Raw genomic sequence first — 565,932 nt, forward strand, 5'->3', positions numbered from 1 at the left:
AGTCTGACTGATGGACTGATTCTGTGGACAGGTGTCTTTAGACACATGATTAGTTCAAACAGGTGTGTCTTTGATTCAGGTGACAGGTTGATTAGGAGAGTCTAACCGGTCTATGTGAACCAGGACTCTAAATGGATCAAATATATATGTCCCTCAATGAAATGCAAATACATTTATATAGATTCTTTAAAGTGGATTTCTTTATTTCTGTTTGATTTTCTCTCTCACTGTCCACTATCCATTTCTTAACAGGGTAAACCTACAAAATAAGCAAAGGATCAAGCACTTGTTTCATCCACTGTTAGGGTAAAGATTCTTTTCTTCTAATTTTTTTTTAATTGGGAAGAATTCTGATGGCATTTGAGGGTTTCAAACCTGTTTCTGTTTTTAATAATCAAGCATTTGTGTAATGGAGTAAAAGTGCTTTGAATCACTTTTCAAGGGATTTAAAGCACTTAACTGTTGGTTCATCAAAAAGAGCCAACACAACTCCATCCTCTCTATTCCTTAAAGTACAGGAAAAGCTAAAAAAATAAAAACAATCATAATTAACTGATATTCTGTTTTTGGAGGTAAATAAACTCAACAATCCTGCACAGAAGTTTGATGATTTTTAAGAGTGGAAGTTTGAAAATAGAATGGGTGGGCGGGGGATTGGTGTGATTATTTTTCACACTCCTTTTCATTTAAGCATAAAAAACTCTTGTTAGATGGAAAAAGAAAAAAACAAACTTCGTCCCTACCACAGTAGGAGCTTGACCCAGAGGCAAACTAAAAATATAGTAACTAACTTTTCAAATATTCAAAGAAGACAATTCCAAACTGAAACCAAAGTGCTGAGGAAGAAGTCACGGCTGCTGTAGTATTTAGAGCTGCAAAACGAGTTCCAGAAAAATATTTAAGCAAATATCAAACTGAGCAATGTGTAGAAAAAAAGTAAAAATAAAATTTGATGAAGATATTAAAAAAAATAGGACAAATTACAAGTTTATTGTAGAACTCTAATGGTTTAAAGATGCACACTCACTTCTGTCATAAAAACTTTCCAATATTTTTAAGGAGAATCTAAGGGACTGAAAGGAAAAGTATCCATTTTTGTCCAACATCTCAAAATTTGTTGGATGAAAGTTATAAGAAATAACCTTTATTATAAATGTAAAAAAAACAAAGAGAGACAAGCCAACAGCATGAATCCATTGAAGCACAAATGACAAATTCAGTAAAAATATTGCAAGCCTGAACGTATCAGTCGTGATAGTTGGAGTTTCAGTGACTGGTCGGTGCTCCTTTCAGGGTCAGTTCGCTCTCGAGAGTGCAGTGTGAAAGCAAACCAAACTACATTTCATTAAGGAGAGATCTTGAAAGTGTTTGGAAGATTTATCGGTGAAACAGGAATTGAGCATGAATTGTAAGAGTCTTTGCTGGTTGGGCTCAGGGCATCTTGCATGCATGGAAAGACCGAGTGAAGAGACCCCAGAGCCCGGAAGCTGTTGTTGGTAGAGGCCAGACGGCGCTAAAGCGAGGAGAACGGGGTGGAGGTGGGCTGGCGAAATGTGTGGAATGTGGATAAACAAACTTCTATGAATGTAAAGGCTGGAATTTGATTGGCTGTGAAGAAAGTGAGCACTGTAGCTATTGGCGCAGAGTGAGGACTGACTGATGAGTGACGTGTGAAGTAAAGAATCAGCAACCCAGCGTACCTGAAAAGGAGGCAAATCTTCCTTATTGAAACTCCGTCAAAGCTTCACAAAGGTGTGACACATTTCTCACCAAAATAAAATACGTCTGCTATTCTGGTCTGAAAAAGCCCTGAGGCTGCTATGTTTTAGAGAAGGCTGAGAATCACGGAGAACTTTAAAGTCTCTGGCTGAAACAGGAAAGGCTGGAACAGATTGCTGTCTTAAGTTTTTGAAGGATGTTCTCTGTTTTATTAACCTCTGAATCAAGAAAACAAATTAGTTTTTTTAAGTAAATGTAATCTTTTTTGCAAATCTTGTTCTATTTCCTTCACAAAAACTTTATTTTCTTCCTCAGCGTGCCACAAAACAACAGGATTTTCTTTGCAAATGGCGAAGTCAGGGGTGATTTGTTGGTCAGTTGGTTCCCACTTGGGAATTAGGTTTCCGCTGCTCTTAAACTGTCCTAAAAGTAGGCCGGATGAAGTTTACCAGCAACTTTATACCTGGCTGTTGGACTGAGGAGGTCAGACATGTTGCTACATCACTCAGCACTGACTGAACACATCACTGGTCTCCTGGCTCTGGGATTTCAACAAAGAAGGTTTATGTGCCTCACATGCTCGCATACTAAGGTTTCCCTGGTCGAGGCACTCAAGCAGAAAGTCTACCTTCGCTCTGACGGAAAGCTGCGAAGCACCTGAAGAAACTAGATGCAATAAACGATGCTTTGTTAACCAACTCTAGACAGGGAATATTTGATTCCGCTCTTAAAGACCCGCTCTGTCAAAATCAGGTTTTGGTGTATTTAACATGTTCTTGTAGCATTTTTCTCATGATGGAGGACATAAAGAAAATTAGGCTTAAAACTGCATTTCTGAGTCAAATTGTTGTGAATCAGAAGCAGATGAAAAATAAAATGCTGCTTGAAAAAGCTGTTTTGTGCAGGACAGGCCACAAGCGCCCTGCTCCGCTCCATTCTGATGCATCCTCTTGCTGAGAAATAGATCCATAAATGTTTTTGTTTTCCTAAACTGAACGTCTGGATAGATCTGATATTGCTCGGCATTTTTGTTGCACCAGTCATGTTAGATTGGGGCTGTAAGCTGACAGGTGAGTGCGTAAACAGATGGTTGATGTTACGACTGTGGCCGTTTTTGGTTTTGTTCCCTCTGTCTGTTTTGTATATGTATCAGAGTGGGACCTCTGTGTTTTTGTGCATCTTTGTGTGTCTGTCTGATTATTTGCAGGTGTGGTGCATGAAGGGTGTGGCCTCCATTTGGACCCAAGCTGATGGTGGCAGCCTTCAAAAGCACCATTTGGACCTCCAACCTGCGAGAAGGCTTGGCTGCAGCCGGTCTTCCATTGCAGCTTGGCCCTCTTCTCCAGTTTGTTTTGTAGTTCTCTACCTGTTTTGTGTGTTGCACTTAGTGTTCCTTTGTAGTTTATGCAGTTTTGTGCCCACTCTGTTTAGTCTTTTGTTTAGTGTAGTATTGTTTAAGTGAAGCTGTAGGGGTGAACTGCCATTTTCTTTAGTACGTGTTTCTCCTGTTAATGTTAGTTCAGGGAGGTCAGAAATTGTCTTTGTTTCCCCTTTGCTTTTGGTTCAAGTAAGAAAACAGATTTCAGTTAGGTGGGGCTTTGTCTGTTATTTTGGCCTTGGTTCACCCTGAAGTCTTTTTGCTTCACTTTAGTTTACTTTACTTTTATGTTTTGCCCCTCTAGACCTGAAAAAAGGGTGTAACAGTTGACTAGAACGGTTTGGTGGGTTTACACCGTGCCAATGGTCCCACTCACAATTTAGAGGTGAATTTCTAACAAACTCCTGCCGGTCTGCAGAAACTATGTCCTACAAAACAACAGAGGTTTTTGATTTTGGCTAAAAACGGCATCATCATAGCTAAAATTCAGCTGGGAACGCTTCAAAACTAGCTCAAAGATGATCTAATTGAGACTTTAAGTATAGGTACAATATTAAAGTTGGGCCATTGTAATTAATCCTCATAAAATCTTAAACGAGCATTTATTTTTAGAGCTGAAATCTAATTTTTTGTTTCCAAAATATTGACAATGAATGCCTGTCTAATTTTATTGAACTTTAAAAAAAACATCCTTAAAACTGAACCAAAAATTTCAGTAAAATTTGAGGTTTTTTTTTTTTTTGTCTTAAATCAAGTTTTTCTATTGTTGAGAGAACGAGCAAAAAGGATTTTGACTTATCTTAATGATACATTTCTAGCCCCTAGCTCTTAATGAGAAAAAAAATTCTTGACTGTGCTGAGTTTGAGAAAAGCTTGGAGCAAAAAACTTAAAATATTAATGTCCTCTAAAAACATGTATCAAATAGTTTGCAAGGCACAAACGAAGATATGCACACACAAAAATCCCAACATACCTTAAATATCATTAAAACTCCATCTCAGTTTTAGCTTAGTTTGTGTCTGAAACAGAGGACCAGTGATGGGCCCAGGGGAGAAAAAGTGAAAGAAGTAGAAAAAAAATTGATGGATTGACACCAGCATGAAGCGAGGAAGACCATCGCACTTCTACAGGAGATGGTTGTAATGAGTGGAAGATGAAGAGGTGCAGACAAATAAAGAGAAAAGCAGGAGTTGCATTGTCAGCACGGAGGAGTTGGGTGTTGGAGACGGGAGCTGAGCTGCAGGAAGCTGCAGGAAGAGGTGTGTGGAGGAATAAGTCCCTGCATTATGCTGCTAATGGTGTTGGCCCTGACTCAAATCTTTGAGCTATCACTTTCGCTCTCATTTTGACTTGGAGACGACAGGATCCGTCTCTATTTAGCGCCCATTCAGCTCAGCTGTCATAACCGCTGAGAGGAGCTGGAGAAATGCTGCAGAGCAAACCTTTACTGCGCGTTGTAACCCAAACATGTCAGTGCCACACTGCTTCATTAATGTGATTTTGCTCTATTCCAGCCACCATGTTTGCATCCTGAAACAAGACTTTGGTTTTGCAGAATCAAAATTATAAGCTTAAAATATAAATATTGATTTTCTGTGGCAATAACTTTACAAGTATTAGTTTAGCAAAAGTGTATTGTACTAAAAAAATAACTATTCCTGCTGGAGTCACATCGTTATGTGAGTAAATTAACAGTGTGGGTGCATGGATGAATATTAATTTAATGAACTGTAAAATTTAAGGAGGAGTTGAGCCTCTTTGGCTGAGTTTGAAAATTTTCCAGTGAGACAACTTAGGTCTGCAGAGCAGAGCAGCTGCTGAAACTTTAATTACATTTTTAATAGTTTGTTGAACTGGTGGAAAAACAGCTTAGTTTGAAATATAAAAAAAAAAGTTTAAAAATGGAATTGATTATTTTTTATTTTTGGGAGGAAAACTTTTCCGACTAGAGATAGGACTTTAAATGAACAACATCAGCAAACTCGCTCTGTTAAATCAGTTTGTGAGCGAATATATTCAAATAAACTATTTTAATTTTTGAAAAAAATTATACATATTAAAATCAGCTTTTTATTATTATTTTTTGTGCTTTTTTATCACTCGGATTTGGGTCACATTTCATAAAAAAGTCCTTTAGTGTGCCACAAGTAACATATATTATCTTTTATACATTATAGTCAGGAGGGATTTAACATGAATGAAAGGTGAGAGGTGAGTGCTTTGCGACTCAGAGTGGACGGCGAGCCTGAAAAGTGTTTTGAGGACGGCTCAGACTTACAATTGGGAGGAGTTGAAACACCCAAAGAACGTATAGGAGTTAGAGAGAAGAGGAGGGTGGAAGAGGAGAAGGAGACCTGTATTACCGGCTGAATGCAAACTAGATTTAAAACCTGCTGACTCATTGTTTGGCTAAGAGAAAAACAGAAGAGTCATGATGGAAAAAGGCTAAACTAATGATGATGAACAGCTAAAAGAAGCTGCTGATGTGGACTCTCCTATGGAGTGACTGTTCAGTTTATTATAGTAAAACTCTGCTTGAAGAAAAAGAAAATTGTTTTCCGGTTAAAAAAAGTAACTGAAAGGTAAAGCAAAAAAAAAAGTACCGGTACGGTAAAACGACTCAACCTTTAGGCAACTCATTCACTCAACCGTTGAAGCACAGTACGCATCACTCCACGAGGTTCCAGACTACACTACCCATAATGCTCATCAGTCATTTGTACTTAGTTTTACTCAAGTTGTACTGAGCACCGTTTTACCACGGAAAATCAATTTGAGGCCAGTAACCAGCACAGCCAGAACTAAAAGGCATTGGATTACAAAGCATGTTTTCTATTTTTTGAACAAATTCAAGAATTCATTTATTCATCTTTGAATCCATTTTGTCCCTTTACGGGTCACGGGGCAGCCGGAGCCTATCCCAACGACTTACGGGTGAACATCATCACCTAATCAGCAGTGGATGTTTTCTGTAAATTACTTTTGTTCTCCGAAATGTGTCTCTTACGTTTTGGTTCGGAAATTTTGTTTTGTTTTCTAAAACGCACGGCTGTTGTTTAATTATTTGGTTTGCTTTTTTTTCCAATTGTCGTCGTGATCTTTGAAAAGTTTTTGTGTCGAGTGATTTGTTGGTGGGATTTGCACTTCAGGGACGCCGCATGTCGGGGTGTGTCCATCTTACAAGCTCACGCCTGATTGGCCAGAGCGGTTGCCAAATAAACAATGACTCAGACCGACTCAGATCAATCACTGCCTACTGACAACACGGGTCTCTGTCATGGCGACATCCATATGGCAAAAGAATGGCAACTTTATTTGGTTGGAGCCGGAACCAAGCCCTTTTCTATGGGTGATGTCACATTCACTCATTCCAGCTCTCTTATACAGCCAATGATGGACATGCAGCAATAGCCAGATTTTAAACCATTTAAAAATAGATATTTTTATCTTCTCTAGTAGTTGTTTTTCTGTTTTATTAATCAGACATGTTCAAAGAACTGAACTTTTTTCGACTGAAAACGATGAATATTTTGCTTAGAGTACCTTGAGGCGTATAAAACCCAGCTAATACCACACTATTCACTTACAACACATTTTTCCAGCATTTTTCAAATGTTTTCCATCATTTATCTCGTAAAACAAACTTAAACTACCATTTTGCAAGGCCTCCATGCAACATGAGCGGATTGTCACTTAGAAGTGGTCTCAAAAGATTTATAAAGAGCTGCAACCAGTAAACACTAAGTTATTTGTGTTGCAATGATAGCTTTAAAAAACAGAGACATAAACATATTAAAAAAAAAGTTTTAACCATTTGTGGAAAGTTACAATAAAAAAAACAGTTCAGGAAATCTTTAAATTTTCCTTCGTTTGACCGTTTAAATGGTTTATTTTGAATTAGCTACACAAAAACACGCCCATTAAACGTACTCTCGGCAATCTTTTCATTTAACACTCATCGAGGTAGCACACAAGCATCTTTTCCAGATGAGCAATTATTGCTGCAAACAGGCAATCAGAGCAGAAGTGAACAAACAAATGTACTAAAAGTTACTCTTGCTTGATGGGGGGACTGGGTTGGGGGGCAGCTGAGCGTCACAGCTATATCCGGACCTGAGCAGTGAAGCCACGCTGGGGAGAGGAGAGGACATGGGAGTCAAATAAACACATGACTTCGCTGAAACGATTCAAACAGGGACACTAATCCGTCCGAGGCAGCCTTCATTAAAGTGGTCCACCCCAAGCTCTAATTATAGGATTAGAAGGCAGCCGGCGGGACACGGCCAGGTCCTCTGATTGGGTGCAGCAGCCCCAAAACACACCGATCTCTGCACCTAGTGACACAGGTATCCACCCACAAGCACACACTGTTGCCCTGACCTCAAACACTCATTCGCACAGAGCCCCTTTTTGTGCCTCTTTATAGGAGCCCACACACACACACCTCACAGTCTGAGCTCACAAACAAGGCACACACCTGCGGAAGTGAGGCGCTGACTCTGCACCTCCTAAACACGTAAAAATAGCCCTTTGGTGAAGCAGTGGGGAGAGTCAGCCTCTGATAGTAGAGCGAGCGCGGGCCTGGAGAGGTTTTTCTCAATAACATCTTATTATATCTGCAGACAGTCTGGGCTTTTAAGATGTTTTAAGTGATGACCCTGGAGATTCGGCATCGCCACTTAAGACAGAAGCTGCCTCCTTCCTTTCCTTCTGCTGAGGTTCCTTGTACTTGTTTGTCTGGTCATCCTTTCATTCTTTAGTGGTCAGGTCATGTCAGCGGTTGGGTCAAACCTCGTCTAACTACTGGATCATAGATAAGGCCATAGTCCCAAGCACTCATCTGGAGGGTGCACCCGCATCGGTGCAGCTGGTTTTTGGGTTGTCGTAGAGAGGAGCAACTTCATCTTAAGTGGAGTGCAGGTGTTTCTCACAGTTCCTTGAGGCCCGTATGGTCACCTTAACCCTTGTGCTATCTTAGATGACCCCACCCTTACATTGACGTGTTCTCCCTACCATGACAAAGGTGGATAAAGGTGGAAGGATTTCATGTAAGCCATGGACACCCGTGAGGTTCACAAATCCTTGAAGAAAAAAGGTTCAGTGCACTGTCTAGTGGGTCTAGATGACCCAACTCCCAATGTTAAAGTGCCTAGGATAGCACAAGGGTTAAAAGATGTCATGAAAATGGAATTTACCATTGCTATGCGTGTGGTAAGTATATCCTGAAGTATTCAAAAGGCTATAATGTAAGTTAGGCACACTTTTGAATAAGGTGTCCTCATGCCACACTTCAGTCATTAGTAAGGTGCGTGTTCTGGCCCCTTATTGACTGCTCAAAGGCCAAATGCGTGGGGTGTGCATGTGACACATAATTGCCAGTAGGACGCTCACGCAAACTACGTATTGGTTGTCTTATTTCTAAAGTTCTACAGTCTCATTTCCACTGAGTGGAACGGTACAGTCCCGTTTAGAATGGTCCAGGCATTTGAGGTGAGCACTTCCGCACAAAGTTGGACCGTCGTGGTGCTTGCGTGAGGTCGCCCGGCTGGGTAGCTTTGTGTCATAGCAGTGCAACAGCAAAGGAGGTCATCCAGCAGCTACTTTTTTTTCCGCTTGGCTTTTGGTAGTTTGTGTTTATAAGTCATTTAATGTTGTTTGAGAGAAGATTGCAGCGGCAAATATGAATACAGCCGCTTTCGTGGCGCTTTCTTTTGTCGTAATGACCTTCAGCCAATCAATGGGTTTCATCGTGTGATAACAGTAGCTCCACCCTAACTGTTCCTTTTCATGTTTCTATGGACCTACAACCAACGGGGGTCCAAAAATGGTACGGTTTAGTCCGGCTCAATGGGTCCATTCCATAACGTACTACTCTAACTGCTATACGGTACCGTACAGCACCTTTCAGTAGAAAAACGAAGCTTAAATTGCATAAAATATGAAGGTCCATCAACCAACTGCTTCAGCAAAGACCAGCAAAGGTCATTCAATGGTTCAGTCACAAACCCCTTTATTGGATTTGGGTAGTTTATTACACATTTCTGATTACCTTTGAAATTCTGAAGATGTTTGATGAAAAATGTGCTGTTGGTACATATATAAATCGCTTTTCTAGAATAAAGGGAATTTCTTTTCTTCCTGTTGTTCTTTTTGAACAATGGTCCAATCACTTCCTGCTTTGTATTTTCTCGTGTGTAATTTACTTAAAGATTAATTTGCCTTTTGAGGCCTTTTTATTTTATTTTATTTACTAAGACAGTACAAAGAACTCTGCAAAGACTAGATGCAGCTTTAGTTGACTGTCGACTTATTCTTGGCTATGAATAACTAAATAAATCTTACTAAGATGTGTTTCCATACTGTCTGTAGACAAACAAAATATCTGTGTCACACTGCAGAAGAAAAATTAACAAGCTATTCTCTCTGAAGTCCTGAGGCGTCATCTTAAAGAACGATAAATCCTCTTTGAATAGTGTCTTTCTCTCAAATGAGATTGCAATTATTTTATTAAACAACTTCCATCCCTCTGCATGGAAGAACAAAGTGATGATCACAAAGGAAACACACATCTCTCTCGTCTGCTAATAAACAATCAAGCAGAATGTCAACCTTAATTTGTGTTTACATCCGCAGATGATAAACGAAAGAAGCGTCTTTCATTCAAATGTTTTACATAAACAAATGAAAGGGAACGACAAAAGAATTCATGGAAAGTGAAGCTGAGATGAGGCTGATGAGACGATTTGAAGGATTTTGGAGGGAAGTTTTACGCATGTGGCTCCAAAGCTGCATTCATCAGGGGCTGCTGTGAGGAGAGGACCCGGCTGTGAGGAGATGGAGGAGCAGTGATGCGTATTGGGGCCAACGGAGGGCACGGTTATCTGTAATATCCATTCAAATATGCCGTATCAGATGCAGCGAGAGCGGCGCTCTTCAGGAATGGAAATTAGTCTTGTTCTCTGCTCGGCCCTGGTCACTGCGAGGGCAGATTCAGATAAATGAATTGGAGCAGGCAGTACATATGGAGTGCTGATGATACAGAGATCGGCGTGACTGCGCCTCCACGCCTGCCCTCCCTTTTTGTCCTGGCAACGCTGAACAACCGTCAGCGTTTTATTTCCATGCAGCTTCAGGGTGACTTTCATTTGAACACGCTTCATTTGGAACAGTTTTGTGTAGGGCTGCCGGGGCTACACCTGACATGAAAATAAACACTAACCATCTATTTAACACCTGAAACCAATGTGATGACACAGGTGACTGCCTGTAAACGGCTCTTTTAATAAAGAAATCACAGCCAGGCTCTAGTGGAGCATTACCCTCAATTTGATACGCTTTATTCTGTAACGGGAAGTTAGCTTGATGCATCATTCAGAATGGTTTGTAAGCTAAAGAAATGTTAAGAAATCCTCCCACACCAAACTAGTGGGATTGTTTTTTAACCTACTGTACCAAGTTGAGGGCTCCTATAGCTCACCATCCCTGTTTTGGGCTTTACAGAATCTCCAGGGCAAGAGAAAAAGAGAACCTGTCCTATGTAAACAGGACCCAAGTTGAGTGAATCATTTTATTCCATCCATCCATCCTTTTCTTAACCCGCTATATCACTTTCTGGGTCACCAAAACCTGTTCCAGCAACTGCTGGGCGAAGGTGGGGTACACCACGAACAGGTTGCCAGTCGGTCGTGGGGCCTCACAATCACTCCAACACACCTTGGGACACTTTGGAGTAACCAATCACTCTATGAAACATGTTTTTTGGACGGGGAGCTGAGGTACCAGGAGAAAACCGGAGAGAAACCGGAGAGAACACGCAAATTCCACACAGAAAGATCCCAGCCGGGATTCGAACCACATCTTTTGCCTCACAATGAGAGCGCTAACCACTGCACCACCGTGTAGCCCCTTATTTTCTCATTTTTAACTACTTTTTTTTAATCCTTAAATAAAACTATTCTTTTCATATCCATTAAAAAAATAATCTGATTAATACTCAAGTAAATTAAATTCGGATGAAAATAGTGTCTTGGTGTTTTTTTTAACATGTTCCTTTTGTATTTCTGAGTATTTCCTTATTAAAATTGTTGTGAATCAGCAGCAGAATCAAAAATATGCAGCTTGAGAAAGACCGTATTTGTGACATAGAAAATACACCGGGTGGGGCAGAAGCTCCCTTCCATGTACGTCTTCATTTTCCTCGTCTCAGCTGAAATCTGGCTCACAACTGTATAGCTGGAAAGCTGAGATATCGCTCGCCATTTTTGTTGCATCAGTCATTTTCAGTTGGGGGTGTGGGGGCTGTAAGCAAGGGGGGGTTAGTGATTTACAAATTATGGTTTAATTTCACTTTGTATTTCTCTTTAGCATCAATTAGACAATAAAGGAAAAAAAACAACATGGGCAACACTAATACTGTGTTTTTCCCCCCAAGAAAAGTAATTTGTGGATTCTGAGCCTCTCTGACTAAAACAGCTCAACTTTGGATAAACATTCTTAAAAACCATTTATTTAAAACTGGTGACATTAAAGCTGTTGGTTTTTATGTGTCAATATTCTTAGTGGTTACTTGACATCAAATCAGTTGAAAAAACAACAGGGTTATGTACTGTTAATTTATAGGTGACCATATAACTTCTAGCTTTGAAGCAGCTTTACCTGACTTATTTCAGGAACTCGCCATTTTATATTAACCTTTTTAGACCATTTTTGGAAAAAGCTTTGTACTATAGAGCTGATAAAAAGGCTTCAAACTGACCAAATTAAAATTATAACTTGGGCAATCACACCTGTTGTCTTTATTATTGAGTATTCTTGCATACAAATATATGTGTGTGACAGACAGGTGAAGGCTGTTTGTGTGAAACTACTTCAGAATGGGCAAGAAAAATATTTAAAAAAAGGGTTTTAAAACGACCTCAACCCATTTTAAAGTCTATGAATGAATCTTAAGGGAGCTGAGTGTGACCAAAGGTATGAAACTCACCTGAGAACTCCTATGAATGAGAGCAGGGAACATTGCTCCCATTTACTGAAGGCCAAAAGAGGGGCTTTGAATGTGGATCTGGGCTGTCTATGGGTGAAAAAATGGGAAACTTATACGGGGCACACAGGTGACCACATGACATTTCAAGGTCATTGCCGCTCAGTGAATCCATAGAGAGAAAATGTTCAAGAACATTTATTTCTCCAAACATGCTGCGGTGACAGGTCGTAGTGAACACTTAGGCAGTAGGTGAAACGCAAGCGCGTCGTATAGACTTCATTTTTGTAACCGCCCAGAACCCTGTGGACTGCACAGGAGCCTGTTATTGCTGTTCACATGAGCGTGTGCTCCTTTTGTGCAGCCTGAATGTTAGATATGCCTCGTTTCCACTGGGTGGTCAGGTCATGTATTTTGAGCATTTCCATTATAAATAATGAAACAAACTACACTGTTTTTGGGCCCCGTTGGCTGTTGGTCCATAGAAAAATGGAACGGACCGGTAAGGGTGAGGCTACTGTCGTCACACGATGAAACCCATTGATTGGCGGAAAGTCATAAAGACAAAAGAAACCTTTAAAGCAGCGCCAGTGTATTTTTATTTTAAGAAATTGAAAACTTTTATGCTCTCGCGGGCCTCATAAAATGACATGTGGGGCCACATTTTGCCCGCGGGTCCTTGGGTTTGACACGTGTGAACTAGAGTGTAGCTTAAGGACACCATACGACAGCATCCCCAGTACGTCAGAAGTGTGTGTAACTTCCATTATTCTTTCAAATGCTTCACGATACAGTTACCACACACACGACAACAGTACATTCCATTTTCATGACGTCCTTTGAGGTGTCCGTATGAGCCTCATGGGAACTGCAAGGAACACCTGCGCTACAATAAGATGCAACCACTCCCCTCTTTGACCCTCCACGGACCCAGACAACTCTAAAACCTGCAGCAGCCATACGTGTCAGCCTCTGCACGGGTGCAGCTTCAGGGGTTAGCAGAAATTAAAACGATCATTCCAGTGGGCACAAAACACGCCTGTTGACGAGCACGGTGGTGGAAAGGAGATGATGTGGGCCTGTTTTTGAGAAACACCACACAAATGAATCTGCAGTCAGAGTTGATACAGGACTCTTTTGTTTACCAGAAGCAAATATTAGGCGACTTTAGTTTACTTACAAATGCATTTCATCCCATTCCCTAAATAATGACCAGTCTTGATGTGATGAAATGTATAACTCTTCTGCCAACTGATTTTTAATTTTTATCTGATCACATCGTATATTATTTGACACACATTTTTAGGTATTTCTATTCATCTGCTAAGCCTATCAAATTAAAAGCCCTTTAAATGATGTGCACCGTTTAATCTTTACTAATTTCACCTCGATTTAAATTGATAGCAGTTTAACAAAAAATAAAACTAAAGTGATGTTATAAAGAGTGATGAAAGAAATGTAATGATTTGGGAAATGACCTTTTGAAGCTTCAGTAAGTAACAGTTTGAGTAACAAAGTACTTATTGCACTTTTTTTTTGTCAATTTACCTTCTTTTTCTATATGAAAACTGTGATTATTTTCCACAAAAATAACAATCCTAGGTTTTTACACACAATAAAAAAAGACATGAAATAAAATAAAAAGGGAGGGAAAAAGCTCCATAGGTTAGTTTGACATTCAATTATCTGTAATAAATGGAGGTAATGTCACTGTATCAGCAGACGCAATCGAGTTTAATTTTGACTTGAAGCACCTCTCACCGACATCTCTTTAGCAGACGTGGCACCGCGGCTGAAGCCACCTTTCACTGTCACGGCACAGATACGAGTTCATCTCCAGCTATCTGGCTATCATCTGTTCTATCTCCGTGTGAATCATGGAGGCTATAAATCTTATGGAGGAACGAGTTGTGCTTAAATCAGCTCTTTTAGGACGCACTATACCCGCTCTGGTCTCCCAGCACCTCCCCCTGGTCTCTGTGCAAAGTCCAGATGCTTTTGTTGCTCTTGCTCAATCCGTCCGCGGCTTATTGCTCATAGATGGTACGAGAAGACAAGACCTGAAATTCGACTCTGGAATTCCCAGAGTTCTTTTGTTGGGGATTTACTGTTTTTTTTTAACGTTAACATCTTTCATTGGTACTCTGCAATAAAGCAGATGCAAATTCTCCAGAAACGCAGGTGCACTAACCTGATTTGACAGTGGATAAAACGAGTACACCAATAAATGGATACATCTGCTCCAAAAGGGAAAGTCAGAAGATCTAGCGACCCTCTGGATTTCTCCTGAAAGGCTTAGCTTCAATTCCACAAGACAGGCCTTGAGAGGAACTACTGACCCATCAGCTCCTGTGATCCATGTCTGATGGACATCAATACACATTCATCTCAGCTTGTTTCACCTCAGGCCGGTGGGCCACGGGCCGCAGCGGTTGGCATGAAATCCGGACCGACAGCGAGCATCACTTTGTCTTTCGGCCGCGCTCTGTCACTGATATCAAACGCCGCCGGCTTGGATCCAATTCACCTTTTGCTTTAGCTGCCAATTAGTCACAGTTAAAGAGGCTCTGAAATGTCAATGTTCGGTATCTGGTGTTTGAAGGCTGTCTACTACGAACTTGATTAGGAAAACTTCTTCAATCTATATTTATGGAATCATTTAGTCATCAAAAAACTCAGGTTTTGATGTCTCTTCAAAGAGTTCTTAAAGACTCACTTTGATGAAAATTGTGTTTTTGGTGTTTTTAAGCTGTTTTTGTGGCATTTTTCTCGTAAATGAATAAATAAGTAAAATAAAATTATATTTCCGCTCTGATCATCTTTTGATCTGTTTTCAAAGGGTTCCCGGTGGTCTTTTAATTATGATTATGACGCTTTAAGAAAAAATCAAAAGTCTGTGTTGTTTTCTAGCGCATAGTTTCTGCAGAGCAGCAGGAGCTCATTAGAAATGTATCTCTTTGTTGTGGGCGGGACTGTTAGTGGGGAATAACCCTAGCCCCTCCCATCATCCGTCTGTTTAACCTCTCTGCCACAAGCCCCTCACACCCCTAACTAGGGCTGCACGAAATGAGAAAAACTCACGATTTGCGATATTAGTGATCAATATTGCGATGACAGTATAACTTGCGACACATGAACAACTAGCAAAAAAACTGAATACATTATTTCCATTTCAATGCAACAGTTTGATTTAAATAAGAGTCAACAACTTAAATTATTCTCCAAATGACCCTCGTCTACATAGGAGGCAATTGTCTTACATAGAAGGGCTCCATCATATTAGTCAAAATGCATAAAGGGATTTATCTGATTTGTTAAATAATTCAAGCTGCCATAAGATTGTTTTTAGCACATTTAAGGTTAAAATTTATTGCAATTGACAACGTCTTTTCTGATATGCGTATTGCACTGCTTGATATCGCGCTAACGATAAATTGGGGATTTATTGTGCACTACCCCCAACCTAAAATTACCGGTGCAACAAAAATGGCGAGCAGTATTGGAGCTATCAGGCCATACAGTTTTGAGCCAGCTCAGACAAGGACTGCTGGGATGAGCTTCAATAAAAGTCCCCCCCCCCCCACAATTCTGAACACTTTTGGGTTGGGTTATTGAATTTCCACTTTCGGCGCCATCTTGTCTGCAGCCAGGTTCCTCTAATGGTCCTGTACCCACAACTGGTCCTACCTGAATTTCTTATGAACTCTTGCCACTCTGCAGAAACTATCTCCTGGAAAACAAAAACGAAAAGATGTTGTCAAAAATGTCATAATCGTAATTAAAAGACCACTGGGAACACAAAATAGATCAGATTGGGACTTTAAACCAGCGTTTGTTGTCTTCCTCCTTCTTGCTTTTGGCCTTTTAATTACAAAAGATTGGAGGGGGGTAATCATAGACAGCATTTGCCCCCCCCCTCCCCCATTACACACAGTTCAGCACAAGCTGTTTTATGACTTATTTACATCCACCAGGAAACCTTGAGAGCTCTCATTAGTCTTATATTAGAGACATTAGCCCACTGAGTGGATCCTGAGGGGGGAGCAGCAAAATGAGTCTCCAAAAGAGCTGCTGCTGATGCTGAAGGCTTCATTTCATGCAGACTCTAAACTTTATTGGAGATGTGATTGCTTCTGATTGGCAGGAGCGCAGAATAGAACCGGGTCCTGAGACAGATGAGCCGTCTAATAGGCCTGTCCAATCTATCATCGATGGATGGACTGCCAACTCCGAGGAGACGTTTCAGTGGGATTCCAGCAGATGGATTAAAAAAACGCCTTTTCTTCTGCGTGTCAGCCACACTGGATAATAGCCAGGAGAAAGACGCCCTCTTCTTGCGCAGCCGGGATGTGCAGGAAGGTTGACTCCGGCAGGAACAGGCAGGAATCTGTGCGCCTCACATGCTCGCAGGGTCTCCTCCTTCTCCTTCGCTCCTCTCAGCCAATCTGCGCGCGATGACGCTGCGCAAAGGCAGGATCTAAGCTCGCCTTCATCATCTTATTTAACACACCCACCCTGATTCCCACATGCTACAAGGGACTCATTCTCCTGATCCAGCTGTAGTCCTGGAGGTGGCCCGGCCCTGCTGCTACCTGCGCAGATCTCTCTTTTGGCACGCCTACGGGGTGGTTTTTTCCTCGCAAATTGCTCGCCTTTGGATCGCTGCGGGAAATGAGAAATGACGCTTTTTGGGAGTTCCCCTTCAGACAGTGAAATGTGAAGAGCCGCACGTCTTCGTTACAGACCCCCCACCACCCTTCTGTCCCGGTTAAAGCGCCCCCCTCCTCCTCGTCCTCTCTGGAACACGCCGGAACGGTGAAGACCCAATGCGCGCTGTCAGATGTGTTGGGAACGCGCGTTCTGAGGATCGGACTCTCCACGTCCCGCAGCCACTTTTCCGCGCGAGACTTATTTCACGCTCCAGCGGCGTGAAGAGAATGAGGCTTGCGCAGGTCGGCCGAACCGACTCGACCTGTTCTACCTGGAGTCGTGCGGCGGTTGTGTTTGCGCCTCTGAGAACTCCGAAGAGCCGCGGATCACGCAGGACCACGGCTGAACGCTGACTCCTTTACGCAAGACGGCCAGCGAAGATGTCTCCTACGTGTTCAACGTATATCTCATTAGATTGGCGTCCAGTCTGATCAACATCATCAGCGATGTAGTCAGTCTGGTCATCTGCGTGCTGATCATTTGCAGTAAATACTCCAACCTGCTCAAACGGGAGACCATGAAAATGATCCTCCTGCGCAAATTCCGCGTCCTGATCCTCATGGTGTTCCTGGTCGCGTGCTCCATGCACATCATGATAGACTTGTTACCCAAACTGGAGCGGCAGGGCAGCGGCGGCTGCTCCTGTGCGCACACGCCGAGCGAGGAGCCTCAGAACTGGGGGAAGCAGGGCTGGCCTAACAAGCACACTCTGCGTATCCTGCAGGACTTTAGCAACGAGCCCAGCTCCAACGTGTCCTCCCACTCCCTGGAGAGGGTCCCGCTGGCTGTAGACAAAGCTCTGGAGAGGCTGGAGCATCCACGCGCGGACAGAAAGAGCGGGTTCAAGCAGAAGGCAGCAGTGGCCAAAAACGCACTGGCCAAGGGGTCAAGGTTGTTGGCTCTCTTTGAGCATCCCTTATACAAGAGATCCCCTCCACCTTTGATGGAGGAGGACACGCTCTTTAATGTGAACCAGGACATCAGGTTTGACCCCAAAGCAGCAGAGGATCACTCATGGTAAGAACCAGCATCACAGGTGTTTTTGATTTGAACTCCAATTCTTGAAAATCCTCTTCCATTTCCCCCTCATCTTCATCCAGGGCTGGAGAGAGCAACCTGGATGAGTTTAGCCCAGCAGGAGAGTTGACAGCAGAGTCCTATCCTAACTGGCTCCGCTTCCACATTGGGATTAATCGATATGAGCTCTACTCCAGACACAACCCGGTCATCGATGCTCTCCTGAAGGACCTGGTGACGCAGAGGATCACCAGCGTGGGTGAGTGGACTGCAAAAGTCTGGCCGGAGCGTCTGTCATGCGATGAAAACACATTTTGTAAAGGAAGTTCACAGGGTTTGAACTCTGCTTCCGTCCATGTTTATCTGGACTTTGTCCTGGTTGAAGGGTCTTCTAAAATGTTGTAAACATGAGGCGAAAATATGGTTCAGGCAGAGAAACTCCAATTAAAAGGGAACAGGTCCTTCATGGGATCAGCTTGATAAGAAACCAGAAGGCTGAGAGGTTCCTCTACACGACAGGAGCGCATCCAAACACCCATGAGCTGCAGGCTATCTTCACACTGGACAGGCTGGGAGGGGCTTCTCCTTCTTCTTATTTTTTATTCTTTTTCTACAGTTTACGCATGTTTACTGTTGGAAGAGGCTTGGTGCAAAATGTCAAAGTGGTGCAAATCTGGTGAATCTTTCTCCAGGCTTTTCTCGTTCTCAGCCCTATGCTGATAAATGACAGACCACCGGGTGCAAACCACAACTTTTAATTTCTCACTCGTTATCAATTTTCAAACGGTTTGCACTTAAAAGGGACGTCATCCTTATGTGACTACCAAACCTGAGTCCCTGATTGGTCTAAGTTCAACCAGGTCAACTGTCTAATGTTGTTGAGGCATCTGATTGGCCAGTTTAGAACTTGATGAACTTGTGCTAAACTGGCCAATCAGAAAAACATAAAAAAAAGGATTATCAAAAAACATGTTAAGAAGAAGTAGCAGATCAAGAATGGTTATTCAGACTAATATGACTGAGAATGAATGAGCTGTTAGTTTTTCAATGGAAGTCTGTGGGTTTTTGGCTTCTTGGAACCAACGGGTACTTCCTGTTTGGGACGCCGGGTGTGTGTGTGTGTGTGTGTGTGTGTGTGTCACTCAGCCCAGTTCCCTTATACAGTCATAGACTTTTTATTGGAACTGACCACTTGAACGCGTGTTACCCAGGGAAGTGTAAACGTAGCTTCAGTTAGACCTGCCTGGACGCTGCTGCTGCTCAATAATGAAACACCTCAGCCCCCCCCCCCCCCCTTATGGGTTCTCACAAAGTGCCACGCAGAGCTCCGTCAAACCAACACCTGGTCTCCTTGAGAATTGAACACCCTCCTTTTGGATAACATAGAAGTCTCTGGTTTCTTATTAGTTCCACAAGTGATTTTAATCTGGATTTCTAGAGTAAAGAGAAACCTTTGCTGAGAACGTCTGTTCAGACCAGATTGAGGTGAGATTCTACGCTGAGTGGAGCAGATACCTTGAATCCATACCACCTTTTTTTTCCTTCTTCTTCACGGGGGATTGTCTTCCCCTCTTGGCTGCGTCCAGATCACACATTCCAACGGTCCACTTTCACCAGTCCATCTCATTCCTGCTGGGAGAGCAAATGTTCAAATGCAGGTTCACCTCCCCGTGACAAAAATGGAACCGGCCCAGAGCAGAGACTCAACGCTTCGTACTCGGTTACGAACAGAGAAATACGTTTCCTTTTTAGTTTTGCCTTTCTAGTCAAAAGGTTCCTCATACCCCGCCTCCTAGATCGCAGCCTTGGCGGATAAAGGAAGCAGTTTTTCAGCAACTCTTGCCAGCTAAAATACATGGTGGCTCTGTAATTACAGAGTCTTAACACAAGCCCTGGGCACAAGTGAAGCCAACAGCAGATGTGGATTATCTAAAGTTCAGGATGGGAATGTCTGAACGTATTATAGTCTAGAGGTTCTCCAGAAAGCTTTATGAATGAAGGCAGAGAGGGATGGACTGGAGTTCGAAGGAGTGGTTTACGCTGCATTCTTTGGTCAAAGTGAGATTAGCTGCTTTTGAGTAATCTGACAGATTACACAGTCAAAACAGTTTTAAACAGACAAATCAAAACTTTTTTACTTTATTTTTTTCTGTCAAAAAGCATTACTGAAGAGAAAAAAAGTTCAAACTGTTTTAATCTTTTGCTGAGTATCTTTTATATTTCTGAATAATCATTTATTTTTGTTTCTGTTTACTTGGATTTTCTGCTCCCTAGTTGTAGCTCTCTGTTTATTTTGGTAAAGATCTTATCTTTGTTCCAAACCATTTTTTCCCAATTCACTCAGATCCCTAAACTCTAATAGTCGACAGTCTTTTAATCAAATTCTTAATATCAAAATACTATTTTTTTTACCAATTTAACTTAACTTGCATAAACTATTTGGAGCATTGCTCTTATTGTTTGACTCCACTTCACTTTTTTATTTTTTTATTTTAAGGACTTTATTTTCTGGGCTTTAACTGCCGTTGTATTTTTTTTTAATTGATTTCTGTTTAAGCCCAATACAGATTGCTCGTTAATTTAATGCGTGTTCACGCAAAACGGCATTTTGTAGTAAAAAAAAACTCACCAACAAATCAGCGGCGGCGTGTGACGAACAAGACATTTGTGCATATTAGCATTGATAGAATGGAAACACAAATTTGCCAAAACATAACTGCATTTTTAGGGTACTTTACCTCCTAAAGTAGAACAATGTCTTGATGTATGTCAAACTGCAAAAGTTTGGTGTTTCAAACAGGAAGTACTCCTAGAAGCCAAAATCCTATAGAATTTTAAGGAGAAAATAACAGCTACAGTATTAATAAGCCATTATTTGTCAGAATAACCGTTCTGTTCTGTTTTAATTATGTTTTTTTTGTAGTTCAGGTTATTCAATTTATAAACTGTCCAATCAGATGCTCCAATAAAAGTAGGCGGCCTCACGTCAAACATTCGAAACGTTTGACAGATTCTGCCGGCCAGTGTTCAGGTGGTAGGGATGTGGATTTCCAGCAAGCTCGCTACTGACTTGAGAGAGCGGTTGCCCCAGAAACGATGACTCAGACAGACTCAGACCAATCACTGCTTACTGACGACCTCTGTCTCCAACATGGCGGCATCCGTATCCCAAAAAAAAAACGGCAACCGAATCGATTTGAGGTTGTAGCCGGACGTTTATATGGGTGACGTCTCACTCACTCGGTCCAGATCTCAGATACAGTCAGTGGTTGAACCCGCAGCTGGTGACTCTGCCCCTCCCACAGGCAGTTGAAACACAGCTGCCTTAAATAGGCAACAGTCTCCTTCTGGGTTACTGCCGTCTGATGATTCGCATTAACTGAAGCCACACATGAATCCAGCGTGTGCGGGTTTTTTGTTTTTTTTAGAGGTTTGTAGGACATTTCATTGAATGCAGACACTGAAGTGCTATTTTTAGGCAACATCTTTTATGCACTTATAGCAAAGTTCCATAAAACTTATCGTCCATTTTTATTTTGGGAGCAGAAGGTCTCTCAGTTTAGGCCGCACTGCACCAACAGCCTGATCGTCCTGAACCTGAAGTTTCATCTTGGGAACTTAACAACTTTGTGAAGAGATATTTTTAGCTGCCTCTGCAATCCTCAAACTCGCCTGTACAAAAAAAGACGGTAAAATTAGGTTCCAGTGATAAACCTCATTTGATTTAACGTCCAGTCTTGGCGAAAGATAAATATTGCCTGCTTGAATGAAGCTGTGAATGAAGCGTTATGGAAGCATGAATCACTTTTATGCTTCCGATAAGTGACTGCTGCCATAACACACTGATGAAGCCCTTACTGCCATGTTTACTACGTCAGAAATCCTGGTGGTGGTGGCTTCATGCACTCAGGATGTGACTTAATTACGATTACAGTTAGTTAGCTTAATTTGGAAGGTCTTCTCATCTGCGTGAGTATATTTTGCATGGACGGCAGCACGCGAGAGAAGGCAGGGAATCGATCTTTTTTCACTTTTAATTTGAGTGAGCTGGCTTGTGTTCCTGGTTCTCATATGTAAAAGTAAATGAAAGCATTGATTGAGAGCATTGCTCTGTGGCAAAATGCCACCGAAACATCACTCCGGATCAATCAGGTCCCAAATAAATGGCGGAGCGGCTGCTTTGGTCTTTCTCTGTAATTGTGGTGCTGAGCTCTTCAGACGGCCTTACCGTGTTCAGAATGAGGAAAAACATGAAAAGCTCTGAGAAGAAATTTAAAAAAGCAAAATAGCAGAGAAGCAAAGGACAGGAGAGCCCTGTTTGTCCTTCACTGAACTCTCTCCATCGGTTCCCATCAAAGGAGTGCTGACATCAGATGAGTATCTTCAGAGCTCAACTACACATGCATGTAAAGAAAAGCCTTATGGTTCATTAAGGCTGGAATTGTCAGTTGGTCCAGACCGAGTCTGCTTGATTTGGTTCAGATCGAGTCCTGAACCTTGTGTTTGGTCTGTGTTCAGACCTGAGATTTCTGTTTCAAACTAAAGCTTGTAAACAAGTAATGTTTTTTTCAGTCACTGGCCAGGAATTACGAGGGCGGAAATTAGGTAACGTTGCATCAACGTCAGGTACAGCTCTTTCACTTGTTCCTTTGGTCCGGTGGAGACGTGCTGCAAGGTGGTTGCTAAGGAGACAACGTCCAAGAAGGCATGCTGATAAGTGTTTCTGAGACATGAGATTGTCGGGAAAACCATGCGAGAAGCAATGTGTATGATGTTAAAAGTTAATTTTGATTATTCTGTATTCATCCGAGCACATTTCAATCATTTTCAGTCGCATCGCTGCTGCAAGTTTGTCTGCGGCTCTCTGTCTACATTTGGTAAACATCGGCTACGGTGGCCGTTTAGGTCCAGTTGTAGGCACGGAGCCTGTTCAGACAATGGAAACTCAGAGCGAACCGAAGCTCAGGTCGATTGGAAACGACCTGAGACCACCTCAAAAGCGAGAGTCGTTCCTGGTCTCAGACCAGGTTCTGCTTCTATTCAGACTGAAAATGTGTTCCGGATTATCGGAGTAAAAGAACTCCGGTTCACCTTAAACGAACCAAATGTGTCCAGTCTGAATACACCTTTAAACGACAATTTCATTTACCTTTGATTCACTTTCACATTGTACTTTTGAGAGCAGAGGTGGACTAAAGAAACTTTCCTTTGACTATCAAAGTAAAAACCAACTTCAATTGCTACGTCACCCTATTTAACCTTCAGTAGTTCGGGGTCTTTTTGAGCCGTTCTTATTAGTACTCTAATATTCACGTCCTGCAGCAGTCCTGATTGTTTTTGTAGTTTTTTATTCTAATTGTATCTTTAAGCGAAATATAGGACAAAAGCAAAAAAAAAAATTCCCCAATGAACCTGAAACTGTCCAAAGAACTCAGTTCCAAGTAGTCAATTTTGCCATTTTTTTTACTGCAAGAATCACAACAATTAAGTTCAAACTGTTTTTGATGTTCTATAACAAAGATCTAACAGAATCGAAATTTATAAATCCATAAATAAAGCTAAGAAAGGGGGAAAACGATTTGAAAAATGTCTAAGAAAACAGGTAAAGCTCCACTAAACTGCAATTTTTCAAGGATTTATTCCAAGGGGAATCACATCTTATGTTTGTTTCAAACCAAATATTTCAAAGCTAAAAACCATTCTGATACTTTCACATTCAATATTGAGTAAAAACTACTCTAACCTGTGTTTGGCAAACTCCCCCGAGAATAAAATATCCCCTGGAGACTCCTAAAAGGAATTTCCAATTGTCCTAATTGACGCTGAGAGTTCACTGACAGGGAAGTGAGAACTTTGTTTTTTTTTAATTCAGAGCAGAAATTACTTGTTTGACTGCCCCGAGGTTCAGATGAGCTTTTAGACGGAGCGGATGAACTCAGCCCAGCGTGAAAGCAGGTTAACACGTCTTTTGCCTCAAACAGAAGCCCTAAAACTTCAGTTGACTGTTTTGAGTTTGAATTATGAATTCCTATAACGAAAGTTAACGAAAAATCGATACCAAATCAAGTTACACCATAGCACGATATGGAGACTTTTTACATGTTGTTTTAGTATTGTGTCATTTTATATTATTTTGACAGACAACACTTTCTTGGCTGTAGTGTGTAGTGTGCTGTAGTGTTCTGTAGTGTGCGACGAGGTCTGGGGCGTTAGCAGGAAACCGTCAGCTGTGTGTTGACTGTGTCCAATCGAAGGCTTATGTTGTGAGTATCTTTCACCTCGGTGTGAGAGCCTGGTTCTGCTGCTGCGACACGTTATGTTCGCCTTTGTTTGTCACGTGTTGTTTGTTGTGACATACGTGGCATGTGTCTCTTGAAAAAGACCCACCAGAGCTGGGGATTGACCTGTAGTGCCGAGCAGACCTCCCTCATCTGTTTAGGGCAGGAACATCCTTACAAAAGGATGTTTTAAATGAAAGAGCACTGTTTAAAAAGCATAAAAACTCATTTCATTATTTAATAATCCAAAGATATATTATCTATTGACTTTTATATATTTACAGTAGGCTTAGAATCACCATGTAAATAAAAAAAGACATGTGTGGGAAAGAAAAATAACATGTCAACAACATACATGTCAAAAATAAAAATATTGAAATTATTTTGGACATTTCTTACAAAAAAAACACAAGTTTACTTCTTGAAAAATGTATTTTTGAAGTAGCAGGTTCAAAAAAGGAGTGAACCTTTATAGAAACAAGATGATAAAACGAAAAAAGTTAAAGATGAAAACTGAGCAACTTAAGTCAATTGAACTTAAAATTAAGTCTAAAGTCAAATCTATTGTAAACAATAAATATAACTGTTAGGCCAGGGACATAAGAATGATTTTTTATGAAAAAAATACACTATTTAGTACATTTGATTGTTTCTAGTGAGATATATTGGTCAGAAAGCAAAGCAAAGGAAAGTAAAAAAGAAATATATCTAAAATACATCAAAAGGCATTTTATTGCAGTAAAACAACCTTTTTAAACAATAGCAGCTACTTTCGAGTAAATATTAGACAAATAGGTTTGGTTGATTTTGATTTTCTTTAGCAGTTTAAGAAAGAAAAGACAGATTTTTGATCATTCAGACAGCTAAAAACTCCAAAAAAATGTTCTTTAAAGTTACTCACCAGTGTGTGTGTAGTTTCTGAGCTTAGTTGACATTTTTGTCTGTTTGATTCCAACAGCAATGAAGTCTGGAGGCACTCAGCTGAAGCTCATCATGACCTTCCAAAACTATGGCCAGGCTCTGTTCAAACCCATGAAGTAAGTAACTCTCTTTCATACAGCTTTCACAGCGTTTCACTGATAAAAAAAAAAAAAAAGCTACTACTTTTTTTCCCTTCCATTTAAATGTCCTCATGTGCTGCCATGCAGGAACTTTAATGTCAAACCTATTTTTTTGTAAAAAAAAAAGAAAAGAAACGAGTGCCATTTCAACATAAAACACCAACTGTGCAGCTTTCTGCTTTCACCGACTTTCTTTGTTGCATTCAACCACCCACTCATTTCTCCTCTGAGCATCAATCTCACTCACTCACTTCTCCGGCCATATCAAATGGCTTTCATTCCGGCTCAACTTTCATATTTGATTGAAGGCAGACACCATTCTTCTGTATCAAAGTCAAATGTTCCAGTTCTTTTTGGAGCTCTCCTAAGCTTGTGTTGATGGTGTTCTTCTGTGATCGTGGTGATGGTTCTTTCTGCCTTTTGGCTTTGATGAATACAGCTGGCTGGTCTACTGAGTCTTACGCTACACATACTATGTGGTTTGGCCACCAATAGGAGCATCCATTTGGTCGAAGGTTGTTTGTCATTTGAGATATTCTCATAATTGAACTCGATTTGAGTCAAAGTTACGTTATCGAATTCAGTTGAACAATCCCTGTCATTCCCTGGTGTGCTGTGCTTGGATTGTAAGTTGTTGGGGTACATGAACTTGCTGAAAACACAAATTGTAAAAAAGTTTTTGCATTTTGGGGATTTATTTTCCTCAGTTGTTTGTTTTAACAGTCGTTACACTAAGTTGTGTTACAAAAAGCAAACTCCTGTCCACCTGAAAACACGGCTTTAAGTTCATTTGCAAGTGAATTCTAGTGTGGTTTACTACAGTGTGATTACACAGACCTAGGTTTAAGAAGTGGATCAATCGCTAATGAATTCACCTTTACTATGATCTAATGCATGAACCAACCTTCAATAAAAGTTATTCTTGTATTTTTTAGACTAAAATGTTTTTTTTTAGTTTTTAAAGTAAGAAATTATAACTCTGATAAATTAAATTTCTGTCAGAAATTTAAGAAATTTAATTTATCAGAGTATATATATATATATATATATATATATATATATATATATATATATATTAATAATAGATAGATAGATAGATATTTTTTCTGTAACTCAAGGTATTGAAGTTATAAACTGGCCAATCAGATACCTCAACAAAAGTAGGTGGAGCCTTCGGGCCCCCACATCCAAACATCAATCACTGCCTAATGGCTACAACCTTGTACGTATTGCAAAAAAATAACGTCTGAAATGACTTTATTTCATTGGAGACAGAAACATTTTCTATGGTTGACGTCACACTCGGTCCAGTTTTCATATACAGTTAACGATTTAACCCAAAAGGAAAAGCGAATACACAATAACAGAATAGAAGAAGCTTGAATCTAAAGGTGTATTCAGACTGGAAAAAATCCTTGTTCCGGATCGAGTTTGCTTAATTTTTTTTCAGATCGAGTTTGCTTAATTTGTTCCGGATCTTTTCTCAAACTTTGCATTTGGTATGTATTCAAACTGGCGTTTACCTACCAAACTAAAGCAAGAGAAAGAAGGACATGTTTCCCTATACAATCCTTAACAGTTAACTTATATTTTAATTACTAGTTTAGAATGTCGGGAACAACAGTTTTTACTTGATACTTTGGTACAGCGGAGGCGTGCTGCAAGGCAGTTACTGTCTAGGAGACGTGCCGTATGTGCTTTAACTCAGTGATGCAGTGATGACGACATGTCAGGTATGATAGTACGCTGCTAAGTTTTGATTATATATAGATTGTCGGGAAAACAGTGAGAGAAGCAATGTGCGTCACGCCAAAATTTGTTTTGATGAGCCTGCATTCATCCGACCACATTTCAATCAGTTGCTGTGTCTCATCGTTGTGGTGTGGTGGCATTGCTTTAAGAGAATTCTGTTAAGGAAACATAAGCTAGCTTTTAGGGTGATGTCACAGCTGTGCCGCGTTATCGAGGTACAGAAAAGGCATGTAAGAAGTGTTTTCAGTGGTGTTAAAATAAACGTTCTAACAAATAAACCCTTTTTCTGTTTGATAACTCGACAATCGTTGCTTTGCATTTATCTGCGGCTCATCCATAACTTCCTTCCCACTCTGTTCACGACGGCTACAGTGGCCGTCTTGGTTCAGTTGGTCCGCTCTGAGGACGGATTGTAATCAGACTGAGCAATCTCAGAGCAAAAGCGAAGCTCAGTCCGATTGGAAACAAACTGAGACCACCTGAGACCATCACGAGTCCGAGAGCGGTTCTCGGTCCCGAACCAGGGTCCACTTGGGTGTATTGGGACTAATAATTTGTTCTGGATGATCGGGAGAAATGAACTCTGGCTCCCTTCAAATGTGTCCAGTGTGAATACACCCCAAAACTTGGGTCAACAAAAGTTGGAAATGGTCTTCTCTGTGTTCCTTTTATTTCCTTTTCTTTGATTTGATCAAAATAGAATTTTATACACTAGTTGTTTGGCAGTTTTAACTACCACCAGCCAATCAAACATGATTAGACATCTGGTCAACTTTACGTTCATAACGACCCCAACAACACGTCCTATAGATCTTTGAAGGCCTTAATGTTTACACTGGGGCGTTGGTAGAAGTGTCGATACCGTATGTATGATGGATCATTCGAACAGTTGAAAAATTACATAGACTTATCACATAAAGCCAAAAGCCTGTTCAGATTTTTATTCATTCACTGAAGTATCTTTTATATCACATGAATTGGAACATATTCTATGGCCAGAGGAGGAAACCTGGTGATTGAAGAAAAACTCCCACACAAGTTACCGCATTGACAGTTAAGCATTGAAGGTGAAATGAATGTTTCCTAAAGGAAGTGGAATTTCTTTAGCAATCTTCACCTCTATATCTTCAGAGTCCCACTCCAATCATCTTTTGATCTATTTTCAAAGCATTTCCAGTGGTCTTTTAATTATAATTGTTACATTTTTAGCCAGGAAAAAAAAACCATACAGTTTTGTGTAGATAACAACTACAAGCTTGTTCAAGCAGTATTTTTTTCATCTGCTTCTGATTCACAATGATTTGAATAAAACACAGTTTTAAGCTTAATATTATGAATATATGTCCTCCACCATCAATAAAAATGCCACAAAAACAATTTAAAAACACCCAAAACACAATTTTCATTGAAGTGTGTCTTCCAACAACGGATATGAAGTTTGTGCTTAGCATCTAACAGATGGATATATGATGTTTGTTGTTGAAGTGCCACAGGACCTCACTGGCTAGATGCTTCTCCTGAGCAAACACCTCTGATAGTGGACATGATTGCTGGGAGCTTTAGGATTTAACTGAACAGCCTACGTTCTCCTCATGACTCTTTCCTGCTGTGAGTCATGCAGCAGCACATTCTCGATGTCACAACATGTTCTTGTGGCACTTTTCTGGTAATGGAGGATAAACATTAAGAAAGTTAAGGTTAAAATCACATTTCTGAGTACCATATTTTTCTGAGCTTCTTTTTAAAATATATATTTCTATATTCAGTCTATTATTGTTATCTAGTCCATTATGATTTACCTTTCAAGAGGACTTGTTCCCGAAAAGTTCTCCCAAAAGTGCGACTTATATAGGATATTTTCTTCTTTATTATGCATTTTTTGGCATCTGCGACAAAGGCCAAATCTGAACTCCTGGTGAACTACCTTTGGAAAATACATAACAACATTGGTTTTATAACTTTAAATAGTCATGTAAAGACAAAAAATCATTACTTACATTTAAATGTAAACTTTTGTGCATGTGTGAGCACACCTATGTGAAGAAATGCATTTTTCTGACACCCTCCCCGCGGAGGGATATCTGATCCTAAGACACCATGTCTTTCCCTTAGAGCTCCACTACAGCTCCAAATGCCCCTACAATTGAAGGGGTATTGAGAAGCTGGAGGGGTTGAATTCAGATTTGGCCTTAGACTTAATGTCTGAAAAATACAGTATTTCTTTTCAAATTGTTGTGAATCTGGATCAGACAGTAAAATGTGATGTAGAAAATGCGCTTGGCGGGCAACAAACCCTCTGCCCTGAGCTTTCTGCAATGGGGAGGGGAATGGGGGCGGGGTTGCTCTGCGCCAGCGGTCCCGCCCACAACTTAGAGGTGAATTTTTAATGTATTACTGCCGCCCTGCAGAAACTTTGTCTTAGAAATGACAGGTTTTTGGGTTTTGGCAAAAAACGGCATCATCATAATTTAAAGACTACTGGGAACACTTTGAAAATGGATCACAAGATGATTGGATTGAGACTTTAAGGATAAACGTTCAATCAATGGTAAAAATAGAAATCTTCATGTCTTTTGTCCTTTATCATATTTACATTAAGTGATGTACTCTTTGCTCCTAATCCCACTCTGATTGGCCTTATTGGGCCTAAATCCCATCCTCTGTAATGAAGATCACACTTTAATTGTGGGCTAATGGTTCTTAACACCGGCTGTTGTCTTGCCCCTGCATGTCAGCAGTGAGAGTGGGGTTAAGCCTGTGGATGATAGGTAGGAAGGAGGGCGGGGAAGCTATTCAGAGACTTTGTAATTACGGTTCCCGCCGTACCACGCTAAGTCAGGCCAGACGCAACAAGCCTGAAATCATCCTGACAGGCTGGGAGGAGCTGAGACGAGAGTGGGGTGAAGAGATGCGAAAGAGGAGAGGCGCTTAGCGCCGGGGGAAGAATGAGAGCTGGTGAGGGGGGAAGGACCGGGGGAAGACGAGGCGGCGAGGAGCAGAGACAGAGGTGGGCAGAGAGGGCTGCAAATGCACGCTCAGTCACAATCCATAGATTATCTCCGCGCTTCGCCTCAGATGTAGCAGCAAGGCGGATCTGTGGAATGACATTTTCCAAGAAAAGCACGGGGCAGTGGTGCTGGATGTAAATCTGCTGCTTGACAGTTGCAGCTGTCAGAACTGCTCTAATGTTTGATAATCCTCCAAAACAGCCAGAGCTTGAATGCGCCGTTTAATAAAATGGGGGCAAGCCGTGCTGACGTGTGTGTTCTGGACCGCAGGAAAGGTCTTACAGACTCACTTCTTAGTAGTCTACCTTACATCCATCTTTTTCTCCGTGTCAGTATTCACGCCCAACATCATTTGCTTGTTCCTGAAACTGCTGATGTGTTTCCGCGCGGAGCATCAAAGAGCCAGAACTGGGAAGATCAAAGACTTCCCCCGGCCGTGCTCATCCGTTCAGCTTTTTTTTTTTATCTTGCAAACGTGAGCCAGGCGGAGGGCAGGAAAAGTGTGCCACCTCTGTGGAGATTTGACCCCACAACCCTTTTTTTTTTACCCGAGGACACCATGCTGCTTAGTTTGTTTGCTTGTTTCGTGTGGGTTTATTCTTCCTGTCCTTTCTCTACCACTTTCTCATAAAAACGAATCAGATTGTGTCATCTTAAAGACAGCAGAACCGGTACTGTACTGAGGCAGCGGAGACCGACCTGCAGGGTCTGCCGCTGTGATGCAACACAGACCAATCAGATCCAGCCGGCAGACATGGAATAAACCCAGACTTAGCTTGTTTTCCTCAAAGCTCGCCGTGCGGTATTGGCTTAGACTGCAGGACTCTGAGGATTTGCCATCCAGACTGACGCCCAAAGTCAGTCAATTTACACACTTTCATAGCAGACTGTAAACTAAAGTGATGACTCAGCTCGGTCGCCTTCATCATCCTGGCGATCCTGTTGTGTCTGTAGTCTGACAAACCTGAGATCCAAACAAAAACTTTTTCTTTTGCAAAAATGTTTTTTCTTTTCTTTTTACAAATTTAAATTTGTTTTAGAAAAACACAAACAACATGCAAACAATAAGATTAGCCCAAATAGTAGCGTTAACCTAACAATCACAGCAATTTCAACACTTTAAAACTCAAATTTAAAGCATTGTTATTTTAGCGTAGAAATTTGTGATGCAATGATACACTTTCCCACGATTCAGTTCAGCGGTGCAACTGATAGTTCGTATTTCAACTGAGAATTGTGTCATCCCATCTTTTTTGTCCATAAAACAGATTTAATAAACCTAAATACCCCCAAACACAACTAAACATTAGTTTTATTATCTTTTATGAACAAAATAGACATGTTAAATTCAAATATTGAGCCAAAAATGGGATGTTTGGGGTGTTATTCATTTTGTGAAAAGGGTTTCCTGCTGTAACAGATGCTAAATGAACTGTACTCCATACCTCAGTTTCAACACATAAAAATAATAAATAAACACTACCTGTGGTCTAATCTAAAATAAAAAATGTGAGCTTTATTTTTTTGCAAAATCTTCTTCTTTCTCTATCGGCTTTTCCCATCAGGGGTCGCCACAGCGAATCATCGTTTTCCACCTCACTCTATCATGAACATCTTCTACCCTAACATTAGCCAACTTCATGTCCTCTGTTAAGACATCCATATATCTCCTCTTTGGCCGTCCTCTTGCCCTCCTGCCAGGCAGCTCCATCTCCAACATCCTTCTACCAATAAATCCACTATCCCTCCTCTGAACATGTCCAAACCATCTCAGTCTGGCTTCTCTGACTTTGTCGCTAACACAGGCAACATGAGCCGTCCCTCTGATGTACTCGTTCCTTATCCTGTCTAACCTGGTCACTCCTAAGGAGAACCTCAACATCTTCATCTCCGCTACCTCCATCTCAGCCTCTTGTCTCTGTCTCACTGCTACCGTCTCTAACCCATAGAGCATTGCTGGTCTCACCACTGTCTTGTACACCTTTCCTTTGAGTCTTGCTGACGGAAAGATTTTTTTTTTTGCAAAATAAATAAAGCAAAAGAAACAGCAAAGTTTAAAGAGACAACTTTTAAAAGTCAAAATCTATGCAACTGATGGGGAGGAAGTCGTCCTGATTTATTATTTAGGTTAAAGAGCATTTAGGTATTAAAGAGAATTTATTATATGCTCTTTAATACATTAAAAACCTATGATCAAATCTATGTATACAAGAAAAAATGTTTTCTGATGAATTGAATAATTAATATAAATATACAGATTGTCCTAAAATTTGGACAGAATTGGCCATAAATAATGGCAGAATTCATAAATTTCTAATATCTCATAAAAATGGAAAGAATTCCAACAAATTTGAAGTGAATCTGTCTTTTCTGGAAATGTCATGAGGTGAAATGTTGATTATTCTGCCATGTGTTTGAAGTTTTCACAGCAGAGCAGATGTAGGGAGTCTGGTTTTTTTTTCATTCCTTTGTTTCCTCTCTAGCTTTTTCTCAGTCATCATGTGGAGAAGCCCCTGGAGTTTTTTCTCACACATTACCGGCACGTGTTTTTCCAGGACCATCTATCTAGATGCGCTAAGCGCTCGCGCAAGGACACCTGAGCGATTATCTGCTTTTTGATGACCACTGGCTCCTGTTCAATCACTCGCAGACAGGGTCAGAAACAATTTTCCGGCGGCATCCAGACTGAGATGGGTAATGTCATGCTACTTGATGAAGGTGTTTGTCCCAGAGCTGCACGTCTGCGCAGAGAAGGGAGGAGTTCCAGGGGTTCGACTGGGAATGAGTGCAGTTAGAGGCTGCGGATCGAACCCCTAATACTTAGTTTGTTAGGGCGATAATCCATTAAACCCCCAGTCTTCTTCTAAAACTTGGGGACTTATCAATATTAAAAGAATATGATAAATAAGTTCTCTTATCTGGAAAATGTTGATATTAGCGTTGCTGTAGACCTCAGAATTAAAACAATACACGTTACATTAGATTACAGTTCAGGAATATGAGCATACTCAATAGCATTTCTGCTCTTCTTTTGCTCCATCCTCTGCATCAAAGGTTGGATTTGTACGTCCTACCATCAAATGTTTCACTTCTCCGGCAGCTGATGGGTCACACAAGCTGTGAACACATTTCACACTTTCAACGTTAAATAATATAATATATATATATATATATATATATATATATATATATATATATATATATATATATATATATATATATATATATATATATATATATATATATATAATAATATAAATAATAAAATCAAAACCCATCAAATCAGCCTCTTTTATGTGTCACATTTTCTATTATGTGCAAATAGACTTGTCCCAAAAAGGAGTAAAATAAAAAATAAAAATACAAAACAACAACTCATCTAAGAAAATCACAATATTTTTAGACGATTGAAAAACCAACCAAAAATAAAAAAATGTCAGTGGCTGCTCAGTCTGTCAAAGGCACTATGGGAAATGTAGGCAGACAATTATTACTTGGAATCATTTACCAAATGAAAAGATTTATCCACTTGTAGAAAATCATAAAATATGTTTGTTTTTTTTACTCAATAAACTAACTCGTCTATTGTAACCAGTGACTGAAAAAAACAGCACATGTCCTACTCGTTTGAAGCTATTGTAGCCGGATGTGATGTCACCACTTCATGGCCTTTCCAAAAATGGTCAAATAGGCGGGACACACGAATTTTGTGACAATCCAACGAAGATGTTTTTTTTAACATGTTAATGGAGGTCATAAATAAAGAAAATCAAGTTCAATAAATACATTGCTGAGTATTTATTCTTTCAAAATCATTGTGAATCAGGAGCAGATGAAAAAATGCATTTAAAATATAAAAAAAGATGGTATTTGTGACGAAGAAAATGTGCTAAGTGGCCCACAAACTTCCTGCTCGGCTCCATTCTGATCTATGTGGGTCTTTTGGAATCGGATTCAAAAATGGATGGCTGGATTGCTCCGGTAATGATTAACATGTTTGTTGCACCGCCAATGTTAGGTTGGGGGTGTGAGGGGCACTAAGGTATGGGTAATGGGAAGTGGAGGCGGGATTACTCCACCCACAACTCAGAGCTGAATTTCTAATGAACTCCTGCTGCTCTGCAGAAACTATGTCCTAGAAAAACGACGTTATTATTTTCAGATTTTGGTTAAAAAAAACAAAACAAAACAGCATATTTATTACTACAAGACCACTGGGAACAGTTTGAAAAAAGATGATCGGAGTGGGACTTTAAGGACATCGCCTTTCATACGTAATCGCACTTTTTTTCCCTGCTAGATAACCTAAAAACCTCTACTTCTAATTTCTTTGATTCTGATTTAACCCTTATATTGGGTTTGGGTCGAAATTGACCCGTTTTCACACTTGAAAACACAATATAAGGTTTATTCTGTGATGCGTTATTCTGTTTTTATTCAAGTGTGTGTTCAAACTCCTTTACCATGTCCAACAGAATTAATACAACGTGGTGACCAAAAGCCACTGCAAAGGACAAATAAACAATTTCAATGTACAGTACATTTGTCATATTATAATCAGGACACAAAGCTACAGAATCTCTTTTTGTTTTGTGCAAAAAAAGTGCCAACAAGGTGTGTTTGGGTCTTCACTGTCGTGTACTGCTGCTCTCTCTGTCTTTTGTCAGAACCTCTTTCTACCGTCGTCATTATGCTTTTGTGCGGCTGTGAACTGAATTGTAATATTTACTGAAAATTTCAAGTGGGAGCACACAAAGCCTGTTAGATGATGAGCACGGGTGAGCGGCGAAGGGAGGCGTGGGACGGACTGATGAGTGATATAATGATGGTCTTCCGTTCCTTCAGTTTAATTTTATCTCTTGTCAATCAGTCGGCTGTCAGCTCAGTGGCACGCAAATCAATTTAAGGCAGATATCTCTTCTAGATATCTGCTCTTTCCGCTGCTCCTCCTCTCTGCCAGAACTATATCTGCACCCAGTCGAGTCAATAAGTAATTTTGATTGACGTGCCAGAGAGAGAAGAAACTAGAGCCGCATAATGTCACCTTGTTTGAGTCAATAAGGTATCGACAGTGGCACAAGCCGCAGCCCTGAAGGAAATGTCTGTGTTAAATGGGAAAAATTAGAGGGAAATTGGCTGCATATGAGGGGCTGATGCTGTATCATCGAGCTGCATAAACAGTGGGAGGTGGATGAACAAGATTGATGGAGCCTCTTCTGAAGATGGTGAGGGCATGTTTGAAATTAAAAACCTTTGTTATTCTTGCATGAAGCTGCTCGGATTTGTCATCCGGCGAAGCCAGAGACAGACGGAGAGAGGGGGGTTGTTAGACGATTCTTCTTTTGTATGCAGGCTGTCAAACGAATGCGATGTTTCTGCAGAATAAGTTCCATCCTTGTGTTGAATTTTAAAGAAAAACATATCTGCATTTGGCTCGTTTGTTTGGCATGCGATCTCGTTTTGGTGTGTGACTCTGTGTTGGCAAGGTCCCCCGCGCCCCTGCTTTGACTTTGTGTTCGGGAAATAAAAGGATGAAGTGCCTCAGGACAAGTCATTCAGAGCAGCCATGATGAGCGCCGCTCACTTTGGAAAGAGAGGGAAATCGTAGCGACGCAGCAGCAGTGGCAGAGCTGGGGGGCAGAAAACATCACGTTAACCCTCAAACTTCTCCGTTATTTATCTAAAACTGGTGCCAAAGAGACTTGGGCTTGCAGTGAACCATGACTTAAAGCAGCGGAGTTGACAAAAGGCATAGCAACATATATAAGTCACTCTGGAGTAAAAGTTGCACTTTTCGACGCTGTGCGACGCTTCTGAACAAAAGTGCTATAAGACCTTTTATAGGTGCCTCTGATGTGCGTCAAATTCAATGCTCTATGGTTGTCCTAAAGTGTGTTCAGAGACTAGACGCTCCCGCCGCGTGTGGGAGGAACTACCGTCAAATTTTTAGTTGGCCGATATTTGCATAATTTGAGTTTACCGTTTATCGGTCTGATATTTAAATACCCATATTCTTCTGATTGTTTTCAGAAACACTTTATTTTTTAAATGTAAACTTGTTCCTAATAGATTGGGAAGCGTGTGTTTACAGTCGTAGTCAGTAACTGCAACTGTTTTCAGGTGAATGTTATTTTTGATATAGGCATACATGTTGTTCCTAATGATCCCTGGCAACGGGGAGCTTATGGTTTACAATTTTGTCCAATATTCAACAATATTTATATGAACGTTTTAAATTGATACTTGTTCCTATGAGATCCTTTGCTGTATGTTCAAAAGGTCAATGTGATTCTCCGGAAAAAGTGTGCTTTTCTAATAAAGAAGCAAAAAGGGAAATCTAAACTTTATTTTATTGTAGACGCTCATTGGCAAATATCGGCTATAAGCCAGAGTTGCAGGGGACACATTGATATTGGCCATTCCCTAGTATTTAGCCTCATCACTACACGCGAGTGTTGACCGTATATCGCATTTGCAATCCACAGAAGACACGGAGGATGTTGAGCGATCAGGTTTATTTATTTGGAAAAACTCTACAAAAGCATCAGTAATCTCCATGTCTGGGTTGACTAGATCTTTTTTTAGTTTTTTTTACAGCGCTCTTTAGCTCCTTCTGCAGGAGCTGCGTCTGAATGACGGCCGCTTTCAGCGGTACTTCCGTGTTTCTGTGACCCAGTTTGATGACTTGCTGTCACTGCATTAGACCAAGGAAGGAACAAAGCAAAAAACCAGAAGAAGATGGTCTCGATGCAAATAAGAGAAAAATACTTGAGAATGAGAATGATCAGATTTTCCTCCTTTTTGCATTAGACGGCTCTTCTTCTTCTGCTTTTCTATCGGTATCAAATACTGTTGCACCTACAGTGCCCTCTAGTGGCTGTTAGTGGGAAAACAACAAATACATGTGCCGACATTTAATATTTTAAAATCACATGACCAGACCATGCAAAAACACGTGACGTATACGCTGAAAAATATGGTAGCATAATTGTAAATACTGCTTTATTTCCATCCTTTTAAATTCAGGTAAACATTTTGTAGTTTATTCAAGTTGTATGACAGTCTGTTGTACAAACCTTTGAGAAATTCACTGTTTGCTTTTGGGAGTGATTAAGATTTACTTACGTTTAACCACAGTGTGCATCTCACTCAGGATTGAAAATCACAACTGTGAACATACTTTACCTGCTGATTTCTGTTGTTCATTAACTTTCATTTACTTGCTGAAATTGAAGCCACATTTAGTTTGTCGGTGTTTTAGCTCTTAACGCTCTCCTTCCCTTCTGGTTAAATAGTTTTACAAGCATATTGCCGCACGCTATGCACTTTTATTTACTGAGATATTTTCTGCCATTGCATAGATTAAAGTTTGCATTGAAAAAATATGTTCAGAAAAAAAAAAAAAAGCTTAAACCGGCAGTTTAAGTGGTTTGACAACCCAGATGCCATGTGGGCTGCAGTGGCTGAACCGGTTTTCCTGAGGGCTCTGATGAGACCTGATCAAATGGAGCCTTCAGGCTTAGTAAACTGACCTCTTTAGTGACGTCCCCACAGGGACGGAGACACGCTCGCCCGCCGCTGCATTCAGATTAAGCCGAGTGAAGCGTTTCTACATTATCATTTGAGGGAAACAGCTAGATGATTCCTATAAGAGCTGGTCCGCTCTCAGCTGATTGTCAGCCTTAGTTATTTAATCAAATACAAGAATTACACGAAAAATACGCTCAAAACAGACACTTATGATCCAAAGGTTTTAGAAAAAAAGGACATATAGATGAATCTTGTTCCTCCCTTGTATCTATTTATTATATCACCCTTTATAATTGCTTTTGATACTTTTATGGAGAAAATTTGTACTCAGAGCTGGTTTCATATTTGATCCGGTCAGAGTGGATTTACTATCCAAAAAAACTGAAATTCCGTTTATTTTATAAGTCACTTAAAATATTTTACATAAAAAAAAGATAAATCTTTGATGGAATAAAAAAACTTAAAGTAAAAGAAAATACAATATTTTTAGATGGTCTGCTTTTCATTTTGATCCAAAAGTGATGCATACATGTTTATTTTTCCCACAGTAAAATGATAAACCTCTGGAATAATGTGTTAAATATATTTTAAAATAAAATAAAAACTGTTTTTTGTTTTCTGGGCACCCAAAAAAACAAATAAAGATGTTCATTTTTATTAGTGAAAACACAGATCCTTAGGAAAAGATGATGTTCATACCTGACCAGCTCATAAACTCCTCACCATCAGTCCCATCAGCTATGGTTGATGCAGTTGCATTAAGAAAGCCACAAGCATTGAAAGTATAAAAAAGAAATGAGTCATCATAGACATAAAGGTGCCCTATAATGTAAGGACAGGCTCCAGCAACTCCAAAACTCCAAAAGGAAAAAGATGTTTTTGCTTTATTGTTCTGCATGTAGTTTGAGGCTGTTGATTCACAAAAGCTCCCATGTTTGGGGTCACCTCTAGGATACGTCTTTACCTTCTTTCTGTTGTTCTCTGCTGCGCTGCAGAATATTATTTTCCTTTATTTTGTCTTATGCACATAGAAGAGCTTTATTTTTAAACCTGACATAGCAAAATGTTTAAGAAAATTGACATTTTTAGCTTTTTTTTTCAGTTCCTATCTTTTTATTTTTTATTTTTTATCATTATCTCAAATTTAAGTGAGACAACAGAAAATCAAACAAAAACAAACAAAAAAAACAACAAAAAAACGAACACTCACTAGAAAAAACAGATCTGACAGACACAGACAACTACCAATACTAACACACAAAGGCAGGAGATAAAGAATAAAAAGGAAAGGTGTGTGTGATGTAAGGACAACAAGAGATTTTTCATTTCCTATCTGACCACACTTTAAGGCAGTGATTCTTGCTAAAGCTTCCAGACTTTTTTTCTTTTCTTATTTTTCTTTTGCACACATTTCCTTTAAAAATACAGCTTCACAGAAGGAATCTCATAGAGATGACAGCCTTTCAGGACTGTTTCAAGATTTATTTTTCTATACATGTGTTTAAATTGAAGTCTCCCTGTTAACCATGCAGAGACATTGGCTCTTGAAAACTGGACAGGAATGGACTGTTATGCTGCAGACATTACAGATGTATGGTCTGCTGCACTACAGAAAACCACGCCACGCGCTTTCAGCAACAGAAGCTTATGCAACTAATCTACAGTCTAGTGGGGATGGGGGAAGCTGCCCACATCCCACCATAATAATCTGTTAATGTACCACTGGCTTCCTGCCACCTACTGTAATCAGCCATCGTGATTTATGTTGAATGTAGATATTAAAAAGCCAGCGATGTTTACATCTGTGGGATATTTAAGCGCCCAGTGCCACTTATAATTAGTGTGGCTGATTAGCATAATCGTTTAGTTTGTTGTTTCTGGGAGATGTTTGCATCTTCCTCTACTTTAACAGTTTTCTTAACCTCCCAGAGTGTGTGATGAGTGTGAGCGACTTCCTGCCTCCTCTGATAACTTTGGGCATGTAGTGTCCTGTCTGTGACAGTAGTCACACTCCAGTTGCCAAGGAGACCAGGATTGATAAAAAAAAAAAAGGGGGATGTTTGATTGGCTTCCTGCGTTGGTTTCCGCTCATGCGAGTCAGCACCCACAGCATGAGCATCCTCGCGAAGCGATACGCTTGCAGGAAACTCTTGTTCATGCCTTGCAGGAGCAGGGTTGTTTTGACGATACGATCAGTCATCTGCCCCCTTCAGGAAAATGTTATCAGCTCAGATGTTGCACTGAGAGAGTGATAACACGGCGCGCCATCCGGATGAAATGACAGGGCCAAGCGGGCAATCTGCATATCAAAGCCAAGGCCAAATTCCTCTGCCATCTGCGTGTGTGCATGTGTGTTGACAGTCCACGCACACCTGAGCGTTTGAGTCTCAGAGGGTACTTCCTCATTGCCTGTCGCTTGAACGGTTCAACCCTGACAAACCTTTTGTTTCCAAGAAATTACATGTCTGTATTTAATCACCCAAAAACATTTGACTAGACCTGATTCAGCTTCGAGTGTTGGTGGAAATGTAAGCCTTGAAGCCATTTGTCATCACAGCGGTGAATTAAAAAGAGACATTTTTAAGTCTGTATATGAGAACTGGACTGGCGTTCCAAACAGGAAGTGGCTCCAAAAAGCCAAAAACCCATAGACTTCCACTGAGAACAGAAGAACCGTTCTTGATCTGATACCTTTTTTTTGTTAACATGTTCTTGATCATTCTCATTTTTTTCATGATATTTTTCTCTGTAGTTCAAGTTATTCAAATTAATTTTCAGATAACTAAATAAAAGTAGCCTACTGGCCCTCACGTCCAACGGTTACAATGTTTGATTTTGTGTGTCTTGTTTTAAATGGTAGGGGTGTGGCCTTCCAACAAGTTCACTCCTGATTAGAGAGAGTGGCTGCCATAGCAACGCTGACTCAAACTGACCAATCACTCACGATGTCTGGCTCTGACACGAGGGCGTCCATCGCCCAAAAAAATTGGCGACTGATTTGACTTGGATTCACACAATGGTCTGAACACTGGAGGGTCGTAGAGAGCAGTGGCCTCATCTCAAGGGTAGCACAGGTGTGTTGTGCAGGTCCCTCGAGGCTTGTGGTCACCCTAATGGACGTCATAAAAATGGAACGTACCATCGCTGTGCGAGTGTTAAATGTATCGTGAAGTATCTTTGAGGATATAAGTTACTTGCGCTTATGACGTACAAGTGTTCTGTAGTTTGGTGCGCATACTGGCACCATACTGGCATGGTGTTTGTGCACGTGATTTTTAAATGATCGCAGGAAGTGCACGCAAACTTTTAATGGTCAGGTTGCACGCAAGAAGCACGCAATTAACACGTAAACCGCACTAATGGGTATCCTTGATCTGTCAGTCGGATGTGGGGGGTTGGACAAATGACACGCCTGTGTGTCCCCTACTTCACCCATACTTACCCTTATGTGTCATACAAGTGCGTCGTCCACAGCACGCCTGTAAAAGAAAACGTCCATTAACATTTTTGCTCTACGGGTTCACTTGGCCGTCTACGACTATGGTTTGTCACCACCCGTATGCTTCGTACAGATTTGACCATTTCTCAAAAGGCCGTGTCCACCTATAAGGGCAGTTGAGACAAAGGCAGTAAAAGTGACAAAAGCAGTTCAGATTGACCGTCCACAGCACTACAGTCACTGAGGAGCAGATTCTGACAACAGATGCACTAAGGATGTTCTGTGGCTGGAAATCAGCTCTCCATGACTTTCCAGAGTCAGGGAACAAAGAAGGAGGAAGTACGACGGCGTCGCGTGTCCCTAACTTAATGAACCCCAGCACTCCTCCGTGCTCAGGAATTCAACTGAAGATGAGATTCAAAGCAACGTCGGAACCCGTTTGGCTTCATTTAGTGTCAGTCTTTGATAACTTGGTTTATTTAATGGGTTTTTACTGCCAACTTAAAGCAAACCAGAACTTGTAAACGTAAGCCTCAGCGGCTCAACAAATATTTGTTTAGTAGTTTTGGAAATCTGTCATCATGTGAATCTTTGATGGTGAAATCTGACTGGATTAACCAAGAAACGGTTTATTGTCTGGACTGTATTTACTCCGAGAGCATCTGAGAAAATGACCCACCATCTGCCCCGACTTTAAGTTGTTTTATTTTGCTTTCTGCTAAAATCCTTCCTCCACAGCTGCTGTTCAAAAAGTTGACATATGGGGTTCTGTCAGTTTCTAGGAAAAGGCCTCTTTTTTTTTCTCTCAAAGTTGAACCAAAACTAAGTGTTAAATACTTCCGGTGCTTAAATGGACGCAAAGCACAAGAAAACATGCTTGAAAAAAATAAGCAAAAATGTCAAAATATGGTATAAACAATGAAAATCAGAAAACAACCGTTCCTAAAATAATATAACCATTAAACTTCAGGTTATTAGATCAATCTACAATGTAATAAAACACAAATTTAATGTTTTATTTGTAAAAAGTTGGATATTTGGGATTTTTAAAATGTATTTCTGGTTTCCTAAATTCAACTGTTTTAAGCTTTGTTCTTTTTTTATTTATTTATGAAATGTGGGGTCCTTGTTCTTTATTTTGGTTTTCATCTAAAGGTATTTTAGTAATTATTTATTTAATTTAAATGCAATGAAATTCCGCATCCTTCTAAATGTAATAGTGATCAAATTAAATCAGAACTTGATTTATAAAAAGCACTTGTCATGCCTTGCACAACTCGAAGCGCTTTAACATTTAAAATAAAAAAAAACATACGCAATATTACAATGACCCATGACCCCACACACAATGAATACTGATAAAAATGACTTCTAATAGACACATTCAACGGATTGAAAGTATCATATATTTTACATATAAGTACAAATACGTTTATTTAAGAGTAATTATCATAGATTTGTATTTCTTTTACTTTATTTTTTTTCCAGTCCAATCATGACTAATCATCTTAGACATATATATGTCTTTTGTTTGTACTTTTTAGTATTTTTGTTTGATTGCTTGAAATAAATCAACTCCAAACTCAAATCTTTTTTTTTCTTTCATTTTTATTGTTTTCCTTTCTGCTCCTTTCATCGTCTTCTGCTCTGTCTGTTCTATCGTTGCACCTCATCGTTTGAATCAAGAACCAGACACAAAAAAAAGAACGAGAAGTTGTGACACCGAAACCGTCGTTTCATTCACACAAAGCCAGCAGACCTCTTAATGATGGGAGCCTGGTGTGGTTTGCTCCAGGTCCTTCGTGTGATCTTCCTTCTTCTTCTTCTGAATTCACCTTCATTAATCATCAAAGCTCCACGTCTCTTCATATTGTCCTGATGGCAGAAACCGATCCCTTTTACAAGTTGTGTTTGGAAAAACAGCTGAAGGGGATCATTAGACTGTAATGAAGCAGGAGGTAAAACACCATGTTCAGCCGTCGTTCTCCAGCATTCCTGATTGTCAGGTTTAATTACAGCATCGGAAGGTCTCTCCCTGGTTTTTGCTGCGGTTCTTTTACCTCTATTCGCCATCTTCCAGCCTTCCAGGTGAACAGTTGGTGTGAAAAACCTTTTTTTTTCCTATTAGAAACTGTTTTGTCTTGTAATCAGCAAACAGCAGAGACTCAGCAAAGGTCAAAGTGTGAAAGGTTGTGTGAACCACATCTGTTATCCACCCCCCTGACCAGCACCACTGATGCAGATTAAACATCTGCTGCACGCATTCGCCGGATTAAAGTCCAAAGTTGCGCTCCTACTGTTCCAAATTAGGATATCCACCCGTGCCCCTTCAAGCCTTGATGTGTTCTCCACAGCAAAAATGAGTCAAAACAAGCGAGGCATCCATCCTCCGATGGCAAGATTAAAAAAAAGAATAATAATATAACAGGCTCCTGATGCCCAAGTCTCAACATGAATTTCTCCCAGATGAAGGATGAAGCCGTGCTGTGTGTTCTGCTGCGCATTTCTTCATTCAAAAGTCCTGACAGCGTGTAATTTGTTTTCAGGCTGATGAAGTGGCGGGAAAAAAGCTTCTCCAGACAGCTTTAGTTTTTTTTTTTTCTAATTTTAATTGCTGTGCTTTTTGGTTTAACTTTGTCAAACACTTATATTTATTACGGTTTACTGATGCCTTTTTTTCTGAGCTGCACCCAGGAGAAACGCAAACATGTTATCTTATCATTATGTTAAAACCCGGAAAAAAAAGACAAACATTTACTGCATGAAGGGCATTTAGGATAAATGTATAACAAAATTATTGCTTCACATAACTTTGCAGAAACAGATTATTTTGATTAAAATATTTTAATTATAGCAGTTCTTAATTAAAGTTTGTTCAATATTTATCTTAAAAGTCTGCCTTTTAGTTTTCCAAGACTTTAGTGATGAATGAAAGATTTTTGGCGAACATGATGTACATTTGAAGTACTTGAAGTCTTTAATGATGATAGTCTCTCTGCACATTTTTTTGGAACAAACATAGAGACCATTTGGGGTGTTGTATTTTGAAAACGAAGGAAAAACTCAACATTTTTGCTAGTTTTAGTAGAGGAATTCGTGTTTTCTTAATCCCATGTCTTCAAATTAAAACTGACCTCAGTGGCAGTAGGGGGGTTTTGGGGAGGAAAGCATTTAATTTTACTTTAAAAAAAAAAAGAAATAAGATCATATCGGTTCAGTGTGGTGGGGATGCAGCCGATCTTTGTCACTGGAATGATCCCAAAGTCTCACTCCAATCATCTTTGATCTACTGTCAAAGTGTTCCCAGTGGTCTTTTAGTTGTAATTATGCCTTTTTGCAAAAACAAAAACAAAAAAACTTAAATTTCTAGGACATTGTTTGTTAAAAATGTATTTTTTATATATTTTGCTGCACAATAAGAACAAAAGTCAAAGCCTTCAAATCAAACTTACTTAAATTGTGAACAAAATGTTTAGTTTTGAAAAATAAACTTTCTGAGTGGCAAATGAAAATACTAAAAGTTTGCTCTCAAAATCTTTTCCTTTGGTTTTGAAATACATTTTTGCGGCACAACGGTCTTAAATGTATTGTATCGAATCTCGCTTTCTCCCCTTCCTCTTGATTTTCAATTCGGACAGTTTTGACGATTCTGATTCAGCGTGACATATGTGCCACCAAACCAGCCAATCACAAACAAGAGGGTGGATGCTGATTGGTTTAGATTCTATAGTTAAGTGTCTCTGCCTTGCCTTGACGGTGCTTGTGTAACCGGATCACTTCTTCGTTGTGTTCAAGGACATAAAGGACGTTGAGACACTCTTGGAGACCACCTCCATTTATTGCAGATCTGACAATTTTCCGAAAAGAAACGAAAAGAAATAGAAATCACAGCGTTAGCTGTCCGTCTTAGCTCCTACACAAGAGGAAGAAAAACATCTACGTCTTAATGGGTTTCGGATTTTTCCCGTAACAAACTCAAATGATAACAGGATAAAATGAGGATTCATATTTCTAACACAAAGGAGGGGCTACCAACCCAGCACAGGGGGGAAAGAAACGTAGGGACAACCAACATTTTGTGTAATTAAAACAAAAAGAAAGGTCCCATCCTGTTCCACGTGGAGGCACACATGGTTTTTGGATCAGTTCGGTGTTACAAGGATTCTGCAATCTTCAACCATTCTGGTCCGTTTTTCTCTGTTGTGTCACAAACGCAAAACTGTATTTTGAACCCCAAGAAAAAGATTTTGAAAGCAAACATTCAGTATTTTCATTTGATCCTTAGAACGTTTTGTCTTTAAAACAGAAGATTTTTGTTTGCAATTTGGCATGGACCTAACATTAGCGGTGCGACAAAAATGGCGAGCAGTACGGTAGCTATCCAGCCGTACGGTTTTGAGTCGAGGAAACAAAGATGTTTGTGAATCTTTTTGTCGACAAGTGGGTGCATCAGAAAGGGGCGGAGCATGGAGCTTGTGCCCCGCCCAGCATATTTTTCTACTTCGCAGATACGATCTTTTTCTAACTGCATTTTTTCTTCGTCCAACAATTTAAATAAAGAAATACTTTTGAGATTAAAACGCTACATGTTAAAAATAACACCATCATATGAGTATCCTGATGTCTTTTTTCTTAAGAAACTGACTTTATGGCGTAGCTCCAGAAGACTTTATAGTAGAACTGATTTTTCCATCAGCAACCTCTCTTAAATCTTCATTTGATGCATTGATGCCACATTGAACAGTCAGATGTTACCAAGAGTTGTGCAAAATCTTGCAGCTTAACAAAACCTCATCATTTCCACTGACACTCCAGATCATTGATGGGACGTCATCAGAAAAAGGGAAGAAGTGACAGAATGTTATTTGAATGTCGGGAATGTTCTGGGCCTCTCCAAGCCGCCTAGTCCTGTAGATTATTATTGTCAGTCGAGTGTGGATAAAGAAAGGATAAAGAAGAGGCCATATGCTTGAGTTCACCAAAGGATTATGATTTGTTGTTTATTTTCAGAAAAAAAGTGAGCAAAAGTATTGTTCCACTCTGCGAGGAGAAAGCAGCTTGGCAAAAAGGCCTGGATTAGTGTGCAGCCAAACAGTGTGCCTTCCTACCAACTGTGATGCTGTGGGCTCAGGCAACTTAGTGGAGGGCTTGGGAGGAGGGGTATAATCAAGAGAAGGGAGGCATTTATCGTGTTTGCACAGCACTCAGTCAAATATGAGCTTTGGAGTCTGGGTTCACGTCCAAGCACGAGCTGACTTTGGGGGGGGGGGACGATGTGGACGACTCATCATTGAGTGTAACTATCCGTTAAAATTGCCGCCTTGGGTAATCCGGGAGAGGACTTTCACCTTTTATTCCCCGTGGCCCTCGCCGCCGTCCTGTCTTCAGATAACTCATTTCAGAGGCCAGCATGAACTCTTGCTACAAGCTCAAACAGACAGATGTATATTTGTCCTGTTGAATGGATTTTGGCTGAAATATATTTAAAAAATCTCCACATAAACACAATTAGGCTTGTTGGGGCGCAGTAATTGGTGGCACTATGGGGTTTGTTTGAGGAGTGAAATAGTTAAGCAAACTCTGGTGCAGATTGAACAAACGAACTTTGGACCATTTGAGAGCAAAGGTCTCGTTTTACTGGAACCAAAGTGTGGAGGTGATTTTCAGGAAGCTCTAGATCTCAGCGCCTTGTTTTCTTAGTTGCCAAAACATAAAAAGTGCAAAAATGGAAGAAACAGGTATTTTTAAAATTAAAATAAAAGTATTTTCAAAGGTGAAGGCCTCCTAACTGTTTAGAAGTCGATAATGGCAGAAGCCAAGGGCTCGTTTTCAGGTCATTGCTGTGTTTCCTTGCAGAATAGACGTTGAAGGATTGTATAGTCCAGCCAACATTTGCAATGGAATAGCACCAACATAACGATTGTTAGTAAAGGGCAGACTGATCAGTGACATCATCTCCAAGCGGCTAGGGATGTATGATTTTAGTACACTATTTCGGATCAGATTGGTACCTCTGTAATCATGGCGGGTAGCCAAAGCTATCTGCAATAGGATCGTACGGATGCTGCAGGTTTTTGGGTTGTAGAGGGTCATAGAAGAGTGGTCGCTCGCATCTTAAGAGGAGCGCAGGTGTGTCTTGCAAAGGCCACCTTAAGGGATGTACTGAAAATGCAAAGTACCATTGTTCTGTGTATGGTAAGTGCATTGCAAAGTAGGTTCATGTAATCACCCGCACGGGTGATCCTCTTGTACGCTGAGAGTACTGGACCTTTACTGACCGAGCGCTGCATGCACGGTATGTCATACGCAAGTGCCCCAGAGTGCAAGTGTCCAGACAAACTTTGATTAGCGTAGTTTCTCATTTCTCTCATCACTTGAACAGCACTTGTGGGATCCTTGAGCAGGATTTAGAGAGGGTTTAAAAAAAAGAAAACGTGTATAACATGCCTGTGTCTCACCTACTTCACCCTTACTCATCCTTGCATGTTGTATAAATGTTCACGACGACCTGTCGCAGACAATTCACCGTTGAAAAAATGAGCACAAACATTTTCTCTCTACGGGGTTACTGAGCGGTCTACGACCTTGATATTTTCACCTGCGTGCCCCAACCGGTTACCCGTTGCATATTTCACCCGCAAACAGCCCGTATCAACCCATAAGGGAAGTTGAGACTAAGCCTTTAGCCTTCTACTAGTAATATAGACTAGGGGTGTGACGATAACCACATCACCGCATCACCGCACGTTTTTAATTTAAAAAAAAATTAAAAACAAAAACAGGTTTAGAATAAGCATGAATGAGTTATGTCTAACAAAAGCAAAATGTTGGCTTAGTCGTCGCCATGTTTGTCGCCCAATGAGGCTTTGACCTCTGATCCCCCACTAGTGCATTCATATCTTTGAACTGGCCTATTGGCTGGGCTAGCTGTTTTGCTTTAATGTCTGTCTTGGTCAAGTAATAGCGCCTCCAGGTGAGCAGTTCTTGGAACTGCATGATTCATGCTGCCTGGTCAGCTGCAGTTGAAAAAAACAAAGTGAAAAAACTCCTTTTCATGTCACTTTTACTTACTTTTCCCTTTCATAAAGCCTTGTTGTTGATAGCAAAGCACTTTTTAAAGGAAAGAGGGGGAAAAAACAGTTGGTTTGTTTGAGTTTCCACTCCTTTATTCAGCAGCACAGCCTTAATAAAACTGCAGTTAGATCCATGACTTAATAACTCTGCTGTGAATTACAGATGCAAATGTATGCAGACCTTCTTTTTTCCATGAGTTTTTCTTTAATTCTCTGAATTAATTGTGCATATGTCTGTCATGGCTTGCATACCATTAGTTACTGCATTAGAAGCCAGTTTTTTTTTTTTTTTATGCAGCAGAACAGAAGTTGGCTTGTTTCGTGAAGACATACTGCAGGGTTTTCTTGCTGGAAACTGAGTGACGGCACAGATGGAGCAAAGTGGCAGTTTGTGTCTCTATTTTTGCCAGTTGGCCGCTGCATTTTTCTCCCTCCTTTTACGAGAGCGCTCTTTACCAACGTTTGCAAATGGCTGACTGATATTTGGTGTTTTTTGTGATGCAGAAGTGCTTTGAAACACGATGATTTCACCTCCATCCCTCTTGTCCGTTAAAAAGGAGAAGAAACATGATTCATACGTTTCATCCTCTGCTAACATTAAGTTTGATCTTTAATTCTGTTTATTCTTTGGTACCTCTAAATGTGTGACCTGTCCTCCTAAATCTGCTGCATTACAACGTTTCAGAAATGTCTCTAAACACCAAAAAGGTTGTTTTTTATTACGTTTATTCTCCATATAGTTGTCACAAAAACACTCTCAAACTGATGATTTTGTATTTTTTTCATCCGGTCTGTTTCCCTCAGACTGTTGTGACAAGCTTAGAATAAAAAAGGAAATACTCAAAGATGACAAATATTTGGGTTCTGGCACCAAAACAATTGTTTTGACTGATATGGATTTGACAGAAGTCAAAGAAACTGAAACAGTTCTAATGGCAGAGGTGAGTAAAATCAGCAGAATTACTCTGAAATAGGATTAACCCCTTCATTAACTCCCCCCTATGTTGAATTGGATTGTTATTTGGCCCAAAGCTGCCATGATGTATCAGTGAATCTTGTTGTTTTTGGTTGACAACACTAACAAATCGCTAAAACAGAATATTGGCTGTGTTTATTTATGTACTCAAAAATGGCCAAAAGCTTGTAATTAATTACAAATCAAGATTATTGTCTGTAATTAACTCATCAAACTCTTTTATCTTACTAATTCGCATAAAAATAACGCTTTGATGAAGGCCCCAGAACATATTGTAGTGATGACTTCATAGATCGGCGTAGATGTGAAGAAACATTGACCCTAAACCATAAAAGGGATAACGTCAGAAACTGGATAACCAATTCAGGAATGTATTAATTATTATAAAAACAGCTCTTTCTGAGAAATGACCTCTTTACCTGCTTTGATGCTAAACTGATTCAAGGAGAAGAGACTGGATGCAAGTTATCTTTCTATTTTCGAAGTTAGACATACAGCTAATGTTACAAGAGCCTCGAAAGTTTCGCTGAATGAAACTACCTACCTAACAAAGCAAAACCAAGACAAATATACTGAAAAGTTTAGATTCCTGCCATAAATCTAAACAGTAGAGTTGATTTTGTTTTAGTTTAAATGAAGTTTCATGTTTAAAGTCCCAGTCCGATCATCTTTTGATCTGTTTTCAAAGTGTGATAATGCCGTTTTTAGCCAAAATCCAAAAACTTTTGTCGTTTTCTACGACCTAGTGTCTGCAGAGCAGTAGTAGTTTATCAGAAATTTACCTCTGAGTTGTGGGTGAGACAGTTGGTGCAGAGTAAGCCTGCCCCTCTTCCCATTATCCATCTGTCAACATGCTCTCCCACTAGCTTACAGCCCCTCACACCCCTAACCTGACATTAGTGGTGCAAGAAAAAAAGGCGAGCAATATCAGCGCTATCCAGCCGTACAGTTTAGATCCAGATTCCTGTGAGCAGATGCATATGCTCCTGATTCATAACAACTTAAAGACATACTAAGAAATGCAATTTTAAGCTTAATCTTCTTTATTTATGACCTAAATCATCGTAAAAATGCTACAAATACCATTTTCATTGGAAATGGTTTTAAACTGAATTGCATAAAATGCGTTAAACAGCTGTGGGGATGCAACTCCAAAATCTGCAAAATGTGTTTTATACTATATAAGTGTCAGACTGAGTAAAATAACTCTGTATATCTTGCAATTTTGTGTCTCCATAGTTGGGCACTAAAGCAGTCGTCCAAAATAAAAGCTACAGGTAAAGTACAGTTTACAAAAATCGTACTGTATCAACACGTCTTTTATAGCCGTCACAGGGCCCATTCCCTGTTTTTGTCCGTCTGCTCGTCCCGTTAATTCCCGTCACCATCACTTCATTGTCGTCCAAACACGCCCTTCAATCTCTGCTCTTTGGAGAGCTGGAAGCTGGAGCAGAGCGCTGGTCTCTGTCCTTTCAACAAACCCTTCATCCCATCATCTCCTTCTGATATGATGGAGTCGCACATCTGCCGAAGCCTTTTCTTCTCCAGCTGCTCTGCTGGAAAATCCCATTTTTATTGTTCTGCTCCTCACAAAAACATTTCCAGACACTTTTTTTTTTTATAAATGTGTAATGAGGTTAGTTTTATTTTATTTCCATAGACTTCTATTCTGTACTACGTCTGCTCTTCTAGTGTTATATTCAAAACTGTGGGATAATAATAAAAAGGGTCCTTTTTTATTATAAAGCACATGTTACATATGTCTTTTTATTAAATAGAATTATCTCCTGCACCCCCTTTTCCATCCCCAGGACTGTTTTTTCCCCTCCACCGATCAGCAGCCACCGCATACTCCACCCACAGTTTACCAGAGACAGCGTTCAGATGTCACATCACCACAGGCCTTGATCTCCCCGTTCCCCCGTCTTTCATTTAAGTCTATCTACCAAAGGCTTCCCTCGATTGGTGCCCAGATGATTTACATTTCTTCTCACCACCCAGCTTTTCATTCCGACCATCAGTTATTAGCTTCCTCTCCCATTCATTCTTCTATCTCTTTTTTTCTTCTGCTGTTTCTCATTAAATGCCACTTTAAGACTTCGTCTTCTGTTTTCACGTGTTGTGATCTGCTTTACTTTTTTTAATTATTTTTTTTGGTTTTGTAAGTTGCCAGGTGGCACTTAAATCCGAGTGCTTTTTAATCAAAATGGGGGAAAACTAACAAACCCACACACGTCGAGATCCTGACTGAGCGGCATGCCAGCGCACTCCCAGGCAGCCAGCAAACAGTGTAATTAAACTAATTGTCTCTGCAACATATTTCAATCCAGACATGAAAGAATTTTAAAGGGTGTGTGTGTGTGTGTGGGGGGGGGGGGGGGTGCAATGCTAATTGTTCGCGCAGTTTTCCGCCCGAATTCGCAACGGCGGGGCACAGACGTAGTTTTTAATGTTAGGGAGTGGCGCATTGGTGGATGGTGGGTAATTTTAGGCTAAAATTGATTAAAGAAACTCCACAAGCTAGATTGAATTGTGCTCAGCGGGCGGGAGATAAAAAAAATAAAAATAAAAAAAGAAGCTCCGACTGTGAACTCTGTGACAGAAGAGTCACGTCTAACTCCACTCCGTCAGAATTAGGTGAGGCGCTGCAGATAAGTATAGGGTCCCACCAGACCCCCCTTAGGCATCTCCGTTAAGTACAGGTGAGCGAAAAACTGTCAAAACACGGGAATTTCTGCTACAGGACACCGTGTGGTTGAATTTGGTAAGTGGCCCATTGTGGCACCAAAAAGGGGAAAGGCTTCAGCTGAAATCTTCCCGTCCTGAAGGAGGAAAACGGCGAGCCACAAAGTCTGGAAGAAATGAAATGACTAGAAAGTTAAAGAACAAAACAAAATGTAATAAATTGTGGCTTGGCTGTCAGTTTTATTGTGCAGCTGCTGCTGTATTTCCACAAATATAAAGCGGTGGTGAACTAACACCCAGAACTTGAGGGGTGTGGTTGGAACAAGAGCAACAACAACAGCAAAGGCTCCGGTTTTAGCTCCTCTGAGGCTCGTGTGTGACTTACTTTAGAACAAGAACAAAAGAATCAAAGCTGTTTTTAGCCAAATAAACTCAGTTACTATTGATTAGCAGCGTATCAACTTTATATGTACAAAACGTGAAAATGAAAGCGTCTTCAGACTTCTGTTGTCTTTGGAATTAATTAAAATTCTCCTTTAATCTGTTCCTTCTATTACCTTTGAGCACTTGTCTGTCTGCTTGTTCGTCCTTTTTCCAATGTTTCCCTGCCGCATGCCCGAGTCCTTTCATTTTTCTACACCTGAGCTTTTTCTTGCAGCACCAAGACATGAGTTACACAACCAGTCTGGATGCTTTCAGCCATCTTTTATGACAATGTTTGGAGGGAAACTGCTTCAGGGAGCGGCATCCATCAGATGCGCCGCAATCCCGAGGCTGCGCTCAGCGCCGCGCGTGGCGCTCTGACCCAGTGACAGAATCAATGTCGTTTTTAACGTTTTTATTGTTGTAACCCCGGCCGTTTACTTCTTCATTTTTATCACAGATGTAATCCAAACCTGTCGAGGTGGGCAAAGATGTGGTGGTTTTTGATTCCAGGTTTCTGTTTGGTCACTTTTAACGAATCTCCACTCTACCCACCACTTTTCTTTTTCTTTCAAGTCCAAAGCCACAGGAAATGAGGAAAATCCATTAGCTGGGTGGTTTTAGCCCCCCCTCCTCCTTTTTAGAGCACTGAAGGAGCAGTTTTGCCCTGTGGGCCTACATGACAAGGGCAGAGGAAATGGCCAAGCATTAATGGCAGCTTTGATTACTCTCCTGTCACTAATGTAGCCAACATGAAAGACAAGAAGAGAAGAAGGATGACTTCAGCTGCAATCAGAAGCAATCTGGTGGCATCTGCATGCAGCCAGGTCATACTTGTGGTGCCATTTGGAGCAGAAAGACTCTGGGAGGGGGGCATACGCACGACATTAGATCACCAGCTCTTGCGCACGGATTCCATTAATGACTGAATAGGTCTGTGATCTGGGAGGTTACCTTTCGTTGAGACTCGCTGTTTGCTGCACGGACACGTGTTGTAATGTTGACACTCTGGGTGTGCAAGCTCATTGCAAACTTGGATCTAAGACGTGGTGTGATGCTGTGTGTCAGGAGTGAATAACCTAAGCTCAGTTGTGAAAGACTTTAAACAAGCTGCTCTCAACTGTTTCACCTGTTTGGACTTCTCCTGATCAAAGTCACTTATCAACTTGATGAATGCAGAGCTTTAATTTAGAGGCCAATTAAGTTATCTTCCCATTAACTCAAGCTCCTTGAAAAATGCGGCTAACCTCATTTCCAATTTACCATATGTGCATTCCTGAGGAAACTCAATCACAAGTAAAAAAAAAAAAAAGCTTTTAGTCATCTGATACTGTTTTTATTCTAGTGTGTTTACTCTAAATAATTGTAGAAACTGCAGTCAATTAATAACTTTTGATTTTTTGTGTAGACTAATTCAAAATAAAAATGGGTTAAAGTATCAACAAATCCATTTTTTAGTAGGATAACGCTGTGTATAGAAAGGCAGCAAACACACTCTAGCTTTTAAAGGCAGTTTAGATTCTCCACATAACTATTCTGAGAGGAATTTAAAAAAAAGAAAGAAAAAGTGAATATTATGAGAATCTGAACTTGGATTGAGGATTAAAACCAGATTTAAGTAGACTGTATCACTTTGGCAGGAATATCATCAAACCCTAATCCTTTTAAAAATGAGCTATGAGCATCATCTGTATTTGTGACCTGGACTGGTGTTCCAAACAGGAAGTACCCGCTGGTTCCAAAAAGCCACAGTCTGATAGACTTCAGCTGTTACTCCGTCATTCTATTAGTCAAAAAAGCCATTCTGGCTCTGATACATTTTTTTTCTTCTTCCTACTAATTCTCATTTTTTCATATTTTTTGCTGTAGTTCAAGTTATTCAAGTTATAAACTGACCAATCAGATGCCTCAATAAAAGTAGTCGAACTTTTGAAGCGTTTGACTGACAAATTCTCCCGAGCCTAAATCCAAGGGGTAGGGGTGTGACCTTTCAACAAGCTCACTCTTGATTGGTGAGGGTGGTTGCCGTAGAAACGATGACTCGGACTGACTCAGACTAATCACTGGTAATAGCTCTTTTTCGGTTCCATCATGGCGAAGGCACATTTGCTTGCTCCAGTTCTGCTATACAGTCAATGGCAACAAAGCAGAACAGCAGACCTGCATTACGGCTAATAAAGCAACAACATGGTGTTAACATCTTCTTGTGCCATGTTTCTAATGATGCCAGACATGCATAAAGAAAATCAGAGGATTTCTTTATTCAATTTCTTTATTTTCAAACGCAGTTGCATTCTGATGCATCCACCTGCAGACGACTCGATCCATGTATAGTTTTCCTCGTCTGAGCTGTAAGCTAGTGGGAGAGCATCTTAATGGATGGGTGATGGGAAGTGGGGGTTGGGTTACGGTCAAACTCCTGCAGCTCCTATGTCCTTGAAAATGACACTTATTTCTTTTTAAACATTTTGTCTAAAAACGCCTGACAATCATTAAAGGGGCACAGGGAACGATTTAAAAATAGATAAATAGATGATCAGAGCGGGACTTTGAGGTAACTTTACCAATTTCTACCATTTCACATTTCATACTAATACTATTGGTACTATTTAAGGATACTATTCATACTATTGGTTACTATTTCAACTCCTTATCTCCATTCATTTTAAGTTGAGCTTCAATCAGGAAGTTAAAGGGTTTCCCCTTCACCGGAAGTCACCATTACACCACCATTCATCTGCTTTCCTCCTGTTTTATTTAAGAAATAGCTGTTTTTTGCTTTTGCTTGTAGCTTTCTGTCCTCTGTGGTTGCCACAGGGTAATTTGCCTCCTTTCCCTAAATTATTGACGCTTGGCAGATGTTAGGAATAAGCAAAACTCATGAGGAAATCACAATTTGTTTCAAGCGAGTTTCAGTTTTTAAGTATAAAGGACTTGGCAAAGACTGTCAGAAACAGTTTTTTTGTTCTTCGTTGCTTTTATTTTTCTGCCAAAAAGTGTGGGTGTGTGTGTGTGTGTGGGGGGGGGGACATTTTTAGATCCTTTCCAAAGAAAAATCCTAAATCAGAGACCACAATCCTCCATTAAGCTAAAACCTGAATAATTTGTCAGACACGGAGCAGCTTAAAACAAATTTAGAGGAAAAACGCTTGATGGGTTTTAAATGACTGCATAGAGTTTATGACAAAGTTAATAACATAAGACGGGACTTCGATGCATTAGGACCGGTTAAAGCTCATTGGGTCAGGCTGCCGATCGCTTCAATGTGAGGCTCTCTGCTGTGTTCTGGTGTCGATGTGCCACATCCAGCTGTTTCCAGATCGTCATGCGGCTCCGGCCTCAGCCTCCCTCCTGGAGATACTTCATCTGCATCGCAGCGAGTTCTTTAGGAAGAAGAGGTTTATATGAGAGCTGAAGTCTGCAGGTCGTCTGTGTGTGAGATGAAATTCCACTTTTCCACCTGCTCGCCCAGCAGAGGACCTGCCTGGAAATAGCTCTGCCTGCAGTTCCTGCTTTTCCTCCTCTCTTGCCGGCTGCTCAATTAGAGCGGTGGTTGTAACTCCTCTGGGTGCTTTAACTCCGTGCCTCAGAGTTTCTTCAGTGTCAGCCTTGGCCTTGTTGACTGAAGCCTGAACAATAGCTACAACACGTGTCCACCAGAGTGATTTTGCTTTCGGACAAAGATCTACTCCCTGCAGATTTTCTTTTTTAACTCCCCCCCCCCGCATAATTCCATTAGTGCGTCCGATTCAGGAACAGGCCGATCAGCCTGCAGGACAATGAAACGGGCCACAGAGAGGTTCTTCCGGGGTTTGGATAGTGTGGCCTCCAGCTGTGGGGGTTCTGCTGGTACAGAGACCTCCGGTCCATTGGTTCTGAAAGAAGCTTGGATGAACTTTGGAAAAGCCTCATTTCTGAGGTGTGTTTGTCTGCAAAATACATTTTTAGAACACTTTTTTTAAAGTTCAAACGCAACGGATTGGTCTATATTTGCCAGTGAGCATCGATGCACACTGACACTTCTGGAAAATTCTGTAATTGTAAATCTGGACAGCATTACAAAATGGAGACGGCGGTATGTAGTAAGTAGTGAAGGAATTCTGACACACTTAATGACTTGACATTATATTCATCTCCTGATGCCTGCATGTGCTCCCTTCTCCACGAGTGTGTGTGTTTACCTCGTTGAGCTGGGCGAACGTGCAGCAACACTGGCTCACGCAGTATTACTGTGCTCAAAGAGGCAGCTCACTGGCATAGTCGTGATGGGAGTGTGTGTGTTTGCTTTCCTGGGAGAAGTCAGGTGAAGTCAACAGTTTGAGACAGAAACGGTTGGGCTTTAATGGAGGATTTTCGGGGCAGGGTGGAAAAGGGGAAAGAGTCACAAAGCTGTGAAAAGCTCTCTGACGACAAAGCAGGGCTCAAGTTAATGCAGAACAAAGCTCCTCTGAAGCAACGTTAACATCATTGTTACACATTTACGTCTCGTGTTGCAGGAGATCATAAAAACTGTTCACCGTTTGGTCTTGGAGCTTTATCTCTCCTGTTTCTGCCCCAGAGCCTCCCCAAATATTTATGTACCGTAGCAGTCCCACTGTTTTTGCAGTTCTTTGTTGTTCCCGTGCCTTTAGGCAAAAATTGTACTGCTACAGACTCGAAACGTTATGAGCTCTACTACAAAAACTGACGTTTTGTTGACCTTTGATCTCTGAAGGGGACTCCATCTGGAATTTTCCAAATACACCTTTTGTACCTTCTATAAATCATTGGGAAGCAAGCTGGCGATGCTTTCACATTATCTACCGGAATATTGTAAAAATGTATTACATAAATCCTTGGCTCGAGTGGAACAAAGCAATTGGCATACAGTATTTGATGTATGTATAGTATATATAATGTATTTGATGGGTGTGGTTAACAAAAAACCTCCGTTGCCAAGGAAATGCAAAAAATTACTTTTGCTGATTCTTCTAAAAATTAGCTACACATGTTCGTCACATCACGGCGACCAAAAATGAAAATGGTTGCTATGGAGATAAAAGCGACGGAAAAGCTGCCATTTTGAAAACATTTTTTTCTTTTTCCTATGAATTTGTGACATTCAGCTCTGGCCAAGGAGGCTAGTAGTGATATGGCCACACAATGCCACAAAGTGCTTTATTCATCCCTTGTTTTTCCTCCTCCCCTTTACGTTGTGAGCAAAGCCTGATGACACAGGGCCCACCTGATAATACCCAAAAGCCAGTGCATGCGGGGAATGCCAAAGGGAGAATCAGGGAACTAAAGGAGGAAAATGCAGAACCGCTGCGAGAAAGAGGGCAGACATGAATAATGAAAGGCACTGATGCACACGCAGCTCCATTCAGCGTGGCGGCACCCCGGTTTCCCCCCGTGCTGCGCCGGTCACGGGCAAAGTGAGACAGAACGGGAGACAAATGGCCCGAGAAGCGAAGGGATAGATCCTCGTGGATCTTCAGGCTGGTAGTTAGCAAGTTTTAAGAGGAAGAAACAGGAATAGTTTCATCCAAAGACACAAATCTTAATAAAAAATGAACAGAAACACTGTTTAGAGCCAAAAAACTTCAAAAAGGAAACCCTGTAAGGCTTTTTTTTCTTTGTCAGGTTAGCTTGGTAACACCTCAAAACCGTCAGCTCCAAGGAACCTTGTTCTTGTACCAAGCCTGATATCTTCACGTGTTATTTAAAAAAAAAACACTGGTTGTTTCCTCTTTTCAAGGACAAAGCATTCAGTCAAATATCCTGCAAGCCTCAAAGGTTTCTTGCAAATGTTGCCTTTATTTTCTTTTGCAAACTTGAAGGTTCCCCCCCCCCCAGAGCCCAACTTTATTCAGATGGACAGTGCATTCTGTTTTATCCAGACTTGTTTCATTTTATTTTCTCCTCAGGAGTCCATCCTGGAAGAGTTCCCTACAGTTTCAGGATAATAAAACTTCCTCTCAAACTGGTGAATAGTGACTGCTTTGTACTCCAATGTAGAACTTCTTTTCTAAAAACCTCAAAAAAGAAAATTTACATAATGTCTGTTGCTCCCTGACAGCTTGTTTTACATCATCGCTTTGAAAAGGAAATTTTGCAGAAACAACCAGCCCTGTGTTACATGCAGCTATCACTTAATTCAGCGTTAAATTATAAGAAATGATGTTTATTTGGTTTGTGCGAGGAGTTGAATCGACTTTGTTTTTTTAAATAAAAAGATCCACCCACTTAGACATGTAGAATTGGCCACCATCACATCCACTCCTCTCAAACGCTTCTTTGCTTCTACGTGCAAATCTTCAGAGCCGGTGTTTCTTATGAGTGATGGTGTTAGCCTTCAGTGTCAGGAACCGAAGGTGCAGAACCCAAAATGTGTCCGAAACGTCAATCGTGTCCATTCAACTGCCATTTCTCTACCATATGGACACCACCATATTGGAGTCAGACAACCTCAGTAAGCAGGGATTGGTCTAAAATCTGTCAATCAAATGCTGTGAATGTTGGACATGGGGCCAAGCAGCAGGCACCACCTACTTTAATTCAGCCATCTGATTCGGTTTCAGAGCAAGAATAGTCCCCCTGACTAATAGGGTGAAGAAGTTTACTTATAGAAGTCTATGCGATGTTGGCTTTTTGTAACCGGCGGGTACTTCCTGTTTGGAACACCAGTCCAGTTCTCATTTACAGTCGATGGTCCAGATTCACTCATTTCTCCCCTAGTGATGCACTGTTTAGGACGTTTGCCATTTTGTCAGGGTCTCCGAATGATTCCATCATTGCTCATTAGATTGGCAAATATAGACCCCAACGCACTGTGTTTGAACGATGTGTCATGTCATTCAGGTTTTCTGGATCAGAACACGATGGATTGTGAAACATTTATATTTATTAGGTGTTTACTTCGGCAAATGGGTGATAACGTATTTAGCATGAAAAAAAAGTAGGAATCGAATTGCAAAATCCCAGCCACTGGAAAGTCTGGCACTTTATAGTCTTTTAGGTTTTTTTTTTTCCTGATGATGGAGGACATATATTTATATATATAATGAAGATTTAAATTGCATTTTTAAGTTTTTCTTTATTCAACTCAGTGTAAATCAGGACCAGATGAAAAAATGGCGTTTGGAAAAGATCGTATTTGTTACATAGAGAATACACTGGACCCTGACCCGCTCAGCAGTGGGGCGGAGAAGGGGCTTCTCAATGCCAAAGCTCCTGCCCACAACTCGGAGATGAATTTCTTAAAAGCTACTGCCGCTCTGCAGAAACTATGTCCTAGAAAACAACAATTTTTTTTTTAAATGGGTAAAAACAGCAAAACTGGGAACGCTTGGAAAATAGATCGGAGTGGAACTCTAAAGTGCATTTTCCCTATCAAATCAAAAATACATAAATAAATAAAAGTCTTGGTGACATGGCAGGATGCTGGAACAGATAAGTGGTAGATCAGGAGAACCTGGTATAAGAAAGTCCTTAAATATGACTGTAGAATCTGATCATCTCAAAGCTGTAACTCTGTTTTCGTGTTTGCCATAAAAGCAGTCAGAGACGGCTCACGAGAAAAAAATAATGCTGCAACATAACTCGGAGCTCTGATGCCGGCGCCGTATAAACAAGGAGCAGGAAGAGCGGGCCTTCCGCTGCACACTCCACTTACTTGGACGAGGTGGATATAGAGACATGGAGTCAAAGGGAGAGCCTCCATGACGGAGCTGGGTGTAGTCACATTGAGGTCAGGGCCGTGAGCGTTGCTGCTGAGCGGAACGCTCAGTGTAGGTGAGTGAGCTTAAAGAAAATTGCAGCTGAGCTTTGAGTGGAAAAGCAGTGAGTGCAGCTTGGAGGAACACTTGAAACTAAAGAAAACAGCTCCTCTTCTTTTGGGATTATGCTCTCCTCACTTTCTCCTCAGATATTCATGGCTGTATTTGTCAGCTGCAAGCAGCTGCTCTCTTCTGTGTGAGCCCTGAGACTTCCTGAATAACTATCTTTTAACCTCAAGGCATCAGCCTGCATCTTATTACAGCAGCCGGTAGCTGTTTTTTTCTGTTTTTTTTCTAAGCCTCACCTGAGCTGCAGTTACACAGATGAGCTGCTCAATTCCAATTAGGGCACCTGTGATTGGATCGCGGGGCAAGTCTGCCACTGGCTATTGTTGATGCAAGGATAATTCAGAGAAGCTGCATCCATCTTGTCATCAAGAACAAACATGCTTGTTAGGCTGCACATTTATCTGTGTGTGTGTGCGATTCACCTTTTGGTCCATGCAGGGTTTTACTGGACTGGGAGGTCGATAGATCAATTCTGAGTGGAAGGCACACTCAGCAAAGCCAGAATAGCTCTTGAAAGGCCACGGCAATCAGTCTCAGCCAGGCCTGTCCCCTAATCATCCAGTAGAGATTTTTATTGTGAATGGAAGGCCTTTTTTTTCCCTTTCTTTCTTTTTTTTAGTTTTTTTTTTAGCAAATTTGCACTTGAGCTCCTCCATTGAAGTCAAATGTGCAGCTAGCACAGATATGGATAATTGAAATTGATCCACAATCAGCCTTAAATGGGTGCTGTTGCAGCTTTTTTGTGGCTGTTTAACATTTGCCACTTTATAAAGTAGAAATATAGCAGCTGGCAAGGCTTTGGGTTAATCTAACAATACACAGGAGCAGGAAAACAGAAGTCTTAATGCTTGAAATTCAGCTCCTCCAACTCAATTAATTTAATCCTGTCTGCCTCAGAGAAAAAGCTTGATATTTTGTTTTGTTTTTTTCTCACCCCAAATCTGTAGAAATCGGTTTTATGGACCTCAGATGCAATACAACACGTTCTCCTTTATTGTTATTACAGCTATGTTCATACATTGAAGCGATTTTGAAGTTAATTTAATAATAAGGAAACGTTACTTCAGCCTTGACTGTTTGTCAAACTGGTAACGTTCACTCAATATTTGTTTTTATAAAAAAAAAAAGTCAATTTGTCTTGAATGGGAATTTGGAGCATCTCCAAATATGTGTTAGAACTAATATTGTCTTACTAAATATTGTTTAAAATTAGGTTTTAAATAATAATAATAAATTTTTGTTGAGCTAATTTACTCTTTGGGTATTTTCACTTTCTCCTGTATTTAGAAATGTCTCCTCATGCATCCAGTAAAAGCAGAGGACGCTGAGCATCCGTCTGAAACTGTTCAAGCGGCTGAAAATCCTTTCAAAATAATGGCTTACAAAGTGAGCACATCTCGTACACGCTGCCATTTCCTTCCAGCCCTTCTGCTATAACAATGTTACTTTAAAAGAGAACTAATCAGTTTTGTGTACATTTACAGCCGGTGCGACTGAGCCAGTGTAATGTGATTATTTGATCAAAATGCAGCGCTGCGTGCAGCTCGGAGAGCCGGCTGATGTTTGTTTGAACGCCGACTGAAGGGTGCAAATTAGGGATCATCTTTCCTGCCGTACGGAGAAATTCATCATCTGTCTTTCACAGAGACACGCATCCACTGCAGCTCTAGTAACAGAGATTACTCGCCTTTTAGACGCCCCCCCCGGGAATTTTCTCATGCCTGTTTCACTTTAAATATCCCGGACTTCTTGACAAATCCCGGTCATCCTTTCTCTGCCTCTAAGTCGCTCCACTGTCGAGTTGCTGGTGGGGTGGGGTGGGGGGGGGAGAATGGCATCAGGCATTTTAGCAATACATAATTGCATTTCCAAGCTCCATTTTTTTAATCAGAGGAAATTTAATTAAACTTGGACCCTTTCCTGATTTCCTGTTGGCTTTGATGCATTTGAAATGAAATAGGAAACCGCCCGATGTTCCCGGGGAATATTACTGCGCTGCAGGGGTGACTCCTGTGGTGCTTTTCCTCTCCAAACCTGCACGGTCTGTGACCACTCTTTCCACATCCAGAAACTGCCTTTCTGAGCGCTTTATGCTCCACCTGACAGACAGCGGTTGCAGTCTTGTAGGTTCCTCCCCCCCAGCAAACACAATCTCAGAAAAAAGGAGTGCAGAGATAAGAGGAGGTGCCGTATTGTGATATGTGCCGTTGGAAGGAGGCTTCTTGCACAGATAAGGTCTGAAGGCTGGCTGTCAGAGGCAAAGGTGTATCTTTCTCAGATTATGTCCAGATGATGGCTTCATCTTTAGGGTAGGTTTTTTTCGTGACAAGAGGTTGCAGATTTACTGAGTCAGAGGCAGCATGGAAGCTCTGGGATCATCATGCGCTTGGTCCATGTGTGCCTATGTGCTCCTCATAAAGTATTTACATGAAAAACTTGTCAAAGGAATGGTGTGGACTCTTGTCGCTCATCATGATCCACAGGCCTATAAAGGAGAATGATGTCCTGCCACGAAATGAACCTTTAGGACCCACTTATTTTCAAAAGAAAAATGTTTTGGGTGTTTTTGACATGTTCTTGTGGCATTTTTCCAATTATTCAGGACAGTTATGAGGCTTTAAGTTGCATTTATGAGGATTTCTTTGTTCAAATGGTTGTGAATCAGGAGCAGACGGAAAAAAAAGTAGTTTTAAAAAGATCCTATATGTGATGTAGAAAATACGCTGGGCGGGGCACAAGCTTTCTGCTCCGCTCCATTCTGATGCCTCCACCTGTGGACGACTAGGTCCAAGTACGTCTTGGTCAGTTCCAATAGCGCTCTGCATTTTTTTGACTCAAACATCAAAATGCTTCTGCGCGGTGACCTAAATGCAAGTTTCTCAGCAATATCTGCAGGTGGCCGACATTTGAAATCGGGAGGCTCCGGTCGCGTTTTTACACGCAGCGCCACCAGACTATTTGTTTTGACAAATAGCTACCGCTTCCTGTTGGCAGGAAGGCAGCAGCGCTGCAATTGACTGATAGGAGGGTCTCAAAGGTCCCCAAAATCGTCTGATGATCGTCTCATTTTGGCCTGCTGCCCCCCTGCCTCCATGCTGCCGTCCCACTGCTGTTCAATTGTTAGAAATCGTACGGTAGCAGTCGACGAGGGCTGTAGACATCCGCCGGGGACCAGGCAATGACCAGACGCCAGTCTGACGATTTCGGCCAACGTGGGTCCCAGATATGAATCCTGTGGTTGGACCTCTTGGACCTTTGATTTGGGAGCTGGGGCTTTGCTCTTGCTGGGTTTCTTGTCTAAAAATTGCAATGTGTCCCACTTTTTACATACCCACAGGCTACCAGGCGGCTGGTTGCACCGGATATGGACGGCTTGTGGTCTACATTCATGACCACGCCAACAATTTTCAATTAAATCAGGCGGCGGTATTGTATATCGATGATTCTTCCAATTTCCCCCCCCTTTCACGTGGTAGCAGTGGTCTTTCCTTAAAACTGTTCTCAAAAGCACCAGCCTCTTTAAAGTGCTTCCCCATAGGAGGAAAAAACGGTGCCTTTGTTGTAACTGAGGTCGTGGCTACTTATTCAGTATTTATATAGTACGGCACTCAACTCAAAGCAAGACGTCAAGTAGTGGCAATTATATCTTTTGCCGTTTCTATGATCCATGCAAAGTGTTGGCGATGAGTCACAATTTGTCTTAATTAGGGCTGCTACTTATGGTTATTTTGATTGCTGACTAAGCCACCAATAATTATTTGTTTTAGTCACAATTGATTTCATGTAATTTATTATTAGTTTAGTTTTTATTAAAATTAAAAAAGGATTCAGTCTTAATAATATACAGTTTATATATAAACTGTTTTTTTTTTAAAAGAAAGAATGTTTAAAAAAATCTAATGGGGAGCTACACACCTGAGACCGTGTTGGCTTTATGCATTAGCAATAGTGAAGGCGTTCAGATAGAAGTAAACCAGTTTAATGGGGAAGTAAACTTGTTTTTGTTTCTAGTTGTGAGCCTAATTCCAGGAGTGACTTGTCTGTCGAATGTAAAAATCTTTCACTGCAGATTTGGAACACATTTGACATGGTGGCTGGAGTGTTAAAAATCAATAAATGCTCCTGCCACTCTGCAGAAACTATGTCTTAGAAAACGACACCGGTTTTTTGATTTTGACCAAAAACTGCATTAAAAAGAACACTTGAGGTTGTGTCCGAATTCCCACCCTAACCCCTAACTACTAAAAAACTATATACTGTAGTGTGTGATTATGTAGTGCCCTGGATTTTAAAAGCAATTCGGACGCCATGCTCTCAATTTTTTTTTCTTTTTCAACGACGAATATGATGTTATCGATACCACAAATTTATAAATCTCATTGATATGAGCGATGATCATTTATGAATCCACTGTCTTCTGAAAATAAAAATGTTACTAGTTTATTAAAAGAGTACATTTAAATACTATTTTTTGGCAAACATTGTTCAGACGCAATGCATTGTGGTCCATATTCGCCATTCCAGTTAGCATCGATGCACACTGCTTTTTTGCAGAGACTTCTGGGAAGTTTCAAGGGCACTCGATTTTCGAATTGTAAATTTGGATAGCGCTACAAAATGGCGAACGCCCTATATAATGAGTAGTGAAGGAATTCGGACACAACCTGACAGGTTTTTTTTGCGCGTCACTAACAAGAGCATTGAGAACACGCTAAAAGGGTTAGCATGGCTAATGTGTAGCATGTTCCAAACACGTTCTAGCATAAGGGAACTTATTTATTAAAAAGTCTTACTGACTGACAGATTTACCTTTGACTCATTTGCACACCTAATGCGCCTTATGTATGACATAAGTTATAGACCATTCATTGAAGGTGCGCCTTATAATCTGCTGCGCCCTATGGTGCGTAAAAATACAGTAGCTTAAAATTTGATTAAAGTGGGTCTTTAAGGCTTCATTTCACCTTCAGATGTCTTTTTTAGTACTATTTCAAAGGAAAGCCTCGAAGCTTCACGGGGCTTCATTTGCCAAGTTTGTTTTTTTACTGACTTTGCTTGTTTTTAAAAAAAAATTCTAGTTTTACCTGATAAATGCAAAACCTTCCATAAAACATTTCCTGGCTTATTGGCAAAAGCTAACTATGCTAGATGCTAAAGTTAAAAATCAGATGAACTGTAATTTTTTGTCATAATTAAACCTTTATGCTGACCAATCACTGCTTTCCTAGTCTCAGTGAAAGTGTTTGCCACACACACAGACCTTTTTGAGCCTCTGCTCTGCCCCTTTAGAGCACATCTGTCTTGATTTGTGTCTTTCCCCCTTGAATAAGAGTTTGTGCATCGAAGTATCAAGGAGTTAAGCAGAGCTGGCTCTGCTGGAAGGAAACAGCTGTCTCTGTGTGTGTCAAGCTCAGGATATGACAGCCTGAGGTTGATGAAGACTGCACTACAGCGCTTGGTGAGCAAAGGCAGCCATCCACCCCAGAAACAGACAAAAACAGAGGCGCAGGGACACACCTGGATCAAGGCATGAAGGTTATTTGGGGAGCCTTTTGGGTGTTTTTTGGATGATTTTATGTCCTGAACTGTGAGAATGAAAGATCCTATATTACTGCGTGTTTGAGTGAAAGTTTGACCCCCACCTCATATTCAAAAACCAAAATTTACATGCATGGAGTACCCAGTGAAAATCAGTTTGGGCTGTTGTGAACGATGACATCACAGCGGGAGAAACCATCAAAACAAAAAAAGAATGGGACCAAAATCTCTTAAGCGGCCAAAAAAAAAAGTTTAATCTACTAATGACACGAAAACACACGTCAGAGATATCCAATGTTAGATTTGATTGATCATTATGGGATGGCCAAAAGACCTACGACTTGGCAACCATTTTGTGGCAAAATGTGAAATATGGTGATTTTTGCACAATATGAAAGAAGATAATTTTACACGCGTGCCACCAGCTTAAGTCTAAAATCCCAACTGAAGTTTTGTTGACCTTTGACCTCAGGAATATGGCTTCTTCTTGAATTTTTCAAAAAGAATTAACAGTTAGCACCTTCTACAAATTTAAACTGTCCCTAGTGATTTTGACCCTAACATTGTGAAGATACTTGGGAAAAGATTTTGGTTTCAAAAGTTTGTAGAATTTGATCGTTGTTAGCGCAGCAAGCTCACGAAAGTAGTGTTACGCTGTTGTTCGGACGATTTTTACTGGAATATTGTGAACATTTCTGACATGAGTCCTTGACTCAAGCTGAGAGAAACAATATAACATATAGGATGGGATCATATTAGGAATGTGGGCATGGTTAGCACAAAAAAAAACCTCTGTTGCCAAGGAAATCCAAAAGTTTACTTTTACAGATTCTTGTAAAGATTACATAGACTTGTTCGTCACCCCTAGGCGACCAAAAAATAAAATGGTTGCTATGGAGATAAAACCAACAGAAAAGCCAGCATTTTGAAAAAAAGAGTGTTTCAAAAAAAAAAAGATTTTGTCACATGCAACTCTGACAGAGGGGGAGAGTGAGGAGCATGTAGCAGCAGCTCACCCAGTTATGGCGGGTCAAAGGGGGTTGGCGAGGGCGAGGACGGGTAGTGCCGGGCCATGCAACGCCACTCAAGGCTTTAATTGTTGTTTCATTTTCCCGCCTCATTCATTACATCTAAACCATCTTTCTTTATAGAGCTATAAACTAGTTTGTGAGTGACTGTTATTGCATTTAGAAGGGTGTTTCGGGTCTTTTTTTTTTTTAGTGTAAGGAGTTTTTGCTGAATGACTGTGACGATGAATAAACGCAAAGAAACAGATCAAATGCTTGGTTGGGTGTTGACATGGAGCATGAAACTTTCCTGCCTTCCTTCTGGCTCTCTATCTTTGCCCCTCTGTCTGCGCATCCTTTCATCACATTCACAAAATGTCAGCCTTGTGTTCCACCTACACAGTGCTCACTCATACAAAATAACCTGTCACAGCCTCGCGTTTGTGTGCCAAATCCTCACTGCAGACATGAGATTACAGCGTGCGGCCGCAGCGGCAGAGGCCAGTAAACCGTAACACTTATTGCCAGATGCAAACACGCAGGTACGCCTGTCTGTTACGCTCATGAGACGCTTTTTTTCTCAATTTATCAAATGTCAGAGCTTGAAAGGTCAGCCTCCCCACGTGTTATGCCTGAGATAAACCAGCCTTGCCGCCTCCTCTCATCTCCATGTGGCTGTGACGTTTATTTTCTTTATTGACCTATAAAGCCTATACCTGCCACCCAGCAGCTCAACATCTCCCTCTTGAGATTTAGAAGAACTCTTCTGTACTGACTTTGTACGCACACAGCACGGCTTGTTTCTGTGTCTGCAGAAATGTGGAGGCACGGCTGTGTGGATTCATGTACTCACTTCACCAGCTGCGGCGCTTTGATGGATGGTGTGTGACAAGTGTGTGGAGTCAGCCCTTTGGTGGGAACCCGCCGGGGCAGGAGGATGCCCTTGTCCTTTCAGATTTCAGAGCATATCTTTTTCTTCCTGCTGCACTTGGGCCGGCGTACATACCCAAAGGCTCGCTGTGATCGATGGGCAGTTTGACGACAGCGAGTAAAATATTCTCTCTGTGCCGTACCCAATCAGGAAGTTGAAACGAAACATTTTGATGTTGTTTTAGGCAGCAGCTGCAGATGAAAGAGTGTTTGAAGACGTTTGGACGGTGAACAAAAATGACAAAGCAAATAAAGCACAGAGAAGAAAACAATTTTTTCCCCGCAAATTCCGTCTTTTTCTCCTTAAAACATGAGTTTTATGCTTCCCTGCTGTTGTAATATAGTAAAGTTTGAGGCGTTAGCACTAAATTAGAACACGTTTTCTAAATGTGTGTGGCTGCACAGACCCAGAGGAAGGGTTAGGGATAGGGATTGGTCAATACGTGCGACCATTCACAACATTTAGCCTCGGTCGCACTGCAAATACGTGCAGGCAATACAGCAATGTGCATCTTGGCTACACGTTTTACATGATTTTCCATCAGTTTTTGTGCTGGGTTATAATGTGGGTAAATTTGTGGGAATAATATCAGCCTTTGCAAAATGTAACTGACATAAAAAAAAGAGTTATGTTTAGGGGCTGAATCTCCACTTAAGTAGGAATTTAGTTCAATTTTACTTATTTTATTCATGATTTTAAAAAAAAGCAACAAAAAAAACCCAGACTGTATGTCACTAAAAGTAAAAGCATGAAAAGGAGCAGAAAGAAGAACGAATCTTGTTAAATCTGCCCGCTTTTCAATATCGCTTTCATTCTTTAGCTGTGCTCACACTAAAAGTCTATGTAAATGTACTTAAATGCAAGTTTTGGGCTTCTGCATTCAAAACTCTGGCGTTCGTGCAAAGCTGCGCAAGTATCTTCGACTGTTTTTGGGCTCTGCGCACACAATGGCATTGAATGTGCGTAGAAAATTGAACGGGCTCGAACTTTGACCAATCAGAGATTTGGCAGTGATGTGTGGACGGCACCCCCATTTAAATTCACATACGTGCCAACCGTTTAAAAATGGATTGTGGAGGACAAATTAATAATTGGAGTTTGTTTCTGGCTGTAATTATATAACATTGAGTCTTTTATATGTCGATATAGAGCTGTGAAAGAAAAAACCTGGAGCAAGATTCACCAGATTTACACACTTTGACATTTCACACCAAGCCTCTTCCAACTGTAGGTGGTGGACATGAGCTAGTAAACAGTAGAAACATAATATAAAGAAGAGGAAGCCCCTCCTTGCTTGTCCAGTGTGAACACCATGGGCTACTTGCATCCAAGAATCCACGTTTAGCATGTTCCTGAAGTGTATCACATGCCCCATGTGTACGTAGTTTTTTGTTTTTTTTGAAGTATTTCAGTCTAAATTTACATAATCAACTCAACTATTACACAAATGCCGTCTCAGTTCACACAGATCATTAGTTTAATCTCAAGCAGCTGGATGGCTCAGTTGGCTGTATGTAGGACTGGCGTATGGGGAAACCAGAGTCCCATTTCCAGGGGGGGTTTAGTCTGGGTCTCCCTGCGCCAGTCCCCAGCCCGGATGAGATACAGGGTTGTGTCAGGAAGGACATCCAGCATAAGAATCTCTGTGTGAATCAGTGAAAGGTTATTTGCTGTGGCAGCCCAACATTAGTTTGATCTTAAATTTCATTCCTAATTAGTACATTAGATTTCAAAAATAATTAATGTTCTTGATTCTTTCATTTCTCTTTCTAGATTATTCCATAACTGCAACCGTTACACTGAAATAAATCCAAAACTTTGGTTTTGGATTCTTTAAAGACTTTTTGTTTTTACCTTCCAGGCTGTAGAGACTCAGTCTTTTTTCGAACTTTTTCTGAATATCATTTGTTAAAGTTGTTGTTGTTTCCTTATTTTCATCATCTGGGACAAAGTTGATGAACAATGTGTTTGGCGGACCTCTGTATTGACTTTTAATAGTAACGTGAAGGCGTTTAACCAGTGAGGGCGGGTCAAAAAGGGGCGGGTACTGACCACATTGCTTTAATGTTTTTCATTGCTTGAAGTTTGAGCATCATAATTTGATTTAACAGGGATAATTTTCAAGTTCTACATATAACTGTGGGACTTGATTTGTGCGTGCAAACAATAGCTTAAAGCTACCGCTAAGTTTTCTGGAAAAAGACGTTTTTGTTCCCAAAACGAGTTCTCTCATTAAAATTTAGAGATACTAAAGTGTGCGGCTCCAAGCTCGTGCTGCAAACTGGGTCAGGGAGTTTGAAAGCCACGGGTGTTTACCAGGCGGAGGACGTCCGGGGGAAAACAGGCCATTGACTTATGTCAAAAAACAGACCGTGTGTGCATTTTTAAGCAGAAAAGTTGTCTTCTGCTTGGGTCCACCCCCTCCTCGGCTCTGTTGGATTTGTGCACATTCACCTCTGCCCTTCTGTTGCCTCTGTGTTTGCTGGGGGTGTCGAACCACCCACTGTAAACAGCAGGGCCGCACTGAGCATGCTCAGCCCACCTGCCTCTGATGATGAAGGTTGTTGTTGTTGCTAAAATGTTCCTTCATGAGGAGGAACAGCACATCTGGCAGCTTTTTTTCTTCTTTCTTTTTTTCTACATAATATTTTTCAATTTTGCAACATAACCCCCCCCCCCCCCCCCCCCTGGATTGGTAAATATTTTAAGGGTGAAGCCAGGAGCGGCGGCGGGTGAAGGGGACGAGCTGCTCCCTCCCCCTGTGTTTTCCCTCACACCGTGCTCAAACATTTATGGCCTTTTTTTTCTTTTTTTTGATGTGGTCATAAATTTATGTACGTTTCCTTTGCTTTTTACCCCAAATGCTGCAAACTTGCTTCGTGAAGAAGCACTGTGTGTTTGCCACTTTGTCCTCTATCTGCCCGTTTCACAAGCTTTCGTGACAGTTAATTCTTCCCATACCTCTCTTCCGAGTCTTTTCCAAGTCAGAGGGCGTGATGCCGTGCTCTAAATAACTTTATTGACATTTGAATTGGCCATAGATGGCAGTAATTATCCAGCCTTCCTGCTTCCTGGCTGGCAGTCAGGGAGGAAAGGCGCATTCAGGCCAAGAAATGTGTGTCCAAGCCGAACACACACGGATGCTCGCCCCTATTATCCTTTACATTCTGATAGAGAAGCAGTGGCGGGGAGCGTGTGCACTTAGCACATATCATTGACGGGGTTTGTGGTGCATAAAAGGGCTTACTGCAGTCTGCTCCGTCTATAATGCTCCCCCTATACGGCCGGAGCAATGTGGTAGGACGGTGTGAAGTATTCTTCAGGGCTTAAAACTGAGTGACCATGAATCATTGCACTAGAATGTTTGCTTACTCTTATCCTCCAAGAAATCTCCATGACTACGCCTCTGTATGGTCAGCAAGGTCCTGAAGTACTAAAAAAAACCCAAAAAAACCTAGAAGGAGTTTTAAAACATGGATTACTTGTTCTTCTTTGGAAATTTTCTTGTTTCCCCCCATTTTTAAAGTGCTTTCTGTTCATGTAGCCATAAGAGGCAGATTAAGCAAAGTTTATTAAAGGAAAATTATCACTTTTTAATTTAAAATCTTCCTCTGTGGAGGTGTTGAATCCATAGCAACCATACTTTTTTTTCATATATAGAGCTGATTAAAATATATAGCAACGTATGTGTCTGTACCCTAAAGTAAATATTGGTGTTTTCCTTAGCAACTGGTATTTCTACTTAGCAACACCGGCACTTTAGACATCTTAAAATTAATTTATAGATGCGAGTCTTGCTTTTTTTCCATCAAAATAAAATTTGTTTGAGCTAAAAGTTTCAGGAAAAAATACATATTTTTTAAATAATCCTATCAAAACATGTGTTATTGAAAATAAAAAGTTTGGGAAAACTAAGATTTTTTTTTCTTAAAATAAGAATTCTTGGAAAGACTATTTATTGTACCGCATTTTCTAATCTTGATTTAAATAAATTCTCCCAAAGGGGTAAAAGCTTTTTACATATTTCTGTTTTTGCTGTGTACAAAGGATGGTAAAGATTTGTCTACACATTTTAGGGATTTTTGATTTTTAAAAGCGAATTTGTCAACAAATTGTTGCCCAGTTGCCATAGAAACATTGAGCTGAAGTAATTCATTGAATTTTTTTCATAATGCTTAAATTTGTTTAAAGGCTTTTTTGTTACGTAATTAATAAATAAAAAAGTTTAGACTATTATAACATGGTATTTTGCTAATATTCTAAGACTAAAGATCAAACAGAGCAGCAAAATGTTTAAAAAACTAAATGTTAAGTATCTTCTAAAGAGAAAAGATGAAGTTAGTGTCAAATCTTAGAATCGGTGGCCACATTTTAGTTTCTTATTGGTCTATAAAATCAGAAGGAAGTGCTTTATAAATGTGCACTTCATCAAAACAAGTTTATAAACCGAATCAAGAGAACGTCCACTGATGTGAGTCAGAAACACTCTAGTAGACGATTCTGTTGAACACCCACTCCCATGAAAAAGGTGATTTCTTATTTTTTAACATGTTCTTCTGGCATTTTCCCAGTGATGAAAGAAAATAAAGCTTAAAATTGCACTTCTTACTAGTTTGAAAAAGCGTAGAAAATGCGCTGGGTGGGCCACAAGCTCCCTGCTCCTCCTAAACAGAGAGCTGTCAGCACAAGGGAGGGGAAGTGGGGTGGGGTTGCTCTGCTCCAATGTCCATCAAAAGATGATCGGAGTGGAACTTTAACCGTACAGTCAGTTTCAGAATCCCAATTTGCTGTTTACTTAATTACAATGAAGGGGGATGATCCAAAATTAGACTTTGCTTATTTTGTTTTTGTTTATCCCTTTTCATGAAGAACGGCTGGAATAAAGACAGACCAGGCATATATTTTTCTAGTTTTCCATTCTTTATTCTTTTCCATCAAGTCATATTCATCTTATGTTTGACATTTTGCATTCATTCCAAATCAATTTCCTGTCATTTCCCAGGAAATGAGCTAAACTTTGCACAGCAGGTAAAACAGCCCCAGCCTAAAGAAATGATATTGTCCTGTGGTCGGGCTTGGCAGCTTGGGTGTAAATAGACACTTTCCTCTTCTTTCAAAGTCGGTATCACGTCTCCTCGCCTGCTGTGTCCCTGAAGCTAAGCTGTCTATAGGAGGACAGCAATACAATCAACAGTCAGACTGCTTTTGGCCTTTAATGGTGGGTCCTGGCTGAGTCTGGGGAGATGGGGGGAGGCTGAAGGAAGTCCGGCTGAGAAATGGAAAAGGAAAAGCATGCTGCTTGAGATAAATGCCGTTGGTGCCCACAGCAGAAAACACCACAGCTAAATAGAAATAACTTTTCTGCTGACTTATAGTCCCACCCCGATCATCTTTTAATCTGTTGTGTTCTCAGTGGTCTTCTAATTACAACGATGCCGTCTTTAGCTAAAATCCCAAACTTGTCGTGTTCTAGAACATAGTTTCTGCAAAGCGGAAGGCGTTTATTAGAAATTCACCTCTGAGTTGTGGGCGGAGCTGTTGGCAACCCCGACCCCCTTCCAGTTGCTCTCTGTTTACACTATGTCCCACTAGCTTACAGCCCCTCACACCCCCAGCCTGACTTTGGCGATGCAGTTTGGAGCCAGATCCCAGCTCAGACGAGGAAAATAAAGACGTGCATGGATCCAGTCGTCTACAAGCGACAAAAGTATTTTCTACGTCACAAATGCAATCTTTTTCAAACAACATTTTTTTCATCTGCTCCTGATTCACAATGATTTCAATAAAGAAAGAGACTATTTTTCCATGGAGTGATATTTATGCCACCACGTTGCTCACAAAACTTTCCAAGTTGCAAATAAAAATGTCAAATATTTGTTTTCAAATACTTTTTCTTTGCGTTCAATTTTTTTTTAATTTGCTTTTTAAATGTTTTTTTTTTATTCTAACCAATTTAATCACCATATTTATCTAACATGGTGTCTGCTAACGAGATTCAGAGGCCGAACCAGCCAGAATGCTTGAAGACGGCAGAATCCCGTTAGAACAGAACCGAAACAAAATCCAAAGTCCATGTCTGCCTCCAAGCTCCGGCATTACGAGACAGAGACACCTGATTGGTTAGAATCTAGACCAATCAGCAGCAGTTTGATCGCAGCTATGTCACGGTAAACTGAAACTTATGAGAACAAAATCAAAGATAGGAAAAAGGAGAAATGAGACACAATGCATGTGAAAACATTGTGTTGCAAACACAAAAATATTTTTTAATGCAAAAAAAAAATTGAAAGCAAAAATAAAACAAAAAGTTTTTTAAAGCAAATATTTAATATTTTCATTTGCAACTTAGAATGTTGTGTGTGCAATGTAGTGGCATAAACATCACTCCATATTTTTCTGACTATAAGTCCGTCCAATCTGATTTGTCAAATGCATAAAGGGATTTATTTGATACGTTGAATACTTTAAGCTGCCATTATATTGTTTTAGCACATTTAAGGTAGCCATTTTTTTTTACAATTTCCACCAACTTTTGCGAAATGCAAATTTCAGCGCTTGATGTCGCAAAAACAACAAATTTGGGATTTGACGTGCAGGCCTAATAAAAAGGGGGAAAAAACACCTATAAGTTGAACTGGACTTGATCTACGTGGTTTCATGGACATGCATTCTGCCAGTTGTCTGCCACCTATAATTCAAATTTCAGTTTTTTTTTAAAATGATTTAGCGGTCAAAGGTTCCGTTTGAACGCCAGTCAATGCGGCCAGTGTGAACGTAGCTTTAGTCGCACTTTAGGGAGAAAAGTGCGATGCTTCTGAAGACACGGAATACATTCAGAAATCAGGTTTATTTATTTAAAACAGATGTAAAAAAAAAAAAAAAGGTCTCCATGTCTGGGTTCATCGGATCATCCAGGAGTTGAATGACGGTTCTTTCAGCGCTACTTCAGTCTCTTTGTGACCCAGTTTGACGACTTGCTGTCCCGCTTTAGTCAGAGGAAGGAAAACATAAAAACAAAAATAATTTAAAAAAATAATAAAGATCAGGAGAATGATCCGATCCGATGGAGAACCATGTTGGTTTTAGACGGCACTTCTTCTTTTTCTTCTGCAATGCTGTCAGTAGCAAATCCACCTACAACGCCCTCTAGTGGTTGTTATTGGGAAAATAATAAAACAAAATCAGTCAAACTGCAAAAGAACAAAAGATATAATCTGAAAAATAGTCATAAATACAATTTTGAACGTAATTTTCTTTTTGTCCACCATCACCATGCCGTTTTCAAGGGAGTGAGTCTTTAGCCCAAACTCAGCTATGCATCTGCTAAGGCAGGGGTGTCAAACTCATTTCCACCGAGGGCCACATCAGTATAGCAGCTGTCCTCAAAGGGCCGGATATAACTTATACATGTAACTAAATGTAATGAAACATACACGTAACTACTCCTTAATGTTAAACAACTAATTTATTTATTTATTATAACTTTTGAAAGTGACAATTCCAGTTGCATAGAAAACATATGTTTGCTTGTTACTCTGTCATAAATCCTTTTAAATTTGATTCTGTCAGGTTAGGTTATATGGACAGTGTTTAAGTCCTAATGTATAGTTGCCCAATCTGATATTTCAAGGCAGATTCTCCCTATATATATATATATATATATATAAATACACATCAATTTTTATTTTTTATTTTAAGAAATCAGAAACTTTTATGCTCTCGAGGGCCACATAAAATGACATGGAGGGCCACATTTGGCCCCCGGGCCTTGAGTTTGACATATGTGTGCTAAGGGCTTCATGAAAAGAAAACATGTTTGCAGAGAAGGACAGGATGCAGAGGGGAAAGAAAGCAAAACAAAAATGAGGAGGAAATTGAGGAGTTTTTAGTGGCTGGGTGAGTTTCTGGGCTCTGTGTTGGCTTAGCTAATGACTGGTGCACATGTCAGCCACCAAGTGCAGAGCTACAATCAGCCAGCTGAGGAGGGGAGTGACGGATGCAACGCAGACAGAAAAAGAGGGAGATGCAGACAGATTCAAAGTATTAAGCTGTGGGTGCACAAACATAAAAAAATAAATAAAATAAAAATCGAATCAAATCTGGGGAAAGCAGTTCTTAGAGAGGGAGAGCAGCGGAGCAGAGGATTTTGAGAGAAACAAACAGAGAAAGGCATCCAGAGGGAATCGGGAGAAAGAGGCGGAATTTGCCAAGATAGTTTCCATTCTTTTCATCCTCCTTCAACGTGCTGGAGTAGAAACGGGGGAGGCTGCAGTCCAAATCATTACACTCAGCTGCCTTCCTGAAAAGTATTTACTGTTGTCAATGAAAGAGCGAAGAGAAGATGGTGTGCAGGGAAAGGCAAAATGGCTTTGGAAGGCATGCTGATGACGGGCTGCTCCTCTTTATGTGGGCCTTTCAAACAGCATTTTTATTCCTTCTTTGGGTCTTTTCACTTCTCTTCCTTTTGACTTTACCTTTTTCTGCGTGTCCGCCCCGCTCCGTCCTGGCCCGTGTTCCGTCAGGTCAGAGATTTAAGCCTTTAAGAGCCTCTTTTCCCCTCCAGTAAGAGCTTTACGGCAGAATGTGTGTGGAAAGCATTTTTGTTCCTTTTTTTTCTTTTGCTGAAGGATCAGAGCTGGACAGAAATAGGTGCAGACTGAAAAGAGAAGCAGATGCTGCAGGAGAAAAGTCTTTATGACCTTGGATCCTCCAGTTCTTTTTGCTTCCCAACAAAACACCCACAGCATTTGTGTTGGGTCACACTAACAAACAAATAAGGAATTGGGTTTTACCACCCATTTTCTGGACTGCTGCTGCTGCTGCTGCTGCTCAGATTTGAACTTTAATAACTTTGTGGATTCAATCTTCTCGTTCTGCTAATTGCAAAGCCTTGCAGACCTTTTGCAGTTTGCACCCTCTGAGCTAACTGGAGCTGTTCTTGCATCTGCAGGCAAACCCGCGAGCAGGAAACCCCGCCGGATTTCTTCTACTTCTCTGACTTTGAAAGACACAACGCTGAGATTGCAGCCTTTCATCTGGACAAGTAGGTGAAAACCAGCCTATAAATAAATGGTGTCTGCCTTGTTTGTTGTCCCAATTTAAGCCCGTAGAGGTTGAACGTAAACGCGAAAATCTGCTGCTCTCGGGATGTTTAGACGTTATATTTTAAACAATGTTCAGGGGGGGTTTAGGCAGTAACTGAATATTTGAAATGTGGTCAAAATTCAGGCTTTCCAGAGTCGGGATAATCCAGGTTTGAGGGCTAAAGCACAGATGATCTGTGCAGCTCAGCAGGATTGATCACCTCAGGCTTTAGAAGAGAAGCTGAACGTCTGTAAACTTTAAAGATGAGGGATTGCATAAAAAAAAGACAAACATCATTCAGTTTTTCATTTTTAGAACTTTTAACCTATAAAAAATCTGTCAGAAGGACAAGAGATATGAAAGATGCGACCCTCATGGTTATAGCCAGTTTGCTCAGTGGTCCTCTGCCATGGTCGCGCAGCGGTTCAACTCTAAGACACCTAACGAAGTCAGAAACCAAACCTTTAATTATCTGCCTAAAAATTAAGAATAAATTAAAACGTTTCTTCCAAAAATGGGTTCAAACCAGGTAATTCTAGATGTCATACATTTAAGTTGTCGTGGTTAAAACAATTGTTTTGTCGCTGGAAGGATCTAGTCTTTAGTTTATGAACTTATAATCCAAACTGCTATGCTGCAGAAAAACAGAGGAAAACCTGCATTGATGCATTTCTTTATAGTGAAAATAGAGATGAACTCCCCATGCAAAGGTGGCAAAGGGTCAATCCACAAGAAAACTGATATGTGTCTGAACGTGGATGCATCGGAATGGAGCTGTAGTAGTTCGTACGTCACACCTGCAAGCTTTTTCCAATCTGCATTTTGTAGTCTGCTCCTGATCCACAACAGCTTAAAGGAAAGAAAGGCAGTTTTAAACGTACTTTTCTTTATAAATATCCACAAGTATATTTTCAAAACACCATTTTCCTCAAAGCTGACTTCCCAGATTTTAGCCGATGACTCTGCTGATATTCTTTAAAAATGAAAGTATATGTATTTACGTTCGGTGAGACAAAGAAGACGAACAAGCTGCCATTATTTGAGGAGTAAGAATGAAGAGTTGACATTCATAAGCACCACGTAGGTGTCTGCACGCCGGCACACCTTTTGCCACACCAACACTTTCCTGATACCTTACATTTTCTCCTCTCTTGTACCTTTGAGAGGGTGATGTTAGTGGGGGGGCGTGAGTCATGAAGCATGAATGCCCCCCCCCTGCAGCGTGCGTCTGACTGAACGCTGGCTTTGCGCTCAGCTCTCTGGCTTTACAAGCATGATGCCTTTACCGCCCTCCCGCGTGACGGACGGTTGATGTTTAGCATAAAGCGACACGAGATGATCCAGAGGTCACACACACACACACACACACACACACACACACACACACATGGGGTTGTGTTAGATCTGTTTCCCTTCAGGCCCAATGACACAGTTCATCAGCAGTTGTCGTGGCGTCCCTCACCAGTCTGCTGCACATCTGGTCTCAGCTGTACCACACACACACACTCACACACATGCACACAAGAGGATGTGTGGGTTAAGAGAAAAAGACGGAAACCAAAGGCATGCAAGGCCCAGCGCCCATCCTAAATATAAGCCAGGCAGGGTTTGCCAAATGTGTCTTCAGAGTTTTTTTCTCCTTATTTTGTGTCTGTTCTAAATTAGAGCTGCTGCTGCTGCTGCTGCTGCTGCTGGTGCAGAGGCTGCACTGCCTCCCAGGAGGCCTGCAGACACACACAGCCTCGCACAATCACGAGCACACTAAGACACAGCGCCCGTCTCCTCCCCTGCAGACTGCACTGCTTTAAGCATCATTAATTATGTGATTGGATTTGACTGTGTGTGTGGAGGGGGGGGCTTGCATTTTGCTGCATTAGGCAGTCAGCATATCTGGAGATTCGCCGAGCCCCGATATGACCTCCGAATATTGAGCCATAGATCTCCAAATTCATGAGAACCACTTTTTCATATGGGAGCGCATGAAATTCCCACGGTTGGCGAGCGCACGGCTCTCAGCGGGGTTCCCGGTCCCATCTGTGGGTTTAAACAGCTGCTGCGGAAAGAAGGAGGGTTGTAAAGAAAGAAGAGAACTCAAGAGATAAAGCTCAGGTGGCCGTGCTGCTCCATCCTTTAGTCCTTTTATTTTTTTATTTTTTCCCCGTTTCATCAGAGATATTAGATGAGGATCAACTGTTTAGTTGACATCTATATTTTGTCATTAATTAGAACAGAAGCTCCACATGCACAAAGCCGGACATCTATCGACAAGACACTTATGTTTACATTCATTCTTTTTATTTTCTGTCAAATAATCATTTAAACGAGAAAATATAGATTTAAAATTTTCACAAAAATAATCACTTAGATCAGATCAGAACCACTGACAAGTTAACCGCCATCCAGTGGAAATGTGGGGACATTATTGATGTCACAGTGCCCCCTTACGGCTGTAATGGTGAACTGCACAACACAAAATAGTAATAACAGGCTCTCACTAAAATTGTACTTTAATGGGTATTAAAATGTAGAAAAAAAATTATTTTACAACATTTGATGTCAATTCTTAAAAATTACTGTAATTTTTTCTTTTAATGTTGTGTCTTCTTATTATAAACGTTTATTGATTTAGCATAAAAACTCATTTAAAAGCAACAAATGATTTAAAAACCAACAAAAAGAGCATTACATTGAAATTGATGATTAAACTGAATACATTTTTAACTGAACGGATTTGTGAGACCGTTATAATCACTGATTTGTGGATGTAAAATAAGCTTTTGTGTTGGAAAAATACGACTAAACATAAATTTAAAGGGTTTCTGTTTTACTTTTATCCCTTTCGGTGCACAGCGCACATCACTGTTATGACATTTTAAATATTCAAAGACTTCTATCTGTGCTCCGCCTGTAAAATGTGTCTGTTTTATTCATTATCTTAAAGGATTACATAAAACTAAAGATGATCATTTTAGTTTTTATGTCAAATTCAGTGAAAGTAGGATTTAATTGCTAAAAGAAAAACATAGGTCATTAATTAAATCAACTCTAAAAACTCCAACCAAATTAAAGCTGTGAGCTGGGTTGTTTGGCCCACAGGCTCACAGGCGCTACCTGCCCTCACAGGCCCCTGTTTACCCCTTTCTTTGCCACCGTGGTCAGAGCTGCATGTGACGAATTCATTTAAGCCTCCAGAACCCACAGGATCAAATTTGTCTCCAGTTTTTTTTCTTCCATTTTCATATTTATATTTTTAGTTTTCGTCCTCCCTTTTTGGCTGCTGTTAATAGCTGCTACGCAAAATGATCAAACAACTTGTCAAACTAACTTTAAAAGCCCAGAGGAAATCTGTTCTTCAAGGTTTTTACAGGTTTGAAAGGACAAACTTTTTTCTTTTGGTTTTGTCTCCATGGCAACCATTTAATGTTTTGGTCGCCTGAAGATAACGGACAGGTCTATGTAACTTTCTTGATTTGCGATGGAGGTTTTTTTTCAACCTCATCCAAGGATTTATTTTTTACATTTTTACATTATTCTGGTGAAAAATGTCCATGCAGTAGGGAAACATCACTTGGCGGGCAAAACGTCTACTAACTCTTAAAATGTAATTATCCTAAGTTTGTCCCTGTACGAATGTAAAACTGCTGATTGTATTGTTTTGTGCATTATCCTTGCTTTGATTGCTTGAAATAAAACATTTCAAATAAACGTATATATATTAGGGATTTATTTGATGGTTTCGCCCACTGTGATGTCATCTTTTTTTCCCTTCAAATTTGGTTGTATTTTGGATCTTCTTTGGTTTAAAGCTCACATTGGAGCCGTTTCACATTAATCGTTTTGTGACTCTGACAGGATCCTGGACTTCCGGCGCGTTCCCCCCGTCGCTGGCAGGCTGGTCAACATGACCAAAGAGATCCGGGACGTGACGCGGGACAAAAAGCTGTGGAGGACCTTCTTCATCTCCCCAGGTACGCTCTCTGGATTCCCACCAAACCTAAAGCACAATCTTTGCTCTCATCTCTGGAGAGTCCAAGTTTTGCCGCAAACGACAAAAATGAAAGGCCAGCAGAAATCTGCAGCTTCTCCTAATCAAATGCAAAGCTTCTGGCCTAAATTACCAGGATATTAATTTGTGTCGAATTAGTATTATCATGGGACTTTACCTTGTGCCAAAGCACCACAATTAATTAGCAATGCAGCTTCTCAGTGCTTTACACCTGGAAGATTCTCCCAGGAATCGAATTAGCAGCAGCCTCAGCATTTGATCCAGTTCAGTGAACGTCCCCAGGTACTTTTAATCATGTTCAGCTTTGAATGTTGTGGGGGGGGGGGACGATAACGGCGCATCCACAAGGGGGCGGGGCTATCAACCGCCCCCTGTCAGCATCTGGCTTTTTTCTGTCCTGTCAGCCAACAACGTGTGTTTCTACGGAGAGTGCTCGTACTACTGCTCCACTGAGCACGCTCTGTGCGGCAAGCCGGACCAGATAGAGGGCTCCCTGGCCGCCTTCCTCCCAGACCTGGCCCTGGCTAAGAGGAAGACCTGGAGGAACCCGTGGAGACGCTCCTACCACAAACGCAAGAAAGCAGAGTAAGAGTCCGACTACGACTTTCCCGCCGTTCCTGAGGTCAGATTTTTTAACGAAAACTCTTCAGGTGGGAGGTGGACCCAGACTACTGCGAGGAGGTCAAACAAACCCCCCCGTATGACAGTGGCACGCGGCTGCTGGACGTCATGGACATGACCATCTTTGACTTCCTTATGGGTGAGTGCAGCACCGAGTGTAGGAGAACCCCGCCGCGGTCCCACGGCGGCGTTTGATCCCGTGTGGTTTTCCTCACAGGAAACATGGACCGACACCATTATGAGACCTTTGAAAAGTTTGGAAACGAGACTTTCATCATCCACCTGGATAACGGCAGAGGGTAAGCAGAGCCGACGGCACGGTATCTGATAGAAAGATAGATTGTCCCCAGAACAATGAATTCAGAAAATCCTTTAGAGTTCTCATTGTTAAAATTGCATTGTGGGAAAAAAAAACAGTAATGTTCCCTGTGTGATATTTTTATAAATCAGAAACAACTTATGAAAATCAACAACTTTGTATCATTGAATCTTTATTCTCTGTAAATTATTTACAGACATTCTCAGACTCTCCTATTAAACTGCATTTCCTGTTATTGAAAATTCACATCATTCATTTGGTGTCATGTCTTTTTAAATATTTTATTCTTTTTGTTTTAAAAGTAATGTTAGGGATGATTCACATCTAGTTTGTAAGGTTTTAAAATTCAAATTTTTTTTAAATTCAAAACCTTCTTTTGAAAACCGGAATCTTACGAAAACTTAAACGCCACCTTCAGTTGTCCGTTGGCGCTGATGCTGTTTTTTAAGGCAAGAATGCAAAGCAGAACTTCTCCAAAACTTTTAAATGACTAAAATTGTCTTTTATTTTTGTCTTTTTCCAGGTTTGGAAAGCATTCCCACGATGAGATGTCCATTCTGGTGCCGCTGACGCAGTGCTGCAGGTGAGCCCGTCACACTAAGCGATCCGGCCGCCCGCGCACACGACGAGGCTGACTGACGGTTACCCGCTCTGCCTGCAGGGTGAGGAAGTCGACCCACATACGGCTGCAGCTGCTGGCGAAGGAAGAGTACAAACTGTCCACGCTCATGGCCGAATCCCTGACGAGGGACCGCCTCACGCCCATCCTCATCCAGCCTCACCTGGACGCCATGGACCGACGGCTGCGTCTGGTCTGTCATTCTAACTCTTCCTTCTGGGTTTTTTTTTTGTGTGTCAAAAGTGTTGAAGTTTATGAAATTCATCAAAGGAGATCTGCTCGATCTCTTATTCGCACTACTGCCAAAAAAAAAGGCCAAATAAGCCGTTTTCCTCAGGTGCCACAGGATCATCAAATTTTCAACAAACTGACAGTTTTTGCTTAGAAAAGCCAGAAATTTGGCATCATTTAACAAAAATAAAGGAACATATACAAGACTTTTAAGAAAGCAGTCACATTTAAGGGATTGAATTGTGCAAAAAAAAAAACTTTTTTTTTTTGCTTTAAAGCTCATTTCTGACCGTTGAGGTGATTCAAAACTCGTATGCTGCAGGCTAACTCATCTGTTAGGAAGTGCACTTTTAAAACGTTTTGCACAGAGCTGTAAGACTCAAATCTAAAGAGGCACATCCCATGAAATCACACCAGCTGTTTAAGGTTGGAAAAGCATTTCAATAAAAAGTATTTTTCGACTAAATATCTCAAATACATTTGAAAAAAGCTAATCTAAGTTTTTTTAAATTCTCTCCTTTTATTTGCAGTAAGATGCAGTTTGCAGATTGAGGAATGAAAGCCTTCATGTTTCTGTCTGCAGGTGTTAAACGCTCTGTCGGACTGCATCGGAAAGGAGGGCTACAGCTTTGTGGTGGAGGACGACCTCCTGGGAGACCAAGGCTCGGAACGTTACCATATCGGACCGAGACGGAGGTAGCTGCCTGCGCTGGTGGCCAGATTGGACGGACTCCCCGGAGATTTGACTTTCCTCTGAGCCGATCCGGTCCGTTTGTCGAACTTTTTCCACTGAGTTCTGCATCTGTGGAGGACCTGCTGGACTTTGAGAGGCTGCAAAGCTGCGGGAACTTCCTGCCACAAAAACGTCACCGTAGACTCCTTAATAAAAAAAAAAGAAAAAACATCCCACCCTGATGTAGAGTAGGACAGCATCACCGCCCCCGTTTGTCCACTGCAGCAGCCAGACCACATTCGTCTTGCAGAAGACAGCTTCCTGTCTGCTTCAGGACCCCCCCCATTTTTGAATTCAGTGAATTCTGAGGGCCTTGAAAAGCGTCCCCTCCCTCTTCCGCAGCTAAACATTGTGTTTCTAACCCTCTTCACCAATGCAAGTTTTCTTACGAACCCTTCAGGACGGAGGAGCGGGACGAGGAGCGCGTTTTAATGCTTTTTAGAACTTTGTTTCTGCTGTCTAGAAAACCTTGAGATGCCCAATTTGGAGTGCAGGCTTACTCCTGTCATCATTTTATCCCCAGAGCTGTTACATGTCTTTGAGAGTATTTATTTAAAGAAAAAAGAATCATATTTATTGTTTGAAATTAAGTGCTAAAATTGACCAAAACTGCTGCAGCAAACGAATCTGTTCAAATCGCAGAGGCGCACTTCCTCATTTTGCCCAGGAGAGGGCAGACTTGCATGTGTACAACCATCCACCATGGCTCTCCACCTCTGTTTGCAGCTTTCATGCTGTCTCCAGCCCCTTTTTTATGCTTCAAAAAGTCAAACGTGACACTTTTGATGATTTGTGATATATATTTGATGTCCAAATGTTGCTGTTGTGGAAGGATTCTTCTCCAGGATGTATATTTCCTTCAACGCCAACTGCGGATACCTTTTCTGTTGGTGTCAGCGACTCTGTCACTGACTGAAAGTTAATATATACAGTAGGAAAATCTAGTGCCTGTGCAATGATAGAAATACTTGAATGTCTGGTTTCTTAGCCGATAAGGGTACGAGCAATAGAGAAGATGCAGAGGTCCTCATGTGTGGATGTGCTGACTCCACCCGTCTCCAAGTTTCCCTCGTCCTGTCTGCGTGCGTGGAGGTATGGGCGGAGCCACAGATGGATGTCCTAAAGTCAATCTGCTTCTTTTTTTTTTTTTTAATTTGACCCATTTGTTTCTGTGTTTTTATTTTGATTTGTTTAATTTTTTTTCATTTCTTTGCATCATGGTAAAAGTGCAATAAATCGAAATGAGCATTGAGTCGGACTTTTCTTTTTATGTGAATATTCAGGCAGGTTGTGAAAGCGGGGAACTCCGGCATGATTTCATGCAGCTTGTTAGGTCTTTATCTTATAGCATCCTCAAGATTTTCAATAACAAAGAAAGGTTGGAAAAATTGCAACTTTTTTAGATCTAAATGCAGATTTTGTTGCTGTTATTTCAACAAACATAACTAAATATGTCCAAATACAAAAATAGATACTTTTTTTTTGTATAGACAAATAAAACTACAAAAAAAAGAATAAAAAAATATGTTGATTGGCTGCTATGAAAAGATTGTTTTTTATACACTTCATTTACACATTTCCTTTTTGGTTCGTGTTTATATTGAAGCTGCACCCAAACTGTGTCTTTGTTTGCAGATCTAAGCGGGAAAATGTTTCATTTTGCTTTTTTTTAATGCCGAAAGACGAAACAGGATTGTCAGCGTGAGTCGGTGTCTCATTGATTACTGGGAGTACTGGAAGGACGGGAGGTCAAAGGCGCCACGCTGGACTGCAGCAACCACCGCTGGGGCGTGATCACATCAACAAATTCACACAACCAAGAACACAGCGACAGATTAACCCTTGTGCTATTTTATGGGGTCCAGATGACCCCACCCTTGCATTGACGTGTTCTCCCTACCATGACAAAGGTGGATAAAGGTGGAAAGATTTCATGTCATCCATGGACACCAGTGAAGATCACAAATCATTGAAGAAAAAAGGTTCATCGCACTGTCTAGTGGGTCTAGATGACCCAACTCCCAATGTTAAAGTGCCTAGGATAGCACAAGGGATTAGAAAGCAAAGCGATTAATAAAAAATAAAAACACTTTTCATTTGTGGGAGTTGAACCAGGAACTCTGCAGCTGGACAGACGTCTCACAAACCTCCAGGCCAACATGACAACAATCAATGCCTTTAATCCACTTTTGCTAATAACATGACAGAAGTGTGACTGTTTTCCCATCATTGCCCAGCACTTCATTCAGTAAAGTAGTAACAGAATAAAACTTTATCGTCCACAGATGTAAAAAAAATCGCCTTTGGGCTCTTTAACCGAATAAATAATATGAATAAAAATAAAATTAAGGGCCCATTGACATGAATGAAAAATAAAGTAAAAGGTCAGAGTAAAAAAAATGTCTCAGGCATCACACGACTTCTTAATTTGTGACAGCGGTGAAAAAAATGCATACCGTTATAACATTTTTAGCATCTCGATTCAATACAAAATCATAAAATTGTTTGTTAATCTTCATTTATTGTTTCTATTTCCATACATTAATATTAAAAACAAATCAGTAAGCCTGTAAAGAGTACAATTTGTAGAGGTTACATTAGATCTGAATGCATAAAAAAGGTTTTTTTGTAGTCTTTCACCCAAAAGTTTCCTTTAGAATTCACATCAAAACAGCAATGAAATAACATCTGAGCTCATTTTAAACAGTAAATTGAGGAACATCCTTCGAATATCCAGCCAGTTCAAAAGAAAAACACAGATTGTATGAAGACACAGCAGCAAACAGTGAAGCCGGGAGTAAAAAAGAGAACATTTGAAGGAGAAAACCCCAAATCTGGCAGCTTCTCTGTCAGATGTTCCTCAGGAGACGTGTTTCCAAGCATCCCTGTGAAAAAGTTTTCCTAGGAAGTTCTGGTAGAAAAGGCCTCTGCTTATGGAAGAACTGCAGTTACACATCTGAGGTGCATTGTGGGTTGCCAGATTTCCTCCCGTAGCTCAGCAGGTTTCTCATGTGCAAAGGTTGTACGTCCAGTTTCTGTTTCTGTGGCCCCGTTTCTTAATTTCTAGTCTGGCCTGACAGGAACATAATCCACAATTTGAAGGATGATACGTTTTATAACTGCAACGGTTGCACAACACAGGCGTTTTCTCATTACGGCCTGAGGAGTACGAGGAAAAGGAGCTTCTTTTATCTGAAAAGAAAATATTTTGAGAGGCAGACGAGGTGTGGCGGCAGGTTGGTGGCACAGTAAACTAGTTTGGTTAATCTGTCACCATTACTCACCCCAAACTAGGCGTTAAAGCTGGAGGCCTATAAATCCATCAAAAAGATGTTAACGTCTTACACAAATATGCCAAACATGCAGTAATGGATTCCAACAAAAGAAGAGGAGATGAATGGGTTCTGCTTCATGTGAGGCAGGACAATGAGCCGCCCAGTAGGGGGCGGTGCAGCCTCTGGAGACTCTCCAGCAAACAGATCCATCATAAATCTCAGAATAATTAATATGTGTCACTTTTCATTCGTTTTAGAATTGTTCTTAGAGGCCTTTTAATTATGATATGTCATTTTTATTTATTTATGTCATCCACGAACAAGAAAATACCACAAAAACATGTTAAAACACCATTTTTATTAGATTGGATCTTTGGAATTTAGTGGGAAAAACAAAAGATAAATGAGAAGATCTAAAAAAAGAAAAGAAAAAAATCAATCACCACCCCAGAAATACATGATTAAAAATGATGAAAAATAATAACATCCATAAAGAATATTAGGAGAGAGCAGTTATACTTTAAATTAACAAAATCTAGCATTTCAAAGACAAAATGAAAATACTAAAATCTAAGACATGATCTCACTTACATACATAGGTTTGCAACACCGATCATTTTAATATTGGAGGTAAATCCAATTCACCAAAGTTCTGTCAGATTAATAAAAACATCACAAAAGGGTAAAATAAATTATGTATTTTCATGCCAATTTTTTTGTTTGTGCAGAAACAACAAAAAAACATCAAATCTTGTACTTGATAATGTTCTGGTTTTTATATAAAAATAAATGCATAACAATATTTTGCTAAAGAATATAGATTGAAATATAACTACTTTCCAGAAAAACCAGTGATATAGTTAATATTATAAAGCCTTAATTTCTGTCTTCCCAGAAGAAAAACCCGAATAAAGAAAGTTTTTCCCAAAAAAATGGGAAAACTTGTTTTTATGACCAGAATTTTCTTTCTTTTTTTAAAAAAGACCATTTTTCAAACCCATACAGATTTTTTTATTTATTATTCTTTAATTCTTTCATTTTTTCCTCATTTCTATGGGGATGTGTTTTTACTGCTCCAAAAAAAAGATGCAAAAGTCTCTATAAACACTGATAAATCCGTGTTTTTGGAATGTTCAGGTGTTTTCAGGTTACGCCTTTTCCAGGACGAGAAAAAGAGAAAAGATTTCAGAATCACACCTCCCAGCTGCAGCTCTTTTCTTTCTCGTCTTTGGAGCGTTTCTTCGTAATCCGAGGCTTAGCTGCGGGTTTACGGAGCATTGATTTTATGATTCAGGAAGGGAATTATACTCAGAAGATTTCCTGCTTTGGATGTTTTATTTATTTTTGTTTCTTTTTTTGGTCATGAAGTGTTCATGAAGAAATCAGAACTGCCTTAATGAGGCTAAAATAGGTTCAAGTTTGCACTCCTCCAAACAAGTTTTGCTTTACAACTTGCATCAAAGTGGATCCAATCAGTAGCTTTAACCTGCAAGATCATAAAATCAGTTCACCTTTGATTTGATGTAAATTAATTTGAGTAAATATTGAATGAAGTGATGTTTTTATGCTTCAAACCTCTTCTTGCACATGTGGCGGAGCTGCACTCTGCAGAAGGAAAGGGCCTCGGATCATGGCAGGAGCATGTTTACAGTCCTGGGCGCTCCGCTGTGTTTTGATAACCTTTTCCTCACAGAACAGCCCCCGGAAAAGGCCTATCGGCCAGTTTACACGAACGCCTCCAAGCCCACTGCCGAGCGAGGAAGGCAGACGGAGGAAGACGGCCATCAGAGGGACAGAGAGTGACCAGAGGAGAACTGAGGGCTGTAATTGGCCCGGCTGGCGGGGCTCCAGAGGAAGCCCCGTCATGGGAGCCAGCTCCGAGGTGCTTATCAGATCTCAGCTCAACGTGGTGCCCTAACCTCTCCATCTGCCTCCCCCTGCCTGTTGCTTTGCATGCAAAAACATCATCATTTAACAGCTCATTTGACAGAAATGCCAAAACTACTAACGGCTGTTTTCTTCTGCAGAAAAGTTGATGCTAATGTCTTTTTTTTGTTTTGGTTTTTCACCTTCTAGACTCATTTCTGTTTCAGCAAGTCCATGCTATCATGCACCAGGCAGGGTTTTTGGGACCCACAACAAGGGGATCTGGTCTGAACTAAAGTCATTCTCAGCACACTGACCAAAAATGTGCATCTAGTGTGGGAGCAGCAGTTTCCGGCGGAGGCCTGTAGGTGACTCCGGCCCCGGCGAGACCACACACGCCGCCCCGCAGACCTCAGGCTGTTTTCCCGGCCTCCGTGGACTCACGGGAGACCTGCAATTGCCCCTTTAAGAGCTCTTAAAAATACACATCCCCTTATTTTATAGACACGGAAACAATTTGTGGCCATTATGGAGCATTATAGATATCATCTACAAAACTTCCCGTTGTTGACTAAACGTCTGCCAGACTGGGCACACACACAAACACACACTCCAAAAGAGTTAAAAAACAAAACAAATACGCAGAGGATTCTGTTTGTTGATGTGGAGTTTGCTGTTTTAAGTACAGATAGAGAGATTGAGCTATAAAAGGAAGCAAAATAAAACATGGAACAGAAGGGGAGTCCAGAGGACCACCCTGGACACGGCTGCAGGGAGGTGGCAGAGAGGCCATCAGCCTGGTTGTTGATGGAAAAGCAGGATAAATCCCATGTTTTCATCGAACTCTGACCCTGTCGCTGCAAGAAGGTTAGCCCCAAAAGAGGACAAGGACACGGAATGTAACAAGAAATCATTAGAAATCCTTTTTACTTAATGAGAAATCTTATAGTAAGATATTAAAATTTGGAAAAATGATAATATAAGTTAACTGTTAGATGGAATAACTTCCTTTACAGCCCAATAATAAGTTTTTTTTTTGCTAGTTTTAGTTAAATAATTTTTTTGTAGTTTTCATGAACCTAATTGTAGTTTGTTTTGATAACAGTAACAACAAAAACAGTGTCATGAGTGGAAATGAATCAGTTTTGAACATAATGTGAAGAAATGTGATCTCAGTCATGCGCACATTTTCCACATTTGAAATGTCGGTCTTTCGTGATGCACCCGTCATATACGTCATTCATGAGTGTCTCTTGCGTTTGTCATTCGTCGATGTGCGCAGATGTCCGTGGAAGGTTCACGGGGGGGTTTTTTTGGTGAGAGTTTTTGGTCCGTGGAGAATTATGCAGTTCACGCGCATTTTATGTCGTTTTTATGCAATTAGTGCGTAAATCGTACCTGATTGTGCGTGATTTTTGAGAGTTGTACACGTAAATTTGTGTCTTTTTCACGACCATTCCACGATGTTTAACTTTTTCATGACTGTTACAAGTAAAAATCAGTAAAACTGTTAGCCAGTCGTCCTGACAGGAAGTACTTCTTGTTTTAAACTTAAATTCAACAGGAAAATGTTAAAATTCTTCAGTCAAGATATCATCTAAATATTTACTTTCATAGCGTTTCTGTTTTTATTTATTTATTGTTTTAAGACCGTATCATCTATGTGGGTTTTTTTTTATTTACAAAGAGACAACCCCAAAGAGTTGACCAATTAAAGAAAATTCATTTCAGAAAGACGAGCTGAATAAAAAAATGCCATCAGGTAACCTATTAAGAGTAAATTACAGTGACCATTTAATAAAAAGTACAAAAATTATACACATCCAAGTCCTTTTTTCAGTAAGACTTTATCAGTTTAAGCCGCAAAGTTCATAAAAAGGTCTGGTTATTGAAACTCTACTGCGCTCAAAAGAAAGAAAGAAAGCTCTGAAGAACATCCTGGGTGTCTGCAAGCAAAGGCGCCATAATTAGATGGAAAAGTGGCAGAGGAAATAATCAGGACAGGATCGGTTCCCAGAAACAGGTACAGTCCAGAAGGACGGGCTAACTCCATCTAAATGGAGCAAAATCCCACAAAAGCCCCAGTTTGACCAAAGCTCTGTGTGAAAACTCATCAGCGATGTGAAGCCATAAAACCATGTTTGTAGACAAAAACCTCACAGGAAGCTGCAAATTCTGCTTTTACAGCCTCACCAGTAAAGAGATGAGGATGAAGCTGAATGTTGGATTTTTTTTGGGGCCATTTAATCTTTTTTTATGCCCCAAAGCACTCAGTGACGGCTGTTCTGCAACAACCATGAACTCCGACTGGACTTATTGGTGTATTTTTCACAGAAGTCAACCATTTAGTCGCAGCATCTATATTTAAGAAAAGTGACTTTCAAGTGGGGCGGTGTTCAGGGACGTAGCAGCCTTTTTTCCTTGGGAAAAGCTGGAATAAGGAATGAAGGAGGGGAGGGGGGGGTCGTATTCAGCCCCCAGTTTTCAGGAGCAGAAAGCCTCAGAGTGAGTGTCAGCTGGCTGAGCGGCAGGACGTGGCTTTGCTGGTCTGCAGGAGGACACCGAGGGGGGAGACATGTTCGACAACTCCCACTACCCCTTCAACTGCTTCAACTACGATGGAGACGGATACCCTTCCTCCAGCACCGATGAGGAGAAGAAGATCTGCCGACCCGCCTACAGGTACGCAACTTTCTACGCCAATGCACTGGAAAACACTTTGTACCTGCTTTGGGTTTCATTTTTAAAGGATATATAATTTATTATTGATGGATAAAATGACTTAGGCAAAAAAAAAACCAATAACTTTGAGGGTACTTTTTTTATTTCTTCCTGCAGATTTCAAGTATTTTCTGTTTATTAGGAGTTCTAAATCATGTCTACTGTTGGAATGACTGAATAAATTTCACACTTTCAGACTCTGACAGCCGAGTAAAAAAGACGTCGAAAGCCTAATTACACATCTTTACTGTTAAAAATCTAATTGGTGGATTTTTCTTTGTGTTCTTGTAAAAATATCAGATTTAAAAAACAAAAGTTAACTATACATATTAAAAAAATAGTGCTAAAATAGAAACTTTAGGGTAAAATGTCTACCTTTTTAAAGAAGATTTTAGTTTTAGAAACTTCAAAACAAATGAATCTAATTTTGTTTAAATGGCTACATATAGATATTTTAAAAGATTGCATCCAATTTCAAAAATAAACTTCTTTAATAAATTTGAATATTATATTATTATTATTATTACAGACTAGCTGGACTTGTAATAAATGACTTTACAATAAAAAGTTTTTGATTCAAACATTTAAAAATTTTGGTAAATAATTTGTGATCATAGGAAAAATGTGATAAGGTAAGAAATAAAGAAAAGATGATGAAAATTCTACAAATAAAACAAGTAAAATTAGTTTTAGTTAGGATTTCTTAAAATATGTTGTAATGATGGGCCCTATTAACACCAAATTATAGCTTGAAATGAGCCATAAACCCTCAAATTAAGGTATACTATTCTGACTAAAAACATAATTTGTCTTGAAATCGGCAGGTTTGGCTCAAATGAATAAATATTTATCTTTAAAGTAGGTTTCTCCCCAAATATATACAATTTTTTAATGCTGTAACAGTCCAACTACCCTTACTTCTGGACCAAAATCATCCTAAAGAAAAACTAGAATTCCACATTTGAGGGTAAATGTATGAAAAAAATATCTGAATTAGGACAAAAAGTTCCAGTTTTCCTACATTAAGAAATTCTGTTTCCTAAAATTAGACCACAAATAAAATTTCAGCTTTAAATTATTGTGTAAAGTAAAAACAATACTTGTTTCATTAGAGATATTTATTGTTGGATAGTCAAGATTTCTTGTCTTACAATAAGTCGATACATCTCATTGGAAAAGGTGGTTTTGTCTTCAGTCAAATGTCATATTTAAACTAGAGACCAGGCAGAAAGACTTGGTGATGTTTGGTGTTTTTTGGAGTGACGCGGCGCCACTTCTGCCTCATCAAAGTGCTCGTATGTGTCAGTTACATCGCTCTGATCGCCATGGCCATCCAGCAGAGCCCCGAGCAGCGGGTCACGCTGTCGGGCATCTACGAGTTCATCATGAAGAGGTTCCCCTACTACCGCTCCAACCAGAGAGCCTGGCAGAACTCCATCAGACACAACCTGTCTCTCAACAGCTGCTTCATCAAGGTGGGGGATTCTGGGAAAATGACATAAATGATGACGTAAATGATGTCACCAAGGCTTTGGGTGTCTTCCCCCCTCAGGTTCCTCGGACGGAGGGCAACGACAAGGGAAAAGGAAATTACTGGACGTTTGCCACCGGCTGTGAATCCATGCTCGACCTCTTTGAAAATGGCAACTTCCGCCGCCGCAGACGTCGGCGAAACGTGAAGATAAGCCTCCACGACCCGGGAGAAAAGTCCTTCCACCCCGTAGAGAGCCACAGCCACCAGCACATGGCCCCCGCCCGCCGCCCCGACCCCAACTCCGCCCTCTGCCCGCTGACCCCTGAGAGGTCAAGGCCGAGCGCCCAACAAAACCGCCTCCTTCTGAACCCCGCCCAGCAGGGAAAACCCGAGTCAGAGATTAAATTCAGCATTGACTACATCCTGTCCACGCCGGATCCGCCCCTGACGGGCCTCAGGCCCTCTCACGGCCCCCTACACGTGGTTCCCACCGGGCCACCTGTCCACGTTCTGGAGCCCCAACACCTCAACCTCCACTTCTGGACTCTCTGAGAAGGAATCTAACCGGGAACTCTGAGGACAGCCAAAGAGAGAACTCCAGCGGAGGAATTGTAGCTGGAAAAGAGGAAAAGGATGGAAAGAAAGGGATCGAAAAGAGAAGCAGAAAAGCTGCATCCGTTGATGTTTACATTCTGTTTGTGGAAAGTCTAGTGCTGGCAGTTCTCTCCATATGTATTCATGCACTCAGCCGTGATGGACAGTTTAATTTATGTCTTTTCCGTAATTTAAGGTCAGATAAAGAAAAGCAGATCCTTCTGGAAATGACTGCTTTTTCTTCCAAACAAGCTTTAAATTGTATTTATCAGTGTTCACCTTATTTTTCTGGAACAAATTCAAAATATAAACAATTGTTGAAGTGAATTTCTAACATGTCTTTTGTAAAAATGGAGCTGGAACTGAATCGGTAGAAAGAAAAAAATAGAAAAAAAACGATATTTCTTTAAACGCATCCAAAACTTAAAACTTTGTCTGAAGAAAGAAAAAAAAAACGTTTTATTTCTATTTTTAAGTGAAACACTTTTCATCCATAACATCAGGAAATGTAGCCTAATTATAAGGTTTTCAAATATCCTAAAAGAGCAGAAACTAAATCACACTTGGCACCTCAAGATTATTTTATCAGAAAACTGATTAAAACTGATTAAAACCTTCAGTTGATTCAGTCTTTTTGGCTCCAACAGCCCCTCCTGCAACAATTCTGATCCTTCTGTGAAGATCTGCAAGAACTGACAGCTCAAGGCTGTGTCTCACAGCCACATACCAGCATTTTGTGCCGTTTACACGTATGAACTTTCCGTCTTTCGTGATACATGCGTGAATTCATGAGATGTCTGTCGAGGGTTTTGGCCGACGGGTCTTTGCGTGAGTTCAGTGTTGAGTTGTGCGACGTGTTTGTTCGGTTGAGAAGTATGCAGTCTATGCGTATTTTGCGCGGTTTGTGCACAATTGTTACTTAGATCTTACGATGTTGTGCGTGATTTTTGTGAGATGCATTCGAAAACTTGTGCCTTTCCACGACGTGAGTCCAATGAACGCACCGACGAATGACTTTTATGTCGTGTATACAGAGTAATTTGTCACGTTAAATTTACGTAACTGACCCTAACCCAGCGTAATATTCACGCACGGTTCATGTTTTACCTCGATTTACGTGTTCTTTGCGTGGGTTTTTCGTACTTCTTCTATGGTTTTTTAACGTGGTTCATAGATCCCATAGACCCGTAAAGAACCATGCGTAAAATGTACGTAGCGACTGATTGACACGACCTTAACTCAGCAGCTTGAGGATGATAGAATGCAGCAAAAATAATCTTAGATTGCAGACGAAATCTGTGGAATAAACAGAACAAATGCCCAAACAGAAAAAAAAAAAAAAACTTAAAGTAATAAGCTGCACAATATTGTCAGAAAGAGTTGATGGTGAAAGTGATTGTCTGATTTTGATATAAATATAATAAGATATTAAGCTACATAAGCAAATTAGTCCTTAAAATAATAGTTTATGATGTATGAAATAATGGATTTGTTGAATTTAACATTTTATGTGGAATGTTTAATTAAATTGTGTTAAATTTAATGGTATAAAATTTGATATTTGTCAAATGGAAATAAAAAATAGTTTTAAAATGTCTTTATTTTCCTGATTAAATAATGCATTTTTTAGAAAGGAGGACAGTTTTTTCACTCTCATAAAAAAACACTGAAAATACTTTAAAAAGGCAACTCAGATTTAAATTCTTTCATTGCATTTTTAATATTTTTTATTAAAATCAGTCCATCTCTTTGTTTACTGACAGAAAACCAAAATGACATCATGGACAGAAGACCAAAAATTGGAATGAAATGCTTTTTTTTCCATTTCGACGTAATAAAATTAGATTTTTCAGTCGATATTTGATCATCATTTAATAACAAATACTGCAATTCCTCTGGTTTAATACTTTTTTAAATGTCTGATTGGAAAACAGTTTGGCTTTGTATTTACTTGTTAAAACGATTGAACTAAAAATGTTATTTTCAATTCACAATTATTTACTTACCAATGGATTCCTGGTCCTCCATGGTCATGACACCCACCCACCTGTAACCCCCGTGATGCTTGAAATTCTTTTTCCAGCCATAAAAAAAGTCACTTATGTTTTTGCTTTCACGTAGATTAAGGTCATTTTGGAGCTAAAGTGGTTTGATTCACCTTTGCATTCTTTTCATAAAGTTGCTTTGAATTTTTGAAACTTACTTTAAGGTACCAAGTGTTACAAAAAAACAGAAAAGCTAAAATTGAGCTATTCGGGAAAATATTACAAAAGAATACATCTTACCCTAAAATTTCTGATTAAATATATAAAAATGTGGTTTCAAACAGTTTTAAAATCACATAATTATTAGATATTTTTTGCAAACAAAAAGATATGACTTTTAAAATGTTCTATTATAAATAGAAATATTTCAAATGGCTTTTTTGAATGACTGAATTTATAGATAAACACTGGATGAATGACTCCCCAGTCAAAGAGTGTCTTGTTGTGGTAAAGTCACGTCTGCTCGTGCACGCCGGCTCACGTGTTGGAATTCAATTGCCTCTGATCTGCGTCCTGCTAATTTCTTTTTTCCCCCTGACCTTTCTGGAGCCCTGATTGACTGACACTTAAATTCTAATCCGGTCCGTCCCTATTACAGCCCATGATATTCATTCAGGTTTAGGGAAACAGACGAGGGCCTCACATTTCCCTCCCCCCGTACAGCAGACATCAATCACGGCGCCTTCCTGCACTGTTGAAGGGGACATTTTTCAATTTAACCTTTATATTATGTCTTGACTACATCAGAGGAGGCCTTCAACACACTTAACATGAGTGGCATTTAATATAGCATAACACTTGCAAGGTAAGGCCGGGAAGTGACCCTATTTAAATACCGAGGCCCCCTTTTCCCCAGGTTTAAACAGCAGCCCCCACCCCTACCAACCCCAACAAGGCGAATGCACCCACAAACCTTATAATTAAACACACCTCATGCCTCTTTTGCAAATGCCCCTCATGGATCTGCAGGTTTTGTAAGCTTGCCCCCCAGCGTTGGCGGCGGCGGCGGCGGCACTCTCATTTATGGATCAGCAAGTTTCCATTAATAAAGTTGTTGATGTTGGGGAGCGGGGGGGCTGCCGCTGCCATGACGCCGCCGACACATTTGGGTAAATTAACTTAGCATAAAGTGCTCGGAGGCTACAGGAGTCTTTGCAAGACGGCTGAGAGGAGCGCAGGCCGCCAGTCAGGCCCGAAAAGTCAGTGCACATATATTACATATGATATATATGAACCTGCAGCTACTGGCAGTGTGTTCCCTATCAGCTGCCTCTATTCCTGCTCCAGATTATTACTGTGCCACCAAAAGATTCTGCAAAATCAGGAAAAACGGCAAACCGCCGGAGCGCAACATTCATTAGGAGTAAATCATAAACACAAACAGGTCGTTTTATCCTCCATGTTTGTTTGTGATTAGATTTATGATGAGGATTATGGTAAATATTATCTGTATGTCTCAATAAGGGCTTATGAAATAGCCTGAGGGGTTTTGTGGGCGCACGTGCTGTTTAATGGCACGTGCACCGCTGCTGGAGGAACACTTTAGGGCCTGAAGTGGATTTTTTTGTTTATTTTATTTTATTTTTTTTTTCAAATGGCTTCAAGTGAGTCAGGAATGAGAAAACCAACACGGCGTGTCAGTCAACCTATGCTCAAGTGTTTACATTCCAGCTGCTACGGAAGCTGAGCAACGTCGTCATGAAAATGCAAAACATAAAGACCTCATGAGGGCAGGAAAATAACGGAACATCCTGGAAGAAAAATATCACTTTCTGCATTTGAAGAAAGGAAATTAGAAGGTAAAAAAAATAGTTTCTGCTTTAATTGAGACGTTAGTGTTTAGTATCTAAATGTTAACAAAATAAAAAATGTATTAATAAGAATGAGAAAATCCTGCAAGACAAGTATGGAATCTCCAAAAACTAAGTATGACTTTAAGTATTTAAAGATCAGAAAATCTTTGAAACAAGAGCTGAAAACTGTTTACTTGATAAGAACCAGTTTTATTTATCGTCAAATAAAAAATAAAAAAATAAAGTCTCTTTATGTTTTACAGGTTTCTCTTTTCTTACAGGCTTCTCTCTAACCCTAACCCTAACCCTTTTAACACATGGCGGATGAAAAACATTTTATTCAAAACAAAGATTTAAATAAGATCAAAAAAGAAAAAAAATCAATACATGATTAACCTTCTCACTTCTCAAGTCAAAGGTTAGCAAATCCAAATTATTTTTTACAAGTAGCAGTTTGATGAGTCTAAAATGGTGAAGTGCTACTTTTGACTACACTACTATCAAAAGATATTTCACGTCATGCTAAGGTAAATTAAAGAAAAGAAAAAAACTCCTTAATATTTAGGGTAATCTGTAAAGCACAGAGGTGGTCCTGTTATGATGTGGGTCTATAATTTGTTGCAGGAGCAAACACAAACTTTCAACCAAATGGATCCAACGTCTCACTTTTGGAGCAAATCTAGAAGGAAATGGACAAAACAATTCAAGACAAAAAGTCTTGTCGCTTATCCATTTTGTAGAAACAAAATCGTATAACCTCCCTTTTAATGAATCCATTGGTTTTAGAAATGTCTCATATGAAAGTTAAAACCCTCCCAAATTATGTTCAATGTACTAAAATAAAATTGCTTCACTGAAGAAAGATTGATCATTTAATGAACACAGAAAAGTCACATTTTGGCAAGTTTTGGCCAGCACACCAGGCCTTCACATCAACTGCAACTTGACCTCTGACAACATGCCTAAGATTCACCCTGAGACCAAAGCGTTGATTATCAAGAGGCTGAAGACCAGATCCACTGCTGAGGTGGCTGACACCTTCAATGTGTCTCAGCGCCAAGTACAAAGAATAAGAAAAAGATTTGAAGAGACTGGAGATGTTTTTGACAAGCCCAGGTCCGGCAGACCCCGCAAGACAACTGCTCAGGAGGACCGTTTGTTGGTTGGAAAATCCAAGGCCAGCCCCTTTTCCACTGCAGCAGAGCTCCACCAGGCCTGGTCACCTCAAGTCCCTGTGTCAACCAGAACAGTTTGTAGAATTCTGTCTCAACATGGCCTCCATGGTCCAATCAGTGCCCAGAAAGCAGCACTAAACAAAAGGCAATTGAAAAAACGTGTGGCATTTGCCAAGGCCCACAGCCTGCTAAAAGGATGGACGCTGGAAAAGTGGCAGAAGGTGGATTTCTCAGATGAGTCTTCAGTTGAATGGTAAATACTTATATAGCACCTTTCATCCTACAAGGACAAAGCGCTTTACAGTCACAGACCCATTCACCCAGTCAAACACACATTCACACACTGCTGCCAAACACGGGCGCCTGCCTACCACCAGAGGCAAGGTGGGGTTCAGTGTCTTGCCCACAGACACTTCGACTCATGGGCGTGCAAGGCGGGAATTGAACCTGCAATCTTACGATCATGGGTTGACCACCCTACCGCTGTACCACGGCCGCCCCGTAATTCACAGCGGCGGCTGTGAATTACATCACAGCCGCCGCAAATATTGCAGGAGACCAACTGGAGCCCGCATGGACCCAAGATTCACCCAGAAAACAGTTAAGTTTGGTGGCGGAAAAATCCTGGTCTGGGGTTACATCCAGTATGGGGGTGTGCCAAACATTTGCAGGGCGAAAGGCACGAGAGAATCAACGTTCAAGGCGGGGGCCTGTGGGCACCACATGCTTTAACTGAGACATCTGATTGGTCAGTTAATAACGTGAATAACTTGGGATGAAAAAGAAATAGGCACATTTTTGAATTGTCAAAAACACGTTTAGAAAAAAGATATCAGATCAAGAATGGTTATTCTGGCCAATGGAATGACTAAGTAGCTGCTGTGTATTTATCTATTGGTGTCTGTTGGATTTTGTCTTCTTGGGGCCAGCAGGTACTTCCTGTTTAGAACTGTCACTCTATCCAGTTCCCATTTACAGTCTATGAATAAAATAGAAAAAAGTAAAAGAATGAAATAAAATGAACAAAAAAAAACAACCCTGATCTAACATTTATCCTCTGTAGTCTCTGAACTCCCCGGAGCACAAGCCAATCACAACGCTTGTTTACAATAACGTGGAAAGCCCCATTTAGTAAAGTTTGCATTCAAAATGTAAGGTTTTAGAAATGTTAGTTTTGATATAAACAATAGAGTGAAGACCCTCACTTTTGCTTTATAGATTTATATGAGGTCTTCACCCTTTTGATCTTTTTTATAAAAACTGATCTCAGCTTTTGCGATTTGCAATGAAAAAGATAGAAGTTACTCCTTGAAATTCTGTTGGGTTCTATTTTTGTAGAATGTGGAAAAAAATGGGGAAAAAAGATGAGGTTGTACTAAAAAATAAAAATTTAATTTTCACATTTATTGTATAAATGCATCAAAAGATGAACAAAAAAAAGATGGGGTTGCACTGATAAAACAAATTGATTTGAAGGACAAAAAACTGTATTTAAGTAAATTATGAGAGCAAATTGGAAAAATGTAAAACAAATCTCAAAAAGGCCTCAAACAGGGTTGAATTGTTAAAAAGAAAAAATAGATTTAAGTACAACCGTATTTCATAAAGGTCAAATAAAGCGTAATTTGTTTTTTAAGGATTCTTCTGTACAGAATTCTGTATATTTGAGTCTTCTCATTTATTTTTCCCATTTTTTGCTGAGAAGATAGCAGTCAAAAAATGTCAAGTTTTGGTCCATTTTTTTCTTTAGACTTATGAAACAAATTGAGGCAAATTAAAGACTTTTGTTGAATTATAAAGACCTCATTTCTTTCTACGTTTTACACTATGTGCATTATGCACAGGTTGAAAATTGCAATGGCACAAATTTACGTAATAACCGTGTTTAAGAAACTAAACTCATTAACAAATGTTGAGCTGATCCTAAAATTTAGCTAGTAAACTCCCTAAATTCTGCCTCAAAAGGGAAATGATTCAAAATCAAGCAGGGAGGCGGTAGTATCATGATGTAACAGAAATCAGCATTTAAACCAAACATGCAGATCACAGATGCTAACTTTATTAGGAGTTCATGCATCAGTCAAACAACAAAGAAGATGATGAGGCAGCTCAGAAAAAGTCAGCTTTCATATACTCCAGCTTTCATACACTCCAGCCCCGCCCCCTCCCGCCTCCGAGGTGGCGACGGTTCAAGAACATCTCTGGGCGTCTTCTTCAAATCTAAGGAGATGAGACGTTTCACAAATTTCACGTCAACACCAAAACAGACAGAGGGGAGGCGAGAGGAAACCAAATACGCGAAGAATTTCCAGGTTCTGATGCTTAGAAAGTGAAAAACCAGCTAAATATCAAACTTTTTTCAGTCATTTTTTTCAAAGTGTCAGTTCAAACTAGAAACCTCCTTCTCACGTTCATGTGTTCGTGTTCAACAAACAAGATCAACGCCATAATTCATCCACCAGCAGCAACAAGTAAAAAAACAAAAAAAAAAGGAAAACTTTAACACCATAAACACGAATCAAAAAACATCAAAACACACATTGACATTTTGTTTTCTTCATTCTGTTCTATAACACCACAATTCCCCAAATTAAATTAGCAACCAAAAATACTGATCAGAAAAAAAAATAGTAATAGTGCTTTGAAGTCTACACGTCAACCAAGTGTTAGGCGGCGGGGAAATGATGCCGCCGTCAAAGTGCACACTTGTTTTTAGCTTGTTGGTGTTGTGTTACACGCCGCATTTACGGTTGTCAGGAGGAAAATGTCTCATTTGAAGCGGCACGTCTGCGCCGAGCTCATTTCTGATCACAAACGTCGTGCAGAAAGGTCAGGCTTTTTGAGATGTCGGTGGAGAAAAAAAAAAAAAAAGAAAAAGCTTCAGCAGTGCGAGCTTTTCCTTATGACACGGAAAATAATGAATGTGCTTCCACCGGGGGACATATTTGCACCAAATTCAACCCTTCTGCGTCCAGAAACAAATTATAACGCTTAAAAAAATAAGAAAGAAAAAAATATCTTGTACTTGGTCCTTTAAGCTTAATCTTTTGAAAAAAACAAACCTCAGTTTGCTGAAACCTACAGCGACTGAGTCACAGATAACAGCGTGTCTTGGGCTACAACAGCTCCTCCTACAGCAATTCAGATCCAAACAGAGGAGAATACGATAGCAAGGATAGCAGCTTCATGTTAATTAATCTCAGATTTGCTGTGACCAGCAGAAGCATCAAACCACGGCGCTCGACTGAATTCCCTTTTCTTTCCCTTCGTCTTCCCATTAAAAACAGTGTAAAGGATGCCTTCCACTAAGCTCAGCCAGGTACATCCCATTGTCAAAGCTCAATCTCCTTCCCATTATATTACCCTCTCAATCATATATATTTATATATATATATATGTGGCTTAAATATACACACATGAAGTATTAAACTTGACATTTGTCATTTACAGATTTACAAATCAAGTTCTGACAGGTTTCTAAAGAAACTGCAACACTAAAACTGTCTGTAAGACTTCAACCATAAACAAAAAGTTCTGCGTTGGGATTTCTTTAAGAGTGAAAAATAAGATTAAACTTAGTGTTACTAGAAAATCCCATTCCTTTTGTGAGACTCTGCTTTTCCCTTTTTTAAATAAAATAACGTTTCATCACAATGAGCTGCGATGTGAAGCTGTGCAATACACAACAGGGCAAAAGTACGGTGGCCCGCAAGTGCAAATCACACCAACGTAAAAGCATATGAAAAATTGAAAAAGGCAAAACAAATAATAAAAGTGATTAAAATAACATTTTAGAAATTAAAAAATAAAATGTTAGAAAAAAAAAGAAGAGTTTTGAAAAAGAGGCAACCAGGAAGAGGTTTTGCCTGAACTGTAGATGAGAGTTGATACAACGATCACATTCATTCATTTGGATTTCTGGAAATCTCTTCAATTACGTTTTGTTTTTTGTATATTTGTTTAATCTCTGAAATGTCACTTTTACATTTTTATTTGTCGTTGTGATCCTTAATATGTTTGAATGATTTGAACTTCAGGGCCACCGTCCTTTCATCTCACACACTCATTTATTCAGCAAAAAGAAACCAGAATTTGTGTTTTTTGTCGTCGTTTCGTTTAGAGCATGTGCAAAACTCGAATGTAGTGCTGGGGTGAGTCAGAAAGCACACGGATGAGAGGTGGTGCTGCTCGGCTGGTCAGGTCTAAGGCTGCGGATCAGAGGTCAAAGGTGGGAGGGGTCTACATGGCGAACAGAGAGTCCTCCCGTCTGTCAGGCTTCTTCCTCCCGGGGGTTCCCTGTCCTTCGCCCGGGGTACCACTTGGGGGCGACGGTAAGCTGGGGGCCATCTCTGCAGCTTTGGCTCGCTCTTCCAGGAACTTATCGAACTCTGGACACGTCAGAACCAGAATCACGTGAAACATTCTTAAAAAAACGACTGAAGACTTTAAGAAAAGCAGGTAATCGAACCTTCGCTGGTGACGCCTTCTTCTGCTTCATCTCCTTTCTGCAAAAACCCAAAAACATCACAGCTGTGACGACAAGAAAACCACCAAATGAAACAGATTCCTGCGACAAACACTGCAAAACAAATTAAAAAAAAAAGACTTTTCCAATAAACAAACCGATTTACAGCACGTCCCTGTTAATATAAATCAAACTAATTAGGTTTGAAACTCCAAAATTCAAAGCCCCACCAACAAAGTCCCACTCCGATCATCTTTTGATCTACTTCCAAAGCGTTTCCAGTGATCTTTTATACTATGATTCGGTCGTTTTTAGCCACAAATCAACAAACCGGTGTTGTATTCCAGGACAGAGTTTCTGCAGAGCTGCAGGAGTTCATTAGAAATTCGTCCTCGAGTTGTAGGCGGGACCATTGGAGCACAGAAACCCCGCCCCCTTCTCCACCCTGAGTTTTCCAGCCATACAGCGTTTTTTTTCTCCCTACGGCGATTCTTTTTCAACCTGCATTTGTTTGTCAGCTGCTCCTGATTCATTTGAGTAAAGAAATGCCAAGAAATGTAATCTGAAGCTTAATTTTCTTTATAAATATCCTCCATCATCAGAAAAATACTACAAGAACTTGTTAAAAACATAATTTTCAGCGGAGTGTGTCTTCAAGTTTTACCACAGTTCGTGAGCTAAATGGAGGAGGAAGTTGTGATGCTTTATTAACCATTTAAATACAACATAATAATGTTTAATTACAAATTTAAAAAGAGAATCACATTTGATGCATTTCTAGTTTTAAGTTCCAAACCCAAATGATGAAAGTCGTTATTTATTCACAACCAGATCTAAAGCATCTCATGCTGATTTTGCAGAACTCATTGGTTCAGTTTAATAAAAACCCTTTTAGTTTGAGTGACTTTTTAACCTTTGATCAGCCAGAGTTTGTAAAGATTTTGATTTTAATGAAGCTCAAACGGTGGGGGAAAAAAAAAAAGAGGAAAGAAAGGCAAACAGGAAATATGAAATAAAATGAAAGAATCGTGATTGGCTCACCACGTCGGTGCACAACCACGCCTCTACGTCATCCATGACAGAGGAGTGACCCGGGACACCCTGAGAAGGGGGGGTGGGGGGAGGAGCAAGAGTGCCACGGGTGTCCAAAAACATACAAACAAAAAATACATGAATGAAAACAAAAAAATATGGAAACTCAAACAACGTAGGAGTGGAACTGATATGAAATGAGAAAAACATCTGATCTGGACATTAAAACAAAAATACATAAAGATGAAAAACTGCTCATGGTTTTTTTCTTTTCTACAAATAATGATCATCCTTATGGAATAGTTTAAAAGGTCTAATTAAAAACGGTGTCTGTCATCTGTTCCCACGGCAACCAGGAGCTGCCCACAACTGTTTATAGTGCAAAGCAACTTAAACTGAGCCAAACATGGGTCAATGTTGACCAATGGCTTGTTTTATATATATATGTATAATAATGAAGAGAAAGTTTAGTTTAAGTGTCATTCGCACAGTAACCATAACCAAGTGATAAAAACGGTCCATCCCTCAGTTTTCCGAACCCGCTTAGGGGTTATGGGAGTTGATGGAGCCTGCCCAGGTACTGTTGAGCAAAGGCGGGGTTCATGAAAACAGTCGACTGACTCCAAGTATTTGGATAAAACCAAGTCACCTCCATAGAAGAGTCTCTGATGTTTATTCTTCACACTGCTGTGGGTTTGCTTTAAACGACAATCACAGGTAGGTTTGGTGTTTGTTTACGTGATGACCCATGACACCTCACGGCATTTTCTAATCTGTCGGATTCATGAATCCCCTGCTGCGTCTGTTGTGCAGCAGCTCAGACTTCCAGGATGTTAGGAGCGCGCTCAGATGTCGGCAGGTTCGTGGGTTTATGTCGCCGTGAGCCTTAAAGCAGACACAGTCCACCGTTCTGCTCCGAGGTCACAAACATCCGAGGACCGACGACTCAAGAAATGAGCCGAAGGAGATGAAAATACGCGGCTTGCTTGTGCTTTTGACCTCTTAGTGTCGTCCCGCAGGAGAAAACACGTGCTTTACAGACACTCACCCCCCCTGCAGTCGACTGAAGGACATCCAGAGTGGGAGGAGGGCCACCGGCAGCACGACTGTCGTCTGCTGCAGACCTGATGGAGACGCCAAAGCAAACTCAGCTTGACAAAAGGATATTTTTGAGCAACAGAAGGGGTCGGAATTTGAGCTTTCTCACATCTTCTGTGGTTCCGACTTGGCTCCGGTCCGGGTTTGAGCGAACACATCAAAGTCATCCTGAGCCGGCGTGGGCTTACAGCTGTTCAGAGAACTCAGGGTGCTGCTGACGCTGTCCACGCCCATGTCTGCGGAGGAGAGAACCTTCAACTCCCAAGGAATCCTTGGTGAAATGTGACAGTGCATGAAAAATAAGGACTTATGTGGATGACAACCTGCTATTTCTGCAAGAATTTTTGAAATAATATTTTGACTTAAATGCAAAAACTATTCTGATTGTTTATTTTCTCTGATTGTCAAATCAGGCCAGACTGTTACTAACAAACAAAAATGGACAGTAATAGCTTTTTATTTTTACATACAGTGGTTCCTCATTTATTGCAGGATTTGCATTCGAAAAATATCCTACGATGGTGAAATCTGATAATTAGGCCTCTTTTTTTTAACAGTAAATGTAGATGTTTTAAGGCTAAAAAACCCTCACTAAACACTTAATACTTTTTTCTCTGATGCATATTTGAATTTTTTTCTTTCTTTTTAAAATTAAACTCTCAAAGTTTGAACATTCGCAGAAAAACGAGTCCAGTTTTATGGAATGATAAAGATCTGATGGCGATTTATCTAGATTTAGTGAACTGAACGCATTTTGTACAGGAGACACGGAGGAGCCAATCAGAAGGCCGAACACAATGCACTGTAAAAAAAAATAAAATACAAATACTTGCCAGCAAAAATCTGCGAAACGGGGAGAATCACAATATAGCGAATGACCAAAACACTACCTCCTATGAATATTTTAATCCAAACGTATGCGCCACGGCTAGATTCCCATGCATACAGTTAAGTTGTGGAAAGGACAGCTGGGAGAGCTTTACAGTCCAACATTAAAAAGCGTTAAGCTTTATGTTGTCGTCATACCCAAACCAGCCAGACGTGAGGCCAACGTGGCCGGGGAGGTCGGCCTTCCTCCAGAAGCGGTGAGGTTGGGGGGTAAGCTGGTAGGAGCGGCACTGGCCATGTTGCTGACCACTGCAGGGGAGCCTGGACCGAGGTCTATGAGGTTATCTTCTGTGGCCTCACTGAGGACCTGATGGAGGAAACACCAGGGGAAACATCCAGATGCTGCTTCATTGAGACATTCACCCAAATAAGAGGCTGGGAGGAAAAGCAGGATTTAGCATCTTTTGCTGTTTAGAAAAGTTTGAAATGCAGGAGTGCAGACTGTAAACGATAGGCGGATGGATAGATTCTTAAGGGGGTATTGATCATTTTGGTAAGGAGTCAAAGAAATGACCTTAAAGACCCACTCCGACTTTCTCTTGAGGCATTTAAAAAGCGTTCCCAGTGGTTTTGAATTATGGTTAACGTATTTTTTTAGACTGTAAGTCACTCTGGAGTACAAGTGGCACAAGCCAAAAATATTCACACACACAAAAAAAGAAAAAAAAAATCGTCTGCAAGTCGCACTTTTGGGAGACAATTATTTGACAAAATACTGACAAGAACAAACTTTTCTCTTTATCATAACGAAATAGATAAGAATTATAGACTGAATATCTGCTTCACTACTGCAACAGATCGATGCTAATTTAGCTTTTATTGAAACACAGGAGGAATTGTTTAAGTGTTTAGTAAATTAGCGCAACATATGAAGAAATATTCCAATAACTTTAGCAAAAAGGTGCTAATGCTAACAAGTTTTATTCGTCACTATCTGTGCTGCTCTGGAACGATTCCAGCATTTTTTCTGTGATAGTTTTCAAACAGCCTTTTTTTTTCTTCATCGTTCACAACAATTTGAAAAAATGATTCCTTAAAAGTCATTTTAAGCTGAATTTTCTTAACAGATGCCATTCATCATCAAAAAACACCACAAAAAACAAAACAATTTCACTCGGAGTGGGTCTTTTGGTTGCTTCCTTGTTGATCTACACAACAATCCCCTTAAGAATACAGCAATGCAGCGGGGAGGACAGGGGGAAGGCTGCATCTCTGAGATGATGCAACTGCATGAACGCGTCCACTTTGGTGCCGTCTTAAGCCGACTACAGTCCGCTTCCAGGCTGCCTCAGACTGTGGAGGGCTTACAGACCGAGCATGCCGGACGGGGGGGGGAGATGTCAGAGAAAACCGGCTCCTGTGGTGTATGCGGCTGCTGTGAGGAGGGGGCGACAGTGTTTTCATACTTGCCTGTTTGAGCTAGCAACAGAAACAGAAGGACACAAAGGAACAGAAAAGAGGAGACGGTGAAACAACGTTAGCATGCGAGTGCAGACACACAAATGTCATGGCATGATCCACGGGAAACCCTCTGAAGCAGGGAGAATGTTCTAAATAAAGGCTCTACATTTACACAGCAATGACATGGAAACAACGGGACACTGGAGAATGCATGAAGAAAGCAACAAAAAAAAACTGTTACACATCTATGTCAGGGAGGAAAAGCAGCGTCTTAAGGGTGTATTCACAACTGCCCTGTTTTAAACACCTTTAACTCTTTTGGAACCAACAGGCTACCGTAGCTGAGCGTTCCAGGAATAAACGGCAATAAAAGACGGACACACCTGTAGCAACCAAGAGATAACACTCTTCCTTTACACTTGGGCAGATAAAACACAGCCGCTAGAGAAAAAATATCAATGTGGGTTTTTTGTGTTTTGTCGCTTTTTTAAAGTCCCACTCTGATCATCTTTAGATCAATCCCAGTGTTTTTTTTTTTTATTGTGAATGACGTTTTTAGACAAAATTACAAAAAATATATATATAAAAACAAAAAGGTTGTTTTCTAGGACATATTTCCAGCAGCAGGATTTCTTTAGAAATTCACCTCAAAGTTGAGGGTGGGACTGTTGGCGCGGAGCAACTCCGCCCCCCTTCCCCTCACTGTTGCCGAGAGCTCATGCGCCACCCAGCCTATTTTCGACGCCACAAATACGACCTTTTTCCGACCGCATTTTTTCGTCTGCTCCCGATTCACAACAATTTAAACAGAATTTTCTTTACATTTGGCTCAATCATCAGAAAAATGCCAAAAAAAAAAAAAAACACAAAATGTTTGTCCGAGTGGGTCCTTAAGTGAAGAGAGAAAGAACAAGGTTTTTGAGCTCTACACATCACCAAACCTGCATCTAAAGGTTTAGACGAGACTAAAATTTCGATTAAAATGTATGTTTTAAAATAACTTGATGCTCAGGAGTTTGTCCTGTGGACACAAGACAGAAACAGCCCTACAGGCCAGGGTTCATCACGCCACACTGATACGTTACACACAAAAAATAAAAATAAAATAAAACAAGCAGAAAGAGGTGAAATGATCCTTAAAAAAAGATGGATTTAAAGTTCCAAATTACTGCCAAAAATATGACTTGTAATAAGAGATTGATCTTCCCGACAACCAAGTTCCATTGCCCCGCCCTGGTGTTTTCTGGCCAAGGGGCGCAGTGACCGTCACAGATGTTTTTCTGCTTGCGAAACAGCTAGCTTCATAAATGAAAATAAATTAAATAGACTTAATGCAGACACAGACCAACAGACTTCACAGGAAAGCAAACCGTTTTACCAAAGATGACAAAAGAAACTGACTAAGAGAATTTTAAGAAAGAAGATTTAAAATCATTCTTATGGGGGTTTGGCCTTTGATACCTCAAACTTTACTGATGATTTTTACAACAACAAAACGAAGCCTTCCCAACATTATTCTGATATAATAATTCTTCAAAAGTTCTCTAAAAAAGCTGAGATAAAAGATAAAATAAACTTAACACCAGCAGGGAAAATAAGAGAAAGACTTTGCAGCAGAAGAGTCTTTTCCGTATCAACACAGATCAGTTCTACTCCAAAAATGTTTAAACTTCTCCCTCCTCTTCTTCAGGATCAACAGATCATGGCCCAGCGGTGTTTTTGTACTCTCTTCCTGCATTTCATGCAGTTGCTGTGCAGATAATGCACAATTCAAAGCCAAAAATCCAGTTTCGAACTCGGCTTTACCACAGGGAAAGATATGAGAAGCCACAGCAGAAAATGAAAGACGCGCAACTAAACACCACGACACACAGGGATCAGCTCAGGCTCAGACAGATAGGACAGGAAAAGGTTAGAGTTGTGCCAAACTAGCCGTTTCACTCGCGCTGAAGGCAGACTCACCCCGTTGTTGACGCTTTGAGCTGATGACCTCCCAGATCTGAACCTCTCATACCTAAACGAACAAAGACATAGCGTTTCAAAAAATAAAAATAAAATGCACCTGTGCATGCAAGCAGGTTCCAATGAAGCGTTTCGCCTGCATTTGGGCCACATGTTACTGTTGTCATGAATTCAAGGCATCAGTGACCTCAGTCTGTAGCACATCAGTGACAAACGGAGCCGTCCGTTTTCTGCATCAAAAGACTGTTTCTGCGCCTGAAAAATCGACCAATTTGTTGGTGGGATTTAGACAAAATGATTACGTATCTTAAACATATTTTCAAAATGGCAGATATTTTGATGGTTTTTTCTCCATAGCAACTATTTGATTTTTTGGTCGCCTGGGGGTGACGAACAGGTTGATGCAATTTTAAGCAAAATCGGCAAAAGTACATTTTTGGATCTCCTCGGCAACAGAGGTTTTTTGTTAACCCCGCCCACATTTCTAATATGTTCATATCCAATGTTAGATTGTTTCGTTCAGCTTGAGCCAATGCCTCGTATAAAAATGTCACAATTATCTGGTAAAAAAACAAAAAATGTGCGAGCAACAGCGAAACGCCACTTTTTGCGAGCCGTTCAAAAGTCAACAAACTATAAAATAAACATTTTATTCTTTTTTTTTTTACAAGTAGCTTCCCAATGATGCTTGAAGAGTTAGAAGAGTTACATTAGTGGCTGGTTTTAGTGATTTTTTTGAAGACGGCGGCCTCCTCCCAAAAGGTCAATGGAACATCGCCAAATTTCCCACTCAGGTACATAATAATTCTAATCCTCCCTTTGGAAATCTCCGACACGTCTGTCTGGTTCCGTTAGTGGATTTTTGAGCCCTTTAAGAGTTTTTAAGCTTGTGGCGGGGGCGACATTTTTGCTCAGAGACACAGTGAGGAAGAATTGTGGAAACAATTTGATCCTTACAGTCCAGGACTGCTGCAGGGCAGAGTAAACAACTGACATGCTTCACGTCTGACTGGAAAATGTTCAGCACAGACAAACCTTTCGTAACGGAGGAAAATGTTGTTGAGGTCGTCGTTGACGTGCAGCAGCTCCTCTGTAACCGCCTCATTAGAAACGCAGGAGATGAGCTCCACTATCCTCTGCTGCATGGCTCTGCAGGTCCTGTTTAGCTCCTGAGCAAAAGAACCACAGAAATAAGAAGATGTCCATTAGAGGGAAGTGAAAATGTGTTGCTGTTGTTTATTTTTAACACCTGTTGATAGAAACAAGAGTTTGCTTGCCTGAAGTAACTCGTAATCAGACGCCTCTTCCTGTCCCGGGACCATCTCAGTCAGCATCTCTGACATCACCTTCGTGTTTCCACGGACAACGTCCAACTCACTGCGCAGCCGACAGATCTGCAGGATGTTGAGGGACATTTTGGGCTGAAAAGATGCCTAAATTTGGTTTATGCAGAATTTATAAAGCAACAATTCGGAGCATATGGTGGATTATAGAATCTATTAAAATTCCCAAAGAGGCCAAAAAAGAAAAAAAAAAGCCATTTAAAGAGTCACATTCATTGGTGAATAGTTTTCAGCATTCAACCCATTATCTTCCTGTTTATCTTTCTTTATTATAGTATCTTCCACCATTTTTGTCGCTTAACTCCTCCTACAATGTTTCAGCTATTTTAACCATTCAACTATTCAAATGTTCAGCTTTTCCCAGCTGTGACTTTAGGTCCTTCAAATCCTTGAACTTCTCAAGCTATTCCAGGATTTCTGCCTCCATTGAAATACATGGGGAATCCGTGGTGCAGAAGCTCGCTGGTTCGATACCGGCTCTGGCATTTTTTACAAAAATATATATTTTTTGTTATTCTTCTGTTTTCACTTTATTTATAAAATAAATAATTCAACCCTGCATTTTCTTCTGCAAATGCAGCTCCTTCTAGTTCATTAGAGTGTTGGCAGTATTTAGGGGGGGAAAACAAAAAATCATTTATATGGGAGGCAGAAAAGGAATCAGCAAACAAGAGTTTGAAGCCTGTTTCGGACTAATTCTAATTGATTTATAAGTAAATAAATCTCATTCCACAGGAATATCAAATGTTATAAAAGCCAAAGGGTTGAATTTATGCAGAAACAGCTTCTTTTACACTCAAACTCTACAGAGTTTTCTGTTTTTAACATTAATTCTGCATCTCCAGAACTGCTGCAAAAATAAAGTAGCTGTGTGTCTCCTCAGCAAAACATTCCTTCAAAATAAGAGCCTAAACTATTTACGTGTGAAGTATAATATATGGATTTAATATAAATATCAATTTCTTGCCAAAATAGCATTAACTCTGTACCTGTTCAGGTGTGGGATTGATGGATCCAGGGGCGTTAATGTTCAGGACCGGGGGGCTGCTATATGGTGGTGGGACAGACTGCGTTTTGGGTTGGGTGGTGCTGTACTTGTGTAAAGCAGAGTCGCCCTCTGGAACAGGCGGTACCTACGAACGCCAAACAAAGTTGCGTTCAAACGGCAAATACGGGCAGCCAAAGGACCGCGCGGTTTGCACATATGTCGGGTTGGACGTACACGTTGAGGTGTGTGTATCGGTGAGAGGGTCTCCATTTCTGATGTGGGGAACTCGATGCCTTTCCTCTTCAGCTCCTCGTAGACTTGGACCACACCGGTGAGGTCAGGAATGCTCCTGAACGCATCGGCCCATGCCTGCAGAAGGCAAAGCAAGGCGTGTGTAAAAGACAAACAAACAAAAGAGATGAACAAAAACAGATGAGAGGAGGACAGAAATAAACTGAATTGTAGAAAGAGAAAAATTCTCTTAATTTGTTGTCATTTGTTCGTCTCAAACTTGCACGGGAAAAAAAATCTACACGCATCATCGAAACCAGTCAGTTTAAACTAGATATAACAGCAACTTATGCATTTCTAAATCTAAGTTAAAACAGCTCAAATCAAAGCCAACAATTCTTCCTTAAAACGGACAAAAGGGGCTTCAGTTCCATTTGTTATCGTCTCCATAAACATCTGACAGGAGAAACAGGTGGTTAAACAGAAGCACGGCCAATCCCGACTGGGTTTTATGCATGGAGCTGAGCAGCCACACAGCTGCCGTGTGAATTGGGCTTTTCCGACCGTTTTCCCCAAATGAAACTGCAACCAAATGTTTGTTTACTGAAATGGAAAGACAAACAAAGATAATGAAAAGCAGTTAGATTCTCACTGCTCTTTCACAGAAACGCCTTATTCTGGATTATTTGCTGGAAATGATTCGGTTATAAGTGGAAAAATGAGCAGGCCATGTCTCACTGCGGGGTTACCTGAGCTGGGAACAGGTAACTAGAGCCGTTCCAGGCTAAAAGAAACCCGGGGATACAGGGTGACAGGATGATCCCTCTGCACTGCTACCTTAAACTACAATAAACGCCTCTGCTACCCTGTTACATTTACCTCACAAATGCAAACGGCCCAGAATCTCCGTCATTCAGCGCCAGGCGTCATTACAAAATGAAGCAGGTTTGTGCGAGTAATCCATTAAGATTTATGATTCGCACTGAAAGCGAAAGCTCCGCCTCATGGGGGACTAGTTATCTCACCTGGATCAAAGCGAGAACTTTGTCTTGAACGATGGTGGGAGGATTGTTTTTAGGAGAAATGACCTTAACCAGCACGCCGTCAACAAAGTCCCTGCTGGTCACTAAAGCATGAAAACGATGGCCACAGTTTTTCACACACGTCTCCAGAACCTATTAAAGACACGTGAGATGGACTTTTAAGACATCCAACCACATTAGAGGATTATCAAAAGCAAATGAATAACTGCTCCTGGATTATTTACTATTTAAAAGCAATTTGGTGTAAAAATGATTCATATCCACAAGGAAAATCTGTTTTTTATGAAAAAGCAGAACAAATTTACATGTCCTAAACTTTTACGTTCATTCAAAAGGAGCTCACCGTTAAAGTCAACATCACTTCTCTGTAGTTCTTGTTGCCGCCAAGTTTCTTCTTTACTGCTCTTATGGCATCTTTTGGGCTAAATACAAGCAGAAAAAGGAAAAACATATGACAGGCAAAAAACACAATGAAGAAAATAAACTGTCAACACATCTGATGACAGCTCAGTTTGTAAAAAAAACAAAAATACTGAATAGATTGGATGAAGTGGTTTGAAATTTGGCACAATTCAAATGACATCAAATTTACGTTTTCCGTTTATTCAATTTTATTTTAAAATTAATTTAGAAAAACTGTTTTCATATATTAAACAAAACTTCCAATAATGAAAAAAGTAATTTTAGGAAATAAACAAACAGAAAACCTGTCTTTAAAATCGCCATAAAGGAAACCCCATTCAAAGATTAGATTAGTGTGCCTTTATCATGCTTTTCTTAAGTCTTTCAGAGTAAACTATATCCATATATATGATCATAAATTACTGTTACTAAATATATATGTTCATTAATATATGTATGTATATTAATGAGTTATTTTAGCATTTTTCTAGTCTGAAGTAAGACGACTCGATCTCTGAAGCTCCGCCTTTGGCTCCTTGTGGGTGTCGCCCATCGGCCTCGGCAGCATGTGTGCATTTCTCCCATGAAAACAAACAACATCCAAACTTTTGCAAAGATGGATGTGTATATTGTGCATATAAAATCAAAAAAGTTTAGTCGATTCCCACTAGCTCTGCAGAGAAAGTGGATGTGTCTGTTAGCCTGGGGGCGGTGCTGGCAGTGCAAACTCTTCCTGGGAGGGGCGGTTCCTCACTCTGTGACATCACTATGTGAGGACCCACTCGTTTCTGTGGACTGAGAGGGGCTGCTGCTCAGGCAGCAGGGTTTTTGATGTGTGAATGGAGCAAAAATAACCCTTTGGGGCTGTTTTTCATAAGGAATTAACATCCTAATACACTTAAAAGCTTAAAAAAGTTGATTTTGCATGATATAAACGCTTTAAAACGAAACCCCAGTCAAAGAAATATTGCATTTTCCAACTGAAGAAATGTTAAATGAACTGATTTATCTAATCTAACGCAAGGTATCTTTTAGCAAAATAATTTGTCTTCAAGTTGTAGGTGTGAGGAATAGCCATTTTTAATTAATTTTTTTAAGCAGTTTGTGTAATCCAGGTTGTGCCTGGCTCTGCTGGACCGAATCACGCCATGTAATCAAATTAGGCCTGGACTTCATACACCAATTCAAACATATGTCACAAGGTTATTGGAGCACAAAGATTAGCACAGAGGCCTTGCCTGAATCCACCCAAGTAAACTAGGACAAGATATTTGCTAACTGTAGACTGATAAGATAAAGATAGACAGTAACCAGAACTCTGATTTCAAGAATTCACAATGTACAGAAAACATAGGTAGGAGAGTAAATAACTGCAGGATGTTGATTAAATGTGAACTCACCCATCCTCTGTTTCATTGATTATGTCACATATTTCCATGTTAAGGGCCCAGTCTTCACTCTGAAGGGAGCCATCAGTAGCTCTCTCTGAAGAAGAAAAAAGCGTTAGTTAAATTGGTTTTTACAATATATAAGAAAAAAACTCAATTGCATGACGGGTAATTAGCTAACAATTAGCAAAGTTCGCTGCTAGTAGCCCTTAATTACAAGAAATGTTCTACGTCGTTGTATTTAAATTGTCCCAGGCTACAAAATAGTATGCATTTAGTAACTAGAATAAGGTGTCAGCACAATGACTTAATCATATTTTGTGTTAGTTGCTGGTTAGCAAGGCGGCTAACGGTGACTTCACTTGTGGAGAACACAGGGACATTAGCATGCTAATGTGGCAAAAGCTCAATCCACGCAAACGCAAAACGATAAATAAAATAAAAACTGAAAGTTACGGTTATTATATTTAATAAAGAACACAATTACTTGCCTATGCAATGTCCTACTGGCGTAGTGAAAGGATTTCCCAAAAGGAACTCCATCTTGCTCGACAACAACCTAGTCAGTCCATGGGATAATGATGATGCGTGAGGAAACGTCCTTGAAGTCCCGCCCACACTCTGACATGATTGGCCGACATAATCTCAACTCGTCTTTTGATTGGATAGAGCTGAACTCCATCGCCAAGGATGTAGGATTGTAAATAAAACGGATCCAAAGGTTACAACAATAAAAGTCTCATAGAGACTATTCCCGTTTGTATTTATTTTTATTAGTCGCCAACGACTTTAGGAAAGGTCTGGTAGAAACACTCCACCTAACATACCGTAATCATATTTGCATACAAATATTCTCAACAAATGTGTAATAGAAGATTTTAAAAAAATAAGCATAGAGAGGTCTTGCTTGCAAGGTGTTTCCTTTATTCAAATAATTTTTTTTTCTCAGGTGTGGTAAACCTGTACCAAAAAAAACAACAAAAAACAGTAAGACAAGCTTTGCATGCATCAGAATTTAAATACAGGTAACATGAAAAGATGGCTTGAAATTACAAAGTAAAAGCACTGGGTCCACCCTTGTAACTGCATGCTAGGGTCCAAAGTTTTACAGGTTATTTAGAACCAGCACTTAAACAAAATAAAGGGTTTTTCAGAATAAGACGGTGCGACTGGTTGTCAAGATATTAGTCTGAAAAAGACTGAATTCCTTGTTTGGGTGGATTGCAGTGTGTGTGTTTTTGATTTGGCCAAATAAAAAGAGTAATTAGTCTTGCATAATTTTGTGTTTGACGGTTAAATTCTCAGATGAAAGCTGAATGAAAAGAGCTCCAGCAGCAGTCCGCGCCCTGAGCTCATACATGTCGTAGTCATGAGCCCATTCTACGTTTCCCCAGTGACTTATCTGCAATAAGAAAAACAGAGTTCTGAACTCAAGAAAAGAGCATTAAACAACAGATATTCAAAAAACAAATTTGATATAAAATAAACCTAGTTACAATGGGGTTTTTTTTTCCCACTACATAGTTAGATATCATTGTATTAATAGAATAATATCTGTTTCTTAAAACAGACAAAAATCAAACAAAAAAGTCTTAGTATAGTAAATATTATAAAAGATTGATGGTAAATCAAATGGACTTTTCCCACCTGGTATTCTTCCTCCAGTCTGGAGAGCAGCACCGCCTGCTCCACTGTCAGGTATCGGTCAACCATCCCCAGTGAAAGCAAAATAGACTTCAGCTGCGAGATCACAAACTCAAGTCCTGCAAAGAAACAGACACAATTCTTAAACATTTCAAAAACAATAAATACATCATCTCAGCCTGCACAAGTTGAGATCTATAGATGATCACGTTTTCTGGAGTTGAGATGTCTTACCCGTCAGGGACCAGAGGCTGTAAGAATTGAGATGCTGTCGAAAAGTTTCCTTGGTTGCCTGTGGAATTTCAGGACCCAGAATGCTCGATGAAGATCCAATAGTGACATTGTATCTGCCATGCAATAGTACAGAGAAAATGCATAATAATGTATGGTTTACTGAGACAGTTCCTACATCATTTGGAAGTCTACTGCACAAGATGTGAAGATTAATGCTTTTGTTTTATTTTTTTTACCGGTTTTCAATCCAGTGCAGAACCGGATCCCACTCGTTCTTCTGTAGGTCCACTAAACCAGGAGGATCCTCCACTCTGTAACTGAATCAAAGCATAAATAAATCACTGTTTTGTGACAACAAGGTAACTTAATCTGAAAATGAAACTTAAAAAAAAGAGGCAGCCAAATGGCAGATGCTATAAGAGAGCAGCACAGCCTGCTCCACAGTCAGGTATATGGCAACCATCTCCGGTGAAAACAAAACAGACCTTGCTTTCACTTTACTGGCCAGACAATGATGGTCCTATTAAAGAAATTAGGTCAAAGAAAAAGTTTGTTGCATTCATTTTCACAGTAATTCTTTATTTTTAATGCTTTGGAGTCTGGAATCATCTGACAATGGACCGAGAAAAAAAAGTTTCTCCTGCAAATATCTAGTATATGAAATTCATAGAAGTTCCAAAATTCATTTCTTTTATTTTATTTCCATAAACAAAAATGCTAGTTTTCTGCAATAAGCTAAAAACATCTGCTTTCTTTTACAGTGGCATTACAGTTTAGTGCAAAATGCTACATTAGTCAAATAAAGGGAGATAACTAAAAATACACTGCATAATTATTAATAATAATCACAATAACAAAAGGATCAACACAAAAAAACAGTAAAATAAAATTGTTAATTAGCTAAAGAAATTAAGAAAGTGAACGTTGCTAAATCCTAAGCTAATATGCTAAAGTAAATAGAAAATGTAAAAAGATATATAGTGCCAATAAATGTATTACAAATTCACACCTACACAATAAAGTAGCTAAAACATAATAATTGTAAATAAAAGACTGATGCAAATCTGTTTGCTAAAACTACTAAGGTATCCATAAAACAATTAAGCAGACAAGTGTAAAGAAGTTGAATATTTCAGGACCACAATAAAATGTTTAAATTAAATTCTGAATAAGATAATAAGTTTTTTTTAAATATGTGTAAAAAGTTAAAAAGACAAGGGAAATAAATAAATATGTAATATATAAATTTAAAGAACTAAAGGGATTATCTAATACATAGTTGACAGTTAAACAATATATCTCATTATACAAGTATAATTTATAATAATGAAAAAAAAAGTCTAAATTATATTAATAGGTTCGAACATTTTCAAAAAGCTAAAAAGTAATTGCATTTTGACTATTATTTGCAAAAAAAATTGCAAAAAAAGAGCACAGAATGGCAGATAACGTTTTATTTTTTACAAAGAGAAATAGAAAAAAAAAAAAACATATTAGATGTAGTTGCATCTCACAAGTCCAGGATTTGTTTGGGTACTTTTTATCTAAACAAACCTAATTTTGAATTTTCTATTGTTTTGGTATTTCTGTTAGGTGCTTTTATTTTGAAGTCCTTGTTGCTTTTCTCTCTAGATTAAGAACATTTTTTCTCCATTCAAGTAAAATATTGATTTGAAATACAGGTGTTTTATCTTTTAAACTGAGTAACCGGCATAAATGAGCCAAATAATCATCAACTCTGGACAGAAACAGTATAAAAGCTAAATCCATACCAGATCGTGTCAGTCTCCAAAAACTTCAACGCTGAATTGATCATTTGCTCCTTGTTGCGTTGGGTGGGGTTGTCCAGAGCCGTGTTGCACAAAGTGGTCTGCAAGAAAAGTTCAACCGGCATATGAGTACGGCTGGCTACACACTGTGGTGTAAATAGGTCAGAAAAAATATCCCATACAAGGTGCATGGTATAAAACTTGAGTGTCCCCCTCTGAGCATCCCACTCTGTTGCCACGGCGATAGCCAGGGCTTCATTTGGTACTGTGAACAGCTTCCCTCCTGGAGTTTTGAGTTTCCTTCTATCCAGATTTATTTCATACAAACCATCTATGGACAAAATCGTCACAAAATTAGAGAATATAATCAATCTTGGTCTTCCCTGGAACAATAAATAAAATTATTTTAAATTTTAAATAAGACTCACCATCTCCTTGAGATATGCTGACATCTTGATAAAATCTCTTCCTCTCTGTCAAATAGCAAAACATGTAGCACATGATTAGCACACAGCATATTGATAATTAATAATAGTAATGTCAAAATAAACACGTTTACCTGTAGATGCAGTGGAGTATTTTGACAAACACTTGGAGTACTGATGACTGGGACACGACTTGCAAACTGAAATTACATTTCCAAAGGAATTTCGAAGTTGAAAAACACGTCTAAACATATTCATACCTAAATTTGGACGTATACTGTTTACAATAAAAAAGACGATTCACTAGCGATTTCTTAAGCCGGTCTCTCACGCACTAAAGTACCACATTGAACAAACAGATCTTGAGTGTATAATGAACCTGACTCTACAATAAATCTGTTGTTAAACATTAAGGTTTTCATCTAGCTTACAGTAACACATCGGTTCAAAACCACGCGTGTGACCTTCGATGCTACAAAGCTACAAAATGTTTTCATTGCATGCTTTGGGAAATGTAGTTTATTTTTGGCACTGCTAACGCTTACACATCACTTAAAAACTACATCAAAAATGTTCACGAATACTCTTCCGCCTGCTCAGCCAATGAGCGTCGACGATCTTCGAGGGTGAAGTTGTTGGACCAATGAGATAAGCCGTTGCTACTGGTTACAGCGCAGCTTCGAAGTCCACTTTTAGTTCTGGGGAGCTTGATGCTTCGCAAACTGAACTGTGGCGCAATTAAGAGCAATTTGAATGTTTGAGGACCTCCTCGGGACTTTCTTTCTGGCTGGTCGTACAGGTTGACCGAGTCCCGCTGCCGCACGGCCGTTGACCGCGGTTGGAGTTCAGCCTGCGAAGCTGGAGCTATGCCTGTCCCCGCTGGATATCTCAGCGAGTTCCCGGCCGCGGCCTTTGCATCCTCGGCCTCGCTTATCCCGCTGCCGCCGATAAACACTCACCAGCCCGGTGTTGTCACGTCGCTGCTGTACAGCGGCTCCAAGTTCAGAGGCCACCAGAAAAGCAAAGGGAACTCCTACGACGTTGAGGTGGTCTTACAGGTGGGGGGCACCGAGGCGGAAATGTTGCTTTTCGTACTGCGAGCGCGAGGCTTTCGGGTGATGTGTCAAAGTGGCGGCTGGAAGAGTGACAGCTGAAAAAAAAAGGGGGTCCCGGCCTGTCCTGGACCAACTGTGGGTGTAGTGGTGGGAGTAGCAGAGCAACTGCGCCCAAACAACACCGACTAACAACAACCAGCTGCACAATTTTCTACCAGTTTAAATTAACACAAACTATCACAACTAGCTTAAATGTTGCAACATTAGGGGCTGTTGACATTTTTTGAGAAACTGCAGCTTCTGACCGTCAAGTTTTGTTTTTGTTATTTTTTTTAACATAAATTCAGTGGAGATTTGACCTAAAAGTTCTGTTTATTATTTGTTACAGCATGTCACAATGGAGGATTCCTACTTGTGTGGCTATTTGAAAATAAAAGGACTCACAGAGGTCAGTTCTGTTCATATTTAGAGGATTCATGTTGGAATATGTACATGTGGATGAACTGGACTTAGAATTTTAAATGTTTTTGCAAGTTTTTCCTCCACCTTTTGTGTAATTTTTCTTGCAATGACTAAATATTAGTCCAACTGATCGTGAGCCAAATAATTCTACATAGTTTTTTGTTTTGTTCTGCCTCTGAAGTGCAGATATTTTTAATTAAGGGATCGATTTGCTTAGAATATTTTTAAACGTCTTAATTTTCTATTAATGATTTATACATAGCGATAACCTAGCCTTAACGCTGTAAAGTTTACAAAACAAGATTGTTGGTATAATCCAGTTGCACATTTTCGTAGGAATATCCGACCCTGACCACTTTTTTCGCCGGGGAGATCATCAGCAGGAAGAGGCCGTTCCTCACCCGAAAGTGGGATGCAGACGAGGACGTGGATCGTAAGCACTGGGTAAGTAAGACGACACTTTTTCCACGCTCGGCGTCCGCGGCGACGTGGCCGTCTCGCCGTAACTTTATATGCGCTCTCTTTTGGCACCAAGGGCAAGTTCCAGGCTTTCTACCGGTATGCGAAGACTTTTAACTCTGACGAGTTCGACTACGAGGATCTAAAGAACTCGGACTATATTTTTATGAGGTGGAAGGTAAGCCTCGACCTGTTTGCTAGTGAACTCCAAGATGCAGCCGCTCTCATTTAGCTCCTCTCTGTCTGCAGGAGCAGTTCCTAGTTCCTGACCACACCATCAAAGACATCAGCGGCGCCTCCTTTGCAGGATTCTACTACATCTGCTTTCAGAAATCTACGGCAACAATCGAGGGCTACTACTACCACAGGAGCTCCGAATGGTAACGAATCACACCTGCGTTGGTTTGAAAAATAAGTAGATCTCACATCCTTTCACAGATTTGCACTGACATGGAAAAGATGACTCGACGTCACAGGCATCCTGACGGAGACGGCATCAGATTTAGGAGAAAACAACCAATCGTTTGCGTTTTTATCGCAGAGAAGTCCATCGTTTTCGTCCGAACGTCTGTTTTTAGCAGAGAATCAGGGACTTAACTGGTTAGTGAAGAGCAGAACCACAACCGAAGCAACACGGAGAACCAAAGTATGATGTCATAGAAACCCTTGTGGGGGGTGGGGGGGGTTGCTTATCTACAGACTGACAACCAGCTTTTCTGGTTCAAGGATGAGGGTTCATGTTCAAACATGGAAAGAGTCCTGCACCGTCTGTCCTAACATGACGGAAAAATGCTGCAAAGGTAAAAAAAACTGTCGTCTACAAATAACCTCCAAGTCTTTCCTGCTGCAACCTTAACAATGATTTTTCTGTGGAAGCACCAACAAATAAGAATAAAACATCTGTAGTTTGTGCAACTAAATATACATATAGCTAATGAACTACTTATTGTTAGTTTTCAGCTCTAAATTTTGATTTGATTTGATTTGAAATGGTTTGTTTCAGGCAATCAAATAAGAATAATACACAAAAACGATACAATCATCGGTTATACATTCAAATTTAGAATAATTAGACATGATAACTTTGTAACAAACTCTTTCTTTGACCTAATTTAATACGATCTTTAAGAAGATGCAAAAGATACAATATAAAAGCTTTGAATCATTTCATTTATTTTTTTAAAGTCTTTCATTAAGGATGATGCCATTTTTAGTTGTTTTTCTGCAGATCATGATTCCATTTCCTCAAAGTTCATCAAATAACCAGAATCTCTGTCCGTTTATTGGTTACTATACCTAATATATACCTTGGAAGCAGTTCTTTGTGAGGAAATCCTGACTTCTTGGCGAGTTTTTATCCAATCAGGGCCTTTAATTCACATCATCTGTGCTTGAGGAAATCTGCAGAGAAGAGCTCCCTTGTTCCTTCCTCCAATCGGGCAGAGAGAATCAACTGCAACGCCACAGTAGCATCATGCGGAGAGAAAGAAATACTCTTAAATAAACCGGGAAGGACTGTGATGCTCACGGAAACGCCTGTGAAGGTCAGAGAGGTCCTCTAGATGCAGAACTCTTAGCTCCAGAATCTGACATGAATGGACTTCCAGGAAGAAACAGTCAGGCGCTAAACGGAAGACGATTCCCGCCTCTTCGCCGTCCGTTCATTTCCGATACCGGACACCTTATTGATCCCTTACCTATTTACCAGTTGGTGACCACTTCTACTCATTTGCTGCTGTTTGAATTGTATTTTAGGGTGACTTTTCTCAGGTAACCCACAGACTTTTGCTTTTCTTAAACGTCCAACAAAATACCCTTAAGGGGTAGTTTTCTTAATTTCTCTATGATAAACTGTCCCGATGTGGTTGTTTGTTGTGAATATCTTCTGGAGCTAAACCCCCTCCCCACATCGATGGGCTGATCACGCTAATTCCAGGTGAATTCTGCTGCTCTGTCTCCCCAGGTATCAGTCTCTAAACCTCACCCACGTTCCCGAGCACAGTGCAGCCATCTACGAGTTCCGGTGACCCCCGCCAGGCGCCGGGGGGAGATTTTGTTTGTGTCTTGTGGTGGACTTGAAGAAAGCAGAGGTTCTGCGGAAAGGGAACCCAGTTCGGACGAGACGAAAAGGCTTTGGAGGAGCAAAGAACTCGGAGGTTTTTCTCAGCGCGCGGGACGAGCGAATGTACGCGTGGAGGAAGTGCAGAACGAGGCGGGACGGTCGGCGCCGGCATCAAAAGACTGCGGTTGATCGCCCATTTCTTCATTTGTCTTAAGGTTTGATTTTAATCCATGCTCGGCTCGGCGCTTTAAAGACTCGACGAGCTTTTAGGCGAAGCGAGCCGCATTAACACTGAACTAACGCTCAGCACGGACGGAAACGCATCATGGCGTGACGCAGAGAACAGAACAGGAATTCTTCAAGCTCCTCGCAGCTTCCAAGTAGAAGCCAGAAAGATGCGTCTGTCACCTAACCGGAAATATCGTTTCCTCCCAACGACAGACGCCGGCGGCTTACAATCACATCCAACACGTTTTCTCCCGCTTTGGAATTGACCATCATTTGGTTTGCTGTGGATTTCCCTGCTGTTATGCTGCACATATCCTCCCTGCAAGCTACCATGTTACACACATCCACTACACGCGTGGTGAGGCAAACGTGTGAAGGGTTTACAGCCAAAATTCAAAAAAAGTATTCCAAAAAACAAAAAAAGTATTTTTTACTCCTTACCCAAGGAGATTTTTACTCTTTATGTGATTTTCATTTCTTTTCCTCAATATTTGTCCTTTCAACTATGCAACCGTTTAGAGATTGTTCATTTGGATTGTGCCATCTCTGAGTTTTAAAAAGAAAAAATATAATATAATAAATATATATATAAGGAAATATGTTGTTTAAACAAAGTATTTTTGTTGAATTATCTATAACACTCTTCTCGCTGATCATCTTTATTCTTCCGTGTGGTTTAGTACCATCTGTCTTTGACAAAAAATTGCCAGAATTGTGATTTATCAGATACAGTGTTTGTGAAAAAGCCTGGTTGATGGTGTGACTGTAAAGAGTGGATTGTGAGAAAAAAAATCTCACCAAAATGTGGATTAAAAAAGATTATCCCTGCGTTCTGCCTGTTTGTTGCATTCTTTTCTTGCATTAATCAATGCAACTTTTTTCTCCCTGCAATGATCAGGACAGAAGGAAAAGTTGTCCCACACTGCCACCTTGTGGCTAAACCAAAAAGTTTTTCAAAAATTAGACTACTGTACTACTAGAACAGGGGGGGTCCAAACTTTTAAGGGAAAGACGGCCAGCTATGGTGATATAATATCAATGGCACACTTTGAATTTCTTCACATAGAAGCCGAAAAACATTCCATTAAATGCAGTTTTTCCCAAATGACTGTGAATTTCATATTGAAATATTTTGCACCATTCTTTCCCAGTTAGGTTGGCGTAGTTTGTATGTCTTGTCTGCCTCTTTATCATTTCTTTTTTTGCGGAAAAAGGCTCCAACTGACCTGAAATCACAGTCCTCGCTGTCGTTTTTTATGTATTTTTTTTAAATATACAGTCAGACGGCCACACGGTAGTGATGCCCCTGGTTTAAAATATAGTAAATCAGCAATCTAGAAATCGTCCACAGTTTTGTGCTAGGGGCCCTTATTATTGATTCTATGGCAGGACCCTCGTGGGCTGGTGGACACTTTAGCACAGGTCACATATGCCCTACGGACTGGACTTTGGACATACTTGTACTAGAAAAAAGTTTGTTTTTAAAGCCCCTATACCATCGTATTTTGATCTGTGCTCTTTTAATCCCGATTATGCTGTTTTTAGGCAAAATCCAAAGTGCCTGTCGGTGTCTAGGACATCGTTTCTGTGGAAACTGTCTGCAGGTTTAGGCTTCAAATAAATAAGACCTCCACCATCGGTGGAAAAATGTTGTCCAAAGCATGATTTTAATCCTTTCTATCTTCATGAGATTAAATCAATTGAGGATTTTGGCAGATTTGGAAAGGAAAGTGACTCAAAAATAGTACTTTCTATAGACTTCTCAACTCTCTTCCTGGAATAAAACATTTTAAAAATAAAACTAGAGAAAAGGAAAAACTTCCTTCTTCTGATGCAGGACTAGACGTGCAGCTTTGCACACGTGTCCATGTAACAGTCATTATTTGTTGTCTGGATTCCAGCCAGGATTTTTGTTTTTCTTAATGAGCTTCTGAGAAAACCTCCAGGAAATTCTTTCTCAGTTTTCTTTTCCTCTACATTCTTAAAGAGGCTGAGATGTTTATTGTTTTTTGTCTGACTAAAAAGCTCTTTTTACTGGATGACAGATGATCTGCAGCTTTACAGATCATAGTTTAATCAGGTCAGGATTTTTTGGATCACAATAGACCAAAAAAAAAGTGTTTTTGTTTCTTAACCACATATCATGATGTTTTTATTTTTATTTTGTTCTTCTGAAATACAAGATGCTTTAAAAAAAAAAGGATTAACAAGAACTGTAATTATTGAAGCCAAAATCAAGAAAAGACGATGCAGCTGCTAAAAAAATGAGAGTAAATGGACCAAACATTCTTAAAAAGTCAAATTAAAAAAGCCAAAGTTTAACAATCTTACAATAGTTTTCTACACAGGATAGAAATTAAGAGTTTTTCTTCAAAAATGTGTGTCTGGGGGTGGGGGGGCAAACAAAAAGGGCCACTGAATTGTTTTATTAAAATACTGTTTAAAAATATCTTTTAAAGCAATTAGTAAAAAAAACTGTCATTAAGTCGGCTTTTCAACCGAAATTATATGTAACATTGAAATATTTCGTAACATTTATTTCTCTGAAAGCTGGACGTTTATTTGTTCAGAAAAGGACTCTTTAAAATGATCTTGGTATCCAGATAAAACACGTCCCAGGTTGAAATCCTCTTCACCTTTTGACCTTTGGACGTCCTGAACCTTTGACCAAGCTTGACCAAGTTCAGTAGATTCATTCGCTGACCCGGTTCCAGCCAACGCAACACGTCTCCGGAAGCGTCTTCAACAACGAACAAAGGACGACAGAACAACAATGAACTTTTTGTCAAACTGAAAGTATTTTTGTGACACTCTTTGTCAGGTAAATGATAACAGAAGTGTTAGTCATGACGCCTCACTCGCTTTTTCCTCTCTAAATACTGATTTCACAGTCAGGAAACAGAAACTCGTTTTTTTTCTTTGAGTAAAAAAAATCAACAACACGATTTACCTGAGAACCCATTGGGTCAAATTTGACTGCTTTTGTTTGATCTTTTTTCTAAAATGTAATTACATTTTTTACATTTTTATTTATTTCTATTGACATTTTCAGTGTCAGTTATTTATATATTTTCTATTTGATCAATTTCAATTTTTTCCATTTTGATTATTTATTTGTATTTATTTTCTATTTGTTTTATTAATTAATTAATTTTTTTGTTAGTTATTTTTTCTTTTCTTTTTCTTTTTTTTAACTTGTCCTGTCCAACAGCTGGGCAGACAGATGAGAGCTGAGGGCCTCTTGTGTTGGACATATTTTACTTTAACAACAGGGGTTATTAATATTAATCTTAATTTCAACCATGTTTGAAAATCTTTGGTGTTGGACCGGACGGAAAAGGAAAGAAGGGAAGAAGAGAGAGGGATGTTAGAGAGAGAGGGGGGTAGGAGGGTGATAATAGGAGGGGAGGGGGGATAAGACCATAAAGCAGCATACAGCAACAAGTTTACTGGTTGTTTATCGTTACGGTACAGTTCAAATGTAGTACAAAAAGGGCGGGGCCTGTTCACACACACTCAAATATTATCAACACACCTGCTAGCTGCAAGAAATGTTCACATGTCAACATGCACACAAAACAGATAGTGCTCACACACGCATACTTATGACTTTAAACCAACTAGTGTGAAATCTTTCATTCATTCAATCATGCAAACTATAAGTGCAAAGGTGAGCTAACACCTGTGCTCAGGTGAGTGTTTATGTTCTTCTAAAATGGATGGTGGAATGTGAAAAGAAGGAGGAGGAGCGCCCAGCCACCCCCACCCCCAGACCCCCGCCGCAGCAGCAGCGGCAGCCGGAATTCCCCCAACGCCACACGGGAACAGGCAGGGAACAACCGCCCCCCGGCGACCAAGACCGCCACCCAGGCCAGGGCCAGCAGGACCGCCGCGAGGCCCCCAGAGCCAGAGAGCAGGGAGGCGCGGAGGGAAAGAGAGCGCCGCCCCAGCCCAGCCAGGAAAGCAGCCCCCCGCCGCGCCGGAAGAGCCCAACGCAGGGCCCCACCGGAGAAGGACGCCCACAGCCCCAGACGAGCACCCCACCACCACCCAGGAGTTCCGGGCATCCCCCCGCCCCAACCCCAGGTACGAGCCAGGACCCCCCAAGGGAGACCCGCTCCGCACTCCAGGCAGCCACCCACCCGGCCCACGGTTGGTCCAGGGAGGAGCAAGGCAGGGGCCCGCCGCCCCCGCCCAGGAGGGGGGAACCCCGGGGAAAAAAGGGGGCCCACAAGGGGTGTTGTAAATATGGCCCGATTAGGCTCGGCCACAGTTGGCAATTTGGCGGGGCCCAGCGCTCAGGGGCAAGGACCAGGACCCACCCCCCAGGGACACGAACACCCCCGGCTCAGGTGTAATGTAAACCCCCCCACCGTGCGGAGAGAGCACCGCCGGGCCCAGGGAGCCGGCACCCAGGGGACACGGCCGCCGTTGCCAAGGGGCCCGCACCCCCCACCAGGGAAAGGGCAGGGGACAGATGGTCCTAGGTCCCACCTTCCTTGCAAAATGTGTGTGCGTGTATGTGTGTTTGAGAGGGTGTGTGTGTGTTTATGTTGGAATGTATATATTGAGGGGGGAGGGGTGTGTGTTCTAAGGGGGGTGCAGTTAAAATTGGCGAGTAGGGCACTAAGGGGACACATCCTGATTACTCACAGTGATGTCCCCTCACCCTCCCCACCAAGGGGCCCTAAATGTCTAAGGTGCGGTTAAAATTGGCGGGTAGGGTGCCAGGAGGACATCTGCTGCTTGCTGGCAGTGATGTCCAAGCACCCCCCCTACCAAGGACCCTACATGTCTAAGGTGCAAATAAAACCGAAAGAGGGGGGGCCCACTCCATACGGCAACCATAGGAGGGGGGCCTATTTTTTCAATGTATTTAGTTCTATTTCTGTATTACTTTTGCTTTTTAATTTTATGTATTTATTTCTTTTTTTTCTACTTGTTTTCTTTTTATTTATGGTTAATTTCCGCGACCCAGAATGAACATAAAAACAAAAAACAAATTAACTTTGAGAGCCCAAGACAAATATATTCTTAGATTCTTCGGGGTTAATCAATAAACTGATCAAGAAATTGTTTTTTATTTTTGGTATTTATTTAAATTACTTTATTTTTGTACAACATAAACATTCCAGTTAGTAAACCATATTTTTAAAAGAAGAGATGCTTATTAGCAGCTTTGACTTGATGGGGAACTAATAGTCTGTTTTTATAGGATACTAAAAACAAAACAAACAAGTATTTAACTAGTAAAACACATAGTAAAGAGTTGAAAAGGGGGAAATCGTAACTGGGGTTAGGGGAAGGAAACAAAAAAGTACTAGGAAGTATTTCAATGACTGTAATTTGAATAGAAATAGTAAAATAAGTTAGGGGTTTGCATTGACTCATCATTTTATCGAACAATTAATTAATAGAGGCTTGATAAAAGCAAACCAGCAATGACTGAATTTTACTTTTTATTTATTTGTTCCCGACTTAAGTTTCTGCATCTTTTTTCACGTAACCAACCAACAATTTTGAGAAATATTTGTGGATACGCGTTTTCTCTATAAGTAATAATAATAGTGATAATTAAAATTGGTGTAGGATCCAAAACTGAGGTTTGGTGACAAAAACTTGATGTATAAATTGAGAAAAAAAAAGGGTGAACTGAAAAACCACTCAGGATCCTTAACACAAATCAAGACAGCTGTGGATGATTGACAGCCCCAACCTGGTGCGACTGAAAGGGAGAACTTGAAAGCAGAAGAGGACTTTTTAATTTGTACCACGATAGGACCACCCCCGTGTTTCACTATAGTAGGATTTTGTTCTTAATTAGCTCGGTGTAATCAATAGAGGTCAGCAGAATCCCATGAAAACCTTGATCATATTGATTTCTTCTGTTGTTTTAACGTTTTAGTAAAGTTTTTTCATTAAAAAAATTGATAAAGTTTATTTTGCTCCTTTTCTAAGCTTTTGGATGCTTTTATAACACCTTTTTTGCTATAAGTTAAATATTTACCACAGTAGAGGTCATTGAAGAATTCACAATAGAAATAATGATGAGTAATTTACGGACAATCAGATACTAATCCTAACTATAAATCCTGTTTCTCAAGTTCCCTGTCACTGTTTTGAACAGAGTGACAGGACTGAACGGGTTTTGGTAAGGTGACTGTTTATGGGTCTGGTGATTTGTTGACCTGTTATCCTCCTTCAGTACTTCCTGTTGGCTCTAGTTTGATTTTTGAAATAGCATCACACAAAGTCCAGTCCCACGTAGACCATTTTCTGCAGAGGATTTCAATGCCATGGATCCTTAACAGCTTTAGGGCAATACATAAAACTCTTTAGATTCCTTGTTGTCCAATCGTTTTTTGAAGTTTTTTGTTATTAACACCTTGTAAATGAGAGATTAAAGTCTGATAGTCTGCATAGTGAGGCCTATGTAATTTGCTTCACCCTTACTTACATGTTTTATATGTGTTAACTCACTGATAGGTCTTTACCGTATTTACCAGTATATACCTGTATTTACCAGTATCCACCCGTATCCACCTTTACCTAACCGTATCCAACAGTTAGTATTTATCAGTATCGACAAGTATCTACCAGTATCCACCCGTATCCACCTTTACCTACCCGTATCCAACAGTTAGTATTTACCAGTATCCACCCGTATCCACCTTTACCTACCCGTATCCAACAGTTAGTATCTACCAGTATCCACCAGTATCCACCTTTATCTGCCCGTATTTACCAGTATCTACCTGTATTTACCAGTATCCACCCGTATCCACCTTTACCTACCCGTATCCAACAGTTAGTATTTACCAGTATCGACAAGTATCTACCAGTATCCACCCGTATCCACCTTTACCTACCCGTATCCAACAGTTAGTATTTACCAGTATCCACCCGTATCCACCTTTACCTACCCGTATCCAACAGTTAGTATCTACCAGTATCCACCAGTATCCACCTTTATCTGCCCGTATTTACCAGTATCTACCTGTATTTACCAGTATCCACCCGTATCCACCTTTACCTACCCGTATCCAACAGTTAGTATTTACCAGTATCCACCAGTATCCACCTTTCTCTGCCCGTATTTACCAGTATCTACCTGTATTTACCAGTATCTACCTGTATTTACCAGTATTTACCCCTATCTACCCGTATCCAACTGTTAGTTTTTACCAGTATCGACAAGTATCCACCAGTATCTACCAGCATCCACCCTTATCTGCCCGTATTTACCAGTATCTACCTGTATTTACCAGTATCCACCCGTATCCACCCGTATCCAACAGTTAGTATTTACCAGTATCGACAAGTATCCACCAGTATCTACCAGCATCCACCCTTATCTGCCCGTATTTACCAGTATCTGCCTGTATTTACCAGTATCTACCCATAAACACCTAACGAACAAAAATTAAATTAGAGCTAATTAAATGACCTTTACCGAATTTTTTTAACTGATAAGCTGCTTTTAAATTCTTGAATTTGTTCAAAACTAGACAAGTATGTTTACTTTTTCTGATACTTTAGTACTTACTTCCCTTTTTTTTACTTTGCAGTTTCTTTTTAAAATTAAAAATGGAGGGGTAAAACAGTCACATGTGGCTCTGGATCTGGAGGTTGCAAACCCCTGATCTAGAGGAAGACCAAAGAGGAGGTTCAAGGATTTGAGAAAGAGGATTCGACGTCTCCAATTTCCTGGTTCTGGTTAGTAGTTCACTAGTTTTATTGTTCTGGAATGGGAAACTCCCATCTGATCAAGAGGAAATCAAGTTGCCATCTATCAAATCCATTCTCCATTGACATCTGAATAATGGGGATGCAGCTCTAAGGATGTTTGGAGTTTACCAAACACTTCCTGCTAAAGACAATCAGAGAGCAGCTTTTGACTGTTCCAGTCATCTCCACACCTTCCTTCTGTGAAGTTTCGTAAGGACAGAAATCACCAGCTCTGACTCACTGACACTTAATCTTCTGCTGCAAACGGATGTCTTTTTGTCTGACTGCTGCACCTCCTATAATTTTACTTTTTTACAGCCATGCCATCAGTGGACGGTGAATTCCCTTTGTTAGTGACCACGAGCTGTGCTTTAAGTCACGTCCTCGCTTGGATATTTTCCCGTTCATCAACTATATTTTTTCCTCCTGAAAATGAAAACCACAGCGTGGAGCCCATTGCATGAAAATACCCTCGACTGAACAAGCTACAGAGACTGCCACCTCTATCACCCACGTTTTCATCATGTTTTGCACATTTTTTAATAAAAGATTGGACCAAAACGGAAACAAAGACCTACAGTTTGTGTCTTGTATCAAACCCCAATAGATGCTGGATTGTTCCCGTAAATGTAAAGAAGGAAATAAGATGCAGGAGTGATTTTATTATCCTGAAACTTCCCACATTAGCTTTATGGGATCTTCACTAAGAGCCGAACTATAAAGTTTGGTCAGATTAAGAAGTCAGAGGTGTCTTTATAGGAAGTTCATGAAGTCAGGTGTGCAGATGCTTTATAGGCTCTGACATGATTAATCAAACTTTATTAATTAAAACTAGACCAAAGAACTTCATCACCCTTTTAAAAAAATTTGACCATGCAGGATTAATCAATGATTACATTTGTCGGGGCTGGAAGGAGGAATAAAAAGGTTTAAAAAAATACAAGCCTCATCAACAAAATGTAACAAAAGTAAATCATTTCAACAGAACTCATCCATGAAAATGTGCAATAATCAGTTGAAAGGCAGTTTTTGTACATTTTTTATCCAAGTTGGATGTTTTGCATCTCTTTACACTGTTTTAAAAACAATTATTAAAATAATAATAATAATGGATGAGAAATTTAAAAATAGAAATCTGGATGCTTTTATCTTCTTGTTGCAACTATTTGGATTAACTTGTGCAATAATGTAGGTACACGTAGCATGGCTTAAATATCACGTACCGGGGCTAAACTTTCAGGTAAATATAAACTACAGCTCCTTTGGGTGAGTCTGTTGCTGCAGAGTTTGTCTTTTGTTTTGCAGCCAAACCTGTTCAAGTACTGCATTCCTATCGTGTAAAAAAAATAAAAAAAAATAAGTAAACAATCAAACACATAGTGGAAAAAGACTTTAAAGGAAACATAAATAAAAATCTTTGATGTCACAACAAGCTCAGGTGTGTTTGAGAAATTGGTCGAGCAGAACGCCAAAGGCGCCGTCTCATTTGTGAAGCACGGAGGTGGTTGTATCATGCTTGAGTCTGGTATGGCAAACAAAAGATTTGATGAGGATTTATTAAACCAATTTCCACTAAGGTTCTAATTTGTTGACATTTTTGTCCACAAATAAGTCATTTCCACCAGTTTTTTTTCTCTGTAATCAAAAGTAACTACAATTAGGTTTATCAAACTCAAAAACTACAAACCTTTTGCTTAGAGCTAACAAAAATACTTATCTGTGGGCTGTATGATATCAAATATGAAGTCATTCTTTGCAACAATTTTCTTTTAGCTTATTTTTCCCTTTTGGAACTTTGTGGTTTCTTGTCATAAGACTTGGGGACACTTTTACTACTTTCTAGTGATGTTCTTCTTAAAATGAGTGTTCTGTTCCTATTTTTGAGTTACCTGGAATTGAAGTGTTTTAAGTGCTAAAGCTATTTCATAGGAATATGACGTTTAAATGCAGTTACACACGTAAACCACACAGCTGCATGACTCATTTCAAGTTTTAGGAAGTTCATATCTTACTTTGCCCTCTGCGACTGCACCGTGAGCTCCACCTAACCTTCAGGGCTAAAATGGGTTTTCCAGATTGTTTCAAAGTTTCCCATGACACATGACACTTTGGCTTTTGACTCAAGTCCCAGGAAAAGGTGTTCAGCAGTGATAAACTTTATTATTCTAGACGGATTTTGCTCTTTTATGCTTTATTGCTTCTTCCTTAAGGTTATTTTTAAGTTTTTCTTGTTTCAAACTTTTGCAGTTTGGAAAAACTTTCCTTTTAGGTTAAAAATACTATTGACCACCAAAAACCGTTGATAATAATCTGCGGCAGATTATTCTTCTGTCCTCCAGCTCTGCTCGAATGCAGGCACCAGATTGTTTTCACAGTTCTTTTTTCTCACACCGCACCTTGGAGCAAAACTATTTGGCCCCGCGATCAAAATCACAAAGAATTTTTGACACAGTGAATGATTTCGAAGACATGAATCCACGGCTCAAGCTCAACATAATATGAAAAACAATAATAACATATTAGGAATGTGGGCATGATTGCCAAAAAACCTCTGTTGCCAAGGAAATCCAAAAATTTACTTTTGCAGACTCTTTTAAAGATCACATTAACCTGTTTGTCAGCTCCAGGCGGCCCAAAACTCAAATGGTTGCTATGGAGATGACAGAACGCTGCCATTTTGAGTTTTTGTTTTTTATGCATTTGTCAGCTCAGATCATGGTGGCAGGGGCAGAAAGGGGGGAGTAAGGGGCATGAGGCAGCCGCTCAACCAGTGAGGGTAGTAATAAGGGGTGATGGTGGTGGTTTTTGTTACAAGAATTGTTGGAAAATCTGTTGTTCATTTATGGGAAATACATATTTAATCTTGACAGAATTGTTTGGATCTTGAATTTAGCAGAGTTGTAGAGGTTTGTGCTCAGCAGATACTGGTCAAAGCTTCTCTGTAGATATCAATTTTTATTTTTATTTAGTTTAACAATAAGTTTTTGGTATCATCCTAAAAAAACTATCTGTATGTAAAAAATAAAATTATGTAAATAAAATTCTAAGAACCCAGTTGTGGTATCATCCTGGGCATGCTTTCGTTTTGCAATGGTGGAGAATTCTTGAACAAAACAACTGTCAGCTTACACAACACTTTCTGCTATTTACGTTGATGACACTTCATTAAAATATTTCCAGAGGTTTTGTTTTCACACACACTTAACACTGCTGCCCATTTTTGCAAATGTGTCACAAATCCGTGAAGACAAACAACAAAAGAGGCTAGGTCAAGTTGTGTAACCTTGGACAAGGCGTCATAGTCTCGACCTAGTCTTAGTCACACAAAAAATGTTTGCATCAGACGAAATTGAAAAGCCAGAACAATAAAAACAAACCTTTGTATGTCAACACAGACAATCACCACAGGTCTTGCTTTGAAAAAGGTTTCAATCCGCTGAGGCGTCTGTGGACGAAGCTCTTTACTTTTATTTCTTCCATCTCTAATGCACTTTTTGATTTCAAATATTAAATATCTGTAATAATAATAGATGTGAAATTTAAAGATAGAAATCTGGATGCTTTTATCTTCTTGTTGCAAGTATTAGGATTAACTTGTGCAATAATGTAGGCATACGTAGCATGGCTTAAATGTCACGTACCAGGGCTAAACTTTCCAAAATAATTCCTCCAGGCCTGTAAAAGGTAAATATAAACTACAACTCCCCCTTTGGAGGAGTCTTTTTTTTTGGAGCCAAACCTGTTCTACATTCCTATATTGTAAAAAAAAAAAAAAAAAAAAAATCAAACACAAAGTGGAAAAACATTTTAAAGGAGTTAAAAATAAAAGTCTTTGATGTCACAAAAAGCTCAGGTGTGTTTGAAAGGTTGGTCAAGCAGAACGCTAAAGGCGCTGTCTCAATTGTGAAGCACGGAGGTGTGTGCATCATGGTTGAGTCTGGAATTGCAAACAAGAGAAAAATCCTCAGCAGGAAATGAAAGATAATTGAAGCCTCTTTTAAACCAAATCTTTGGCGTGGATTTGTTTGTTTGCTCCGCCCACTTAAAAAAAATCCACAGTTACAAAAAATGCATTTTCGTGTTTCTTATTCATGCCATGTATTTTTTCCCAAAGTGACAACAAAATGAATGCAAAGAAGTATCAAATTTTGTTTGATCAGTGAGAAAGGTTGCAGACTCTTGGTTTAGATGAACTCTGGAGACTCAATTGCATTTGTGGCAGCAGTGGGATCCTCCTAAAGACATAAATCCCTTCTTACCCTCTGCAGGTGATTCCTCACCAAGACTCGGGTCCTTTACATTTGCAGGACTAGAAACAGTTTCTACTACTGTACTTTTGAGGGTGAGACGTCTTTCCAGGGATGTGCTGTAGCCACTCCTCCAGTATGGGGGTTACTGCCCTGGGGTAGTTTGCCTTCTCTGGGTGATTGAAGTGCTCCTGCCCCAGGCGGAGGCGTTTAAGTACCTTGCGGTCATTGTGCCCAAAAAAGCAAAGCTCTCAATTTGCTGGTCAATCTTAACTCCAGTACTCTCCTGTGGTCATGAGCTCTGGGTCATGACCAAAAGAACAAGGTCCTGAATGCAAGCAGCCAAAATGAGCTTCCTCCATTGGTGGCTGGACGCTCCCTTAGAGATAGAAAAGAAAAAGCTTTGGACCCCACCATCCAGAAGAAAGCAGGATCAGGGCACATTCCATACAGCCATCCTGGAAGCAAAGTTCTCATTTCAACCCGGCCAGGTAAATGTCCCCTTCAATGGCGTTTTTGAATTGATTCTTTACCTGTAAAATTCAGGATCTTATTTTGAATTAAGACTAAAACAATTTGTCAAACTCAGTCACCCAGAGAGAGCTCGGAGTAGAGCCTCTGTTCCTCCGCACGGAGCCAGTTGAGGTGGCTCAAGTCGCCTCCTGGACACCTCCTGGATGCCTCCCCGGTGAGGTGTTCCGGGCATGTCCCGTAGGTCAGAGGCTCCTGGAAATACCTAGGAAACACTGGACAGACAACGTCTGTTGACTGGTCTGGGAACACCTTGGAGACTTGGATGATGGATGTATGGATGGATGGATGGTTGCATGGTTGGATGGATGGATGGATTTATGGTGGATATTTTTTTCAAGTACTCATTCTTGACCTTTGAAGCCAGTTCTGATCAGCTAAAAACTCCTCGTGTCTTGCAGTATACTTCTGATTTTAATGTGTTGGTACTGTTTTCCTCGTGTTTCATGAGCAGATGTCCAGAAATCCAGAGTCACGATGCTCAGGTCTGGATCTCACGTGACTGTCTTCTCAGGTGCTGACAGGTCTTGCTGTGGCTCCACAAAGCCGGGCAGTCCTGACCTTTTGCGCCGGCGGCACGTGGCGTGCATTTCGTGTGTACGTGTGATGGGAACATCCTGGCATGACTTCACACAGGGACTCCACGCTCACGTCCATCTGATAAACCGTTGGGAGAACCCCGTCGACCTCCAGCTCCTTCATGCAGTCCTCACTTTGAAGAGGCACCTGCTGCACAAAGACGCCACAAACGCTTTAGTGGCTCCCAGCAGACACACACATGTCCCTGTCTGTTTCTGCTCCAGGTTCTGATAAGTGGTTATTACCATCAGATGACAGGTGTGAAGTGACCGCACGTGCAAAAATGTTTAATTATTGCATTGCAGGATCCTGTGGATTCCAGGAACACATGATGGGAGTGGCTCTGACTGCATGCTGGAATAAATCATGTCCAGTGTTTTTGCTTTAAATGTTTGGTTGTTGTTCATTTTATTTTATTTCTTTTTGCTTTGCTGCACATTTTCTATTCAAAATCAGTAAATTTCTGAACTGTAAAGTTTCATAAACACTTTTTTTTAAATTCTAACATTAACAGAAGAAGGAAAGGAGAACAATGCGGATTTTTTGTGTATTTTTTTGTTTTAGTGGTTTTATTGTTCCACTAAGACCCTTGTCATATACTTGTTATGCTGCATTCTTCAGACTAATCCAGCTGACCTTACGGTTTGAGTCATCTCACGCCTTTTGGGATGTTTTCCTCCTTCTCCATCCCTCGCTTTCAGGTAAAGCTCCGCCCCCCCTCGTGCGTTCGGCCCTTTATAAGCGCGGTAAACGCGTTAGGGCGGACAGAGCGCACAGCGCAGCCAGACAGACAGACAACCAATCACCCGCAGATCCGCAGAGAGCGCACCATGGCAGAGGATCAGCGCAAACTGATTAGCGCACGCGTCATTGGAGGCGTCCGCAGGGACACACCAAAACTCAAGGTGACCTAACATTCCAGAAAATATGCATGTGTTTTTTGAATGACAGAATCCTTCAAGATGATTAATCTCTGAAAATCCTACAGACGTTCATGGTTTCTGGGATTTGGTCTGATGGAAGTGAAATCATCATCTACAGATCCTTCAAGGACTTCAAGAAATTCCATGTAAGCACAGAAGCAAACACAGCCGAACATATTTGCTTAAATCGGATGTAAATGTGTTAATTTAATCTCTTTTCCTGAACAGGATCAGCTAAAAAAACAGTTCCCAAATCTGACTCCTTTCCGGAAGGAAGACAGAATGCTCCCGAAGTTTAATGGTGAGTCCATTTGACCAGTTTTTTTTTTTTTGGCCCCCTTTTTCTGTCTTTGTTTATGTTAAAGTTTCCAAATGTCATGTTTGTAGGGAAAGCCAGGAGAAGCCTCAAGCAGAAAGGTTCCAAAAAGTCGGTCAAACAGATGGAGTTCCTGGAGAGCTACTGTGACAAGCTGCTCAAATGTGATCCAAACGTGACCCAAAGCTCTGAGGTGACCCGCTTCTTCACCCCAAAGGACCAGGACCTGCAGCCGGACTTCACCAAGAACTCGTAAGACTCCCTGAGCTGAACGCCATTAGAAGCTGCACAGATATTGATTTTAAGGTTATTAGAAATGTCTCAATGGAATTCATTTTTTATCAGTTTATTATTAGTTTATGGGCGTCCCGGAGCCCTCAGGTCCTCAGGTGCAGGTCTGGTGGTCCCCAAGGTTGGAATGAAAACCGAACGGCTGCACCTGAGGAAGTGAGGGCTTCATTGACTGTGGAAATCTTTAAGAAAAAAACTTTAAACTTAGCTAAAAAGATGAGTTTAACATTTGTTATATACTGATTTCATGTCTTCCTTGTTTGTTTTTGTAGAATGTGTTTCAGGGCTTCTAATAAGATTATTATTTTAAGGAGTATTTTATTCAATTTGAAACATTTTGAGGATTTCTGTAACAGGAAAATGGCTAAAGTTGAATTTGAATACAGACGTCCTGGGCTGTCACTCAGTTTGGCTCTTCGACACACAGGGTCATGATCATGGTGTCCGACGACGTTCACAATGGCGAGCAGGCCGGTTCTCGGCAGTTTGGAGGAAACGTCACTCACCCCTTTGTCACGCAGACCTACCGCTGCGTGGCTCCTTATGAGACTAGAGACACGAAGAACCGCCCGTTCAAGGTGGCCGTGGACGAGAAGCTGGACGTTCTGATCAAAGATCCTGCAGGTGAGGCCAAACGGCATGGATGCGAGTCCCAGGAGAAGTTTAGGAGCTTCCAGTCTGATGCCAACTCTTTTCTGCTCAGGCTGGTGGCTGGTGGAGAGCGAGAATAAGCGCTTGGCTTGGTTTCCTGCGCCATACCTGGAGGTGCTGGATGGGGAAGACGAGGATGATGAAGGAAATTTGGGGGGTGAGTCCTTCTCTTATGATGCATAAAAAGAAGGGCGGGAAAAAAAATCATAATTTCTTGTTAAAAAATGTCAGTAGAGGGGTGCCACACTGCAATTTTGGTTACTAAAAGTTTTATTTCCACTTAATAATTTCTAATAAATCCTTTTAAAACGTTTGTGGCTTTTAGGTTCTTTGTACTGTGCTGTGAGGAGTTACTCCACCAAGAAAAATGATGAAGTGCCTTTGTCCATTGGCTCTGTGGTGGAGGTGTTGAGGAAGTCTGACGACGGCTGGTGGCTCATCAGGTACTTGCACTTTTACATTGTTTTGCACGCAAATATGCCAGATTGATATGATTTTTACATCTTACCTTTGCATTACTCGCCTCAGATTCAATGGAAAAGTTGGCTACATTCCTGCCATGTACCTTCAGCCATACAACAACCCCAGGACAGGCCTCCACGGCCAGCACAACAAGATCCATACCTCCACCTTGAACCTGTCAACCATGAAGGATCAGCAGGTTCCACCCAGCATCCCAAGGCGGGACTCCCCAAGGCAATCCAGCCTGGACTCCAGTGTTCCTGCACGTGTCCACAAAGCCAAGTCGCTGGATGTCCTCTCAGAGCCCTGGCTGCAGGCGGAGGAGGAAGCCTCCACACCCGACAGTCGCACTCGCAGCATGAGCGGCATCAGCAACGAGTCCATGTTCTCCGACTTTTCCTCCAGCAGCGATTCCTCCACAAGCCTGAGAGAAGAGGCGCAAGGGGACGCCCCTCGCCTGCAGGAGGACAGCCAGAGTTCGGGTGAAGCCGCCTCCGATCGTCGAAGCACCAACAGCTCTGGGTTTGACGAGTCCACCGGGCCCAGAGTTCCTCCCAGACCCAAGGCGGAGGAGATCCTCACACGCTGCACCACCATGACACGCAAGGCGGCTCTGGCCACCAAGACCCGGCTTCAGATCCAACCGGAGCCCATTTACAGCCGCTAAGCCAAGAAAATCCGATGAACTGGAGACTCTCCTCTATTTCTGAAAACCATTTGAATCAGTGCACAATCAGTTATATCTGCACCGCCATTGATTGATTGATTGATTGATTGAAAATCGTCCAAGAGATTGGAGCCAGGCTGAGCGGTCCTCTTTAAATCAATGCTGAGAAATGTTTCTTTTTTTCAAACACAGATTGGCATTTCGAGTTTTTATGTTGTAGCTTCAGTGAAGCATCGAAAATCCACATGAAAAAAAAAACATTTCTTCAGAAATATCTGTCAACTTCCCTGAAACGAAATGTGGAAAAGTTGGAGATGGAAAATGTTCCTCTGACTGCATATTTTGTTGTTCTTCAAAGAAAGCAATGATTCGGTTTGACATTTTCTTCTTACCTAAATATTTGACTGTATCTTACATATAAATGTACGCTGTGTTTAAACAGTTTTATGATGTTGCACATAAATGCAGGTCAGCCAGTCGTCTGCTGAAAAAAAAGGACAACCTGACAAGGAAAGAGCGTCCCACAGATGTCTGCTTGCTGTATAGTCTCATGTTCTGATGACGTTTGTTATTTTCCTCTGTTATTTCTTTGATGCTGTCCAGAATTATTGCCTGAAAGAGTTTACAATGTGGCGTGAAAAGGTCAATAAAATCTATATGAACTGACGTCTTGGATGGGGTTTTTGCTTTACACTGAAAACATTTGAAAATTTGTTTGAATTTAGACTAAAATATTGTCAAAATATTACCAAATCAAAAAAAAAAAGCTTAAAACGTTTTTGTCTAACAAATAGTTGGGGCACAAATACTCAAAAAGATTTTGACCAGTTTGAGACCCAACGTACTTCCTTCTGCTTTTGTAAACTTGGCACAGATTTTGTTTTCTTTAAAAGCTAAAAATAAAAAAAATGTATGATGTGGAGTCACGCAGAACGTTTTCCTCGAGCACTGAATAAATGAAATCTTTCATGGTTTATTTTGTGAAGTGATAATTATCTTGAAACTGTTTGATTCCTGATAGGAGAGATCTTTGTTTGGGTTGTGAAAGATAAAACGTTAACTTTTAGTGTACGTTAAACACTTTATAGTAGGGGGTGTCGTTTACTCAAACACAAATATGCAATTCATATCAGGCAGTATTTTTACTAAAACTTTCTACCAAAATGGTTTGGCCCTTTCCAGCTTCTTTTGGGTTTCTAGAGAAGGAAAAATCTTTAAGTTATGGCACAACAGGAGCTGATGAAGAAGATAACGTTGGGTTTTCCAATTTTTGCTGAAAGAAAAAAGCTCTGAGTTTAGGGAAAATGTGTTTTTGTGGTTAAAAATGTGGAAAATATCCGATAATGAATCAGTTGTAATAAAAAAAAACACGGGAAACTGGTTAAGACAGCTGTTATAAGATGCACACAGTGAATGTGAGAGTGTGAGTAGGTTTGTGACTGTAGAAAAGGTAGAAAAGCGCTATATAAGTATTTGCCATTTACCATGAAATATTCTGAGATTTCCACCTGTTTTTCTTTGGTCGTTTCTGCATTTGTCTCTGAAATTCCACCTCCTCTGTCTGCTCAGACCCAGGGGCGTGCACGTGGTTTCTCACGTGAGAGTCGGCGGTATTTATGTTTGATGATTGAATTTGGGGAGTTCCGTCAGAAGGAGGTCACATGTCCGGCATCCCCCTCCCTGCAAACATCAGAACTACCTGCTGCTGATTGATCTTTGTGCACCACAGAAGGAGCTCTGTGTCCGACTGCTGCAGGAAACTCTGCTCAGGGCTCAGGGTGGAGGCGGAGTTTCACAATTAAAACTTAACGCTGTCATCTTAGTGGCGGCATAAAAATATGATGATTATTGAAATAATTTGATTTATTGATCACTTGCAAAATGAGAAAAATGGCTTCCCACATTAAAGCGTGGCTGCACATCTGCAACACAATTGTATGGACAACACACTATCACTGCACAAATATAATGTACACAACATTATTATAAATATGATAAAATGTTTTATTAACAACAACTTTGATGGTTTGTTTTATGAGAACTGCAATTTAAATTAAGAACAAAATTGTAGCAAAAAGAAACACAGGTTGGTTTAATATGGAGGGATTTTTGTGCCATTGTTTATTCAGAGTCACTTTTTAAACAATGATACTTTAAATTTTGTGTGTTAAAACAATTGTTTTGCACTTGAAACTCAAAAACAGCCAACAAAACAATTTCACTCTTGAAACGAACGCAAGAAACCCTTATGAATGACACATGTCATGCATGGATCACAAATTTCATGCACCGAAAGTGTGTGTAGCAGCTGTGTGATGCGGTCGTTACACTCATTCAAGGATGTGGAGCCACGGAGCCGGAAATTCACCAAAACCAGAAGTGCAGGTTCCCGGAACGCCTTGGACAAAAATCCCCTCATGTCTGTTCACAGCTTTGCAGCCTGTTATCCTTAAGTGTTGCTGGCCGACAGCTGATCCCGCCTTTGCAGAAAAAAATACGTGCAAAATGTTGTTGTGTGTAAAAGATGCAATCATTTTTCTCAAAGCAATGTATGCTTGTTTATGCTGTGGATGGAGGTTTTTCTATTTTTTTTTTTTTGGATCTTATCCTCTCAAATATGCCATCAGCAGAGGAATAAAGAGTTAAGAAAACGTGAAAAAAATTCATAAAAATGGCAGTTAAACTGCAGAAATGGAAATAGCAACTAATGGGGAATTGATGCTCAAGTGTGAAACTAACATTAGTTTTTTATTGTCTGCTGTTAATTTATTCTTTCCAAGAAAATAAAGCAGCAAAACGATTCAGGCAACAATTACATTTCATTAAAATGCAAAAAAACCTACATTTTTCCTTTTTTTTAAATTTAAAATCATAAAAATGCAAAATGTTTTCCTCCACGTTTCAGTTAGAATTATTTGACAGACCCGTCATTTCACGCACGCAAGAAAGAAACACAAAAATATCAGCCTGCCCTAAGAGATAAACTACTACTGTATTTATGATCTGTCCTCATAATGTTCTGCTCACGTTCATACAAAACCCTTCAGCCACATGTGAGCAGCGTTACTGGAAATTTGAATTTGATCTTTTCCTGCAATCAGCAGTAAAATCATCAAACTAAGCAAAGTCAGTCAGTTCACATGCTCAGTTTTCTCCTAAATTAGTGAACTTTGCTTCAGCAGGGCAAACATTAACCCGTCTGCGTCATAAAAAGCGGTGACATATGTATATATTATTTATGTTTGCAGCACTTCAAAGGAAGTAGGGGAAAGGGCGAGTGGTGCTGACAAGAATCGTTTGTTAGCTTTTATGAAGTTCCCGTCAGAGGGCTTTCTGCGTTTCCTTCCAAAGACAAGGAAATCCCAGATGAATGATTAGTCCAAAGCGCGTCATTGTTGTGAGTTTGAGCCCTGCAGCCACAGTTTTACTGACAACAATCCTGCTCTTTCAAACGTCACATTCATGAGCTGGTTTGTGTTTTCTATCAAGTTAGGGTTCATTTCAAGAGGAAATATACTCATTAAGTTCAGGCAATATGGAATTTGAAAAAAAAAGTTTAGAATCAGCGGCTTTATGTTTGAACTATCTCCATAGCAACTGTTTTGTTATCCAGAAGAATCAGCAAAAGTAAACTTGTGGATTTCCTTGGCATGCAATATAGTCATAATGTCTGTTAAATAAACCTCTGTTGCCAACATACAATATGACTATATTGTATATATTTTTGATCAACTTAGTCCAACTATTCATGTGTCAAAATTTCACAGTATTACAGAACAAAATGTGGGAACACCACTTTTACAAGCTCGCCACGCTAATTCCTTAGGAGGTGTTTAAATTTGTAGCTAGTAGACTCCTAAAGAACTCCTCCTTTTTTTTGTTGAAAATTTAGGAGGATAAGATCTTCCCAAGGTCAAAGGTCAACAAAACGTGGGTTGTAGACTTAAGCTGGGTGTGTCTGTGTGTGTGTGTGTGTGTGTGTCGTTAAGATCGCTCACACATAAGCGCGGCGCGGGTCTCCCTTGGGGGGTCCTGGCTCGTACCTGGGTTGGGGCGGGGGCATGCCCAGAAACCCTGGGTGGTGATGAGGTGCTAGTCTGGGGCTGTGGGCGCCCCTCTTGGGGGGGAGCCCGGCGTTGGGCCCTCCTGGCGCTGCGGGGGGGCTGCTCTCCTGGTTGGGCGGGGGCGGCACTCTGTTTTCCCTCCGTGCCTCCCTGCTCTCTGGCTCTAGGGGCCTCGTGGCGGCCCTGCTGGCCCTGGCCTGGGTGGCGAATGCGGTCGCCCGGGGGCGGTTGTTCTCTACCTGCTGCCGTGTGGCTTTGGGGGTTCTGGCTGCCGCGGCTGCTGCGGCGGGGGTCTTGGTGTAGGGATGGCTGGTCTCTTCCCCTCCTTCTTTTCGCATTCCACCATCCATTTTAGAAGAACATGAACACTCACCTGAGCACAGGTGTTAGCTCACCTTTGCACTAATAGTTTGCATGATTGAATGAAATAATTCCCACTAGTTGGTTTTAAGGCATAAGTATGCGTGTGTGAACACTATCTGAATTGTGTACATGTTGACGTGTGGACATTTTTGCAGCTAGCAGGTGTGTTGATAACATTTGAGTGTGTGTGTGGACAGGCCCCGCCCTTTGAGATTTGCATTACATCTGAACCTTACCGTAATGATAAACACCAAGCAGCTTGTTGCTCTATGCCGCTTCATGGTTTTACCCCCCCCCCTCCTATGATCACCCTCCTATCCCCCCCCTCTCTAACATCCCTCTCTCTTATCCCCTCCTTTCCTTTTCCGTCCGGTCCAACACAAAAGATTTTCAAAAACAATCAGAACGAATACAGTTTGGCCTCGATTACAAAAGGGGTTTATTCAGACATACCTCTGGTTTGTCATAAGATTAATAACCCCTCTTGTTAAAGTAAAATATGTCCAACACAAGAGGCCCTCAGCTCTCATCTGTCTGCCCAGCTGTTGGACAGGACAAGTTAAAAAACAAAAAAAAACAAAAAAAAGGATTGCTCACACAAGAGTTTACTTCTTCTTTTTTTGAGCCTCCTAAGAGATTTTAGCCCCCATTTTTCAATGATTTCTCCTGGAGAAACAACCAAAAAGGTGTGCATTATGCCCAAACGGACTAGGTGTGTGAAAACTTTGGTTTTGAGTGTGAGGTGGAGGAGACGTTGTTGCTGTAACGTGCCTTAATTTGCAAAAACAATCTGGTTTTTGCAGAATTATGATAATCCAAAAAGCATGAAATATTATCCTCTGTTCCCTCATTTGAACTAGAATTTGACCACCTTCATCCGATCATTAGTGGATTTCTATTTTTTTTAAATCAGCAAAAAAAAAATCCATGATATTTTGTGTTTTTCATTTTTAAGGGGATTATGAAAAATGTTACCATGGAGACAAGGATGTGTTTTATTACTAAAAAAAAACCCATCAACATTTAAAATATCTCCAAAAACTCTAATTTGCACACAAGTTGGATAAAAATGTAATGAAAGCTCCTGAAAAAGAAAAAAAAAGTAAACCGTTATTTTCTTGGGCTGGAGTAAACATCACAGAACTGAAAGGCTGTTAAAGTTTTGCAGCACGTGCAGTCTTTTAATAAGTAACTAAGCTTGATTAAAAAAAAAATCCAACAACCTGTAACTCATAAAAAGTGCTTTCCTGTAGCAGGAAAAAAAACAAGTGAGATCCTTAAAAGTTTTTTTTTTGTGCATAAAAACGTAAAAGAAATCCCCCCAAATGTCCAGAAATATTAGGAGAAATTAAATTTCTACTTTTGCATTAATGTGTTTATGTCCCGGAGACACACTGAACTCATATCTGCCTCATCTATTTCCCTCTGCTGTTCAGTCTGACATAACTTTTGTGCAAAAAGACACGTAACAATCATGCCGATCTGTCCCAGGACCAAAACAGCGAGTTGCTGTTTTTAGGAAGAGGCTTCTGTAAACTCAGCGACTTTAGCTGCTCTTTCCTGGAATGCCAGTCGTGTCTCTGATGGAAACCCCAGTTACCTAAAGTCACGGAGCTGTTTTCAGTTACGACTGAAGTGCGCCTGCAGCTGCCTTTCCAGATCACCGATGAAGACGTGCAACTTCTCACAAAGACATCAGCAGGCTGATGGTTCAAAGCTGAAATGTGCAGACGTTTACTCTTAATGTTGAAGAAAGCTTTTCCCTCCACTACATTCTAGCTAATCTGCTACCTAAACAGCATCAGAATACATTATTTACCTGCATACTCCAGGTTAGATAAGGTCTTTCATTAACCGCTGTGACCTTAAAGATTTGACTCCGGTCCCTCTGAAGGTTATGAAGTGCTTTTACGATTTCCTCACCTGCAGTTTGTGACAGTTATGCAGACACAAAACCGCAAAAAAGTGTCACGGATCCTTTTTTTGTTCCGTTCTGCAAAAAAATTGAGTGGGTCATTAAAAAGGACAAACGATGAATATAAATTCAGATTAAAGCCGTGTGCCCTTACTGGCCCCCCCATTGCTCTCTTTTTCGGCTGCCCTCACTGGCTTAGACACTGCTTCAGGCCCTTCACGCTCCCCCCTCTTGCCTTTGCCCCCTTAATCAGAGCTGCACATAAAAAAATTCATTAAAAAAACCAACAACGCTTTTTTTCAAAATCTGTTGGGGTTTTTTTTCTCCATAGCAACCATTTCATCTTCTGCCCAGATGATTACGATGATCACCGCACACGTTATATCTTTTCTTTCTGCTCAAGCCAACGATTCATGTGTCAGCTTTTCACAATAATCCGGTAAAAAAAATGTGGGAACAACAGGGAAATGACACTTCTGTGAGCTCGCCACGCTAACCTGCTGATTTTAACTTAAAGACACAGTAAAAAAAAAAAAAAAACAGTCTGGTTCTTTTCTGCAGGACAAAATAAAGAAAAACACACAAACTTCAAAAATGAATGCAACTTTGACCTTGACTTATGTTCTAAATGTATGCAATCACACTTTCTATACAGAAATGCTGTAAATTTGTCTTTTTTTGACCATTTAAAATGTAGCCCTGCAGTGATCCTGACATGTCCTACATTTCTGAAATGTGGCGGGAACTTCCTTTTGAAGGCTCTTTCCCTGTCTGTCACTGCACCAGTGAAAGACGACGGTCGGTTCTGAGCTTCCTGGAGAGATTCTTCTCTTAGTGTGTTTCAAACCGCTCTCGGTTTCATTAATATGAGTCAGAAAACAAACGTCGAACAATTAATGGATTAATTTAACTGAAACCTAGTGTCAAAAACAATCATCTGTGAGTTTTAATCCCCAATCTCTGAAAGGAAATGAAATAAAATAAACCTTTTTTGATTACTGTGGGAATGCTATTTATAGATTTTTATATCCTTTATATCGATTTTTATATTGCTTTTTCTGTCCGCCTGATGCAAAACCAGGACATAAATCAAATTCCAGAAGGTTTAAACTTTAAACAAAAGCACTTTGGGGTGTTATTTCTGTTTTCTTCAATGTTTAATAACCCAGTGAAGACAGAAGCAGTTTGGCATCCCAAGAGCCCCCATTTCCCCTTCTATAAGCAATCATTTTTGCTAATTTCATCTGTAAAACCATGATTGAATGTTATATGAGGTAAAAAGTATATTCGTGATATATGAATGAAGAAATGTTGTCAAAGTGAGAGTGAATAAAAGGATTTTGCCTCTGGTTCATAAAGCTTTGCTGCCCTCTAATGTCTGCTGTGATTAATGAGCTTTAACTTACAAAAAAAAAAAAAAGAAGATTGTCCAAAGAAAACCATCAGAACTTCAGTTACAGGCTGAATTTAAGTCCAGAAAGGTTTTGGCTGCACAGTGGTGCAGTGGTTAGCACTCTCAGGCCTTGGTTCAAATCCCAGCTGGGACCTTTCTGTGTGGAGTATCCTCCTTGTTCCGTCCGGACACCCGTGTTTCCTTCCACGGTTTAAAAACATGCTTCATGTGGGTTAGGCCGTAGTCACACCTGTCCTTACAGGTGGGTACGGGCCAACTGCTCGGAGGGGACGTGCACAAAATATCTAATATCTAATAAATATTTTTTTCTACGCGCAGGGAAATGGACATGGCGAACACTTGTAAGGGTTAGTGCTGCTCACACGACAAGGGGACGCTCCTTGACAGAACTCAGATTCATGCAATCAGTTTTAAATGCTATTTTGTCTTTTTTTTTTTACTTACCACATTTACACAAAAGCAAAGAACTTTCATTGGATTGAGAACTTGTCTTCCCTGTCTGCTATGAAAGTGAACTCTTTAGATCTTGCATGCGGCCTGTCTACTAGAAATGAGAGAATTAAGACACTCAGAGTGCAGTTTGTGTGCACATCCAACAGAAGTCTGCAGAAAAACGCACACCCTGTGTGATCAGTCAAGTATCGGACTGGTATTTAAAGCTTTAGCGCTTTATAAGAAGCTGTGATCTTCCAAAAGTTGGGCCACACCGTCTGACAAAGTTGTCTAAAAATGGAAAAATAGAAAAAAAGAAAAATCCACCACTGTCGATGCTGAAACCAACAGATGCACTAACTGACACAGATTCATGAAATCCACAGTCGTCCTCCTCACTGCTGCAAACATTCCCTAAAGGTGAAGAAGGACAACCAGTTGTTCTCCAGCTTTTATTAAACCACTTCAACAATCTTATTATCCAAAGTTGTAAACATCAAATCAGTAAATAAACACATTTTTATCGATTACCTATATGTAAACATTTTCCAAAGGTATCATTCAGTTTGAAACATTTTTATTTCTGGATGAAACGAAGAACATCGGAGCTCCTGATTCAGACAGGAAGGGATGTCGTCCTCAGACAAACTCGTTTTCACAAACCATCAGCACTGAGGCACGTTTCAGGCGGGATCTTCTCTGTAGAGTCTGAGCAGGAGCTCTGCTGGCTCTCCAATCCGGAGCACATCAGGGGGAAGTAGATGTCATCCATGTTTGGCAGAACAAATACTTTCTGCAGGAAAGAGAGAAAAAAAATCTAGAACAGATAAGTTGTTCTGAAAAAAATAAAAATAAATCATCCTTGTCAGTACCTGGAACTCATCCTGGAGTTTCTTCTCAATAAACTCCGTCACGTGGCAGAACGTCACCTCTCGCTCCCCCAGTTTGGGACGCACATGGAGATCCAGCTTTGGTGGTACACAGAAGCTGTACCTGCAGACCAAACCTCAATGTTAATGCTGAGCTCCTCTCACAGGACTGCAGAGAGTGCATTTGTAAAACAGCTTGTGTGCATTTCTGATTATTGAGACTGAATTAACTCCATAGTTTCAGCTGACCTATTTCTATGTTTAGATTCTTAAAAAAGCTTCAAAAGCGTCTCATTGAATTAGAAAACAGTCGAGATTTTTGTGTTTTTTTGTTGGCGTTTTCATGTTTTTCTTTAGTTATGTAAAGCACTTTGAGGCGTTCTGTAGCAGGAAAAGGGCGATATAAACAAAGCTGAATTTGAATGTTTAGCTAAAAAAGAAATCAGGGACGCCATGCAGTTGGAAATCTGGCGGCCGTGGTGCAGAGGTCGAACGGTCAAACTCTGATCGGAAGATCGCGGGTTTGGTTCCCGCCACGTGTCGACGTGAATCCCACTTTGCTCTTGGTGGTTACAGGTTGGCGCCAGCAGAGCCGCCATCATTGCACGAATGTGTGTGCGTGACTGCAAAGCACTTTGGACCTTCTACGAAAACACACGCCCTCTACTATCTATTCATTATCCTAAAGTAAAGATGCTTTTTGATTCCAAATGTCATTTTTACTGCAGAGTAGTTCTGTCCCAGTTGCAAACACTTTGTTTGACAATGAAAAAAGGCAGAATTACATTAAAATCGTTGATTGTAAAACTTCTTTGAAAGTTTTTTTTCACCTATTTTATCAAAGCTGCTGGGATTGAGTGTCAAGAAAATTAAAAATAGTATAATAAAACTCAAGACACCATGAGACAAAGTAGAAATTATTTTAATAAGAGGCATAAAAAAGTTATTAGTGGAGGTCTTTGGTGAAACACACGTGATCTACGTATTTCATTTCTGGCGTTTGTCGATGTCCATTTTGCTGACAGGTCTTTACGTGAATTTGGTTTTGAGCTGTTCAGAATTTTTGGTCAGTTGACAATTTCGCAGTTTGTGCGTATTTTACGTAGTTTATACATAATTATCACCTAAATCTTACGTGATTTTTGCAAGATGCATTTACAAATTTGTGGCTTTCTGTCTAACGGACTTTTCACACATGTGCCACCGATGTATAAGTTTTAGGATTTAGGTTTTGTCCCTCTTTCTATTCAATTTGACTCCCTTAATGATGAGTTGGGTGCAGATTTCATGAAATTGTTGTCAGCACTACACACTCACACAAAAACACACACATCACTGAGTAGTATTTATGTTTGACGTATAGTTGCTAAAACTCAATCCTCTTATATCTTTAATCCGTCTTGAATAAGCTTCACTGACTGATCTGCACGTCCGCTCACTTTGAAGTGATTCCTGTGTGTTTGTGTGCTGGGACTTATTCTCCCAGCATGCCCTGCAGGATGGTCATGGATGCGTGTCCGTACCATATCCTGTCTGAAGGCGGCGGTGGGATGTTGACCACCAGTGTCCCCGACAGCTCCCGGACCTCCACGGTGAGCAGCAGGGGGGTGTTGGACATCTCCTCGAACTTCTTCTTGATGAACTCGTTCTCCGCCGCCTTCTGGAAGTACTTGGATTTAGCGATTTTGTCCACAAATCTTAAAATCTTCCTTCCAGTCTTTCCTCCTCCCGCCCTGTTGAAGACGATTAGAGGCGGATGTCACACGGATCCTGCGTTTGGCAGCAGATTGAGGGTTTAGATGTTGGAGTCTGGTAACGTCTAGATCCAAGTGAGGACCATCTGGGCTGATAGCTGGGGGTGCAGTTTAATTTTCTCCTTTTTTGAAAATGAGCAATCTAAAGACAGGCGAGGCAACACGTCATGCTGACAGCTTACTGCCGCTTTCAGGCTGGTTCCCCACTGAACGTAGGTAAGTCGGATCCTTCGGAGCATACTAACCCTTCACTGGCCGGAGTGGAGACTTTTTCACCTGCTGGACCCGGAGGCTCGGAGAGAAGCAGCTCCTCCTCATCAGATGAAGCAGCGCTGGAGGACTCTTCATCACTGTCTGCCAACACCTTGAGTATGGGCCTTGAGCTGGGTGGAGGTCGTACACACACAGAGCAGTTAAAGTCCCACTCCCACCATCTTTTCGTCTATTTTTAAATCGTTCCCAGTGTTTTTTTTTTTTAAAATCATGATTATTCCACGTTTAGCCTTAATCTGAACAATGGCTATTTTCTAGGACCACGTTTCAGCAGAGCGGCTGTAGTTCATTGAAAATACACCTCTGAGTTGTGGGCGGAGCAACCCTGCCCCCTTCCCCATCATCCACCTGTTTGCACGCTCTCCCACTAGCTTACAGCCCATCACAAGCCCAAGTTAACATTAGTGGTGCAACAAAAATGGGCGAGCAATTTTGCAGCTATCCAGCGGTACAGTTTAGATCCAGATTCCAGCTCAGACGAGGAAAACAAAGACGTTCATGGATCCTTTTGTCTGCAGGTGGATGCATCTTAACGGAGCTTGTGGCTTGCCGTAGTAGCTTCCACGTCACACCTACAAACTTTTTCTGACAGCATTTTTTTGTCTGCTCCTGATACACAACAATTTGAAAACAAAAAAAAACTCATAAATGTCATTTTTAACGTAGTTTTCCTGAAATATGCTTGGGTTGTCCTCCTTAGTCCTTAACACAAAACTAACATTTCAGGGAGATGTGATGACTTCGGAATCGTTTAAACTAGAAAACATTTAATTTTAGCAAAATCTGTAATGAAAAACGTTTTTTATTTACTTCTATAATACACAACATTTTTAAGCAGAAATGTGTGTCGTTTCAAGAGACAGGCTTGCTTCATTTAGGGAAACCAGACCGTTTTTATTTCTTATTTTTTAGGACATGTATTTTTAAAATATATCATTTTAATTACCAGAACAAATGAACTAAATATGAGTATTTGCAGCTAATTTCAGGATTTGTCTTAAAAAAGCAGAACATCTCAACTTCTTTTCAGTAATCTAACCAAAACTAATTCTACCATCTTCTACCTTTTTCCGGGGCGCTTTGGGGGATTGATGTGAGGGAAGAAGCTGGCTATAATCAAGATGAAAACGGAGAGATGACCTATGTTCTGAATGAACCATTTAACGTCACAGGGTTCATTAAAAACGGTAAAATGGCTCCTGCGTAGGACTCACCATGGGGTACCAGTCTCAGTGAAACAGTGAGCCAAGTCCCGGCCGGCCTCTTTTCCCAGCCTGGACAGGTTAAACTTGGTCTGCAGGGTCATCTGCAGGTTACCCGTGTAGACCAGCTGCAGTTCCACCCACAGGCCTGCAGGGGGAACCGCAAAGAGGTCAGCAGGAGACTGCAAAACTGCTTAGTGGGAGGATTAAGCAAGCTTTCACTCAGATGATCAGGCCTTGAAATTAAATTTATGAGAAATTACGGTGGATTATTACTCCCCCCTTCAGGAGGAGGAAAGGAGGGAGGACAAGAAATCACAACATCCTCACAATAGGGTTATCAAATGGGATCTTTACGAACCGCACACATGAAAACATGATCTGAAAAGGTTGAAAGCAAAGGCCTAATGACCGGCCTGTTCCATGAGATTACCATAGGATGATAGGTCTGATCTGAGGCTCAGCTGTAATAACATCACGTTAGCCGTGCACGTTTAAGCCGCGGCGTGCACTCACCTCTGTGGTTCACCTCTGGTCTGGACGCCGCAGAGACCTGCGGCACGGAGCAGCCCATGTCCATCTCAGTCAGGCTCAGCTCATTCATAAAGTAAGGCAGCTGGAGAAACAGCAAGTCGTGCTTATATGAGTTCTAATCAACGTTCGGCGTGACCCTCAACTCAAATTAAAAAAGCGCCCTCACTCGGATTTTGCTGAGCTTCTTCTGAATCTTGAGGGAGACGGCGTCGGCCCAGTGCTTCTCTTGCAGGAAATCCCAGAAAATGCGACCAATCAGAGCGTTGACCCATGCGGTTTGGCTCTTTTCAGGGAACTCTGTCAGATCACAGGTGCACTAAAGGGTAATAAAAGGACAAGTTAGAGACATTTAAAGCTTAAGGAGGTATTTTTCTTGCAGGAAATAGTTGTGTAACTCTAATTTGTCTGCCAGCAATACATACTTTCCCTCTGATGGTGGGGCTGGCCTCTACGCTGCTCGCCCCAGGACTGGAGAGGGGCGTTGAGTCTTCAGCAGCCAGGAGCCGAGCCATGTAGCTGGGGTAATCAAATGTAGAAAGGCCCCTGGAGGTTCCAGAGGGGGCTGAGGAGATGCACGGGGCCGGGGGTGTGGAAGGGGCGTCATGGTCACTGCTGCCCCCTCTGCTGGGGCTTCTGCTGTGCGGGAAAGGAACACTCTGTGTTGGGTCCCCTAAAGGATTGCAGAAAAAAAGTGGTCATATCATAAAGAAGAGAAAGCGGCGTATCATTTTAATTTCCCTGGGATGTTTTCTTAAAAAAATGGCAAAGAATAAATTGGAAAAAGCAATGATTAATTGATGAACCGATTTCCTAAAATCCAACAAGACTGATATAAAATCCTTCAAAATAAAATAAATCGATTATACCGATTTTGGAAAATACCATTTAGATTGAGGTACGGAAGGTCTGTTTTACAATAGCGACTATCACAATGGACAACACAAGTGTGTGTGTGTGTGTGGGGGGGGATTTCCCAAAGACATGTGACCGCGCATAATTGTTCTATTAATGTTCTATTTATAGGGGTGTCAAAACTTATTGCATTTATTGCAATTAATTAATTCCAGAGCATTTCTTAAAATTTAATTCATCTCATTTTTGTTCCTTTAAAATAAAATAATGTTTAGGCTTTTACTTGTCAGGCGTTAAACGCACTCTGATGTGAACATCGGTTGGCTGATGACTGAAAGAAGAAATGGCTAGTTGCAGAAAAAGGTGAAAAGTTGAGAAGGACATGCAAGTTTTGACTATTATGGGTGGAAAATGTGTGTTTCAAAAACACAAAAACCCAGTTGTGGGTGGAACCTCCGTTAGCAGCAAAGACGCTTGTAAAACTCTTTCATTTACATTTTTTAACTGAATTCTTGCATTTTGTTTTCAAATTAAAGTTGTTCTGTATACACGTGGACAAACAACAGTGGGCTGCACTTTAGGAAACTAAAATGTGAATGGATTTCACATTGATTCTTGTTTGTTTATTCACATTAATACTTGAGTATCTTGCAAGAAAGCCAAGGAATCTGCAAAACTTCACCTGCACTGTTCAGAACCAGGAATTTTTCTCTGAGTCACACTGGTGGAACTTTTGGCTAAAGATGTCCTGGATCCACTTTAGGCCAGAGAAACGGATCATTTAGAATGAACCAACATCGAATATGAATCAGATCGCAACCTCAAATTGTGATAAGAATTGTTAAAAACACCCCGTTTTTAGATCTCAAAGAGGATCTTCTGACCAGAACTTTCATTTTATTCATGTATTCATCTGATGTTGACCAGTAGTTTCATGTTTCTGTAGTTTGTGTGTCGGCATAATGTTAATAACAGGACAATTTTAACATTAAAAAAACAAGAAAGTTCTTCAAAGGTGTTTGTTGAACAGACGTTTTCTCAGAATCACCCTGATATTTTTAGAAGGTCCAACGAGATAAATACAAAAATGATCTTCCCTCAGCAGCACTCTGGAGTCAGGAATGTTTGAAATGTCACTTTAGCTTTGAAGTAGCGAAAAAAGATGGGGGGAAAAATGCAAATCTGCAAGAATTTTACACGGATTCTCGTAGATTTGGAGCTTTCTTTCCGCATACATGAGGCTAAATTCCCTCACGAGTTGCACATCGTCTGTCATGTTTCTGGAAATGTAAGCAACTGTTATTCAGGGAGTGTTCATTCCTTCAATGAGATTTAAATTTGCAGTGAAAAGCAACTTTCAAAAGCAACTGCAAGAGTGTCCTCTGTAGCTGAGAAATAAAAAGAGCCTTGTGTGCAGAGCTTTGGACCATCAGATCGTGAGTCCCCTGACAAATACTGGATTAGAAAAGCAAAAAAAACCAAATCTGGTGCGTGTAATCCATAATCCATACATATGTAGTACTTTTATATGGATGTCGTCCCTCCTCTTAGCTAATGCATTTCTAACATTTTTCCTACCCGACTGTGAAATGCATCTGCCAGGCTTCTTCTCATGCTCCGCCTCCATGGAGGCGAACAGGAAGTGGCGGAACCACTCCTCCTTCTCTCTTCCCGTGCGGCCAAACAGGTACAGAGCAGCTTGAGGGTCGCGGGTCGGTTTGGAGGAGCTTTGCTTCAGGTTCGGTGATTGTTCGGCCCCTTGCTCCTCGTCCAGGTTCTCCGTGGAGCCTCCTCTTTCCCCAGGCTGGGACCCCACAGCGAGCTGGATGCAGATGGGATATTTGGGGTTCCAAAGCCTCTTCCGAGCTAACACGGATGGCAGCAAAAAAACCTGAGGACAATGACAGAGTTAAATCCTAAAGCAGCACGTGTTGACTTCATCACATTAAAAATACATAATCTGAACATGTTTTATGCCAATTAACCTTTGATACAAACTGCTTCTCTCCCTTTTTGCATGAGCAGCTCCTTGTGCTTTGAGGCACTCGCCAAAAGGGCACCCTAAGATCCATGCTTTAATAATTCAATTGCATTTAGTAAAATAATTTCAAAGCGTATTTTAAACTCTAATGTGAAGGAGGTTAGAGGTTTCACTGCATCTGAAGGAGCTCTAAAGAATTTAACTTCTACATGCGTGGAATAAACTCCAACAAGAAGCCACAAAGGAAAGGTCAGACGTTCTTCTGCTGAGCACACATGCAGGAGAAGGAAAAATGCAGTCCGCTTTTTAGAATCCGGGACAAAATAAAAAAAATAAATTTCCTAAAGACCCTTAGGGAGTCGTCATACTTTGCTCTTTGCGAGCTGAAAGCAGCGTGACTTGACAAAGGTAGCGTCGTGGACTTTCTCATCATAGGCGGCCCTGCGGCTGATGTTGGCGCGTGGGTAGTCCAGACGGAGGCAGGAGCCCTCCAGGGTAGCAAAGACGGAGTGAGTCATGGCAGGATGGCAGGTTTCTGGGTCGTAATCATGGATTTCATTCATCCAGCCCTGAAAAAAAAAACCTTTTGATTTGAATAAAATCAAACATCAAGCATCTAATAAATAATTTTCCCCTTTAAGTTCCTTTCGGTTCCTTGGCAGAGTTATTTATTCCATCCTGCATTATTCTTAACAAAATAAAAATCAACTGTTGACCACGGGAAGTGGCCGCCATCTTGAATTTAAAAAACCAAAAACCTTTAATACCTTCAACAAACTCCTCCTTTCAATCTACCGTTTTCTAACTCCTCGGGAAGTCACTTGGAAGAGTTTGTAGATTTTGTGTGGCGAGCTCGTGGCGTTTCCCTGTTGCTCATTTTTACCAGAATATTCTGAAAATGTCACACATGAATCCCTGGCTTCAAGCTGAATATAACAGACCATATGAGCATCTTAGAAATGTGGGCGTGGTTGACAGAAAATCTCCGTTGCCAAGGAAATTTAATAAATGTACCGATTCTTCTAAAAATGACATCGACCTGTTCGTCACCCCCAGGCGACCAAATATTAAAATAGTTGCTATGGAGATCAAATCAACAGAAAAGCCACCATTATGAAAAACAGTGTTGCCCACCAGAGTGGGAGGGGCAGATGCAGAGAGTGAAGGGAGCCGGTGGCTAAGTAGAAAGGTGGGGCAGCTCGTAGCTTCAATTGATATTTTTTTAAACAAACATGATAAAGTCCCAGTAAAACATTTTAAGAAAGAGATGAAAGTTTCACGTTTGGTCCAAATATCTAAGAAAGCGATTGGTTCATTTCTGTCACACAGGAATCATTTAGGAGCAAGTAAACAAATGTGATTTAGGGTTCAACCAAAAGTCGTTTTGTAATCAAATGCAGCTCAGGTGTAAGGAGACGAGTGGAGCTCAATCACAGCTATTTAGGGAGGACTGATTTCTGCTTCCCTCCCCTCTAATATAACTCACAAAAACGTAAACAGATCAATAAAAAAAATCCACAAGATATCATATAAATGTTTTAAATCATTTGTCATTATTTTGTATTTACCAAATTTTGACAAATTAAGAATTTCTTTTGATATTTGGTTTGGTCAGCTATAGATAGGGCTTAAAATATTGTAAAAATGTGTATTTATTAGCATGCATATTGTCAATATGTCATGGAAACATGGATTACTGCAGTCTTGGTCTGCAGAAGCCTCTTTTTTTCCAGCAGTGACCTTCCATTTCCCACGACGGTCGTAAAAATAGATCAGTTTGGCCTTCAAACCAGTGAATTTTCTTTGTGAACTTATCTGGATTTTTATTGTGGTCATGTCTCCTGGGCTTTGGAGAGCTCAGGCCGCCGCTCTCACGTGTAAACAGCTTAGCGGCGGTCGTGGTTTTTACATTATGAGAGATGAGAAAAGCGATTTCCCCCTAAAGCAGCTCGACAATGTGGTTTTATTTTAGTTCATTTCATTCAAAGAAAAGTCATCTGATTCCACAACTCCGCCATAAAACAGCCCCATAAAAATTCCAACTCATATTTAGGCAAAATTCAGACTTAATTTCCCCCAAAATAATGAATAAAGTAAAGAAATGATACAGCAAAATTCAGGATAATACCCAACAAGTTAGTTTAAGTTTGCAGCTGGATGAGATTAAAATGAATGTTGGGCAAAAGTAATATCACACAATAAAAGTTTTTTGATGTTTCATTTCAAAAGTTAGTCTCTTTTTGTGCAATAATTAACACAAAAAAGCAGAAAAATATGACCTATTTTTAAACTGAATTTTTTTTAATGAAGAGATATTTCAGTGATAAAACTGAACAAATCTGCTGCTATCTTTTAAACTATTTCACAAGGTTTATTGATTTCAGACAGTGCAGGCCACTAATATTTTATATTTTGTCAATAAAGTTTTATTGCGTTAAATCACAAAACCACCATGAACAAAAAGTCTCATTTCTATTTTTTCCTTTTTTTGGGATTAATGTGGCTTCAAATGTCTGATTTTCCTGGTACTTTTGAAAATTTGTGCATATTTTGGACATTATGGCACTCGAGCAGTAAAATTATTTATCTATTGATCCATGGTAACGATTGATCAGTTTGTCACATTTTCTGTTCTGTGTCGATAAATGTTTTGGCTCAAATCCCTGAAAGTGTTTTTATGTCGATTCAACTCAAAATTTAAAAGAAAAATCTAAATTTTTCTTTATCAATTGCATTTAGAAATAGAAGTTGGGGTGTATTTGGTATTCCAGCCTGAAAGCTCTGCTGAAAGATGGACATCATGTGTTTTTGGATACATTTAGTTTGAAACTTTAACAGGTTTTTGACAATAAAGTAAAAACTCAACAACAATATGGAGTTCAGTTTGAAATTAAAAAAAGTCAGATAAGGAAAAACCTGTGACTGTTTGTGTGGTTTGTAAGTGAGCAAAGAGAAAGATGGAAAAAAGAATTCTGGCATTGTCCAATTTAAAAGGCCTCCTCAGAAATAACCAAACTAGAAATGTACTTTAACTCGGCTGAAATGGGTTTACATCAGCAGTTTCAGGTCATTTCAGCGACTGTTTTCTGTTCAGGTTAGACGTTTGGAGCAAAGCACAGCGCTGCCCCTGGTGAGATTTATAAAAAAAAATTTAAAAAGTGTCAACAGTAAAAAGTGCTGCAGCTGCTGAGGTACAGTAATTACCGCTCTGCCTCTAACGGAGCTTGACAGTTGGCCCTTAAAGGGAGCAACCGGCAACCAGACTTTGCCACTTCCATGGGGCAATTAGTGGAAAACACAAGCAGGAGAAGGAGCTGCATTTTGTCAGGCAGTTTGGCGGGGGGGGCAAGAAAAAAAGAGTTCAAGCAACGAGAAAATACCTCGCTTGTTAAGTCATTAGCGGTTTGGTTTCAGTTAACGTCCTGCATGACTACAAAACACCTGCATTTGTACCTCCCAAAGGAATTGATCACATTCAGCTCTGACCAGGTGACAGAAGGGAGACAGTGAGGGGCAAATGGTAGAAATCAATATCTGATCAAACGGACATTTTTCCTTCTCTGTGACTTGGTCTCTCACCTTCAGGACGTCAGGCTCAGAGCTGTCGAAGCAGCCTGTCAACGTCCGTTCTTCATACGGCGTCTCTTCTGGTTGGTGAGTCGACGCCGAGCAGTCAGAGCCGCAGGAGCCCATGCGAATGAGAAAAAGACCCAACAAGAAGCCCATCGCTAATCCCAGAGCCAACCCGGAGACGTATGGACTCAAAGGTAGGATGAAGTAGCCGTAGGAGAGCACGGCCACGCAGAACAAACTCATGCGCGGCAGAGGATTTGGGGGCTTAGGAAATGTCCTGGCTGGCGGTGAAGCCAAAACCTGGAGACCAGCTGAGCTCCTGGGCTTTCTCTGAGTCTGGATGGAGAACACCTGCATGTTGTCGCCGTCTGTACAGATTTCCAGATCCTCGTCTCTGTGATGTTGCCTGGGATGGTGTACAGGACAGACGCCGCGCTGACCTCTCGCCGCATGTCTCACGGAAGGCCACTCAAACACAGGCGGGACATCGGCGTCGGTTTTCCGAGCGTTTCTCACAGGAGACTCTGACAGGACCGTGTCCGTGCTGCCTTCCCGACCCAAACTCCGGCTGCTGTTCTGATGAGCCAGCTGGGGTTTGGTTTGATGCTTGGGGCTCCCGCCGATGTCCTCCCGCCTGATCTTACTAAACATGCTGCTCAGGGGTTCGTGCACGGCCTCCGAGAGCCTTCTCTTGGTGTCGTCCAGCTCCAGTTTGAAGAACCCCCCCTTCGGGCCGTCTCCACTGGGGGAGAGCGTGGTGGGAGTCGGAGGAGCCGTTCGAGAGTCGCCGTTGCTCCGGGTTTTGGTTTGGGTCAGCTGTTTCCACAGGTGAAGGTTGAGGCGGGAGTCCGATTTGGACTGCGACACCTCGGGTTCTGAGCGGGAAAGCTCAGTGGAGATGGACTTCACCAGGCTCAGGAAAGGCTTGGGTCTCAGGCTGGAGCCCTCTTTCAGCTCCAGCTCTGTGGAGAGGGACTTGACCAAGTTGGCTAGAGGCCGATGGGTGGGTGAGGAAGGGCCCGGGGAGAGGAAGCTGGGACTGGCGGCAGAAAAGTTCCCCAAGGAATCGGGCGACGAAGGTGAAAGTGGAACATGAAAGCTCTGGGACTTCAAACCTCCTACTTCTTCTTCTTCTGCAGAAAGCGTCCTCTCCTTGGACAGGGATATAGAGGGGTAGTCCTCATTGTGGTCGAGGGAGAAGATGAGCTCACTTTCATCCATGCTGTCCCACTGCCCCTCCGTCCCTGTCAGCTGGATCACGATCCCTCTCTGGACGTGTCGTTTTGTCCCTAGAGTGGCACCAGCGACGGCAGTGAAACCGCTACCTCCTCCGTCCCCGTCGTCACATCCTCCGTCCCCATTTTTCTCGTTCTCCGCCATTTCTTTACATCCCCGAACCGAGGCGGCCGCTGAAAGAGGAAAGAGCGGAGGATGCGGTCAGAGAGATTATGAAGCTGCAGAGCAGAACAAATAAAGATGTGCCATTTCAACAGAGAAAGGCAACTGCTGCCAACTGAGTCTGAACGTTGGGCCGCCATGTAGCTCAGCTTTGAAGTGCTCTGGAAGTCTAAATTAATCTGAAGACGGGGAAACTGAAGTGCGGCCAAGTCTGTCCCAGAGCCGCCGATCGACCCGCTGGGGAAGCTCTGGACGAAAAACAAAAACCTAAATAAACTGCAAACCATTTGATCCTCGCAAAGATTTCAAAGCTTGTTATTCGACGTTGAAGATATTACACCTTTCCAAAATCTTATCAAAAATGAAGCATTTTTGTCTCATTTAGAGCTAGGATGTCAAAATAAGGAAATTATGAGTTTAAATCCTTTTGCTTCAAACTCTTGGCAATGAAAACTTGATTTAAGGCTCCAAAAAGCTCTATTGTTCTGTAATTACTGGTTCAAATTCAGGAATGTTATTTTAGAGCCATACTTACTGAGATCTAAGTGTCTAATAAAAAAATCTCACTAAAACTTCTTGTCCAGTTTCCTGTTTTTAAAGATAATATAAAGTCCTTTTTTTAAGATAATATGAGACAAAACTAACAATCCAGTTACTTCTCTTTGAGCAGGAACGACTTGTTTTAAGGCAAGAAATTCTGAGGTAATTTGATCGTGAAAACATCTTATTTTAAGCAGTATCTCTAGCGAAACAAGTGTTTTGTTTTACTTTACATCTTGATTTTATGAAAACGGAATTGTAGACAAGTGGTCTTCTTTCAAGAAACTTGATTTAGGGAAACTATAATCTTAAATTTGACTCATAACAGCGTAGAAATGTGTTTGACAACAGCAGGAGAGAGAACAAACACACATTTACACGTAGCTTCTAAGACTAAATTTTCTTAAAATGTGAAATTCTACACTTACTTTAAGATGATTTTAGAATAGAATAGAATGCATACTTATAATTCGTCATTGTCACAATGAATTAAAAGTCCTATACATAAAAAGTGATGGTCTGGCAAAATGTTGGACTGTTCTACTTCTTAAAATAGGACATTTTGGGGAAAGATGTGTGTAAATATACCTACTTTGGAGATTCAAAACTCTATTTTTCCCTGCAAATAGGGGTGTTGGGGTAATATCATAGTTTGTGGTTGCCGTTCTTATTCATATTCGATGTTGGTTCATTTTGATGCAGTGATCCGATTCACTGACATAAAAAAGATCTAGAACATATTTAGCCAAAACTTCAACGAGTGTGACTTAGAGACAAATACCTGGTATTTATAACAGTGACGTTTCCAGATTCCTCGTGTTTCTTCAAGATAATCAATTGTTTATTAAATGTGTGTACAAACAAACCAGTAAACAAAAATCAATGTCAAATCCATTCACGTTTTGGTTTCATAAAGTTTTTTTTCCACATCAAAATAACCCAAAGGGGACATTAATAGAACTTTTTAGCACGCGGAATGGTCACACGTCAAAGTGTTTCCACAAGTTGAACTGTATTGATGGTTGATCGTTTTTTGCTGCATCACGTGTGTGTTGTCCGCTGTGATGTACTATATCGCAGTATTACTACTCATTTTTTCCTGTTAAGGGTCACAGGAATGCAGGAGCCTATCCGAGTTTCTGTCAGGTGAACACAGGACATTTCACCAGGCCATTGCAGGGCCATGCTTACTCAGATCTAAGTGTTTTTAGCTAATTTAAAGATTTATTTTGGCATATCACAGCTTATATTAAGAAATATTATCAGGATATATTTTACTAGTAGATTTTTTACTTGAAAAACATCTTGTTTTCAACATTTTTCAACTTGTTTTGAGTCTTTTTCACCGATTACATTCGTTTTTTGTCACGGTAGTCAAAATAAACTATGATTATGCTCATAAAAACTCAAAAATACAAACAATCTTCTTAAAAATAGCAAAAAAAAGCACATTATGGGGCTGTTTAACATTAAATGTGAAGTAATTCTATCTAACATCTACATTTTTTAGCTTATGTTACCTTTTTAAACGCTTGTGTGGAATTTTGTTTGTAGATTTTGAAATCTTATTATAAGATGTCTTCAGTAAAAATGACTTGCTGCATGGACTGATCCTTCTAGTAAAGATTTTCTTCCTAAGATTTGTGTTCTTTTCCTATTTTTAGGCTAAATACTGATGAAGTCAAAAAGAATGAATTGTGCTCCATGGAGGGTTTTATTGAAATAAAAAGATTATTTTGAATTCAAATGTTATGTGTTAACAGTTTAACGCAGCCTGATCTTCAGAGGATTCTCCCGTCGGCCGTGAAAAAGCCAAACTTCAGCGTTTTCCCTGGTTGCTGCTTCACAGAATAACTTACGTAACTCTCAGATGAACGGTGAGACGCTGTCGGCCGCTGCTTCAGTGAGGCTTTACTGCATCAGAAGGATCAACAGCCGTTTAAAAGTCAATCTTTTTTTTTTAGCATCACCGTCTCTGTCTTTTTAATTTCTGCTTCATTCCCACGTCAAACCCTCGTTTTCACGTAAATGTATTATGTGGCACAGTTTCAACCAGCAGATGGTAGACTCCAACTAATCTGATCTCACCCAAAAAAGGGTGGAGGGGCAGATAAACCTGACAAATGCACAGACGGCAGCCTGACTCAGACTTTGACAGGATGGGAAGAGGGAGTGAAAGCTTGAAGGTGCCAAATGCATATTAGACAGACTAAACTTCTATTAGGCTAATGCCCCCCCCTCCCTCCCCCCAAGCTGACTGTGGAGCTCGAACGGCACAAAAATGTGCTGACAGCTCAGCTGAATCAATGTAGAATGAAGCTCCAGGATCTTTTTTTTAACTTGTTTTTTTGTAAAATTATTACAAAACAATATGTCCGATAGTGAAAACATTAAAACGGTTTGATCCTAGTGATTGAAATCCAAGCGTATCTGGGATAAAATTGGAATATTTGTGCAAGTATTTTTTTACCAACTCATTTGTATTTGAACATAAATATAATAAAAGTTGTCTTTGTGCAGGAATCACCAGGTCTTTGGATGACCTATTGATAAAATACCCATATTTGGCAACTTCCTGGTGGTGTAAACACCTCCTTTGTGGGTGGAGATTCTTTCTTCTGACCATTTGTTAACACATTTTGCTTCATAAACTGTAAACTGCAGTTGTAGACCATCAATCAAAGGATTAAATGGCGATGGATGAAAGATTTGGTCATGTGACCCATTTGTTTGTACTGACTGTATCTGAGAGCTGGACCGAGCGAAAGTGACACCATCCATGGAAAAGGGTTTATTTCCGGCTTCAACCATAATGAAGTTAATTCAGCCACTTTTTTTCATGATACGGAAGGCATCCCTATTGAAAGCGATTTACACGGAATCTATCAATAAAATCTTTTGAACTTTGGATGTGGGGGTCAGCAGGCTCCACCTACTTTTATTGAGGCATCTGATTGGTCATTTTACAAAATAAGCTACAGAAAAAAATAATCAAGAAAATGAACATAACTAAATAAATAAATAAATAAAGAATGGTTATTCTGACCAATAGAATGACAGAGTTATACCATCTTATTTCTCAATAGAAGTCAATTGGATTTTGGCATCTTGGAGCCAGTAGGTACTTCCTGTTTGGAACGCCAAGGAGGAGGAGTCACTCAGTCATAAACAGTCAGTTGTATTTAACCATAAAACATTTCCTTTTTCATAAATGGACAACAAGGACAACAAAGCCTGACAGCTGTAGTTCTGATGGTTTGACACAAGTCAATCAAAAAATACTTTGCTCCTATTTATTTGAGGAATTCTAATTCATTAGTAAAATTCTGAATTTTGTGAACGATTCACTCCTCATAGAGACAGAAAAAAACGTTTTGAGCCTTTTAATATCATTTTTTCACAACAATAAAGTAGTTTGAGACATGGCATGATAAACTGCACCTGATTGCAATTAATTTCCTTTATAAATTAGCTTCAGCTTAAGAGTTAAAATCCTGTATCTGATAGAAGTTTTAAGAAAATTTATCATTGAACAGACAAATTTATGCAGACATTATATTATTACTATTCAATTAAAACACAATCAATGGAAATAAAACTGGATGACATTATGCATTCCCTTAAATCAAGGCTGGAGTTGTTTTTAATTATGAAAGGACTATTTTGGGATGAATTATATTATTTGTGTCATTAAATATATTTTACAATTTTTTTCACAATTATTTGCAAATCATAATTTTATTGTTTGTGTTTATACATGACATCCAGAGTAAGTTTTTGATAAAAACATCCTTGTGATGTAAACAAAATTTTAGGTTTGAACTTCATTATCTCCTATTTCTGTATTTTTAATAAAGCTAATACTGCAGCCTGTCTGGGCATAGAAATGACTGTCAACTGCGCACAGGTAACATCATAATCTGTGTTAATCTGTCTCTTGAGGGGGGAGCCCACCCATACGGCCGATTGTGCAGCAGTGAGCGCTGGTTTGTGTGGGTTTGAACAGCACCCTGTGATCAGGCACAAACAGCAACAATCTCAGCTTAACATTAATGCTGGGTTTACTGCAAAATCTGACAAATCACACCAGCGGATTATGAGCTAAACCAACATTTGGTGGGGTGTGTTTCCAATCTAGTTTATGACCATGAGCCGGTGCTCATTGTAGTTGTTAACTTCACAATCCCTCTGACTCACAGTCTTTGAAGATGACAGACAGAAGGCTGAAACATGGTTTATTCGAATCCTGCGTGTTTTTTTTAAATGAATCTGACAAAAAAAATTAACGTTTGGGGTTTTTCTTTGGATTTATTTCTGATGTTTTGACTCTGACAGGCAGCTCCGGACTCCCCTTTGGCTTTAGGATACAACAAACCATTACAAATGTCACTTTTCTTCCAAATTTCATGAGTTCCCTGACCAGATAATTGACAGAACGACGGGAATCTGTGCAACAGAACCGGCAGTGGATAAAGATGCAACTGAAATTGAGGTCAGCGCTTTCACTCCAATCCCCTTTCTGGACAATTTGCATCGCAAGACCAGTGTGACATGAGGACACCGCAGCAGGAGGAGTGGAAGTGGGAAGCGCTGCTGAGTTTATGCGCATTTGAAGTGCTTCTCTCTCTTTGCACAGGCGCACATATAATCTCCAGACGCGCTCGCAGCATCACTTTGGAATCAACACGCGCATCCGTGACGGTGTTTTGCAGATTATAACTAGTGCGTGCTCTGGTGGTCTTACCTGATAGATTACATGAGTCTAAACGCGCTGGTCGGCGCTTTCCGCGGCTCCATTTGTGCGCCAAACTTTCCTTTCCTGCGTCCCTTCTTCCCCTGTGTGACGCATCCGCGCGCACCGAGGCACGCCTCTCCCGAAGCGACTGCGCGCGTCCAGATGTGTCACGCGCTGCCGCCGCAAATCACAGACCACCGTGCGGATTACAGCGCACACGCGCGCGCACATTTTAATCCATCCCAGATGATTAGAGAGTCGCGCCGTCCTAGCAAGGCGCGCGCACCCACGCGAAAACGCGCTCGACAGCGCACGCGCCGGGCTGGGATAACTCCTGCTGCTGGGTCTGCTAGACTTTAATTAAACATCGCCTTTTTGAAGCAGATTAAACATAATTTCATAATTTGTGTTACTTTCACGGGATTATGGCAACACGTGAAGATATAATAAGGTATTTTTTTTTCTCAATATCCTTCTCTAACAAGATAAACATTCAAAATTTAAAATGTTTTCCCTTGTTATAAATAAAAAATCTGCTGTTAGAATTTTGGAAAGATTTCTTAAAACAAATGTGTATTGCTTTTATCTTCAAAGTACGTAAACAAATATGCTTATACTTTTTCCCCAATATGTCCTTTTTTTAAGCGCGGCAACACCCAGACTTTCCTTATAAATTAAAATAAGACTAGAATTACACTTTTTAATTTAAGTTGACCCAATTGCATGTCATTTATAAGTTATAAAAACTTGTTTCATTAGAAATATTTCTTAAAATAAGATGTTAAATGACTCAACAAGATATGTATTCTCCTAAAATAGGTTAATACATCTCACTGGAAAGTAACCAATGAGTTAGTTTAGTCTTTTATCATCAAAAAAGACATTTAAACTAGAAACTATATACTTTTGTGTCGTGTTTTGTGTTTGTGCACCGGTGGGATGATATAGATTGGCTTCCTCCCCTTTTCAAGCAACAAATTAAACTTTACATGACTTTAATTGCTAATGTATTAAATGAATCTGTATGCTATGTGTGTGCATCACAGCAAAAAAAAAACATCATTTTCTAATATATTTTGTTACTTTTTCTTTATTTTCTACTCAATATATGACATTACATCTGAACAGGGTTTCATATATCTGTGTTTTTTAATTCTGTATTGTATTGCTCTACAATTAATGCCTGAAATGCACCAATAAATCAAGACTGAATGAGTGAATAAGCTGTCTCCACTGTTTCCCTTCACTGTTTCTGACCTACATAACTGGAAGACCTACAAATGACAAACTGGGGAGAGTGGTTTGAGCTCCAACCAGCTGGATAAAACTAATGGATGTGGAAGAAATGAACTCAGCATCCCATTCAAACACTGCAAACAGATAGTAAAAAGACCATATTTTTCAAGAATATTTGTCCTACTTTCTGTGTTGTAAGAAAAATAAGCGTATCAAGAAATCTTTTCAATAATAAAATGTTTAAGAAAAGATGATTTCATGTATCTTATTTAGAGAAAAACTGACTTATTTTTTTCCAGCCTGAGTTTGCAGTACTATTTCAGTTCCAGTCTTATACACTGCAAAAAGTTGTAGCCTAAAAATATTTTCTTAAAAATAAAATCACAAGAAAGAAAATGTATTTGTCCATGCAGCAAGTCATTTGTACAACAAGAAATGTTATAATAAGACATCAAAATCTAATGATCCAGATCTGCCACACAGGTATTGAAATGGAAAAAATAAGCTAAAAAAGCTGTTAGACAGAATGACTTTAAAGGAAATGTTATACAACTTTAAATTAAATAATTAAAATTCAACCAATTTGTTTTCACCAATTCGAGATTTTCTGAGTCTTAATTCAAGTTTTTCGATGTTTAAAAGTTTGGAGAAAAAGAATCTGGACTCAATTTGATAATGATTTCTGTATTTGTAGATACTAAAGCTCTTTATGAGTCAAAAATATATATATTTATATAAATATATTGACTTTTCGGGTTTTGAGAAAAGCTTGCAAAGGTGTAGAGCAAAGAGAAGTTCAAGCAACTTCAAACCTGGTTAAACATCTTGAATTTCTAGAAAACAAGGTTTGAAATCTTTACAAATATCAAGTAGTTTACAGTGTAGAGAACCTGGACCAAGTTTTACTAATCTTCTGACCCACTGATGCTTTTTGGGACAAAGACTGGAAACAACACAAGTTTCTTCAGAAAATATGAATTTATTTTCAAGAAGTCTTTGTTGACTTGTTGTTGTTGTTTAACACCACAGCTAATCATCTCATTTTCTTTTCATCTTTTCTCTGACACTATCACTGCGTCTGTCTTCATCCGAACTTTCTACTTTGTTCTTCCTGTTTCGGTTTTGGTTCCTTGGTTTTATCTTCAGAAGATCCAATATCCTTTTCCCCTCAGATTTTTTAATTTTATCTTTCCTGCTCTTCCAGCGTGAAGCTCAGAATCCTCACCTCATCTCACTAAACCTCCGCCTGTCACGCTTTTCCTCCACCTGCAGTCTGCAGACATCACCACAGACTCGCACGTCTGTTCTTATTTGTCATCCCCTCCATCACCAGACCCTTCGACTTCTCGGTCATGCAATCCTAGTTAGGCACTTAGAGCAAAAAGAAATGTCTTTAAAAATCTGTAAAATCCACAGATTTAAGGAATGGGGTCAAACTCTATTGTTCTCTTCCTCCACTCATCCAAAAAAGGGAGTTAACGCTTTTAACTGAGACAGAATTCTGGGTCTGGGATGGCAGAGAATCCCTTAATATGAAAGGTTCTTTGACTATACAGCATTAAAATCCCTAATTTCAGTTCCATGCCATCTTTGAAATAAAACGCAGGAGTCAGGAATCACAAGTTTGATGTCGGGCAGGAATAATCCCGAAACAACTCCGTTGTAGTTATTGTTTTTTTAACGCACACAGCCAAACCTTCGACTTTTTCTCTGATAGCGATGATGATTCACATTAAAAAAAACGGCACCGTATTGTCATCCCTTCCTGCTCTGAAACCCTGCTGGTTTGTTCCTGCAAAGACTCACAGGTAAAGACGATTCAGGAGAACAGACAGAGCTCCACTTTGATTCACAACCGTCTATTTTTAGCTCGAGTCCCGTTTGAAAAAAGCTCCCTCGCTTTGATTTGAAAACGAGCTGCACAGGATAAGTTCAGCCATTTGTGGATTTGTTGTTCCCTAAAGACCCACTCCAATGAAAATTTCATTTTTGGTGTTTTTAACAAATGCTTGTGTGATTTTTCTGATGATGGAGGACATGTATAAAGAAAATGATTCTTAAAATTTAATTTCTGAGTATTTATTTAGTCAAATTGTTATGAATCAGCAGGAGACAACAAAATATCTTTAAAAAGTTTGTTTGTGACATAGAAAATACGCTGGGCGGGCCACAAGCTCCCTACTCTGCTCCATTCCAATGCATCCACTTGTGAGCAAACAAATCCATGAACGTCTTTGTTTTCCTCGTCTGAGCTGGAATCTGGATCTAAACTAGCTTCAATATTGCTCGCACTACTAATGTAAACAGATAGTTATTAGTTAAAGGTGTCAGGGCGGATAGAAGATAGGAAGATATTTAAACTCCTCCACCTGGGGCAGGAGCACTCCACCCACCCTGAGAGGGCAAACTACCTTTCTCCTGTCGAGAACCATGGCCTCGGACTTAGCGGTGCTGACCCGCATCCCAGCCGCTTCACTCTCGGATGCGAGCCGCCCCGATGCAAGCTGGAGGTCCTGGCCTGATGAACCCAACAGGACAACATCATCTGCAAAGACCAGAGAGGAGATCCTGTGCTCCCCAAACCAGAACCCATCCTGCCCCTGGCTGCACCTAGAAATTCTGTCCATAAAGACTATCAACAGAGCTGGTGATAAAGGGCAGCCTTGCTGTAGTCGAGGGTCCGGCTTATGGTCTGCTCTAAGCACGGTCATACAGAGACTGGACAGCCCTCAGTGAGGCTCCTCGGACCCCATACTACCAGAGCACCCTCCATAGGATACCACAGGGGACGTGGTCGAATGCCTTCTCCAAGTCCCCAAAACACAGGACGAGCAAACTCCCATGAATGCTCCAGCACTCTCAAGAGGGTGTAGAGTTGGTCCACTGTTCCACGACCAGGACGGAAACCGCACTGTTGTTCCTGGAACTATCGGACAGACTCTGCTCTCCAGTTCCCTGGCATAGACTTTCTCTGGGAGCCTGAGGAGTGTGATTCCTCTGTAGTTGGAACACATCCTCTGGCCCCCCTTCTTGAAAAGGGGAACCACCACCAAGGCCAACCAATAGTCCTTCTCCATGGCCTCCCCGAACTCCTCCCAGGACTGAGTTTTTGCCTCCACAACAGCCACGGCTGCAGCTAGCCTCCTCCACCAAGTTTGCGGGGTGCCGCCACACAAGGTACCAGAGGCCAACAGCAGCAGAGGGGGTGTTCTCCAACACCAGGCGGCTGAGATGGTTTTCATTCAAAGCACCTTCTCTGAGGCAAAAAACAGCAACAAAAATGCACGCAAACTAGAAACCAGTTTCTACCTTTTTGTGATCTAATAAAAAAAAGAATCTGTGATGATTTTTTCTGGTGTTTCACAGCAGTTAAATAAATGTCAGCATAAGCGGACCCCTCTCTAAAGGATGGGAATAAGAAGAAGCTCATTGTTGAAGAGCAGTCGTGTGTTCCTCTTCTTTCCCAATAAGCCTCCTCTGACCTCTCTGTCTTGGAAGTTTAACTCTAATTGCTGCTTTACATAAGAATGAAATCCAGGCAGGTTCGGCGAGGACTATTTTTAGAAACGTCTGCAGTCGAACATATTTCCGTGGCATATGGTCTTATGATAATTGCTATTACTTCAGTGCACGGGTTTTTGGAAATAAATGAGCAACGGGAGCCAACGGGCTTGTGTGTTCCCACGAGACACCATGGAGGGGTGCTGGTAACCCCCCATTACACTGCAGCACACGCTCCTACACATATCTCGCCATCTGTTGACACACAGTTGTTAAAAATAGCAGTCTAGCAGAAGCTTCCTGCGTGGCCGGGACACAGGCACAGCGGGTCCCTGTGCTGTCCTGCAGAACGCCTGAATGTCTTCACGTCTTTTTCACTGAACTTTTCCTGCAGTTCATGTCAGTTCCTCTTTGGATTTTACGTTGAAGGTCGTTTGTGTCTGACATTAGGGTGAGTTGCTGCGAACCGAACGCCCCAATGGAGCCCCAATTTGACCAGTTCATGCAGTTTCACCCCATCCATGGGACAAACGTCAGACTGGACCACACAGGAACTCAGGCTACGCGGGTGGAAAGCTTCGCCAACGGGGTTTGTTTCAGCAAAGCGCCCCTAAAGCCCGGGGAAATCTTTCTCATAGAGATTGAAGAGAAGGAGCTTGGCTGGTGCGGCCACCTTCGGATCGGTCTGACGGCCAGGGACCCTAAAAGCTTCGAGGTGGTGCCCGAGTACTCCATCCCAGATCTGACAGACCAGGGGGACAGCTGGGTGTTTGCAATCACTCGTAACCACAACAAAGTCATAGAGGAGGCTGACGTCCCAGAAAACCTAGATGGAGGCCTTGCAGGAGGTCACAGGCTGGGGCGGGGGGAGGCAGAAGACGAAGATCAGAGAAATGGAGACGGCCACAACTTGAAGACGAAAAGTTTTTTCACAGATACTCACCTTTACATCGAGAACGTTTGCATCCCCAAGGACAAGCTGGTTGGTCGCAGTCGGCCTGGACGCTTCAGCCACATCCTGGATGATCTTTATAAGACCAACGCTCTGCCCCCGACGGCCAGACGCAGCAGAATAGGAGTCCTGTATGTCCCAAAGGCCCGAGGTCTGGCTGACATGCACATCATAATCAACGGAGAGGACATGGGAGCCTCCGCAAAGGGGATACCAGCAACCAACCCGCTGCACGCCGTGGTGGACGTCTTTGCCGCCACAAAAAGTGTCCGCATCGTTCAAGTGGAGTACGGCTGTGAGTGTCATGTCTCGTTTTTTGGACTGTGTGATGTCATACAGCTTCCAGCTGAACGGCAGTGTTCACAGTCTAGAAGTAAAAGGGTTTTCCGGGTTGTGGGATTTTCCTGCATCTTTTCATCTTTTTTGTGGTAATATTGATTTGTTTGATGTTTGTAGTGGTTGTTGCATTTTGGCATTCTGTCCTTTTTTTGTTCCTTTACTTTTATCAAATTGTACCAGACTTGTCTTGTGTTTCTAAATAACTTTATTTTATTTTATTTATTTTAATGTATTTGTTGTCTTGTGTCTGTGATAGTTCCAGTAGGGTATTTCCTCTTTTTGTTCCTTTAATTGCTTCCTTTGTTACTGTAAATTACAGGTCCTACCACACTTCTTAGATAACTGTATTCTACATTATTTTAAGTATATCTATTTTATTATTACATTTCTTTTTAAATATGAAAACTACCTTTGTATTGTGTCACACTGCAAATTACATGTTGTAATGTCATGTGATATCATGAAGGAGTTTGTAATTCTAAGAATTCCTCTTTTGACATTTTTTAAATGCAGGTATCCTTAATGTTATTACTGAATTGACCACAACATATGCATATACATATTTTTGTTATTCTCTTTTTTTTTTCTTTCTTCCCAGTCTCATCACTGCAAACACTCTGCAGGAAGGCCATCCAGAACAACATTGTCCACAGGATGGCAATTGACTGGCTGGAGCTACCTGAGACACTAAAGCATCTCTGCAAATATGAATAAAGCATAAATAAATTAAAAAATAACTGTAAATGTCTCCAAATGTTCCTCGTAAATTCTACAAAGTGTTTCATTTAATAACTGCCAAAAGATACATCGCATCATCTGGACATATTCACTGTGTGATAGTGTCTAGAAGTTACGATTTATTTCAAGTTTTTAAAGGATTTGGAAAGAATTTACTCGCTTCGTTTGAATGCAGCACTAACAAAACATAATAAAATCTTTATTTATTTATGTATTTATTTATTTATTTATTTATTTATTCATTTATAACATCAACTCAGCAAGGGTTTCTGTCAAACAGTGACATCTAGCGGCAGTTTTAGTAACATCAGGTGGAGCTTTCTTTAAAAAAAAGAAAAAGCTAGTTCTCGCGAGAACTTGTATACAGGACGTTCCTACACCGATACTGATTAAGGTTTATTTTTTGCTCTTAGCTCATCCGGTAAAGCATTAAAAATGTCTTTTTGTAGATTTGTTGGTGGAGAAATTTACAAGGATCATTTTAAACCAGGTGAGGACGCTGTGATTGTCACGGGGTGATGATTTAGGCTCGATTTTTAGACAGGATTAGAGGCTAAAAATAAATGATAACCTTTCTAGATTTTTTACGCGTTTTCCGGTCTGGTGGAAAATTTGTTCATTTTCCCGTTTTTACAGAAACATTTTATGTACAGGTAATGCTAAAGTAATTTACTTAAGGTGAATTTATTTATTTATTTGCTTATTTATCTATTTATTTTACATTTTCGATAAATATTTGCGAAAATGTACATTTTAAATATAAATTCTTACATTAAAATAGTTAGTTTGATACTTTTTTATATAGTGTTTTTATGTTTATTACTTTATAAGCGTGTTTTGTATTTTTTTTTTTTTACAAAAAAATGTCAAATTAAGCTATAATGTGTGTGTTCTCATAAATAATAAGTCACATTTAGGATTACATGAGAAAAAACGAAAATAAAAATCTATAAAGATATTAATAACAAAAACTATATTTTTTAACTCTCATTATTCCAACATTGAACCAAAGTCCAGAGCAGCTGCAGAAAGCGGATTTGGTATTTGCTCCATGAAATATAAAGTTTTTATGCTAAACGAATGTGCTGTAGGTCAGACAGAGGAGTTCAAGGTGGAGGTGGGACTACACCAAGGATCAGCTTTGAGTCCTTTTTTGTTTGCTATGCTGATGGACAGGCTGACAGACGAGGTAAGACAGGAATCTCCCTGGACAATGATGTTTGCGGATGACATTGTAATTTGCAGTGAGAGTAGAGAGCAGGTGGAGGAACAGCTAGAGAGGTGGAGGTTTGCTCTGGAAAGAAGAGGCATGAAGGTCAGTCGTAGTAAGACAGAATACATGTGTCTGAACGAGAGGGATCAAGGTAGAAGCGTTAGGTTACAGGGGGCTGAGGTGAAGAAGGTGCAGGAGTTTAAGTACTTGGGGTCAACAGTTCAGTGTGATGGGGAGTGTGGAAAAGAGGTGAAGAGGCGAGTGCAGGCAGGTTGGAGCGGGTGGAGGAAAGTGTCAGGAGTGTTGTGTGACAGACGAGTGTCAGCAAGACTCAAAGGAAAGGTGTACAAGACAGTGGTGAGACCAGCTCTGCTCTATGGGTTAGAGACGGTAGCAGTGAGACAGAGACAAGAGGCTGAGATGGAGGTAGCGGAGATGAAGATGTTGAGGTTCTCCTTAGGAGTGACCAGGTTAGACAGGATAAGGAACGAATACATCAGAGGGACGGCTCATGTGGCCTGTGTTAGCGACAAAGTCAGAGAAGCCAGACTGAGATGGTTTGGACATGTTCAGAGGAGGGATAGTGGATATATTGGTAGAAGGATGTTGGAGATGGAGCTGCCTGGCAGGAGGGCAAGAGGACGGCCAAAGAGGAGATACATGGATGTCTTAACAGAGGACATGAAGTTGGCTAATGTTAGGGTAGAAGATGTTCATGATAGAGTGAGGTGGAGGACGATGATTCGCTGTGGCGACCCCTGATGGGAAAAGCCGAAAGAGAAAGAAGAAGATGCTAAACGAATCAGTTTTCTCTCCATATTGTCTGTTTTAATAACATGTTAATGTGATCCTCTGATATTTCCTGCAGGCATATATGTGTGCTCCAATTGCAACCATCCTCTGTTCTCCAGTCGGTCCAAGTTTGCCCACTCGTCTCCTTGGCCGGCCTTCACCGACACGCTCAGGGAGGACAGCGTCACCAAACTGATGGAGACTCTCACCGCCTTCAAGGTCTGCAGCCGTCTGGTCCGTTTCTCTGTCGGAGGTTTGGTGGTAAACCTAAAATCTGCTGTCTGGAACCTCGCAGGTCCTGTGTGGGAAGTGTGGCAGCGGACTGGGTCACGAGTTCGTCAATGACGGTCCGGTGGAGGGAAAGTCACGCTTTTGAATATTCAGCCACTCGCTAAAGTTCGTCCCCAATAAAGGTGGGATAGCATTTAGCTGTAAAACACTCCTAAACTCGTAAAATAATTTCATTTTCATGCTCGTTTGTTGAACATTTACGATCACGCTATCGCCTGCCGACATCTGTCAAGTTTGCTTAATAGTCCTGTTTAAGAAGAGGACTGAACTGGACTAAAACCTTTAGGATCTAACTTTAAGTTGCATTAAATCTGCATTTCTTTACCCTTTTTTCATGTGTTTATCGTCTGTTTCTTTCCCCCTTTTCTCCAGATAAAGACAAACAGTAAAGAGCGAGATGGAAGCATCCAGAACGTGTCCCAGTGAGGGGGACAGGTCAGCGGGTGACGTGGACGGGGGGAAAGGCCTGAGAAGGACGCCCTGACCACTGAAGAATCTTTGACCAGGAGGGAGCCCCTTCCCAAACTTTACATTCCATCCGCTCCTCATATTCATTCCTGTGAAGTTCTTTCATGAAGCATGATTTTCAAACAACTAATCATTCCTCCTTAGAGTGTGCTTTAATATTCTGAACAGGAAGTGGACACAAACAAACATTTGCACAAATAATATCTATGCACTAAAACCCAGAATCTGCACAGATTCTGGGTTTTTCATGTTTTTGTTGCTTATTTTCTTTGCATTGATCAGCTAAGACACAAAGATTTTATCTTGTACTTCTATGCTTTGATGCTTGTTTGAAAGAAAACTACAAATAAAACCAAATTCTCTGTCATTTGTCTTGAGTACTTGCAGTTTTCTATAGATGACAGCTACAGTATTTTAGGTTTTCATCCAGAACAGCTATTTAAAAATATTACATTTTTGCACAAAAAGTCCACGGGTTTAGCATTCGCCTCAACAGTGTCTGTATTTTTGCACCCACAGAGCAATAACACAACTGTTGTGATGTCAAAAACTATATCACAATTACTTGTAACTACAAAAAATAAGAATTTGTTTTTTTAATAAATTTGATTAAAAAGAGACCCATTGTGTGCTGATTGGTAAAACATTTGAATTAGAATTTAATATTTTAGTATTAAATTGATTTTTTTTAATTCAGTAGTTGTTTTTTTTCAATGTTAAGAGCAATTTACCTAAAAATATTAATTTAGCCATTTTACTTTATTTTAAATCGTCTCCAATGTTGACCTAATGTTGATTACTTACACCAGCAATCGACAAATAAATACAAATAGCTTAGAAAGATTACATTGTACACATGCTTCATTTAATTAGTATAGAATACTAATAAAAAAGTAGTTTTCTTTACAATAAAAAAAATTAATAGATTGAAGCTATCAAAATGAAAAGGTTTGAAAGGACATTTGTCCCCACAAAATATCAATCTGTGCACACAAAAAGCCAATTTGTGTTTACAAAATACCATACTAATTTGTGCAGACGAAATGCAATTGTATGCCCACAAAATACTAATGTGTGTGCACAAAATCCAGGTTTATGTGCACAAAATGGAACTTTGTGAAAAAAAAATACTTACTAGTGTGCAGAGAATCCTAATTTGTGCATACAAAATCCTAGTTTGTGTACAGAAAACGCTAATTGTAGTGCACAAATGCCAATTTGTGAGCAAAAATATCCTAAACTGTGTTCACAAAATGCCAATATGTGAGCAAAAATTCCTAAGTAGTGCGCGGAATCCTAACTTGTGCACCCGAAATCCTAGTTTGTGTACACAAAATGCGAATTTGTAAGCAAAAATCCAAATTATTGTGCGCCAAATCTTAATTTGTGTGCATAAAATCCTAAACTGCGTGCACAAAATGCCAATAAGTGAGCAAAAATCAATTTTTTGTGTACAAAATAGTCATTTGAGGGCACAAATGCTTATTTGTGGCCACAAAATCCTTATTTTTCCCACAAACTATTCATTTGGGTATCATATCCGTGGCTCCATGAATGAGTTAGCATGACGTTTCCAGCTTGTTACCTCTAGATGGAGACATTCTCCTCCTATCTGTGCAGCACAACCTGCTCCTTCTTTTAGATGACTGTGTGCGTGTCTTGACATAGAGAGGCAGATTATGTTCTCGCTGGCTGGCATTAATTACAGAGGCTGGTTCCTTTAGCTGCAAACCGAGGCTGGGCTCTCTGAGGCCCATCTGCAGGCCATACCCTCTGGTATCCAAAGCTGGCAAAGACCCTGAGGTTTAGATGAGAGCCAAGCTGCCTGCTGAGAGGCTGAGGGCTATTATTACAAAGGAAGTAAACACACGCAGACACACACACGTGAACATACAGAAAAAAGCCAGAAAATGCATTCCAAGGATCACAATTCTCATTAAAAACACTCTCCATGACTCTCAAGAGGAGCTTTGTGGTATTTCATGTTTTACTTTTAGGCTACACTTTGATTTGTTGTTTTCACAAAGCAGATTTTAGGGACATTAATACTATAGCTTTTTCAAGTTGGTTAAATTAAACTACTTTTTTTTCCGATAAACTTAGTATTTTTCTTGTTTACTATTTTACCAAAATAGCAAAACATAGGATTTCCACAACTGACAAGAACTCTTGAATTAAAGAAATCCCCATTGACAGAGGATCTTGTTTTCTGTATTTGAGATTTGATGTCTTTTCCCATAAATTAAAGACAATTAATAAATATTATCATTGTTATTATGGTTATTCCTTCATGGCTGAGCACGATTTCCACCAGGAGAGTTTTAAGATATCTTAAATCGGATGCCTGAATGCAGATTTCTGCTAGAACTTCAACATGCTCACAATATTAGCACAGTCTTGCCTGTATAAATGTGGTTTAAAAGGATAAAAGAGATGATAAAAATGAATTGAAGCCACCCTCACTGGTGGGGCGGCTGCTACACGACCCTCACTCTCCCCTTCCGTCTCTATGGTCAGAGGCAAATGTGACCAATTCATTCAAAATTTATTTTTAAAATTGCTGCTTTTCTGTTGGTCTTATCTCCATAGCAACCATTTTATGTTTTGGTCGCCTGGGGGTGACGAACAAGTCTGTGTGCTTTTAAGAAGAATCGTCAAAAGTAAATTTTTGGATTACCTTAGCAACGGATGTTTTTTGTTGGCTACACCCACATTTCTCATATGTTCATATCGTATGTCATATTGTTTTGTTCAGCTTGAGCCACTGTTTCGTGTATTGAACCCCCATTTTTCCCAAGTAGTTTCTCAATGATGCTAGTAGGGACAGATCAAAATCCCTTGGAGGACTTAAAAATTTAACGGGTCAATAAAGATACTGAAGGTGATTTTTTTTTTTTTTTTTAATTCAAGATGGCGACCTCTTTCCAAAGTCCAGGTCCAGATCTACTGCAGGACAAAATAAAGAAATGTGAGAACTGTTTGTGACGATTCGAGGTAAATGTCGTTCACATTTATGGTACAGGCAATAACTAAAGTATTAAAGTACAGCAATTGGTTGCAGTTCTGAATATTTTTTAAAACAGTCCCACGATGGCTTTTTTCAAAATGCCTTATAACAATTGCAGAAGTTCACAGTTTAGTTGCTGAGCTCTGCTTTTGTGCAACTGTTCGGGTGTTTTTTAACCTTAAATGGTTCACAAACAGGTTTTAAAAACTGTGAAAAACTTTGTACAAACTGATTTGAAATCATGGATTGTTCAAAAATCCTCAAAGCAAATGTCTTATAGAGAGCTTGTGTACGCTGACTTTCACTGAAGTATCTCAAGTAAAGACAAGGCTACCGGGTTATTGTCATGTTTTTGCTTATCAATTCATTAATTAAACCTCAGTGACGACACTTCTGAGCCAAGATTCCTTTCATTGGAAATTTGTGGTTTGCATTTCGAGGCTTCCTGGAAAGCTTCTGTTTCTGCTGATGGATTCCACGTAACTAAGTGTCAGAGTGTGGGAGTGAAAAAACTAAACATTTATGATATTTCAAAGTTCTACGACTGATAGAAACTTCCATTCATGGTAGTATTTTTAATTAACTTAATCATAATAACAGTTTTTTTTACTGGAGATGAAAAAAAGTAAGTTTGTTCTTTGCACTAATACCCACTCCGATCATCTTTAGATCTGTTGTTTTTTTGGCGGGACAAAGTTTCTGCAGAGCGACAGTAGTTTTTTAGAAATCCACCTCGGAGTGGTGGGCAGGACGGCTGGTGCAGAGCAACCCCGCCGCCCTTCCTGTCGCCCATAACTGAGATCTCTGAACATGCTCTCCCGCACTAGGACTTTTGAGCTGATAAACATTTATAAACGTCCTCCATCCTCATCATAGGTCTTCGAGACGATGCAAATTCTGAGACTTTAAGTCAGAAATTTACCCAAAAAAGATAAATGCCTAAACAACTACATTAAAAAAGCCTTAAAAAGAAATCCTCCTATCTGCACGTCAGTGCTATTTGTGACTTTTGTCCTACAATGTTGACATTTCTCTGACAGAAAGGAATATTAATTAGGTTATACTAGATTAAAGATGTTTTAGATAACAGGAGCATTTGTGGGGGTTTTTCTCCAGGAAAATGTGTTTGGAGTTTGTTTAACGAGCCCAAACAAGGTAACAAACCTGTCAAAGTGGTTTGGTGATGAGGTTTATCAAATGTTTACCACCCGTTTCTGAATGTGTGAGGTTCTTAAAAAGCCTTGGAATGAACATAAATCCATACTTTCCAAAGACATGTTGTGATCTCAGAAGATCTGAACACGGCCGCTCTAAAGGCATTTTTCACAGCAGACATGAGGTTTGACTCAAACCCTAAACTGTTTCTGTTGCTTTTTTAAATTTTTTTTATAAATACATCTGTAAATGTTGACAAAAGACAAAAAGAAAAATAGATAAATGAGGAAAATTAAAATAATTTTTAAGGAGAAATGGTTTCAGTCAACAAAATAAACACATTTGAAACAATCTAAATATTAGTTTGGAGAAACACATTTGAAGGGCCGTTTTTCTATAAATTCCCCAAAGCAGATAATTCCTCAAAAACATTTAGCAACGGCTGACTTTTAACTTTTATCGTTTGGGTTTTAGCTCGTGAGCTCCAGATCAGATAAAAGATGATTAGTTCAAATTGTCCCATCAGTCTTTGCTTCCCCCCGAGGCAGAATGCAGGTGGATGAGATCATGGTTATTAGGGAAGCCTGGTGAGCCAAGACACACAGCAACACCGACGGCGGGCAGGAACATGCCTTTGAGCGCCATGAGAACGTAAAGCGCCAAACAAAAACTAAAAAGTAAAAACAAAAATGTATGGCAACGACATCTCTGTGTGTGGGAGTGAAACTTAACTAAAACCTCTCTTAATGGAAGAAATTTACCAGAAAATGGTCAATTTTGGGCTTTTTAAATATTGTTTTTGTTTAAATTAAACAAAGTTTAAGTTAAAGAACATTTGGGACTAAAAACATCGCAAAGTGTTGCAAAAAATGTTCCTGCGTTGATATTTTGCAGCTAAATGGACTGGAGAGTTATACAACATAACTGATAACTTCAAAGATTTGTGAACCCAAGAAGTAGAAAACACATTGAAGCACATGCAAATCAGCAGAGGAGCATTGATCACAACGTTAAAAAATGTTAATAACCTCCAAAAAAGGTAAACGTGCGACTAACTACACAAAAGAAAACTCAATTTTTCCTAATATTCATAGCGAGGACCTGATTGTTTTCACAATTCTTCCTTCATTTACTTAGCCACATACTCAAATCTGCCCAAAACATTAACATACTCGGTGAAAATGAATTTTTTTCACGGTGAGCAACCCCCCCCCCTCAAAGAAATGATGACATCACAGCGGGAGACACCATCAACGAAATGAATGGGACCAAAATCTCTTATGGGGCTCAGAGAAAAGAGAGAAAACAGTTAAAAAAATCCACAAACAAAACCAAAACACGAGCCGGAAGTATCCAAAGGAAGATTTAAATTATTATGGGATGGCCACAGGATCTGCAGTTTGGCAGCTATTTTGATTTGAGAAATTGGGAAATTTGGCGATTCTTCACATTTTTACAAAATACGGGTAAAAAAACGTTTGTTTCAGCAAAATTCTGCACAAATTGAATCCTGGAATAAGTCCACCATCTTGAAATAAAAAATAAAAATAAAGTCATCTTTAGCATCAGCTTAATTTGAACTACGTAATAGTGGCGAGCTCGCAAAAGTGGCAAAATCTATTGCTCACATATTTTTTACCAGAAGATTGTGAAAATGTAACACATGAACCGTTGGCTCAAGCTGAACGTAACAATATGAGACATGATAGAAACATATTAGGTTATGTGGGTGTGGTTAACAAAAGACATCTTCCGTTGCTTAGGAAATCCCAAAATGTACTTTTGCCGATTCTGTTAAAATTTGCACAGACCTGTTCGTCACTGTCAAACGACCAAAAAATTAAATGGTTGCTATGGAGTTAAAACCAGCTGAAAAGCCGCCATTTTGACATTTTGTTTTTTTTTAATTGAAGTAAATTTGAGGAATGAGAGGCGTGTAGCAGCTGGAAAGGGCCATACAATCCCCCCCTCACAGCTATAATTTATCATTTGATTTATAATAAAGCCCTAAAAGCAGAATCCTTTACACCTTTTTATAGATGTTTTTTAAAAATTAAGTTATCTATTTTAAATCTTTTGGATTCTCCGGTGCAATTCTCTTTAAAAATGGCCATTTCATTGCATGTTTCAAATATGCAGAGACTTCTCCTGCACAGAAATTTTTGTATTTTATTAAAAATGTCTTATTTGCACATGTTTAGGGTTTGATCGTTTCTTTTGAACCCAAACTTTCCAAAAGTGCAGAAACAAAAATTTATTTTTAAAATTGCTGCTTTTCTGTTGGTTTTATCTCCATAGGAACCATTTTATGTTTTATGCTTTTGAGTGCGGAAACGTCTCCCTTTTGCAAACCTGGAGTTTTACAGAAAGTATTTCACAAAAAGCAGAGTTGACTTTAGGAAATTACCTAATTTATTTACAACGTTCTGGCAATAGGAACCTCGGGTATGAAAAAAAAAAAAAAAGGAAAAGAAGGCAGGTCTGGTAACAGAAGCCATAAATATGTCTGAAAATATAAAACCCTGCAGCTGAATGTTAGGTGGCCCACTCCTGCTTGAATTTTTTTGCGCTTGGAAGCTAAATCCCACACTGGCTGCAAACAGCATTAACTCAAAGGCGGCTAACCACTCAGGCAGTGGAACAAGAGCCACCCAGCATCTGGGCTGAATTATGCTCCATCCTCTGGACACCGAGCAAATCTCCTCCATCCATCTTGATGTCCTGACACATACCATGTGGACTGCAGTGCCCAGCTCACCGGGCCTGCTCATGTCTCCGGTCAGCAGCATCACTCAGGTCCCTGCAGACCTGAACCGCACACGTCCCCATACATCACAGAGCTCAATAAGTCAGCTCAGAGATAGATATTGGCACCTTTTCCATCCAGATGGGATTTGACTCTGAAGGTAACAAAGAGCTTGGTGGACTTACTGCTGTTTTTACAAGGTGTGACAGTATCGGTGTCTGCATGAGCGCGACGCTCAGTGACATAAACCCAATGTTTGCAAGCGTCAGTCCAGCCTTTTAGATGCACGACGGTCTGGGTATCTTGCAGTTCCCTTGAGGCTCGTACGGCCACCTCAAGAGAAGTCATGGAAGTATGGAGCGTACCACTGCCGTGTGTGTGTGTGGTAAATGTAATGTATAGTATTTGTATGGAGAATGGAAGTTACACAAACAGGTGATGCTGTCATACAGTCCCACTTACGCTACCTTAGTTGCTAGTAAGGTTTAAGGACCCAAACTGAGCATGTGCAAATGGGGTGTGCAGGTGATACACACCAAATACACTATGTCTAATTTATTCATTAGACACACTTATCACGTGAACAGCACCTGTGCACAGGATTTTAGGAGACTGAAAAAAGAGGAAATCTGTACGACACACCTGTACCTCACCTGCTTCACCCTCATGTGTTGTTACAATGTTCACCATGACCTGTTGCCTGCAGTATGCCTTTAGAAAAAGATCTGTCTTTGGCTCTACGGGTTTTCCGAGTCGTCCTACAATCTTACAATTTACAGGTTTGCTCTTTTTTTACCCGCAGACCAGGTAAAAAAAAAAAAAAAGATTATATCCACCTCCTAAAGTACAGCAGGGACTAATTTGGTGTAAAGACTCAAGTTCTTAGACCAAACTCCGCCCCTCATTTGGGAGGAGTTATTTGTCATTTTCTTCATCCACTGAAACACAAAAGGATCCGGGAAGATTTGTAAGCACACAAAATGACTGGGGGATAAAACTGTTCTGTAAATTCATGTGAAACTATTCCAGCTTCGTGGACTCTGCTCATTTTGAACGTTTTTAAACCAGTTCAACAATGAAGGTTGACATTTTCTATCCATCTACTTTCAATCCCTTTTGGGGTTTTGTGGAAAAGTTGACATTTCATTTTTAAATTCTAAGGTTTAATGAAAAGTTCACATATATGGTTCTGAGAAAAACCAGCACTGATGGACAATCCCAGCAAATTCCCCCCCAAAAATATAAAAAACTAAAAAAACTCAGAAGCACTTCCTACAAGTTTAGATCTTTAAACACCCACTCAGAGGAAAATGGCGTTTTTAACATGTTCTTGTGGCTTTTTTCTGACAAATATAATGAAAATTCTCCTTGATAAAGAAGAACACAGGTGAAGAGCATTTAAACTGCAGCTGCTAATGTCACTGTGTTATCCTACGGCCATAATAGAAATCTGCTTCTGAGCTCCTCTAAAGGTGGGTAAATAAACCCACAGTTGCTTGGAGCTGCTGGCAGGCCTTTTCTTAGAGAGCCAGATCCTGAGACAGAAGATAAGACCTGAAAAAGTTTACAGACGTCTGCTCTGCAGCTCGTCCGTTTGAGGCTCCATCTGTGGAAAGACCGTCTGATGGTTCCTCTGACTGTTGGTAAGCTCTGAGCGTGCCTGAGTGTGTTTTCTGTCCAGGAGCAGATAACAGGAAATCAAAGGCTTCAAATCAGCTGATCTGCACAAGAAGCACACAACCAAATGAAGTGGTTTTCTTTTCGCATCTGCAGCACACTTGTGGTTAATTCTAATGTCTGTCCTTGCATGATAGCGGCTGAGCACTTGTGTAAGTTTCTTCGTTCTGAGGTCAAACTCTCGGGGGGAGTTTCCTTGAAGGCCCCTACAGCTCCGGCACATTGATTTCTGTGCATGAAAATATTGAACAGTAGGCCAGCGAGGCATCTTGATGCGGGCCGGAGAAGCTCCTGCACTGAAAGTAATCATTTTTATTTCATCCTTGGCTTCTGCTCTGCTCTCCCAGCATGGCATTTCTTTAATTTACTGTCCTCTCAGGCTTCTGATCTCTCACAGTCTGCCGTGGAATTTCATAGCAGACGGTGATTATAGGCCTGTTTTTATTGCATGAATGACATCATAAGTATAGATCATGGAGTGGTCATAGGGTTTTGGAAATGCACGCGCAGTAAAATTGCTCCGAAGCTGCAGCGTGCAGTCCAAGACCTGAAGGTAAATGTTTGGATTTCGGTGTAAAGAGGTCAGCAAAAGGGAAGTCTGCTTGCTAAAATAACTCAGACACTAACATGAAAGTGAGTTCCAAAAGTTCTAGGAGGAGCAGAGAAGGTTCACAAGGACCAATCAGAACATCTTACTAGTTTTACATTTAAACCTGTCTGATAACAGAAAAGATAGGAGTTTAAAGAACTGCTGGACTAATGGCTGTGACCTGACCTCACCCAAAAGATACAATATTGCCTCATGGGGTATTTGTCCAGGATAGACGTTTCATGTTGGAAAGTAGAAGAAAAGCATAATTTTCCTTTCAAAATAAAAGCAACACAGCAAAATAAGGCTTTGTTTAAACCTGTGTTATATTATCTTTCATATTCCCTTTTCCTGTATACTGGATTTATTATATTTCTGTGTTGAAATGTTTTATTTTTATCTTTAAGACCCACTCTGTTCATCTTTTGATCCCTTTTCAAACCGTTCCCAGTGATCTCTTAATTTTGATTGTCATTTTTAGCACAAAATCAGAAAGCCTGTAGTTTTTTAGGACATAGTTTCTGCAGGGCTGCAGGGACTGTTGGCGTGAAGCAACATTTCTGAGAGCTCTCTGTTTACACTCACTCTCCAGCTCAGTTTAGTCACGAGGCGTTAAATGTCGGCAAAAATCGCGGGCGAAATTCGTCCCGGTGTGAACAGGCCTTAAGTCTTGCTCTCTACCTTGTCTCCAGGAATCCATTACCACGAGTGGTCGCCTGATTCTTCTACACTCCCGGATCAAGCCTCTACATCTCATCCTGTCACGCCACGAGCCTCTGCCGATACTCCAGTCACGCCACGAGCCACAGACTATCATCCAGCCACGTCGTGCGTCCTCCTCGGATTTTCCTGCTACGCCTAAAGCCTACAGCATCAAGAAAATATTAAAACTTTCTTCCTCACCTCAATACTCACCTGTGTCTCCTTCCGGGTTCCAGCGTCTGGGTCTGTTTTGTACTGTGGCCCTGAAGTGCAAAGCATTCAACAAATGTTTTTGTATCGAGTTATTTGTTCAATGGTTTGCACTTCAGGGCCACCGTAGTTTGTCTTGCTAGCCACGACAGAAACTTGTGCCGTTGGTAAAAAGGAAAAATTCAAATGTGGGAGAAATTCTGTTGAGACTACAAAACCATATATATATATATATGTATATATGTATATATATACAATGCAAAAAGATACATAAATAAACAAAACCAAAGAGTTTGTTTTTATTTAGAGAGTTTTTCTACAGTCAGAAGTTAGTTTAGTTTATCTGAAATGCTCAATTAATTAAGCTCAATTCCAAAGTTATTCCTTTGACCATTTTGAATAATCCACCATTGGATTTTCTCCAAAATGTCATAATTTTAGTAGATTTCTTTTGAGAAGACGAGATGAAACATTCATGGAAATTTTCAGGAAGCAGTCTGTGTGAAAAAATAGAAACATTTTGTATTTTCTTCCTGTTTAAATATAAACCTTCATTTACTTTACGTCGTTCATAAATGCCTTAATTGCTGAAAGAAACTCATCTTTGAGTTATAGAACAGACTGTCAGATCTTTTTGCATCGTCATGTTTGGCCCCCACCATGACAGTGCACATCTAAAAGCTGGTTTGCATTGGTTTTATTTACCCGTGTGCCTAATAAATGTTAATTTACTTTGGTGTAATTTCCATGTCTTATTTCTTAAAAGTCAACAACTATTATGGACAGACTTTACGTGTCTTCTATTAAACCGCTCAAATCCACACCCATGTGATAAAGTACGGAGCCCTGTACTTAACCGGTTCCCCACACTGCCCTGCAGTTACAGCTGAAGTCATGGTTCTCCAACTGGATCTTCCACAACATAAAGGCGGCCCAAACAAACGAAAACATTAGCAAGTTGCTGCGACGTGAGGTTTGTCACAAGTGCTTTTTGGTGACACTTTGAGGAACATTCCTGCATCCCTTTGTGAGTTAAAGAGTCCGCAGCCGTCGTTTTTGACACTAGATGTTTTGTTAATGCCTAAAACTTTTATTTATCACATAAAAAACACCGAACTGCAAGAACAGCAAGATATGCATCATAGTGTGCAAGTATGCACATGCCTGTATTAGGATCCATTAAGCAGATCTGCAGAGTTCAGATCCAAGATAAGTTTTTTATTCCTTATTACGTCTAAAAACAAACAAACAACAGGAACGGTTAATGCAAACAAAAGCAAAATCACTCAAAAACCACAATCAAAAATATTTCTTTTATTTGGCCTACGTTCTATCATTGTGCTAAAGGTAAAAAAAAGTCAGAACATTTTTAATAGTACTCATGATAAAAGCTCATTTAATATGTTGTGTCGTTCTTATTTTCAATTGTCAAATTTACTATAGCGCCTGCAGGCTTTATAACTTTATGTCATTGTTTGTTTTATTTAAAATAAAAAAGTCCACTAGGAACTGTTAAATCATATTTTATTTTCAGGTTTTTGGTTTGTTTGGGATATATTGTTGTGGGGGGGGTCACATTTTTGCCCACAGCCCCCAAAGAAGTCCTGCAGCACCCCAACTTGTGAGATGTTCCAGGACAGTCAGGCCTTAAAGCCCTTTATTCTGAAACACTGGCATGAAGGAAAAATACTTTTTAGAGTTTATCTCTTAAGTAGTTTTTGTGTCAGGTGTCGTGACTTTTATTTTCTAAAGCCTCCCTTGAATGTTTCATCTTTTAAGCCGTTTAATCTCAATAAATCCGGGCGGATAGATGGTTCAAAAGTTTTCGTGTGTGTGTTTGTGCCGCATTCCAACGCAACACAATAACGGACGCTTCCCTTTTTCATTGTAGCTCCAGTGCAGCGACTGAGTGGCGTGCATTCTCATGAGGGACGGCCTAACAGGGTTAGACAGGAATTCCACTTAAAGGATGTCGGTGGCACAAAGACAGGTGTGTGAGGAAAACACACTGAGAAGTCAGGTGAGTTCAGCTGTTCTTGGAGCCTGTCATAATAGGAAAGATTCCCAGGAAGTAGCTGACAATTTTAGAAAAATAAAAGAGGTATTTATGTCCGTTGAAATGACAAAGAGCCGAATAACCAAAACAAAGTTTGAGCTCTAATCTAGTTTGTCACCTGACCCCAAAACAAGCTGGTTTCAGGTTATTATTACCAAAAAAACAGATGTGAAACCACATCTATTTGAAATTATAAATAGACCATTTATTAATTGATTACAAAAAATATACGTACTGAGGATGAAACAGGACAGCATCAAACGTTTCCTACCTTTTTTCTAAATCCTATACCTTCAGTAAGGAAAGCAGTATGTCACACAGAAACAACATAAGCCCTTGTTATTGATCCCTTTGACGCCGAAGCGACAGGTACTGCAAACGATTGTTTTTCTACATCACAACAGATCAATACTGCTGACTGCTGGAGGAGTAAAGAAGGGTAAATGATGTCTTCTCAGCTCCAAGTTACTTACAAATTGACATGCTGCCACGTCGGAGGAGCGGCGGGTCGATTGACGGCGGGATCTCTTTCAGATTAATCATCTTTTTGAACAGGCTGCCATATAAAACATCGTCTTTCAGCATTTAGGACGCCGATATGCTGAGATTTACATAGTGACGGTGATGTCATGGAGTATTTGGGTGAATTTTGGGTGTGCAGTGCAGTGACTGTCACACAGAGAGAGTCCAAGTACTCTAGATTATCATTGTTGTTCATAAATCCAAATTTGAGTGAAATTTGGTCAGATAATTTTAGTATTTTACTTTTTAATCTTAAGAGAAGACACATCCAGACATTCTGCTCTTTGGTATAAGGCTGGGTCTACATTTACACTTAGGTGAATTGCATGAAAGTCAATTTCTGAGTGAGTAAAAAAGGTCTTTTTCAACAGCTTTATTTTGTCTGCTCCTCATTCCCAATGATTTTGAATAAAAATGACTCAGAAATGCTATTTTAGGCTTATATTTCTTAATACATGCCCCCCATCATCAGAAAAACACTACAAGTAGATGTTAGATACACCAAAAACACGATTTTCATCAGAGTGTGTCATTAATCTGCGTTATAACATGTTTTGCAAAAAAATAGAGTTGACGTTTTTTATTTAAATTAAGACAGGATCCCAAATGTACCGTTTTTAACCAAATTCATTCAAAAATAATGACTGTTACACCACTAAAACAAGTTAAAAGAGAAACATTTAATACATAAATGTTTAAGAAAATTTTGGGGAAAAAAACAATTACACTTCATTTTAATCAGAAACTTGTTTTTATTTATTATTTAGGTTAAAAACATGAAACTACTGAAGTTCAATTGACTCATAATTAATGTATTTGGACTATAAAAATTAGGAAAGTTTTAGTCTTCAGCCAAAATGTTTTTTTCTTCTTATATTTGTTATATTTTCTAGAGCTAAAAAGTTTCGTTTTGGTACGAGCTGAGTGTTGGGGGGCGTGTGTGAGATAAACAGGGCGTGGATCTGCCAGTCGGAATGGAAGGAGCGCGGAGGGTTCTCACCAGACGCGCTGCCAGGGAGCAGCAGAGCGCGCGCACAGGGCGCAGAAGCACGCAGCGTGGAGTGATGGAAACACTGAAGTTCTGCCTTTGATACTTCTTTGGGTGCTCAGTGTCTGGACACGAAAGCAGCGCGTTTGGGGCCGTTTTACGCACCGAGTTTTACGCCCCTTTTTTGGCACAAACCGAGCGCAGCGGGTCACTTTTCTGGAAGCTGCTGTAAACTGTATGATGAGGTCACCTGCTGGGCAGTGTTCTCGCGTGTGGTGTCCTCGTAGTCACGATTGTGACCCATGGGCAGTAGCGGTTTTAGGCACGGGCCATACGGGCGATCGCCCGGGGCGGAAAAATGACGGAGGGGCGGCGCCAGCGGCTCAGCTCTTGTAAAATACTTTATGCATCACTATTGGTTTACTTATATCACAGAGTTTGTAACAGCCTGAAACCTGGCAGCGCCCCCGCCCCGCAGCTGCGCTCCCTCCTGTCTTTGAGAAGTAGACGCAAATGTGTGTGAGAAGGAGAAGGGAGGGGGCGCGGGGTGAAGAAGGAGAAGGGAGGGGGCGCGGGGTGAAGGGTGCAGGCTGAGGTGAGCACGGAGCACAAAACGCATGCGCAAACCTGGCTGGATCTTCTTCCAGGGGGGCAACGGTCGCGGGCCGCGGCTCAGTGCTTGATGAAAAAATAAAAATAAAAATTGCGCCGCCATGTAGCGAATTGGCGACCCTGGGTGCAGCTGCACGCGCTCCTGCTGTAAATGAAAGCTGGTGCCCAATTTAGAAAGAAAAGAGAAGAAGAGGAGAAAAGAGACAAAGAAAAGGTTATTATCGCATAGCTAGATGCACGTTTTCTAAATTCGAATGCTACCTGCCCTACAACAACAACAACGTTGCAGAGGAAAAATCTCTTGTTTGGTCTATCATGACCAAAACTGAAGTAGGCCCAAATATTGCAAATAACGTCATTTTTAAGATATTTATTCTTAAATGTTTGCTCTGCCTTAACTTGTAACATTAGTTATGATTCGTGTGTCTGTCTGCTCTGCTGTAACACAAAGTTTTTGTTGTGTTTTATTGTTGTATATTAGTTCATAATGTTAAATAAGCTGTGATGGTAGCATGCTGCTGCTGCTGCTGCTGCTGCTGCTGCTGCTGCTGCTGCTGCTGCTGCTGCTGCTGCTGCTGCTGCTGCTGCTGCTGCTGCTGCTGCTGCTGCTGCTGCTGCTGCTGCTGCTGCTGCTGCTGCTGCTGCTGCTGCTGCTGCTGCTGCTGCTGCTGCTGCTGCTGCTGCTGCTGCTGCTGCTGCTGTTAGCTTTTCAAAACTCCAGTTGATCAAGTCATACCTGAGATCACCAATGTCTCAGGAGCAATTCACTAACCTGCTGTTGTTAGTATCAATCATTCAGGGGGGGAGCAGATTTCATATGATGACGTTATTGACAAGCTTGCATCAGGAAGGCCACAAAGGTTAGGTTTTAGTTAGTGTTTTCTCTTCTTAGTGGTGCAGTTACATTTATTCTAGTGTATTATTAGTGTGATTTGTATTTTATAATATTTATTTCAGATTGTTTGTGTTTATTAAATATTTCCTAACTGCATTTTCAGTTACAATAAATGGACAAAGTGACTCTATGGGGGGGGGGGGGGCCTCGCCCGGGGAGTAATTCAGGGTAGAACCGCCACTGCCCATGGGATGTAGTAAATGGAGAGCTGCGCTCAACTTTGGACTCCTCAAGGTGCAGTCCAGGCTGTCCTTTTTCCTTACCATGATCCTCGTCTTCACTTACCTCTTCTACAGCCTGAACGGATACAGTGATTCACTACCCAGACCCGTGTTTGACCACCGGAGTCAGAACGGACTTGTGCTGCAGGATGCGCACAGCGTGGAGCTGTTCGGTGCGTACAGCGCCTCCCCGGTGCGGGAGCAGTTGCCGAAAAGCGCGTCGCCATCCAGCAACATTTCTATAGCTAACAGTTTCGGCAGCAAAAAGTTCCCTCAGGCCATCATCATCGGGGTGAAGAAAGGCGGAACGCGCGCTCTGCTGGAGTTCCTGCGCATCCATCCAGACGTTAGAGCCGTGGGCGCAGAGCCGCACTTCTTCGACCGCTTCTACGACAAGGGGCTGGAATGGTACAGGTACAAACTGCCACTAAAACCATCATTTTGCACGTTGAAGCCCAGTAATAGAAGATTAAAAAATAATCAAATTGTTCATTCATACTAAAACACAGAAAGTGCTAAACGCTACGGGGGAGGATTTGTGCTGAAATAGTTTTGTTTGCCTTTTGCTCCACTCCTGTTTTTGTTTCATATTTTTTGTTTTTATTGAGCTGTTTCCTTATGAGCTCTGACATGAGGGAGGATGTGTTGATCTTTTGATTTGACAGTTAAAAAATACATAGGAGGTGATCTGTGCAGACAATTGACACAAGAAGTCAACGTTTGTTCACAAATGCCTACATGTATAGTAGTGTTGTGTGTCCTTCCCTGCATATGACTCAATATGCATCTCCATAAGCGGTCCTAGAATCGATTTGTGGTGATACGATACAGTCCAGTTTTTGTGTGTGGATACAATTTATTATTCATTTGCAGTTAAACCTATCATTAAAAAGGCCTTTTTAATGCACTTTCTGGCACTTTATTTTAAGCAATATGACTGCTTCAAACAACAAAACTTGACATTTTGGACCTTTAAACTGTTTTGTTCTTTGTAAAAAAAAAAAAAAAGTGCATAATTTTTATTTATTATTTGAGGTTGGTTGCTTTTCGGCATATCCCTTCAGCGAATCAGCTTTCACTGTGCGCACAGATGCCCTTCCTGACACAACCCTGCATCTGACCCGGACTGGCAGAGGGAGACCCATTGGGCACCCTTGTAGTTACATAGTTAGGCAGTAGCACAAAGAGGACCCGAGGACCCACAATGGATGGTGCTTCATTGCACACCCATGGGAATCAGGAGTTGAACCCCATGCGTCAGTCCAACACGCAGCCGACTCATCCATCCAGCTGTTTCATTTATTATTTGGTGCTGTGAAAAAAGGCTCATCAGTTTAGTGCGCACAACACACATCCCTCACTTGGTAGAAGCAGGCTTGTGATTGGACGTTTTAGCTTGTCCCGTTGACATAAAAAGGCAGTGAGACACGACTGGGGAAGAAACTGGAAAAAGTTTGACAGAAACAGATTTTTTACTTGATTTTGCAGTGTTTGACTGGGTTTGTATCTGTGATTTCCAACGAAAACTGCTGTTCCTCTCAGTACTCCATCGATTTTGCGATACGCATCGGTGTCCTTTGCATCCCTGATGTGTGGTTGTCGTTGTGTATGTCTACAGCAGGTGTTCTGCAACCCTTAGGCTCCGGAGTCTCAAGCAGCTCCTTTTTCCCTCCATTCCCTCCAATTTGAATTATAAATAACGGTTTGGGGTTAATTTTTTACAGCTGCTTAAAGACCCATTCTAATAAAAATGGCGTTTTTGCTGTTTTAACAATCTCTTGCGTCATTTTTCTGATGATGGAGGACATATGTAAAGACAAAATAAGCTTAATTCCTATTGATGTGAATCAGAAGCAGATGAAAAAACAGATTGATTTTTAAATAGAATCTACTCTGGGCGGGCCACAGTCTTCCTGCTCCGCTCCATTCCGATGCATCCACTGTCAGACAAACAGATCCACGAATGTCTTTGTTTTCCTCGTCTGAGCTGGAATCTGGATCTAAACTGTACGGCTGGATAGCTCCCTATATTTCTTGCCATTTTGTTTGCACCAGTAATGTTAGCTTGGAGTTTGTAAGGGGCTGAAAGCTAGCGGGAGAGAGTAAGCTAAGGGATGATGGGAAATGGGAACTCCACAGAAACTATGTCTTAGAAAATGACAAGTTTTGGCTATAAATCTATTCTAAACCAATCCTATTATGTGTATATTTGATACCAAACTTTGAAAAAGGATGACGGTACACTATAATGATAGCAAATGGCATGTTTTATTTTAAACTCTACTAAATCTGCTACAGCAGGAAGATATTTGACACAGGGTGTATTTTATTTTGAAAGGAACTTGTACAGGCTGCATACAAATAATATAATAAAAACAAAACACCATCATTTTTCCATTTTTGTGAATCTACTTTTATAAAATGAATTGCTAAATGGCCACACAGACATAAATAAAGTGTATTTTCAAAACTTTGTGCCTCTTGCTGGGTTTTGGTCTGTAGGAAAGTGGATCCTGGTTCCTGTTGTACTCGTACAATAAAGTCAAACATCATATTTCTGTTAAAGTACAGGCGACGTTATGAAAGGAAATCTTAAAATGGAAACATATGGTGATGAAAATTACCAAAATAAAATGTCATCCCTTTAAAAACTATGCTATTGCTTATTTTTGAATATGTAATTATTCATAAACAATTTTTTAAATCCTAAATTTGCTCTTCAGATAATAACTCAGCTTGATTAAAATGAGATGGACAACTAATAACTTTAATATCTACATGCAGATTCTAAACTAAATATCTGGGCATTTTTGTGGTTCAAAAGGAAGTTTTGGTCATTTTTTGCAAAAATGTAATTAATAAATGGACAAAATAATGTACAGGAAACCATTTACCCATCAACGCAACAACACTGAAGAATAATTTTTATGTAATTGGAAATAATTTCAGGTATCAAGGGGTTAAACCGAACCAGTATAGAGGTTTTATGTTTACAATTTGACGCTTTCAATTTAATTTTGGTCATTTAAGATGAATTATTAGTGCAAAGGATGGGCTGCTGACCTCTCAGCTGATAAAACCCTGACCCTCACTTTGTCCTTTAACACAAACACCTCTTTAGCTTCTGTGTCCACGCTCCAATAAAACATCTCCTTTCGTCTGCCTCCTAATCTGCTGACAGCAGGCGTCAACACTGCAGCAATTGGACGCCGTCGTGACAGGTCAGGCGTCAGCACGGACAGCTTAGGGGCATGCGGGTCGGGTGGGAGGCGGGCGGAGGCGGATGACGTTCCGCCTGCAGCTGAGTGAGGCTTCGCCAAGTCAACGCCTAATCCCTCGCACCGTCACCGCGACTGGGTTTAGATGGAGAACTGAACTGCAGGTGGAGAACAAACGCATTTATGAAAAGATGCTTTTTAAGGAACTTTAAGATTTAAAGGGGAAAAAAAATCTTTTTTTTGTCTGGCTTATGTGAGGCCTCATAACTTTCCATGAGCAATACATTCAATAATATACAATTTTAGGACTTAATAACATAAACTTGCGCTGTTAAAGACATTCATCTAACACGTCTGTTATTCATTTAGAGCCTAAAAGTAATAAAAACTGTGAAATAATTTTTCAGTTTACAATTTTTGAGGTTTTGCTTCACGTTTTAAGACCCCAAATGCAAACGTGTGTAGCAACACTACTAGTGTTTTCAAATGTATGCGTCTCCACGCACATATATATGCATGTGACTTTACTAACAAAGATTAAAACATTCTTTGCTTTATTACGTTTTTTTTCTGTTCAATCAAACTTTTTAGCTCATATTATATCACAAGATTTTAATGTAAATCACACGGCATTGTAAAGGAGCCACTTAGCAAAATCCAAGTAAATTACCAGATTTATTTGTACATTTAGGATGTTTGAAACCTCAAAAAATAATTTCTCCCATTCAGATGTTTGACTTTTAATCTCGTATAAAGTTTTAAAAAGTAGTTCTTAACTATTCAGTTTGTCTGTTTTAGGGGTCCAAACAATCTGTCACCATAAACTTGGTCCAATCTTTATTAAGATTATGGAAATAATTCAAAAGCAGATTACAAAAATACCAAACAATTAGGAAAAATAACATAAGGTTGAATGCTTCCATGGAGAACCGAACTGTACTGCCCTGCAAACAAAGACCTCACCAACCCTCTGCCAGGAGGAATGGGACTCAAATATTTTATTAAAGTGAACTGAAAGAATTTAGCACCAAAGATTTTATGAAACAAATACTTTTCTACAGTACAATTACTACAGTAAAGTCCCACTCCAATCATCTTGTGATCCATTTTCAAAGCGTTCCCAGGAGGCTGGTTTTAGACAAAATCTAAAAACCTGTGTCATTTTCTAGGACATAGTTTCTGCAGAGCGGCAGGAATTCATTTGAAATTCACCTCTAAGTTGTGGGTTGAAATGTTGGTATGGAGCAACCCCGCCCCCTCTTCCCTACCCTGTTACTAAGAGGGCAGAGCAGGAAGATTGCGGCCTTCCCAGCGTGTTTTCTACGTCACAAAAACGACCTTTGTCAAGTCGTCTGCTCCTGTTTCACAACGATTTGAATTAAGAAACATTCAGAAATGCAAATAAACGCTTATTTCCTCAGTCATCACAGAAATGCCACCAACAATACAATTTTCAGCAGAGTGAGTCTTTAAAATATCTTTGAATCACCTGAAAGCCCTCAAAACAAAGGTGAATAAAAATGTAAAATCAAATTAAAACACTTTTATCTATCTTAAAAAAAGACAAATGATGTAATTGTAAATGAGCAATATATATGCGATATAAATATATTTACTGATTAATTTTACCCTTTCAATAGAATAAATAAAACATGCTTTAGTTTTAGTTTGTTATAGTTTGCCATTTTCTTAATCAGTTAAAACCTTATTAGTCATGACAGTTCAATTGAAACCCATTCATTAACATGTATGAAGGTAAAAGTCCGGACTGTAGCGTGCAAAGTCCATTAAATCGTGGAGTTGTGGTGGAAAGTCTCAGAGAACGGGCTTTGGCCTCCTGTCCTTCGCCGAGCACCAAGTAAAACACATGGACATCCTTAGAGGAAGCATTTGGCAAATTGCTGTAGAGGGGGGGGGGGGGGGGGGGTTGGGGGGGGGAGCTCCAATGTGGAAAAGCCTTGGCTCTGCCATGGACTGGAAAGGATTCAGTGGTTTTGCGGTGGAGAACAAGGGTTTGGACAGCACTGCTGTGCAAACGAGCGCCCGTGCGTGCAGAAGCTTACGTTACAGAAGCCCGACGCAATGCAGATCCCTCAGATATATGTCACGCATCCATCACCTTCTTCTATTGATCTCCTCTGCGTCTTCATCCTGCCATTTTTTGCAGAGTGAACTCACTTCTGAATATTGGATCCTGTTGACATGAAGCTAATGCTTCCATCCATCTGCTGACATTTCTAACCCACGTGGTGGAGTGGAGCCGGGGGAGGATTATCGGGTCACTCCATGTCTCTCTATCACCTTCTCATCGACTCAATAGAAGCTCAGCTACATGGGTTTTCCAGACAGGAATGTCCAGGTTTTATTTCCTGTCAGACTTTTCGGGATTCTCCTCCTGAATTCCTCTCTGTTCACATTCCTGGAAGCTGCAAGTTGTGGTGAGTATTATTTAGGCCGACAAAAGGATTACAGGTAGAAAAAAAAAGGAAATAAAGATTCTGCTGGAAGAATGACTTCTTTGTCTGGAGGAGGCGGCTTTGAGGGAGCCGCCACATCCATAAACAGCCCGATTCAGGTGAGATGACAGGTGTTCCAACTGAAGGGGCGGGTTTTTCGCCAGGATGGGATGTAAATGAAGCAAGAAAAATAGGAAAATTGATTAACAGAGCAGGTATGGATTTTCAGGAAGAAGGAGGGGGGGGGGGACGCCTCGCCGACCTTTCGCCTCCCAGCATGCCTCCAGAAATCAGAGAAAGAGATGAATGACGGGAGGCGGACAACAAGCGGCAGAAAGGATGAAACTCCCCACATTTCATTCACAGCTGCAGACAGAGAAGGCCCGCGTCGCTCAACACGTTATCTGACTGAATTCCAGCCTGCTGGGCTTTCAAAGCAGACAGTCAGACTGAGAATTTTCAAAATGAAAGACTCCAGGCGCGCTTCACTTTCACCACAAATTCGCTGAAATCGGCCTCTCCATAAACAGACAGAGTGGATTTAAAGGCTGAGAGATCCGCATGACTGATGAGCTGACATCTCCATGGGATGGCAACGTTTCTTCTTCTTCTTCCTTCTTTTTTCCCCTCCTCATTTCCACCTCGTTTCTTTGGAATTCATCCACCAGCGGTTGTTTCTATCAGATAAAAATATGCAAAAAGGAAATAAAAGCAAAAATAACGCTTTATCATAAAAGAAAAACCCAGAAAGACATGCAAAAAATAAAATAGCCAAAGTTTGGACAATAAAAATGGAAGACTGTGGTTCTCCCTATGCATAAACATTGCATTTTATTTTAAGATGCTGTCATACATTTCAAAAAAATGCTTTAAAATATGTACAACACAATAATCTGGGTTGAAATAAGAATCTTTTCAATGATTTTTTTGCACTTTTTCCCTTACTTTGATGTGCTGTTGAGAAGTGTTTGCTTACTTTTTGACTTTTACTAGTTAAAATTTTGTAAACATTTGCATTTTGCATATTAACTGCATTAGGCATTTTCTTATGAAATTGTGTGATCAGAGAAGTTTACCGAAATTAATAAAAGAGTAAGAGTTATTAAAGCTGAAACCTTCATTGTGTGGCCCACAGGTGCTACCCGCCTCTGTCCTCTCTACCCTTTATTGACCCCCTTACAGTCTGAGTGACTGCTACATGCCCTTCTCTCCGCCCCTCTGCCCCCACCGCCCCTGCAGAGCTGCAAGTGACAAATTCGTTTACACTTTTTTTTTTCCAAAATGGTGGTTTTCTGTTGGTTTGATACCCATAGCAACCATTTTCTTTTTGGATGGTCTGGGGCTGACAAACAGGTGACTGTAATTTTTAAATGAATTGGCAAAAGTACATTTTTGGATTTCCTTGGCAACGGAGGTTTCTTGTTGACCAAGCCTGCATTTCAAAATATTCACATCGTATGACATATCATTTTGGTAAGCTTGAACTAATGAATATTCGAGGAGTTCAGAGGCAACAAATTAAAATTCCTTGGGAGGAGTTTAAATTTTTTACTAAGGTGATTTGAAAAATTCAAACTGGCGGCCTCCTTCTGAGGTCAAAGGTCAACGAAAGTTTGGTTGTGGTTATAGACTTAACCTGGCTGCTTGTGCATGACATTTGGTGGAGATCGTTTGGTTGGAACTTTGAATCCCTACCATGTGGCACCTTAAATGCTTGGAGCTTTGCTTCCCACCATCACACTCCCACCGCCATGCTTGGTAATTATATAGTGTTCTTTCAATAAAGTCCTGTGCTAGTTTGACTACATTTGCAACAAAAAGTCTGTTTTCTGTCTTCATCAACGTTTTTGATGATCCACATCTTCTCTCTTTGCTCACCAGCTCCTCAAGCGCTTCCGTTTCCGTCCAAAAGCCTCTTCGGTCTCCACGTCTTTCCTTGTTCTTCTCCGATGACATCTGCATGAGTCCTTGAACTCATTTAAGGTTCTCCACTGTTCCAGGCTTCCTTTATGTGTGGAAAATGGCTCAGGCTTTGCTTCTCGGGAGTCCCAGCGCTAGTATCTTTGTAACTCTTTCAGACAGAAACGTCATGGAAAGACATGTCTTTGGAGGGCAGCAGGAGGCATTTCTTTATTAATTCCTTTGATGTTCTTCATTTTGCCAGACAGCTACGCTTGAAAAGATCTCTGGATTTACCAAATCCGGATAAGTTTTGGGCGGTTTGGAAAGAAAAAAGGAACTTTCACCAAAAACGTTGGCTCATCACAGGTCATTCATGGTTAACAAGGGGGAGGAAATGACTTTCTCATGAGGTGCCAGGCAGGTTTGTCCAACATTTTCTCATAAAAGGCAAAATAATTATTCAAAATTAAACAGTTAAGTCATTTTTGTGCAATAATAAAAACCTTTCGATGGAGAAAAAAGGTTGACAAAAACCTTTAATAAATCAGAAAGTAGTGAAGCTAACAGGTAACCTTACAATCCTCATTAATGTTTGTGTGAGGCCTTGAACCTCATGTCTGTTTAACGCCCGATGAGGTCGGAAGGTCGTGAGAACCTGCAGCTCCGTTAAAACCTCACAGAGGAACATCTTTCAGAACAAAGTCTGCAAAGGCTTTCCAGGAAAACTCCCATCAGTTTGACTTAACCACCGTGGAAGGACTGGTTTATTGTTATGGATGTCTGTGCCGGATTTGTCAGGAAATTGGGTTAATTATGCCTCAAATTCTGGCACACGGAGCTGCAGCTGAATCCCAGGACAAGCAAAACAGACGAGACACGGCGATGAGTGGAAATCTGGAGAGCAGCTCTCGTTTCATGTCCGTCCAAACTTTGGCGTGGGTGCACGTCCCTTGGGTTTGTGCAGCAGCGTGGAGCCAAGAGGGTCCGCCCTGAACAGCCTGATAGATGGCACCACCAGCACTCAGGACAAGGGAGCGTTCCCAGTATTCAAATGTTAGACGCTAGCATCAATAACTTCAGCAGAGGAGCAGAGAAACCACAAAGATGAAAGCGGGGGGAACTGGGATTGGAGGATGTTTGGAGCACGCAACAAATTCATTGAAAAAATACTCTTTTCAAAATGGAAGCTTTTCTCATGTTTTTTTTATCCATAGCAACCATTTTATTTTTTGTTCGTCTTGGGGTGACGGACAGGTGTATGTCATATTTTTGAAGAATCAGAAAAAATACATTTTTGGATTTCCTTAGCAACTGAAGTTTTTCGTTATCCAGCCCACATTCCTAATATGTTCATATTGTATATTATATCGTTTTGTTCACCTTGAGCCAGGGAATCATGTAGTACATTATTTCTTACAAATTTCCTGTGAAAATGTGTGAGCGTTCAGGGAAACGCCGTTTTTGCGAGCTCGCCACACTTTCTACAAACTTCAAAACCACATTTTCACAGGTAGATTCCCAGTAACGCTCAAAGAGCTAGGTGGCGACTGAACGAAATCTCTAGGAGGACTTTAAATTTGTAGAAGGTAATATTCTAGATATGGCAGCCTTTTTCCTAGGTCAAAGGTCAACAAAGCTCTGGGTGTGGTTTTAGACTTGACCTGTGAGGGAAATTTTGTGAAGATCAATTGATTGATTGACCAAAATTTTCTTTTCCCATATTGTGCAAAAATATGACAAAGTTTCACACTTTGCCTCCAAATGGCCATCCCATAATAGGCTCTGTGGCCATCCCATAATAATTTCAAAAACTGCAAAACAAAAATAATTTCAGAATCTCCTTTGGAAATCACAGAAACGTATGTTTTGGTTTCGTTTATGGATAATAAACTTTTTTTTTACATTTTTCACATTTATTTTTGAGGGTTTTTCTCGCTGTGATGTCATAATATATATTTGGGGGGGGGGGGGGGGTGAAATCATCGCTCAGAAGTGCAGTAAGAAGTAAGAAACCAATCTGGTCCTTCAGTCCAGAAGTGCAAACTAAGAATTCGTGGCATCACTTCAGCTACAGGAAGCAGGAAGAATCCCACTGCAATCTGTCCGTCCCCCCACCCTCTCTAATCTGTCCGTCCCTTCCTCCATCCTGTCGGATGAAGAGGAAGACAGGGCGGGGCCCCCGAGGCCCCCCCAGCTGCCTGCAGATAAAGCAGGCAGGCTGCTCCGGGACCGGCAGGAACCCAGCTGCAGATTTTCCCATTCGATAAGAGCAGACGGACGGGGGCTGTGACGAGAGCGGTCGCTCGCTCGTACGGACGCAGCGCAGACGCCACGGCTGATTTCCACCATCCGTCATTACAGGCTGTTCCCCTATCTGATGGATATAATTACAACATCCTTTCTTCCTGCTGTTTATTAACGAGACAGAGCGTCTTTTTACAGTTTTGTTTGCATTTGGTGATTCTGTTTGCCCATTTCCTTTGTTAAGAATTAACTCTAATTTTATAAAACACTTGTAATGAACTCAAAACATCCATTAAATTAGTTTATGCACGTTTTGTTTTGGATAAAATTGTTGAAAATTGGTGCAAAAATTCTGTTTTTGTTATTTAATACTTGTAAAAGAAGCTCAGGGGGTTTGGGAGTAAATGTTTTGGGTTTGTTGCCTTAGATTTCCTCTGGAGAAGTGTTTGCCCCGAGTGCGTTTCGCTGTTTTTCCGAAGCACAGCTCGACTCCTTCCTGATACTCAGAGCAGGAACATAAACAGCCTCCGGAATCTTTGTAGGACTCGAGGACTTTAGGACAGACAGTAACCCATCCATCTAGAGTTGGAGTGAGAATTGACAAAAATCCAAACGGTTCAGCCGCTTCACCATCGCCCCCATATGTTGTTTGATACAGGCAGCCTTAAGGATCCGGGAGAGATAACTATGGTAAAAATTAAATGTAAACATTATGGGAGTGAAAGAAAAAAGGAACGCGCACTTAACACGTTAACAGGACTAACGGGCTCTTGGTGCATGAATGTTTTTATTACACGGTCTCACTGAGTAGCATCTCATGTGGACCACCTGGGTGCCCCGTACAGGTCTGACCATTTTCACCTGCAGACGTCCCGTATTCACCCGGAAGGAGAGTTGTGACTAAAGCTGCGTTCACGCCAAACGCAATTTGAGTAAAGTACAGGTGTGGCACGATTTTGGTGCGGGGCACGGCGCATCCATCCGGTAGCGATGGGATTTGGGTGTCGCAGCGCCATTTGGGTGGCATTGCAAGCGCGTCGAGAGTTTAAAATTCTGAACTTTGCCAGAGGGGACCCGTCAACCAAATTAAGTTCGGTGGCTAAGAAACCGCAATTGTAGCAAGACAAAAATAAAAAAAATAAAACAGCAAAAAGAAACAAAGTTACAACAAAACATAAATAAATAAATAAAAACAGCAACAAAAAAAACATGTTGCGAGTTTTTTTCGTGTTGCAAGTTTTTCTTTCGTGTTGCGATTTTCTATTTCGTGTTGCGAATTTTTGTTTCGTGTTGTAAGTTACTTGTTTTAGCGTTGTGACTGTGAATTGTAGTGTGTTATTTTGTGTTGTGTTAATTTGTGTTATTTTGCTAATTTAAAGAGTTGTGGTGTGACCCTTCTGGGCCACCGTACCGCACAATAAATCGCAAATTTATCGTTATCGCGATATGGAGCTGTGCAATACGCATATCGCAAAAGTCGGCGATAATTGCAGTAAAGTCGATGAGGAGTCGGATGGACTCCTTCGATGTTAGATGCCCGCCTCATATGTAGACGAGGGTCATTTGAAGTAAAACTTAAGTTATGTTGACTTTTACTTAAAATAATCTGTTGCAGTCAAATGGAAATAATTGATTTAGTTGTTTTGCTAAGTTATATCGTCTTCGCAATATTGATCCTTAATATTGCGAATCGCAAGTTTTTCTCATATCGTGCAGCTCTAGTTTTTTCTGTCCTTTTATGCAGAAAATACTGATTTAATTAGTGAGACATTGCTCACTTGTGCTGAGTTTGATTCAAATTGTACACAAAATAACTGAGCACCACTTGTTGGGGAGCATTTCTGCTCACCAGAGTCGGTCCATTATCAGAAAATGAGGGGAATGAGGAGTAATAACATTGACTCAGTGTTTTTCCGGAAGACAAGTGAGGATCAAAATGTCTTTTTTTATCATTCCACCTTCCGTCCAGAGGAAACAGAATTATCATCTTCACTCACTCGCCGCTCTCAGGCCTTGAGATGTATCTATTAGGCGCTCTGCCTCCATTTTTCCGCTCCACTCAGGCATTCTTCAGCCCTTTCCTACCGACCTACCCCAGCGATCCAAACCTCCTCGGTAAAAATACATGTCACCATGCGGGCGCGTCTGCCAGACTAACCTTCAGAGCGTGCAGCAGACTGCCACACACATGCAGGAGCTGCAGCCAGTGTAAATGTAAATCTACTTCCTGCAAATTATGTTAAAGCCATTTCAAATAGAAACGGAAAGACACAAAAAGATGTCTGAAGGGGGTCAAAGTGCGCAACTACACACAATCTTACAGAGTATTTCTGTTTTTTCTAGTTTAAATATCTTAAAAAACACTTGATTTAAGACAAAACTAACTTACAAGGAACTTTCCAGTGAGATGTAAGCCCCTTGTTGAGTCATTTGATCTTAAAACCATCGGATTTTAAGCAAAATCGTAATATTTTTGAGCAGAGGTTTTACTTGTGATTGACGAGCTGTCTTATTTAAAAAAAAAAACTTGCTTGATTTAGAAAAAACATTTTAATTTGAGATATCGATGAAGACTCTCATTCATCCGTTGATTCCATCATAGTAGTAGGTTTATGGGCTGTCATCTGGAATTAGTTTTTAAAGTTTGAAAGGCTTTGTCAATAGTTTAATTTGACTTATAAAACGGTAAAAATGCATTTAAAATCAGCTGGACATATATGTAAGAGGAAAAATATATAACTTTTAAAACTTAGTAATACTTTACAATGAGTATTATCTAAAACGAATTGCAATAGTTCGACTCACGTAGCAATAAAAAATAGGATATATTTGGAGGGAAATATACTTACTTTAAAGATATAAAACTAATTAAAGAAAAATAGGCTTGCTTACTTTAAAACACAATGTTTCCAAAAACCAGAGCAATAGATTTTAATACAAGTATGGTTGAATTCAAGATTGAATTTGATCTTGAAAGGGCAGGACGTAGGTAGACTTCTTCCACTTATAAGAAAAACATCTTGTATTTCATATTTTTAACTAGCTTTGAGAGGTTTTTGGCCCTTGTTCTGCTTCGAAACAGCAGAAAAGTCTGACAAGGCAACAAAAAAAGAAGACCATAAATCAGAAAAACCAAGACATGCATCTAATAGTATTTTTTTCTTTCAAAAAAATATTAAAATCATCACATTTTTAATGCTCTATGCTGCAGTTTCGCATTTAATCATCATGTGTTTAAATAAAACCTCACCCAAAGTCAATTAGCGTCAAACCTTTTTTAATTCGTGTCTCAGTGCTGTTACACTTCTGCTTTTGTGCCAGAATTTAACACATTTAAGTCACGAAGTGTAAATATATAAATAGATGATTATTTATAACGCCCGTAAGCAACAAACTAGCATTCCTGTGATCCGAAAAACATTTAAAAATCGATTTTTTTTCTTTATTTAACTAAGAAAATCTGTTTTTTGTAAATAAAAGATATGTCTGTCTGCTCCCTCATGGAACAGTAGAACACAGACAGATCAAGGCTCTACTTTACCTGCCCTTTTATTAAACTCCCTCTGTGCTCTGCCATCTTCTACGCCGCCCACTGATCCCCTTCCCTGTAATGAAAAGCCTCTCCTGCCACGCAGCAGTGGCTCAGGGGTGCCGGCGTGTTTTAAAATCCCTTCACACATGTCAGAGACATTCACAGCAGCCTCACTGGGATGGAAAGAGTCGAGGCCGAGCGGCTTTGAAGCCGCCACTGCAGAACCAGGAAGTCTGCTGCTGCAAAAGGAAGCTAGGGGGACCTGGAGGGAACGGAGGAGAGAAAACACGGCGCTGTTGGGGGTGACAAATCTGCACCATGATGACGTGTTGCATGACACGATCCCTGTGATCCCCGGTGGTCTCGCCGCCTGAATCGCAACCATCTGCAGCCGACCTTCAAGCTGGAAGAGTCCACATCCGCTCTCAGTGTTTCTGATGGGATGACTGACGGCTTACGCAGACCCGGGGACCAGAGAGGCGTTTCATGACCCAGAAAGCGCTCACCCCATCTCCACACACTCAGAAACTAAGAACTTCATTGCTCCCAGATGTGGATCCGTCCTGTGGAGACAGAGTTCGGCTGCTCCCTGGATGCAGACGCGTCTTAGGAGAGGCGCTTTGAGCACAAACACGTTAGAAAACGGCTCCAGTAAGAACTTTTGTAAGAAAGCCAACGCAAGGGTCCATTCGTCTTTCGATACGAGGCAGGATTTCTCAAAAGATCTGCAAACTCCCTGAACTGCTGTCGACTAAAACGACAAAAACACTCGATATGAAATTTATTTAACATATTTTTAATCACAAAAATGTACAGATTGGAGTTCAAAAGTCCAGACTTTAAGTGAAGGTCAGATTTTTTCCCCCACTCTAAACTTATTTGTGTCTATTTTCAAAGCATTCCCATTGTCTTTTAATTAGGATTATCTATTCAAAAACCTGTGTCGTCGCCTATGACAGTGACCTGTAACTTTTTTCAGACCACAGACTGATTTAATGTCAGACAATATTTTCACGAAAACGTCCTTTTTTCTATTTATCCACCAGTTTCCTTTCACTTTTAGGGTTAACGCATATCTTCATCCTCTGTAAAATATCTGCAGCTGCTTTAAACTTTATTTATATCCTAGATTTTGTGTTGGAAACATAAAAACGTGATCTGGATTTTCCCTTAATCTATGTGTCAAAGGTGACGCCAGAAAAATATATATGTATACATATATATCAATAAAAAAATAAACAAACTAAAGTAATAAATCGTTAGAAAATTAGACAGCCGGTTTCTGAATATTCTGAATTATATTCTTCTGAGGGACAAGCTGTCAAAATATATCCATTGGAGTAAAGACTCCAGGTTTTTTTTTTGTGAAATGCAACTTTCTTTTATTTTGAAAGAGAAGGGTCTTTTGTTTTTCTCTCTGGCTTTTTTCTGCCAATAGAAACTTTCCAAATACGTTTGTTGTTAATTTTGCTAACTTGAGGGGCTTTAATTTAGCAGGTGACACAGCGGATCAACACGTGACCGGGCGACCGGACAAGCGTCAAGGAGTTAGATGTTGTGCAGATAATCCAGAAGTTTTTTCAAAATAAAATGTCCTTCACAATCCGATTACAAATAAAACGGGGGGGGTGAAGGCTGGAGGTTTTTTATTCAGCGGCCCGGTACTAACCGTCCCATGGGCCTGTGTCGGTCCTTAACCCGGTGAACCCCTGCTGTTTCTAGGACATAGTTTCTGCAAAGCAGCAGTTCTCTGGAAGTTTACCTCTGAGTTGTGGGTGGGCCCGTTGGTGTGGAGCAAAAAGAATAAAGAAATGCACTTTTTAGCTTAATTTTCCCAAAAGCATCATTTTCATCCAGGTGGGTCTTTAAAAGACCTTGAAAGATTACAACCGTTTCCCCCCCAAAAAAACCCTCCGGATAAACATTTGGCAGATCAGTTTACTTTGTGTTTGTATTCATTTACAGCTCTGGGCACAGTTGCTCTACCAATGTGGTTGCAGGTTATCTGAAGTCAAAAAGAAGGTCAACCACTGTCATGTTTGTTTGTCTGCAACAACAGGACCCACAAGCCCCAGCTTTTGGTGCAAAAACTGAATGTAGATCATTTTCTGCATCAGATCTGACTTCAGAACAGACGACAAATGATTTCTATCAGGAACAAAGAGTTTTGCGTGGCCTGATTGGATGCATTAATTCAAATTCTTTTAATCGTTCTTTTATTTGGGGGGGGGGGGGGGGGGCACTCATGAGCACGTTTCTTCTTCAGCGGTTAAAGTTCAATAGGAGTCCATCATTTTGTTTTGTTGACTGCAAAAACAGCAGATGTAAAATTAAAATTGTCTTAAAGTTGGACTTTCAATCAAAACAGAAAATGATAAATATTGGATTAATTGCTGATTAACTGGGCGGTTTTCAGATGACTTTTTGGCTGGAAAATTGTGGCTCTATCTGGCAACACTGTAGGTTTGCAGTACATGCTGTGTAAGTACTTTTACTTGCCTGTTTATGAACTCAATAAAAATAAAGAAAAATATGACATTAGCTTTGTGGGATATTAGATAGGAAATCCTCGGGAGGGTCTTTTAGGAGTCAGTAATTAAGCCATTTACTGGTTTTGGATCTCTTCTGGTATCATTTCACCTCCATGTTGCATAACATCCATTAGGCCTTGCCCTTTTTTTCTTTCTAACTCATCACTTTGTGTTTTTTTACAGTCGGAAATTGTTCCAGACATCTGTTTTTAGAGTTGTTGATGCCTTCAGCAGTAAAGTTGCCACCATGTCTACTTCAACTGACTTCTGGCGGGTCCAGATCTTCTCCAGAAACCCACAGAACCAGCAGGGTTACGGCTGCCTATGCAGAAAAAATGCAAATGCAATAAATAAAAAAAAGAACCCAGAGATGCTCCATCTTTGAAATGTAAATTTTGAACCATGAAGTTGTTGTGGGTTTTTTTTTATTCCAGCTTTACTTCAATGGATTCAGTTTGGAGGGGAAAAAAAGCAAAACGAGATCAGAATTCAACTCGATTCAACAAAAAGAGAATTTTCAAAAAGCACTTAATAAGAATAAAACCATCATTTCCTTACTTGATGTATTCTGAATGTTCTCTAGCTCTAATGCAGCTCAGAGATTTCCTATAAATACCAGAAGTTGGGTATGTGGCGTTACCTTCGATGCTGCACGCCAAGGTTAAAGCTGCACTCGGAGAGGAGCTCGAATTGGATCATACAGAGAAACCGAGTCAGTCCCGTCACCACACAGAGGAGCTTCTAAAGCCCTTTTTAACCAACAGACCATCTGCAAAGTCTAACTGTCACCACACGCCTGCTTAAGACAGATGGAGCCTGGAAACGGGCAGAGCGGCCTTTAAGGCTTTACTTTCAACACTTTCAGAAGAGCCGTTCAAATAAAAAGACTTCAACAGTGAGAAACTCTCACTGAAAATGTCCAGTCAGGACAGGAGAAGCATTGTGAAATAACAGCTGAGCCTTCTGTGGACGAGCTGCCAAATAAAGACGAGAAGGTCGGAACAAAAGCACCGGCTACGTGCACTGGTAGACAAATGGCTCGATGGAAAGAAATTGGGTCCAAAATCAGATCAGACAGGTTTATAGGTGTTGGGCCACTTAAAGTTCAACAAGTCTAGATGTCTTTTCTAAAAATGTTCAACTATAACCGGAGATGATTCAGAAAAAAGAAAAAGAAAAAGTGCCAGAAAACACACAGGCCTGAGGATTTACTTTTGTCAGGTAGCTTTAGCACAGAAACGGCCTAATAAGTTTCATTATTTGAACAAAAAAAAAAAAACTTTTTTTTTCGTTCATTTGCATTGATTTTACATCAGTCTAAATTTTCATTTTTGTTTGTTTCTATTGAATTGTATTTTTATTTATCACACAGGAAGAAATCTCATGACAGCTCAAATAAAAAAATAAAAAAATGATAGCACAGCTCACTAGATATTATATAGATTTTAGAAATTTTATATATATATATATATATATATATATATATATATATATATATATATATATATATATATATATATATATATATATATATATATATATATATATAAATAAAATTGTGAACAACAACAATCAGGTTTTTATGCACCAGAAAAGGTAAAATAATTGTGTTTTTTTTCAAGGGCTTCTGTAAAGGTGTGGTGGAAGAAGCTAAATAGAACTAATGTTGCACAGCCATTGAGTAGAATAATAATAATCTGACAGATTAGAAAATAAATAAACCCACTCTGAGGAGGCATGGTGGAAGGAAGAACCATTAAAGCCCAACAACCTTGGGGTTGAAAAAGAGGGACAAAAGCCTGCTGAGGATGGAGGATAATAATATACTGAGGAAAACTAATGAGTAACCAGGAGCAGCTGTGATTGAGACAGAAACCATGTGTGAACAATTAGCTGGAAACTCAAGGATGGAGCTAGAACCGAGGGTCAAACAAACAACTCACGTTAATGCAGAAACACATCAAATGTTGCAGAAATTAAACTAATGAAAAGCTATAAAGTACAAAGATTTGATTGAGGTTTAAAAGTAAATTATAACCTTAGCAGCTTGCAATGTGTAATTAATCTTATTGAAACAAATAATGACTTCTAAATAATGATTTTCAATATTTCTAAATTTAACCCTAAAAATAGTCTAATTTCATGCTTTCTGTTTCTAAACAAAATTGAGTAAGTAGTTAAATCTGCTGCTTAAAGTAAGACCCTTTTTTTTGTTTGTTTGTTTGTTGTTGGTGTCTGATTTTTTGTTTCAAAATAAAAGTACATAACTGATTCTTTTTTAGCTGTTTTGAATTTCCCAGATTCCCTTGTAAAGCAGCCATGTAAAAACAAAACCCCTAGGAAAATAAAATAAAAAATAAGAATAAATTAACTTAAAAAATAGAATGTATGAATTTGACTTTATGTTATATCTGTCATGTTTAAGACCCTCTCTGGTGATAAAAGTCATTCTGGTGTTTTTAGAGGACCTATATCATGCTTTTCTGAAGCCTATCAGAGTAAACTGTATCTATGATAATCTATTACCTTGGGCACACTAAGGAATAATTTTTTAATGAAAAATAAGTTAGTCTCCCAACGAATTTTCCTACCAGGAAGTAAGACTCTGAGGCTCCGCCTTTTGCTCCTTGTGGTTGCCGCCCATTTCATGACGCCAACCTAGAGTCGGCCTCTGCAGAGTGTCTGCGTTTCGCCCGCAAAAAACAAAAAAACATCTGAAATTTTGCAAAGATGGATGTGCATGTAAAGGGAAAGCGTTAAGCCAATCACCGCTAGCTCCGTACTGCAACTAGAGAAATTAGCTTAAAAAAGGGATCCATGTATTTCACTTTGACAAATATTTGATCATTATTTCTGTCTTCCTTAAAGACTCATTCAGGTGAAAAGGGTGTTTTTTACAAGTTCTGGTAGCATTTTGTCTCATGAAGGATGATATTTATAAAAAAATTTAAGCTTAAAATTGCATTTTCTCTAAGTATTTTTTTCATTCGAATCACTGTTGAACAGAAGCAGATGAAAACATGCTACTGCCACCATTGGGAACACTTTGAAAATAGATCAAAAGGTGATCAGAGTAGGTCTTATTATTGCATCCTTTCTACACATATAATTAAGGATGTCTGGGTTAAACATAAAACTTTGTTATTATGACTTTTTGGACAAATCTATCCCAGTTTTTCTAACGATTGTGTGTCTGTCATCTTGTCTCGACAGGAACTTGATGCCTCGTACTCTGGAAGGACAAATCACCATGGAGAAAACCCCAAGTTACTTCATCACCAAAGAAGCCCCTCGCCGTGTCCTCTCCATGAGTCGCCACACCAAACTCATCGTGGTCGTGAGAGACCCAGTCACCCGGGCTGTTTCCGATTACACCCAGACTCTGTCCAAGTCCCCCGGACTCCCGTCTTTCCAGAACTTGGCCTTTCGCAACGTCAGCACGGGCCTCATCGACACGTCTTGGAGCGCCGTGCGCATTGGACTGTACGCCAAGCACCTAGAAAACTGGTTACGCTACTTCCCGCTCTCACATTTCCTCTTTGTCAGCGGGGAACGCCTGGTGACAGACCCAGCAGGGGAGATGGGGCGAGTTCAAGACTTTCTAGGGCTGAAACGGGTGGTTTCAGATAAGCACTTCTACTTTAACCAGACCAAAGGTTTCCCCTGCCTGAAAAAACCTGAGGGGAGCAGCAGACCCCGCTGCCTGGGGAAGTCAAAGGGCAGACCCCATCCTCAGATACCATCTGAGGTCCTTCTCAGGCTCAGAGACTTCTACAGACCCTTCAACCTCAAGTTTTACCAAATGACTGGCCACAATTTTGGCTGGAATTGAACAGCTACCTACCAAAGCGAAATACTTAACTCCTTAAGTGAACGATTGCACCGTTTTACAAAAAGCCTTTCTAACAAACTTGCCACAGCTCTAACTTTCAGAGCCAAAAGTGATTCCTACACCAGAATGTCACCAATCTGCAAGAGTTATGAATCGATTTCCAAGGGTTTTAATGTCTTGGAGTAGCAGCGCATCACAATGGTTTACCTGAAATAAGAAAAAATCCAAACTAGTCTCACAAAGAGTTCACACATGTGTCTCAAACAGGTCTTCCTTTAGTGTCTGTGAGGTGGAAGATGACAAAGATGAAGACGGTAACACAACGAGCAAGTGAACACCGGCGTCCTCAGAAAAAGCGCTGACGAAGCTGTGGTCTGTGGAGCAGCTGGGCTCATGAGCCTTGCTCAAGGGCACCATAGGGCACCAAAAAGATCACAGTTCAAATTGAATCCATTCAAACACATTAAGATCAAAAATCAAATCATGTCCGCCCTAGAAATAGTTTTATTGGGTTACGAAACTTAAAATGAATAAACCTTTTAGTATTGTAAATAAATTATGAACACTAGCCTAAAATGAAAAAGAAAAAAAAACACGTTTGCCCCAAAAAAATGGAAATGAGGATTTAATTATGTGTTTGAAGATCTACTAAACCCTTCAACCATTTGCGCAATTAACGTAATTCCAGCAGATTTTGAAGCTTTGCGTCGTCATGAAGCACTTTACGTTAGTAATATATCATCAATATTAAAACAAAAACACTTTTCTCTGCGCCAGACTTAGCTGATTTACGTCGATCGTTAGGTGAAAGAACGTTTGTTATTTAGGCGTCTCCGGCGACATTTACAGTGTTAAAGGGTTCAATTATAAACTCTCACCTTCAAAGAAACTCTTGTTTTTCTTTAAAAACCTGGAAATACTTTTTAAAAATGATGTAAAGATCAGCTCAATTTGGTCAATAAATCATTTAACCCCAGCTCTAATAATAAAGTGAAAAATTACCAAGTCACTACCAGACTGTCAGAACTGATTAGCAGGTACGGACTACTGTAACCCTTGTTCTATCCTAGGCACTTTAACATTGGGAGTGGGGTCATCTAGACCCACTAGACAGTGCTCTGAACCTTTTTTCTTCAATGATTTGTGATATTCACTGGTGTCCATGGATTACATGAAATCTTTCCACCTTTATCCACCTTTGTCATGGTAGGGACAACATGTCAATGTAAGGGTGGGCTCATATATAAGATAGCACAAGGGTTAACTCAAGGGTTAAAGAAAGGGGCTGCACGGTTACCAAACAATCGAGGTTTGTGCCAAAATGTTCTGTTGTTCATACACTTATTACTCTCCTTTTCATGGCATTTTAAGTGCCAAAATTCTAGATTTCTATCTGTTTATCCACAATCAGTCACAATTTTACAAGTCAACGGCCCACATATAGGATGCGATCTAAAACAACTTAAAGTTAATTTCCTGAGATTTTACAACAGAATACAAGAACAGAAGACAACATTTCCGCAACTCATGAAAGTAAATAAGATCCCTTTAAAATGGGCTTAATCCTCCTTAAAATCCCACTGAGACCACAATTTGTTAGCAACAATCACCGCCCCGAAAGAAGAAGCTTTTTTAAGGACACCGTCATGGGACAGCGCAGATACACTTCACTTCAAGTATTTCACACCTCAAGTGCTTTAAATCTGTAAAGCTCAAACTGTGGCTCAAAAACTCTTGAAAGCACAAAAAAAAAAAATCGCAAACTGAAAAAAAGAAAATCACCAGAAAGAAGCTGGTTCTGTAATGCCATGTAGAAACAATTTTATTATTATGGTGTTCACGCCGGACCAATATTAGCCAACGTACCTACAGTTGCAAGAGGTTTGGTGCAAAATGTTAAAACGGTGCAAACCTTACAAATCTTGCTGCAGGCTTTTTCTTTGGTTCCATTCCAATTTACGAAAGACTTGGTGTCATATAATTCACATACTGTAATTATTAGTTTCTCCTTCATGATCAATTTTTAACCGTTGGCACTTATTGATCCATATGTCACAAACAAATGCAAGTCCCTGATTGGTGAAAGTTTAACTGGTTTAGCTTTTAATGTGCATTCAGCGGCCTCGCGGTTTCTACGTGGAGCCTGTAAACGTTCTTAAAAACTTGTGTAAAACCCAGAAGTCCGTTTAGACTTTTCATTAAAAATCGTCGATGATGTGAACGTAGCACGACAGACTCATCAATTTAACAGCTCAGGAAAGAACGGACAAGCCCCCAAAACACCACATGCAAAGGAAATCAGGCCTCTGCACTATCGTACAATCACAACAGGTGGATTTCTGAGACATTGCATATATTCTGTTTAGAAACATTCTTGGTAAAGTTTATATGGTGTATACAGCTTTTTACTCATTTTTTTACCCATTGCAATAAAAAAGATTTTTTAGATGTAGCAAGAAAGAAACATTGTCCTGTTCCTGCTGTAAATGTGCTTTTATTTATATCTCTTTGCCTTGTAATGGATGGATTTTGTGTCTCAGGATGATTTAGTATCATCTGTAAGGGGCACACATACAACTGTGCTTTTCTAAAGGCCTAATTTATTGGAAGTTGTAGGGATTTGTTTTTCTTTGAGAACTTTGTGTTTTTTATTCCTGCTTTAAAATGAGTTTTTTTTTCCATTTTTCTAAAATGAGTGTTGTGTTTATGCATACATTTACCTTCTGTTGAGGTTTAGCCATCATGTACTCTGCTAAGAACACAATAGACATCTGCTGGGCAGATGATGGTGCTCCGAAGAAGCGGGTACGAGGCAAACACAATGAATACGATACAAATGCTCATTTTTATGAGGTTCTGTTCAAAGATGACAGCTTTTTGAAGCACAGAATCAGACTAAAACCATGTGTTAAGCTGTAAAAACAATAAAATGTCCTCAGTCTGAGATCTTAATGGATAAGAAATAAGAAGAAGTCCTGAGCCACTCTTCCATTAGCTTCTGTAACTCAATGATCACTCTCAGTCAGCATTAGCCGAGAAAATGTGCGTTCCTGGTTTGCACTTTCCATAATGTAAGCCTAATCGCCTTTTACTGCTGCATTTTCCACATGAAGCCAGAACTTTCTGAGAAAAACAACAACTGCAACACAGGAGTTAGTGCAACTAAAATAACTGCTTTTCCTCCTACGTACATTTCAGTCAGACAACTCATGCAGTAAAGAAGATTTATTTCCATATTTCTTTTAGTTTGGCATGAGTCTCCGTTCAGATACATAAAACAAAGATCTCCATAGAAAACTTTGGGTATAAAACTACCTCTAACGGAGCTCACAGGTGGAAGCCGGGGAGGAGGGTTGGGTGACGAACGCCGAGCTCGCGAAAATGGAGAACAGGGATTGGACCGCACACCTGGAACTTAAGTAGGATACTAAACAGGTGAGTTGATTAGACTGACCTGCCCGCGGGAAGGGAGTAACCAGGTAAACGCACTGCTGGAGCTGCCTGCCTAAAATACTCCCAGGGTCGTTCATTTTGTGCATATTTGGTGGATAAAGTGAGAGAAGTTGTGTTTCTTTACGTGAGATTTTCACAAATGAACCACGGTAAAACTACAGAAGTAGTACAAATAAACCATGGGGAAAAACACATAAATCAACATAAAGCACTCTACTTTCGATCCATGGCCTCCCCCCAGACTGTTCTTTATCTTCTCCTCCTTGTCCTGGAGGTTATTGTGCTTGTGAGGAATAAGCACCAGCACTTCTCACCTTTGGGGGTTCATGGGGATCTATTCTGGAGCTCATGTAAAGTGATGTGTACTCAGTTTAGACTGCTGGAGGGGTAAAGATTGGCTGATGTCGATGTTTATATGCAATTCATTAGTGATTCGTGTGCCAATTATGTAATTTAAGCATGACGTCGGCGCCATGTACGTGATATAAAAGTTATTTATTGGTGGCACATGCATGAAAAGCACATTAGAAACACGTGGACATATGTGAAACGGTTTGTGTATGCATCTTGCAAAAATCACGCATGTTTGCGTAAGGTTGGCATATTCTATGAAACTATGTAAAATATGCATAAAGTGTGTAAGTTACAACCGTCCCAAAATATTTAAACATCTTAAAACTGAATTCACGAAAGGACCCGTCGGCAGAAACCCTTGACGGACATCTGCGCACATCGTCGATTGACCAACGCAAGAAACACTTCTAAACTAGAAGGAGTTGCATTTCCTGAAGAAAACGCAGGTTTGGATGCTATAGTGCTGAATAAATGAATAAACTTAAAGGGTAATAATTGGCCAAAAAAAGAGAGAAATGATCAAAGTTGACCATAAATAACGTGAAAACAGCACAATAACAAAAAAGATGTTTTTGTGAAAAATGCCAGAGTCGGGTATCAAACCAGCGAGCTTCTGCACCAAGGATTCCCCATGTATTTCAATGGAGGCAAAAATCCTGGAATATCTGGAAAATCTCAAAGATTTGAAGGACCAAAAGTCACAGCTGAAAAAGCTGAAAGTGCTGAACATTTGAATAGTTGAATGGTTAAAATAGCTGAAAAATTATAGAAAAACTTAAGATTGAATTGATAAAATTAGCAGAAGATACTATAATAAAGAAAGAGAAACAGGAAAACAATGGGTTGAATGCTATAAAGCATTCAACCAATGGACACAATGGATACAGCTTGGATGATTGGCATGGTGACTGTCCAGTTTGGAGAACATGGTGGCCCCTTGAAGCAACTCAAAAGCAGATGCTATGAGAAGTTTATGTCAGTGATTTCATGACGTCGAATCAGTGCAAACCCTCAGTCCTACGTTTTGGGTACAAGAAAAACCCTGTTCCTGCTGGTATGTGGGGCGGATGAGACTTGAAGACCCAAAGACTACACTTTACCGTGAGGTGGGCTACTTCCAGGGAGAAGAGCAAAAAGTCTACGGCAGAGAGGTGGCTTTGTTAAATACCTCCCTGATCTCCAAATATTGGGAGTGAACCATGGACAGATCATTATATCCTTTCTTTTTTAATAGTTTCTAGACAGTTCTAGGAGCACGCAGGTCTCCAACTCTGAAGGTATGTAAACACTGAATTTAAAGCAACCCCAGGAAAAGGGGGTCTTCTGATGAGCAAGTAATCAATTGTTGGGTGGTTATAGACGTATTTGGGGGGAATCATTGACCTCCCCACCCCTTTCCGACCTGTGAGCCAGGTCACCATAAACCACTGACCGCTACAGCAACACTGTTTAATGGAGTCGCCCAAAATGAGCTATAGAGGGGGTTGGCATGAGACACACACAAGTAATCACACACACACAGGCATGCAACAATCTATACTGCAAACTCCACTCCTCAGACCTCCACTGAGGGGCGACGGTACAAATCAATACCTGTCTGTTTAGTTTATAGTTGGCAGTGACGTGTGGTTATAGGTACCATGTCCCACTGTCATTTTGATTTAGGGCTGAGGTCAAGCACAGGTCGCTGGCGTGTATTTGTAAAATATTATTTAGCACCTGATTTATTTCACAATCGATAGAAAACTTGAACACAAATGCAGAGTGCGGCAATTTGAACCAGGATGGTGAGTTTGCTTCATGCATCTATAATCAACGTAGACAGATTATTTCATATCCAAATTATTAGTAATATATATATAACATCCCCAGAAAGAGAAGGAGAGGCGAGAAGAACTGGATTGCATGTGTTGAGTTTGGTTTAATGAAGTAAACACCAATTTGTAGAAATAATTGTTTTAACTTCACAGCATTGTCTGCAGTGTCGAGGCAATTTAATCACTTTTTAACCAGTTTTACCTTTAGAAAATATTATTTTCTGAAATCACAAGATGCTTATCGTGCAGCACTGAGGAAGAAGGATTTCTGATATGTAACAATTCAGTTCAATTTTATTTATATATCCCAATATCACAACACAGTTGTCTCAACAGGCTTCACACTGGTGATTGTACAAAAACATATAATCAGTCATAAAATACAATAGCTTGTTGCATATTAAACCCAAAAAAACAGATTCCAGGAGAAACAGGAGAAACCTAACACAGACATGTGTTAAGTTGCGGACAAATCTTGTTGCGGACTATATTACGAAACATGAAAGACTTGGTGTCAGATAATTCCAACCGGGCACAAACTGCAATTATTCATGTCTCCTCCATGATCAGTTTTCAAACGGTTGGCACTGCTGTGAATGAAAAGGGACGCTACCAGTACCTCGCTTCCAAATCCAAGTCCCTGATTGGTCAAAATTCAACTGACTTAACTTTCAACTTTTCCACTTTTCAGTGTATTTTGTACAAATGGCTCAGAGACAAACCTAGAAATGTAGATAGTGACATGTGATCGAGAGAGTTTCGAACGTGGAAACCCAAAACACGCATTTATGTAGAGTTTTCATTGGAAGTGGTCACTTTAATGAGTGTTTCCGAGGGCGGTGTGAACGCAGCTATAAACCGCATATAGTGGGTTTTAGAACACACTTTATGCGGTTTCATTAACACATACTCAGCCGGTGTTGTTCACACACAAAAAGCAGCAATCAAATTGACATGTAAAGACATCTGCAGTCAAGCATGGAGTGACAGGAAGGTTTTTTTTGTTTTGTTTTTTACAGTTTTTTACCAGCGCTTGGGCACCTCCTACAGTAGGATATGTGAAAGGTCAAAGTGGTGCAAATCCCACAAATCTTGCTCCAGACTTATTTGTCACTTTCACAGCTCTGCTCCTATAATTGTCTTGGTGTCATAGGAATCCGGCCGGGCACAGGCCGCAATTATTGGTTTATCCTCCAGGATAGATTTTTAAACAATATTTATAGTTTTAAACAATTAGCGTAGTCGTGTTTTAGCAGTCAAGAAGGTCAACCGGTTTAGCATATGATCAGTGAGTGCCTGTTTTGTGAGTGCCGGTCACACGTAATATTCCCCCCTGTCAGCACTGCATCTGGGTCCACTGACCTTCATAATATTCAGGCAAAAATGGATGAAAAAACTATAAGCTGAGATGAAGATCTAGTGTCTGACTCATCAAACAGTGAGAGGAAACAGAACTGTAAATCCTTCAGGCTTGATCAATTGACTCTGATGTGGTACGGATGTGGTGTGATCATTTCCAGATGATGACATCAGTTAGGCAACTGGTGTGTCTCTCAGAAAGACCCGGCCGAAATCCTCAAAGTACCGTATTTTCTGCACTGTAAGAGCCTTACTGTTTTTTACAAAAAAACCACTGCACCTTATAACCCGGACTGCCCTATAAATGGTTGCATTGTTGTTTAAGAGATGTTTAAAGGTACACGTCAGTCTGGTTTATGAAGGAGTTGCAAAGGAGTTTGGGTGTTATTGTAAATACGCTAATGAGGCAAAAGTGTTGGACTTAACGTAGTCGCAGAAACGTTTGTTTTAGCGTTATCAGTCTATTTTTTTACGTGTTGCAACCAAGGTTGGGAGCAGCTAATAATGTGCAGTTAACGCTTTTAACACCTCTAATGTATGTGTAGCATGTGAAAAACAAGTCCTAGAGTTACTGTGAACGTAGGAAATAAAGCCTAATTGACGTACGTAAAGCTTCCGTAATCCGCATGTCTGGTTTTGGTGCAAAATGTTGAAGTGGTGCAAATCTGGCCAATTTTGCTCCAGGCTTTTTCGGTCATCTCGATAAATGAAAGACTAATGTAATTTCGACTGGGCACAAACCGCAATTATTTACTTTTCCTCCATTATCAATTTTTAAACAGCTGACACTTTTAAGAAATACCCCTTATAGAGCAACGTCGTGATGTCACACTTGTTAAGTGTTCTAAATTAAAACTAAAACAATTTTATACTCTAATATTAGTCTTTTATGACATGGATACCATAGTTACTCAGTTTATAACTATAGGAAAATAATTAGTGAATTTAAACAGTTTTTGTACAGACATAGTGTGTTTCAAGAATAAAGACAAATAAATTACAAACGGTTTCCATGGACACGAATACAAACTAAGTTAGCTATGAGATGAAAAAGTATATCGGTTGGTATCTAATGTTTTTATATATTTTCTGGCTTAATTCGTGGGTCAAATTTGACCCACTAACACAAAAGACGAGGGCAGCTTTCTACCAAAATATCCGGATTAAAGGGGACACCGTCCATGCATACATCACTACTAAATCCCTGATTGGTCAAAGTCCGACCTGGTTTAACTTTCACACCAGTTCAGTGGCTACGTAGAGCCAAAAAACTGTCGTAAAAACCTGCGCAGCTACGCGTGACTGTCAGAGTTTTGAATGCGGAAGCCCGAAACAGGCAGTTACGTGCATTTACATAGACTTCTCATTGGCCGCGTTGAGGGCGCAGCTTGACAAGCACACATAGGCTTCCATTCCCCTTTAAACCCAGACAACATCGCCACATCTTGAGCAACTGGTCGCAGCTCTGCTTCTCATCTCGCCCCGCTCTCAGTGCAGAACGGGGTCACAGTTCAAAGTGCCTCCCACCTCCGGGGTCACTTATGGTCATTCAACCCCCAAAGGAATCAGACTATGTTATTGTCAAGCTGCTGACTAGAAGATCATGAATCTGTTACAGTCCTCCAGTAATTTATTCATTTGGGAATGACTTCATTGAGCCACTAACTTCAGGAAACCATTGAAAAAATAACGCTTTATATTCGCTAAATGAGAATAAAAACATTTTTGTAGAGCTACCACCCATGAAGACTTTCGTCCAAGGCGTGTCTGCCGGTGGTCATTTGATATCGGAGCCACTTGTTGACCTTTAAACTAGCAGTTCGAGGAAGCATCTGCTGTCAGTCAGTCTCAACACTCTTGCTTGACACAACAACAGTCGTGCTGTTCCTCAGCGACACACAAAACCCTTGATTTCAGGGATTAGAGTCTGTAATCTTGCACTCAATAGATTCAAGTGACCCAGTTTGTCAGGAAGAAAAGAGGCTGCAGATTCTCGTGTCTGCTTGCCAACTGAAGAACTTGGAATCAAAGTCTTTAACATCAAAAGCACCTCCTTCAAAAATCCTCACCCACTCTGCTTTTATTTATCAAACGTTCACTGTACGGACGCCAAATCATACAGTCTTTGACTGTTTAAATGTGGGGTTCCGTTCTGCTGTAACAAATAGCCTTCATCTTGACGGCGAACACTCAGGTTTTTGGCTGCAAAAGCTGCGTTCTTCCAGTAAAAGGAGAGACAATTGGAACATCTAGTTCTCCTTTAATTAACAGATGGAAGCTGGAAGGCAGATGACTGGGAGCAAGTCCAGAATATAGAATTTTGAGCATGTTTCCCTTGAATGCCCATTGCGGACTGTTTATTTGATAAATAGTTCCCACATATGTTCAGCAGAAACTGAACAAAAAAACGTTTTCTGTTTCATTTTCACAGCAATGCTTGAAATGAAGGATGTAAAAAAAAAAAGAAGAAGAAAAGACAGGGAGTTTTGACATTAAAGTTGTTTGAAAAAGAGACAAAGTCAACAACTCGCCCTCTGGGAGGATCATGGGTATCCGTGAATGACCTTTAACTTTGGGGGAAATCCTTTAAGACAGCTCTGATTCTTGTGGGACTGAGTCGTTTCATAAGGGACTGTTGTAGTCACATGTTAATAAATACTTAAAGCTACTCAGAAGGGCAATTTTAGGAAGTCCTTGTCATCTTAGAATAACTTCACAAAAACAAAGATAGAAGGAGTAAAGATGCTCAGATTTATTAGAAATGTGTACTTTTGAGTACAGCTCACCATAAAGATGCCTAAAGTTACTTTCACAACTGCCACATCAACAGAATCTTCAAGATTAGCTAGATACGGCGCCCGGTTTTTTGAAAAACCGTTGGCGTGGTCATGAATGTAGACAGCGGCAGTCAGGCCGAGATGACATCATTATGAAATTGGGCGACAGGGCAGGATAGCAGCTCTAATTGGAAGATTTGTAAATGTCTCCAGAAGGCAGCCGTCAATATCAAGTACCACCGGTCTTCAGGGATATACAAACTATCGATATACCGTATTTTCCGGACTATAAGTCGCTCCGGAGTATAAGTCGCACCATCCCAAAAATGCATTATAAAGTAGAAAAAAACACATATAACTCGCACTGGACTATAAGTCGCATTTTGACAGGAAATTTATTTGACAAAATCTGAGACCAAGATATAATAACTTGCACAACCTCATATGACACAATCATAGCAGACTGTTTATCTCATAATTTCACAGTAATTCTTTCTCATACTTATTTATTTATTCCTTTCATGAAGCATCATTGGCCAACTAATACTCTGTTTTCATCCTGTATTTGTAGAAACAGTTGTCATTTTTATTGCATTTCTGAATCTATGAAATCATTGGAAAATAGAATATTATGTTGTTAGCCTTCAAGATCTTACTGTAAAAAAAAGTTTGCTGATTCTCTGAGTCACTTAACATACTCTTAACACTTAACATACCTCATACATCAAATTGACCCAGGAACATCATCTCTGTTCCTCTCAAATGAACATAACAGGAGGGTTAACAATGTATTTATTTCAATTTATTTCTAATATAAGTCTCTGCGGAGTATAAGTCGCACCCCTTGCCAAACTATGAAAAAAAGGGCGACTTATAGTCCGGAAAATACGGGTACTGTACGAGCAACACTCGGCGCCTAACAACTTCTTTGTCTTCATCGCCCTTCTTGTGCACATTTCATCAATACCGGCTCCCCATTTGGCCCCACGGTGTCCAAGATCTGCCAGATTACTGTCCGGTCATCGCTGGGCCCGTGTCGAGTTTCTTTTTTAAATTTCTTTTTGTTTTGTTTTTTGTCAAGTTAACACTGTACGATTTCTAATGATCAATGGGTGGCAGTGGAACAGTAGCACGGTGGAAGGCGGGTGGCTGGACAGTCTCAGTCTGAAATTTTCATCAGACGATTTCGGGGACCTTGGAGACCTTCCCATCAGTCAATTATCATCCTGCCACTTGACTGCCCCTGCCTCCCCCAAATGTGCTCATGCGGCCACTGATCGATGTAAAAAGTATCGTGCGGTTGCCATAAAATTGTAACTATTTCTTAAAACCTCGACTGCCGCCACGCGGCGTGTAAAAATGTGACCGCCGCCTCCCGATTACTAAAACCCCAGTGCAGTCACCGAAGATTTTGCTTTGGCATTTTGAGATATGTCTAAAAACTATTCCTAAAGGCAGAGTGAAGTTATCTTTGGAACATAGCAGTTCCACAGGTCAGAAAATGTATCTGGAAGTCTACCATGGAAATGTTTAAGAACCTGGTTTTCCTTCAGCAACAGGAGCGACAATGCTGAAACAAAAATATTTGGGGGAAAAAAACAATAAATCTATTCTTCAGTATTATTCCCCCAATTGTCTGTTGTTGTGTTTTTTCATGATTTCAGATGTTTATTGCTAATTAACTTTACACTATAGGACCATCCAGACAGCCGCTTCACCCTGTTGTTTAAAGCAAGACAGGTTTGAAGATATAACTTTTTCTTTCACAGCAAGTTTTCTTTCATTTTTTCTGGATTGCTTTAAAAATGAAGTTCGTTCCCCATCCTAGGCACTTTGACATTGGGAGTGGGATCATCTAGACCCCACAAGATAGTGCGCTGAACTTTTTCTTCAATGATTTTTGATCTTCACTGGTTTCCACCTTTCGCTGGTTTCACTGTTTTTTTTATTGTTTTCATGTTTTTTTGGGCTGATAAAAAGTGGACTACACTAAAACATTTTTTCCTTATTTTTAATCTTCTTAACTCTGCCAAAGACTTATGACTGACAGTATGCATTTTCAATTTACAAATTTAGATTTTTGCAAATAATATTTAAAATACATACTTGTGTGAATTAGTTTTAGCCACTATGATATTTTAAGTCATTTTCAATCATGACTCACAGCAATTAACTGCAGAAATATTGATTAAAACACTAAATTATTGTCATTTTTATTGGTGTTTTTTGTTCAATTTGTTCATTTTTGGATTAAAATTTCCCTTTTCATGTCAGAAATTTGCAATTTGCTTTAAAAGAGCTTTAATTTATTTTAAAAAAGAGAAAGAAACAGACACATCTTTCAATTCTGAATCATTTAATCTTATTACAATTTCAAATTGAAATTAGATTCAAGCAGCTGAAGACAAAAGACATCAGTGTGCGAGAAACGAAGTAGTAGTCACAATGTGCAAAAACGCAATTTGTAAATAGAGGGGCGAGAGGTAAATTACTGGGACAACAAGTTGAATCAGTGTTGCCATGGTGACAGAGCCTAAACAAATATTTTCTGTGAAAAAAAAGGAGATAATGAAGGTTTGTAATCTCCAGTGACGCCCCACAAACTGGAGCCGGAGTCCATTCCTTCTGTGCAGCCGGGAGCGGGATTACATTTAATTCTGGCTTTGGAGGCTGAGATGAGAACGTTATCACATCTCTTTCCTGAAGAGCTGACAGAAAAACCCAAAAATGATTCTCCTTTGTGTTCCTCCTTTCAAAGCTGCAAAGACGGTCAACAAGAAGTTTATCCAAAAAAAAAGACCAAAACAAAGACATAGAAGGAATTGCACGCATTTCCAGAAAAAGACTGAACGAAGTGAAACAAATGGATGAAGAAAGAGGAGAAAATCCAAACCATAAGATGAATGTGATAAAAGAAATGAGACCAGAGTTGAGGTTACAAGATTAAAAAAATAAAAATAAAACACATAAAAATAGAAAAATTGTTCCAGGATTTTTTTCTGTCCTCTTCTCTGTCAAAAATAGAGGCTGAGATAAAAGATCAGCAACGGACTGATATGACTCATAACTTGAATCGGCAATTCTGTGTCAAAACTGTCACAGTTACTCTTCATTTAGTTTAAAATATGCCTTAGTTTTCCAACCATAATGAGCACTCGCTGTTCTGTCACTCGGACTTGACTTAAGGTAAAAACTCTGATTTGTGGAGGAAGACAAACCAGAAACTGACAGAAGGAGAAATGTTGGCTTGGATGGAAAGAAAATGAGGAAGGAAAACATTTACTCAGAGGTCTTTGTTTGTTTTTAATCAAACCAAATGACTGTGGTTGGGTCTCATGGTGAAAACAGACTTCAGAAAACCCAAATTTAAATGGAGCGACCGCTCCTGCACGCGCTCCAGCAGACGTTTTCATGCTTGGCGATACATTGAGATGTCTGGCATTTCTCAGAGGGGAGTGTTTCCACTGTAAGCAGATAAAAAACAAAACACAAAAAAACAGAAAGATTTAAATGCAAAACATTAGATTTCTTTCAATTTTGAAAAATTAAAAATGCCAAAATTTGGAATAATAGTTTTTAGACACATTGTGTTATTTGTATGTAGTTTTAGCCACTTTAATCAGAGCAGTTAAGAGTAAAATCCACAATAAAGAAGATGGGGAGAAAAAAATATTCTTTGTAATCCTAATGTCCGATTAAATTGAACGCAGGCGTGATGTGGGAACATTGTGAGGACTGAAGCACAGAAATCAATGGGGAACCCAGACTTTTAAAATAAATTTGACAATTTTGTTGTTGTTGTTGTTTATTTGTTTCGGCTGGCAGCAATTAACAGCAGTCAAATAAATAAACAGACTCAATCAATCAATCAAGATAGGGAAAAAATTAAATTAAGGAACAAATAAATAAATAAATTAACAAAGTAAAAACCAACTTTAAGATTTATTGTTAATTGGGTTTTTTTCTGAGCTGCAGAGTGTGCAAAGATTGTGAAAAGTACTTATATACTAGTGTAAGTACTTCATTAGAAGTTGCAGTACTTTGCTTTTATGATTTCAGAATTATTAACACATTTAAAAAATTATTTTTTTATATAGCAATCGGAGTAGAAGGAGGGCCACAAAAACACAATTTTGAAAACAGTTTAAAATTCAACTTTGATGAAAATTGTGTTTTTGACACGTTCTTGTGGCATTTCTTTGTTCAAAATGAAGTTTAAAATTGCATTTCTGAGTATATTTTTATTCAAATCGCTGTGAATCAGGAGAATTTTGAATAATAACTTATTTAAAGAGCTCCTGCCGCTCTGTAGAAACTATGTCCTCGAAAACGACACAGGTGTTTTTGGTTTTGACTAAAATGATCCTAACTAAAAGACCACTGAGAATGCTTTGAAAGTAGATCAAAAGATGTTTGAAGTGGGTTTTTAAGGATCGACGTGGAAGCTCCAGTTTCTTTATTCCTACTTTCAAACAAGTCTCAGTCCTGCAGCATCAAGAGTCGATTGTTTCTGAGTTGACACAACATCTTTCGTTCATTCAGAGCTTCCAGAGTTTCCATTCAGTCACAATTTGGTTTGGAGGGACACAGCACGTCCTCATCAAGTTGTCTCACGTTTCTCAGACGTCAAAACAGCTCAAAGGCCCACACACATACACACAAAAAAACAACAAAGATGACTTTGTTTTAAACATTCCAGCAACACAAAAGCAAAAACCCTGCAGGAAACGGAGAAAGTGTCCAGCGGCCCGGTGTTGCATCGTCTTTACTGCAGCTGAGAAAATCGGAGACACTTCACATTCCCAGGGATCAATTGGAAAACCGAACGCTACCCACACTTCAGTCCCCACTGTGACAGATAGGCAGTGAGGCAGAGACATTAACCCACAGGTAATAAAGCACATCACACGCAGCGCATGAACCACAGCAGACGTGATCGATAAGCGGCAAAAGGAACAGGTAATATGATATTGATGGAGCGCAGTTACAAGGATGTCGAGCTGATATGTTTGATTATATGTCCGTGTGTGCGTGCACGGCCCTCCTCTGCAGCCAATGTATGCATACTGGGCGCCTGACTTCATAAATCTTTTTACTACTCAAATGTATCTTTTGCTAGTTTGACATGCCTTTGCATTCTCAAGCAGCCTCTCCAGGCCGGGCCGCAGCTTGCAGGAGCAATCACAAGCCCCAGAGGAAATCAATTACACGTTGACTACGCTGTTAATATCGGTGCTGCAATTGAATTTATTCATGAATGTACACATATATCAGAGCTTTACTGGAAAAAAAAACACACATTTTTTGATCCACTTCAGCAGACAGGACACTGCCAGGGATAATCTGTCTGGATTAAATTATTCTTACATATAAGTAGGTATAGCCCAAAGCCAGAGTGGAATACCAGAAGTGCAACTCTGGTGGTCTGAAGTAAAAAAGCTCACTGACACTAAAGAGGAAAACAACTCAGAGGGCAAAATAAATGTAAAAAAGAGCCAGATGGCGGCTCGTGATCCAAATATAACAGACATTTGCGCAGGTTCTTTTTTTCTAAGCGTGAGCTTCCATATCAGGTGATCAGGCAGTAAAACAGAAGTGGAGACAGTAGCAAAGCTGTGGAATTTAAGCTACAAAGCCCACACAGCCACTGGAAAAATGCAAGCTTCCTTCAGGGACATGAAGGTCCCATCCAGGGCGTGGGATAAAACGTTTGTCCTGCAGGATTCCTCCATGCTGTAGGTCCGGACTAACCTGTCACTTCCTGCACTGGCAGCTGATGTAAGGACAGACGCGACGCCGCGCGCAGAGACAGAGGTTGAGCACGTGTGCCCACCCAGAAAGCGAAAGCCGGCACTTTCACTGCTGGCAGCTCGGCAAAGTCTCCCATTCACAGCTGATTGACGTTTCCCATTTACGTGAACAGACAAAAGCTGGCAAAGGCAGCGAAATTCAGGTTTCTTTCTTAAATAGACTGAAATTCCTTTAAGAGGAGAAAAGGTATTTTGAGATTCAAGAAAAATAATGAAAAACAATCCAAGGTGGCATTTTTCTATTACCCATTTTAGGTGTCTGTCATAATAAAGATCAGACTTTTAATTAAAGGACAGTGGAGACAAAGCAAATAAGCTGCTTGCTAAATTCCCATTAAAGTCCCACTCCGGTTATCCTGTGATTTATTTCCAAAGTGTTCCCAGGTTTTTTTATTTTAATTATAATTATGCCATTTTTAGTCAAAATTAAAAACCCTAACTCGTCTTCTAGGACATAGTTTTTGAAGAGCTCAGAACAGGAAGCTTGTGGCCCAACCCGGGTATTTTCTACGCCACAAATACGATCTTAATTAATTTTTCATTGAATATATATATCGATATATTTTTTTTTTAAATGGTTTATTTCAAGCAATCACGGGATAACGCACAAACACACATTCATTCAAAGACGTATTAAACTTAGGATATTTAGATATTAAATCAAAGATTGCTTGAAAAGGAGTAACGTAACCGTAACGATTTTATTACATGATTTATCATTATCCGGTTCATAACTTCATAACTTCATCTGATATCAATCCCTTACCAACACAGTTTCAGGTCATTACGTATACTTAAGTTTCAATCAATTATATGACAATGATGAATTACTTCATACTTACTTAAAGTAGTTATAACTATTTTGTTTAATAACATACACCACATACAGATCAGTTATCTAAAACATATTCAGATTAATTTCATTAGAAAAATCATGTTTCTGATTTAAAAAAAAACACTATCAGAAAATAAACATTACAAATCTTCAATTTTCATGAATTGATTAAGTGTTTTTTTTAAATATTATTTTTATTTTTATTTATTTATTTTTTTTAAGTAATGCTGTGAAATAAAAAGGGTCCATATTCTGTCGAACGTCCAATGTTGGTATTCCTTCTTCTGCTGATTAGCAGCCGTTCTTCTGGGTTTAAACAGAGTTTAAAGTTCTCTTCCATGTTATGTCTGCAGACATTAGATTAAGGTCCTTTTGCTTCTGCGGCTGTTGTCAGCGGCGCTGAAAGTTGAGGTCAAGTTGTCTGCAGGTCAGAACTCTGCTGAAAATCAGGGTCACTTCAGACTTTTGGAGAAAGCGATGAATCCAGGCGCCATATTTAATGACATTATATTTGACTCTTTGATTTATTACTGCAAGTTGGTTCAGACGTCCGTGATCAAACACTTCTCTAAGTCATTCATGGTGCTCTCAACCAGAACTTTGGACCGGTCCGGTGGACCGAGTGGTTTGATGTGAATCCTGCAGCCTTTAACCCAAGTGTTCTCAATCTGCTTACGCTTCCTGAGAAGCCTGGCATGTTTGGAGATTTCAGCATTCCTTCTGGTCAGATGGTCATTCAGATAAGCAGCAGATCCCTTCAGAGTCTTCCTTTGATTCATCAGAGCTAGCTTGCATATTTGTCCTCCATCGTCAGAAAAAAATCCTCAAGAACGTGTTAAAAAACGCAAAAAATACATCAGAGTGGGTCTTTAATGGACCTACACCATTGAGCTTTTAAGTGTATTACAGTGTTAATTCCTCACAAAAACAACTCCAAAGCGGTATTTTTGATCAGTCTACTCATTTCTGAGTATCACTCTAGTATAAGTGAGGAACAGCCCTTTACATGAACAGTGTAGCCCCGACCCCCATGCTAACACAACCCCTTCTCCGCAAAAACGCTTTTATTTTATGTGCACAATAAGCACATTCATCTTTGCAGTACTTCAGATGTTGTTTGTTTTCGTGGGAGAAAAACAGACGGACAGTAACGAGGCCGACTCTAGGAATGAGCGATGGCTCATGAAGTGAGCGTGGCGTCAGCCGGTGTCTCAGAGATCGAGTCGTCTTACTTGGTAGGAAAAAGAAATTTACTCAGATTTCATTTTTTTTAAATTCTTCTTTAGTGTGCCAATATGTTGTCATATATATGTGTATAGTAACCTTTGAAAGGCTTACGAAAAGCATGATTTGAGCCTTTAAGAAAGACAGACATCATTTCCAAATGCAGTCACACCGTGGTATCGTTGTAATCTTAAACTATTAAATCCATTTTTTAACCTCATTTATTTTTTTCTTTCTCTTTTATTTTACAAGGAATTTTTTTATTTTACATCAAAAGGGATAAAATAAACACTGCTGTGTACTTTTACTTTGAAAAACAAAAACAATCAAATAAGGAAGTTTGACTCCAGGAAGCAGATTTAACGAAACACATATAGGATAAATTATCTTAGTGGCTTCATTTTTTTTCATGATTCATCAGAAAACAGCATTTTAAAAAAAAAACACAATTTTATTTGGAGTCAGGCTTTTAATTTGTAATAATCATTTTTGTTTTTGTCTCTAGTCTGGTTTAGAAGCTCTCTAAATATAGCAAATTAATTTTCTCTGGTTAGAAACTATTGTAGTTTACAGGCTGGGAGGGCAAATGTTCCAGCATTTTTCCTTTTATTAAAAAAGTGATCTGCTCTTGGAGGAACACACACAGGGAGAAGCTGAGGCTGGATCCACTGTGAGTGTGTTGCAGCTGATTTAATAAGGCAAAAATTCTGGGGGATTTGTGAGCGCTCATCCTGCTGACCATGGGAATATTTACGGAAAATCATCTGAATGAAAGACATTTTTTTTTAAAGTTGCTGTTTTCTGCCTGCTGGCTTCTTCAGATGCAGTTTATAATGCGTCAGTAACCGTTAGTGTTTGTGTTGATCACAAAGAGAAGAACTTTGGTGAACTGCAAACCACACACTGACTTCAAGATGTTTTTCTCATCAACGTGCAAAAACACTTAAGCCTTACTAACTATATGTGCCTAAACTATGTTATAAATGAGGCTCATTTTAGTCAAAAGTGACTTAAAGAGCCAATATCCTGCTTTTCTTAAGCCTTTCAGAGCACCATATCCATATATATGATAATATATTATCTTTGGTACACTAAAGAATGATTTTTTAATGAACTATGGTTTTTAGAGGAACACTCAGAAATGCATAAATGGATCAAAATAGCACGTTGGGGGTGTTTCTGTGAGAAATATTACACTTTAAAGCTCAGAAATTTGATTTTGTATGATATAGGCCTATTAAAATGCATTGTTTTACCCCAGACAGAATCACTTGTTTTTAGAAAAACATTCTGAATTAATAAAAGGTTTGTTTGAAAACAATGTTTACATCATGAAACATTTCATCTTCCCTTGTTGAGATTTTCTTTTGTTTTTTACTTATTTTAAGCACAAATTTCCTTTTATTTACAATATGTGTTCTTACATGTTAGTACACATATTAGTAATTAATAATTAGTTATGAATAAATTATTTTGAATAGAAACTATAAAAACATGTCTGTCCAATGTTCGGATTTTGTTAATCTTTTGCAAACCTGCTGTAGCCAATTAATTCAAACGTAACTTTATTTACAGAACACCTGTCCTCTCACGCAACAACTCGAAGTGCTTCACAAAAAAAAAATTAAAGAAATAAATAACTAAAAGCGTGAGCTGCGTTGTATGAAACCTGGTGAAACCCTTGGACCCTTGCAGCCCCTTTTTGCCCTTGCCACCAAGAGCTGCATATGACACATTGATTTAAGAAAGAAACAAGTTTTTTTCAAAATGGCAGCTTTTCTGTTGGTTTATTTCCATAGCAACCATTTTATTTTTTGGTCACTTGGGGGTGACGAACAGGTTGGTGTCATTTTTAGAAGCATCTGCTAAAGTAAATTTTTGAGTTTTCTTGGCAACTGAGGTTTTTGTTTACCACATCTACATTCTTAGTATGTTCCTTCTGTATTTCATATCACTTTGTTCAGCTTGAGCCAGGGATCCATATATTTCATTTTCACAATGTTCTGGTAAAAAAGGCCAGTCCATCTTATTCGTCTGAACTTCAGATAGTTATTCACACTTTTATGCCCTTCCAGCTGGATTCCATCCTCTTCTGTCTCACCTGTCGTCTCTGAACTTTTTGAAGACAAAAAGAAAAGGTAAATTGATGACTAGATCCAAAATTTCATCCCACATCTCTCTAGTCTTCAAAAGTGTTGGTTCCTGTTACATTTGGTAAATTCTTCGTCTTTTGCTGCCTCGTCAGCGTCACATTTAATGATCGTAGCAGGTTTACGTCTTCTTTATTCCAGTCTTATATGTCAAACTGCTGCTGATCTGCTGTCACTGCAGCCTGATAAAACCCACAGACCGATCTCTCTGTGTGTTCCCCCATCAATGCCACAGCAGTGAACGCCATTCTCTCTTGGCTTTGTTGGTCAAAGCTGTGCGTTAATGCGCTGCAGTACATGACGGCCCTGACTTGCATGGGTCCAAATCCCTTTTATTGAACCACACTGTTATAAGGAGAGCTGCTCTGTAGCAGCGTGATGTCTTCCATATGGGATGTTCCGACCATCACACGAAGACCGGACCAAAAGAAATACAGAACACGATGCTGAATCGCTTCCTCAAATAGCCAAATTTAATCTTAGAATTTCCCTACTGGATCTGGAATCAGAGCAGCTGCTAATTACTTTTTAGGAATTTTGATTAATACACTACTTTTACCTCCAATTTCTTTGACAAAGAATGAATCGGAGAACTTGTTAAAACCATAAAAACTAAACAACCCCCGCCAAATCCTATGGAGAGCACTAGAGGCCCATTTGTACTTTTCAAATGATCAGTATGCTTTCCTTGCTGTCACTTTTACTTTTACACACGCAAAAATCAGACAATCAGAGTGTAGTTTGCCTGGGCATCAGCCCAGTTGTGCCTGGTCAGTAGGGGTCCATTACCTTACTAACAACCAGTTTCGCATAAGCCCGTCGTGGACAGCATCGCCTTCACGTCCTTCACAAGAACAGTACGTTCCATTTTCATCCCTTTAGGTGGCCGTATGAGCCTCAAGGGAACTGGACGACGCACCTAATGTGTGTTTGCTCCTCTCTACGACCTGTTACGGGCCTAAACAACCCAGAAACCTTCAGCACCTTTACAGGTCAACCCCACACAGGTGTATGTGAGAAAAGCTTAAGGCTTTGGAAACTCTTTTTCAAAAAATGTTAAATGCAACTTTGATATTTAGGTTTCGATTAGTTTTCCTTTTTGAATGAATTGCCCTTTGTCTGACCCATCCATTTGTGTTGATAGCCCCTAGCTGGGCAAATCAACAGCAAATCTGGGATCAACTGCACTCAAACCCCTTCACCTTGATGTTTTTATTATGATTTTTTATTTTAAATGCTGTACTAAGAATTTGGGGTAAAGGAGTAGTGAGGGAATTCTCCAGGAAAAGTAAATATAAAAATATTTACAAATATAATTAACATGAAGAAAGTTTAGCTGAAATTTCAAAAGGAGTTTATTTAAATATACATCTGGTGTATCATAAGATTCATAACCACCGTTGTAAAAGTAAAATATGACCAACAAAAAAAGGCTTTCAGCTCGCCTCTGTTTGCTTTGTTGTTGGATAGGACAAGTTAGAAGGAAAAAAAATACAGTAAACATTCATTATGGATTGGTGATGGATGTATTAGCGTCCATATCTAACTAGCCATTAATTATAAATGTCATAAGTTGCTGCTTCTCCTGTAGCCGACTTGTTTTTTTAGCTATAGGAAGAATATGCATGTAGTTTTAGCTTTTCTGACAGGACACTTTGGTTTAGTAGAACTGTCTTGACGACAGCAAATACCAAAACTGGATTTGATGCTACGTTTATTTTGGTGGATAAACTGTCAAGTTTTAATTGATTCTATCCCCCGTCCCCCACCAGATGGCTTTCCGTATGATGTGAATGCCTTTGTGGGAAGCTCAGACCGGTAAACGTTGAACATTAAGTCAACACCTACATGATAAACCATAAACCCATAGGGTAATGACAAGGAGTGACAACAAACCACCTGGCTAGGGTTGACTGAAAACCATAAACCTACACGGAATGAGGGTAAATAAGAGCTTTGTATTAAAAACTTGGACCTGTGTATGGCAAGCAAAATACATCATAAATCACCAAGTAGACCGCCATGAACAACAGTGTCCTGGCCGTCATAAATGACGTTCTTTACTCAAGTTTGAATTTACACCTTTTTGTGTTGTGGGTTTCCAAGCCAGGGGTAAGAAGCGAAGTTTTTATCGTATTCATAAAAAGGTCCCACTTTTCAATTTTTGTAAAGTCACAGTTTTGTCATGTCAGAGTTAATACTCTGACATATCCGCATCACCGCATCACCGCCCTTATTTTTTTTTAAACTTTTTTTTTTGTTTGTTTAAGTTCTGCAAATGGTGCGTGACTGGAACTATAATAAACACATTCATCTTTGCTGATATTTTTACGCGAGGAAATAAGACAAATTTACTGTGTTCTTATTATTAATTCCCATTGTATTCATATCCATTACAAGCTGCGTGCGTTCTTGAGTGCTCGACACGGCCGCCCGCCGGAAGATTTTGTGTTGGGGGGGGGGGGTTTAGTACTATTTGTGCAGCGCAAAGTTCCGTGTCTGTATAAATAAAGGCACACTGTGGTGCAGGGGAGAGAGGCTGCTCAGGACAGGGATGGGTGGAGAGAGTTTGTGTATGGATGAATGGATGGGTGTGGTAGAGGTCTGGTCTTGGTATGAAGCGGCAAGGGGAAACCAGCCTTGGCTGAGGCCCTGCTGTGGAAGTGCCCACACCGGGCTGTGCAGCGTACCCTGGTGCAATGTGGTGTGGCTTAGACCAGGCCTTAGACCAGTCACACACACACGCACACTGAAGGAGGAAGGTTTCGGGAAGAGGAGGAGGGAGTTAAGAATGTGTGCCCTGTCTAGGCTACCCCACTTTGGTGGGACACAGCCTGGGTATATAGATAGATAAATAAAGGCGGAGCCTCCTGCCCCGTGTTCTTCATGGGTGTCAGGCTTCATGGCTACCGGAAAGGTGACAAAGTGTCTGAAGTCTGTTTATTACTGGGCAATACATAATATTCTGAGAAGATACTGCTTATTTAAATTATTTTTTATCAGACACTGGTTTGTTTTGTAATGTAAAACGTACCGACATGTTTCGGTGGAATGCCTTCCACCTTCATCAGGGTCGTCATCAGGTGGTGTTGTGTGACGTCTTTAAAAACAGACTGAGGCGGAGTCACCTGTCCATGAACAGGGATGAGGGGGGCTTCCTGCTTTCCCACACCTGGAGCAACATCCTCCAGCAAAAAAACGGTCATCAAGGGGCGGAGTCACTTGTCAAAGTTTGACAGGTGACTCCGCCTCAGTCACAATCATCTGTTTTTAAAGACGTCACACACCACCACCTGATGACGACCCTGATGAAGGATGAAGGCATTCCACCGAAACATGTCGTTACGTTTTACATTACAAAACAAACCAGTGTCTGATGAAAAATAATTTAAATAAGCAGTATAATTTTATAGACACAATGAACCTCTTTGAATCATTCTGAGAAGATGTCTGTACCAGAGAGCACAGGTGAAACTCGCTTGCAGCCCGAGAGTGGTCCGCTGCAGAAGAATCAACACGCACCCCCAACACACTTGTGTGCACTCCATCCCATTACACTCGCAGCGCGCTCACACACACACACATAGTCATTCTACAACACCTATATTGTTAGTTCATTAGTAAGATTTTGTGTTGGGGGGGGGGGGCCTGCGGTTAACCGCGACACTGCGCCCCCTGCTGGTTCATTGCCGCGGTGATCAAAAATCCCACACCGCCACAGCTCTAACCATAACATAACAAAGACACTAACTGTGAGTAAAAAAACACACAATTTTTTAGACACTACAATTGCTTTCATAAATGCACGACATCCTTCTGTGTTTATCTTGGGCACTACGTAAAATTCAACATGCTCCTTGTAAACTTTAAACATCCTTACATCAAAACAGATGTTCATGTCCTTTTTTTTTTTTTTAATGACGTCTTAGAAAAAAAGGGCTTATCAATTCAAACCAGTAAGCATGCATTAGTGGCTCCATAATATATATATTTGCCGTATGACAGCACTGCCGTTAAACTTGCATAGAAATGCAGTTCTGGTGCGTTAAAAAGTCTGCGTCCCATTTCTGTGGTACTTTAAAATGTGTGTTTTTCATGCCCAAAAGTTGTTGTTTATGGCATTTTTCCTGGTTATTTATGATACCTTTCGCTTGCCATACAAGTGTGCATCGACAGCAGCAGAACATAACACAACCCCAAAGAGGCACCAATCCTTACACCAACAAGCAGCAACTTCTCCGTCTTAAACTCAAACTTCATCTTTGATATGGAAACAAACGGATGTACCATCATTTGTGGAAGGAAACGGCTGTCGTCTTCTGCAAAAAACAAAAAACAAAAAGAGGGAACATGTGTTAACAGTCATTCATCTACAGCATGCATTTATGGCTTCTGTGGCCTGGAAGGAGGAGAGCTCGTCTGCCAATCAGAGAGACGGTGGTTTGATTATAGTTATTTATTATCATCCACAGCACACATGTTGAAATGTGTTTGGGCACAAGACACGGAACAACATGTCAACTCCCCTTTCATGTTTTTTTTAAAAAGAAAGTACTTTATATAGTGAAAAACAGAGTTGTTTTAAGGTATATTGTGTAAAAGTCCTAAATGTTCCCAATGAGAAGTGATTGATATTAATGCAATCCTCGTGGAGTCTTTTTTACAAGAAAAACATCAAAATTTAATTTCCTTGTTTCTATTTTCCTTAAAAGTTTCCACTTCCAGAACCTGATGTATGCCTGGACATGGTTCGTTCCATGTAAAAATATTCAAATCTGTAAAAAAAAAAAGGTTCAGATGTGATAAGTTTTAGATAAATCGCTTCCATATTGCTCCTCAACTTTCCGAACAAACGCCAGAACACGTTCTTTACCTCAACTCAGTCAGGAAATAAGCTTTAGCCATCAAAAGGGGAAAGTGAACTAAAAAAAAAAAAGACAAAGCAGAAGTGTTCATTCAGAAAAGTAATATTTACAACTAAATTAGCCTCCATGGAGGAATCTCAAACAGATTCATATCTAACTTGTTCTTCCTGAAAATGATTCATGACTTTAATGCCTTTTAACTCACGAAACAGTAAGTTCACAGGTTTTCCTTTCAGTCTCGGTGAAACCCAAGGAGGGAAACTTCACCGTTCATTTTCTGATATTAAAGCAATTTGTCGGCACATGTTGACACCACCGTGAGCATGCTGTGCACAGACGATCAGTCCCACATGCTTGAAAGGCTCCACCTAACCAGAGCAGCATTGAAATCCTTTCACAGTCAGCCCATTAATGGTGTTATCGTCATACGGCGCCAAACTGCATCCAGCTTTTTCAGGGACAGAGTTCAGGAATACAATCATGTCATTGTTCCTGGGGCAGAGCAGCCGGCGTTTCTGTTCTGCAGATTACCCACCGATAATTAAAGAAATATGTTTCTAACCTCCTGTTGAAATGAAAATAAGATAACATGTTAAAGAAAAGCAGATGAGGTCGAGTTTGTCGGAGCTGAGGTGACCTCCCAAAACAGGTTTGTGTGATGGACAGGGACGGCTAAAATCCAGCTCCAGGTCTGTAACCAATCAAAATGAAGAATCCATGATTGCCCCCCATTTGTGTTTATTATGGTGTGGATCTAACACCTCCCCAAATCGCATACTGTCACATGATCTGCAAACATGCTTGATTACATGTAGAACATTAATCACTTTACTGTGATGCTGTGGTTGACACTGTAGGGCTGTAATGAACTGTAATGCATTATAACAACAACTAAACTACAATTTTCTTAACAGAAGAAGTTAGAAAAAATATTTGAATCATAACTTTAATTTTAATTTGACTTGACCTGACTTGACTTGACTTGACTAGACTTGATTTGATTTGATTATATTTGATTTGATCATTAAGGGCTAAAGTAATGATAAAAAGTCAATATTTTATTGTTTAAAAAGTTGTAATTTTCCCTGGAAAAATTCATTCTTTTTCTAAATTAAAGTTTAATTTCATAGAAAAAATATTTGTAGGCTCCAGCTACAAAAAAAAGGACAGCAGATTCGGTGAAATCCTTGAGCAGTGTGGTGTTCATCCCAATAATTGTCTTTGTTGAATCATTTTAAAAGCTAGATTTTTCTTTTAAACCAGGACATTTTACTTTTAAAGTTGCAACTTTAAAAGTAAAAATCATAAATATACAATTTTATTTTCGTTAAAACGTGACCTTTTTCTCACATTTTTACGACTTTATGCTCAAAAAACTTTGATGTTTTCATCATGATTTTCTCCGTATTCAATTGTTTTTATTTCTGTTCTTTTGTGGTGACCCTAACACTCGGTTGTGTGAACCAGAAGAAGATAAAAACAAGAACACACTAAAAAGTTTGTTTTTAGACCATAAACTCAAGTTGGTGACTGTAAAAGTGCTTAAAATGTTAAAATAAACACAGTTTGCTTATGCTTCCATAATTCACTCAACAGAGCCCATATTAAGCTCTATAAATGGTGCATATGTGTGTGTTGTTTTTTTTCAATCTGCTTTCATGCTCACGTCAGTTAGTATCATGTTTCCTGTCTGACTCAGGTGTTGGACATTTTAACTCGCCGAACAAGCCGGTTACATCATCTGACACTACATTATGAGGCAGGAACTTGACAATCGCCGCCGTGTTTCGCCTTTTTTACGGCAGCGTAATGATGGACGCTGACATCATGCCACCGACTTGCTTCTTTTCAGCAGCCTATAATTAACATCATTCAGAATTTCCCTTTGCAGCCACGATCCCTCATCACAGCCGACATGTGGATGGAGAGACGTCGTGCTTTGTTGGAGCAGCTACAGTGCAGACGGGCGCACAGGTGGTAGGGAAATTGCAGTGTGCACACACACTTGCATTTTGGATCGTTTCCAATGTGGAGGCCTATAAAGCCTGCATCGAGAGCTGCCAGAAGCTGTGAAAAGCTGGGCATGGAGGTGCCACCACATATTTTAACCTTGAGTTTAATAAGACAACGAGAACTGGTTTGCCTATAGAAGTCGTCTTTCAGGATCTACATTGAAAGCCTCATTTTCTTTGGTTGTGTGAACTCTTACAGGTGTGATAGTGGATTCAAACCACTTCTATACAAATTGTCTGCCCACTTCCTGAACTTCACATTACAGAACCACATCAGGTTCTTTTTTTTTCTTTCTGGTTCCACGTGTTCAAAACAGTCGGCTTGATGCGTTTGGTTTGCGTTCCCTACACCTTCACTCAGTTCTTCCTTGAAACCAAGAAGCTCAGCGGACCATCCTGAAAGTCCAGCGACTAAAAAAAGGAAAGGAGTGGACGAAAGATTTTTGTTGGAACACCACAATAGACACTCGAAGCAGAAGAATCATAAAAATTCTGTTCCTGGTATGTAGCTTTAAACGGGTAAAGTGGAGTCTAGACGAGGTCAGTGAGGCTAATTACAGAGGGAACCTGGCCTAACACTCAATCAACTAAAGGAAAACATTCACACCCACATCAGTGTCCACTCAACACAACTTCACATTTTTCTAAACCTTATGTTTTATTAGAAAAAAAGGGGGGGGGCTATTCAAACATAGATTAAAGCACAAAAATACATATATTTGGACCAGAAATCTTTAAAAAAAAAATAATAATAGATAAATTATCAAAGCACCCACCATTCTTCCCCTTCCACCCTGGTCAGAGCTGCACACCACAAATTCATTGAAAAAAAAAAATTCAATATGGCGGCTTTTCTGTTGGTTTCGTCTCCATAGCAACCATTTTATTTTTTGGTCACCTGGGGGTGGCGGACATGTCCATGTAATTTTTGGAAGAATCTGCAAAAGTACATTTTTGAATTTCCTTGGCAACGTGCACATTCTTAATTGGCTCACATCGTAGGTTGTATAGTTTCACTCAGCTTAAGCCAACAATTATGATTTTTCATAACATTTCAGTAGAAATCGTGCCAGCAGTAGTAGACCGCCATTTTTGCGAGTTAAACTTTAAAAACCAACATTTTTTTCCCAAGTAGCTTCCCAATGATGCTCGAGGAGTTAGGAGGTAGAGATTTCTCCCAAAGACGCAGTGGAAAATGGTACGTTGGAGGAGTTTTATGTGCACAGGTAAAGCCTTCAGATAAAGATGGGTACACTTTATTCAACCCACTTGCTGAGAAGTCAACGGGTGATTAATGAGAACATGGGTTCGTGCATTAATCTAAAAGAAATCATTAAACCCCAAGCAGGCTTCACATAATTTATCCGATGATGATGATTTCACCTGGTGTGCAGTGATTAATGGGCTCTCGTGCCGTTTAAAACAAACCTGATGACATCCCAATTTCAAATTTTATTAGAGGAAAACAAGTCAATTTCTTTGTTCGAAGACAGTCGGAATATTTAACATTTGAGGTTATCAGTTTGGTGAGTGAATGACACATTTTGAGGTTATCATCACACGGTTAAAAGCAGAGGATGAGCAAAGAAAAACGTGAAAGAGCAACAGTAGCTGTCGGAGTGGATGTCCAAACACAGATTTGTGAGATTAGGCAGGAAAATGTCGAGTTCATCTTAGACTAAATCCCATATTGTGATCCACTCATCTCCCTTTGGACATGAACTCTGAGTTACATCTCACTCCTAATCCATGGGTTTAATGTCTGGTCATTGGAGCTGAAACAGCTTTAGCTTTTTCTGGGAAGTCTTTCTCTACACTTTATAAAAATGTTTCATTGTTCTTCAGAAGAACAGTTGTGAGATCAATCTGTTCAAAAAGCTCACAGTTGTTTGTCTTTTTTTTAAATTTCAAATTAAGGTTCTGTGCATGCTTCATTTTCTCATACCTGAATTCAGTCATTTGTATTACTGTTTTTTTGTTTGTAGAAATACTTTTCTAAAATCATCATAAAATGATTTAAGAGCTAATGTTGCTTAATTAAAGAACATTACAATACAAGAGAGGGTCATTAGGGCATTTTTGTCCGTGTAAGTCATTTGTCCGACGACTTTGAAGGCAACGCGTGTTACGCTTTAGCGCGAAGAATTCTTGTGACCGAAGCAGGTATTAAAACTAGTTTTTGCTTAATAACAGCGGCTGTTTTGTTTATGACTCATAGTTATTGCTGGTTTTATTCTTTCTCAGATAATATATTTGATTTTACACACAATTTTAGGTGTTAAAAATTAACTCTTAACTGATTTTAGTTGATTTTTGAAGGATTCTAGCTAATGTTAGCTTCTTTTTTCTCCGTAAAATACAGCTAAAAAAAAGAATCTAGCTTTTCCCCCGTTAACTTTAACAGTTTATTTTATTTATTGGAAGGACTGACATAACGAAATGGCATCTCACAGCTACATTTCCATCTCTGAGCTCCACCCCAGCTTTTCTCATCCTGTAAGTTAAACTGAATTAATTATCTTTTTACCTTTTTACAATAAACATAAATGCTTATAGGTATAATTATTTGTTTTATTATTTATATGTATTACTTATAATGCCATAATAATAACGACATGTTGTGGTTATCTTTTGGTTGAAATTGCTGTTTGTCTCTGGCAAAGACGATTTTAGCTGCAATAATAAAAGACTCCGTTACCCAGAATGCTCAGAAAGGCAAAGCAGCACATGATTGGTCACTTTAGCCCTGTTAGATGCTGCCGAGCTGCCAGTGTTGATAAACTGGGATCGTTACTTTTTCGCCTTTTCCTCACTAAAATATGTGTTTACATCTAAAAAGGAAACAAAAAATGACACAAACAGATACATTTGTTATTGATTATCAAGTTAAATTGAAATAAAAATGCTTCATTTTTTATTTAACGGCGTAGCTAAATGTGTTTTATGATTCTTTTTGTTGCTAAAACGTAACATGAAAAGAATAACCTGATTTTTTTGTAACTTTTTTTTTAATGAACTGAGTATTTAACTTAGATTATATATTATTTCCTGTTTAAAAATATTAATGCCTCTTTTTATTTATTAATTTATTTTAGAACGTTTTTGGCATTGTCATCGCAAAGACTGATGTCAGAAGCTTCCCAAGCAGAAAAAGTTAGTACAAATCAATTTCTTGTCATTGTAAAGTGTTTTGGATTTTATTGTCGACTGGTGTCCTGTACTGCAGCGCCCTCTTGTGGTGATTTCACCTATTTTTCCTGATGGGAAAGCTTGTTTTTTTTCTGATTTCAGATTCTGATGTTGAGCGATTCACCTTTGGCTTCACCATAAAAGACTCTCCTGACTTCTTCATAAATGTGTCCGCCTGGGGAAATCAAGGATACATTAACAGTCTTGCCGATAACTTCAGGATTGGTGATTGCGGTAAACGCTCCTTTATTAGCTCCCACATGTGGAAAATTAACCATCTCGAAAGTTTTTTTTTATTGTGTTATCAATTTATATTTTCTTTTTATGAGGGAAATCGAATATTTTCAGTTATTGTGTTTTTCCTTTTCTGTTTCCAGTCACCGTTGAAAATCCTTTAGTTTCCAGCAAAGACCCAGAGAAAGACAAGTTCTGCCCGGCAACACCAAGGTAACATTTTCCTCATTGTTTGTCACATTTGTGACTGACAGCTGATGAACAATGAGGCAACTCTGCAGAAATGTTTTGCAAAACCGGAGGGATTCATGGGTAATGTAGTCATGGTCTGAAATGCCTGCGTGTTCTGTCAGCCCGTACAGGCTGCTGGTGGTCGAGCCTCATTCCCGGGTGTTGCTGTGCACGGACATGGACACGGTCGACAGGCTGCTGCCGCTGATGCACCTGCCTGCGAAGGACTCGGCCGATTTCTACTCTCTGGGAGACATTGTGGCCAACGGGCAAAAGCTGGATGGTGCCGCGATTAATATACTGGCAGCTGTGAAGACGGTACGGAGCATTAAAACTGCAGTTTATTGAGATTTTTAACCCAATTTTCAGATGGTTTTTGCTCTTTTCTTTTCAATTTCTGTATCCGTCTACCTGTTTTATCACAGAAAACGTTTCTACATGCACATCCAGCAAAAGTAAAAGTGTAAAGTAATAAAAAAAACACATACAATGTTTTAAAAAAAACCTATTCTTAAGGAAAACAGCAGATTTTCCGATAAGTTTAACTAAAAAAAACATCAAGTAGAGGTTGTGAGTTGAAAAGACACGTTTTTCACTGTTTGCACAATCACACTAAATTATTTTCATTAAGAAAAATACAGAAAAAGGACAGAAGGATTCAAAAGTTATAAAAAAAAATAATATTTAAAGAAAAACAACCATAGGATGAATATTTTTACTGATTTATCGATTTGATTGATTCTAACCGCTATCACAGTTTCGTGTGTTTTATTTTTACATACTGGAAACTGTTTTTAATCCTGATTTTGTCTCATATTAATTGTGCAGCACTTTGTAATCTGGATACCGAAAAGTGCTATATAAATAAAGTTTATTATTATAAATATTTAACAGCATGCGCATACATATTTAATTGCACTTTCATTTGCTAAACTGATCTAATTATTGAAGTAAATTGAATGGAGGATTTTTAAGTGTTGAAATATCAAACAATGAGAAAAATAAATCAGATTTTATCTTGTTTAAAATAGGAAATGATCCAAAAATGTAGATATGATTTCAACATTTTATTTGTTCTGTTCTGCATCTCAACAGTCAGTCAAATTGTTTTGTCCCCACACAAACTGGGTTAATGTTTCTATCAACCCCCCCTCCCCTGTATTTAAAGACATTTTTAAACGATTTACTAACTTTGATTTTGGTTTTTTCTTCCATAAATCCCTTTTCTGTTTGTATTTTACACAAAAAAAACATCATTAGATGTTCAAATTTGAGAATTCCAGAGGAAATGTGACACGAAATCTCCTGTTGTTGATTGTAAAAGCAGAATTCTGTCCGTTTTCTGTCTTCAGATGGGGGAAAGCAGACAGTTCACCACCTCAGACGGACGGCGAGGACAGAGGCTGGAAGTGAAGCTCTTCGATGACGCCGTGTCCGGCTTCCCTCTGGTCTGGTGGGTTGAGATGCTGTGCAGCGGCCGCCTTGCGGGTTTGATTTCCGCTGACCTCTGCTTCCTTCACAGCTGGGAGAAGGAGAGCATTCAGCTTCTGCAGACGCTGATTCCCAGGGAGGCGGGTTAGTCTGTGGATTTTTTTTGTTTTTTTTGCCTTTTGTTGAAGCTTCTGGGGGGGGGGGTGCTTAACATAAATGTCTGAACTCCTCTCCAAGTGCTCTTCGTTGCCGATGCAAAGATCAGCTTTGACAGCTTTCGTGGCGGCATGGTGGCAACCGTCACCTCCAAAAGCGTCATCACTGTCAACCCCGGTAAGAAATCCCATCAGCGCTCTGTAAAAAAAAACACCCCCGTTCTCTGCTTGAAGAAAGTGTTTCCAGTGAGAAACCGAACCACTTCCTGTTTGTTTTAGACACACGAGAGGCCGGCCTGCTGTTCAGCTTCGCCAAGCAGATGTCCGAGTCCGGAGCTCTGGACCACGACGAGGCGGCCGAGGATCTGCCCGGTGGGTTCTGTCCAAAAACAATAAACATCTGTTACCCTAAAAAAAACTGAGCAAAATGCTGTTTGTTGTCATTTCCTTACCCTTCAAAATAATCTCTTTTTTAAATTAATTAGGCTGAACATGAATTACAAGTAAAACCCCACTCTGATTATCTTTTGAAGTATTTTCAAAGCGTCACAAAACTGGTTTTGTAGGACACAGTTGGTGCAGAGCCAAAGTAGTTCATATTCACCTCAGACCTGTGGGCGGGACCGTCGGTGCAAAAGCAACCCCGCCCCCCACTTTCCGTCTCCATCTGTTTACACGCTCTCCTGCTAGCTTACAGCCCCTCCCACCTCTAAGCCGTCCAGTTCAGATCCAGATTCCAGCTCAGGCGAGGAAGACAAAGACAATCCTGGATCTATCTGTCCAAAATCAGAATTTCCAACGTCACCATTTTTTTTGTCTGCTCCTGATTCAGTTAAATAAGAAATACTCAGAAACTTTAAGCTTAAATGTCTTTATACATGTCCTGCATCATCGGAAAAAGGCCACAAGAACATGTTCCAAACAGCAAAAACACCGTTTTCATGGGAGGGGGCCCTTTAAGGGATTCACTGCTGTTAGTAGGACAGTTTGTGCTTCATAAAAACAAACAAAAACACCACAAATGCTTTTGAAAAGTTTCATTTTAAAGAGTATTTGACAGAGATGCTCAATTATATCATTCATATTTAAAAGGATGTTATTATTTTCCTCTGTTGTCTTGTCTTTTTGTGTCTAATAAAAGAAAAATCACATTTGAGGTCTTTAAACTAAAATTCTAATCAGTCACTTTGTGGTGAACTCCACAACAAAGCTAAATGCTTTATTATTAAATATAATACATTTGAATAATTATTAAGAGGATCCGTAAACCAAAAGGTAAATCATTCAGACTCCATACCCGGTTGTTGATAAGAGTTGGTGTTTGTTTGTTTTTTGTGGCTTCATTTTTGCGTGTTTGTGTTTGTTTTCTGCCTGCAGTGGACTCCATCACTGACGTTTACACCGTCAACCAGCTGAAGTTGAAGGCCAAGGAGCAACCGGAGACTTTCTTCGGCCTGACTTACAGCTTCATCTCCAAGCTGGACCTGGACTCCTCTGCCTCTAAAGTCATCAAGACCCGCTGGTACGATCGCACCAAAGTCACGGCCTCCTTCTTTCCTTCCATCTGTCCGTGCTTCGATTTGGGCTTTTTTCAGCTCTAAATGTAGGTTCCTGCTGACGGCGGACATGCAGAGCTGCGGTAACCAGCTGTGTCCGGGCGGGGAGCAGCCGTTCTCAGGCACCACAGGCTTCGACCTGCTGGTGGACCTGACCGACCACACCGGCACGCTGCAGGCCTGCAGCCTCCGGGGCGCCACGGCGGAGCAGACGCTCGGCTGCTCGGTCGGTAACTCCTCAGAGGCTGAGGGGGGGGGTCAGCTCCAAACTGCTGAGATCCACAGACTTCTCTTAAATATGCTGCTGCCTGCTTCCAGACGGACGAGTTCATCCGTCTGACCGATGATCAGCGCACCGCTCTCAAGTGGAAGTTTCTTCTGGAAAGATGCAAAATATACCTGAAGGTATTCCAGCCTTCAAAAGGCATGTTTTTTTTTTTTTTGTCTTTGTGATGTGTTTTTATTGTTCATGAGATCGTCTGCCGCAGATCCTTCCCTCTGCGAGAACGAAAAGCGGCATCAGGGGGGTGATCCTGGCCTGCTCTCCGGCCGACCCAGGAGAGGTGAAGCAGCATATGTCGGCTGTTCTGCAGCAGCTTTGAACCAGCAATGCGAAGTCTGTTCTATTTACATTTGTTCTGCGCTAATTACAATGTAAACAGATGCTTCAACTGTTATTTATTTATTTATTCTTATTTATTTAACTTATTGATATAAATTGATTTATTTAAAAAAAGGCGTTAAATTGTTCCTGTTTAATAAAGTTGTGTTTTGAAAAAAAATTCTGATTTATTATCACAAAATACAATTAAAAAAGAAAAAAAAAACAAAAGCAACTGTTATAAAAAAAAGTATATTTAAAATAAAAAGAATGATGTAGATTTTATGTAGCGACAATAAATGCTTTATTTAAAGCAATTTTAACCATAAAAAAAGAAAAATATGTATTAAAATTTTGAATTCATAAAAATGATTAAAAAGAAATAAAACAATATGTTTAAATATTTTTTGACATATTACTCTGAATCATAAGGAGACATATTTGCACATTTATTGTAATGATTGCCAAATAAAAGTTGATTAATTACCTGAAAGAGTGTGGGAAAAGGCGATTTTATGATTCTACCTCTATTATGATTTATTTTTTATTATTATTATTTTACATCGTTGCATTCCTGCATTTAAACAATTTTTTTTTCAAAGCGGAACGTTTGACACACTTCTGTGTTTATCGGGGACGCGTTAGTCAGACGTACCGCAGTCGCGAATGATGGCTTCAGGAAATCTGTAAAGCGAATTCTTATCAGATTTTTAGATGTTTTCTCACATTCAGATATTTTTAAAACGGCTTTTCTTTAAAAGAGTTAACTTCAAAAAGCTTGAGCTGACGTCGTTGGCCGATCGTTTGGACCGAGTTCGTCAGATGTAACTAAGTGGACTGACGGGTTCTGGTGTTGTTTGTAACCGTGACACACTAGCGGAGAAGCATGAATGTCAACCAGGGCACGGTGGGCAGCGACCCGGTTATCCTGGCCACGGCTGGATACGATCACACAGTCCGGTTCTGGCAGGCCCACAGCGGGATCTGTACCCGGACGGTGCAGCATCAGGACTCGGTATCCTTTCCCTGGTTAGAACGGTTCGGTGAGAGCTCTCTGTTTACATGCGCTACCGCTGGCTTACAGCCGCTCACACCCCAACCTGACGAAATGGCCCCCAATTTCGGAGCTTTACTGAATTGAAAAACAAAATTATGACTTTAGTCTCGTAAAATTTTACATTTTTATTGTTGTTTATACTTTTACAAATTTATTAGTGTAATTTTTTTTTACTTTTTAATAATAATTTTACTACGGAACGGTATTATGTTAAATAAAAATAAAATACAGGTGACCTTTGCTCTAACTTGTTTGACATAATCCGTTTTTGTTTTGTTTTTGTTTGATTCACCACACACACTAAAAATAAAACCATCAACTGTTAATTAAATGCAATAGGCTTAATATTTTACAGCATTATTCTCATACATAATATGTATTTTGTTGTAGAAAAATGCTATAAAAGGCATATATATGCTAAATACCTCAAAAACGCGACTTTCGGAGTGGGCCTTTAACTCGTCATTTCAGCAAGTGAATTCCCTTGAAGTGACCCCGGACAGAAGCATGATCGCCGCCGCAGGTCAGTCCAAACTCTCCCATTTGAAGGCTGCGCGGCGTTTCACTGCGCGTTCCTCCTCTTCCTCCTGCAGGGTATCAGCACATCCGCATGTACGACCTGAACTCCAACAACCCAAACCCCGTCATCAACTACGACGGAGTCAGCAAGAACATCACCTCCGTGGGCTTCCATGAGGACGGACGCTGGATGTACACCGGAGGAGAGGACTGCATGGCTCGCATATGGGACCTAAGGTACGGCGGTTCACCTCCACCGCACACCCCGGCAGAAATCCACTCTGCTGTTATCAACCCTCCTCCTTTCAGGTCAAGAAACCTGCAGTGTCAGAGGATCTTCCAAGTAAACGCTCCCATCAACTGTGTGTGTCTTCATCCCAATCAGGTATCCTCAAAGCTGCACAGGTGTTTGATGTGGATTTATCTGTAGATTTGTCAGCGTTTTGTGATTTTTCTTTTAGGCGGAGCTGATTGTTGGGGATCAGAGTGGCGTGATTCACATCTGGGACCTGAAAACGGACCACAACGAACAGCTGATTCCAGAGCCAGAAGTCTCGGTGAACTCTGTCCACATCGACCCCGATGCCAGCTACATGGCAGCCGTCAACAGCTCGGTGCGTCCCCAAACTGAACATGGGACGCAAAAACTGGGGTTGGAGAGAAACTAGAGTGAGGTTCCTGTTCCCCCCCCCAACAGGGAAACTGTTACGTGTGGAACCTGGCTGGAGGGATGGGAGACGAAGTGACGCAGCTCATTCCAAAGACGAAGATCCCGGCGCACAAACGATACTCGCTGCGCTGCAAGTTCAGCCCCGACTCCACGTGAGGCTTTTTGTTGTTTCTGCCTGACGTGAGGCCAAACAGAAAAAAAACCTCATTGATGTTTCTCCTTGAATGTCTCCAGACTACTGGCCACCTGCTCAGCGGATCAGACCTGCAAGATCTGGAGGACGTCCAACTTCTCCCTGATGACGGAGCTGAGCATCAAAAGCAACAACCCCGGGGAGACGTCCCGAGGCTGGATGTGGGACTGCGCCTTCTCCGGAGACTCGCAGTACATCGTTACAGGTGCGTACCTTCACCTTTGGGTCTGTCCCCTTGTCCCGCTGAGTTTTTAAAGTTAAAAATGGCATGTTTTAGCAAACTTTAATATAAAATTAAAGCCGTAAACGGCGTTGCATGACCTGCAGAGGACACTGCCCCCTTTTGAACCGCCTTCACCCTCCCCTTCTGCCAGTCTGGTCACAAATTCATGAAAGAGAACACTTTTATTCAAAAGTGCGGCTTTTCTGATGGTTTTATCTCCATGGCAACCATTTCAGTTTTTGGTCACCGCGGGGTGACGAACAGGTTTCGGTCATTTTTAGAAGAATCTGCAAAAGTAGATTTTTGGATTTCCTTAGCAACGTAGGATTTTTGTTAACCACACCCACATTTCTTATATGTTCATATTGTTTGTCATATCGTTTGGTTCAGCTTGAGCAGAGGTGCGCTCCATTTTCTCAATATTCCGGTAAAAAATGCGCCCACAACAGGAAATCGCCACTTTTGTGAACTCGCCGTTCAAAATCCACAAACTTTATTTCCAAAATTCCAATTAGTTTCCCAAGGACACCGCTCCAGGAGTCAGGAGGCGATTCTTAGGAGGAGTTTAAATTTGTAGCTGGGACTAAACGGGATAAATATGTATTTTTTTACAAAATTCAAGATGGCAGCTTCTTCCCGAGGTCAAAGGTCAATGAAACTTCAGCTCTTGTTGAAGACTTTTGAATTGTAAATTGTAGAATAAATTGTAGACGAATGTGAAAATCACCAAACGTCACTCTCTGCCACACAGTGACCACCAAGCCGTGGCACCTGTGGCCATCCCATAATAATTAAAAAAACTTCCTTCCAATCTGGTCGTCGTAGTCCAGGATTATTGCGGGGCGGAGTAATAATCCCGGTTTTTATCATTATCCAGCTGTTTCTTTAATGTTAGGAATCAGTTGAAGCAGAAAAATGGAGGTAAAGTCGCGTTTTTGTTCCGCAGCGTCTTCAGACAATCTCGCTCGTCTGTGGTGCGTCGAGACCGGCGAAATCAAGAGGGAGTACAGCGGCCACCAGAAGGCCGTGGTGTGTCTGGCCTTCAACGACAGCGTGCTCGGCTGAAGAGGACGACGGACGCCGTCAGCCGGAGCTGAACCCGCTGCTCAGTTTTGTCCAAATGAAACCCGGAATCGTTCGGCACAAAAATTCAAATCCAGAGGGTGACCGTTTTATTTTTTTTTAATTTTGTTGTGAATCTGTTAGTAAGAAGGAACATTTCCCAGGATATTTATTAAAAGCAAAAGGAACGCTGTCATTCCCGCTTCCCGCCTGGAGGAGGCGCTGCGGAGCTGCTTTCTCATATCAAGTGAAGAGAAATAAAAGCTGTTCAGAAAATCTGCTTTCAAATAAAGAGAAACGAAACCAAACAGTGTACATTTTATTTGACAAAACATCATAACATTGTGAGTACAAAAAGTCACCAGAGAGGAGGAAAGTTGACAGCTTGACTAGCTGGTTCTCAGGATGGACAGGGAACCAGGAAGGTTGATGGATTTTTGGGGAGGAGAAGCAGAAGAAAAGGGAAAAGTTTAGCTTTGCAGGGAGGCAGCGGCGTCACTCGGGCAGGTAGTAGAAGCACACGGAGACGCAGATGTTGCTGGGAAAGCAGATGTCGATGCAGAAGTAAACCAGCCGCTGTTTGCTGGGACCTGCAGCCGAGAAACCAGAAGCAAATATTGCATCTTTTTCTGCAACGGCTGCCTTCATATCAGTCTGTGGTGTTTGCTCCGAGTATCTCAGGTGAGGAAAAGCAGCCAGAGGGGCGGGGCCAGTGATGTCAATCTGGTTTGAAGGTCTACATGTTCCTTTGTTATACTTTCTTTTTAGGAGATTTGAAACATTTCTTTGCCTTGCTACTCTAAAGACAGCTGATTACTTTTGTCACACCAATGTCCTGAAGAAATAACACACACAAAAAAAAAACCCAAATAAAGGGCTAAAGTTGAGAAATTGCTGGGAGGAGTCTAGAAAAGGTCAGCAGCAGCTTTATTGTCTCTCTAACATCTCTGATACAAACTCTAAGCTTTATCGAGTTTGACGTTTTTGGGACTATTTTTTGTGGCGGATTACTATTTATTTGATTCATTTCATAGTTGTTTGGCAGGAAAAAACGACCAAACCACAGTTTGTGTTAGCTTTGATGTGGTTTCAGTTTTTCTAGAAACTAGTGGATAAAAATAAATTAATTAAAAGCTGCGTGCGACCCCACCCCTTTTGACACGCCCTCATTGGCTGAGCAATCGCCCCTCCCCCTCCCCTTTTTTATTTTCAAAATGACGGCCTTTCTGTTGGTTTTATTTCCATAGCAACCATTTTGTTTTTTGGTCGCTGGTGGTTGACGAACAGATTTATGTCGTTTTTAGAAGAATCTACTAAAGTACGTTTTTGGATTTCCTTGGCAACACAGGTTTTCTGTTAACCCCGCCCACATTCCTAATATGTTCATATTCTATGTCATATTGTTTTGTTCAACTTGAGTCAACAGTTTAATATCTTAATGTTTCGGGGGGAAAATGTGCGAACAATGGCGAAAACACCACTTTTGCTATTTTTTTTGTCCCCCCAAGCAGCTTCCCGAAGATGCTTGAGGAGTCCGGAGCCGATAGGTCGGATTTCGAGTTTAAATTTGCAGCTGTGATGTTTTTGGAAATTAAAGATGGCGGACCTCCTCCCGAGGTCAAAGGTCAGCAAAACTTTGGTTGTGGTTGTAGGCCTAAATTGGTGGAATACATTTAAAATTGAAGTGAAGATTGCTCAAAAAAAAGTTTTTCCAAAACTGTGGACAAAAAAAAAAAAGTGAAACTCTGTAAATTTCACACTTAATCATTTTTTTTGGGGGACGGGTCGTTTTTCTACGCCCTGAATTCATTTTCACCTGGTGCTATAGGAGCTTTTGAGTTTGTCCCGGTGGTCACATGTGCATTTTTAGCAGAAGCAGTCCTCACCGTCGGCCTTGCGGGTCCAGTGGACCGGCCCGCCCCGACACAGAGCCCTGAGGGGCTCCTCCAGCGAGGAGGTGTTCACCCGAGCGCCGGTCAGCACTCCCAGGAACTCCGTCTGCCTCTGCGTCCGGTTCGCAGGGAGCTGGAAGTGCCTCTGGCGAGGAGAAGAGCGGGTCAGGATCTCAGGAGGTCACGTTTCCTTCATCCCTAAAGGGAACGTCGCCAACTTTCTGAGCATCAAAGCGGAATTACTGAAGATTGAATGACTTTAATGGCTCTCTGAATCCACGAGGAGCGGTGAGGTGTGCGACACCCCGAGACGGAGGCGCGGGGACCCTCACGGCCTCTCCGTTTACCGGCAGCTCCTTCCTCCTGAGCCCAAGTCCTCCATGAAATCACATCTGCACACCTGAGATCCCGGTTCTATGGCTGAGCGGCGGGTGGGACCCTTGAATGCTTCAACCTGTGTTCCAGTCAAAGGAGGCGTCTTAAAAGCTTGCAGAGCCCTCACACAGAGTGCCATTGTGCCCCCGCCCCCTCCCCTCCAGGGCTCCGGTAAAAAGATCCCGGCGGTGGTGGTGGGGGGGGGCTGAGGGGATCGGATGTGCTGAGGAATTCAGGCCTGGAGGCGGGGACGGGGAAGCACTTGGGGGGTCCGAGTGCTTCACCCCCCTCTTTGTGCATCAGCGGCGGGCAGATCTGATGTAGCGTTAGACTGATGACTGACCGAAACGCCGCCACGCGGCAGGTTCCACTCTTACCTGGAGCGACGGGTCCTGGAAGAGCGAGTTCACGTTGTCGTAGTCGGACTGCTCCATCTCCTGCAGGAAGCAGCTCTCCTGATTGGCCGGCTTGTAACAAATCCAACCCTAGAACACATTTTCTTTGTTTTTGTTTTGTTTTGGGGCATCAGAATCTACCAAAACAAAGGTTTCTCAAAAGGCGTCGACCTGAACCTACGTGTTTGACGTCAAAGAGCACGGTGGACGTCTGATTTGCCGGAGAGGTCACAGAAAAGGTCACAAGGTCGTTCTGCTGGTCCACAACCGCTGACTGGTTGAGCGGAGCTCCGGCCGGATCCGGAGCCGAGATCCTCACAACCTGCAAAAGCTGCAGGACGCACAGTGAGACCGATGGGTTCTGGGTCGCCTCACGACGACACCGCATCCTACCTGAGAGGGGGGCTGGGACAGCCGGAGGGGGACGACCAGTCCCAGAGCGACGACGACCAGCAGCAGGAGGGCGGAGAGGCCGACCCAGAACGCCTTGTGTTGTCGGAAGTGGGACGGGCCCCCGTCCTGCGGGTACATCCACACAGACTTCAAAACACCCGGGTTTCCCCGCAGTGACGTTCATCCACCTGCTGCAGCTCACCGCGCACCGCTCCTCCTCCACCTCCTCCTCCGACCGCGTCCAGCACCTCGCCATCCTGAGTCCCGGGGCGGCTCCTCGCTGTCTGCTCCCGTCTGGCGGCTTTCAGCGCGGAGCTGCAGTCATGACCAGCGCTGCAGTGACGCGCCGCTCACCTGCTTTGCTTCCTTTAACCCCCCCCCCCCCCCCCCCCGCACACCTCCCAACCCCCACCCTTCCTCCCCTCCTCCTTTGGCTGCACCCTCTTCCAATCTCCCACCCATTGGCACACTTTCCCCAAAGCGTGCCAAAACCTACAAAGGAGGAAAGGAGTAGCAACCATGAGGAGTTGTGGTGCACACACCTGAACAGAAGACCCCCGTTTGAACGAATGATCAGATTAATTATGAGGAATTCATTTCATTTTTTTGTCATTTCATTTTTAATCTATAACTATTATCTATAATGTGAGCTATAATGCCTGAAGAGGAATCCTTCGGCAGACATTAACGGACGATGGAGGCCTTTAACCCCGGAGAATCCAAAAACAATTTTCTTCAGATTTTTTTTAATACTAATTAAACAAATTATTTTTTTTTCAATTTGGGAAACCACAATTAACAGCAGCCAAGAAAATGTGAATAAAATAAAAAATGTTTTGACCCCCGTGGGTTCTCCAGGGTTAATCTCCGATGATGGACACTTCTAAAGGCGTTATCCCGCTTATTCCAAGGTTACAGAAAAGAAAGAAAATGAAACCAAATGTCAGTACCTTTTTTTTTTTTAGATTTAATTGTTTTTCACAAAAAGAGGACTATTTGATATGTAGTGTGACACGTTGTCATGGTAACAGCTGCAGAGCCTGCCCTGACCCGGCCTTGCTGTAGCTGAGGAAAGTTTTATTTTTCTTTTGTTCAGATGATGAATCAAACGGTTGTAAAAAGAAACAAAGTCTAAATTCTTAAAATCTCTTTTTTTTTTTTCTGCATCAAACTCACCAAGCAGATTAACCCTTGTGCTATCTTAGATGACCCCCCCCTTACAGTGATGTGTTCCCCCTACCATGATAAAGGTGGACAGATTTCATGTAATCCGGTGAAGATCACAAATCATTGAAGAAAAAAGGTTCAGAGCTCTGTCTAGTGCAGGGGTGGGCAATTATTTTAACTCGGGGGCAACATAAGGGCCAGACCAGGAGCAGATGCGTCGAGTGAGAATGATATAACATGGAATGTAGATGAAAACATTTAGATGGAAAATTATATTCTAAAACAGAATATTCTAGAGTTTTTAGTTTAAAACGTTTGTTCCCATTTTAGATCTTTTTTATTGTGACGTCCTTTGGTTCCTTCAAGGAGCCGTAAAGTGCTGTATGAATAAAGTTTCATTCATCATGATCCTTTTAATAAAATAAATAATATTATTTATGAAATAAAACAATGACCAGATAACACTCAATGGTTTTCAAAGACAAAAATTCAGGAAAAATATACTGATACACTAAAAAATAAAATAAAATAAATAAATAATGGATCCTGTCCCGTCATAATTCCGCAGAGACTTCATCAAACGTCTCACAGTTTGCGCAGCTGCAAGTCTGTTTGTCATCCAGTAATAGGGAAAAGCACATTTCTATGTCTTCTGCTGCAGCTATGCATATTTCTGTGTTACCTTTTCACCAGTTGTTGCAGGAGTTATGTTAAAAAAGTTACCGTGATCGGTGAAATCCACGGAGTCTGATCACAGATTCATCATTTATGGCAGTAAAACTCCTGACTGAACATTTTCTCCCTTTTCTCTTTTTTAAATTCTAAAACCTTTATAGAAATGAAGTCCAGGATCTTAGAATGAAAACAAAGATCTGATCACAGATTTCTGATCTGAAGAGCTCCGCCGCGGGCCGTAGTTTGCCCATCCCTGGTCTAGTGGGTCTAGACGACCCAACTCCCAATGTGAAAGTGCCATGGATAGAAAGCACAAGGGTTACATGAAATCACTCGTCTGTTCTCCAGTCTTGCTGTGTAATAAGGTATGTCAACATCATGGTATCATTAAGGTTATTAGTATTGATGTGTTGAACCAGAGACTCTGGACCTGATGGTTTTATTCCATCTGTTCTCATAATTGGTCAAGAATGAAGAAAATCCCCCTCTGTGATGTAAAAATCAAGGTTTGGAGTCAGCTATAGTTACAAAAAACTTCATAAAGCCACTTTCTTTGGTTGTTTTTGGATATTTGACAGCATCACAATGTCACAAATGGAAGTGAAAATACCTTAAAATGAGGCTTTTCACAGAAATCATTTTGTTAGATCAAAACTAAACTAAAGTTCGACTCCGATCATCCGATCGTTTTTAGCTAAAATCAAAAACCCTGTGTGGTTTTTTTAGGACATACTTTCTGCAGAGCGGCAGGAGTTTGTCCGAAATTTGCCTGAGTTGTGGGCGGGACTGTTGGCGGGAGCAACCCCGCCCCCGTTTCCCATCATCCATTGGCTTTACATGGTAGCCAACAGCTCCTCACACCTCCGACCCGAGTCCGATTCCCGCTCAAACGTTTGTCTACAGGTGGATGCATCATAATGGGGGCGGAGCTGTGAGCTTGTGGCCCCGCCTCTTTTAGCACCCATGTCACTGCTCCAACGGCATTTTTTTTCTGTCTGCTCCTGATTCACAATGATTGGAATAAAGAAATACACAGAAAAGCCAATTTAAGTAATTTTCTTTGTCTTATTGTTAAAAAAATTAATCATTCAAAAAATAATGTCAGCGCATGACGACACTATTATGACAAAGTTGTACCACAATAATGCACGATTATATTAGTCACCGGTACCACTATTGTGCCATAAGTGAGCCGGTTTAGCTCGTGCTGGTTTGCGGCGCCTTCCGTCCGTGAAACTGGGGTTCGAATCCGGGCTGCTCCCTGTTCCCTTCTCTACTTCTGTGCCGGTCCCAAGCCCGGTTGCTTTGAGAGGGTTGCGTCAGGAAGGGCATCAGGTGTAAAACTTTGCTAAGTTTACAATGCGACTTGTTCGCTGTGGCGACCCCTGATGGGAAAAGCCGAAAGAGAACGACGACGACCACTATTGCCCCATAAAAGGATGACAGACTGTTCATTAAGTGGGAAAACCCATAAAAATACAGTCTTCCTACCCCCCCATCGCACACACACACACGCACTCAGGCGCACGCCTCCACCACCAGATCTGGCCTCCATCCCCAAACCAGACAAAGGACAAAGGCGGGAGGCAGGTGCGGCGCCGACAGCCTCTCTCCACAGGTGAGAGGGTGATATGCCACGTCCAGACGACGACAGCCCAAGGTGACTTTAAACTCTGGAAAAAAACTTTGACACAGAAACCACAAAGGTCCGATCTCATGAAAAAGCTTTATTAGAAGCTCCGTCTTGAAACATTTGTGCGTAAAAACCTGAACTCCTCATTGCACCATCCCTTCAATGTGAAGCTCTCCTCCTGAGGAACTCGAAAGTTGCCCAAGAGGAGGTTTCACCACCAAAAAAAAAGGGGGCCGGTTCTTTCAGAATAACACCAACAAACCGGAAAAGCAATACTGGATCAGATAAAAACCCGTCAAAGTGTCCGTGCAGTTATCAAACCTATTATTAATAAAACTCTTCCACGTCGGACGTCTGCTTCCTCACCCCTGCAGGGCAGGGAGGAGGTCCGCGATGGACTCCACGTAAAAGTCCGGCACCATCCTCCGCCTCTCTGCGCAGCCGCTCTCCTCGTGGCCCGCCACGTCCTCCAGGGTGCTGACCCCCGTCAGGGTGAGGAGGGTCTTCAGGCCGCAGTTGGAGCCCAGCAGGATGTCGGTGTCCAGGCGGTCCCCCACCATCAGGCAGCGCTCGCGCTCCACGCCGAACTGGGAGGCCAGGCAGTCGAACATGAAGGGGCTGGGTTTGCCCACCGTCTGGGCCTGGCGCTGGGCCGCCGTCTCCACGGCCTGCAGCAGGCAGCCTGTACCTGTGTGGGTCAGGGGGGGCCGGAGGTCAGAAAGGTCAGAGTTTTTTGAGGAGGTCTCTTTTCATCCTTACCTGGGACGGCTCTGCCCCCCTCCAGGGGCAACCTGGTGTCCCTGTTGGTCCCCACAAACAGACAGTCCTTCTGGATCAGGTACTGCAGGGCCCGGTTCAGCTTCATGTAGCTGAAGTCCTGGTCGAAGCCCACCACCACGGCCTTCACCTCCGGGTCCAGGGGCACGTTTGCCCAGTCCCCCGGGCCCCCTGAGACGTGGTCCGGTCCCACCCCGGTCTGCTGGATCCCCACGGTTTCCAGCTCCTGCCTCATGGCCTGGCTCCCCATCAGGAAGACCTTTTGACCCTGCAGCCCGCAGGCCGTCTGCAAGAAGACTGCGCAGCCGTACGCCGTCCCGAACACCTCCTGCTCGGTGACGTCAAAGCCCAGCGTGGACATCTTGTCCGCGTACATCCTCCGGGTCTTGGTGCTGTTGTTGGTGAGGAAGAAGACCCTCTTCCCGTGCTGCTTCAGCAGGTTGATGACCTGCGGCGCGCCGGGGATCACCTGGTCCCCCCGCCAGATGACCCCGTCGCAGTCGAACAGGATGCTGTCCACGGAGTCCAGCAGCTGCTGCAGCAGGACCCCCTGCAGCCGCGCGCATGATTTGGACCCGGACATCGGGAGGTTTGAAGGAGATTCTGCACAGAACTGCAGCGGAACCCGGAGGAGTTCTTCTGGAGACGCTGAAACGAGCCCAGAAGGGAGAGAAGCAGAGCAGGTCTGACCTTTCGCCGACTGTCGCCGGAATTCTTCGGCTACTTCCGCACCGGCGCTCTTAAAGGGCCAGCAGCCCAAATTTTTTTTTTTTTAAGTACAGTATTACCAAGAAATATTTTATTTACATTTCACTGAGTGAACGTTTCGTAACTCTTGTAATACAACAGACTTGCCGCCTCAGCAGTAGCCGATAGGTTTTTTTAATTTTTATTTTGTTTATTGAACTTTTATTGAATAGCTACGACAGAAAGAAATAAAAAAGAATTAAATACAAAAAATAATTAAATAAAAAAAAACATAATTGTAGTTTACAATACTAGGGATTTTCAAACAACATGTGATCGTCAATAAAAATATAGTTTTATTGCATTTTCTTTTTAAATTAATTTCAGAGATTTAAAATATAAACTGATCTCTTTATGAAATGTATTGAAAAATAGTTTGGTTTTTGAAAATCAGCTCTTATGAATAAAATTTTCCCCCAGATATTAATAAAGTATTGAATGTCAAATCAAATAGATTATCACCAGAAACTACTCCAAATAATATGATCTGCTTTTGTAACTGAATAAAAATAGGAAAGGGAAACTTTGAGGAGCACCAAGAAAAAGAAATCCTCCCAAAAACTGTTAACATGTATACATTCAAAAAAAAGATGATCAAGAGTTATATTTATGTCACAGAAAGAAAACCAAAACTTACATGTAGTAGTTCCTTGCATGGATAGACTACATTCATTATTAATCAAAATTGACAGTTTCTCATATTTTATTTTAATATTTATTTTGAACATAAAAACAAATGGAATAGAATTCTAATTATTTATGGTTGATATAAAATGTAGACATTCAAAATCTGTCGTTATAAAGGTTGTGACATGCTCCGTATGTTACATATATGGACATGCTTGCTCTTAAAAAGTTTGGATTTTCCTTTTCATTTTTAGGTTTTGAACTTTAAAAATGTGTAAATATGCATATGTTCTTATTAAGTTTAGTCGCTATACTTTGCTCTTTGCGAGTCAAAACTTCCCAACTTTCTGTTTCGTTCTATTTCAGCGAATGTGATGAGACGCTTTAAATCTGCATCAACATAAAGAACATTTTCTGGTCATCTGGTCATATAAACGTGTCGTCTGTCATTTACAAGCCGCTCACATAAACACGTAAATATTGGACAAATGTTTAACATCTATTTCACTTTTGACTTCTGTGAGACAGAAAAATGGAAATGAAATCTTTGAGTAAATTATTTTCCAATCATTCATAATATATATATATATATATATATATATATATATATATATATATATATATATATATATATATATATATATATATATATATATTATAACTATTTCAATGGTCAAGTATTTCTGAAAGAACAACACAAATCTCATCCTCTGCTAAAACATAAAAAAAATAAAAATAAAAAAAGGGCTTGTTAAAAAACAAAAATAAAACATTTAAATCACCACAAGCCTTTTTTTTTCCAGTAGAAAAAATAAATAATTACACTATAAACCCTTTTGACCATCCACAAAAACCTGTGCTTTTGATAGCCGGATGTTTAATTAATGAATCAGATTTAATAATTTTAGATTTTACTTTATGAAAGACAAAAAAAATTAGGCCCTTTAAGAAGTCAAAACATTTTATCATCCCAAGTAACAGTACAAAAACAACAGTAGTGTACAAAGCAGTAAACGTTTTTCTTTCACTTGTCTTTTTTCTTCACCGGTTTCCGAGGAAAGAACATCTCCCGGAGGTTTCGCAGCGGCCCTCTGCTGTAGAAGTATCTCTTAGAGTGATTGGGGGCGGGGCTGCAAAGAGCATCCGCCGCCGCCGTCGGGTGGCAGTGCTGACAAACGTAGCCGCGGCTTTTGTACCACTCATTGGAGGTCTGGTTGACCAGCGCCAGGTAGAAATGGAACAAGGCGTAGCCCGCCAGGAGGAAGAAGACGAAGACGACGAAGCCCAGCATGAAGATGATTCGGGGGAAAGTGAGAAAAAGATGCTGGAAGAACAAAGAGGGGGAAGAAACATGAGTGAGGAGGAGGAGTGCAGCTTTGTGCAGATGTGATGCACAGGCAGTACCTGGACGATGAACGGAAACCCAGCCGGCTGCTGCTCGCCGTTCTCGTCGATGTAGCTGGCTCTCAGGAGCCCCGAGCGCAGCACGGCGTGGAGCAGCATGTCCAGCGTCAGCAGGGCCACGTCGGCCGCCATGGCGCACACGCTGAAGAGGTACAGCAGGAAGTAGCCTGTGTTCTGAGCGCCGACGCAGTTGTTCACCCAGACGCAGTGATGGTCAAAGCGATGAACGCATCTGTCGCAGACGCCTGTGCAGCAGACGGGGAGGTGAGGAAACCAAACATCCGTCATCGAACCCGCAGGGAGCAGAAGGAACGCCGGGACTCACCGCAATGTTTGGAGCGAGCCGGTTTGATGAGCTGGCAGGTCGGACAGGAGACTCCAGGATGGAACAGCCTCTTGTCGTACGGATAGACGCGGAGCAGTCCAGAGACGGTGCTCTTTGTCACCGTGCCTACCAGACAGTGAGAAAACACACAAAAAAAACACAAAAATGGGGTTTTCTGATGACATATATAGAGAGAATTAAGCTCAAAAGGATATTTCTGAGTATTTCTTTATTCAAATCATTGCAAGTCGGGAGCAGACAAATTAAAGTAGTTTGATCCAGATTCCAGCTCAGACGAGGAAAATAAAGAGGTCCGTGGATCTATTGGTCTGCAGGTGGATGCATCGTAGCTCTGCTAAAGGCTGTTCCCAACAGTCTGCTCCTGAGACAGCCAAGCGACGGACCATATTCCCCTCACCAGGCCTGATTATTATGGACATTAGATTGAAACTAACCTGGATCTGTCTTAATGCAGAGGTAGAAGAAGAAGGTCTTTAGCACCAGCAAAATATAAGGCACTGATAAGCTGGTCAGAGAGGTGTCCATGTCCCTGCAGAAGCCAAACACCTCATAGGTGAACTCTCCGTACACGGCGCCCTCCAAGAGGATGTGCAGGTAGATGAACATGTTGTTCCTGCAAAGCATCACACTTTAAAAACCACATTTCAAAAAAAAGGCAAGCTTAAAAAATGCTTTGGTATCCCTAAAAATAATAAGTAAAAAGTACCTATTTTTTACCAACATTATTTTACAATATTTAGAAGGTTTTCTTTATATATTTGTTGTACAAACTATACGCAGTACAAACCAAAAGTTTGTTTCTCATTCAAAGAGTTTTCTTTATTTTCATGACTATGAAAATTGTAGATTCACACTGAAGGCATCAAAACTGTGAATTAACACATGTGGAATTATAAACATAACAAAAAAGTGTGAAACCACTGAAAATATGTCATATTCTAGGTTCTTCAAAGTAGCCACCTTTTGGTTTGATTACTGCTTTGCACACATTCTCTTGATGAGCTTCTAGAAGTAGTCACCTGAAAGACTGTTAGAATTTGGATTATGGCAAGAAAAAAGCAGCTAAGTACAGAAAAACGAGTGGCCATCATTACTTTAAGAAATGAAGGTCAGTCAGTCTGAAAAGTAAGGAAAACTTTGAAAGTGTCCCCAAGTGCAGTCACAAAAACCATCAAGCGCTCCAAAGAAACTGGCTCACATGTGGACCCCCCCCAGGAAAAGAAGACCAAGAGTCACCTCTGCTGCAGAGGATAAGTTCATCCGAGTCAGCAGCCTCAGAAATGGCAGGTTAACAGCAGCTCAGATTAGAGAGCAGGTCAATGGTACTCAGAGTTCTAGCAGCAGACACATCTCTACAACAACTGTTCAAAGGAGACTGTGTGAATCAGGCCTTCATGGTAGAATATCTGCTAGGAAACCACTGCTAAAGAAAGACAACAAGCAGAAGAGACTTGTTTGGACTAAAGAACACAAGGAATGGACATCAGCCCAGTGGAAATCTGGGCTTTGGTCTGATGAGTCCAAATGTGAGATTTTTGCTTCAAACCACCATGTCTTTGTGCGACGCAGAAAGGTGAACGGATGGACTCTACATGCTTGGTTCCCACTGTGAAGCATGGAGGAGGAGGTGTGATGGTGACCTGGCCTCCACAGTCACCGGACCTGAACCCAATCCAGATGGTCTGGGGTGAGCTGGACCAATGAGTGAAGGCAAAAGGGCCAACAAGTGCTAAGCATTCTGGGAACTCCTTCAAGACTGTTGAAAGACCATTTCAGGTGACTACCTCTAGATCAAGAGAATGTCAAGAGTGTGCAAAGCAGTAATCAAATCAAAAGGTGGCTACTTTGAAGAACCTACAATATGACATATTTTCAGTGGTTTCACACTTTATTGTTATATAATTACCTATTATATAATTCCACATGTGTAAATTCATAGTTTTGATGCCTTCTACTTAAAGTGAAACCTTAACCACTATATTATACGTAAACTTCATGCAAGAACATTTATACATTGTGCACAATATACACTCTCTGATCAATATATAAATTATTAACGTGTATAATTTGTACTTTATTAATCTATTAAATCATCATTTTAACAACAAACCTTTGATGAAACATTCTGTGCAGACTCCGCTGGAAAAACCTCTGCAACCATAGTGGAGTAAAAGGGGAAAAAACCTGTGAAGAGAGATATTGGACCTGGATCAACAGCGCCACTCAGCGGTGGCTTAAAGGAGTGCAAGTGTTTGCATCTCACCTTTCTAAAACAGTCAAAAAGTCTGTTTAAGGGGCTGTGCTTCTGGCCGGAGTATTTACAGACCAGAAAAATGCATGTCAGCATCACCGCGACGTAGATAGCAAACAGAGTCAGAAAGTCCATGTTTTGGTTCTGAGAGACAGTCACAGACAGAGAAACGAGATGTTTATGGATCAAAATTAAACCACACAAAGACACAAAGAACAAAAAGGTAAAAAAATAAATAGTAATTGCTACATTCATAGTAGTTACATTTCTGTTATTTTAAAAACAAAAACAGTGTTCCTACATGGCAGAGAAGAGTTAGCATGCTACCTCCCCACCTACAAGTTGCTAACTCGTTGTAGCATAAATACAAATACGTTTGGCGTTTAATACTTGCCGGATAGTCGAGCTTGCATCGAACTGTCTTTCAGTCTTTTAAAATCTCCCTTTAACATTTCCGATTAGATGTGGTATTGAGTTGCCGGCTTTACTTTAGGTCCATGCCTCACATCCCTATCTGCTTATTACGCTACTTCCGTAGCATCCATGCTACGTCATGCTAACAACAACAATGCTATGCGGAAGTTACAAATATAAGTAAACAATAAAACAGTTTCTTAAAATAAACAAAAGATTAAAAAAAGTGTGAGCGAAATTGATAAAAAGAATTATCTATATATGTATTTTAGATTTTTTTTTAAACGTACTTACAGAACCCTTATTTAAATTAAATTTCTATTTTTTATTTATTTTTTAATAAATTTTGTGTATTTTTTATTTGATAATTCTTATATGTTTTTGTTTGCCAAAACATATCTGCAAGTTCTTATCATATAGCCCCATTTAAATGTGTTCATATTGTTGTTGAAATATGGAGTTGTCAATAAAGACTTGCATTCAAAAATAAATGAAAAAAAATAAAAACTCAGCGGCTTTTAAACTAGTAAATTGTTTTTGAAATTAATAAATAATTAAATAAGGCAAGAACTAAACAAAGAGCATACATTTAGAAGTATTTTTTAAAAACTACTCTGGAAAAAACTATTTTAACTTACTTGTTTGAAACGACACACAAGATGGACTTCTATTTAAAAAAGATTTCTCTTTTTCTGGAATGTTAGCTGTTTTTAAATAGAGTTTAGAACTCAACTGAGAAAAACCTTCTCAGTTCAGACAGTAATACATATATAGTAATACATATTTATATATAAAATAATTATATACAATAAAATCAATTTAAGATGGTTGGACTCATCTTTACTAAGTCAGTTTCTAACTTTTTTGAATAATGTAGATAGTATTACAGAATACACAATTTGATTTGGTTTGATGTTTCTTAATTTTTGTGTAGTGCCTGGAGGTAACATCTCCAACTAATAAGCTCTTCGTAAATAATCTTTTACGGTGATTACAGTGAAATATGCATCTGCCTAGTGGTTTAATCGTTTAGTTGTCTCTTTATGAATTAGAATTTTAAACAAAACATAACAGTGTAAGTGTCTGTCAATGATGACCCAAAGACAAGAGAAGGAACCAAATCTTCCAAATCAATATGACATTTTCATCACGAAAAAAACAAAATTACCACCTATTGTGTGTTTTTTACTGACTATGTTGTTGTTTTATAAAGCAGCAGCATATTTCACGTTTTATTCATTACCTTTTTTTCTTACAGCATTACATTTCTTTTATTAGGACGTATTATTTCTGTTCTCAGTGTCTGTTTCTTCCATCCAGTGAATGACATACATGTTGGATCTGGTAGCAAAGTTGTTCTCATGCTCAGGTTACAGCTCACAGTAGACGACCAGAGAGCTTTACTCTACTGCTGTGAGGACACATCGATGAATGCAGCTTGAAAAGGTAACGTTTAGAATTTTTTTTTTTTTTAGTTTAGTTAATTCTGTGAGTGTTTCTGAAAATATCGGATAAAATACTCTTTTCCTTGCCACAGGAGCCAGAAGCAGCTTTGTTTGTCATTAAAGCTGACTGTTTGTCATGTGGAGAGTTAAGCGTCATTGCGGGGTTGTAAAAGTAAACTGGACTTGAAGGCAGCGTGGTGCGTTTGCAGTGAGTCACTCTGCATTATTCAGCGTGTAGCAGACAGGCTGTTCCTTATTGTTTTCATTTCATCACTGACAGTCTGCCAACCTGTCACTTCCTTCAGCACTTTCTATTCTGCTACAAGCAATTCTCAACAATTTTCATTCTAATGCACCTGTTGGTCATAATAATAGAAATATACATTTCTATTTTTGTAATGAATGAAAGCACCTGGACAAACCTGTGTGTGTGCCATTTGTGTACTTTTCAGATTTGAATATGGATTACAAAAAATATTTGGCTCTTTTTGACAATATTAAATCTAGTTTAAGTTCAAAACTTCCTTTCCAACGTGACATTTTGTTTCAGACAATAAGAAAAATAACCCATAAATTGATTAAAAATGAAATTTAATTCACAAAAAAATGAGAAAAGCACCTAAATTTGTAGCAATAAAACATTAACTTGGCATAAAACTTAGCAGATGACAGAGGAAAAGAAATTCTACTAACTTCACACAGAAGGCTTCAAAACAAACAAATGAAGTTTAAATAATTTCTTCAAGAAAGTAAGTTCTGTAAGCTTATTTTTATTTTTTACCAATATCTTAGAACCCTACTGTTCCTTAGTTGTGTGACATGATCGAACAAAAATCAACCTGTTAAATATCTGTGATCTCTGATATTTCAGATGAAAAAAATATTGTAATAAACTTCACACTGCAAGAAAACACAATGAAACAATCATGGGGGGGGGGGGGTGCGTTCAGGAAAATTTAACAAAGAAGCAGTATGTTAAGGATGGCTCGCAGGTGCTACCCGCCCCCACCAACCACTATCACCCCGTTTTTACCTGCCTTTTATTAGCTGAGTGGCTTCTACACCCCCCTCACTCTATCCCCTTCTGCCACCCTTGACAGAGCTACACGTGACAAATGCATGACAAAATGGCATCTTTCCGTTTTTTTTATCTCCATAGCAACCATTTCATTTTTTGGTCGCCTGGGGATGACGAAGAGGTTGATGTCATTTTAAGAAAAATCGACAAAAGTAAACTTTTGGATTTCCTTGGCAACGGAGGTTTTTTGTTTGCCACACCTACATTCCTAATACGCTCATATTGTGTGAGCCAGATAATCACGTATTACATTTTTCCAATATTCGGGTACAAATGTTTATTAGGGTAACACCACTTTTCAGAGCTCGCCGTTTAAAAGCTGCAAACGTTAAAAGCAACTTTTTTTTTCCCGACGTCGCTTCCAAATGATGCTCGAGAAGTTAGGAGGCAACGGAAGAAATTCCTAAGGAGGATTTTCGATTTGTAGAAGCTACTAAAGGTGAATTCAAGCCCAAATTCAAGGTGGCGGCCTCTTCCTGAGGTTAAAAGTAGATAAAACCTTGGTTGTTGAGAAATTTCATGAAATTTGTTTCCTACAATTTTCCTAAATAAAAAAAAAAAAGTGACGTTTTTAAATTTCATACTTTGCCAAAAAAGTTACTCCCAAGCTGGAGGTTCAGTGGCCATCCCATAATAATTTCAAAACCTTCCTTTGGACATCCCAGACATTTGTGGATTTTGAAATGTATTTTTTTTAGGCCAGTCAGAGATTTCTGCCCCATTAGTTTTTTTTCATGATGTGATGATGTGATGTCATCATTTTTTTTTGGGGGTGGGTCGTTCAGTATGCCTATAATTCATTTCACCGGGTCGAGGGTTTGGGCCAACAGGTCTGTACATGAATTCAGCTTGGAGCTGAACCACTGATGTATAAAATTTACATCGCACACACATCACATTAAAATGATGCAATTGACGCTCAAATCACTATTGAATTCTATATAAGCTGCAAAATAATCAGTTATACGTTGATTTATGTGTTCTTCGAGTGGTTCACTAAACGTGGTTCATCTTAATTATGTGCACTATGTTGGTTAAAAAAGTACTGACATATATCTCTATAGAGGTCCCAATATGAACTGTGTTTTTTTAACGCTGACACATTTCTGTCACTCATGAATGTTTCTCTTGTTTTGCATTAAACCCGTATGCTTCACCTGCAAATTTGGCTTTAAAAACATTGGTTTTACTTAAAATCCTGGAGGTTTTAAAGCCCTTTCTGCATGTTTTGATCCCTATTTTCTTGTCACCAGAGACATATTTCGTTTTTACCAAGGGAGGGGAGCATGTTTTAGGACTGTATTCATAACTGGGGGGTTGGGGTGGGGTGGAGGAGTGCTGAACATTCAGCTGATAAGCCTGTAATCCTACAGGCTAAAGCCTTAAATTGCCCCTGCACCCTCCGGGTGGGCCGAACATACGAGTGTGCTGACACACTTGGACGCGTGGCGTTCTGAGCCATCCGATGCTCCAATTAGTACCCCGTCAGGTTTTCTTGCATCGACTCAGAGTGATTTCTGGGCCAGGAGCGGTCCCTCGGAGAGCAACCTAGCCAGGAGAGGAAGAGGAGGAGGAGGAAGACACTGTGGTGTATTTATAGAAAAACCAGGCCTCACAATACTCTTTTTTTGGAGACAGAATTAAGGAACCAAGGTGCATGGGTGCACGTGTCCCAGTTTTCTGATTAACTGTGAAGGAGGCTAACCCAGGGATGATTCAGGGATGAGATGCAGGACGAACTCTTCGCACACTCACTTTTCTGTACACACTCACCTTTTTGCTCACGAGGAAGGAATGGGGCAGCGTTTTCGTTTCGCTGCGTGGTTTTCTGTGTGACTTTGGGCTTGGATGCTGTTTTCTCCTCCCTTTATTGAAGGAATCACAGCCCACTTTACCTTTTTTTTTTTGAGGGGGCAAGATCATGAAGAAGTTTTTGCAGAACAAAAAGGGCAGATACTCTTTTCGGCAGAGCAAAAGGGGGGCTCGGTGTCCGAAGGATTTCTGTAAGTGTTTGATCGGCTTCAGTTCTCCTCCTGGGATGGATGTGGAGCACATCATGCGCCGCCGGGCCACACCGGGGAGGGGGGGTCACAGCATAATCATATTTATTTTATTTTTCTGTCCTATTCATTCTTTACTTGTTTAGTGTTTTGTGCTTCCAAAGTCAGCTATATGTTTCTGTATTCCTGCTCAGCTTGAAAGATGTGTCAAAAGAAAGGAGGAACTTTTTTCTTTCAAACTAATTAAGGTCACAATCTGTGTGAAGCTCTTGCTTGATTGGCTGAGGTGGAGTTTGTGAACCAGGTCAGGGACCGCTGGGTGTGTCACAGTGCGGGGTGGAGGGTTACAGAGTGCTACAACTTCACACTCAGGAGATTGCAGGAGAGACGGCGAAGAGCTGCATCTTTTCGAGCTTTTATTTTGAAAAAAACTGCATTTTTCGTTGAATGCAATGGGGCTTGACTTAAGATGGGCTGAATTGGGTATGAATGTCTATTTTAAAGACTTGCCGTGACAAGTGAAGTTGAACGAGTTTCTTTTTACTCTATTCTTTTAGTTCTCAGCATGCCGACTTCCAACCAGGGCTGGCCGGAGGAATTCGGCTTCCAGCTGGGGGGCTATGGACCCAGCTACATTCTGTCTGTGGAGGAGGGCAGCAGCGCCCACCTGGCAGGGCTGCAAGCCGGAGATCAGGTTCTGGAGATTGAGGGCCAAAACGTGTCGACGCTGGCTCCACAGGCAGTCATTGCCATCGCCCAGACCCAGAAGAACATCCCCCCAAGCATTGGAGTGGTGTCCCGCATACAGCAGGCAGGTGTTGCAGCTCCGAATCCCAAACATGGCGTCTATAAAGATGGTTTAATACGAGGCTTCACGTCTGACTTCCTAAAGACACATTGTCTGTCTTCTGCAGATGGACATCACACCAGGTCCCGATGGTCGATATGGGTTTACCATAGTGGGAGACTGCCCTCTGCTGGTGGAAGACTGCTCTCCATGTTCCCCAGCCGGGCGCGCGGGTTTGAGAGCCGGAGATTATGTCATGGAGGTGAACGGCATCCCCGTGAGGCAGCACGAGATGGCAGCATCCCTCATCAAGGCTTCTCAGGGCCGGACGCTCCGCCTGGGGGTTCTGTGTCTCGGTCCGAGGCAGAAACGAAGCACGAGCGTGGAGGAAAGCCAGGGGACCGGGGAGGGGGCAAGACAGGACCGCAAGCACAAAGCTCTGGAGTTCAACAGGAAGGTACTGGCTGATGATCAGAAACACTGACTATCTGTTTAAATAAAGGTTAACACCACAATTAAGAATAAAAGACTAAAATCACATAATTGATCACTTTGTGCTCCTTCACAGTTTGTGCCTGAAAGTCTGAAACTTTGGGATGCTGATGGATTTCCTTGGATTCCTTATTATTCTACTAAAAAAAAACGTTTAGGCTCTTAAGTTCAGTAGATTTAGTACATTTCTAAGAATACATCATTTTTGTTCTTCGATTTAACAATTGACCTTACACGAGAACTGAATCGAGTGACGTCACCCAAAGAAAACGGCGTCATCTACTCGGTCGCAATCTTTTTCACAAAATACGGATGCGGCCATGTTGGAGCCAGACGACGTCAGTACGATTGATCCGAGTCGGTCCAGGTCAACGTTATGGCAACCTCTCTCACCAATCCGCAGTGAGCTTGTTGGAAGGCCACGCACTTAAAAATCCATACCTGTCAATCAAATGTTTCCGAACGTTCGATGTGAGACCGCCCACTTTTATTGAGACTTAAATGACAGAAAAACAAATAAAATAAAAAAGGATTAGAACATGTTTAAAACAGGTAGCAGAGTAAGGATAGTTATTCTGACAAATATAATGATAGAAAAAAAGCAGTTTATTTCTCTATAGAAATCTATAGGATTTGTGCGGGTACTTCCTGGTTGGAGCGCCAGGGGGAGGGGTCACTCAGTCCAGTTTTCGTATACAGCCAATTGATTAAACCACTTAAAAAGTTTTTTTTGCTCCTCCTGCTTTGATGCATGACATTTCTTATTCTTGAGACTGTGTTTTTGGTTTGTTTCTAGATAGCCAAACTTTTCCCCATACTATAATACCACCACCACTGTGTTTTTAAGGTAGGGCATCGTTTTTATGCTTGAAAAACCTGATTTTGCTCTTTGATAATAATAATAATAATAAACTTTATTTACCGTATATACCTTTCAGGATAAAAATCACAAAGTTCTTTACAGTACAACACTGAATATAAAAATAAGGAATTATGCTGCAAAGGCTCTGTCACCCTTAGTTTTTAACCGCTTTACATATCAAAACCCTTCATTTTTGGCTCACTGACCCAACCGAGGGCACCGTGAACAAACAAAACCCATCCTGATGGAGGTAACTTCTAAAGCCATTTGGACGAGTGACAAAATGATTCAAGGGGGAGAACAGTTTAGGTCCAGATGCCATGACTCAACTTTAAGAAAACACCACCTGGATGAATGAGAACCTCCTGTTGGTCCTTAATTTAATCAAAAGTTAAATTTTCAAACCTCTGCCTTTTAAGATGATCAATCCTTTTGTGAGGCTTTCTGATCACTGTTGAGGAAATGTTCAAAGTTAAGCTTTGAAAACATTTTTTTTGTGAAACAACCACTTTAATCTCTGTATTTTTGGTTAAACTGAGAACCTTTACCATCGTGTTAACGCTTAAACTTTGGGTTGACGTCTAAAAATGTCCCGTGTCACTGGAACACGAAAAGGCCCAGATAACCACGGTTTGGACGTTTCCCGCTGATGTTTTCATCTTAACCTTCTCCATCAGGTGGACCAGGTTTTATCCGGTGAGCCTGAAGTGAAGGAGCAGCTGTTCGCCGTGCTGAAGCAGTTTGCTGCAGAGAAGAGGGTGGAGTGGCTGGCCGCGGCGCTGCCGGAGATCCTGACCACGGACGAACACCGGCAGCTCTTCTCCAGCATCAGGTAGGAGCCCGAGGCGTCAAAGTCTGCCTCTCACTCAGACTGGAGAGGAGAAGCAAAAAGAGGCCGGTGTTGCTAAAAACACCAGCTTTAGGTCGGAGTTTTCCCGTTTCTTCTGATTTTCGTGCTTCCTGAAGGCGACGTTTTCTCTCCATCGGCTTATTAGTGCGGAGATTTGTTTTCTTCAAACAGGAAAATCTTAAGACCTTCAGTTCAGTTTGCTTCTTTCCTTGACTTGATCAAAACAAGTGAACACGTTTAGACGTTCTCTATGTATTTTGTATTTTAATGTTAGCTCAACTTCCTTCTTTCCTCAAACTGGGAAAAAGTTTGAACCCAAAAGTAGATCCAAGTGGGCGGGAATGTTTTTTTTATTTAAGACGACAACATTTTCTTCCTGCTGTCCCATTCTTAAAATTTTGTAATGGTTAAAGTTGTGCCAAGAAAATATTTGCTGCTGTCTTTGAACGCACCATTTTGACTCAAACCCGTTTTAGCTCATTTGTTTTATTTTGGTCCATAAAAGACCAACTTTGATGAAAGTGGTGCTTTTAACATGTTCTTGTGGCATTTCTGATGATGGAGGACATATATGAAATAAATTAGGATTAAAATTCCACTTTTAATTATTTCTTTATTCAAATTGTTGTGAATCAGGTGCAGACAAAAAAAAAAGCGGTTTGTATTAGATCGTAGAAAAAAACGCTGCTGTTTGGACTGATGCTCTGCAGCACGAGGCCTGATGGAGGATGTCGTCCATCAGAGTTCATGGTTCTATCAATGCTAAGGTGTTGCCCTAAAACTGCATAGCAGCCCCTCACCATTACACTACCACCACCATTTTGGACTGATAGAACGGGAAATTGACCAACCGCAGAGTTCGTCTTCAAAAAAAAAATGTTCAAAAATCATTCAGCATTTTTGTGATTAAAGCTTGTTTTGTTTTTTTTGTTTTGTTTAGGGAAAAAAAATCTGAAATTTAAACTATAAAACTTTATATTCAGTTCAAACGCAAAAATTATTTTAAAGAGCTCCAAAAAAAGCCAAAAAAACAGTTTTTATTAATTCTGGTTGTCATCAACTAATTCAGTCCAGATCATTTCTATCAAGACAGATTATCTGATTTAAATGGTCTAAATTAGAGACAAACAGATAGATGGTTTTTTAGTGTAATCTCCAGATTTAGCGAGAAAAAAACCTCTAAAGTAAGATTAGGAAGAAAACCTCCAGCAGAGCAGGAGTCAGTAAGGTCGACCATCTGTCGTGACCCACTGGGGTAAAAAAAACTACAACAACCAGCGTCAGTCAATACAGGAACAAATAGGCAGGTTAGGTACTGCAGACAAAAGAGAACAGAGGAACATCTGTTAGTAGACAAGAGAAATAAAATTGGGTGATTGCAAAAATCTCATTCGCTCATGGATAGGAATAGACAGAAGAAAGGTTTACAGAAAAGGACTAAACAACCCACAGCTTTATTAAAAGTAATTTTACCGTACTTTTATTTTGAAAAGGCAGAGGAAGGAGAATGCACGTCTTTTATTCAAGTGTTTTGGGTTATTTTGGCTCCACGGCAAACACAAAAAGAGGGAAGAGGGAAAAAGCTCTTGAACCCTTGAACTCTTAGGGTTGGCTGCTGTTTAAACTCTTATCTGACCATCGTTGCTGCCATACCTGTGCGTCACCATGGCAACCACGTGAGTGGCCAAACCAGCCATGAATTCAACATAACAAAAGTCAGGCTTCTCTGGAGCCAGACCAATTTTTTTTGTGTGCGTGTGTTTGTTGAAGTTATCAAACCACAGATTGGTTCCTTTAAATTTTACACTTTCCTTTCAGCCTCAAAAATGTTGCATTTACCGCATCAATACGGGGTTTTTTGCAAAACAACAAAAAAGTTGTTGCTGTAAAAAATGAACAAAAAAAGTCTGGGGATGTTCTGGAACGGGCAGTCTGATCTGGGGGAGAGAAGCTTTTTTAAAATAAGGATTGGCAGAGCGGAGTGCATTCACAGCATGTCTCTGATGGCCACATTGAGCCGTTTTCGGCACGTGAATCCAAAATGGAGCACAAACTCAGCGTGTGCGGGCGGCAGTTTTCCAGCTAACACAGACCGTTTTTTTGGTCACTTCTGTGCCAAAATGTGTCCTGGATCCCCAGCTGATTTATCTACAGACTGTTCATCCTGTGAGGGAACCAGTTTGTCGCATTTCTGTACGACCGGCTGCATTGATTAATAAACATGAGGAAGGATTTCCATCATGAATTAAGTTTGACTCACCTTTAGTAAATTATTCAGACTCTTTTCTGCACCAGAGAAAAACATCCAAACCACTTCTGTTCGGTCCGTCGTCTCCCCCCTCTCTCTTACCTCACCTCCTCGGTCTCAGGGGGAGATTTTTTGCTCAGATGGATTTTCTTCAGGTTTTCTGCAGAGAGGAGTCGGGCAGCTCCTCTGACATTTGCGCCCGGTAAAGACGGGTCCCTGCACGTCATGAAGCCCCTCAGAAGATGAAGCCATTGATCTGCAGCTCGGTTAAAGATTGGTTGGTTTGTTAGAGATGAGTCAAAGCTGAGGCGATGAATTGTTTTGGGTGAGTACTTCTCTTTTTGAAATCTTCAAATCTGCTGCTGTTGTCTGCTGTTCAAGAGAGGTTAGTCGGTTTCTCCGGTATTTTGGGGATTTTTGTGAGGAGAAATGAAGGCTTCAAACCACAGAGATTTCATCTCTGAGGATTTTTAAAGTAAAACCTGGTGGTTTGAAAGGGTGCTGACAGCATCTGCCAGCATCTCTGTGGGAATGCAACTGTTTTTTCACCGAGCACCAAAAAACCCTCATCTGCAGCTCAAATGTGTTCATCATTTCCTCCTAAATTCTTGGATCCGTTTGCCTGACAGGAAGTCTCAGCAAATTGATCCTATAGGGGAATTTCGTGAGCCATGTTGGGTTGCAACCCTTTTTTGACTTGTGCTTCACGCTGAGCAAAAGCTTTTATTTATTTTTTAAGACTTGATAATGATGGTGTTTTGCCTGCAGGAGCTAGCAGCCAGAATCTGCTCTCAGTTGTTTCAGCTCGAAACACTCGTTTTTAATAGACGATCGAGACACACGGTCCTAAAATTTATGCTAATTGAAAATGAAAAAGTCTGGTTAATCAACCGATTGATTAATAAAATTAGCTTTTATCCTTTATTGCACATTGTGAGGCTGATGAGAGGGCGAAAATCTTTCCATGGCAACAGAGGAGTCTGCTGGAGTGTTTGTTCTTCATGAATCAGATGGTTCAGGGTTCCTTAAGGAGAACCCTTTTTCATTGATTTAAGGAGCTTCACATGTTTCCCAAAATTGCTTTAAAATAATTTGTTTCCTTAGAAACAGGGCAGGAGGACAAGAGCAACAGTAACTGAGGTTTAAGAATTTATAGAAAGTCTGTATTTTCTCTAATTTTATATATTTATTTTTTTGTGTTCATCTTCCTTGTTTTTTGTATGCACACATACGCCCGAACAACGTTTTAGTCATGTTTAAAAATAATGTAAAAATTCAAACCGTGAAAAGCTACTCTCCCCTTCTGCCCTGCCATCCTGGTCCGGTTTGCACGTGAAAAATTTATACAAATAAAAAACGAAACACTTTTTTCAAAATGGCATCTTTCTGTTGGTTTTATCTCCATGGCAACCATTTAATTTTTTGGTCGCCTGGGGGGGAAGAAGAGGTTTATGTAAGTTTTAGAAGAATCGGCAAAAGTAAACCTTTTGATTTCCTTGGCAACGGAGGTTTCTTTGTGAACCACACCCACTTTTCCAAATACGTTCGTATCGTATGTTATAACTTTTTCGTTCAGCTTGCTCCAAGGATTCATGAAATACATTTTCACATTATTTCAGTGAAAAATATGCGAGCAACAGGGAAACGCCAATATTGCAAGCTTACCATGGTGACGCTATTAAAAATCTACAAACTCTAAAACCAACCCTTTATTCCCTAAGTAGCTTCCCAGTGACGCTCAAGGAGTCGGGAGGCGATGACTCCAAATCCCAACAGGGAGTTTAAATTTGTATCTGGAACTAAAGATTTATTTATTTTTTAGAATCTTCAAGATGACGGCAAAGTGGCTAGATGGTTAAGTTGGCTAGGAATGGCGTACCGGAAAACAGCGTTCACTTCCCAGGGGTTCAATGAGCTTAATCCAGTGTGGGTCCTGGCAGAACTATTCATGCTACACTATGTAGCCACAAGGAAACCTGAGTTTGGGTTTCCCTGTGCCGGTCCCCAGCCCAGATACAATACACGGTTGTGTCAGGAAGGGCATCCAGCGTAAAAACTCTGCCAAACCACATGTACCAATCAGTGAAAGCTGATTCGCCGAAGCGACCCCTGACGGGATGTGCCAAACGTTCAAGATGGCAGACCCTTTCTGAGGTCAAAGGTTAACAAAACTTCAGTTGTGGTTGTCGACTTAGCCTGTTGGCGTGTGTGTGAAATTTTGAACGGATCGATCAAAGTTTTCATTTCCCATTTTGTGGGAAAATCGCCAAATTTCCCATTTCCACAAAATGATCGCAGAGCAGTAGGTACGGTGGCCATCCCATAATAATTTTAAAACATCCTCTGGATATCCCCAACATCTGTGTTTTGATTTTAATAGTGGATTCTGAAATCATTTTTGAACTGAATGAGAGATTTTGGGCCCTTGCAGTTTTTTCTTTTACAGTTTCTGTGATGTCATCTTTTGTTTTGTGTTTTGGTGGAGGGCTGGTTCACTTTATTCAAAATTCAATGTCATCGGATATTAGGTGTGTGCCAATTTTGGTGAGTTTGTGGCCATGGGACATATTTACTCAAAGGCGCAACAAGAAAGAATTGCAAAAACTATATGGTCCTTGTACCATGTACAAATATAATCAGATCAAATCAAATCAAATATAATCAGATCAAATCAAATCAAGATCAAATATAATCAGATCAAATCAAATCAAAATAAATATAATGAGATCAAATCAAATTAAATATAATCAGATCAAATCAAATCAAAATAAATATAATGAGATCAAATCAAATCAAATATAATCAGATCAAATCAAATCAAATATAATCAGATCAAATCAAAATAAATATAATCAGATCAAACCAAATATAATATAATCAGATTAAATTAGATCAAATTAAATCGTATCAAATCAAATCAATCAATCAATCAATCAAATCAAAATCTCACTTCTACATGTTCCCTTACAGATTAAATAACTTTTTTTTATAAAAACAAATTTGCATCCATTATTTACTCTTTATAAATAATGTTTTGAGTTATGTTTTTGTTAAGAGCACTGATGCTCTCAGTGAGCAGCTGAGAGGTTTTCGTTTTACATCTACAAGCAGCCTAAAAATACCAAATACTATTTATATCTCTGGAGGCTTTTATCTGAGCTCATTTTAGCTTCACAGCATTTAAAGGAGATTTTCTTTTGGTGAGAAACAAATCAAACAACTAGTCGTGTTTGCAGTTTCACTCTAGCTGAGCTTCCCAAAGGTCTGCTTCAAAGACTGTTGTTCAGCCAGCATCTGCATTCTCACGTACAAGTTGTAATGTTGAAGCTGTGTTTTTTATTTTTTAATCGGCACTTTGAATAACAGCTTTGCAATTACCTGAAAAAACTTCTGTTTTGATTAGCTCCAATTAAATCTGCAAAGAACGAAGAAAACGAAGACAGATGTTGTCAGATGCAAACTGCACAGGCATTTTTATCCTCACAACAGCAGCTGACTGGATATTTTTCATTTTTAGACAATTATATTTCATCTGAAAGATGGTTTTCCAAGCAACAAAAAGTTAAAAATGCTAAAATCTGTTTTTTTTCTGTATTCTGAATGCACAGTTAGTTGTATTTGTTCTGTCTGGATGCTTAAAAAGATGTTTATCCTTTGTTGCCCCCTCTAAAATTGAGTGTAAGCTTCAGAATTGTGTTGAAAAATCGACGTTTTCATGAATCTGAAAAGCTTCTCCACCACGCATCCAGTCTCCCAAGAAAGACAGATGATGCACCAAACTGGTCTGTCTGCCTTGGAGCCACATCCTGACTCCTGAAATTAAATTAGGTCTATGGTTTTCTGCAAATCATTCCTGCTTTTCTTTTTTTTTTTTTTGAGAAAACAAGTGGGGCTGCTCCAGACAGTTATAGATCTCTGTTTCTTACAAATGAGGTCGGATTAGGTCTTTCTGAGGATAAAGTTTTGGTACAAAGCTGGCAGCAGCTTCACACACACAGACATCAGGCTGACAGGTACTGTATCTATGTGACTATATGTCAGACAGCAGGGAGGCACAGATAGCAAACAGAGAGGGAGCGAGTGGGCTGCTGCGCTTACAGCACCAGAGAACATTTATTTATATCCCACGAGGAGTCTGAATGTTGTAGCCAGCAGTCTGCGTTCAGGCTGCAAATACACCGACGAGTGATCAGCAACCGACAGCTCACCGATAATACATGGCCTGCATCTGTACCTTGCGGAGCCCCCAAAGGGACATTGAAGAAAAAAATATTGAAGGAAAAAAAAAAGAAAACTAACAGAAGAGCACCCGTTAGTAACAGGTGTTCACTCATTAATAACAGGTCCGCACCCGTCAGTAACAAGGGCTCACCAGAAACCGACAGCACACTAGTAAAACATGGGCTGCATCTGTACCTTGCGGAGCCCCCAAAGAGACATTGAAGAAAAAAATATTGAAAAAAAAAAAAGAAAACTCACAGGTGAGCACCCGTTAATAACAGGTGAACATCCATTAGTAATAGGTGTGCACTCGTTAATAACAGGTGAGCATCCATTAGTAACAGGTGTGCCCTCGTTAATAACAGGTGTGCATCCATTAGTAACAGGTGTGCACTCGTTAATAACAGGTGTGCATCCATTAGTAACAGGTGTGCACTCGTTAGTAACAGGTGAGCATCCATTAGTAACAGGTGTGCACTTGTTAATAACAGGTGAGCATCCATTAGTAACAGGTGTGCACTCGTTAATAACAGGTCCGCACCCATCAGTGACAAGTGCCCACCAGAAATCGACAGCACACTCGTAAAACATGGGCTGCATCTGTACCTTACGTAGCCCCCAGAGGGACATTTAAGAAAAAAAACTGAAGTTAAAAAACAAAACAAAAACTAACAGGTGTGCAGCAGTTAGTAACAGGTGTGCAGCCATTAGGAACAGGTGTGCAGCAGTTAGTAACAGGTGTGCAGCCATTAGGAACAGGTGCTCACCAGAAACAGAGAGCACACTGATAATACATGGCCTGCATTTGTACCTTATGGAGCCCCCAAAGGGACATTTAAGAATAAAAAAAACGGGGGGAAAAACTAACAGGTGCGCACCCATTAGTAACATAGTTTTCTTCCAGCTTTTTTGCGGTGCAGACTTCGACATGCTGGAGTCAGTAAGCAATTATTGGTCTGAGTCAAGGTTTCTATGGCAACTGCTCTTGCCAATTAGGAGTGAGCTTGTTGAAAGGCTACACGAAGTCTGTCAAACGTTTATGAACGCTGGGCGTGAGACCGCTTACTCTTATTGAGGCATCTGATTGGTCAGTTTATAACTTGAACAACTTGCAAAGAAAATAGGACTATCAAGCACATGTCAAGCACATGTGTCATTTTTCTACAGAAGTCAATGAGATTTTGGCTTCAAGGAACCATTTCCTGCAACGGCACGCCAGAGAGGGAGGGGTCACTCCGCCCCGGCTCATGTGTGTTCACTGCGGACGTCACAACTATAAAGTCATTTGATAAAATTCAGATTTCTTCGCAAAAATAATCCACATTTTCCAAACTTTATTGGAATTTGAGCCCAGCTCTTGGCTAAAACCTACGAAGGTTTGAATGATTTGCTTTGAATAGCTGTTGAGTCAGCTGTCAGAGGTACAGTGAGTGCCAGGTTAAAGTGTGCTCAAACTAATCATGAGTAACTTGAAAGCTTGAGGGTCAAAAAGAACAAAGGCATCAATCTTCTGGATTTTTTTTAAAACTTTTTTCATGAAATATTTGTTCTGTAAAACATTTTTAATTAATTGTGTATGGATCTTTCATTTTGAAATAATTTGTCTTCTTGGTTAAAAACTCCTTTAATTCCTGTCATAATTTTTTTTATTTTTCTAGTTTATTAAAGAACGAATGAACCAGCTCAATGTTTAACTAAAGGCTTGAGCTGCTCTGATTGGTGAGGAGGGAAGCGGTTCTACTTTATCCAGGTTGTTTTGTGGAGCAGGCAGATTCGCGGCTTAATGAGCTTCTCTGGACGTGAACCTGAAGTCTTTTTCTTCCTCATCTCTCAGACCTGATCTGTTGCTAATTGGCCGACTGAGGCTGTTTTCTCAAACCACACGGCTGATTCATCCCAACAACAAATCGGCGAGTCGGATCACAGCAGACTGGTGTAGGAGGGAGTCAGAGCGCTTGTTTGTGCGAAACTGTGCTGAGGTTCAGCTCCCAGTTGGTTCTTTTGATGCATTCAGATGATCAACGTGTTTTACAGAACAGTGTTTACGTTTTCAGAACCTGGCAAACTCTTTGAAACTTTGGCCGACCTTTAAAAAAAAAAAAAAAACTACATTTAGGATGCACAAAAACTGTATCTTAATCCTTGAACTTCAAATATCTTTTAACATAAAGGTATGGAAAGATTTGAAATTCACTGTTTTATTACATTCATTTGGATAATTTTGTGATTTTAGTGATTAAAGTCTGCTATTTGAGTGTTTCTTTTTTTTTTTGCCTGATTGAGATCTTGAAACCATGGAAAACGATGCTGGGGATTGAGAGCTATGTGCCGTCTTGGATTATTTGGAACAGTCTTTTAATATTATTTGGTTATCCTCATATAAAATCCTAGTTCTGACAGTCTTTTGATGGTGGAAAGCAGCATCTTGCTGTCTCTTCCTTTTGCGATGTCGGCACTTTCAGGACTTTATTTGTTGAATTGTGTTTTGTCTTGATGAAATTTTTCTTTACAATCTTAAAACTGAACTCAGCGGCCTCGTGGTAGAGTGTCTGCCCCTAAACCGGCAGGTTGCGAGTTCAAATCCACTGCTGAGTCATGTCAAAGACTTTAAAAGGGGATCCATTTAAAACGTTAACAAGTTAGATCGGGAGGTGAAAACCACCACATTGATACAAAACTTCCTACCAAAATAAGAAAAATTAGTTTCAAATATTCTAGTCAATGCTAGAATAGGAGGTTTTTGTCATAAAAAGGACAGGATTTTCTTTCAATTGTCTAAAAATGTTGAGTTTTCTTTGTTGTCACTATTAAACTCAACGTCTAAACATTTGCAGATATAGGAGGCTTCGTGTTTTGGTCATCAATTTGGTGGTTTTAACCCCCCCATCCAACAATCCAACCCGTTCACACACTCAGGTGTGTAACAAATAATGAGACTTTAACTCTTAACGATACAAAAATCCTGCAACTTGACTCAGAAACTTCTGATCATTGGGTTCAGAGGTTACACCCACATCTAAAAAGCATGATTATGTCAACAACTTTACATGTTGAGTGGACATATGCATGTAAATGTTATTTGTTGATGTTACATGAGATGATTAAGCTGCACATTTCTATTTAGAAACATGTGAGGTTGTCAATTGAAGGAAAAGCTGAATTGGGAGGATGGGAGCCTCTGGATCAGAGATGAGGTGTGGACGGAAGCGTGGGAGAGGAAAAAACATTCAGCTTCTTAAAATGGAGAGAGGGAGGGAAAGCAGAGGAGAAATCCCATGCTTTCTCACTCCCACACCTTTTTGCTCTGCTCTATTCTGGCTCCGGTTCCTCTCGCTGCTGCACTCAGACTCCGGGAAGCAGCCACCGATGCCACGATTTCCTCATCTCGCTTCCCTCCGCAAGAAGAACTTCACTTTTCTTCTGCAAATTCACTTTTTTCACCCACTATTTTTGTCTCTCTGGAGATAATTGGCAGCTTCAGGGAAAACATCCCGGACCTTCACAGTGGGAAGCCTGTTGATCGCAAACTTCATCAAGTTTTTTAACACTTGAGCTGAAAACAATCTATCATTTCTAGACTGAAAGCCCGGACTGAAGTGGATCTGTGATGTAGATCTCTCTCTCCTGCGGTCAAACCTCTAACCCGTCCTCCTCGCATGCCACCATGTTTGCCAGGATCTTCATCCCCAAGAAGCACCGGCAGCGGTTCGACGATGCCGTGTCCCAGAACGTGATCAACCGGCTGTGCCGCAGCAAGAGCATCAGCGAGCCGCAGGGCAGGCTCCGCCGCAGTCGCAGCGAGGACCACTCCGAGCGCCGCCACGGGTCCAAGCGGGCCAGCTCCGTGCCGAGGGATGGCGGGGAACCCGGAGGGCGAGGTGAGGCGGAGAAGGACAGGGGGGTGAGGAAGTCCGTCTCCGGGATCCCGGCGCATCCTCCCTTGGGACCCAATCAGAGGTGAGATTTGGGGGGGGGGGGGGGGGGGGGGGGGTTACTCCTCAAAAAAATCCTTTACTGGACATTTTTTTGTCTTTTTATCCCTAAAAGAAGCCAGAATTGGTGAATTTGGAAGGGACAGACCTGCTGGTCAGAGTTTGGTTAACGCAGCCTCCTCACATGCTCACATAACACCCAGCATGCCTCTCTGCATTTAGCCCGCCTTACATAACCGCAGCTGTAAAGAATACTGTAAATCGGTGTTTTCTCTCCCCTCTGCGTCTCTTTGTTCTGTTTAGACACTCAGGCAGTGCAGCCTGGAGTCATTTCCATGGAAACACGTTGTGGACCTGCAGCTCATCCTCACTTCTCATGGAGGGGTGGGGGATGCAAAAAAAAGAAAAAGAAAACAAATCTGCAGATTGTCAGAAGATTTTGCTTTAGAGCAGAAGGTGTTTGAAGGGAAAACAAAGACCTGAAGTTTGACTCAGGCAACGGGACGTGATGTCCCCCCCGCGTCTCCTGACTCCCACCACCAAGACGTGACAAACGAAAACAAAGAGGAGGCTCCAGCAGCTCCTCTGCAAAAGCTGCAGCTGGGCTCCTCATTCATGCACTGACAGCAAGAATGAAGTAAACAACAACAAGATCACTGTTTTTTTCTATTATTATTAGACATTAATTGGCTTTTTAATTAAAAATGAGTACCGGTAATTAAAACATCTTTTTTTGAGGAAACTGCCTTATAAGCTTGTTTTGTTTGGACAAATGTTTGGAAAATTTTACATCATGGTATATTTCGGCTCGAATTAAAAGGGGATGAAGTCACGGTCAGGTCATGCCAGGTCACTTCAGCATTCGTGTTTTTGTTTGCACCCTCAGGGTCCTCCGCGTCTACCGGGGGAAGAGGAGTTTCGGCTTCACGCTGCGAGGTCACGCCCCCGTCTGCATCGACTCCGTCATCCCAGGTGAGACCCCGGAGACGCCTCCTCCTCTTCCTCCCTCCCTCTGCGTGGAGGCTTGACCTTGCTGTGCATGTTGGTGGGAAAGGTGGAAGCGTTTGAAGTGGGTGGCGGAAGGCCTGACGAGGTGCCGTTGGGCTTCGGAGGCCAGTAAGTGCACCAAAAAGGGATTTTTATGACTCTCAATGAGATGTGAAGAGGAAAACAGTCACTCGTTAGGGGACAAATGACTTTTTATTGATGTTTATGCTTTATTTTGCAGTAGAAATCAGCCAAAAAAGACCTATTCAGTAATTTATTATGTCGTTTTTCTTTTCAAACGCAAACAGAGGCGGTGTTGGAAAAGTTATACAAACCTTCTCTGATTTATTGAAGCACTGGGGGGGTAAAAACCTAATCTTTTATTATATTATTTCGTTTTTTTGCTTGTGTTTACTCAGTCACAAATTAACACGTGGAATTAGAAATTGTTGCCGTACTGCGATGATTAATTCTCATCCATCTGAGTCTGTAAAGATTAGTCACAATCTAAAGTCAACAAAAACACGTAGTTTGTTTAATTTGTCATAATTCAAATCGACTTATGCAACAATTATACAATATTTTAAATGTTTCCTTGAAACCAGACCTCCTATCATTGCTTTTATGGTTATTTTATTGCATTTTTCAGCGTTATCACCTTCATAGTTTGTTAATTCTTTTTTTTAATTGAAATTGTTGTCATATTTTTCATTTGACTGGTTTAGTTGAAGTGAAATTCCAGCAGTTTGTTTAGCGCAAAAAAGTTTAAAGAGTACATTTTATGAGGAAAAAGGCAAAACATTTTGAGTTAAGAAGTAGTTCTATGTCCGAAAAAGGGATATTATTGTAAGAAAAGCTTCAGGGTTTTCTTTCTCGGGTGTAAAGAAGTAATATTCTTCACTGAAGCTTTCCGACTCCCCTGATCTGGACCCCTGAGCTCAGTAGGCAGTCGAGGCTGAAGTTGAGAGAATTTACCGGATTCCTGTGAGAGGCATGAGGTGTGTGTGTGTGTGTTTGTGTGTGTAGCTGTTGATGACATCACACCGCTCGCCCACCATCCTCTCCCACCAACATGTGCTGAAGCAGCTAGAGCTGACTGACTCAGTGGGCCTTATGGAGGTTGAGATGGAGATGGCGGGGGCGGGTGGCACGTCTCCCATCATGGTCTGAAACCCTTTGCTGATTACCCGGAAACCACAAAGGCCTTTAAGAGAAAAAAAAATAGAGCTGAATTAGAATAAGTGATGTCAGTCCGGTGTGAGGAGGCGACGGCAGCCGTTTGTTGTGACACCGCTGCTCCTATTTGCATAAAAGCATTTAGCACGGTGCTCATGTCGATCCCGTTAGTCACCGTTCTGCCCGTCTGCCTGCCGCACCTCGTTAGCCGGACGACATGTGCCAGGGTCCATTTCTCAACCCAAGCTTGATGCCTGATTCTCCTCGTTCCCCTCCCAGATAGTCCCGCGGAGGAGTGTGGGCTGAAGCCGGGCGACCGCATCCTTTTCCTCAACGGGCTGGACATGAGGTTTGTCTTCAACACTCCAGAAAAGACACAAACTTGAAGCTTCCAGTTTGTTTGTTTTTTAATGCAGGAGAAAAGCATGAAGGTAACATTTACCTGTTTTAATTGAAGCACAAAAAATAAATAGGGAGAGTTTTTTGACACACTAACCTTCTTTTATCATACTTTCTGCTGTTTCCACCTGCATGATCGACTTTATTGATAACATCTGATAACAGAACAACTGAAGGAATTTTCTGGTTTCATTTTTCCTTAAAATGACTTGTTTTCCCCTCTTTAAAGACCAACTGCCATCATCTCTCGGTGTATTTTCAAAGCGTTCCCAGTGGTCTCTTAGTTAGTTAGTTCTGTTTACAAATCTGCTCCACTAGGTTGACTTCATCAAATCCCATTTTTTTTCCTTCTCTTTATTCATTCACAGATAAACACGTGGAATTAGAAATTGTTGCCATATTGTGATGATTAATTCTCATCCAAATGAGTCTGTTAAGATTAGTCACGACCTAAAGTCAACAAAAACACATAATTTGGTTCATTTATGATCATTCAAATTGACTTATGCAACAATTGTACAATATTTTAAATGTTAGTTAGTTAAATATGACTTTTTTTTAGCCAGAATCAATAAACCTGTGTTGTTTTCTAGGACATAGTTTCTGCAGAGCAGCAGGAGTTCATTAGGAATACGCCTCTAAGCTAAGGGCGGAAGCTGGCTGTGCTGTTAACGCCCCCTCCTGCTAGCTTACAGCCCCCTCACAAGCCCAACCTAACATTACCGCTGCAGCCAAGATGGCGAACAATGTTGCAGCTGTCCAGCCGTGGAGTTTAGATCCAGATTCCAGCTCAGACGACCAAAACAAAGACATTCGTGGATCTGTTTGTCCACATCGGAATGGAGCGGCGGGAATTTGTGGCGCGGCCAGCGTATTTTTCTACGTCACAAATAACATTGACTTCTGTGGAAATTCAGGAAATATTTGCTTTTTTCTTTTGAGGAGCTACTTTAACACAACAAGAACACAAAAAGGATGCAGAAGAGAAAGACCACAGATATGGATGGTGGAAGAAAACTCAGAAAAAAATCAAATTTCACATGGGGCTTTATCAGATTGAACATTATTATTATTTTGATTTTTTAAGGGGGAAAATACCAATCACGATGTTTTTGTAAATCACAGACTCGCAGATTTGCTTCAAAAATATGTTTTTCATCATATCATCACACACAACCTTAACAAAAAAAAGTATGACCAAATTAGGAGAAATTCAGATGAAAACCTCCATATTAGGACAATAGTTTTGGTTTTAGGGATAAAACGGCAGAAGATAAGTTTTAGTTTTTAAGAAATGCTGAAATAGAAAATCACAGTCAGACTTTCTTATTCTATGAAATTCGCTCAATGAAGTAATCCAAACTGTAAAAAGAACAAAAAAAAAACCACATTTGAATTTCCTAAAGATATTATTTATATAAAAAACTCTCTTACTCTTCTTTAAATGAAGCTAAGCATCAGACAAAAAGGTTATTCTGCATCATAAAGGATGCTGAGCGCAACAGAAAATGTAAATCTAAAAGTGTGTCTGTGCTTGTGCAGGAGGCACCATAGCTAAACTTCTTCTGTGGGGGTCACCCTTCTTCTTTGGTGGACTCCCCGACCTTCTCATTGTCAGCGAGCGAGTGGGAGTCCGGATATCGGTACATTTTACCGGTTTGTTCAGCTCTGAGCAAAGACCTGCAGTCCAGGATGATTGATGGGTGCTTGAAGAAGAAATGAGGAAAAGATTTGTGTTACACTTTTGATAGAGACATTTTTATGGCAGCATTAAAGTACACGTGGGAGGAAAACGGAAGGTTTTCCTTGGCATTTGTGTAAAAAAAGCCACATTTAACCAAACATTATGAAAAAAAACAATACCTCCCCCCACACACACACATCTGACTACTGCCTCTCCTTCTCATGTCCGTTTTGGTCTCCTTGTGCAGGAGCTGCTCCCATGAGAAGGTGGTGTCCATGCTGCAGGGCAGCGGAGCCATGCCCACCCTAGTGGTGGAGGACGGTCCCTGCGACGTCTCCTCAGAACAAACAGAGCTGGACGAACCTGCAAATCTGGCTCCAACCACGACCACTTTGCCCCGATCCCGGTGAGGAGTTGACGTCACGTCCCGGCCGTAGACGTCTTAGACAAAGGTCAATCGTCTTCAAGTTCTGTGTTCTGCAGGTCTCCGGCTCTCAGCTCTCTCCAGTGGGTGGCGGAGATCCTTCCTCCGAGCATCAAAGTCCACGGGCGGACCTTCAGCCAGCAGCTGGAGCATCTGCTCACCATCCAAGAGAGATACACCGTCTGCAAAGCTTTGGAGATCTTCTTCCAGCACCGGTGAGACGCTGCAGAGGCATGAAACACGTATAGAAATGATTTTAACGCAAAACATTTACAAACTGAGAATCATAAACCGGCTATGGAGGAAACTTATTCCAACACTCTGGTGAGACTCCTCCATACGGAAGTCTCTTGTGTTCAATAAAGAAAAAGAAAACGTTTTTCATTTTAATTTTTTGTGATTATTTTGTACACATTTTTCTTTATGTTTTTTGTACTTTTTTTCTTGTTTTTCATGCCAATTTTTCATGTTTTTTGAGTTTATTTTTCGTTTTATTTTTTCGTTTATTTTTCGTTTTTTTTTTCGTTCTAATTTTTCTTCCATGTTTTTCATGTTACATTTTTTTGTGTTTTTCATGCAAATGTTTTTGTGTTTTTCATGCTAATAAAAGCAAATAACTACAAACAAGCTGGACAAAGACCTGATCCTGATTTTTTTTAGGATATTTTTAAACGATTTTAAATAGAATTCTTTCAGTTTTTTGCAATATTTTTTAAAATGATTTTTGACATCATTTTTTTTAGATATGTTTCAATGATTTTCAAGATAATATTTTTATATAGTTTTAAAGTCTTTGATAAAATATTTGTTGTTTTTTTAAGATCTTTTTTTCTCATTTGTTGAGAACATTTTTCCCCGGACCACAACAATTGTAGCGCAAAAGTAAAAAGATGAGGACACATCCACATCTTGCATTACTTAAACTTATTGCTTTACTCTGGAGAGAAAGAGTAACAACGTCAGAGATTTCTGTGGAGTTTGTTTTACAACAATAAGTACTTGTGATGTTTTTGAGATTTTTTATGATATAATTACCGTGAAAGTGTTTGTGTGGAAAGTTTTTATTTGATTTTATTGATGTACCCGCCTGCCTCTGCAGCTTCACGTGCATCAACATTAAAGCACAGAACAAATGGATCTAAAATCTTGAACAAAAAACAAAACATTTGCTCGAAAAACACTGAAAATTAGAACTAAAGTCCAACCATGCTCCGTCTGTGAACAGCCAAGAGCTCTCTGACATTTTCCTCCTCGTCAGCTCTGAATGCCAGCAGAGATGGTGAAGACTCTCTGGCTCTGACTAGCAGATATGTGTTATCCTTGCAGGAACGTGGACACCCTGATCGTTGACGTGTTTCCGGTGTTGGACACTCCGGCCAAACAGCTGATCTGGCAGTTCATCTACCAGCTGCTGACCTACGACGAGCAGGAGCGCTGTCAGAGCAAGCTGTCGCGCTTCCTGGGGTTCAAGAGCAGCGGTGAGTGGCGGCGGCGGCGTCTGCAGACAGAGGCAGGACTTTGGCCTCAAGCCGTTGATGTTTTCCCTGTGATTGGTCGTGTCACAGCTGTGCTGGAGCCGGACGGAGCTTCGGAGCATCACCGGCGGAGCAGCTCTGTGCGCGTGACCGGGACGTCGTACCGCAGCAGCGTCCGGGAGCGGAGCTCCGACGACTGCATCATCGGGACTCACCTGGGAATGGGTACGTGAGCGGGCAGCACCTCCACAGGGATCTACCAACGTTCAAGTCCAATCATGTCAAACCAGTTTATGATGGAAAAGAACAAAAAAGAAATGCTCTTTTGCAAACATTTAACAACATTTCTATAAATATTTCAGAAAAAGTAACAGATTTTATTTTATGTTTAGTGTTCTTTGAAATCAATAAAAGTTATTTTCACTCTAAAGACTTAAATGAACAGCCTAAAACCACATAAACAATAAAAATCATAAAGGTTTTAAACATTTTTGTTTTTTTCAATCCCAAACGCGATTAAAATTTAAGAAGTAAGTAATTTTTTTATGTTTTGCTTGTCCTTGTAAGTATTATTCCCGAATTTATTTTATAATGTTTACATTAATAATTCATTTATTACTCAAGTTTTATTTATTTATTTATATTTCCTGCTTCATGTTTTTATTCTATTTGATTGGTATTGGCTTGTTTCAAGCAATTACAACAAACAAAAGAAATTAAATCATCACATAGATAAATTTAACAGGATGATCACTCATGAAAAATGAAAAATAAAAAGAATTAGAGATACACTTACACATACATTTCATAGTTATTTCTTTTCTATATTTCAGTTTTTTTTATCAAAACCTAAACAGTTTGGTAAACAAGAGTTATTTAGATATATAAACAACAAACAAGCATAAAAAATAATCTGCATGTACTGAAGCCTCAAAGCAAAAAGGATCAGTTTTTATTTTTTAGCATGTTTTATTTTAAAATCATCTTAATTTTATTGTTAAAATAATTGTAAAACTATTTTTAGTTGGTGAGTTTGAGTTGTTTAGTTGTGTAAACAGAAATGAATGGAGCAGTTTTTGTACAGGATTGTCATGAACCCGAGTCACAGAGGAGTCTGTGTTTGTGCTGCTCAGCTCTCAGGTTTTCTAACGTGAAAACCGTCTTAAAGGCTCTGCAGAGCAAACACCTCCCCTCCCATGAACTCCTCATCTCAGCTGCTTCTGTCTTTGATGAGCCCCCCCCTCCCTCCCCGGGAGCACGGAGGCCCATCAGCTGTAGCATCCATGGATCTTCATCACCATTGCTAACTCCTTCCTCCCAGAGCCGAGCCTCTGCCTCCTCTCTGGCTCCTCCATGCTTTCATCTGTCCTCTTAGCTGGAGGGCGGTGGATGAAGGAGGTCTTCATGTCTCCTCGTGCTTTATTGTGCTTTAGGAATTCATTTGGATGAATGTGGGAGCCCGGAGGAGAGGCAGTCAGGAGATGGAACCTCCTTCCCAGAGTCCCCTGACCTCAGTCATGTAGGTATTTCTGCAGTGATCCCTGAGCCCTCAGGTCTGTTCTTTTGAAGAGCCGCTCGTGAAGCATGACTCTGCAAATCGGAGAGCTAACCAGCTGATCCTGCCTCCGCCTTCAGATGACAGGCGTGTACACGGAGCTGGAGAGCATGTTCGCAGGGAAGAGTGTGTCTCCGCTGCGGGGCGGCGGCTCCCCCGCGGAGCCCAAGGCGCCGGGGCAGGCCGAGCCCTTCGGCCGCCCTCTTTCCCCGCTCACACTGCCCCCCCTCACAGGTACCCCGGGGCCGACACTCGCACCCGAACACACTCATGCTGCCAGCTTTATCAGGGGTCCCAGGACATTTGGCTGTCAAGTGCTTATATGCTGGTCTTGATGGCAGATGACAGATGCCATGTTCACATCATATGAAGAAACACATCCACTGATTTGATTTGCTGTGAACATGGCACAAAAACCACTGATTTTTGAATGAGTTGCTCATTCAAATCCAGCAAACTGTGCTTTCCAGGCTTCAGTTTCACTTTTTGTTGCCTAGTTTACCTGTTAAACTGACCCATAGAGAAGGCTGTCACAAGAAAAACTCTCTCTGAGTGTTCAGCAGGGGCAACTCTAACCCTGATCTCTGCAGGAAATCGTAAATCCGGCCTGTCGCTGTCCTGGAAGGAGCCTCTTCCGACCCCCGTGTACGAGATCCACCACCAGAGCAGCGTGGACTCCAACCCCTACGTCAGCCTGGAGAGCCCCCCGGCCTCCCCTCTGCTGTCAGACAGCGGTCCGAACACGACGACCCGCCGCAGAAAGCTCTTCACCTTTTCCCGGCCGCCTCGCAGCCGGGACACCGACAAGTTTCTGGACGCTCTGAGTGAGCAGCTGGGTCACCGGGTCACGCTGGTGGACGACTTTGCACCCGGCGAGAACGACTACGAGGAGGTGAGCAGAAACGTCATTCCAGTTCTTCAAATAGGGAGTAAATTCTACTCATCTACTTTTCTAACATCTGCTTTTCCTTTTCCTTTCACACACTTCTGCTCTTTGCTTGAATCTGTCCCCTTAACACACATCACACAGTCATCTGCAAAGATTGTGATCCATCGATCCCCATTCTAACTCTGTCCAGTTTATCCTGGAAAGAAAACAGCGGCTGAGCAGACGGTCGCACCACACGACTGACGACTGATTCTGGCTTTTGTCTCAAATCAGTCTCTGTAGAGTTTTTAAAGTCACCTCCGACAAACACAAAGCTAAAACATCTCAATGTCTAAATTTTTCTGGAAAAGATCTGAGATGCTTTGCAGCAGTTTCTAAAACGTGAGGTTATAACATTTCTTTGCATTTATTTCAGCTTTGGGTCAAAGAGATGTCCTGAATGTCAGTAACGGCATTTTTCTGGCCAGTTGGCGACAGATGACAGTTTAACAGTCATCGATTTTTAGCAAACGAAAATAATCGGACTCTCATACATGTGAACTTCAGCTGATCGTTTTTTTTCAGGAGACCCAAAAAATATTTACTCTATTCAAACTTAGGGCTCCAAATTAATATTTTCCCCCGTTTCTATATTTTCTATCAAATTGTAATTGTTAGAATTGGAGGATTTGCTGCTGTTAACATGGATTTTTTTTTAACCATTTGAACATTTGCAGTTAAAAACAGCAGAAGAAAAAAATAAAAAAATAAAAAATTTATTTAATTTTTTATTGGGATTATCCATAAAATGAGCTGAAAACTAAAAGTCCTTGTTCCTCTGTGTCACTAAAATTTCAGGCTTGAATAAAGATTCAAAGCTTGTAAGAATTTAAATCAGATTAGTGATAAAAGTTTTAAAAAGTCTTCATGTAAAAATCTATTAGTTTTAATTTAAAATGAACAGAAAGCTTTAATGGTGGAAAAACATGACTTTTTTTAAAGGTACATAATATTTGGAATGGGAAATACATTATTAATAAGTATTTATTATTAAAAAAATATGAATAAATATATGAACAAATGGTGTTAAACTTTAGCCTCTTTCAGTTCTGGGGGTGAAACAATGATTCATGTCTCCTGTATTCACAACTGGTTCTTACTTTAAGACAACTTTAAATATCAAGGGAGATTTTAGTGAGCTGATGGTGAAAAATAATAATCCTTTAATTATCTTGGCTGCTGTTAAGGACTTCTCGGAAGAATGAGTCAGGGCGTTATGGTGGTTTTTAGTTCTCCTGTGGAACAAAATCAGGCCTTTATAAGGCTTCCTCTTTGACTTCTTTAAAGTTTTGCTTCTCACATTCAAAGCTCTAAATGAACTCATTTATTACCCAGCTTCCCCCTCATGAGATCCACTGTGTACCAGGTTAAACATTAAAAAAACACTTTCCTCCAAAAGGTTTTTCAGACTTCCCTGCATCCATCCCACACACCACAAGAAATGTTCTGACAGATACAAAACTTGAATCTCATCAATTTTATGAAATAGAAACACAAGAAAAGTCATGTTTATATTCTTGAAAATGTGTCTCTAAATAGGTTGTAATCCTAAAAACAAATGAAAAAAATGTGTTATGGAAGGAATGTTAGCTTTGCTTCACATCCTTTTCACTCACACTGTATCTCTGCTGGCAAAATGACTGGAGGAGTAAGACTTTATTATTGTATCACACGAACAGATACGTGAAGATGGTTGTCATGGTTTGAGGAGAAGAGGTGAACCTGTAAGTAACACTCAGTTAGGCTGTAGAGCATCATTACGTTGCCGTGCTTCCTGTTTCCTGAATGTTTTTTCTGTTTTAAGCAGAGCTGCTTTTTTTGCTGCTTCTTTATATCAGTACATTTTCTGTGCTTCACATGTAGACGCGTGTAAGATCTGCAGATGTTTCAAACACTTTGTGCTTAAAAATCATTTTCTTTTTTGTGTAAAAATTACAGAACCGGAGTAAACATTTGACAGATTTCTGTCCTTTTTCACTCAATCCTTAGTAAGTTTCTGTTTTCAAGTATTTAATCAACTGACACTGTAAGTTCAATTAGACTGCTAATTATCATAGAAATTCAGAGGTGTAACCAGAAGAAGCTCTGATGGTGATTAGTGTTAAAGTTCGGAAAAGTTACCAGAAGAAACTCTGATGGGGATTAGTGTTAAAGTTCGGAAAAGTTACCAGAAGAAATTGATGATGATTAGCGTTAAAGTTCGGAAAAGTTACCAGAAGAGACTCTTCTGGTGATTAGTGTTAAAGTTTAGAAAAGTTACCAGAAGAAGCTGATGATTAACATTAAAGTTCGGAAAAGTAACCAGAAGAAACTGATTATGATCAGCGTTAAAGTTCTGAAAAGTTACCAAAAGAAACTGATTATGTTTAGTGTTAAAGTTCGGAAAAGTTAACAGAAGAAGCTGAGGATGATTAGCGTTAAAGTTCGGAAAAGTTACCAGAAGACGCTGATTATGATCAGCGTTAAAATTCGGAAAAGTTACCAAAAGATGCTGGTGATTAGCGTTAAAGTTCAGAAAAGTTACCAAAAGATGCTGATGATTAGGGTTAAAGTTCGGAAAAGTTACCAGAAGAAGCTGATGATTAACACTAAAGTTCGGAAAAGTTACCAAAAGAAGCTGATTATGATCAGCGTTAAAGTTCGGAAAAGTTACCAGAAGAAACTGATGATGATTAGCGTTAAAGTTCGAAAAAGTTACCAAAAGATGCTGGTGATTAGCGCTAAAGTTCTGAAAAGTTTCCAAAAGATGCTGATGATTAGCATTAAAGTTCGGAAAAGTTACCAGAAGAAGCTGATTATGATCAGGATTAAAGTTCGAAAAAGTTACCAGAAGAAGCTGATTATGATCAGGATTAAAGTTCGGAAAAGTTACCAGAAGAAACTGATGATGATTAGCGTTAAAGTTCGAAAAAGTTACCAAAAGATGCTGGTGATTAGCGTTAAAGTTCTGAAAAGTTTCCAAAAGATGCTGATGATTAGCATTAAAGTTCGGAAAAGTTACCAGAAGAAGCTGATTATGATCAGTATTAAAGTTCTGAAAAGTTAACAGAAGAAACTGATGATGATTAGCGTTAAAGTTCGGAAAAGTTACCAGAAGAAGCTCTGATGATGCGCCTCCTTCCTCAGATGAGTTTCCCGGAGGATCAGGATCCTGGATTCATGTCCCGGCGGCTCAGCAGCGACAGCAGCGAGGACCACAGCTGCAGCGATGAAGCCTCGTCTCCGACCTACTCCTCTGGTTCTGAACCGATTCCCCCTCCTCCCAACCAGAGCCCCCCACCTCCTCCTCCTTTCCAGGCTCTGATCCCCCCACCGCTTCCATTCACCGACACGCTCCCGCCTGTGCGCTTCTCCCCGGAGCACGTCCCCCGCAGTCGGATGCCCTTCCAGCCTCACCATCCCATCATACCTCCTCCACCGCCTCCCCTGAGGACGCTCCTGTCCAGCCGCCCCCCTCTCCACAAAGTCCTTCCCACCAGGGAAGGAGACAAGGCTCACCAGCGCTTCCAGCTTAACTCAACCCGGTTCTCTCAGTGCCCCACCACCCTGGGAACCTCCACCTTACGCTCAACCCAGCCCTCCCGCCCCTGCTACCTACCGCGCCAGCTCAGCCAGCCCCAACCCATTCGCCAGCCGACCCCTCAGCCCTCCCCCCAGCTGCTGAGGCAGAGCCAGCTGGTCCTGCAGAGGCACCACCAGCTCCATCACCAGCACAGCTACCAGGGCCCAATGCCACCCTCCCTGCAAGACCCCGCCCCCACCGGCTCCTCGCTGCTCTCCCAGCCATCTGAGCCTCAGTCCCTGCCTCTCAAGATCAACCAGCAGGACACCCAGCAGGTAACGTCTGCACAGATATGTCAGGAGCCTCCGCTCACCTGTTTTCAAACCACCCGTCTGTCACCTCCAAGGCTCCCCCACCTCCACCTCCACCCCTGCCACCACCCTGCGACCCGCCTCCGCGACCCAAGACGGGCCGCCCCACCTCAGACAACCAGATGAGTGTGAAGAGGCTGCGCTGGGAGCAGGTGGAGAACTCTGAGGGAACCATCTGGGGTCAGGTGAGCTATGATTTCAATATTCTGTTTTCACTGTTCTTCTGTCTCACTGCGGGTCTGAGCAAACATTTTACCACTGCCACATTTTTATTATTAATTATTTTTTAGAAATAATGAAGGACACCCCCCCCCCCCCTGAAAAAAAAAGCAAAAACAGATGACATCACAGTGGGAAAAAACGTCAAAAAAAGGAATGGGGCCATAATCTCTTTAAAAAAATTTCATTATCCACTAAACCAACATACACGTGTCTGGGACATCGAAAGGAAGTTTTAAAAGGATTATGGGATGGCCACAGGACCAACGGCTTGGTGGCCAGTCAGTGACAGTGTGAAATTTTGTGATTTTCCCATAATATGGGGAAAGGAAACTTTGGTTACAGCGATCTTCACCAAATTTCACACACATGCTAGCAGGTTAGCTCTTCAAGCACAACCAACGTTTTGATGACCTTTGGCCTTGGTAAGGCAACAATTATGCATTTGAAGAGAAGACCAACAAAAAAAACACGTTCTACATATTTAATCTTTTTCTCGGGATTTCAGCCTTTTGCCCCGTGGAGAAAATATTCCTTTTTGAAGTTTGTAGATTTTGAACAAAAATGGCGTTTCCCTGTTGCTCGCACTTTTTCTTACCGGATCATTGTGAAAATGTGCTTAATTGTACTTAAATCCTTGGATCGAGCTGATCAAAATGATTCGCAATATGAACATATTAGAAATGTGGCCGTGGTTAATCAAAAAAACTCTGTTGCCATGGAAATCCGTTAATTTACATATTCTTCTAAATAGTACATAGATCTGTTAGTCGAGTGGGGCAGGTGGGGAGAGTGGGGGGCATATAGTCAGTAGGGGGGGGTAACAAGGAGGGGAAATTGCCACACAATTTGATTTAGTTTTGGAAAAAACAAAAAGTTTGTCATCCTCTTCTCACCTTGGAGGAGGTTCTCACTCCGCCCACACCTCTTCTGCCGTATTTGGAAGGTCTTCTGTTTCTCAGATGAGTCACTGCGGCATCAAAAGAACAATCTGCTTTCAGAAAATGTCCGAATCTGAAACTGCTGCCAACTCTCGACAACAAATCTGATTTCAAGAGTCTGTCTGTTTTAGCTCGGAGAGGAATCGGACTACGACAAGCTGAGCGACATGGTGAAATACCTGGACCTGGACCTGCACTTTGGGACTCAACGCAGATCCAGTACGATTCATTTAGAATCTTTTTTAACCATCACACTCATCGTTCAGTGTCGTTTTCGTGGTCTACCCTCAAAATGCTTCTGGATAACGGTTCAAATCCCCTGTTTCTGTGTGTGCCTCCACAGTTCTGATGTTATCCATGTTTGGAGCTGCTCCATTCACCTCCAAATCCATTCTCCATGTGGCACCATAGTCTTTCTGCCTTGTCTGAGTCCAATAATAACACAGACCTGCCAGAGGGGGGGTGGCGACTGTAATGGATGAAGCTTCTCTTCATCTGATAGCGGGGCTGTGTTATTAAGCCATCAATCTGCCGTCTGCAGGCTCTCTAACTTGTGTAGACCTCCCGGTGCCTGGAGAACAAATCCTTACACTCTTGTTAAAATGATCAGTCTCTCCTCCAGAGCCAGCCTTCCTGCCGGAGAACTTTAAAAAGAAAGACGTGGTGGAGATTCTGTCCCATAAGAAGGCCTACAACGCCTGTGAGTACACGCCTCCCTTCTGCTCCTGGTTGGTCCGTGCTTTTTTGGCGACCATGTCAGGGTAGAGCAGATCTTCAGCCTTGATCCAACTCAGAAAAGGACTCCTGTCCTCCAAAGCTACTTGATTGCTACTCTTCCGGTGCTGTCTTCCTGTCAAAATCCGTCTCTCAAGAAGTTTTAAAAAGGAAACTTGGGTTAAATTAAATTCCATTTTAGCCATAGAAGGGCTTTTCATTCGAGATCAAGGAGCATAAAGGGCTGTAAACAAAAGCTACCAGCAAACAATAACTTTATAAATCGTTTTAAAACATTTTCAAATTCCAAATTCACACAAATGGCCCTTCATCACTTTTACCGACATTCACTTCACTCCCTCATATTAAAACTGAGGCATGAAACTAAGAAACGTAGCTAGCAGAGAAACAAATAGTATTGTGGGGGATCCATTTACCCCGGGGCCAGGCCCGACCACAAGGGGGGTCGCCACCGCAGACCGCAGCAGCGGAGGGTCCAGTCCACAGCTGTAGGCCCTCCCAGGCCGAGCCAGCAGAGCCCCAGAGGAAAAAAGAAAGGGATCCCCACGAGGAAGCTCTAGAGTTCACAATAAATACATGAGTTTAGAATAAATAAGTTTGGGTGCTGCTTGTTTTTGGGTCGTCCGGGTCCGTGGAGGGTCGTAGAGAGGAGAGGTCGCACAGGTGGGTCAGTTCCCTTGAGGCTCGTAAGGCCGCCTCAAGGGACGTCATGAAAATGGAACGTACCATTGTTCTGCGTGTGGTAAGTGTATTGTGATACACTTACATACATTTACTTTTGTCAATTCCTCTGAAAATAATATAAACCTGTTTGTCACCTCAAGACAACATACAAATAAAATGGTTGCTATGGAGATAACCCAACAGAAAAGCTGCCATTTTGAAAACAGGAGGAGAGTGCGGGGCGTGTAGCGGTCGTACAGCCAGTTACAGGTGGCCCAAAAGGGGGCGGTGAGGGCGGGAGGGGATTCTCTTTTTGAATGTTCACTGATGTGTCTGGGTTATGAGATGATCTGGGTTTCATAACCGGCAGATAAACATTCACTCAGCAGCTGGAGACACAGCGATCTCCTCCATCTCATCTTCCTCTTCCTCCTCCTCCTCTTCCTCTGCAGCCATCCTCATCGCCCACCTGAAGCTGTCCCCCGCCGAGCTGCGCGAGGTGCTGATGAACATGAGCACGGACAGGCTGGAGCCGGCCCACATCAAGCAGATGCTGCTCTACGCGCCCAACGAAGACGAGGTCAAGCAGTACGAGCAGTTCGAGGAAGACCCCAACAAGCTGAGCGAGCCGGACCAGTTCATCTTCCAGGTTCCTCTTTGAGTCGAGCGAAAGCTCAAACCGCCGCGCGGGATGGTTTGAGCCAACGTGAGGTTTCTGCATTTCAGATGCTGATGGTGCCCGAGTATAAGACTCGCCTGCGGAGTCTGCATTTCAAGACGACTCTGCAGGAGAAGACGGAGGAGATGAAGGTGGCCTTTGATTACATCTACAAGGCTTCAGTGGAGCTCAGGAGCAGCAAGAAACTAGCTAAAATCCTGGAGGTAAAGAAAGGCCTATCCGATCAAAGGCTGAATCCGGCGATGAAACTCAATGTTTACCGTGCTTTTATTTTTCCACCAACAGTTTGTTCTCGCCATGGGAAACTATCTAAACAACGGGCAGCCGAAGAGCCACAGAACGACCAGTTTTAAGATCAACTTCCTCACTGAGGTGCAGCTCATGCTTCCCATGTTTGACCATCATCACGATTTCAGGCTCTAACCCGTCCCTCCCCTCCCTCCGCAGTTAAGCACGACCAAAACAGTGGATGGGAAGTCCACTTTTCTCCACATCTTGGCCAAATCTTTGTGCCAACACTTCCCTGAGCTGCTCAGCTTTCCTAGAGACCTCACAACGGTTCCTCTGGCTGCTAAAGGTAACGGCAGAATCGGTTCAGACGGGCGGGCTTTCTTCTGCCGTCCTGGACGACTCGATTTGCTCTTATTGCGCCTTTAACCCTTGTGCTATCTTAGATGACCCCACCCTTACGGTGACGTGTTCTCCCTACCATGACAAAGTTGGATAAAGGTGGAAAGATTTCATGTAATCCATGGACACCAGTAAAGATCACAAATCATTGGGTCTAGTGGGTCTAGATGACCCAACTCCCAATGTCAAAGTGCCTAGGACAGCACAAGAGTTAAGTCTACCAACACAACCAAAGTTTTGTTGTCCTTTGATTTTTCCCCTGAAAAAAAATCACGTCAAATGTAAATTGTCCTAGAGATTTTAATCTTTCACCTCATAATTCCTCCAGCATTATTGGGAAGTTATTGGGGGAAACAATATGATTTAGAGAAGTTGTAGATTTAGAACAGATTTTGCAGAAGTGGCGCTCCCCTGTTGTTTACTGTGGAAATGTTACACATGAATCGTCAACTCAAGCTGAACGAAACAATATGACATACGATATGAAGGTATTAAGATTATGAGTGGGGTTGACAAAAAGCCTCTGTTGCCAAGGAAATAAAAAAAATTACTTTTGCAGATTCATCTAAACATGACCTAGATTTGTTCGTATGCTCCAGGCGACCAAAACATAAAATGGTTGCTATGGAGATAAACCAATAGAAAAGCTGCCATTTTGAAAGAGGGCTTACTTTCATTTTATTGAATTGTGCAGCTCTGACCTGGGAGACAAGAGTAGACGGGGGGGGGGGGGGGGGGGGGGGCAGCGGCTAAGCCAGTGATGGCGGGTCAAAACGGGGCGATGGGAACGGAGGTGGAGTGTGCCTGCAGGCCATGGCACGCTGCTTGCGACTTTCATCTGTTAGTTTTATTTCATTTTAAATTTCCTAAAAAGAAAAATGAAACCCCAAAAAATGTAAACGATACGTTTGAACATAAACAGCCAACAACTTTCATTTTGAGACGGAAAAGGTTGAAAAGTCTATCTAATCCTTGAGATATAAACTCGACTTCTATTATTATACTATCAACACGTTAGAGATACAGTTTTCATTTTAATTTAATTTCAATTTACAAAATCAATTTATTTACATCTATACAAGAAAGTCTATTATGTAGACTATACATTTATATACATCCGAATGAACACTTATTTTAATTAACACTTATTAATTGACTTACATTTTCTTTCAGGACTTTTATTTTAAATTCACAGAATGTATTAATGGAAACCTTTTTTCTTTGTTCCTTAAATTAATGTCTGGCCGCAGACTGAGCCCTCAGTTTTAGAAATTCCCTACTTTATGAATCAAGCAGCTATAGCACCCAAAACAGATCTAGTGGTTAAAATCCCATTTGGTGCTTTTCTTAGCGTTTTTTTTATTGTTCTTCTAACAGTGAACCAGAGAGTCATCACATCCGAGCTGAGCGACCTCCACGCCACCATCCAAGACATCAGGACGGCCTGTCAGAAGATCCCCGCCACCCCTGAGGATCACTTCACGTCTGTCATGAGCGTAAGCCTCCACATGCAGAAAACATTCATGTTTTAGAATATTACCGCTTCCCGCAAAGGTTCCTTTATTTCTGAGATCTACCTAAAAGCAGCCAGCTGTAATAAAACTGAGATTTTCCCTGATTTTCTCGTCGTTGCTGCTTTTTCACTCATTTCAATCTAAATCCCGATCATTCTGGATGAATAATGAAGAAAACCATCCTTTTTTGTTGTTTTTTAGTTTATTTTTTGCTTAGTAGTCAGTGTGTCGTGTCAGATCTAATAGATCAGAACAGTTCATTCAAATGGAAGTGATTTAAAGAAAAAAAAACATAGTAGGGTCCCTGAGAGAATATTGTCTTTAAGTATCTTGAAATAAAACTTTGATCCGATCATTGATCAATCATTTAACGTTTTCTTTGAGCCTCCTGGTTTCTGATGGAAACTCTTTTCAATCAATAACGTTCAGCTCACATGTTGCTGTTTAATTCGATCAATAAAACAGAATTTAATTTAGCTTAAAACGGAAAAGAATGGAACTGTTAGAGTCACCATTTAAATTTGTCTTTTCCGACCAATTTAAAAAAAGAAAAAGTTAAAAAAAAACGCATGTGGCCGTTGAAGGATGCAGCCCTCGAATGCGGACACGCCCAACGACTCGACAGTCACCTGTCCGTCAATAGATCCCGCCTCCTTTTTAAATGCAACTGAAAACTGTTTATTAAATTCTTTTCCAGTAAGTTTTTCATAAAAATAAAAGCAGCCAAGTAGTTGAAAATGTTTGTTGAAACCACAGTTTAGCATGTTTGTATTCGTTAAAATAAAGACAAACACTTGATGTGTATAATATGTTGTACCCCGTTGTTCTCTTGTTCACTTTTAAAGGTGTTTCTACTCAAAAGTCAAAGGTTTCCACTTGTTCTGCACAGAATTTAAATGTTTTGTTTTTTTGTCGCACCACTGCAGTTATAGTGTGGAGTCTGCCTCTAGTGGCAAGATTGTGAAATGACAATGAAATTTGTGAAATGTCAAAATCAAGATTTTTTTTAATGTATTTATGGTTGTGCTTTTTCTAAAATGAGGATTTAAGAACTTCCAAACTGCCGTTTTTTTCTTATTTTTCGCTGCCATTTCTGCAGAGTTTCCTGGAGAACAGCCATCCTGCCATCCAGTCTCTGGAGTCCCTGCAGAACCGAGCCATGGAGGAGTTCTCCAAAGTGGCCTCCTACTTTGGAGAAGACAGCAAGTCCACCAGCACAGAGTCGTTTTTTGGCATCTTTGCAGATTTCATGACCAAGTTTGAGGTAAACTGTGTAAATGGATGTATTTTTTTTTTTTTAGTGATGCAAAGTACAGCTGACGGTGGAATAAATACATTAAAGTCCCGAGACGAGTCTGACTCAGGCTTTTATCTTCCAGAGAGCGCTCTGCGAGACTCAGCCTCCAGAAAACCCCCGGAGCCCCAGACTGTCTTCCCCTCTGGCCTGGTAGGAAACAGAAGAGCAGAGAAAGAAAGTTCCCTCTGCTCTCCACAACCAAAGTGCCAAGATCACACCCAGAGACTCGGAAAGCAACAGGAACAGAGACGCTGTCACCCAAACAGAAACTCGCAGCTTCACACCGCAGCAGACGAGGGCAGCAGAGCTGCGGCTGCAGGTGCTGCAAAGAGCAGAGATGCCACGTCTTTATACAATCTCTGCATCCTTTTGGAACGCACGTCAGTTTAACATGCAAGACTCCCTGTCCCTGCAGCAAAGGGGGGATTTAAGATGTTTATTATACAACTATAAAGTTTATATTTTCTATCAGATCCTATGAAAGAGCTGTAAAAAAAGGAGAGGAGGACTTGGAATTCACAAGCAGCTAAATGATGCATTCACTGCCTCCCACAGAGCAGGTTTTCTGAGTTTTGTTATTTAAGGAGGACCGATGAGGATGTGAGGGATGAGAATCACTTCACACCCACTTCTGGTTCGACTCTGCTTACGAACACGATCGCCAGTTTGAAAAAAGAAACGTGACCCTTCTGAGGACAAGCTGTGATTTTAAACACAAAGCCGCAAAATTGGATGAAAAAAACAAATATTGTGTCCGGCTGCCGTCCGGGACGGAAAAGACAATTCTTCTTTCTTTCTTTCTGCACCCTTGAGCCAGAATGTCTCCCCTCCCACATCCTTAAGAACTCAACCAAACGTGCACGTACCTGGTACCCGTCAAAAATGATGACATCACAGCGGGAGAAACCATCAAAAAAAAAAGTGAAGTAAAACAGCTGGTGCCAAAATTTCTTCTTGGGTGTTATAAAAAAATCTATTTGAATAATTTTTAAATCTTCGCAAGAAGCGATCTTGACTAAATGCCACCTGTTTAGGTCCACAACCACAACCAAAGTTTCTCTAACCTTTAACTCCGGGAAGACGCCGCCATCTTGAATTTAATTTAAAAACAAAACTGCTATAAATTGAAACTCCTCCGTGCGATTTCGATCTATCACCTCACAACTCCCCGAGGATTTTTGAGAAGCTCCTCTGGGAAAAATGTTTGTTTCACAGTTTTGATCAGCGTTAGCTTGGCGAGCTCACAACAATGGCGTTTACCTGTTGCTTGCCTTTTTTTTTTTTTTTTACCAGAATCAAGTGAAAGTCGTTGGCTGAACGAAACAATAGGACAAACAATATCAACATATAAGGAATGTGAGGGCAGTCAACAACAACAAAAAACTCCGTTGCTAAGGAAATCCAAAAATGTACTTTAGCCGATTCTTCTAGAAATGACATAAACGTGATCGTCACCCCAAGGCGACCAAAAAATATAATGGTTGCTATGGAGATAAAACCAACAGAAAACCCACCTTTTTGAAAAATATGTTGTTTTTTTGAACAATTGGTCACATGCAAATCTAACCGGGGGAATTGAGGCAGAAAAAGAGAGTGACTTTACTTTTCTTTTCATCAAGACATGAAAAAGATTAAATAATAATAATTCTGGAGATAAAGCCCATAAATAAACATAAAAGGTAATTAAAATGGCAATATGGTTTTAAAATAAACTTTTCAAGCATGTTAAAAATATATAATTTCATATTATTATGTCATTTGTAAAAAGAATAAATGTTGGTTGCTAAGGAAAAAATTGACAAATTATTCAAAGATAGGAGCACAAAACTAGCTAATCCTGATTATCAGATATGAAAAACGTTCTGTGGTTGCTACAGAGTGGTCCCTTCAGACTATTATTCAAAAAAAACTTTTTCCTTTCAAATTAATAAAAAAAAATTAAGAAATATTAGTAAGTAGATGCTGAACTTGAGTCATAAATCCTAAAAAAAAAAAACCCAGAAGATTTAAACCGGATGGGTTCAAATGTAGATTATTAATCCAGTAAAAATCGCCCTCAGATCCCGGCTGCTTTGTCTTTGATTGAACATTTCGACAAAAGGTCACCTGTGGCTGCGGCGTCAGCACCGTTTCAAGTCGTGTGGGCGGACCGGCGAGCGTCAACAACAATGGATGTCCTCATTTCTGACAGAACAAAGAGACAAAAGACAGATGAAAACTCCCAGCTGCCCATGAACTACACGTGGGAGAGAGAAAAAAACAAAAAACCATCCTGCTGTCAGGTATTGCATTCTGCTTCAGTGGTTGTCATGGTGACATCATGACTCATCTACAGTGCTATGGACTTGTGTTGTATCCATGACAATGATCTACTGTTTAAGGTGTAAATTTAGTCTTTTCTATGCACCGTTCATCATGTGCATTTGTACGCTGGCGTCCCACTTTATTTATTTGTCTTTTTTTTTTTTTCCTGCTCATCTCACAGCTTCAGCTGACGAGGCCTTCTCGTCACCGTGCAAGCGCGGCGGCTGCTGTAGGTGTCGTGGCGGTGTTTTCTTGTCCCAGTCCAAAGCATGACGGTGCGGTTCAAGTGTTGAGATGTGCAGCCGGTAGCGTCTCCGTTTCCACCCTTTTAAAGCTTTGAAGAGAAAATCCTTTTGATTTTTTTGTCGTAGTTTTCTATGTATGCTCATGTCTTGTGCTCTCTAGACTTTCAAATAAAGAAAATGTTTTTCATCAACGAGTCTTTTATTTTATGTTTTAATTTCCAGTGGGGGGAAAAATGCATTATATAAACATTTTTTGATTAAAATTTTCTCACAACGTTGCTGCAGCTCACTTAGTTTTTTTTTAAATATCTTTTCAAAATATTTGTTTAATTTTCAGATTCAGGTCTGGACGGGACAAAAACATTCCTGTTTTTCCCCTTAACTCAGAAAAAAGTTCCTCTTTTTTCAAAAGTTCACAGCAGGCCCACATGGTAGCACCTCCACCCCCATGCTTGACAGCTTGTAGGAGTTTCTGCAAAAAACAATGTGTTCTCTTCTGATCCATGAAGCCTCGTGATGATTTCAGACAGTTTTTTTTGTCCTAACTTGTTGCTTGGTAACTACCTTCATACTTATATTATTTTGGACTTTAATGGATCTGTTATGACGCTCTTTGCCGTTTTCTGCATTTCTCTGAGCATTTTACTCTTGAACTCGATGGTAGACGGTGCCTCTTGTTCAAGTTTGATCTTAACTTGCAAAAAAAACAATAAAAAAGGTTGAATTTAATTGCACTTTTGGAGATAATTTCTCAAAGATTTTTGCAGGTGCTGTTTGTTCCATCTGGTAACAGACCTAAATGCACACGTGTGGACACGAACAAACGATCAGCATCGATCAGCTACATCCAGTTCATAAGTAACATGACCTTCCGTGGTCTATAACAGACGTAAAATTCAATGAAGCTGCTTTAAATTTGGGGCTTTGGTATGAACAGAATGTAAAGAAGAGGCTCTTCGGATTATGGTGGACACAGTGAATCTACGGACGTCCAGCCTCCCTCATGCCGTGGTGCAGCGGCCTGATCAGAAGGTTGCAGGTTCGATTCCTGCCCAGCCTTGGAATGATGGCGCCACCAGCGTGTGATTGTATACAGCGCTTTGGGCCTTCGAGGAAGGTAGAAAGTTTACGAGACGGTGGCCGATCACAGTAGCTCTGACTTCATCAGATGTTCCAGATCTTTGTCTTTGCTGACCTCAAACTCCTCCCACTTTTGACCATTGGAGGGCTTCACAAACCAGCGCTGGCTTACTGGTCATGTTCTCTGACATCAGTCGCCACAAGTGTGATCAGTTTTGAGCTCTAGTGGTGACGCCTGCGTATCCTTTGTGTTTGACACCTTTTTTACATCATAATGAAAATGTGTTTGCATGTCGTGTCTGAAAACTGAGGAGGGTTTTGCCAAAGGAATGATGGATTCAAACGATTTGAGGAAAAACTGCCAAACGAGGAGACAAATATTTGTTCTTATGCTTTATTTTCTTTGGAAAGAGTATATAACCACGCTTTTATATTACACAATTTATTCCACAGCCGGGGGAAACTAGACGAGCCTGGAAAGGCAGGAGCTTCATCTCCAGCTCGATGGCGTCCGTCTTCAAGAGTCTGGAGACGCGCAGCAATAAGGCAGTTAAACGCAGAGGAGAAGGAAGAGGAAACCTGACGCGTCCATCATCTCTGATGCGTCCCAGACCTTCTCCGCTGGTACCATACACCGGCTCGGTCCAATTGGAACCCAACTGAGGCCGGAAAAAAAAAAAAAAAAGAGGCTCACATAGAAAATAGACAGGACATCTTTTGACCTGGCAGAATCTGACACCACGTCACTGCTGAGAGGTCGGGGCGGCTCTCGGCTCAGTGGGAAAGACCAGAGAGGCGCTTCATTAGAAACCTCGCAACTGTGCAACACGGACCCGGTTCTACACTCTGCTCAGCCCGCGGCGTGCAGCAGCTGTAACATAGACGGAGGGAAAGGAAGGCCAAAATACTGACGGAGACGACTCAAACACTTTCCAGAGACACTTCTGCCAACATCCAGACAGGAAATAAAGGATCTGGGAGGAACCCATAAGGCATGAATTCATTCAGAGACTGCATCGATTATGTGTTTGCTACTTTACCAAATAAATAGAAAAGTGATAGAAAACAAACAAAAAGTGTCTGAGATGACTGGAAACCTGCAGTCATCGTCACCCTTCCACCCCCAAAAGACACACTTTGATTCTAAGGCCATTTACGGGGAAATCAACATTCAGAGGCTCGTCCGTCCACTTCCTGTGGCGCCGCCGTCTCCGCAGTCAGCTCAGCGTCTTCATAGTTCAGGGATCACAAAGACCTGACGCAATCAGCTCAGACTTCTCCTTCATCCGTTTGCTGCTGCGGCGGCAGAAATCGCAGCGGGAGGTTGGACGAGGAGGTCAAAGGTGAAGCGATTGAAGCAGACGAGGTCTTTAACGTAGGGAGGAGGCCGAGGCGGAGCCATCTCCTTATAGAACGGTGCTCTCCGTGTCCAGGTCGCAGTCTCTGGGATGAGGCAGGAAGGAGGAAGAGGAGGTCATCACCGCTTGCTGGTCCACAGCGAGCTCTGGGACCAACGCTCGCCTCAGCCCCCCGAGGGTCGGGTCTAAACGGCAAACAGAGGGGGGGGACATAAGTGAGAGGAGCTGCTGAGACGGCGCCGATTCAGACGCTTTCCATGCTCACAGGCACAAAAGTAAAGACGCATGCCCTCACGGTCATCACAAACACGTGCAGCCTGGAGCTGCGGCGGACGCTCACACCGTCACAGTTTCCACAGCTCTGCCAGGCGACAGCAGGGGGCGCTGTGCGCCCAGCCGTGCAGCGACAGCAGAGAGGGGAGGGAAAAGCTGGGAGGACAAGAGCTGGAAATCCCCGGAGCGTGAGCGAGTTAGTGATGAGGGTTAAACACGGACACGCATGCTGCATGCTCTGAGACCAGCAGCAGGAGGGGAAACCTTCACGCTCAGGTTCTCCCGGAGCGTGAAGGCTGGAAAGTCATCAGAGTTGTGGAATCTCCAGGACAACTGCGATGCTTTCGTTCCCACTTCAAACCTTCAAGGATTCCAAACTGCTGCATTGTTGTAACTCAAATAACCATTTCTGGGATTGAATACTCCATAAATGGAACAAAACCACCTTCTGGGGTAAAAGCAACAAAGGAACGGCTCCAATTTGAGTGAGGAAAACGCCGTTTTAAACGGAAGAAAATCCTTTCATTTGAGTTTTTTTTAGAGGCCGACACCATTTCTGTCACAACACAAAACTTCAGCAGCTCCGACATGAGCCAGCTGTTTGAAAAGGATCATAAAGTAAAGCAATTATAAATAGAACACAAAAAAAACGAGAAGAAAAGGAAAAAGACGAGCAGAGGAAAGCAGACAGAAAAGAAGGAAGGAACGAGGAAGATGGGAAGGAAAGTAGTCCGTAGGTGGGAGGATAATCAGTAAGTGAGGAAGATGAGAACAAGGAAGGTAAAGTAATAAAAAAAAGTAATTAACCCTTAGCAGTCTCTCATTGTCCAATCCCATCGCTCGTTTACGAGGACATATTGGGTTTTACTAAAATGATCGTCACAAAAACTCTTGTTATCCAAACGACTAAGAGTTAAAGATGACAGGAAAAAAAAAAAAAAAAAAATCAATCAGTAGCTTTGTACGCCCCCAGGCGCTAACCACCACCCCCTCCCCGCTCACTGGCGGAGCGGCTGCTAAACGCTCCCCTCGTTTCAAGCTTTTCAAAATAAAAGCTTTTCTTTTGGTTTTATCTCCATAGCAACCTTTTTTTTATTTTTTTGGGTGACGAACAGGTCGATGTAACTTTCTGCAATAGTACATTTTAGAGGTTTTTAGTTAACCACGCCCACATTCCTATTATGTTCACATGGTGTGTTTTATCATCTCGTTCGGCTTGATCCGATGATTCATGAGTCAGATTCTCACAATATTTCGGTAAGAAATGTGTGAGCAACGGGGGAAAGCCACTTTTGTGAACTCGCCACGCTAGCATCCCGATGAGGCGATGGATGAAAATCCCCGGGAGAAATATGAATTTATAGTCATGGCTAAAACTTATTTTTGGTGAAAATTCAAAATCGGAGCCTCTTGCTGAGATTAAAGGTCAACAAAATTTAGTAAAAAATAAATGTATTCTTTTTGCCCCCCCCAGACATTTTGAGAAACAGAAATGCCCCGCCCACTTAATCTGCCTACTGTCCTAGTGGAGGGTAACCACGGCTTCCGCCTCTGTATAATCGCTGCTTTTGGAGTATTAAATGTCAGAAATGGCCTGATGTGGAACGACTGAGTGACAGGAGGAAGAGCTGTGGAAAGGGGGAGGAGCCAGAAGATCAACAAACCTCTCACAGGAGCTCCTCTAACCTGTGGAGGTGTCACAAGGCCAGACTGTTAGACACACATTAGCGCTCAGCTGTTAAACTGTGAGCTGAAGCATCACGCCAGCGTTAACGGACGGAGGACACCCACCCATCGTCTTGTAGGCGGAGCCACAGACCCCGTTGGTCTCGCTGCTGGCTGTGGAGGGTTGGGGGGGCGGAGGGATGCTGGGTCTGTTCCGAGGTTTGGGGACGGGCCGCGGTCGAGGAAGCGAGCCAGACTGGTAAAGGGACTGGGAGGGAGGAGCTACGACGTCCTGGCCGGTGGTGGGAGGTGGGGGGGTGTCTGGGGGGGTGGGGGTGCCTGGTGGGGAGGCCTCGGCGCTGTGCTGGTCCCCGCTGGGCTGGCTGAGCGAGGCCGGGGAGCCGCTCTGGGTGGGGGGTTCTGGGGGCGGATGGTTGGGGGCTTGGATTGGAGCTTGATTGCTTTGGCGTCTGGGAGTGGCACACGGCTGCAGGGGGGAGGTGGGGGAGGTGGGGAAGTGGCTGGACACGGGTCTCGGGGTGGGGCTTGTAGACTGGGAGGAGCCAGAGGAAAAGGCGTGGTTTGAAGAGTTGCCAGGCTGGCTGGGGGGTGGGTTTGTCGGTTTGGGAGGGGCGGGGGCCTGCTTCTTGGTACCTGAAAGTTTGTGTTAAAGTGTGTGATGGGGGGGTCAAATGCACAAAAACAGCAGAGTTAAAGACTTGGCGTGCTTCTGTCGGATGGACAGATACGGCGGGGGACTGACCTCGGCGCATCATGTGGGGGCTCGGGCCCGTGGATCCAGAACCAGAGCCTCCAGCAGCCTGCTGGCCTGCAGCCTGACTGCCCCCTCCACAGCCATTCCTCTGGGGCATGGGGGTCGGGCCGGGGGCGGAATCGCGTAACTTTGGGTTACTTTGGAGCAAATAGAAGAAAAACAAAAGCAGGAAATGGTCAATAAGTGGGTGTGACTCTGGTGACTAGTGCCCCCCCCCCACCGAATGCTGAATTCGCTTCAGTGCTTTGGAGCAAGCAGACCTTCTCAAAGCTGTTTGAGCCGGTCGGACCAAAGCTTCTGCCGATTTGAGGAGGAGAAAAAGTGACAGGAAGGGGAGGAGCTTAAAGAGGGATTGTTAAAATGACAAGGGCCGTTATTGAGCTATTCCTGTGGGCTGACTTTAGTCTGCATAGCTGTGAGTGGTGGTGGTGGAGGGGGGGTTAGAAAACTATTCATTGTTCCAGAGTTCATCAGCCGATCCCCTAAAACACAAAGACATGCAGACGCGTCGGAAGCGAGCCGCGTGGCGGCGGAGCAGCTCTTACCTGAGCTCCTCTGTGTGCTGAGGTAGCGGCGGCGGCGGACTCTGTGTCAAGCTATGCGGGGAAGTGTCAGGCCCTGAACCCCCTGCTGGAGCCGGCGGCTGGGGCTCAGCGCCGGGCTGAGCCTCCACAGGGGGTAAAGGAGGCTGGAAGGCGGGTGAAGTGTGCTGCTTTCTACTTAAGGTGTTACTGCCTCTACGGAGGGTGTGGTCCGAGTGCTTGTTAGCAGTGCTGCACGGGGACGGCAGAGGAAAGGTGACGGTGGGACAGAAAAAACACCAAGTTTATCCACAGGTTAGACAGGAATCACCAAACTGGAGTTATTTCTAACATAAATCAAAAGTTAATTCACGGGAAGTAAATTAGTGCAAGTAGGAAGTGTGGTGAATCTGAGAGGACAATACTAAAGCGCCCCGCTTGGTATTACTTGTCTTTGCGTGCCGCGTCAGTCTCCGGTCCAACCATACTGTTGGGCCTCTTCCTCTCAGCAGCGCTACAGTCATAATCCGAGGGGTTATTGTGGTTGGAGGCAGGTGTGGGCATCACAAACATGCCAGAGACGTTGAAGTCCACGTCTGTGAGGAGAAAGAGTCAAATATCGTCAGGTTCATGTAGTTGTTCAAAATAGTTGTTCGTTTACGTAAGCGCAACAAGATAACACAATTTAAATAAACGAATAACAATTGAAGGTAAGAAATGTATCTTCAACACTAATTTATCATTCATCCTTCAGCAAACGTTAAAGTTTTCTGTCAAACTGGTCTAACTGGCTTAAGTTCACATCAACGACTTCCTTATTGAAGCACTTTTAAAAAGCTAAAAGCGCAGTTCCCTGAGTAAGATTTGGCGTCCTGTCAGTTTTGGAAGAGTGTAAGGTTATCCTATAAAAACCGGATTCAAACCGGTGATCTGAACGCATACCAGCATGTAGGATGTTTATCTATTTCAACAGCAAATCACAAAGAACTAAAGTTAACGTAGCTTAGCTACAGTAACGTAGCGTAGCAACAATAATGTTTGTTCATTTAACCTATACTTCTTTTGAGTGAATAAACTTGAAAATAGCCGTTTCCACATCCCAGGTTTTTGAGACAAATTTAGGCATCATTTCAATGTGACTTTGTTCCTAAAATTTAACATTTTCACTGCATATTTCAGCTTTCATAAATAAAATTTTGTAGCAGATGGCAAATCATTTTAAATTAAGCTTATTTATAAAAGTTTAGGAACAAATGAAAAAAAGCCCATTGTACCACCTGCTGTTTCCTGTCTGCACCATTATTTTACCACAAACTTTTATTTATATAGATGTAAACATCTATAAGATGTTATATATAAGCTTTATATAAATGAAACACTGAATCTCACAGAAAAAAGAAGCGCTGGAGACGATCGCATCATCAGTCTTATAAAAGTAAAAACGCTACTGAAGTTCGTCGCAGTTATCGTGGACAGTCGCAGGCCAAACTGTCCAAACCGGGACAGCGTACGATTGATGCGAGAACCGATTACCGTGAAGTATTAACCGGACAGGACCCGGCCAACACTTTTAGTGAGGCTAGCGTGTAGCACGTCACAAACATGTTCTAGTCACTTTGAATGTAGTTGATAGAGTCTGACTGACTGACTCTCTTGTCTGGCTTAGTGCGCCGTATTTAGCCTAGAAAACAGATTTTTGTTCTTCCAGGTTGTTGAGGTGAATCCCTCGTAAAATATAGGACCGCTGACGACAAACGAGGTCAGAATGAGAAGTAAAGCACAGCCGACCCTCAGGAAAGAACCAGTCTGCATGTTGGATGATGGGCTCCACGATGGCCACCACGTGCACGGAAGTAGCAGCTGCCATCTCTGCCAGACTCCTGAAGGAAGAACAGTAGAAAAAAAAAAACATTTGAGGTCTTTAAAGGAAACGACTACAAACCACGATCTGATGATTCAAGGTCCTCTCACCCCTCAGTCTTGGCCCACAGCAGATTGGGACCCAGGACGATGGCGATGTTGCTCGGAGTCATTTTGTTTGCCTCGCTATCTTGAGCCAGTTTGGCTAAAAACTTCACCAGATATCTTTATTGACACACAAAGAGCATGGGCTGTCTAATCACAGACATTTTTAACATGGTTTATGACGGGTTCCATATAAATCTGGGCTACAAACCTTAAATTATTCCTGTTGTTCTTTGGTAGTTTATCACAAACAACCCAAAGCGCCTGCAGACGTTTGTCCGGGTCTGACACACTGGAGCCACAAAGAATGGGACCAAGTGATCATTTTCTTTGTTTGACTTTTCCCAATCTGAAGTGAATGTAATGAGGGTTTCACCTGGACGCCTGGATCCACTCGTCATAAAGCTGGTGGGTCATGAGAGGTTCTGGCAGCTCCCTCAGGTAGGACTTCAGAGCACCTGGACAAAACAGCTTTACTTCATGCACCGATTTGACCTTTGAACCTGTGGTGTGGACATTACCAGCCACAGCGTGGGGGTCAGAGTAGAACTCCTCCAGCTGGGAGGTGGAGCAGTCCAGCGCCGCCTTCAGCTTCTTCAGCTTGGATGCTCCTGCGGCGATCCTGAACAGTCCCTGAGACACAGACGGACATGTGATGAACGGCGGGAAACTGGGAATCTTAATTACAGATCAAGTCTGGAGAAGATCCAGCTGCACATAACAAGAGCCAAACAAACACACCCTGTTCTCCCAGCATGCACTGCTCTTCACTTTGACATAAACAAAGGATGGTTTCACGCTAAAACGGCACAGACCGGACTCACGCCACCAAAGGAAAAGAGCAACAAATAAAGGTTTGTGTTGTCAAAACACACCATGTAGTGCCTTTGAATTCAAGGAAACGCACAAAGAGATGCCATTTGTTTAGTAAATTTGACTGAGGGAGGGGGCGGGACCAAAGCTCAAACATCATCACTGTAGGGTCATGGCTGTGAGGGGAATCAAGGACTTCTGTGTTTGGTAAAGAGGCCGTTCACAGTTTTGGTCTCGATAAAGTTAGTGATGGGACAGCTAATTCATGTTGTACAAATCAGGACTTATTCTTCTTTAGTGGTTAACAGCAGAAAGAAAAGACAAAAACATGCCAGATTTTCACTAAAACAGCATCAAATAACAAAAAACTAAACGTTCATTTGACGGCTTGGTCACCAATATGCTAACATTAATATAAAAATGTGAAAAAAAACAACAATCTTGCCATTTGTTGGATTTTTTAGTGCAACTTTGCCTGCTTTTATTTATTTATTTATTTTTACGGTGCATCGTGTTCTGCATCCTGATTGGCTGTAGATCACTATCATTCAATCAATCAGATTTTTATTCCAAACTGAAATTATTTTTCTGCGAATATTTGAACTTTGAGAGTTTAAACATAGAAGAGAAATGTGTTCAAGAAAAACCTATAAAAGTAATGAAGTCTCAATTCAATCATCTTTGGATCGATTTTCAAAGCGTTCCCAGTGGTCTTTAGCCAAAATCAAAAGCTTGGGTCCTTTTCTAGAGCATAGATTCTGCAGAGCGGCAGTAGTTCATTGGAAATTCACCTCTGATTTGTGGGCGGGACTGTTGAAATGGAGCAACCTCGCCCCCAACCTAACATTAGCGGTGCAACAAAATTGGCGAGCAACATTTGATCTATCGAGCCGTACAGTTTAGATCCAGATTCCAGCTCAGACGAGGAAAACGACGACGTTCATGGATCCGTTTGTCTGACATCGGAAAGGAGCGGGAAGTTTGTGGCTCCGCACAGCGTCACAAACAATCTCTCTCAAACTGTATTCCTGAATGATTTTTTAATCAATTTTGCTGTAAGTTTAAGTGTCAAAGAAATGGTGTTCCTAAAACTTCATCCTGAAAAATGTCTGGATGTCATTGGACGGTAAAGCTGGAGCAACAGCAGCACACAAAACACACATTTAAGGCAGACTCGACTATGGCTTTGGACTAAACCGCACACATACTGCAGATGCTGCATTCTGTACTGTGTATTGTCAAGTCAATCCAACAGTAAAACTCAACGTCAGGATCTTCAAAGAGCTGCAGTTCACTCCTCTAAAAAGGTCAGCAGAAGAAACGTTGGATCAAGTCCAAAACGGAAAAGGAAAATGTTGACACCAACCACAGAGGACAAACTTCCTGTTGCCCTCCTCTGGTTTCTCCTACCTCCTCCTTCATTCCCGTCTCCAGGAGCATCATGACGCAGGCCTCCATGGGCAGAGCGATCTCCCTGGCGCTCCGTTTCAGGTGCTCGTCCAGCGCCGTGCCAAACGCAGGTTTCTCTATCCACGAGTCTGAATGCAAACGGGGTGAATGGCGGGAGGGGGGAGGGGAGGGGGGGGTTTAGGAAGGAAAAACAGAAACATTAGTGGAAATGTTGCAGACTAGACCTCCACACAGTTTTAATAAACTAAAAAGGATTCAGAGGATGGTTGAATGTTTGGACAGCAGAAACGTAGAAACTCTCCCTCAGGCCGTCTTTAAATACCTTCTAATGCCCCCCCACCGAGTAAATAACAACCACATGCGGCCCGACGCAGCTCTTTGTGTGCACAGCCGCGTGTTCAAGCTCATGCTAAAAAGACGTGTGTTGTTGTAACAAGAGTGTGTGGAGTTGTTGAGCCTTCACCGCGTGTTGTGAGACTGAACTTTTCTGTGTTTGATGCAGAGAAAACGGAGCAGAAACTGATGGCAGACATGGCAAACTAAACACTTGTCTAAATGTTAATTACAGAAATCAACATTTTTCTTGCAGCTTGTTGGTGTTCAGTCTTAACTATGTCAGTGTGGTAAATAACCTAAATGAAGAAACAGAAGACAGTAAGTCAGGACTTGAACTAATAAATATTTCAGCTTGGATTCATTTTTTTTCTTGTGAAAAGTTTATTAGTTTGTTTATTTTCTGGAAAGCCTACTGTTGTCTGGATTGTCATTTTGACAAATGTTTTAAACTGCAAATAAAAATAAGTCAACAATGATTGAAATGTTTTTTTTAAATAAGTAACAGAGAATTTTAATTGCAAGAAAAACATGTTTAGTCACCAAGACAGGATCTTTTGGATATTGAAAAACTTTCACAATGAGAACATTTTTCTTGAAACATTCAGTCTTTGCATCGCAGTCCTTTCAGCAAAGACTTCTGGCGTGTTTTTCCTGCAGGTCCTCAGGTCACCGTCACGCTGGATGGGATTTTCCCCCCACACATGTTCTTCACTGTTGAGCAGGAGTGAATTCTGGTTAACTTGCAAGTGAACTCTGCTGTGGTTCACCAATAATCTGAATGGAAACTGACTAAAGTGGTCCAGAGAGCAGAAGCTCACCAAACAAGTGAAGTGATGAAACTGCTGTGTTATTTATAAAACAAAAGAGCCAACAATGTCATTCCCACGAAGAGCAAATGACTGAAAGGCTGCTGGATGTTTTTGCAGCAAACATGAGGACGAGTCGGACATCTTGTGTTCAAAGACCAGCAGACCATCCTCGAGTCAATCAACCATCCTCAAGTAAAAAAAATAAAACACCCCGTGCATCTCCTACCAAAGTTGAGTCAAATATTTGAATTTCTAACAACATAAATGAAAATGTTGCTTAGATCTGTAAAAGAAGAACACAGTCAAAAAGCGTCTTCTCACTGTTGTCCTTGGATTCAAACCTTCGTACGTCTACCAGTTTCTGCGGTTACGTGTGCAAAATGCCTCTGATTGGATCAAAGATCGGACTAGAATTGAACGGGCCCAGACAAACTTTATCCAATTATAACATGTTTACATAAGCTACACTTTTGATCGGAATAAAACATTTTGACATGCGCAGAAATGTCTAAAGTACCGGAAACTGCCGTGGAAGTAGAAATAGCGAGTTCCGTTGTGTACAAACAAAGCTGCGGCATAGAACGAGATGATCTTTTAAACGTGCTTTATTATTGTTATGATGATTATTAAGTGCCTGTTTGCTTCTAATTTTGTGCGGCCAGCGCTTTATTCTTGGCAACCCAGATCTGGAAACAGGGTTAGGAGTAGGTTAATACGGGCGAACAACATTTAGCTGTGGATGCATTTAAAGATGTGGGGATAACATCAGCCTTTGTTTTGTCTGGAGATGAGTGGAAGCACAAATTCAGATGATTGTTTACACGGTTTCTCAGGACTGCTGCTCCTCTGGAGCGCACGCCGTAACAAAGCACCCTCTCCTGCTCGCAAACACCAAGCTACGAGTCCGGCTGCTCTGCTCAGAGACATGGTTCACCCGTGCGGAGCGGTCGACTGGTCCTGTTGGCGCTCCAGAGGAGGCCACACCATCGACATATGATGTAAAACCGGCGCAGTAGTGACCCCCAATAGGAATAAACTGTGTGCATGCACCAACCATCAGGACGACACATTATTACTCTGATCAGGCGTTTAATCTGATTACTTTAGTCCATGTAACTGCAGCTACTGTTTTCAGAGGTTGCCATGGCTTCAGCTGTCCACCAGATGACCTTGTTCTTTGTAAGACTGAGGCCTTGAAGTTTGGAATATTTTTTGTAAAAGTTCCAGGGCTTTCTTTCTGTGAAATGTTTACTTTCTCTGCAAACTGTTGAACTGCTCTCCTGCCCCGTTTGTTTGGCTGTTTTGCCTCGTTGGTGCTTCTTCTCCTGGCGGTACGAATCCTTCATACTAGGTATGCTTTTACCATAGCTAATGGGTTTGGCTCTGATTGCAACACATTCAATGTTTTCTTATCAAGATTTAATAACTAGAGTAAAAAAGAAAAGATTTTAGCCCAAACCTGACATGAAACAGCTTAAGAAATTAACAAACCATTCCAAAAAGTAACATGAACATGTCTTTAACCTCCTTAGAGCTGAGCTCTTGATGGATATGCCTTTTTTTAATTTATTTCGCTTTGACAGTTAAGCAAAATTACATACTTAAGCGGTTAAATACTCCTTTCTTTGTGTTTTTGTACCTTGCTGAGCCTGGATGGTGGGCAGGACGCTCTCCAGAACAGTGAGGGACTTTCTGTGGTAATCAGCCTGAGCCTCTAAGAGCTGCAAACACGGAGGATTCAAGTCAAGACGACGAACCAGGAGGTCATCCTGCGGCTGTGAACGTTCCCACACGAGCCGGAGTCTCACTGTTCACTCACGGTTATAAAGTATCGAGCATAGTCGCCTTCTTTGGAGAAGAAACTGTACATGTCTGCAGCCAGCTGATCCTGTCGGACACAAACACATTTGTTTGATGGAGAGGTTCCCCACAAAACAGCCTAATAAATGACAGAGACAAAGGAGAGCTTGTTTGTAAACACAAAAAGTCACTTGTTAAAGGTAATGGTTGCAGGATGAACCAGCTCAGCTATTAATGAGTCATCAATGTTCCTGCTGTTGGAGAGGGGGGGGGGGGGGGGGGCTCGTTGAGGGAAGCACACGGCTCTGCACTTCCTGGACCAAAAGCAGAACGCAGCAACAAAGCCCTAAAGCCAAGCGCCGACTGAAATAGAGGCGTGCAGAGACACGCACGCAGAGCTGACGGCGCATTTTCCCTCATTTCTGTGCGTCAGCATGTCAGCTTAGAGGACCCGCGGGCCTCACAATGTCCACACGCCTTTTGTGACGAGGGTCTTCCTAGTTTTGTTGTGTCCAGAAAAGTCATTTAGGGGATTTGGTTTGGGGATTGCAGCAGATTTGTAGCAGCAAGAAGGATCTAAAGTTTGCAATGTTGTGATGTTTCTGGACTCTTTATCTAAAGTTAAAGCATGAACTTCATGCATGGTACCTTGCAGAGCTCCACTTTGTTCATGGCCTCATCCACCTCCTCTTTCAAAAGGTCCGCCTTGGCCGTCAGTGCCTGTGTGTTTGTACCTGAGATAATCGACTTGGTTGCCTGCAACCACCTAAAAAAGTTGACAGGAAGGATGTGGGAAATGGAAAAGATGCTTTCACAGCAGCGAATGCACTTATTCATTAATCCTTTAAATGCATTTCCATACAAGTGTGAGAATTTCACACCTCGCTTTGGCAGAGTCATAGTCCAGCACCAACTTGGCCAACTGCTTCCTTTGCTTCAAGATGTTTGGGATTTCAACCTTTAAAGACAATTAAAAAAGAAAGAAGAAGGTTAAATCTATAGTGGATCAGAATCAAAAAACACTGAATCCATATTTGTTTTCTAGAGTGACAATACAGTCATGCATTATTTCATGTTTTACTGCTATTTTTGAGTTAATTTAAGTTATAACATTTTTGCTCAAAATTATTCCAGCTTTAATAAGAAAAACTGTCCATTTATGATCAGGATTAAGTATATTGTCAAGAAGATTGCGTCATTTTTCCTTTATTTATTTCTAAACCAAGTAATGAATTAATTTCTTAGATCAGATATATTCTTGTATTTTCATTTCTAATGCTGAAATAGTTTGAAACCAACCAATAAAAACCTCTCCAAGCTAAACAGCAATGTCTAGGATTAGCTTAAAATGACAAAAGAAAGAAAAGATTTAAAACTGCCTTTCATATTATCCTTCAATCATCTCATCCAGAATTAGATAATAATTTACCAAAACAATATTTCGAATAGACAGGGGGACGATGTGCTCAATTTACTTTGTTTTAATTAAAAAAACAACAAAAATCACTTCTTTTCTGAAATTCAAACTTTTATTAAAGATTTGTGGGTCAACTCACAAACTAGCTGTAAAATTTGGGTTTTGCTTTAAATATGTTCAGAAAAACGTTTTCTTTTTCTTTTAATCACTAGATTTAGAGTTTTAACACTTAAAAGTCCTGATGTTAGCAGGAATATGTGCATGTAATTTGGTTGACGTCAGCCGCCTTCGTGTTAGGGTTTATTCAGGGTTACTGTCAAATCCATGGAGTTTAATGGGAAAAGAAAAGGTGATTTTTACCCTTAAACTTGATTATCGTATTTTCCGGACTATAAGTCGCACTTTTTTTCATAGTTTGGCAAGGGGTGCGACTTATACTCCGCAGCGACTTATATTCGAAATAAATTGAAATAAATACATTGTTAACCCTCCTGTTATGTTCATTTGTGAGGAACAGAGATGATGTTCCTGGGTCAATTTGATGTATGAGGTATGTTAAGTGTTAAGAGTCTGTTAAGTGACTCAGAGAATCAGCAAACTTTTTTTTACAGTAAGATCTTGAAGGCTAACAACATAATATTCTATTTTCCAATGATTTCATAGATTCAGAAATGCAATAAAAGTGAAAACTGTTTCTACAAATACAGGATGAAAACAGAGTATTAGTTGGCCAATGATGCTTCATGAAAGGAATAAATAAATAAGTTTGAGAAAAAATTACTGTGAAATTATTAGATAAACAGTCTGCTATGATTGTGTCATATAAGGTTGTGAAAGTTAAAATGCGACTCATAGTCCAGTGCGACTTATCTGTGTTTTTTTCTACTTTATAATGCATTTTTGGGCTGGTGCGACTTATACTCCGGAAAATACGGTAAATGCAGCTTTTTAGGACAAATTTCACACCAATCCAACGTAACGAAAACAATTTTTGATTTTCTCCCCTGAATCTTTGATGGGACTGAAGTGTTTCGGACCTCTGCGAGCTGACTGAGCGGATCCAGGACGTCCTTCTCTATCTGCAGCTCGTGCTGCATCAGCTCTGACGCCAGGCGGTTCTCTGCATCTCCGCACACTTCCATCATCTTCCTGTCGACACACAGCGGCCCAGAGGGAAAGCAGCATGTCACCCGTGCAGATTTAACATGTCATAATGCAACGTTATCACATCAGCGGAACAAAAGGATCCAAGGTCTTCCTGGTCACATGTCACTCCACAACTCAGACAATCTGTGTCTAAGGATGTCCCGGTTAGGTTTTTTTGGCCCCGATTCGAGTCTGAGGGGTTTGATTTTCAGAATTTGCTGATAAAAGTCCCGATCTGATATTTTTGTATCACTAAAAAAACAAACAAAAAAAAAAAAAAAACGGAGCACATTTAATAAACACATCCACCTATTTTCATTAGATTAACCTTTTTCAACACTTAAACAGAGCACTTGTGTGGAATAGCTTGAATAATCACGTAAAAGTAGAGCAACTATCAACTGAAAAACATAACCAACTATTATCTAGTAAACATAGATGATAATTAGTCCTGTGAGAAGGTTTGGTGACGGTAGCTTTTGTATATTCAGAACTGTTGAACATTTTTGATCAGATGTGATTCATATCTCCATTAAAAATGGATAAAAATTAAGAACAACTTTCTTCCAAAACTGTTGTTGTAGCATGAATATGATGATGAGTATTTAGGACATGACTGTAAATATTTATTTGCTTCAGCTGGATTTGAGACATTTTTTCTTTTTTTTTGGATTTTCCTGAAGCGCGCACTTTGTAGACGGTCCCTTGGCGCTGTCTCACTGCAGTTTCTCCGTTAAATTCTTAATAAAGATTAAAAAAGATATATGTATATATAGTTTCAAACATTAAATAAAAATCGTATTGAGCCCAGAAGTCAGAATATTTGAATATCTTGCCAACTTTACCAAACTGTTTTTGTTAGCCTCCTGCTTAAATAGTGTCCTATTCTGCTGCGATCCCTTCATTATATCAGATACAGCATATTAATCTGTAATAATAGGCTTGAAACATATAGCGCCTATCATAATAATATGAATAAAATAGACACCCCATCCCTGATCGGGATGCAACATCCGCTTCTGTGGTCTGAAACTTTGTGATGGGATCCCTGTGTGAAATCATCTGATCTTAGTCCACAGCTGAAAGCTAAATTTCTCCTGATTCAGGTCGTCGTTTTAGTTGCGAGAGTCGGCGATCTGTCAGTCAGCGTTTTAATCGATTTTTCTCTAATTAAAGGAGGACATAAATTTAACAAAATCCAAGCACATAAATACATAGAAGCTGTTACTGTTATTGCTTGCCGATGAAAACATGGATGCTGTTCTGCTCTAGAAAGTCACTTCCTAGATCCTCATCTAGATCCAGGAGCACAAAAACAAGCCGACTGCTTGGCCTGATTGTGTGGCCTCATATTTCACGCACCCCAGAGTGCATCCGCTCCAAATAGCAACAGTTGCCACGGACACCTGATTGGATGACGGCTGTCCATCCATCACAAACTCACCCTATCAAGGAGTCTTCTCCCAGCTGGTTCCCGCCTTCCATCATTGCCTGGGAAAGAGCGGTGAGGGGAAGCTTTTTCTGTGGTGAGCAGAAACATAACGTCTTCAGGATTTTGCGCTCAGTCCAGAGCTCAGGAAAAGTCATCAAGAAGTTTCCATGGTGAATTCAGCCAGAATGAAGAAATCAGGATTTATGCCACATGTAGGAAAATTCACATTGGAAATGGGATGAAGACTTAAGAGGTTGTCTAAAGAAGACATGGAGGAATTTTTTGTTTGAAATGTTTGCAGTTTCTGCAAAATAAAAGCCTCCACTTTAAAAACTGAAGTAAAGGTGCCATGCATGGAGAAGAGGAAGACAAAAGCCAGAGGTTGTTCTGTGGAAACAAAGATACTCATAAAATGATGTTTTTACCTGACCATTTCCTGTATAGAGGCGTGGTACGGACTGTAGTGCATTTTTGAAAAGTTTTGGGTAACAAAACAAAAAAAAAGAGAAATCAAGGAACACTTAAAAAAAATACAATTAAATGAATAATTTTAAACCCAAATGTTGGTCCTCTTTTTTCCATCATTTGGAGAAACTAAAAAGCTTTAAGCTTCAGTGACTTACATGTCTCTTTTCTGCCTCTGCACCGATGTGTCCCTGCAGACATGAAGCCATCTTTTTGTGTGTGTTGTGGGACACCACACGCACCAGCTCCATGCGCCGCTCGATCTGCAAAAAAAGGAAGAATGTTTGAGTGCAATGCTCCAAAAAAAGGATTTAAAAAAAAAAATCAAGTTTATGCTGGGAAATGTGAAAAAGTCGCCCTCTTCAGTGTGATTTGATGGGGAAAACAGGACAGCAGAATGTTTACAGTAACTTCAGACCATCTACTGAGAGCTCTACGTTTACATGCTATCCAGCTAGCTTACAGCCTAATATTAACAGTGCAACAAAATCGGTGAGCAACATTGGAGCCATTCAGCTGTACTCAGAAATGCAGTTTTTAGCCGAATTTTCTTTAACTATGTCCTCCCTCATCAGAAAAGTGCCACAAGAAGATGTTAAAAACACCATTTTAATAATGAATGTGTCCATAAAGTGAGCTGAGCTTTCTGAAAAGCTGATGACGGATGTGCTCCAGCTCAAAGAAATCATTTGACTTGATCTTATGGGAGTCGAGGGGGTCAAAGTGTAAGCATGATTGATTGAGTTTGCCTCTGCAGACTGACGCAGGAATGTTATCTGGGAAACACATGACTCATCGGAAGCGTCTTCATGGAAACGGTCACTGAGCTGTGACAGAGCAAAGGGTCTCTTTGGCTTTAAAGGGGGAAAAAAAAAGACTTTTTTTTTGGGTTACACAGAGTTCCTCCTGTCCACTAGCTGGACCACACAGATCCACTCTGTACTTGCAGACAAAGAAAGAATGCTGACTGCAGCTCTTGGATAATGGATAGAGGGCAGCTGAAGCTCTGCGGGGTGTGCATCAAACATGCTGGTCCTTTCCAGGTGTTTGACTGCAACATCAAACAAACAAGAACAAACTGATGTTCTCAAAGGTCCAGATAACATCAAAAACAAGTTTCATTTGGCAGGAAGTTACATGGAACCCCTGCAAACAGACCTAATGAGTGTGGAATCACAATGTTCAAGTGTGAAGACAAGCAAAGGGAGGATCCAGTTTTTAGATTTCCTAAAAACAGGAACACAGTCAGAACTTCTACAGCCATCCGCCTCCGTCATTCTCCCGTTCCACCACTCTGAACTCACATTCCTGCATCATTCCCGGCCGGCCCACAGCAGCCCCTGACATTCCCAAAACAGCTGGCTTGCTCACAGTCTCACCAAACAAGCATTTTCACACCTAGCATTTATTGGTTTGACTTGGGTTCAGCGCCAGAACTCCGTTCAGCGAGGGCCTGGCACAAGATCCCCTCAGGGATTCTCCTATCAGTCCAAAACCTGGATTCAAGCGAGGGAGACTTTTGGAAAACCAGACGGTCTTTTTTTCACTGCAACAATAACAGAGCCCGACAGCCAACGTCATACACCCAACGTCAACTTTATGGGTGTGAAAACCGAAAAAACAGCAGCCAGCGTTTCCCTCCGAGGTCAACACATGACGCGTCATAGACCAGGGAATCCCAATAATAAGTCAGCGCAACAGGGAGGAAAGAGAGACTCACTTTGTTTATTGGTTCCTAAGAGAAACATGTCTGGACCAGTCCTAGAAGAGCAAAAATAGCCTAATATGACGCATTCTGTTCTGAGGCCAGGGGCGTACATGTGAGGAAAGAGCTCAGTCATTTGTTGTGTAATAAACAGTCTCCCTGACGATCCTGAAGTACGAGGGAGCGGCTTGGCATGCGGGACGGCATTTGATGAATGCTTCAGCATAACTATGGACGAGGTGCAGTTTGGACAGCGGGACAAAGTCTTAGATGGCATCTGGCACCCAGAGAGGTCACATACAGGGCTGCGTTTAGATGATCCAGCTGAGACTGAGACAACCAAATTTTTTCACAAAATCTTAGCAAAACAGGACCAATTGATACAAAGCATCCCAACATCACAGCCGTCTGCATTTATGAAAGTCTACGAAAAGACTGGTTTTCATGGCGTTTTCTAGGACTGCACAAAATATGGGAAAACTTTGATATTAATGAGGATGCAACGATTTCTTGCTCAAACCTCGATTTTAGGGTCACGGTTTTATAGTGGCTTAATATACGCGTTTTACAGAATAACAACCAAAGAAATGAACATTTTAAAAAAAACTTTAATTTGCTAATAAGTGAATGCCAATGACGAAAATCCTTTCTTCTTATAGTTTGAAACTTTCAACGTAGACATACGTAAACAACATGAATAATGTCACAAGCACATGTTAAAAACACCAAAGACTATTTTCATTGTAGTGGGTCTTTAAGTCTTGTCGAACATTGTTTTTTTCTTTTTATGCTGTAGATTTGCTTCTTTTTTCAATACGCTGTTAAACATTTGTGTAAAAATGTCCACAAGCAAAACAATCACTCATGACTGAAAGAGACGGATGAAGAATATCTACTTTGCAGGTATTGTTGGTCCAATTTCAATTGGTATTATTTGACACACACAAAAAAAAACTAACGTTAGCATTGATAACATTGAGTAATTTTGAAAGGACTGTTGAGTATTTGTTAAAAAGACAGGATTTATTAAGTAAAACAACAACAAAGCTTTGAAATGTCACTTAATTGAATTCATTTATTTCTGTCCAATAAACTCGATCTTGAACGACGGTCTGGGTTTTTACGCGGTTCTGGTTTGCAGGTAGCCGTGGTTTGCGCCCGGCAGCTATTTTTTATTGAAACAACAACGTTTGCATGAGCTGAGAAAGCACCAGAAGAGACGAGAGCTGTTTTCCAGACAGACTGAACCATTGTTTCTCTGAGGAAATGTCACATCGACTTGTCAGGGAGAAGAAAAAGAAATGAAAATAACTCTTTGTGGCTTCCCAAAGTTCTTAGTCACCACTGTTCCTTTCTGTGTGTGCGTTACAGAAAATCAAACTAAAATTAACACAGATGTTCCAGCTGTCAATCAAACCCCGTTCACAGATATTTCTCCAATATTTAAGTGTCTGTTACATGAATGTTTAGAAGAAAGCAACAGGAAGTGAGGACAGGAATATTTTTCCTTTATTTCCAAACAGCTGAGGTTCATTTTTCCCAGAACCCCCTGCTGTCATTTCCCTGCGGGAATCCCGCGCGCCCGCAGGACCATCGATGCGTGTGCCGTTCAGAACAAATCCCCTCACATCCACTTTAAAATGGACATTCCAAAAGTCTCACTTTGACTTAACTTTATGTAGACACAAACTGTCAAACTACAGAGACAACAATGTGCAGCATTAGCTGCTCTTTAGTTAGTTTTATGTTGACAAACGAAAGTCTTTTTATGCATCACTCACAAATGCTTTCCTTGTATAAAAAATGAGTCAAAAAACAATATTATGCATTTTTAAAATCAGTAAATTCATCAGATGCCAGCTCTGCCCCAATCTCTGGTCACAAACGATCCATCTATCATTTCTGACTTGTTTGGAACCTACAAAAACTGTTTTCTTTGTGATCATCTTACTTACTTCCACTTTCGGCTTCTCCCATCAGGGGTCGCCACAGCGAACAAGTCGCATGGTAAATTTGGCAATGTTTTACGCCGGATGCCCTTCCTGACGCAACCTTCTCAAACCGGGCTTGGAACCGGCAGAGGTAGAGAAGGGAACAGGGAGCAGCCCGGAGTCGAACCCGGGTTTCACGGACGGAAGGCGCCGCAAACCAGCACGAGCTAAACTGGCTCCCTTTTTCTTTGTGATCATACAAAAGCTTTTTTTTCATGGTTTAATGAACAGATTTACTGCTTTTCTTCAGGAGGCACAAAATCCAATTTACCGTATTTTCCGGACTATAAGTCGCACCGGAGTATAAGTCGCACCAGCCCAAAAATGCATTATAAAGTAGAAAAAAACACAGATAAGTCGCACTGGACTATAAGTCGCATTTTAACTTTCACAACCTTATATGACACAATCATAGCAGACTGTTTATCTAATAATTTCACAGTAATTCTTTCTCATACTTATTTATTTATTCCTTTAATGAAGCATCATTGTCCAACTAATACTCTGTTTTCATCCTGTATTTGTAGAAACAGTTTTCATTTTTATTGCATTTCTGAATCTATGAAATCATTGGAAAATAGAATATTATGTTGTTAGCCTTCAAGATCTTACTGTAAAAAAAAGTTTGCTAATTTTCTGAGTCACTTAACAGACTCTTAACACTTAACATACCTCATACATCAAATTGACCCAGGAACATCATCTCTGTTCCTCACAAATGAACATAACAGGAAGGTTAACAATGTATTTATTTCAATTTATTTCTAATATAAGTCGCTGCGGAGTATAAGTCGCACCCCTTGCCAAACTATGAAAAAAAGGGCGACTTATAGTCCGGAAAATACGGTATGTCAAAGACTAAAAGCACATTTCACTTCCAATAACTGCAACCTAAGCTAAAGTAATGTTTCAATAGGCTAAACTTGGCCATTTTAGCTCAGAAAAAACAAAGGCACGTTTTAAAAAGTTAAGAAAATCAAGTGTGTCTGAAGATCAGAGCAGCTAAATGACATTTTCACATCAATGAGAGAATTTATGCTCAAACTCTACCCTTAAACACCTTCACTTCTCCTTGACTGTAGTCATTTCCTCTCTCAGTCAATTATAGCCAAAGTTGCTCCAGTATCTTCTGTTCGAGAGGTTTCGTCACGTCCCTGAAACTGCGTCTTCAGATCAGAATTATTTTAGCTCAGTGTCACAAGACAAAACAGTCATCCACATCTGTACGCTGCTCATCTTGGGCCACAATTACCATAATTATAAAAGTCAGGAGATGCAGACTTTTTCGAACATTTCTGAAGCTTTCAACCACAACAAAAGCACAACTGTTCTGAGGGAAGCAGCTCCGCTTCCAGGCTTTGCTGCTCGTCTCTGCTGTCGTCAGAGCAGAGCCAAAAGCAGACGCTGGTGTCCGGCAGGGGGAACCTCTCTCAAGGTGCATTACCTTCCAAAACTCAGGAAAAGTTCCCATTTTATGAAAGTAACATTACCCATCTGCCCTTAACGTAAACAGATCAGACCCTACAAAATAAATGCGGTAGCAAGAAAAACCCTTTAAGGTCCTGTTTCCTTATTGTTCAGGGTTTAAACTTCACCTGACAGATAAGTTGAGTCATTTGTTTGAGAACAAGAAGGAGGGGAGGATTTGACAAAAAAAGAAAATGGATGGGTTAAAGTAGATTCATGGGGGTTCACCCAGAATTTATCAGTAACGGGCGGAACTGGAAACAAATCGCAACAGAAATGTACATTTCTGAGAAACTCAATAAACTCCTTTCAATGATCTGAAACTTTAATAAATGCATATTGGAAAGGAATCTGGAGCTCATGGAAGGCATCTCGATTCAAAAACTGAAATAAAATAAGACGTGTTTTCTCCTCATCTCATTACTTTAAATAATATATTTTCAAATATTTCAGACACATTATGATTTACGATCAATGACAAATGTTCTGGAATGAATGGATTTCTTCTGCAGAGGAGGAAAGAGCATCTCCAGCCACGTCTGTGGTCATTGTGGGTCAGAAAAGTGTTGAATCTGTTTTACCTGGAGGAGGTCATCGCTGAGGACTTCTGTTTTCTCCGCTCTGCAGGTGAGAAACAAACAAACAGAGCGTGCAGGTTAGAAACCGGCGGTGACTGATGGTAGATCAGCAGTTTCATTCACTGAGAGGTCATCAAAAAATCATTTTCAAGCCAGCAAAAGTGGTCTTTATGAGATTCCATGACTCAAAACAGTCTTACTTTCTGTTCTGACAGAAGCTAAATAACATGAACTCATAGGTTCAAAGCTGAGAATCTGTGAAAAACTCTCACAGGCCTTCAGCTATTAACAAGTCAAGCTCTGGTTATTTACCACCAGCCGCTAGTTAGCCATAGTGTCGTCCAAACAGTAGTCGGGACGGCCTTTGGCTATTATTAGTAAGCTTCTGGTTGGACTTGAAGAGGTCAGACAGATTAGATTCACTTAAAGGCAGTAGACTGGGAAGCACATGCTCGGCTCAGACCACGTGTCAACACTTCTGCACAGACAACAGCAACTTCCATGAAAGGTCAGTGAATGGAAAAACAAACAAATTCAGAGAGAAAAAAAAAAGTTCCAGATTGACCTCTGCAGATTCAATTTAGGACATAAGAACAAGTAAGCCCGCCCCCACCTCCTGTCATCCATCTGTTTACAAGCTCTCCCACTAGCCGACAGCCCCTCACACCCCCAACCTAAAAATAGAGGGCAACAAAGATGGCGAGCAATATTGGAGCTATCCAGCCAAACAGTTTGGAGCCAGATTCCAGCTCAGATGAGGAAAACAAAGACGTTTGTCTGACAGTGAATGGAGAATGGAGCGCAGCGGGGGGCTTGTGACTCCGCCCAGCGTATTTTCTACTTCACAAATACAATCTTCCTCAAACGACTTTTCTTCATCTGCTCCTGATTCACAACGATTCACATAAAGAAAGACTCAGAAATGCAATGTTGAGCTTAATCTTCTTTATATTTGTCCTCCATTATCAGAAAAACACCACTAGAACACCTTAAAAACACCCAAAACATGGTTTTCATTGAATAGGGTTTTGGTTTTTCCCCCCCAGAAGAACACATCAACCAGCGTGAGTTTCCAGTAAATGTTTAAAGCTTAAAACGTTCTGGCTCAGCAATAAAATTGTTCATTTAAGTGCATAAACATTGTTGGCCATATGGAAGCTAAATGCCAAACAAGTTATAAATTGAAACCACGACACTGGAAACCCCTCTTATCAATCTTTTTTAAGCTGCCTTTCCAAAAGGTTGATATGACACCGTTCTGGAAGTTGGTCTTTGATTTGTTTCTAAATAACATCAATAATCCTCGTGGAAATATCCCCAAACTTCCTGCATCTGATGAATCTCCTCTTTTTCACACAAACGTCTCAACATGCTCGCTTGATTCCTTTAAACTAGGCCCAATAACTCCAACAACAACGTCTGAGAGCTACAATAACCTCCACCCAGCTGTTTTCAATTACAACCCTCCGCCAGGAAGAAGAGGGAAAAAGACACAAAGAGGGGTTCACAGCCTTACAGCCAGAAGACACACATGTACTGTAATCCTGGGAGGTTAATACTTCAAACCATTAGAAGTTTGAGGCTGAAGGATGAACACAGACATTTTCTCTGGAAATGAGTCAGTCTGTTTAATTAGGTACAACTTACAGCCCACATGAACCTGCATGCAAATCACTTGGGTAGCTGCAGATAACAGGAGGATGGGATGCAGCCACATGCTGGAAAACGTGACGATGAAGCCACGGCGTGCCAGTGCATGTTCTGGTACAGACTACATGCTGAAAGGCTCTTGGTGTGGTCCTGATCATAAAAACCAGTGAGTGTATCAGGCAGACACATCCTTTCACAAATAGTCTGCGCTTGAATCAACTCCAATGACTTGACCCTTGTTCCTGCGTCTGCTAAAGTGAAAGGGTTTTGTGAGAACTGGTATCACTCTCCAAATACTTCTAAAAGGTTCATTTCATCTGCAGAACCTCCACATAATGCACAAATTTTCACCGTAAGGTTCTGTTTTAACAGCCTTGGAGAACAATGTTTGGACGCACATTTATGGATGGACTCCACCTCTGTGGCTTAAAGCGGTGGTTCACATTACAAGCAAATAAAACTGTTTTCAGACCACAGATCAGGTTAATGTCAGACAGTATTTTCATGGAGCGGCCTGTCCTGGGCTGAAGTGAGCGTCTTTTGTATTTTGAGCTTCCATTTTCCCTTAACTTTTGACGATAAAGTTCATCTCCATCCTTTGAAACATGCCTGCAGCTGGTTTAAACTTCATTTAGACAAAAGATAAACATAAAACATATCTATCAAAGTGGAAGCTGAAAAAAAATCTGACTTTTAAGGTGCAACTGATACAAACAAAAAGAACGTAACTAAAACTGGTATTGTCCAAATGTAAAACATGAACCCACCGTTTAAACAACTTTATTAGCAGCATCATTGTAACGTGATGCAGCTGGTTGCTGAACATTATGCAAGTTTTTATTTTTTGGCTCTTCTTCTGTGAAAAGAAACGTTCCCAATAAGTTTATTTTTTGTTAACGTTTGTTAAGGTTTCAGTTTCGCGGTTGGCAAAGCGGCATAAAGAAAGTAGCTGATGCATTTTGGACACGTGATCAAGTGCCTTGACATGCTTTAAAGTTTTTCAAAATAAAACTTCTTCCAGAATCAGATTCCAAATAAAATGTAATCTTTTTTCCTCTGCGGCCCAGTACCAAACTATCCACGGACTGGGACCACCGGATGAAATCACCAAATGAAACCACATTAGACGGTACAAGAGTCATGCAAAAGTGGACGTCAATGTGAACGGACCAGCTGATGAGATAACCTCCATGTGAGTGGAAGATAGGATGGCAAAGACCTTCAGAAAAGCAGCAACATTTGAGCAGCAAACTTTAGAAAGCTTCTCTGAAGCAAGCAGCGGCTGCATGAAGCCCCGTCAGACTAACAAGACAGCAATTGTTTGGCTCGCATCAGCTGAGCCTCGACCTGACCTCCCGGAAGCAGCAGCCATTTGAAGAACAGCGCGGCGCATGCGACTTCCTAACAAGAGACGCTTGCAGCCCAGCCTTACAGTTCAAACAGGTTACCATGGTGACTTTATATGAAAGTAGAAGGGAATGAAGAGAGTACTGGCAGAGCACAATCGAGCAGTTGTTATTGGCCACTCACCACATGCGGGGGGGCCAAAGAGGTGGAGGAGCCTATTGCTGCTCCAACAGCTGGCAGCTTAAGGCATTAAGGTAATGGACACCGGACTCTGATGAAAGGAGCTGAAGGAATAATGGAGTGACTCGGCTCAGACGGTCTCACTAATGAGGCCGACTGCACAGACCGGGAATGCAAAATTAAAGCTGGATAAGAGAGCTTTACACTGGAATGGAAACTTGAGGGGCTTCCAGTCAATAAAGATAAATCAAGATAAAGATCATCTGCATCCTGAAGATGAAGGCTTCCTTCCTGGTAGATACTTGTACACAAAAGTCCTCACAAGGCCTTGCAACACTGGCGACCTGTTCAGGGCGTGCCCTGCCTTTGCCCAGCAGTGGCAAAGATAGGCTCCAGCAACCCTGGGACCCCAAAAGGGATTTACGAAAGGCTTTGAAGACGGATGGATATGCACACAAGAAAAAAATGTAGAGATGGAATGTCAGCACTATCAAAGGTGGTAAAAGTTTGGATTCTTGAAGAAAAAGTTAGTCAAAACTATAAAAATATTTTATTTTGATTCTCTGAACCTTTTGATGTATATGTGTGACACTAAAAAATGATGCTCTCCAAAGTGAATATATACCCGTAGCAGAGACGGGTAGCTATCATAATGAAAGCATCCGCTCCCTCTTGCCGTGGAAATTCCAGTTTTTATGGTCCGAGTTTTAGACGACAGATCAAAGGGATCTTGCATCAATTCAAAATTTTCCTGGCAGTTGCACAGAGTCGCACCAGCTGACTCCTCATTGTCTTTGCAGCAAATGAGGATGCAGAGGAACACCCAGGGCCATTTAACGCCGGTATTTCCACACCTGACTTTTCATGGGTCCCATTAGGAAAGTACCGCTTTAGCTCAAACCCATTCCAATGCCTGGAATGGGATCATTGGAATGGGTTTGAGCTAAACCCATTGGAATGGGTTAATATTAATATTTAAGCTAATAAGCTCTGATGGATACAATTTACAACTAAAAGTTAGGTGTTTTGAATAATTCTGCTACAGAATAAGATACCCATTTCAATGACAATCGTGTTTTAAAACACATTCTTGTGGAATTTTTCTGATGATGAAGGACATGCATAAAGAAACTTAAGCTCAAATGTGCATTTCTGAGCATTTCTTTAGTCAAATTGATGTGAATCAGGAGCAGACAAAAAAAATTCTGCTTCAAAACCATAGTTTCATTTGTGACGTGGAAATACGCCGGGCTTTGTTCCATTCTGACTTCTAGACGACTAAATCCACAAACCCTCAACTCAGAGGTGAACTTTTAATGAACTCCTGCCGCTCTGCAGAAACTATGTGCTAGAAAGTGACACAGGTTGGGTCATCGTTATTAAAAGAGCACTGGGAACGCTTTAAAATAGATCAAAATATGATCGGAGTCAGACTTTATTGCCAAAACAAGTTCAAGAATGTTGGCTTTTGTTGTTCTCAATACTTAAATATGGCATCTTTGCTCTTAGATCTTACAGTTCTGAATTCAATGGTTAAATCCCTTCATCAGTCACTGAAAAATGTCACCTGAGGTTGATCTCCAGACAATCAGAAAAGATATTCTCACCAGATTAAAAGAATATAAAAGCCTGTTCTGGATTTAAGGTGTCAACCGGTATATTTTTATACTTTATAAAGGTGTGAATATATGACTAAATTTGAATTTGTAAACACTTTTTAAAGCTTACATTACAAGCACATTTGAATACCTAAATATAAACTTGATGCAAACATGAAAAGATCACAGCAGTAAATCCCAGCAGACTTCCACAATGACAAAAATGTTCCCTAGCATGAAAAACATGCTGTTTTTCCATGCACCTCAGTTTCATTTGCTTCCTCTACATCAGTTTTCCCAGCTCTCCCTCGTGTTCTCTAGAAAGTATGTCTCCGGGAGGCAGCTTCCTGTTTGTAGAAGAAGAAGGAGAGATTTCCTCCGAGCTGCCGCTCGCTGGACAAAGTGTTCTGCCTTTGCACAATCACAGGAACCCAGGGGGCAGCGGTGAGGCCCTTTGGCACTTTTAACATTTCAGGTAAAAGCGGCCACAAAGTAAACAAGAAAATGAGAGTCTGCTTGTGGAATTTAAATGCTAAAAGGTCACACTCGGAAGTACATGACAGCCCGAGGGATTAAACCGCACTTATGGGTGCAAAAGCGTGGACAACTACTGCAAGCATGCCTGGTTTCTACATCAAACTCTGCAGTTTTAATTTACTGCTCTGGCAGTGAGGAAACTATGAGTTTTCCAGCTGTCCTGCTTCTCCTGGACTTCAGAAAGCACACGACAGCAGTGCTATACAATACACAATCGCAAAGGAAATGTTAGCGTCTCATAAAATGAAAGCAAAAAATGTTCAGTGTTGTGGGTGCTTATGAGTAATGCAATGCTTTTGTAAGTTATCTCAACGTAAGAAAAACTTCATCAACTAACCAGTAATCAAATCCAACACCTGCAGTTTGTTTTACTCTATAAAAAAGGTCACAACACACAAGTTTTCAATTCTCTAACTAGTTTAAAAGGATGAAAACACCCAAATAAGAGATGGATGTCAGTTACAAGAAACAATATCTTACATTAAGTGAGTTCATAATAAAGCAGCAGTGCAATACATGCACTCTGGAGTTTGTCAGCAGGGCTTCTGCTTTGAAAATTTGGCACAAAAACCCCCAAACTCTCATTTTTACCCACATGCTCCACAAGATTAATGACGTTCATCAGCGTTTCTCTTTGTACAAACTCAAAGATGTGGCTCAGCACTGCGTATGAAAACATGAGCCGACTGCTCCAAGCATGATAATAATTGACGGAAAGAAAGAAATGATCGCAGCTGAAAAGCTCTTATTTAAATCTTGTCAGTCCCAAAAAGTTTGTTAAAGACCCGCTCTGAAGAAAATGGTGTTTTTAACACGATGATGAAAGATATATATTGAGAAAATAAAGCTTAAAATTATATGTCTGTGTTCAAATCGTCAATCATGAACAGAGTGTTAGTTAGTGTAAACAAATAGGTGATAGGAAGCTGGGGGGGGTGATCTGCACCAACAGACCCACCCACAGCTCAGAGGTAAACCACTAATGAACCAGAAAACAACACAAACCTTTTTGATTTGGTTTAAAAACATCATAATCATTAATAAGAGTCCACTGGAAATATTTGAAAGTAGATTAGAAGTTGATCAGAGTGGGACTTTAAACATAGAGGAGGATATTACTCCCATCCATACCATGGTCCGGGTGAGTGCTCGATTCTGATTGGCTGCTGGATGTGCATTAAAAAGTGATAATCAACCGTGATAACGCATGCCTAAAAACATCGCTTGTATTTTCTGTATCACTGCGCTGGCTTCTTTAAAACAAACTTTAGCTTCATCATCTGCACACAAACGAGCGGTTAGAGGTGACCTTTCTCTGAACTGATGCTTTATTTAACCATCGTGACCATCAGCATAAATGTCACTTTCCTCAGCCGCTGCAGTCGAGGTCGGTGCCGGCTCGCTGCGTTGTCACGGTTACATGACACAGCGTAACAAATAGTTTACTTTTTGAGAAAAAAAAGCGATCCAAACCAAAAAACAAACAAAAAATGGGTTTGTAAGTGTTCCACAGGGAGCGTTGATTTCTGATAATGCACACTTCGGCCAATGTCCCTTAAATATAGTGGACCACAGAATCCATTTCTGATACGCTTCTGTTACACAGATGTCACCATAGGCTCTTATGGGGTTTAAAACCAACTGAGCTCGACTTTTTTTTTTTTTTTTTTTGACTATTTTAAAGTCCCCTACAAACAGTTTTTGATTTACTGTAAACACTTAGCTTACTAGCTCACAGTCCCTCACACCCCTAACTCGGGCAGCACGATATGAGGAAAACTTGCGATATGCGATAGAAGTGATCAATATCAACAGTTTAATAAAATAAGAGTCAACATAACTTAAATTATACTCCAAATGATCCTAGTCTACAAAGGAGGCAAGCATCTAACATCAAAGGGCTCATTCTGATTGGTCCACAACGTGAAGGGCTGCATCCGATTGGTCAAATACATAAATTGATTTATTAATTCTTTAAACACTTCAAGCTGCCAGAATATTGTTTTGGGAAACATTTAAGGGTACCATTTATTGCAATTTTCGCTGTCTTTTGCGATAGCTTGATACCGCAATAACGATAAATTAGCAATTTATTGTGCAACCTAAATTTACCGGTGCAACAAAAATGGCGAGTTATCTAGCTGTACGTAGAGTTTTTTTAATCAAGATTGGAGCTCAAACGAGGAAAACAAAGACGTACAAGGATCTATTTGTCTGCAGGTGGATGCATCGGTATGGAGTGGAGCAGGGAGCTTGTGGCCCACCAACTGCAGCATCTACGTTACTACTGCCACCTTTTTCAAGCAGCACTTTTTCGTCTGCGGCTGGTGACAAAAATGCTACAAGAACAAGTTAAAAACACTATTTCTATTGGACAGGGTGTTTAAATGTACTTTTGTTAATAAAACACACCTAAATCCTACATTAAAACCTCATGGAAAGCAGTTTTGTGCCTGAAAAAGAGAATGTAAATGAATGAATTTGATGCATCATTTCCTCTTTTTTTTTGTTACTTATTTTACATTTTCAGACGGGAAACATGAAAATAACGTTTAAGTCAAAAATCTCCTGTGACAGTCTGGTAGCATCCACTGCAGCAGTCACATGCTCCGCGGCACCAAACTCTGTTTACAATTGTGCAACCACGGACATGGTTCCAGGAATCATGAAGAAGAGCTCCCCGGACATGTCTCACCTTCACAACCTTCCTCACAATGCCAGGTTGAGTCATGGCTACCTTAAAGTATCTGATTACACCAGGGTGTCATCATAACAACCGCATAAAGGTTGGCGGTTGTAGGAGCATGTTTGCACCCCGGATCATCTGTTAGGTGATTTGATGAAGCTAAAGGAGATGGTGTCTGGAAGTGGGAAAAGGCAAACAACAACACCGCTGGAGGAGCCCATTAATCCACATGGAGGAGTCTCTGTTGGGAGTCTTTTTAAACCCGAGTGGGTTCATAAGCTCAGAACTTGTTGTCTTAACGCATCACAATAGATTAGAAAGAAAAAAAAAAGTCAAAGTCTGTCCTCTCAATGAATAAAAATTAAGAAATATGTGACTTTATATCCCCCCACATACATAAAAGCTGGGATAAATTAACTTTTTAATATGCATCACTGAAAAACATGGCTGTGAATTCCTAAAAAAGGGCTCAAACTGGGACATCACACACACAGATGTGATCGAGTTAGACTTGCCTGCCAACGGTTTGATTGGCGAGCTGCTTCATCCGATTGAACTGCTTCTTCATTTTTCGGTCCCTCGCCGGTCAAGTCTTCGGAAGCTGCGGTTTAAATCCCGGCTTGGGTTGTGAAGTTCGCAGGGCTCCTGAAGCCGTCGCTATGACAGAAAAAAAGAAAAGAAAAAACAAGCGAAAGCCGTTGAGGAGCCGAGAGCTAATTAAAAATAGTTTGTAGCTTTGCTAGCTCCCTTGCTAGCCCCCCCCTCCAATTGTAATTCTACATAAAAAGAAAAAAAGGAAAGTTTCACTTTTATTGACGTCATGACATTATAAATTGTTTTTTTTCTGGATTATGACGCTCGTTAAAGTCGTACAACAATTGAATGGAACTAACTTTCACCGTCTCCGGCGGCTTTTCATGGCGCTCCTCCTCCTCGGTTGCTGACTTTACCGTTAGCCGGCCAGCTAACGCGCCGCCGAGCCGAGCAGGATAATCCGTTGGCTGCTTCCTGTCGGAGCAGAGCGGGGAACCGAGTGCGCCGCGCGGGCAGCGGCGCTAGCAGCGACTCACCTCCGCCTCTTCCAGCGCACAGATCCGCAGGAAGTAGAGTCCGTCCGCGTCTGACGGCCGGCCAGCACCACCTTTCACTCAGCGCCGGCAGCACAAAATGACCAAATAAATACAATCATTTTCTCTTGAAGTTAGATCCCTTTTTGAATAAAATAATAATAAATAATAATAAAATCAAATAAATAATGGTGATTTGCTTTGTTTTCATGATTGTTATTTTTTTGTGCAGCTTTTTTTGTTGGGCTATTTTAATTATACATCATGAATATTTTTCTCTCTAAATAGTACTTTATTTTTTTTTCTTTTCTTGAAAATTTTAAACATAATTTTGTAAAGTTAAAACTGAATTTGATAATTTTATCAACCCCTGGAAAGTTATAAAATTTCAAAATAAAGTTACTAGAAAAATTAAGGAGATTCTGCCTCCATGTACTAAGAAAAATATTACAAAAAAATCCTTAAATGAATACATGAAAAATAAAAATAGAAAGGAGGTAAGTCAGGGTAAAGTTGCTGGATTACGTCATTATTTTCAAATCTTAATCCTTTTATGATATTGAACACTTGATGCTCAAGAGTATGTGCATCCTTTTATGTTTTAGATGTGCATTATTGTGAGTTTCAAAGATCAGTCAAACAGTCTGGGTTAAAAAAAAATCTTTAGATGTTGTAGAAAACATACTAACTGTCTCTGCTCTATTTTCCTAAAAATTTGACACAAGTTTCTATCAATTCAAGTGCGTCTTGTGTTCATTTTTGTGTTAAAGTTGAAAAATCTTTCTTTTTGTCTTAGCTTTTTTAAACTAACAGTTTTAATTTTCTTTTAACCTTTTCCTGGATGCTGTATTCCAGTTTGTTTTTTTAGCTCAACGTTTTAATATTCAATTATTTAAATATTGCAAGTTCTAAATGCCAATGTGGTAAACATGTTCATGCCCTGAATGACTGAACATATTATAGGTTCAGTCATTACAAAGACACACATGTGCTTTAATTTGATAAAAAAAAAAAACCATCACACTGTCAAAAGGCTTAACCAATTGACCTGACTAAAATAAAAAAAATGGCCACATTTGTTTTTCCTCTTCACGTAACACAAATTGTCGTATACGTTTACTTTTTCAGAAGGATGTTGTGTCCATTCCCAATGTACTTCCTTATTGGAATAATCTAGTTATTAGAGTGGAAAAAGATCAGGAATCTGCCAGCAAAATATTAATAACCAATAAAGTGAAAAAAAAATCTCCTTTAAATTAATCCATGGACTCTACCCATCCAGACTATACCTACAAAGATTTAAAAAAAAAACGGGATGTTACCTGCTCCTTTTATCAAGAACACCCTGAAGATGCTGTACATTTATACTGGTCATGGCCTTTTTCCATTAAATGTCATCATAACCCCTGGCATGTTCTTTGTTGCATTGCACTTTGTTGTATTGGATTAAGTGATGAATAAAGTTTTTGGGGGAGAAAAAAGTGTCAAGAGGCTTGGGCTTTTCAGATTAAAAGCCCCTGTATGTTAACCGTCTATCCAAGAAAAGAAAATAACTGAAAATGTAAAGATAATCACATGTTTGTGTGTGTGTGTGTTAAAAAATAATGTGTTTTTGCACTAAAAATTTTCTTCATCATTATAAATAGAGACGCTACGTAAAGAAAAAGTTTATCAAGCATTTCTTTTAAATTGAAAAATGTGTGCGGATGTGATCACGGTATACTTCCGGTAGAAGTTGTCAACACATTAGAAGCGGCGAGTACTTTGTTTTTAGCCTTCCCCCCGTTTTGTAGCTTTCTGTAATTGACCTAAAACCTATTTTAGTTTTTAACTGAGACTCCAGCTACCTTTTTTTCTTTAAATCACAGCGTTCCTGTTTCTTCTAACAATAACTGTGTTTGTTTTTTAAGCCCAGACTCGAGTGTCCTTCATGATTTAGCGGTTCTCCTGCTGCTAGCTTCATCAGGCAGGTGAAATTCAGAATCATTTAGGAATAAGATCGTCCATGGCAAGTCGACAACCTTTCACAGACACGGACACAGCAGATGAAGCAGTTAGGGCTACTTGTGACGATGCAACCGTCTGTAAAAGGTAAAAACTTTGGGACCACAGCCTACACGTTACAGCCAATGTAATGTTTTAATATTTGCCATGTTTGTGTGACGTCACAAAAGTTCCCCCCATGCCAAATGTTTATGTGTACATCTATATCCTTAGGCTGTTTGTAAAAATATTTAGGTCCGAGAATAAATAAGTTTGAACCTAAAATAAAATTGATGGCTAATATTTCATATATGATATATTTTTTGCCTTGTTTCAGGTTTGCTACCAGTAAAGGCTATTGGAAGGATCCATATATTCAGTATTTTGTAAGATCTGTAGGAGAAAGAAAGGCACCGGAAATCAACAGAGGTAAACAGTCTTACTAATTCTAGTTTTTCTATGTAAATCTTTGAACTTAGGATAGAATTGTCATGAATTCTGACTGTATGTTCTAGTTTTTACCACTTTTCTATTTAATGAGGGGCTTGTTTGGCCTTTGGAAAATAATGCACAGGATATAAACTGTTGTCAAATGTGCACAGAACGCATAAAATTTGTGTCTCAAGCGACCTGTAAGCCTTTTTGTTAGTGAGTCCAAATTGATGCTAAAGAACATAAAAGGGGATATTATTTATTTGAAAGCTGAAAGTTGTTGTTTTTTTCTCCAACATTCTTTTTATTGTTTAAAAAAAAAACATGCCAGTCAGGCCTAATCAGAGGTAAAAGTTGCACATTTTTTGTGTGTGTCTGATTTGACAGGCTATTATGCTCGAGTTCAAGGGGTCAACTTTCTCCTTGACGCATTTCTGAAGAAAACTCAGTGCAACTGTCAAATAATCAACCTGGGGGCTGGACTGGACACCACGTTTTGGAGGTTAAAGGTTTGCAAGCCTTCCACTTGCTGCAATTATACTTAAAATAAAGTCTTAAAAACAACAACAAAGCATCATCAAAAGCGATATTATCTTTTAATCTTTTACAGGATAATAACCTAATGCCTCGGAAGTTCTTTGAAGTTGACTTTCCTACTATTGTGTCGAGGAAAATACACTACATAAAGTAAGTTTTACTCAGCTTATTTGCACAGGTTATGTTTTAAAGGTAATGATCATTTATCATTTATGAAGAAAGATTTTACCCCCCCCCCCCCCCCCAAAAAAAAAAAAATACTGTTTATTTATCAAGTAAACTTGAAGTTTAGTTGTGTTAAACTTTGTTTCTGCTCTAGTATTGTAATGTACAAATTCAACCTCTAGAGGGAGCCATATTTTCGATTCGAGGCTTAGAATTGAAGAGGGAACATTTGTTTACTGTTTTAGTGTGTATTTGTTTACTCTCCCCTTCTACTTAATTTGTCATAAATAATTATAAATCATTAAAAACAATAATACTTTTATTGGATGGGAAATAGATTTTATTGCGGATGTAGATTTTACTTGTGTTCCTAAATAATTTAGAAAATATTCTGATTTGGGAAATAAAGTTGTAAAAATTAACAAATAATTCTACATCTCTGCTTGATGCAAAATAATTTATAGCTTTATTGCTATTGTGATTTTTTTTTCTTTTACTGTGATTTTCAATTTTCTTCCATCAGGACAAAACCTCCACTGTCCAAACCCATTATTGAGACGCACTCGACGGACTCCCTTCTGCTGGGTACATAACTGAAGACACTGCTATGATCCTCTGCCAATTCACTTGACTGAAAGTCTTTTTTTTTCTGCTGGCGTTTCTTCAGATGCCCACAGCCTGGACTCAGATCGTTACTGCATCATCGGAGCAGACCTCCGGAATATCTCGGACATGGAAGAGAAGCTGAAGAAGTTCCAGCTGAACACAGAGTCAGTGGAAGGAGTAGCAGATTTTCCTGTTTCAGAAATGCAAAGAAGCCACCTCTGCTGCTTTCTGTCTGTCTGTCGGTTGTTGATTTGTTTTCTCAGCACAGCTTTTGAGGTCCAAGAACTGCCGCTTATCTTTGAGTTCTCTGACTGTAAGCGGGCTCAGATAAGACTCGCTGTAGTCCGGGTCTGGCTGACTGCAGTGCAGGTCGTCTGCCGCTGGGCGGCTCATTTGTGAGGATGTCACATCCAGGACGCCCGCTTTTGTAGTTCAAACCCTGAACCTGTTTGCTTTGGAAGCTCATCGAGTTTAGAATGTGGAGGAAGGTTGATGTTCAGGGACGACTCTCCGTACAAGCAGTGACGGCTCATCTGTGCGTCTCTTCTATTCACTCCCAGGTTGCCCACGTTGGTCCTGACAGAATGTGTCCTGGTCTACATGACCCCATCTCAGTCCTCTGGTTTGATCCGCTGGGTCGCAGAAACCTTTCATAGCGCCATGTTCATAAACTACGAGCAGGTGATCAAAAGATGGAGGCAGAAGCTTGTTTTTCTTCATTTGTGTGAATGAGTTAAAAGCAGAAAAAGATAAAAATGTGACCTCCACAGACGGCAGCAGACCCTAATCTGTTTTTTTTTTTTTTGGTTCTTCTAAGGCGAACATGTGTGATCGATTTGGGCAGGTGATGATCGAGAACCTGCAGCGCCGCCAGTGCATGCTGGCCGGCGTGGAGACCTGTCAGTCCCTGGACCTCCAGGTAACCAGAACCGTGAGGTGTTTCTTGACATTCTGGGTTGTTTTCGTGGGATGGTCCTCATGTTGAAGTGGTTACTGTGTGCAGAAGGAGCGTTTTCTGAGAAGTGGCTGGGAGCACGCCAGCGCTTTAGATATGATAACGGTCTACAGCATGCTGCCTCAGGAGGATGTGGGAAGGTGAGGAACCCTGAGAACCGACGTCCTGTTTTGTTGCTTTGTTTGCCCTCATAAACAATTAGCCATATTTTCTCTGCTAAATAAAAGGAGCTTAGACTGACTTAGAATGTCAAACTGCTTGTTTTTGAGGAGTTTTTCTCAGAAGCTCTGAAAGCACAATATGAAATTTTTAAATGCTTAAGCAAGGTATAATTTTTCCTTTTATAAAGTTGCAGAATCCTGACTAAATTAGTTTTAACGTATAAGTAGAGATTTCTAGAACAGCAAGACTTCAAAGTGGAGAACTTTGCTTTTATTATATTTCATTCCAATTGCTTTTACTCAAAGTAATTTACGAGTTAGGATCATATAAAGTGTTTATCTTTCTCAGATAAGAACCACATTCTAAGAAAGCCTGAAATAAATCATGTCAGACTTAAAGAGGAAAAAAAACAAACAACCACCTTTCTGCCTTTAAACCTTTAAACTCAGGACTCCATTTAGCGTCACTACTGATACACAGCATAAAAAATGAATTTTACAAAGAAATATGAAGCAAAATTACGTTAAAAACTTCTTTCGTTGGGAAGTTTTCATATTTATGCTCATAAAAACGTCAAAATTCTTCTTATATTGCTTCTTTTTATTATTTCCAAATGTTTATTTTTATTAAAGTCTTGTCATTATATAAAATAGGTTCATTTATGCTGATTTTTTAAAAACTTATTATCAAAACACTAAATGATTTAATGTTTTTTTTCTTAGATTTAACTTGACATATTTAAATGAATTTCACAAAAATGCAGAGATTTATTTGTACTTTAAAAAAAAGAAGACTCAACAGTAGAGAAACGAAAGAGGTTTAAAAAAAAAGTTTATGATTAAAGGAGAGTTTAAGAGACTTTTTATTTAAAGATGGAAAAAAGATCCGCAGCAGCAGAGAAAGCAATGATGATTAAAAAAAAACAAACATTGAATGTTTTACTGCTGAACGGGAGATTTGTTGATTCCTTCCATTTCTGTGATTTACAAATGGGTTTGTGATTCTTGCAGAATCGAGCGGTTGGAGTTCCTGGATGAGGGGGAGCTGCTGCAGCAGCTTCTTCAGCACTACAGCATCAGCTGGGCCACCAAGGATAAGCTCCGTCTGGGTAACCTCCTGCGCTTTTTCCTGCAGTTACTTGATTTAATTTATGCTTAATTATCTTATGATTTACCTCTGAGTCACACTGGTTGAAACTGGTTATTGTGCTGCCTTTCTGACATGATTTGTGTCTCCTCAGGTCTGTCTCAGGTGTCGTTTTGAGGGAAAAGGTGGCCATGTTTCGTCAGCGTCCCGGGCTTCTATCTGCTCCATGAGCCGTGTTGGGTAGAAAACGTGACTCAGGCATGTTTTGGACTGAACTTTGTGTCTTACAGCGTGTGAAATGATTCCAGCGTGCTGTGCTAGTTTGGTCTCAGAGGAGTTCCCTCCATGAAAGAGGAACAAACGACCTTCAAAAGGCAGACGGTCCTTCTTAAAAATGCTCTGCCATTTTCAATCTGCCTATAGGTCGGACGCATCCATGCATGTGAGCATGTATTTGGTGTAAAAAAGGGACTATTTCTGTTTCCCTGTGACCTAAAATGGAGACCAAGCGGTCGGATCTGTGACATCAATAAACCATATTATTTGTGTGAATCTGTTTTTAGTTCCATGTGTGTCTAAAATGAACTCTGTGTGTGTGTCGGGCTTCAGAAATTTAAAGTCTTTAGATCTATTTTCAAAGTGTTCCAAGTGGTCTTTAAATGATAATTAGGCTGTTTTTACCATGTCTTTCAATAGAAAACGGTTGTTTTTTAGGACATAGTTTCTGTAGAGAGGCAGGAGTTCATTATCAATTCATCTCTGACTTGTGGGCGGGGCCCTCGCCACCCCAGCCGAACGTCAGCGGTGCAACAAAAATGGCGAGCAACATTGGAGCCAGATTCCAGGTCAGACGAGAAAATCGTGGATCTGTTTGTCTGCAGGTAGATTGATCAGCTTTTGGCCCACTTGGTGTGTTTTCTACGTCACACATTTGATGTTTTTTTTTTTCTATTCCTGATTTGGATAAAAAAATCTCCAGAAATGCAATTTCAAGCTTAATTTTCTTTATATTTAATTCCAATTAATTTCCCTGATATTGTGCTTTGCAGCTACAGAGACAGTTGATGGAAATGTCGCCACACAAGTGACATGTCCTGGAAAATATTTCCACCTGATGAATCTTTTTTATAGAATCAGTTGCAGAAAGAAAACAGCTATTTTTCAAATCTGGTTTTTTCTTCCTTTTTTACTTGTGGACCGAAAGGAAAGTGTGCTAAGAAAATTTGTGGGAAATGCGGACAGACAGAGCCCCGCCCGGAATGTCACTATATGGATGACAATATTAGCAATTAAGGAGTTTGATTCTAAATAATTACATATGTTTTTATGGACAGACAAAGACCATTGGGACTTGGGACATGTCTGTGTGGAGTTTGCATGTCCTCTGCATGCGTGCAGACACTCCGAGGTCTTTCCACACAGAAGTTACTCCTGTTTTTCCTTTACTTTATCTTTTATCTCTCCTTGCACACTCAGAGATAGATGCTGCCGTCACTAATTTATCACACCATTAATGAGACGAGAGGCAAAGTCCACCGTTTGCTGGAGTGGAAAACATTAACTGAGCTGTTCTTGGTATCTAAATGTGTGGAGTTTCTTCTGGATGTAGATCGGAAATCAACAACTAATAAAAAACCCATTTAGACACTAAGAGGTCTAACGAAAGAGTTGAGTAAAATCAAAGACATTTGAAGGCAAAAATGGAGATATTAATGGACAAATTCTGAGTTTACAGGCTGTTTTTCTGCTGAAATTCGCAGGTTGTGGAATAAGCTGCTCTCACCTCTACAGCTTTAAGATGAACACGTTTAAAGCCTGTTTATTCATTGTTTTACTTGCGGTTTTTGTAGTATTATCAATAGAATTTATAAATGATTTGCCTAATACTTTATGTCCTGGGCGGGTGTCGATTGATTCCAATCAAAAATTGGTGATGCATTTGAAAAACCTTATGGGATGGGGCTGGGAAGTGGGCGTGTCTTTTGGTTTAAAGGGTGTGTTGTGGAGTCTGTCAGTGCAGATAGACCTTTCAGAGTACGGCCTTCTTCACCGCTGACTTTTTCCACACAGCGGCCTACAATCTGTCCGTCATGAGAACGGCAGATTCTGCTGAATATGTTTTGCTGCTGTTTTATGTAAAAATGTTCATAAAAAAGACTTTGATGACGACCAAAAACAAAATCCAGAATTTGGAGACAACCATGAAAATGTTTAAAAAATATGAATGCAAATCTAGATTCACACTTTATTAATCTGTCAGAATGGACTTAAAATGACATATTTTACCACAGATTAAAAAAAAGAAAGTTTATTTTTATGTTATACCTTTTCTATGTCTGTTTTTTTTTAAATGTTTTTATTTTTTTTTATTTATTTATTTTTTTTTACAAATTATCTTTAAAATGACACAGAAATACCCCTGAGTCTAAAACTTTGGTCCCTAAAAAGTTTGTAAACTCTCCAGAATTATTTTTATTTTTATCATCAATCGGCTTTTTGGTTCTGGAAAACAGGTTTTTGGTATTTTGGAACAAAATATTGGACTTATAATGTATGTACATATTGTACATACTTTTGATTAGATGTGATTTATAATATTTTTATTTTATTTTCATCACTCCAAGACTCCTATAATTTCATTGTAATACCATGTTCAATGACAATAAAGGATTCTGATTCTGATAATACCCCTTGTTTTTTCAGTTTAAGCCCAATACATTTTGACTTTTGTCTCCCAGATCGGATTTTTTTAAAGAAATGTCTTATTCTGTATTTAAATGTTGAAAATTGTCTTTATGTTTGTGGAGACTTGGAAAAAACTTTAGCTGAATGCATTAATGCAATCCCATCAGAAGCTGTAGCTTTGAAACCTTTTGGAGATGACATGCAGTTGTCCCTTTGTTATTCCAGCCGGTGCACACGGCAATCATTTCATTTTTTTTAAATGAATAAATATCTTTTATTAATTGCAGCCAATTGAGAAAAGCCATGAAGCAAAGATAAAGCACAGAACATATTTTCATGTTTAGTTTTCTTTGATTTCTTTGATCAGGTGAATTAAATCTGATGGATTCAAAGACTTTCAGCCTAAACTTTGATTGTTTTATGGGATCATAATATATCACGCAGAAAGATAAAGAAATAGGAAAGAAAACACTAATCTTAAGGAAAAAAACCACTTGGAAATAGTTAAATTATCTGTAATTTTACCTTTTAAAAAAATATCAAAATTTAGAAACAACAAAAGGATTCAAAAGGGGAAAAATGAGCTAAAAATATTAACTGTTACTTCAAATTGAATGTTTTAAAGCCCATTAATAGGAATTTATTTAAGTTCTAAGCAAAAAGCTTGTATTTTTGGAGTTTTAATGAACCTAGTTGTAGTTTATTTTGATTACAGTTGGAAAAAAACCTAGTCTAATGAGTGGAAATGACTCCTTTTAGAACAAAATATGAACAAAACGAAAACAATAATTGTCCACCTTAATAAATCCTGGTAAAATCTAAAATGAGCACTTGTTTTTGAAGACAAATCTATGTTTTTGTTTTAAAAGAAATGACAGTCAACATTTTTAGAATTCAAAATTACATCCTTAACATTAAGTCAGGTTTTTCTATCGTCAAGACCTTGAAGAAAAAAGGATTTTGACTCATTTTAATAATAATTTCCTTAATTCCAGACCTTAATGAGACCAACTGTGCTGCGTCTGATAAAACGCTTGTAAAGACGTAGAGCAAAACGAAGTTAAAACAACTTAAAACGTGAAAAAATATCTTGAATCTTGGCAAATATCAAACAGTTTGCAGTGTAAATTGGAGTGGAAACACATAAAACATGCTGTAGATCCTCTATCCATACAGTCTGAACCATAAGGCTCATCCAAAATCAAATAAAACATGGATCCTAACAGTAAAAAAGGGGCTTGGATCTCTATTCGGTTCATTAAATGCACAAAAACAACAACATTCTTTTGGGCTGGTCAACAATAAACCCTTCAAAGGTGTCAAATAAAATACATAAAATGGAAGAACTTCCTGTAACGGAGTGTCACTGTGTGAAACGTGGTTGTAAAGTTAAGCAGCAAACATAGAAGCAATGCGTGTAAATTCTTTAAAAGAACATAAGACTATCAGCCTGTTATTGCATGTCCCTGACTGGATTCAGAAAGTCTGCAGAGAGCAGTGAGGCACTAAACCCTTGGACGTCCTGCAAAGCGTCCTGCCTTATCTGTTTGGGCTGCTCTGAGTCATTGCAGGCCGGCCTGTGCAGCCAGATAAAGCAGAGGTGGTGATTATTGTGAATAAATAACACTTTAACCTGTGGAATGTCAGCCTGATCCTGTTTATTGTGGTCAACCATAACCACTAATGTCCTGCTTTGAACTTTATCGTCACTTTATTGTCATTTTGGACAGAGTCGTTTATGGAGTCACCTTTTTAAGAGCGTTATAACTGACTTGGCAAAGCTGAAGACGTGTCAGATCCCTCATGATTGAATCATGGGTGGAGATTCTTGATTATCCTGCAGATCTTTGCTTTATGAGCCCCAACAAAAGCAGGTGTTATATATAACCGTTGCAGGTTCCCTGACTCAGTTGGAGGATTGGAGCTGGGAGAAGCTTCCTGCGAGCAAAGACTCGGTCATGGAGAAAATGGACCTGGAGGACGTGGATTCGGCTCTCATGGAGAAGGGAAAGAAACCCGCCGCTGCTAAGCCTCCCAGTAAATTTGAGAGGTTGTACCAGCCCTGCCTGGCTGAGATCGTGGGCACCATGTTTTTCGTCTTCATTGGTTGTGTGTCGGTCATCGAGAACGTGCCAGCAGCTGGACGGCTGCAGCCGGCTCTGGTTCACGGGCTGGCGGTGGCGGTGATGGTGGCGGTCATGGACAACATCAGGTAAACTGTTTGACCCACTTCAATAAAAATGGTGCCGTCAACATGTTCTTGAAGCATTTTTCCAATGACGGAGGAAATATATAAAGAAAATTAAGATTTAAAATGCATTTCTGAGTATTTTTTCTATTTCAATCAGGATGAATCAGGAGCAGATGAGAAAATCCAACTAAAATGGGCGGGCAGAAGTCTCCCCGCTTCGCTTCATTCCGATGCATCCACTTGCAGACAGATAGATCCATGAACATCTTTGTTTTCCTCGGTCGTGGCTGAAAACAGCTGGATAACTTCGATATTGTTCACCATTTCTGTTGCACTGCTAATGTGAAAAATGGTGAGAAATGGTCATACGCATACGTTCGTGGAAAAAGTGAGAAAAGTTGTGGTCTTTACGTGAAAATTCCACAGATGGATCACGGATGAGTGTGCACATTTTATGCAATTATTGCGTATAAACTACGGAAAATACGGTAAACAACATAATTCTCAATTATAAATGTTGAACGGCTCTAAACAGAATTCATGTAAACTAAAGACCCGTCGGCTGGAACCTTCAACGGACATCTGCGCACATCCACGAATGAAGAACGCAAGAAACACTTATAAAATACGTAGATCAGGCATGTATTACCGAAGACCCAAATTTCCTACGTGGAAACTGCGCAAAATGTACGTTGTGGGTGCGTGACTCGACCTGAAGTAAGTACATGTGAGTAAATGACAAAGTAAATAACACTAAAAGGATAAATTAGATCAACTACAAGGTCTTCTGAATAAAAATGTCTTGTCTATAAACCCTCAACGGCGTGGATCTGTCGTGATGTCAAAGGGACGGCGTTCCAGAGACGAGGAGCAACTCCTCTGGCTTTATAGCAGGTTTTTTGGGGGGAATTTTTAAAAGCTTTTGGTTTGAAGATCACAGGGACCGGGCCGAAGAGTAGGAGGTTAAAAGGTCAGCAATGTCAGCAATATGAGAAGTACAATTTTAAAATCAACTCTACATTGAACTGGGAGCCGATGTAAAGAAGACAGACACTAAAGGAGTTCTATGTGCGGCTTAATTGGTTCCTGTTAAAAGCCGTTTGAACAAGTTGCAGACATTTTAGGGAGATTTTGTTAACACTTCTCTTATATCCATATATTTGATTATACCTTTGGCACAATAAAGAACAATTTCTGATGAAATAGGAGTTATTTTCCCAGATTTTTGTCTCGCCCAAAAGTAAGATCACTTGATTTCATTTCTGAGGCTCCGCCTTTCGCTCTTTGTGGGTGCCGCCCATTTCATGACGTCAACCTTGAGCTCAGCGTGTGTTAGCCTGGAGGCGGGGCAGGCAGCACAGACTCGTCCTGGAAGGGGCGGGTCCTCACTTTGTGATGTCACAATGTGAGGATCCCCTCGTTTTCGTGGATTGGGAGGGGCTGCTGCTCAGAGAGCAGGGTTTCAGAGGAATGCTCTGAAATGCCTGAACGGATCAAAAATACAGCTTTGGGGTATTTTAACAAATGATAATACCCTTAAAAGCTCAGAAAAGCGGATTTTACATTATTTAGACCCTTTAAAACAGATAAAAAGCGAATTAAAACAATCTAAACTAGAAGAAATAAAAGCATGCAAGCAAAAGGAATGATGGGAAATGAGCTTACTCCGTGCCAATTGTCCCAACCACAACTCAGAGGTGAATTTCTAATGAACTCCTGCCGCTCTGCAGAAACTATGTCCAAGAAAACGACACAGATTTTTAGATTTGGGCTAAAAACGGCGTCATCATGAACAAAAGAGCACTGGGAACGCTTTCACAATAGATCAGATGGGACTTTTGAGTGGAATTGGTCACATGATTTTGCTACTTGTTTCCTATCTCTGAAGTGGCTCACATTTCAACCCCCCCTTCACCATCGCCATATACCTGTGTGGAGGCATGCGACTGACAATGGTGGCGCCCTACCTCATCAGTCAGCTGATTGGAGGGGTGCTTGGAGCTGGAATGGCCAAGGTCAGCTGAAGAATGAAGGCAATGCCGTCAGAACATTCAAAGATGTTTATTCCTCATTCGCCCCTTTTTGTCCTCGCAGCTGATGACCCCCCCGGACCGCTACATCAACGCCTCGGGAGCAGCTTTTGACATCCTCAAGTCCGAGGCGCAGCTGTCCAGAGCCATCTTTGGGGAGGTGGCCATGACGTGTCTGGTGACCATGGTGGTGCTGATGGTGGCGGTCAATGGCAAGACAAAAACCCCCCTCGCCCCGTTCCTGGTGGGCTGCACGGTCACCATCAACATTTTGGCGGGGTGAGGACAAAACGCCACAAGGGTAAACTTTGAAAGACGCACTCGGAGGAAAATGGTGTTTTTTCTGATGATGGAGAGCAAATATTTAAAAAAAATCATCTTAAAATTGCATTTCTGAAAATTTCTTTATTTAAACTGTTGTGAATCAGGAGCAGACGAAAAAATGCTGTTTAAAACATACGCTAGGTGGGCAACAAGCTCCCTGCTCCACTCCATTTTGATTCATTCTGCTTGTAGACAACTAGATCCAAGAACGTCTTGAATTTCCTCATCCGAACCGGCATCTGGCTCTAAACTGCCCAGCCGGATAGCGTGAATATTGCTCGCCATTTTTGATTTAGGCTAAAAACAGCATAAACATGAGCTTTGAAAATAGAGCAAAAGATGAAAAACACCATTTTTCTGCCTTTATTGACTTTCATTGCAAACATTACTTCAGATGTAGAAATGAGTGATATTTGAGGATATTTCTGAAACATCCAGCGTGGGCTCCGCTCTCACACATGAAGAAAAGAAACCAAAAAAGCCTCCAAACTGGACTCCTTTCTCTACACACTTTGACATTTCTATACTACGTGACTTGCTAAAAGGATATCTTTGAACTATGCTCTATAAACTATAAACTATGTTTATCTGGTTTATGATGCCATTGAACCCTCAGCTGGTTGAGAAATGTGGCGAAAACAAAAATAAAAGCTGTTTATAGGACTCAAAATACTTGATTTATGGACGTTTTTCAAATGACAACGTTGTGCTAAAACTCAAAGTTTGTTTAAGTGACAAGTAAAGCAACAGGAGGGGAAGTTTAGCCCCTGATGGACACAAACACTGTTTTATTACTGTATTTACTGAGTTTTTAGTTCTAAAGCTGCTCCTGAACGGTTAATAAACAGAACTGTTATCCCAATAACTGATAAATAAAGTCAATCATACTCAAGACGGGGGTTGAAAAATGCAATCATTTCATTTATTGTTGTTATAAAATCATTTTTCTTATGGGTTTTGCCATGAAACGTCATTCGTATTGAATTTTTTAGTCCTAATTCATGAAATTGTGACTAAACTGCAGCCTCTTACAATTTGGATCATTTAAAAAAAGCAAAAGTCTTAAGACTGCTCAATAAGATTTCCCTTTTGTCACCCAAAAAGAGCAGCGCTTCTAAAACAAAACAAAAAATAGACAAGAAACGAAACCCGCTTTGTTTTTAAAATGCTAAATACTAAAATATACAATACAAGAAGTTTCTGTTGAAGCAAAAATTGTGAAAAAAAGGTCAAATCTGGTAAAGAAGACAAAAAAATATATATAAACGTTTGCTATATATTCAAAGATATTTGCCCATCAACATTAGTAACGTTGTGTAACAAGTCATTCGATAACCTACTCCAGTCTTTTTCATCTTGAATTAGCTTCAACCCGGAAGTTCCTGCTTAGTTCTCCTGTTCAATTCCCACTTGAGAAATGCCTATATGCAGTGATGACACAATGAGAGTGCAGTCTGGTTCAGGCTGAGAGCAACACAGCTGAACATTGTCCTTTCCCAGGAATTGAACCTTCAACCTTGCAGTCAGCGGTTTTCATCTTTAAACTCTCAGTCCGATCATCAAAGCGTTCCCAGTGGTGTTTTAATTATGATTATGTTGTTTTAAGCCAAAATCCTAAACCCTGTGTTGTTTTCTAGAATGCAGCGTACGTCATAAAAACGATTTTTTCATCTGCTCCTGATCCAGAATGATCTGAATAAAGAAACACCCAGAAATGCTGTTTTAAACTTAATTTACTTACATGTCCTCCATCATCAGCACATGTTAAAAACACCATCTTCATTGGACTTGGACATCTTATAATATATGGAATTATAATTTTAAACGTTAATTTTTAATAACTTCACAATTAAACCTCTTTGTTGATATGCAGAGGCGGAGCTTAACTGTGGGTTTGTCCTGCTAAGATTTGATTTATTTTCTAAAACTTTTTTTAATAATTTTTATGTGTTTTAATGCCAAAATTCATATTTCATTTAATGTTTTAGGTTTTTTTTTGTTAAGGTTTTAATGTTTTTTTTTTCACAGCTTATTTGTTTGTTTATTTGTTTTTATGCATCACAATAAAAAAAAGATAATTAAACGATCCGTTTTCTTCTGTTTTGGATGCTTCCCTTGCGGTGGCAGCGGGGACGTGTCCGGGACGTGTCTGAACCCCGCCCGGGCTTTTGGCCCCGCCGTGATGGCCAACTACTGGACCTACCACTGGGTGTACTGGGTGGGGCCCATCGGAGGAGGCCTCCTGGCAGCAGCTCTGCTCCGGTATGGCAGCCTTCATAAAAAATGACCTTGCAGAAAATCCCCCCCCCCCCCCCCCCCGTGATAAACCTAATCTCGCCTCTCTCTCTCTCCTCTTTCAGGCTCGTTCTGGGAGATAATAAATTACGCATCATAGTAAAATCTTAATTCCAGCCTTTATTGTGTGTTTATTATCACACAGGTGAGAATCAACTAGTAAACTGTTATCAGTGTCTATTGTGCCCTTTTTTTCTAAGCAGTGTAAAATAAAAAAAGACAAATGCGCTTTGATTTATTGTTTATTTTTGTGGGTTCTTGCTGTTGGTTCTCATGGTTTGGACCGGGCTTCCCGCTGCAGAATCTTTAGCGGTATTTCTCAGAAAGAGCCAAAGCCACGTTGGCCAGGAACTTATCACAAGCCACGTGGGCCTCCGGGGTGAAATCCTTGGGGAACATGTTGGCGATGACCACCTGGAGGCAGTGCGCCAGGAGCTGCGTGGGAGGGAAAAACGGGTTTAGTTCTGCCAGGGTCAACTCTCCAGGTGAACTCCAAAGCCTGCGTCCTATGTACCTTGAAGTTGGCCGGGTCAACCCGCAGCTTGAAGGCGTGCAGCTCGCTGAGCTCCAGCAGGCCGGCGGCCAGGTCGTCGATCTTGGACACGGCCAGACCGACCCCACCCATGATCTTCTTGCCGTGCTTCTTCACGGGCTCGGAACCAGCCTTCGTGTCTGGCCAGTGGGAGAAGTAGGTCTTGGTTTGGGGATACACAAGAAGCATCCTGTGGGGAGATAACCCAATAAAACAACGTTTTATATAAGAAAAGAATGTGTACTTGTAGCTTTTACGCATGCTCCAGTGCAACCGGTCAGCGGGCGGTACTTATAAGACAGTAGCTCGTGAGAAATGCCGAGGTTGTGAGTTTAAACCTCACCTGGAGCATGCAGATATATCTGTCTTAATATTAAATTTTACATTTTAAACATTCAATGATGAATTAAATGCAAAAACGCGCAGATTTATGAAGTCTAAGTTGGAAAAATCCAGGATGACCAGACTTGTGAAAAGTCAAAGTATGAAGTGTTTATCTTTGAGGATCAGTTTCCAGCTCCCCTCAGCTCCTCTCTTACCTGCTCAGAGCGTCAGCACCAATCGCATCAGCGGACTTGGAGATTTTGGCCCAAAGGGCCTTGACGGCAGCTTTGTCCTTCTCTGTCAAACTCATCCTCTCTGCTGCTCTCGAACCTGAATCAGATGGTGATGCGCTCTCTCTGGCCTTCTTCTTAAATTCATTTGCCCCCCAAAGTCACACCCATGCGAACCTGTGCCAAGGCGCGTCCATGACGCACGCGGAGCCGCACAGGCAGGCCTGATAGAAGCTTCAGTGGCGGGATGCCAGCTGGAGGGGCGCTATCAGCCCCCATCATGGGCGTCGGTTGGCCAGAAACACCATCGTTTACGTGAGCTGAGAGTCTCTGACTCCAGGGTCGCAGCAGGGGAGCCCAAGGGTCAACTGGGGTCAGCATAGGTCACGGCGGGAGTGACAGCCTTTAAGGTTCAAAACATAGAAGTAAAGAAAAAAATATTCAACACAATAGGACATTAATTTAACATAATTACGTCATGATACACACATTATTTCAAAATAATTTAAATTGCATGAAAAGTTGTTGGACATAAATCACAACAAACAAGTTTGTTTTGACGCTTTTTAAAATTTTATGTTATTTTCCTTCAAATTAGGAGCCAAAATACCAAATACTCCAGAAAATCAAATGAAAGACAATTAGAGGAGAGAGTGGCTCTAAAGAAAACAAATCCTAAATAAAGTACAATTTAAAATATTTATACATAATCACCAAAATCTATTACAATTATGGAAAATGTGAAATTCAAAATGGATTCAGATAAAAAAAAATCTGTTAAATAGTAGAAACACATGGCTAGAAATTATATAAATATAGTAAAATATCACTTAAATTAATTTGTTATCATTTTGTTTTAAAATCATACACGGACGAAAAATATTTTCCAGATTTATCAGTGGTTTCATTTTTTTTTAATTAGCCCGTTTTTGGCTGTCATCATTCATTTATTTCCTATCAAGGAGGAGTGGGCTGTGCAGGCGGTGTTTATCAATCAGCCTCTTTGGTTTTTCACCAAAAGGCCTGCAAAGTTGGCACGCGGCGCAGGGGCGGAGCGCGCGCTGCTGCAGATAACAGCAGTGTGGCTGAAGTGATAACAGTCTGGAAGGCTGTCAAACTGCTTCTGAAAAAAGGAAGAAATGAGTAAAACGAAGCATGTGGGAACAAACTCACAGAGTTTTTTAGAATAATAATTCTAATTTTAGAGCTCTAAATATATGACACAATTGTGAATTACACAATGTTCATTGCACAAAAACGGCGTTTTTCTTTTAGTAAACATTTTAACGCCAATTTGTAAAATTGTTATGATGCTGATATCTAAATGCTTATTTTTTTTTAATTTGTATATTATTGATGCTGTATAATTAAATAACCCTATAATAATTTGTTACTTAAAGGAAAATAAGAATACTTCTTTTCGAATTTAGTTTGAATTAGGCTCAAATTAATTTGATTACTGCAAAAAAAATAAAAATCAATTTAGAAGTTTGGGATTAAGGTGAAAAATTCTCCAAAACTTCTCAAGAGTCTAAATAAAAACAGAAATAAGGGAGGATGAGGTCTGGACTCTTCCAGAAGGTTCTGGAGATGTTTTCTGTTTATCTGAAGTGCATCATCTCCAGCCTATCAAGTCGGCCTCCTGCAGGGCGTGGGGAGCTTTGGGGCATTTAAATAGACCCCCGTGGGGGTGATGCGCCATTCAGCCTTTTTTCTCAAGCCTGAAGTAAAAGACAAAAACGCCGCCATGGTTGAGTGGACCGAGCAGGAGCGCAGCATCATCACCAACATCTTCGGCAACCTGGACTATGAAGACGTGGGCTCCAAGGCTCTCAGCAGGTGAGAAGACAACCTGCTGCGGGTCCGGGGGGGTCCTTTCTGCGCTCCTGGTTCACCTTCTCCTCTTTTTAATTTTATTTTTCCTCCTTCAGGTGTCTGATCGTCTACCCCTGGACTCAGAGGTACTTTGCCAGCTTCGGTAACCTCTACAACGCCGAAGCCATCAAGACCAACCCGAACATCGCCGCCCACGGCACCAAGGTCCTGCACGGTCTGGACCGCGCCGTGAAGAACATGGACAACATCAAGGCCACCTACGCCGAGCTGAGCGTGCTGCACTCCGAGAAGCTGCACGTGGACCCCGACAACTTCAAGGTAAACGTCACAAACCCACGGCGGGACCCCGTGGAGAAAGTCGCGCCTGCGTGCGGACGTGCGTAACGGTGTCTCTCCATCTCCCCGCAGCTGCTGGCTGACTGCTTGACCATCGTCATTGCCGCCAAACTGGGCTCCGCCTTCAGCCCAGAGATTCAGGCAACCTTCCAGAAGTTCTTGGCCGTGGTGGTGTCCGCTCTGGGAAGGCAGTACCACTAAAGTCAGCTGCCTGCGCAACTGGAGAGGAGCTCTGGCCTCTGTTCATGTGTGTTACCTCCTTCCAAATGAAGAAATAAAAGCCCTCCAAAGCAAAACCACGCTGTTGTCCTTGTTTTTGAGTCGGAGGAAGGAGAATAAAGTGTAGGGATCAGCTGAGCATCACCTTTCAGCTAAAAGAAACCAGAGCTGCATTTGCTGCTATGAGGAGTTTGCAGAAAACAAGATCAGACGAGAAACAAGCACCAAATGAACCATCACTTCCCATGAAACAGAAAATCTCATTCCGTTAAATTTCTTCAACTTTGAATATACTTTGGCACAGTTTTATATTGATAATCAAGTTATACTTAGTTTCAAAAAACAATAATTATGACCAAACTTCAAATGTACAGTAATATTTGCATTAAACTGAACATAAAAGTTAGAAGTTTGGCACAACTATCCTGGTTAATATTCCTTTTCCATCTTATTTTACTTGCAACATTTTAAAAAGTGTAAAACTGTTGTGCAATGAAAATATTTTAGTAAAAATAAGTACTTTTATCCATTCTGTCTTACCTAAATATCAATGTTCTTTTCATCCAGAGCCCGGTTTAGAAGTTATGAGAATTTAAAATGTACTTTTATCTTTAATTTAAACTGTTTAAATCTTTACTGTATGTGTTTGAACTATACATTAAGGTAAGTTATTTTATCCACATTAGTAGTTTTTGTTCTATTAATATTTAAAACATTCTTCTTTAACAGTTTTTCCTTTAATTCCTTATTCTTATTCTTTTAATTTCTTATGTCCTTTAATTGCTTATTTTATCATGTGCCAAAATCTATTCAGAGGTAGAATTTTTCACACGAACAAAGAATCTTCTGAACACCTTTAGGTGGGGAATCAATATTGTGGAATTTTTACCTTTGTTTTACATTTTTTCCCATTTGTTTGTTAAGCTTTAGCTTTTCCTGTCAGCTGCAATTATGAAAAATATTCATGCTGTCAATGAGACACAAGAAGAAATTGCTTTTCTGCACAAACTACAACACCCATAACTTACTGGCCCCACCCACACAGAAGACTACCCCAATTTCTGCACAGAAACTGCAAAACAGCTCTATTCGGTTTTGTTTCTTCAATTCTGTTTATCTAGTGACATTTGTTGTTTTTCATATATACCTGTCAGAATGAAGCTGCATAAAAACATAAATCAGAATGTTTTTTATGTTCAAACACTAATAAAAAAAACATTTTAAGGAGTCAGAATACGAGAAAAAAACAACCAATTAAAGAAAATAAAATCCCAAAACAGCTTAAAAAACAAAGATACAATCAGTGAACATTGCTGTTTAATTCCCTTACAAACAACATACAAACATAATGTTTAAATGTAAAGTACAAGAATACCTTTATGTTATATAGCAGATATTTATATATACAGTATGTTTAGATACAGTACTTTTTTGCTTTTTGACTCTTTTTCTAAGTATGTGAAAGGAATTGAAAAAGATGTTTTCTTCTTTCTGTTCCCTTGATTTCCCAGGCATAAGCCATTTTGCAAGATCTCTTGTTTTTGTTGCTTTATGGAATTCAAAATGAATAAATAAAATATCCTGAGTAAAAAATGTGATTTTAACTTTCGCAGAGTCTAGATGAAATATTTACCCACTTTTTGTAGAATTTACATGAATATTACCGGGAACCATTTGTTCGAATCTTAACCGAACTATACCAGCGACTTAAATTGAATCAGTTAGGAAAAAAATAGAACTAACACTGACGGGGATATTTAAGAATGATATTAGCTAATATTTTTATGTCGATTATTAACTGTATAGGTTGAATCCATCTCCATGTCTGCCAGTGGAAACATGAATGATCAAAGACAGAAATGACGTTTTCAGCACCAAGGCCAGTTCTATATCAGTGATAGATCAGTTTCAGCACCATGGACAGCTCTGCTGCCACCTGTTCTTGAACTGAAAACGTTTGAATGTTCATATAAAATGGAAATACAGTTATTTTAAAGAGTAATTTTCTCTTTTACCACATTATGAAACGCTGCTTCCTTTATGCTTTTTTTTCTTCGCATGATGACTGAATAAAAATGATCTTTCAATTCAATTTTTGCACAACTTTATTTAAAAAACACAGTAACAAACTGAATAATTTTAGATTTCTCTTATGAACTTGCAGATAATAATTGCAGCAGTTGAAAAACATGTTTGCTTGATACGTTTTGTGATTTTACTGTTAAAATCTCAAAATCCAGTTCAAAATCCTACACAGACTGCAGTTGTCCAGGAAAAAATTATCAAGAATGTTCTTAGGAGTGGACCCGTCATGCGAACTATTGTTGACACGCTTCTGCCTCACTGTCCTACACATTTTGGAACTGCAACAAAATCATTCCTTATTGGACAAAGACTATTTGAAATATTGTCTCTAATATTTAAGGTTTAGTTTCCATTGGGCCCTATAACAGGATTATTTGGAGTGCCAACCACTTGAATTTGTTTAAACAGTAAACAAAAAATGTCTTAAATTATGTTACCCTATTGGCTAGATGTCTAATCCTACTTAATTGGAAAAGCAAATTTCCCCCAACACATCTTCATTTGGTAAGAAACATAATGCAATACTTAAATTTAGAAAACAGCAAGAAAACATTTTTTATGAAACATGGCAACCATTTATTGATTATTTCAACAGCATATAAACAAGTCAACCTCATAAGCAGGTTTTTTTTTCTTTTTTCTATTTTTCTTTTTTCTTATGTTTTTTTTTCTTGCCCTTTTTTGTTGTTGTTGTTTTGATATTGTACTGTCTGTATTGTTTGCTGAAAGAGCAAACAATACAGACTAGCTCAAAGAGAAAAGATAAGATTATTTTTAACAGATCATCAAAACAGAAACTGGAAAAAAATAAGCCAGCAAAACACAAACGAGACGTTTTTCCTTTTTAGAAGAAATGTGTGAACTCTTGCAAATTTATGCTTGAAAGTTAACATGTATGGAATCTCTCTGTATATTATTTATATTAGACAATTTTCATTTGTTTGGAACAAGAAAAAAAACGTTTATTCATTTCCTTTTGTTTGTGGTAGATGTTCTGCTCTAGCCGTTTATTGATTCAAAGGTTCTTCCAGTAACACAAATACAAGTTTGGCCTTTTACATGAACACAATAAAACTTTAACTTCTAGGTTCTTAATTTTTGTCTTTGTTTGTTAAGGTTGAAAACCACGAATAAAAACATAAAAATTAATAAAATGAAAAAAACCTCTTACCCTCTTACCACTAGGTGGTAGTGTTGTCCTGGTTACCAACATGTTGGTGCTCCCTCATTCATGGTGGGATTTTTTTTTTGCTTTATAAACCGTGAAGATGAAATTATAAAAATTATTGTAATATTTGAGAAAATAATAGTTATTTTATCATTTTATTTGCATTATTGTCTCGACAGATAAAGAAAAAGATTAAAATATAAAGATTTTTCAGAACGGTTGTTTATTAGAGATTGAAAACAGATAACAATTTATACAAAAAATAACATATTTTGACAGAGTCTGGAGCTTACAATTTAAAAACAAGAGCAAAACTGTGGTAGGCAACACAATGTAAACATGGCAGAACGTTTGAACATAAGGACACATAGTTTTACATAAAAGCTTTGAGCTATCCAGAAATGAGGGAATCTCATCTGTATTTTTCGGCGAGGACAGCCGAAAAAGCCGACAGGAATTTGTCTATGGCGGCGTGGGCCTCCGGCGTGAATCCTTCGCCCATGTAGCAAGCCAGGGTGACAAGCAGACAGTATGAGAGCAGCTGTGAGGGAAGAAAGGTCACACAAAATGTGGTTACTGAAGAAATCAGGAACCTACTGCCTCAAATAAAGAATCTAGTTTGGAAAAACCTCTTTGGTTAGAGGAATATTTCCATCTGAAGAGGTTTTTGTTGTTAATACTTAAAAAAAACCTAAACATTTCTAAATAAAAAAGGAGTAAAGAATAAAAAAAGGATGAGTTACTATATTTATCCCATTTTATCCTATTTTCAATGTTCCCAAATATAAAAATGTAGAAGATAAACACTAATTTTTTAAACAACAACTTCTAAAATGCTTTTGGATCCTAATTTTTTATGTCCTACCAACACTTACCTACGGGAAGCTATTCTGTCTTTCTTGGATGCTAATTTTTCAAATCAACCCCAAAACTTTTATTTACTCACATTTTTTAGTTTTTAGGTGACAAATTATCTTTTCTGTTTCAGAAAAAAATGCACAACTTCTTACATCTATCAGTTCTTTTGATATATTTTACATTCGAGAGAAATCAAACCTTTCCCTTAGTTTTACTTATTCGATTTTGTACCATTCTTTGAGTAAAAAGTCTCTATACAAATAATTAAACTCAACGAAAACACATTTACAGGTATTTTAAAGTAAAAGCATAGTTATATTATTTTAATATCTGTCATTTCTCCGTTGGTTATTAAGCTAAATATACATTTTTGGAAGCTTTATTTATGCTACATTGATAATATTTACAAAGATTATGTCTAAAAAAATCTGCATTTTATTCTAGAGAGTTTCCCACTTAAAAGGGAATTTTTATTTCAAATTTAAAAGTTGTTTCTGGTAGATCTGGTGCATCTAAATAGATCATGGAGTGAAAGCTTTTGTATCTGGGAAATGACTGTAATGTCTCACTGAAGGCAACATTTGAGTCCCATCAGGACCAGACGTGACTTTACGGTGAAAAAAAGATTATTTTTAGGAGAAAATATTGAATTTGTTCATATTTAGCTTCTTTAATTCAAGTGTTTTCTTCAGAAAGATCTTCCACATACTCTTTGTTTATTTGTTTATAGATTGCATCTTTGCACACTGATTTCCTTTCCTTGCCTTGAACCTCCCTTTCTGGATTTGCTCTCATTTCTTCACAATCCACACAATAAAAAGGGCCTCACATCTGGCTGCTTGCTATGATTTGATTGGCTGAATCCTCAGATTTCTGATGATGGAGGCATGTGGAGGGCCTTCTTTGTTTTTGGTTTTTGAGTGTTCAATCAATAAAGTTTTGGTGAAACCTACCTTGAAGTTGGTGGGATCTATTCGGAGCTGGTAGGCGTGCAGAGTCTGCAGGGGAGCCAGGGTGACGGTCAGCTGGCTGATGTCTTTGGCTCCCTCTGCGATGGCCAGGACGATCTTCTTCCCGTGGGAGGATAGGTGGGCGGAGCCAGGACCGATGTCCAGATGAGAGAAATATGTCTTAGTGCCTGGATATGAAGCAAACATCCTGCAGTGCAAGAAAACAGCAAAAAATAGTGGTTAATAGTTACTAATGTTTAATTCATATCCAATGCATTTGCAATAATTCATTGAAATGTTAAAAAAACAACTAATTATTGTTTTATTTTAATTACATCCAATTATAAACTTATAAAAAAGGATATTTTATTGTTAGAAGAAGCTAACAGATAGCATCACTAAACATTTCTTAAATTTGTGAAAATGTGTCAGTAACTATTTAATTGTGTGCAAATCCAGTCAGTTTATCTGCTATGTGACCTGAAAGAAGAATGAACTACCATGTATTAACATTATTAGAGGTTTGTTAACAAACAATAATGACTAGTAACCAGCTATTATCTCCACCATGCTACCAAATAGCATTAGTTTCTTAATATTTCAACAGTTTATTTTTACGTAAATTTGTTAGCTATTAATAGTTTGTTTGCAATAACAGTCGGCTTCCTGTTATTTAGCCAGTAAAAATAATTAGTTTGCATGTATTAACATCAATGAAAAGTTTTGGTTGAAGAGTATTAACATGTGATTATGTTTATTTACCAATTATTAACATGCAATGTGATAACAAATAGCATCTATACATGTTTATTATTATTTTGTTTGCATGATCATTTGTTATTAATTATTGAACTGTATGCAATAACAGTGCACCAGGTATTTAACTTGTAACAGTGATTCATTAACATGCATTAGCAGTTTATTAACAAGTAATTAGGTTTAATAACCACCTGATTTCCCATGCAATGACTGTTAACTACTCCTATCATTCAACTTGTACAAAATCATGAATTAACATGTCTTAGTGAACGTCTGTTAACAAGAGATAATGATTAGTAACCGTTTATTACCATGAGACATTTGATTATGTCTCATGGTAATAAATGTATTTTTTTTAATAAAGATTATTGTTTATTTGTATGAAAGTGAATGCAATGTGGATGAGAGAGATAATGTCAAAAATATTGCATAGATGCCAAAATTAGCCTATTAATGTGTGAGTAACTCCTTAAAAAGATAAACATTAATGTAAACATGAAATATATAAATGAATGACTAGTTTTGGGGCATTTGGCAAAGAAGAAAAGCATACCTAAGGAGAGCATCTGCTCCAATGTCTTCAGCCACTGGAGTCAGTCTTTCCCATATTTCACGTATGAGTTGTTTCTCCTTCTTTGACAACATTGTGGCTCGTTGGATTAAACAAAACTACGCGTCCAAATGGAGACGAGGCACACAGATGTGCCTCAATCAACCATTTTGTGTCCCCTTTCAAAAGTAAAAAACTAAAATAAAAACTAGACGATGAGGTTATAATTCCAGCAGTTGCTGAAGTGTGTTCTCAGCAGCCGAGTCGCTCCCCTGCTGGCGTTATCAGACGGCGGCCAGGGCAGGGTGGGGGCCTCACGCCAGGACACTATCGAAGGATTCATGTGCTGGAAAATGACCACGTGACTAACATGATGGGGACTCCTTTTAGGGCTTTTCCCTGGGAGGTTTTTTTTAATCACATAAAAATGACTTTCACCTGAAGCAGTTGCAGTTAGCATTTAAAAAAAAATATACATTTAAGTGACCAATTCCAAGTTGAAGTCCACTTTAAATGTTTTCCAAAAAATATTTTGGAAAAGGAAGAAACCTCATGCAGATAAAGCCTCTTACACTGCAAAAAGTCAATCTTAACAAAATAAAAGCCCCTTGTTTTAAGAAAAATTGTCTTATTTTCTGTCTTGCAAGAAAAATATTCTTATCAAAAATGTTTTTAAATAGCAAAATTATCTTAGAAAACATGTCCCAGTGTCTAAAATTGTCTTTCTTAAAATTAGAAGTCTTGCTCAGACCCTTTTTCTTTCCCCATTGGTATATATAATAAATTTTATATATATATATATATATATATATATATATATATATATATATATATATATATATATATATATATATATATATATATATATATATATATATATATATATATAATTTATTTGACTTATTTGAAGAAAGTATTTCCTATTTTCAAATCTTTCCACTCATTTGTGTTTTTGCTGTAGCTGTGGATATCTGCAGCTCAAAGCTGCTGCTGAGGGAACAGCTGATAACATTGAGAGGACCTGCAGCCCAGATGACTGCAAACCATTCATGGAAATAATAACGCTTTCTTTATGTTAAAGTAGACTAAAATCACATAAAAAAAACATGAGGGTCAGTTTAAAAAAGAGAGGTGCGGTCATCTTTTGAGACTCAGTTTTGTTGCCCAAATCTAACAAGTTTAGAGCAGTTTTTACTGCACTGTTTGTTAACATCGACTTAAAGTTTGTCTTTAAAGTCGAAGGTTTAATTTTTAACCCTCAAGATTTTCGTCAAAGTTTTCTGCTCAGCTTTTACCAGCGAAGGGACAAAGATGACTCAGCTCTACTCTTACTGAGCTGCTTTTAAAAAAGTGCTTAGTCATGCTTTCTGGTGCGGTTAGAGAGACTGAAAATATGCAGTTTAGATGTGCTTTTGTCGTTGTTTTTGCAGTTTTTCGTACTTAAACTGTGTCTTTTTTACTCTTTTTACATGTGCATTCTTTATTATTGTCAAAGCATGTGGACATATTTAAAAAATGTATTTTTTTTTCTGTAATGCTATTTTTAAGATGCAGAACAAAACACAAAGTCTTTAGTATGATATGAAAAGCAAATGCTCCTAAAATGTATTCAATGGATGGTGTGAAATCATCCTAAAGTCTAATTTTTCTATTTTTTGTTTGTTCATTTTTAAAGCAAGTAAACTCAAACTTTGAGGTTTTATTTTGGTAAATATTTCACCTTACTAAAACCTTTCTGAAAATGGCAAGAGTCACTGTCTGTTAATAGTTTTATAGATTTTTTTTCTTCTTTCATTGTTTTATAAGCTGTGAGGCCACAGATGGTTCAGCAACTGTAACTTATGAGCTGTCTTTTATTTTGAAATAACAGGAAATCTTTTTTAAATAAAGTTGTTTTTTTTTTTAATTAAAACAAGAAATATACTGTTGATGAAGACCAATCATTGAGTTTGACGCACTTTTTAACCTGGAACATTTTAGTTTCTAATTTACATTTCAAACAAATACTGTCATTAAAAGGCACATTTTTTTTTCATACTTTAGTCGAAGCCTCCAGTTTATCAGCTCATACACACAGGCTCTTATTGTAAAAAAAATCCCAGCAGAAGGACATTATTCAGAATCAACAAAATGATTTAAGAAGATGAAGTCAGGTATGTTCATTCAAATATTTCTAGATTACTTATGCAACATGTTTGGATTCAAAGTTGAGCGAACCTTTAAAAACATTCGGACAAATGAGCTGAAAGCCGAGCCTTTGATCCCCAAGAGAATCTCCACAAATCATCTGCAGCCAGACAGCAAATCTCTTTAAGTCATGCTACATTAAAAAGGAACAACTCTGCTGCATTTTTACCACACCCAAACCTCTGGTTCCTGCTTCTGTTGACAGTAAGCTCTAACCACAAACATGATCTTTAGTGAGCTCGGAATAGCTGTGGTTTTCAGGGGGAACCCACCGAAAGCTGCTGAGGCCTGAAGGATGCTGAGAAGATCCAGAAACCCAGCCTGCAGGGGAAACAGCTTCAGGTGGAGCGTTCATGTAAAAGGGTTAAATTAGGCAGAAATCAATCACAATCCTCTTAGAAACAAAAGCTAACGCACCAAATGATCCCCCTTCAACTAAATAAGCAATGTTAACATTACAGTGTTTTAAACTGTTTAAAGAAAGTGATCAGAGGTGTGGGTTGCTCTACCTGGCTGCAGTTGCGGCGATTCGCCGGTGGGGGCGGTGTTGAGCCCTCAGCGTGACCCTGCCGCGGCGGCTGCGCCGTGGGAAGAGGACGCAGCTCCACGGAGAGCCAAACGCGGTAAGCAGAGCGAAGAGGAGATTTTACGCGCGGACCCAGCTCATGGAGTGACCGCCGTGGACCCCGCGAGGCTGTGGAGAGACTTTCCGTCGCAGTTTGAAGGTAAGGACGACCACGGCGGACCACTTGGACCCCCCAACCCCCAGCTGTCAGCATCCCCATCCCAGCGGGGTCCAGCCTTCCGATCCATCATCCATACATGACTTTTCCTGTTTGAATGTGGCTGACACTAATCATTAGGACGACTTATCAATAAGAGCGAACCCTTAAGGATAGTAATAGACACACATGTACTGAAAGGTACTACAGAAAATGTATATTTAGTCGATTAAACATGTTTTTGTCCAAAATTCTGACCTCAAAGCCACATCCTTAATATTCCTCATGCATAAAATCCATTGAAAAAGTTTAGACTGCTCAATTTTTGGACATGAATTTGTTTTGAACTACTAATTATTTTAGACCTGACGCTATTTTTGCTTTTGTCCTTTTCCTTTTTTTTAAAAAAACAGAGTTTTTGATATTTTTGTTCAGTGCTTTAGATTGTCTGTATTGCCTGAACATGGGTAGAATGGATCACAGCGGTGGATCACTGAATAAATAGAGGGAAATGTCACTGAAACCCAAGTGTTAGAAGCAGCTTTAGCGCCTGGAGTGGAAATGAGCCTTAGATGCAGTTGTTCCACAGATCAGTGTCATCAAGGTTTTGTTCTGGCTTCCTGTTTGGAAAGAAGGAAGCAGATCTTTGAGCCGGCATCCAAACCCTCTAAAACAGCCAGAACATCTGCCCAAACACTCCACTGGTGTTCAGTGTCATGTTCAAACTCTTTTAGGAAAGACTTTTAGACATTTTCTGTTGTGTGTGTGTGTTTTTTTAAATCTAAATAATATAATATTTGAATATTATCAGCCTTGCGACAGACTGGCGACCTGTCCAGGATGCCCCCTGCCTTCGCCCACAAGTGGCTGGGATAGGTTCCAGCAGCCCCGTGACCCCAAAAGGGACAAAACGGCTTAGAAGATGAATGAATATTATCAAAAGTTTGGTTATAAACATTATAAACAAGTTCTTGAAAGTGTAACTGTTCTGGATACCACAGCTTAGTGCAGATTTTTCTTAAACAAAATAACAATCTCTGCTTGGAAATGCTTTAACCTGAAGTGCTTGAGATGAATGGGTGGTAGCAGACACACGAGCTCAGCTGGAAACAGGAAGTTGACAGCATACAGGAAGTTGTTTTGCAGGGCCTGTAGGTGCAAATGTGGTCGGCTTGTTTCCAGCTCTCTTTGCTGGCAGACGCCTCTCGGCGTGTTTGAACCCGTCTAGAGTCAAAGGCAGCGACAGCAGCAGGTGTATGATTTTTGGCTGGTGCTTTCAGAAGGCAGGAGTCGCTCAGTGCTGATTAAGTTGCAGGAAACCGGGTTCAACAAGCTGGAAACTGGTTTGTTTCTCTAGATGCCCTGCAGCCGTCTAACGGCTTTTTCATTAAATGAAACGTTTATTTTCAAGTTTTCCTTTTTAGCTGCCTTGCATGGCCGCATTTTTTTTTAAAACTTTGCCTTTTCTTGTTGAGTTTTGCACTAAAACAGCAAAACTCCTGGGCCACTCCTTATGTCTGTGTATTTTGCTCTAAGCCAGAGATTTTTAGCCAAAATAAATCACAAGTCAACCAAAAATGTAAAGACAGAGGAAGTCTCTAGTTTGTATCAATGATGCACCAGGATCTCACATGTATTTATTTTTATAGTTGTGGCACAAAAAGCTTCAAATTGCATGTGTTTTTATTCATTAATATTTTAAAACCTTAAGGAAGATTTGTTTTACATGTTTAAAAGCTGTTAGTTAACCTAAAAAAATAAATAAAACAAAAACCAGAATGATTTTCCTTTTTAAACAGTGATTTTCTTTTTGAGCAAGAGCAACTTTAAATTTTTAATAATTCTATAATCGCAGTAAGCTTGATAGGTTTTGCACAAACAATATGTTTATATTTTAACGTTAAATGATGGGTTAGTTAGACAGAAAAAAAAAGTTCTGGTGAGGTTTTATTCGTTTTTCTTTTGGTTAAAAATGTAACATTAATAAAAAGGTTTATATATACATATCATTCATGTCAACATTCATAGATTAAACCAGCAACTACAAATAATAAATACTCTATAAAAATAAATGAAAAGTGCATCACTTAATCACCAAAACAGGAAATTACAATTAGGTTTCTGCCAGATTAAAAGGCATTTGTCATTGAAAAAAATGCTGTTAATGTGTTAAAAATAATTAAAAACAAACAAACAAAAAAATCTCTAAGGAAACATCACGTCCACATTACTGTTGATTTTAAACAAACATCGACCGCTGCACAGTTTAAGCAGTCCAGATGTAATATTAATGTTTCCTATAGAGGTGCTGTCACATTAACCCCAATGATTCATGGGAGATGTAGTGACATAACAGGGGTGTTGATGCCAGACAAACTCACGCCTCCAAGCGTTTGTTATGCTAAGCACTTTTTCTGACACCCGCTCTAAAAGCTTCTCGCTAAACACGATCTTTAGGTGTTTCTTTCATTTTTTTTTTTTACTGTAACTGAGGGACTTTATGAGTAATGTCGGCACAAGGAGGTGAGGACGTTAGCTACGTCTGATTGGTTAGATTGGTTATTACGCCTTCAAGAATGATTGGCGGAGACAGTTTAAGGGGTGGAACCTTTTCCTGAATAAGAGCGATCGGCCAAAGTTGCTGTAAAATCAGTCGTTCTTGTCTTGAACAGAAATAAATTAACACAAAGAACAAAGTCTTTGATGATCTTTCATATGCCTGACTAGTGTGAAACCTGGAGAAACTAAGACAGTGGAAATGGTTTTTAGACCAATTAAGTGAAATTGGATCATTTCTCAAGGCCTGTTGGTTGAAAAACACTGATTGAAGCTCCTACAGAGGAAATGCAACCTCGAGATGTTGCAGGTTCAAATGTTGCTGGTTGCCTAAGTGGGTCACGGTTGTCTTCAACCGGAAAACTCCAGTTTTTGTCAAAGATTGAGACACCAAAACTCGTGTTTTTATAGAGGCTCCATCCTCTGCGTGTCAAAGCAGGGATGTTTAAGTCTGGGTCACACTAACGCTTGTTTGTATTTTCTGTAGTGGGGGGAGTAAATTCCTCCCAAATTCTGCTGTTTTGCCGCCAAAGTTTTTTTTTTTTTTTTTTTTTTACTCCCCTGCAATAATTTGGTGTTGTGTAGAAATCTGTGTTTGTCTGAAACCACAGGCCTGCTGTGACTCGTTTTGGTTGAACACTGAATTTGTGTGTGATGGCTTCAGCCTTCACTCGCACGCCGTTCCTTCCTTCCTCCCCCCCCCAGAGCGTCACAGTGAGGGTGACGGGCGATGCGCCACATTGTTTTGTGACTAAGCTGACTGACTTGCAATGGTTGCAGTTACTGTCTCTGCAGTGCATCTTGGGATTATCCCCTGCCACCCCCACCCCTGAAAAAAAGACCAAATGATCAAGATCGGAGCTGATTCCAGAGATGTGGACGGGGATTTCTCTAATCCCCTGGCGTCACTCGCTTTAGTCAGATTTACAGTTTTTTTTTCTCTCTTTGCATAACTCTCACATTTTCTTAGCTTTAACTAAACTAAGATGGTTTCTGGTCATGTGACAATTAAAAAATTGAATCTAAATGTTAACAGAAACGCAGGTTGACCCGAACATTCCTTCATTTTTGCCTCAATATGCTATGAAATACCAATTTCAAACAATAATGGACTGTCTGACCTAACCTCTTCTGTGAGAACTTTGACCTGTCAGCACTGCTTTGTTGTTTTTAATTTTGACGTTCGGCCTCGGGACAGCTCTGTGATTGGACAGCTGAGATTAGGAGTCCCTGAACTTAGCAGGAGAAAAGCCATCAGGCAGATTGTAAAACGTTGGAACGGAGGATCAGTTGAGGACACCGGTAGGCGGCATTTGGGTCAGTGAAAGTTCACCAGTGGATCACGGTTAGGAGTGTGCGATGAGGTGATGAGTGACAGTCAGACGCTCCGTCATGCTGTCCTCCTCGCAGAATTGACAGTTTTTTCTGCTGATCTGCACAATTAGACTCGTGAGGCTGCAGCTTTCTTTGAAGCTGAAAACTTGCAGCATTTTTCTGCTAAATTATGTCTCAAAAATGAGCATAAACTTGCGATTTGCTCAGCTGTTAATTGCTGCTTTGAGCTCTTTTTTCTTTTTTTGTCCAAGTAAAATTTAAGGTGGAACTTTGGTGTTTTATCTGCTGTCTCTTTGAAGGGTTTAAGTCTGGGGCAGCTTTCATAAATAAACTCGAAAAAAACATGAATTTTGCAGCACTGGCATAACTTTCGTCTTTTTTTGTTCTAAATAACATCTCCATTGAGTCCATTTTAAATATTTTGATGCTAATTATTGTTATGGCAGAACTGTTTTACCATAATTGTTCAGATCACATAAAATAAAAGCCTTACAGTCCGGAATTAAATACAGAATAACCCATAAGAACCCCGACTTATTTTTCCTGAAAAATGAAATCATGGAGAATTCACCACAAACCCAGTGGATCACTTAACAAACACATTTTCTGTGACATTGACGTCACTTTGGTTCTTACGGCATAAAGCTGCTATGTGTTGTGGCTGCAAATCCCTTTTGAAATACTTTTTTTTTACCTTGATTTTGGTGAAAGAGCTTAATTCATTTGGATCAACCAAAAGCACACTTAGCAAATATGCTAAACTATATATGCATTAAAATCAAGATAAAACAGATGCAACCAGATCGAAGCTCACAAAATTCAAATTTTCAGAGTAAAAAAATACAATATATCTTGTCTTTGTTTTGGAAAAAGTCTAGTTACTAGTTAGGATGCAACAGTTCTCTGTTCTTCTGCCTTCTAAAACAGCATGATTGTTAGGACGTTTAGCAGCTGGAGCATGTTTGTGGAGCAAAAACTGCCAACATTTGGTCTGGTTTGGGGTTTGAAACCTGTCCAGCTGACCTGATGAGAGTTAGCGACTTTAAAGTAATGCAGTTAGAATGAAGCTGAACTCATTTAAAGGTTTGTGAGTCTGTTTACTACAAAGGGCAACAGCATAGAAAAATAATATGAAAATTAAGTCTTTGATTGAAATTTGTTTATTTCAAGCAATCAAAACAAAACAAAAAAAGAATACATATACAAATATATCAAACCTAGTTCAGATATTATGTCATAAATGGATTTTTTTTTAAACGTAAAAAAATAAAAGATTACGGAGCCCGTGCCCTGACATGGAAAAAATAAAATATATCTCGTTCCCACAAATTAATATCTTGTTCCCACGAAATAATATTTTGTTCCCTCGAAATAATTAATTCGTGTGAATGAAATAATTATTCACGTCATAACTCTTTCAAAAACACAGATATGGTCTCCGACCTGCCGTAAAAGCCGCTTTCAGCGGTAACTTCCGTGTCTCTGTGACCCACATTCGTTCAAGAAAGGAAAAAGAAAAACAAGAATGATCAATTTGTTATTGTCTCGATGAAAATAAGAAAATTATCATAAGATTTAGGATGCCCAAGCTTGCTGCTTCCTCATCCCGCAGCGATTCTCCGGACACAGCTCCTAGCTGCGCCGCAGAACTCTTTTGCTTCTCATGCCGGCATTCGGGCAGCATGACAGGCAAAAGAGGGAACGAGATATTATTTATCTTCAGGGGTTCCGTAGAAGATAAAGAAATGCACATGTAAAAATGTTTTTTTTCATTAACTTTGAACATTTACTTTATTTAAATTTTGATAGCCAGATGAAATAAAAAGTTAAAGTAAATCCGTCTTTGTAAATAAAGATATGCTTTTAAATTTGTTTTTACTACTATTTTAAATCTAAATCAAGCAGACTCCAGAACGACTTCCTTTGCAGAGCTCTTAAAGCCATAGCGCCCCCTGCAGGACAAGGCCTGAATCCCACAGTCATGGACAACCTCCAAACACTTGAACCACCTTTGTCTCTCTGGCCTGTTTGTCTTTTTATTCATTTCAAATTTACGTAAACCAAAGCTGAATCATGTTTAATCTCTTGAAACTGGCTTGGATTGAAGTTCATCGAGGAAAACAACCAAACGAGGCCGTTTTTTGTGGATTTGTTTAAACTCTGATGATTTCTGCCTCGACCAAAAGTCAAACTTGATTTTTTTATTGTAATCTGGTTGTGTAAACGGATTATTCCTGCAGGGAAGCTTTGGATTACAGCTCCAAAACTAACTTTGGGGTTGGAACAGGTAAACATGATGTTTGGCAAACAGAACTTTGTGTGAGCGAATCAATCATGTTGGGTGGAGAAGCGTAAATGTTTAAGACCCACTCTAATGAAAACTGTGTTTTCGACATGTTCTGGTGGAATCGTTCTGATGATGGGGGACATATATCAAGAGTATTTCTTCATCTGAATCGTTGGTCAGACAAATAGATGCATGAACGTCTTTCTTTTCCTCGTCTGAGCTGGAATCTAGATCTAAGTTAAACGGCTGGATGGCTCAGATTTTGCTGCCATTTTTGTTGCTTTACTAATGTTGGTTTGGGGGTGTGAGCGAGCAGGAAAGCATGTAAACAAAGAGCTCTCAACAACAGGGAGGGGAAGGGGGCAGGGTTGTTCCGTGCCTACTGTCCCACCCACAACTCAGAAGTGAATTTGTAGTGAGTTCCCGTCGCTCTGCAGAAACTAGGTCCTAGAGAATGACACAAGTGTTTTGATTTTTGGCTAAAAACGGCATCAGCATAATTAAAAGACAACTGGAAACACTTAAAAATAGATCAAAGATGATCAAACTTCATTTTGGGACATTTTGAGGCTTTTAGTCACTGATTTTTCCTTTCAAACCCTCTTCGATTTCCTCCTTCTGTAAATATTTCTTGGAAGTAACTTTGGTAAAGTTCTAATTCTCAGCTCTCTGAATGTCTCAGCTCTGTGCTGCTTCCCGTGCAGACGCTCATCGATGCGCTACAGTGAGAACATTTACGCTGGGGGGGGGCTCTTGGATTTGGAATCAAAGCCAAAATAAACATCCAAATAGCAAAAGTGAAGCATTCAAGCAACTGACCTCCAGGTTTACCAGTGCAACATTATAAAAGAACAGAAGAGCGACCTGCACGACAAAGTAAATGAAAACAAAAATAAAATAAATCAACAAAAATACACACACCAAACAAAAACCACTGAAACAACAACTGTAAAAATAAATGAAAGATAACCGCCGTCAGCATCTAGACTCTGGAGTTTATTCCTCTACGGCCTGAGTTCCTCCCAAGCAAACAAGACGTCATCGGCCGATTGGTCAATTAATTCACTTTTTTCTAGTCTCTTTACTCCCGTTCCTCATATCTCTCCCTGTGGAAATATGATTAGATATTTTGCAGCGACACCCCGTTTCAGCAGCAGCCTGTGTTGTGTGTGTGTGGATCAGCAGTAAAAAACCAAAGAAATAATCCCATAACTGGCGTACAACGTTTGTAAACTCAACAGATTCTGAAGCTGGAGGAACATCATTCTCGTCTCTTTAGGTTTACGCATTAGCGGCTGATGATGCTCATCTTCACTGCAGGATTTGCTGATGATGCTCCTCTTTAACCCCTCCATCATATTTGCTTTCATTAACGCAGCCCCCCTGCTGCTAATCAGTCATTATTGGGGGAGTATCAGATCACTGGAACGCACAAACACAGCGGCAAACAAGAGAGGAAATGACTCGCTGTGTTTGGACTGGAACATCTGGCAGAGACGGGGGGGGGGGGGGGGGGGGGGGGGGGCTCAGAGCGCTGGGGAGGGCGGGGGGTAAAATCATAATTCACTTTAATCTACATGACCTACTCTTGTTTGTTACATCACACAGAAACAGAGTTTGCGGCTGCGAGGCTTCTTGTTCAGGTTCTTGTAGTAGAAAGACTTTTACATGATTTTCATTCATATTTTTTTTAGGGGGGGGGGGGCTGATGCTCAGTAAAGAGTATTTACATTAAAGCAACAAACAATTCTGGTTTTATTATCTTGTCTACATTCTAAACATTCATTGTTTTGGTCCATTTGACTGGTTTTCTTCCATTCCTGGAAAAAGTGCTTGAATGGTTGAAGTAAATACCATTAGTCATCCTGTCATGATTCTGTGTTTTGTTTAGAACCTGGGAGTCTTGGTGACATTCACATCTGAAACCTGCCTAAACATTTCAAGCCGAGTACATTCAGCTGAGCCTCCGTCAGAGGATGAAGAACAGGCTCACAAACTGCCTCCAAAGCTGCTTTCTGTCGATCTTTGGGATGCTGATCTTTGGTCTCTGGACAGCTAAGATCTAATGTTCTGTGTTCCTGCTTTCTGTTGGAACTTTATGGCTCAGACAGAAACTTCTTGTTAGAAACGTTATTTCTCATGGAAAGGACTAAAACTACCATTTTCTGGTCCAGTTGGTTGCACTTTCGCTATGCTTTTTTTTTGTCACTTCCTCCCAAACACAAAACACACAAGAAGTCCCTTCTTCTGGTGTTCATGTTCACACGAACTACTCGTAACTTTTGCAGAAGGAGAAAACTCTTCTACTTTTCTGCTGGTGATTTTTCAATGACAACAACAAAAAATGACCCTGCATGCTAAATTCCATCCATCCATCCGTTTTCTGATCATTAAATCCCTTTTGGCGTCACAGAGTTGCCGACTACCGTCAATCACTCCCAGACGCATACTTAAGGATGATTTAGACATAATCAATAAACCTATGAAGCATCTCTTTGGACTGTTGGAGGAAGCCGGAGCGCCCGGAGAAAACCCACACATACACGGGGACAACGTGCAAACTCCATACAGTAAGGTCTCAGCTGGGATTCGAACCAGAGACTTCTCACTGTGAGGCGAAAGCGCCGACCCCCGTGGAGCCCACATGCCAAATGACCAGACTCATATCTGAGATTGAGACTAGGATTTCATGGTCATCCAATATCATACAGCAAGTTTTCAATTCAATGTCCCAGATTAGATCGTACTCAAAAATCCGGTCGCATAATCTCCGACGTCACAGAAAAAAATAAATAAATAAATAAAAGATTGAAGTTCCAAAAAAAATTCCAAAAGTTGCTTCAAAAACAGCTATAGATATACATCGAAAATTCATTAAATACGACAAATTTTGTTTAAATAAGTAAAAAACCTGCAACGAGGTATGAAAAATGGTGTTATCTAGAATTCTGATTTTAAGAAAAAAATTCTAATCAATCACACATTTTCTCAAAATCATTTTGCTATTGAAAAATGTTCCTAATGAGACTCTTTTCCTTGCAAAACAAAAAAAATACAGCATTTTTTCTTGAAACAAGGGTCGTCTTACTTGCTTAAGTTTTAGTTTTTGCTGTGCACCTCCCACCCTCCCAAAAAGCTTAGACTCAAAATAATTCTATTTTTTCTGTGTGTATGTTGTTTCTGTTCCCTTTTGAAACCAGCCCCCAGTGGTCAAATGAGGAACATTTGGTACTTCCTGGTTTGTGTAAAATTTAGGAACAGGCTTCATGTCTTTCTGCAATCCTGCTAGCAAAAACAGAGCTACACATTTTGATAAATACTAAATATCCCACAAAATGTGAAATTTCAAGATTCCACTATATAAATTACTGAAATGCTGAGGGTATATTACATTATATAGCAGTATTCTTCTCAGGGCACAACTCAAAAAGCATTAACGATGCAACTGGTGGGTTTGGATAAAGATCCACTCAGATGCAAACTGTGTTTTTGGTGTTTTTAACATCTGACGGCATTTTTTAATAATGGAGGACAAATAGTAAGAAAATCAAGCCACAAATTGCATTTTTGAGTATTTCTTTATTCAAATCATTCTGAATGAGGAGCAAACACAACAATGCAGTAGGAAAAACAGCAAGAAAACTCGCTGGGGGGCCACAACTCGGGGAAGGGGGACGTGACAGTCTGCAGAAACTATGTCCTAGAAAATGACACAGGCTTTTAGATTAGGGCTAAAAAGGACATAATCACAATTAAAAGACCCTTTAAATGAGATCATGATCGGCATGGGACCTTTAGCCAAACTCCAGCATCTGATCTTAGTCTGTTTTGAAAAGGAACCGAACAAAACCTCAAAAAAACTCCCAGATAATGTCACGAAATGTAAAGGATTTGTACTAAATCATTTTATTTAAACAATTACTCACATTCACTGTTTAAAACTGCAGAATTTTTAGGACATTAAAGTAAAAAAAATGTTTAATTTGATTACGTTTTAAAACACATTGCCTAATTTAAATGTTGCTTAGATTGAATCAAAGGTTCTCTTCTGATGAAAAAACTCACACCAGCTTTCAGTTGACCAGTAGCCGCTTCCTGGGGGGGCCGGCAAGATGGCGGCGTGACCGGTTTGTTTTTATCGAGCTCCGAGCACCTAACTTTTTTATTGAGCTTTTTTGAAGCAGCAACATTTTGCTTTTTCTTGAAAACGATCGGTGAACGTTGTGGATTGTACTTTTTGGATACTTTTTACAAATTCCCACCATTCAAAATGCCCAAACCTCCTAAAAGAAGCGAATCTTCTAAAGACAAACACAGCTCCGCTAGCTTGTTAGCCGACGAGCACGACTACTCCGGCAGCAGCATGGACATTCCTGTGACTTCGGAGGAGGAATTTCCTTCACTCCCAGTGACCCCAAGTAAGCCTCCTCTTGCTAAAAAGCCTACTATGTCCTGGTCCATGAAGTCAGATGAAGCAGTCAATATGCTCGCCGAACTAATCAACTCAAGAAGCGATGCTCTTGAAAAAATGGTTGAAACTGTCCGTTCCGAAATTAAACTCATAAATGACAAAGTTGAGGTCATGGAAAAACGTGTGGGAAAAAATGAGGAATTTACATCGAGATGCTTGGCCCGGGTTGCAGAAATGGAAGCTTATGGTCGTCGATGGAATCTGAGGCTCTACGGTCTTCCTGAGGCTGAGAAGGAAAACGTGCGCGAGGAGGTGATCAACATTTGCCAGCATGTTTTGCCCTCAGAAAAAGAAAAGTTTCCCGATGCTGTTGATGTCGCTCATCGGATGGGAAGAAAACGCCAGGAGGACCCGAGGCCTCGAGGGGTTCTGATCAGATTCATCTCCCGGCGTCTGAAGGAGGAGGTTTGGAGAGCGGCCAAGAAGAACGGGTTTCTCCAAGCCAAAGGCCTGCGCTTCAACGAGGACCTAACAAAGGAGGACAGGGAGAATCGGCAGAAGCTGTGGCCGAAAATCAAGAAAGCACGCGAGGAGGGAAAGGCGGCTTACTTCGTGGGAGGCCGTGGATTTATTAATGGGTCAGAAGTTCAGCCATGAAAATAGAAAAGGAAAAATAAATAAATACGAGACTTTTTTTTCTTTTTTTTTTCTTTTTTTCTTTGTTTTCCCAACCATGTGAGGAGTCCAGTTTGTTCTCCTCTGCATTCTCAGGAACTTTCCCCCCTCTCGAATCCCTTTTCAATTCTATATCTGAGTTGGGTTTTTTTTGGGGGGTGGGGTGCAAAGGGAGGGGGAAAGGGGGCAGAAAGGGAAGGAGTGTAGAGGTTAAAAAGAAAAAAAAAAGTACTCTTTTCCGTACTAAAGCTGCTAAGATTTTATTTTGGTGCTGTTCTCGATATTGCACTGTTTGTTAAATAACTTTATAGTTTTTATAAAACAAAATCTTTTTTCTGTGTGTTGTTTATTGTTCTAGTTAATCTGTTTACTCTATCTTTTGTTTCTTTTAATGCCAGGGGGCTACGCAACAATGTTAAACGCAAAGCTTTATTTCTTTTTGCTAAGCAGTTTCATTCAGATCTCTGTTTTTTACAGGAGTCTCATTCAATATCTGATGATGCCAAATTCTGGAAGTGTCAATGGGGTAATTCTTTATGGTTTTCACACGGTACAGAGCGATCAGCCGGGGTAACAACTCTAAAAAATAGGTTTAGTGGGGATATTTTACTTACTGAAAGTGATCCATCAGGTCATTATATTTGCCAAATACTACAATGTGATGATAATATTGTTATTTCAGCCAATATTTATGGATACAACACTGTCAAAGAAAATGAACAACTTCTTTTCTCTATAGAAAACATATTGTTGAAATGGTTAGAAAAATTTCCAAATGCTATCATACTGTTGGGGGGTGACTTCAATAATGTCCCAGATAATAATGCAGATAGGTGTCCTCCTCGTGGGCCGGATGGAAGCAACACCAAGCTAAAGAATTTTATGGAGAAATTTGACCTCCATGATATATGGAGAAGGAAAAACCCTGATGTCAAATGCTTTACATGGAGGAACAAAACGGGTACAAGTCAGTCCAGAATTGACTTTTGGTTGATCTCAAAAAGTGTTGCCATAGATCAGATTGATGTAAACATTTGCCCCACCCCTCTTACAGACCACAAAGCCATAGTTATTAAGATAAAGTTTACCACCTCTAAGTCTTATGCCACTCATTCAGCTTATTGGAAACTTAATAGCTCTATTTTACTGGATGACTCTGTTAAAAAACAAATCAAAAGAGAAATAGCACATTTTTGGTCTAAAGCTAATATAGAAAAGAAATATGGTGTATACTGGGAGCTTTTTAAATTTGAAATAAGTAAATATCTCAGAAAAGTAAGTAGTGATAAAGCTAAAAGTAGAAGAGCACATGAGGCAAATGTCATTTCAAAAATAACTCACTTGTGTCAAAATGCAGCTGACACACTATCAGATGAAGATAAACTCCAACTCTCTAACCTTCAAACTGAATTGGATCATTTATATCTTCAAAAAGCCAAGGGAGCTTTTGTGAGATCTCGATCAAGATGGCTTGAAAATGGTGAACAAAATTCACATTACTTCTTTAATCTGGAGAGACACCATTCTAAAGGTAGTAGCATTCACAAAATTAATATAGATGGAACTATTTCAGAAGACCATAAAGTCATTTCTAACTATTGTTGTGATTTTTACCAGAAACTTTATAGCTCTAAATTTTGTCAAGTTTCAACAGATGCCTTCATAGATTCGTTAACAGTCAAAACCATCACTGAAAGTGAAAAGGAGCAATGTAAAAGCATGATTACACTTGAGGAAGTACAAAAGGCCATAGAACAACTTAAATCCAATAAATCACCAGGGACAGATGGGCTGACTTCAGAGTTTTATAAATGTTTTGCTGAGGATCTGTCTCCCTTTTTACATCAAATGTTTTTAGAAAGTATAGATAAAGAACTTCTTCCTACGACATTGACTCAAGGCTTGATGACATTAATTCCGAAATCTGGAAAAGACACGTTATTCTTAGATAACTGGCGTCCAATATCGCTACTAAACAATGATTATAAGATCTTCGCAACAATCTTGGCTAAGAGACTAAAATTGACACTGGACTCAGTAATTGATGAGACCCAGTCTGGCTTTATGTCAGGAAGACATATAATGAATAATATCAGGCTAGTTTTGGACATTCTTGATCATCCAGACATTATAAATGGTAACGGTTTTATTTTATTTTTGGATTTTTACAAAGCATTTGATACCGTAGAACATAAATTCATTTTTCATTGTCTTCAAAAATTTGGTTTTGGAGAATACTTTTATTCAGCTATTGTTACATTATACAAAAACTGTAACAGCTCTATTAAATTAGCAGGTGGCACCTCTCCCAGATTTAATCTAGAGAGAGGAATTAGGCAAGGTTGTCCTGTTTCTCCGTATCTTTTCCTTTTAGTTTCTCAACTGTTAACAGATCACATTAAATCCAGTGCAGTTGAAGGCATCAATCTCATTGACAAAGAACTAATTATTACTCAACTTGCAGATGACACTACACTTTTTCTAAAAAATGAAAAGCAAATTCCTGTTGCTTTTGACGTTATTGGGACATTTTCAAAGGCGTCCGGTCTTTTTTTGAATGTGAATAAATGTGAATTAATGGCAATTAAAGAATGTGCTGCTACTACTTTGTATAATCTTCCAGTTAAATCTGAAGTGAAATATTTAGGTATTTTAATAACAAAAGACCAACATGCAAGAAGCTCCCTAAATTTTAACCCAATAATAGAAAAAACACAAAGGAAATTGAATCAGTGGCTCTCCAGAGATTTATCTTTGAGAGGAAGGATTTTACTCAGCAAAGCAGAAGGTATTTCCCGCTTAACATACGCAGCTTTGGCTTTACATGTTGATGATAAAATTATCAAAGAAATTGACAAAATGCTTTTTAATTTCATCTGGAAAAATAGAACCCATTACTTAAAAAAAAATGTTCTCATGAACTCCTATGACAAAGGTGGCCTCAATTTTCTCGATTTTTCTACCTTGAATAACACATTTAAAATTAATTGGCTGAAACAACTTTTTAGAAATCCCAGCTCCATTTGGAACACTATACCTCTTCATGTTTTATCTAAAATTGGTGGTGTTGATTTCTTTCTCATGTGTAATTATGATGTATGTAAAATCCCACTAAAATTATCTGCATTTCATCGCCAAGCCTTCATTTCATGGTCCCTTGTATACAAACACAACTTTTCACCTCACAAATATTCTATCTGGAATAACAGGGACATTTTATATAAACGTAAATCACTCTTCAAAGAACATTGGTTTCGAAATAAGATTATTTTTGTGTATCAATTATTTAACAACCAGGGCTTACTTTTAACTTATGAGGAATTTCTATCTAAATTTAACTTCCCTGTTCCCCCTTTAGAATATGCTAGAGTGTTTGGGGCTATTCCTTCTGGTGTCTGCATGCTGTTGAAATTCCAACACAGAGTTAATATTGAGGAGCCTTTTCTACTCTCTCCCATAAATACTCCTGTGGGGAAAATATGTCTGACCGGTTATCCTAGGAAAAACAACAAAGCAATACGAACATTATTTCAAATGAACATTGTTTCACTACCTCGTAGCATGTCTTATTGGAACATGTTTGTTGAAGACATCGCATGGAAGGAGGTTTGGCAAATACCCAATAAATTTTTAATCACTAATAAGGTTAAAGAAGTTTCTTTTAAGCTTATCCATAGAATTTACCCAGCTAAAATGTTTATTCAAAACAGATTTAAATTAAACATTGACACACTCTGTAGTTTTGGTTGTAATTCCCCTGAAACAGTTATCCATCTTTTTTGGCATTGTCCCAAAGTGAAGGTATTTTGGCAGAAGATATGTGATTTTATTTATGATAAAATTCATTCTTGTTTTGTCTTATCTTGGAAAGATGTTTTGTTGGGTCTAATATCAAACAATATGCAAAAGGACTCTGCTTTTCTTTTAAATCTTTTACTAATTTTGGCTAAATTCCATGTTCATAAATGTAAATTTTCTGGTAGAAAACCTTGTTTCACTGTATTCCTTTCTGAATTAAATCAGTATATCAACAGTATTCGAAATTCAGATAAGCAAAAAGCAATCAGAACATTGTCTGTATGTGATAGTTTCAGTATTTTCTCGTAGAGTTTAACCCCCTGGCTTATTTCTCTCTATTCTTGTTCTTCTGTTTGTTACAGTTGTGTATTTGATATTTGCAGTTGTGTTTTTATTGCATACCTAAAAGTACATCTTTGTAAATTGACATAATGTGCAATAAAGTTTATTTAAAAAAAAAAAAAAAAAAAAAAAAAGTAGCCGCTTCCTGCTTTGATGCTGTGTGGAATTATCCAATCAGAGCTGGATATGAGTCTGGGGGAGGGGGGGGGGGTTCGTGCAGCTCAGGGATTATACCTTTTAATCTGCCTGTCATGAAAACTAAACTGGAAGGAATAGAGATGAAGAGGTCCAGATGTAGACGAAAAAGGGGACAAAAAGAAACGTCATTTAGCTACGACTCGTTATTAACACTTTGTCTTTTATCTCCCATTACACACCAACCCATAGCAAAGCAAAACTGAAGATGAGATCTCGTTTCTGTCACATTTACGTCTCCTAGACATAAATGAGAACTGTTTGAGACTAAACTGCTTTTCTCATTCTTCTCAAACATTTCTCCTGAGAAATAAGTCTCACAGTGAGCACTGTTTGAGATCTCAAAATTCTCTCACAACTGTCTCTTCTCCAGATCTCAATTGAGAGAAAAATGAGCCATATTATGTTGCGCTCAAGTATGTCTCAATTTGATATCCTTACTTCAAATTCCTATCTCAGTTATGTCTCAGTGAAAGACATCAATGGTTCTGTCTCTCGTTGCTCAATAATTTAGATCTTGTTTTAGCCTTTTTTTTTATTGTCTCAGCAAAAAGAAAAACAAGCCCTAAAATGAGTCTCATGATGACACCATTACAGTTCATCTCTAGAAAATAATATTTTTTATTTTATTTATGTTCAACTTAAAAAAGTTGTTTATTGCTTACATATTTATATAACTTAATTACAATTTCAAGAAAAAAAAGTTAAATCATTAAGATGGTCATGTCCTCAAAAGACATATTTTTGAAACTTTTTAAAAAACATGAAATTTCAAGACAACGTTGCAGTGTCGATTTAATAAACTTTTTTTTGACTGCTTAGATAAACATAAATGAACAAGAATGTATGTTGGGTTAATGGTGCTAGGTTTAGTTAAACACAAACACACGCATGCACTGGCACACATGCATACACGCACAAGTGCATATACGCACACTTATATGTTGGTGGGTATAAAACATTTAACACATTGATGTCTGAACTAAATAAAGGACATTTGGGATCATATTTGGATCACCTTAAAGTGAACAAAAAATAGATTTTACATTTGAAACAAACAAATAAAATACACAAATAAAAATAATCAAATTAATAAATCAACTTTAGGGCGGTACAGATTTATGGGGTTCAGTTTGAGTTAATTTATCTATGTCTTTAAAAATCACCCTTCATGCAGCCTTACAAGCTGAAAATATTTTCTGTTTTCTTGATTTTAGTCTGCATCATATTGAACAAACAGAAGCCTGGAGTAACCCGATTTGAATTTTAAACTGTATCACAGCCTCACTTGACACAGATTTCTGATTGGCTGATCACGGTGGGAGGGAAAACTCTGTGGTTGACGTCACCAACGGGCCGGAATCTGCAAGCGGGAGAAGTGCAGAGAACGAGAGACTTTTGACGACCGTTTGTCGTATTTTTTCTGCGTTTTAACAATCCGTGTGATGAATCTCCAACATTTTTTTTGCTTGTCTGGAAAAGATTCAAGTAAAATCTTTGAAGTTTGCACGGTAAGTTTGCAATTTCTTCCCTCCAACTCTGAACTCAGTTGAATGCTAAAGGTGTTTTAAGCTAGCTCCGCCAGTAATGCAGACGTCTGGGCTACTCGCGGTGCCTTTGGCTGTATAAGTAATTATTACTTTTTACAAAGGTTTACTTGTGCTTTTTGTAATAAAAAATAGAGACATTGAAGAGTTATTTGCAGTGCAGAGTTTACAGAATGAGCCTCGATATTTTTCCAAACGCGTGAGTGCTAAGTAACTGTTGGAAGACATTTTGCTCTTCAGTTAAGGGTCTGCAGGGTTCATCCCATTCACAGTGTGACGACACCACAGTCCATTATTCCAAACTTCAAAATGTGCAGTTTCACTGTATGTTCAATTTTTACGCTGTAAAAAGCTTTTATCTTGTTAAAAAGATCATCTTGCAGACGTTTGGCCTGGCATGCCATCTTTTGAAACTGGTTATGGACATGTGTTTAAAGTAAAGTCATCATTAACTGCTCACATGTCTAGAAAGCATAATCTGAAAATGTAAGTATGCATATTAGGGAAACATGTTCTCAGCCCTCTGTCAGTGGTGAAGATGTTTAGAGAGCACAGATGTAGCTAAGCCAACAAATGTCAACACTGATATGTACGAGGATTTTAGTGAATCATAAATCATATTTAAAAACCTTTCCAGATCTTACTTTGTGCTGTATAAAATGTGTGTACATGATGTTTTTTTCCCCTCTCTGATTCAAGGTGATCTAAATACACGTGAAAATGAGTGAATCAGAACCCATGTTCCTCCACAGTGCCATTATGGAGGTCCTACCAGAGCCACAAAAGACATCCTGGAAGAACACTTGCAGTCCATTGGAATAAATGGAGTTGTATGAGGATCTACGATTCATAGAAGAGGCTGACTTGCTGCCAGCTTTGAGACCTGTTCAAGCCCGGAAACGTCTTGCTCTTTGGAAATTGAAATGTGAGTCTCAAACATTACAAATGAGTTTTTGTAATGCACAGAAGTGGATATGAATATGAATGGGTAACACACTGACAGTACAGTGTAAACTTAATACACTTATACTGTTTGTTTGTTTTTTGTTGCAGACCAAACGCCAGAGAACAGCACATCATCATCTGTTGAGACCTCACCAACACAATCATCATCACTTTTGTTATAGTCACCGAGGAGTTCGTCATCCACATCTTCCAGAAGCCGAGGACTGTACGTACATTGACTGGGAGGACAGCTTTGAAATTCCATGGAGTAAGTTTTCTGAGGAATTTGTGCAGTCTTTGGAAAGAGACCTGGCCCAAGACTAAGGAAGGAAATGGTTTGCAATCTTGTTGCAGAAATGATGAAAGCAAGACGTTTTCCAAACTCTAAAAGGCTGCAGATGATGCGGGGAGAGCAGAGTGGCTGCTCAGAAGAGATGAGATGTTAAAGAGATGCTCTTTCTTCTGCTCTGCTACTTTGAGGAGGATGCCATGTTCTTGTAGAAGATGCAGACGAGGTCCAGCTGCAGCAGGTGCCGTTGACTCCAACTGTTATTGTATGTGGTAAGTAAAGTTTCCAGTGTTAAATTATTCTAAAGGTTTTGTCTTTGTACACTGTACATGAGTGACATGTTTACTTCATCCATTGTTCTGTCTTTAGGACAGTCTTTCTTTTCCCCAAGGAGGTTCATGCTCAGTTGGAACCGCTCCATCGTACACAACAACATTGCAGCACTGTGCCTGATGTTCAGAAGCTACTTCTGCTTTAACCGTCATTATCCAACTGAGCTGGCTTCAACCCTGGAGTTTCTGCAAAGGTACATATTTATGAGTGCTGTCATGCGATTCATTTTTGGGTGTGGTTAGTTAATCATGACCTGCAGTTAATTATTCTTATTAATCTTGTATTAATCTAACTCAGGGCTGCTCATCCCTGGTCCTTGAGATCTACCAGCCTGCCTGATTTCCAGCTGATTAGCTGGACCAGGTGTGTTCATCCAGTCAGAATGTGGAGACATCTGGTTGAGCTGATCAACAGCTAGCAGGGCTTGGGGATCTGGAAAACAGTCAGGGTGATGGATCCCAAGGACCAGGAATGAGCAGCCCTGGCTAACCTAAAATTTAGCTTTGGAAATCCTTATTTTGGGGTAATTTGATTTAAATAGTAAGATTGTGTCACATTAAAAGAAATAAAATACAATTTAAAGGGTGGCTTTATGAAGTTTTCCAAGTATAACAGACTTTTTTCCAATCTTTACTTTTGTACCACTAAGGGATAATTCTTCAGTCTCAAACAGAACAAAGACCTAAGCCAAAGTGCTCTAATTTAAAAAACTAATGGAAATATTCTGAACAATCCAAAAAATATTGACCACAAAATTCTTAATGATACCATAATATATATTCGTTGAAATATCTTATTCCACAGTTCGCCGTCTGACACGATCAGCCCTCAGCGTTCCAATTAAGACATGGTTATTATTTTTCCCTTGTTAAGAGCCAACCATGCAAAATGTGACTTGATCATTTCTTAAATGTTTGATCTGGACTGTATCATAAAAAATGAAATGAAACAGATTTGAACCTTATTTGTTAAATAGTTAATGCCCATAGAATGCTGCATTTCAATTCTTTTAACTGAAACAGATGTCCTCTCAAGCGACGTGTGGCTGCTTTTAGGGATGACAGAAACGTAATCTTATGGTAGCATTATGCAGCTGCTTTTATAAAACTACAGTTTGCTTCTAGCTTGAAGTGTTATCTTTGTTTGTTATGTGCGGTCTATTATCAATTTGTTCATGCCAGATTTTAATGTTCTTGTCTTACAGCTTATGTCCTGTGATGTGCCACTCTACCTGGTTGGGAACAAATTGAAGAGGCCAAGCTCAAGAAAGCCGTTGTCAACAAATGTAGGGCAGAGCAGGTTCTAAGGCCACTGCTATGATCTACAGTATGCGGACTGGTTTCTCTTCCATCTTTTTTCTTATTTTTTATCTTAATTTGGTTCTCAAATTGGTCCATGGATTTGGTAGGCTGCAAGTTTAGGAGAATGTTTTTATCAGGTACTTTTTTATGTGGTTACATAATCTTGTTTTTTTCCTTGTACCTCAGCAGTGATGTCAGTGTGTTTGTTGTTTAAAATATGGAAGTTTTCTTTACCATCATGTCAGCCACATTTAGTACGCCACGGTTCATGTACTTAATGCATTTAATATTTTAAAAAGTGTCTAATACTGCTTCCACAATTCAAATGCTGTACTGATGATGGTGCTGCCCAAATAAAGTGTAAAGCATTTACATTTCTAGTATTGTTTTTACTGTTACTGTATATCAGTGGTCTCCCATCCTGGTCCTTGAAGGTCACTGTTATGGATGTTTTAGCTGTTTTCCTGCTCTAACAGATCTGCTGCAGTGGTTGAATTGCCTCCTCAAGTTCTGCAGGAGGTGGTTAATCACCTGTTGATTCACATCTGGGGAGCAAAGAAACATCTAAACCCTACTGGATGGTGGCCCTTGAGGACCAGGATTGGCTACCACTGCTATAAAAATAACTTCTCTTTTCTTTCTCAAATACATCTCAAATATCATTCTCATTAACGGCTTTGGTAAGACATTTAAGAGAAATGATTAAGACATGAAAGAGACATCAGACAGACAATGATGAGATCTCTTTTAGGACTCATTCTTCTCAGATTTGTCTCATGAACGTCTTAGGTTCGTCTCTCCCACTTCTTAATTATTGCTCTAACAGTTGTCTCAACTCAACCTCATTTGTCTCAGTGATGTCTTTTCTCATTATAGCTTAACTCTTGCTCCTAAGGGACCCTTAGGAGCAAGAGTTAAGAAGCAAATGATCACAGAATGATACGAATATGAGACGCTCAAACTGATCTCAAGAGACGAGATCAAGCAACATATGAGCAACAGATTTTTCCTATGGGAAGAACCAAAATGTGTTGGTGAAATTATCATGACACAGCACTTTTGTAAATTATCATCACCGAAAACAGGTGAAAACTTCAAATTAAAGACAAGTAAAAAAAAAAAACAAATCTAAAGAAGTCAAAATAAAAACCAAAAGGTTTTAACTTTAGTAGAGACTATAATTCATCTGGACTTGAATTGTCATATTCCTATGATGCAGGAATGTATGTGTTTAATTCAGTCGTGCATTTTTGGAAGATAAAGTCATTTTTTATAGGATTTACCATAAGTGTGGGTCAAAAAGCTTTACAGCTGCATCAGTGACGTATTACTTTGGTTTAAGTGTTTCACGGCAAGTTGATCTGAGGTTTTTCCAAACAGTCGTACATCACAGCATGACTCAGCGGCTTCACACAGGAGATGGTCGTTGGTGGTCCCGCTGAACTTTGTTTGGAAATCGCCTCTCAACTGTCGCAGCCTTTTAGCAGCTCGTTGAATTAGCAAGTTTCCTGTTTTCATTCTCAGCTTTTCGCCTTTTTTTGACACAAAAGTTTTCATATTCATGGGATTCCCTTAAGCATGTGTATGTTATCAATTTCCTACTTCTTCAGACTTAGATGAGGAAAACAAAGACATGAATGGATCTATTTGTGTTCAAGTGGATTCATCAGAGTTGAGCACAGGGCTTGAAGCCCACCCAGCGTACCAAATATGAACGTTTGCATTCTGCACTTTTTTAATCTGCTCCTGATTCACAACAATGTGTATATGGAAATACTCATAAATGTAATTTGAAGCTTACATTTCTTTCTGAATGTCTTTCATCATCAGAAAAATGCCCCCAAAACATGTTAAAAACACCAAAAACACAATTTCCGTTGAAATGGGTCTTTAAACAGGTTTTGAAAAATGGATGGATTGACGTTCTTCAATAAGCTGCTTATCTGTGCACGTCTTTTTCATTTCCAGTGTGGCTCTTGATGGAAAAAAAATGGAAACGTGGCTGCTCCCAAAGCCTGAAACTGCACTCTATAACGTGACCAACGAGTGTAGAAAATGAAGCAGGAGATGCTGAGGGGGACACTCAGCTGCATTCACATCCTACATTTACCAGGATATTTAGCATTGTCTTTATATTGATGTATCAGTCACTGGTTAAGGCTCACTTATGGGGATTTGTGGTCATTTAAACAATGCAGGACATACAGAATGTCAGGTACAGGGGTTATTGAAGGACCCAAAATGCAGAGATGGGAGGCAGGCAGTTCCAAGTACAAGGGGTTTTACTACCATAACAAAAAGCCCTGCAGAGCAGGAAAACCAAAAACAAAACCAAAAAAGCACCTGTTGGGTTAAACAGGCAAACAGGGAAGAAGACGGTATGGCTCAGCACAGAGGAAGGCAGAGACCAGACATATAAACAAACAGGACTGATGAGACACAGGTGACAACGATCAGGGGAGATTGGGACCAGGGAAGTAAAACTCAAAACTGAGACATGCAGGAAATGTTCAAAATAAAACAGGAAGAAGAACTCTAATCATGACCGAAACAAAACAGGAAGAAGCAAAATCTAAGTAAAAAAAAAAAAAAAAAAAACTAATTATGACTGTAATACCCTAATCATGACACAGAGCTTTTTGTGTTTGATATTCATCAACAGAAGCAGACTGTAGCGAGATCAACGTTCATCAATTTAAAAGCAGAAATATGATTGTGCTTGGCTGAGAAAAGAAGGCTGGGAATTTAGCCATTGGTTTAGAGTGAGGGCTTAATTAATGAGTGGGTGTAGAAAGAGTAACAGAGGAACCCAGTTTAAGGTAGATCTTCCCCAATAGCTTCACTTACCAAGAGCCTGTACATGGTATTGTAATATATACAGTATCTGTATGTCATCTGCATAGCTATGGAAACTAATGTTGGTGTTGTTTATCACTGGGGCCAGAGAGAACATGTAGTGGCCCGAGGATGGGGCCTTGGGGAACTCCGGAATGTAATTCCTGTTAGCTCAGTATATTTCAAATTAGTTTAAGACTTGGCCTGAATTAACAGCTAAACTTGCAAAAAAGGGGACTTGTAATATTTCTGCTTTTGACGGCTTGATGTCATAACAGATTCCACTCACAAACCCACTTTCCAACGTGTGTTATTCAACCGGTAGGCTTAACGGAGGAAGTACCGGCATGGAGGAGACAGGCAGCAGGAACAGCAGCCTGCAGAGGAAGAAGCCTCCATGGCTCAAACTGGACATCCCGACCATCCAGCTCACCCCGGACGACACCCCCCTTCCCAACCAGGTAAAACTCTCCTGCAAAGTGCTAAATTTGAACAAGAAACGGAAAAAAGACTAGAACCCTCAACGTTTGTTCACTGAATTTGATTAACTGAGGCGTGGAAAAAGCTCACGTCAGAATGTTTTTGCTGCTTCTGTGTTGTAGCCGGTGAAGCGCATGCGCAGCGTCAGCATGCCGGGAGAAAATCCTCAGACCCGCACTGCAGCCTTGGAAAGCTCCAACAACTACCTCAAACCTCCCTTGGAGAGGACGCACCCCCTAAAACAGTCCATCAAGAAGTCAGTCCCTGGCACGCAAACGATTTCCTTCTTTTTCCAACGACCTGTGACTTTTCCAAATCTTTGAGCTGCTAACAAAACTCCACAGAAATTAATCCTTCTGTTTCTTCTCTGTTTCTTTGGATTTGCCTTTCTTTCCTTTCCCAACCTCCTCTTTGCATGTGTTAGTGGTGAGAGAAGGGTACACTTTGACCGCCTCAACACGGTCCCTCCAAAAGGCCAGAGGTGCCTGAGGAGGGTGTCAACCAGCCGAAGGCGGTCCTGTGTCCCCAAATTACAGTCCAGACGGCGGTCGTCTATACCCAAACAGATCATCAGGTACAAGAGCGTCCAGATTCTTTCTGGAATCATGATAACAAGTAACTTTAGCACCATAATACTCAGCAAAGTGCATCAATATGACAGTATTGTTGGGTTTCGCAATAACCATACTTGTTCTGCTACCTTTTTTTAACATGTTCCTGATAATCTTGTTTTTTCTACAGTTTTCTGTAGTTCAAGTTTTTTTTGAAGTTATAAACTGACCAATGAAATTCCTCAATTAAAGTAGGCAGTACCTGCTGTCCCCCACGTCCAACGTTCAAAACGTTCGATTGACAGATTTTGTGTAGCCCGCTTTCAAGTGATAGGGGTTTGGCCTTCCAAAAAAGCTCAATTCTCATTGGTGAGAGTGGTTGCCATAGAAATGATGACTCAGATTGACTTGGACATATCAATGCTTACTGACAATGTCTGGCTTCAACATAGTGGTTACTGTATTGCTGAAAAATGGCAGTTGACTTGACTTAATTTGGTTGGAGCTGGACATATTTTTTTTCTAACTTATCCTGTCCGGCAGCTGAGCTAACTAAGAGCTGAAGGCTTCTCGTATTGGACAGATTTTACTCTTACAAAAGGGGTTTAAGAATCTTACGGTGAGATGTATGTTTGTACAAACCCCTTTTGTATGTGAGGCTAAACTTTATTTATTTATCATATTATTTTCTATGGGTGATGTCACACTTGCTTAGTCCAGTTCTCTTAAACAGTCAATGTTTCCCAATACCTTGCTAAAATATTTTGTAGTTGTTTTATTTTGTCCCATCTTTCATATTAAAGTACGTGTCCAAACCAAAAGTTTCTCATCATTATCAAACTGTGATGCAACACTACAAAGATGACCTAAGATTTTGCTAGCAGGAGTTCTCCTACGTTCACACCAGGCTTGTAACACGAGTTCCAAGAACGTGCTAAAGACGTGTTCTTGAACGCCGATATGCCCGCCATCTACAGTTGGAAGAGTCTTGGTTTGAAATGTCGAAGCTGTGTAAATTTGGTGAATCTCACTCCTGGCGTTTTCTTTCACAGCTCTATCCCAATATATGAAAGACTTGGCGTCATGGAATTCTGGCCGGGAACAAACCTTAATTATTCACTTCTCCTTCTTGATCAATTTTCAAATGGTTGGTTCTTCCATCAGTTGATTGATTGAATTGGTAGTGTTGTATGGATACTATCCATTCAGCCATACCAAATCCAAGTCCCTAATTGGGTAAAATTCGACATGATTTAATTTACAACACGCATTAATCGGTGGCCCACTTTGTATGTAGAGCCAGGAAACTGACTAAAAAACGTAAAAAGCAAAGTATGGACATGAGTGTTTTGAACTCGGAAGCCAGAGACGCCCATTTATGCTCGTTTATATAGACTTTTCATGGGAAGTGTGTGCTTGAACGCGTGTTGAACATAGCATTAGGTTTGTGTGTGCCACTGATGGTGTGTTTGTCATGCCCATAAACACTGCAGAAAATTTAGTGCACGTTTAGATAGCTATCGTTGGATAAAAAATGTGTTTTCGCAAATGCCAACTTTGTTTTTAGGCATCAGGTTTTACTTTGAAAGACGCAAAAGCTGCAGGCCTGTGAGTTTAACACAATCAACAAACAGACTGAGAATGTGCTTCAGGCCTCATCAATGTGAATATCAACCGGAAGCTGAAACAGAGTTTTTGTCCTTGTTGGGGAGGAAAACCTGCTATGGCAGTGTGTTTGTGAGGGACCTAAATTAAAGCTGTACACTCCCCTTTTCAGGTGATAAATCAGTAGTTTGAGTCTTATTATTATGGGAAAAAAGGTGTTGATGTTTGGAGGAGCAGAGGATGAGTCATTTTGCGTGTGAAGTTGCTGCTTTTCAAATGTGCGTTTGGCCTCATTGGTGCTCGTAATGACAGACTGTGTGAAGCTCTGCCGTGCAGGTCGGTTGTCGGAAGGTCACATTCTGTCTTGTCTGAAAGCGTCCCCCTGATTTTTGTTCATACATTCTCTGTGTCCCTCTAAATTTGAGACGCCTCTGCAAAAAAATTGAGTAGAATTTGATTGGCAGTTGCTGGTCTGTATGGGAGAGTGGTCCATTTGATGAGGGCCGGAGAGTCCAGGCCGATCCTTCTGCCTGGACTCTCGAGGAGGGACTCTTGGAAACCCGCCAGCTGCTGACGCATCCACACACTCCTCCGTGTGGAAAACCATGTTGGTAATAAGTTCAGGAAATGTCCTCCTGCTCCATTATCGGGGCAGCAGGGAGAAATCTGGAAGTCCCCCACAGATCTTGGCAGGATGTTCACAGTAGAAGCCAGATCCATGTCGGAACGCAGAGATCTCTTGTGTTGAGCCTCTACTTGGTGATTGCTGCAGATCCCTGCAATGAACTCTGTGATCTGGATCAGTTTGGATCCAGTGGATTACGGTCAGGGGCTGTTGATGGGAGCAACAGAGCTCGTGAATACCTGCTTCCGTACGCCATGACCCAGAACCCGTTGGGGGTCTCTCAGGAGAGGTGAGTGCAGTCCAGAAAAAACGAGTTCCTCTAGAGCCTTTTGGGGCCGTGGAACGATGGCTTGGTGGAGTTCAGCTCAGCTGTTTGAGGTTACTTGTTGACTTTTTTTAGTAGAGCACGTAAATGATTTTTAATGCATAACACCACCAAGAACTTACTGTTCATAAAATAAACTAAAAGTAATGTGAAATCTGTTTTTGTTGAAAAGAAGGAGAACCAATAAACAAATATAAAACAAATATCTTCCCAGGTTAACGAGAATAACAAAAATGTATTTAAGACTCAAATTTATAGATTAATGAAAACAAAAAATTTAAAACGCAGAAAAAAAACAGTGTCACATAATGTCTAGCAATCCAAATTTGTCCATTAAAGAACATTTCCAAACTGACTGAGCTCCTTTTGGTATCTATAGGGGGGAGTTTGGGGCTTTTCAATGATCCCAGATATGAAGGGGTGGGGCTCTGGGAGTTGTAGTTTTTGTTGGATTTAAAAGTAAATTGACTGGTTGCCAGGGGGATATTATAAAATTAAATTAGACACTAACAATTGAATAGTAATTGTAATTAATGCCACACAACAGATTTATTCTGGCATTTATGAAATGGTTTATGAATATTAGGTGTGGAGTTAAAGTGTGGCTTTCAGTCTTACTGCAACTTTTTCATTTATACTATTTTAAAGGAGAATGTTTTTAAGGCCTTTAGGCCTTTTTTTCCATGACTGTGTTTTATATTTCCTTCTCTCTTGTTTAATAATCCAAACTCTGGAAGTTTGGGGCTTCCTTCTCATGCGGTCCTTCTTCTAAAACATTCCTCCCTGTGGAACAACAACTGCCACTGCCACACCTGCCACCCGCGCAGCCTTAAAAGGCTTCCCCAGCTGGCCTTTCTTTTAAAGACTATGTCTTCTTGTCAGGTTAGCACACAACCAGGCGCTCTGTAAAGAGACCTGAAATATTTTGGTTTTGCTCCACAGACCATCTCCGGTGAGGCTGCTGCTCTCCCCGCTGGCAGAATCGAGCTTCACTTTCCTTCATTCGGTGCTCAGTTTGCACACAGGCATGCTGGGAAATCCTATTACTCTGACTGAGATAACAGGGAAATGCAAAACAGGACTGCGGTGTGTCGTTCATCCCGTTTGAACCCCAGATTTATTACTTCACAGTCCGTTTTTAATCCAGATTTTTTTTTAACAATGCAAGCACTTCATCTTCACCTGAAGTTGGACATGTGCTGAACAGAACATCAATTTCTGTTGATGCTCTGAAGCAGGAGTCAAGGAGTGATTTATGTCAACAAATTGGAGCTTCTTATGCAGCGAAATGGGAAAACATGATTTTAAATAAGCATAGAATTTTCTGACCAGCACAGATGGATGTTTTAGAACCACTCTGATCTATTTTCAAAGTTTTCAAAATTTTCCCAGTTTTTTGGGACAACTTTTCTGCAAAGCGGCAGGAGTTTATTAGAAATTCACCTTTGAGTTGTGGGCTGTGGGTTGAGTTCTGGGAGCAACCCCGACCCCTTTCCCATCACCCATAATTGAGAGCTAAGGGAATCTTTTTCACACGTAAAATTAAACGTGCTAAGATCGTTTTTTGGGAAAGAGTCAACTTGTTTCATATTTTTTTGATCAACATCCTGACTGTTAAAAAGGACGTTTATGTCTTCCTTCTTCATTTATGTCAGGATATTTTCCTGAAGGAATCCCCGTTCTCTCCACAGGGGCACGGCAGACTGGTTTGGGGTCAGCAAGGACAGTGACAGCACCCAGCGATGGAGGAGGAGGAGCCTGCAGCACTGCAGCCAGCTGTACGGGGGTCTGAAGGCTCAGGTGATCAGGGAGCTGGAGCTCCACAGCCACGACAATCTGACTAGCACTGAGACCCCGCCTCCTCTCCCTCCCCACCACCCCAGTCACCACCATCACTTTGGCATGTGGAGGGTAGGCCAGCACCACCGCATCGATGGAGTGATATTTATGCCACCACATTGCACACAAAACTTTCTAAGTTGCAAATGAAAAAAATGAAATATTTGCTTTCAATTTTCTATTTTTTGTTTGCTTTTAAAAAAATTTTTTTTTGCTTTCAAAAACTTTTTTTTACACTTTTCATTGCTTTCAATTTTTTAAACACAAAAATATTTTTTGAAAGCAAAAAAAATTTGAAAGCATAAAATAATTTTGAAAAAATTTGGAAAGCAAAGATAAATATTTTGAAAATAAATATTTCATATTTTCCTAAAAAGATTTAGGGAAAAAAAAAATTCCTAAAACAAATTTGAAAAATAAAGGGTTTTGAATGCAAAAATAAATATTTTGGATGTAAAAAAATTTGAAAGCAAAAACAATTTTGTCAAGTAAATATTTCATATTTTCCTTTGCAGCTTTGAAAGTTTTGTGTGCAACGTGGTGGCATAAATATCACTCCATATGCATTGAAGCAAAAAGACAGACACAGATTCATTCATCGACCTTTCCTTCCTCCCCCCTTCCTTTTTAGAACTCTGAACTTTTTCTATTTCTCTGTTAAATGTGTTTTTTTTCTTTAAGTTATCAGTCGTTTGTTTTGAAAATAGCATTGGAAGTAAATGTTACCAGTTTTTTTCAGTGTTTCAAAGGATTTTAATCAGTCTTTTAACAAATTAGATTAATTGTTACCTTAAAAAAAAAAGATGCCTCTCATTTCTCTTAAAAACATTTATTCGTCATGGTAAAACCTTTCAAAATAAACGAGTTAAAAGAACTTAAATTGCTTAAAACACTTTGCTGTGGCTCCAATGCGTCCACACTGGGTATGTGTCATGCGTTCAAGAACCTTGTTAAACACTCATATGGTGTTCACACTGTGAATGTACTTAAAAACTTGCGCAGCGACGTGTAAATGTGAGACTTTTGATTGTGGAACCTTGAACCGCCTTTTCCCGCGTTCACATAGACTTTTCATTCACATCAGCCTGTGTGTGTTGGGCGAGAGAAGGACTTGTACAGGCTAGCCAGACAGAGAGACAGAGATGGGAAGGACGTGCAACAGATAAGGGTGATTAAGGACAGAGACGGAAAGGTGCTAACAACCCAGGAGAGTGTACAGAAAAGATGGAAGGAGTATTTTGAAGAGCTGATGAACGTGGAAAATGACAGGGAAAGAAGGGAGGAAAATGTGGTTGTTGTGGAGCAGGAAGTAGCAGAGATTGGAAAGGATGAGGTTAGGAAGGCTCTGAAAAGGATGAAGAGCGGAAAGGCCGTTGGTCCTGATGACGTACCTGTGGAGGTATGGAAGTGCCTAGGAGAGACAGCAGTGGAATTTCTAACAAGGTTGTTCAATAGGATTCTAGAGAGTGAGAAGATGCCTGAGGAATGGAGGAGAAGCGTTCTGGTCCCGATCTTTAAGAACAAGGGTGACACGCAGAACTGCAGCAACTATAGAGGAATAAAGTTGATGAGCCACACAATGAAGCTGTGGGAAAGAGTAGTGGAAGCCAGGCTTAGGAAGAAGGTGGAGATCTGTGAGCAGCAGTATGGTTTCATGCCCCGTAAGAGCACCACTGATGCCATTTTTGCTTTGAGAATGTTGATGGAAAAGTACAGAGAAGGTCAGAAGGAGCTGCATTGTGTGTTCGTAGATTTAGAGAAGGCGTATGACAGGGTGCCGAGGGAGGAGCTGTGGTACTGTATGAGGTCGTCTGGAGTGGCAGAGAAGTATGTCAGAGTAGTTCAGGACATGTATGAGAGAAGTATGACGGGGGTGAGATGTGCTGTAGGTCAGACAGAGGAGTTCAAGGTGGAGGTGGGACTACACCAAGGATCAGCTTTGAGTCCTTTTTTGTTTGCTATGCTGATGGACAGGCTGACAGACGAGGTAAGACAGGAATCTCCCTGGACAATGATGTTTGCGGATGACATTGTAATCTGCAGTGAGAGTAGAGAGCAGGTGGAGGAACAGCTAGAGAGGTGGAGGTTTGCTCTGGAAAGAAGAGGCATGAAGGTCAGTCATAGTAAGACAGAATACATGTGTCTGAACGAGAGGGATCAAGGTAGAAGCGTTAGGTTACAGGGGGCTGAGGTGAAGAAGGTGCAGGAGTTTAAGTACTTGGGGTCAACAGTTCAGTGTGATGGGGAGTGTGGAAAAGAGGTGAAGAGGCGAGTGCAGGCAGGTTGGAGCGGATGGAGGAAAGTGTCAGGAGTGTTGTGTGACAGAAGAGTGCCAGCAAGACTCAAAGGAAAGGTGTACAAGACAGTGGTGAGACCAGCTCTGCTCTATGGGTTAGAGACGGTAGCAGTGAGACAGAGACAAGAGGCTGAGATGGAGGTAGCGGAGATGAAGATGTTGAGGTTCTCCTTAGGAGTGACCAGGTTAGACAGGATAAGGAACGAGTACATCAGAGGGACGGCTCATGTTGCCTGTGTTAGCGACAAAGTCAGAGAAGCCAGACTGAGATGGTTTGGACATGTTCAGAGGAGGGATAGTGGATATATTGGTAGAAGGATGTTGGAGATGGAGCTGCCTGGCAGGAGGGCAAGAGGACGGCCAAAGAGGAGATATATGGATGTCTTGACAGAGGACATGAAGTTGGCTAATGTTAGGGTAGAAGATGTTCATGATAGAGTGAGGTGGAAAAGGATGATTCGCTGTGGCGACCCCTGATGGGAAAAGCCGAAAGAGAAAGAAGACATAGACTTTTCATTGGAAGTGGTCACTTAAACGCGCGTTCTCAAGCCAGCTGTGAATGTATCTTGAGGTATTTAAACTCGACAGAATTTTTTTTAATTAAAAATGATGTGGCCAAAATTTTTGTACGAGACAGAAACAACAGCTGAGTGTTTGAAACGCAAAATTAAAGTTTTATTTGTAACCTTTCCGTACTTTTTATGTTAGAAACGCGTTTTGGCATTTTTGTCTGCAGGTGGTGAACCCTCTGGCCCGTGGCCGAGTGTTTCGCATGGCGGACGAGGTGGACGGCCACGTTGTCACGCAGAGCCCCCTCACACCCGGAGCCGCATCTATCTGCTCATTCTCCAGCTCCCGCTCCACCCTCAACTGGTTGCCACGGAGACGCAAACGGGATTCAGTTGCTGTCATGAGTCTGAAGGCGGCAGCAGCTCTGATGAAGGTGCTAGATGTTCATAATCTTAACTTGAAAACAAAATCTGTACCTACAAAAGTGGATTGATATGGAAGCGATTATGTAGCATAAATAAAAAGCAAAGTCAAAACCAGAAATGCTTTTTCATTTTCAAAATGAAGCTGCATTTTTTGACTCAAAATTAAAAAGAAAAAGCAATATTTCAAAATGCTTTTTCATTTCCTTCCTCAATACAGCTTATTCTGTCACTTAATTAAAATGATAAATAAAATGGTATTTGACATTTCATTTTCAAAAAGGTCCCTGGTAAATGTGTACCAAAATTCATTTAGAAATATCTAATTTGACAATTAAAATGGATTAACAGAAATGCTTTTTAATTTTCAAAATGTAGCTGCATTTTTGACTCAAAATTAAAAAGAAAAAGCAATATTTCAAAATGCTTTTTCATTTTATACTTAAAACCGCTCATTCTGTGTCATAATTCAAACGAAAATGCAAAGAGGGGATTGCATTTGCATTTTAACATCCACCCCGCGCAAGTTGTCACAATATTCAATTCGAAAAAGCATTAGCAGAGGGGAGGCGGGGCGATGACGTCACTGCTCTCTCTGTGTGTCCGGCTGCTGACTGACGCACACACGCGCACCAGGAGCAGACTGTGTTAGCGGCAGAGACGAGGGTTTTGTGATGGTTGTGAACTTCTGATGAGTTTCCACAGCTTCTCAGGACTATATAGCTGCATGTCCGCCTTCTGCGGTCCTCCTCCCAACGCACCGCGGACAAGCTTTGTTCTTCGGACCGCCAGCTGCTTTCGCACAGCGGAGCGCGAAGCTCCCGACGATCGCTGAAGGCGGAAATGCTGCTGCGATCTGAGAAACCATCATATGGATTTGTGTTTCCAGTGGTGTCCAGAACAAAATAAAGACTGATGTAATTCCCAGATATTTACACATTTATCTGCAGCTTTGCGGTGAATTTGCTGTTTGATTTATTAAGATCCAGGAATCCAGGTTTGAGCAGGCCAGGTCCAGCGGTTTTTGAACAGGACCCGGTTTTAGGTGATCTTAATGTGAAAAATGCAGCGGAATGTTCCTTTAGTGCCCTCGCAAATCAGAAGCTGTGAATCGTAAGCCAACTTTAGCGTCGTCTGACCGCACAGATTTAAAAACATATAATCGAGCAGAGCAGGCCGTAAAATATTAGCATAACTGTAATAAAAGCACATTATGAAGATAGTCTCCTGCAGCTTCGCGCTAAGTGAGTGTTTTGGTCCAACCAGCAACGTTTAGCATCGAGAAATCTGCTGTCTGATGATGGAGCTCCACCTGTCATCAAACAGCAAATTCACCGCGAAGCTGCAGATCAAGGTGTAAATATCTGGGAATTACATCAGTCTTTATTTTGTTCTGGACACCACTGGAAACACAAATCCATATGATGGTTTCTCAGATCGTAGCAGCATTTCCGCCTTCAGCGATCGTCGGAGCTTCGCGCTCCGCTATGCGAAGGCAGCTGGCGGTCCGAAGAACAAAGCTTGTCCGCGGTGCGTTGGGAGGAGGACCGCAGAAGAAGGACATGCAGCTATATAGTCCTGAGAAGCTGTGGAAACTCATCAGAAGTTCACAACCATCACAAAACCCTCGTCTCTGCCGCTAACACAGTCTGCTCTTGGTGCGCGTGTGTGTGTCAGTCAGCAGCCGGACACACAGAGAGAGCAGTGACGTCATCGCCCCGCCTCCCCTCTGCTAATGCTTTTTCGAATTGAATATTGTGACAACTTGCGCGGGGTGGATGTTAAAATGCAAATGCAATCCCCTCTTTGCATTTTCATTTTAATTATGACACAGAATGAGCGGTTTTAAGTATAAAATGAAAAAGCATTTTGAAATATTGCTTTTTCTTTTTAATTTTGAGTCAAAAAATGCAGCTACATTGTGAAAATTAAAAAGCATTTCTGTTAATCCATTTTAATTGTCAAATGAGACATTTCTAAATGAATTTTGGTACACATTTACCAGGGACCTTTTTGAAAATGAAATGTCAAATACCATTTTATTTATCATTTTAATTAAGTGACAGAATAAGCTGTATTGAGGAAGGAAATGAAAAAGCATTTTGAAATATTGCTTTTTCTTTTTAATTTTGAGTCAAAAAATGCAGCTTCATTTTGAAAATTAAAAAGCATTTCTGTTAATCCATTTTAATGGTCAAATTAGACATTTCTAAATGAATTTTGCTACACATTTACCATGGAACGTCTTGGAAATGAAATGTCAAATACCATTTTCATTTTAATTTTAATTAAGTGACAGAATAAGCTGTGTTGAGGAAGGAAATGAAAAAGCATTTTGGTGGATTGCTTTTTCATTATATTTTTGAGTCAAAAAATGCAGCTTCATTTTGAAAATGAAAAAGCATTTCTGGTTTTGACTTTGCTTTTTATTTATGCTACATAATCGCTTCCATAGATTGACTGCATGTGCTCTTATCGTAAATGCACGTTCATCTCCACTGTAACTGGTTTTTATCGGTAATCTATTCTTGGAATTGGAACCGTAGGTACGTTTTAATCTCCATTAAAATTTGGGTGGTCATTCTTCTGCAGATTTGTTATGTAAAACATCAGTTTGCCTTTTCAGGGATTAAAGATGTGACAGCGGAGGACAGTTGTGGAGACAAAGAGTGTATGTTGAGGCTGATCGTGACGACAGCATCAGCCTGTGTGTGTTGGGCGGGGTTTACCCGGACGAACAGATGGTTTTTCATAATACACAGCGAATGTTATGCGCTGGATTGAGGTCAGAATATTCCAGAACAGCAGAGCTAATCCATGAGTTGATAGACGATGCTTCAACACAACCACACAGGGATTGAATGATAACGTTTACAAATGTATTTGTATTTGGCAGCTCATCAATGAATTCACACATTTAGTCAGCTGTTACTAAATTTTCAGGCTTATTTGGTAAGGAACATCTAAAGAACCTTTCCAAAAGGGCAATATTTTGTGTTTCGCATTGCTTTTAATGTAAATGAAACAAAAAAATACATAAACAGATCCATGATGGGATTTTAAACAATCAAAAAAACCCAAAAGATTAAGTATCATAAAAAACTATATATTTCTGGAAATGCCACGAAATGCTGACTAGAACTAAATTAGTTTATTTGTCATAATTTATTTCAATACAAATTATAATTAAAGGCGCAAGTGGCATTGTAGGCACTACCTAACCCTCATAGTCCCCACTCTGCCTGAGCCCCGCCCTCACAGTCCCCTTCAGACACCCCCTCTCTGGTTTAGCCCCGCCCTCACAGTCCGCTTCAGACACGCCTTCTCTGGCTGAGCCCCGCCCTCACAGTCCCCTTCAGGAACGTCCACTCTGGCTGAGCCCCGCCCTCACAGTCAGCTTCAGACACGCCCTCTTCTGGCTGAGCCCCCGCCTTCACAGTCCCCTTCAGACACGCTCACAATGGCTTACCCCCGCCCCCACAGTCCCCTTCAGACACGCCCTCACAGTCCCCTTCAGACACGCCCACTCGAGCTGAGCCCTGTTCTCACAGTCCACTTAATTTTTTTTAATATGTGTCCTCCATCATCAGAAAAATGCTACAAAAATATGTTGAAAACACCATTTTCATTGGAGTGGGTCATTATACCTGACTTTAGATATTTAATTTTCTTTCCTTATTCTTACATAAATTAAGGTTTATTTGTTGAAATTAGCTATCTTTGTAAAAAAGAGAATATTGGCGGTTTGTCAGGGTCGGACATTGGGGGACGGCCGTGCCGGGCAGTGCCGCAGGAGGAGTTTCCTGCCCCCAAGTGTCTTTGAAGAGGACACAGTGGATTTCCCCGAAGAGCTGGATACCTCCTTCTTCAGCAGAGTGAGCAGCAGACTCAGCAGACACATTTCCACACCGTCGGCCGTCCATGCTGATTGTTCACTCCAACAACCTGTCTGTGTTTCTGCAGGACGGTCTGCCGGAGGAGACATCCAGCATGGCAGATGACGTGTTTGAGACATCCTCAGAGGCCAACCTCAAACAGCAGGATGAGAGCGCGCTCACAGGAAGTTCTCTGGAAAGGAGCAACCTGGAGAGGAATCATCTCACATTGTGGGTTTCAGAATACAAATAGAAAGACAACAATATTTGTCTCCGCCCTGAACTAGGAGGCTTCTGATGGTTCTTGCTTGAATCTTTTCCATCCAGCCCTTTGGAGAGAGGATGGCGAAAAGGAAAAGACGGTTGTCTGGTCCAACCTAAAGTCCTGAACCAGGAAGTAGTGACCAGCCATCACCAGCGGGGTCAAAAAATCACCATTCCTGTAAAGAAGCTGTTCACCCGCCAAAGGAGGCCGTACGGGCTCGGTATGATCGGACGCCTGACGAACCGGACGTACCGCAAGCGCATTGACAGCTTCGTCCAGAAGCAGATCGAAGACATGGACAATCACAGGTTGGAGCCTGAGTCTTTTAGGTAATTTATGTCCAACTCCAATGTTCCAGTGAATGGATTCAGACTTTGTGCCTGTTTGCTCTTCAGGCCTTTTTTCACCTACTGGATTACGTTTGTCCATTTGGTCACTACCATCCTGGCTGTCACTATTTATGGTGTTGTCCCTATGGGCTTCTCTCAGTATGAAACTGTGGACTCTGTGAGTGTACTCAATACTTTTTGGGTTGTAATAAATCATTTCATTGTCACTGTTTGAACATAATAAGTTTCTGGTTTTCTTTCAGGTGTTAAGGAATAAAGGGGTTTATGAAAATGTCAAGTTTGTCCAACAGCAGAACTTCTGGTTCGGTCCAAGCTCGGTAAAGATTTTAAATCATTTTTCTGTGAGGTATCTTATAGATTTATTACATGTAAAGCAATATGAGATTACTTTTTAGTTACTTTTTTAGCCATTATCACAAAGAAGAAATGTATTTATTTTAAATATTTTTGATTGGCCTCCATATTTATTTTGAAATATTTTAAACAAGAGTTTTTAGTTCCTGTAAAAAATGACCTTTTTGCTTTTACGACTTTTTACGTGTACCCTTAATTTACAATAAGCATAAAAACAGCTAATATTCTGATAAAAGTAAGTTATTGTAAGTGTATGCTGAGTAGTGGTGCAGCTAGCTTTATCTATTTTATGTGCTATAGGTAAGCAACTGCACTAAATAGTCATTTAAATTGATAACTAGCATTTATGACGCTACCAAAGTAGGTAAAAATGTCTAACTGATGTGTTTGAACATTAAAATGTGCTTTTATTGTAATGAGAAGAAATTCTAAACAATTATTAACAACTTAAAACCCAAATGTGTGGCTTAAGCCTCATGCTGCATTCATACCAGGCATGTGTTGCACAGTCGGTTTCACGATCGCACTTTTAGCTGGTGGTGTTCACACCGGACCAGCACCTGGGAGCAGCAGGAAGGCACTTCTTCTTCTTCTTCTTTAGTTTTTCTACTGTTAATTAACACATGTGCGCCAGCTACAGTTGGAAAAGGCTTGGTATGAAATGTTAAATTGGTTCAAATCTTGCTCCAGGCCTTTTCTTTCACAGCTCTATTCTGATCTATGAAAGAGGTTGTGTCGTAGAACTTGGCACAAACAGCAATTATTAGTTCCAGATGCTTTGTTAAACATTTATTAAAGAGCATTGGAATATTACTTAACATAAAGAGTTTTTTTTTCATTCAGAGCAATTGACTGCACTGTAGTATACTTTATAATTAGGAAAGTCACTCTGTCTGTGATTCCTCCTTTATCAGTTTAGTGCAAGGCGGTTTCATTCGTATTAATCACATGCTCCGGATGATAGTTATTCCTTGGATTTTCTTCTTCAGCGTTTCAGGGTATTTTCCGGATATTCAGGATATTTTCCGGGTGCTTCTGAGTCAGCTGATGCCATTTCTCCTTGCAGTGACAAAGTTTGGTTAAAGCGAACCTCCTTCGGATGCAAAAGTCTCATAAAGTGTCTGCAATCTCTAACTCTGTGCTTTGGGCTTGTGACTAATACCTCAACGCTCTTTCTTTTGTGATACATGTTTGATATATGTTATTTGTCAATGTGCACAGATTTTCTTTTAGGGTTTCGGCCGACGGTCTTTACGTGAATTCGGTTTTGAGCTTTTCAAAATTTTAGGTTGGTTGAGACTTAGGCAGGTCATGCATATTGTACGTAGTTTATATGCAATAACTATGTATGCAATTGTGCAGGATTTTTGCCAGATGCAAATGTGTGTCTTTTCCACGACAGTTCCACATATGTACTACAGATGTATAACTTTTAGATGATGTATACGACTCACTATTTAAATTTCCCTGCTCTTTGCGTGGATTTTTTTTATTTCTTCCGTGGTTTTAATGTGGTTCATTCGTGATACATATGTGAAAACGCCACAACTTTTTTCAACTTTTTTCTCACGTTCATTCACGTATGACCGATTTTCATCAACACAATTTGCGCAAAACGTACGTAGTGGCTGTGTGACACGGCCCATTAGCTACAAACATGCTACACGTTTGCACCACAGCAGCCAGTGTCATGTTCCGCATTGAAAACTTGAAATGACTTACAATTTCATCGTTTATTCTCGACTTATAGGAAGCACTGATTCACCTCGGTGCAAAGTTTTCGCCGTGTATGCGTCAAGACGAAGAAGTCCACCAGCTGATCCAGGAGATAAAAGCCAAAGAAAGAGAATCGGGCTGCTGCGTGAGGAACGACCGCTCCGGCTGCCTGCAGACTTTACAAGAAGAGTGTTCGGTTCGACTGACCCTCCACTCAGTTTACTGCATCCGTTTAAACAAAGATTTGTCTCTCAGATCCAATAGAGTAAAGGAATACGTTAAAAACAAAGCCCATTTGGTGGTTGTTTTTCTTTTTTCTACTGCAGAGTACATTGGCAGAGTGGATCAAGTGGCCTCAGCATCCCAGCGCCCCGTATCTGAATGGTAAACTGCGACAGCATGGATCCGTCTGTCATCAGGATCCAAGGTAGCGACTTGCAAACAAACTAACAGCAGGTTTCCTCTTTTTTTTTTTTTTTGCTTACATTTCTTTCCTTTGTGCTTATTTCTTCAATAGGTTTTGTCTGGAGCCGGCCTCGGCTTCACCTCTCGAGTGGCCAGACGACATTACACAGTGGCCAGTAAGAACATAAACCTGAACTGACAAACAAACAATAAATGATGAAGGTTTAGACACATTAATCAAGGCTGAGTGTATGAAAAAATGTCCAGAAGCAGGGTCTAAGGGCAGGGATGCCCAGTTTAGCCTAGTTGAATTTTATGACTGATTTCATGTTATTATACAATTACCGGTATAAACCCCATTAAGACGACTATTGTTACAATATTGGGCTATATACATAAAATTGAAAATTGAAGTTAAAAAGAGTAATATGCAAATTGAAAATGGAGATTAAAGTGTTAGTCACCCAGACGAGGGGTTTATCCCGGCCGGGTGCTGCTGGGTTTTGGCCCATTTTTCCCCTGCAGACAGCCCGTATTCCCCCCAAAGGGCAGTTGTGACTATAAGGCTTGAGTGACCTGTTACCAAATTGTACCTATGATTGGGATTTGTAGATTTGCACGTTGTATAACACCGGGAATCACACCAACCTTCCCCACATCGACTGCACCATCACAGGCCGGCCCTGCTGCATCGGCACCAAAGGACGGTGAGAATCCTGTTTGAGTTTTCATCGCCTCTTTTTGTCTGGAAACAGAAGCTAAAAAAAGTTGGTGTTACTCGGGTTTCAGAGTAAATGGATGCGTGTCATTGATCGTAAAAGTTTACTGCCGCTCAGTAAAAACGAGCCAACGCTGTTCTACATTGTGTTGTTTTCCTGCAGATGTGAAATAACTTCCAGAGAGTATTGCGATTTCATGCACGGCTACTTCCATGAGGAGGCAATTCTTTGCTCCCAGGTGAGACAATGTTGACCAATTATTTTCATCTGCAAACTCCCACTCCTATCATCTTTTGATCTATTATCAAAGCACTCCCAGTCGTCTTTTAATTAGAATTTTCCTTTTTTTAGCCAAAGTTTTAAAAAAACAAACAGTCGTCTAGCGACACTAGTTCATTAGAAATTCATCTCTGATTTGCATGCGGGACCTTTGGCGAAGAAGAACATGTTAAAAACACCATTTTCATTGGACTGAGTCTTCCACAGGAGCACCAGTGCTTAATCCTTAGCATTATAGAAACACTGTGTTTCCTTCTGAACTCTGTGTCTCTCAGGTGGCCTGCATGGATGATGTTTGCGGTTTGTTACCTTTCCTGAACCCAGAAGTTCCAGATCAGTTCTCCCGCCTGTGGCTGGCTCTCTTTCTTCACGCTGGGTGATTCCCCTGTTTTAAATAGTAGAATTGGTGTCATTTAAAGATAAATCAGACAACTAAGAGTGGGAAATGAAAGATAAAATGAACCGTTTTGCCTTATTTGTGCCTGCAGGATCCTGCACTGCTTGGTGTCGATGTTTTTCCAGATGACGGTGCTCAGGGACCTGGAGAAGCTGGCTGGCTGGCTGAGGATCTCCATCATCTACATGCTGAGTGGCATCACTGGCAACTTGGCCTCTGCCATCTTTTTGCCCTACAGAGCAGAGGTACAGTTCATTTGCAACCTCACTTCTGCACAATGCTGCCCCCAAAATAGCATTCGAGGGAGCTGGCTTAGTCTTTGGTCTGATGAACCCAAACGTAAAGAGAGTTTTGGAAATATCAGCATTCCTGTCACATTTGAACCAAGTCTGAGAAACTGTTCATGTGTGTACACGACCTCAGAGATGTGGCTCGTTCCTCTGCTCTCACTTCACCTTCCAGGTGGGTCCTGCAGGCAGCCAGTTTGGCATCCTGGCCTGTTTGTTTGTGGAGCTGTTTCAGAGCTGGCAGATCCTCGAGAGGCCATGGCGAGCGTTTGCAAAGCTGCTGGCCATCTCCGTCTTCTTCTTCTCCTTTGGCCTGCTCCCTTGGATCGACAACTTTGCCCACATTTGCGGTTTCGTGTCCGGATTCTTTCTATCCTTCGCCTTCTTACCATACATCAGGTAGGTATAAAATAACAAGAAAGCTGTCTTCTCGTCTGAACAGTAAATACATTTGTTTTTGTTGTTGTTTTTCCCAGCTTTGGACACTCAGACGCTTTCCGAAAGCGAGTCCAAATCTGTGTTTTCCTGCTCATCTTCGTTGGCTTGTTCTCCACTCTGGCAGTCCTCTTCTACATCTATCCAATAAAGTGCGACTGGTGCGAGTACCTCACCTGCATTCCCATCACTGACAAACTCTGCGAGAAGTACGACCTGAACGCACACATCCTCCGACGGCAGTGAAAGCGGCAGACGGTACTGCGGGACCGCTCATGACGGCCAATCGAAAGCAGGACCTTCCTGCTGTTTGACTGTCTGACCTTGCAAGATGGGCTTGGCCACAATGAGGACAAACTGCTTGGACATCTTATACTCAACGTCTAAACTCTTCATGCAAAAGGGACTCCACAGCACCCCTCCATGGCCAAATGAGAATAAAAAAACTGCTTGATTGGGTGCAATAGAGTTGAATATTTTCATCAGTATTTTTCTGGGAGTTTTCTGAGTCAGACTTAGCAGCAAATTTGGCTTAAGAATGCCAAAATGTGCCTTAATTATTATTCTTTTATTGTCTTTGTACGATAAGCTTCTAATATTACAAGAAATATGACAAATGTGTCATGTGAAAAGTGTTTTCTGCAGTACTAAAGTTTTACTAAACAGTTGACAAACTGCAGAGAAAAAATATTTTGAAGTGTTTTTTAAACCATTTTGCAATCATTTACTATGCAACATTAATTTCCACCTTGATCTAATTTCTTTTAAGATTACTTAAAACAAATAAAATTGGTAAATCGTGAGCACATTTTTGCATTTAATGACGAATATCAGCAAATGTGAAAAATATGAGAAATGGTTTGCCGAAAAAATATGGCTGTTGAAAACTAAAAAAATATGTGATTAAAAAAAACATATTTCCACATGATTATTTAAATTGTAAAAATATTTGTAAAGTTTCTGACAGAAGTGTAAAAAAATATGTATATCTGTGATTACAAAGTTTTTTTTTAAAGATTATTATTTTACAGAGAAAAAACTTAAACATTTTTCATGAGGGATGTGAGTTTTGGTTTATTATTTCATTATTTTGACCCTGAGTTGTCTAAGAAACAATTTTTTTATTGAAATGTCTTTCAAATGTATTTTTTAGCACAAAAAATATTTATTTTCAGCTGTTGTGTTAAAACTACTCCAGAAATTGTACACTTTTTATACGTTTTACTTACAAACGGTACCATTTTTATATCCATACTGTGTTAAATGTATAAAGAAAGCAGCTGCAAATGGAAAAACTGTGAATGCCTGTCAGAAATACTTGTATGTGTTTCATTAAAAGGCGGCGGCGTTTTAGCCGCCCTGAAGTAAACGCTGTCTGATTGTGGATGATTGGTGCAGCGAGCCTTAATTTTTTTTTAAAAAGTATGAAAACATGAAAATTAAGTCTATTTAACAAGTAATACTTTATAAATTAAAGCAACAATTCATTCATTATTCAAAGGACAAAGTGCTTAAATTTGGGGGTTTTACTTATTAAAAACAACAATGAATCAGAACACAAGGAATTAAAATGTTCTTAACTGGATCGTCTGTGCAGCAGGTGACAGTAATGAGTGTAATGAGATCAGGTGGAGTCCAGTGAGACATCAGCAGAAGCTCAGAGCATTTATAACACCAAACTGGAAGTTTCATCAAACAGCAGCACTTCAGCTCCTTCTCTTTGACTCTTCTGGTGGACGTCAGCTCAGAGTTGCTCATCATGGCTTTGTGTGTTGTGAAGTGAGTCTTCATGCTTGTTGTGTGTTGCTTTGTGTTACTGTGTTTACTGAGGTTCTTGATGTGAACAGGGTCTCCTGGATGGTCTTCCTCCTCTTCAGCATTGGAGCTTGTCTTCCTGCTAAACAAGGCAAGTATCCAGAAGAAGCTCCTAACCTGTTCAGATCCAAGCTGACTGCACAGACTGTAACCTCTTCTCTGTTCAGGTCAAAGTGGATCAGGATCAGGCTCCAGGTCTGGATCAGGATCTGGGTCTGGATCTGCTGGTTTTGGCTATACCAGCACTGGTGGTTCCAGTGGTGGTTCTGGATCAGAGGGGAACCTGTTTGACCAGCAGCTTGCCACCATTGCTCGCTTCATTGCAGAAATCCTGAGCTTCGGGCCCAGCCGTCCTTTCCCTCGTGAAGCCTGGACCTCTGAGCATGTTCCTGTTGGGTCTGTTGAGCAGCGTCCTCTGTACCCTTCATCCCACGTGGTCAAGACCAGCAACGGCTACCAGCGAGCTCGGGACTTCAGTTCTGATGCCAAATACACCCAGGATATCTTTGACCACATGGGTGTAGATGGAGGCAAACAAGGTGGATCCTCCAAGACTGGATCCAAAGGACAGAAGGGCTACTGAAGAAAACTTCAGATTATTGAAGATGAAACAAAAGGCTTGTAACTTTGTTGGTTCCAGGTACAACTGAGTTTGCCAGCAAATAAATTCATGTGACTGGAAATCCATTGTGCTCAGTGTATTGCCTTGACTGGTTTAATTTCTTTTTAAAAGGCTTTTTCACTTTATGTTCTGATTAATTCCTGTCCAACAGGAAGGGGCCAAGACGATCCCCCTTAATATCCAACCTTCATTGTCGGTCAGATGTGTGGTTTTTTTTTTTTTTTTTTAACTTGTCCTGTCCAACAGCTGGGCAGGCAGATGAGAACTGAGGGCCTCTTGTGTTGGACATATTTTACTTTAAAAGGGGTTAATCTTCAGAACAACCAAAGGTATGTCTCAATATAACCAACCATAAGACCATGGCGCAGCAAGTTTACTGGATGTTTATTAGTACAAGGGTGGGGCCCGTCCACACACACACACACACGTTATAAACACACCTAGCTGCAAAAATGTCAACATGTACACAAAACAGTGACACGCGCATACTTATGCCTTTAAACCAACTAGTGTAGTGCAAAGGTGAGCTAACACCTGTGCTCAGGTGAGTTTATGTTCTAAAGTGGATGGTGGAATGTGAAAAAGGGAGTGCCCAGCCACCCCCACACAAAGACCCCTGCCGCGGCAGCCGGAACCCCCCCCAACGCCACATGGCAGCAGGCAGGGAACAAACGCCACCCAGGCCAGGGCCACCAGGACTGCCGCGAGGCCCCCAGAGCCAGAGAGCAGGGAGGCATGGGGGAAAGAGCGCCGCCCTAGCCCAACCAGGAGAGCAGCCCCCTCCTGCCGCGCCGGGAGAGCCCAACGCAGGGCCCCACCTGAGAAGGGTGCCCACAGCCCCAGACGAGCACCCCACCACCACCCAGGAGATCCGGGCATCCCCCCGCCCCAACCCCAGGAACGAGCCAGGACCCCCCCCCCAAGGGAGACCCGCTCCGCACTCCAGGCAGCCACCCACCCGGCCCACGGTTGGTCCAGGGAGGAGCAAGGCAGGGGCCAGCTGTCCCCGCCCAGGAGGGGAGCACCCCGGGGACAAGGGGGGCCCACAAGGGGTGTTGTAAACATGGCCACAGTTGGAAATTTGGCGGGGCCCAGCGCTCAGGGGCAAGGATCAGAACCCACCCCCCAGGGACACTGACACCTCCGGCTCAGGTGTAATGTGAACCGCCTGTGCCAATGATAATGATAATTGATTTAAGTTGCTGATATTCCAAGAAGTAATTTATTCCATGTTTGTCTTTTAGTTCCTGGGGAGTTATGAATCTTCTATCAATAATTAGGTGCTCTAGTTATTTACGCCCCCTTGTTTATAAGGATGTCCGGGTTGTTCCAGATGGGTGTCATTTTGCACGGTTGAATTGATGATTTTGAGATTTTGAGAAATTCCAACCAGGCTGTTAAAGTGGTGTTTATATTAATACTTTTGAAACAATCCTGTTTTTTAACTGTTTGGCTAATAAATGGTAGATCTGACAGGTTGATCTTTCCACATAACGCCTGTTCCAAGTCTAACCATGAGTTGGTTTCTGGATTATTTTTTAACCATTTTAAGATGTATTGTAATCTATTTGCAAGAAAGTATTTGTGGAAGTTAGGTAATTCTAAGCCTCCACAGCTTTTTGCAGATTTTAAAGTTTTTAGACTAAGTCTTGCAGGTTTATTGTTCCATAAAAAGCTTGATATGGATGAGTAATGTTTTGAACCATTTTAATGGTGGTTGTGTGGGAATCATTGAGAAGAGATAATTAACTTTGGGTAAGATTTTCATTTTAACCGTGGCTACCTTGCCCATAAGGGACAGAGGCAGGTTGGTCCAGCGGGTTAGATCGTCCTGTATGCTTTTCAGTAATGGGGTGTGGTTTAGCTGCACCAGTTCTGACAATTTGGAGGAAAAATAAATACCTAGATATTTGATATTGCCTGATTTGACTGGTATTGTGAGTCTTTGCTCCGCATTACTGTTCAGTGATAATGAAACAGATTTGTTCCAATTAATTGAGTAGTCTGATATGGAGGAGAATTCATTAATAATTGTTACTGTTTCATTTACAGAACGTGAGTTATTTAAAAACAGTAATATGTCATCCGCATAGACACTAATTTTATGATGGCTGTGTTTAGTTTTAATTCCTTTAATGCTCTCATTCTGTCTTATTGCTGCAGCTAGAGGCTCAATAAATATAGCAAAAAGAGAGGGGGAGAGTGGGCAACCCTGTCTGGTTCCTCTTCTGAGAAAAAATCTGTTGGAAGTCTGTTTATTAGTTCTACTGAGGCATTGGGGTTATGATATAATATTTTAATCCAATTGATGACTGATTCTCCAAACCCAAACTTATGGAGGGCAGCAATCAGGAACTCCTAATTTACTCAGTCAAAAGCTTTTTCAGCATCCAGCTATAGTATAGTCATTTCCTGGTTTTTAATGGTGGCAAAGTCTATTATGTTAACGAGTCTGCGGACATTGTCATCCGAGTGTCTGCCTTTGATGAATCCAGTTTGGTGGAAGTGAATTATGTGAGGAGTGACTTTTTCTATTCTCTGTTCTAGTGCTTTGCAGATAATTTTTTCATCTGCATTGATTAAAGAATTGGGGCGATAGCTTGAAGGACTTGTAGGATCTTTGTCTGGTTTTAAAAGAAGGATTATGTTGGCTGAGTTCATGTTAGGTGGTAGAGATTGGCTTTCATTGATAAATGTGACCGTTTTATAAAACGTTGGTGCCAGTTGTTCCCAGAATTCTTTATAAAACTCAGCAGGAAAGCCGTCGGGTCCTGGTGCTTTGCTGTTTGGCATAAGTAACAGAGCTTCATGAAGTTCAGACAGCGAGAGCGGAGAGTGTAAGTTTGTCATTTGATCCTCATTTAACCTGGGTAAGTTTACATTATTGATAAATGACTTGATGCTTTGTTCTGATGGATTGATCTGTGGTGTGTATAAGTTTTGATAAAAATCTTTAAACGCATTGTTAATTTTGACCGAGTCATGGGTGACATTTTCTGTTTGGTCCATAATAGAAGTGATTGTTGATTTTTCTTTATTAATTTTAAGATGATTAGCTAGAAATTTGCCAGATATGTTTGAGTTTTCATATCTTTCCAGTCGAAGTCTTTGTATCTGAAATTGTGTTTGTTCATTTAGTAAGTTGGAAAGAGAATGGCGCCGCTCCGGTTCAGAGCAGTCTCTGAATACCTGGAAACTTAGCCTATTAAATTATAAAAAAGCTCTGCGTAGAGCTAGAAGCCAGTACTATTCAACCTTAATATCAGAGAATGGAAACAATCCAAGATTTCTTTTTAGCACTATTGCTAAATTAACTTGCAGTCAGAGCTCATTAGAACCACAAGTTCCTGTTTCTCTCAGCTCTGATGATTTTCTTACATTTTTCGATAGTAAAATCTCAAATATTAGACATAAGTTAAATCAAGTTATTCCTACTATCAGCCTAGAACAGGCTGAAGCGGTAGAAATGGAGGCATCCATAGAAACCTCTGTAACATTAGACTGCTTCACTGCTGTGGATCAAGCGGAAATAACATCAATTATTACGTCCTCCAAATCCTCAACGTGTCTGTTAGACCCAATTCCCACTAGACTTTTTAAAGAAACTTTTCCCCTAATTAATGATCCCATATTAACAATGATAAATACCTCTCTGGAAACGGGTTACGTGCCACAGTCTTTTAAATATGCAGTTGTTAAACCTCTTCTGAAAAAGCCCAGTTTGGATCCTAGCATCTTGGCCAACTAAAGACCGATATCAAATCTGCCCTTTATTTCTAAAATCCTAGAAAGAGTTCTAGTTAAGCAGCTTTACTGCCACCTACAGGACAACAGCCACTTTGAAGACTTTCAGTCTGGGTTTAGACCCCACCACAGTACGGAAACTGCACTAGTTAGAGTCTCTAATGACTTGTTATTGGCATCAGAAAAGGGTCTACTTTCTATTCTTGTCCTGTTGGACCTCAGTGCTGCCTTTGACACTATCGACCACAGTATTTTACTCCATAGATTAGAGCAGGACATAGGGATCAGAGGATCTGCTCTCCACTGGTTTAAATCCTATCTGTCCGATAGGTATCAGTTCGTTAATGTAAATGGCCATTCCTCTCAGTGCACTCGAGTCAACTATGGAGTCCCACAGGGCTCAGTCTTGGGACCGATTCTGTTTATGCTTTATATGCTACCCCTAGGAAACATAATCAGGAAAGGACAGCATTAATTTCCATTGTTATGCCGACGATATGCAGTTGAATTTATCCATGAAGCCTGACCAGAATGACCAGATAGAGAAAGTGAACGCCTGCATCAGTGACATCAAGACTTGGATGACAATCAATTACCTCCCCTTGAACCCAGAAAAAACTGAGGTCATTATACTAGGTCCTAAAAACCTCAGAGATACTCTGTCTGCTCAGATAGTCTCCCTGGATGGCATAAGTATAGCCCCTAATTCCACAGTTAGAAACCTTGGGGTTTTATTTGACCAGGATTTATCATTTAAGGCTCACATATCTCAGGCGTGTAGAACTGCCTTTTTTCACCTGCGGAATATTGCTAAGATCAGAAATCTACTTTCTAAGGGTGATGCTGAAAAACTCATCCATGCATTTGTTACGTCGAGGCTGGATTACTGTAACTCCTTGTTAGCAGCGTGTCCTAAGAGTTCCTTAAGAAGTCTCCAGCTTGTTCAGAATGCAGCAGCTAGATTGTTAGCTGGAACTAGCAGAAGAGATCACATCACTCCTGTGTTAGTTTCGCTCCATTGGCTCCCAGTTGATTATAGAATTAAGTTCAAGTTCCTCCTGTTAACCTATTAGGCCTTACATGGAATGGCCCCGTCCTGTATTAAGGACCTCATAGCCTTACCATCCAATAAGAACACTTCGTTCGCAAAATGCAGGACTGCTTGTGGTTCCTAGAATTAGAAAAAAGTACGGTTGGAGGTAGAGCGTTTAGCCACCAAGCCCCTGTCTTATGGAATAAGCTCCCAGCTCATGTAAGAGAGGCCGACTCAGTTTCTACATTCAAAGTTAGACTGAAAACATTCCTCTTTGGACAGGCTTATTGTCAGACTAGTTAGTATTCAGAGATTATTTAACTTAATGTTAATTTGTTTAAATTAAACTTAATAACTATTTCTTTTAAAAGGCTGCTAGAAGTTGAAGCTGGGGTAACTATGGTGCACTGGGGTTCTGTCCTCTTTCCTTTTTTACTTCTACCCTTCCTCTCCTCTATTCTTGACCATAATTCATCATTTAGTTCTCCATGCCTCTGTTTGGTACAGTGCGATTCATGTATTGTCCCTCTTTTCCTCTCCCCTCCTGGGGAGTGGGAGTGCTTCCAGACTCCAGTTGGTTCATCCGTGCTCCAGTTCCTGACCGTTTACCTCGCCTTTGCTCCTGCTCCTACACCTGGCTGTGGTTCCTGCCTACGGCTCGACTCGCGCCTTTGACTGTCCCCCCAACCACAGCTGGATGAAGCTCGTCTGCTTGACTTTAGACTCGAGACGACTGTTGTTGTGATTTTGGGCCATACAAAAAAAATTGAATTGAATTGAATTGAATTTATTGATAATGTCATTTAACTGCAGCTTTAAATTTTTTAAGTCGCCCAGAATGTGTTCCTGTGCAGAAGCAGCATAAGCAGTCTCCAGGGTTTTGATTTTGTTTTCTAATTCTAATAAATCTGCTCTCTCTTTGCGTTTTTTATGAGATGAGTAAAATATGATTTTCCCTCTCATCACTGCTTTTGCTGTTTCCCAAAGAAGACATGGTGAGATCTCAGGAGTATTGTTAAATTCTAAGAAGGTTGCCCACTCTTTTTTAAAAAATTCAATAAATTCCCTGTCTTTTAACAGAGATGTATTAAACCTCCCGGTTGTACCTGAGGGTGTGGATATTTCCTTAGAAATATTTACAGAGACTGGTGCATGATCACTGATAATGATTGGATGAATGTTGGAACTTTTAATTTCTTTTAAAAGAGATTTACTGACTAATAAATAATCTAAACGAGACTGTGACTGGTGTACTGGAGAAAAAAAGGTGAACCCCTTAGTGCTTGGATGACATGAGCGCCAAGCGTCGCAGAGACCCAGATCATTCATGTACTGCTTTAGAATACTTGCAGACTGCCATGTGCGCTGATTTGCTGCTGTGCTGAGTCTGTCAAGTTCAGGATCCAGAATCAGATTGACGTCTCCTCCTATAATGATTGTGGAGTCAGAGTGAAATTGTGGAGTCAGAGTGGAGTCAGTTTATTTTTTTTAAACCTCCACCGCTAAAGTAAACTGTTATCTCTATCTCCACCATGATAGAACTTAAACCTTTCAGTCTGGTCTTCTGGACATGTAGTACATCGACCTTCCTCCCAAGCATCATGTCAACTAGCCTGCTTTTCCTGTCAGTTCTACATTTGAAGCCCCTAATCTTAGTCCAACACCAAACAATTTCCTCTTCACCCTCTTACACCTTATCTCTCCTTTGGCCAACAGCACAATTTCCACCGGCATCCTGTTGGTGAACAGCACAGATGGCGGTTAATCTGGGCCTCGACCAATCTGATATGGATATCATAGATCTGTATTTAGCCGGGCTTGGGACCAGCATAATGAGACCTTGTGAAGAAACTGAATTGTCTAGAAAGGACTGTATTGTATTAGTTCGTAACCCCGTCAGTTTCTTGCGCACAGAAATAATGAATAATGACTCAGAGATAGTAACTTAACTTTTTTAGGTTTACTCCGCACAAAGACCACAGATTTGTACGCAGGGTTGCAGACATATGAACATGGTGCATTCAAAGTCCGAACAAAAGAGGACTTGGCATATATACCTTGTATTTGCATATTCAGGACCTCATTCGATGGATCATGGTGTGAAAAACTCACCCACAGACTGTTGCCGGCTAGATGTTCGAAGGTCAGAGCACCTAAAGTGTCAGATCTCTCTGGGGTTATCACAGACATTTGCCAGAACGCATACACCAGAACACACAAAGATGAAAAGGGAGGATGTTAAAGGAATGTTTGCGAGACAATAGTCTTGGTTGTGCTCTGTCTGGAGTGTAATATAATTTTGAGATGATAATACATAGTGAATCGTGTTTAAGCCTATAATGTGATAAAAGGTAAAAGTTAGTATAATAAAATGTAAAAGGGAGTTTCTAACTATTCTGTTTCTAATCACTCCTAACAGACCTTTTGTTGGACCCCCCCTTGTGGCTAAGACCTAATCTATTGATATTTGTTTTTAACATGTCGCATTTTTCTAATGGAGAACATTTAAAAGAATTAAAGACTTAAAGTGCCATTTGGTGTATTTGTTCAAATCTTGTTGGAGCAGATGAAAACCCACGGATTGAAACATTTCTGGTTTGGAACGTGGCAGCTGCCATAGGTGGGCCAAAGTCTCAGCTTCAATTCTGATGCATCCTTTCACACAGATGTATTTACGTCTGTTTTCTTCATCTGAGCGTCCTTCTGGTCTATAACAGTTCAGCTGGAAAGCCTAGGATTTAAAGGTAGGGTTACTCCCGCCCACAACTCAGAGGCAAAATTCTGAGCTCCTGCTGCTCTGCAGAAAACATCTTAAAAGCGACAAACCATAATCATATCTAAATGACTACAGGTAATGATTTTACAATAAAACATATTATTGGAGTGGTCTTTTTGGTCCATAAAAAATATGGATGTGTGAATTTAAAGAAAATGTCATTTAAGTGTTTCCAAGGTCATTAGTTTGCCAGAATGGTCATCATATGTTATAACCAGCTTCTGGGAAAATAGCAGACATCAGACCAATAATTATTTTAGGAGATCCACTAACAATGGAAAAATAATTCAATATTTAAAAAAATAGTACATGTAGGTGATGGATAAGTATCTTACTTTATTTGGAGACATTAGATCAAAAGGATTGAAAACTAAATATCACTCTCCAAATGTATGTCCCAATCTCCTCACCACACATTATTATGGAAAACTAAATCTGTCATTGGCTCAGACCAGATTCTAAAAGCCAATAAAATCCACTGAAACATTTAAAAAAATGTCTTTACTTCTAAAATCTTCTTTAAGTTGGGACAAACTACACAAAGACAGCCATTTCACATCTCACAAAGGTAAAGCTGTTGTTCATTTTGTAAAATTCTATATGAAAGTCTAAAATGTAAAATAACTTGATCACATGAACTATGGATCTTCTGGGCAGCAGGTGACAGTAATGAGTGTAATGAGATCAGGTGGAGTCCAGTGAGACATCAGCAGAAGCTCAGAGCATTTATAACACCAACCTGGAAGTTTCATCAAACAGCAGCACTTCAGCTCCTTCTCTTTGACTCTCCTGGTGGACGTCAGCTCAGACTTGCTCATCATGGCTTTGTGTGTTGTGAAGTGAGTCTTCTTGCTTGTTGTGTGTTGCTTTGTGTTCCTGTATTTACTGAGGTTCTTGATGTGAACAGGGTCTCCTGGATGGTCTTCCTCCTCTTCAGCATTGGAGCTTGTCTTCCTGCTAAACAAGGCAAGTATCCAGAAGAAGCTCCTAACCTGTTCAGATCCAAACTGACTACAGACTGTAACCTCTTCTCTGTTCAGGTCAAAGTGGATCTGGGTCTGGCGTTGGATCTGCTGGTTTTGGCTATACCAGCACTGGTGGTTCCAGTGGTGGTTCTGGATCAGAGGGGAACCTGTTTGACCAGCAGCTTGCCACCATTGCTCGCTTCATTGCAGAAATCCTGAGCTTCGGGCCCAGCCGTCCTTTCCCTCGTGAAGCCTGGACCTCTGAGCATGTTCCTGTTGGGTCTGTTGAGCAGCGTCCTCTGTACCCTTCATCCCACGTGGTCAAGACCAGCAGCGGCTACCAGCGAGCTCGGGACTTCAGTTCTGATGCCAAATACACCCAGGATATCTTTGACCACATGGGTGTAGATGGAGGCAAACAAGGTGGATCCTCCAAGACTGGATCTAAAGGACAGAAGGGCTACTGAGGTAAACATCAGAATCATTGATGGCCTAAAAATGGTTCATGGTTTAATTTCTTTTTCTTTTTGCAGGTGAACTGAGGCATCAATCTTCTTGGACATAATAAACATGATTTGACACTAATTGTTTTGTTCTTGTATTTGGCACCTTAATTCTAGTTTGACTAGAATTGATCATTAAGAACTTGGATGCACTTTTAATGGTGTAACCAGTTTCTAAATTTAGGAAGAGTTGTCCCTTTCAGATAACACATCCTTCAGGAGCTGGGGGGGGGGGGGGGGGTACAGGTTATGATGAAGTATCTTGTCTCAACCTGATTTGAGGATGTTAAAGCTTATAAAACTTGCCACTAAACTGCAGCTGAAATGTTGTCTCTGAGCATTTAATGCCTGAAACAATTTCCAGCTGTAAAAACACATCACTTGAGCAGATGGTCCATTTGGGTAATTTAGGACTAGTTTACATATTTTAAGACCGGGTAGTAAAAAGGTCTTAAATGCTCTTGGCAGAACCTTTTGAAAACGTTATTAAAATGTCCTTAATAGCCCTGATAATTTCACCTATTGTGTTCCGACGCAGAGGACTGTTTCCGGGAAGAGCGTCAATTGCTATACTGATCACTTCAAAGGCCACTCCCGCTTGTACCTTGGTCACTTAAACGGTGTTTAGCTTTTTGTTCACTTTTTCACAAGCGGACAATTTCTTGCATGGTTTAACTGCAGCGGCAAAACGGTATGCTGATAGGTAAAAGCATCAGTTCAGAACGGTCACCTTACTAATTTTTGTCCAGATGAAGCTAAAATTTGATTTAAAGAAGCCAGCGCAGCGATACAGAACACTTAAGCTATGGGACTGGAACTTTTTAGGTGTGCACGGTCACTGTACATTACACCTTTTTCATGCACACCCAGCTGCCAATCAGAATTGAGAATTTACCTGGACCATGGTTGAATAAAAATATATACATTGTTCGCCAACAGGCCGAATCCCATTAGGTGAATTCAAAAACTAAAATCGCAGAATTTTCATAAACAGTTTTTACTCAGGATTCATGATGCTTGGAAGACCTGTTTTTCTGGTTTTGCACACACAAACCAAAACATGATCGAACGTTAAGCTAAATTCAGCAACAGTCAGTTCCTGGAAGTTCTGTTCTGCAGCTTGAACTTTAACAGAAGTCTAATCTCTCCTAGAACCAAATAGTGGACCTCCAGGTCACCTAAACTGCGCTGGCAGATTTCACAGCTGGAGATGTTTTTAAATGTCAGTCGTGCAGAAAAGATGCATCTCTGAGAGCTGATGCTCTGCTGAAGGCAGAACTTTGATTTGATTCATTTAGCCTCAACAGGTGAAGGAGATGGAGGGGAGACTGTACTGTGGCAACATCTGTTCCTTCCAAAAGGATCTTCTCAAAAACTGAACACTCATTCGTCTTCTACTGTCACTACTTTTGGAATATTTTGAGAATGACCCTATAATATAGGCACTTTTGAAAATTTGCAATTGATAGATTCATTTTCTTTTGAAAATGTATATTTTACAATTCATTTGTATGCGGTGCAAAAATAGCAGTAAAATAAAGGCAGAAGAGGTCGTTCTGTTCTGTTCTACGTGGTTAAATCTATATCTATGTACCCCTTTTTTTAAATTCTAAATATAAAAAAAGAGTAGGTCCAAAATAAAAAACAAAACAAATCCTAAATACAGAGCCATTTATGAGTTGGGGGGCAGAGCCGCAAGAGCCAATTATCAGAGAAGAACTCTATTTCCCTCGAATCAGTTTTCATTTACATTTGAGTGTCTCTGCTAATCAACAAATTAAAAATAAAATATCACCTCCCTGCTCTCTGGCTCTGGGGGCCTTGCGGCGGTCCTGCTAGCCCTGGCCTGGGTGGCGGGCTTGGTCGCCCGGGCGGCGGTTGTTCCCTGCTGGTTCCCGTGTGGCGTTGGGGGGATTATGGCTGCTGCTTCTGCTGCGTCTTGGTGTGGGGGTGGCTGGGCACTCTCCCTCCTTCTTTTCACGTTCCACCATCCATTTTAGAAGAACATAAACACTCACTTGAGCACAGGTGTTAGCTCACCTTTGCACTAACAGTTTGCATGACTGAATGACTGAAATATTTCACACTAGTTGGTTTTAATGCATAAGTATGCGTGTGAACACTATCTGTTTTGTGTACATGTCGACAGGTGGACATTTTTGCAGCTAGCAGGTGTGTTTATAACATTTGAGTGTGTGTGTGGACAGGCCCCGCCCTTTTTGTACTACATTTGAACCTTACCATAATGATTAACAACCAGTAAACTTGTTGCTTTATGCTGCTTCATGGTCTTACCCCCCTTCCCCTCCTATTATCACCCTCCTACCCCCGCTCTCTCTAACGTCCCTCTCTCTTCTTCCCCTCTTTCCTTTTCCGTCCGGTCCAACACCCAAGATTTTCAAACATGATTGAAATTATTAAAGTTTGGCCTCAATTACAAAAGGGGTTTATTGGTTGAATGCTGTAAAGCATTCAACCCTTTGTTTTCCTCTTCTGCTATCTTCCGCCGTTTTTCGGCACTTAACTCCTTCTACAATTTTTAACCGATTTTTACCATTCAACTTTTAAAATGTTCAGCTCTTTCAGCTAATTACTGCTATGACTTTTGGTACTTCTAATCCTTGTACTTTTTAAGATATTCCAGTTTTTCTGGGAATTTTTACCCTATTAAAATGCATTGGGAAGTTATGGTGCACGAGGTGCCGGTTCGAAACCCGGTTTGGACACTTCAAAATTTTTTATCCATTTAACTTTTAAAATTTTCTACCCTTTCAACTTATTCCAGCTATGACTTTTGGTCATTCAAATCATTGAACTTTTTAAGATATTCCAGGATTTTTGCTCCATTTAAATACAAGGATGATCCTTGAAAACCTTTTTTGTTTTAACCATTGTAACTTCAACATGCTTTCAGCTAGAGACACCGTTCAAACATTGAAATGTTCGCAAGGCTTTGGACTTCAATATAACGCTCAAAACTATTATGGGATGGCAACACCACCTAGAGTTTGGTGGCCATTTTGTGCCAAAATGTGATGCCATTTTAAACTTCTTCAAACTTTCACCTACTTTAATCATTCTACTATTACAATGTTCAACCCTGTCAGCTTATTCCTTTCAGCTACTACTTCTGGTCTTTCAAATCTTTGAACTTTTCAAGATATTCCAAGATTTTCCAGGATTTTCCAAGACTTTTGCTTCATTTAAATACATGGAAAATTCTTGAAAACCTCTGTTTCTTTCAAGCATTATAACTTTAACATGCTTTTAGCAAGAGACACTGTTCAAACATTGAAATGCTCACAAGGCTTTGGACTTCAACATATGTTTTGAAATTATTATGGGATGGCAATACAACCTGGAGTTTGGCGGCCATTTTGTGCCTAAATGTGAGGCGATATTAACCTTCAGTTTTTAACCTATTTTAACCAGTTTACTATTGAAATGTTCAACTCTTATAGCTTATCCCTTTCAGCCATGAATCTCGGGCCTTCATATACTTGAACTTTTCAAGATATTCTAGGATATTCCAGGATTTTCCAAGATTTTTGCTTCATTTAAATACATGGAGAATTCTTGAAAACTTTTGTTTCTTTCAAGCATTATAACTTCAACATACTTGTAGCTAGAGACACCGTTCAAACATTAAAATGATCACAAGGCTTTGGACTATAAAATACGTTTAGAAATCATTATGGGATGTCGACACAACCTACTGTTTGGTTGCAATTTAATGAAAAAATCTAAAGCAAATATTGCAATAAACTTAATCCATGGCTGGAACTGAACATATTGAAATTCACTGGATCTGGACATATAAGGAATGTGGGCGTGGTTAGCAAACAAACTTCGTTGCTAAGGACGTCCAAAGGTTTAGTTTTTCCGATTTGTCTGAAACTAATGTCGATTTGTTCCTCATCCCCAGGCGACCCAAACATAAAATGGTTGCTATGGAGATAAAATTAATAGAAAAGCCGCCATTTTGAAAAAAGTGGATTTTCTGTCAACTTAGAACATGTAGCTTTTGCCAATATGATACTCTCAAACAAAGTGTTTTTTTGAGTCAGTTGATGATGCTGATGCTAGCACTTTTAGCCATTTTAGCATCATCTTCAAATTTTCAACAGTACATCCATTTTTATCAACAATTTCAGCTTTCATGCTTAACTCCGTCTACAAATTTTGACCTGTTTTGGTCATTCTACTTTTACAATGTTCACCTTTGACTTTTGGTCCTTTAACTTTTCAAAATATTCCAGGATTTTCCAGGACAGTTCAGCTATTTTTTCAACAATTTCAGCTTTCATGCCTAACTCCTTCTACAATGTTTGACCTATTTTAGACATTCTACTTTTACAATGTTCAGCTTTTTCATCATATTTCTGCTTTCATTCAGCAATACAGCATTCAACCCTGCATTTTCTTCTGGAAATGCAGCTCCTTCTAGTTCAGACATACCTTTGGTTTGTCTGAAGATTAATAACCCCTCTTGTTAAAGTAAAATATGTCCAACACAAGAGGCCCTCAGCTCTCATCTGTCTGCCCAGCTGTTGGACAGGACAAGTTAAAAAAAAAATCACAGAAAAGAATAGAGTTGTGACGTTTTGTGCACAAAAGACATGAAGCTGGGATCAGTTGCCTCTGAAATCAGGAAGTGGTTTTGTCAGTCAGGAGTCTGCTGAAAATATGAGTCAGAGATTTTAATATCTGATTATGGGACAAACATTGAAACCATTGATCTGTATGTTATCCAAATATAATGTAAGAAAAAGGGCTTTGATTTATTTCCTTTGTACTTTTACTCAAACTAAACACAAATTGGTCAAATTGTGTTACCACACTGATTTTTTCAAATAAACCATGGATAATCTGGGCAGCAGGTGACAGTAATGAGTGTAATGAGATCAGGTGGAGTCCAGTGAGACATCAGCAGAAGCTCAGAGTATTTATAACACCAAACTGGAAGTTTCATCAAACAGCAGCACTTCAGCTCCTTCTCTTTGACTCTCCTGGTGGACGTCAGCTCAGAGTTGCTCATCATGGCTTTGTGTGTTGTGAAGTGAGTCTTCATGCTTGTTGTGTGTTTCTTTGTGTTCCTGTGTTTACTGAGGTTCTTGATTTGAACAGGGTCTCCTGGATAGTCCTCCTCCTCTTCAGCATTGGAGCTTGTCTTCCTGCTAAACAAGGCAAGTATCCAGAAGAAGCTCCTAACCTGTTCAGATCCAAACTGACTGCACAGACTGTAACCTCTTCTCTGTTCAGGTCAAAGTGGATCAGGCTCCAGGTCTGGGTCTGGGTCTGGATCTGCTGGTTTTGGCTATACCAGCACTGGTGGTTCCAGTGGCGGTTCTGGATCAGAGGGGAACCTGTTTGACCAGCAGCTTGCCACCATTGCTCGCTTCATTGCAGAAATCCTGAGCTTCGGGCCCAGCCGTCCTTTCCCTCGTGAAGCCTGGACCTCTGAGCATGTTCCTGTTGGGTCTGTTGAGCAGCGTCCTCTGTACCCTTCATCCCACGTGGTCAAGACCAGCAGTGGCTACCAGCGAGCTCGGGACTTCAGTTCTGATGCCAAATACACCCAGGATATCTTTGACCACATGGATGTAGATGGAGGCAAACAAGGTGGATCCTCCAAGACTGGATCCAAAGGACAGAAGGGCTACTGAGGTAGATGTCAGAGTTGTTGTAATGTGGGAAAATACTGCTGTTCTAATACTTAACTCTCTTTTGCAGGTAACATGTATTTGAAGGCATAATAAAATTTTAGTCTTGAAACTCTTGCGATGCTGGTATTTCCTAAAATTGTCTTCAATTTCTAAAGCTATTCTCACTGGACTAAAGTTCACCAGGAAATTTGCATTCAGGTGGTAAACCAAACAAGCAGAGAGTGTGCCGGGTTTAAATGGCAGCCAAAATTTAAAGGGTTTTTACCAACACCCAGTTTTTAGAGCCAGAAGTAAACTTGTCAAACTAATTGCTTTTGAACTTGAAAACTGAAGTTCAGACCATTTTACAAAGTGGCTCAACACACATATGTGAATGTAGCTTGTCTAGGAAACATTCATGGTTGGTCTCCAAACAACTTGGGGAAATTTGACTTTTTTTTTCTCACACCCCTGACCCAGAATAAAAGCTACAGAAATGTTTAAGCTAATGCGTGGTAAGAATTTCCTTGGCTCTGAAATTTGTCAGCTTCTCAAGAATTCTAGCAACTGTAAGGGAGACCGGAAACATTTGGCTAAAAGTAAACCAGTGTCCCCTGACCATCTGGGAAAAATCTGCACCTGGTCTGGGACTAAGACCCTCTAATCCCCCCCCCCCCCTTTTGTTCCCATTTGGACTAAGCTCATACTTGGTCTGAAGAGGTTCCATGCTCAACACAACCCAAAAAGCCACCATAGCTGGGGATTTTGGGATGTAGACATTGGGAACTAATTCAAATTTGGATCAATGCTGGCTCATTAAAATCTTAATGTGATGCGCACTGCTTGTTGCACCGTTTTCCCAAAAATACACTCAGCATAACTTGCCTTAGTAACTGCCTTGCAGCATGCCTTCAGTTTTGTAATTTTGATACAGGCATTCAAAATTGGTCAGCAACATTTAAAGTTTTTATAAGTGAATGCCAAACAGGTTTGCAAAGACTTCAATAAAATGTATGCTCTGCCCCACCCTTGTAATTCCAGGCTAGAGACTGTTATGTTTACAAGCTTTGGAGCAGAAATGTTCTGTAGACTGCAGTCCAAATGCAGACCAAACTGAAGATTCAGAACTCAATCCAGACAAATGTACTTTTCCCTTCTAATACCCCCCTAAACTAGAGTTAAACTTGGGCTTCAAATTTGATAACACTCCCAAAAGAGCTAGACACTGCAATGTAATCTGGAGGCCAAAGTTAAAGTGAAAAAAAAGGGATGTTTATTCAAATCAATTTGAGTAGACTTTCCTGAAGGACATTTCAAAGACTAAAGGAAAACTTGGGGCTTGAAATAAAGTCTACCTTCAACTGAACACATTTCACTGGTTGAAATCAAATTTTTTTAGAACTAGTTTACATAAGGGAATTTGAAGACTGCCTGAAAAATTTATAAGCTGGTTACGATTGCTATGAACTGCCATTACACTGGTAAACTGTCATGTTTATGGTCAGGGTTTGAAACCCCACAAGAGCAGTTTTGCACATTGCCATCTCCCCATTTGGGCCTACTGTGCCAAGGACCGTCAGATTGACGTCTGGTCATTGCCAGGCTCCCGGCCCATGCTGCTACTGTACAACTTGAGTAGGTTGGTGGACTGCCGCCGCTTTATCTCCAAAAACACTAACACCCGCCTAGTTCAGTACACAAAAACAAAAGAAATTTAAACTCATCTAGGTCACAGTGCAGTGGCAATTTGACTGTAGTTTAGAGAGTGAATTCTTTTTAAGATTTACCAAATACAACATTGTCTATGTAGTTTGAGATCAAGTATTTCATTGAAAGTCACAGGAAAGTAAGTATTAGACTAAAATTTATTACGTCAAAGAATTGTTGCCATCATTCACCTGCAAAAATAATAAAAAGTACAAATTAGTAAACTATATAATCTTTCCCAATTACAGCAACTCTGACATTTACCTCAGTAGCCCTTCTGTCCTTTGGATCCAGTCTTGGAGGATCCACCTTTATTGCCTCCATCTACATCCATGTGGTCAAAGATATCCTGGGTGTATTTGGCATCAGAACTGAAGTCCCGAGCTCGCTGGTAGCCGCTGCTGGTCTTGACCACGTGGGATGAAGGGTACAGAGGACGCTGCTCAACAGACCCAACAGGAACATGCTCAGAGGTCCAGGCTTCACGAGGGAAAGGACGGCTGGGCCCGAAGCTCAGGATTTCTGCAATGAAGCGAGCAATGGTGGCAAGCTGCTGTTCAAACAGGTTCCCCTCTGATCCAGAACCGCCACTGGAACCACCAGTGCTGGTATAGCCAAAACCAGCAGATCCAGACCCAGATCCTGATCCAGACCTGGAGCCTGATCCTGATCCACTTTGACCTGAACAGAGAAGAGGTCATAGTCTGTGCAGCCAGCTTGGATCTGAACAGGTTAGGAGCTTCTTCTGGATACTTGCCTTGTTTAGCAGGAAGACAAGCTCCAATGCTGAAGAGGAGGAAGACCATCCAGGAGACCCTGTTCACATCAAGAACCTCAGTAAACACAGGAACACAAAGCAACACACAACAAGCATGAAGACTCACTTCACAACACACAAAGCCATGATGAGCAACTCTGAGCTGACGTCCACCAGGAGAGACAAAGAGAATGAGCTGAAGTGCTGCTGTTTGATGAAACTTCCAGTTTGGTGTTATAAATGCTCTGAGCTTCTGCTGATGTCTCAATGGACTCCACCTGATCTCATTACACTCATTACTGTCACCTGCTGCCCAGAAGATGCACGGTTCATGTGATCAAGTTATTTTACAATTTAGACTTTCATATAGAATTTTACAAAATGAACAACAGCTTTACCTTTGTGAGATGTGAAATGGCTGTCTTTGTGTAGTTTGTCCCAACTTAAAGAAGATTTTAGAAGTAAAGACATTTTTTTTAAATGTTTCAGTGGATTTTATTGGCTTTTAGAATCTGGTCTGAGCCAATGACAGATTTAGTTTTCCATAATAATGTGTGGTGAGAAGATTGGGACATACATTTGGAGAGTGATATTTAGTTTTCAATCCTTTTGAACTAATATTTCCAAATAAATTAAAATACTTATCCATTACCTACATGTACTTTTTTTTTTAAATGTTGAATTATTTTTCCATCATTAGTGGTTCTAAAATAATTATTGGTCTGATGTCTGCTATTTTCCCAGAAGCTGGTTATAACATATGATGACCATTCTGGCAAACTAATGACCTTGGAAACACTAAAATGACATTTTCTTTAAATTCACACATCCATATTTTGTATGGACCAAAAAGACCACTCCAATAATGTTTTATTGTAAAATCATTACCTGTAGTCATTTAGATATTATGCTTTGTCGTCAAGACGTTTTCTGCAGAGCAGCAGGAGCTCAGAATTTTGCCTCTGAGTTGTGGGCGGGAGTAACCCTACCTTAACCCCTTGTGCTATCCTAGGCACTTTAACATTGGGAGTTGGGTCATCTAGACCCACTAGACAGTTACTTTTTTAACATTTGTGATCTTCACTGGTTTCCATGGATTACATGAACTATTTCCACCTTTATCATGGTAGGGAAAACGTCAAAGGGTGGGTCATCTAAGATAGCACAAGGGTTAAATGTTTGACAGGAAAAAGGTACCAGGCTAGTTGACACGATGCTGGGGAGGAAGGTCAATGTACTGCATGTCCAGAAGACCAGGCTGAAAGGGTCAAGTTCTATCATGGAACTAGAAAACAGGGTAACGCTTTCTTTTAAAGGACTGTGTATTTATGTGGCACCATTTGGTACAAACTGGGTATTACTGAAAAAGGTAATTAGTTTAGAGGTTTAAAAAATACACAGACACATCTGAAGACAGGGAAGGTGTAATCTTAAAGATGGATCAGCTCTTAGCCCCTTCCCGATGGACAGGCTTAAAGACTGACAGGAATTACGATACAAACAGAAAGTGATTAAGCTTTAAATAAAGCCTCAGGTCCTATGCTAGTTCTTTGTAAATGGTTTTAAACTTTGACAATTTTAAACCCAATTTGGTTTTACACTCCAATTTAAAAAAATTGGAATGGGATGGACATTTTTAACCTGTAAAAAATGTACAGGATTAGTAGCCATTTAAAAATTAAAAACCACAGACGAGGCAAAACACAGAGCACAATTGATTCTAGTCAGATGAATTTATTTGTTGGCAAACTCAGTTGTACCTGGAACAAAAGAATTACAAGCCTTTAGCTTCATTCCCTTCAGTTATCTGAGGTTTACTTCAGTAGCCCTTCTGTCCTTTGGATCCAGTCTTGGAGGCTCCACCTTGTTTGCCTCCATCTACATCCATGTGGTCAAAGATATCCTGGGTGTATTTAGCATCAGAACTGAAGTCCCGAGCTCGCTGGTAGCCGTTGCTGGTCTTGACCACGTGGGATGAAGGGTACAGAGGACGCTGCTCAACAGACCCAACAGGAACATGCTCAGAGGTCCAGGCTTCACGAGGGAAAGGACGGCTGGGCCCGAAGCTCAGGATTTCTGCAATGAAGCGAGCAATGGTGGCAAGCTGCTGGTCAAACAGGTTCCCCTCTGATCCAGAACCAACACTGGAACCACCAGTGCTGGTATAGCCAAAACCAGCAGATCCAGATCCTGACCCAGGCCCAGACCTGGAGCCTGATCCTGATCCACTTTGACCTGAACAGAGAAGAGGTTACAGTCTGTGCAGTCAGCTTGGATCTGAACAGGTTAGGAGCTTCTTCTGGATGCTTGCCTTGTTTAGCAGGAAGACAAGCTCCAATGCTGAAGAGGAGGAAGACCATCCAGGAGACCCTGTTCACATCAAGAATCTCAGTAAACACAGGAACACAAAGAAACACACAACAAGCAAGAAGACTCACTTCACAACACACAAAGCCATGATGAGCAAGTCTGAGCTGACGTCCACCAGAAGAGTCAAAGAGAAGGAGCTGAAGTGCTGCTGTTTGATGAAACTTCCAGTTTGGTGTTATAAATGCTCTGAGCTTCTGCTGATGTCTCACTGGACTCCACCTAATCTCATTACACACATTACTGTCACCTGCTGCCCAGAAGATCCATGGTTAATGCTGCTATCCAGTTACTGTTGAAGCCCTATTATTCTCACTCAATTCAATGGCAATGACTGTAGGCTAAATGAAGACTGATGTTGTAAAGATTTCTGCAGTTAAAAAAAAAAAAGTTCATTCATTTTTTTGCAGTCGTGGCATCTGGACTTTACTTTTTCTCTATTTGAATCGTTTTCTACAACTGTGGCTGGATGGCTCAGTTGGGTGGGTGTCAAACTGGCAGCCAGGAAAGACGGGTATGCTTACCAGCCAATACCTGTTTCTAGATTATTCTCTTTGTTTGGCCTTTATCATCATCATGCTGCATTGATGATGATGAACAGATCATTTCTGCTTTGACAGTGTTGGAAGACCCATATGGACATGCGTTGCTGTTTGTTATGACAGAGAAACTCCAAATACAAGCATCTCAATCAATCTATTTATTTGACAGGGATACAGAAAACAAGTATCAATCGCCGTGGTCAAGCGGGAAGATTGGCAGCCTACAGAACAAATTGTACCAGGTAGGCCCTTGGTTACACATTTAATTGGTCTTTTAAGTGACACATATTGGAATTTGGAATCCCAAAGGGAACAAGTGGATATGAACCCATTTTGATCAACTTCATGAAACTAAAATGTGAATGGATTTGCCATCACGTTCTATTCGTTTGTTCACATGTTCAATTTACACTTAATTATCTTGCAAGAAAGACAAGGAATCTGGAAAACTTCAGCTGCAGTGTTTAGTACCAGCTATTTTTCTCTGAGTAACACTGGTTGAGGTTTTGGCTAAAGATCGAATTTAGGTCGGTGAATCAGATTGTTCAAAATAAACCAACATCCACTATGAATCATATCGACAACAACGGATTAATAAATGAATTGAATCCTTGTTGAAATGAACCGCCACACCCCTAATGTAGATAAATGCAGTTAAGAACAAATTTTGGTTATGAAGACAACTGTTGATGGGGCTTTGTGAAAAAATACTAAAAATTGATTATTGTACTAAAGAACTTGATAAATGCACCTCCTTTCTCATTTATTTCTTGTCTACTAATTTCAGCTTGTAGAGCTTCATCCTCACTTGCATCTTCCTCTTGAACAATCTTCCCTGCATTTATCTTTTTTCAATACGTTTAAACATAATTTTTTTCCCTGCATGTTTCACTGCAACCATTGCATTAGGTTTTATCTTGAACTATTAGTCACAATAGTGTTCAGAAAACTATAGGAATCTTTTATTGTTGTTCTTGTAACGTTGCAAACAAACCAACCTCCAACTTGTACAAAAATAGGCCTTCTTGACTGTGTACGACAACAAATCAAACGTACCCCATAAGACACACGTGCTCAATGGGTTTGTTTAGGGAAGTGGCAGAATTAGTGGATAACGTGAGGGTAGAGAGAGAGGCATGTAAATCACATTATGTAGAGATGAGACCTGAAAACCACACAGACACTAAAATGAATAGAGTGCTGCCTTGTTCACAGTTTTAGCGGAATCAGCCTGCAGCTGCTTTTGCATAAGTGTTAAAGCAGCAAAGACTAAGCAGAAACAACTGATATTCTTCTAGCTGGTTGTGGTACAGCATACCTCCACCAGATCTTATGCTGGGTCATACCGGTTACTTTCAACCCTGGTTATTGATGTTCATTGCTTTGTTAAATGAATTCCCACATACTGTTCTTAATGAACACATCTCTTTCAACTGGCACAGTCCCAGAGGATTTTAAGGCTACTGTGATTCAGCCACAATTGAAAATACCCTCCCTGGATCCAAGTTGCTTCGAGCATTACAGACCAATTTCAAAACTGCCTTTTTTGGCTAAAATCCTGGAAAAGCGAGTGGCTGAGCAGGTAATTTCCTTTTTAAATAAAAATAAATTATTTGAGACCCTTCAATCTGGTTTTAAGGCCAACCACAGCACAGAGACTGCCTTGCTGAGAGTGATGAATGACCTTTTAATGGCTGCAGGCTCAGGAAAAATACCAATTTTAGTTCTTTTAGATCTCAGTGCAGCATTTGATACAGTGGACCACTCCATTTTATTACGTCTAAAATCTTGGGTTGGTTTTTCTGGCACAGTTTTAGTTTATTCTTATTTATCAGACAGGTTTTTTAATGTTTTAATTGGCAATTCTTGCTCATCTAGGGTGAAAATGACATGTGGCGTTCCCCAGGGTTCGGTACTAGGACCTCTATTATTTTCAATTTACATGTTGCCACTGGGGGAGATAGTACGCCAACATTACCTTAATTTTCATTTTTATGCCGCTGATACTCAACTTTACTTATCTTTTAAACCTGGTGACCATGGTCTTTTAAAGAATCTCAATAGTTGCATTGCTGATATTAAAACCTGGATGGCCCAGAATTTTCTGCAGTTGAATATGGACAAAACTGATGTGATTATTTTTTGTTCAGTTGAGGCCCGAAATGGTGTGGCTTCGAAATCGGAGTCTCTGTCTAACAATGTTTCTTCAAGCTGCAGAAATCTGGGGGGGATTTTTGATACCGATTTTAATTTGGAGACACATGTTAAATCAGTGGTCAAATCTAGTTTCTGGCAACTACATAGTTTATACAGGATAACCCCTCTCCTATAAAAAAAATGTCTTGAGATGGTGATTCATGCTTTTATTTTTTCCCGTTTTGACTTTTGTAACGCACTCTACACATGCCTTTCACAGCAGAGTGTGTATCAACTCCAGTTAGTCCAAAATGCTGCCGCCAGACTCATAACTGGAACCAGAATGAGAGACCACATCACTCCAGTTTTAGTGTCTTTGCACTGGCTCACAGTCCGTTTTAGAATAGATTTTAAGATTTTAATGATTGCTTTTAAAGCACCCTAAATATATAGCTGATCTCCTCATTCCTTACGTACCTGGTCGCAATCTTAGATCTTCGGCAAAATGCCCTTTAACAATCCCACAATCTAGATTGAAGACCAGGGGAGACGGGGCCTTTGCTGTAAGAGCCCCAACACTCTGGAACAGTCTCCCTGAAGAGATCAGGCTCGCTGGGTCCCTACCAGTATTTAAATCTCTTTTAAAAACCTTTCTCTACAGGCGTGCTTTTAATGATTTTACTGGTTCTTAAATCTAAACATTTGATTTGATTGATTTCATAGATTTTATTGATTTTGTTGATTTTATTGATTGTACTGATTTATCGATTTTATTGATTCTAACCACTATCACCATTTCATATTTGTGCTGGGTTTTATTTCTCCATACTGGAAACTGTTTTTAATACTGATTTTGTCTCATATTAATTGTACAGCACTTTTTAATCTGGATTTCGAAAAGTGCTATATAAATAAAGTTTCTTCTTCTTATTATTATTATTGTATTAAGGCAATATATAAGATTGCATTTTGATAACCCAATCTTTCGGTGCGCAAACCAAGACGTTGTGCGTTGGTGCTAGGGGGCTCTGTAAGAAGAGACACCAGATGTCGATTCAGATCTGCGGCACACCTTCCAGCTTTTTACTTTCTAGCAGACAACACTGAGGGAAATGATCAAAGACAGTTAAGTGGAAACAAAAGATCTACACAGGACCAGCATCGACAAATCTTTGACTCCCAAAATGGCGGAGACATGTCATGCAGGCGCTGGCACAGCAGATGCAATGGGCCCATGGGTCTGCAGATATACAAGACACTCCCTTTGGATCACAGGATGTCCAAACGTTTTGCAAACAGCCAGGTTTGGTGAGAACATTTAAGGGTCGACCATTCCATCTGACTTTAAAACAATTTTAATTTTAAATCCAGATTAACTATTTCATGGCAATATTTTTTATAACTTCTAATACATTTTCACCTAGAAGTCTTTTTGCACCATTTAGTTGCTTTTCAGAGTGAGTTTGCATTCATGATTTCATGTAGAGTGGAATTGTCAAATTGATGTTTCAAAAGCATAAGCGCAGCTGCAGTTCTGATTATCCCATCTGTGGTCTGCAGTTATTCTCCATTTGGACAGTTCAGTGTGTTCTGTGACAAGAGCTGATGTTCAAAATACTTCAGAAATTTCATTTGAAAATATGGCTTTTTAACCTGCTACAAAATGGTCCCCAGTCATCCTAGTGACCTTACAAATGGAATTAGTTTAAAAAAAAAAAAAGAAAAAAAAAGCCATATATGGTTAAGTTGAAGTTCCTCGTTCTGAGAGGAAACATTCTGCTGTTCCTTAAGCCAAGGATTATGCTCTGCAGCATTCACAAGCTGCAATTGCTATACTTTTGTCAAAGTTCAGTCTTGTTTTTAATCACCTGAGGTTAATTAGCAAAGTCAAGCCATATCTTCCTCCTCACGCTTTGCAACAAGTGATGCATGCTTTGATCTTTTCCAGACTGGACTACTGTAACTCTCTACAGGGGTATAGATCAGTCTCTGCTCCGCTCTCTCCAGCTGGTTCAAAATTCAGCGGCCCACCTGTTAAAGGGGACCAGACGGTGTGAGCATGTAACAGATATTATGCCCACTTCATTGGCTGCCTTTTAGAATTACTTTTAAGATTCTACTTTTGGTTTTTAAATGTCTGGTCTGGCACCTCAGTATCTTTGAGCTTTTGCATGTTTATCGTCCATGTCGAGTCCTAAGGTCTGAAGATCAAATTCTTTTAGCGATTCCCAGGACTCGGTGACTCGGGGAGATGGAGCTTTTTCATTTGCAAGTCCTAAACTCTGGAATGCTCTCCCCTATTCTTTGAGGTCTGCCAGAACTGTCAGTAATTTTACTCAGGCTCCAGTGAGGGTATCTAGTGGGACTTGTTCATTTTATGCTTTTGTTTGTTTTTAATTGCATCATTTTGTTTGCGATTTTATGTTAAGCACTTTGGCTTTTATAAGTGCAATACAAATAATTGAAATTAGCAAAACTGTCGTGGGCAGATTGTTCCACTGTGACCCACTCAGATATGGCTCTTGTATCAGTGGGCCAGTCTTTCAAATAGAACTTCATTTATAGGCAATTAATCCAGTTTAATATATACCCAATGATCAGCATGTAATACAAGAATATTTTATTTCAAGAAATGATGCCATAGTTGCTCTGTAAGAGTGACCAAGTGTTTAAATTAAGGCAGTTTGCCATTTCTCAGGGAATCTGAGGTTTACTTCAGTAGCCCTTCTGTCCTTTGGATCCAGTCTTGGAGGATCCACCTTGTTTGCCTCCATCTACATCCATGTGGTCAAAGATATCCTGGGTGTATTTGGCATCAGAACTGAAGTCGCGAGCTCGCTGGTAGCCGCTGCTGGTCTTGACCACGTGGGATGAAGGGTACAGAGGACGCTGCTCAACAGACCCAACAGGAACATGCTCAGAGGTCCAGGCTTCACGAGGGAAAGGACGGCTGGGCCCGAAGCTCAGGATTTCTGCAATGAAGCGAGCAATGGTGGCAAGCTGCTGGTCAAACAGGTTCCCTTCTGATCCAGAACCAACACTGGAACCAGTGGAGTATCTGGAACCGCCAGTGCTGGTATAGCCAGAGTTATGACCAGCAGTTCCAAATCCAGACCCCAATCCTGATCCACTTTGACCTGAACAGAGAAGAGGTTACAGGCTGTGCAGTCAGCTTGGATCTGAACAGGTTAGGAGCTTCTTCTGGATACTTGCCTTGTTTAGCAGGAAGACAAGCTCCAATGCTGAAGAGGAGGAAGACCATCCAGGAGACCCTGTTCACATCAAGAACCTCAGTAAACACAGGAACACAAAGCAACACACAACAAGCATGAAGACTCACTTCACAACACACAAAGCCATGATGAGTAACTCTGAGCTGATGTCCACCAGGAGAGTCAAAGAGAAGGAGCTGAAGTGCTGCTGTTTGATGAAACTTCCAGTTTGGTGTTATAAATGCTCTGAGCTTCTGCTGATGTCTCACTGGACTCCACCTGATCTCATTACACTCATTACTGTCACCTGCTTCCCTGACGCTCTGTGGTTTATGTGATCAAGTCATTTTCGAAACTACCTTTTCATGGCAACAACTAAAGACTGCTGTGCTGCAATGAAGGAATTCAGATGAAACTTTTAATTTTGTTTTTTCCTGAGATTTTTTTCAATCTATAGAGAATGTTTACCAGCATTAAAAATTTCACATCATATTAATGGAAAAACAAAACGTTGAGCGTGTTTGATCCGCAGCCCCTATATAAAAATCCTCAACCACTGTTTATCAAAATGGCTTCATCTGTAGCTGTTTCCACGTGTAAGGAGCTCGCCGCTCCATGGCCTGAATAAGAGGCCGAAGTCTTCTTTGATAGATGATGATGATGAGCGCTAGTGCCGTGTCAGAAATATAAATGGATCTGCTGTAAATCAAAGTATTGTTTGCATCTGTTGCCATTTTTTGAATGACTTATAGTGCAAATTGGTTTGTGTTTATCAACATCTATGATTTAATAGGTACTGTGTAATTTCCAAATGGTGTTTTTTTGTTGTTGCCATTTCTAGAATTTCAGTAAAGTTTTGCAAATATGTGTCATGGAAACGCAGCTTATGACATAAACCTTAGTTTTTTATCATTGCGATATTCCCAATCTGTCTTGTTCTTCCAACTTACTTTATATATTTTTAAATCAAACCACATGTTAAAGCAGTTGCCAAACTTCAAATTGGATCAGAGATGTTGAAAGATATTTTCAGTCTGTAAAGTGTTGTGAGTTCCTTTGAAAAGTGGTGTTTAAATTGATTTTGATTTGATCTGACAAACACACTCAATGACCTGAAGGTGGGGTTCACGGTCCAGTTGATGCCCAAACTGAACACTAGCTATTCCCCTGAGACCACTGGAGCTGCTTCCATCCTATGTAAAGACATCTGTATTGTCATTTAATATATACTCTTATAAAGTATTGCAATTGAATTAAAAAAAAGGTTTAGGTCCTGTTCTCTCCACACAGAAGGATTCTTCTGTGCAGCAGGTGACAGTAATGAGTGTAATGAGATCAGGTGGAGTCCAGTGAGACATCAGCAGAAGCTCAGAGCATTTATAACACCAAACTGGAAGTTTCATCAAACAGCAGCACTTCAGCTCCTTCTCTTTGACTCTCCTGGTGGACATCAGCTCAGAGTTGCTCATCATGGCTTTGTGTGTTGTGAAGTGAGTATTCATGCTTGTTGTGTGTTGCTTTGTGTTCCTGTGTTTACTGATGTTCTTGATGTGAACAGGGTCTCCTGGATGGTCTTCCTCCTCTTCAGCATTGGAGCTTGTCTTCCTGCTAAACAAGGCAAGTATCCAGAAGAAGCTCCTGACCTGTTCAGATCCAAGCTGACTGCACAGACTGTAACCTCTTCTCTGTTCAGGTCAAAGTGGATCAGGCTCTGGATCCAGATCTGGGTCTGGCTTTGGAACTGCTGGTTATAACTCTGGCTATACCAGCACTGGTGGTTCCAGTGTTGGTTCTGGATCAGAGGGGAACCTGTTTGACCAGCAGCTTGCCACCATTGCTCACTTCATTGCAGAAATCCTGAGCTTCGGGCCCAGCCGTCCTTTCCCTCGTGAAGCCTGGACCTCTGAGCATGTTCCTGTTGGGTCTGTTGAGCAGCGTCCTCTGTACCCTTCATCCCACGTGGTCAAGACCAGCAACGGCTACCAGCGAGCTCGGGACTTCAGTTCTGATGCCAAATACACCCAGGATATCTTTGACCACATGGGTGTAGATGGAGGCAAACAAGGTGGATCCTCCAAGACTGGATCCAAAGGACAGAAGGGCTACTGAAGGCTAAACCAGATTTGATTAGAATTCAGAAGCCAACTTGCTTTAATCTACATCCGGTTTTATTGTAGGTTGAGGATGGATTGATTCTACAAGCTAATAAACCTTACACAAAATTTGGGTCTTTGTTCATCTTGTAAGGAATAACATTTCTATATTTCTGGCTGATGTAGAAACTGACAATGTAAGGCTTAAAATGCCTATTTAGTTTCAGACCACTTCGGAACAAAAAGTTGAAATACTAAACTGAAAGTACTGATGTGGTTTACCCATCAAAGGCCACTTGAGCAGGAAAATATAATGGCACTGGCTCAACAACCCTTTTTCTTCCCCAAAACTATCAGGTTTTTGTGAAAAGATCCCCCCCCCCCCCCTTATTAAACCTGCTTGTGCTGGATTTTGAACAAAAAATGGAATGTGGGGTATTTCCATATTATACACAGCAAATCAATGATTTGGCATTGTTAAATTTTTTTAACCTTTATCGACCCCTTGATCTATGGCATAACTTTCTTTTTATAGTACACGATAATAGTATTTGGGCTGTAAACTATTTTTTTTTTTTACTTGGTTTGAAAATCATTTGAGTTGCACACCATGTCTGACAGTTAACTATCAAGTTGGTGTGTGAATAGCATAATGCAAGGAATTATGGGATACCATTTTCTTTGCCTATGTGGGCAGATTAGGTTTTTGTCCATGGATTTTGTCTAGCTGTTTTACAGTTTTAGTTAAAACTTGTTTAACTCATGGTGCAGAGAGTTTAGGAGAGGATGACCAATCCCCTTCTGCAGAAAAATCCTATGTCCCAATATTAAAGACGGCGTTCACGACATGCGAATTCCTGCCCTGTAATGCAAGACATTGCTGGGTCATTCATGTCTTTGATATGAAAATCCAAGGCCCATTGTTTGAAACTTTAGGAAAATGTGTCAATTTAAATTGTAGAAACCAAATGTAAAAAAATTTCTAAGTTAGATCAACTTATCAAATTGAGTTGGATAGCCATAAAAAATGAAGTTGAATAAACTTAATTCAATTTGGTGTTACCAATTGAAGTGATTTAACTTGGATCAACTTTTTTCTTTTTAGGGTTTTTCCTGGCCTGTGCGGATGTAATTTAAGGGAAAATTAATTATCAAACTAGGCAACAGTTGGTCAACACGTGAAGCAAGGTTGTGGAATCACGATGTAAATTTCAGAGTTGTAAAAATACCTTATACAAAACCAGATGTCTGTACATATAAAAAATAACTGGATGAGGTTGTGTTGTGAAGTAAGATACTGGAACCAAATGAGCTACAACACAAGTGTTTAGTGACTATCTGCCTATAAAGGTGTTTATTCATTAGAGGGGAATATGACTTACCAGTACTAAAATTGTTTTAGGGCACAAGGATGACAATTTTTTACCTCTCGCACCCTTTCTGATTTTTTTGCATTTTATTTTTCATATATCAAAAAAAAATATCCATCCCTTTTTTTTCTGGACCCAATTTTTAGCACTTATGGGATCATGGGGCTGCCTGACCCAAACCCACTCACTGTTGACTGAAGGCGAAGTACATCCTGGACAGGTCACCAGTTTGTTGCAGGACCACAATCACACACCTAAGAATTTATACTCATTAATGAAGCAATCAAGCATGTTTCTGGGCTGTGGGAGGAAGCCGGAAACCCCGAGAGAACCTACGCCTGGACTTGAACCAGGGCCCTCTTGCTGAGAGGCAAGAGCGCCAACTACTGCCCCACCTTGCAGCCCTCATCTTCATCATGTAATTATTGCAAAAATCCAAATCAGAAAAGATTTGATTGTTGAGAAAGACTGAAAAAGTCCCAAACATGCTCAAATTAACTCACAATTGAAGGTTTCTTTTCATCTCCTTTTTAAAGACACTTTTACAAACTGTGTTTAGTTAACATCAATGAGAAACTGACCAGATTTTGTTGTTCTGTCAAAAAAAATCCAATAAATCCTCATGTTTGACTGCTGTTTACCTTACAGACAGGTGAAATTTCTTGTTAGTCACATGGTTTCCTGTTTCCTCTTGTAGAATGTGTTTTGTAACCCGTGAGCTTTTTCATTTTAGTTTTTTATCTTGAATAGTGGTGGGAAGCTGAAGCTTCACGAAGCACTTAGGCTTTGTTAAGGATTGTGTCAAAAAAGCTTCAAAGCTTTAAGACTTCAGTCATGGTGACATCTGGTGGACAACTAAAGTCATAGCAACCTCAGACAGACACACTGACACAGTCAGCAACAGAAGTTCATAAAAGAGCTGATTCAAGCAGTCCGTTCCGAATAAAGATTTAACAATCATTGCAATGAAGCATTTAGATGCTCTTCCCCTACTATTAAACATATTCCAGAATAAATCCAAAAAGATGCCAGTAGACATGGCAGCTCCCAAAATGCATCCAACCAACCGGGGGCCAGAACAACTGCATGACCGAAAAACGACAGGAACATGCATCATGTGCAATAAACATTATTTTTTGTTACAAATTGGTTCCAACAAAAACAATTGTGTGTGTTTGAAGTGTTTTTAAGGATTAAATGTTTTAAGAAAATGGATTGTGATTTAGTGAAAGATTGTTAACAAAAGCTGACAATTTATTTGTCTTCATACATTTTTACTTCATTCATTTCATTTTCTTTCATTTTGAAAACATTTTTGCCCACTCTCCAAATCTCCTTACAACCACATTTTGATGCACCGCAGTGGATCTTATTTAGCTGGTTTGGGACCTCTCACATCTGCCAAGCTGTCATTGGATTAGAACGTTTGAGCCAACGACACAGGCAGACAATGAAACAACAAACATCCACAAATGCAAGAAACGCTGAGCAAAACAGCTACTATGCTTGAAGCTTGGGACCAATGAAGCTCATGATATGAGTTTTCCAGCACACTGCTTCCATTAAACTTGATCACGGCATGAACTGTGGATCTTTCTGTGCAAAAGAACTCAATGGTGTCCTTGAAACCTTTGATCTAATTCAGCATGTGAGTTGCCCCACCCACAGCAGAGGGCACACTCTGGACCTGCTCATCACAAAGGGGGTTAATATTCACAATGTCAGTGTGGTTGATGTCGCCCTCTCTGATCATTTCTGTGTATTCTTTGACCTGTCTGTTGCTCCCAAACCACCGCCTGGCCCTGCAGTTGTCCAAAGGAGACAAATAAATGAGAGCACTAGTGCACAGTTTGTAGAAATGATAAACCCTGAAAACGCCTCTGGTGCCAATGTTGATGAAATGCTGAATTCTGTTACTTCTAGCATCTTGAATGTTCTGGATGCCATTGCCCCTATGAAGGTTAAATTGAGAAAACATAGACAGAAAGCTCCCTGGAGGAATGATGATCTAGTCAGGGCACAGAAACAACAGTGCCGCAGAGCCGAGCGAAAGTGGCGCAAGTCAAAACTCCAGGTTCATTATGGAATATATAAGGCGGAGTTGTACGCTTACAACCAGATCTTATGCAGAACAAGGGAAAGGTACTTCTCTGAAATCATTGGAAGTTGCAGCAGCAACTCTCGTGTCCTGTTCACAACAGTAAACAGATTAACTAACCCTCCAACCCAGCTACCAATAGAACTGGTTTGCACACCTAAATGTAATGAGTTTGCTGTATTCTTTGATGACAAGGTTCAGGGCATTAAAAAAGCCATCAACTCCACAACACATATAACTATCGAACGGCCACCTACTCACTCTAAGCTGACTCACTTTATACCTGTCACTGACCAAACTGTCCAAGAGACCATCACCCGTCTGAGCTCGTCTACATGCTGCCTTGATGTGTTACCCACTAGATTTCTAAAGTCTGTCCTGAACAGTGTGTTGCCATCAATTACTCAAATAGTTAACATGTCTCTTCAATCTGGAATATTTCCAGAGGCCTTAAAAACTGCAGTCATTAAACCTCTCCTGAAGAAGAGCGGTCTTGATCCCACTGTACTGAATAATTACAGACCTATCTCTAATCTGCCATTTTTAGGAAAAGTCCTTGAAAAAGTTGTCTACCAACAGCTCATTGATTTTCTCTTATTAAACAATTCATTTGATGTTTTCCAGTCAGGTTTTAGACCCCATCATAGCACAGAAACTGCTCTTATCAAGGTAACCAACGACATCCGCCTGAACACTGATGATGGCAAAGTCTCTGTCTTAATCCTGCTAGACCTGAGTGCTGCCTTTGATACTGTTGATCATGGGATCCTTATGCACAGACTCCAAGACTGGGTTGGCATCTCTGGATCTGCCCTAAGTTGGCTCAAGTCTTATCTAGAAGACAGGAAATATTTTGTTGAAATTGGGAGTTGTGTCTCAGACTACATGGCCTTGACTTGTGGTGTGCCCCAGGGATCGATCCTGGGACCCCTTCTGTTCAACCTCTACATGCTGCCACTAGGGCAGTTAATACGCAGTAATAACATATCTTATCACAACTATGCAGATGATACTCAGATCTATGTGTCACTGACAGCAGGTGAATATGGGCCGGTGGATTCACTCAGCCACTGCCTCCAACAGATCAGTGCGTGGATGCAGAACAACTTTCTCCAGCTAAACTCAAACAAGACCGAAGTTATTATTTTTGGCCCACAGAAACAAAGAGAAAGAGTCAGTAGCTACCTTCATTCTCTGTCTCTTAAACCCTCAAATCAAGTCAGAAATCTAGGGGTAATCATGGACTCTGACCTAAACTTTAACAGCCATATCAAGTCAGTAACATCAGTGGCATTTTACCATCTGAAAAACATTGCCAAAATCAAAAACATAGTGTCAAAGCCAGACCTGGAGATACTTATGCATGCATTTGTCTCCAGTAGGTTAGACTACTGTAACGGCCTGCTCACCGGCCTCTCCAAACGAGCTGTAAAACAGCTTCAGTACATCCAGAATGCTGCTGCTCGAGTCCTGACCAGAACCAGGAAGTATGATCACATTAGTCCTGTGCTCAGGTCTCTGCACTGGCTCCCTGTACCTCAAAGAATAGACTTCAAAGCAGCTCTGCTTGTGTACAAGTCTCTCCATGGCCGAGCACCAAAGTACATCTCTGACATGTTAGTGCCATATGAACCATCTCGTACTCTGAGGACCTCAGGGGCCGGCCTCCTGTTGATTCCCAGAGTCAAAACTAAACAAGGGGAATCAGCGTTTCAATATTCTGCAGCTAAAATCTGGAACAGCCTCCCTGAAGGCGTAAGACAGGCCTCTTCTGTGTTCATGTTCAAATCTAGACTTAAAACATTTCTGTTTAGCCGTGTATATGACTGAAAGGTCCTATCTGGTCCTATCTACACTTTTCTTTCCTTTCCTTCCTTTATTTTTAAATCAATTTTCAAATTTTTTCTTTTCTTTTAAAGTAAATTTTACGTTGATTATTTCTATGATGTATTGTGATTTTAATGCATTTTTCTGTTTTGTGAAGCACCTTGAATTACTTTGTGTACGAATTGTGCTATACAAATAAACTTGACATTGCCTTGCCTTGCCAGGTGACAGTAATGAGTGTAATGAGATCAGGTGGAGTCCATTGAGACATCAGCAGAAGCTCAGAGCATTTATAACACCAACCTGGAAGTTTTATCAAACAGCAGCACTTCAGCTCCTTCTCTTTGACTCTCCTGGTGGACGTCAGCTCAGACTTGCTCATCATGGCTTTGTGTGTTGTGAAGTGAGTCTTCATGCTTGTTGTGTGTTGCTTTGTGTTCCTGTGTTTACTGAAGTTCTTGATGTGAACAGGGTCTCCTGGATGGTCTTCCTCCTCTTCAGCATTGGAGCTTGTCTTCCTGCTAAACAAGGCAAGTATCTAGAAGAAGCTCCTAACCTGTTCAGATTCAAGCTGACTGCACAGACTGTAACCTCTTCTCTGTTCAGGTCAAAGTGGATCAGGCTCTGGATCCAGATCTGGGTCTGGATTTGGATCTGCTGGTTATAACTCTGGCTATACCAGCAGTGGCGGTTCCAGATACTCCACTGGGTCCAGTGTTGGTTCTGGATCAGAGGGGAACCTGTTTGACCAGCAGCTTGCCACCATTGCTCGCTTCATTGCAGAAATCCTGAGCTTCGGGCCCAGCCGTCCTTTCCCTCGTGAAGCCTGGACCTCTGAGCATGTTCCTGTTAGGTCTCTTGCACGGCGTCCTCTGTACCCTTCATCCCACGTGGTCAAGACCAGCAGTGGCTACCAGCGAGCTCGGGACTTCAGTTCTGATGCCAAATACACCCAGGATATCTTTGACCACATGTTTGAAAATGAAGGCAAACAAGGTGGATCCTCTAAGAGTGGATCTGAAGGACAGAAGGGCTACTGAAGGCTAGACCAGATGCCAAAAGCCCTTCATGTCAGTTTTGTATCTGCTATCTTTGGAGACTTAACTTCTGGAAATAAAATGATCTGCTGTAGTATTTTGAGTGTCCTAAATGGATAATGTGGCAAACATGTTCAAATAGCTTCACTTTGGAAGTCACAATAGTTGGGTTAATTTTTTATGTAGCTACTGTAAAATAGTTAAAGACCCACTAAAGAGGAGGGATAAAGAATTATAAAATAACTCATGCCTTGGCTTTAGGTCTACTGATGCGGCTTTACTATTGCTCGGAGCCTAAAGTTAATGTAACCACTTGAGTACGACTCTGTTTTGACATCGCCCTATTTTGCAAAGTAGGAAAAACCTTAAATTAATGGCCATTTTATTTTGAAAAGTGACCAGATTCTGTTATATCCATCACACTTAACGCACGTCAAAGTCGCGACTACAGCACGTGTTGCACCCTGCTAAAATTAAACCCAAATGAGCAAAACTTTTCATGCACTTTTATTTTGAAGGGATGTTTAAACATTACCATAGCAACCAGAGTGTGGTGCCCTTTGGTTCCAGTGAAGATGTGGAGCTACAGTGCTCAACATAAATGAGTACACCCCTTTTAAAAACGTGCCTAATCAGTAGCTCAATGAACACAATTTAACTCTAACACTCTCACTTTAACATGAAATGTTAACAATCTAAATTTGATCAAAATCCCAAGTTTTAGTGATTGAAGCAAAAAAAAAATCCTGTAACAAATCTAGTATTTTTATGAGCATCGTGATTCTTAAGGACCGCACCAAGTCTACTAGGCATGGAATGAACAAATTGACTTATTGCAACATCTTTTTCTACTCGAAAAACCCCTTTTAGAGCTTGGTTGCTGGATGGAGTGTAATGCTCAACTTGTTCAGAATTCCCCTCAGGTGTTCGATTGGGTTCAGACCAGGATACATACTTGGCCGTTCAATCACCTTCAGCCTGTTCTTCAGAGATGCAAGAGCAGCTTTACAAGTGTGTTTGGGATCATTGTTTTGGAAAAGTGCTGGACAACCAAGTGCATGGAGTGATGGCAGCATCTACTCCTTCAGTATAAGACTATGACTGGGGTGTACTCATTTTTGTAACATGGGGTTTGAATTTGTTAGGAAAATCACATTTTTGCCTGTGCAAATCAACATATCTTGTTTGGAATCAGTGGTTCACCTTTGTAGGTGTGTTTTGTTGTACATTATTTCACAGAAAATGTTGATTCTGAAATGACACTAAAGTTTTACTCAAACTCAAACTTTATTTATATAGCGCCTTTCATTTCAGTTAAAAAAAACACAAAGCGCTTAACAATAAAAGCAGATGAAATAATCATAAAAAATGAAAATTATTAAAAACAGAAACCACAGGACGATCACACACTGATGGGACCCCTCCCTCACCAGATTCTTCCCTCCACCCACCCCGTTCCCCCAGTAGAACCCTGAACACACAAAGAACTGCAGCTAAAAGAGGGTCTGGCTTGGTTCTGCTGTGAGGAAACGATATAATGGGGAACCATTCATTCCAAGGCCAAGCCCAACCACAGGGGTCATTCCCACAGTGCCCACCCAACACAGAGCAGCCCAGGGCCCACTCCATGGCTATTAGACCACAGAGCGGGATCCCAGCCAGCCTAATGAGAACAGGCACCGATTATCAAAGTCATGTAAAAGCCAGACTAAAAAGGTGGGTCTTGAGCCTATTCTTTAAAACCTCTATAGACTCTCCGGCCCTGACTAATGTAGTAGGGTGTACTGATTTACGCTGAGCACTGTACCTTGACATTTAAAGGGTGGCATTTAATAAAACAGTAACATTGTTTATTTAAACAAAACAACCATAACAACTGAAACATTTAAATGATAAAATAATTTAAAAAACGCCCCTCTCCCCCTCCCACAGGTGGTTTCTCTTGCCCCTCTTTGTCACCATCCGGCTGCATTTCTTGAGCCCAGATGACGCTCCCTGATTCAAACCACCAGGATCTACAGTATGCTCACACTTAGCATAGAGCTTGATGTCATACATGTAGAGGAGGTGACTGATGTTGGCTCCCTTTCTGATTTGCAATATATATAGGTCACTTTTCATATAGTTTGAGGTGTTGTTTATTTTGTAACATTTTTCTTTAACAGACTTGATCACATGAACTATGGATCTTCTGGGCAGCAGGTGACAGTAATGAGTGTAATGAGATCAGGTGGAGTCCAGTGAAACATCAGCAGAAGCTCAGAGCATTTATAACACCAAACTGGAAGTTTCATCAAACAGCAGCACTTCAGCTCCTTCTCTTTGACTCTTCTGGTGGACGTCAGCTCAGAGTTGCTCATCATGGCTTTGTGTGTTGTGAAGTGAGTCTTCATGCTTGTTGTGTGTTTCTTTGTGTTCCTTTGTTTACTGATGTTCTTGATGTGAACAGGGTCTCCTGGATGGTCTTCCTCCTCTTCAGCATTGGACCTTGTCTTCCTGCTAAACAAGGCAAGTATCCAGAAGAAGCTCCTAACCTGTTCAGATCCAAGCTGACTGCACAGACTGTAACCTCTTCTCTGTTCAGGTCAAAGTGGATCAGGATTGGGGTCTGGCTTTGGAACTGCTGGTTATAACTCTGGCTATACCAGCACTGGTGGTTCCAGTGGTGGTTCTGGATCAGAGGGGAACCTGTTTGACCAGCAGCTTGCCACCATTGCTCGCTTCATTGCAGAAATCCTGAGCTTCGGGCCCAGCCGTCCTTTCCCTCGTGAAGCCTGGACCTCTGAGCATGTTCCTGTTGGGTCTGTTGAGCAGCGGCCTCTGTACCCTTCATCCCACGTGGTCAAGACCAGCAGCGGCTACCAGCGAGCTCGGGACTTCAGTTCTGATGCTAAATACACCCAGGATATCTTTGACCACATGGGTGTAGATGGAGGCAAACAAGGTGGATCCTCCAAGACTGGATCCAAAGGACAGAAGGGCTACTGAAGGCTAAACCAGATTTGATTTGAATTAAGAAGTCAACTTGCTTTAATTTACATCCTGTTTTATTGTAGGTTGAGGATGGATTGATTCTACAAGCTAATAAACCTTAAACAAAATTTGTGTCTTTGTTCATCTTGTAAGGAATAACATTTTTATATTTCTGGTTGTTGGAAAGACTTGACCATGTAAGAATTAAATTGCTATTTAGTTTCAGACTACTTCGGAACCAAGACTAAACAAAAACTTGGAAGGAATACTAAACTGAAAGTACTGATTGGTTGTGGTTTATCCATCAATGGTTTTCGGGAACAGAAAATTCCAAACTTTGTACTTCAGTACTCCTAAACCGGCCTGTGCTGGAGTTTAAACCCAAAATGGAAATGTAAGGCGGGTGGTATTCCATATTTTACAGCAAATCAATGATGCATTTTTTTTTTTTAACCAATTGGCATCTTAAGACTTTTCTTAACCATATGGACCCTCACTCTATGGTTTAATTTTATATTTCCTGGACTGTAATTTAAGGGAAAATTAATCAAACAAGGCAACAGTTGGTCAACATGTGAAGCAAGGTTGTGGAATCACGATGTAAATTTAAGAGTTGTAGAAATACCTTATATACAAAGCCAGATGTCTGTACATATAAAAATGAACTGGATGAGGTTGTGAAGTAAGATACTGGAACCAAATGAGTTACAAGTGTTTAAGTGACTATATGCCTATAAAGGTGTTAATTCATTAGAGGGGAATATGACTTACCAGTACTAAAATTGGTTTAGGGCACAAGGATGAGAATTTTTTACCCCTCGCACCCTTTGATTTTTGTGCATTTTATTTTTCACATATAAAAGTATCCCTTTTTTACTGGACCCAATTTTTAGCCCTTATGGGATCATGGGGCTGCCTGACCCAAACCCACTCACTGTTGACTGAAGGCAAAGTACATCCTGGACAGGTCACCAGTTTGCAGGACCACAATCACACACCTAGGAAGAATTTATACTCATTAATGAAGCAATCAAAAATGTTTTTGGGCTGTGGGAGGAAGCCGGAGTCCCCTGAGAGAACCTACGCCTGGACTTGAACCAGGGCCCTCTTGCTGAGAGGCAAGAGCGCCAACTACTGCCCCACCTTGCAGCCCTCATCTTCATCATGTAATTATTGCAAAAATCCAAATCAGAAAAGATTTGATTGTTGAGAAAGACTGAAAAAGTCCCAAACATGCTAAAATTAACTCACAATTGAAGGTTCCTTTTCATATCTCTTTTAAATACACTTTTACAAACTGTGTTTAGTTCACATCAATGGGAAACTGACCAGATCTTGTTTTTCTGTTACAAAAAATCCAATAAATCCTCATTTTTGACTGCTGTTTACCTTACTGTCAGGTGAAATATCTCTTTCTTTTGTTGCTTCATTTAACCACAGTTTTGCACAAGTTAATTCTTCACAATTTTTTTGTTTCTTTTTTAATTTTTATTCTGTTTTTAACTTGTAACTGTTTAACTAATTCAGTACATGACTGCACTCCAAGATTCCCCTTAAAATTGTAGTTTTTATCCCATTTTCTCAAGAATGTAGTTCAACCTGGATGAGCCCTTTCCATGTTTTTGAATCCCCTGTTAATTCTACTTTTCTATTTGAATTCCCCATTTTTTATTTTATTTACGTTAGTCACAGAGTGTGATCAGAACCAACAGAGAATTTCTCTCAGGACTGAATTTCACTCCCCGTGCAACAAGCTTCTAGGTCAAAAACCATTGTCTGATCCGGTCACACGTTTAAGGTCCTCCCAGGAGCAAAACCCGTTTTAGACTCTGGGTCCTTCTCACCTAAAGCCCAATGAGATGAAATCTTGTTCTACTTCAACAAGCAGCCTTGTGTTAACACCGCAAGGTTTCCAGATGCTCGCTGCTTCGAACAAGTTTACTCCATTTACACATGCACTCTTATTCACACCAAAAAAAACTTATGTTCCTTATTTTTATAGGCCTTTTAGGGACTTGAACCCTGTTGCGCGATTTAGGCTACAGGACTCAAACCTACACCTTTATTCAGAATTCTGGACCTTTTTGGGACTTCAAACCCACACTTGTTTTAGGCAACAGGACTTTAACCTGTCCCTTTCAGAATTCTGGGTCACTTCGGAGACTCTAACCTGTGAATAAGCGCTGTACTTGCCTTGTCGTTGTGGTCTGACTGGTTCACGGATAACGTCAATCCGGACTCAGGGATTAGAGCAGTCGATTGGCCGGCGTAGAGTTCACTACGAAGAACTTTCCTCATGAGACCTAGTCTCACGGGCTGTGCACAGACTTCAGTCGGCGTGGTCCTCCCCCAAGGATGCAGATATGTTGTCATCCGGCTCGAATGGACCAAAGAATGTCAGATAAATGCATCAAGATAATTAAAGAAAAACACAATCAGAAACAACAGACCACAACAAGAATCAAGTTTCTCATGCACAAGGGAGAAGAATCAAATGTGACAGAAGACAACAACCACGCTTCTCTTGTCTAAGGACTTCCTCTCCCCATGCTCCTTTTATAAACAATTCAAGTAGGAGGTTACAATTTCCAAACAAAGAGAAAAGTTCATTAGGGGGTGTCGTATAATGACCCCTTTTGGTGGATTCTAACTTCAAACAGTATTCCTTATCTGCTAAGGACAGTGTGTCGTAAAACCCCCTCATCCTTGCTGGGATGAGAAGCAGATGAACACACACACAAAGCTGTCTAAAAAGGTAAAAAGGTCAATCTGAGTTTACATTTGAAACACACATTTAAACCAATACATTTAAACAATGACAATAATAAAACAATTTCCTTCACACCATCTTAATTTATTATAATTCTTGAACTCTCATATGTCTAAGTTTGAGCCGGCAGATATACTCATTTTTATAACAATAAAAGGAAAGAAACAATATACACAGATTGCATAGATTCATGAACTACTTTAGGGGTGCTATATAAATTCATCATCCTCTCCCTCCCTCTCACTCATAGTGCAGAGACTTAAGCAAAGTAGGACAAAATAACTCAGCAAAACACTGTAAAACAGCTAAACAACTAAACACATTTGGTCAAAAAGCCACACTTAAACTCAAATCTATCCAGACAGGCAAAGAGAATGTATCCCACAATCCCTTGCGGTGCCGATCTAAGAGCAGCACCAAAGTTGCTACTTAATTGAATTAATTTGTATGAAAGTAAAATTACTGTCTGATAACTATGTGTTATTTTTAAACTAAAAGATGATTTATCTTAACTGATGCAAATAAGTTAGATCAAAGAAAAAATGTATCTTTCCAACATCTATACGTGGTCTTATCACCCTCTCATGGTGGAATAAGTATTATCTGAGCTTCTTCATCCACTTAATCATCTTCAAATGGACACGCCATGCTGCTTCACCTCTTTGAAAAGAAACTAACCTTCAACTAAACCTGCTACAGACCAGGTTATGTTCAGAGCATGAGTTGCCATGGCAACTTGACATACGCTGACACATACCTCAATTTTTGGAACCGAAAGCTGAGGTTATCCACTTCATTAGCCTCAAACTTACTGTAGGAGCTATCATAACCTGCTTTCTGGAATACCCCCCAAGATGAAAAAAACATCAATTCGTTTTGGTAATTAGGCCATGTAAACTGACTAAGAGGTTGTCGGATTCTGAAGCATGTAGTGTAAAGTCTGGAAGTTGCCAAAACGGTACATTTTGGACTGCAGTGTGAAATTTGGAAGAATTATGTTGTGGGGTTGTTTTTAAGGACTTGGCCCCTTTGTTCCAGTGAAACAATGTGGAGCTACAGTGCTCAACATAAATGAGTAAACCCCTTTTAAAAAGTGCCAAATAAATCAGTAGCTCAATGACTAAACTTTCTAAACTTTTCACAAGGTTGAATTTTATTGAACACTTTAACTCTAATATGAAAGTAAGGTTAACAATCTAACTTAGATCACATCTTCAGTTTTACTTAAATTGGTTAAAGAATAACAAATTGAAACCAACTACATCTAGAAAATATGAGCACCGTGATTCTTAAGGACAGCACCAAGTCTTCTAGGCATGGAATGAACAAGTTGACGACTTATTGCAATATATTTTTACTACTCTTCAAGAAAAACCTTTTAGAGCCTGGTGGCTGGATGGAGAGTAATGCTCAACTTGTTCAGAATTCCCCTCAGGTGTTCGATTGGGTTCAGATCAGGAGACATACTTGGCCGTTCAATCACCTTTGATTTTTGATTGGATTTGATTTTAAATGGTTTATTTCAAGCAATCAAATAAGAATACACAAAAACAACAATCATCAGTTATACATTCGTACGACAACGAATCAAACTTAGGATAATAAGACATTTTAATAAATATCACTTGAAAGGGAGTGGAAGGAAGCGAACTTATATAATCCCACCCCGTTCACCTTCAGCCTGTTCTTCAGAAATGCAAGAGCAGCTTTACAAGTGTGTTTGGGATCATTGTTTTGGAAAAGTGCTGGACAACCAAGTGCATGAAGTGATGGCAGCATCTACTCCTTCAGTATAAGACTATGACTGGGGTGTACTCATTTTTGTAACTTGGGGTTTGAATTAATTTGTTAGGAAAATCTCTTTATTGCTTGTGCAAATCAACATATCTTGTTTGGAATCAATGGCTCACCTTTGTAGGTGTATTTTGTAGTACATTATTTCACAGAAAATCTGAATTAGACTAAAGTTTTACTGACTAATGGAGTAGGGTGTACTGATTTACACTGAGCACTGTACCTTGACATTTAAAGGGTGGCATTTAATAAAACAGAAACATTCTTTATCAAAACAAAACAACCATAACAACTGAAACATTTAAATGATAAAATAATTTAAAAAACGCCCCTCTCCCCCTCCCACAGGTGGTTTCTCTTGCCCCTCTTTGTCACCATCCGGCTGCATTTCTTGAGCCCAGATGACGCTCCCTGATTCAAACCACCAGGATCTACAGTATGCTCACACTTAGCATAGAGCTTGATGTCATACATGTAGAGGAGGTGACTGATGTTGGCTCCCTTTCTGATTTGCAATATATATAGGTCACTTTTCATATAGTTTGAGGTGTTGTTTATTTTGTAACATTTTATTTAACAGACTTGATCACATGAACTATGGATCTTCTGGGCAGCAGGTGACAGTAATGAGTGTAATGAGATCAGGTGGAGTCCAGTGAGACATCAGCAGAAGCTCAGAGCATTTATAACACCAAACTGGAAGTTTCATCAAACAGCAGCACTTCAGCTCCTTCTCTTTGACTCTCCTGGTGGACGTCAGCTCAGAGTTGCTCATCATGGCTTTGTGTGTTGTGAAGTGAGTCTTCATGCTTGTTGTGTGGTGCTTTGTGTTCCTGTGTTTACTGAGGTTCTTGATGTGAACAGGGTCTCCTGGATGGTCTTCCTCTTCTTCAGCATTGGAGCTTGTCTTCCTGCTAAACAAGGCAAGTATCCAGAAGAAGCTCCTAACCTGTTCAGATCCAAGCTGACTGCACAGACTGTAACCTCTTCTCTGTTCAGGTCAAAGTGGATCAGGATCCAGATCTGGGTCTGGCGTTGGATCTGCTGGTTTTGGCTATACCAGCACTGGTGGTTCCAGATACTCCACTGGATCCAGTGGTGGTTCTGGATCAGAGGGGAACCTGTTTGAACAGCAGCTTGCCACCATTGCTCGCTTCATTGCAGAAATCCTGAGCTTCGGGCCCAGCCGCCCTTTCCCTCGTGAAGCCTGGACCTCTGAGCATGTTCCTGTTGGGTCTGTTGAGCAGCGTCCTCTGTACCCTTCATCCCACGTGGTCAAGACAAGCAACGGCTACCAGCGAGCTCGGGACTTCAGTTCTGATGCCAAATACACCCAGGATATCTTTGACCACATGGGTGTAGATGGAGGCAAACAAGGTGGATCCTCCAAGACTGGATCTAAAGGACAGAAGGGCTACTGAAGGCTAAACCAGATTTGATTAGAATTCAGAAGCCAACTTGCTTTAATTTACATCCTGTTTTATTGTAGGTTGAGGATGGATTACCTCTACAAGCTAATAAACCTTACACAAAATTTGTGTCTTTGTTCATCTTGTAAGGAATAACACTACTATATTTTTGGCTGTTGGAAAGACTTGACCATGTAAGAATTAAAATACTAAGTTTCAGACCACTTTGGAACAAAGATTAAAATTGAAAGGAATACTAAACTGAAAGTAGTGATCAGGTTGTGGTTTACCCCATCAATGGCCACTTGAGCAGAAAAGTACAACGGCACAGACCCTAAACTACCTGTTTCCCTCCCCCTCCACCCAAAAAAAAAATCTCTCAGGTTTTCGTGAACAGAAACTTTGTACTTCGGTACTCCTAAACCGGCCTGTGCTGGAGTTTAAACCCAAAATGGAAATGTAAGGTGGGGTGATCTTCCATATTTTACAGCAAATCAATGATGCATCCTGTTTGTTTTTTTTTTTTTTTTAACCAATTGGCATCTTTTTAAGACTTAACCATATGGACCACTCTATGGTTTAATTTTATATTTCCTGGACTATGCAGATGTAATTTGAGGGAAAATTAATCAAACAAGGCAACAGTTTGTCAACATGTGAAGCAAGGTTGTGGAATCACGATGTAAATTTCAGAGTTGTAGAAATACCTTATACAAAACCAGATGTCTGTACATATAAAAATGAACTGGATGAGGTTTTGTTGTGAAGTAAGATACTGGAACCAAATGAGTTACAAGTGTTTAAGTGACTATATGCCTATAAAGGTGTTAATTCATTAGAGGTGAATATGACTTACCAGTACTAAAATTGGTTTAGGGCACAAGGATGAGAATCTTTTACCCCTCGCACCCTTTGATTTTTTTGCATTTTATTTTTCACATATAAAAGTATCCCTTTTATTCTGGACCCAATTTTTAGCCCTTATGGGATCATGGGGCTGCCTGACCCAAACCCACTCACTGTTGACTGAAGGCAAAGTACATCCTGGGCAGGTCACCAGTTTGCAGGACCACAATCACACACCTAGGAAGAATTTATACTCATTAATGAAGCAATCAAAAATGTTTTTGGGCTGTTGGAGGAAGCCGGAGTCCCCCGAGAGAACCTACGCCTGGACTTGAACCAGGGCCCTCTTGCTGAGAGGCAAGAGCGGCAACTACTGCCCCACCTTTCAGCCCTCATCTTCATCATGTAATTATAGCAAAAATCCAAATAAAAGATTTGACTGTTGAAAAAGACTGAAAAAGTCCCAAACATGCTCTAATTAACTCACAATTGAAGGTTTCTTTTCATCTCCTTTTTAAAGACACTTTTGCAAACTGTGTTTAGTTCACATCAATGGGAAGCTGACCAGCTTTGTTGTTCTGTCAAGAAAAATCCAATAAATCCTAATTTTTGACTGCTGTTTACCTTACATATAGGTGAAATTTCTCGTTAGTCACATGGTTTTCTTTTTCCCCTTGTAGAATGTGCTTTGTAACCTGTGAGCTTTTTCAATTTTAGTTTTTTATCTTGAACAGTGGTGGGAAGCTGAAGCTTCACGAAGCACTTAGTCAACAACAGAAGTTCATAAAAGAGCTGATTCAAGCAGTCCGTTCCGAATAAAGATTTAGCAATCATTGCAATGAAACATTTAGATGCTCTTCCCCTACTATTAAACATATTCCAGAATAAATCCAAAAAGATGCCAGTAGACATGGCAGCTCCCAAAATGCATCCAACCAACCGGGGGCCAGAACAACTGCATGACCGAAAAACGACAGGGACATGCATCATGTGCAATAAACATTATTTTTGTAACAAATTGGTTCCAACAAAAACAATTGTGTGTGTTTGAAGTGTTTTTAAGGATTAAATGTTTTAAGAAAATGGACTGTGATTTAGTGAAAGATTGTTAACAAAAGCTGACAATTTATTTGTCTTCATACATTTTTACTTCATTCATTTCATTTTCTTTCACATTTAAAACATTTTCTGCCCACTCTCCAAATCTCCTTACAACCACATTTTGATGCACCACAGTGGATCTTATTTAGCTGGTTTGGGACCTCTCACATCTGCCAAGCTGTCATTGGATTAGAACGTTTGAGCCAACGACACAGGCAGACAATGAAACAACAAACATCCACAAATGCAAGAAACGCTGAGCAAAACAGCTACTATGCTTGAAGCTTGGGACCAATGAAGCTCATGATATGAGTTTTCCAGCACACTGCTTCCATTAAACTTGATCACGGCATGAACTGTGGATCTTCTGTGCAGCAGGTGACAGCAATGAGTGTAATGAGATCAGGTGGAGTCCAGTGAGACATCAGCAGAAGCTCAGAGCATTTATAACACCAAACTGGAAGTTTCATCAAACTGCAGCACTTCAGCTCCTTCTCTTTGTCTCTCCTGGTGGACGTCAGCTCAGAGTTGCTCATCATGGCTTTGTGTGTTGTGAAGTGAGTCTTCATGCTTGTTGTGTGTTGCTTTGTGTTCCTGTGTTTACTGAAGTTCTTGATGTGAACAGGGTCTCCTGGATGGTCTTCCTCCTCTTCAGCATTGGAGCTTGTCTTCCTGCTAAACAAGGCAAGTATCCAGAAGAAGCTCCTAACCTGTTCAGATCAAAGCTGACTGCACAGACTGTAACCTCTTCTCTGTTCAGGTCAAAGTGGATCAGGATCCAGATCTGGGTCTGGATTTGGAACTGCTGGTTATAACTCTGGCTATACCAATACTCGTGGTTCCAGATACTCCACTGGGTCCAGTGTTGGTTCTGGATCAGAGGGGAACCTGTTTGACCAGCAGCTTGCCAGCATTGCTCGCTTCATTGCAGAAATCCTGAGCTTTGCGCCCAGCCGTCCTTTCCCTCGTGAAGCCTGGACCTCTGACCATGTTCCTGTCAAGTCTGTTGCACGGCGTCCTCTGTACCCTTCATCCCACGTGGTCAAGACCAGCAGTGGCTACCAGCGAGCTCGGGACTTCAGTTCTGATGCCAAATACACCCAGGATATCTTTGACCACATGTTTGAAAATGAAGGCAAACAAGGTGGATCCTCCAAGAGTGGATCTGAAGGACAGAAGGGCTACTGAAGGCTAGACCAGATGCCAAAAGCCCTTGTCAGTTTTGTATCTGCTTTCTTTGGCGACTTGAAAAAATACTTGAAATAAAGTGATTTGCTTCAGGCTTTTGTTTCATTGAGTGTCTCAAACCTCTTTAGTTTGAAAATGTGGCAAAAATTAAATGTTTACACAGCTTTACTTTTGCATGGATGGTTCTAAGTTATCATGTAGCTAGGCTCTGATCTCAAATGGGTTTTTGACAACCCACTCGGATGGAATAAGAATTCCAACTGACTATTTTTTTTTTTTAAGCCCTTTATGGTTGACTTTTGAGAGTAAAATGCTTTAAATTTTATGTACAGTTCTGTCTTACCATTTTGTAAAAGGAAGATTTTTTTTTAACTCAACTTGAAGCTTTGGGACACTTGCTGGTTGTAAAAGCTGACTTTAGGAATAACTGCCATGAAGTGGTGAGCCATGTAAACTGGCGGAGAGGGTTCAGCGGATGTTGAAGTATGTACAGATTTTCTGCAGTCCATTACTACAGAGCTCCAAACTTCAGGTGACCTTCAGATTGAAACAAGTACAGCACGCAGAGACCTTCATGGACTGGATATCCATGGCTGAGCAGCTGCATCAAAGTGCAACGTGGAGCGTCGGCTGCAGTGGTGTAAAGCACACCGCCACTGGACTAAAGTGGCAGACGCCTTCTTTGCAGTCAGTCAGGCTTTTCCATCTGGTAATCTGGATGAGTCTGGGTTTGGAAGTTGCCAGAACAGTACATTTTGTACTGCATTGTGCTAAATGGAGGAATTATGGTGTTTTGTTTTTAAGGACTTGGGCTTGGCCCCTTGGTTCGGGTAAAGGATGTGGAGCTACCTTGACATTCAATAGGTGGCTGTGGGGGTGTGGCACCATCAGCTGGTGGCTGCACTCACACTGTTTTACTGTATGTTTACTTATGTTTTGCTAAACAATGTAAAACTGTCCAAAAATTGTCTTTGGACTAAAGGGAAACGCACAGTAGGAGGGGTTTATGATTTAAAAGGAGGGAGTGTAACAGGAAATGGAAGAGAGTTGGAGGGTGTCATATGCTGATGTGGCCTTATGTGGAGCAGTTGCAGTGCTCTGATTCTTGAATTAAAACAAGAAAACTCTCACCTTGGCTGCTCTGCCTTTATTTCCCTGAGGAGCCCACGACAGTGGCATTACAAAAAACAGTAAAATTCTATATTAAAATAAAAGTTCTATGTATAACTGAATCATTTATATATAGTCTCTCCATATTCTCTGCATGTAACCTCATCCTGAACTGCCATCCTGGCAGCTCAGGCACAAGCCCTGAGCGACAGAGCAAAACATGCTCAGATCTACCACACCAGACAAGACCCAAGGTGTCGGCTGTGCAAAGAGGCGCCTGAAACAATCCAGCACATAACTGCAGGGTGTAAGATGCTGGCAGGTAAAGCATACATGGAGCGCCACAATCAAGTGGCTGGAATAATATACAGGAACATGTGTGCAGAATATGAACTGGAAACCCCCAGGGTCAAAATGGGAAACACCTCCGAAGGTGGTAGAGAATGAGAGGGCAAAGATCCTGTGGGACTTCCAGATCCAGACTGATAGGATGGTAATGGCGAACCAACCAGACATTGTAGTGGTGGATAAAGAACAGAGGAAAGCCGTTGTGGTGGATGTGGCAGTGCCAAGAGATGGGAACACCAGGAAGAAGGAACATGAGAAACTGGAGAAATACCAGGGACTCAGAGAAGAACTGGAGAAAGCATGGAAAGTGAGGGTGACAGTGGTGCCTGTGGTAATTGGAGCACTTGGGGCAGAAACCCCCAAGCTGGAGGAGTGGCTACAACAGATACCTGGAAAGACCTCAGACCTCTCAGTCCAGAAAAGCGCAGTGCTAGGAACAGCTAAGATACTGCGCAGGACCCTCAAGCTCCCAGGCCTCTGGTAGAGGACCCGAGCTTGGAGGAGAAACCACCCGCGGAGGGTGAGAGAGGCGTTTGTTTTTTTGTTTTTTTTATGTATGAAATATTTTATATATATATATATATATATGTATTGTATAAATATATTGAAATGACAAAGTTGATCTAGTTTTAAATATATATATGTGTGTGTGTGTATGTATATAAAAACTGGATCAAAATTGTAATTTCAATTCAATTTTTTAAATTTTATTTATATAGCCCAAATTCACGACAACGGTCATCTCAATGGGCTTTCACAGCTCATTTCACATCTCATATAGTTAGAGGTGTTGTTCATTTGTCAAACAGACTTGATCACATGAACTATGGATCGTCTGGGCAGCAGGTGACAGTAATGAGTGTAATGAGATCAGGTGGAGTCCAGTGAGACATCAGCAGAAGCTCAGAGCATTTATAACACCAAACTGGAAGTTTCATCAAACAGCAGCACTTCAGCTCCTTCTCTTTGTCTCTCCTGGTGGACGTCAGCTCAGAGTTGCTCATCATGGCTTTGTGTGTTGTGAAGTGAGTCTTCTTGCTTGTTGTGTGTTGCTTTGTGTTCCTGTGTTTACTGAAGTTCTTGATGTGAACAGGGTCTCCTGGATGGTCTTCCTCCTCTTCAGCATTGGAGCTTGTCTTCCTGCTAAACAAGGCAAGTATCCAGAAGAAGCTCCTAACCTGTTCAGATCCAAGCTGACTGCACAGACTGTAACCTCTTCTCTGTTCAGGTCAAAGTGGATCGGGATCCAGATCTGGGTCTGGCTTTGGAACTGCTGGCTATACCAGCACTGGTGGTTCCAGTGGCGGTTCTGGATCAGAGGGGAACCTGTTTGACCAGCAGCTTGCCACCATTGCTCGCTTCATTGCAGAAATCCTGAGCTTCGGGCCCAGCCGTCCTTTCCCTCGTGAAGCCTGGACCTCTGAGCATGTTCCTGTTGGGTCTGTTGAGCAGCGTCCTCTGTACCCTTCATCCCACGTGGTCAAGACCAGCAGCGGCTACCAGCGAGCTCGGGACTTCAGTTCTGATGCCAAATACACCCAGGATATCTTTGACCACATGGATGTAGATGGAGGCAAACAAGGTGGATCCTCCAAGACTGGATCTAAAGGACAGAAGGGCTACTGAGGTAAACACCAGATTTACTGAAGGGGATGAAACAAGACTTGTTTCTAACCACTCTATTTCCTGCAGGTTTCTTCTGTGGCTTGAGTTGTTGACAAAATAAAGTCAAGGAAATGAAATCAAATCCAGTGTTGTGACATTGTTAATTTGGTGTTCCACTTTCTTTTTATACTAAACTGTAAAAGATTTGGTGTAAGCTGAGGCACAGCTCTTAAACGATCAGAAGTTTATATCCTTTCATTTGAAGTTCTAAGATCTGAGAATTAAACAACTTTTGGGTTGGATAGTTGCCAAAATTGATAACCAATGATCACTTGATGGGTCAGATTTGACCCAGTGGGTTCTTAAGGATATCCTGGCGTTTCATGTTTTGTGGAGGGGGGGGGGGCTGCAGAGAGAGCAAAGTAATTTGCTGGTTCTCTGGAGGATACACAAAATGGTAAGACAATGACTTCCAGTTAAACGCAGATATCATGGTTGCTGGCCAACAAGACACCTCATGAAGGCATCCTCGGGTCATTTCAGTTAGATCTGAGCGCATGTGCAGTCAAAATCTAAGGACTTCAAGAAACTTATGATTTGTCAAAGGTTTACATTTATCTGCATAATGGTTTGACTATTTCATGGGGCAAAAATGTTGCATTGTAATATTGGCTTGGGATATACAATTGTAAGCTATGATCCTCTCCACTAGTGTCGCAAATAAGTGGTGTTCTGAAGGTAATATCATAAACGGATATAGTTTACTCTTACAATAGGTTAAGGGTCTTCTGAAAGTCAAGGTGTATATTTGTATAACACCCTTGTTTTGTCTCATTTCATTTTATTAAACTTTTTAATATATGGTATATAAAAATTCTTTTTAGAGGGAAGAGGGGGGGGGGGGAGGTTGGTAGAAAGTAAGGGGATACAAGTATAAAGATGCTAATTTGAGCAGGTTATGATTTTAAGCTTCACTATGTTTATGCTACATCTGCTAGAAAGACAAAATGTTACATCCAAGAATGAAATTCTAAGCTTTTGTTACTGACCATGGGTCAGACCGGAAGATATCTAGATATATATATATATATATATATTGTGAGGAATTTTTGATTATCAGTACATTATTTTCTGTATTTTATTTACTTCTGCATGGAGTTCATTTTTGTGAAAAAATGTTGGGTGATAATTAAGCCTTAAAGGTATTTTTGCCTCTCCCTGCACTGAATTCTATTTTATATTCTCTAATTTATTTTCTTTTCTTAAAATTGTGCAAATAATAAAATCAAATCAAATATTGTTGAAGGGAAAATTGGCACACATATCTATAATATTTTTGGTTTCCAGATGTGGTTAAGAGGACACGAATACGTTTTAAAATATCGATATTTGCTTGTAAAAAAAAAATGATCACAAGTTGTCTGCTGAAATGCAACACCCACTTAAGTTCAGAGTCAACCTATGGGGAGAAAATCTGTTTTCTGGAGAAACTGACTTATTCTTTTCAAATGAAAAGAAAACTTATTAAAAATTTGGACAAAAGTTTTTTTGCAAAAGAAACAAAAAAAAAGAAGAAAAAAAAGGAAAGAACACAATATTTCCATCAGGTAAGTTGGAATGGAAACCTTTAGATGCTGCATATATTTGTTTTTTCATTAATTCTTATATTTTATGTTCTGCACATGTTTTCAGATTATTTTATTGAAATTCAAATAATTGAAATAAACAAAGCTTAAAAAAATCACAAGTTTGAATTGTCGATAATCTAAATTGAAGGTTTAAAGATTTGTGGCAAAAAATACCAAAATGTCTGATGGTATCAGTGAGGTCAGAGCACAGAGGTCAACAACCTCTGTTTCAGATTAAAAAGCCTTTTTGTGCACTGTCTTTTTTTTTTTTTTTTGGCATAAAAGTTTGGGTTCTTAGCTGACTTTAACGCACCATGAGCCACTCTGTGCCTGATCCACAGGTGAGTTTAATAAGTCCGATTAAAACAGGTGGAGGCCAACGTGATGTTAAAGAGAAGGACTCGGCATTTATTAACACACTCACAAAGTTAGCCTTCATCTTAAGACTGCAGTGAAACTTTTCTAGTTTAATTTAGCAGGTTGCTGCTTTTCAAAGACCAACGTGATGCTTCAGTCTGTTATGAGGTGAAGTTTCACTTACATTATTTCAACTTTTAGAGTTTCAAGCTTGTTTTTAACTGTTGTTTCCACATCCTAACAGGTTGTTCTATATCAGCCTTTTCCTCTTATACTTTGGAGCCTGTGTTCCACTTAAAAAAAGCAAGTATAATCTAGAATTTTGAAACGTTTGAGCATCTTTACACAACTGTAACTCCAGAGGCCTCCTTTTTGCCAACAGGTGAAACTTCTCTCGGCTCTGGCTTCAGTTATTCCAGTCCTGGGTTTGGCTCTGACTACTCGGGACGCGGTTCTTCCATTTTTGGTTATGACTCTCGTGGCGATTTTGGTTCCGGCTCGCCGAGAAAGCAGGCTGCAGGCTTTGATCGTTTCATTGCAGAAATCTTGAGCCTGAGACCTTCTCGTTCTTTCCCACGCCGTGCCTGGACCTCCAACCAGGTGCCTCTCGGCATGGTTGAGCCACGCCCCGTGTTCCCTTCATCCCACGTTGTCAGAACGAGCAATGGCTACCAGCGAGCTCGGGACTTCCGGAGTGATGCCAAGTACGCTCAGGATATTTTTGACCACATAGATGAGGACGGTCAACAAGAAGGCCACCAAGCGACTGGACCAACGGGTCAAAAGACCTACTGAGGTAAAAATTGACTAATTGAAACTGAAAACTGATTTTTATTTTAGACTAAATGTTCTTCCTGTGCAGGTAAAGGTGAAGAATCTACTACCTGGACAGACATACATACAAACAAACAAATAAATGTTAATCTGTCTAAATTCTCCTTCTTCATGCTTCCAGATTAGTCTACACAATATTCTGACAAGCTGTACCTTAACACTAAAACTAAGAGCTGCATTTCCAAAAGAATGCAGGGTTGTACTGATCGAATGGTTAACATTGGTGATAAATTGTAGGAGTTTAAAATCGCCTCACATTTTGGCACAAAATGGCCGTCAAACTGGTGGTGTTGCCATCCCATGTTGACTTCAAAACTTATGTGGTAGTTCAAAGCCTTGTGGTCATTTTAACATTTGAATGGTGTCTCTAGCTAAAAGTTTGAAGTTATAATGGTTGAAAGAAGCAAAGGTTTTTTTTTTTTTTTTAAAGTATTCTCCATGTATTTAAATGGAGCAAAAATCCTGGAACATCCTGGAATATCTCGGTTCAAGGATTTGAAGGACCAAAAGTCGTAGCTGGAATAAGCTGAAAGAGGTGAACATTTTAATCGTTAAATGGTTAAAAATTGTAGAAGGAGTTAAAGGGCAAAAAACGGAAGATGCTATAATGAAGAGAAAACAAAGGGGTTGAATGCTTTACAGCAGTGGTCCCCAACCCAACGGTCCATGGGTCATTTGGTACCGGGCTGCACAGAAAAAATAAAATGACTTGTATGACTTCTGTTATTTATTTCAGAATCTGAAAGATGTTGTTTGAAAATTGCCCGATTCCGTTACTCTTGACGCAGGCCAATTCCCTCGTCTCGGTCACGTGATAGGATACAGCTACAATGAAACCCAGGCCAGGAGCTAGCAAAATGAATTAAAAAACAAACGTCTTTGGAAAGTTTCCTTGCAAAGTGGAAAAGGCCCAGCCAGGAGACAGAAGAGGGGCCTTCGACTTCCAAAAAAAGCTACATTTAATAGTATCAAGAGTCCTACTTAAAATATGGATTTATCCCGACGGGAGATTCCCTTCAACCATATAGACCATTTTATTTTGAAGGCACGTTTAAATGTTATAATAAAACTGCAAAAAGTTACATTATATAAATGGTTTAATGGGCAGTATTTTTCTAAATGGTGAAGTAGGACTTTGTAGCTCTCATTGAGTTTTGTGGTTATATTTTTGTCAGTACTGTAGCTTTCAATGTACTGACCATGTTCCTGATCTAAATGGGGAAACCTGTTCTCAAAAGTACAAAGCTGTAGTATCCCATGAGCAGTCACCAGATGGCATCCAAAGAACACTGGCATTTGAGGGACAATTGTTTTTTCTTTTTAAATCAAAGCATGGTTTACTTCAGTTTTTCTTTTTTACTTTATTTTAGAATCTTGTTCAACTGAGTGATTTAAAATTACCTAAAGACTACATTACCTGGTAGGAAAAGATAAACTGTATCTCCTGTGGTATAGTTGGTCTGCATGTGGTCACCAACATGGCTGTACTGAGATCAAACTATTGTGGTTTAACTGTCATTCATTTTAGAATAAAATACTGAATACAAGATATTAGTGATGAAACGCAAAATGCTCAGCATCTAAGCTCTCTAGAATGCGTTAGACAAAAGGCAAATCCTCTTAAAAGACCGGTGTCCGAAGTAACAAGCACTTTTATTGGAGGTCTGCGACAGAACAGTCACTTTTGGACGATGTACGGTACCATCAAATCGGGCCTCTTCTGTTATGTCCCGCAGATGTGGAACAAGCTTCCTTTAATAAAAAGTTATTGCGTCTTTTTGTCAGAACTTAAATATTCTCCATTTTTGTTGCTAATTTCTCTGGAGATTTTACAAATGTGGACAGATGGAAAGGTGACCCTGAAATGAAACCCCCTCTGGCCAACAGGTGGCTGCAGACCCCCACCCCTCCCATGCCCCCTTGCTCTCAGGTGAAGCATTTAGGGAGGGATAGGGGGGGTGACTAAATTAATGTGATGTGAGCTGAGCCAGAGAGCACCTGTCTTCCACCTACACCAGAGTCGTGGAGTCTAGTTCTAGCAGATCACTTGCCTCCCCCAGCTTGGTCTATTCACCAGCTGCAGCAACAAACCTGCTCCTCTCGAGTACGTGAGGGTTTCAATGATATCCATTTTAACAGTATTTATATTAAGAACATGTCTTGTACCTGGAAATTCATGTAATAAGTGTCTAAATGATATAAATATAATTAGAATTCCATTTTTTCCATATATAGAATCTTATTATCCATTTAATTTACAGTAGACCAGTTTCAGGCAATGCTTTTTTTTATTTTGCTCCATTGACTAGCAGAAATAACTGTGCAGGTGCACAGCTAGAAAGTCACCTTGAAAGCTTATCCACCTGGTTTGCACAATGCTGTTAATTTGTATTTTAGGATCTTTTGCAAGAATGTAATGATCCAGTGGCGGTTCTACACTGAATTACTCGCCGGGGGGTGAGATCCCGCCCCCAACACCGTTAGAGTCACAACTGAATTTTGTTTGGCCAAACAAAGAGGAGAAAAATCAGATAAATGCTGCTTTTTTCAATCCTGTGATTGGCACTTGACTATGACTGATTAAATAAGGTTTTATCACCATAGTTGTAGTAAATGGTAAATACTCATCTTTAAAGCTACTTACAGATTTATGAAAATTCCATTGACCAATTATAGAACCTAACATGATGGAAAGAAATAAAAAATTACATTTCAGAAGTTACTCTAACTTAAAAATATAATGATTATTAAAATTAAAAATGTGTGCCCCATTAGCATCTTATGGTGGCAGCATGCTGTATAACCATCTCAGCTCATTCAACATTTATGAACCAATAAAGCCTTAGTGTTACAGCAGGCACGCGAGTCATGGCATGCTAAGGGCCACCACTGATGTTACAAAAGGTATGTGTTAAGGTATAGCGAAGGTTTTCAAAGAAAATTGAAGTGTAGAAAATACATAATGCAATTGCAACACTTAGGCCTACTTGAGTCTTATTCATTGACCACACACAAAAAAAGGTTTTGGTCTTTGACATCGTGGCAGGTAGCAGAAAACTTGCATCCCTAGATTGGAGGACAAACCCTTTTCTTTATATCACTTCTCCTCTTCCTTTCTTTTTTTTCTAAAGGGGTTACCAGACAGGTTTTTTGTCCATCTCTCTGGCATTTTGGCGCTTACACAATTAACTTCCCCACCAAAGTTGTAAACTAAACCAATTTTCACCTTAGTGACCTCATCGTTTTGTGTTCCTTAGTTTTAAATGGCCATTTCACGCAAACATTAACAAAGAAAATGCTGAATTTTATATACCTGTATTAAAATGTAGCTAAAAGGATGTCACGGTATGACTGGATTTTTTAAATATTTTATAAAATAAACCCTCCACCACCACCACCTTCCTCTCCCATCCACTTAATTATGGAGTTAAACTGATTCCCTCCACCCCTCCCCCTTTTCTTTACGCAGCTGCAGGGGGCGCCAATTCGCTGGTTTCAGTCGTTCCAAACAATATGAGAGATAAAAGAAAACCCTACCAACGTACATAAACTGGGTTTGATACAACTTTGAAATAGGCCTTTATTGGAGGGACAAATGTCAAGTCCCAGCACTCGGTTAGTCTGGTGGACTTCAAATGGTCAAGAAGTAGAATTTAAAATATTTTCACCTTTAAGGACCTATATCATGCTATTCTTAAGCCTTTCAGAGTAAACATATATGTGATACTATATTACCTTTGGCACAATAAAGAACCATTTTTCAAATTAGATGAGTTATATTTGCAGCTCATTTTCACATAAGGAAGTAAAACGACTAGATCTTTACTCCTCTGGGGATTGCGTCAACATGAGAAACAACAGGATCTTCCATAGCGAGTTACCATCAGTAACTTCCTGAGCGTCGCCCTGCCTGCGGATATGTATTTTACTGTCATCTCCAGAGGACACTCCCCTTCCTTGCCATGTGCCCTCCAGCTGTCCTTAAGGCTTGTTCTATTTCTCCTCTCAATTACTTGCAATCAGTAATGACACACACAGGTGCATCTATGCACACACCTCATTAGCAATCCCTCCAACAATACTCGGTCTCTGAATGCCTTCCTACAATCTCTGATGGTTAGTGGATCTCACTGCTCTACATCACATGTGTATGTGAGCGATGAGCGCTTTTCCTGTTTTTTTTCCCCCTCTATAGAGGTTACAACTTAAGCCTCCACCGTCTGTCCATGAATTTGACACAAACCAGGAAGTATCAGATGCAAACTGTAGTTGTGACATTTACATGGCTGCTTTCCTTTGCTTCGAAACCGACTGGAATTCCATTAATTGCGTAAATGGTTGAAAAGTTACCGCAATTGAAAGAGGATGAATTCGTCTTTAAGCAGTTAAAAAAAAAATGTAAAGTTTGGTTTTAACCATCTCCTGCTTTTATTATTGACACTGTGGGGGAGGATTTCCAATAAACTTGTGTTTTTAAAACGTTATTAGAACTTACATTTGCAGATTTAAGGGCGTGACCATTGACTGCAAAAGAGAACTGGACTGAGTGAGTGTGACGTCACCCATAGAAAACTGTTTACTTCTGGATCCAACCTAATGGAATTAATTTGTTTGCCATTTTTTGACAATACAGACGCCGCCATTTGGAGCAAGACAACGACAGTTTGCAGTTAATAGCCATCCTCAGCCTGGGTCATAGTTTCAATGCCAACTTCTGTCATCAATCAGGAGAAAGCTTGTTGGAAGTCAACACCCTTACCGCTGAATATGGGCTCAGAAGAATCTGTCAATCAAACCTTTGAGCTGGCGGCCATGTGCTTTAATTGAAGCATCTGATTGGCCAGTTTATAACTTGAATAATTTGCAATGAAGAAAAAAATATTGTTAAATCAAATTAGGATTAGCAAGTACAATAAAAGGTATCAGAGTAAGAATGGTTATTCTGGCAAATAGAAAGACTGTGTAACAGCTGTTTATGTCTCTATAGAAGTCTATGGGATTTTGGCTTCTTGCTGGGTACTTCCTGTTTGGAATGTGAGGTGGGAGGAGTTACCCAGTCCAGTTCTCTCATACAATCAAGGGCATGACTTTGGATTGACAGGCGGAAGAACACACGGATGGACCAACAGAGTTTCAAACATTGTTATCTTGCCCAACTCCTGTTTAAGGAGCATTTATTAATTTGGTGCTGTATCTTTGGGTCAACCTGTTCATTCCACTGCAGGGTACATTTTGGCTGTCCAATTACGGTAGCAACATTAGAGGTCATTCATGCAGTGTACTTGTAGTCATCACCCAGTGGAAGTACTTTTGAGGTAATGGTAAGCCATTTTGATTTTTTTATGGAATTTATAGGGGAAAAAAATTGAATGAACCATGTCAAGCCAAAAATTAAAGGTTTAGAAGCTTTAAAAATGGTGAACCTTAAGGAACGTTACTAGAACTCCAAGTTTACTTTAAGATAACGTTTCCTTGTATCAGAGCAAATTTGTTGCCCAATCACCAAAACTTGCATCAATAATAAAATGTGACATTTTAAAGTTAAAATCCTTTTGTGTGTTTTTTTTTTTTTCTGATTGTCCTACTGTCTTTTTGTACTCAGTTGTGTTTTTCAAGGTCTGTATCCCTCAGCCACACCAGTTTTAATTATTCATAGCTGTTTGCGTTTCAGCTAATTGCCGACTGTAAGGTTCAGGTCCTCATCCAGTGACGCTCTCTTACTGCTCTAGATTGCTGGAGTTAAGTGCCTCTAGAAGATGTTGTTGGTCTGCTTTAGTAGATCACTACAGCTTGAACAATGACATGGTTGATCAAATTAGCTCTGATAACATCTGAAATAACAGTGCTTTGTCTTTCTTGTTTCCCTCCCCTTAAACTACTTTATACACGCTCTATTCACAAGTTTCTTTAATTATTGCCGTCCATGATTGGTTTCAAACCTGGAGAAGTTGTGCCCTCTGACTCTGCTCATATCAGTTTCTCCACATCATTTGCAATGAGTGATCTTCTTTGAGCCTCTGAGTGTTTTCTAGGAAATTTGAGCCCTGATTGGGTTTTTGCTTCTGCAACCTAAGGTCACCTAAACACATCAAAGGTGCATCACAGTGAAACACATTTGATTGGTTGGGTTATCTTATGGTTTGACCTTTCAATCTAAGTTACGTATAAGACTCATCCAGCCTCATTTAGCAAGTTTAATGTTTAACCTATTTAGAGTTTAATTAAAATTAAATGTATCTGATTTTTGATTTTTTTGTTTAAGTTGCCTCAAACAGAAATCCAATGTTGAATAAAAAACAGTAGTTTTCAAATTTAGTATTCATTTAGTCAAGCATGGTGGTGGCAGGGTCATAATATAGGCCTCATTTTAAAACCATAAGACCCATAAATATAAATAAATAAAAGGCTATTTAGGTAAAAAGGGCTTCAAGTTTGTGTATCTGAAATATTCATACAAGCTTTACAGTTTTGAACCTCAAGCTGTTCTGTTTTTTTCTTTTCCACTCTGTTGGCCATGGGTTAATAAAAATCTGTTTTGAAAGTAGGGGGTTGGGGGCATTCTGTCCAGTGTAACACAAGAACTAATCATTGTTCAAGGCGAGTCCAGACCTGCCATGACTGATGAGTGACTGCTAACAGTTACCAGATAGTTATGAACATGTCATGGGCCGTCATAGCTTAGAAGAGCAGCATGATGTTCCCTCTGAGAACCTGTCTGTGGTTCAGTTTGGTGGCAAAACATCTTAGCTCATGCAAGTAAAACCTCCTCACAGTACTGACTGTTCAATAACATGCAGCTAATTTTCCTTGACAAGATAGATCAAATTTCTTAAATTTTTTCTCCAATTTTTTTTAAATTTTTTATTGCTGTCTGTTCAAAGCTCACACTCACCAGCTACTTTATTAGCTTCACCTTGCTGGTACCGGGTCGGACCCCCTTTTTGCCTTCAGAACTGCCTTAATCCTTGGTGGCACAGATTCAACAAGGTACTGGAAACATTCCTAAAAGAGTTTGGTCCATATTGACATGACAGCATCACACAGTTGCTGCAGATTTGTCAAATCCACATCCATGATACCAAACTCCTGTTCCACCACATCCCAAAGGTGATCTATTGGGTTGAGATCTGGTTGCTATGGAGGCCATTTGAGTCCAGTGAACTCATTGTCATGTTGAAGAAACCAATCTGGGATGATTCCAGCTTTATGACATGGCGCCTTATCCTGCTGAAAGTAGCCATGTCATAAAGGTGGTACACTGTGGTCAGAAAGGGATGGACATGGTCAGCAACAACACTGATAGGCTGTTGAATGGTGACTCATCAGAACAGACAACATTTTTTCAATCTTGTATTGTGCAGTTTTGGTGAGTCTGTGGGAATTGTAGCCTCAGTTTCTGTTCTTAGCCAACAGGAGTGTGGTCTTCTGCTGCTGTAGCCCATCTGCCTCAAGGTTGTGAGTTCAGATGCTCTTCTGCAGACCTCGGTTGGAACCAGTGGTTCTTTGAGTTCCTGTTGTCTTTTTATCAGCTGGAACCAGTCTGGCCATTCTCCTCTGACCTCTGGCATCAACAAGGCGTTTATGTTGCTCACTGGATATTTTCTCTTTTTCTGATCATACTCTGTTAACCCTAGATATGGATCAAATTTCACACATTTTCAAACTTTAACTTAACTTAGTATCATACAATATAATACGACGTTTACGGTATTTTTCCAACTAAAAAGCGCACTTAAAAGTTTTTTTTTTCCAACAAACTTGACGCCTTACATATGGATTAATTCTGGGTGTGGTTACTGATACGGAAACGTGATACTGACAGCATACTGACTCTGAAGGTAGGAAAGCCCCTTAAGCCCCGAAGCATTTTACAGTCAGTTTCATCCATTAACATACATACACAGGACTGAGGCACTAGCCAGAACACAAGGAGTAATGGGGGGGTTCAGTGTCTTGCTCAAGGACACTTCAACACATGTCGGAACTGGAACCAAATTTGTGATAATGCACTTTGCCCCAACCCTACGAGGGTAGATCCTTGTAATTCAATACAAAACGTATTAATACACGTAATTTGGTGAGCGGAACAGACTTAAACACTTTTAGAGTGACAGTGTTTGTGTTAATAATACCTCTCCTCATGAAATTATGCTGTGGCACAAACCTCCCAGCAGGAGATGGTGTTCCACTTATCCAAGCATGACCGGGGGGGGGGGTATTTCAATCATTTATCTTCTTTATGCAAAGGACAAGAACGCTTCTTCCTAATTTTACTTCTCTAAACGCGTCACTGTTAGACTTTGACTTTCTATGATCAGCTGATAATAGTTGGGTCTGAAGTTTCTGTGGGTTAAGGAGAGAGATGTGAAAGGCGAATCTTTTTTTTAGTGGAAAGCAGTGGAAAATTCCACGTTTGACCGAGTTCCTTCAATGCATCACAACTACTGCAAAAGGCTCTGTCAATATATTGGAAAGGATTAGGGCTAAACCAACAGCAGACTCCTTCCTCCTATTGTTAATTTGTGGACGTCTGTAAACTTCACTTTAGTTTGAGGTTTGTGGGAGTTTTATTGAAAATCCGTCTGTTTGAGGGGAACAAAGCACACGCAGTCAGGATTTGTCAGCTGTTTTATCTTCAGTTCTGCAATCTGTTTACCGTGGGTCACCTCTTTCAATACTGCCTGGATGCCACTCTTCCTTCAGATAAGAGCCTCCCTCCATGTTTTCTGTGTGTGTGTGTGTGCGTGTTGTGAGGCAATATTGCACAGATTCTGTGGCAAGAAAAATGCCAATAAACAAGCTTATATCATACATCTCCGTCTTTGTACAACAGCAGAGTGTGCGGTTTGTTTTTCTAGGCAATTATTGCTGAATGTCCTCCTCTGCTAGCTGGTAGTGTGCTCCCATCATCCTTCATTTCTGGAAGGCTTTGTGGCTTCAAGGAGGCAAGCCTGGGCTTGCACAGCCAGCCCTCCCAATATCTGACACATGCGCGTCCTTGTGCACGCACAAACACACAATTAAACCCGTCTAGTGAAATGGAAACATTTTCTTTGAGAATCCCAAAGCCAGCTTACTCATTTTTCAGGCAAAGAAGCTCTTCAGAGGTGGTTAGAGAGACGTTAGTCGAGGCTGTAGAATAAGCATTTCAACTAATAATCAAATACGGCGAGGAAAATTACAAGGAAAATTTTAAGATTTACATAACTTCCTAAATAGATGCAGTCATCAGAGCAACATTTTGGTATTTCATGCATTTGCGAAAGGCAATCCATATAAAAAGACGAGCCATGTTTTATCCTCTTCTTTTTTTTTACTATAACATGACATTTTACTGTCTTTTGAACTTTATTGAATATTAGGAGGCTGCTATTTCTCCTGTTACACTTGCATTTCATTTGAAGCAGTAGCAAAGAGGAGGTGACTGAACACGTTTTTATCCATTAAGGAAAACCGAGAGCATCCTCTCCACCCTGTTCTGGACACACAGCGAAGCTCCTTATCTAACAGGCTCAGACAGCTCCGCTCCAAAACTGTCCGATACCGGGAATCCTTCATACCCAACACAATAACACCTTACAACAACTCACAGGGTTACCGATAGCTTTTGCACATTTTTGCCTGAACTGTTGTGAATGGTTTTTAAATTATTTGTTTACATTTACTTTGTGTTTATTTTATTCTATTTTCTTTTTATGATTACAAGCTGCTATGGCAACGCACAAATTTCCCACGCGTTAGATCAATAAAGTATTTCTGATTCTGATTCTCTGAAGTCTGCGGATTGTGCAAGGAGCCTGCTGGTGCTGTTTACCTGATAAGTGCATGCTCCTTGCGTGCAGCCTGACTGTTAGAAATTAGACAATCAGAGTGTAGTTTGTGTGGACATCCTATGGGTACTTATGTGTCGTGTGCTGATGTCGTGTTTGCAGCATTTGCAGATGGTCAGTAAGGGGTCGGTACTCAACCTTAACAACAACTGGAGGGTGGCATAAAGACACTGTGCAACCGCATTGGTCTTTTGTCATACGTGCGTGCAAATTAAATTGTCCTTGCAAATATTCCACGATAAACTTACCACGCGCACAACAATTGTATGTTCCATTTTCCTGATGTCCCTTGAAGCTCTCTTGAGCCTCAAGAGATTCCCCGTACGGATGCACGCGACTTCAAAGATTCTCACAGCTGCTTTTATTTTCACCCTTACGTTTATAGCTCACAATACTCTGATGCAATCAGCCTTCAAACGTGTGCTTTTGAAAATGTGTGCAGAGTTTTGAAGTCACAGCTGTGACAGTGAGCAGTTCTGGATCAACTCTAATTTCTGTTGTTGTGGCCCACTGTTTTTTTCATTGTTCCTCTCAGTTTGACAAAATTGTCTTCAGTCAATTTCTGTCCATTCAGTCTGCAGCTCTATACCTTCCTCAGCTCTGTTGAAGCCAAAACAGAAACGTAATGGCTCTGGCACACTGATAGTATCGAAGGCAGACCCAGCTAGTGAAGTGTTTACAGGGGGGCTCGTCTCTCCTGCCAGGCTCTTTATTGCAGGGGTGGTTTGCAGTAGTGAATGGGCCCCTGCCAGCAGCCAGCGGTGGCTGGGGCTTTACAGTGGAGCAGTTCTCGGCAGGCAGCTATTGTCATGGTAAACGGGGGGCTGAATGGAAGAGGATGGGCAGGACACACATAAAACGGAGGAAAACATGAGCAGAAGAAGGAGGGAGATGTGACGAGCCCACCGACCACCTTAGAGATGGCACACATGTGATGTGAGGAGGCGTTGCACCGCCTAACCCCCGTACCAATGAAAATCTCAACATGAGAACGTGTCTGGGGTTAAAGGAAACTTTGTTATGCATATTTGTAATCTTTATTTTACATCGGGCACTACTTATAATTTACAACCATCGATGATGAGAAGCAGAAGAACATCCATCAGGCCAAAGGAGAGGGACCTGGCGGCAGGAAAGATGGCGCCTGTCCTCATCGGCCGAAAGCGGAAATTATACAGCTTTACCCATACTCTAATCCTAACGTAAAAGTGTTTAAAATAGTAGAAAAAACTTGTATTAACCCTTGTGCTATCTTAGATGACCCCACCCTTACAGTGACGTGTTCTCCTTACCATCATAAAGGTGGAAAGATTTCATGTAATCCATGGACACCAGTGAAGATCACAAATCATTGAAGAAAAAAGGTTCAGAGCACTGTCTAGTGGGTCTAGATGACCCAACTCCCAATGGTAAAGTGCCTAGGATAACACAAGGGGTTAAGGTTAAAGCCAGAAAAAAAACATAACTATTAGAGTCGCCAGTTAAAAGAAAGGTTTTTTAGCGATTATGGGTGGACTTCCACATCTGGTCGACCCACTGGTTCTAGATGCTGATGTTTGCAGCCAGGTCTTTTTGGGTCAAAGGTGGGGGGGGGGGGGGGGGGGTATGCAAGCCAGGTTTGATTGTTTGGCCCTTTTTCATCTTCAATCTCCAACAGCATTGATTTCCATTTGTACTGTTTTCAAAACTTTCAAGCCTTCATTTTCTTTAAGACGTTCATGGTTTGGGGATATCATGGGATGCATGTGTTGACAGAGGGGAGGGTAAGGGATGGGTTTGTTTTTTTTAGTGTTGTTTCTGTGTCTGTTTTTGTTTTGAATGGTAAAGAGCTTTGAGCTGCGCGATGCATGAGACACGCTTTTTAACAAATTATGTTTAATTAGTTGTTTTTTTTTAACTAGAGACTGACTTTACAGAAAATCCTTCAAACGGACCGGAATGTTCTCCTTCAAGTAGATGTTTTTTTGGTATTTTGTGTGAAATAATGGAAGCATGTTGCATTAGGTAAAAAAAAAAAATGTTGTTTTTCCACAAAAAAGTAAAAAAATATATTTTCCCTTTAAAAAAAATAATTCTCATTTATTTATTTATTTTTTTAATTAACAGTTCTTTTTCTTAAGAATAAAGGCAAATCCAAATGATTCTTAAAAAATAGTTTGTCTGTTTCACCACAACCAGAGGTCACAAAGTGTTTGGTTTTCAAGAAGAGGTTTCCAAAAATGTTTGCAGGGTTTTCATTTTTTTTAAGGCCGTTCTCTGGCGTCACTTAAACTTTAATGTTGTGTTCTCAAAACTCACTTCTTGCACTTGGTTTCCACCTGTCCTTCTCTTTTTCACACCCTTTGAATGGGGTGGTACTTTTACAGTGATCAGGATGCTGCGACTGTGGTTGTTTAGTCTGACTGAAGCACATGTGTAAAGAATTTGTCCAACTCGGTGTGATTTTCAAGTGTAACCCTCAGATTTAACAAAGTCTCATGGAAAATCAAAAGGAAAATTTGTTGGAAAAATCTCTAGAATGAGTAAAAAGAAATTCAGGCACAAGTGGGTAAATGAGGAGTGGTTGATAGAGTCATGATTGAGTTTCTGTAGAGGAGCAAAACCACAAATGTTCATGGGAGCACAGTAAATCTGCATTTAACAGCATAACCTGTTTTTAAAAAAAGATTTCCCCCCTCTTATATCAGGCAGTAAGAAGGACTTCAAATGTTTATTTTAGTTTATTTATTTCTGCCTGACTGCATCTGGCATCACACATCTACAGATCAATATTTGTGCCTGTTATGTAATAGCTTTGGATCTATTTGTGACTCTAAAATTGCATGTTTTAGTTACCAGATGGATATTTAATAGAGTCATTTGTTCACCACCTGGCTGGAGGAGGAAGGGCAGAAAAGGGGTTAAAAAAAAGCATTCAGCTGCCTGTTAATCCTCCACCGTTAAAAGCCCTCCAGATAGACGGTGTGTGCGCGAGGTAATCAGTAAAAGATTCAAGTGCTCGCACAAATGCAGGCAGAAAGGCGGAGGAGGAGGAGGAACATGCACCTCCAAAAGGAGGGAAAAGGCTGAGCAGAGGAGGGAAGAAAGGGAAAATAAACCCTCCTCTTCTTTCTGCTTCATTCAGCTTGTCTTCTTCGTCTCCTCCCCGCTGCGGCGCCACAATGTGAGCGAAATTTTCACGAGAGTCTCTTTGAAATAAAGCTAAAACAGACAAACGGAGGTCTAAAACTGTTGGTCTGACCTTGAGGTTCTTGCTTTGAGCTTCAGGGTGTGTTCAGACAATTGGTTCGCTTAGAGCACGGTTGCCCTAATCCAGGCCTCTAGTTTTCCAGAAATCCTGCCTTATTTTCTGTTGATTACCCGGATCAGGTGTGTTTAGCCACTAAGGAGCTTCAATGGCAGGATGGTTGTAAAAAACATGTAGGACACTGGCCCTCGAGGCCTGGATTTGGGGACCCCTGGCTTCAGAGTTCATTTCCCCTGATAATCAGTCTGAATACACCCAAACGGACCCTGGTCCGGAACCAGGAACCGGCTTCGAACCCGTCTTTTGAGGAGGACTTGTTTTGTTTCCAATCAGACTGAGCTCTGTTTTACTGTAGCTGGGCATTAAGGGACATAAACACAGCAGCGGAGCAACCATGAGACACAGTAACTCACTGATATTTGGTTGGATGAACGCAGGCTCACTCAAACCAATTTTAACGTGGTACAAATCGCTTCTCACACTGTTTTCCTGACAATCTATATGTCATAAACTCTTATCAATTCAATTCCCTTTTTTTTTTATACAGCACAATATTGCAACACGTTTGCCGCAACGGTTTTCACTTATTAACGTATCTTCTTAGCCGTTGTCTTCTCAGCACTCTTCAGCTGGACCGACGTAAAATGTGTCGTACCTGACCCTGACACAGATGTTCAAAATCCATCAGCGGAATCTAAAGTTGAAAAAGTGAGCTGTCCTGACGAGGATTGCAAAGTGCAGGACTTCCATTATTCTTTTTCTCGTGGTTTTGCCCCCGCCCTCATAATTTCTGCCCAATGAATGTAGAGATCTTTAGTCAGGTGGTTTGGTTTACAATCTGAGTTTGAAAACAGAATAATCCATTTTTTCAACCTCTATTCGGACCACCTGACCTTTCCAGTCTGACCACACGCCAAGTCTCCTAGTCCCTCTTTAAGCTTGTAGGTCAGATGACCAGAAAACAGATCGTTGGTGACAAATGTACTAGACAGACCCGATTGTGTCCTAAAAACTGCATTAAATGATAAGACAGAGAACCCCAACCTTCACTTGTGGCCCACCCAGCGTATTTCATACGTCACAAATACCATCCTTTTCTATCAGAGATACAATTTTGAGCTTAATTTTCTGTACATTGTCACAAAAAATGCCACAAGGACATGTTAAAAAAACCCATTTTCACTGAAGTGGGTCTTTATATTTGCCAAAACAGTTTGTTTTCGTAATGGGTAAGAAGAAAGGGATCACGTGTTTGTCTGCCTGCTTTCTATTTTTGCACACCCCTCCATAAACTTAAATCAATACATTTCTGACCAACGGATGTCAGTCGCCGCTGTTTTACGAGCTAAAGCGTTGACAGTTTGGCATTTCGATGTGTAATTGACTGTCACTGATAATGGGATCGTAGACATTCTTTCAGGGTGCTAAAAGGGGTCAAAGCTCATAGAAACTGTCGGATAAAAACTGCAAAATGGAAAGTAGAAACAGTTTTTGTTGAATTTTTTTTGAAAATAGGTACATGTAAATGTAATTTCCTGACTTTTAAACGTCCTTTCTGTGTTGGGAGTGTGCCGTTTCTCAGTTATTTCATGCAATCCTCCATCTGAAAGCCTTGGGCTGCTTCAGTGTGCATGTAGTTAACCTCTTCCCTGCAGCCTCCCGGGGGAACGAGGATGTTAACCGGTACTGTTGGGGGGGGGGTTTGTCTGTGCATAGGTGCCTTTTAATAGCTCATGATTACTCTGGAGAGGGGAGGCCATAATTACAACCGCAAATGGCTTCACGCCCCTCGCCCCCCTCGTCGTGCGCTCTGAACCTAATCACAGAGACGAACAAAAGGGGTGTCACCGAGAACCGGGACTTTGACAAAAGCACTTTGCCTTTTGTTTGCTGACTGTAAATGCAGAAAATGAAACAAACTGTTTTGCTAATGAGAGCAGTTGGATGCCCCACAAAGAGAAAGCCCCTCCATGAACTTTTTTATGCCTCAAAAGTTACTTTAAAACTTTTTTCCTCAACTCCTCCTCCTCCTTGTTTTTGTTTTTTTTTATTAATTTTTATTTTTTGTTATTTTAAACTCAAAGCTTTTTAAAATTGTGGTGACATTTTTCTAAAAAGCATGGACTGATGGTCTGTCTGGGATCTTCCCTGCTTTCACTCTCAATAACCGCGAAAAGTTTCCGTGACCCCCATGACCCCTGCACAAGTGGGAAAACAACAGTTGGAATTTTCCGAAATGTGCATTTCCAAAGAAAGCTACAGTGAAACCAGGTGGGGATAAAGATTTGAACTTTACTGTGCTTGTCTTCTAAAATTTAAACCAGATTCCTTAGAAACACTTTGGGTTTTTCCTTCTTTTTTTCTGGAAAGGTCATCACAACTTTAAACAAAAGGTCAACATTGGGTTCTTTTTTTCCTTTTTCTTCTCTTTCCAGTTTTTATTTTGTCCTTTTTAAATAACTTTTAAAATGGAAATCAAGTTTCACTTTTATTTCTAGCATTCATTTACTAGTTAAGGTCATTTTATTGTTGTTTTTAGTCTTTCTTTTACATATTTGTCTATTTTAATGGCTTTTATTTTGACATATAAACATAATTTCATTCATATAATTTAACATAACTTAATTATATGTTAATTTTTTGGGGGTGTAGCAGCTTTTGGTGTTTAATATCATGTGTTTGCATTTGTGTGTTTTTTGCTGTTTCAACTTTTTGGCTAATTTTGCATTTAGCATGTTCAAAGATCATAGCAAAAACGTCAAAACCATGACATTTCCTTTCATGTTTTAACATTTTGTATCTAATCATTCAAGTCACCTTGTTAATTTTCACTTTTTTAATTAAAATTGCTGAATAAAATACAGAAACACCAAACTAAGGGCAAATTATTGTAATATTTTTACCTAAACAAGCACATAAGTTAAAAGGGTCAACCTTCCATAAATAGGAGAACAGTACAACAAATAGCATAATCAATATTTAAAAACTATTTAAACTTAAATATGTTAGTCATTTGTTGTTAAAAAGAATCACCAAGTTAGGGTCACTTGTTATAAAACTTAAGCAATTAAAAATGAATACCTCCTTAGCAAAACATACCGTTTGTAAAATATTTTTTCATCTTATTGATTGATTGATTTTAAGCAATAAAAACAAAGAAAAATACAATAAAAATACTATTATAGAAATGGAATAGAAAATGATGCTATCTTCTTCTTGACTTTATAAATGTGCCTAATCATAATTAGACGTATTTGCATCTTATGGCCCATAATGTACTATAATATTTCATTTTGGGACACCTAAAATAACATTTAGTGCCATTTAAAATACTGTTTTCTAAATCCGGAACCACTCGATGACATCATCAATAGCAGCCGGTCATCAACGTAAGCGCATGGCTGCCAGCGCTCGGAAAATACATAACACTGGATACATAACTTTAAAAACTCGTACAAAAACATGAAGTCATTTCTTGCATTTAAATGTCAACTTTAGTGCTAGAGCACATCCAAGTGAAGAAATGCGTTTCCCCGCTGCGTCACAAAAACAACGTAGATCCCTCTACTGGCGGAGGGATACCCAGCTGTAAGTCGCTACGGCTTCCCATTGAAATTGATTTGATAAAAAATCTGAAGAAAAAACACTTTTAGCGTTCGTGCTCCCAAAGAATGAAACAATCTTCCTACTTCTACACGTCCAGTCACATCTCTAACATGAGCTCTTTCAATACATTTATTACCTACCTGTTTTTTTGTTTACATTATCATAAATGATCTGAAAATGTCTTCCTGTTTTCCATTTATTATATTCAAACATGAATTATGTTCTGTGTTTTGATCGAATCTGCTTTGTCAAGCTGCATTGGGATGAAGGGTTAACAACTGAGAGCTGCCATGTGTGCATGTGTAGGTTTTGTGTTGGTAATAAACTTTATGTGTATCATCATTTATTTCTTTTGTCTGTTTTTCTTGGTTTATTTGTTACTTAAATTTTACTCTGTCAGGTTTTTCTTTTGTTCCAAACCAAAAAGGAGGAACCCCTCAAGTACGAAGATGGGACACGTCAAAAGGCCGATCCTCCCATCGTTTATCAAATGGTTAAATAAATAAATAGATGCAATGTTCCTTGCAGGACTCCCCCATGTCAATTCCTTTTCTCAAAAATATTAAGGTTGCCCTGCGGCAGGCGGGCGACCTGTCTAGGGCGTGCCCCTCCTTCGCCCAACAGTGGCCAGGTCAGCTTCTGGCAGCCCTGTGACCCCAAAAGGGATAAAACAGGGTAAGAAGATGGATGGATGGATGGATGGATGGATGGATGGATGGATGGATGGATGGATGGATGGATGGATGGATGATGGATGGATGGATGGGATCTCAAGGTTAACTATTTTTCCTTAACTTTTTAAATCATGTAACTAAAACTATCAAGCAATTTCAAAGTAAAGTTGACTAAAACCAATTGATGCTTCCCAAAAAGTTACAAGCTGTGCTTATGTCTCCAGACCTACAGTATACACTCCTAAAAAATATAGAAACATCTTTTGAAGCTGCTCAAACACCAGACTTCTGCGGCTGTTTTACCAAGAATCAAGAAGGGAAAACGTTCTTTCTTTCATTTTTCTTTGAATCATTTTCTCCAGCATCGGCGTTGGAGGCGCTCCAGCTGCCTCCTTCAGAGCGTAAACAAGATCTCCACACATCTCCGTGGCCTTTTACTCTCCCCACCACTAATTGACCATCGGCCAAAGGACAAATCTCACCCCTTTTTCCTCCCCCTCTCTCCCTCTCATCCTCTCTTTGTGCTGTCTCCTCTTCACTGCTGCCGTCTCCGTCTCCTCCCTGCATTTCATCTGCTTTCATCAAACTCTCCCTTACTCTGTTTCCCCTGTTTGTCTTTCTTCATTTGGTCTCCTCTCCTCTTTTTGCCGTCTGCCCTCCGTCTGCCAGAGCTGTCTGCAGCTGCATAATTAGCTGGATCAAGGTGCTGAGAGTCCGTTCCAGCTCTGTCCAGTAAAAAGCTTTTAGTTTTTGCTCCTTTCGTCTTTATGTGGTTCGTATTTGGATTCAAATGACCGAAAACAAAGTGTCCCAAAAAGCACCCATAAATGCCCCATCTAAGGTCAGTTAGCTGGCGCATTTGCCAAAAACGCCAAAGTAAAACGAGGGCTTTTCAAAGAGGACCTACTGCTTCAAAAATGTGCCGCTTCCAAAAAGAATCGACTCAGTTGCAGAGCTTTTTTCTGGTTGTTGAAGGACTTCTTATGCAAGAACTTGTGGGGCATTATAGAAAATGCTAAGCAGAAAAATACATTTAAAAAACAAATTATAAAGCAGAAACATGAAGAAGGCCAGGAAGAGGAGATAATAAAAAGATGCTCTCCTTTTTTTTAACGCCTTTAATGGTTGAGTGGTTGCTTCAGCTCCCTCGCCCTCTCCCTCTTCCTCTGACGCTGGGTCAGAGCTGAAAATGACCAATTGAAAAAGAACCCTGTTTTCACATTTTCTGGTGTTTTATCTCCATAGCAACCATTTTATTTTTTGGTTACCTGGGGGTGACGAACAGGTCTATGTAACTTTTAGAAGAATCAGCAAAAGTAAAATTTTACATTTCCTTGGCAACAGAAGTTTTTTTGTTAACCACGCCCCAATTCCTAAGATGTTCATTTGTATTTTATATATTTTGCTCAATTCGTGTAATAAATTTTAAAACAATATTCAGGTAAAAAGTGTGCAAGCAACAGGGGAATGCCACTGTAGCTAACTCATCGTACAAAATCTACAAACTTTAAAACCAACATTTTCCCCCCAAGTAGCTACCAAATGTTGCTTGAAGACTTACTAGGCGATAGATCGAAATCCCTAGGAGAAGTTTATGTTTTGTTGCTGATACTGAAGGCCATATTTATTTTTAATTCAAGATGGCGGCCACTTCTTGAGGTCAAAGGTCAACGAAACCTCATTTGTGGTTGTAGACCTAAGCTGGTGGCGTGTGAAATCTTGTATAGACCGCTCCAGCAAAGGTTTTCTTCTCCCATATAGTGATGTCACGATTTTTGGGAGGAGGGTTAAATTGGTAACCTGAATAATAAAATACATATTTTATGCAAGCAAATGATAAAACATTCTAGGTTTTGTGTTCAGTTTTTCATACTGGATTTTAACACTAAAATTGCCCTTTAAGAACATTTACTTTTACATTTTCTGAACCTGAAGTGTTCGTCTAATTGTTTCCTCCAGGTGAAACTGCTGTAAACCACAGAAGGGATTGAGTTTCTGTACAGACTGCAAACTCTGAACTTCTTCAGTCGATGCTTATTGACTAAACCATGAGGGTTAAAAAACGTTGATCCAAAGGCCGTTTTACAGCCTCCATTATCTCAGGTGAACCTGCACAACGAATGCCAGATGGCATTGGCAATGACGGATTGTTCTCAACAATGCTAAAAAGAATGTTGATCATTTCGACCATCTATCCTGTGCTTCATGTGATGCTGGTTCCATCCACACGTTCCTCCACAGCAGGACATATTGTGAAAACATGAGTAGAGAAAACAATGAACTGCTGATTGATGTTATTATCAGAGTCTTCAACATATTTGGTGGTGTTCTCTTGTAGTTGAGTCATGGCATCTGGTCTTTAAAATCTTAGAGTCTTCTTTGAAACGTTTCATCTCTCATCCAAGAGTTTATCCTCAAGACGTCTTTGTGTTTTGCTATATATGGCCATGCTTCCTGTTCTCCAGATGACAAACCAATTACCTGTGGTCCTTTGCACCTTTGGCTGCTGGCATATACCTTTGCTCTACTGTCTCCATCTTTAGTCAACACCTTTCTCCGCTTGAGAATCCTCAGCAGAGAAATTGCCTTAACACCTAAAGCTCCGGTGTTAAAGAGTTGAGTTAGATGCAAAATCAAGTTTACTCAAGGTAAATTTACCAAATGCCAAGCATGCCTGTCCTGTCAAACAGCACTTCCCCTCCCGTCTGATAGCGTTTCTTCTGTTTCCTGCTTCCAGCTCTAATCTCAGGCTCATTTTTAGTTCCCAGTCCTGTCTTTACCTCAAACATCCTGTCTGTCCCTGCTGCTCCATCTCCACATTTCATCAGCTCTTCATCCCTTTCCCTGTCTTCTTCCACCATCTAGCATTTGTCCCTCCACGTCTCCCAGCAGACTTCGTGGTTGGCTCTTCTTTCTCCGGAGGCTAATTTGACTGTTCTACTTGCCAACTTAGCAGTGGAAGTTCCCCTTGTGAGTAGATGTTGCAGTTCTCCCTTGCCAGCTCGTGTTATACAACACCAATTCTCACCTGTACACACAAACACCTCGCTTGCCAGCAAATACGCACAAATGCACGCATGCTGGCACACAGGACGGCAGCATCCGTCACTGTTTCATTCACGCAGTCGACTGTTAACAAGCAGTCATGTGAACTGTTATGGTGCTTGAACTGATGACACGTTTCGGTTTGAATCCACTGATGATATGAGGTTAAAAATGGAGATGTCTCCTGTCTCTGCAACCGAGATTGAACCAACCAGTGATTATATTGACAGAGACCAATCAGCCGTCAAGATCCTTTCGTGGCTCGGAAAAGATAAGACATGCACATACAAATGAAATGCATTAATGCAAAAATGCAAATGTTAAGTCGTGAAGGTCACTCCGACTTGGACATGCGTGGAACGCACACACAACAGTGGGAGCTCTAATGGGATGAGAGCACACGATGTTCCAGTCGTGTTATGTGCTGAGCTCGTATCCACACTGAGTCACACACCAGCACAAACACTCAGGGTAAAACACGAGCCTCAGACCTTACCTATCAGAGGCAGGTGTGGTCTCAAGGGGCTCAATCAGTTTTAATTAACCCCTTGTGGTTAAGGGTAGGCGAGGGGGAGGGACGTGGGAGATGAGAACAGAGAGCGGTGGTGGAGGGAACAAAATACAGGAGAGGAGACATGCTTGTCATCACAAGAGTGAGGATAGAGGCTGGAAAAAAAACCTCCAAAAGAAAGATGTTTCCTTTCATCACTTATGATGGCAGTTTAATATTTATGTTTTCCTCTGATTATTGAAAATTTTTGCAAAATTCACAAACAGCAGGTGACCCTGTTTTTAAGTTAAACTGCCATGTCATCATTTTCATGCTGCGGATCATAAAATTCTCTCCCCAACTCGTCATATATGGACACATGACAGGGAAACCCCTCCGCTTTGGGTGAGTCCAACTCGTCGTTTATCGATGCGCTGCTGCCTGCTCCCAACAAATGTTCGTAAATAAAACAAAAATTAAAGTACAATCATCTCTATGGTTGAAAACATAAATCCATCCCCATCGTTTCAGGATTTCTTATTTTCAGCATGTCAAAATACAACAAGTAAGGGTTAATGGGCGACGAAGTGTGCATTATCACTTTTTAACGCACACCGTGGAAGCCTGAACCGTCCGACGCGAAGTTATGATGCACACTTCGAAGGCCATGAACCCTCTTATACCATGATCACTTACAAAAGAAACAAATATTAACCGTTTTTTAGTCCTTTGGCGCAGCACCACGTAACAAAAAGTCAGCTTTTTGTGAGAAAAGCGATCCAAATTGGAAAAAAAAAGAATCAAGGACTTAAAACTGGTGACTATTTAGTTATTTTGTAAGTGACCATGGTGTAAGCGGGTTAATGGCCTTCGAAGTATGCATTATCACTTTTTAACGCACTTCGCGGAAGCAACCGTCCTCTCCACGGCGTGCGTTAAAAAGTGATAATGCATACTTCGTCGGGCATTAACCCTCACATATATGCTGATCGTCCCGATGGTTAAATAAAGCATCAGTTCAGAGAGAAAGGTCACCTCTTGCCGCTTGTTTTTGTCCAAATGATGAAGCAAAAGTTTGTTTTAAAGAATCCGGGGCAGTGATACAGAACATTTAAGCTATGTGACCGGAACTTCTTTTTTCACTGTGCGGTTATCCTGTGGTATATCATTTTTTACGCACACCCAGCAGCCAATCAGAATCGAGTATTCATCCAGTATAAGTTGGGCTCACCCAAAGGCGTTAATAAGTGTCGCGGAGGTGGGGGTCCCTGTGTCCATAAATGAGGAGTTGGGGTAAAAACGTGTTCTACTGACACACCGGGCGTGTAATGCAAGTAACGTAAGTCTAAGAAGTTCAATACCTCACATTATCGTGCGTTCAATGGCCATGTGTTTAGTAGAGCCTGAAACCTTGACTAAGAAAACAAGAATGCATGTTTTGCATTCTTTATTGTTACCTTCTTTCAACTCCCTCAATTCTTCAACGCGATTAATGTAATTTCAATGGATCCTGATATGCAGACTGATATTCTGGCTCTAAATGTTAACAGAGCGATGCCCCATGCAAGCTTTTCTGTTTTTCGCCTGCAGACAGCCTGTCTCCAACCATAAGGGCAGTTGTGACAAGACCATGAAATTAAACCTCTATTTCTCTCTTTTTAACCCTTGTGCTATCCAAGACACTTTAACATTGAGAGTTGGGTCATCTAGACCCCACAAGACAGTGCTCTGAACCTTTTTTCCATCATTGATTTGTGATCTTCACTGGTGTCCATAGATTACATGAAATCCTCTTCACCTTTATCCACCTTTGTCATGGTAGGGATTACACGTCAATGTTACGGGTGGGGTCATTTTGACCCCACAAGATAGCACAAGGGATAAAGATAAAAAATGCTCCTACGTGATTATATGTGGATAAAGTGAGAAAGGTTGTGGTCTTTACTTGAAGTTTTCACAGATGGACCATGTTAAAGCAATGGAAGAAGTACAAAAAAACCACGCCAATAACACGTAAATCAACGTAGAACATGAGCCATGCGTGATTATTGCGATGTTTATATGCAATTAGCGATTCTTGCATCAGTTAAATAATTTAACGTAATATTTGCGTCGTATAAGGGATATTAAAGTACTGCATATACGTATCGATGGTACATGCATGGAACGGTCGTGGAATTTGCGTATGCATTTCGCAAAAAAATCAATCAATCAATCAATTGCATAAGATTGATGTAATAATTGCATATAAACGACCCAAAATACGTGTAAATTGCGTAATTCTCAACCGACCAAAAGTTTCAGGTCAAAGCTATATTCACCCCAAAACCCATCGGCCGAAACCCTCGACGGTCATCTGTGCACATCGACAAATGACGAACGCAAGAAACACACGAATTATGTGTATCACGCATGGATCATCTAAGAACGGAATTGCATACGTGTGAAAATAGTGGCTGTGTGACTCAGCCTCCAGAAAATTCAGACCCAACTGGTCAGTTTACGCAACCCAACTCGTTGTTCAAGTCATTTTCCTGTCTCTTCTTTCTAGAAGACACATTCACAACCTGATTACCTCAAGCATCTTTCTACCTGAATGCCTTCGTTCAGGTTGTGACTAACCAACAAACAAACCGGGTCTGTTGGTCTCTACACCACCAGAAACTCCCTAACTCCACTTGACATTTCTTGAAGGGCAAAACGCCTTGTGGCGTTTAAATTTGCACCGTGCCACGTCCTACTTAACTGTTTCTTGTTTTGCACCTCTAGAACCAAAGCCGGCTCTGTCGGTACTTTTTAATCACGTGTCCTTCTTTTCTTGCGTAACACAAAGGAACATGACACAAATGACCGCCTTAGCTGTATCTCTTTCACACGCCTCACAAAGGCATGCACCTTCATCATCACTGACCGCGCATCCATTATTGAGGGGGCTGATGAGCGGTGAATTTACGAGCAGGGGGATTGGGTGTCGTTCTGAAGTCATTCTTCTGCAATCAGGGGTTGTTCTTGAGAAGACCAGAATGAGGTAAATGCCAAAGTTGCTTTTTTGCCGTGACATGTTTAGAGATATCTGTCTTCATATTCAAATAGAGCCAATTTCTATTGGAAAAATCCATTGACTACTTTAGCGCTCTGTAAACAAGGTTGGGGGTAATTCCAAAAGGCCTTACGTTGATGCTTTCTGCATGGATCTTGGAGTGTGTTTTTGTCTCCAAACCCACGCAGGTGCACGTCAAAGTGTGTGTGGCGTGTACAGCTCCCCCCAGTGAGCCAAACGCTCTGCTGCTTCACAAAGCAAATCGCAGCTAATCAAATAAGAGCCCTCAGCAGCACACAGACACTGGATGACGAATGGGAGAAATCCATGTGTGCGTCTGGAGGACAGGCTGGTGGAGGCGGTGGAGTGCCTTCCAGAGATCCAGGATGGGGGTGGAAGAGCACGCACACCTCCTCACAAGCATGGGTGGAGAAAGATAAATGGAGAAAGCTAATTAGCGTCTTCTTTTCTCTGACTTATGTGAGTTTCTTTGCTCTCCAGTGTTTCCCGTAATGTTTGTTGGCATGCAGGTCGTCTGTGGATGGAATAAAAGACTTTTCAGTGAATCCACTCATTCTATTTATGTTAAAGCACTTCAAGTGGACCCTTTGAATTGTGGGACATGTGGTGTGTATGAGGTGGTGACAAATTATTTCTGGACACCTTGAAGAGATGACACAAAACCTTTTTTCTACTTTGAAATCCAGAGTTCGACTGTGATCTTGCCAGGCGTTTTCTGGCTGAAAATGAGGCAAAGCAGCAGAAAAGCTTGAAAAGCTTGGTCCAAACTTGTTTTCTGCTCCCGTCTTTGGTGCAAACATAACTGCCGAGCGAGTGGCACGACTCCAGCGCTGCCCTGGCACGTTTTCCGTACTCTGGTCAATGTGCACCCTTCTGACACGCTGCCCTCTGGCCAGCCCGCTGACTGTGGCATGAGTGTTTGACCACAGAGAGGGTTTGGGCAGTCGCATCTGAGTGAGCTGTGATTGGCTGAAGTATTGACACTGAGTGTATGTGAGAGTGCAGCAGCTGTGCATGCTCCTCCTGTCTGCCCGGGAGACAATCAGGGTCTCCCTGCGACCACAGAGACCAAAGCCACGGGACAAGAATGCCTTTCACGGCCCGAGAACTGGATGCCAAAGCGCACACATGCAAGTCAAAGATATATATGCCGATACAAAGACTTTGCTCAATTACTCTCTGACAATATCTTGGCTAGAAAGTTTACAGCTACATTTAAAAGATTTTTAAATTCCCATGGCTGCATAAAAACACATTTGTTGTCCTTTTTGTGTAAAAAAAATAAATAAAAAACGACTAAATGAATTTAAAAGACCGAATTTTACTTTTTGCAAAGTTACGTTTAAAAAGGTTCTTCGTTTGAGGACACTCAAGTCAAGCTGGCTCCCAGCTCAGTGAGTAGAAATATACATTTGACTGTAAAGAAAATACTAAATAATTATAATATAAAGCTGTTAAGTTTGACGAAACCCTGTTCAAAGCATGTTTGTTGCAGAATAGGTTAGTGGACTCGGTTCAAGAAGCCAAAAGTTTTCATTTGGTTTCAGTTTGCTTTTACACTACACTTTTGAGGGCAGACCAAACTGGTTTGAAACCTTCTGCAGTTACATCTGCTAAACTGGGGATGATCCGTTCATTTTAAGCACCAGTTTACCAGCAGAGTTGTCTTAAGGTACAAAACTCCCAGAAAACATCAAATCCTGACAGGTTTTTACTGATTTTAGCTTACATGAGTGTTTCTCCTATTTGTTACTGTGACCATTTCTGCCCGTCTCAGTTGCGACCAAAGCCATGGGGTTTTCTTTGTTTGTTTGAGGCCAGCAGGAACTCAAACCAAACCAAGCAAGCTACAGCCAGAAAATGCAATCAAGAGCACTTCCTGGAAGGAAGACATTTGGTGGAAAAAGCCTTTAAAAGCTGCAGCTTTTTCAACCTTTTTGAGATTTTAGCTTCCATGGGTTTGTGGGGAAATGTGCTTTTCCACCTCAAATCTCTTTTTAATTGAAACTGTCGGTGGAAAAGCAGCGAAATACGGCTTATCCTGGTCTCAGCGGTGAGGGATCACGTGCGGGGAGCTCCAGGAATGGGTGGAATAGCTTAGATTCCCTAAAACAGCGGGAACCAGAGCCAGAGTTGAGCTCTCTGTGTTTGACTGCTCATCGTCCTGCGCGCTAAAAGTCCTTTTCGTGGATCAGCATTGAAGTGTTTTTATAAAAGGTCTGGTGGGGTTTTGGTTTCAACCCTCGCATCTGTTTGCCCCGCAGCTCCACAAGTGCTTTGGGGGTGGTTGCATCCTGATGTTTGTGTTGTGTCTTTGTGTGATGAGTGTGTGTACACGGCTGTGATTGAGGCCCCATGGTGGCCCAGATAACACTATCTCTGTGGAACCAGAGAGCGCTGGTTCTATTCAGCGCGGCGGGTGACAGACTGGTGCTGCCCTGCATGCGGACCTGCCGAAAGAAGGGGGGGCAGACGGGGCTGTCGCTGTGGACCAAACCGGCTCAAGATGCTTTATAACCTTCTCCTCGGCGGCCCCCCCTGGAGGCTCTGCATCCCACGGGTGTGCCGCTGTTGTGCTTGTAATTGACACAGAGGAGGGCAGAGGCGAGAAGAGGGCGGGGTTCGGGTTTTATTGCCACCGTGGCACCCTCTGGACCGCTCGTGATTAGAGCCGGGCACAAACAGGCCCGCCCGGCTTTGCTGGGGAGGTGCTCCTACTGCTTGTGACACAAACCTGGGGGTTAACCTTGCCGGGGTAAAGTTATGGACCTATTCTTTGTGGGTGAAAAAAGCTGAAATAGTCACAAATTACATCTGCCATTGTGTTCAATAGTCAAACACCACAGACTGAAAGACCCGAAGCCTGTTTTATGGCCCCAGAGGAAGCCCTGAGCAGGACTGATTACACGCACCGATAAGGATGGCTCACACTCATAAATGACACATCCACGGCGGCGCGAGCAAGCGAGCGCATACATCAGCCCGGACGTTTAGGAGGAGCGTCTCTCACCTCACTGAGCTGGAAGGAAATTGTCATCCATCTCTGGTTTCCAAGCGCTCATCACATATTGATAAGGCCGGAATGATATTCTGTGGTCTGACCTTCCATTAAGTTAGCTTGACACAAGGAGGAGGGGCTTGGGCAGGAAATGCGCCGGGGAAAAAAAAAAAAAGAGGCTTTCCAAAAGGTTGCTGATTATGGATGACATGCTAATGTAAGCCCCATTTAGTGTGTCTGCTCCATTTTGAAAAGGAGCTCTAGACGGTAAATTAGAATAAAAAGGGCTGAGGTGTACCAAGCTAAGGGGGTTCTTCTTTTATTGAGAAGGATTATAGAGGTTTCACCTATTTGCATATTGGATCATGCCCACACGGTTATTCTTCCACGCATTAGGAGCAAGATCATTACTTAAAGAACTAATTATTCTTCCTTAAAAGCTTTATTGGTGGAGATTTTCATCCCACAAATGTAAAGAAGTGGATCTGCAATTTCCATGAGCCCACGCAGGAACCCTCGACGTACAATTTCCGTTTTGATGTGCTAATGTTATTTATTCTGGGTGCAGACGAATGCAGGTGTGCAAATGAGGGCTAACGTGACTGCGGAACACAGATGGCAATTATGAAAATATCTAGAGGTTCACAGAAGACAAAGAGGCTTTTCCCCCTCTTTCGTGAGGTTGAATGGCGCTTCGCCTCCAAACCTTCTTCATTCCTGTTGATGTTCTGTCCAGATTTGACTGAAACACAGATCAGGAAACTTCCCTCTGGATCAGGTTTAGGTTTCTCATATTTGTAGTTCTTCAGAATTTTTCAGATTTTTGACCCAGAAACGTTGACAAGTCATTTATTAAAGAAAATGTAGATTTTAAGAGTTAATCTGATCGAATCTGGAGAATCCACGGTGGCTAAGGCCCGCCATTGCAGCAAAGAAAAGTAACTGTGCAAAAACAAAAAAATAGAAACTCTGCAAATAAATGGAAAAGCTGTTGCAAATAAAAGAAACGAACAAGAGAAAACACTGCTGCAAATAATAGGAAATGCTGCTGCATATAAAAGAGAGGTAAGAGCTCAGTTTCCCCCTCTGGAGCCGTGCCCAGAGTTCTAGCCACACTTCATCTCCCAGCAACCCCAGCACACACTTCCTGGATGCCGCACACCTGACTCTCATTCATTCATCAACCACAGCATACTTAAAGACTGCACTAAGTAAAACTCAGCACAAAGTATTTTTTGTGCCACTCTGCCTTTCTTACTGAGCGTTATATTTGGACCTGATCTTCTACCTTCTGACCCCGTTTCTGACTCTGTTTGCCTGCCGTCTGCCCCGACTTTCGCCTGGATCCTGATTACCTCGTCTCTCCTCTGATGATCTCATGCCTGTTCTCAGGCCCCTGCCTGCCTGACCCTGATCTAGCTTTGTGGACTTTTAGCTGAGCTAAAACCTGCTACATTTGGAACCAGCTGTCTGCTTGTTCTTGTGACAAAATGAGAGAAACGCAGCTGAAAATAAGAGAAACGCAGCTGCAAATAAAAATCAAAAAGCGCTGCAAACAAAAAAGCCACAATGGAACTGGATTATCGAGGATTGTTTTCTCCCATGCACTGCTGAGAGAAGAAGGAGACAAAAGAACGGAAGTACGACTGAAATGAAGATGTAATGCTGCATTCACACTGGACGGGATTCGTGCATCAGAGGAATCAACCTTCAGTGTTGAGTCAATGTGTATCATTAATAATAATGCTAACAATAGTCTAAGATGTGAATAACAATAGTTATTGGGATTAATGTGTAGTTGGCTTTTTTATTTGCAGCAGCTTTTATTCTTCTTTTTTTTCTTTTTTGCATTTTTCTGTTTTTGCTTTTTCTTTTTTCTTTACACGGTTACTTTTTTTTGCTATAGTGGCGCGTCCCGGCCACCGTATAATCCTGGTCAGTCAATCACCCCCTATTATTGTGATTTATGTTAAAGTTTTTAAGTTAGAGGACTGCAGGAAACCAGGAGGGTGGAAGCTGTGTGTGAAATGTATCGCTTCAGAATCGGATGGTGCCCCATACAGTTGTGACCATTTGACCATATATTAAGGTCAAAGACCAATCGAAGAGCCCACACAGCCAATATGTGCCTGCACATTTCTTTCAACGCTCACGCTGTGAGGGTCGTTTTCGTTGTCCTCGTTTTCCTCCTGTATGGCTGGATAGCTCCAACATTGCTCGCCGTTTTGCTTGCACCGCCAATGTTAGTGTGAGGTTATGAAGAGGCTGTAAGCTAGTAGGAGGGCAGGTAAGCGGATGGATTACGGGATGCTTACTCCCCACCAGCAGTGAGGTGAATTTCTAATAAAACTGCAGCTCTATGTCCTTGAAAAGGTTCTTTTTTATTTTGACTAAAAACGATATAATTGGAATTAAAACAAACACTGGCACTTTTAAAATAAATCAAAAGATGATCGGTGAGTGTCCTTTTTTTTCTTTCTTTTTCTAACTTTCTGTCCAACAGCTGAGCAAGCAGATCAGAGCTGATTGCCTCTTGTATTGGACAGATTTCATTGTTACGGTTGGGGTTTATGGATCTTCAGACAGAATGAGAGTATATTTGTATAAACCCCTTTTGTATTTGAGGCTAAGCTTTATTTATGAATATTATATTTGTATGCATTCCTTGTTGAACCGGATGGAAAAAAGAAACAGGAGAAAGAGAAGGAGAAAAAGGAGAGAAAGAAACAGAGTGGGATGTCAGAGATGGGGGATAAGGGGTTAGAGTGGGGGGTGGTCCTTAAATGCAAAGACATCTGACATGACTTGGACTTGCCGCCCAATAAAGCAGCAGGAGCGTCGAGCTAACCCTTTATTTGTAACATCTTGATAGAAAACATTTAAATCAAGGAAAGTGTATAATGTGGACCTTGATCCTTAAATTAGTTACCAAAAACAATTTAACTGATTTTCATTTTTGGTCTCTGCAAAAACTGAATCTTGAGAAAGTTGTTTTTAAAAGAAAAAAGTCGTATTTTCTGTCTCATTAAGAAATTGTATTAATAGCAAAATAATCTTAGTTTAGGAAAAAATATCTACGGGATTAAAACATTTTCCTCAAATAGTTATTTGTATTTGTAAAACCATTTTTCTTACCCCATTGGCAGATTTTTGTTGTTTATTTATTTTAAGAGTATATTTTTATTATTTTTATTAGGGCTCTACATTAAAAAAGCTTAAATGTTTTACTTCTGAAATGTTTTTCCTACTCAAATATTTCCTGAATTTTAATCATGATTTTAATCAATTATAATATAACCCATTCAGTAATAATAATCTGAAGGACTTTATCTTTCTGTTGCAACAATTATTTTATTTGTTTGTTTATTTTCTTTTTACCAAAGTCTGGAAACATCTCAGAAGAATCAGGATTTTTGATTATTTTTTAAGTAGGACTGTTTCCTTTTTTTGTGTCAGATTTTAATTGAATGTTTTAGATTTCTGACTTTTATAAAAACTAAAGTCAAGTTTGCAGAAAAAGACCTTTTGGTTTGTGTTTCCACCACTTGTTATTGGACTGCTCTGACCTTTTCTGCTATCATAATGATTATTTATTTTTAGATTCTTGCTGCTGAGGTGGGAAGGTTAGTGTTAGAGTTGCAAATATCATAAAATACTTTGCACGTTTTCGACACCTGTCGGGTACAAATCCATTAGTCAGATGAGTGTTTTTCCTCTCTCGATGATGCTCACACAGTAAACATGCTGCTCCACCTTCATTTTTAAAATACATCAATAAAAAATATCACTGTTTTTATTTGACACCATTTATTGCATTAAGGCATGATTGTTTTTGTTTTTTTCCAAACAGCTTTTTAAAAAGTACAAATGAACAAAATCAGATAAAGGAGTCTTCCAACAATAATCATCACAACAGAGTGAGAAAAAAAGAGGGTGTGGGCTAAGAAGAGAAAAGAATTGAAAGAAAAAAATAATAAGTTGACACACTCTTGAAATTTGTGATCAGATTTATCAAAGCAATAAAAAAATGACACAAAAGTGATCAGATAAGATTAACAAAGCTTCAGTGTCACCAAAAGTCAGTAGCTCTTCTGATTAATCAACTCAGAAACACAAACTGCATATTCCTTGTTAAGAAATTTGGCGCAAAAAAAAAAAAACAGCAACAAAAGCCTAAATTTGTAAAAATGTGAAACAGAAAAACATTTCCCAGTTCAAGTTATTGCAGCTTAGTGCCATAGAAGCATGAAGGTTACGGTGAGTACATTTTTTAAAAACGTAAATTCCATGTGAGTCCAAAAAAGAAGACCAAAGCGGCGATCAAAGTGCATATTGACCCACTTCTTCCATCTGCTCTCCTTTCTAATACATTTAGTAGAAAATGGTTTTGCTGAGCTTCATGCTGGACGCTGCAGTGAATATATATAAATATAGATATGATCCAAATGTTTTAAGAGGTTTGTTCATGAACATTTACCTGTGAATCTTGTTGTTTTGGATCCACCTTCATCTTCAAAGATCCCACTCTGATGAAAAAATTAGGCTTTTTATGGCAGTTTTATGATGATGGAGGACATTTTGAAAGAAAATTAAAAGTAAAACAGCATTACTGAGGATTTCTTTAGTCAAAGCGTTGTTAATCAGGAGCAGAAGAAAGAATCTTTGTGACTCAGAAAATATGTCAATGGGCGGAGTCACAAGCTCCCAGCTCCACTCCATTCTGATGCATCCACCTGGAGACAAATGGATCCATGTTTTTTGAGCTGGAATCTGGATCCAAAAATGCACGACTGGATAGATCGCCATTTTTGTTGCACTAATAATATTAGACTGGGGAATGTGAGGGGCTGTAAGTTAGCAGGAGAACTCGTAAACAGATGGGTGATGGGACAGGGGGGCGGGGTTGCTTTGCTTTAACAGGAGGGGAATTTTTACTCCTGCCGATCTGCAGAAACTATGTCCTAAAAAACGACACAGCCTTTTTTTTTGGCCTAAAAACAGCATCATCATAATTAAAGGATCACTGAGAACGTTTTGAAAACAGTTTAAAAAATTGATCAGAGCGGGTCTTTAAAAAATGGAGCTGGAATAACTTCGCTGCATGTTAGTACAAAAGTGTATGCTAATGTAGCACATTAAAGTCCCATAAGTCCTCGCCGCCTGCATGTCGGTGTCTGAGCTCACGTTGGTGTGTTTTCTTTGTCGTGAGAAATCCAACATCACCGAAAAGCCAAAGTTTGTTTTAGTCTCTGGCAGAAGACAGGGTTTCGTTTGTGTCCATGTTCTCCGTAAGTGGTATTTTCTGTGGAGGTTGAGCCCAGGTGAGGCGGATGAGAGTCGTTTTGTTCTGATTTGAACGTTAAAACGTGAGTGAGGTCTGAAGCACTGACCACTGTGAACCTCCAGAGAAGATAACTGCATTTGTTTGATGGCGGGTCAGAAAGGTCAGATTCTCCAAAGCCCCAAGTCACAGGTAGCGTTAGGGTCCGCTCGTTACCACGGCTGCATCTCGGTGAAGAAGCCCTCGTACAGGCCGAAGCCCTGGTCCAGGGGAACGGCCTGGGCCTCCTCTTTGATCTCCTCCCACGGCTGCAGCGGCAGCTCCGCCGGCTGGTCTGAGAACAGCCCCTCCAAGTGCTGCTGGTGGCTGTGCATCAGCTGCTCCGGGTGGCCGTGCAGCTGAGGAGGCAGCTCGCCCGCGCTGACGGCACAGTTGCCGGGAGCGGCGCCGAGGCCCGGGTAGCCGTAGAGCTGATGATGGGACATCAGCTGGCTCTGACCCAGGATGTCTCCGCCCCCTCCGCACCACCGGCCCACGCCGGCTGGGTGCTGCCTCGCTTCCACCTCGCATCCCAGCGAGCTCAGCGCCATGTTTATGTCCAAGTCCTCAAAGGTGCTGCAGCCCCCGCCGAGGACATCATCGAACACCGACGCCAGGTCAAAGTCCCCACTCAGGATGTCTGCCGTGTTGGCCTCCGTGGCCAGCAGGGGCGACTGCGTGGCTCTCAGGGTCTTGCTTTTAGGAGGCAGGTCTTTCCGTTTCCCCCCCATGGCCTGGTAGGGGCAGTGGTAGCCCTGCACAGGTTTGCTGTGCCTCTGCGGGCTGCTGTAGTGGTTGGCGGACATCCTCCTGCGCTTGAAGATGCCGTTCACAAACATGTCGGCGTACTGAGGATCGATCTGCCAGAAGCCCCCCTTCCCCGGCTCGTCTTTCTGCCGGGGGACCTTCTTGAAGCACTTGTTGAGGGACAAGTTGTGACGAATCGAGTTCTGCGGAGGAAAAAGGGGCAAAGGGAGTCGCATGAAACATGGACACAATGGCAAATCGTTTGTGCAGAGTTAGAAAACGCTTTTTCTGGCAGGGAGTGGGCATTTTATTTGGGGGGGGGGGGGGGTTGTTTGTGTAGAAAGGCAAATGTAGCTAATGAGGCTTTCTAGTAACAGGCAGCTCTGTGCTTTTCAAACATGATCAGCTGGATCTCTGGAGCCCTCATTAACACACACACACACACACACGAGTGCTTCCTTCATCTAATCATCTACCACCACCCCCCTGACAACCCCCCCCCCCCCCCACACACACACACACACACACTCACACATGAGCCCCAGAAGGAGGGTAAAAAGCGCAGATTGTGTCAAATTAAAAGCAGATTCCATTTTCACAGAAAGATCTTCGATGAGATTTTCTAAAATTCATAAAGAATGTGACACTGGAGTCACTTAAACCCCCTCCCACCCCCCCTCCCCACATCACCATTTGTCAGACTCATAAATTATACACAGTGAGTAATCTAATCTGGGTTACCTGCCAGCTGGGCTCCGCGTGTCTGTAGTAGCAGAAGTTCTGGGTGATCCAGTTGTAGATGGTGGACAGAGTGACTTTAGGCTGCTTGCTGGCCTGCATGGCCATGCAGATGAGGGAGGCGTAGGAGTACGGAGGCTTGACCTTGGGGTTAGTTTTGTAGTCCACCTCCGCCGACGGGCTCGCCTGGATCTGCGGGTGCGCGCAGCTGGGATAGCGCGGCGACGCGCTGGAGTCGCTCCCGGACGTAACGGGGCTGCCCGGATACAGAGGCATCCCGGCGGCGGCGGTGTCCCCGGCGGGAGGGCTGGACGGGGAGTCAGTTCCGGCTCTTTGGAAACCGAGGCGCTTCATCATGCAGAGATGCTGCTGCGAGGACGGGCAGCCGGGTCCGGCACCGTTCGGCCGCTCCGGGTCCGCGCTGAGGATGGAGAAGTTCTGGAGCCAGTGAAGGCTGGTGAGGCTGTCATCCAGAGGGGCAGCGTCAGTGAAGGGGTCCTCCGGGAACACCGACAGCCAGCTTTCCCGAAACTTGCTGGCACTGTCGAGACTCGGTAGAACCGGCATCCTGCGTCTTTTGCGCGCTTCAAATCTCGTTAATCTCGCATCTACAAACTAAACCCAAAGTCCAAACACCAAACAAACGGTATCAGGATATCAAAAAATGAGACGGAATTCTCTCAATTCAGCAGATGCTCCGCGCACCTGTTGCAGCCTCTCATCTCCTCACTGAATAGTCAGCGGCGCGCGCAGCATCTGCGCAACAAGTGAGGCGGGGCGGGAGCGCAGCATCCACAGACAAATAGGGAAGAGAAGTGCAGGAACCAGCGAGGAGCGACCTAAAAAGCATCCAAGCTGCACTGTTTTTGCTCCCAAACTCTGAACTCGTGGGGGAAAACTGTGAAGATGCTAAAGTCAGATCACTCATAAAGCCCGAGAGACTGCTCCCCCTTTCCCTTTAAACGCTGGAGAGGATTTCTGATTGGCTGAATGGGTCTTACACCACCCCAGGTTTTAATTTAGCTACCGCCCCCTCCTTTTCTATAAGGTCAAGCACCTGGACACAGAGAAGAACCGGCTTACAGGCCTGTTTTTAACCTTTGGCCACGGTGGCGCGTAATAGTGCGCCACAGAGCTGCTCCAAGAGACCCATAAATAGCCTCCCATTTACCTAAATCCCAAAGTTCTTGGTGTAATACATCCTGAAAAATGTATGTTATTGAGTCAAAAATCTTTCTTTTCCCACTGTTGGAAAAATCTGTTTTGCTGTTCCTGGAAAGGTAATAAAGACATTAAAGCACTTTTTCAGAAAAATATCATATCTTTGCCACACAAATATGTAGATGATCTTTATGGATAAAGATCTGGGTTTTACCTAGTTGCTATCTTATTTTGCAATACTCATCTTGTAAAACAATTTATCAATTTTACCCCATGAAAACGTTTTTAATAAGATTTAAACCCAATATTGAATAAATGCACCTTTTGTGGACTTTCACCTAAAACATTTATTCATTTACTGTATTGGCTTTTCCTCTTTTCTCAATCTTTTAGGCAGTTTTTCTTATTTCTCTTGGTCCAAATAGACTAAAACTCTTCTTTTCTTTGCTTTGTGTGGTTTGGCTCCCATCAACATATTTACATATTTTTGAATGAACTTATTCCTACTTTTTATTTAATTTACATTCATAAATGTCAATTTTCTAAAATAAAACTGATTTTTTTCCTATAATTTTGGTGGAGAAATGACTATTGGTTTTCAAAAAACCAAAAAAACACTTAAAACGTCTTTATCTGAAATTGCTTAAAATGTTAAATCTGTAATTCTGTTGTCTCATCTCGTTTTGCTCTTTCTGTACTTTTTATTGATTCCTACCCCTGGCACCTTATTTTATTTAGTTTTATTCCTTGTTTATATTTTTGAATTAATGTACAATGTCTACTACTCTACCTGCATCCTTTTATTATAAAGCTTCTGGGGGGAAAAAACCTAGAGACCCTTTATGCACAGTTCTCGTCTTACACTCTTAAATGTCTCGGTGTTTTACCTTCGACCTAATTCATTCATGTTGAGAGATATACTTCATGGAGAAATACTATTTTTAGACCTATAGCTGGTTTATTTAAACCCAATTTATGTTTTTTTTGTCCTGTTTTTTTTTTTCTGAGTTAAAATAGCCCAGAAAAAAAGTGCATTTTGAGCGTTTAACCTCGTAACGATGTTGTGTTATTGAAGTCAAAACCAACTTAATGATTTTGCTCAGATTTTGCTACATCGTTTGTTTTTTTAAATATCCATTAACTCTTTCTAGACTACATCGGCAAAAGAAAACTTTCAATTAAAAAAACATACAGAAACAAAAGAGTTGAGTTAGCAACACAAAAACATTTTTTTTCTGCTTTATTGACAAATTCAAAGTCACAGAACAATTATTCGATCAAATCGATAAACTTTATGACAACTATGACCTCCCAAAAATACAAAACTGGAACAAACAAATAAAAAATAAAAATACACAAAGTAATAAAAACTAAGAAAATAATAAGAAGGAAAAAATGCTTTACTTTATGTAAACAGATTAAGAGTTTACAGCAATATTTCCCATTTTTAGAGGGATTTACAAAATAGATTAAATTCTTGTATATATGTAAATATTACTGTTCTAATTTTTACACAAGTACACAAAAAGAAAAGACTATAACGAACAGAACAAAAGAACAGCCGTAAGTTAAAAAAATAACAAATAAACAGAAAGAATAGATTCACTTTTCCATGAGTTCATACGCAAATCAATGAAAAGTTCTGGTCTTTACCACATCAAAACTGGCCGTTAGATTTCATAGAACAGCAGACACATCAACACTTACTCCAAAAAGGTCTCAGTTAGTGTGAACTACACAACCAAGGTGGACTAAAGGGTCCACTATCATTGTGAGTCATCCAAATACTGCCGGGGGCTTCTCAGAAATCCAGTTCAGATGAATATTTGTCCTTGCAATAAAGGTTGAACATTAAATCATTTTCTGTTAGATATATTTTTAATTTGTGTAGTAGGCAGACACAGGAGGAAGGTAACTATAGCTCTGGTTTAATCTGAATTGTTGTTGGCTAACAATATCCAATACTTTTGTATTTCAGGGCAGGACCATTAAAACTGGCTACACTTATAGCGGTTTTACATTTAGTGACCATGATGTACAGTAGATTTAAATTTAGGAAGATGGTTTAGTGACAAATGTAAATTCTGAAGTTGTAAAGCTCTAGACTGAAATCTTCGGATTTCGGATACTTTTTTTTGGTGGTACAAAATATCTATTTTTTCAATATCAGAAACAACAATCAGTAAACAAAGACTTCTTTTTTCCTCATCCAAAAAAAAAACAACAATGAAAAAAGATCTTTTCATAGTTTCCGATATTATTCAATCCGATTACAGGAAAGAGGATCCTGTCCTAAAGAAGGTTTCCTAAACCGGGAATGTCTCTGGAGTCCCAATGTGTACAACCTTAATCTAGTAAACCTGGTAGGAAGTCATAGTTATGAGTGTGTGGATGTTAAACCAAGTCTCATCTTGATGTGCTGTGCTGCCCTTCATGCCTTAACTGTAAAATTATAACTGGTCATGTTTAAATAGAAAAAAAATGAAGCTCAGTTTCAAAAAATGACATTTATTAATACATTTAAAAAATTCCAAATGAGGAAGAATATTGTTTTTTGTTGAAAGTCTATTGTAGAAATCCTGCAAAAATATTGACACAATCATGAAAATTATGTTTCCAAGTTTCAAAATTATTCTTCCATAAATTATATTGAATATTAAATCTAGTTGTTACTATGTCTTTGTATAAAATATTAATTGTTTTAAAAAACAATTCATGACTTCTGGTTTTGTTGATAGGCTTTATGAAATTTTGCACACAGGTTCCTTGATGCTATATTTATTTAAATGTATTTTTTACAAACTGAAATGCAAGCAAAATTAAGAGTCTTTTGTCATTTCTTCCAATTTAGTAATGAAAAGTTTAAAAGGTACCGAAGTACTTATCTAAATACACAATTTGTCAACCAGAACTGTAGTTATTCTGCAAATTATGAAGCCCAGGACTGTTGAGGGAACCTTTGCGCCCCCTGCTGTCGATGTTATGTTACTGCAGGACAAAGTTAATGTTGCGTAATCTTCCCTGCATTGATGGCACGATATAGATTGAAAAGTCAAACTAAAAGCTTAAAAATGTCAGTTAAACATTTTTGTGTTTGGTTTAGAAATATTTTGTATCATAAATGAGCTGCTAAAGTAAGAATCTATGACAATGATTAAAAATAAAAGTATTCAGGAGCAGATTTTTGTTTATTCAGAATTGTGAGAGCCTCGTGAAAAGAGGTGAACGTTCAGTTGACCACTTTTATACCCACTACTTCAGTAAAATCAACCTGGATAAAGGAGAACCCACTCATAGGTTAGTTACAAATAAATAACAAGCTAAATTTTCCCTCGAGTGAGTTCTCTTATAGGGTCATGATCCCTGACCACCACAAAGTTTATCTGCGGCTGTGATGTTTTTATTTTGGTCAAACGCTGTTAGTTTGACGGCAGACGGGACAAAAGGGGAACGGAAATACTTCATCACATGCAGTTGTGGAGAATCTCTATCTTGATTTGATTTGATTAATTGGTTTACTTTTGGCATTGATTGTACACAATATATCAAAATCCTTTAGATATGTAAAACTCATTACAGCAATAATAAAATGCATTGATTTAAAAAAGCATGCGGAAAAATTCATGTAAATGTAAAGAAAAATTGTTGTGTCTCATAACCATAGAGGTTTTTGCAAATATGCACACAATACACACGAACGTGACATTTAATTCATAAATGTAAGCAAAGTCAAACAGAGTATGAAAATAATAAAATGTACATATTTATCTGAGTTTTTTTTTATTTAGTTGAATGATTGTTACATTTATGAAATTTATTTCATCAATTGTGGAGTTTTTTTTCAAATTTTTTCTCCAAAACATGTTGAATCTATTTTATATAGTGTCCCTAATTCTCCGTCGTCGTATGATTTAAATAAAAATCAGTTTAATTCCTCAGAAACCCACCATTCTGCTTTGCGTGTGCGTTGCTTTTCTTTACCAGCAGGCGTCGCTGTTCCCTCTTTTTTCAGCGCTTGTAAACCCAAACCTTTACGTTGCTGCTGAGTAAGTACAGTTTACATTTACCCACAATTCTGAGCGGCGCACTGACGTCACAGTCCTCAGTTTACACACATCAAATCTGCTGCTCTAAAAGCAAAAACTCTTTCGTGGAGTTTAATCTTTCAAAGTTAACAAACACAAATGAACAAAAATATAATTCTAAATGTAGCGGGGATTAGTGAAACCTGATGAGATCTTATCTTGACACTATTTTCTTTGTCTTTGAATGGTACGTGTCGTTTTCTTCAATAATGCACCCCTGTAAGGATTTCATCCCTCTACCCAAGCAAAGGGACATGGATTCGTTTGTTGTCTGCTATATTCTGTTCTTCATTAGAATAACCTTGAACACTTTCCCTTGAACTATTTGGATAAGTTTCCATTCAGAACATGGTCAATATTATGGCTGGGACTCTGCAATCTTGGAATCAAAAAAGATCATTTTAAACTTAAGGTAGATGTCAACATGATTTGGGGAAATAAAATTTTCCAAATGTTTTTAAACCTATTTTGTTTTAATTCTTTTCATCATTCATGGTCTCTGTGTGTTTTATTTTTTATCTATTTTATTTTTTTAATAAATTCAGAGTCTATGTATTTCTGAACGATAACAACAGACATTTGCAGAGTGTGAAGAGGAAACTGCTAATGTTGTGACACCTTGTTGACAGGTGAATAAGAGACGGTTGTCATGCGCTGCAAAGAGCACAAAGAGTCTGTTAAACATGACCTCTAAAATCTGATAACTAGGAGTAATCAGATTACTGGAAAGACGAAGTCTGAAAAATTAAAATACACTTCAAAATCAGGAAATATAGGGCTAGGGTCATAATGTTTCTTTAACATAAATTTGAATTTCTGTGGTATCAAATTTTTCTAACAGACCATAATGATCTGCAAATTAACCCAAACACTTTGTTGAAGAGAAAATTACAGTGCCAGAACAAAATAAACAAAAACAAAAAAATGGGCACACGTGCAGAATTTAGAGGACAAATGTGAGTTATTATCATTTCCATTGTATTTATCTGAATTCAGATTATTCTGGTGAAGTCGAATAACTGAAATGAATCAGACAATATGTTGATATGTTTTGCAAATATAAGTGATGGAGTATTTCAGCCATAGAGCAAATGAGGAAGTGAGAACGTTGTAGCGCCTCAGTTCTCCCTGATGCATTGATTATCTGCGGGGATCGCACGAGACCGTTGCACGCGCTCCGCTAACCGCGAGGCGCTGCTTCCCCCCAAGCCTTGCCGCTGTACCCTAAATTAACTGCTAGCGTGTAATTGGCGATGGTGGATTTGTTTACCATATTTGGCAAGCTACTGACACAGCGTGCGTGGGAATTGGACGAAAGGGGCCGTCATTCACAAAAGGCAGCCTTGCAAAGCTTTTACAAACAAAGCGGGTGCTCATGGGAGTTGTAGTCCAAAACAAACACTCCCCGTGATGTACCCGAGGCGAGTTAATCTCCTTTGTAGTTGTGTTTGTAATACTCTTGTTAAATATGTATCATGTATAATTTTAAATAACGGTCTGTGTTAAATTATTGCCGGAAAACACAAAATATATCCGGCACGAGGCGGCTAAACACGCGCCGACCCAGACCTTTCGCTTTCCAGCATACAACTCCCAGCGGCAATGCTCGCATCTGATTGGCCACTTCCTCCTGTCAATCACGAAGCGCTCATTCCACTACCGCTCCTACAGTAAATATTTGTGTTTGCTCAACCGGCTGTAATGGTGGACGACTGAGTCACAGAGACGGAATACACCTCGAGAGAGTAGAAGAAAGAGGACAAACGGTCGAAAGTCTGTTTTCACCGCCAGCCGCTGCGAGAAGGACAAACGCTTCGTCGAAGATGGACGAACTCAAACATCAAGTCATGATTAACCAGTTCGTCCTGACGGCGGGGTGTGCGGCAGACCAGGCGAAGCAGCTTTTGCAAGCGGCACACTGGCAGTTCGAGGTAAAGAAAAAAGGAGGAAATGTGAAGTCATCACCGACAGTTACGTTTGCTAAGTTAGCATTAGCTTAGCTAATGTTTATGTTTGGTTAGTTTCGAGCTAGCTTAACTCTGCCCCCATTTTTATTTATCTTTATTTTTATTATTAGCAGCTACAAATTACATAAACAAAACAAAGCTACGGTTTGAGATACGTGACCGAAAGTCCAACCGGCTTCCAGTCTTTGAGAACTTTGGCCTTTGTTGCGTTTTAATGTCCCTAAAAGCAAAAGTACAGTGTGTAACCCAGTAGGGCAGCGCATATATCCAATTAAACTTCCCTCGAGCTTTAAATGCTATAATCCCACACATGACAGCAACGAACAGGCGAGACCAGAACACTATTATGCAATAAAGATGACCGCCGTGCTGTGTTTGATCCATTATTAGTAAAGAGCCGATTAAACGGGAAGCTTTTATTTTGTTAATTCGCAGAATGTTTCGTAGTGCGCGTGCATGCAGAAACCCGTCCTCTTTCTAACATGTAAGTACATTTAAAAAATAAATAAGTCATGTTATATGTTTGTGTTTCGTTTTAGACTGCCCTCAGTGCCTTTTTTCAAGAAACAAATATTCCATATGGCCATCATCATCATCAAATGGTGAGTGTGTGATGAGATTAATCCACTTCTGCGAAGCTCGTTGTCTGTTTGGGTTTTTTTTTTTTTGGGGGTGCCATGGGGACCGACGGCAGCCCTCATAGGCCGGGAGAGGTGATGCTGTACTAACAATAACAAAGCACATGTCGGCCATGTTGTGAGCTTCCAGAAATAAACACAAGAGAGCCAGGCATGGCCGCGCACGGCGCGTTCTGGGGAGGAGGTGGACCGACGTGCGCGGAAGAAAAAGAAAAAGTCCCGGTTCTGTGGGGAAACCGGGCCGAGGGTCAAAGGAACTCACTTCTCCAGAAATCAACACCAACGGGGGGGAAAGTTTGGAACTTTTATAACGGACATGGACGCGCGGAACAGTGTGTTCCCTTCATCCTATTAACATACATGCATGAATGAAGGAAAAATACAGCAAACAAGCCGTCTTGAGATATTTTAATATTCGTAAACAGAAGCAGTATTATGGAAATTCACATTTTAGTGGATGTAATTATTCCCCGGGGAGTAAAAAAAAAAAGGGTGAAATAATCCTTAAAGTGGTCTGCAACCACCAGTTGGGTGGGAAAAAGAACTACAGCCTACATTTTCCCGTTTTATCTCTAATCTGATTCCGGAGGAAGTTTTATTTTGGAAAACTACTGGATTCTCCGACTCCTTCTTCACGCATGCGTAGTCGCTCAGTCACTAGTTGAAAATCCATCTGCTACGTTCCTAAAGCGCATGTGCTGACCACCAAATTGATACCTCCAAGCTAGCAAAGTTACCAAAACAAACACACACAAAAAACGATTTACAAAATTTCTTTGGGCAGAAAAGAGGAAACAGAGTAAGAACCTTCAACTTTAAAAAAAAAAGTGTACATTTAACAAACAAAAGCCAGGAATTCTCCCTCAAAATAAGGATTTATTGTGACAGTTGTTCCCACACACCATAATAATAATAATGCACAATATTTATCAATCAGCTGTCTAAAGTTACAAGAATGCTGCTAATAACGTTGCTCAAATTGTGGATTCTTATTTATTATTTTATTTAGAAATTACCAGTTATAGCTACTGCCATTTTTAAATAAGTCAGATGAGGCTAAAGTTGGTGACCAACATGTTTTTCAGCTTCCGCTTTGACAGTTATGCTTTTAGGGAAAATCTATATCCCATTTTAATGGTTCCTACATGGAATCTAGTGAACAAAAAAAGGTAGATAAACCTTACCCCCAAAAAGTAAGGGAACAAATTGTATTTCCACCGTAGCCGCGTATAGGCCGGTCCGTGAAAATACTCGCTGACGTTAAACCGGTCCGTGACCTGAAAAAACTTGGGCACCACTGGTTTGTTTTTTCCATGAAAGTGGCTGTTAATGTTAGTCTTGACTTCATTCAACTCACATATAATTTTAGCCTTTTTCAAATGTTCTTGACCTAAAAAAAACCAAAATACTGCAGAAACAGCTTTTAAGAGTTCAAAATATGTACTTAAATAACAAAAGAATATCATAGCATAAAAGCTAGTTAAAAGTAAAATGTGATATTATTTCATTCTGTTTATCCTGTTGGAAGGCTAAGGAAAAGTTGAGTTTAAACCCAACTTTAAACCTATTATTGCTGCCTGTGTCGCAGCACACTGCTGATTAAGGGTAAAGGAAAGAGTACAAAGTAGTTTTGAGAGCACAAACAGAAGCCATACATTATGAAACGTACAGTTTGAAAGCAGCAGGGCCGCTCTGTGGTGTGTAGCTGCAGGCTTGGTGGGATCAGGCGGCAGCTGCTGGAATAGCCTGACAGGATGTGAGGGGATTTTGGACGATATTGTCCATCATTTATTTGAGCTTTTACTCAAAACTTGCTCTGTGTTTTTTGGTTATCTAAGCATCGAGTTGCGTATGAAAAAAAAGAGATGTTGGGAATGAAGTGGGATTAAGTTTTATTGCATTCCAGTGAGTTCTACACTCAGAAAAGTGTAAAAACTTTTGTTTGTGTTGAAATGGTCTCTTGTTTTTGTCCAAGACTCACTCTGATCATCTTGTAAAGACAGTTTTTCCCGGTGGTCTTTAGATGATCAAAAAAACGTGTGTTGTTGTGTAGAACTTAGTTTCTGCAGAGTGCCACAAGTTCCTATCCTTCGCTGTCGCAGAGCAGAGCATTTTCTATGCAATAAATTCAATTTCTTTTTTCAAATTGCATTTTTTTCGTCTGCTCCTTATTCACAATAATTTAAATAAATACTCAAAAGTGCTATTTATAGCTTAACTTTCTTTATGAATGTCCACAATCATCAGAAAAATGTCACAAGACCAAAACACTAAAAACAGGATTTATTTTTTTTTTGGAGTGGGTCGGTCTGTAACGAAGGCAGATTGCACCTCCATGTATCTCATGAACTTGAAAGAGTGGAGGGTTTGATAGAAACTGCTGAGCGTTCTGCAGCGACCTCATGGCGAGTCACATTTATGTTTTTACATGCTCTCAATAAGCGCTTGTGACTTTTTTCTGTGGTGCGTATGCCGTCACGTGCACACCTTCCAGGTCAGAATCTATAGCGTTTGTGGTGTGGAAGTCACAACCACAGCAGGACTGCGTTTGCTGCAGCTTAGCGGGCCTCGCCGTCCGTTGGCACGGAAATCTAATCCACTTTGCTCTCACTCTTATCTCCCCCACTCCCTCCCCCACGCCGTCTCCCTTCAGTCTAAACATGAAGCCGTGAAGCAATATTTCTGTTGTAAATGCTCTTGCATCAGTGTTGTGTCACAACACAAACTCAACTCATCCTTGAGATTGGTGTTTTGGCTGCCAGCCTCGTCCCCCGAAGCTCAGTGGCCCCGGCGCGCAGCCCGTGGACATCCAATCCCCGGCAGCGCTCGGTGTCGTGTAGGTCACCCGGTTTATGAAAACCTCCCAAAGTGTTTGTGTTTTTCAGACCGACGTGTGAGGCTGACTGTGGTTTCTGCAAACTGCTTCTCTCTGTCTATATTTGGCATCGTGGATTTGAAAATCTTCTTGGCCTCAAAGGCGCCTTTCTTTTCTGTAAACACATTTTCCGGCGAAGCCGTTAAGCCGTCAGCGAGTCCGTTTGTAAGCGGGGTCGAGCTTGTGCTCGTCTGCGCTTCGTCACCGGCGTTATCTTTCAGGTAATGAGGTTAGTTTGTACACTCACCAGCACAGTCCCATAAAAAGCTGCAGAATCAAACCATTAGCATTTCCTTTCATTCTGGAGGAAGCGTCTGCGCTGTGTCACAGGGCCGCAGGTGTTTTGCGTTTAAAGTTTATTTTTGCATACGTAACGTTCACACTGGCCCGCTCAGGTCGGACCCATAGCCACACGTGCACGCTGGCGGTTAGGAGTGTCTGTTTTAAAGAGATTGCGCACGTATCCTTGTGTTTTTGACTGAAGGCGTTGAAGCTTGTGTCTGTGGTCCCGTCACACAAATGCAGGCCTTAATCAAAGCCCAGCCTGCTTTGTGTTCTCAGCAACCCCACCCTGTCAACTCCCTGTTTCACCCCCCCCACACACACACACACACGCAGACACACAAAACACACACTCTGCTCTTTCAAGCACGGCGGCGGCAACACATTCCTCCAGGATGCAGTGAACTATAGCAGAAATTCTTCTTCATAACTGAGAACTTTTTCAGAACGCTATGTTTCTATTGTTGTTTTATTCTGCAACCTACCTCCAAACGTTTGAGTCTATTTAATGAGAGACCTACTCTGATGAAAATTGTGTTTTTAAACCGTAACAACCCAAACTCATTGTTTCCTAAGAACAAAAATGTGTTGTATTTTGTTGTATTTTACCACAAACCAGATGGACCAGAATCCATTTCTGATATTTTTCTGTTACACTGATGTCACCCATCAGTAGGCCTGCACAATAAATCACAAATTTGTCATCATCTTGATAGCTGTGCAATATGCATATCGCAAAAGACGGCAAAAATTGAAATAAATGGTTCCCTTAAATGTGCTAAAACAATCTTATGGCGGCTAAATAAATCCCTTTATGCATTTAACCAATCAGATGGACGCCTTCACGTTGTTGACCAATCAGATGGAGCTTGTTTATGTCAGATGTTGGTCTCTATGCAGATAAGGTTAACTCTTATTTCAATTAAGGTGTTGCAGTGAAATGCAAATTATGTTTTTGGTTTGTTTTTGCCATTTTTTTTTCATGTATCACAAGTCATGTCGCAATATTGATGACTAATATCTCATATTGCGAGTTTTCCTTATATCGTGCAGCCCTACCCATCAGTCACCATGGGTTCTCATGGGTTAACATGTTCTTGTGGAGGACGTGGATTAAGAAACTTAAGCTCAAAATTGTATTTCTTTATTCAAATCCTTGTCAATCAGCAGCAGACGAAAAAATGCAGTTAAGGATTATATTTGTGACACAGAAAATAAGTTCCCTGCTCCGCCCCATTCTGATGCGTCCACTGGTAGATGATTAGATCCATGTACTTGTTTGTTTTCCGCGCCTGAGCTGGTATCTGGCTCAAAACTGTACGGCTGAATAGCTCGACGTCATGTAAACAGAGAGCTCTCAGCCCCTTCGCAGAAACTGTCCTAGAAATGTTTATTTTTTATTTTTTACTAAAAACGACATAAACATAATTAAAATATTGGTGGAAACACTGCCAAAATGGATCAAAGGTGGGATCTTAAGAAAATGACAACGATTTTTTCACAATTTATCCAGAAAACATCTAGTTTATAAGAAGTTCAAATCAGAAATTCTTCATTTTATTCTCCTTTTTTCTCAGTAAAATGCAGTTAGAAATGGTCTTTTTCAGCAAAAAAATAGTTTAAAACCGTTAATCATCACTCAGCACGTGTTTGTGTCCAATTTCTCTGTAATAAACTGATCGATCACTAACATCCTCAAAGCGACAGACTTTCTTCAGTCTGTGAAATCTTTGAAGCCACACGGTTCCAGTAGACTCGTCTAAAGATGAAAGAAATAAGTCCTTTCACTCCATACGTACACTTTGAATTTTTACTTCTCAAAGACTTTGTACATTTACAGCGACTCTCTTGATTGTGAACGTAAGCTGGTTTTAAGGACTCCATTTTCAATGAAGTTCCGTTTATTTTGATGTAAAATGCTTTTTTCAAAACTAATTTTGTTTGGATGAGCTTCACATGAGTGCTCATTTGAACTGAGCTAAAATAGGAAGTCTCTCATAAAAACAAACAAAAAAAACATATTTTATTTAATTTTCTGTTAAACAAAGACTCACTTTAGAGAAAATGGGTGGGATTGATGAATCATTTTGAAGTAGACATCGATTTGATTCCTCAGAATGGCCATAAATGACAAAAGCGTTGACGTATTTTTGTGATTTCTGCCTAATGTTGTCTGCTTGGAAGGCCCAAAAGAACTCATCCACTACGTCAGTTCAGTGTGATCCCAGCAAAATCGGCAATTCCATGATGAATCTGCCTTTGTGTGGGTCTCACAGCCGCCGTGAAGTGAATGAATCCTCATGTGACCGCAGAAGAGGAAGCGGAGCAGCTGGGTGACTGACTTGGGCTGCTGTTGGGGAACATGTGACTCCGTCACGTGACCACGCTTCGCAGGCTAAGCCACAAAAGTTACTGTTTGTTGCCCGTGTTAGAGCCGTGACGGCTGAAGGAAAAATAGAAGGGTTTAATCAAATCCATGGAGTTTTTGATGTTTAAAAGTCTACTTTTCCACCGCAGGCTCTTCTCTGCGGCGCGTTGGGTAAACTGAGCTGCATCTTTGATGTGATTTTTGTCAGGCTGCGTCATTGCTATGAAGTCACCAACTGCTGGTTAACAATGTGGTCCTAATGGATTGCATGCTGGGCTCTATTTTTTTAACATTGTTCCATTGTGTGACTGCAAAAAGAGGAAAAAGTGAAGGATAATGTGAGATGCTGACGGATGACTGTATTGTTACTGAGCAGGGCAAAAATGCTTGGAAAAGGTTTAGAGATGGCAGAAATGAGTATCACTGTGGGGCAAAAGAGACTGGAAATTATTTATTCTCCCTTTTTAAGACACAAAAATCTTTAAAGCTCCTCCCCTTTCAGGCATTTTTGTCTTTTCTTATTGTGACAACAGAACCACCCTATATAGTGTGGAACTATGTAGTTCCCTACTACTTTTTTATGTATATATATTATTTTAAACGGCAGATATGACGTAATCGACTTCACAAAGTTAAAATCGAATTAATATGGGCGTTATTATTTATGAGTCCACTATCTTCTGAAGATAAAAACACTGACCGTTTATAAAAAAAATACATTTAAACACATTTTTATGGCAAAAATTGTTCCGACGCAATGCATTGTGGTCTAGATTCGCCGATCTAGTGACCATCGATGCACACTGGTTTTTCGCAGAGACTTCTGGAAAATTTCCAGGGCACTCAGTATTGGAATTGTTGATTCAGACGGCACCACACAATGGCAAACGCACTATAGAGTGAGTAGTGAAGGAATTCGGACACAACCAAAGGCAGCTGTGTTGAAGCAGGTTGGAATGGGGGGGGGGGGGGGGGGGGGGGGGCAGAACGATGGGATTTATGCCGTCACACAAAGACGGCATAAAGGAGTGAAGGACGACGATTTCATGCTCATTATATAAGCCAATCTTTTTCAGTAAGCAGTGGTTTTATTATAGTAGGGATAAAGCCGAAATGCACCTTTGTAATGGGTCGGCTCTGCAAAACTGCCGCTTCCTTTTGAGAAAATGACAAAATGACTTGATGTCAAGAACCCAGGCTCTTCTGAAAAGACAGAACTGATGCTGAAGACCGAAAGACGGTCAGGATTAACACAGGAGGAGCCGGAAGGACGACACAAACACCCACAGAGAATATAGAGACTGATTTGTAAAGAATTACTGTTTTACTTCAGTACAAATAAATTCAATTTCCAATCCGTTTTGAAGCCAGATGAGTAATTCTCCACTGAGGCGTCCATTTTCAAATCAGTACCTTAAATTTAAAACATTCTTTAAAGCAGATTCAGGGCTAATTTTACCAAAACTATCTTGTTTATCTTGTTACTAACTTGTTTCTTTTGAGTTTTTATATAAATATTAACCAAAACTTGAGTTAAATTTTAAATTCAGCTCAATTTAAGACGCTAGATGTAAAGAAACCTATTCAATTAAAAAGCCAGCACCTTTTTAGTTTGTAAATTGAAAAATAGTATGGAATTTAATGGAATCTGAATCAAATGCACTCAGATATTTGACACACTCAACACTCCCCTTGTACACTTTGTCTCTAGATATGTTTTTGTATTTGTATACATAGATATTGTCTTCTTTAAGTTTATTTGTTAATTTGATTGTTTGACATAAACCTACTCCAATTGTAATTAAGATCTTCATTTTTGTTACACCTTAGGACTTGGATAAATGGTATTCTTTTATCTCCAAACATTTGAGACATATGTTGCATTTACATTTCATCTGTAAAACATTTTCTTGGAGCTGGAAGATAAATCGATTAACTCAAATTTGTTGTTATGAACGATTTTTTTTTTTTACAATTTGTCTACATAAAAATAATTACGTTTAGTGATCAGAATTGGAAACCTTAAAATATAAAAATGTGAATAAAATGAAAGAAAATTAGACTTAGTGTTGGTAAAATGATTATTCATGACTTTACAGTTCCAGCACTTTATATTCTAAAACAATAAAAGAGGAACAAAAAAAAAACGAAAGGAAAGTTGGCCTTTATTCTCACATTGTTTTTCTAAAAGAAATCAATTGGGATCTGTTTAAATAGACAACTTGGGTCTATTTGGTCAACTTTGTTTTTAAGGTAATCCATTCATCTGTGAAGCAGAAGTGAATAAAAGTAATTCAATGAAAAAGTTTTAACAATGACCGTAATAAAACATGTTTTGTAGCTTTCTCTGGAAGCCTGGAGGCTCTGAACAAGGTAAAAATATGGAAAGAGGACAAAACCAACGAAGTGTTTTCGTTCCCTTATGCTGACCAAGCTGCAGTTGAAGACAGAAGAGCTGAGTTTGGGTCGGCGGATGTTTTCCTGTCGGACTCCAGCCTCACACATGCGCCGAGTGACTCCATGCAAACGCTCAGATTAGAGCGGAGACGTCGGAGAAAAGTATAGGCCACCGCCGGGTGGTGTTAAAGGTGGGCGTGAGCTTGAATAAACACCGTTTCCAAGCACTATGAAAACGGGGCAGCAGAAAGAGGCTGGCTGTGTGTGTGTTTGTGTGTGTGTGTGTTTGGGGGGGGGGGGGATGTTTTATCAGTTTAGGGTGTGGCTTAGAGAAGGGATTTTCAGAAATCCCGACTTTTTTCATACATGCAGGCCTTCGTTTCTCGCTGATGCGGACGAGCAGAGGTATCATTACCTGCGTCAGTCATGATGGGATAACATGCACGTCTGCTTTTTCCCACTGAGTTCTTGAGGTTTCTTTAGAACGTTCTTCAAGAAAGGATCGAGATCCTGAACTCGTTGACTTGTTGGGTGTTTGGACAGAACACACCGTGCTTTTGTCCTGCTGCGGACACGATTTCCAAACGTTTGATAAACGTTGATGCAGATTATTTGATATTGTGTTCTGAGTTTGAATGTCCTGGTCTATCTGATCCCAGTTGATTCATGCAGCTAAGTGTTTCAGTCTTAATTACGCCTAGATCAGTTGTTAACTGTTGTTCATGCATCTCTGCTGTGTGTGTGTGTGTGTGTGTGTGTGTGTGTGTGTGTGTGTGTGTGTGTGTGTGTGTGTGTGTGTGTGTGTGTGTGTGTGTGTGTGTGTGTGTGTGTGTGTGTGTGTGTGTGTGTGTGTGTGTGTGTGTGTGTGTGTGTGTGTGTGTGTGTGTGTGTGTGTGTGTGGGTGTGGGTGTGGGTGTGGGTGTGGGTGTGGGTGTGGGTGTGGGTGTGGGGGTGTGGGTGTGGGTGTGTGGGTGTGGGTGTGGGTGTGTGGGTGTGGGTGTGGGTGTGTGGGTGTGGGTGTGGGTGTGGGTGTGTGGGTGTGGGTGTGGGTGTGGGTGTGGGTGTGTGTGTGTGTGTGTGTGTGTGAGAGAGAGAGAGAGAGAGAGAGAGAGAGAGTGAGATCATGAAGCCACGGCGAGCATTTAACCACATCTGAAGAGGTTTGGCCCGGGCTCTGCATGTTTCAGCATGTAGCTGCATGTTTCCAGGAGCACCGCTTCCCAGAATCAAACCACGCAGACTCACAAACACAGCGCTCACACACACACACACATGCACACCCAGGCAGGAACTCTGGCTGGAGGGGTTTGGGGAACAGGACTCCATGTGGGATGGCTGCGAGGACCAGATGTGTTCATGTGCTGCACACTGCTAGAAAGATCCTCATTTTCCATGTTTTTAACATGTTATGATGGAGAACATATATGAAGAAAATTGAGCGGAAAAGTTTGTATTTGTGATGTAGAAAATACGCTGGGCGGGGCCACAAGCTCCCCGCTCCGCCCCATTCTGATGCATTCACTTGCAGACAAATAGATCAATGAATGTCTTTATTTGGCTCGTCTGAGCTGTAATCTGGATCTAAACCGGACGACTGGTTAGCTCCAATATTGCTCGCCGTTTCTGTTAGCTAGCATTTAAACAGAGAGCTCTCAGTAACTCAAAGATGAATTACTAATGAACTCCTCGACACAGGTTTTAAAATTTCGGCCAAAAATAATCACAAGTAAAAGAGCACTGGCAACGTGTTTACAATTGATCGATAGACGATCCGAGAGGATCTTCGTGTTCTGGCAGGTCATCTTATTTTGAACTCTGCCTCCCCGGGACTTAGACCTGCTATTCCTGCCCCGTCACCGCTCAGCGCCGCGTCCAGCCCTTTCTGCTTCCCAGACTCACTTTCACGACCTTTGACGCTGATCCTCTTCTGTCCTAACCCGGCTCCTCCGTCCTTTCATCTGATCCTCACTGGCTGCTCCATTCACAGCAGGGTTACTGAGAAACTGAAATGCACTTTCTTAAGAATTATCTAGAAACTTTCAAATTTACGGGGAAAAATCTGATAGTGGCGTGGAAACCTATCCAACATATCTATGGGGCTTTTGTCAGCCGACCTTTGGCCTATTAGTTTCTCTAGATATGTGGAGGCCACTCAGCAGCTTTGTTAGCCATTCCCACTTCCATTGTGTCCTTTTTCTCTCTGTTCTTTGGTTGTTGTTTTTTTTGTCATGTCATTCTCCATTTTTTTTTTTTTTTTTGCTGTTGTCCCTCCGTGTCAGAATCCACTTAAAGCCACAACAGTCCTGTTAATGATCCACTTTCCTCGTGCCCACTCCACTTTGTTTTTACACCATCGTCCAAAGCATTCAGACACTTTAGGGCTCAGCTGCTACGAGTTGAGTGGCAGGTCATAAACACCCCCCCCCCCTTTTTTTTTTTTTAAATAGGGCCTATTTTGAAAAGAAACTCAAAATCAGACGACCAACCGTCTCCTGAGCTGTGGGATGAGGTAATAAGATGTTAGTCTGCGTCAGGTTCTGTTTTAGACCAAAACTGAATGTGTTAGAAATCCAAAAAAGAAGGTTTTTCCGTCTAGGCAATCTGTGCCTGAAAAGCTAATCTGTGAAAGCATTACAGATATTTGTCCACGTGCTAAACCAGAGGCGTTTTTTGTTTGTTTTGTCCTATCAGTGATTTCATAAGACGCTTCGTTTCCAAATGATCAAATCTGCTGTTGAAACGGTGAATCTGCAGGATTCTTAAATCACATGTTTGAATGGGCTTTTCAATGGTTTAAGGCTTAACTTTAAAGTGAAATCATTGGGTTTATTCGTGTAACATAAAGCTGGCGTTTACTTCAATACTACATAATCTATTTTGCTGTAAAAAGCTTCTAAAGTTTCCTGTACAGGCGGTCTAAATAAAAGTAGACAGGGCTCCAAAGCAAACACTTTGCTTGGTTACAAATAACATATGAACACTCCCTGTTTAAACATTTAACAGGCAGGCAGAGTCATGTACTGTTAATGCAGCAACCGTCTGTTCAGCTTTTTTTCTCACTTTTGCTTTGTCCAATAACTTCCTTCAAGTCCTAAAGTCTTTCTGTTCGTCCGTGTTTGCTGGGGGTTTTTTGTTTTTATGGATAGCAAAGAAGGAATGCCAGTAAATCATTGGACTGGGACGTCTGGTGTTTATTGAACGTTTTCAGTAAACGTTCATATGTTGAGGTTACACATTTGGGAAGCCTGTCGTGGTCGGCACTTCCACTTCCAGTAACCTTAACGGACTTCTGTGCCTGTCATCCCCTCTTGGAAGTTTTTCCAAGGAAATGCTGTTGTTCTTGGCCTTTTCTTCTTTATTTACCTATATTTTTTCAATCATTTTTTTGTTTTATATTTAATCCAGATACACAGCACCACTTAAGTTATTTCATGGCACGGAGAAATTATTTGGTACTTTTATGAATCAAATTATTCCAACAGGAAAAAATGCTTTTCATCTGTCGTTTGACTGCATTGTAATCAAATTACGTGACATTTTTGTAAGGTTTTCTTTGTTTAAAGTGACGCTGGTCTTTCACAATGATTTTAATGTCAAGAGAATGAGGATAAATGGCATTTTCTGCACCAATCTTGAATTTAAGTTAACCCGGGCGCTCCAGAGTTGCCGAGCCGAAATGCAAACTGTTCAAATAAAAGTTAGCTCCACAAAAACCCACCGGTCACTGTCATTTGAGAGCAGAGCTCCCAAATGTCCCACAGAGATCCACCGCGGTGTGATTTGCGAGGGAGTCCGTCAGACTGAGCAATACTACTTACCCACTGGTGCTGTCACTCAGCTACGTTTAGAAAATCTGTGCTGGAAATGATGCAACCATGGCGTCCTTAAGGCGGCTTCCTTGCAGATGCTTTCGTGCCGCATTCTTCTATCATTTCATCACTAATATTGTGATGACCAAATAAACAAAAGTAAAAATGGCAGCTGTGTTTACAGTTGCAGACGAAGTCAATGTGAATATTTTCAGTCGACAGTGAACATACATTGGTAAACACAATCAGTCATTTCGACATTTCAAATGTTGTTTTTTTACAGTAAAATTCTGACTTGACCATTTTGCGGTTGGTTTTAAACTGTAAGTCACTCAACACTATGATTGTAAGTCATTTTATTTTTAGCCGCTTTAATCCTCTGTTACAATAGTTAAACAGACACCTGAGCAAGAAGGTTATGAGTTTTGGGGTTGATATGTTGCTTTTTTATGAAAAAGCTGCGACTCCAGAGATTTTGCTGTGATGTTTCTCTTGATTTACTGCCGGTTTTTGAACAAATGAGAAAACATCAGATGAATACGGTGCTTCTGCTATTTTTCACAAAGAAAATGCTCTATGATATAATTAAAGATAAAACAGTAGCAGTCCATGAAATGCACTTGATTAATTCAAAAATAGAATTGAGTTTAGTGGAAATGCGCTGAACTTTAACCTAGATGATTGAAAAGTTAAGAAAATGAACTACTGAACCAAGTAGAGTGAGGAGGTTTGACCTGTTTTAGCTTTCATTAAATCTAAAGTTATATTTATAACTGATTCCCAGCCCTGGTTTTACTGTAGTTCTACTCTCATAACATACAGCCAAGTCCCCACAAACATCACTGACTTGAAGCTGTTTAGCAGTTTCAGAACTGTGGAACTATGGACTTGGTCTTCTTGTTTCAGACAATAGACGGTAGCTAAAGCCTTAGTCCCAATTTGCCCTTACTGGTGGTTATCGGCAAAAAAAAAAAGGGCAAACCTGTATGGGACGCTCAGGAATTTTTAAGACCATAGACCGCTTGATGAGCTCGTCGAGCGGTCATACTACGAGCGACAGGTTGTCGCAAACACTTATTCAACAAGCAAGGGTAAGTAAAGGTGAAGTAGGTCGAGATGGTTTGTGTTCACATGATGTGTGTGCAGCCCAATTGATAGGAATTAGAATTAGTAGTTAGTGTACGGTCTCTTGCATATCACCTGTACACCCCTTGCGTGCAACGTTTGTGCACGGTCAGTAAGGACTTATCAGAATCAGAATCAGAATCACTTTATTTGCCAAGTACAGCGCATGTACAGGGAATTTGACTTCGGTTACTTGTGCTCTCGTGCAAACTAGCAAGGTAGAAGGATAAATAATAAAGGGATAAATAATATAAAAGAAGGTAAGTGTAAGGTAGCTGTATGAATAAATAAACATAACTGAATAAGGAAATAGATTGAAATAACAAGACAAAAAAATAAAAAATGAAAAATGCAGCAGCAGTAATTCCAGTTGGACAGTTTATGTGATTGTACAGTGTCCTTGAGTAGTCTGGAGTCAGGTGTTCATAAGAGTGACAGCTCGGGGGAAGAAGCTGTCTTTGTGGCAAGTGGTTTTGGTTCGCAGTGTCCTAAAGAGTCGCCCTGACGGGAGGAGGCTAAAAAGGCAGTGTCCAGGATGAGAGGGGTCTTTTACGATCCTGCCAGCCCGCTTCCTGGCACGGGATCGGTACAGGTCCTGAATGGGGAGAAGGCTGGAACCAATAATCCTCTCAGCAGATCTGATGATTATTACACACACCTTACTAGCAAGTAGAGTGTGGCGTTAGGGCACCGCATCTTCCATGCATCATAAGTGCTTACAAATTCCACGAGCCTTCCAAATACTTCACAATACACTTACCACATGCACGACAATGGTATATTCCATTTTAATGATGTTCCTTGAGGACGTACAAGCCTCAAGGGAACTGCAAGACACACTTGTGCTACCCTTAAGGTGGAGCCGCTCCTCCTTCAGCCCTCCGAAGACCCGGACACCCCGTAAACCTGCAGCACCCATACGGGGGTGCCGCATGTGACTATGGCTTCAAAAAAAAGGATCACAATTGCAGGAATTTACACTCAAGTATTTTTATCTATCCAGTTTCCCCCTCTGATCACTTTCTAGACAAACTGCAGTTTTGTAATGTTTTCAGAAGTGTCCAGAGTCTAAAAGGATTGTGAAACGAGCACTCACGCCTCACCCAGATTCTTCAGCAGCTGACATACAAAGAACTGTCATGAACGAGAGCTGAGGAAGAGGAGGAGATGAAGATGGTAGTAAGACAAAGATTGAGAGGAGGAGAGAAAACGGCACAAGTTGTTGGAAAGCAGTGATGTTTGCTGATCTAGAGTATATAATGGAAATAATATTTGGTTAGCGTTTTTTGTTTTGTCATTTGAGTTTCATTTTTTATTTCTTTACAGATATTTGAATGCGCGTGAATCCATTTCATTATGAATATTAGTTAAAGATCCTTTCTGTGTTTCTCTGTTCATGAACTGTAGCTAAACCAGCGGATCACATTTCCCTTCAAAATCATGAGACAGTTATTGATGGTGTGGAAAACATCAGACACAGACACTCAGTTAGACTCCAGCCATGCCGCAGAAAGCATCTCTTCATAGGCTGCTCGCCTCCTGCATCCATGCAGGGATGCCTTTGGTTTTTCTGGAAAAACTCCACCTCATCCATGTTTGTGGACAAACAGAGCAGCGGTAGCGGCCTCATGGGCGGCGTTGGGAGCCCTCGGGCTTCAAACGGTTCCGTCCTTTTGCTGGGTTTTAACACACAGAGTTAGAAGGGATGGTGGACGGAGCCAGGCCCCTGTGACCACAGCCAGTCCTGCCGCAACCTCGTCCCATTAACAGGAGGTCTGCGCTGCCTCCAAAAAAACACAGTTGTCCCCATGGCAACAGCTCTCTGTTGGCTGTGTTTGGAACACCAAACTGCTTCTGCTGTCTGTTGTTCCTCCCCGTCTCTCCATCATACAGCAGACGGCCTTACCTTTGTGTCACAGTTTTCTATCCTTTTTATGTGCTGCTGGAGGAAAACCGTGTGTTTCTATGTTGATGCTCAGTAGAAACACCTCCCTGTAACCTTGTGAATCAGGCTGAAAACAGTACCTCTTTACAGATTGACCTTTTTGTTGCCAGATGCACCCGCTGCTTTGTTAACTGACTAACAGAGGCGCCACATGGGACAACAAACCCCCGTAGACACTGTCCATATCCTTGTGCCGTCCAAACTTCTTTAAAATTCAACTGAAAGTCTCTTTTTTTGCAGCCCAGCTCCCGTTTGACCACAGGGATTCAGTGATGTTTGTGTCACCGCGCTCTCTGCAGGGTTTGTGGGCTTTCGTTCAGATTTATTGATATGGAAACATGCTCGGTTGTTATGCAAAAAGAAGTTAAGATTAAGGATGCTTTTTTTTCCTTCAAAAAACCTTCCAGGGTTTTAAAGAATACACCAGACGTTACACGATATTCAGTGCATTTCTCAAGTAACAGGAAACAATTATTGTTGTCATTTCAGTCTTCTAGTTTCTGTCACCTTTTTGTTTGTTAAATTATCCTTAATAGTCAGTAGTTTAAACTTCTGTTGCTCCTAAGCACAACCAAAAAAAGACCTCAGTCACAACTGCCCTTTCGGGTGGATACGGGCTGTCTGCTGGCGAAAAATCGGCAAACCTGTAGAGGTGGGAAACAAAATATTAAAGTTTTGGACCGCTCAGTGTGTGAATCCTACAGACGTATTATGTGCATGCAGCGTTTGCATGCGATGGTTAGTCAGCCAGCACCCGACTAACAAGGCACCGTACCACAATGTCACCTGACACCAGTAAGTCAGAGGTGCATGCAACATCCACTATCCTTATATCACATGCACTTACCACACACACAACAATGGTACGATCCATTTTCATGATGCCCACTGAGGTGACCGAACGAGTCTTGAAGACCCACTCTAATAAAAATAGTATTTTTTGTATTTTTAACATGCTCTTGTTGCGTTTTTCTCATAATGGAGGACATATATCAAAAAAACTAATATTAAAACTGTCTTTCTGAGTATTTCTTTATTTAAAATTGCGCTGGATCAGGAGCAGATGGAAGCAGGATGTTTAAAGCAGCTACTGCCGTGGGCGGGCTAAAGTCTCGCTTTTTCTGCTCCGATTCTAAACCCTCCACTTGCAGACAAATAAATCCGTTAGCGTTTTCATTTCCTCACCTGAGCTGCCATCCGGCTCTAAACTCTACGGCTGCATAATTTTTTATTTTTTTTGCAACGCTAACGTCAGTTTGGGCTTGTGAGGCTCATCTCACTAGTGGGAGCGAATATAAACAAAGGCATGCTGGGAAATTAGCTAGGCTAACTTCCGCGTCAACAGTACCGCCCACAACCCAAAAGCGAATTTCTAATTCTGCTCCGCAGAAAATATGTCTTATAGACAACACAGGTTTTATTTTTATTTTTCCTAAAAGTGGCATTATCATAATGGAAAGATCACTGGGAACAATTTTACTGTAAAAATAAATATATAGATCCTCCACGGCCTGAAAACCCCCAAAACCTGCAGCAGGTGAATGTATCAACCCCAGTAGGAATGTACGCACCCCTACCAGCCCAACAATTCCGCCTCGTCTCTTTTGCATTGGGTAGTCTGTGGTTTGTGTTTTTACTGATCATTTTTAAAGACCTGACTCTTCTTTTGCTTCCTAAACAAATTTGAGAAAATCTTAGTCAGACTTTAGCAGTAGATCCACTGGGAACTGTGGGCTGCTGGTGAGATCTCTGTAGGTTTTGATAGTTTCTCATGTCAGGTCGTATTGATGTTAGGGATTTTCGAGAAGAACATCTCGCCCTTTTTGGCGCTTTTTTTTTACTTGTGTACTTTTTTGCAGATATTTTCAAACGTCAGATTTTATTTGCTTTTAGATTTAACACAAAGAAGTCTAAAAACCAGCGTGGACAGTGGAGGCAGCCGGCTTGTTCCTGTCTGGCAGTCCGATGGCGGACACTGTGCCGATCGGTTCTCTGTCTTCATTTGTGTATCAGCAGTTGATTCGTTGCTTGTTGCTCACATCAGTGCAGATCTGATTCTACTGCTGTCGCTCTTTAATCAGATTCTGATCTTTGTTGAAAGTGTCTGCACTGTTTCCCCCAGTCATAGTGGGGCTGTTCCGTTTGAAGAAGGAAGTCTGGTTTTCTTCTTTTGTTGTTGGTTTTGGTTAGACCCAAAGGACCATTTAACAGATCATCAGCATTTCCAGCCCCACTTTGTTCCTGATCAGCAGATGATGGTGTCTCATTTTCAGTTTTCAAACCTGAGCTCACAAACTCTTCAGTAATCCATCCGTGGCTGAGAACAACAGAAGGACCAGAGGTCGAGTCAGCATTCCTGAGTGTCTTTCTGCTGCAGGAAGTGGCCTCAGAGGCATGAGCCAGCGTTTCCTGTTAGAGTGCAGACTGGACACACTCACCTTTCACAACAACACGCCTCGCCGAGACCACGGCTCTGGTCTGCGTTCGATGCTGCAGCACTTTTACTGCAGCGGGGGGGGGGTTGCTTACCCCCTCCCCGAGAGAGTAGGCGTATCGCCGTCACTGTTATCCGTGAAGGATGCCCGTGCACTGAGAGCCTCTCGCTCCACACATCCTGGGTGGCGGAGCCAAAAGCAGATTGGATACCGCAGACCGGCTTGAGTTTTGACTGTCAGCAAGGGCACGGCTGTTTTCCCTCCCTCTTCCTCTGCTTATGTTTTGGCCAGCATCCACGGGTGAATGCAGCTGTTCCTCATAGCTGATTCCAGGAACCCATGAGGACCTAGTCAGGGAAAGTCATCCCTATGATAAGAAATTGTTTGAGCGTTTCAAAGCAAAAACCAAATCAACCTCAGATGAAGTTGGAATAAGGACATAATCTATTTCACCTAAACATGTTTGGTTGTAATGATGCTTCATCGTGGTGATTTATGGCTATTTAGGGAAGCTCTTATTTTTAGATGACAACCCTCTTGGCCAAAGGTGACTCCGTCCCCGTGGAATACAGTAGCTTGTTGTTTTCCTGGATGGAGGCAAAGTGCAGGAAGGTCACGGAGCGGTGTGGGAGGAAGACCGTGATGAAGACTATTTCTGAGCAGCCAAACATGTTTGCATGTTGCGTGTGCTGCCAGGTTTCAGTGGTGTCCCCAGCACACAGGTGTGCATGTGTGATTACGGCAGCTAGAACAATAACAGCTTCAGCGCAAAGGAGACTCCAGGGGCATGATGGTACCAGGAGCTTCTCAGGGGTGTCGTCTGTCCGTAAAGTGAAATCAACTCTTCAGCCACGTCCGTCTGTTCTAATGGCCATTTGTGGAAACAGGAAGTGGATTTAAATAAAGTTTGTTTGACGAAGACCCTGGGCAGGAAGTAAAACAGGGGCTGGGATTCCCCCAAGTTTCCCTTCAGTTCTACCAAACAAGGACGCCCTTAAAGCATTCTTTATTAAAGCTCAGGGTTTATAAACACCAGAAGTTTGTCATGAATTAGAAGAACATATTTTAGAAAAATTGTAAAAAGGAGGAAACACCAAAATTTTAACTACCAGTAAAAAAAAAAACTCCCTTTTTTACTTACTTAGTTTTAAAGATAATCATTTCATCACATTCCAACATTAAAGTGTGCACTATTGAACCTTTAACATTATGTACTAGAAACATGGCATACATAATGTAAACACAAGTGTGGGTTTGTGGGGTTTAAGCTTCTTTACTAAACACTAATACACTATCCGTCAATTTTCTAAACCCACTGAATCCCTATTAGTGTGTGTGGGTTGCTGGAGCCTATCCCAGCTGCTGTGGGACAAAGCAGGGGTACACCGTGAACAACCCGATCCGTATAGATTGTTTTGATTTAAACTAAGGAAAAACATGCAAACTGTTATTCACATGATAAATGTAATTATAGATATTAAAGCTGTGAGCGGCAGTCGCTTACCCTCCCTGCCCCCTTATCACCTGGCTTGAGCAGCTATTACTGCCCCTCAGTCTCCCCATCTACCTTTACCGCCTTGGTCAGAGCCGCACCAGACAAATGAATATGTAAAACTGTTGGCTTCATCTCCATGGCAACCAGTTTATTTTTGGGTCGCCTGGGGTTGACGGACAGGTCTGTAAAATCTTTAGAAGAATCAGCAAAAGTAAACTTTCATTTTCACAGCATTCCGATAGAAAAAGTGCGAGCAACTCGCTAACGCTAACGCCGTTGAAAATCTACAAACTCAGACAGACGGGGGGGTCAAATAGTCTCTCAAAAACAATGATGTTGTTGGATTAGACGGTTTACAGCTGTAACCTTCATCTCTTTAACTCTGTACCCTCCTCATCCTCAGATGTGCACCCCAGCCAACACACCAGCGACGCCCCCCAACTTCCCCGACGCGCTGACCATGTTCTCCCGGCTCAAAGCGTCCGAAAGCTTCAACAGCGGCGCCGGCAGCCCCATGGCGGCCTCCATGGCCACCTCGCCCCCTCCCCCTCAAGTCGGAGGATGGGGGGTCTCACCAAATGTACCCAACGTGCCCCAGCCCCCACAGGGACTCTGGACTCAGGGACCGCCCCCCACACAGCCCTGCCCCGCCTGGCCAATGGGAGTCAACTCGCACTCGGGCGCCGAGCAGAAGGCGAGCGTAGCGATGGAGGCGGAGAGATGAAGGGCTGCACGGGACTGAAAAGCCCCCCCTCCCCTTCCTCCTGGCGGGGGGTTGGGAGGGGGGGGGGGGCTGAATGTTAAAAGGGTGGGAGGCAATAATGGGTGGAAATGGGTTTATATTTTTTTGTTTTTCCCCAAAAATTGATTGATATAAAAAAGACACGAAGAGTTTGTGGAGAATTTCCAGACGAGGAGGAAACCAATGCAAGTGCAGAAGTAGAAAAACAAGCGCACACGTAGTAATAAGAGAGCAACTCCAATCTTTGTAAGTTTTTCTTAAGTAAATGCATAGATGAAAGAAATATTATTGAACTAAAAAAAACAGAAATGGAAGAAAAAAAAATGTCACGCCCAAGGATTTATGTGATGTACGAGGACTTACAAGGCAGCAAACTTAGTTTTTTATTTCTAGTTTTTGTTCTCCATCTTTTCTGCCAGTGTTTTTGTTATTTTTTATTTAATCCACTGGAGTTTTGTGTTTCTGCGACGGCCTGCGCCGCACGACGACAGACGAGCGAACCGGCGGCGGCGCAGCGGTTCGCCCGGCGTGGACGCACGCAAGAGGACGATCGGTTTGCAGTCCGTACACTCACCGTATCTTCGTCGAAGGTTGGGACTTCTCTTACCTCACTTGGTGGTCACCTGACTTCTTTCAGCCAATCAGGGATTCTTCTTAAACCAACTGTTGCCGCCACAGGACGACGTTTTTAAAGGTTTGTTTCTTAAACGACGTGACGCTTCGAAATGTGGACACGTTTTTTTCTGGAGATTTGGGTTCTATTACAAGCAAAAAGAGAAATCTTCATTTCCTGTATTATGATGTAGTTGTTTTGTTTCAAGGAAAAGGGAGTGGCCTTTGAAAGTGGGTGGGGCTAGTTTATTTTTATTTTTTTCAAAGAGTGAACCAATCAAAGCAGAAATGGCTATAAATGAAGAAGAAGAAATCCATCTTTTTAGGCGGAGCTGCCACTTTGCATGTTCCTGAGACCTTTTGTAGCAGTCGGGCCGGAGCGCCGCGTGGGACGGGGTTGGATCTAAATATGAGAGAGTGAGACGGTGGGTTTTGGGGGGGACACTACAAACTACTTTCAGACATACAGTATACAACATGAACACCCCCCCCCCAGAGTGACTGTCCAAATGATGGAGGGGTTCCAGTTCCAGTTGGGACCCGCTCCTGGTCTGTTTAGACCGCTGAGGGGGGAGTTCAGGAGTTACCCTGATCCATGGCAATACCCTTTTTACGTTAGGTAGGAGCATTTTTTTATTAGTTCGTTGAAGCGGAGAGGATTTCTGTTTTCAGTAAGATACAATAATGAGGAATGACCAACTTTTTATTGTATTGTTAGACTCAACTAATGTCTGATTTCATCCTTGTCGTCCATACTTCATACTTTATTTGGTTAAATCGGAGCGTTTTCGGGGTGGGCCTGTTCCTAAATGGTTTCTCACATGTGTCCCCCCCACCCCCCCCCACCTTGTATGACTGTATGAGACCATTCCCACAATATTTGTGGACTACCTGATAATTAACTTATCATTTTTGTGAACCTAAATAAATATTGTATGTCGACCTAATCCTGGGGGTTTGCTGCGGCGTGTGTGCATTTTTGGCCTGTCGACCGGCACCAAAAGAGGGCGTCCTGCTCCGCCGCCGTCGCCCTCTTCACCTCCCATGATCCTCGGCTGTAAACACAAACCCCTCCCAGCTGTCCACGGGAACGGCGGCGCATGCCAGCGGTGGAGGTGGTGAAGGAGTGTCATCGAGTTCGCCGTGTCCTCATCTCACCTTTCCTGTGGGACTCGCATCCCCCCCTCACAGGAAATAAAATGGGACCCCCCTCCCCGCCCCCGGCTGATGGTGCCAGTCTTTCGGCTGCAGCCTGACTCGCCTCGCTGAGGGGATGAAGAAAGTGGAGCTGCACACCCAGCCGACCCGCCGGATAACTTGCTATTAAAACAAAAACAAAAAGACAGATTTTATTTCTTTAATCTTACAGTTTAGTCACATGAGCCAAAAACTGAGTCTTTATCATAAATTCATCTGTTTTCCACTGAAATACAACATATAAGCTACACCAAAACTGACAAATATTTCTTTAAAGATGAACCTGAAAAAGCCGTGAAATCCACACTCTTTGCAGGATTTATGTGGAAGAAAGCGCCGCTGAAGAAGAAGCCTCCGTCTGACCTGTATAAGTAAATTATTATTGTTTGTTTGAGAAGAACTGCAGCTTCACTAAAAGTGTTTTTTTTTATCCTTTTCGTTCTGAGTCCTGCAGCCAAATGAAGCCGGTACATTTATAAAGAGACACTTATGTCATTAACAGATCTAGCATTAATGAGTTTAGGCACAAAACAGAAATATATTTGTTTGTCTTTGCTGAAATGTCTAGAAAGATGTGCAGGAAAGAGGACAGGCGGGACACGCCGACACCTCACCTTTCTCTGTCCTCTCTGCAGGTGAAACATGAGTCCCTTAAAGGGTTTTTGGGACAGAAAGTCCCCGAAACTGCAGTAAAAAAACGTAATTTTCCTAGTTTCCTCAAGCACATTTTTTTGTGCATTTTTAGCTGAAAATGCAAAAAGTTGTGAAAATATGCAAACTGACATCAAAAGCACAATTGCTTAAATTAATATTTAACACAAATAATGAAACACTCAAATGTTTGCAGTTTTGCAGAAATTTGTGATCAAATATTTGAAAAAACTGTTTGGATTTGGTTTAAAAACAAAAATGTCTAATAAAGACAAACAAAAGATGGATGATCACTGTGACTTTAGTGGAAAATGTGAAAAGAAAAATAGTTTAACGAATACATCTCTGTACATCCACATACATAAATGATGCCATTATCATTACTCTTAATCACAAATATACATTAAAAAAATGATTATTTTCCTTAAATGGGGGTGTGTGAAAAAGCATACCTAAATAGTCCCTTCACTAATATGCTTTACTTCTATTTTGTTTATTTGTTATGATGTCAACAAACTTTTGCATCCATGATGTCAAATTGTTGCTTTTGTCACCCATCAAACCCAGGTGAGAGGAATCGTCTGTCAACTCTGTCACAAACGCTGTTGAGTGGAGAATAGTTTGAGGCAGAAAATGGGTTTAACTTACTTTTTGTTTATGTTGTGTTCAGTTCAATCCGCCAACAGGGGGCGACATAAACAACTCCAAACATTCCCTTTGTTTTGGGGGAACGGGGTATTAAAATAATCGCACATTTTGTGGTGTAAGCACTGGGGCAAATAGAAGTCACATGTTTTTGCAATAATAGAGACTGTGGCCAGGATGCTTTTCTAAAGGATTAAAAAGTACATCCATGTGGCCAAATTTGATGCTTATACCTCAAAATGAAGCATTTCCAGGGAATTCTACCCCGTCTTTGACATTTATATTTCCTCGATTGGTTGCTTTTCATCCTTTACATTAGGTCTGTTTTGCCAGCTGAATATACATACTTAAAAATAGAAAAACTAGTGTAACTTTTAAATGTGTCGACACTTTTCCCAGTTGTGTGTTTAGCGCCCCCAACAGGAGTCTTGAAGAAGTTCCTTGACAAAAGATGGAACAGAGGAATTATTGGGGAAGAAATGTCTCTTTTTTTCTTAGTTTGACTAACGATATTTTTACAAAAACTACATAAATATTGTCAAAGTAACTAAATAATGCGTGACTATGATCCTTCATACTTCAGAACAAAAATGTTGGTGAATTTGGTTTGCTAGTTTACAGTAATTCTAGCTCCACAGTAATCTGGCAGAGGTGGTTGTTGTCAAACAATGATGTAATTTACACATTTAACAATGGCTTCCACCAGTCCTGATGTTGCAATGTTTGCATAAATAAAGCCGTTGGTGTGCGACCGCCGTGAACCTGAAACAATGGCTGCGTGCCATTTCAGCCTCTCCGTGCCTGAGCTCCTGAGCCGGACACAAAGCCGGCTTTATCCGGGCCCTCCGTTCGGTGGAGGGCCGCCCGCCTGGATGCATTAGCGCCGGACTTAGCAGCCTCTGAAACAATACCCCACACTGGGACTGGAAGCAGGAGGCGCTGAGTGATTTTGCATGAAAGAGGCCGTCTGACTAGCAGAGGAAGTGACAGGAAGAGAAGCGTTCGGTTTACACGTCAGCAGTGGCGGTTCTACCCTGAATTACTCTCCGGGCGAGGCCCTCCTCTAGCGCCCCCCCCCCCCATAGAGTCACTTTGTCCATTTATTGTAACTGAAAATACAGTTAGGAAATATTTAATAAACACAAACAATCTGAAATAAATATTATAAACTACAAATCACACTAATAATACACTAGAATAAATGTAACTGCAGCACTAAGAAGAGAAAACACTAACTAAAACCTAACCTTTGTGGCCTTCCTGATGCAAGCTTGTCAATAACGTCATCATATGAAATCTGCTCCCCCCATGAATGATTGATACTAAAAACAGCAGGTTAGTGAGTTGCTCCTGAGACATTGGTGATCTCAGGTATGACTTGATCAACTGGAGTTTTGAAAAGCTAACAGCAGCAGCAGCAGCAGCAGCAGCAGCAGCAGCAGCAGCAGCAGCAGCAGCAGCAGCAGCAGCATTCTACCATCACAGCTTATTTAACATTATGAACTAATATACAACAATAAAACACAACAAAAACTTTGTGTTACAGCAGAGCAGACAGACACACGAATCATAACTAATGTTACAAGTTAAGGCAGAGCAAACATTTAAGAATAAATATCTTAAAAATGACGTTATTTGCAATATTTGGGCCTACTTCAGTTTTGGTCATGATAGACCAAACAAGAGATTTTTCCTCTGCAACGTTGTTGTTGTTGTAGGGCAGGTAGCATTCGAATTTAGAAAACGTGCATCTAGCTATGTGATAATACCCTTTTCTTTGTCTCTTTTCTCCTCTTCTTCTCTTTTCTTTCTAAATTGGGCACCAGCTTTGACCTTTTTTCTCCATATTTCAGATGTTTTTGCATTTAGCATAAATGTCCTGACATAGGTATCAAGTCTGTCGACTAAACCAACTGTCATCTAAGTGAAGAATTTTTTTTTGTTTTCCCATTTTTTATTTGAAATAACCAAAAAAGCATGATTTTTTTATACTTTTTTTATACCCGCAGCCCCCCCCCCCCTCCCGTTCGTCAAACATTTCCAGAAGGAGCGCGTGCAGCTGCACCCAGGGGCGCTAATTCGCTACATGGCGGCGCAATTTTTATTTTTATTTTTTCATCAAGCACTGAGCCGCGGCCCGCGACCGTTGCCCCCCTGGAAGAAGATCCAGCCAGGTTTGCGCATGCGTTTTGTGCTCCGTGCTCACCTCAGCCTGCACCCTTCACCCCGCGCCCCCTCCCTTCTCCTTCTTCACCCCGCGCCCCCTCCCTTCTCCTTCTTCACCCCGCGCCCCCTCCCTTCTCCTTCTCACACACATTTGCGTCTACTTCTCAAAGACAGCAGGGAGCGCAGCTGCGGGGCGGGGGCGCCGCCAGGTTTCAGGCTGTTACAAACTCTGTGATATAAGTAAACCAATAGTGATGCATAAAGTATTTTACAAGAGCTGAGCCGCTGGCGCCGCCCCTCCGTCATTTTTCCGCCCCGGGCGATCGCCCGTATGGCCCGTGCCTAAAACCGCTACTGCACGTCAGTCTGCACTTTGAGACAACACTCCACCTTCAAGGATCCCTCTGTTGGACTTTCATTTTCTCCTTTTTCCTGTTGTTTTCTGCAGAATTCTCCCTGTGCAACGGGAAAAACGGAGAACTGAATTGTCCTTTTTTTGTGTGTTTTCCTCATAAATTGGGTCTGGAATGTAGAGTTGTGTGGGAAATGGTGGGAAAAGACGTAATAAAATAGGTTTAAAGGTAATTTAGGCAGCTGGGACTCTGCAGGTTACAGACACCCTCAGAGGATCAGTGGAGAACTCTGAGACACAGATTTCCCTGTAATTATTCATATTCTTCCATCAAAATTTTAGTTTTAACCTATTAAACATGTATTTATTTTCTTTTTTTGCTGCAGCCCGGTTCTGCTTTGGCTAAGGTTGTGGTAACAGCAGGGTGCTTCACTAGATCAAATAAAACTTTAATGATCTCTGTGGAGAATCGGGATGAAGCACCGAGAAAACATCAAAGGAGAAAAAACAGAAAATGAGGTTTAAAGACGCAAACGGCTTTAGATTCATACCTGCAAACGTGAACAAACGTTTCCATCATGATGCTAAAACGAGATAAACATTCTTTGATGACAGCAACGTTGGGTCAGAAATATGGAGATGTCGCATGGATTTACAGAAACGGGGAGGCTAAATGAAAGAGCCGCTCCCATGAAAACGGTGTTTTTGGCGTTTTTAGCGTGTTTTCGCGGCGTTTGTCTGTTAATGGAGGACACGCAGAAAGAAAATTGCATTTCTCAGTTTTCCTTTATGCAAATCGACGTAAAGAAGCAGACGGATAAAATGCATTTTGAAAAAGGTTGAAAAAGAAAATACGCTGGGCGTGGCCACAATCTCCTTGCTCCGCCCCCTTCTGATGCATCCACGTGCAGACAAACAGATCCACGGACGTCTTCGTTTTCCTCACTTGAGCTGGAATCTGGATCCAAACCGGATTGGAGATTTTGGTTGCATTTAGAGGCTGGGGGCTGTAAGCTAGCGAGAGAGTGTGTAAACAGAGAGCTCTCAGTGACAGGAAGGGGAATGGAGTTGCTAAGCGGCAAAGAATAATGCAATTTTTGGCTTAACTTTCCTGTGTCTTCTAAAAAAAAAAAAAAAGGTAACAGCTGTTTTTTTGTTTTCATTTTGACGTAATTCAACCAGGAAGTTGAATGAGCACATGTACTGATCATCAGAAAATGCCACGAGAAAATGTTTAACTGTAATGTTTTTTTTTTATATATATAACGTAGTGATGGTCTTTAAAGAAATGTATTTTAATAAAAGAGCTCCAAACTGTCTCTCTGACCTTCCTTTTTTGTTAACATCTGTTAGCAATTCATTACACTTCTGAAAGCAACAGTTTGTCCATCAAAGCCCAGAGTAACACGTGGATCTCCAGTGAATACTACTTCTGAAAAACACGAGGTTGAAACTGAAACTGAAGCAGAAAAGACAGATAAACTTTCTTGTCCCCTATATGAACACGTTTCTCTGTTTGCGATGGTCTTTATTTGTTTTATTCCTGGAGGTTTTACAGCTTCTGCGCGTTTAGGGATCATGACGGTTACGTTTTGTCCGGAAGACTGAAGCCCAGCTGCAGACGAGACGAACGACTTCTCCTCTGACCACAAACAGGAAGAGCTCGAGACTTTTCTGCTCTCTTCTCTTTTTGTCCTCGTGCGCTGACTTTGTTTTGGGCGGCAACGTTTCAACACGTTTCTGTGAGAATCGTGTTGTTGTTGTTGTTTTTAACATTCCTGCAGAAATGTGAGGCCTAAATCTGGAAGAAGCCTAAAATTAAAAGTGCTAAAGTCCTTCTAAAGAACAGTAAAATAGGTCGTATTGCTGGGAGCAATAGATTTTTCTGAAGCTATGAAGAAAATACGGATGGAAATAATCTCTAAAATGATTTAAAATTAGCTTAAGAAATGCATTTTCTTTAAAAACAGATGTGAAAATCAGAAATTTCTTTGAAAACAAAAATAGATTTTGCTTCTTGAACTACAGTTTAACACAAATCCTGTCAACAAATCCAAAAGTGTTTTTTTTTAAGGTTACAGTGACGTCACATCTTCCTGCGTTTGCTGTTCAGCTGTAAGCCCCGCCCCGTAACCCTTGTGCCATCCTAGGCACTTTAACGTTGGGAGTTGGGTCATCTAGACCCACTAGTGCACTGAACCTTTTTTCTCCAATGATTTGTGATCTTCACTGGTGTCCATGGATTACATGAAATCTTTCCACCTTTATCCACCTTTGTCATGGTAGGGAGAACACGTCAATGGAGGGGGGGGGTCATCTAAGATAGCACAAGGGTTAAAATGTATCAATACAAATACCAGTTTGCTGCAATTGTAGTGGTAAAAAACAGGAAAATTAAATTATGATACTACCCCCAGCTTACACAAAGTAAACAGCACAAGATAGCACAAGGGTTAATGTGATGATTCGCATTAGGCATATAAACATTACACACAATTTAAAGCATTAAACTTCCTCTGGCAGCTTAAATTTACAGTTGCCTCGTTATTTGAATCCACTATGGCAATGACTTGATTCACAACGATTTGAATAAAGAAATACTCAGAAATGCAATTTTAAGCTTAATATTCTTTATACATGTCCTTCATTATCAGAAAAATGCCACAAAAACACGTTGAAACTGAATTTTGGGTCTTTAGCTACAATGTTCAAAAAAGACGAAACTCCCCCCCAAAATAAAAAAATCCATTCTGCATCAACAAAGGTGATGTAGTAAAAAGCTGCAGCTGTGCTGCAGCAGATTCCCTCCTCAGGTTTGATTCCAGAACAAAGCTGAGTGCAGGTTTCAGAGGGGGGGAGGTCTCTTATGTAATCCCCTTGTTGCAACAAAGGAGTAAAAGCGGCGATATTTTATTTGTTGCGGCGGCTTTGGCTGCAAATCCTCGTTGCAGCTGCAGACATGCTTTTTCCTCTCAGCTCTGCATGCTGGCAGCCGGCCTCTCTCTCCCTCTGTCCTTCCCCTCTTCCCTCTTTTTTTTTAACCTCCCCTCCCCTTATTCACCAACTCAAACACACCTCTTTTTGTCTCCTGGATGCTGCAGTGCATCCTCCCTCCCTGCCTGCCCCCACCCCAAACAGGAGGGAGGAGATGCTGAGGAGGGATGAATGCAGGGATTTCACTTATGTTCATCCAGCAGGATGAAGGCCGTGGCAGAGAACCGCCGCTCATGACCTCTCATTAGTCATGAGAGTCCAGCTGCAAACTGCTGCACAGGAAGTTGATTTGGTTCCCTTCAAATGCTTTTCCCAACTAAAGTCATCAAAAGAGAAAAGAAAAAGAATCAGAAAAAGTTTGGGGTTATTAGCAGTCAATCCATTTGCACACACAAACACATTAATCCAGGCATGACGCAACTCTCAGAGCGACTGTGTGTCATCGCTAGCAAGACGCCCCCCTGAGAGGCAGCGAATCAACACACTGAGCAGAGGACGCCAAAACCACAGAGCTGCACAGAAACGAGCTCTGACCCACATCAGCCGCCGCTCCGTCTGTGTCGGCCACCTCTGAGCGTCGCTTACGCAACAGTTCTCTGCTCAGAAGCGACCAGCTGAAGGGTGCTCGACAAACATTTATCTCTGCTTTGCAGCTTTTCTGGTCTCCTCTTGTTTTTAGGCCTCAGTTAAGCCTTCTATCAGATGCACAGCGAGCCGTATGAAAAAAGGATGACGTGAAAAAACCTCAGCATTCATCAGTGGAAACCAGCTCTAACTGTTGGTTTGTTTTCATTTCTTGCAGAGCAGAGATGCTGTAGCTTTCAAATCAAAAGAAGGACCCACTCCGGTTAAAAATGGGATTTCTAACGTGTTCTTTTGGCATTTTTCTGATGTATTTCTTCATTTAAATCGTCGATAATTCAAAATAAGTGCAGACGAAAAAACGCCTTCTGACAAAAGGTTTCTTTGTTCTGGGCGGAGCCACAAGCTCCCTGCTCCTCCCCCTTCTGATGCATATTTACAGACAAACAGATCCATGAATTTTTTCTTTGTTTTCCTCGTCTGTGTTGGAATCTGGATCTAAACTGTACGACTGGACGGCTCCAAAATTGGTCGCCATGTTAAGCTGGGGGTGTAAAGGGCTGTGAGCTAGTGGGAGAAAGCGTAAACAGATGGGTGACGGGAAGTAGGGGCGGGCTTACTCCGTGCAAACAGTCCCACAACACAGAGGTGAATTTCTAACGAATGACTGCCGCTCTGCAGAAACAATGTCCTGGAAAACGACAGGTTTTTAAAATTTTAGCTGAAGACCGCGTGACTCAGCCAATACGAACATTTTGCGCTTTTTAAACGTATGAAATTTCGGTCTTTCGTGTTTCATGTGTGATAATTCACAAGTGTTTCTTGGGTTCGGCATTTGTCGACATGCACAGATGGTCTTTCCGTTCATTTAGTTATGAGCTGTTCAAAATTTTTGGTTGGTGGAGAATTTCACAATTTACGTGTATTTTACGTAGTTTATTTGTAATTGTTACGTAAATCTTATGCAATCGTATTTGATTTTTGTGAGATCTACACGCCAATTAATCGCTTCCCACGGCCGTCCCCGTATGTCTGACGTTCCCTGCAAAAACCACAGATGTTTAACTTTTATGACGCATGTACGGCCCACATATTGCGTTTAAACAATTGACGCACATATCACTTATGAATTCCATGTAAACAGCGCAGTAATCACACACGGTTAATGATCTACGTTGATTTACGTGTTTTTTGGGGTTTATTGATACTTGTTCCACGGCTTTAGCGTGGATCATATGTGATACATCTGTCAAAATTTCACATAAAGACCACTACTTTTCTCACTTTTTCCACGTATATTCACGTATGACCAATTTTCCTACGTGAAATATTTGCACAAAATGTGCGTAGTGTGTGACACGGCCTTTCACTAAAAGACCACTGGGATTGCTTTTACAACAGATCAGAAGATGTTAGGAGCGGGTCTTTAAGTTGCTGGATCTGTTCCATGAATACGACTGTGTCATCTGCATAAAAACAAACATTTACCCAGTTTGTTCAGATCAGGACACAGTCGATGTTGAAGCAGATCTTAGGGCAAAGGCAGAATCAACCATTAAAAAAAACCTTTATTAATCCCCTAGAGACTGACAGTAAGGAATGTTTTTTTCTTTTTAGGAACCAGACAACCTGTGGGAGAAAGTCCAGGGCTTTTAAGTCAGTATGAACGGTCCTTATGTGCAGAATTTATGTATGTAGTAAAAACTACAGGGTCCATTTCAGAGCTTTTTGTGTTTGTGTCCCTATGTGGGTCTGAGCACTTTACAGACAAACAGAGCTTAAAGTTCAGTGACTCTGAAGAGTTTATATAATCATCTTTTTAAATTCTGTCCTTAGTTTTTGTTGTTATAGTTTTATTTATTCAAAAAGTAACTTTTTCCATCATTTCAGAAGTTAATAAATAGCGTTATCTTTACATTTCTGCAAAAAATATGAATAGATGGAAACATTTTCATGTCTGGAAATGTTCAAACTAAATGTAAAGTTTGATTTTTAATTTGTCAAAATAAAAAATGCTAGAACTTTAAATTTAATGGCATTTAAAAACATGCAAGAAGATCACATAGTTTTAAAACTCTTTCATCAATGAGTGTTTCCTGCCTCAGGTGACAAGTATAATTGAGCATTTGATCCGTCTGTGTGTGTGTGTTTGGACCAGTACTGAAGTTAGTCATGTTTATGAGGGCCAAAGACATAGAAGTGTACATTTGAGGCCAAGAGGATTTAGAAAAAAGGTTGAAATGAAGTTCATGGATGGATGGATGCATGGATGGATGGCGTCTGCCAAATCAGTGCTCTTGATGAAGCAGTAAAAGTCCAGACTCAAATCTTTACCCTGAATTGATCTTTTAGCGCACTCTGCTGTCATCTAGTGGTGAGTCGCTGTAACAACAGTTCGATCCCGTTCTGTTAGAGGAAAACATTTTTGTTGTTATGTAAAAACTTTTCTGTTTGGTAAACAAATTTAAAAACACAGTTCCATGTCTTTAGGGTGCACTATATGGAAATAACCATTTTCCATAAATACATAGATCATGAATAGACATACTGTGTATAGTTTTACAACAGTTCCGTGTGTGTTTGTCAATTTGCATTGAGGGTTTTTTATTGGGTAGAATATAGGCCACATTCCTCTGTTGGTATAGACCCCCCCTGGGGGGGCTTTATTGATGCTATGGTGACTAGCTTCTGTCACGTGGGGGCAACTGCAGCATTTCACAGGTCAGCCAACCGGGACGCCGTGTTCTGCTTTCAGAACAAAGTTCATGCAGAACGCGGCGGTGACCTTTCACATTCTGTGCTTATTATTTGTCAGGGAAAATGCCTCAAGTGACTCTAATCAGAACAACTTACAGGTTTTATTCCATCCTTTTGGTGCTTTGATGTAAAATTGTAATCTATTACTTGTGTGATTTGTGTTTTAGTAGTGAGATAAAAGTATTTTTAAGCTTAAAGAAGTTGTCACTAAAGTATTTTTCTTCAAAGACCAGTTTATAAAATGCTCAGCTTATATGGCGATTGACTGACACTCAAAACAGAAATTATGTTTGAACATTTCAGCAAACATGAGTCAATATGTGCTAAAATTGGGTTTGTATTATATATTTTAAAGCAATATATCAAGGATCAATATTAAGTAACATTCTGGTTTAATAAATGACTGTTTTGTTTGTTTTTTGTTCTCTAGAGAAGTTTGAATATACAAAATTGAATTTATATATTAAAATAAATAATGTTTGCATCTATTTAAAGGACAGCGATCCAGAATATGATAAACGCAGAGATATGAATGCACTAAAGTCTAAACTTAAACATTAAAATTTTTTAACTGTTTTCAGAGAAAATTACAATTCTTTCCATTGAGGAGTTTTTATTGAATTGGGGGATAAAAAATATTCACATAAAAATACATAAAATAAAAGAGTTTTTAACAATAATACAAAAAAAGAGGTTTTTAAAAAAAAGTGATTTAAGCTACAGAAGTTGTTTGTTTTCTTGAGTTTCATCAATGATTTCTTGTCTGGTAAATTATTACATGAGCAGCATCCGTATCAAATAAGGAAAAACTCTAAAATATCGGTTAAAATCCAACATTTTGTCTGCTTTGACAGGAATGACCGTAAGAAGAAACGATTTGAGTTTTTTAAAGACAAAAAACGAAACGATTATCAGAAAGAATTTTAAAACAAATTTTCTCTTTTTTATTTATTTGATAATATACATCCAATCCAGTATATTAGGCCTGTAATCTATTACACAGAAAACCTTTACATCTGTGACACTACAACCAAAGGTTATTATGTTTAAAATAAATGTACATGTAGTTTTCTTCTTTATGTAAGCCCATCTCCCCAATAAAGGATCTTTGTTTGGCTCTAGTTTTTTAGTCGTCTTCATCAGCCACATAAAGAGAGAAACATATTTAGATGTTTTATATATTTTTTCAAAATTTAACTTTAAAAAACCCTGGAAAATTGTGTTTTTTATGACACTAAAAGCTGCTTTGAGCTCACAGAAGCAGAATATTTGTGTTATAATGTGTGTTTCCGTTGTGTCTTTGCTGAGATGTCGTAATATTTGGACTCTTTAAGACCTGACCTGTAATAAAAGCACAGGAGTGAGACAGGAAATGGTCACGTCACCCATTCTGTAGCTTCTCCTTGATCACGTCACATCAACACATTCTTTTTTTTTTTCCAAAACGCAGAGCCGAAAAAAGCCCCTCTTTTAATGTCAGGTACTGTCCTTTGTGGTGTGCGGCCGTCAGTATTTGCATACTTTACTGATTTCAGCCTCTCATTTGTTTATGTACTGTTTACATCTCTCCGATGGAAGCTGACGTTTGAGCTGAAGCGGCTCTGGTGAGTCAGAAGCGATGGACGTCTTTGGCTCGGTCTGCTGTGAGGATTTACCAGCAACGTTTTTCAATGTTTTGTTCTGGAACTCTGGGATGTGAGCGTTTCCGCGGCACGACTTGAGCTTTTGGGTTTCAGGACCGAGCCGCAGGTTTTTCTGCTCAGGGGTCGGTTTGAAGCCAGATGGAGAACGCCGAGCCCAACGCGGCGGTCCCCCTGTCCATCAGGACGTTGGCGTCCACCGTAAATGTGGAGGAGCAGGCCCAAAATCAGACCAACCTGAACTCTGTCGTGCAGACGTCAGACTTGCCCCAAATCGAGTTCAGAATACAGCAGCTCCAAGGCAGACACCTCCTCCTCCAGAAAACACTAAGCTGCACGAAGAAGGAGGAAGAAAAAAGGGGAGCAAGCGGCGCCGAGCGTAAGTCTCCCCCTTCAGACACGTTCAGACAGCAGCACTGAGTGAAGTAAACGCTGATAAATATTAAAGTCCTGGATCTGTTCAGCAGCTCCACAGAAAAACAGCATTTTATTCTATGAAGTTTCTCATTTAAATCTATCAGTAAGTCTGTGAAAAGCGAGAGTGTCAGGAGAGTCTGGTTCAGTTGACAGGATTCCTATTTGGACTCTACATTTCAGTTATTTGAGAAAAAAATATTGTGGGTTTCTTTTCATGTCTCACACAAAAAACCTGACTTAGACAGGACATTTAGAAAAATAGGTTCCCTCAAATTACTAACTTGTTAGCACCAAATGCTCATTTGTGCTAACAAATGCAAATGACATACTAATTTGTGTCCACAAAAAACTAATAAAACACAATCTTTTTTGCCCACAAATGCAAATAAAATACTAATTTGGGTGCCCAAAATGCTATAGCATCCACAAAATGATACAAAAATGATCATTTTTTGCCCACAAGTGCAAATAAAATACAAAATACTAATGTATCTACAAAATGATAGTAAAATAAATAATTTTTTTCCCAAAAACTATAATTTTGTGCCCACAAATACAAACACTAATTTGTGTTCCTAAAGTACAAATATGACTACAAAATTGATATAAAAATACTATATATATATACAAATATACAAATTTGTGTGCCTAAAATCCTAATTTGCCCACAGAATGTCAACTCGCAGGAAATAGTTATCTAAGAGTTAAGAGAACAATCTTTTAGTTGTTTAGTCCAGGGCTCTGTAGATTTCTCACTAACTGTTGGAGTGAAACATTTTCCTTTTATTTTATTTTGTAACCCTTGTGCTATCCTATGACCCCCCCCCCCCCCCCCTTCCATTGACATGTTCTCCCTACCATGACAAAGGTGGATAAAGGTGGAAAGATTTCATGTAATCCATGGACACCAGTGAAGATCACAAATCATTGAAGAAAAAAGGTTCAGAGCACTGTCTAGTGGGTCCAGATGACCCAACTCCCAATGTTAAGTCCGGGTTAATGGCCGACGAAGTGTGCATTTTCAGAAATGAATGCAGCACGTGGAAGCCTTTGTGCCAGAGAGCTGCTTCCACCAAGTGTGTTAATTCTGATAACGCACACTCTGAAGGCCATTAACCCGCTTATGCCATGGTCACTTACAAAAAAACAAATCAATATTCAATCAGTCTTAATCACTACACTCTTGTTACTTTTTCAGTTTAGATCGCTTTTTTCACAAAAAGTGCACTATTTATTTCGCGGTGTGGCGTGTTGTCATGGTAACATGACAGCATCGACATCGACTGCAGCGGCAAAGGAAAGCGATATCTATGCTGATGATCACGATGTGTTACATAAAGCATCAGTTCAGATAGAAAGGTCACGTCTTACCGCTTGTTTGACCAGGATGAACTGTTTTGTTTATTTTGTTTGTGGCCAACACTTTTTTCAGGACTACAACAGTTGTAGTCCTAAAGCGAGGAGAAAAGGACGTGTCTGCAGCTAGCATGACTCGAACACGCTGGTTCATTCTAAGAGAGAGTAATGATAACAGGGGTTTCTGTGAAAAAGGTTTTAACATTCCTGAGGATTTGGGATGTTTTTGAGGGGGTCTAGTGGAAAATAGGAGACATATTCATACATGATAAGAGCCGTTTTGTTCTCGACCGACAATCACAGTTTGGTTCAGTCTGCCTTTCTTGTTCCTCGAGCCAAAAATAAAAAAGGCTGTTTTTTAAAAATAAATAAAACAAAACTCTCAAAGAAGGAGTGTACATATCCTAAAATCAAAGTAACTAATGTTTTCCTAAAAAGAAAAAAGAAAAAGTTCATGGCGAGCCTTAAGGCCCGTACACACCGGGACGAATATTCGCCAGGCGTTATTCGCCAGCGTTTTTCGCCACGTTTTTTGTGTTCACACCCAGGCGATTTTCGCTGACGATGAGCGGAGCGAACATGCAATTTCATTCCCTGACATTAGATGGCGCGTAATGTAAAACAGAAATACTCCTGTACACAAGGTGGCGCTGCGCAACTTTAGGCTTCTTAAAGTCGCTTTTCACTCAGAAGAAGAGAGCAAGTATTTACGCGCTTGTCAGAATCATACAAAAAAAACATGAATATTTCAAGCACCAGTAGCTCCAACTGGTGCTTCGTTCGGGGATATTTTAGAATGTCCGTCATTATTTCTTCGCGGCTGTGTAGATGCAACTCGGAGTCTATCTTCTTTGCTGGTATGTGTGCTCAGCAAGGCAGTTTTGTGTTTGAGCGCCCCCAAGTTGTGTTTTACTGTAACTTCAGAAGCTCCAGACACATGTGCAAAAGCGCCATTCTCATTGGTCGAATAGATTTCGACGCGACGCGTCGAAAAAAAAAAACGAACCCGAGGCGTTTTTTTTTTTTGACGCTTTGACGCGTGGCGTTTTTTCGCGTCGGTGTGCACACTCTCATTGGTGCCCTTTGTTTAGTCACGAGGCGTTAAACGTCGGCGAAAATCGCCGGCGAAATTCGTCCCGGTGTGAACGGCCTTTACTGTAAATATCTCAGGACACACCTCCAAATCCGTTAGGTGGTAATATTGCAGCACAACGCGTTTAACTCCGCCCACATTAGGCCACGCCCCGGTCTGCAGACTGCAGTCAGGCGTTTCTCACACAAAATTTGCTGTTGCAATTTTAACGGCAAACCAGACAAACTTGGACGTATCGATGTGTGTTTTGGTTTGATTTAGCGGCACCGACTACAACAACTGAAATGTTTTTATTTTAAAATCAAAATCAAAAAGAAATTTAGTGAAAGTTGTGGAAAAGTTATTTAAAACCATAGCGTAAACAAAGTGTACGAATGAATCCTGACTGATTTCAATAAAAATAAAAAATAAGTAAAATGAATCGTTTTGGTGTTAATTTAGGATTTTAAAACTTATTTTTTAAGCAGTCATTACCGGTTATTTGTACTTCCGATTCAAGTATTGTATTTCCGGTCACGTGTTGTCTTTTGCCGGAAGCTAATTCTCTTTTTTTGAAAATCATGTTTATTTTATTTTGGAAAGATTTGACATATTATTTTTGGATATTTTACACAAGGGACATTTAATGCAGAGAAAATTCATGTAGTTAATTTACTTATAATTATGGCTAAATACTTTATACACAAGTGAAAATATGCAACAAAAAAAAACAAACAAAAAAAAACGATATTTTTTTGTTTTCCAGAAAGAAATGTTTCTGTATGTAAACAGTATAAAATCTGTTAGAACAGTTGACACATGGTCTCTTTTGAAACTGTTTTACATTATGTTTTTTTGAATTTTTGTTCATTTCCCTGGCAAACGTGAAAACAGTGTGGAGTTTTGTGTTTGGTATTTTGTTTGTGCAATATATGTTAATAAAAATTACAAATAAATAAAGTGCAAAAACGGTTAAAAAGAAAAATCATGTTTATTTTTTAATTAGAACTGTAATGGAAGTCTACCCGCTACAACAAAAACTTGAATTTTGAAGACATTTATCGGGTTGAGTAAATTTGACGCAACATTTTGAAACAAGTTTGTTTAATATTTTTATTTTAAAAATTGGACTCACAGGGTTTCTAGTTTCTAACCAGAACCTTTTCAGTCCAAAGTGTTCTCTTGTGAAGATGGGTTTGAGCTCTTGTCTTTTTTGCTGTGTTGTCATAGCAACCAGTGAGGATGGAGATCAGATGTGTGAGCTCGAGACCATTCAGAAGGAGCTGCAGGAGCTGGAGGCCCTCAAAGAAAACATGGTGGGAAATGGAGTTCGCTTCATAGCCACTGGAAGGAGAGGTGCACTTTTCCTCACCTTTTCTTTTGTTTGTGTTTTTCTTAAACCGAAAAGTTTCATTCAAACTGTGTTGTGTTTATCACCAGGCCCCCAAGTGAGCAATCATGTCTATAGAGAGTCACCGCGTGGGGGGATCTACACCCTGCCTCCTCCCGAGCTGCAGCTGGAGGACACGGCGACACAAACCCGAGAGCATCAGATCCTTCCAGGTGTCGCTCAACTTTTTCCAAACTCCATTATTATTATTATTATTGCAATATTCTGTTTGTTTGGGCTTCTCCAACTGAAACTGCATGTTGTCTTTCCTCGGGTCAAGTGGAGTCGTTGGGTCACAAACCAGCAACCACAAAGTGTCCTTCCTGCCAAGCTGTCATCGTCACCCAGACCCGGTTCAAAGTGGGCTTGTCCTCCTGCTTGGTCTGCTTTGTGTGCTCCACGTTGGGGTAACGTCAACGTTCTGTCTTACAAACGCTAAATGATCTGTGGAAGGTGTCACAGAGAAAAATTATACATACAAAACAAATGTGTGCGTTCCCACATGCAGTCCATAAACACGTGTAGATGCTTTTATAAAATCACTTATTTTGTGCTATCTTAGATGACCCCCCCCCCCCCCCTTATATTGACGTGTTGTCCCTACCATGACAAAGGTGGATAAAGGTGGAAAGATTTCATGTAATCCATGGACACCAGTGAAGATCACAAATCATTGAAGACAAAAGGTTCAGAGCACTGTCCAGTGGGTCTGAATGACCCAACTCCCAACGTTAAAGTGCCTAGGATAGCACAAGGGTTCAAAGTTCGGCCATGTAAAAAATGCATATATGAATTGTGTGTGTGTATTAATGTTTATGTCAGCGTGCTTATGTGTGTGTATGTACATACAGGTGTACATACACATGTATGTATTTAACCATGTATGCTTGTATGTGTTAATTATGTATGATTGTATGTGTGTGTATGTCTATATTTGCATGTCAGTATGCATGTATGTATGGAAGCACATAAGCACAGTGTAAATATGTGAGCATGTATATATATATATATATATGTGTGCATCAGGTTTGAATGAGGAGTGAAAGAATAATGGACATTTTAAGATAAATCCTTAGTCTGTATGTTTGTGTGGTAATGGACACTTTCTACATATATGATATAGTTTATGTAATCAACCCGAGGAAAATGTTTTGTCTTAAACCACGTCTGTGTTCAAAAGTCCTGTTGTTTTTTTGTTTTTCCAGCTGTGTTGCAGGTTGTTGTCTCATCCCTTTCTTCACAAACCGCTTCAAGAACGTCCTCCACTCCTGTCCTCGCTGCCAAACGCACATCCGCACCTTCACGCCGGTCTGACCCGGGCCCATCGGCGGTCACGGGGGGGGGGGCGCCGCCGTTTCCGCTGAAGTCCTCGTCCGCTCGTGCAATAGAAGGAAATGTTTCTGAACGGCTCCCAGCATCACTCCTTTATTCAAATGATGGCGAGCGAGGAAACGTGGAGCACAATATGGACATTTTCTAACTCGGCTGATATGGAGGGAACTTTCTATTTATTTTTTATATCAGAATAGAGAAGCTGGATTAGATAAACCTGGTTGGAACACTGGATTATTTGTCGGCTCTGCAGTGAACCAGCAGCAGGAAGAGATAACAGATTAAACCTGGTTTTTGTTGACGTATAAAGCTAATTATGTTTTAAATTCACATACTTTTGTGTCTTTGTAACTTGTACTTGTATTAAACAACGTAACTTTTTTTAATAAAGAATTCTTGCGTTTTTGACATATCCGCACATTTTAAACCTAAATTTGTTAAAATAGAGTTTAAATTAAGAAAATAAAACCTCACAGTACACCAACCTTTATTGACACAAAAAGCAGGACTTATATACACACACACACACGTCTATTTTTTTGTATTTACAAAATAGAGAGCCCGTGGATGTTACACATGTATAAAAATATGCCTTACATCTATAGAAATATGTACAGAATGTGCAAAACATATGGCATCAGACACAGGAGGCATGGCGTGGGAGGAGGACACAAATGGGTTTAGATGTTTTTGTTCAAAAACGCCTTCAGATTAAAAGCTTTGATTTGAGTGAAAAGAGGGGAAACCTTTCACAGGACAGGCAACATGTGCAGATTTTATTTTATTTCTACACAAAAGACCAAAAAAATAAATAAACTAAAGCATGAAGCTGAAGGTGTGAGCCCTCTCCAATGATATGAAACGCCCTAAAAGTTCACACACGGAGAAAAATCAAGGCAGGATTTGACGTACAGTACATCAGAAGACAGCAGTTATTATTGCTCTTCCAGCTGAACTCGTCCATCCAGGCAGCAAAACGGCGGAAAAACGAGAGAAAGGTCACTGCCGATCGGAATAAATACAAAAACAAGATCCTCACGAAGGCAGGAGGAAGTGTTTGAATGTCAGAGTAAGCCAATCGTCTCCTGAATAAAATTAAAAAACAGCAACGTGGAAACGAAAAGGCGCGCGGAGGTCGTCTCCGACGGCTGCTGAGCAGCGTTTGGCGTCTCGCCATCAGACAGAGCGGAGCTGAGACGAGAAGAACGCCAGGAAAACGGCGGGTTTTCTTTACAGTCCGGGTTTTGCTCAAAGTGACGGAGAGCTTTATCGCCCTCTAGTGGAAGTCCAACCGTTTAATTCCATTAATCCCAAAGTTTAAACCCTTAAAGTCCCACTCCCATCATCTTGTGATTTATTTTCAAAGCGTCCCCCGTCGACTTTTAATTACAATTTTGCAGTTTTTAGCCAAAATTAAACATAAACTTTTGGTTTTTAGGACATAGTTTCTGTAGAGCAGTGTTTTTCAACCAGTGTGCCACGGCACACTAGTGTGCCGTGGGAGATGGCCAAGTGTGCCGTGGGAAATTGCCCTCATTAACTGATATAAAAACATTTCCCATCTCCGGGATTTCAGCTCTCTAACACTGAGTAGTTAGGAATATAAAAGATCGTAAAATACTTTTTCTTTGCCTTTATTTTATTTTATTAAAGACATTTTGATAAGAATGACGTACCGCGATTCAGCTGCACCTTCGGCTGTATTTTAGAAAAGTCCCGGCCCTTTAACTGTCTCCACCAATCATTCTTAGGGAACTTAATCACATGTCATCAGTCTGACCAATCAGAAGTGGTTAAAGTCTTCACTTCCTTGTCCCGATTTAGCTCGTAAAGTCGCTCAGGTCTAACAGAAATACCAGCTAAATCTCGTCTTTAACGGTGCAGCTTTCCACAGAATCCGGTATCAGACCGTGGAACAAGTGAACAAAACCATGAAGCTCAGAGACGCGATCTCCGCCGGCCGTTTTATGCACTACATCTCCCATGATGCATTGGGTTGTGAGAGTGACAGCGCACAAGGAGATCTGTTGTTAAACGTCTTGAAACCAACGAACACACAAACTGTTTTTAAATCTTCTAACTTAACTTTTATTGCATCTTTTAGAAAAAAAACAACTGCAGTTTCCAGCTTTTTCTGCAACAATTATCTCAAAAATGCATGTGAGATTGTGGAGGGGCTGTAGATCAATACATACTGAGTTTCTCCGTTTTTTTTTTTTTTTAATTTTTGGATCCTGGTGTGCCGCGGGATTTTTTTTAAGGTTAAAGTGTGTCGTGGCTCAGAAAAGGTTGAAAAACACTGCTGTAGAGCAGCAGGAGTCGATCAAAAATTCACCTCCGAGTTGTGGGCGGGACAATCACAGAGTAAGCCCGCCCCTTCCCATAATCCATCTGTTTACAGCCTCTCCTGCAACTTACAGTCCCCTCACACCTTCAACCTAACATGCACCGCTTTGACCTTTGACCTCTTCCAACTGTAGGAGGTGGACATGTGCTAGCAAATAGTACAAGAAGAAGAAGAAGCCCCTCCCTGCTGGTCCAGTGTGAACAGCATGGGCTGAACGTAGCATCAGAATGGAGCAGGACAAGTGTGTGGCCCCGCCCAGCGGATTTTCTACATCACAACTACAATTGTTTTTTTTTTTCTGCTCCTGATTCACAATAATTTCAATAAAGAAATACTCAGAAATGCTTCATTTGGCTTAAATGTGAGTCAAATGTGTTGAAAACAGCATTTTCATTGGAGTGGGTGTTTAGAGAAAAAAACCTTTGAGAGAACGGAACAGGAAGTGGACTTAAAAAAAAAAAAAAAAAAAAAAAAGAAACCCGCCCAAGCAAAGCCGCCTAAAAAAGTCGGTTCTGTGCAACACGAGAAAAACAGTCTTCGGAAACGTCACGAGCTCCACAGCGGGAAATGATCGGATTCTGGCTTTTTTCTGATCGTAGACACGAACGCCATCATGCAGGGAGACGCGTGTAACATGCAACAGACGGGAGACGGACTACGCACACGACGACATGCTAGCTCCTCCCAACGGTCGGGAATTCTTTGTCCATGTTCCGAGGAAAAAGTGCAGGGATAAAGCTCACATCTTTACTTTTGGATAGACTTCCTCTGGCTTAGATCACTTATCTGATCCACAGAAAGAAAAAGAAAAAGACAGCTGCCAAAGTTTCTAGCAAAAGTCTGATTGTTGTTTTGTTCAAATACATTCAAATAGGAGACTTACTTGGACAACTGCGGGTTCTCCAGAACACCAGTGATGGAAACCATCGCCATGGTAACGCAGTGCTCACATTTGCTTGTTGTTCTGAGGCTCCGGCGCCTCTTTAGTGCATAGCTCTTCCACGGATGCAGCAGCCTGCGCGCTCCCTCAAACCAAACCTTAACGGAGAGGATGGCGTGGAGTCCACCGGAACGGCGTGCACGGAGGCTGAGCGCTGACCGGATGGGAGGGACCTCTAGGTGGAGAGCAGCAAGGCGCCGCGGAGATCAGGGGAACCGACCGTCTTCTGTTCTGACAAGTTCTGCAGCCAAATGTATTTACAAAGCCAGTCTGCTTTAGGCTCCGCCTCCTTGGCTTCGTTGATAAACAGTGAAGTTGTGATGACGACGAGTCATGGCGCCCACATCATTTGTCAGTCCCAGTGCAGGTCGTGCGAGTCTAAGAAGTCCGCGGGGATCCCGAGCGGCGTGAGCGACCCGCCGGGTCCGGGCGGCATGGTGAGGTCCAGCCACTCCATGTTGTCGAGGGCCGGGTCGGACAGACCCATGTTGAACGAGGATGGGGGCGAGGAGTCGCCGCAGAAGGACAGGTCGGACGTGTCCATGGGCGAGTACGGCTGCTGCTCCATCAGCTGCGCCTGCAGCTCCTCCATCAGGCCCTGAGTGCGCGGGTCCGACGCCGGCGGCGTGCCGGCCAGGAAGGCCTCCAGCTGATTGTCCGTGGCTAAAGAGGAGAGAGGGGGCAGGCTGGGGTTGACGGAGCTCAGAGTCGGAGGGGGGGCCATCTGGATCTGTGGAGGGGGCCTCGACAGGACGGTGTTGACGGGGAGGGTGGTCACGCTGGCGGTGACGGCGGGATGAGTCTTGTTGAGAGGCGCCGGATGCTCCTGTTGCATGAAGGGAATGATTTCTGCAAGGGAGGGGCAGAAGAATTTTAATACAAAAAAAAAGAAATCCAAACCCGATGAAACCAACAAACATCAGTTACCTCCGCTCTCTATCAGGATGTCAAACAGGTCGTCCATGTGTTGGCTGGTAGCCATGGAAACCTGCGAAGACGCATCGCAGATATTTCAGGGCTTTTAAAAAAATCCCCCACCAATATCTGCCGCAAGCAAGACCGGAAAACGAGGATTGCCCCGCCCCCCTGTGAGTCACATGACCCATCAACTCATTTTAAACAAAATATTATTTTGGGTATTATTGCCCATTATCATTTTTTTCTTCTTAGTATTCCTGTATATATGTTGCTCTTTTAAAGAAAACTGTGATGATAATTTAGTCTTTATTTAAAAAAAAAAAAAAAAAAAGTTTGTGTTTTAAACAAACATGTTTTATTACTTTTCATGTTTATAATGGAATATGTGTTAACATGCAGACGTTTAGGTATTGATCATATAAAAACAGCTATATTTCAGTGTTTTAAATATCAAATGTATTTTATTTAAATATAAAAATAGGATTTACTCAACATGAAGTCACACATTTACTGCAGTGACTTAAGTTGGCCACCAGATGTGGCTGTTGATCATTTTTTTGGTGAAACTTGGAGCTCCAGAAGACTCTGTTTTTATTTGTGTAAATATATTTTAAATGTTGATGCTGTCACATATTTTTGAGTCTGTTTCATCTTAATAAAGACCCATTTTGATGAAAATCACGTTTTTAACACGTTCATGTCTTATTTTCCTGATGATGGAGGACATCTATCGTTAAAAAAAGATCGTATGTGTGACGTAGGAACTACAATGGGCGTGTCACAAGCTCCCTGCTCAGATGCATCCACTACAAACAGCATAATAAGGGGAAAATAGATCAAAAGATGATCGGGGAGGGACTTTACATTTTTCATTCACTGTTCAAAGAGCAATAAACAAACAAAATTGTCAGTAGTGAAAACCTGTCGTTTAAGAAAATCAGAGGTTTATAAAACGGCAAACTCTCGTTGAGCGAATAAAAGGAGGTGCAGCGACGTGCGTTTTAGACGCCGATTCTCACCTGGGAGACGTTGTTGATGTGCAGGTTGTTGCGGCTCTGTTTGATGGCCTCCTCGTAGCGCGGAGGCTCCCGAGTCTTTGGAGGAGCAGCCAGGGCGGAGGGCTGGAGGAGGAAGGCGGGCTGAGGGGATGAAGGCTGAGAGGGGAAAAAAAAGAAGTGAGTCTCTGAAGGGTGAGATGGTTGCTACGGTAACAGCTCTGGGCTGGTACCTTGGCGAGGGGCCCGTTGGTCAGCAGGTGGTTGGGGGAGGCCTGTGGAGAGACTCTGTCGTCTGGGGAGCTCCGGAGGAAACACTGCGGGCTCAGCTCGGATCGGGCCGGGGACCCGCACACGGTCAGAGTCTGGGAACACAAGAGGAAGACTTCAGAGCGGCAGAGTCCAGAGCGGCAGGGGAAACCGAACGCTGACGGGACGGACCTGCAGCAGAGACGGCTGGCCGGACGCCATCTCCACCTTGGTGGGCTGCAGCTGAGGGACTGAAGCCTGGACCAGGCCCGGGTTGGAGACTGCGGCCTGCAGGACGGGCTGAGAGAAAGGACGATTCGTTTACAGGACCGTCAGATAACAGCCCTCTGACCCCCCCAGGTCATTCCTGCTGGGTACCTGCAGGCTGGCGTTTGGCAGCTGGATGGCAGCGGCGTTGCTGGGCAGCGTCACCGGCAGCAGGATCTGGGTTCCGGCCTGGCCCGCGGTGGTCAGCAGAGTCTGAGGCTGGCCCAGGACCTGGGAGACCCCCCCATGGTGGCTGATGAAGAACTGCTGCAGGTTGGGCATGGCGGGCTGGGGACTTGTCTGGGAGGGGGAGCGGCGCTGGCCGCTCGTGTTCATGCCGGGCTGGACGTGGCTGACGAGCTGCGTTTGGGCGGGGAGCTGCAGGTTGCTGGAAGAAACCGTCACGTCCTCCAGCTTCACTACTGAGGCCAGGGGGGCCGCCAGGGGGGCCGCCAGGGGGGCCGCCAGGGGGCCCGTCAGGGGCTGAGAGCCGAGGACCGAGCTGGGGATGGGGGCAGCGTTGGGCGAACAGTTGGCCCGGAGGGAACCTTCCATTTTTACAGAGTTGTGGACAGCAGCGCCGGCGCTGGGGGGCGCTGAAATGAGCGTAGGGGACAAGGAGGGGGGCTCAGTGGCGCAGACGACCTGACCCCTCTTCTCCACCTCTAGCTGCATCTTCAGCTCCTCCACCAGCCGCTGCTCCTGCTCCAGCTTCCTCATCAGCTCCTCGATCTGCCTCTCTTTCTCGTGGAGCCGTCTGTCCTTCTCCCCGTGGCCGGCGGGGGGCAGCAGGGGCTGCAACCCCCTTTTGCTTTCAGATCCTGCCTCAGACACCCCCACAGAGGGGTCGGTGGGAGCGGGCGACACCGGTGACGTGGAGCTCATGCTCTCCGGAGCCAGCGGCTGCGCTTGGAAGACGATGGCGGGGCCTGCGGTCGCGGTGACCTCCATGGGGACGGAGGAGAGGGTGGAGGTGGGCGGAGCAGCGGCGGCGGCGGAGGAAGCCGGGACGCAGAAGGTGTCCTGGAACGGCTTCAGTCTTTCTATGAGATCCATCTTTGTTCCGGACACCGGCAGGCCGCGCAGTTTCAGCTCCAGCTTCAACTCGGCCACCTGAGAAGACAAAGACGGTCGGGTCAGAACAACCGGTACCACCGATTCAGAACCGCTTGAGAGTCTGCGGACACTCGATCCTATTGTAAAACATAAAAAAAAAATCAACAAATTTAACAAACAAATCCAGATTTCCCCTAATTTATCCTTATCTGGTTTAAACAGAGCGTTTCTGTGAGGTAGCTTCAACAATAGATGATCAACTAAAAGAAAAAAAAAACTGTTATGTTTGGCTGAACATTTGAACATTTTTCATCAGATGTGATTCATTTCTCTATTAAAAAATCTTATTAAGTTTAGTTTTTGTTGGTTTTTGAAAAAGGATTTTTTTTAAATCACTTTTTCGTGGCGCTTGCACTTTGCAGACGGTCCCTTGGCAGCCGTCTATTTTATTCTCAGTAAAAGTAAAAATACTCTATTTTTTCTGATGAAATGTTTTTGAAGTAGAGCTGTGAGCGAAATCTCTGATGTTTTTCACTCCTAATTTTTCTCCCTGCTTTCACTTCCTTTGACAAAACTTATGAATGAATGAATGAATGAATTTCAACCAAATGTAAAAATGTTTGCACAGCAATGCAGCAGGTGCTTTGTGAGCTACCGCTAGCTTTAGCATCTCATAAAGTGAAATACTAAAACTCCCGTTTTGTGCTCTAGAATCACAAGACTGTACATCAAAGCAAATTCAAAGAGGACTTGTCTTCTTATGGGACAAAGTTTAGCTAGCCGTCTGGCTGAAAGCAGTTTTATCCTGATCGGGGTTCAACATCCTACGTGATCGGATCTCATAACGTTCCGATTTTAAAACCCAAACTGTCAAATGAGAACCTGGAGGAGGAGATTTAGTGCAGAAAGCTTAGTATGGAATCTGCAGAGTGCTTCTGGTTCTAAAGAGAAGAGAATAAGAACTTTAGGAAAGGAGGATTTCCAAAGACCTTCATCTCCTCCAGATTGGCCGGAAGAACTCCCGGCTTGCGGCTGTTTGGTCGTGCCGACGCGGAGGGCAGAGGTGGGGGTGGAGGAGGCGGCGCCGCTGGCAGAGACACCACGATGGAGGTCGGCAGAGTGCCGGGACTGCTGGCCTGCTCGGCCACCGTCCTGCAGACACACGGGAGCGGTTGTTGGAGAAAAGAAGCCAGAGGAAGAGGAGGGGTGAAGGCAGAAAGCAGTGAGGCCGTACTTGAGCGGGGCGGGCAGGATGGTCTGGTAGTTGTAGTGCTGCTGCGTCTGCTGGCTGAGGATCTGCAGCTGCAGGAAGAGCTGCTGCTGCTGCAGCAGGCGGGCGTAGGAGGAGTCCATGGGAGCCTCGCTGGCCTCCTGCTTCTGGTCAGGAGGAACGTACTGGTGATACTTGAGCCGCTTCACCTTTGACCTCTCCTTGTTCTTCTTGCTGCGACTCTTCTCTGATGGCGCCTTCTGCTGGCTCTGCTGTGGGAGGACACACAGGAAGTTCTTGACTTCCGTCCAGCAACCAACGGGTGTGGAGCAAAGGTTTGGAGGCTTACTTTGACCAGAGTCGGGGCGGGTTTTGGGGGGGCAGCTGGAGTGGCCGGCTGGGCGGGAGGGGCGGCGGGGCGGCTGGCAGCTTCAAAGGAGGAAACCGCTTTTGGGAAGTCCGGTGTGGGAAAAGCCTGAGGAGGAGCGTCGTTCATAAGTGAAACATTGACTGTACATGAGAACTGGACTGAGTGACTCCTCCCTCCCACTGTCACTCGGTTTCAAGTCATTCAAGCAATAATCTGCCCAATCAGAGGCCTCAATTAAAAGTGGGTGGAGCCTGCTGGCCACCACGTCCAATTTTCAAAACGTTTCAATGAGCCCGCTTTCGAGCGGTAGGGGTGTGGCCTGTTAAAAAGCTCACTCCTGATCGGCAACAGTGGTTGCCGTAGAAACGTGGGCTCAGACCAAACCGATCATGGCTTACCGATGGCGTCTGGCTCCAACATGAAAAAAAAATGGCGCCTTCATTTGGTTGGAGATGGAAGTAAACCCTTTCTCCAGTTCTCAGAAACACTCAAAGATGCAAAATCCGATTCTGGAATTATGGGATGTCCAATATCCTGGGTTTAATCTGAGGCATAGGGGCAGTTTGTTGATCACTAAAAAGCAAAAATTCCCTGGAATCTATCGTCGTTTGTCCTGTCTTTATTTTTTTTTTCCTTCAGAGACTAAGAGCTGCTGTGTGACGGACGAGGGTTCAAATCCTGCAGTTTCCTCCTCACAGAGTAAAAACACAGGTAAAAGCAGCAAAGTTCTTTCCATTTAGTAAACACATCAATTCCCAGATTAGCAAAGCTAATGCTACGATTAGAAAAAAACAAACGTGGATGTTTTGAAGGTAACAGGAAGTTTTAAACATTTGTCATTGTAATGTTCTGTTCCACTAAATAAATCAGGAAAGGACTGGTTTCTGTGTGCATGTAAACAGAATCTGTAAAATGATTCAATAGTGTTTGCCGTCTCTCTGACCTGCAGCATGGCGCTGGGTAAGGAAGCCGGTCCAGGAGATGGCGTTTCTGGCATTTTGCTCTCCCCCGGTGAGGGGGCGGAGCCCTGAGACTCCTGGCTGGCCGGCTGCTCCGGTGACAAGGGGTCGTTGCTGTCCTCATCCAGAACCTTGGGATAATTCACCTGACCCACTACAGAGAAGCACAGAGTCAGCTTTGTCCCTCTCGACGGCTGACCAGGGGGCGCAGAGTCCCCGCCTCACCTATGATGGCCTGTTTGACGCTGGAATCCACGGGCAGGATGTTCTTCTCCACCAGCTCCATGGGGCCCGGCCTCTGGGCGATCTTCTCGTTCAGGTCGTCGGCCAGTCTCGCCCTCTTCAGCCTCATCTGCGTGGCCTGAAGCGAGGGCTCTGCACCCGTCTCTGCAGGCGGCAAAATAAAAGTTACTGAGAGATTAAAAAAAAGATCCACACTAACACATATAAAATCCATAACTTTGTGCTCCTTTTTAAATAATTTTCAGGGTTAAAATAATTGTCTTTTAGTTTATATTGTTCAGCTTTTGCTTCGATTATAACTGTAGTTTTTAAATTTGAATCATATCAATTCAGGAAGTATATTCAGGAACATAAACCATCATTAGTATCATCAGCTGAGCCAACAGTGACTTATTAAGTGGGGTTGTGGGAGTGATTCTGCCGAGGCCCAAAGGTCCACAGGATGCAGAAAGCGTCTGCATTGTGCGGCGGCCGGTTAGTTATCTGCACCTTGCAGGATGTGCATCCTGACCAGCTCTGCTCTCTCTGGACGACTGCGGATCTTGTGCTTCAGGAAGTTCTCGGTCTGAAAACCAAGGAAACAGACTTCAGATCTGTGTAGAGCCTTGGATCGGCTCTTTTTGCCCAAAATCCTCCTCTTACCCTGGCTCTCTCCAGGCTGCGAATCTGCCCGTGGAAAGCTGCCGGGCTCTTGAGGGCTACGGCACAAACACAGATTTCGTTATCTTTCCATCGGCGTGATTCAGGCCCGCTGTTGCATCTTGAACCCGCCCAGGCTAAAAACTCTGTTTACTCACGCGGCATGATGCCCTGATCCACCAGCTGCTCGCGGGTCCGCCGATGCTGAAGTCTCAACTGCAGCACTGGAAGCAAAAAAAAAAACAAATGAACCAAATGTTCGACTTTAGCAGAAAGGAGAACGTCAGCCAGAGAAAAGTGGAAAGATGATGTACTCTATGATATTTAAAAACAGGAAGTAAAAGGAGGAAGAGAACCAAGATGACACCACCAAAGCAATCCTGCCCACCCCCGTGGGAACGTAAAGAACTCTAAACTGAAGCTCTGTAAGAAAAAAGAGGTTTTGTCCAGAACAAGACCCTAGAACCTAGAATGATATCAGATAACTACAAATTGAATCTTTACGAACGAACAACTTCTGGAGCTGATGGTACCGTGCAGCGTCACCATGGCAACAGAGGCCCTCACATTGTTGCAGTGAACCGGTCCAGCCGTAACTCTGCCTCACGGCAAGATCAACATTTTCCTAAAGCACCAGATGTTGCTGCAGATCTGCTAAATTTAGCGCACAACTCCTTCCAAAGATACAGCCGCCACCCCCGCAAGAGAAATGTAGAGGGGGGGGGGGGGGGGGGAAAGCAGAAATGTTCAGACAAATGAAAACAATGAAGCTAAAAACGGTTTCTGGACTCACAAGTCCGGTTCTTTTCTTCCATCTTCAAACTTTACAGGAGAAAAAAAAAGAAAACAGAGAAATGAAAGACAAAAAAAGTCACTCAGACCAAAACCTTTAGCTAACATGAGACAAGTTTAACATAAACAAACTGTACAAAAGAAAAAAGTTTAATGAATACTGGGAATACGTGTTAATAAACTACTAATACTTTGTTTAATCCAATTACCTTTAAACATGTAGGATGTTTCACATAAAAATGTAAAAAAATAGGGTTTTGTTTTTGCTTGAATCCTGCAGTCAAGCTATAAGAAAACACCAATAATCTACACTAGAACAACAAAAATGAAAAAAATATTTATCTAAACTGTAAAACATGGAATGTGGAATACAAACTGTGATTTAAACATTTGATGTAAACAGAAATGATGATGACTAATCAAAAATAATGACTACCATATTTTTTAGAGCACAAGTTATGGTTTTTACATTGTTTGGTCAGGGGTGCGACTTATATGTGATTTTTTTTTAAAATCCATATTTTCTCATATATTCCTTATTTTCCCATGAATAACTGGTTTCTATTTATTTGATTGTTCTTCCTTGTGAGCTTTATATTTTTCTTCTTTGCATCAAGATATTATTACTCCCGTTTTTACTTTCCCTCCTTGGTCTGATGTGGGACAGCAAATCATCAAACTGGGAGACTGAAAGTACCGCTGATAGCGCCGCCAATCAGACGCAGCTCCTAGAGCAGGGGTCGGGAACCTATGGCTCGCGAGCCATATATGGCTCTTTTGATGGTCACATGTGGCTCGCAGACAAATCTTTTATTATACTTTTAATTTTTTTTTTTCATTAGACCAGTCCTTCTCGTGCGCGATGCGATGCCAGAGGCGCGCAGTAGTATCGGTGCTTGGGGAGAAAAATCTGCAACGCATATCAGTTTATTATTATCTAATTTTTCTCAGAGTTTGTACCAGCTGGAAACCTGTGAATTGCCGTGCCTAATACTGCGCGCTCTTTCAGTTGCGGGGACGGGAGGTGTGAAGAAGAAAGCAGAGGGTTGGGGGGAGGGGTTGTGGGGACCGGCAGCAGGTGAATCGCGCAGGGATTGTAAAAACGTAAAACCCGCTACCAGTCACTCACTGCGGCGTGTGAGTATATGTTTGGCTCCACGTCTGCATGTGAGCAGTCTGTCTCACATCTAAAGTACATTCATACTAACCTACGATTTCCCCCCAAAGTGCGACTTATTTATGCTTATTTCTTCTTTGTTGTGCTTTTATGGCTGTTGCGACTTATTATCAAGAGCGACTTATAGTCCAAAAAATACGGTAGATAGTCACGTGACAAAACTAATGGTTAGCTGCAGTTCAACACAGATTAGCATCACTTTAAAAGCAACATAACAGTGATCAGGACAGGAAGACGAAGCTCAGACTCCAGTCCTCAAACAGGAAACGGCTGGTTTGAAGAACTTCACAGGTCTTTTGTCCCTTACTCATGATCTGAACAATGATCAACCATTGAAAAAAACCCTAAGTCAGCACCCTTTGGCAGCTTTGAAAGGAAAGAGAAGCCGTCAGTGGTTTGAAGACTTGCAGCGTTTGAGATGATTCAACTTCCAGTTAGCTGCCTTGCTGAGAATTTCTCCGGGAAACGCAGCCGCTGCCTGACAAACATGTTTTGACCTCCTCAACCCCATAAGAAGTGGATTCCACAATCTAGTAGAGCGGCACAAACGTCTTCACAAAGAATCACAGCAGCAACACCAGACAGAACCTGCTTTTCTATCATTAACTTAAGTAAGACAACATAGCTGTTTGGTGGCATCTAAAGAAAACTTTAAAATATTTACAAAAGTTTCAGGAATCAAAGGAAATTTGGGACCAAAAAAAACTTGGTTTATAAATTTTTTCACTAAAATGTCGCAGTGTGATCAAAAAAGCCGAGAAGAAACTTGGGGGAAACTTAAAGCTAAGTTTCAGCACCTACAGAACCCCTCAGTGAACTTTTCTTTCATAAATGCAGCAAAAAGTAAAGAACTACAAAAAAAAAAAAAAAAAAAAGATGGAAGATAAAGGAGCCACAAACCAGAAAAAAAGCAAAGAAGAAACTCTTTTCTGCACATTAGTAGTAAAAGAGACATTTCTGTGGAAATCTTGAAGTCCAACTCTGAAGTGAAAAAAAAAGTAATGCTACAAGAAAAATAACTAGACATGTGTCCAACTAGACATGCAATTACTGCACGATAGTATTTATGTCCCTACAAGAATTTATTTTTCAAAGGGTCGTATAGCCGGTCCTTATCTAATTGTGGTTGTAAATAAATGAGACCGTGTGCATCAGTTCTGCTTAATGACGGTGCTGGGAGACTTTTCATGAACAACACTGAGGATGGAGCGGCTATTTGGAAATCCGTCTGATTTTCTGGCCCATAATCATGAAGTGGATCATGGAACTCTTTGGTTTTTAGTTCAGTAAGTCAACATGGCCGCTCCAGCTTTGTAGACACCACGTCTTCATGGATTCAACTAAAAGCAAAGCAAAGGTCACTGAGCCTCAGATTCTGTCTTCCTTTATGCTCATGACTTTGTCTTTTTGGGAAATAACATCGGATATAAATCTGAAGCCAAATCCGTTTGTCCCAACCAAGTTGGGACTTTTGCAGAGGAGTAAGCCTCCACATTTCATTGTCCAGTGATCAACTGACATGAACATTTCTGCTGGTAACTCTTGCGGATGTAGACATGCTAACCAATTGGTTAGGATGATCACAAAGGACTCCTGCCACAGTGTTGTGACAACCGTCTGTCTAAGTGTCTGCACCGTAAGCACTCAAGCAAAATGTCCGCCATTCAGAGCAATCAGAAGGGCGGTGGACGTGCACATGGGGCCATTCCCCCACAGCAGTTCAGCATTGAAGACCGTGTGGAAAAAGTGGTGAAAAACTGAGGTTTCATTAAGGTTCCTGACAGATGATTGGAGGGGACAAGAACCAGAATGACGGCAAATCCCACCACAGAAACCATCATGTTTTTCAAAGTAAAAGAACCTGCTATTTTCTTAAAACATGTCAAAGATCTTTTATGTCTTTAAGTTTTAAATACAAACCTTTGAAATGAGTTCAATAATGCAAGAAAGTAAAAAAGCTTGTTATGTAATAAAAATGTTTTGAAATATAAAAGTTGATTTGAGATTTTTGACATTGTAAAAATCTAAAAAGAAAGCTACAAATTACAAATAAAACATCTTTTCAAATCACAAATAAGGGTAATTAATCTTGGATTTTAGTTTGGGAAAATGAATAGCAATAATATTTAAGTTTCATTTACAAGTTATTAAATCCCAAGCATTAGACTAGGAGCTGTCATGATGACAGAAAGATCAACACCTGCATGGCTTTAACCACAATGAGTGGAGGGGCTAGAAAAGCTCAGACGGTGGAAAGTGTGAGGTGATGAGTGGGTCCTACTACTGTTGACATTCCATAGGAACTTTCCACGGCTAAACCTCTGTCCTCTCGCTCACAGCGGCGCATTACAACGACCAAAGCAACAGCCTGGACTCGGTCTGGAAGCCTTCAGATGAAACTCCTCGTTTGTTGACAGAATGACACAGTTCCGATTAGCGAAAGACATACTTTGCTGATCTCTCTAAGCCATCGAAAGCCATGATTAGAAGCTGGCAAAGCAGCGGTGAATCATCCATCACAGTCCGTCTGTTCCATATAGTCACTCGAACAACACAAACAAGCAAATGCGCAGTCTGACGAGCACAATGAAAAGAACAGATGACAACTTTATACAGGAGCCAGACCAGTTTGAACTTTAAGCTAAAATTAGTCTGTGGATAAATATATTTGCATGGATGATGTTAAGATGTATGGATGGAAAATAAAACCACAGAATTCTCAGGAACCGTATCATCGGCCTATGAAACCACATGGTCCGATTGACTGCAAGTTGTCAATTAAAAGATGAACACCTAACAAAGAAGTTCTGGTCGTGTAGCCTGAATGCTGGACACAAAACAAGTAGTAAGAGGTGAACTCTACCTCTGAAAGGATGCTTTTGTTCAATTAACATGACCTTTAGCATATATTCCTGCTTCCTCCGCCGGTTCATTCATCAGCTACGGGACAGTGAGGTGCAGGTTCTGTAGCCGTTACCACGACAACGCATCATATCACAAATCACAAACTCCCCCCTTTGGTGAAAAATATTAAATTAAAATAATGATAACTGATTTAACTTTTGACCATTGTACAAGGTGTCCAGTATCAGAAATGAATGGACATTGCGGAAGCACCCGTCCCCAGCTTTGAGTCGGACGGTTCCGCCACAAAAAACGCCATCCGGCATTATCCCCTATATCACCTTGACAGAGACCACCACCGCTCAATGAGACGCTAGGCGATGGTCCTTTTGTTTTTATGGTTATAAATGAATTGGCTGCAGGTTCTTCCAGATATGGGCAATGATCTGTAGCTGAATCCAGAGACAACGTAGACTGTGGTGAGAAAAGCGTGTAGAGAGCGTGAAACAGTACCTTCAGATGAACCAACACAATTTTCGGATTTTCCCAAAAATTTCTCGATTGACTGAACGAGACGGCAAACCAAAAATAAAATAAGACAAAAGCTGCGACATTTACTGCACATTTTCTTTGTAACATTTTCCTTGTAAAGTCGGCCATCTTGCTGCGAGCAACAGTCACCTTTAAGTTGTGTCACACATCCACTATGTACATTTTGCTTATTTTCCACGCATGAAATTTCGGTCTTTTGTGATACATGCGTGATACACGTAATCCATACATGTTTATTGAGTTGATCATTTGTTGTCGATGTTTTGTATTGTGTCAATACGGAATTTTACACGTATTTTACGTAGTTCATTTGCAATTATTACGTGATTCTTATATAACTGTGTGTCTAACAGACTTTTCCCGCAAATACCGCCGATGTATAACTTTTACATCGCTTGTACGGCGCACATAGAACGTAATTGACGCATGAATCACTACTGAACTGCATATAAACAGCAATAATCATGCATGGTTCATGTTCTACGTTGATTTACGTGTTATTTGCGCGGTTTTACCGTGGTTCATTCATGATACATCTGTGTAAATTTCACAAAAAGACCACGACTTTTCTCACTTTTTCCAATTTGCACAAAACGTACGTAGTGGCTGTGTGACACGGCCTTTGAGAGATTCTTTACACACTAGCAACGCCGCCTAGCTTTAATGTAACTCTAAACCCTGGTGTGGAAAAATGAGATCAAACCAATGCAAAGAGGAACGCAAACATTTGCCTGATAAACAGAACAGGACAGCAGCCCTAAAAAAAAAAAAAAAAAGCCACCGCGTAACACCCTCAGAACTGAACAAAACCTTTAAACAAAAACTGGACATCTTAGCCCACAAAGATGGTACTAACTTCAACATTCATGTTCCTGGCAAGGACATTTCCATATCACACTTGGATTTTTTTCATTTATAGGTTTCAAAATGTTATTTTGTGGGGGTTTTTTTGTGTCACTACTCTCATCTAAAACAGTCAGAGGGATTAATCAAGTTGTCAGAAATCCCAAAAGCATATTATTCTGGGCTCCAATGCAGTAAAAAAACAGCTTTTTTTTTAGGACAATAAGGCGGAAGATGACCATGAAAAACTGTAAAATTAACTGAAAACTAATGAAATTCGTTAAATTTAAAAAAAGACTAAACATATACTTTAAATTTGTGATTCTCACAACAGCGCGTGTTGATAACTGCCCAGCAGAACGACAGGAAACCGACAGCGTTGTTTCTGAGAAGCCGTGGTCGCCCTGCAGCAGCATTTTCTCACCGTTCTTGCGCTCGCTGAGCGGGGGCAGCGTGGGCTGCAGGGACAGCTCCTCCATGTCCTGGGTCACCGCCTCGCTCTGAGGACTGGGCACCAGTAGATTCAGCATCCCACAATCCCCCTCTGCTTCCAGCTGCCCCTGGGAAGCCTGGGCCTCCATCCTTTCTCGGGAGACGAGGGGGTTGGGGAGGGCAAGCAAGAGAAGCTGGATCACCTTCTCTTTGTGTTACGTCTCCCTTTCAACCTGTCGAAACAGAGACATTTATGAGGGCTTTCTGCGACTGATCCGCTCTTTCACAGAAGGAAAGCATCACTCAGTGACATTTTGTGGACTCAGAAAGGGCAAAAACATGGAATAATAGTCCTCCTCCTGTTGGCACGACGGTTTCACCCAGCTGGCAAAATGCTAAAGGTGGCATTTTACCTCTGCCATCTGGAAGAAGTCAGTCTGAGCCTAAATTAATCATTAAATAGGCTGCGTTAGTCATTAAAGTAAATAATGCCTCCAACCGCTGCTCGAGGGGAAACAACGCCAGTTTGTGCATGAATGTTCACTCTGTTCAGACAGACTTCATCATCTGAGGACAGACGTCACTGTGGTGGTTTCCAACTGAGGCAACATGTAAGTAAATCACTTTTTTTTTGCTGCAGACCCAGCATCCCTCTGGTCCCCGGTCCAACCAAAACCACAGCATTAAGCTCCCCTTACAGGGTCTGCAGCAGAAGCTTCTCTGCACTCCAGTACTTTTGTTTTCCTGCCTTTTTTAGATCAGCGTGGGTCCTCAGACTTCATCTGGTCTGCAGCCCGATCCTCCAGGCTAAATGTGACTCTTACAAGCGAAAGCGCCTCCTCCTAACCAGCTGCTATCACCACTTCCTGTTCCATTAATGATAAACGCACCACTAAAACACGGAGCCGTGCGGGCCAAGGTTCAACCTCAGCGGTTTCTGTGATAAGCCTGCAGGAACATAACGGCTGCATTTCATGGCTCCTATGGATAACAATCAAAACTGTAACTGTGAAATTCTGCAGGCTTCATCTCCTAAAAGCATGCAATCGCAGAAAAATCAAGCTTTTCAATAACTGCTAACAGATTCTGAGGTTTCATTAGCACAGAAGAAGAAAAAACACACACCACCCGATTATTTCACTAAAAATGAGATCCCTAAAACCAGAAAAAACATGGAGGCACCTCTGGATCCAAGAAAACTGGATTGTTCAAAATAATTTTTCTGTCGTTGTGAAAAAAGATCATTAACCGATTATCAGGAGGTCACAATAAGAAAAACCGTAACTGAGAACCATCAATAACTTCAAAGTTTGGTTGGTTTTGCTTTCATGCTGCACATTTTGGTTAGATCATTGTGTTGTCAAGACATTCACGGCACAAAACGCTGTTTTTGTTCCATCTTTGGTTCACCTCTTCTCTTTACACACTGATGTTGCATTTAAGGACACAACGAAAGAGAAACACAATAGGGAAGCACATCAGGATTCACTTGCAACAGTCAGGATTGTGGTTTTTAGATGGACGTGAGTCTGCTGGTTTGATCTGAGCTAGGCCTGCACAATATACCGCAAATTTATCATTATCGCAATATCCAGCTCTGCAATATGCATATCGCAAAAGACAGTGAAAATCGCAATAAATCGTAAACCTAAAATGTGTTAATACAACCTTATGGCAGCTTGAAGCATTTAACGAATCAAATAAATCCCTTTATTCATTTGACCAATCGGATGGACGCCTTCACCTTGTTGACCAATCGGATGGACGCCTTCACCTTGTTGACCAATCGGATGGACGCCTTCACCTTGTTGACCAATCGGATGGAGGCCTATTATGTTAGATGTTTGTCTCCTATGTCAACGAGGGTCATTTGGAGTATAATTTTTAAACTGTTGCAATTAAATGGGAATGATGTTTTTGTTTATTTTGTTATTTGTTTATATACCGCAAATTATACCGTTATCGCAATATTAATCTTAAATATCGAATATCGCAAGTTTTCCTCATATCGTGCAGCCCTAATCTGAGCCAAAGCTCAATAAAGTTCAAAGCAAAAAGCACCCAACTAAAATTTGTTTGTTTTGTCGTACAAATAGAAATCTTAAAGTCGGCAGTGTTGCATAAATTAATCTTAAGCAGAAAGAGGTAGAAGTATTTGGAGCCATGGTTTGCTTTTTGCCGTAGTACCACCCAACTGTCCTTACGGTGGGTTAGAGTGAAAAATGGGCTAACCTAGGTAGCCTGCCCACAATTTAAAGGTCGTAGACCACTTGCAAGCCCATAGAGACAAAATGTTCATGCACACTTTTCTACAGGCATGCAGCAGGCGACAGGTCGAAGTGAACATGTAAACAACATGTACGGGGGATATAGGTGAGACGCCGGCATGTCGTTCAGATTTAACCCCCCCCCCCGAACCCTGCACACTGTGCAAATAGTGCGTCAGTAGTAGAATGTGAAAATGTAGTTTGTGTGGACGTCCTACGGCCACTTACATGTCATGTGCGCGCCCCCCCCCCCCCCGTGCTCCAGCGCTCCACGCACGGTCAGTAAGGAGCCAGTCAACGCACCTCAGTAACGATCATTACAGTGAGGCATAAGGATGCCGTACAACAGCATCAACAGTAAAATCCTTAGTGCAATTTCCATTCCACGAGCCTCAAGGGAACTGCAAGACCCCCCCCCCCCCCCCCCCCACTCCTCTCTATGACCCTCCACAGACCAGGACAACTCAAAAACCTCCATACGGATCCCACATGTAACTAATCTTCAGTGAGCCGTACATCAAACGGCTTCATTTAAAAAAAATACAATTATCTAAAATATTGTCGGAAATATTAAGAGACAGGAATAAAAGATAGTCTCAAAAGAGGAGAAAAAAAAGGCATAACTTTTTTAGTCAAGACATTTAAATAAAGCCTCTTTCAAACACTGATAAGAACATTGATATGCACAAAGCAGAACTCAAGGAGACGGAGCCAGACGCCGACACCCATTCTCCACTCATCGTGAAACAATGATGAAGCACAACTCCGGGCGCCTGGAGACAACAGGCTGACATTCAAAGCTGCATCAAGGTCTGCAAATTAACATTCAGAGAGGAGAACCCGGAGAGACGGTGGAGAATTTACACAAACCGAATGAACAACAGCTTTCAGGTCCCCTCCTCGCATGAGCTCAGTTTACAAAGAGAGAACTATTAGGAATGAGCTGGGTAATTATGTTACCAACACTCAGGATGGATAATTGCTCTGCTACAACAAAGCTGATGTTCTTTCTAGTTACATTAGTTTACGCAGGTCTTTCTCTGATGCCTTTTCTGGTGTTATGAGAAGTTTCGACATGTTAGAGGGCGGCTGCGTTTAGCCCCTGGCTGTGTTTTGATATGTAAACGCCACTGAGTCAGGGACCGAGCAGGGGTCATCTCCAAATCTCCATTAATCATCTACGCTGAACCGTGACACACACACAGACGTGAAAGTAAAGGAACCAGCTCAAATCCTGAAGTTTCCCACCATCAACTCCACGCTCTCACAACAGCTGACATCACTGAATGTCCTTTGAATTTCTAAAGAACATCGTTGTGGAAGCAAAGCAGGTTAAACAGGTTAAACCCTAACCCTAACCCCAGCGGCATATTGTACTGCTAATATTCTCTAATATTAATAAATGTGATTTATGAATTGAAAGCATTACACGTAAAATATTGTTCAATATTTTGACCTCCAGCGTGCATTTGGGCGTCAGCACCGCTAAATCTGAATTCATGGTTCTTGACCAGAGAAAGGTAGTTTTCCATCTCTCTGTGGGTGGAGTGTCCCTGCCCCAGGTGGAGGACTTTAAATATCTGGGGGTCTTGTTCACGAGTGAGGGAAGACCAGAGCGTTGGATTGACAAGCGGATCGGAGCGGCGTTCGTAGTTATGCGGTCGCTGTACCGGTCCGCTGTGGTGAAGAGAGAGCTGAGCCAGGAAGCAAATCTCACTTTACAGGTCGATCTTTGTTCCAACACTCAACTATGGTCATGAGCTACGGGTCATTACTGAAAGGACGAGGTCCTGAATACAACCGGCTGAAATGAGCGTCCTCCGTTGGGGGGCTGGGGGTCCCTTAGAGATGGGAGGAGAAGCTCGGAGTAGAACCGCTTCTCCTCCACATCCAGAGGAGCCAGTTGAAGTGGCTCAGACATCTAGTCCGGATGCCTCCTGGACGCCTCCCTGGGGAGGTGTTCCGGGCATGTCCCAATGGGGGGAGGCCCCCGGGAAGACCCAGGAAACGCTGGAGAGAGAATATGTCTCTCTGCGTCCCCCCAGAGGAGCTGGAGGGAGTGGCCGGAGCGAGAGAAGTCTGGGCATCTTTGCTTAGACTGCAGCAACCCGGATAAGCGGAGGAAGATGGATCGATGGATGAACTAAAAAAAATGTATTTTAAAAGTTTGCCTCTGTTAAAAGAATTGAATTTAAAAATCATTGCTATTACAATGGCTGTTCTTCACTTAGCCAACTTTAAAACAGTTTGGGTTCATGATTTAAAGCCCGAAGACTCTTTAGGACTTTCTGCTGCTCTTTTTGTTGACTCAATGAAGAAAATCCAGAAAGGAGGGAAACCGTTTTAGATTTTCCCCCACACTCCCGTGACAGCAGCAGATGAGTCTGCCGCTTTGGACAAAAAGCTGATAAACAATTCAAAGGATTTGATAAAAACTAAAAACCTTTATTGAAGCATAATCCTTATTCTGTAAAGCTAGCAATGAAAAACAAACAGGGGGGGGATAAAAAGGTGTGGTTTTAGTTTGAGACTTTTATAGAAAGACACCTCAACAAATAGAATGTAAAGTACAATTTGAGATAAAGCAGGTATGACATCATGGCCGTTACCCATAAGTCTGTTCTGCTGTCCCACCATCATTTCCTTCCTTCCCGCCTTTGTTGGCTTTGCCTTCTTACAAAACAATAAACGAGCAAACATGCGTTCGATTATAAGAAGCAAAATGTACTAACTTTATTTCCCTTAATGCCATTTTATAACACTTCTTTTTTGTACTTCAAAGATTACACATTCATACAATAGAAAGGCATAAAAGAAAAAAGCACAAGATACAAAGAAAAAAATAAAATAAATAACTTTAGAACTGTAGTTCACAATATTAGGGATTGTCGTATAACATGTGATCTTCAATGAAAATGGACAGTTTCATTGCATTTTTGTTTGTCATGTGTTTCAGCGATTTAAAATATAAACAGATCTCCTTATGAAATGTATAATGGTTTTTAAAAACCACCTCTTATGGATGAAGAATTTCCAAGAAATTAAGTATTAAATGCCAAATCAAATAAGTTTTCACCAGATACTTACTACTCCAAATAATACAATATGTTTTTTAATTGAATAGCATTTTTTTACACTTTTCTATAACAAAACATTATCCTGTCTGCATGACTCAACAAACACAACCTGTTAATTCGCAGCCGCACTTTCCACACTCAACAGGAATTGATAAATCAATGTTATCATTAACACTACAACTATTTTGATAACTTTAATTCAGAAAAACAACATTTATGTCCATTTTATAAATTTCTCTACATAAAATAAACTGCATTTTTGATAAGAAGATGAAGCTAGCCGGTGGGTGTGGGACAGGGCAGGCTAACGCACACACTGGTGAGCCAAACAAGGCGACTGTTTTACATTACATTTGCAATCGCTTAAATCGAAAAAAAAAAAAACCGGCACCTGCTGCTGCTCTGTCACGCACGAGTCCACGTTGACCCGAACGAGTCGGCTTCTCTCGTCTCAGCCCCTCTTCTTTACTTAGCTCGAGCTAGCCGAGACACGCTATGCTAAAAACAAGGCGGCGCGGCATCCGCCCGGTTATCTTACCGAATTGCGACGGTTCGAAACGAGAGTCCATTAGAGCCGGTCCTCACATCGCGAAATCCACCGATGTCCGGTAAATCTGTCGAGCGGGTAGTTTTTCCCCCCGTCCGGCTTTGGGGCTGAAGTTTATTTGCGGAGTAAAATGGCTGCGATTTGTGTCCGTGGGATGGAGAGTGACGTAATGACGCACGAGGACGGAAACGGTGGAGGGATCGGCAAAGAGATGTGACAAAACTACCTGTTAACTGGTGTAACGTCCCACTTTGCTACCTGCGACATTCTGTGACCGGAAATGGGTTTGTGAAAGGTCTTTCCATAGCATAATTTTTTTTTTTACATGACCAAATGTTTTTTACACTTTTGCAGGTGTTTTTATTTAATATTTATGTATTTTTTAATAAGAATCTCATTTTTGATAATAATTGTCATAATAATTTTAATAATAATTTTTAATAATTTAATATGAATGTAATTTGTGATGTCCTTTTTTGATGTTATATTATATAGATTATTTCTGAATGTCGTTTTTGCTGCCACAGATAAATGAAATTTCCCCATTATGGGATTAATAAAGTCATCTATCTATCTATCTACTTATTTAGCTCGTTTCTATACCTGTTGTAATTGTAACTCTTACCAACTGCTCTGGCCCTATAGTTTTTTTCTTAAAGAAAGAAAAAACGCAAACATATTTGACCAAAGTAAACCAGGACAGAAATGAATAGAGTTTGAATATTTATATGTACTGATATACACAAATAATTAAATTAGTTTAAAAAAATAAGTTTGCTTGTATGTAACAAAAACATACATAAATCTCAGTTTCGTTATATGCGAGCAAATTTTTTTATTTGAATTCATGCAATTTAAAATTGGAATCTTTATGGATCTAGGTTGTATATTACTTCCCAAATATAGTTAGATACAAGCACACCAATCAAGTAAACTGTTAAATATCTCTCTTAAGAACGTGTGTATAATTGTAATTCAAACTGTAGTTTGGTTACAAAAATAGAAAACTTTTATTTTGAAATACGATAACATACCATTGCCATTTAAAAAAAAAAAGAAAAACAACTTTTTTCACACCAAATGTGGCCCAAATGTTTGGTTCTCCGTCACGTCTGCTTTCTCTTCTGCACTGGAGCAGGAACGTCTGCAACATTATGCATGAATTCATACAGCAGCTTAGCATTGTGGGTGTTCCCAAGTATCTCTGCTAACTTGTCCTGGCCGAGTCTGGAGATGTCTGCCAGGCTGTCGGCGTGTTTTATGAGAGCGCGATAGTTTTTCACGTTGACTCCTGGCATTTTCAACAGGAAGTCGTACGGCCCAGGGTTGTAGAGGCCTGCGGATTCTGCCACCGTGTCCGACTCGGCCGTGACCGCTAGAGCAGCGGCGGCATCGGGCTCGGGGCGGCCTCGCTTCAGCTCCAGGAAGAGCTCGGCCGTGGCGTGCGGCGAGGGGCACCACAGTATGCGGAGGCGGGGGAAGTGCAGCGTGAGCAAAGTCAGCTTGGAGGAAACGTCATTTGACGAAATCTCGTGACGGAAATCCGACCTGGCCGTTAAGGAGAAAGGCTTGGCGGGATCGAACTCGATCAGCAGCACCGGTTTCCGGTAGTAGCGGGTCATGGAGAGGCACTGGCTGTAGAGACGGCCGCTTTGCAGGGAGCCAATCAGGTCGCTGACGCTCTTGCGCTCGACGCACGTGTCCGGGGTCAGGATGTAGTCGCCCACCTCCAGGGTGACGGGCTCGATGTCCAGCCCGCGGCGGTGGAGCAGGGACGGCAGCTCGCTGCGGAACTCGCGCATGTCCACGATGACTCTGGACGGCTCTGAGCGCTGCTCCTGCCCTCCTGGGGGTTGGACAGCAAATGGAAATAAAAGTCAAAATGTCACATGAGGAGTAGTTTAGAGCTTCACTCTGATCATCTTCTAATCTATTGACTGTATTTGTCAGAGTACAGTCATGTTTTTTTGTTTTTTCCCTGCACGGTTTGGCCAGGAGAGCAACTTATATGTGATTTTTAAAAAGAGAATCTGATTATTCTCCTCCTGAGCTTTATGATAGACATTACTGTTCTTCTGTTCTTGTTCTAAGAAAGTTACAGTCCCGTTATTTACCTAGGTGTGTGACATTTGTCCTCCACATTTGACCCCTCCCCTGGGGGAGCGGTGAGCTGCAGACACAGCCGGTTAGGGAACCATTTGGTGGTCTAACCCCCCCAATCCAACCCCTCAATGCTGAGTGTCAAGCAGGGAGGCATTGGGTCCCATGTTCAGAGTCTTTGGTACGACTCGGCCTGGATCTGAACTCACGACCTTGCAGTCGCAGGGCGGACACTCTACCACAAGGCCACTGAGCTGGTAACGTGGGACAGAAAGTCATCCAACTGAGACGGAAGTAGCGCTGAAAGCGCCGCCATTTCAGACGCAGCTCCTGCAGGAGACGATGAAGCTCGCCGTACCGGGAGAGTCTGGGAATGACGTCATGGAGACGTGATCGCCGACGGTTTAGTAGAGCTCTTCAAAAGAAATAAACCTGATCCCTCCGTGTCATCCGTACGTTTATGCAGCAATGAGGCTTTGACAGTAGCTCCTCCCACACGCGTTTAGTTCATGAACACATTCTTGGACTGGCATTTGACGCACATCAAAAAAGAGGCAGCGGATGTGAATTTGACACGTTTTGCCGAGGACTTGATCAGAAGCGTTGCACTTTTCTCGCCAAAAGTGCGACTTATTTATGTTTTTCTACTATTTATTGTGCCTTTTTTGGCTACTGTGAATTCTAGTTTTTTTTTAAGCCAAAATCCAAACATCTGTGTGGTTTTCCAGGATATAGCTTCTGCAGTTCACCTCTGATTTGTGGGCGGGGCCACTGGCACGTAGCAACCCCACCCATCTGTTTACACGCTCTCCTGCTAGCTTACAGCCCCTCGCACCTCCAACCCAATTCTGGTGCAACAAAACTGGCGAGCAATATCAGATCTATCCAGTCGTACAGTTTGGATCCAGATTCCAGCTCAGACGAGGAAAACAAAGACGTTCACGGATCTGTTCGTCTGCATCGGAATGGAGCGGAGCAGACTAGTTCTAAGATCTTTTTTTTTTTTTTTTTTGGCAATCTGTTCCTGATTTACGCTTTGAATAAAGAAATACTCAAAGATGCAGTTTTAATATTAATTGTCTTTAAATATGTTCCCTCCATCGTCAGAAAAATGCTGTAAGAGCCTGTTAAAAACACCAAACGTATAATTTCCATAGCCGTGGGTCTTTGAGGACGTCCCGCAGCACAGCGGTCGTACCTGCTTTGTGGGTGTTGGTGGTGGCGTTGGCGGGCTCCAAATTTCTGGCCAAGTCGAGGTTCGTGTCTTCTCGTCCTTCTCTCTCCTCTGGGACGACCATCGTGGCTTTTTCTCTACACAAAACGCTCGGTTAAACGTCTGACGAACAACACAAATGAAGGACTGGCACGAGGACCCCTCCTGACCTGATGAGATGCTCGAACGCCTTCTTCTCCTTCGACAGCGCCGTCAGGTACTTCTGCTCCTCCGTGGAGCCTCCGTAGATTAAGAAATAAACCCGGAGGGGTTTTCCGGGCCGCATGGCTTTGTAGACCTCCAGCTGGCGGACAAAACTCAGCTCGGCGTCGTACAGCACCACGAAGCTGGGCTCCACCTCGTGCAGCACCCGGGTCAGGCTGTGGGGGTCAGTGCAGCCTTTCAAAGGGTGGATGACAGTCAGGGGCTCCTTTAGGATCCCATAGTAGGCGTCTGAGGACAGATCCAACTTCATCTGCTCCTCCTCCTCCTCCTCTTCCTCCATCAGGCAGTCTTCGTCGCCGCTGCCCCCCACCTCCTCCTTCCCCATCATCTGGGTTAGGGTCAGAGACGGCCTGCTTTGATTTTTTGTTGCCCTTTTTTTCTGCGCGGTTTCCTTTCCTTTGGCCCCCTTTTTCAGCCCCCCCTTTCCCTTTTTGTGCACAGCCACCTCCATGGCGGCGGCGGCAGAGTCGCGCTTGCCGATGGTGCGAGCGTAGAGGCGGTGGAGCAGCCCATCGGAGCCGTGACGGATGTACTGCTGCAGCTGGGCGCAGGTGCGGTCGTCGCTGGCACAGATGAGCACGCCGCCTGCCATCACACAGTTACACACTGTTCAAGGTGCATCTTGGGTAACGAGACATACAAGAAAATGTTGCTCCATTTTGTAAAGAACATTTGAACTCATTATTTTGGTTTTAAAGTTTGTAGTTTTAGGACTATTACTATTATTAGATTTGACAGATAGAAAGACGTTCTTTCATCTATTACAGCTGTTTTCCACACAAATGTTCCTGCAGCAGGTTTGGACTGAAGCTCTGAGCCTTTATGGAGACAAATGTTCATTTTGGATCCGTTTTTGCTCGCCACGAGTCCGGATCACTTTCTCCAGCAGCTGTTCAGAGCGGCTGTTGGGGCCTAGCAGGTTCTGTCATCTGCTGATGCTAATCTGAACCTTTTAGCGTCTCTTTACTGTCTGATCTGGACGGGTTGAGCAGCTTCACAGCGTGAAACTCCGGTTCCTTAACGAGTTTGAACGCCTCTTCCCTCAGGTTATGACAGCAAAATGCAAAATAAAGCAAGTTCCTGAGTTTAAACGCTTTTATGACGATGACAAATGAGCCCCAAATAAACTACTAATTCTTTTAAAATCAAGCTACATTATTTTTGTGGAAAATGAAGATGGATGTTAGGTAGATTAGCCCACAGATTTTCTATTTAGGACTTTTTTTTTAATCCATAAAAACGACGAGAATCTTCAGGATCTTCTAAGCAGACAAGCCGTCAAATAAAAATGTTATAAACCCTTTCAAATATAAAAAGAATGAAGGATATTAAGGATATATTGCAGATGGATGTTTCGTAACACTAAAGAAAGAAGACTTATTTGAGCCGTAAAGTAAAATGATCATAAATAAACACTTATGTGGTTGGATTTGGGTTTTAGGAGCAGCTCCGGTTCAGTTAATGATCCTGAGATAAAAATGAAACAGAATAACCTGAAATTACAGGTAAGGCGGATTGGAATTTATTAAGAAGACTAGCATGTAAAAACAACAATAGAGGAACACAGGGGCCTCTGTGTGCTGAACTTATATGAATTACTGCAAAATCTCCATTTATGCTTATGAGTATCCTAATTGCCGGGCTGTACAGCGCACCTGATTACAAACCCGCACCCACCCAGTTTAATGAGGATCTGAGCACTTGTATACAAGCCGCATGTACATGTCACTGAGAGCACAATAGTCTCAGAGAGGGAGGAGTAATCAGTGGTTTAGCCTAATTATTTGAACACACCCACATCTGCCAAACAGCATGGAGCTTACTTCAGCTCCCAGCTCCTTCAGTCATGGTGTGGAAATTCACACTCAGATTCCCCACTTCCCATGAGTCATAGGGGTTAGAGGCGGGGCTAACCCCCGGTTCGCCACACTGTGTTGTAGATTGAGGATGTATATGTGCTAAAACCGCGTGCGTGTTTAAGAAGGAGCAAGGAGCTGCAGCTGAACGCGAGAGCGGCTCTCCCCTCCTGCCTGTGACACAGCAGTCATTTGGAAATAACAGGGCTGGTTAAAAACATATCAGTAAAAGAGAGCAGCAATGACTTATAAGTGCGTGCGGCACGCGCCTATGCGCGGCCAGAAGTTTCCTTCCACTACAGTGAAGGAAACTTCTGGTACCCAGCAGACCGGCTTTTCCAAACCCGTTGGTGATGGTGGATTTTTTTCACACTGCTTTTAACGTTTGCTTTTAACTTGAAAGCTGTGTCATATTGTAGAGGCGGGCACGTACTCGTTGGGTCTAATGGCACCAAAGGATTGTGGGATGCGGCTGAGCATGGGTGTTTCTTTTATTGCACCATATCTGAAGTGTCTAAGAACTGAAGTGAGGTCCATGCTGTTTGGCTCCTTGAGTGTGTGTCAAAGCAACCGCGCTTGATGCTGGACATAGAATTATGCAGGCAGTCTCCTCTCTGAGACTGACGGAGCGCCCCTGGCAGCCTAACCATAAATTAGCCGCATCATTGAATAAGCCGCAGGGTCAAAAGTTGGTGGAAAAAAGTGGTGGCTTATAGTCCGGAAAATACGGTAATTATTACACCTATAAGCAGACGACATCGTCTACTTGTTCCTTATTTTTTAAATCAATGCATTCCTTTATTTCTGAAATGTATTTAGGTGATTTCTTGTTGTATTTTCTACAATTAATGTTTGAAATAAACCAATAAATCAAAATCCATCCATTTAGTTTCTTAGCAGTGTAAAAACGTGTCCTTTAGTGTTTTGTTGTCTTTCCAGCCTGCTTCTTCATTCTTGTTGAGCTGTTCTGACCCCGACACCCTGACAGGCTCAGCAGGACGGCGCCCTCACCTGCTTCCTCGCAGCTCTTGTTCTCCTTCTCAATCTCCTCCAGCACCTCGGTAAGGGCCTCCCACTTCGGGCTCTTCTCCAGGACCAGCTCCCGTTTCATTTCTACACATCGACACAGATCAGGTTAAGGTAAAAATGGAGGGACACCTGGAGGATGTCTCCTCTTTGGGATACCTGGAGCAGAGGAGGATTTCTGTCTCTGCTCCTCCTCTCCCACTCGGAGCTTCTTCTTGCCCTCGGGAATGCGGTAAACTCGACTTCTGGCGTTCACGAACATGGAGGTACTGGAATCCAGGAAGAGCCAGCCTAACATTAAAACATACATAAGTAAAACCAACAACTGTTATCTGTTAAAAAAGTTCAAAAACAGCTTTAGGAGCAGCTGAAAAGCTAAGGGAAAATCCCCCAAAAAACCATTACCTTCTGGGATCATCTGTGTTCAGACACTCGCAGTAAACCAGTTCAAGAATTTGCAGGAGTTCATTCACTTTGTAAATGTTTCATTCTTTTATTTACCTGAATTGGAGCCGAAGATCTTCTGGCTGGAGCGCAGAGACTCCAGCAGGTTGAGGAAGGTGACGCAGTCGTACTGAGTGAGGTAGAGCAGAAGGACCCGCAGCACCTTCAGGTCCTGAACCAAAGCTTTGGTTTTAGCCCCCAACTGGTGCCACAGGGGGTCCAGGTAGTGACGGATAGTCTGAAAGAGGAGGAAAAAAAACCAGACACCCCAATGTTTGAAACCAAAATAAAAGATCTTTTCTAAGTAATTTACAGTCGATTCCCACACAGATGTCATTATTCTTAGATGTTAGATGATGTAAAAGGGCAGAAATTCTTTGATTTTATTCTTTAACGTTGTTTGTTTACATTTAAAAACAGATTTTAAATGATTAAATCCAGTTTCTTAATTTACTTTTAGCAGCCTACTGTACATTTTGTCAATTGTTTTGCTGAACTGAAAAGAGAAAAGGACCCAAAAGTGTATCAATGGGTGTCAAAAGATTTCCTTGTCGTTTTCTCACGTAAATAATCCTTTCCCGGTGGATCAGAGCGGATCAGAGCGGAATGCTGCAGATAAACCACTCCCTTTGTGGCGTTCAGACCTTCTCAAAGGCGTTTCCCAGCGTGTTCTCCAGCGACAGGTCCTCCGCCTCCAGGGTGGGGTTGTAGCGCTTCAGCTCCTTCAGGCAGGCGCCCATGATGTCCAGGATGGAGCTCTGGACGGCCCTCATGGCCGGCGTTAGCGACACGTGCAGCTCCACCACTTCTGGCTTGTGCCTCTCCAGCACTGTGTTGACAGAAGCTTGAAACCTGGAGGGAGGGAAAAAAAAGAAGATCATTTTCCAAATGGAGAAGAGAGAATCTCATGTTACTGTTATGATCGGTCATTATCTACCTGGGCCACAGGTAGAGTTTTTTCACAAAGAGGTTTCTCATGACGCGCTCCACCTGGCAGAAGCCGGTGGAGAAAGCTGTGGCCTTATCAGTGAAGGCTTTAATGAAGCCGGTCTTGTTTTTCTGCCTGAACAGTCGCAGAATGAAGGCCTCCTGGCACGACTCGATGATTTTATGGGCTCGATACAC

General features: G+C 40.8%; 41 protein-coding genes and 1 long non-coding RNA gene across 70 annotated transcripts in view; 26 read left to right on the forward strand and 16 right to left on the reverse strand.

Moving 5' to 3' along the window:
* The first annotated feature begins 16,580 nt into the window (after positions 1 to 16,580).
* On the forward strand, positions 16,581 to 84,197 carry fam20cb (FAM20C golgi associated secretory pathway kinase b). The gene is made up of 11 exons (XM_023949367.2): positions 16,581 to 17,805; positions 17,889 to 18,064; positions 25,042 to 25,120; positions 76,283 to 76,375; positions 80,269 to 80,384; positions 80,827 to 81,007; positions 81,073 to 81,182; positions 81,261 to 81,342; positions 81,886 to 81,945; positions 82,024 to 82,174; positions 82,796 to 84,197. The coding sequence occupies exons 1-11, from the start codon at positions 17,306 to 17,308 to the stop codon at positions 82,910 to 82,912; spliced, it is 1,665 nt and encodes a 554-aa protein (XP_023805135.1). The 5' UTR covers positions 16,581 to 17,305; the 3' UTR covers positions 82,913 to 84,197.
* Positions 55,645 to 243,620, forward strand: meiob (meiosis specific with OB-fold). Of its 3 annotated transcripts, none has more exons than XM_078937090.1 (14): positions 55,645 to 55,659; positions 238,465 to 238,538; positions 239,138 to 239,195; positions 239,334 to 239,465; positions 239,609 to 239,678; positions 239,819 to 240,014; positions 241,049 to 241,149; positions 241,219 to 241,271; positions 241,365 to 241,460; positions 241,562 to 241,654; positions 242,660 to 242,804; positions 242,878 to 243,064; positions 243,157 to 243,243; positions 243,327 to 243,620. In XM_078937090.1, exons 2-14 carry the CDS (start codon positions 238,482 to 238,484, stop codon positions 243,438 to 243,440), a joined length of 1,389 nt encoding a protein of 462 aa, XP_078793216.1. In that variant the 5' UTR covers positions 55,645 to 55,659; positions 238,465 to 238,481; the 3' UTR covers positions 243,441 to 243,620. The 3 variants fall into 3 exon arrangements, with proteins under 3 accessions (XP_078793216.1, XP_078793215.1, XP_023805569.1); XM_078937089.1 differs by lacking the exon at positions 55,645 to 55,659 and adding an exon at positions 238,130 to 238,204 and having other exon boundaries at positions 238,463 to 238,538; XM_023949801.2 differs by lacking the exon at positions 55,645 to 55,659 and adding an exon at positions 238,133 to 238,205 and having other exon boundaries at positions 238,467 to 238,538.
* On the forward strand, positions 90,524 to 92,973 carry foxl3 (forkhead box L3). Its single transcript, XM_011487873.4, has 3 exons — positions 90,524 to 90,768; positions 92,114 to 92,282; positions 92,360 to 92,973. The coding sequence occupies exons 1-3, from the start codon at positions 90,662 to 90,664 to the stop codon at positions 92,831 to 92,833; spliced, it is 750 nt and encodes a 249-aa protein (XP_011486175.1). The 5' UTR covers positions 90,524 to 90,661; the 3' UTR covers positions 92,834 to 92,973.
* tom1l2b (target of myb1 like 2 membrane trafficking protein b) lies at positions 99,926 to 114,888 on the reverse strand. Of its 2 annotated transcripts, XM_004080147.5 has the most exons (15): positions 114,621 to 114,888; positions 114,142 to 114,226; positions 112,683 to 112,761; positions 112,322 to 112,471; positions 111,300 to 111,434; positions 111,067 to 111,210; positions 110,012 to 110,128; positions 109,770 to 109,903; positions 108,735 to 108,786; positions 105,510 to 105,678; positions 104,593 to 104,719; positions 104,434 to 104,509; positions 103,395 to 103,454; positions 102,357 to 102,393; positions 99,926 to 102,276 (listed from the first exon to the last, which is right to left on the reverse strand). In XM_004080147.5, the coding sequence occupies exons 1-15, from the start codon at positions 114,670 to 114,672 to the stop codon at positions 102,128 to 102,130; spliced, it is 1,566 nt and encodes a 521-aa protein (XP_004080195.1). In that variant the 5' UTR covers positions 114,673 to 114,888; the 3' UTR covers positions 99,926 to 102,127. The 2 variants fall into 2 exon arrangements, with proteins under 2 accessions (XP_004080195.1, XP_011486174.1); XM_011487872.4 differs by lacking the exon at positions 103,395 to 103,454.
* atpaf2 (ATP synthase mitochondrial F1 complex assembly factor 2) lies at positions 115,033 to 118,821 on the reverse strand. Its single transcript, XM_004080149.3, has 8 exons — positions 118,336 to 118,821; positions 118,205 to 118,249; positions 117,959 to 118,107; positions 117,780 to 117,877; positions 116,244 to 116,324; positions 116,008 to 116,120; positions 115,777 to 115,892; positions 115,033 to 115,531 (listed from the first exon to the last, which is right to left on the reverse strand). Exons 1-8 carry the CDS (start codon positions 118,457 to 118,459, stop codon positions 115,394 to 115,396), a joined length of 864 nt encoding a protein of 287 aa, XP_004080197.1. The 5' UTR covers positions 118,460 to 118,821; the 3' UTR covers positions 115,033 to 115,393.
* On the forward strand, positions 119,068 to 123,296 carry LOC101172936 (glucose-induced degradation protein 4 homolog). The gene is made up of 6 exons (XM_004080148.5): positions 119,068 to 119,259; positions 119,645 to 119,704; positions 120,055 to 120,162; positions 120,254 to 120,355; positions 120,427 to 120,557; positions 122,141 to 123,296. The coding sequence occupies exons 1-6, from the start codon at positions 119,068 to 119,070 to the stop codon at positions 122,202 to 122,204; spliced, it is 657 nt and encodes a 218-aa protein (XP_004080196.1). The 3' UTR covers positions 122,205 to 123,296.
* On the forward strand, positions 136,295 to 139,528 carry noxo1b (NADPH oxidase organizer 1b). Its single transcript, XM_011487870.4, has 8 exons — positions 136,295 to 136,457; positions 136,541 to 136,621; positions 136,704 to 136,776; positions 136,863 to 137,043; positions 137,510 to 137,706; positions 137,786 to 137,890; positions 138,059 to 138,176; positions 138,262 to 139,528. Exons 1-8 carry the CDS (start codon positions 136,383 to 136,385, stop codon positions 138,860 to 138,862), a joined length of 1,431 nt encoding a protein of 476 aa, XP_011486172.1. The 5' UTR covers positions 136,295 to 136,382; the 3' UTR covers positions 138,863 to 139,528.
* On the reverse strand, positions 144,246 to 145,249 carry LOC144987755 (uncharacterized). Its single transcript, XR_013651416.1, has 3 exons — positions 145,109 to 145,249; positions 144,890 to 145,006; positions 144,246 to 144,373 (listed from the first exon to the last, which is right to left on the reverse strand). It is a non-coding gene; the product is annotated as an uncharacterized LOC144987755 (long non-coding RNA).
* Positions 147,489 to 165,065, reverse strand: tex2l (testis expressed 2, like). Its single transcript, XM_011487869.4, has 12 exons — positions 164,771 to 165,065; positions 158,095 to 159,497; positions 154,884 to 155,084; positions 154,113 to 154,425; positions 152,105 to 152,352; positions 151,849 to 151,998; positions 151,665 to 151,764; positions 151,161 to 151,296; positions 149,919 to 150,056; positions 149,443 to 149,652; positions 147,923 to 148,043; positions 147,489 to 147,843 (listed from the first exon to the last, which is right to left on the reverse strand). Exons 2-12 carry the CDS (start codon positions 159,466 to 159,468, stop codon positions 147,706 to 147,708), a joined length of 3,129 nt encoding a protein of 1,042 aa, XP_011486171.1. The 5' UTR covers positions 159,469 to 159,497; positions 164,771 to 165,065; the 3' UTR covers positions 147,489 to 147,705.
* On the forward strand, positions 169,785 to 171,526 carry neurl2 (neuralized E3 ubiquitin protein ligase 2). Of its 2 annotated transcripts, none has more exons than XM_004080146.5 (2): positions 169,785 to 170,745; positions 171,388 to 171,526. In XM_004080146.5, the coding sequence occupies exons 1-2, from the start codon at positions 169,977 to 169,979 to the stop codon at positions 171,501 to 171,503; spliced, it is 885 nt and encodes a 294-aa protein (XP_004080194.1). In that variant the 5' UTR covers positions 169,785 to 169,976; the 3' UTR covers positions 171,504 to 171,526. The 2 variants fall into 2 exon arrangements, with proteins under 2 accessions (XP_004080194.1, XP_011486170.1); XM_011487868.4 differs by having other exon boundaries at positions 169,785 to 170,732.
* LOC101172199 (methionine-R-sulfoxide reductase B1-A) lies at positions 171,873 to 174,658 on the forward strand. Its single transcript, XM_078937092.1, has 4 exons — positions 171,873 to 172,017; positions 173,609 to 173,751; positions 173,828 to 173,945; positions 174,196 to 174,658. The coding sequence occupies exons 1-4, from the start codon at positions 171,963 to 171,965 to the stop codon at positions 174,210 to 174,212; spliced, it is 333 nt and encodes a 110-aa protein (XP_078793218.1). The 5' UTR covers positions 171,873 to 171,962; the 3' UTR covers positions 174,213 to 174,658.
* Positions 189,629 to 209,981, forward strand: LOC101166586 (heparan sulfate glucosamine 3-O-sulfotransferase 6). Its single transcript, XM_004080204.5, has 2 exons — positions 189,629 to 190,085; positions 208,768 to 209,981. The coding sequence occupies exons 1-2, from the start codon at positions 189,637 to 189,639 to the stop codon at positions 209,384 to 209,386; spliced, it is 1,068 nt and encodes a 355-aa protein (XP_004080252.1). The 5' UTR covers positions 189,629 to 189,636; the 3' UTR covers positions 209,387 to 209,981.
* Positions 243,621 to 244,047: 427 nt separating the features above from the next.
* On the forward strand, positions 244,048 to 247,471 carry mlst8 (MTOR associated protein, LST8 homolog (S. cerevisiae)). The gene is made up of 8 exons (XM_004080145.5): positions 244,048 to 244,454; positions 244,968 to 245,019; positions 245,090 to 245,252; positions 245,325 to 245,400; positions 245,477 to 245,629; positions 245,713 to 245,837; positions 245,920 to 246,083; positions 247,048 to 247,471. Exons 1-8 carry the CDS (start codon positions 244,326 to 244,328, stop codon positions 247,164 to 247,166), a joined length of 981 nt encoding a protein of 326 aa, XP_004080193.1. The 5' UTR covers positions 244,048 to 244,325; the 3' UTR covers positions 247,167 to 247,471.
* bricd5 (BRICHOS domain containing 5) lies at positions 247,470 to 250,573 on the reverse strand. 2 transcript variants are annotated; one of them, XM_023949669.2, is made up of 6 exons: positions 250,421 to 250,573; positions 250,219 to 250,344; positions 250,007 to 250,147; positions 249,808 to 249,915; positions 249,050 to 249,200; positions 247,470 to 247,753 (listed from the first exon to the last, which is right to left on the reverse strand). In XM_023949669.2, exons 1-6 carry the CDS (start codon positions 250,472 to 250,474, stop codon positions 247,659 to 247,661), a joined length of 675 nt encoding a protein of 224 aa, XP_023805437.1. In that variant the 5' UTR covers positions 250,475 to 250,573; the 3' UTR covers positions 247,470 to 247,658. The 2 variants fall into 2 exon arrangements, with proteins under 2 accessions (XP_023805437.1, XP_023805436.1); XM_023949668.2 differs by having other exon boundaries at positions 250,007 to 250,156; positions 250,421 to 250,570.
* A 3,194-nt stretch (positions 250,574 to 253,767) lies between these two features.
* Positions 253,768 to 255,211, reverse strand: pgp (phosphoglycolate phosphatase). The gene is made up of 2 exons (XM_004080144.5): positions 254,453 to 255,211; positions 253,768 to 254,381 (listed from the first exon to the last, which is right to left on the reverse strand). Exons 1-2 carry the CDS (start codon positions 255,051 to 255,053, stop codon positions 254,056 to 254,058), a joined length of 927 nt encoding a protein of 308 aa, XP_004080192.1. The 5' UTR covers positions 255,054 to 255,211; the 3' UTR covers positions 253,768 to 254,055.
* Positions 255,212 to 256,787: 1,576 nt separating this feature from the next.
* Positions 256,788 to 259,983, reverse strand: zdhhc4 (zDHHC palmitoyltransferase 4). Its single transcript, XM_023949626.2, has 6 exons — positions 259,858 to 259,983; positions 259,705 to 259,778; positions 258,029 to 258,207; positions 257,574 to 257,699; positions 257,249 to 257,493; positions 256,788 to 257,168 (listed from the first exon to the last, which is right to left on the reverse strand). The coding sequence occupies exons 1-6, from the start codon at positions 259,978 to 259,980 to the stop codon at positions 256,869 to 256,871; spliced, it is 1,047 nt and encodes a 348-aa protein (XP_023805394.1). The 5' UTR covers positions 259,981 to 259,983; the 3' UTR covers positions 256,788 to 256,868.
* Positions 259,931 to 300,093, forward strand: grid2ipb (glutamate receptor, ionotropic, delta 2 (Grid2) interacting protein, b). Of its 9 annotated transcripts, XM_078937096.1 has the most exons (27): positions 259,931 to 260,068; positions 261,629 to 261,705; positions 265,340 to 265,593; positions 265,697 to 266,026; positions 267,601 to 267,755; positions 277,918 to 278,199; positions 279,061 to 279,146; positions 280,617 to 280,686; positions 282,668 to 282,826; positions 282,904 to 283,059; positions 284,171 to 284,322; positions 284,410 to 284,544; positions 285,753 to 285,838; positions 285,955 to 286,108; positions 286,465 to 286,766; positions 288,482 to 288,526; positions 289,929 to 290,639; positions 290,711 to 290,860; positions 291,967 to 292,054; positions 292,446 to 292,535; positions 293,686 to 293,882; positions 293,960 to 294,115; positions 294,198 to 294,284; positions 294,360 to 294,489; positions 295,920 to 296,038; positions 297,156 to 297,320; positions 297,436 to 300,093. In XM_078937096.1, the coding sequence occupies exons 3-27, from the start codon at positions 265,348 to 265,350 to the stop codon at positions 297,505 to 297,507; spliced, it is 4,323 nt and encodes a 1,440-aa protein (XP_078793222.1). In that variant the 5' UTR covers positions 259,931 to 260,068; positions 261,629 to 261,705; positions 265,340 to 265,347; the 3' UTR covers positions 297,508 to 300,093. The 9 variants fall into 9 exon arrangements, with proteins under 9 accessions (XP_078793222.1, XP_023805262.2, XP_023805263.2 ...); XM_023949494.2 differs by lacking the exon at positions 259,931 to 260,068 and having other exon boundaries at positions 261,560 to 261,705; XM_023949495.2 differs by lacking the exons at positions 259,931 to 260,068; positions 261,629 to 261,705 and adding an exon at positions 264,190 to 264,785 and having other exon boundaries at positions 292,458 to 292,535.
* A 1,269-nt stretch (positions 300,094 to 301,362) lies between these two features.
* On the reverse strand, positions 301,363 to 332,079 carry arhgap17a (Rho GTPase activating protein 17a). 9 transcript variants are annotated; one of them, XM_023949434.2, is made up of 23 exons: positions 331,800 to 332,079; positions 331,422 to 331,563; positions 322,912 to 322,951; positions 317,326 to 317,430; positions 317,128 to 317,160; positions 316,715 to 316,791; positions 315,162 to 315,273; positions 313,589 to 313,665; positions 313,356 to 313,473; positions 312,727 to 312,795; positions 312,547 to 312,628; positions 309,763 to 309,890; positions 308,061 to 308,172; positions 307,916 to 307,997; positions 307,751 to 307,831; positions 307,546 to 307,659; positions 307,363 to 307,454; positions 306,023 to 306,170; positions 305,599 to 305,826; positions 305,042 to 305,190; positions 304,405 to 304,932; positions 304,278 to 304,299; positions 302,331 to 302,525 (listed from the first exon to the last, which is right to left on the reverse strand). In XM_023949434.2, the coding sequence occupies exons 2-22, from the start codon at positions 331,472 to 331,474 to the stop codon at positions 304,295 to 304,297; spliced, it is 2,433 nt and encodes an 810-aa protein (XP_023805202.1). In that variant the 5' UTR covers positions 331,475 to 331,563; positions 331,800 to 332,079; the 3' UTR covers positions 302,331 to 302,525; positions 304,278 to 304,294. The 9 variants fall into 9 exon arrangements, with proteins under 9 accessions (XP_078793228.1, XP_023805200.1, XP_078793225.1 ...); XM_078937102.1 differs by lacking the exon at positions 305,599 to 305,826 and having other exon boundaries at positions 301,363 to 302,525; XM_023949432.2 differs by lacking the exon at positions 304,278 to 304,299 and having other exon boundaries at positions 301,363 to 302,525.
* A 1,608-nt stretch (positions 332,080 to 333,687) lies between these two features.
* On the forward strand, positions 333,688 to 338,451 carry lcmt1 (leucine carboxyl methyltransferase 1). Its single transcript, XM_004080143.4, has 11 exons — positions 333,688 to 334,064; positions 334,294 to 334,385; positions 334,776 to 334,897; positions 334,999 to 335,075; positions 335,614 to 335,675; positions 335,758 to 335,860; positions 336,257 to 336,377; positions 336,514 to 336,615; positions 336,700 to 336,791; positions 337,824 to 337,921; positions 338,054 to 338,451. Exons 1-11 carry the CDS (start codon positions 333,979 to 333,981, stop codon positions 338,074 to 338,076), a joined length of 978 nt encoding a protein of 325 aa, XP_004080191.2. The 5' UTR covers positions 333,688 to 333,978; the 3' UTR covers positions 338,077 to 338,451.
* Positions 338,452 to 342,361: 3,910 nt separating this feature from the next.
* LOC101170960 (aquaporin-8) lies at positions 342,362 to 347,658 on the forward strand. Its single transcript, XM_023949431.2, has 5 exons — positions 342,362 to 342,796; positions 344,664 to 344,790; positions 344,870 to 345,084; positions 347,257 to 347,391; positions 347,490 to 347,658. Exons 1-5 carry the CDS (start codon positions 342,543 to 342,545, stop codon positions 347,533 to 347,535), a joined length of 777 nt encoding a protein of 258 aa, XP_023805199.1. The 5' UTR covers positions 342,362 to 342,542; the 3' UTR covers positions 347,536 to 347,658.
* hbae5 (hemoglobin, alpha embryonic 5) lies at positions 347,654 to 348,602 on the reverse strand. Its single transcript, NM_001278798.1, is given in 3 exon segments — positions 347,654 to 347,859; positions 347,939 to 348,146; positions 348,496 to 348,602. Coding segments are annotated over 3 exon segments (432 nt in total). The 5' UTR covers positions 348,591 to 348,602; the 3' UTR covers positions 347,654 to 347,730.
* Positions 348,603 to 350,236: 1,634 nt separating this feature from the next.
* hbbe2 (hemoglobin beta embryonic-2) lies at positions 350,237 to 350,978 on the forward strand. The gene is given in 3 exon segments (NM_001278824.1): positions 350,237 to 350,349; positions 350,442 to 350,664; positions 350,755 to 350,978. Coding segments are annotated over 3 exon segments (444 nt in total). The 5' UTR covers positions 350,237 to 350,257; the 3' UTR covers positions 350,884 to 350,978.
* A 3,382-nt stretch (positions 350,979 to 354,360) lies between these two features.
* hbae4 (hemoglobin alpha embryonic-4) lies at positions 354,361 to 357,545 on the reverse strand. The gene is made up of 3 exons (XM_004080139.5): positions 357,275 to 357,545; positions 355,966 to 356,170; positions 354,361 to 354,695 (listed from the first exon to the last, which is right to left on the reverse strand). The coding sequence occupies exons 1-3, from the start codon at positions 357,364 to 357,366 to the stop codon at positions 354,567 to 354,569; spliced, it is 426 nt and encodes a 141-aa protein (XP_004080187.1). The 5' UTR covers positions 357,367 to 357,545; the 3' UTR covers positions 354,361 to 354,566.
* Positions 357,546 to 359,973: 2,428 nt separating this feature from the next.
* On the forward strand, positions 359,974 to 402,133 carry rhbdf1b (rhomboid 5 homolog 1b (Drosophila)). 4 transcript variants are annotated; one of them, XM_023949509.2, is made up of 20 exons: positions 359,974 to 360,183; positions 383,355 to 383,490; positions 383,632 to 383,765; positions 383,934 to 384,083; positions 388,307 to 388,526; positions 391,487 to 391,693; positions 395,435 to 395,557; positions 395,646 to 395,788; positions 395,885 to 396,130; positions 396,218 to 396,329; positions 396,415 to 396,489; positions 398,277 to 398,438; positions 398,569 to 398,669; positions 398,760 to 398,823; positions 399,260 to 399,354; positions 399,529 to 399,604; positions 399,921 to 400,021; positions 400,134 to 400,287; positions 400,505 to 400,728; positions 400,806 to 402,133. In XM_023949509.2, the coding sequence occupies exons 2-20, from the start codon at positions 383,377 to 383,379 to the stop codon at positions 401,008 to 401,010; spliced, it is 2,706 nt and encodes a 901-aa protein (XP_023805277.1). In that variant the 5' UTR covers positions 359,974 to 360,183; positions 383,355 to 383,376; the 3' UTR covers positions 401,011 to 402,133. The 4 variants fall into 4 exon arrangements, with proteins under 4 accessions (XP_023805277.1, XP_078793230.1, XP_023805278.1 ...); XM_078937104.1 differs by having other exon boundaries at positions 388,307 to 388,415; XM_023949510.2 differs by lacking the exon at positions 383,934 to 384,083.
* A 255-nt stretch (positions 402,134 to 402,388) lies between these two features.
* On the forward strand, positions 402,389 to 403,262 carry LOC111946383 (uncharacterized). The gene is made up of 3 exons (XM_023949254.2): positions 402,389 to 402,543; positions 402,612 to 402,670; positions 402,747 to 403,262. Exons 1-3 carry the CDS (start codon positions 402,524 to 402,526, stop codon positions 403,160 to 403,162), a joined length of 495 nt encoding a protein of 164 aa, XP_023805022.1. The 5' UTR covers positions 402,389 to 402,523; the 3' UTR covers positions 403,163 to 403,262.
* An 8,152-nt stretch (positions 403,263 to 411,414) lies between these two features.
* LOC101167653 (uncharacterized) lies at positions 411,415 to 412,304 on the forward strand. The gene is made up of 4 exons (XM_011487861.1): positions 411,415 to 411,593; positions 411,662 to 411,720; positions 411,795 to 412,187; positions 412,253 to 412,304. Exons 1-3 carry the CDS (start codon positions 411,574 to 411,576, stop codon positions 412,184 to 412,186), a joined length of 471 nt encoding a protein of 156 aa, XP_011486163.1. The 5' UTR covers positions 411,415 to 411,573; the 3' UTR covers position 412,187; positions 412,253 to 412,304.
* Positions 412,305 to 417,161: 4,857 nt separating this feature from the next.
* On the forward strand, positions 417,162 to 417,997 carry LOC144981273 (uncharacterized). Its single transcript, XM_020712281.2, has 4 exons — positions 417,162 to 417,281; positions 417,350 to 417,408; positions 417,485 to 417,889; positions 417,956 to 417,997. Exons 1-3 carry the CDS (start codon positions 417,262 to 417,264, stop codon positions 417,886 to 417,888), a joined length of 483 nt encoding a protein of 160 aa, XP_020567940.1. The 5' UTR covers positions 417,162 to 417,261; the 3' UTR covers position 417,889; positions 417,956 to 417,997.
* A 1,717-nt stretch (positions 417,998 to 419,714) lies between these two features.
* LOC101170223 (uncharacterized) lies at positions 419,715 to 420,606 on the reverse strand. Its single transcript, XM_023949255.2, has 4 exons — positions 420,459 to 420,606; positions 420,332 to 420,390; positions 419,839 to 420,255; positions 419,715 to 419,765 (listed from the first exon to the last, which is right to left on the reverse strand). Exons 1-3 carry the CDS (start codon positions 420,476 to 420,478, stop codon positions 419,840 to 419,842), a joined length of 495 nt encoding a protein of 164 aa, XP_023805023.1. The 5' UTR covers positions 420,479 to 420,606; the 3' UTR covers positions 419,715 to 419,765; position 419,839.
* A 1,443-nt stretch (positions 420,607 to 422,049) lies between these two features.
* On the reverse strand, positions 422,050 to 422,926 carry LOC101169148 (uncharacterized). Its single transcript, XM_004080133.3, has 3 exons — positions 422,770 to 422,926; positions 422,643 to 422,701; positions 422,050 to 422,566 (listed from the first exon to the last, which is right to left on the reverse strand). The coding sequence occupies exons 1-3, from the start codon at positions 422,787 to 422,789 to the stop codon at positions 422,151 to 422,153; spliced, it is 495 nt and encodes a 164-aa protein (XP_004080181.1). The 5' UTR covers positions 422,790 to 422,926; the 3' UTR covers positions 422,050 to 422,150.
* A 5,055-nt stretch (positions 422,927 to 427,981) lies between these two features.
* On the reverse strand, positions 427,982 to 428,867 carry LOC144981316 (uncharacterized). Its single transcript, XM_078937107.1, has 3 exons — positions 428,717 to 428,867; positions 428,590 to 428,648; positions 427,982 to 428,513 (listed from the first exon to the last, which is right to left on the reverse strand). The coding sequence occupies exons 1-3, from the start codon at positions 428,734 to 428,736 to the stop codon at positions 428,092 to 428,094; spliced, it is 501 nt and encodes a 166-aa protein (XP_078793233.1). The 5' UTR covers positions 428,737 to 428,867; the 3' UTR covers positions 427,982 to 428,091.
* Positions 428,868 to 429,924: 1,057 nt separating this feature from the next.
* LOC144981272 (uncharacterized) lies at positions 429,925 to 430,810 on the forward strand. The gene is made up of 3 exons (XM_023949250.2): positions 429,925 to 430,078; positions 430,147 to 430,205; positions 430,282 to 430,810. Exons 1-3 carry the CDS (start codon positions 430,059 to 430,061, stop codon positions 430,695 to 430,697), a joined length of 495 nt encoding a protein of 164 aa, XP_023805018.1. The 5' UTR covers positions 429,925 to 430,058; the 3' UTR covers positions 430,698 to 430,810.
* Positions 430,811 to 436,234: 5,424 nt separating this feature from the next.
* Positions 436,235 to 437,110, forward strand: LOC144981315 (uncharacterized). The gene is made up of 3 exons (XM_023949247.2): positions 436,235 to 436,379; positions 436,448 to 436,506; positions 436,583 to 437,110. Exons 1-3 carry the CDS (start codon positions 436,360 to 436,362, stop codon positions 437,014 to 437,016), a joined length of 513 nt encoding a protein of 170 aa, XP_023805015.2. The 5' UTR covers positions 436,235 to 436,359; the 3' UTR covers positions 437,017 to 437,110.
* A 2,033-nt stretch (positions 437,111 to 439,143) lies between these two features.
* Positions 439,144 to 440,114, forward strand: LOC144987757 (uncharacterized). Its single transcript, XM_078937108.1, has 3 exons — positions 439,144 to 439,394; positions 439,463 to 439,521; positions 439,598 to 440,114. Exons 1-3 carry the CDS (start codon positions 439,375 to 439,377, stop codon positions 439,999 to 440,001), a joined length of 483 nt encoding a protein of 160 aa, XP_078793234.1. The 5' UTR covers positions 439,144 to 439,374; the 3' UTR covers positions 440,002 to 440,114.
* A 4,987-nt stretch (positions 440,115 to 445,101) lies between these two features.
* On the forward strand, positions 445,102 to 446,084 carry LOC111946299 (uncharacterized). The gene is made up of 3 exons (XM_023949253.2): positions 445,102 to 445,346; positions 445,415 to 445,473; positions 445,550 to 446,084. The coding sequence occupies exons 1-3, from the start codon at positions 445,327 to 445,329 to the stop codon at positions 445,969 to 445,971; spliced, it is 501 nt and encodes a 166-aa protein (XP_023805021.1). The 5' UTR covers positions 445,102 to 445,326; the 3' UTR covers positions 445,972 to 446,084.
* A 2,228-nt stretch (positions 446,085 to 448,312) lies between these two features.
* Positions 448,313 to 449,187, forward strand: LOC144981271 (uncharacterized). The gene is made up of 3 exons (XM_004080134.5): positions 448,313 to 448,463; positions 448,532 to 448,590; positions 448,667 to 449,187. Exons 1-3 carry the CDS (start codon positions 448,444 to 448,446, stop codon positions 449,092 to 449,094), a joined length of 507 nt encoding a protein of 168 aa, XP_004080182.2. The 5' UTR covers positions 448,313 to 448,443; the 3' UTR covers positions 449,095 to 449,187.
* Positions 449,188 to 451,426: 2,239 nt separating this feature from the next.
* LOC101168656 (uncharacterized) lies at positions 451,427 to 452,299 on the forward strand. Its single transcript, XM_004080131.3, has 4 exons — positions 451,427 to 451,577; positions 451,646 to 451,704; positions 451,781 to 452,179; positions 452,245 to 452,299. The coding sequence occupies exons 1-3, from the start codon at positions 451,558 to 451,560 to the stop codon at positions 452,176 to 452,178; spliced, it is 477 nt and encodes a 158-aa protein (XP_004080179.1). The 5' UTR covers positions 451,427 to 451,557; the 3' UTR covers position 452,179; positions 452,245 to 452,299.
* A 1,927-nt stretch (positions 452,300 to 454,226) lies between these two features.
* LOC100049342 (uncharacterized) lies at positions 454,227 to 455,072 on the forward strand. The gene is given in 4 exon segments (NM_001104756.1): positions 454,227 to 454,310; positions 454,387 to 454,445; positions 454,525 to 454,938; positions 455,005 to 455,072. Coding segments are annotated over 3 exon segments (492 nt in total). The 5' UTR covers positions 454,227 to 454,290; the 3' UTR covers position 454,938; positions 455,005 to 455,072.
* A 30,645-nt stretch (positions 455,073 to 485,717) lies between these two features.
* Positions 485,718 to 492,724, reverse strand: foxj1b (forkhead box J1b). Its single transcript, XM_023949724.2, has 2 exons — positions 488,736 to 492,724; positions 485,718 to 488,197 (listed from the first exon to the last, which is right to left on the reverse strand). The coding sequence occupies exons 1-2, from the start codon at positions 489,297 to 489,299 to the stop codon at positions 487,421 to 487,423; spliced, it is 1,341 nt and encodes a 446-aa protein (XP_023805492.1). The 5' UTR covers positions 489,300 to 492,724; the 3' UTR covers positions 485,718 to 487,420.
* A 2,886-nt stretch (positions 492,725 to 495,610) lies between these two features.
* On the forward strand, positions 495,611 to 517,615 carry ubald1a (UBA-like domain containing 1a). Its single transcript, XM_023949604.2, has 3 exons — positions 495,611 to 495,909; positions 496,485 to 496,547; positions 515,718 to 517,615. Exons 1-3 carry the CDS (start codon positions 495,802 to 495,804, stop codon positions 516,036 to 516,038), a joined length of 492 nt encoding a protein of 163 aa, XP_023805372.1. The 5' UTR covers positions 495,611 to 495,801; the 3' UTR covers positions 516,039 to 517,615.
* A 12,001-nt stretch (positions 517,616 to 529,616) lies between these two features.
* Positions 529,617 to 535,629, forward strand: LOC101164847 (uncharacterized). 3 transcript variants are annotated; one of them, XM_078937112.1, is made up of 5 exons: positions 529,617 to 530,031; positions 533,728 to 533,853; positions 533,938 to 534,060; positions 534,168 to 534,294; positions 535,093 to 535,629. In XM_078937112.1, the coding sequence occupies exons 1-5, from the start codon at positions 529,794 to 529,796 to the stop codon at positions 535,199 to 535,201; spliced, it is 723 nt and encodes a 240-aa protein (XP_078793238.1). In that variant the 5' UTR covers positions 529,617 to 529,793; the 3' UTR covers positions 535,202 to 535,629. The 3 variants fall into 3 exon arrangements, with proteins under 3 accessions (XP_078793238.1, XP_011486161.2, XP_078793237.1); XM_011487859.4 differs by having other exon boundaries at positions 529,648 to 530,031; positions 533,728 to 534,060; XM_078937111.1 differs by lacking the exon at positions 535,093 to 535,629 and having other exon boundaries at positions 529,648 to 530,031; positions 533,938 to 534,452.
* Positions 535,630 to 535,689: 60 nt separating this feature from the next.
* Positions 535,690 to 558,114, reverse strand: mrtfba (myocardin related transcription factor Ba). Of its 2 annotated transcripts, XM_078937109.1 has the most exons (17): positions 557,935 to 558,046; positions 552,045 to 552,285; positions 546,206 to 546,234; positions 545,571 to 545,636; positions 545,416 to 545,471; positions 545,263 to 545,338; positions 544,756 to 544,917; positions 544,515 to 544,684; positions 543,551 to 543,676; positions 543,226 to 543,473; positions 542,981 to 543,143; positions 541,047 to 542,048; positions 540,861 to 540,968; positions 540,653 to 540,784; positions 540,444 to 540,578; positions 539,434 to 539,494; positions 535,690 to 539,355 (listed from the first exon to the last, which is right to left on the reverse strand). In XM_078937109.1, the coding sequence occupies exons 3-17, from the start codon at positions 546,225 to 546,227 to the stop codon at positions 538,859 to 538,861; spliced, it is 3,024 nt and encodes a 1,007-aa protein (XP_078793235.1). In that variant the 5' UTR covers positions 546,228 to 546,234; positions 552,045 to 552,285; positions 557,935 to 558,046; the 3' UTR covers positions 535,690 to 538,858. The 2 variants fall into 2 exon arrangements, with proteins under 2 accessions (XP_078793235.1, XP_023805369.1); XM_023949601.2 differs by lacking the exon at positions 546,206 to 546,234 and having other exon boundaries at positions 557,935 to 558,114.
* An 815-nt stretch (positions 558,115 to 558,929) lies between these two features.
* Positions 558,930 to 565,932, reverse strand: part of ercc4 (excision repair cross-complementation group 4) — an 8,465-nt gene continuing 1,462 nt past the window's right edge. For both annotated transcript variants that reach the window (XM_004080126.5, XM_078937110.1), the window contains exons 3-10: positions 565,745 to 565,932; positions 565,452 to 565,659; positions 564,865 to 565,045; positions 564,523 to 564,654; positions 564,349 to 564,450; positions 561,427 to 562,066; positions 561,242 to 561,354; positions 558,930 to 559,789 (exon numbers count right to left, since the gene is read on the reverse strand). The exon at positions 565,745 to 565,932 is cut by the window's right edge and continues 8 nt beyond it. In XM_004080126.5, coding sequence (XP_004080174.1) covers positions 559,050 to 559,789; positions 561,242 to 561,354; positions 561,427 to 562,066; positions 564,349 to 564,450; positions 564,523 to 564,654; positions 564,865 to 565,045; positions 565,452 to 565,659; positions 565,745 to 565,932 — 2,304 coding nt within the window. In that variant the 3' untranslated portion in view covers positions 558,930 to 559,049. The remainder of the gene's footprint in view (positions 559,790 to 561,241; positions 561,355 to 561,426; positions 562,067 to 564,348; positions 564,451 to 564,522; positions 564,655 to 564,864; positions 565,046 to 565,451; positions 565,660 to 565,744) is intronic.

The sequence above is a fragment of the Oryzias latipes genome, chromosome 19 (assembly GCF_053564925.1).
Source record: "Oryzias latipes strain Hd-rR chromosome 19, Olatipes_Hd-rR_3.1".
NCBI classification, from domain to species: Eukaryota; Metazoa; Chordata; class Actinopteri; order Beloniformes; family Adrianichthyidae; genus Oryzias; species Oryzias latipes.

Bases quoted from the DNA above. Each gene is read 5' to 3' on its own strand.
- fam20cb (XM_023949367.2), top strand. From the start codon at position 17,306: ATGAAAATGATCCTCCTGCGCAAATTCCGCGTCCTGATCCTCATGGTG. The intron at 18,065-25,041 runs GTGAGTGGACTG...TGATTCCAACAG, and splicing joins GCAGAGGATCACCAGCGTGG to CAATGAAGTCTGGAGGCACT. The intron at 82,175-82,795 runs GTCTGTCATTCT...TTCTGTCTGCAG, and splicing joins TGGACCGACGGCTGCGTCTG to GTGTTAAACGCTCTGTCGGA.
- foxl3 (XM_011487873.4), top strand. From the start codon at position 90,662: ATGTTCGACAACTCCCACTACCCCTTCAACTGCTTCAACTACGATGGA. The intron at 90,769-92,113 runs GTACGCAACTTT...CGTATGTGTCAG, and splicing joins ATCTGCCGACCCGCCTACAG to TTACATCGCTCTGATCGCCA. The intron at 92,283-92,359 runs GTGGGGGATTCT...TTCCCCCCTCAG, and splicing joins TCAACAGCTGCTTCATCAAG to GTTCCTCGGACGGAGGGCAA.
- tom1l2b (XM_004080147.5), bottom strand. From the start codon at position 114,672: ATGGAGTTCCTTTTGGGAAATCCTTTCACTACGCCAGTAGGACATTGC. The intron at 111,435-112,321 runs GTGAGATAACTA...TGCCTTCTGCAG, and splicing joins AAGTTCTCGCTTTGATCCAG to GCATGGGCCGATGCGTTCAG. The intron at 102,277-102,356 runs GTTCGATTACCT...TGACGTGTCCAG, and splicing joins AGAAGGCGTCACCAGCGAAG to AGTTCGATAAGTTCCTGGAA.
- atpaf2 (XM_004080149.3), bottom strand. From the start codon at position 118,459: ATGAATATGTTTAGACGTGTTTTTCAACTTCGAAATTCCTTTGGAAAT. The intron at 118,250-118,335 runs GTAAACGTGTTT...GCTATTTGACAG, and splicing joins ATACTCCACTGCATCTACAG to AGAGGAAGAGATTTTATCAA. The intron at 115,532-115,776 runs GTGGGAAAAGTC...TTCTTATTGCAG, and splicing joins GACTGGAGGAAGAATACCAG to ATAAGTCACTGGGGAAACGT.
- LOC101172936 (XM_004080148.5), top strand. From the start codon at position 119,068: ATGCCTGTCCCCGCTGGATATCTCAGCGAGTTCCCGGCCGCGGCCTTT. The intron at 119,260-119,644 runs GTGGGGGGCACC...TATTTGTTACAG, and splicing joins ACGTTGAGGTGGTCTTACAG to CATGTCACAATGGAGGATTC. The intron at 120,163-120,253 runs GTAAGTAAGACG...TTTGGCACCAAG, and splicing joins ACGTGGATCGTAAGCACTGG to GGCAAGTTCCAGGCTTTCTA.
- noxo1b (XM_011487870.4), top strand. From the start codon at position 136,383: ATGGCAGAGGATCAGCGCAAACTGATTAGCGCACGCGTCATTGGAGGC. The intron at 136,458-136,540 runs GTGACCTAACAT...AAAATCCTACAG, and splicing joins GGGACACACCAAAACTCAAG to ACGTTCATGGTTTCTGGGAT. The intron at 137,044-137,509 runs GTAAGACTCCCT...TTCGACACACAG, and splicing joins CCGGACTTCACCAAGAACTC to GGTCATGATCATGGTGTCCG.
- tex2l (XM_011487869.4), bottom strand. From the start codon at position 159,468: ATGGCGGAGAACGAGAAAAATGGGGACGGAGGATGTGACGACGGGGAC. The intron at 151,999-152,104 runs GTATGTATTGCT...ATTACCCTTTAG, and splicing joins GCCCCACCATCAGAGGGAAA to TGCACCTGTGATCTGACAGA. The intron at 151,297-151,664 runs GTGAGTGCACGC...TTCCCCCTGCAG, and splicing joins ACCAGAGGTGAACCACAGAG to GCCTGTGGGTGGAACTGCAG.
- neurl2 (XM_004080146.5), top strand. From the start codon at position 169,977: ATGGAGCCCCAATTTGACCAGTTCATGCAGTTTCACCCCATCCATGGG. The intron at 170,746-171,387 runs GTGAGTGTCATG...CTTTCTTCCCAG, and splicing joins CGTTCAAGTGGAGTACGGCT to TCTCATCACTGCAAACACTC.
- LOC101166586 (XM_004080204.5), top strand. From the start codon at position 189,637: ATGGGATGTAGTAAATGGAGAGCTGCGCTCAACTTTGGACTCCTCAAG. The intron at 190,086-208,767 runs GTACAAACTGCC...TTGTCTCGACAG, and splicing joins AAGGGGCTGGAATGGTACAG to GAACTTGATGCCTCGTACTC.
- meiob (XM_078937090.1), top strand. From the start codon at position 238,482: ATGGCATCTCACAGCTACATTTCCATCTCTGAGCTCCACCCCAGCTTT. The intron at 240,015-241,048 runs GTACGGAGCATT...TTCTGTCTTCAG, and splicing joins TACTGGCAGCTGTGAAGACG to ATGGGGGAAAGCAGACAGTT. The intron at 241,150-241,218 runs GTGGGTTGAGAT...CTTCCTTCACAG, and splicing joins TCCGGCTTCCCTCTGGTCTG to CTGGGAGAAGGAGAGCATTC.
- mlst8 (XM_004080145.5), top strand. From the start codon at position 244,326: ATGAATGTCAACCAGGGCACGGTGGGCAGCGACCCGGTTATCCTGGCC. The intron at 245,838-245,919 runs GTGAGGCTTTTT...GAATGTCTCCAG, and splicing joins AAGTTCAGCCCCGACTCCAC to ACTACTGGCCACCTGCTCAG. The intron at 246,084-247,047 runs GTGCGTACCTTC...TTTGTTCCGCAG, and splicing joins CTCGCAGTACATCGTTACAG to CGTCTTCAGACAATCTCGCT.
- bricd5 (XM_023949668.2), bottom strand. From the start codon at position 250,474: ATGGCGAGGTGCTGGACGCGGTCGGAGGAGGAGGTGGAGGAGGAGCGG. The intron at 250,345-250,420 runs GTGAGCTGCAGC...ATGTACCCGCAG, and splicing joins TGGAGGAGGAGCGGTGCGCG to GACGGGGGCCCGTCCCACTT. The intron at 250,157-250,218 runs GTAGGATGCGGT...TGCGTCCTGCAG, and splicing joins TGTCCCAGCCCCCCTCTCAG to CTTTTGCAGGTTGTGAGGAT.
- pgp (XM_004080144.5), bottom strand. From the start codon at position 255,053: ATGTCCGGGTCCAAATCATGCGCGCGGCTGCAGGGGGTCCTGCTGCAG. The intron at 254,382-254,452 runs GTAAGGATGAAA...TGACCCACACAG, and splicing joins GGGGGGCAGAGCCGTCCCAG to GTACAGGCTGCCTGCTGCAG.
- zdhhc4 (XM_023949626.2), bottom strand. From the start codon at position 259,980: ATGGACTTTCTGACTCTGTTTGCTATCTACGTCGCGGTGATGCTGACA. The intron at 259,779-259,857 runs GTGAGATGCAAA...CTCTCTTCACAG, and splicing joins TTTTTGACTGTTTTAGAAAG to GTTTTTTCCCCTTTTACTCC. The intron at 257,494-257,573 runs GTGAGTCCCGGC...TCTGCTGCACAG, and splicing joins GGCTCGCTCCAAACATTGCG to GCGTCTGCGACAGATGCGTT.
- grid2ipb (XM_078937094.1), top strand. From the start codon at position 264,704: ATGAAGAAGTTTTTGCAGAACAAAAAGGGCAGATACTCTTTTCGGCAG. The intron at 265,594-265,696 runs GCAGGTGTTGCA...TGTCTTCTGCAG, and splicing joins TGGTGTCCCGCATACAGCAG to ATGGACATCACACCAGGTCC. The intron at 297,321-297,435 runs GTAAACTGTGTA...TTTATCTTCCAG, and splicing joins ATTTCATGACCAAGTTTGAG to AGAGCGCTCTGCGAGACTCA.
- arhgap17a (XM_023949432.2), bottom strand. From the start codon at position 331,474: ATGAAGAAGCAGTTCAATCGGATGAAGCAGCTCGCCAATCAAACCGTT. The intron at 313,474-313,588 runs GTGTGAAATTCT...CAACTTTTTTAG, and splicing joins TATGACTCTGCCAAAGCGAG to GTGGTTGCAGGCAACCAAGT. The intron at 307,455-307,545 runs GTGAGAGGACCT...TTCTTCCTTCAG, and splicing joins CTGTGGGCCAAGACTGAGGG to GAGTCTGGCAGAGATGGCAG.
- lcmt1 (XM_004080143.4), top strand. From the start codon at position 333,979: ATGGCAAGTCGACAACCTTTCACAGACACGGACACAGCAGATGAAGCA. The intron at 334,065-334,293 runs GTAAAAACTTTG...GCCTTGTTTCAG, and splicing joins GATGCAACCGTCTGTAAAAG to GTTTGCTACCAGTAAAGGCT. The intron at 334,386-334,775 runs GTAAACAGTCTT...CTGATTTGACAG, and splicing joins GGCACCGGAAATCAACAGAG to GCTATTATGCTCGAGTTCAA.
- LOC101170960 (XM_023949431.2), top strand. From the start codon at position 342,543: ATGGAGAAAATGGACCTGGAGGACGTGGATTCGGCTCTCATGGAGAAG. The intron at 342,797-344,663 runs GTAAACTGTTTG...CTATCTCTGAAG, and splicing joins GCGGTCATGGACAACATCAG to TGGCTCACATTTCAACCCCC. The intron at 345,085-347,256 runs GTGAGGACAAAA...TTGCGGTGGCAG, and splicing joins ACCATCAACATTTTGGCGGG to CGGGGACGTGTCCGGGACGT.
- hbae4 (XM_004080139.5), bottom strand. From the start codon at position 357,366: ATGTTGTCAAAGAAGGAGAAACAACTCATACGTGAAATATGGGAAAGA. The intron at 356,171-357,274 runs GTATGCTTTTCT...CTTGCACTGCAG, and splicing joins GGAGCAGATGCTCTCCTTAG to GATGTTTGCTTCATATCCAG. The intron at 354,696-355,965 runs GTAGGTTTCACC...CTTCCCTCACAG, and splicing joins TAGATCCCACCAACTTCAAG to CTGCTCTCATACTGTCTGCT.
- rhbdf1b (XM_023949509.2), top strand. From the start codon at position 383,377: ATGGAGGAGACAGGCAGCAGGAACAGCAGCCTGCAGAGGAAGAAGCCT. The intron at 398,824-399,259 runs GTAAGAACATAA...TGGGATTTGTAG, and splicing joins ACGACATTACACAGTGGCCA to ATTTGCACGTTGTATAACAC. The intron at 400,729-400,805 runs GTAGGTATAAAA...TGTTTTTCCCAG, and splicing joins GCCTTCTTACCATACATCAG to CTTTGGACACTCAGACGCTT.
- LOC111946383 (XM_023949254.2), top strand. From the start codon at position 402,524: ATGGCTTTGTGTGTTGTGAA. The intron at 402,544-402,611 runs GTGAGTCTTCAT...TGATGTGAACAG, and splicing joins ATGGCTTTGTGTGTTGTGAA to GGTCTCCTGGATGGTCTTCC. The intron at 402,671-402,746 runs GCAAGTATCCAG...TTCTCTGTTCAG, and splicing joins TTGTCTTCCTGCTAAACAAG to GTCAAAGTGGATCAGGATCA.
- LOC101167653 (XM_011487861.1), top strand. From the start codon at position 411,574: ATGGCTTTGTGTGTTGTGAA. The intron at 411,594-411,661 runs GTGAGTCTTCTT...TGATGTGAACAG, and splicing joins ATGGCTTTGTGTGTTGTGAA to GGTCTCCTGGATGGTCTTCC. The intron at 411,721-411,794 runs GCAAGTATCCAG...TTCTCTGTTCAG, and splicing joins TTGTCTTCCTGCTAAACAAG to GTCAAAGTGGATCTGGGTCT.
- LOC144981273 (XM_020712281.2), top strand. From the start codon at position 417,262: ATGGCTTTGTGTGTTGTGAA. The intron at 417,282-417,349 runs GTGAGTCTTCAT...TGATTTGAACAG, and splicing joins ATGGCTTTGTGTGTTGTGAA to GGTCTCCTGGATAGTCCTCC. The intron at 417,409-417,484 runs GCAAGTATCCAG...TTCTCTGTTCAG, and splicing joins TTGTCTTCCTGCTAAACAAG to GTCAAAGTGGATCAGGCTCC.
- LOC101170223 (XM_023949255.2), bottom strand. From the start codon at position 420,478: ATGGCTTTGTGTGTTGTGAA. The intron at 420,391-420,458 runs GTGAGTCTTCAT...TGATGTGAACAG, and splicing joins ATGGCTTTGTGTGTTGTGAA to GGTCTCCTGGATGGTCTTCC. The intron at 420,256-420,331 runs GCAAGTATCCAG...TTCTCTGTTCAG, and splicing joins TTGTCTTCCTGCTAAACAAG to GTCAAAGTGGATCAGGATCA.
- LOC101169148 (XM_004080133.3), bottom strand. From the start codon at position 422,789: ATGGCTTTGTGTGTTGTGAA. The intron at 422,702-422,769 runs GTGAGTCTTCTT...TGATGTGAACAG, and splicing joins ATGGCTTTGTGTGTTGTGAA to GGTCTCCTGGATGGTCTTCC. The intron at 422,567-422,642 runs GCAAGCATCCAG...TTCTCTGTTCAG, and splicing joins TTGTCTTCCTGCTAAACAAG to GTCAAAGTGGATCAGGATCA.
- LOC144981316 (XM_078937107.1), bottom strand. From the start codon at position 428,736: ATGGCTTTGTGTGTTGTGAA. The intron at 428,649-428,716 runs GTGAGTCTTCAT...TGATGTGAACAG, and splicing joins ATGGCTTTGTGTGTTGTGAA to GGTCTCCTGGATGGTCTTCC. The intron at 428,514-428,589 runs GCAAGTATCCAG...TTCTCTGTTCAG, and splicing joins TTGTCTTCCTGCTAAACAAG to GTCAAAGTGGATCAGGATTG.
- LOC144981272 (XM_023949250.2), top strand. From the start codon at position 430,059: ATGGCTTTGTGTGTTGTGAA. The intron at 430,079-430,146 runs GTGAGTATTCAT...TGATGTGAACAG, and splicing joins ATGGCTTTGTGTGTTGTGAA to GGTCTCCTGGATGGTCTTCC. The intron at 430,206-430,281 runs GCAAGTATCCAG...TTCTCTGTTCAG, and splicing joins TTGTCTTCCTGCTAAACAAG to GTCAAAGTGGATCAGGCTCT.
- LOC144981315 (XM_023949247.2), top strand. From the start codon at position 436,360: ATGGCTTTGTGTGTTGTGAA. The intron at 436,380-436,447 runs GTGAGTCTTCAT...TGATGTGAACAG, and splicing joins ATGGCTTTGTGTGTTGTGAA to GGTCTCCTGGATGGTCTTCC. The intron at 436,507-436,582 runs GCAAGTATCTAG...TTCTCTGTTCAG, and splicing joins TTGTCTTCCTGCTAAACAAG to GTCAAAGTGGATCAGGCTCT.
- LOC144987757 (XM_078937108.1), top strand. From the start codon at position 439,375: ATGGCTTTGTGTGTTGTGAA. The intron at 439,395-439,462 runs GTGAGTCTTCAT...TGATGTGAACAG, and splicing joins ATGGCTTTGTGTGTTGTGAA to GGTCTCCTGGATGGTCTTCC. The intron at 439,522-439,597 runs GCAAGTATCCAG...TTCTCTGTTCAG, and splicing joins TTGTCTTCCTGCTAAACAAG to GTCAAAGTGGATCAGGATTG.
- LOC111946299 (XM_023949253.2), top strand. From the start codon at position 445,327: ATGGCTTTGTGTGTTGTGAA. The intron at 445,347-445,414 runs GTGAGTCTTCAT...TGATGTGAACAG, and splicing joins ATGGCTTTGTGTGTTGTGAA to GGTCTCCTGGATGGTCTTCC. The intron at 445,474-445,549 runs GCAAGTATCCAG...TTCTCTGTTCAG, and splicing joins TTGTCTTCCTGCTAAACAAG to GTCAAAGTGGATCAGGATCC.
- LOC144981271 (XM_004080134.5), top strand. From the start codon at position 448,444: ATGGCTTTGTGTGTTGTGAA. The intron at 448,464-448,531 runs GTGAGTCTTCAT...TGATGTGAACAG, and splicing joins ATGGCTTTGTGTGTTGTGAA to GGTCTCCTGGATGGTCTTCC. The intron at 448,591-448,666 runs GCAAGTATCCAG...TTCTCTGTTCAG, and splicing joins TTGTCTTCCTGCTAAACAAG to GTCAAAGTGGATCAGGATCC.
- LOC101168656 (XM_004080131.3), top strand. From the start codon at position 451,558: ATGGCTTTGTGTGTTGTGAA. The intron at 451,578-451,645 runs GTGAGTCTTCTT...TGATGTGAACAG, and splicing joins ATGGCTTTGTGTGTTGTGAA to GGTCTCCTGGATGGTCTTCC. The intron at 451,705-451,780 runs GCAAGTATCCAG...TTCTCTGTTCAG, and splicing joins TTGTCTTCCTGCTAAACAAG to GTCAAAGTGGATCGGGATCC.
- foxj1b (XM_023949724.2), bottom strand. From the start codon at position 489,299: ATGCCGGTTCTACCGAGTCTCGACAGTGCCAGCAAGTTTCGGGAAAGC. The intron at 488,198-488,735 runs GTAACCCAGATT...TTTCCTCCGCAG, and splicing joins ACGCGGAGCCCAGCTGGCAG to AACTCGATTCGTCACAACTT.
- ubald1a (XM_023949604.2), top strand. From the start codon at position 495,802: ATGGACGAACTCAAACATCAAGTCATGATTAACCAGTTCGTCCTGACG. The intron at 495,910-496,484 runs GTAAAGAAAAAA...GTTTCGTTTTAG, and splicing joins CGGCACACTGGCAGTTCGAG to ACTGCCCTCAGTGCCTTTTT. The intron at 496,548-515,717 runs GTGAGTGTGTGA...CCTCATCCTCAG, and splicing joins GCCATCATCATCATCAAATG to ATGTGCACCCCAGCCAACAC.
- LOC101164847 (XM_011487859.4), top strand. From the start codon at position 529,794: ATGGAGAACGCCGAGCCCAACGCGGCGGTCCCCCTGTCCATCAGGACG. The intron at 530,032-533,727 runs GTAAGTCTCCCC...GTGTTGTCATAG, and splicing joins GGGAGCAAGCGGCGCCGAGC to CAACCAGTGAGGATGGAGAT. The intron at 534,295-535,092 runs GTAACGTCAACG...TTGTTTTTCCAG, and splicing joins TTTGTGTGCTCCACGTTGGG to CTGTGTTGCAGGTTGTTGTC.
- mrtfba (XM_023949601.2), bottom strand. From the start codon at position 552,201: ATGGAGGCCCAGGCTTCCCAGGGGCAGCTGGAAGCAGAGGGGGATTGT. The intron at 540,785-540,860 runs GTCCGTCCCGTC...TTGTGTTCCCAG, and splicing joins GCCAGCCGTCTCTGCTGCAG to ACTCTGACCGTGTGCGGGTC. The intron at 539,356-539,433 runs GTAACTGATGTT...CCTCCCTTGCAG, and splicing joins CATCCTGATAGAGAGCGGAG to AAATCATTCCCTTCATGCAA.